The 482,857-nt window shown below is 39.7% G+C and overlaps 19 protein-coding genes and 3 long non-coding RNA genes across 49 annotated transcripts; 8 read left to right on the top strand and 14 right to left on the bottom strand.

Annotated features, from left to right (window-relative positions):
- Window positions 1–31,955: 31,955 nt before the first annotated feature.
- Window positions 31,956–38,167, top strand: hnrnpa3 (heterogeneous nuclear ribonucleoprotein A3). 3 transcript variants are annotated; one of them, XM_038720538.1, is made up of 11 exons: window positions 31,956–32,106; window positions 32,848–32,970; window positions 33,084–33,230; window positions 33,313–33,523; window positions 33,610–33,699; window positions 33,818–33,889; window positions 34,496–34,543; window positions 34,664–34,801; window positions 34,923–35,039; window positions 35,164–35,237; window positions 36,704–38,167. In XM_038720538.1, the coding sequence occupies exons 1-10, from the start codon at window positions 32,050–32,052 to the stop codon at window positions 35,220–35,222; spliced, it is 1,062 nt and encodes a 353-aa protein (XP_038576466.1). In that variant the 5' UTR covers window positions 31,956–32,049; the 3' UTR covers window positions 35,223–35,237; window positions 36,704–38,167. The 3 variants fall into 3 exon arrangements, with proteins under 3 accessions (XP_038576466.1, XP_038576465.1, XP_038576467.1); XM_038720537.1 differs by lacking the exon at window positions 36,704–38,167 and adding an exon at window positions 35,339–36,014; XM_038720539.1 differs by lacking the exon at window positions 36,704–38,167 and adding an exon at window positions 35,339–36,014 and having other exon boundaries at window positions 34,664–34,789.
- A 656-nt stretch (window positions 38,168–38,823) lies between these two features.
- Window positions 38,824–45,310, bottom strand: nfe2l2a (nuclear factor, erythroid 2-like 2a). The gene is made up of 5 exons (XM_038720536.1): window positions 45,144–45,310; window positions 42,088–42,354; window positions 41,724–41,816; window positions 41,431–41,616; window positions 38,824–40,465 (listed from the first exon to the last, which is right to left on the bottom strand). The coding sequence occupies exons 1-5, from the start codon at window positions 45,168–45,170 to the stop codon at window positions 39,206–39,208; spliced, it is 1,833 nt and encodes a 610-aa protein (XP_038576464.1). The 5' UTR covers window positions 45,171–45,310; the 3' UTR covers window positions 38,824–39,205.
- Window positions 45,311–47,441: 2,131 nt separating this feature from the next.
- LOC119903720 lies at window positions 47,442–48,725 on the top strand. The gene is made up of 2 exons (XR_005444555.1): window positions 47,442–48,094; window positions 48,249–48,725. It is a non-coding gene; the product is annotated as an uncharacterized LOC119903720 (long non-coding RNA).
- A 1,486-nt stretch (window positions 48,726–50,211) lies between these two features.
- Window positions 50,212–80,378, top strand: agps (alkylglycerone phosphate synthase). The gene is made up of 20 exons (XM_038720540.1): window positions 50,212–50,430; window positions 56,837–56,926; window positions 58,147–58,237; window positions 58,335–58,455; window positions 58,612–58,686; window positions 59,921–59,992; window positions 60,886–60,965; window positions 62,531–62,611; window positions 63,813–63,938; window positions 64,222–64,330; window positions 67,162–67,289; window positions 68,175–68,226; window positions 69,752–69,828; window positions 69,916–70,028; window positions 71,739–71,808; window positions 72,328–72,389; window positions 73,229–73,318; window positions 74,617–74,716; window positions 74,873–74,930; window positions 78,769–80,378. The coding sequence occupies exons 1-20, from the start codon at window positions 50,243–50,245 to the stop codon at window positions 78,888–78,890; spliced, it is 1,905 nt and encodes a 634-aa protein (XP_038576468.1). The 5' UTR covers window positions 50,212–50,242; the 3' UTR covers window positions 78,891–80,378.
- A 1,033-nt stretch (window positions 80,379–81,411) lies between these two features.
- Window positions 81,412–121,071, bottom strand: pde11a (phosphodiesterase 11a). Its single transcript, XM_038720601.1, has 20 exons — window positions 119,969–121,071; window positions 119,094–119,252; window positions 111,785–111,874; window positions 111,048–111,188; window positions 110,818–110,882; window positions 109,160–109,292; window positions 107,950–108,025; window positions 102,499–102,566; window positions 102,318–102,410; window positions 101,232–101,282; window positions 97,874–98,020; window positions 97,630–97,737; window positions 95,322–95,431; window positions 93,618–93,708; window positions 90,631–90,731; window positions 90,346–90,423; window positions 90,189–90,252; window positions 89,728–89,802; window positions 88,656–88,739; window positions 81,412–84,866 (listed from the first exon to the last, which is right to left on the bottom strand). The coding sequence occupies exons 1-20, from the start codon at window positions 120,755–120,757 to the stop codon at window positions 84,633–84,635; spliced, it is 2,757 nt and encodes a 918-aa protein (XP_038576529.1). The 5' UTR covers window positions 120,758–121,071; the 3' UTR covers window positions 81,412–84,632.
- A 1,591-nt stretch (window positions 121,072–122,662) lies between these two features.
- LOC119904122 (cytochrome c-like) lies at window positions 122,663–124,272 on the bottom strand. Its single transcript, XM_038720541.1, has 3 exons — window positions 124,116–124,272; window positions 123,361–123,539; window positions 122,663–123,253 (listed from the first exon to the last, which is right to left on the bottom strand). Exons 2-3 carry the CDS (start codon window positions 123,530–123,532, stop codon window positions 123,108–123,110), a joined length of 318 nt encoding a protein of 105 aa, XP_038576469.1. The 5' UTR covers window positions 123,533–123,539; window positions 124,116–124,272; the 3' UTR covers window positions 122,663–123,107.
- A 5,449-nt stretch (window positions 124,273–129,721) lies between these two features.
- osbpl6 (oxysterol binding protein-like 6) lies at window positions 129,722–174,134 on the top strand. 3 transcript variants are annotated; one of them, XM_038720542.1, is made up of 23 exons: window positions 129,723–129,979; window positions 140,599–140,845; window positions 154,396–154,518; window positions 154,971–155,024; window positions 156,011–156,124; window positions 156,206–156,376; window positions 158,764–158,908; window positions 159,053–159,156; window positions 159,629–159,721; window positions 160,878–161,046; window positions 162,210–162,340; window positions 164,340–164,447; window positions 164,837–164,968; window positions 165,787–165,874; window positions 166,918–167,171; window positions 167,560–167,697; window positions 168,530–168,593; window positions 168,764–168,842; window positions 169,557–169,701; window positions 169,844–169,988; window positions 170,087–170,213; window positions 170,432–170,554; window positions 171,111–174,134. In XM_038720542.1, the coding sequence occupies exons 2-23, from the start codon at window positions 140,699–140,701 to the stop codon at window positions 171,220–171,222; spliced, it is 2,766 nt and encodes a 921-aa protein (XP_038576470.1). In that variant the 5' UTR covers window positions 129,723–129,979; window positions 140,599–140,698; the 3' UTR covers window positions 171,223–174,134. The 3 variants fall into 3 exon arrangements, with proteins under 3 accessions (XP_038576473.1, XP_038576470.1, XP_038576471.1); XM_038720545.1 differs by lacking the exon at window positions 164,340–164,447 and having other exon boundaries at window positions 129,722–129,979; XM_038720543.1 differs by lacking the exon at window positions 159,629–159,721.
- On the top strand, window positions 146,256–147,714 carry LOC119904124. The gene is made up of 2 exons (XR_005444653.1): window positions 146,256–146,806; window positions 147,272–147,714. It is a non-coding gene; the product is annotated as an uncharacterized LOC119904124 (long non-coding RNA).
- Window positions 174,135–175,753: 1,619 nt separating the features above from the next.
- prkra (protein kinase, interferon-inducible double stranded RNA dependent activator) lies at window positions 175,754–182,314 on the bottom strand. Of its 2 annotated transcripts, none has more exons than XM_038720548.1 (8): window positions 182,098–182,314; window positions 179,649–179,824; window positions 179,108–179,189; window positions 178,623–178,701; window positions 178,239–178,356; window positions 178,045–178,139; window positions 177,770–177,932; window positions 175,754–176,789 (listed from the first exon to the last, which is right to left on the bottom strand). In XM_038720548.1, the coding sequence occupies exons 1-8, from the start codon at window positions 182,148–182,150 to the stop codon at window positions 176,632–176,634; spliced, it is 924 nt and encodes a 307-aa protein (XP_038576476.1). In that variant the 5' UTR covers window positions 182,151–182,314; the 3' UTR covers window positions 175,754–176,631. The 2 variants fall into 2 exon arrangements, with proteins under 2 accessions (XP_038576476.1, XP_038576477.1); XM_038720549.1 differs by lacking the exon at window positions 182,098–182,314 and adding an exon at window positions 181,899–182,026.
- A 1,427-nt stretch (window positions 182,315–183,741) lies between these two features.
- On the bottom strand, window positions 183,742–190,184 carry casp10 (caspase 10, apoptosis-related cysteine peptidase). 2 transcript variants are annotated; one of them, XM_038720547.1, is made up of 13 exons: window positions 190,067–190,184; window positions 189,145–189,424; window positions 187,889–187,994; window positions 187,549–187,684; window positions 186,863–186,936; window positions 186,680–186,728; window positions 186,158–186,189; window positions 186,032–186,059; window positions 185,843–185,938; window positions 185,640–185,731; window positions 185,343–185,463; window positions 184,713–185,211; window positions 183,742–184,246 (listed from the first exon to the last, which is right to left on the bottom strand). In XM_038720547.1, exons 2-13 carry the CDS (start codon window positions 189,414–189,416, stop codon window positions 184,075–184,077), a joined length of 1,677 nt encoding a protein of 558 aa, XP_038576475.1. In that variant the 5' UTR covers window positions 189,417–189,424; window positions 190,067–190,184; the 3' UTR covers window positions 183,742–184,074. The 2 variants fall into 2 exon arrangements, with proteins under 2 accessions (XP_038576475.1, XP_038576474.1); XM_038720546.1 differs by lacking the exon at window positions 190,067–190,184 and adding an exon at window positions 189,800–190,038.
- A 1,185-nt stretch (window positions 190,185–191,369) lies between these two features.
- On the bottom strand, window positions 191,370–195,749 carry LOC119903678 (protein FAM237A-like). Its single transcript, XM_038719902.1, has 2 exons — window positions 195,383–195,749; window positions 191,370–192,075 (listed from the first exon to the last, which is right to left on the bottom strand). The coding sequence occupies exons 1-2, from the start codon at window positions 195,747–195,749 to the stop codon at window positions 191,954–191,956; spliced, it is 489 nt and encodes a 162-aa protein (XP_038575830.1). The 3' UTR covers window positions 191,370–191,953.
- Window positions 195,750–198,301: 2,552 nt separating this feature from the next.
- LOC119904128 (disintegrin and metalloproteinase domain-containing protein 23) lies at window positions 198,302–219,689 on the bottom strand. 3 transcript variants are annotated; one of them, XR_005444654.1, is made up of 27 exons: window positions 219,472–219,689; window positions 218,578–218,795; window positions 218,073–218,149; window positions 214,269–214,332; window positions 213,305–213,387; window positions 213,113–213,176; window positions 212,782–212,854; window positions 212,440–212,510; window positions 212,210–212,275; window positions 211,909–211,977; window positions 210,869–211,035; window positions 210,109–210,193; window positions 209,928–210,015; window positions 208,501–208,552; window positions 207,567–207,666; window positions 207,393–207,464; window positions 207,214–207,300; window positions 207,039–207,119; window positions 206,866–206,916; window positions 206,683–206,746; window positions 206,441–206,546; window positions 205,195–205,314; window positions 204,867–205,035; window positions 203,474–203,585; window positions 202,923–203,013; window positions 202,006–202,096; window positions 200,110–200,149 (listed from the first exon to the last, which is right to left on the bottom strand). XR_005444654.1 is itself a non-coding variant. In XM_038720550.1 (26 exons), exons 1-26 carry the CDS (start codon window positions 219,545–219,547, stop codon window positions 200,104–200,106), a joined length of 2,352 nt encoding a protein of 783 aa, XP_038576478.1. In that variant the 5' UTR covers window positions 219,548–219,689; the 3' UTR covers window positions 198,302–200,103. The 3 variants fall into 3 exon arrangements, 2 of the variants coding, with proteins under 2 accessions (XP_038576478.1, XP_038576479.1); XM_038720550.1 differs by lacking the exon at window positions 202,923–203,013 and having other exon boundaries at window positions 198,302–200,149; XM_038720551.1 differs by lacking the exons at window positions 202,006–202,096; window positions 202,923–203,013 and having other exon boundaries at window positions 198,302–200,149.
- A 6,568-nt stretch (window positions 219,690–226,257) lies between these two features.
- Window positions 226,258–229,259, top strand: gpr1 (G protein-coupled receptor 1). Its single transcript, XM_038720561.1, has 3 exons — window positions 226,258–226,530; window positions 227,559–227,673; window positions 227,761–229,259. Exon 3 carries the CDS (start codon window positions 227,796–227,798, stop codon window positions 228,873–228,875), a length of 1,080 nt encoding a protein of 359 aa, XP_038576489.1. The 5' UTR covers window positions 226,258–226,530; window positions 227,559–227,673; window positions 227,761–227,795; the 3' UTR covers window positions 228,876–229,259.
- An 870-nt stretch (window positions 229,260–230,129) lies between these two features.
- LOC119904130 (NADH-ubiquinone oxidoreductase 75 kDa subunit, mitochondrial) lies at window positions 230,130–237,891 on the top strand. 3 transcript variants are annotated; one of them, XM_038720556.1, is made up of 19 exons: window positions 230,130–230,383; window positions 231,009–231,088; window positions 231,435–231,535; window positions 231,638–231,745; window positions 231,894–231,970; window positions 232,977–233,058; window positions 233,154–233,284; window positions 233,363–233,548; window positions 233,635–233,769; window positions 233,867–233,981; window positions 234,072–234,217; window positions 234,303–234,431; window positions 234,546–234,675; window positions 234,769–234,929; window positions 235,028–235,182; window positions 235,619–235,794; window positions 235,880–236,014; window positions 236,159–236,231; window positions 237,745–237,891. In XM_038720556.1, exons 2-19 carry the CDS (start codon window positions 231,010–231,012, stop codon window positions 237,834–237,836), a joined length of 2,211 nt encoding a protein of 736 aa, XP_038576484.1. In that variant the 5' UTR covers window positions 230,130–230,383; window position 231,009; the 3' UTR covers window positions 237,837–237,891. The 3 variants fall into 3 exon arrangements, with proteins under 3 accessions (XP_038576484.1, XP_038576485.1, XP_038576483.1); XM_038720555.1 differs by lacking the exon at window positions 230,130–230,383 and adding an exon at window positions 230,460–230,491; XM_038720557.1 differs by lacking the exon at window positions 231,009–231,088 and having other exon boundaries at window positions 230,131–230,383.
- A 507-nt stretch (window positions 237,892–238,398) lies between these two features.
- On the top strand, window positions 238,399–248,111 carry LOC119904129 (INO80 complex subunit D). Of its 2 annotated transcripts, none has more exons than XM_038720553.1 (10): window positions 238,399–238,551; window positions 240,731–240,977; window positions 241,084–241,895; window positions 242,067–242,160; window positions 242,243–242,467; window positions 242,788–242,897; window positions 243,088–243,221; window positions 243,966–244,189; window positions 244,304–244,461; window positions 244,560–248,111. In XM_038720553.1, the coding sequence occupies exons 1-10, from the start codon at window positions 238,527–238,529 to the stop codon at window positions 245,588–245,590; spliced, it is 3,060 nt and encodes a 1,019-aa protein (XP_038576481.1). In that variant the 5' UTR covers window positions 238,399–238,526; the 3' UTR covers window positions 245,591–248,111. The 2 variants fall into 2 exon arrangements, with proteins under 2 accessions (XP_038576481.1, XP_038576482.1); XM_038720554.1 differs by lacking the exon at window positions 238,399–238,551 and adding an exon at window positions 238,602–239,030.
- Window positions 248,112–248,876: 765 nt separating this feature from the next.
- stk24a (serine/threonine kinase 24a (STE20 homolog, yeast)) lies at window positions 248,877–266,598 on the bottom strand. Of its 3 annotated transcripts, none has more exons than XM_038720558.1 (11): window positions 266,079–266,597; window positions 259,455–259,685; window positions 257,485–257,541; window positions 257,218–257,326; window positions 256,726–256,883; window positions 254,307–254,492; window positions 254,042–254,187; window positions 253,810–253,942; window positions 253,603–253,671; window positions 253,277–253,428; window positions 248,877–252,217 (listed from the first exon to the last, which is right to left on the bottom strand). In XM_038720558.1, the coding sequence occupies exons 1-11, from the start codon at window positions 266,118–266,120 to the stop codon at window positions 252,184–252,186; spliced, it is 1,317 nt and encodes a 438-aa protein (XP_038576486.1). In that variant the 5' UTR covers window positions 266,121–266,597; the 3' UTR covers window positions 248,877–252,183. The 3 variants fall into 3 exon arrangements, with proteins under 3 accessions (XP_038576486.1, XP_038576487.1, XP_038576488.1); XM_038720559.1 differs by having other exon boundaries at window positions 253,277–253,413; window positions 266,079–266,596; XM_038720560.1 differs by lacking the exon at window positions 248,877–252,217 and having other exon boundaries at window positions 253,273–253,428; window positions 266,079–266,598.
- Window positions 266,599–267,364: 766 nt separating this feature from the next.
- slc15a1a (solute carrier family 15 member 1a) lies at window positions 267,365–275,129 on the bottom strand. Its single transcript, XM_038720562.1, has 23 exons — window positions 275,046–275,129; window positions 274,799–274,839; window positions 274,285–274,372; window positions 273,862–274,003; window positions 272,937–273,056; window positions 272,705–272,804; window positions 272,312–272,402; window positions 272,086–272,169; window positions 271,895–271,977; window positions 271,692–271,778; window positions 271,508–271,597; window positions 271,377–271,421; window positions 271,260–271,292; window positions 271,079–271,167; window positions 270,534–270,615; window positions 270,264–270,383; window positions 270,003–270,152; window positions 269,865–269,911; window positions 269,571–269,678; window positions 269,348–269,459; window positions 268,342–268,479; window positions 268,126–268,233; window positions 267,365–267,957 (listed from the first exon to the last, which is right to left on the bottom strand). Exons 1-23 carry the CDS (start codon window positions 275,050–275,052, stop codon window positions 267,718–267,720), a joined length of 2,205 nt encoding a protein of 734 aa, XP_038576490.1. The 5' UTR covers window positions 275,053–275,129; the 3' UTR covers window positions 267,365–267,717.
- Window positions 275,130–275,390: 261 nt separating this feature from the next.
- On the bottom strand, window positions 275,391–362,386 carry zmp:0000001200 (dedicator of cytokinesis protein 9). Of its 13 annotated transcripts, none has more exons than XM_038720568.1 (55): window positions 339,106–339,378; window positions 323,431–323,547; window positions 317,106–317,195; window positions 313,987–314,069; window positions 312,837–312,906; window positions 308,951–309,046; window positions 308,094–308,228; window positions 303,568–303,745; window positions 302,502–302,554; window positions 301,598–301,672; window positions 301,349–301,489; window positions 299,924–300,136; window positions 299,209–299,331; window positions 298,681–298,763; window positions 297,995–298,117; window positions 297,707–297,786; window positions 297,392–297,579; window positions 297,083–297,148; window positions 296,897–296,989; window positions 296,671–296,794; window positions 296,404–296,522; window positions 296,044–296,130; window positions 295,805–295,894; window positions 294,534–294,649; window positions 294,110–294,179; window positions 293,886–294,011; window positions 293,712–293,783; window positions 292,583–292,729; window positions 292,365–292,448; window positions 292,167–292,278; window positions 291,875–291,922; window positions 290,974–291,152; window positions 290,752–290,868; window positions 289,904–290,015; window positions 289,680–289,813; window positions 287,976–288,090; window positions 287,803–287,869; window positions 287,669–287,716; window positions 285,045–285,088; window positions 284,395–284,510; window positions 284,125–284,262; window positions 283,836–284,018; window positions 283,518–283,631; window positions 283,195–283,410; window positions 282,897–282,954; window positions 282,603–282,709; window positions 281,676–281,798; window positions 281,443–281,556; window positions 280,687–280,716; window positions 279,988–280,134; window positions 279,662–279,872; window positions 278,781–278,971; window positions 278,566–278,666; window positions 278,324–278,462; window positions 275,391–276,573 (listed from the first exon to the last, which is right to left on the bottom strand). In XM_038720568.1, the coding sequence occupies exons 1-55, from the start codon at window positions 339,274–339,276 to the stop codon at window positions 276,448–276,450; spliced, it is 6,303 nt and encodes a 2,100-aa protein (XP_038576496.1). In that variant the 5' UTR covers window positions 339,277–339,378; the 3' UTR covers window positions 275,391–276,447. The 13 variants fall into 13 exon arrangements, with proteins under 13 accessions (XP_038576496.1, XP_038576491.1, XP_038576492.1 ...); XM_038720563.1 differs by lacking the exon at window positions 285,045–285,088 and adding an exon at window positions 285,368–285,504 and having other exon boundaries at window positions 339,106–339,375; XM_038720564.1 differs by lacking the exon at window positions 285,045–285,088 and adding an exon at window positions 285,368–285,504 and having other exon boundaries at window positions 303,568–303,742; window positions 339,106–339,374.
- Window positions 362,387–363,371: 985 nt separating this feature from the next.
- LOC119904136 (FERM, ARHGEF and pleckstrin domain-containing protein 1-like) lies at window positions 363,372–422,386 on the bottom strand. The gene is given in 27 exon segments (XM_038720578.1): window positions 363,372–364,580; window positions 364,675–364,826; window positions 365,932–366,039; window positions 369,558–369,721; window positions 369,966–370,078; window positions 371,038–371,120; window positions 371,420–371,509; window positions 371,998–372,066; window positions 372,209–372,339; window positions 372,434–372,671; window positions 372,768–372,849; window positions 373,704–373,837; window positions 375,036–375,125; window positions 375,407–375,594; window positions 380,789–380,996; window positions 381,679–381,757; window positions 381,846–381,914; window positions 382,024–382,187; window positions 382,275–382,370; window positions 382,572–382,719; window positions 384,455–384,569; window positions 385,065–385,162; window positions 386,532–386,610; window positions 387,423–387,465; window positions 387,556–387,660; window positions 418,819–419,025; window positions 422,146–422,386. Coding segments are annotated over 26 exon segments (3,108 nt in total). The 5' UTR covers window positions 418,999–419,025; window positions 422,146–422,386; the 3' UTR covers window positions 363,372–364,498.
- A 6,516-nt stretch (window positions 422,387–428,902) lies between these two features.
- LOC119903486 lies at window positions 428,903–431,660 on the bottom strand. The gene is made up of 2 exons (XR_005444520.1): window positions 430,435–431,660; window positions 428,903–430,265 (listed from the first exon to the last, which is right to left on the bottom strand). It is a non-coding gene; the product is annotated as an uncharacterized LOC119903486 (long non-coding RNA).
- Window positions 431,661–438,815: 7,155 nt separating this feature from the next.
- On the bottom strand, window positions 438,816–455,745 carry LOC119904137 (ras-related protein Rap-2a). Its single transcript, XM_038720579.1, has 2 exons — window positions 454,804–455,745; window positions 438,816–440,552 (listed from the first exon to the last, which is right to left on the bottom strand). The coding sequence occupies exons 1-2, from the start codon at window positions 455,115–455,117 to the stop codon at window positions 440,315–440,317; spliced, it is 552 nt and encodes a 183-aa protein (XP_038576507.1). The 5' UTR covers window positions 455,118–455,745; the 3' UTR covers window positions 438,816–440,314.
- Window positions 455,746–459,663: 3,918 nt separating this feature from the next.
- LOC119904138 (muscleblind-like protein 2a) lies at window positions 459,664–477,481 on the bottom strand. Of its 3 annotated transcripts, none has more exons than XM_038720582.1 (9): window positions 477,181–477,476; window positions 474,615–475,320; window positions 469,242–469,406; window positions 468,939–469,133; window positions 468,558–468,812; window positions 464,426–464,582; window positions 464,158–464,193; window positions 463,391–463,485; window positions 459,664–462,297 (listed from the first exon to the last, which is right to left on the bottom strand). In XM_038720582.1, exons 2-9 carry the CDS (start codon window positions 474,786–474,788, stop codon window positions 462,283–462,285), a joined length of 1,092 nt encoding a protein of 363 aa, XP_038576510.1. In that variant the 5' UTR covers window positions 474,789–475,320; window positions 477,181–477,476; the 3' UTR covers window positions 459,664–462,282. The 3 variants fall into 3 exon arrangements, with proteins under 3 accessions (XP_038576510.1, XP_038576508.1, XP_038576509.1); XM_038720580.1 differs by lacking the exon at window positions 463,391–463,485 and adding an exon at window positions 464,926–464,979 and having other exon boundaries at window positions 477,181–477,449; XM_038720581.1 differs by lacking the exon at window positions 463,391–463,485 and having other exon boundaries at window positions 477,181–477,481.
- Window positions 477,482–482,857: the final 5,376 nt, after the last annotated feature.

Below are 482,857 nucleotides of genomic sequence, written 5' to 3' on the forward strand. Positions count from 1 at the left end.
GGCAGCTGTGGCTCAGGAGGTAGAGCGGGTTGGCCGTTAATCGGAAGGTCGGGGGTTCAATCCCTGGCTCCCCCTAGTTGCGTGTCGGAGTGTCCTTGGGCAAGATACTGAACCCCGAATGAGTGTGAATGTTAGTTTCCGTTTGAGCACTTAGGCTCAGTGTATGACTGGTGAATGCAGATGTAGTGTAAAAGCGTTTTGAGTGGTCGAAAAGACTAGAAAGGCGCTATACAAGTACGGAGCATTTACATTTGGGAGTATTTGCAGCAGCTTCTAAACATACAGAGAATGAAAACATCTGATCTTCACTGTGTATGACTGCTATGTTTGTTCTGGATTGGAAAGTCTGACAATCATGTCTGTTGAACTCATATGTGGTCATAAAATACGGGCACTTTTTCTCCAAATAACCACGTCTTCAATCTGTAGATAAACCTTTGACTTATTTCTGTTTTGCAGTACTCTCTGTATTTGTTTCATGCCATTGTGTTAAACTCTGTTTTTCTAACACTGCCACTGATGCCATGTTGACATGCTGAACATAACCCTAAATTACGGTTTATGACAAAGAAAAAATACCAGTTGAAATGAATTAAAAACAATGGTGTTAAGCTCAGCACACTATTACAATTCAGGACAATACAAGGAAGAACATTAGATGTTCGTTCATCACTCCACACAGTCAGTCAGTGCAATGATTTCAATGTGTTTCATCTGCACATTTTACCTTTTCCTCTCCCAGAGATTTGTCTGTCTGTAGTGTCTGCAGGTCAACTTGGATCCCACTGCTGCTGTGGACAAACAGCAGCTGTGGGAACCTCCCCAGCCGTGTTCTGGTAATTAGGACACTGAAACAAAAACATACTTTTGTAATGACCAAAACAACCTCATCTATTTCATTTCATGGTATTTGATCAATTCAATTACAGCTAACTTTTTCCAGCCAGCACCAACTCATGTTGAGGTGAATGTTGCTATTTTAGGTAGAGTTAGATTAAGCTCAAGATACAAAGCAAAGAATTTTTTGTCCAACTATATGTTAAGTCAGATCTCACACATTTTAAATCAAAACAGTTGAATGTGTACAACACAGAGTGATGACAGTATACAGTACTGTAGAGATTGGATTGATGGTTTTTTCTGTACCATGTGATCCCAGAGATTTATGTCTTCCCATAAACAAACACACACGATGCCAAACTAATAACTAAATGCACCTGCAATGAGCATAATTCTGTGTTTAGTCTTAAATTTAATAATCATAAACACATTGAAACAAATGAAAGTAAACCTTATCAGATCTTTGGAGTCTTTAAAGAACTATTCAATATCCTCCATGAATGATTTTAATAGAGTGAGTCATATTTCAGGTGGCCTGCTTTTCAGATTGTATCACTGCTCAACATTTGTCACCTGTCAAATTATTTTCCCCTCACATGTCATGTTCATTTGTCAGAACAGCGTTGTTCAAAGTTGCCTACTGCCTCACATCCAACTAAATCAGATTTGGTAGGGATTTTTATTTGGATGTCATATTTATGGTAATGTTAGGATAATAAGATTGTGAAGAATTCTAAATGCCATTTATCTAAGTCTCAGTGTATTTAAGCAAATATCAGGACTAATGACTGGACCATAAAGAGAGAATGAGCAGTTGAATATATATATTTTTTTTAGGGAGAACAAATTTAATCAGTCCCCAGAATACACAATGGAAGTCTCCAGAAACAGCTGCTGTTGATATCAGCTAAATATGAGCCACTTACCCCCCCCCCCCCAAAAAAAGCATTACATTTGAAACTATAACCTGAATTTTGAAAGAGCATTTAACCTCTTTAATGAGTGCCGGACTTGGCCGGAGTCCAGTCCACCGGAGGCCATGACTGTTCCCAGAGCAGAGAGTTACTGTTGCCTCTTACCAGAGTTTTAACACGTTAATATTTCTGCAGTGTCTGATCAGTGCCGGAGAAAACCATTTCTTATCATTCTTCCAGCTACTTAGAGCCACATCTGAATTACGGTTGGTGTATCCGATGCACATTTATTCTTCCCTCCTGACAGTTTTATGGAACTCATTATCCGCTTTGTGGCCGTGGCTGTGAATGGGGAACCTGTGGGGGTTTTATGTGTAGCCAGTAGCTCCTCCACTGACCACATTTAATGTCCTCTCAGAAACAAAAAAACAGCCGGGTCGAGGGGGGGCGTCCAAGCCCTCTTTGACAACAGCAGCAAGCTCTGCTCACACAGTGCCAGTGTTGGATCTGTTCATGTGAGGTTGAGGGAGCCAACCGAGAGCCAGACCAGAGTTTTATTTACCTCAGGTGCAGCGGCTCATTATAATGGTGTTAATGAGGAGCAGATGTAGCTGAGTGAAGAAGGAGGAGGGGGGCGGATGGAGGATTGAGGTGTGGCCTGTCCAGGGCAAGCCTACATGGAGGTCCTGTCCAGGGATTCCCGAATCCCCCCTCTCACTACAACCAATATACCTGCTCTTCATGTGTTAATATCTACTCAGCAAGTGCTATTAGCAAACACTGAAAACTGCCTGCCACAGTGATTTAGTGAGCCCCTCTCAACGTTGATTATGCTGAAAGGTTATTGGGATATTACTGTAGTCATGAATGATTTAGACCTGTGAGGAACCTTTGTGTTTAAGTTATTTGAAAAAGGATGTTGGGGCTTTTGGTTAGTCTTTACACACAGGATAAGTTTAACCATGTTCTATATTTTTCTTGTTGTCATCAAACTAATGTTTTTTCAAGCCTGCATCTTATTTCTCTGTATCATTGTCTATTACTTTAAAAACACATCAATGACCCACACCGTTGTACTGGGTGACACGTGTTTTTGAGTTTCAATCCCACATACACTGTTCTTCTGCTATAAATACTCACTAGAGAACCATTGTATTAATCCGCAGCTGAAAATAGTCCCCAATAAATGCACTATTTACTCCTGTTTGAGTAACTTCTGTTTAAACCTACAGTGCACCACTGTTTTAGGTAAATAAAAGAATATTTTTGTGAATCATTTATTAAAGATTTACATCTTCAGTAGGAATTAATGGGCGTGGCACAGAGGGCATTGTAGGTTTTGGTATTTTCATGAGCTGAAAATGAAAAGAATCTGCACAGAATACAGAATGTCTGCAGCCTTATCTTTTAAACATATCTTTTATATATTTCCTCTTATGTTTGGCCTGTGCTATGCTTAACAGTTGTAGTTTAATTGTCAGGCTAATAAAAATAAGGCTAAGACATCAATCTGCTGTCCTCACAGAATTAAGAGTAAAACCCTTGTTCCTTCAGATGACAAAACAATGTTAATATGGACTAAATTCAGTCATTTTTCAGCACCAGAAAAAAACATATTTTCATAAATCTATGAGACTGCTGTGTATCTGTCCCTTAATGCCTCCCCTGAATCTGCCAGCAAAGAGAAATGCAACCCTCCATTAGAGATGAGCCCCTTTTTTGCTGCTGACAATGGAATGGCTTCAGCTTTGAGTTTGCCATTGTGACTTCTTCCCTGACTGAGCCCTAGCAGTAATGATCTCCATGAGCCCTCTGTGCGTGCCAATGGTGGGCCATAACAGTCTTTATTCACCATGAAACCTCCACTGGGAGCGTCTCGTGGTCCCCAGGACAACAATGCTGGCAGCCAAGCCCACAGTCGGCCGGCTCGTCTTTTACGTTTTTATGGGCTTGGCCTTCCCCCTGCTATTGAGGCAAATGTAGGCCATCAAACAAAACAATTTATGACCCAGTCTAAATTTGACCTTGGGCCTCCTGAAATGCCATTGCCTTAAGAAAAAGTAGAAACCCTATGAATGAAAAGTATATATATGAACCATTTATATGTGTGATTGGCATTACATGCGATCATTTCACTCCAAAAATGTGTAGCATGGAAGTTTTGAAGCACATGACGGATCCTGCTCGACATGGTCATATCTAAAGGGGAATTTGAGGATCAAAGCCTCTGTGTTTGAGATAATAGTGTTGTCCTTCATGCCTGGAGCAGAGACTGACTGTATTTTTACTGCCTGACCTCAAATATTTCTCTGCTATTAGCAACACAGTGACCTGGTCGACTTTTGCCTTCTGGTTTGTGAGCAGAGCTGCAGGGAATTCCTTATTTACTGCAGGGGTGTGCCTTGCCTTGTCTTCATTCACCAGCACATGTTAGATTTCTGTCTCTCGCCCTGCTGCAAAGCTTCAGTTGTTTATAGCCTCAGTTGTTTATGGCTCATCCTTTCTAGGAAGTGGAAAACCCCAAGCTGATGATTGTGTCGTTCCAGATTTTTTAGATTTGTCTTCTCTTTACCAGTTCCCTGTGGTTTTGGTTTGGTTTTATTTGTCATAAAAGAATCTGCACATAACACACTTTTAACACAAGATTTCAAAGACAGACGCAAATGCAATCCCACATGAAACATGGACATGCCTAAACACAAAATACAAAATCAGAAAAACTATAAACACAAGAATAACACAGTTTTGTGTCTACAATTGAAGCAAGACATAAAAACAGTAACAAATAACTTATTTCCATTGTAATCTTGGTCTCTCCTAAATCATGATGACAACAAATATTGCTGAGCCTCTGCAACATGACTGACTTACATGAAAGGGGGTGACGTGCAGATTTAATTAAAGTTTATAGAGATGTAGTATTACTCTGTACACACAACGCTATATTATTTGGGTACACACATTTTTGAAGGAACACGAATGCATGTAAATCTGCAGCCATGTAAAAACATTTAAAATGCAAGAGAACATCCTCTTTCCTCTGAATATGTGTACACGTCTGCTGGATTCGTGCATTTGCTGTGGAGAGTGACCAAGAAGCATGAATGATACAAGATGAAAGAAAGGCTCTCTATCTCTGTATGTTATATGGATTCTCCTCACGCATTTCCCTCTGAGACAAGGGGTTCAGTAATCTGTATCCTTTAGTGAGAGAACCCCATGGAGATGCATTAAAGAGATAAATTGGTATCATCCCCAGTGTGACAGACTCCTCATCTGTCTCTGCTCGCCTCCATTGATCACAATTTATTTTATTTGTGTTGTGTTTCATTATTAGGCCGAAGAAAAGCATTGCATTAATAAAGCCCTGATTATAAAGTTAAACAGAAATGCTATACTGTTACACAGGAAGTTGGGGTTAAAGCACGAGGCTCTGGCATGCCTGCCCTTGTATCTTCTTACACAATAAACGGAGATCACAGGCGGAACTGATCATTCACTGTAGATCTAATTCATTTCTTAACGATTATCATGCTCTCCTGTACTGGACACACTTCTTGAAATAGATCACTAAAATCTTGCATTTCCCAGTAGTGTCTGAGACAAAGCACTGAGAGGAACTCTGTAATTTTACTGACACACCTTCTCAAGAAAGTCATTGTTGTCATTTCACATTTTACATTTTACAATGGTATCTCACTGTGTGCTTTTTAAAGATTTGATGTACTGTGAAACAGTAAATAAAGATCTTTGAAATAAAAAAAATACCCGTTGTTTGTTACATCTACAATTATAGTTTCTTAAACGAGATAATCTACTTTGATCTCTGAGTAATGATGTAAAAATACTCATAATAAAAAAACACAAAATTATTTACAATACACAGCATTTGTGAATCAAATGAGGGAAAATTATTATATTTAAAGTCATTGTCACTGATGTATTAGTGTGCAGAATTTTACTGTTGATGCTTGTTGAGGTGGAGCTATTTAAAAACTGATGATATATGTCATACTTGTAGGTAAATTCTCAATCTGCAAAGTTACTAGCTGTACACAAGCTGTCAGATAAATGTAGTTAGTAGAAGTTTAAAGGTGTATACAATGAAAATACTCAACTTAAGCACCAGTATCTCAAAACTCTACTAAATGTACCATTTTGCACATTTAATAAAAGAACAAGTTTGGAATATCACAGCGGAAAGATCATGTCAGTATGACTCCAGATTGTGTGCATATTCAGAGAAAATCACATTCCCATGGAAGAGATTATAAAATTTACTTATAACCATTAAAGCAGAAACAGAAATAAAAGAAACTTTTCAAAATTTACTGAACAATAAATATATAGTGTGTTGATCCTGACGTTTTAGGTGAGCGTTAACTGTTTCACTACAATATTTTACTTTCCAATCCACAATAATCCAGCTGTCATGTTAAAGTAAATGCAGCTTTTGAATTTGAATCACTGCTCTTACTGGAGAACTGTAAAGCACAGCAGTCACACAAGTCAAACACAATATGTAGTAAAAAAGTGGGAGATTTTGAGCCGTACTAATGATTCCCCAGGTGAGTTTCTAAAAATTTACTAAGCTGGTGGCTGTATCCTTGGATAATTGCTTTGATAAATAGATTAATGTGTATTTTGAACAATAACAAGGAATGTATTTATTTGCAAAGTTGCAACATTACTCCAGCAAATTAATTGCAATAAAAGTTGGACCCTTGGATGTCTTCTGTTAATTCCTGGCTCACGTCACAGCAAGGAGGCAGCCAGCAACAACACTGTGCAGGGCTGTGCCTTGGGCCATGGGCCCCAACTGTATGTCATGAGGTGATGTGGTAATGTGCTGACAGCACAATATTTCAACACCATTTTAGAGTGACCCGACTTAATATTTTTTCTTATGAGCCCACGCGATTCACCATAAACACATTCAAACACATAGCAATCTGGATTTGCACTTATTTCTACTCAGTTTGATTGCTGATCTAGAGTACTTGATAAGAGGCTCTGCTGTGTTTGTAGAATAGGAACTAAAGAGATCATAGATCTGAACTGGTGCCTGACCATGCAGATCTTTAAGAATAAATTAAACTATCTCAAAATATGTTGCAGTACTCAAGATCTGAAGAGACAAAAGCATGTTAAATTGTTTTGTTGGCATTTTTATTGTTGACCGAATGTCAAAAAAGCTACTACTGACGTTTATCTGTAAGATTTTAAAGTAGAGTGCAAAATGACACCCAATTTCTTGCATGTGTACATTTGAATCAAAATCAGAATCAGACTTTATTCACCAAGTACTATACTGTAAACTGTCTTAAACAAATTTGTTTTGGTGCAGGTGTCAGAGCAGCAAAATGTTATTAAAAAAAGAATAGATAGCTGAAAAAGAGTTTATTAAACAAATGAAAATATACAACTTCTGTGTGGTGGATCACACGTGCATAGTGTGCCAAGACTCACTCTCTTAGCAAAACAGAAAATATTACAGTTTTAGTGGCGCTAAATGCCCACTTGCTCTCTTTAATCATGGAAAATGTTCAGGGTGAAAAGACGTTCATGCCGTGCTACACAGGTGTCAGTGCTTACTGTGAAAATAATCCAGAATGGAAATAATTTCTACTAACAGCACATCACAAGGGTAAAAAAAAGTTTTTTTCACGTTCTAAAATCTCAAGAAACAAGCCAATATGAGTCATTTGAACCAAGTAAAATAAGTTGTGAAATGTGAAATAATGGTAACATGCCCTGCGAGACTTGGTTGTGAATGTGTGGCAGCCTCAGTGTGACAGAACTGGAATGGGGCGCTCTGGATGCCCACATGTCATGTGCTACACGCCCTCATACAGCAGGAGCTCCTGTTAAGGTTATTTTTACTCCGGCACCTGGAGGTGTTACAGACTTGCTCTGGCCTGCACATTCTTTTCCCTCAGCACAATCAGGTGTGAGAGCAAGTGATCTTCATTCACTGCAATTAAGATTCTGCCTTCATCTTCTCCTGGTACACAATTACTGCTTCGCCGCTGTTTGCTCTAATTGCTCTTTCTGCAGGGATTGGTGGGAAGCCAGTGATTGTGATGGGTAGGGGATTATCTCCTTTCCTTTACTCTGGCCCCTTAAAAAAATCATTTGTAAACTCCCTGGTGTAATTACTGAGCCTCATGATTAATTGTCTATTGAAATTAGCACGGGCCTAGCTTTCATTTTTACTGCAACGAATATTAATTAATGTTAACTCACCCCTGTTCTTTTTTCACCCTTTTCTAAAGCAAACCTTTTGAATATTCATTGTGGTCTTGAAAAATGGGCACAAGCCAGTATCTTGAGTCAGAGTACTGACACTTGGCTATCACAAAATAAAATACATATCTAGAATTAAAAGATCTGTTTTAGGCCATAAATAATATTTACAGGAGGTCGACAGGTGAAGAAAGCAAGCTCATATTTAAATCACGTCTCATCTGTTAGTCGAGAGGTGTCAGGGAATATGCAAAGCAGCTTCTCAGCTTTTGTTTTCCTTTGGAGAGGGAATAATAGTCACATTTAATTCAGTTTGTATTTATTTAACCCTTGTGAGAAATGACAAGTTGAATAAGTGCCATGTAATCACATTCAGCATATTGTCATACAATAATGTGTAGAACACAATGTCACCTTGAATAAAGGATCCAGCAGAAGAATACATTTGGGTAATAATATGGAAATTTACACTAAGGTCTGAATCCGATTAACATTCGAATAGCTCCATATTCTATCAAATAGAAAAAGCTTTCATTGGCCTGGAACCCAACCTGGAGCTCAAATCCACAAACTCCCTGTTCACACTACTGAAATTTGTGTAAATGACACCAATTGGCATTTATTTATACAAACTCAGATAAGTATAATTTGATGCTTGATCACATGTTTGGGGAGGTAATATGTTCCAACATGTTTTTTTTGACTGCCTCACATCTGAAAGAATGAGTTAGCCCTCTGAAATAAAAAAAGATGTAATAGTTAAACTTCATTTATACAGCACTTTTCAAAAACAACCTGTTTTACAGTAGAAGAACAAATATTTTAACAAACATAAATGTAACAAAAATCCAAAACTTTGAAAGAAAAGAGATAGAATGGTGATTATGGTGGTGCTGAAAGCCCTGACATTAAAACAATAACTTCTCCTTCTTGCTTCTAAGAGTGACAGAATCAAACACAGAGGTGGCCATCAGTCAACAGTGTAGTCATGTCTTCAAAATACATATAGTAAACAAATCCCGAAAAACGACCAAAACTGATAGTGCTTAAAAATGAGCTCATCAGTGAGCCACACCGTTGCACTGGGTAACATGGATACACTTCACTACGATGAATATGGGCACCATAGTTTCACACTATTTACTCCTGTTTGAATAACATTTGCTTAAAACTACAGTGCGCAGCTGTTTCAAGAAATAACTTAGCTTTTTTTAAAAACTGAAATAATATTTGTTAGTTTGTTTTATATATTTATCTATAGGGATGAAAGGGCTTGGGGCAGAGTGCCACAAAAATGGTATGGCAGGGTAGGGGTCTTTTCATGATTTGTTGATAATAAGAAACATACTGAATAATCCCCATCTTCTCCTTCAATTTGGCTGATTAAATAAAAGCTTAAGAGCATCTTATCATGTAAAAAATAACAAAGTCTTTGTCTCCATACACACTCTCCAGTTACAGTCCTCCAGCCCCCTTTGTCTTGGTGTGTGCACTAAGAAATCCAGTCGACCTTCATCTTGCCTTACTCAATCCACATTCAGATAAAGGGTTCACAGCCGGCAGATCAAACTAATGTCTTCACCCTCAACGTGTCTTAGCGGCCACTGAATAAAATCGCAGCTGCTGTGAAATGGCTGTGACATAACTTGATCCACGCAGTGACAGCGCACACCACTGCTTGCACCCTGTAATATATCAGTGCCAGGAAACAGTGGACATGGAGACACACTGATTGAATCAGTGGCTATGGAGCCTCTGGGGAGTTCTTCTATACCAAACCGGCAGCAAACACAAGAATCCCTCTAACTGTATCTGCTTTAACGATGTTTAAGGACTTACCGGTCATTCATTCAACTTATTCCTCACTAAGCACACAAAGCACAAGATGTTTTTGAAGTCATCAAATGTTGCGTGGAAACCAAACCACTGCAAACTTGTGGTGAATTTATAGCGAGTGATCTTTTGTGTGTAAATCATGGTGCAACTGCAAAACGACCAACCTATTAAGTTTAAGTGTTTTCTGCATTACCTTGTGTCCTAAATTTGTGTGCATCATTTTTAAACGACATTTATAACGTTAAATGAAGCACATAAAAGTTGTTTTGATAATCACAGATTTGGCTTGAAGCGGTACAAACATTATTGCTCACCTTATTGTTTTAAAATACACATTTGATGTACAGCTAAGAAGCCTACAATTTATTTTCTGTGAGCATAAACAATCAAGTATTTATAGCCATCACTCTTTGCTTCCTTCTTTATGTCCTCATGAGTCACCAACTGTTAATCTCACTGTATTGAGACATGTTATTGTTCTTCCAGAATAAACGACCAATGTCTTTGACAAATGACAGTAAAATTGCATTTAAAAGAGATAATAGAAATCAGATTTTTAGATTTGACAGGTTATGTTATGGGGTTCAGCATTTTTAATATGAAGATTACATTAATATCCAATAAAAGTGTGTTATAGTAAGGTTGAAAAAGGTATTTTGCTTCAGCTGCCTTGGGAGTAATAAAACTATTTTAAGTCTTGGCTTTGTCATGAAAATACGATAATAATAGTTCCCATAACCATGATCCTGAACACAAATCTGCCAGGACAGAGAATGTATAGAGGATGCTTGATCATCTTATGTCTTTCTTTCCTAGAAAACATATGAAATGCCAAAGGATGATTTATCTTTTTTATGTTATGTTCAGTTAAAATGGCTGCATTGATGTGAAAGCAGGTTGAGGTTTCATAATTCAAACCACCACCATTCTGGATTGAACATTGATGGTTTATGCAGTGAGACTAAGGACTGGAAATGTGATTGTCCTTCCAGTTGAGGTTACATAAGTGGGTGGAATAAAGACATATTTGTGATTATAATCAGAAAATATTTTCTTAGGAGTAATATAGTAAGTTCATGTTTTTACTCAGTACAGACTACTGAACTTAGCAAACTGAATGTTTAGGACGAGCTGTGGAATGACGTGGTTCAACAGTGCTTTTACTGGATTGATCACTTCTTTGATGAGTGATTGGTGGACAGACGGGAATGAGTGCATTAGGGATGTATTTGTTATCCTGACAGCTACTTAAAGAAATGAAAGATGCCATTGGATGGTGCATACAACTTCTCATGTGATTTGCAGTCTAACAGACACAAGCAGAAATTACAGCTGTGCCCAATTCATTTGACTTGCTGTAAACATAAATATATAACTAAAGCAACAAAAACAGGAAAAAAGATGGTGTGCTTGTTGAACAAATCTGTACAGTCCAAATCCTTATGCCACTCAGTCGAAATACATTGTGCTTTGTGGAGCTGTTCTCTGAGAGATTGCAAGGTGATGTATTAAATAATGTTACAATGTCATTTTCTTTGTTTGATTTTGAGCGATGCTGCAAACCACCTATTGTCCAACCGGACACCATATGCTGTGTGCAGAGATGCATCTCTCTGAAAATATGATAAGTTATTAAACTGTTCCCCAATATGCTAATTTGTTCAATTAAACTGTCTTTGGCTCAGCAGGAATCATAAAGCAAACTGATTTAAAAGAAGTCCCCTCATTTGCGATATTACAGCTGACAGTGACTGTACATTTGTCATGTTTCTATACCTGTATCTTCTAGCTGGAAACAAGGACAAGTGACTAATTTTCCTTACAAGTGTACGAGCTCACCCCTCCCCAAAAAGAACGCAGGTTCCATCCCATCTCCTGCTCCGCTGTGACCCGATCCTCTCCGGAGTTGCACTGCTCTGAAGTAGCCTGTGTTGCCATAGTTACCTCCTCCTGGCTACTTTGTAAGGTCACCAGCTCTGGTGAGTTCTTCCCTCAGAGAACAGGCATAACTAATGTCCTGCAGGTTCAGGCTTGATGTAAATAGTCTCAGTTGACAGCCTACTGTACAAATACTCTATTACGTTTGCTTAAAGGAAATGATTTGTTGCAACGGGGAGCACTCAACTTGTGTGACATCAGCGTTGCCTGGGCAACAGCAGCTGATTGCACAGGCTGGAATTAGGTATTGATCAGAGGAGGGGGCCTGGCGCCAGTGAGGGACTGGAAGCGATCCGCCACTACGATTTACAGGGGGTAGGGGGTGGGGGTGAACCTGCACACTTCGCCCCAGCTCAGAGAGCTGAAAACCCCTCAGGAACCAATTTACACACCGCTACAGTGCAATATCTGCAGCAGTCAATAATGGAAATCTGATGCCCCCTCTGCCATCAATGTGACCGCTCCTCTCCCTCTCGTTAGAGCACCTTGAAAGTTCTAGGCCAATCCATAGACACAATAGATTTCCAATGGTGTAGGGATATTTTGACTTTGGCATTCTCCGAGTAATTACACCTCTAAGTAAGGTTGCAGCCTTAAACAGGATCTGTCCTTTGTAGTCTTTTTAAAATGAATCACTCTTTAATTTAATCATCATCACATTCATCCTCCCCTTACATTATTTCAAACAGTTTACTCTTTCCACCCATTTACAAGTCAGCAGGCAATGCTTATTGCTCAGCTCTTGCTGACACAAATGTGATTTAAAATGCTCAAATATCATCTTCACTTAATGAATTAAGAGCCTTCATTGTATGGGTCTTACATCACTGGATACTTTTCTTTGTGCACTGTGTGTTTATAGCCATGCTTGCACTGGGTGGGTTTGGAATAAAGGCTGACGTGGAACCGCTACAGCTTGCAAGGGCTGCTTTGGAAATGCTGGCAAAGCTTTGTTGTTAAGTAACATAAGAGCATTTGAAGAGCAGGCATGTTAAATTCAGAATAGAGCTTGAGATGTAAATTTCAAACAATTTATTAGCATGTTTTTGATACATGAACGTGACGATTAATTATTCTTGGTAAGCTCTGGATGTACTGGCTTCGAGGTAAGTCAAATTGAATTATAAATATTTGATGTAACAGTGACTGCCAGTAGATTTCAAATATTCCTTTACAATCCTTAATAAATTTGTTGACAATATATTAGATGGACAAGTCGTTGTTCAGTGGTTGTCGGTGGGTTTAAAATGTATGTGAGGAGTTTGTTCTTGTCATGTTAATGTGGGTTTTCTCTGCGGTTTCCTCTCACAGAAAAAGATATGCATTTTGGGCATCAGGAGGCAAGGCAAGGCAATTCTCCTTCCCATAGGGAAGATATTTGTAAGAGTAAAAGTATAAGATACAGATACAAGATACAGTGCCTGATTTTGGTTTAACAAAATGTTTCTTTTAGCTGAACTGAAGCTGAAACCAGCTGTTGACCCATGAATGTTGAAGACTGTATCTGATGCAGATGTTTCATGCAAGCAGTCAGAACCTTTGCTGGATACACATGAAGTCATGGAAAGGTAATGCACAACTGCCTTGATAGAGCCAGTCACATTCTTCACAAGAAAAACTCCCCCTCCTGGCAATGCTCTGTAGTACAATCCACAGTGTGAAGCAACGCCTTGTGACATCTGAGGATGTTTAACCTGGCAGGGCTCATTGACGCCAAATTTCCTCCATCTTCACAGGGAGACGTATGTGCTAGAAAAGATAGAGCTGTCTCTTTTACGTTACACAGACCTGGGAGATGTCAGCCACTTGTCTCATCACAGGAATCGATTATAGAATACATTTGCCATAATGTGATATATGCATATTAAAGCAAAGCCTCAAAGGCAACAGAGACTGCCTCTTTAATAGAATCCAGCTATCATCAAGAGTAAATTCCAAGACCTCGATGTAATGGAAAAACTGCCTGTCTGATCTTCCCAAAGCCCTCATCTGGAATCTGAATGGCTGCTCCCTGCTGTTGTTGGGCTGGGTTGCGGCCGCAAGGGTGTTATGGGTAGTCAGCCATGACATCCAGGGGGAAGGAGGTACTCTTACTCTCCTTCTCTCTTGGGGGAAAGGCAGGTTGATGTCACCAAATGCGCACATTGCTGCAAAGTTATGGCACGATCACAGGCAAAGCAATGACAGCTTCATAAAGTTTGATTTAATCAGACAGGAGAGTTTGAACCATTATATGACATAATCTACAACTCTGTGATGATATATCTCAAATGTGATGTGCGACAGCACTGATTAGAATTCATCCCTTTGCGTGCAATACTTGAGAATCTAATCTAGGAAGCAGTTCGAAACGAAAAATCTTTATAACATAACCACCTGCTCGTGTATGAGTGTGTGTTCATGCGCATGTGAGTCTTTCTGCCTGCCTGCCAAGGTATTTATTAATTTTCTTCTGTTTTGTGTAGTGTTATTACACATTGGCTGGCGCTGCAAGTTTAATATGTTGTACATCTTTTTTGTCTCATTCCTCATAGTAGGTTCAATGTCATCTCTTTGTTGTCTCAAAATGCAATCAATGAAGGTCTTCCTACCCCATCCACTGAAAGTCAAACCCAACCTATCTAGGGCCACTCTGAGCTGTTCTGTCAAATCTAAGAATCAAGCCCATATTTCTTGGAGTCATGTTGTGCTAGTCCTCACTCCAGTTTGTGTGTGCCCTCGCACCTAATATACAAAAGATCTATTGAAATATGCATGAGGCCCATACTAAAAATACACTCAAATAGGGAATACATTGACAGCTCTGTTATTGAGCTCTCCTTGAGCTTCCTCTGTCACAGCAGCCACAGATCGGTCTCAAGACTCATGTATTATCAAAAGCACGCAATACTGCTCTCTCTCTTTCTCACTGACACACACACACACACACACACACACACACACACACACACACACCTCCTCCTCACACACACTCACTAACGCTCTCTCTTTTTTTTGCTATATCACTCTCTCTGGTAGTCACATGCAAATGTACATCCAAAACAAAAAAATGGAATTGAAATTCCCCTCAAAGACACTTTTCTCCTCAAAACAGTACAAATCAAGAGCTGGTTGGACCAGCTGTTACAAATCACTAAATGACAACAGGTTGAACCACACAAACAAGTGTGTACATCAAGATTAGCTGTTACTAAATATTTACACATACTAACTGCCAGTTGTGACTGTTGAACTGGACCAATTTGAAAAGCTAACACTAGCTTGCCAATAGGCCATATGAGCAGTTTAAAGAGTAAAGAGTAAATGATCTGACCTGATACTTCACATCAAAATTCTGTTTAATAATGATGTAAACTTTTGTGAAATTACATTACAATTATATCACAAAACATTATGCCACTAATGTTAGCCAAATGACCAAATAGGCTAATGTTGGTTATGTTATTTCCTTTTCACTCTAAACTGCATAAATGCTACAAACCAACATATTTCTCCATATACTATGTATATATATATATATATATATATATATATATATATATATATATATATATATATATATACAAAACAGATTTGCCTACATTTACATTTTATCTTACAACTTGCTGCAGAATCTGCCTGTTGACATTGTAAATTGCTATTGAATGGATGGCAAAGATATTTTCTACCAAGATATTTACACATTACTGAAGTCTTGACTAGCTAAGACTTAACACAAGTTTTAATGAGGTAACCATATTAAGTAAATCACTTGCTATTAGTTAGCCTACTAAGAATTTATGAAAGCACTACACAAACTAAGCAATGGATTAAGCTAGTGCAACCAAGTCACCCCAAGACACCATGTGTATAAATGTAAAGAGCAGTTAAACCAACCACCTTCAAAGTAATTTCAACAATTATTCCTATAATACAGTCATGGCCTCTTTTTACTACCACAGATGATCTATAGGGCAGAGTTTTATGCCACATTAGCCACAGCGCTACCATAAAGTATGATGAGGGGTTAGAAATTGGCCACCAACATACATGTGTAGACCCTTTTTATTTGACATAATATGACATAAAAGCAGGGCTCATATCCTGCAAATCCCCTTTATGTTAGTGGCTCTGCTAAAACATTTTTTCAATATAATCGCAGTAAACTGTGCTGTTGTCCTGTCCACTCTGACAAAAGTGGTGGTGCTTTTCACTTTGGACTTATGGGCCAAATTGGTAGGCATCAGTACCAGCTACACCTCTGTAATTGGGCAGATTTTAGAGAGGTGCTATGAAATAGACCCCTGCAACTTTAATAAGTTCCAGAGTCCTGGGCTCCAGGTTGCTGCTCCCAAGGTGCTGGTCTGAGTTAGCTAACATTTATCACGAAAACATCTAACACCACTCCTGCTAAAGCAGACAAATGCCTTCCTACTCTGCAATCCCTTCCGTAGCCATCAGAATCAGGGCAACAAATCCAGCTTTAATAGTTATCTATGGAGTCTCTCGTATGCAATGAACACCCACATTTATTTCTCTGCTTTCTCCCGATGAGGGTAAGTGGATCAATTAGTGAAGACTACAAGTTCAGCATCTTTACACATAGTATCAATTGTTAAGTTGAGCAACAGCAGGTCCCCAGATTATCTCAGATCTGTACCTCCCCACGCTCCCATCCCTCCTTCTCTCCCTCCTCCAGATCCAAAGCTAGCCTCATTACAAATGATCCTCTGATACACACAACCTTGGCACACACCTTCGCGCTAATGGCCCACAGATTGATTTTTAATTAGTAACACTTTTGGATGGTGGCCAACTCAAATAGACTTTTATGAAAAACTAATCACCTTTTAGCTTTAAGTGTTAAAAGGTAAAAGTGGATTGTTTGAAGCTTTAACAATGTTTGGATATTCACAATAATTGGATACTACTAAAACATAATCATTCACAAGCTTACATTTGTATGACCAATACTGGTAGTGTGACATATTCAAGGAAAAATTACATTAATCACCACTCAGAGCACAAGGATGACCTTAGAGTTCTTAAAGTTCTGTGCTGAGAGTAGTAGAGTAGACAAAAAGTGGGTCAGGTCATGTATCGTCTCAGGGTTGCTGTAAATTGTGGGCCAATGAAATGTCAGTTCACATTAAACAAGCAGGTCAGATGAGACCAAAACTGTGTACCCAGTAAGTTCATCTGGCATGAGTTCATAACCAAAGTGTACCCAGCTTTGATAAACTGGGCCAATATATATAATGGCAAAAAAGACACACGGACAACATCTGCAACATTTTAGGCCCAGATGTGATTTGCTGGGTCAAGCTCATGACGTCTACTGCAAAGGAATACATGTGCTATCCTTTACTATTCTGTTGGATTTTGATTATTTTTTAGCTTTCAATTTTTATTTTCACACATTAGTATTCTGATTGTTACATATTATTATGATCCTTTATCACTATTACTATTTTTTATTGCAATTAGTACTAGTGCATCTTTCTTTGTAAAATGTTGTCTGAATAAATGCCTGTATTTTTTACAGGCACCTTTGGCATCCCTTAATTTAAGTCTGGAGATACAGTCTTTAAGTCTGGAGATACAGTCTTGTGGCTCAATGTCCTCTCTGATCTATATTCTTAATGGATGCTTTTACTAATATTGTCATACTTTTATATACGACATCTGTTTATGTCTGTCTGTCCTGAAAGAAAGATTCCTCCTCTGTTGCTCTTCCTGTGGTTTCTCTCTTTTTCCTCCATTAAAGAGATCTTTTGTTCAGTTTTTCCTGAATTGAGATTGTAAAGCCCTTTAAGGCAAATTTGTGATTTTGTGGCGAGATAAATGACTTGATTTGCACAGTTAAACAATTTGTCAGCATAAATGCTGTGAAATAATATGTTGTCTTTGAATACTTGTTCTTTTGAATACTTTGAGGCACAATCCATATACTTACTTAAAGTTTCAAGACAAAGATGCTATATGTAAAAATGTAGTCAAAATGTGGAGAGGGAGATGGCAACCGTAATCCTGATGTTTAAGCATGCAATCTCTGAAGCATGTTGTTTTCACAAATATAGAGGACCTTGTGGACATGGCAACATGTGTTGCCCACATGTTCCCTTTTTTAACACTGTGCAGAGATGGACTATGCAACATACTAAAATCCTACAACCAAAATACATGATGACTTTAGGGTTTAGGGTTTGTACTGGACTCAAAACTGTCAGTGAATTAGAGGAATCACTGTTTACATTGCATATTGCATGGTATGCATACACGTTTGTGTGCTTTATTTGCATGCATGTGTGTTTACTGTGCTCGGGGGGGTATTCATACCTGGGTGTTCAGGGCTATCACACATTTGCTGCAGCTCACCACACACTAACACATCTGACCTAACAATCCACTCAACAGTAATTTATCGGTGCGATCCATCATTATCATGTTTTATTATGGCCACCGTTGGAGATATAATTCACAAATAGGCACACACTGTAGAGATGACAGTGAGGGAGAGGAATGTCCTTTACCTTCGTCCTCTGCCAGGAGCCTTCAGGAGTCTCTGCGGCCCTGTATGCAAGAGACCAGACCCTGAATGGGCCAGGAAGCTAGGGATCTGGGGAGCAGGAGTCTGCCCTGTTAGCCTGCTGCATTGTGGGCCAACAGGACCCCCATTAAGTGCCTGAGAGAGAGACAGGGAGACAGAGAACACACCACAGCAACAGCAGAGTATTATCGGGGCCATGTCACATGACCACGTTTGTATTCGGCAGCCATAACTCACTGCCTGTGCGTGGAGATTGATCCCAGGCTGGACACTCCCTGGAGGAGCCCTGGCACTCAGCGGAGTTTGATCCCTCAGATTAATGCAATAGGGATCTAGGCCTTTGTCTCTAGCCAAACACTTAACGTCCCCTGAATTTGTATCCAGCAAAGGTTGAGTCCCATGTTTATTTGGGTAATGAATTGCTGTAATTAATGCACCTATTGATTCCCCCTCAGTGTCTCCTACAAAGGCCAGTCCGATTTCTAATTTAAAGGGAGTGGGAGTGTTAGCAACAGGATGAGGAAAGGGGAAGAGATTCCAGTATAGGCAAAACAATTGCACTATGTGCTGGCAGAATGAGAGTGTAATTGTTCAATGAATCACATTTGAATACATTCAATTAAATCTTTCAAGTTGAGGGCGTTCGTTCTGTGCAAGGGCTGTTATTTCACTTTGGTTTCCCTCTCCTGTTGTAATAAAAATGTAAATCCTTGGAGGGCATCTGAGAGCCGATGAGGACGTTTGCCAAGTAGCATCTCAGAGCTCTGGTGTCACGCTAATAACCACAATGCAATTTTCTCACACAAACAGGCAAGAGTGCATTAGCATATAATCCCCTGGAATTATGACTATACTAATCCACATCACTGCGCCCTCCCAGAGGAATTCTTGATGTGCTCTTACAAAAACTGTTACTGCGTGTGGAGGAATTTTCTGAGCAATTCAAGGACACAAGGTTTCCAGTTTGCAAATGTAATCCAGTTATCGCCCTATGATGAAAACGCAATATACGTTTCTGTCATGATCATCGTGTGTGTGGTATGGCTTTTGTGTCTTTTCTTTGATCTGAGACCTTTGCAGGGCTCCTTTAAATGCTGTTTATGTCCTTCCCTTTGCCGTGAGGCTGTGTGGCGGTGCCCCGTGTAAACACCTGGTCACCTCTGCTGTGGAACATCTGACCACAGAACAATGAACAGCCAGCTGGCCCATCTAGTATTGTTTATTGAGGTTCACCTCAAGAATTACAATCCCCCCCGTGAGTAATTACAAGAAAATGAGCCTTTGACCTTATGATGTATATTGGGGGAAAAAAACTTTAAGTGTAATATTGTCAATATGTGTGTATTGATCACAACTGTAATTACTATTAAATACCTCAACAATCCAGAGATGGGTGGTTTTACTGTTTGAAAGATGTCTGCTGCAATGTAATAAATTACAACACAAAAAAGATAGCATTACTCCGATCATGAAGTAGTCCATTAGAGTTTTTTCTTGCTTACGATTGAGTGTGATATTTAAATTGGTTTGATATTCAAGGAGAGCACCGATTGTGTGAGTAACAACAATGTAACAGGGCTAGTTATTAAACTCATTAATAATACACTTTAACTAAATCATAGCCAGCAGTTCAGTCTATTGCTCAGATTTCACCATTCTAACAACAATGATGATGAATAATGATTCGTTTTAACCTCCTAGATTTTCTAAGAACCTATGGCATGCCTTATTAAAGACAAAATAGGTAGAAGACTAATTAAGCAGACCAAATAGGAATGACGGCATGCCCAACTGCCAGAGCCAAGTAAGGGCTTGAAAAATGGCTCCTCTGCAATTTCAATTAATCAGTTGTATTTTGCTTAATTTTGTTTGACGTTGGCAGAGGAAACGTCCTCTGGGAGTATCTGTCCTTTGACCACTAATGCTTTAGTAATTCTTCTATCACTAGGATCCATGATTGAAACAATCAAGTGTGTGTGTATGTGTGTGCGTGTGCGTGTGTGTGTGTGTGTGTGTGTGTGTGTGCACATTCATTCATCCAGTGTTTGTGTGCTGGTCCCCACACATATGACTGTATATGAGCCTACATACAGTGAATATATGCACCTGTACATATGTGAACAGCAGAGCAGGGTGCATCAGTCTTTCATTCATTCATTTGCGGTGTGTTCTTTTCCCCTGTAGAGATGAGTTTGCAGGTTGATTGCAAAGCCCACACAACTGAGAGTGGAACCTGATTAACCTCATAGTGACTCCAGAAGCATGTGACCACTGCTGCTTCCCCTCCTCTGCTACCCAAAGCCCAGGAAGGAGATCTTGAACTTAACCTCTGCTACAGTGATGAATTAACAATAGAACAATTCAATGCCCCAGTAATTACCAAACACTTTGGACACGGCAACATTTTTCAGATCTGCCACACAGGTTTGTCGGTATTGGTGGCTTTCACCTGGAATCCTGGGGCTCTTTGCTCTTCCTAACTTTGTTTTCTCTGACGCAGATTAGATCTGCCACCCCATTACAGATTCATTTTCCTAATTTTTCATGTCTGCGCCGCGCCCCATCTGCACAGGGCTGATAATTGTGGGGACCAGCCCTGGTGATTAACATCAGCAGAATTAATTACGCCCGCCATTAAGGCTCCAGGTTGCACACAATGATCAAGAGAAATTAACTTTCTCCCAGGCCCCTAAATCATCTCACCTTCAAGTGGAGTGATGGCAAAGAGACAGGCCCAGAGTCCTGGACCCCGCTCGGCACCTTCTTAACCAAACATGAGGTGCATATCCCACACCAGCACTGCTTCCCACCAAGGAGATTATAGCTGCGGCTGATGGGTATCAATTACGCTACCTTATGTGGTGGGATAAGCGAGAGGTGTCCAGGGTCTTGTGACTAATGGACCTGGGTTGGAGCCACCCTGCAGCTGGAGACCAAGGAGCTGACTGTTTCTCTGGTCTGGGAGCACCAGCCAGATGCTGAGGGGTCAGTTCACCACCCTGACACACACATGTATATATCTGCACACCACATTTGACTGTGTACTCTGGAGTAGGGTGCCTGTGTGATCGTAGGTTAGCCAGAAACTGATGAGGAAAAATACTTAGTCATGCAGTCAGATTGTATCTGTTTGTTTTCCTGTCAGGTATAAAACTTATAAGTAGCCTTATTAGATGTGTCTTGTTTTATATCTATTTAGATGTTATATTGTGCATGTCTTGTAGCCTGTACCATAGGTGAGCATCCATAGATTAGTATGGCTCCTCAGCAAGAGAGAGTGATGTGTTTGTAAGCTATGCTAGTGGAGCAGGCCCCATGCCCCCGCAGCAGGGAGAACAGTGGTAATGTCAGGAGGAGATAAGCAAATTGCGTCTGTATCATATTGACTTGTCAAGGTCAAGCAGTGTGAGCTGGGGGAGGAGTAAGAGGCAAAAACTCTCCACACTTCTCACTCCCTCTTTCCTTGACAACTGAAAAGATGCATGAGAGGCAGAAGGAGAGGGTGAAGAAGGTGGTTTTGCTTTGAAGAAACCTAACCTAGTCCTGTTGAGATAGCAATCACACAGAGAGGACAAGAGACACACGTGTGTATGGGGAGGGTTTGGCTCTCTGCTCCCTTTCAGATTGATTTGATTTAGCTTCACATGATCTAATTAAGCTCAGGCCCAAACCTCTTTGGAATTTCGGCATCCATATTGTGACTGTTGGGCTTTTGAGAAATGGCCACAAGCGATCAAACCTGTATATGTGTGTTTTTATGAACACACATCACTGTGATAGAATACTGGCTGTCAATGGATGTATGGTAATAAAATCGTTATACATCAGGGGGCCATTTTAATGACAGCAAATGCAATGTGTAGTAAACACAATAACCAAAACAGCAACAGTAATTGCTCTGCTAAGTTAACTTGCACAAAAAAGGGGAAAATGTAGTGAAAAAAAATCCACCAGCAATGCCTGAGGTTCATCCCATGGTGATTGTCACTGTGCTTCCCTTTCCCTCTAATTAGCTGTAGAAGTTTTGCTTGAATTCAGTGTATAATCCCCTGGATGAAGTGCAGTCAGCATCTTTCCTTCTCCTAAAAGCACGAGAGGTGCAGTATCATCAACTCCATCTTCGCTCCAACACTGCCTCTGGATGATTTAATAAGGTTAAAAGACTAGTCAGCAATTACCCCCTGCTCAGTGGAGGAAAACTCTGAAACACAATTGCATTACAGCTGTAGACAAATGCCAGGCCCTACATCCACAAAGAAAGTGGCTATCTCTGCCTTTTACAGTCCAGGCATTAAAGAGCTTTTTTAGTTACAAACATGCGGACGGAAGTTATTTTACTTTTGATTTTCTGGGTGTGTTTTTGTATCTATCCCAGGGCCTTGTTATGGTCAGGGTGAGATAGTCCAGAGAGTGTCATAGAGTGACATTTACTGCCTCTGCTGTCGGGAAACAGGTAAGCAGAGCACACCATCTACAAAGTAGTCCCCTTTGACACCAGCACTCTACAAATCAGGGCTGAAGGGCAGGCCAGAACAGGGGCACTGACACAGAGGTCCTTTAGAGTTCCAGCATGGCCCAGGAATGTGGCAGCACAAAGGCAGCTGGGGCAGAACAACCAGACGTCTGGGAGTTGTCTGGCACCATGTTTGATTTTTACTAACCTCACCCTAAGACAACTCAAGGGGAGAGAGGTGTCTGGTCAGTGCCTGTGCCACTAAACTAACTCCATACTTACTCCAATGATAAAAGTTTCTAACTGGGTTATCCTGACCACCGCACTAAAAACTGCTTGTGGTGGGTATCAGCTCCATTGAAATTAGTCCTCCTAGTTGCACGTATTAGATAATACTTCCTGTATTAGTGGGACAACAGTGATAGCAGGCAGATTTACAGCCCTCTGTGGCAGGCAGCTCACTTTAACATGGGCCGTGTTAACTCTTCTCATTAAACAGAGGATGTCATCACTCCACGCCACCGTTCCATGTTACATGTCACACATATCCTCCATAGGCCAGCCTCTGTCCACCTCCGTCCACAACATCCTCTAAATCTGTCATTGCCACCTGGACCAGAGTCCCACATTTGACCACACAGCTTTGTATGTGCATGTGGTGGGCACATGTGCAAGGAGATACACAGGTGTTTGTGTGTGTGTGTGTGTGTGTGTGTGTGTGTGTGTGTGTGTGTGTGTGTGTGTGAGTGGCACATAAGAGCATTACACACCCAACCCTTCATCCACTCACTGTATGTGTGGACGGATGGGTGGGACAGCAGTCGGTCTATCCACATGGGGAGAGGTGTAGGCGTGACGCTCATTACAGACCCAACTCTGTACACAGGCCAGATAAGCAGAACAGGACAAGATAAGGAAGCGTGGCTGGCTACAGCAAAGTGCAGCCAGATATTCTGATGCCACCTCCAGATGGGACAGCATCCAGTCTCTCTCTAAACATTTACTCTATTGTTCACACATGAAAACACCATTTTAATAAAGTATTTCCTGCTGCATTTTAATCAGTGCAGAGAAAAAACAAAAATTGCTGAATCTGCATGCTTTCAATTCATGCAATAACTTACTGTAAGAAAAGCATGAAAATTCAAAAAAGATACAAGAAAACCTACTTGAGACATTTTCAAAGGCCAGTCACTTTCCAAATCAAAACTTACATTACACAGAATGTATAACCAAACAGTGTTTTATCAGTAACATCCCATCACAGTGCTATATTTCTGGGGTGGGGGGTTATGTAAATGCAGTATTTTGCATATCAAATGAATATTGAGAAGGAGCACTCCAGTTTCTTTGTGCTCTAAATATTTGCTTAAGAAGAGCGAAAGGGGGCTAATGGCAGTGGGATTTCGGATTAGGTTCAACATCATGCCTAAGGCTCCCTCCAAAGTTGTGTCTAAGCATTGCATGTGATTTATTTTTCAAAGCCTCCACATGTCAATTTTCATCAAACACAGAACATTTTCTGCAATGAAAGGGTCAACTCTGTGAAAAATTAAACTATCATCTATTTAAATTTGACCATTTTATAAAAAGTAAAATGTAATTAAAGTCTGGATGAAAGAATAAAAGTGCTGTTATTATTATTATTATTTGCTTAATGTGAATACAAAGGTATCACATTTCACCAAGGGAATATTTGGGATTGTGTTTTTTTTTGTTAGTTTTTATCTAATTGTATATTGCAATATACTGCATCCTAAATAAATTTTTCTTAACCAGCAGCTGTTTAGTTTGAGCATCGACCACTTTCCTGTCTATATAACTTGATTATATTTTTTGTCCAAGACATGGTTATTGTGGGCATTGTATGATGAAAATATATCTCTATACAGAATGAAAATGTGTTGAAATGCACTGATAGTAATCATTTCTCTAACTGGATAAAAGGCCATTGAGGATTTGCCTGGGTCGGCTTGCAAAATGACCCATGCCAGCACTGGCTATTATACTACATTAGTCATCGACTCCTGGGACCACGCAGGCCTTATGCTTATTCTTCTTTGAACGGAGTATCTTCTAATTCAAACTTTACAGAAATGTGTTTATCTGACTGTCTGTGCACATAGCACTGTTTCTGTTTGTATGTATGTTTGTGTATGACTATAGGTTTTGTGTAAATGTGTACGGGTGTCCATGCATGGGTTTTGCATGTACATGTCTCTGTGTCTGTGTGTGTGTATTCATGTCTGTAAACCAATATTGGATCACCTGGTGTGAAGGTCATAATTCAGCTTCTTAATAGTGATGCAGATAGTGTTTACTGTATCCAAGTGGTGCCATTAGACATTATGTCGGCAGAAATTTAGCCATTGCCTCTCATCCAATAGATTTGCTCCTCTCATCATCAACAGTGCAATCATTCTCAGTGATAGTAAAGCACAGGGGAGGTGAAGAGGAGCTAGCCCGCCAAGATGGATGCGTGTTATTGTTTGCGGGATGACAGTGTGTTTCAATCAGGTCCTCTGTGCTCTAATCCCAGGTAGAGCTCTTGAAGTGCTGAGTCAGTTACTGCTTCATCGATCCATCACAGTGGGTTAGTAGTGGGCAGGTGTACTCCCCAGCTCCCAGGAGACCGAGGAAACACCTGCCCTGAACTGCTCGGGACTTCATCATCCCGCCATTCCTTTGTCTCGTTCTGCTGGGAGCTCAACGTCGGGCCACAGAAAACTGTGAAAGCAGCACTTTCATGGTCGTTTGTTGCCCGTACACAAAAATTAGGGGAAGGGAGAAATGGTTTTCCCTTGCCTCCCACACTTGCCCCCTCCCTTATTTCTCACCCAGGAAGAAGGGACGTGCACTGAATGGACCGCACACAACTGCCTTGGAGCTGCACAGCTCACTTTTGGCTCACACCATTTAAACAGAGCTGGCATGCAGGGTAGCACAAAAATACAGTCCCCAAATCTTCATTTTATTAGACCCCTGTGTTATCAGAATGAATACTCTTACAATAACTGTAGCTGAGGATTACTTTGGCAGTACATTGAGAGAAGGCATAGTGGTTATTATTACATCTGAGAGCATTGCGCCAGCGAGGGGTGAGAGTCTATGTTTCTCTTGCTGCAGGCAGTCAATTAGTGCCAGAGGGAAACTCTTCTTCTGCTCTCCACTGAGGAGCTGTAAATAAAGGTTTTTATTATACCACACTATCTGCGTCTCTCCTCTGGACATCAATAGGCGGTGTATTGGACTGTTTCCTAACATAATCACTCCTCCTCTTTCTATTTCTCAATAAAAGTTAAGCAAAAATAAGTTTACACGTGCCTTAAAAATGCAAAAATGTTCACATTTCTGGAAAGATTAGTTTTTTGTATTGAGTTTAGCACCAACTTTCACACAATTGCCTTAAATCTTCTCAATGCATTATTAATTTGGAAAACCAAACAACCTAACACACTTTATTGCTCCCACAGAGCATTTTGAGAAACCCTGCAATTATCTGTTCAAATACAGGAGGAGAAAAATATTCCACCCTGCCCACCATGACCTGTAGCGCATTTAAAAAGGCTTTGTCCTAGCCTGTCTGACAGTATCTAATACACAGTGTGGTGATCACCAAGCATCAGACTAAAATAATCAGTCCATATTAAAACTTAGACCATAGATATACAAAAACATTTCATCACCCCTTAAGTTCAAGCAAAACACATAATATAAGAGTGAACATGGACAATATTCCTCTGAAGAAAATGATATTTTTTCCCATTTGCTCAAATTATAGAGACACTGCATTAAAGAAATGTGATGATCTTTACAACACTGAACACTGTATCACATTATTTCGTACTTCAATCTCATATGGTATTTATTGTTTAATTTTTGTATCTACAGATCCAGTTCAATGTTAATACAATTTTGCATAAGATAAGATGTCCCTTTAGTGATCCCCCGTAGGGAAATTCGAAAATGCATAATACATTTATGCAGCCTTATAGACAGCCTTATAGACAGTAACAATATACACAAAATACATTTATTATTTTTTCCAAGACCATACTAAGACATGTATGGCTTTAAACAGTAATGTAAATTTTCACCACTTATTGCAACATTTAGAAGCATTATTATCACACATTTCAAAACCAGTATTTGTGTTCACTGGGCTCTTCAATCTATAAACAGAGTGCTGACTAATTTAGCATACCATAGAGTGAGAATACATTTTTAATTTACCTGCTAGATTTTTTTGCAGGGCCACATAACTTTAATCTTGGACTCTAAACCCTTGTTTTAATAATTGTGCTACTGTGTAAGCAGATTCTATACAGATTTGCCCCTATAAAATTAGTGTTATTTTTGTACTATTACATTTTCTGCAACGTTAACAAGTAGAACATATAATTCTAGCTTTGTTATGTTTTTGGCATGGCTTGTGATGCATCTAATGCAGTGATATGTTCGATTGCTACTCTTACTGCAGATACAGAAAGATTTTAGTGACCTGAGAGAACCAGAATGCAAGGCCACTGTAACCAACTATAGCTTCTGTAAACTGAATGCTGTTTCTATTTATATTTGGTGTGATTTACACCGAATTTCCTCTATGCAAGTGAACAGGAAACAGATGCTAGGAATTGTTCTTTCCCTAAATTCCTCAGAGAGAGATTCTAGTCAACACCAACATGTGAGATTGGCTTTGTACTTGCATGCGAAAAGGTAGTAGACAGTGACTAAATTGACTCCCTGGTTTCCCTGCTCTGAATCTCCATTTCCTCAGAATTTCCACTTGCGTACGTCCGTCTGCCCAAACCCAGGTTATGGCAGGAAGGCTTCCCTAATGGAGTAATGGAGCCAAGTCCAAGTTTTCTCAGGACAAGGTCAACCTTAAAGTCCCAGGCACCACAGACAGTGAGGCTTAGCGTTTGTGAAGGACATTAAGTTCATTAAAATATTTCAGTGACAAATGGTAAGACAAGGTAAACACATGTGACTTGTGTAGCTAAAAGAGGAAATAAAACCAGTTGCAAAATGCATTATTATCTCTAGCAAATATTAGCTAGAAAGTAATGCTGTAAATAAATCATTTTGCAACGGCCCCCTTAATAAAGTATACTTTTGCTATGTGTCAGCTAATAGGCTAATAATAAAAATGTGCCCCCCATAATTACATTAATTACGGAAACAAATAGAAACAAATATAATTAAGGTTTGGAAATGATTGCAGATAATCAAGTAGCCAAACATGTGACACAAGGGAAAAATAATAATTTAGTACTGAGAAACATTGTTTGACATTTACATGGTGATATAATTTGAAAAGGAAAGGCTCATCTTTTCATGGACCATGGTGCCATCTAGAGGACGCTGAAAACAAAAGGAGAATCAGACACAATATGGGCATTATTTGAGAGGTTATATTACTAGTGTAGGTATTATTTGCTTTGTGCAAATTGCAAGGCTTGTGTTTGGGCATATGTGAGTTCATTGTACCCAGGAAATGGTATTTTTTTTAATGTAACTTAGGGTGGAATAAGTGGATTTAGTGGAAAGAAAACCCTGCAGGCTTAGCGGTTATTTTGTGCATGAGCCTTGACACTGGTTGTGTGGAGCATTATGATATGGTGCCACCTACTGTTGGATCACTTCCTCTATACCTGTACTTGGCGCTGATGAACAAAATCAGAGCAGCAATTCTATTGCTATGAAGTGATACAAAGGTCAAATGACTATACAATTTGAAAAGTGCGTGTGTGTGTGTGTGTGTGTGTGTGTGTGTGTGTTTCTGTACTCTGTATTTTCACCCTCTGTTAAGAATAAAAAGCGGGAAAGGTTTTATTCATGTCATCCCTCACCTAACAGATGATTTGCAGCCATTGGCTCCTCCCTCACAAAGATTTACTGTACATGAAATTTTTGCTGACATGGTACTCTTCGGCCGCTGCGTCTCAGATATATGGCAAACCATAATTTGGAGGTGTAAAATGGGTATAAAACCTGTATTAATTATTTAATCGTGGTTCTAAGTGCTGCCTTTTTAGTCCACACCAGGATGTCATCCCCCTCTATTTCAGGGGGCCGTTATATCACTCATTTGTCACAGAAAAAATTACCAACAAGTCCGATTTATGGGCATCATTAACCGTTACTTTTATAAATTTTTTACCCCATTTGATGTAAATGAAGTGCTAATTGCATTTAAATCTGAGTTCTTTAGCACTGGACCTATAGTTGAAGGCCTACTGGCATACATAGCAGTGATACATACCACAAACTACAGTGATAAAACAGAAGCTGATATTTTAGAAATAAAAATGTGTTAACGTCTTAAGATGCCATTCCAAAGGACAAAGCAGCCACCACAAGCACACGGAATAGAAATGTCCCTGCCAGGTAGCAATGTGTGGGACCTGTGATATATCTTTGTGTCAGGGGGCAGTTAGGAACAAAGACTGAGGGGTGTGATCAACAACCAAACAAACATGTTGTCCTGGGGTTGGGGCGGAGAGGTGTACACAGAGAGCATCCATCAGACTACATCTGTGAGAGGATGATACTGTACTGTTTACTCTCACTACACTCAGCTCAGCTCCTCCTTACAAATCTCGGATGAAAACAGCCAACATAAAATAAGGTACTTACATTTTCACCTACTGGCAAGTTACATACATACTGAACTCTGATGTTTTTCTGACCCTAATGAATGCCATCAGCCAAAATCCATAAGTTGTTTGCAGTGCTACAAGCGTATGAGAGCGTTTTCATCTAAAGTGCAGTCTGTTAAATGACAGTGGCTCACACAGACTTCAGATGCTATACTGGGCTTTCTAAACAGACATCCACTGCAAATACTAAGATAATATACTACAGCCATTTACTGTAGGCAGTGGGTTTCACATGTTCACACATGGCAGCACATTAAATGTAAATAAATAAAACAATAACGGATATTGGAATTACTGCTTTCAATAATATTCCTTAAATAAGACCTACTGTATATGCTCTGAAGTAGAAATAATGTTACCAGTTCTTCACACTTAATAGAACAAGTTTAACTAAGGAAAAAAATGAATTTAGCTACAATTTTGATTTTATTTGTTTGTACATATTTTAAAACACTGAGGAACAAAGCAAATACAGTATCTGCAGTAGAATAAAAAGGAGCCAAACACAGACTGTCTCTTGAATTTGAACTATGGGTTGATCATAAATACTCATCATTAATAGTGTCAGAAAAACATTACCCTTTTTATTGGGGCCGTATTTTCCCCACACTCACTACAATAAAGTTAATGACAGACATTGTCTAAACCATAAAACAGTAATATATTTGGAGATGCTGGTCAGTTTCAACAAGGCTCAGTAGCATCTGGCTCATAGATCATACTTGCCCAATCAAGAATCCTTGTCAGAGAGATCTAAGTTGAACTCACACAGATCTGACACAGATGTATGTCAGGTTTCCACAATTACAGATTAATATGTATAGTAGTCATATTTCTAGTCCTTTTTCTGTAAGCAGCCTTTCTTTGAACACCCATAAATACGAATAATAATTGCTTTGTTTTGAGTGGAAACAGAACACTCCCAGTGTTGTGATTATTGAAATTTACTCTCTTTGTAATTGTGATGTTTTGTGATCAGCTAAAAATATAGTGCATGCTGCTGCCGCTGTGGAGATGCTGCATACCTGTGACACCCAGATTGGTTTTGGTCATTTGATTAATGGCATATTTGTGAGTGAATTTGCACCATAAAGTTTGGTATCAACTAAGGCAAGTCCTTCTTTATTAGCAAATTTTTTAGGCATTGGCATTTAGGCACTTATTGAGGGGCTCTGCATCAAAATATAATTTGAAGGGCTTTATTGTTTTTGTTTCTATTGTGTTTACATGCATGCATATTCCTACAAATTTGATTAAATCAAATTATCCCAAACAAAGTATTATTTAAGCACACAAACACTGGTTGTACTAAACTTAATGGAAACTATCAGGCGCTGGATTAGGCTACACATTGTGCCATAGGCGTAGATTTTAGGGGGTGGCCCAGGGACACGCCTGCCTCAATATTTAAAACACCTGTATTTGTCTCCCCAACAGGGGCAGATGTTTCATGTCACGGTTGGTGGGGACAAGGGAGATTTTCGAGCTTACTTTTTACCTATATCTATTAAGCTTATCAACATGTAATGTAGGCTAGATGTTGGCCAAAAGGGCTGTGCAATCTGCCATTGTGCAATGTGTAGGCTATTCAGGTTGTGCAATATGTAATTTGTGCAAAAGGTAGGCTATTTGGGTTGTGCAATATCTCTCTATCTATTGTTATTTTTGTGTTGTTTTGTTTAGCTGCAGAAGGGACAGAGAGTCCAAAACAAATTTATTTTCAGGGACAATCAAGTAGCTATATCTTATCTTATCTTTCATGCAGAGGGTGCTAGGTGAGGGTAGTAGGGGGGCCAATAGTAGGCTAAAATGTGCTCTTGGGCCATGTAGAAAGGGCAGCAGTCTTACTCAGACTAAGCCTAAGACATGATGGTTTTACATGTCATATATCCTACTAATTGATGCATCCAAAAACTGTTTTAAGCATTACCCACACCAAATTTTTTGTTGTGGGTTTTTTCTTTACTTTAACCTAGATAGGCTATGCCTCTTCGCGTTTCGCGTTTCTTAACATATAGCCTATTCTACTAATAGCCTCTGTAGCCCACGTTTATATTCTTATTTGGGTTTTACACTACAAAGATCATTCAGATTAAATTAGGCTTTTGTTATCCCTATTCACTAGAAACGTCCAGTTAAACTACCAACACTGAACAAGAACAGTCGCCACTTTACTTATTGATCTGTTGCGTTCAGAAATGTCAAGTTGAATCCACACCATAGATCCACACCCAATCTCATGTCTCAATAATTAAATGTTGAGTTTCACCATATTGTACGGCACTTCAGGTCTGTAGTGACCCACAGTGTTTGTATTTTCCGAACCTTATATGGCATATTTTCTACTTGGAAATGTATTTTCTACTTCTTTCTGCGTTGAATTCATGGTTAAAATCCAATGCCGTATCCACCTTTAACCAGTAGATGTCGCATAATATCATCTTTTTTCATTGCATGAAGCCAGACAGCAAAAAGGGTTAGCCTGCAAAATATATAACATACCTTAACACAGTCCTTTATGTACATATGCTTTTGTTTTGTTTTACATGAACCACCTATATCGTGCGTTACAGTTTTAGTTGTATCATCCAGGTTGGGCCGACAATCAGCAGGACACAACCAACCACACCGATGTCCTCGTCACGTGATCTGCTCAGATCTGCTCCCGCGGACATCTGCAAAATGGAGGTGAGATGCTCGCAAATGTTGCAAATTAGATGCGGGTTTTTTTGTAAAATATAGTAAAACCACGGTTGCCCTTTGGCATCTATGTAACATTGGCGAGGGAATGCACCGTGCTGTGTCATAGGGTGTAGCTTTTCTGTAGCTTTAGCGTAGCTCAAGTTTCAGCGCTGTAAACGGGAGCTAAAGCTGCAGCTAAGCTAAAGGTTGTCAAAACGACAGCTAGCTAACTATGTGGTCACCGGAGAGCTCCGTGCTGGATTACTGGTTCGGTTGACTATTGAATGGGTAATGGTGTTTGGTTTCCTTAACACACATCACTCGTTATAACCGAAATCTATTGAGGCTTTTGGTAATAACGCAGTGGTCAACCTGCGGCATTCCTGAAGCAGCTAAGCTAACGCTAGCTGTCAAACCTAGCAGGGTAACTCAGCCTGTGATAACATGCACTATGGATTGCGGGCCTCTTTTTCTGCTGCGAGGCAACGTATATAATTTAGTCAAGATACGTTTTGTCGGTGCACAGGGTTAATTAACACTATAATGTAGTTTATTGATTGCTTAGTATTACAGGTACGTTAACATTACGGCCTGGTGCAAACACTGTCAGTAAGTTACGATGTTAGTGTTTTTACAGGAGCACCGGCTATAACGTTACCATGCTGTATTAAGCTACAACTAGTTTCCTATAACATTATATACAGCTGAAATTAAATATACTTTTATATTTTTGTTATGCTTTTACAGGACCATGAAGCTAAAGAACCAGAGCAGCTCAGAAAGCTGTTTATTGGAGGTCTGAGCTTTGAAACCACGGAGGAGAGTTTACGGGCCCATTTTGAACAATGGGGAAGTCTCACCGACTGTGTGGTACATATTTTTTTATCATAATCTGTGACAAAATGGACCACAGATAAACAACAGTAACTTATCTGTCCAGTTAAACTGTGCTCACCTACCATTGTGTAACATGTTGTTTCTAGGTGATGAGGGACCCCAACAGCAAGAGATCAAGAGGGTTTGGCTTTGTAACATACTCCTCTGTAGGGGAAGTTGATGAGGCTATGAAAGCAAGGCCTCATAAAGTAGATGGCAGAGTTGTTGAACCCAAGAGAGCCGTGTCCAGAGAGGTAAACAAATCCCAGACCAGAAGGCAGATCATGCAGCAGTGTTATTGTTAGGTCTGTACTCATTGATAAAACTCCATTTCAGGACTCCAATAAACCAGGTGCCCATCTGACAGTGAAGAAGATCTTTGTTGGCGGAATTAAGGAGGACACTGAGGAGTACCACATTCGGGAGCATTTTGAGAAGTATGGAAAGATCGAGTGCATTGACATCATGGAGGAACGCTCCACTGGGAAGAAGAGAGGATTCTGCTTTGTGTCCTTTGACGACCACGACACTGTAGACAAAATTGTCGGTATGTGGTGGTTTAGACTTTAGAGTTAACAAGGCTGTTAGTAAACATCAACCAGTGGTATGAAAGTGTGTTGTTTTCCCCTACAGCCCAAAAATTCCACACAATCAACTTCCACAATTGTGAGGTCAGGAAAGCTCTCTCAAAACAGGAAATGAGTGCTATATCCACTAACAGAGGTAAACACACCATCACATGTAGAATAAAGTTATACTCGCTGATCATGATTGTATATATTGTATGTAGCTGACAGTTCACTGATGTTATAAATATCTCTAAAATCTTTCTCCATATAAGGCAGGAGCGGAGGATCTGGAAACTTCATGGGGAGAGGTAGTAATTATGGAGGTGGTGGCAACTTCGGCCGAGGTGAGAATTTTTTGCATACCACATGAAAGTGGCTCTGACCTGAACCACAATAATGCAGGTACATTTGATAGTTATGTTAACATGTCACGGGGTTTCCAGATCAAAGTTTTGCAGCCACACAGAAAAGTGAAATGGTTGTATGTCTTGCTATTTATGTCAGTGAGACAAACAACTAAATGATGTATGGCCGTAATCATTTGATGAAACCAGTTACGCAGCTTGGTAAACGCTGTGTGAAGCTCTCCGCTCTGTTGCCTCCAATTACGAGCACTTACTTTGTGTTTTAACTCTGTTGAACTCACAATAAAGGGAATCTGTTGTCAGACAAACAGATATCTATCCCAGAGATGGAATGTACTGTAGGTGATGAGCCGCACTAACATGCAAAATACATGGCTACAGAAACGTTTCGTTTTAAAATTGCTGCCATGCAGACAAACACGTTGTCATGTTTGTGAAATGTTGACCCACACAGGCCAGAGCAGAGAGAGATTGTTTTTCTCAGCTGAATTGACATTTGTGTGGACGTGGTCTATGACAAGGTTGCAAGAATAAAGACATTGGCAACAGTTTTAATGCATAATATATTTTAACTTTGTTTTCCAGGTGGCTATGGAGGAGGACGAGGTGGTTATGGGGATGATTTTGACAATGGTGAGCTGTTGTATCATGTCTCTAGGAAGTGCTTTACAACAGTGTGTTGTTAATACCGCTCATGTCACTGTTATAAATAAGGTTATGTTGTAAGTTTGCTTTGTGTTTCACTATTAATAGGTCCAGGAGGAAATTATGGTGGAGGACCAGGTTATGGAGGAGGCAGGGGGGGCTATGGAGGTGGTGGTCCAGGGTATGGCAACCAGGGTGGTGGATTTGGTGGCAGCTGTGATGGAGGTTACGGGGGTAATGACGGCGGTAAAATATTTATTTAGTACAGAATTTTGCTGTTAAACTAAAGTGCTAAATGTAATTCATAGAAAGGTTGCACTACTAGACACCTGAAATCAAGACATAAAATTGACACTTACATCTTCAGGATATGGAGGGGGTGGAAATTACAACGACTTTGGAAATTATGGTGGACAGCAGTCCAGTTATGGGCCCATGAAGGGAAATAACTTTGGTGGCAGAAACTCGGGCGGACCCTATGGTGGTGAGTGTTACCCTCCAACTCCACACGTCATGATCAGATTTAAAAAGCACACATCGAGTGACATAACATGATCATTTCTTCTGAAGAGTAAAACATTTTGTGGTGCCCGATTCTTAACCTGCAGGTGGCTACAGCTCTGGCGGGGGCGGCGGCGGAGGTGGCTATGGCTCACGGCGATATTAATTATTTCATGTTTTGGTAAGTTGCATTCAGTTTCACACCACCCTCGTAGCACAGTACAGAGTGAGCCCATGAAAGTGCAGAATAACTATTTGTTCTATCCTGTATCCATTCAACAGGCTTCAGTTCTTAGCAGGAGAGGCGAGGAGATGAGCAAAGGAAATGTCAGGAAAGCTGCAGGTTACTTTGAGGCAGTCATCTGAAAGCATTAGAGGAACACACAAGGCAGACATTACTGCAGCTAAATCGGAGAAGTTTATGGAAGAAGGACTGTATATACAAGACATGAGTGCAGATGATACCCTTCCCTAATTGTGATAGATGTTTCCCTAAGCAACTTTTCCTTTTTATGCGTCTGAAGTGTGTGTATTGTGCCTATGGTATCAGGGGTAAATAGTAAATTGTTTTTTTTTATCTGAAGCCAGATCTTAATATCTTTATTTTCCTTTTTTTATATGAGTTAGTTTTCTGCTGGTTAATTAATTCTTTGTCTTTACACCTGGTTTTTGTCAAATAGCATAGTTTTATCAGGCCCTCAGATGAGCTAGAATTACTCTATTTTTCTTTCTGAAGTTATTATGATTGCTGAATTGCAAGTGTCAAGTGTATTTTGATTTTGTATGTGAAGCACAGTATGTAAATCCTTCGTAGTACCAGTGTCAACAAATTATAAGCAGTCTGGATTAGAATTAAGGGAATCCCTCACTCATCTTGTTCCCAAAAAACCGCATTCTAGATTGTTTGAATATTTTGATTAGTAAAAAAAAGACCGAATAAAATTGTGTAGTAAAGTAACATGAAGTTCAGTGCGTCATTGGTTCAGAAAGAGATTAAACAAGTAATTAATTTTATATGTTGCCTGCTTATTGTGACTGAAGTTTAGCAAATCAGCCTGTCCAGAACTTTTTCCTCATTTGGGAGTATTAAGTCCTCTGTGGGGGAAAATAGTGTGTGTGTGTGTGTGTAAATATACATACTGTGTTTACTTGTGCTAAGGTCCATGACAAGAGAGTTTTGGGTAGTCCTAGGGCAGGGGCCCATACACCACATATGCCAGTGTTGAGCAAATAGGATTATAACAGCCACGAGCACCTGCAGTTGGTCCCTCAGCATCGCTAGTGTGGAAGATTGCAGATGACTGTCAGACAGGACGTCTTCAGCCCCAGCACAGTGGACCAGGCAGCATTTTGAGAGAGAAAGGAGAAGGCAGCATCGAGCACAACGCCCGTGGAGGAAACTTGCAGTGTCGTTCCTGGTAGTGAGCATCTATCTCCCTTTCAAGGCTAGCTAAACCCTCCAGCAGCTGGTGCTAGCGAAGAAAGACTAGTTCCTGGACACATTGGAGATCCTGTTGAGTCAGATACCACAGTTTTACCCGCAAATGCTAGATTTCAGACATTAACAAGAAAAGGGAGTGAGTATTTCACAAAAGCTGACTTAAGAAGATGGAGCAGGTAAGAGTAACCACTTTGCTTGATTTGCAGATGTGGAAAGAGGAATTCTCTTCTTGCTGAAAATCTGTAAAGACCTGATAACATGGAAGGTTCTGGATGGGTAAGACTTTTTCAAAATATTATCCAAGGCTGCTCATATTGTAATCTAACAGTGCACATGGTGATAATACAATGTGCAAGGGTTCTTTTAAGGTAAACCAAGCAGGATGACATCAGGTATTGCTCCACTTGACTGGAATCAGCCCTTGACCTTCACCACACTGCTTGGTATCCCTGGAAGGCAAAATATGTGTCCATGTTTATTATCTTTTACTATCAGTCAGATAGTTCTGGTAAAGCAGATAGTGTCGAAACACTTGGGTAAACAATACATTATCCAGCTCCTACGAAAAGAACCACAATTTATACTCAGTGGCCACTTTATTAGGTACACCTGTACAATCTATCACAATTCAATACAACAGCTCTGCCATATATTTTGCCTTTACAAAGATTTGAATCTGTTTTTGTTGACCTATGCAAACTGTTTATTACTGAGGCCACAGTTAAAGGTGGTGTTGTACTTGACTACATTCATTAAGAGGTGTTTCAAATATTTTGTCCTCCCGATTTATATACATGAGGGGGACAGAATATTAGAAACACCTCTTAATATAATGCAGTCCAGTACAACACCACCACTATGACCTCAGTTCTAAAACATGTAGTTTAATCAACCAAACTAGGCATCATAAAAGTAGACTTTACAGCAGTTGTATTGATTGCATTAAATTGTACATGTGTACCCAATAACGTGGCCACTGAGTGTGTGTGTATATAATCGTGCCAAACTATCATGACTATCATGCAGTGTTAGATGTATGGAAATCGTACTTGTTAATCCTCCTCACAACATTTGTAAATAAGCAGAACAATGTAAACATTATAGAAAAGGACTTTTTTAGAAAAGGCGATTATATAGAAAACTGTTTAATTTATACTTATTTATTTATATTCTTTAATAAGGCCAGTTTTAAAGCAACATGAAACCTCTACAAGTTCTGAGGAGGTCGAATCCTCTGCATAAATCTCAGGAACATATGCCAAAAAAAGGTAAATGATTTCTTAATTACATGACAGGCAGTCAAATTAACATATGGAAGACATACTGTCAACGGAGAGGAAACCCATGTTGACACCATCCTACGGTTTGACAATATTCAGAGTATTTAAAATACTAATATTTGGCATGCTGTGGAAGATGACTTGCTTCAAAGGCCAAACATTTTTCATTACGACCTGACAGTTCCAGATAAGTTGAGATGTCATAGGAAATTCTGTAAGGTGCAGACATGCACCTTACAGACTGCTTGTAATTACTGTACTGAGGATGTAGCAATTGTATAGTATGTTATTTAACATGGCAGGTTTAAACATGCATTTCAAATTTAACTTTTTAATTATGCTTACTTACTTACACTACCCTGTGATCTTAAATAAAAACATTTTTCCTGACTTGAGTGGCTTTTTTTCTGAAAGCAATATTCTGAGTCATACATGTTTGCCTATATTGTGCAACTGTGTTTGATTGCTTGATTTACGTGATTCACAGACATTCTTGAGTCTGTTACCCTGCTCCCCAGGTTAGTTTGCCACACCCCCTCCGAACTTTGAGCAGAAAATGGGCTTGTGATCAAAGGTAGTGTTTGTGTGTGAAAGTGCACGTAGAGCACACACTGATTGCATAGGGCTATACCTTTGAATATGCTGGCCCGGTGGACCATTGTGAAGTTGACATGCATGGTTCAGACTGAGCATACTCCACTGTAGCTCAACAATTGTATTCTTTGTTGGGTAACAATGAATGCCGTGGATGTAATTTATTTTGCGACAGGAGTTTCACAGTATTAAAAGATTTAGGTTACTGTATAAACATGCTTGCTCTAATAAAAAGCAGATTCTGAAAGTTGTGTAAGCCAATAATACTTGTTTCAGTAAAATATTCCGTTCTTATTTTTTTTGGTAGAGCCTTCAAGTCGAGAACTGACTTGAACATGTGGTAAGTTATGTAATCATTCCTTAAATTATATATCCATCTGGCATCAATCTTTTGCAGGCTGGGGCCGTTATACACCACACAATGTTCTGTTTTCAGAAAACAGGCGGCTATATAGCTGTATGAATAGTTTATTGAAAAGCACAGAAGTCAAGATTTTAAAAAAACCTGGGCAGCAAATCATAAAGGGACAGTTATATAAAATATAAGTAACAATGATTGAAACAATCATTAGCATACAGATATATCTATACAATATATACACACACATACAGTAACAGTTCTGTCAATCTCAAAAGCAAGTAATGTATATATTTACAAATAACATTGGTTAAAGAATCTGTGGGTATCGGAGTACAAAAGAAGTAAAATATCAAAAATATTACAACATTCAAGAGAAGTGAGCAAAAACTATACAATAGTCCTGCTGAGCTACTAATGCTTTAAAGCGTCTAGAAAGTTATTGCATAGTATTACTATGATAATGCAGTACCATATTACAAAGAAGATAAGTGTTTGTCTTCGCTCTTGAAAGTCTTTTTAACGCGGGGAACGAGGAAGATGCTGCCGTCTGTTGACTGCTGGAGGGAGTAGTCTGATGGGGAGTAGGTATTCCCCTTCTCATCTCTCAACATGCTGAAGACCTCCAGGTACAAGCTGTTGAGCTGCTGCTTCATTTCCTTCATGTTTGTGATGTTCTGGCTCTTCTCGCTCAGCAGACGCTCCTTCTCATCCTTCAGTGAGTCCAGTTCGCTCTCCAGGCCCACTATGTTCTCCATCTTGCGTTTGCGGCAGTTCTGGGCAGCTACCTTGTTCTTGCCCCGACGGCGTATGTCTCGGACCAGGGCCAGCTGGGCCTCGTTCAGTGGGTGCTTTGACATCATCTCATTGAAATCATCAACAGGCAGATTGATAATCATAGATACAGTGAAAGGAATGTTGAGGGTCTTGGCCCTCTGCTCGTCTCTGGAGAGACGCATTTCAGAGCGCTTCTTACGCTTGTCTTTGGTGAAGGGAGCACTGTTGTGGCCAATCTCTTCTGCAGGGTTTGTCTTGTGTTGTTTGGGTTTCTTTTCCTGCTGCTGCTGTGGCTGCCCTATTACTACAGATAAAGCAGATGGTGTAAGATCATCCGGTTGGAAATTGAGTGAGAACATCTCTGAGTAGTCAGATTCTGCACTTCCAGGGTTTTGGTCCATCTCCTCCATGTCTGAATCGCTATAAAGAAAGGACCCCTCTCCATATACAGACTTCCCAGGTGAGCTAGCATTTGGACTTGTGTTTGAAGAGATTCCTGAATCTGAGTCAGGCAATTCTGCCGTCAGATTTTGTTTGCCTCTTTCAAATTCATCTTCAGGTGAGAGGCTAAAAAGGTCCACTGGTATGAAGGGAGGCTTGTTTGGGATATCAGACATGGTGTTACTTTCATTTACTTCAAGGCCATGTTGACCACTGCTCTCTTCCAGAATGGCATTGGGGTAAAATACGTCACAATAACTTTCTGCACTAAAGTTAGTATTTAACTGAGGAGCTTTCACTTTGATCTGGCTGAGATTGTCTGGTGGGGCCATACTGGGAACAGAGCCATCAAAGGTATTCACAAACTCTGCAGGACTGACATTTACATTGTTTGTTTCCCCGTCTGTGAGATCGGTCGTGGGGTAAAAAGAGTAGTTTGGATTCTGTACTTTTGGGCTGTTTGGAAGAGGGTATGTTGTGGTCTCCAGTGTATCCTCCATTTGCATGTTCAGGCATTGCTAGAAGAAAAAGATTAAGAACGATTAAAATAAATACAATCGACATAATACAGTACAAGTTTCCAACTGTTTTCCATGAAACGTAAGGGTTTCACAAGTTTAATTCCAAAATGAGAGTGAATTTATAAACGTATGTTTTTGTTATGCGCTCTAAACCTACAGTGGCTTCAACAATCTCCATAAAATGGAATCCACTTTACACATTTTCAAAATGACATCACCCTCATACAAAACATAAACATAGAAATTAGGGATGTATATGATGAAATTTGTTCGCCTTCAAACATAAAATGACCAGCAATCACCAATACCAATCTCCCGGCTTGCTATTGCTTAGACGTCAACATTCAAAAGTTCACACAGCAGCTAACAAGAACTGAAACTCACACAATCCCCGTTTCTCCAAAGTATCTGGTCTTAGCAGCTTGCCAGTGCAACTGATACACTGCTGCTTGATGGTAAGCTGTATGGTCAGGGTTGTTAGTGCAGTCCACTCTGACACACAGTGGTAAAGGCAACAAATGGCACACTGCTCCACCCATCAGCTAATGCAAATACAAGCTGCCTTGAAACAAAACTGATAAAGCAGCTGCTGAAAAAAACCCACAGTGAACAAATATTCACATTGTTGCCAGCGATTTATGGTTTTAATACTGCAACCCCTTTTTGAACAAGATGTTGTCATGTTCTGTTAGATGAAGCTAGTGGCTGCTAATCATATAAACTGCATCACATCTCGAAAGCCCATCTCCTCAGTTCTCTAAATAGTCTCAACAATGAAACCTAATTACAGTGGAATGAGCCTGGTGCACCTGTCTCACATATATGAGACCCCATTCTCATACAGCAAACAAAAAAGTGTTTGTCCTCTAATGCCGGGCTCCAGCCATTGATGCATTCTTTGGGTATTTATTCCACAACGCAAACCACCATGCTATTGAGAGGGTAGAATCCATGTATTATACCTGCAGCTCAGGGAGGGACAAAAGCTCCATCCAGGCCTGCTCCAAATCTAGGGACATCCTCTGTGGTGGTGGTGGCGGTGCTGGTGATAGTGGACATGGGGAGAGGGTGGCCTGCAAAGGAACTGTCTGCTCTGGGGAAGCCAGGGGTACTGAAACAGCAGTTGTGTCCAGGCAAACTGAGGTGTTCTGTCACACAAACACAAGAATATAGTGATTTTTTAATGCAGCTAAAAGTCATGTTAAAGGCTGCAAGCTATGTTGTCACGTGTGTGGTAATAATTTCATGTTCTTACCTCAATTTCCTCTACAGGAAATGTCTCTGCCAGGAGCTGCAAACATTCATCAAATGACATGGCATCACCAGTCTCTTCTGTGAAGCTGACATTCTGTAAGAAAGGTTCAAATTCAGATTTACCACCTAGCATCCATTGTGGCACACCATGTTTTAAAAACAGCGTGTGATTTTATATTTATAGCATGGGTCTCTGAAGAGTTGTTTCTAAAGCAGAATACACAGATGCAAAACTACAGACCCACCTGTGCTTCTGTAATTATACAAGATGATGTGGTTCCCTAGCTACAACATAGCCACAGCCTATCAAATGAGGTGGGAGTGGTCCACCTCTGACATGAGTAATGACAACCACGTGCGCTTACCTGTGCAACCTCTAGAGGTGTGACACCCGACTGCAGTGAGGCGCTGGTCGACGGGCGGGGAATGTACTCTCCCGTTTCCTCGTCGAGCTGTAGCTGTGCTAGCAGGGCCTTCTCCTGCTCCTGGACCAGATGCTGCCTCTTCTCTTCTTCCAGCTCCCGCTGCCTCTGCAGCTCATGTTCTTTCTGACGGTGGTTATAGTCAAACACCTCGCGCCTGGCACCAAGATCAATGTCCTGCTTCCACAATATGTCAATCAGGTTCATGTCCTGGAAAGAGAAGCACAGATCAGTTTAGAGTTGTGAGGCGTAGCCATGCTGTCCTGCAGTGAGAATGTGAGCAGCACTGGAGCAAGGAAGAGTGTCCCTGCTGTGAACGTGGCTGCTGCACCCGCCACACCCTGTCCCTCAGTGATTGTTCACTGACAACAACACTGGCACTAATGTCAAGGGGGAGAAGCTGCATGAATAATAGATGTACTTCTCTATTTCCCCTTTTGCCACCATACACCAGCAGAAGACACGTATCCTCACTTGATACTCTTTCCAAGGGAAGTGATCATTACCCATCCAATTACCTTGAGGTGTGAATTCATCAGTTTCAAGCCAAACAAGTAGGGCGCACACTCTCAAACTCAGTTTTTGGTTAAGTCATTCATTTTACAGTTTAGGTCTAAATAAGTTAGAGCACATTCATTAATTTGATATTTTACAGCATTTATAAGATCAGGAAGTTAAATGTACATCTATAACTGATAAAAAAAAAAAATGATACCACGGTCCCAAATTAGGAATATGAGGCTGTAGATATGTTGCTGGGTGGAATTAAATATCTTTTTTTGTTAACTGTTGATAACTGACCTTGGCATTTCCTGTCCCAACCCTGCACAAATACGTTTGTCCTCCATTTAGTATTTACACATTAAGTTGAGTGCTGCTGACACCACAGAACGTTAAGACACAGCGTGCTAACAACTGTGAGGATATTTTAATACTGTTTCCTGTAGATTTCTACTCACAGGCTGAATGTTATTAGCCTTTTTAAACAAGAATGTCTAAAGATAAACTGTGCTGCTTTCACCAGAACTTATTTACAGAAGGAAACCATTTCACAAGGACTATGGATGTTGCATAAGCCCAAATTACTGGTTCACAAGAAAATGTCTGGACATGTGACATTTGTTTCTCAGATTTGGGTGTAAACATAATTTATGGGTTAGGCTTCCAAATGCTTGCAGTCGGTCATATGGCCAGAACAGACATAGCCTGGAGGAAGCCAAGAGGGAATCGAAGGGAAATAAAGCACAAAGCAGAACAATCCACAATAAAGAGGATGTGATACTGAGAAAATATTGTACAAGGTTTTCTCCTTTGATTTTTTTATTCGAGGAAAATGTGTTATCTTTATACACTAATAATAATAGCAAACAAGCATCTGTACATATTTTAAGACATTGTTGACACAGTTTGACTGCAACTGTGGCACTGCAAAATAAGAACCCACTAAACCTCTTTGCCTCAGTGTTGCATCAGAAGCATGACCACTGACGGATTACACATTACTAAAGCTACCTACTATAAGTCATACTCATCGACTAGGAGGTGAGCACACAACTGGGAATTATGGCTTCTGTAGGAACAAGGAAGTGCCCTAAAATAACTGTGGGATGTCTGAACACATTTACTGAGGTCATCAGTGTTTTTCTAAACTACAAAAGCCACACTCCTGTCTGTTGGTCACACCTTAAAAGCTCATCAGACAAGTCATACGAGTCCCTTAAAAAACAATCCCAATGTCTAAAGAAGGTCTGTTGCCTAAAAGAAGGGAAAGTTCAGTGAGCCCTTTCACTGTCAAGTGATTTATCAAACAATAGCTCATGTCCTGTACTAACTCCAAACTGCGTAATTGTGGGTGTGTTTAAGATCAGGTTATCAGTATAGTATCCGTAACGTGGCTGTCACAAGACATGGATTGGCACCAGAACAAGGAAACTGGCTCGTAAAATTACTTGGATTTCCCAGACGTCTCTGCCACATAATACACAGCTTCACAGCTATACAAGCCAGCCAGTATGCCTTCAGCTTAAAATAGAGACAAAATATGCAGAACAGACACACATCTCCCAATTACCAGAAAACATATGTCAAACACATACAGATTTACAAATAGCTAATGGTTCCTCTGGCTATGGGTGAAAGAGGTGTGTGATGGGTTGTTCATTTACTTCTCTTCAGCTAGCTTCACAAGGGCCTCAAAGGGGACCTGACTCAAATGGTTTATTACACCTTCTTTCATCACAATTCAGTGAGGATGATGAAACACACATGTTCCAAAACAGACCTCATCAGTCAACTATGTACTTCCACTGACCCTTACTTATGGCAGGTTTAACCAAACACTAAAGAAGTGAGGCCTTACGTCATGAATAATAATTAAATTAACAACATGTAGGTTAATTCGATGTTTATGAACATAACGGGGGAAACAAGTCTTTAAAGAAATCATGCATAATGAATGAGCTTGTCTATGTCAGATATGATATCACGTGTTGGGAGGGGAGGAGAGGGGAGGGGAGCAGTTACGAGAATGTCTAGAGTCTCGGTTTCTGTTTAACAAACAGGTCAGGATGAAAGAAATTATGTTATTTTATTCAGAGTAACAGCTCAGACACTAAGACAGTGTCCAGAGTGTTTTTCGATAAGATGGATTTTATTTACAGTAATTTCCTTTCGTGGAAAAACGTCACATCTGAATGACTTGCAGAACTGAAAGTGGTACAGAGGGCAACCTTAATATCTCTTAAACACAGCTAGGCTCAAGGTCTATTGTTGTATGGCCTATTCCACGTTGAAGCTGTTATTTCTACATTATAACCTCGTAACAACGCCATAACCACATTGTCAACGCGTAGCCCACTGGCAAACATTAAAAAGTTTACCTGAACTATAAACACGTCCATGTCTGCCTATCAGATCGTAGGCTTTAAACGGGAAGTTAATAGTCAATGTCAGCCGGTTTATCTGGTCTAGTGGTTGTTTTTAAGAAATACTCTGTTTACCTGTTGAGTGGAATGCATCACCTCCATTTCTGTCTCGCCGTAAAGAAACTCCTTGTGACTAATAAATGTGTGTAATTCCTCAAATTGCCAGATTAAAATGGCGAGCGGTCCGTAGCCGATAGAGTCCGTCGCAGCAGCTGAGCTGTAGGAAAGACTACTTCCTTTAAATCTAATGAAGATCACGGAAATGATGGCCCTGCCTACCGAGCTGCGGCGCCGGGATCGTCCCCCTCGCGCCGGCCTATGAGGCGATTCGGTAATGTGTGCGCGTGTGCATGCGCGTGGAGCCAGCCAGGCTGAGCAAGGAGAGGAGAGAGGACATAGCCACTTAATACACTGGTTACCAAATAAAAACATTACACAACATAATCATGTGAAAGTTGTATTCGGGTAACCTTCATAAATGATCGTGGGCTACATATGATTATAAATACATTAAATTGATAAAACAAACTTTTAGCAGGCTCCTACTGATTGTCACTCTGTCTGAAAAGTCACTAAAATATTAGGAACCGGAATCTTATGTATGCATCAATTTTACATTTGTAACTGCGTAAGCCAGCAAATATGTAGCCTACTTCACTAAAAAAAAAAAACACCTTGCTTTTTCTATTTAAACTCAGTCATCTGAAGAGTTTTGACTGGTGCATGGCGCCCCCTGCTGGTTACAGTCCCTGGAGTGGCGCTGGACGCCCTGGGGCCCTAATGTCCCGTGGACAGTGGTTGGGGAAGGATTCACATCCAAATTTAAAAAGAAGTAATTATACCACACTGTAAAAAGTACTCTGCTATAAGTAAAAGTCCTGCATTGAAAATGTGAGCCTACTCAATTAAAATTAAGTATAATCAGGAAAATGTATTTTAAAGTAAATTGCATAGGATACAAGTAAAAGTAGCCTACTCAGAAAAATACGTGCGCAAAAAATTATCATTACTCATTTAGTTGCTTCAGGTGGAGCTAACTGTTTTGTATAAGGCTGAAACTTATTGTATTTAAATTTTAATTTTTGTAACTGTGCAGACATCTTAGCAACAAAATGTAGAGCAGGTATCTGTAGTGTTCAAGCTTATGTTAATTGGATTTTATTGGTGTACTAACAATAATGAACAGTTTTATTGCTATTTATTAAAGAACAGCCTCCAAACTGTTTCAGGGGAGGATCATTGAATGGAAGTGAAAAAAACATCATATTAATTTTTTTAAAAGGAGATCACATAGACTGCATGTGCAGGATCTGATTAAAGAGATAGTTCAGAGATACAGCAGTTATGGGGAATTTTACTGTTTTCCCACTTTCCCAGAGTCTGAACTTAATAAATGCCTTTGCCAGAACCTGTTTAAATATTTGGTGTAGTCTGAAGTTATGTCAAACAACAATATAAGGCTATCATGGCTCAATTGTTTAGTGTCTATGTCATCATATGACATAATGATGATCCCATAGGCTTCCAGGAATTGAGTGATGCTAAGCAAGTTAATAATCTCTTAATAAAACCATTCTGTGCATAGTAAGTAGCCTACTTTAATTTCCATACTTTCTATAGGCTAAGTTGCTGATACAGCTTTTGTATAATTTTTTTTAATGTAAGGTTTTGATTTCAGGACTTTTACTTGTAATAGACTATTATTAAACTGTGGTATCATTACTTTTACTAGGGTCTGAATATTAGTTCCACCACTGATGCCATAGATTAATCAAACCAACAGTAAATACAGTGGCTAAAATTGGCTCCACAACATTTAGCTACTTAAACATTAATGCATCAGTAATGAGAATCCAATAATAGCCATACAGGCTACTTTAATAGATTGAAAGAAGGTAGCCTATTGTCTGTAATGAGTAGGCTACTTTTGCTTTAAGTAGCCTATATTAATTATACTCTTGTGCTTTTACTTAAGTCACATGTTGACTAAAGTAGGCCAGATACTTTTCTCAACGATGGTGTAACGTTACACAAATGCAAATATGCTGTACTCTCAGAATAAAAAACTCGCTCTCAGTCAAGCCAAGTCTTTAAGAAAGTTGTTACGTTTATAGAAATCCTCAGCGTTAATTATATTTGACACTTCAGCGTAAGTAAGAAGTCGGATCGAGATGTAATTAAGTTATTTTTGAAATGTGTCAAGGTAATAGGACAGACTTAGTCCTGGCTGTATCACCTATCTGTGAAGAACCTCACAGTAAAGTGCAGCTCAGTGTGCCACTGCGCGAAATTACACTAAAAAAAACTCTTTTTTTCCCTCGTGCGCGCTCATGAGCACGCGTTCACGTTTGGCAGCTCCACGTCGACATTCTTCCAGCTGCATATAGTGAACTGCACAGGACTGGGGGAAGAAAAGGTAAAAGCGTCGGTAGCCACCTTTCGATCAGTGCGCTGCAAGTCCGCAGACGGACACCAACCGCAGTGAAAACAGGCGTTTGCATTGTGAATCCAGCCATGGACTGCAATGTCCTTAGATCGCGTTCTGCTTTTGCATTTTATGGTCCAGACTACTTGCCCCTCGTGTTGGATTGCAGCTGGTGCCTTGAGTTTACCTATATCAGGTACAGTATGACTTGCATAACTTACTCTTTCCTTTATCATAGCACTACTTCTTGTGTAAACAGATGTCAAGATGGTGTTTAAGACTTGACACTGTTTGTTGTTTGCATTATTTTGCACTTCTAAAGTTGCTGTCACTTGTTTTCTGTTAAAGAGGCAAGTGCCCTAACTACCTTCAAACTGGCAGCTCTTAATACTCCTGGAGCTCAGCTGGCCTTCTGCACCTTCCTCATTACTATCATATCTATCTACATGTGGTGAATAGCTTATATGACAGAGCCTGTTCAATTCAGAAAGCTGTTAAAGCTCAACAGGTATAATCAGTGGCACAGGAGTGAAATCATTCCAATGAAGTTAAAGATATGACCAATACTGGAAACTTCAAACAGCTCTTCAAGCTTAAAGAGGTAAGTAAAAACATGTTAGGGTAATTTTTGGTGGGGTGTAGTTACTACAGAATCAACTACACCCAAATTATATTTTGCCATTTAATTGTTTCTTTAGAGAGCTGACAATGTGTAAAAAGACTGCATCTGGCCTGTTTTACCTGTGTGATTTTAGGGAGGACCCACCACAGCAAGCCTTTCTGTAGGCCCCCTTCAACTCTTCAAGTCTTCTTCACTACTTCTTCTTCTATAGTCTTATTCAATTGACACCAGCTCTTTTCTCTCTTGTATATGTTTTGCATTGAAGTCAATACAGTAAAAAAAGAGAAGTTGGTGTCCTGTTTTCCTTGCTTTTTGTGCCTTACAACAGGTTACAGGAACACCCAGTCATGAGGAGGATAAGGTTCTGCACAAGGACAAACCTATGAGGTGGCACTGTGGCTTTCCAAATAAAGTTCTGTGATACACTTAGACTCTTAATTGCTTGCAGTCAGTGCATTACAGAACTTTGTTTTGGGAGTTAATACTTTAACCTGTGGGAAATAAAGCCTCAAACATATGGAAAGTTTAAGTTTACAACATGGTGCGATATTCCTCTTGATACCTCTTGATAAGTGACTGTTTTCTTGAATAAAATGTATCTCTGTTTGAAGCATTTTTCACAGACTCTGTCTTTTTTGAGAATATACCAAGGTTAATTTGTATTCTAAAGTAGCAATGCCATTGGTTGTCATTTACGTAGCGTAACTTTGTGATAAATCATTACTTAAACAGCACTTCTGTGTGCCATATGGAAACAGTAGCCACGCTGGTCAGATAACTGAGTGGAGGTGAGGCAGAGGTAAACAGTTAAGTCACATTTTCAGGTTAATCTTACATATGAGGAAGTTTTACACTATGATGATGCTGTTTTAATAATTGCAGCATAGTTTAATTAAATGTGAAAGACAATGCAGATTAAAATGATTAGTCTCCTACTATAGATTTATTATAGGTTTAAGTTGCCAGATTTACTCAAATATACAATATATATGGGTAGACATTTGAACAAATCTAAAGCAGTTTAGCGCACGTGATTGATTAACTGTGTTTTTCCACTTTTGGTCCACTGTTTCACTTTCTTGCATTATCCAGAGCCAAGTCAAGCTTATGTTAATTTCCATTGTCCAATTTTGCCCATGCATTCACTTCAATTATGTATGATTGTTATTATGTATCAGTTTTATGCACGACATCCTGTCCTCTTGAATATTTCAAGCAGTAATACTAGAAGGGCTGAACACATTTTGTTATCTTGTAACAACTATGCAAATTGGCTGTAAATTCTTGTCTCAACCATAGACTGCACAGTATGCAACCAGTCCTGTACTGCAAGGCATGCTGGGAAATAGAGACAATGGTGCATTCAGGTGCTACTCGTTAGCCATGTCAGTTGTGTAACTATCGGTATGTTTCATTATCTGGTTTTAAAGTTAAATAGAATATATATATTCTATATAAGAGAATATATCCATTCAACAATAATCATTATTTTAATTGTTATACTTATAATAATAGTACCATAATTGCAGGCAGAAATGCAATTCCTCATATTTGCCCTGACCATGCACACCTGAAAGTATGCATATTTGGACTAGGGCAGCAACTACTCTTTTTGTTTTATTATTGATTTATCCAACAATAATTTTATTTGGTCATAAAATGCCATATTCCCATGGCTTGTTTGTCCCATCGACAGTCCACAACCCAAACAATATAGTTCACTGTCCTGTAAGACAATTGAAACGCAGCAGATTCTTACACTTAAAAAACTAGAACCGGCATATGTTTGGCATGTCTGATGATAAAATAACTCGAACGATTATTACATTTTCAAAATAGTTGCAGATTAATTTTCTGTTTATCTCATAATTGATTAATTGCCTTAATGTCTTAAGCCATTGAACATACCACAAAGTAACCGACAATAACATGTCGTATTTTGTATTATCTTACTGCTTATCATATCTTAGTGCTTTAGAGAAAATTTCCATTTAACGATATTCGGGTCATTGGTGTGGACTGACTATCATATTTCCGACGGCCTGTGAACGCAGCGCACTTTCCCTGTGCTGACCTCTGACAGCCGCTCATGGATCCGCTCCCTCCCTTCACAAACACGGAAGCAGCATGGCGTCCAACAGCAGCGGCGGCGGCAGCTCCGACAGGCAACGGATTGCACAGCAAAGACTAAGTATAATTGCCGGGCATTTACAGAGACCGACGGACGGTGACTCGACCATCGTAGCTGCGGACTGCAAAGCTCAGGGGAGCAAGACAGATGTCTCCAGTGAGGGGAAGACCGTACCGAGGAGGAGGTACAAGGCTGTGATGGAGCGGTGGACAAGAGTCCATCCTCTTTGGCTTTAACGTTAGCTAGTTATTAAGTCATACATCAGCGGATCTGTTTTAAGCAAAAACCAATAGGGTGACATAGAAGGACAGACTGGCTTCCCTCTCTCTTTCAAGCACTAATAACGTAGGGAGACTGGGCTAAAGCGGTTTTAATTAGCCTGCTAGCTAACGTTACTTGGCTACAAAGTAGACATTCATTTTCTACGGAGTGGGTGCGGCTAGGGCTACACTCAGGAGTCGACTTTCTTAAAGTTGGACCACTTATCTGTGGTTGTTAACGTTATATAGGACCAATGTATTTACTGTATGGCAATGTTTCTGGTGTCAGTGAGGTTGCTTCAGCTTCAGAGATCTGTTAACGGTCATGGCTAATGTTCTGGCATTTTCTTCACATAACAAAGTCATTGAGTTGAATTGGCTAACGCAGTTGTTTAACGAGTTGTCGAGTAGCTGTTACTGTAACATACAGCCGTTACGGACCATTTGATTTATCAGCTTTCAAATAAATGTACATGAGCTATGTGGTTTATTTTAACTGATACAGATAATAAGTTAACCCTGATTTGACTATGCTAACATGTTGGTAGTAGAAGCATCATCGAGACATCGTCCTTGATGTTTTTTCCATTTGTCTTAACTAAATGTTGAGTTCTGGGACACGTTGGAAAACGTGATGCAATTTGTGACGCCGCACGGAGCACACTGTGAAACTTATGTGTCCTCTGTTGCTCTGATTGGCTAGAACAAGTGGTGGCCTGACTTTCAACCTATTGGCAGCCCCGTTCATTTTGAGGAAACACCACGACACTGTGCTGACAGCATATATTGTGTAAAAAGAAGTGGGCTGCTTTTCTAGTCACATTTGGTCAGATAAAATGTCAAAACTTCCGACCTGCAAGGGTTCCATGTACAGGACGCCAAACGTAAACAAATAACTGACCGTGACAAACTGATTGTGGCGTGTCAAGTGTAACGTTACACACAATTATGCTCTCAGTAGTGCCCTTGATGTTAATTTAAAAGATCGTTAACTATGTTCCCGCTACATTGGTAGGTCATCTGCAAAAGTCAGTAAATGTTGTGTATTTCCTAACCTTTTCACCTTTCTATGGGCATTTTTAACGTGGCAGCTACTGGCACCTTCTAGTGGTACTCAGTTCAATTCAATTGGCTTTATTGGCATGACGTTTTAGTTCAAACATGTTGCCAAAGCAGAAAGTCACAAATAAACAATATAATGTATATAATAAACAATGAAGTGAAATCAAAGAGAAAAACCAAAATATATCTTACGTTGAAATATCTTTGGGAGCTACTGGAACCCAGTGGCACTACATATTTTATATATTTTAATATATTTTCATAGTTGTATTTTTTATTAAATACAGCACTTAACTACGTCAGTGTCCTTTGTTTCTTCTGCTGTTTCGATGTTTAGTAAGAAACAAACATGAAACAGTTATTTATAGCTTATATGTTTTTTTTAATGTGTGTGTGTGTGTGTGTGTGTGTGTGTGTGTTTATTTATATATATATATAATTACGAATACTAAAACAGGATTTGGTTTTCGTTATTGTCACTGATTGTTATAAATGACTATAAAAATCACTTTTAGTAACAAGTGTATTTTGGTTCCTTCTTATTTCAAAACTGGTGAAATCATAGCATCCTTGGTGAAAGTAATTACATAAAATTAATGGGGGGAGAAAAAAAAAGTAGAACACAAACCAGGGCTGCAACCAACGATTATTTTCATTATCAATTCATTTGTCAGTTATTTTCTTGATTAATTGATTAGCTATTAGGGCCAGAACATTTTGAAAATGTGTTTCCCAAAGCCCAATGTGATGTCTTCTTTTGTCCACAACCCAAATATATTCAGTTTATTGTCATAATACATAAAATATTCACACTTGAGAGGCTGATGTCAGAGAATTGTTTTTTCCAGTGGTGTTTCGCAGGAAATTTGGTCTTGCCCTAGTTGGCAGTGAGTCGAGGGAGGCCAAACGAGCACTACTAGCTGCCACTGTTGTCAATAGTAACACATTTTAATTAGAATTATTGGTTGCATTTGAAGCAATACGTATTACATCCAATCAAAGAAATTATGCTAACAAATAAATCAGACAATGCAAAAGCAATTTATTGATATTCCCAAAGTTATGGTCTTGACTGGTCTTGAAATATAATCCCGGGTGCTCAATGTCCGAGACCGAGACAAGACAGAGTACAAATGCAGTCAAGTCCGAGACAAGACCAAAACCATCAAAAAGTGGTCTTAAGACCGGTCTTGGGACCAAGACCACTCTCGAGTACTATAACACTAGGGCTGCCATTGTTATGTGACATCAGACAACTGCGACAACTGCTTCTTCATGAAGTCGGGGTATATTTTTACAAGTAGGAACCCTGACTTTGGCTGGTGTTCCATTCATTACACCTTTTCTAGTAGGAGGTCAGAAAGTTTCGTGTTGTATGGAACACAGCAGTACCCTCCAGGTCTGAAAAGTGGAGCCACTGCGGAAGTGCCTTAAAATTGCATTCTTTCTAATGACGATACTTCTCACTTGATTTATTACCTTAGGAAACACATTAATGAGTTCATGTTAGGGATGCACTGACGTGAAAATTCTTGGCCGAAACCGAAATACAATGAAAATTGCCGAAAACCAAAGGCCAAACAAGTACATTCATATTTTTAACATTTTTTTTTTTACCATTGCATAAATTAAATAGTCAAAATGTGCTTTTTACTCAGTGTTTCCCTCAGGATTTGGAGAAACTATGGTGGGTGGGTCCGAGTCCTAAGAGGATCCGGTAAAGTAAATGACATATGTCCATTTACTTTTAATGGACACATGTAATATGTTTTATACTTTCTGTGAATATAATCCAATTAATCTTATTTCCATCCTGTATAGACACCTTATTTTGAAAAACGGCGTTGTCACATGTGTATCCTCACGCTGAATTCATCAAGTCCGACGCAATTTGGCAAATGATGTTGCATGTGCTTTTCGTATCGCGTAACATGAAGACTTTATAGCCTCTGTTCAGATGGAGTGGATGTGCTAGGAGACAATTCCGCAGAACAGTGTCTGCAAACTGCGATTTTTGCGTCTTTCTCGGACACTTGAAAATGCTTCTGCCGACATGTCAACGTAATTGTTCGGTAAAATTTTGTCGATCTTTTGACGTATTAAGCCGTATTATTTTTTTTGCTATTTTCGGCCGACTGATTTTGGAAAATATGTATTTAGAAAGACCACAAACTCAAAGTCGCATATGTGACATCATAACTTTTTGACAGAAGCTAACGTCAAAGAACTAACATGTAGATGATGTGATGAAAGGACCAAGAGTCATAGAATTAAACCCATCAGGGATACACATGATATATTTTGTGCGTGGAACATAGCTAAGTTACCTAGCTAGTAGCAACCGAGCAGTGAACGTTAGCTAGCATTACAGTGTTAAGTTGTTGGTGACATATTGTTCAAGTCAAGAGATGTAGTTCATTGAGCAGTTTCACCAGAAAACTAAATCTTGCTTTACTGTTTTACAACAAACTGCGTCTTTATTGACTCAGAAAATTATCTTTTAAATTCACAAACATTATACATGTAATTCTGGGCACAATTGGAACTGGATAAAAAAAAAAAATTGTTGTCTCTCGTCGTCGTTGACTACTGTACATATTTTATTTAAGGTCCTATGGGGCGGAAGTGGAAGGGAGGGACTTAGGCTCCCTGTGGAATCTATGGATAACATCTAGCCTAGTGTCAGTCTGAGATAACAGCTGAGGCTAAATGTAAAATCTACCCTGCAATGCAAAAGTATCAGCATTTGGCCTTGTGAAATTCATCATGTCCTGTTCTGGTCAATATGGCACTGTGGTGACACAATAAAATGTTTTGTCTTGCAGCCCTGTCTGTTCTGCCAGTTATGCTGAGTGTCAGTGTGGGACTTCAGTGTCCACAGTGTGTAGGAAGTTTGATGGTTAAGAAAAAGTGCAGCACAATTGCAAATAGTAAGTGGGTTTGTCCATTAATATAGTAATATAGTGATATAAGTAATTGTATAGTAACATAATTACATGGGACATCAGTATATGTCAAAATTATAAATTTTGACATATACTGATTAAATTACAAAAGGATAATATATGTTAATAAAAGGAACAGGGTCAATTCAACAATGTGGGGAAGTGTTAGATAACTTCTTTGTCCCTACATATTGTGTAATTTGCATAACCACTTATCATGCTGTAATAACAAAATAACAAATAGTCTGTTTGTTTGGAGAAGTACCAAGAGACAAGTTCAGCCTTTCTACAATTTCGCGGACATTCACACTGCTACCTTTCTTGGGTGATGGTTTCAGGCAAAAGTCCTGACTCAAAGATTTTGTGCGGTTTCAGCTTCAGTGTTAACAAGATTTTAGTTAAAAGCATGCCTCAGCTACTGCAACCACCCCTGATGCATTGATAAAGGGATATGCACTTTTGTTTTATTTAGATGACTTGTGTAAACGTACCAGTTTAGTAGGTACACATACGTGGAAATGGTGTTAAATGCACAATGTCAAGCAATTTTAGCTTACAATATACAAAGTATGTCGCTAATCTGAAGTTTACGTGTAGCCACAGACCACAGTTAGGAAAACATTTCAGTTGAACATTTTGAGCTGCTAGATCATTGACACAGTCAGTTTCTTTTATTGCAATTAAATTGTCTTTCCTTGTTGTTACCTCCAATAAACTGTATAAATGACTTTACAATTTTATTTATATCGCTCAAAATTACAAATCACAAATTTGCATCAAAGAGCTTCAGTATCTGTACAGCATATGACACCCAAGTCCTTAGGATAGGAAAAAACTTACAACCTTTAAGGGGAAAGAAAGAAGAAACTTCAGGAAGAGCAACAGAGGAGGGGTCCCTCCTCTGGGTTACACACAGGCAGGAAAGAGTTGAGTTTATCAAAACAAATTCCTTAAGACCTTCTGTTGTGCCTTTTAAACAGGATTTTGATGATGACCTGAAATTGTCTATTTTTAACAGCAGTGTGTACTCACTGACCTTGCCACATTTATTGATAAATCTTTATTCAGTATGTACAGCAGCTATGACAGAATATTAATGGTGGCAAGGATTCATTAAAGTATGACTCAGTGTGTCACACTCGTTTCTACTCTCGTTCTTAATTTACGGGGAACTCCATTTTGGCAGGTATTAATCTTAATTATGGCTTTTACTCCACTGTGTTAGCATCCCAACCCAAGTGACCCCTGAGTTATGGTTGCTGTGTGATTGGTGAGCCGTCTTTCTGTAGAGTGTTAGTACAGAACACACGCTCAGCACAGTATTAGAGCATAGACAGTGTAGCATCATCTTTGGTTGGAAAGCCAGTGATAATAATTGAATATCAATCAACAGCAATTCATTGATATTTTCCTACTTGCACCTTTTATTGATATTTTACACATCTGCACTCTTTCCTACTTTGCACTGCAGCAGGTGCACAACAATTTCCCCAGGGATTAATGAAGTTCTATCTTACTTTATTGTGACACAAAAAATCCACATCTTAAGTAGCTATTGCTGTACTCCTATATGGCTGCTGATTCTTCAGCAAAGAACAGAAAGTATGGCTGCTGCTTGTGTGCTGTTTAAGTGGATGCACGTGCTAAATAATTAGCTGAGGCTTGTTAGTTCAGCAGACACATCTGGATCTAATCATAAAAACAGAGCGGTATTGAAACTAGCTATGGATAAGAGTGCCTACCAGGTGTCATAAATAAAAAATATTTTAATGCGTTGGATAGGGAAATGGCTGACAGCACAGGGAGTATCTGCTAGCTTCCTCTGTTGGTGGATGCATCGTTTGAATGTGTCGCTTCTGCATTACAATGTCAATAAGCTGTGTTTTGTGAGCCTGTGTGCAGAGCATTGTGTAGCAGTAGTAGTCACCCAGGGAATATTGTAGGCGTGCCTGTCTTGAAACCTTCCCATATTGTAAATTTGCAAACTGATAGCCATCCCCACCTTGGATGAGTGCAAAAGGCTGTGAATGACTGAATAAAATAAGGAGACTTTCTGTCAGAGAAATGCTATATGTCTGGGCGTTGAATTGTCGTATTATCAGCAAGGGCTTTCCCCGTTCCTCTGTGTCTTGGTGAAATTGCCCATGCCAAGCTAGCGTCAGTCAAGAGGGGCGGTGGTGGCAAATTAAGAATATACCAGGTCACAACCCCACAAGAATCACCTTCACATTTGTCTAATGATATTAATATCATGTCTTAACTTCAGTGTAAGGAGTATGCGTTATATGCGACTTAATCTCTGCCAATATTTGTTTTTCCACAGGCAGGAGATTATGAAATGGAACGGCTGGGGATACAGCGATTCAAGATTTCTCTTCAATAAGAAAGGTCAAGCAGAATTTACTGGCAAAAGGTACTCTATAATATCAAATCACTGCCATATATACTGTTTATTCTTATCTGTTTGTGATTTTGAGAAACCAGTCAGTACCAGGTCTCATTCACAGCCTCTAATCTTGTTTTAGCACTGCCCCTGTGTCTAGCTTCAGCATTCACATGTTTGGGTGACTTGAGGCCAGAGTTATGCATTGATCATTTTCACAGCCCATAATGTGAACCCAGCTTTTGAAATCAGTTGTTGTCTCCTTCCTACGCTCCAAGCAATGTAGTGCTACTGCCACCTAGTGGTTGGCATTTAAACTGTTCATTGTCATCTGAGAAGGTCACTGGTTGTGATTTTCAGCTTTCCCAAACTCTGTGGCTTGTTAACAGAAACCACTTCTGTTCAGAAATGGAAAGCATTATATTGGTAATTATTGGTGTGTCTCTAGGGATTTGTGGGTAAACACAGTTATTCACTGACTGTTAGAGAAAAAAAGATTTTGTTTGAATGTCTGAGGGTATCCAGAGACAAGGGCAATTGTCCTGAGTGTCACTGAGTATGGCTTCATTTTACAACAGAGAGAATATCTCTTCCCTTACCTTTATCCCTGTTTCACATGACGACAGAAGAGGTATAGATTAGCCTTTTTATTGTAATCATGACATATGACTTTGGAAGAGACAGCCCTGCATGGCTGTTTGAGAACTGCCGACTGAGTCAAGCTGAACAGGATGTTGCGCAGCAAATGGTTTCCTCCTGTGCAAGCAGTTGCCACAAATGGCTCTGTGCTCTCTCGACTGTAAGCTACCTGGGCAGTGCTATGGCTGGGGCGCAGTTGAATGAATGTCAAAGATGGCGTTCTCCTCCTCCACGCTCACTCTGACAGAGGCTTTTTCATTATAGAGTGTGCTTCATGGTGACTTGGACAAAGGCACACCACAGTCCCCTGATGGGCTGGCCCAGGCTGTGCCAGCAGCTCAATTATGCAAGGGATGGCGATCACACGGACAGCACTGTCACTGCTGCTCTGCTTGCCTAATAACCTCACTGGACTCAAACCTCACGCTCTATTCTTATTAGACACAGGCCTGGTTTTCCAAATGAATAAGCCCAGTCAAGCATTCAGATGTTTTCAATTGAGGGCTTTGACTTCCACCACTGGAAATCACTAATACATGAGGCTTAGTTGATTTTTTTAAAAAAAATTTTATTGGTTGTTCACACAATCTGTCTTCCTTTACACAATCCAGGTATAGACTAAGTGGTATGATCATCCCCGGTCTTAAAGATTGGATGGTAAACACTTTTGGAGCCAGTCTGCAGCATAAAATTCCAGCAACTGTGAGTGTAATTCATTTTTTTGTTGTCTTTAGTGAATGGCAAAGAACAGCACTCTTACACAAAGTTACCAAAACCACAATGGCTTGTTTTGTTTTAGCCCATTCTGACTAGCAGCGCTGTACAGCCTCCCACTCTCAATGAGGCCTTCGTGGACGAACTGAAATCCACAGGTATTCCCTTCTCTCATGACGCAGAGGACCGGGTGTTTCGCTCCCACGGTAAGGCACTCTTAATATTTGTAAACCACAATCAGCATGTTATCTGTTTGTCTGCTTGTTTAGCGTGATTTTTATTTTAGCAAGAGTGTTTTTATTTGTGCTTGTCACAAAATATTTTGTGGACTTGTGTCATCTAATTACTGTACTTTGTTCCAGGCCACTGCTTACACGAGATCTTCGCTCTGCGAGAAGGGAGAGTTGGTCGCGTTCCAGATATGGTGGTGTGGCCAAGTGAGTTCAGAAGCTGTTTCATCTCTGTCCTTTTTTTAATCTGTCTGTTTTTCTCCTCCCACGTAGTATCACTTATCCCCCTACTGGCTTAGGTGATTTAAAGGGTTAATCTCTGCAGAGGCAGGGATATTAATATGTATGAGTGGAGGCTTAATAAGAAGCGTCAGGGGGAGGACGGTTGACACCCAATACTCCGCAGTGTGGACCTGCACAGTACACCCATAAATTATGATTCTGAGGTTGGTTTTCTGTTGTTATGGCTGGCGCTATTTTATCATGCAAATGAGTCTTGACTGATGGCTGAAACTTGATTAGCAGCCTCCCAAATGGGCAGCAAATCGCCAAGCAACTGTAGTCGTTGTTTCATCCACACTAGCACCAAATTTATATTTTTGACCTGGCAAATACACTCTCATTTGCTATATATCTAATAGATATTTTCACCTGTAATTTTCATTTGTCAGTAGTCCGTCCAAGTGAAGCTGTGTTTAGTTTGTTGAACTTTAATCCCTAGGCAGAAGCTGTGTGTTTAATTGGATGGCAAAATGTACTAGAATGCAGACATTTCTCACTGCCTCTAAAAGCACTTGAGGCCAGTCAAGCACATCCATGTAGGTGGGTATTGCTACTCTTCCCACTCGCTCACCACTCCAGTGTGAATGGATGTGAGCTCCATGATTGGCTAAAGCATGTTTGTATTGATCCAGCACATCCCACCCCAGAGAGTGTAGCTTCATGCAGTCTGACGCCGCCTGAGGAAAGCCCCGGGCAAATCACAACTATCAGACAAATCAAAAGGCACCCTGCCTCTTGCTGGTCCCCCAGCTCTAATGGCTTAGGCCAGGGGTATTCAATTAGAATTCAAAGATGTCCAGTTAGAGAAAATTTCCCGAAGCAAAGGTCCGGAACATCAAAACGACTAACTTGCGTTGGGATGAATGTACATGTAAAAATCAGTACATTCTTGATTAAAAGCCATGCGAAATCTCTTTTCCCTTTCGTCTCCTCAATTCGTGTGTGTTTCCAGAACGTCTCTGGTGAATCTGGCGGACTTGACTCACAAGCATCGGAATGCACAGATTAATGACCTATGGCTTAGGCTATATATATTTCTTTATTGTCTTCTGTATACACAGTCTTATGTGCCTTTTTTAATCCTTTGCAATGTGTTATTATGTGAACACTTAATTTATGAATGCAGTAGAATAGAAAATGATACTCTGTGTCTTTACAGATTGCCACAACGATGTAGTGAAAATTGTGGAACTGGCGTGCAAACATAATGTTTGTTTGATGCCATATGGAGGTGAGTCATGAAATCAGTGGCTTTAATCAGCATAATTAGCTGCTACATGCTGTATATGCTGGCCACTAGATGTGTATTTGCATTTAATGTACTTTAATATATATTATTTATTCACGCTTGTGAAATGCATTTTTTAATTAATGAAGCTACATAACCTATGAACCTGGTAAATAAGGTACCGCTGACACTCCAGTGGATACCTTGAAGGAAATGAAATTAATCTAATATGGTTTTAAAGCAGCTAAGCAGTTTGTCAAAGGGTTTGTGAGAATGATGTAATCAAGAAAAGTTATTCCCACATTTGTAATTTAATCCTGAAGCCTAGTCATTTTAGAAGAATGAGGAAGTGCTGATTGCAATGTGTACACTTTTCTTTTTTGTAACTCTTTGCAAGCCTTTTAACACATTGCAGCACCTTGCTTTCTGAAATAATGAAAAGTCTGACTCACAAAGAGCTGTTATCATTTGATTTTTTTCCATACATACTACTATGATACCTTAGTTTGCTACTCGTACAAAACAATTTTTTTTAAATTAAAAAAAAATTCTAATCAAACAAGCCAAATTTATCAAACACAGCAGTGTTTAACATAAGAAGCCATTCAAAATTTTGCTGACATAAAATGGACAGAATTGCAACATAAACCAGAAGATATCTGATCAAAGAACATGTAAACGAGATTCAGTGCCAACTTTCACTACTGGACAGTTGTCACTACTCAATGCTATACATTTAAGACTATATTCAATAAGTATTGAGGTGTGATTCAAAATCTGCTCACTAGATTCATGAGTGTGTTTGTGTTAAAAACATGAAACCAGGAAATTGTCCAGTGACTGACAGTGATTGTCCACTGTGACTCCTATTGTAACTGTTGTTTTTCCCTTCTTAGGAGGCACTAGTGTCTCTAGTGCCCTAGAGTGCCCCCCAGAGGAAACTCGTTCCATTGTCTCTCTGGATACCTCGCAGATGGTATGTAAACGCATGTGTCTGTAATGTTTCAGAAGAGCTGATCTGCACTAAGGTCAAGAAAAATCGAATCTTATACAGTCGAACAAATGCTATCATTTATGAAATTTCAAATGTCAAGTACTGTACTGAGGATACTGTTTTACTGGCTTACATTTAAAGAGTGTTTATATATTTATGTAAATGGAGATTGACAAAAACTGAAATATGCAATTAATATAATGTAGCCCCCTAAAATGACCATAGAGTTAATTCTACACACTTTGACACCATCTTAACTAAGATTGAACATTATGCATTTTTCATAGTTAGTACATTACATTAGTTTCTGTATTGGTTTACATTACATTGTTCAAATGTATTTGTTTTTTCATGATTGATTTAATTTGTTACACATTATTGGCACTCAGTAATCAACTTCTGTATTTGATAGGCGGAGCACAGTGAACTTAAAGTGGCGACGGTGGTCACTCTCAACATGTGCCACCAATTCAAACTATATGCTGTTGTTGCAGAACAAAACCGTTTATCAACACCACACTAAAACCTGAGCAATTTTAGTTTACATGTTGACATGTACTGTATATTTCCGTATACCACTTTCCAGAGGGTTGTCAGTCAACAGAAATGTATTATCATTATTTAAATTATTGTGAGGAAATGTGAGAATATGCCAGTTTTTCTTCTAAATGTAAATACATTTGGATTTTATGTAATTTGAAGACATCACCTCGGCCGATAATGAAAATAAGCATTCAATGAAGGCTTAGTTAAAATTAGCGTATTTGTTATGTGTAAGTGGGATATAACTTAGTTCTTGTTTTAAAAATTATGAATGTGTTAATTGGGCTTCAGAAAGTTCATTTAAATGGAATTTCACTATGAACATGTTGATGTTTCATTGGACATAATATAAAATGGTAAATATTGCCACCAGTACAGTACAGCCCTTTGATCCAGGCTCACAGAGGTGATATATAAGCTGTCCGGATGCTGCGAGCCCACCAGTCGTTGAGTTTGGTGCCGCAGACACCAGTGTTCTATGTCAGGGGTCAGAGGTGAGGTGGCTCCAGTGGAAGCACATGAAAGGAGCAGTGTGGTTAGAATGTCAAGTTTATTACCTCTGGAGAATAATTGATGGCTGGTGTGAAATGACCTCCTGCAGGTAGGGGTAGGCCACGTGCCCAGCGAACCAAATAAGAAGCATGTATTTGGAATTAGATGTTAAATTGACTTTAACCTTGTCTCCGTCCCGTAGCCACTCTGCACACATTTATCCTCAGACATGACCGTCAGGCTAGAAGGACATGCTGGTCCAAAACTTCCAGTATTGTAAGCAAACTGTCAAGGGGCTGTTTCCATGCGCTTCTGTTGAGGGCAGATATTTCAAGTCAGCATAGCAGATGTAGGCAGGTTTGGAGTTCAGATGGCAGACATGGTGGAACTCAACATCTTATTAAGATTTTCTGTTTAAATCAAATGAAACAATCAGCATTAAATAGGGTTTCTTTCAAGACGTATAGCTTAAAGTATTTACAGCTGAGCTCAGTCATGTTTTCCATTCTCAGAACCGCATTCTGTGGATTGACGAGAAAAATTTAACTGCCCATATGGAAGCTGGCATCGTCGGTCAGGATTTGGAGAGATTGGTAAGTACTGCTCATCCATCCATATTCATCCACTGAAAGAGCTTACATTACTGTAAAAGGTTGTGCCAGCAATCGAGCTGCTTGACCATTCACATGCAGGCTGCCCACGCTCAGTCACCTTGGTGGTCTTTGCTCAGTAGATCGGTGTTTAGGAAGGAGTTTGAGACAGGAGCAGAGCGCTGAAGGAGAGAGATTAGAGAGTGAGTCGGCGGTCATGAGCAGATGGCACCATCAAGCTAATTCAGAAAAATGGAGAAGGAGCGGGCATTTAATGTAGAGGAATACATGAGCTGCATCTAAAGCAGACCCCACCTTTGCATTTAGACTGGGACATTTTGATGGAGCAGATGGGTCTGCATTATAAACTTCCTCTAGGGGAGGGCTGTGATAAATCCAGGCCTGACTTAACCCGCGTCTTGTGCTTCTGGCCAGTGTTGTTGTTGTACTTTAAGATCCTTACTATTATTACTACTAAATGTTCTGCCTAAAGATGCAATCTTTTCGGGTTTGGGCTGCCGTGTGGGTTCCTGATGACCTACACAGTCTCCTCAAAGCTGTAGGGATGGTGCATCTGATGAAGGTTGTTGGGGGTTGCTCAAAGGATGTTTTTTTCTGTGGATGTCGCACTCCAAAATTACATTACACAAGTACATTTTCATATTGTTACGGCCATGTGACAAGTAACCAAGAAGTCACTCAGTATTTTGTGGATTGGGTGGGGCTGCAGAAGCCTACTGTGCAGCAATCTTCCATCAAGACTTTCTGACACACAGATTTACATAAACGTGTAGAAGTGAAGTTTCTGTAACTTAAATTTTACTAGTATTCCTTTTTAAAAGGCCTGAACATGTCACCTGGCAGAATACAGCTATTTTAACATCAGTTATCCAGTCAAGCAGTGGAATTTGGTACTGCCCAAATAATGCACTGATCTCTCTTTTTAGTGTTTTCCTGCTCTTTCCACTTGGGTTATTTTAAGCTGTTGTAAAAAAATCTATGATGCCATAAAACCTGAGTTTTAGCATTGCAGCAAAACGAGAGCAGTGAAATTCAGCAGCAGAGCTGCAATTATTTTTTTCCCTTTGCTTGCTCATTCTTCTTGCTTGTTATTAAAACATTCTTGTGGGTTTACCACGCCATTGTTTTCCAGACATTTTTGGCATACAACAACAAATGCATGTTTTCCTTAAATTTTTTACAGCTCAATCAGAGTGGCTACTGTACGGGGCATGAGCCTGACTCCATGGAGTTCAGCTCCCTGGGGGGCTGGGTAGCAACAAGAGCATCAGGCATGAAGAAGAACATCTACGGCAATATTGAGGACCTGGTGAGTTGCACGCCCTCCTCTTTACATTCCTGCTCATGTTTGTTCCAAACTCGGGATTAGATTAAGGACAGAACAGTTATTGTATAATAATTAGAAACAAAATTATTAGCAAAAGTTTTGTGGACTTTCAAATGCACTGGTCACAGTGTCAGTCTGCTCATACATGTGGCACACATGGCAATATCTAAATTATAATGTTTGACAAAATTTGTAAGTTTACTACTGTTTGTACATTTTTGTTTCTAAAAAGTGTTTGTTGTGTTGCTGTTTTCTGACTAAATAGGTCGTCCATGTAAAGATGGTGACCCCACGAGGGGTGATAGAAAAGGGCTGTCAGGGCCCACGCATGTCCACGGGCCCGGACATTCACCACTTCATCATGGGCTCAGAAGGTTTGCTACCTTTCTCGTGATTTCAGTACACCAGAGCATGTGTGTGTGGGTTTGTGTGGATGTTTGCAAGTCTTTGTGATAAAACAGTAACATCAGGAAGGTTCTCATGCTCTGGGCTTCTTACACATTAACCAGCTTTGGTGAAAGTGATCTGGAGGGGTGTTAGTTAGGAGCCAGCAAGTGTCCTCCACACCCCATCTGCAGTGCCCTGTCCTTGTGAATGCCCACAGAGAATACTGCCATATGCCAGGTTCCCCCTACATAATGAGGGGGTTCAGAGACTCTTGGCATCGCTATGTTAAACAGCTGTGGAGGCAAACTTTATATTCGCCCTACACAGCTCAGCAGTCTGCTCCCTGACTGCACTGGGATCACTGCAGAAATCTCTAAATGTGTTCAAAAATATAGTAACAAGTGACTAATGAATGTAGATGACAATTAAAACTGTTTCAGTATTATGAAGGCATTCTTACTAGTTGATATAATGATTAACAGTTTTCAGTCTGAGTGACTGCGATTCATTTATTCATTTTTAACTGTTTTTTTTTTTTAGAGTTTTTGTGTTTACATTTGCGTAAATATTAGTTTTTTAAATATGCATCTTGACTGTGCTGGTGAACTTATACAGTATAAGCGTCAATGTGTTAGTCAATCTAAATCTGTATAAACTGGTCACAATCAGACACTTGCCATCTTTGCAATATGTTATTTTAAGACAGCCATATTTATTGTTAGTGTGTATGACTCGGTTAGCTCAGAGTCCATGATCTTATAAATTGAATTATACTGAATTTAATACCTAGCTATACTGTGCTTTTTCTTATGATTCTTTAATATCTGACCAACTCTTCACATAATTTTAAAAGTGAATAGTTAAAATAAAGCTTCATAATGCAAGCGCATAAGAGCTTGTCGTGTAAAACATCTGAAGGTGGGCGTGCTTCTGGGGTGTGGTGCTGTAACGGAGATGGGACAGGACCACACGTCTCTTGGATTACATGTACTTCTGCGAGGCTGAACGCTAGAACTAAGAGGTCACACCACCGCACAGTTTCATTAAAATTATCTGACAGCAGGCCACAACAACAACAACAACAGCAAAGCACCACACTAAAACCCTCATCTATGCTCTGCATGTTAAGTGGAACGCATCCATTTTATCAGAAATTACTGTGAAAAATCGAGTTTCTCATTCACTGCACAACAACCGGGTCGCACTATCTCGCTGACTTTGAAGAAGCATGAATGCAAAAGGATTTTCTTCTCTCTTGCTTCAACCAGTGTAAGGAGTGGTTGGAATAATCAATAATAATCCTTTTAACTCCTCAACTGTGGAGGGTGTAATGGTGGTGTGTGAAGCCAACCAGTGCTAATTTAATGTACAGAGTCAGTTCTTTGATTCCCAAAGTGGTGGCTTCAGTGTCAAGTCAGTTTTATTTGTATAGCCCAAAGGGGCTTTGGTCCACTCAGCTTTTTTTCACCCAGAAATCTTTGAGGCGGAAAGCAGAGAGACTCTTCATCACGAATAGTACCCCCACCCCCCAAATACCAATCCTGGAAGATGAGTTTGGTTCACTAGAGACGGTAGCAGTAAAAATGGCTTAAGCTGCACTCCAGCATTTCATTTCATTGCATTAGTCCCCAAGAGTGTGTTTTTCTGACCTTGCTATTCTTATTACCTCCCTTTATTCCTCTCCCTCCTTGACTGCCTTCCACTCTAGCTCCTCCCTAGTGCCCCCTCTCTCTCTCCCCCTCCCTCTGCCTCTGCATCTGCCTCTGCCTCTTTGACCCCTCCTCCTCCCTTGCTAGCTTGCTTGGTGGCTCCTCCTGCATACTCTCAGGAGGGAGGGGCCTTTCTTCTTGGCAGAGGCCTAATGGAGTCACATGCTTTTCACTGGGCCACTAGGGAGCAGTGTGTGGCATGTAGTGTCACGTTAGAGGGCTCATTAACAGCCATAACAGGCTGAGTGAGGCAGCTTCCTAATGAAACAGGGTATGTTCATGATCGTCTGTAGTAACACAGAACGTTCAGGCTGGGAGGTGGGGTAATGGGTTTGGTTCACACAGATACAATTCACATACTGACTTTCATTGTTGATTTTATTTATTTATTTTTATTAATTGTTGTATCAGATAAAGCCAAAACATAGTTATATATATATATATATAACTACAAGTTACAAGATCCCATTGTGACATCTTGTTTTGTTCAACCAACAGTCCAAAATCCAAATATATTTAATTTACGTCAATGTAAAGCAAAAGAAAAGCAGCTGGACCATTAATCTGTGGCATTTTGCTTGATCTATCATTTCACAATCACATCAACAACCACAAAGTTAAACACACTTCAGTAACAGTCTACTATATTACTGTGATATTTGGATGAAAGCAATTAAAGTATTATTCCCAGACATAGTTGCTTTGTAAGGCCAGAGTAGACACTCTTGTTTTTAAACATCCAATGTGATTCCTTCAGCAGCAGCTAATGGTTGACAGTTTTCAGGGTCATGAGGTCAGCCAGAGGTTTTAGCTGTATCTGTATACGTTATGCTGCTGTTGGCGTTACTGCCTTTGATAGAGCCCTGCTTTATTTCCTTGTGCTCTTTAAGTTGATAAATCTTAGGTGTCCCCCCCATGTGTGGTAGAAAACCAGATCTACTTGGTGAAATGTGAGACAAAGGTCACCCAAAGGACCCTTGGGACGTGTACCAGAGCCCTGTAAAATGGTCTTAAGGTCCGCTCTAAGAGGGGGCTAGGTCATATAAATTATGGGAACTGATTTACCTCTTTTTGTTCTACTCAAAATCTCTCACTGTGATTTTCCACAGGAACTCTGGGTGTGGTTACTGAGGTAACACTGAAGATCCGTCCCGTGCCGGAGTATCAGAAGTACGGCTCTGTGGTATTTCCTAATTTTGAGCAGGGAGTTGCCTGTCTTCGAGAGGTTGCCAAACAGGTAACATGTCAGTCTGTCCTTGAACATGTTGCACTTTGTCACTGCTTTCTCTCCCTGTCTCAACATGAGGCTACGAGAAACGCTTGGAATGAAATTTAATAAGCACTTTCAGGTCTTCACTTCACCTCTTCGTTGTTTAAAACCGACCTGCCAACAAAAAGCAGCAACATTTATTTTTTTATTTTTAGACCAACTGGTACTCCCTGTTGAAACCTTAATAGTTCAAGCATACAGTAGCTGTCTCCCCATAACAAAAATCTTACAGTAAAACCTAAGCAGACTTTTATGTTGAGACTCTTTACTGCTAAGACACTGCAGAAAGTGTTGTGTTTGTATTCACAGCACCCTAAAAGTGCAATGGCTCCAGTTTACTGCTCCTCTTACTTTGGCCTCTACTAAGTTAGTTCTTTCTGTTCACTGGTATAACATGGTGGGTTTAGTATATACTGCTGTGGCCTGAAGGCCCTCACACACCAAGCCCTCAGTCTTCTGTCAGCTGCTGTTGAGCATCTGTGGCCAGCTATTGCCCATAGTTTTTGTGGCATGTCCGACATTACTGGTCCCACTCAGCCTTTATCCGTGTTCTTTGGTCAATTCCTGTGGTAAATCAGTATGTTCATGTATTTCTTCCACTTTGTCCTTTTTTCGCCTTCTTTTCTGTTCTTCTGCTACAAAAAAATGCCCCTGGCTGACGGTGAGAACAAGAGAACAAAAGCTTCAAAGCCACAACAGTTACACTAAATGTTGACAATAAATATTGGTTGAATTGGTCTGATGCCATTGGGAAGCTTTATTTTGGCACAGTGATTTGACGTAATTCTTGACATCATTTTGTAGAAGTTGTGAATCAAACAAACTAATGAAGACCAAATTATTATTTTTCAGAGGTGTGCCCCGGCATCTATACGACTCATGGATAATGAACAATTTCAGTTTGGTAAGTTTAGTTTGATCATTCATAATAAAGGCCAGCCTCAACTTAATGTATTACATATTACTGCTGTCATTATCTCTTGTAAACGAACGTCACTCTCATTTAAGCCCTCTAATTGCTATGTGGTGACCCTTCAGTGTACAAGTAGAACTTTGACCTGTTTTTTATTTTCAGGAAATGTGTTTTGTTTTTTTTTCCAGTATGTCCAATGTAACCTTTGGCTTTGTTCACTGAGCTTTGCAACATGAGGCACATGGCAGCATCATGATAATAATCATATTTATTTGAGTTGAATTTGTTGCTCACACTGTATTTTTTGTCAATATGTGGGCTGAGAGAAGAACAATGAATGGCAATTGTACAGCATGAAATGATTTTACCGTCTACAGCACTGAATTGTTGAATTGATTATCATTTCTGTGGCAGAATAGCTGCTCACACACACAGACAAAGAATTGAAGCAAGATGAAAAATTACCCTGGCCAAAACTAAGCAGTTGTTACATTGAAATTATATGATGTTGTTTCTTAAGGTCTAGTGGAATGCATCTGGCATTGCCAGAGATCTCTGTAAAGTTCCCCAGTCTCCAGGGATCTCATTATCTCCCCTATATTTCCACTTTTCACAGAGTAGGCACTTCTAAGCATTAAGTAGGGAAGATGAAGCGACCAGGTTTTTCACTAATAACTAAAACTCATGGCTCTATGATACCTTCTTGGGCTTATTAGTGGCGTGTCCTCACTTTTAATCATGTTGGCTGTTGAGTAAGGAGAGTTGATGTATTCACAGGTCTTTCTCAGATTGGGACTACAATTTAGCACTGCCTTCCTTGATACACAAGATGAGAAATGAGAATGTTGTAGTAAGTAGCAGCATGTGTTAATATGCAAAAAAACAACAACAACCAAACCACAGAGGGGAGAGTTAAAAGTGAAATAATGCACCATGTAGGTGTATTTTTCTTTCTCTGGATGTTGAGTATTTAATTAACGAGTATGATGGCTGCAAGAGACCTAAAGACCTGCAATCAAATTTTGGAATGGAAACAATTAGGACACTAAGTGATGAAGAGACTTGAGCATGGGGGGAAATAAATGAACTGTTAAGTCTCGGCGACATCACCCGTGACTTCCCCACTGTGATTGATAACCATCCCATTGGCCCCAACCCCTCATTTTCACTTGTCCACAGGCACTTTTGTGCGTCCAATCAGGAATAAATCAAAAAGTGTGGGTGAGGAAGACGGATATCGCTGTGTCAACCCCACTTCCCTTCGGAATCCCTCTGATTTATAGTCGCTGTCGCTGGCAGCCACTGGCCAGTTGTAAAGTTATTCAAATCTTACCATTTATTTTTCCTCCTTTTGTTTGAAACCTCAAATAAATCTGACTCGCTTGCCCTCTCAGAACGCTGGAGGATGCAAGCAGAAGTAGGGGTATGAAGAATGTGTGAAAGAAATTATCGGGTTTTTTTCAGGCCCACTTCCTTGTGAGTAGATGGAGCTGACTCTTATCTGATATTTTAACAGGTCATGCCCTGAAGCCTCAAGTATCTTCAATTTTCACGTCCTTTGTGGATGGGCTGAAGAAATTTTACATCACCAAGGTAAAAAAAAAAATTAGAAGTGAACATCACCAGTTGCTCGCCCCAAGTGTTTTTCATGACAACTTAATCGGCCTGTTTAATCACCAGTTCAAAGGGTTCGACCCAAACTGCTTGTGTGTGGCCACCCTACTGTTTGAGGGCGACCGTGAGAAGGTCCTGCAGCATGAGAAGCAAGTTTATGACATTGCTGCTAAATTTGGGTAAGTAGTCTCTTCTTCTTCTCCCTGTCTTCATTTGCAGAGCCCGGCCATGGAATGCACAGAAATGACAAAGCACCTTTTGTTGTGACTTTGAACATGATAGGGAGCTGCCTGAGGCCCCGATGTCACTTTATTTAACCAGCCATTATGTAGTAGCGGTGAAAAGGATGGAGAAGCACAGTTACACACTTCAGACTTGGCCTTCTACTCAGTAGTTTGTCTCAGTGTGGATTGATGGATCACATGTGCGCCTCCTCCTGTCAGGCCAGCTTTTATGTTAAAGTAGGTGTGGTGTGGGCGGTGATAGTAGGGCACAGCTCCCCTAAGGACAGCACAGGGCGAGAGGAGACAGCCTGGGAGTCCTTCGCTGTTGTGATTGATCATGAAACGGATCAATGAGGACTTAGGTGGAAATCAGTTACCTGTCAGCCTGAGAGGGATGTTCTCTCTACCCTGTGCCTGTTTTTAAACCTTTAACAACAGTTTTATAAATGAGTTCTTCCTAACATAAATGAAGCAATGTGCCGTCCAGTTGGTTATTGTGATTTGGAGTTATTGTTTGTTTGTGGTTCTGATGATCCAGTGGGGTGTTTGAAATTTAGAAATGTTTTCTGTGCTTAACATTGGTAATTGTGTAATAGTAGAGTTTTACCTTTTGTAAAATGCCATCTTCATATTTAGGGTTTATTATGTTATGTATTATAATTGTATATTCTGAATATTGGGGGGGGCGTGATTTTAAAGATAACAACTCAGCCATTCAGTTTTTTGTTTTATTTCCAACTCCCTTAAAGGGACGTATAAAATTAGCCACTAGTTTGCATTTTCTGATTTTCTTCTCTTTATATCCTATTACCAAAATATTTTCCGATATGTTTTTATCACAACAGGAATTTACTGGCAGATCAATCACCGATCTTTACTTGAAAGTCTGTAAAAAGAAAAATACTGAGCCTTTATATCTACTGTCTATACATATAGAAATTAAGTAGTAATTAATATAGTTTTGGGGTCAACAAAAAGGTTTCTTACAATAAAACAAAATTGATGTAAAAGTCTCCACTCTATTCTTCATATATTTTAATCATTTGAAAGTAATACCAGCTAGTCAGAAACCAAATGCTCATTACAGCCACAGTTTAAGCAGGGGACAAACCAGGGATGCTTAGTGCTCCTCACTGGGCATTATCAGGGATTTCTTCCTTGTAAGGCTTATCGATCATATATTACTGTTAGTGTTACTGTTTGGCCCAGTGCCTAGATTTAGCAGGTAGGTGGAGCACTGCCCTGGTAATAGCAAGCAATTAAATCACAAGAAACCTGTCAGTTACACGCAGCATCCTCTGCTTTTATAGCATTATTTCAAATAAATCGCGGTCACCCATCAGATCAAGTGCCTTTGATGGATTGGTGCGGTTCTGGGAGGAATATTTTCTTGTGGTGTTGGGAAACGGGAAGAAGGGTGACAATCAATATAGTGATTTTCTAATGAGCTTGGCCTGATTAGTTTGGGCGGTAGATGAAAATTTGATTACCCACTGCTGGTGATGGATGTGTGGCTGACCTGTGGCGATACACAGAGCATAGCTGCATTGATCTGTACATTGTTGGATTGACAGGCTCCCAGGCTGCTGTTGTGAGGGTAGCGGTTTGACCAACAAAGCTAAAAGAAAAGAGCTATTAAATATTAACCCTGTTATCTGCTTCCAGGGGCCTGGCAGCTGGAGAGGACAATGGGCAGAGAGGCTACATGTTGACCTTCGTCATCGCTTACCTTCGGGTGGGTCCTTTGGCTTTTTTTCCTGCCTGAGCGGCGACAGCGGAGAGGATTCAGTCTGACAGCAGATAGGATAGTGAGCCACACAGAAAGGCTGCAGAATGTGACCTCGGGAGGTCTATGATTTGATCTGGTCACAGTTGTTGTCAGGGTGTCTAACACTTAGGTATCTACATCATGAGGAGAGCACAGTGGTTGCTGTCAAAATGACAATGGAGGTCAGTCCTGTCAGAGGCCTTTTTTGATCATCACACAAACACGAAGCAAGGAGTTTACATGCACTTAAGTAACCTGATTTCTTCAGGCTTTCGTGGTAAAATGTTTTCTTAAACAATATATATGTATGAGAAACTCGGTTTCTGTAGAGGCAGCCCCCCCCCCCCACACACACACACACACACACACACTTTGACCTGGTTTCTAGTATTCATATAAATATACCTTCTTTTACTCAGTCTATGAAATTAACTCAGTGACCGTTAACCTACCAGCCTGCTAATGCTAATTTTGTCTTCTGAGCAGGACTTGGGGATGGACTATTATGTGATCGGGGAGTCTTTTGAAACCTCTGTGCCTTGGGACAGGTAAATACACTGATATGAGCTGTAGGCTTCTCTCAGTTTAATTAAAATAGCTGTAAACATTTTTCCTTATTCACCTCCCACACAGTTTGTCCTAAGATAGTCCTATTTCTTCCTCTTTCTCCCGTTTCTCCTCCTCTAGTTTATTTCTCTTTGACATTCACCTTCATGCTTGCCTTCTCCCTCCCCACATTAACTGCCTCTGTGTTGGCGGAAACGTTGACTCCTCAGCCTACAAACACGCCATTAGTGACACACACACACACACACACACACACACACACACACCAGGAGAGTCCTATCTGTGTGAGGAAATGCAATGTGAGCCACATGTTTATCTCACATCAACATGTGGTGAGTTTCTGCATTTTCTACATGGTTTCATCATCATTTTGTCACAGACGCACACAGACACATACAACATCAACAACAACCAGGAGCACACAGAGCTCTATGTTGTGTAACATGCCTGACGGGAGAGACCAAGAGATCAGGCACTGAGGCGAGCATATGTGCCTGGCTCATTACCCATCCTCCTCCCCATCCTCCACTCTCCACACATGACTGCACATGCTTAGTACTGGCGGCCATTTCCACACCAGTGGGAACCTCTCCCACAATGGGCATCATGTTAGTCAGTCTCTCCTCTTGCTCCCCTTTTCTGGCCTTTTTCTGAATTTGAATAATTTTTAATGTGAGTTCCCTATACATGTAACTATTATGTTTTAAATACACAAATGTCACAGTTTAGGATGTGATTTTGTTGTGAAACTTGAATGTCATTTGGCAATTCTGTTTTATCTGTTTGTTTTTTTTAATTCTGCCATTTACTTTATTTCCAGGGTGTTAGACATTTGCAGAAACGTAAAGGCACGCATCATTCGAGAGTGTAAAGACAGAGGAGTGCAGTTTACACCGTTATCCACATGCAGGTAATGTTTGCAAATGACAGTCTTAATGCATATAGGTCCAGATTAGGGCTGGATATCATTTAAAACCACCAACAACAACAGACAAATGCAGATACAATGTGCTAAGTTTCTGAACAAAAACAGTAAAACCAAACAACAAGTATTAACATTTTTTCTACAAATCCCTTTTTTCATTTAACAAAAGAACCCAAAGTCACCATATCCCATGAAGAGACCAAAACCAATGTCTTTTGATACTTTCTTGCTTCCCTACCCCGTCTGTGTTAATACTGAAAACAAAAATCTCTAAAAATGGGTCACAAATATGTTCTTTTATCGTTAAAAAAAAAAAAGGCAAAGTAACTTTGTAAACCAGCTGAGCACTGTAGTTTTTAGCAAACTTTACTCAAACAGGAATAAATAGTGGCCAATAATTTATTGGATTGAATCTGATCAGACATTCATTGCCAACTTTTGGTATATCATCTATACATTAAAAAAAAAAAAAAGGTATTCAGGTCACATACCCAGTCCTACACCCGACCCCTGGTGAGTTACCAAGAGCCACACAAGCAGACAGACGGACAAAGTGACAAACAGAAGGCCAGCCGGTTGAGAAGCACCAGGCTTCTGCTCGCCGATTGCGGACAGATTAGGCCTCAGCCTGATTATGCTGCAGCCATTCATTTCCCCGGCTGCAGTCTGTCACATGATTGATTTGTCCATTTAACCTCTAGAACAGTCAGTGTGCCAGGTGATGGGCCATGTCAAATGAACAAGGGCTCTGCACCCTGCTCCTCCGCAGGGAAACGAAGCCAGAGAGAGAACGGGCAATCTGTAGATCATTTTATTTGTAACAAAGTGGTTGTTAAACATGTTACTGATGGGAGAATCAAAGTTGCATTTTATCTAGGAGCAGTCACGTGAACAGTAAGGATATTTAGCTCTGTGTAAAACAAACAAACTGGTCAATTTTCTGTCCCGCATCAAAGAGACTAATGGCTTAGATGATTCAGTAAAAGCATTTGATAGCCATTTAAGGGCTGATAATGTTATGTTTTTAAAGGTGACAAAGCTTCCAAGCTGCCTCCGCTTTCTGGAAACCATGAATGGAAATGAGGTCAGGGGTTCACAGGGGAAAACCAAACCTCCCATTTTACTTTGTGTTCAGATTATGATGGGGGAAAAAATGCATTTGTTGTATGAAAATGGTGCTCCTTGACAAAACACTGTTCTCTGTTTTTATGTAAATTCACAGCTGAAGGGGAAACATTAAGGAATATTTTTGTTTAAACACAACTCTTACCTGTTTCTTACAGGGTGACTCAGACGTACGACGCTGGTGCGTGTGTCTACTTTTACTTTGCCTTCAACTATAGGGGACTCAGTGATCCAATACATGTGTATGAACAAGTGGAGGTACGACCAGTTTGATTTTTATCAACATTATGGCGTAGTACAGTCTTTTCATAGATCCTAATTACATCTCCAGCACCCCAGAGAGTGAATGTCAGAATAAAGTATTATATAGTATGACTGAATGTGGTTTTATTTTATGTTATTTGTATTTCCCAGCATGCAGCTAGAGAAGAGATCCTTGCCAATGGAGGGAGCTTGTCACATCACCATGGAGGTACTACAACCTGAAAAATTCATCTAAAAAAATATTGGGTCTGTTTTTGCAAACATGTACTAAACAGGTGCACATAATTCATGATATTCACACTGTCTCCTAGATTATAATTTATGGGAAAAGGTTGCACTGAGTGGCAAAGACAGCATGGTGAGCTTTCCCAGTTAGCTCTTCCGTGCTAGTGAGCAGGCGGCCAGTCGTGCCGTAAATGTGCATTTGGTCAGAGATCTTTCATTGCTTCCCTCGTGTCCAAAAGATGTTCCTGTGGCTCAGACGAATGGCTCGGACTCGGCTATTTGTTCATTTTCAGCAGTGACCAAATGAAACGTGAGCAGGGGAGGGCGGCAAAACAACTCTCTGGGCCCCATCAGGGCTAACCGAAATGGCTGCCTTATCTATATTGCCATCCGCCTCGCTGTTTTCATACATCACTTCAGGCTATTCATCACACCTGTCAAAAACAGTATGCAGTGAATCAGCTGTGATATTAAATGACAATTTTTCCTGAAGGCGGGGACGGGTTCAAAATTAAAAGATTGCTAATAAAAAGGAGGCGGCCGGCTGGGGTAAATGATGCCGCCGTTATCGCTGGCTGTATACTGACCTCCAAACGGTGGCCCAGCCACCCCGAGCAGCACGGGGAGGTGACAGGGGGGAGAGGAGGGGATATTGATGCAGCTCCTGCGTGCGAGGCCCACTCTGTAATTGTGATTAATAACAGTGGGGCTCGCTATCTGGGCGCAGACAGACCGGTTTGTCTGCCCACAATCAGCGTTTGACAAATGGAGCTAGTTTCACTGGGTTTTGTGTATCAAACAAAACAGATGTAGTCAAGGATGGTGAGGTGGGAGGGCACCACAGGAAATATACATTTTTGTGGCCCTGTATTTACAGCAGGTCAGTGTTGGGGCTGCGTGGGCGTAGGTAAGTGAATCTGGGCGTGTAGAGTGCTGTACCTGTTTCTCTGCAGGACATAATACTCAGCTCACACCATGTGTTGACTGCTGCCCACAGAAATACTGACAATTTTAACTTTGGATGGAGCCAGATTTATCACACTTACTTAAAGGCAAAAGCTCAGTTATATGTTTGATTATTCGCTGGTTTTGAGAAAACTGGGAGAAAATGTCCTCTTTAACTAGGTCACCGGTGTCACAGCGGTGAAGAGTTGTTGAACATCCATCACCACGAGAGCCATCCATCTATCAGCCCTGCACCGTGGGTTCTCAGCCAATACTCCGGCTCGGCCATATCACAGGAGCACAGGGCCACTACCTTACCCTGTCTTCCATGTCCTGACCCCCATTTGTCAGAGCAGCCCCACAGGAGTGAGAGCAGCGTGTCGAGGGGTTGAGGCTCACCCTGGCCTCTATAGTCTCCTCTGTATAAGGGCCTCCCTGGGGTGCCCAGCATCCTCACCCTGTGGCCCTGCAAAGCTCCAATCTCACTAGCCTTGCCAACCGGATAGAAAAAAGATAGAAAAATGACCTGATTTAGTGAATCCCCCCTCTTGCCTTTGCCCCGGCGCTTTTTCACACAAGAAAAATATGACAAAAACAATAAATCTGTCATTTCTGAAATAACTACCTGCACTTCTTTGCATGTCTCAGCTGCACAGACCAAGCCTGGAGAGATTGATTGCAATAGCAAGCAAAAAAGAGAGAATATGACAAGATAGATGTGTAAATTATCACAGTGATGGAGGCAATGATGCAGTCCCAGCACCTTCTGTTTTCTCTCCTTTTCCTGAGAGGAGGGAGGGACGGAGGTGGAACAAGGAGGAAGGACTGAAGGAGGAGGAGGTTGGGAAGAGCAGGGTACTTTCTTAGTTATTGGGTAGCATCTGATTGGTCCCTCTGTCACCATCTGGAGGTGCGTGTGGTATCAGAGTCCCTGGTGACCCTGCTGTCTGCCCTGTTTTGTCAGGAGATGGGCCTCACCAGCCTCATGGCTGATCCCCATCTGGGTTTTACTGGCTGGACTCTGATAACAGGGCGCACCAATGCATCACGGCGGCCCGCTCTCTCAACATGCCCTATGGAGCTCTCCTGCTAGTGATGCAAGGAGAGGCGTGTAGAGAGGGAAGGGAAGGCGTGTGAAGACTCCCATCATACACCTTACCTATTTTCAGGCCTCTGTATCTAATCTGAAATGATTAGACTGCTGGTTTCAAGTGTTTACTCAGCGAGCAGCACCTGTTCTCTGCCGCTCTGTTCTCAAATTTATCTTTTTGAGATTTGGAATATAGATATCATGTGTTTCTTTGAAGTTGGCATGACCTCCAAAAGTTAACATTTACCCAGCTCAGATCTGACATATTTTATGTTAATTTCTGTTGGTGGTTGCACTTCATTCATTTTTGGTTCTTTTAGTAATGTAGCCAACCTCAAGTCCTTTGATTAAGGCTCTTTGCCTTATTTAATAAAATCTTCTGATAATGACTAGTTATTTTTTCTAAACTGATTTCCTAAAGGTGCAACTATTAACAGTGGTTTTCATTCTTATCATTTATTTTTTTGAGAGAAACTGGAACCAGAGAGGTTTTGGCTTTTTTGACAATTGACGATTGATTCATTATTTTTCTTTTCCTTAATTGGCTAATTAGACTCTGCTAAACATTACAGGATTAGCCTTTTAGGTGGTGCTGGGGCAAACATTAGCAGTTGGACTTCTATTGTGGTAAATTTATTAAACATCCAATTTATTTAGAAATATATACCAATGTAAGCTAATACTGGGAGGTCCACGTCAGTTGATATTGTACCTTAGTGGTTCAAATACTTTAACAAATTTGTAATTTATTAACGGTGAGCCTGAGGCTTTTGGGGCTCTTAGGGTTTTTGGGGCCGTTGCCTGCTTAGCTCGGGCAGGAGTTTCATTGGCTGTCACTCCCCCTGCCCACCCCTTATTTTTTGTCTGTCTCTTCTATCTCCACTATCGAATAAAAGCAAAATGCCAAACAACAAAAATGTTGAATTCAAATCCTCAGCATCTATAGAAAATGTGAAAGCTCAAAGTTGGACTTCATTGTGTCTGGGGTTAAAACGTTTTTATTTTATTTCAAGTTCCCTAACTAGAGTTTGGCTCTCGAGTGAGGTTTTCTCCGTCCTCCGCAGTCAACAGACCACTCGCTGGCTCCAGAATCTCCGCTAAGAACCTTTCGGGTACAGAAGCTGTGGAGTATGTCGGACTGGACAGCTGGTGAAGCAATGGGCACCCTCACTAGGCTTCGTGCCACAGCCGCTCTCGCTCCTCAGGTTAGGGGTTTGGAGGAGGAGGAGGAGGGAGGGTGAAGAGCGGCTGAAAGCCAAAGTCCCGCTGACAGAGGACCATTGTGTGGTGCTCCGTGGTTGGTTTTGGCACCCTGTTGGTGATCAGGCCAGTGTCAGAGGGTGCAGAGCGGCATTCAGGACAAGCAAGCACAACAGCCTCGCGGGTCAGCTGGAGGAGCGCGCTCGTGTGCACAATGAGACAGAAACACACACAGAGAAAATGCTCCAGTGACTCTGGAGGGAGGGAAATGGAGGGGAGTGGTGGCTCAAAGAGTGAGGGAGCCGGGGACGGCCCGCTACAGCCGCCAGCCGGCCCCTCCTCTGGGAACACACAGAGCCTAATGAGTTTGATAGTCTGCTGAGCTCCATAAATCATGCCATGCAAAACATTTCTCCTCTCTGAATAAAAGCATTTATCACCCTCTGTTTATTCACTCACTCTCACAAGATTGATTGGCTCCCAGCAGCCTGCTGAGCAATCAGCCGTGCCGATTCCTCTATTTCTCCCCCTCGGTCCTCTTCCTTGAGTTTATTTATTTATTTATTTTCTCTCTCCTGTCATTCAGTGGGGAAACTTCGGAAGGAGTGGATGAGAGAGACCGTCTCCAATGTCGGCATGGGGATGCTCAAGTCTGTCAAGGACTATGTGGACCCCAATAACATCTTCGGCAACAGGAACCTCCTTTAATTTCCCGTTCCTGTCCATCTTTACTTCACCACTTTTTCTAAAAGCACCCTGTGCATTTTGGATTAATAGATACTATGAATTTAAAAAACGAACAGCGAATCTTGTGTCTTTCATCTAAAGTGTCATTCGGTGCCATTTATTGATTCACCTAAACCTTTTCTTTTACATTATATTGCATTTAGTATGCTGTAACAATCATTGTCATTCATGGTGACACTGACTTTTGCTGTTGGGTCATGACCTCTACAGCCACGATGCAACTAGACATGATGCAACAAAACCTTGATTTTTGTCATATTTGCTTATGTCTAACCATTTCTTATTAACCTTGCCAACATGGTTAAGTCATCTGTGTTTTTTTACTTTTCGTGTGTGTGTGTGTGTGTGTGTGTGTGTGTATGGCACTCCTTTAGTGGTAAGTTCAAGATGAATGCGCTTTCTAAAGCTCTGTGCCTTTCTAAAGCTTTTGTCTGCCGTCCCCTACTCCTACTATACACGCAGCTGGTGTGCATTGAGTCCCTTTGTGGAGCAAAATTAACTTGGACATGATGTTTTCTGTGTCTCTAGTTCATCTTCTTCACCCTCATGACTTTTGTTGTACTGACCTATTGCCATAAGAAACTTTTTCTGGACTCTGTGTGTGTTGTGTTTATTTTTTCTGATCATGCCTCCTGCTTCAGTGTGACCGCGTATTCAAATCTTTAGGCCTATGGATCCCGGTGCTCACATCGTACCAAAGACTCATCAGATCATGCAAACATACTGTAAACATGTGTTTGACTGTGTAACCCACAACCTTCACGCACATTTAGTAACTTCATACACAGCTAATTTTGCATTTTTTTTTATCAGCATATGCAAAGATAACCCTTCTGAGAGCTGTAGACATTTGTGACTGTTAAATGCTACAACTTTATATCTTTTTTATATATATAGATAGATTTATAGAGATATAGATTTATATCTATCTATCTATCTATCTATCTATCTATATATGGTTACTTTATGTTTCTGACGTTTGAGACCCTCTTAAATTATTTCTGCTCCATATAATTGTTGTTAAAGAAATTCATTCGGAAGTAGTTTCCCTCATTAGTGCATATGTACTGTGTAAAGGTTTTTTGAATGGATCTACAATTAGATACCAAACTTGTACTATTTGTCACTATTAACCATCGCTTCTGAAGAAGTTAAGCTTAAAAAGAGCTATTTTCTGAGGAATCTTGCATTTTTTTCTCCTTCTGATCTGTGCGTCACATTTTCCTGGACCACCATGTCCTTTTAATTAACATTTTCCCCAAATAAGAGGACTTATTAGGGACCCATCATGTGACATTTTACCTCTGTCAAAAAACGTGTGAGAGCTTGTAAATGTTATGGATATACCTTTTTTTTTCTTGTTATTTTCCTCTTCTCTTAACACCATTGTAACAGCCAACAAGTACATTTTGTCAATGCTATTTGTGCAATAAATTGAACTAAAACATCCCAGTTGTTTTTTCTTTTGTCAAATACAACAGAAATCATCTGCATCAACTCATACATCATCGCCTTTGTTTCTGCTTTCAAGACAGCGCCAGGAGGGTCAATAGGCGCAGGATTTTGTTTTGTTTTGCTCTTCCTCTACCTGTGCCACACTGAGCTCAAGGTAATCCAGTACATATCGGTTTAACAGAGTCTACCTTTTGCTCCCTGACAGGAAAAAAAATTCTACATTCAGTCTCATTTGGGAGTCATCTTCACCCACACAGCCTCCCACACTCTGGTTAATGACATCACCGCCACCTATCAACAGCAATAGAGCTCAGCCTAGGACGATGAAATACACTGCAGCTATATCACACTAGTTTTATGCTGAGACTTTCTTTCTTGTCACTTTCGTGTCAGAATGACAGATGAATCTAACTAGACTGCATCATTTCTATTCATTAGTTTTATCTCAAAGAGATGTGCGTATTCCTGCAGTATTTCATTGAGACATATTCCATGTGTAAAAATACATTTGTCCACATGAGGTCAGCACTGCATTGGGAGAAATACTGTACAATACTGTGAGGCTGAATACATGGTGAAGGTATTTACTGAAGTAAGGGTAGCAATACTGGAATATAGACATAGTCCATTACATGTCCTGCATTTAAAGTGTTACTTAAATAAAGGTATGTATGTATTATTAGTGAAATATAAAGTAAAAGTACTTCAAATGCAGAAAAACGGTACCTGAGAGTGCTTTTCCATTATTATATTATTAGAATGTTACTACTAATGCAATTAAGTGTAAGAAGCATTTTACTATCGTAGAGGTGGGGCTAATTTTAACAATCTGATCTACTGTTGGGTAGTTTAATCTATAACAATTCATTATATTTTGTGGTGGAGTAAGACGTACAATATTTCCCTCTAAACTTTATTGGAATATAAGTTAACATTAAATGGAAATAAAGTAGAAGTATCTCAAGTTTGTACTCGAGTACAGTGTTCGAAAAGTGTACTTTTGTGTCAGAATAAACCAGAAGACGTGTAGCAGCATATTTTTATTTAAACTCTGAAAAGAAACATTGCACATTTGCCTTTTCATGCCTTACATTTCTTTCAGTTTAGCCTGCTGTAAATGAACCTAAACTGGGAGAGGAAAGAAGAAATACAAGAAGCAGGATACATTGCAAAAAAGTAGAAGTTGGCCACATTTGGAGACCTAATAGAAAAATAGAACAGCAATATTCATAATTCACATAACATGATGCAATAGAATTTAAATCATGCATTTCCGATGAGATAATGACAAAATACGAGGTATTTGTTGGCTCACGTTTGCTACATCCTTAGCAAGTGGTTGAATTTAATACTGCATAAAACATGCAATTCAAAAAAAAAAATCTAGTCGACTTCAATTCAGCTCTTCATTTAAAATACAGTAGAGCACACAGATCCATGCCACACAATGTGCACAGTCACATTTTAAACTCCAATTAACAAATCTACAACACAATTCATAAGGATGCCCCCCCCCCCCCCCCCCCAAAAACATAATGCTTATAATAACAGCTTGTGACTGCATGGGCACTTCAGTACTGTAAGTTTCAGTGTCTCAGTCTTCTTTTGGAGATTGTAAAAGTTGTTTGAGTAGCATTTGTGAGCTTTGAGAAAAGGCCAAAATTTTAGGAAATATGCTCATTTGCTGTCTGGCGGCAAGGTAGATCAGAGGATAACACTCATATTTTTCCCTTAAAAGGTGCCGTACAATACTTATTTGCAGGTTCATACTTGTATTTAGGGTTTCCACTAGAAAATGTTTAACTGTTACATGCTTTAATGTTCAAAAACACCTCCTCACCCTCCACCACACTCTGTTTTAGCTCCTGTCTCTTTAAGGCCACCCTCCCTGAAAGCCCACTTGCTTCTGATTGGCCAACTTCTACAAGCACAGCAGAGGGGCGGGGCATAGCTAAACAGCTATTTGTTCTGTTATATGATGCTAGGCCTCACTGATTACAGTACAGTACTGGACAAAGAACTTTATAACTTTCTTCACTGGTTTCGGTAAAACTGGATTACAGTTGATGGAGGAAATATTGTCTGTTCCCTCTGATGTCCTCCAGCTGCTCTGCCTCCACTTTTGGTGATGTAAGGAGTTTGTATGTTACGAGTTACTTTAGCCACTAACTACTGCTATCAGCAGCTGCTGATAGCTACTCAGTTAGCTGTGCAGCTAGCCATCCTATTTCTGTTTCTGGAAGCTTTGTGCTCCGGGGTCAAACATTAGTACTGAAGCTGAGGACCGCTGATTCAAAGCCAGCTGATAACAGTAGCTACCGTTAGCAGCACCTAGCGGTTACTCTAGTGTTAGCAACAAGTAAAGCTATCTGTCCATCAAGAAACTTAATAAATCGCAGAGGCAGAGCAGCCAGAGGACATCAGAGGGAAAACCAGAAAATATTTACCTTTTCTTCATAACCATAAAAGCACTTTTCTTTGAGACATTCTGAACGAGATCCAGCTGTAGCTCAATGAGCTCATATGACCGCTTCTCTGTAATGTCGGATGGTATATGTAAATTTTGGGGGCGTTAATATTATTGATCCCAGATGATATGTCACATCTGGCATAGTAGCATTCGCCCGTTTTTCCGGGGTCTTCTGCATGTGCAAGAGTTACATATGAAGGAAGAAACTAACTTTATTATTTATTTAATTATACCAAGGTAAATACAGTTTTCCATTCTATGGCACCTTTAAATAAAGCCACAGCCATGCGCTGGTTAGCGTAACTTAGCACAAGACAGGACATAGGGAAACGTCTAGCATGAATCTATCCAAAGGTAACCAACACCTCTTAAGTTCACAGACTAACAAGTTATATCCCATTTATCTTATCCGTACAAAAACCAAAGAGGTAAAAGGCAATTTGGTGTTTTTTGGGGTGGGTATATGTCAGACTGTTTCTTGTCTCAGACGAGTTTCCTGGCTAACATCGAAACGGTAGAAAGTTACCGGTCTTTCTAGCTGAGGAATAGTCTGACACAACAGTACACGTAGGTTTTTGTTCAGATTAAACAGACTTTATTATAAAGTCATTATAATGTTTGAATTAATGAGCTGTAGATGTGCTAGTTGGCAAATTACCTTTAGACGGACTCAGGCTAGCTGTTTCCCCCTGTTGCCAGTCTTTGTGCTAAGCTAAGCTAACTGTCAGCCTTATATTTATAAGACAGATGTGAGAGTGGTCTCATCATCTAACTTTTCGCCAGAACACAAGTAAGTGTAATTTCTATTATTCTAAATTATTATTTTAAATGTAGTTTAGTGAGGAGTTGATATTAAATAACATTACATTGCTTTATGTTTCAGCGGTTAGTGATACATCAGTAGATGAAAGGACCTTTTCTTCAGAAATGATTGTGATATCAGAACAACGTCATCAAGGCACATTGTGTGTGTGTGTGTGTGTGTGACAAGTGAGATCCTGCATATATAAAATTGAGCAAAATAGTTTTTTTATATGTAATGTTAATGCTTGGGGTCAAGACATAACTGCAGTCATTGGTTTTACAAATTATGGCAAAAACATGTCATGGTTAACATGAGGAGGCCATGCATTTTTCATTAGAATTTGAAAACAAGGCACAGGAAGGGTAGGAGCGGGGCACTCAATTTGCATTGCAAGCAATGTCACAGGTCCTGCTGTTCCTGCACCCCTTTTAATTCAGAAACTCTACAGCCACATCACAATCCAGTGTGTACAGGTTGTTTTTAAACAGCACTTATTAATAACCCAAAAGCGTATGTACAGATTTACAAAAAATATCTCTGTTACCCCGGACAAAATGCGAGCAACGAGGAGGTAACGTTACCAAGAGCAAAACGAACCACAGCAACGAACATTCCTCTCGTATATTCTCCATGCCTTGTGCTGAAAATCTGTGCACTGCCCAGAATAGTCAGTGTTAACTCACTGGTTGACATGTTGACACAGTGGTTTGAGTTTCCTTTCTGACATAGCTGATTTGTAGCTGCTCCGACAAGCTTGCCAAACACAGTTCTGTCAGCCCTCAGCACAGGAAGACTGAAGGGAGCAGAAAAACCTGTATGATTGCGCCGCACTCAAGTCTAAAGCTCATCTCTAGTAGCAAAAGCGAAGAGGAGCAGAGCCCAAGACCCTCTGCATGCACTGCACTGCCTCTGTTGCAGGCTGCATGTAAGAGGAAATAAGCCTAAGAGATCAGCTCGGAGATGGCATCAGAAGCTAACTAAAAGGTCTAGATGGTGTGCCATCAGCATCGCCGCTACAGCAGGGTGTGCAGCCCGTTTTGGCCACAGCATAGCCACTTGTTTCTGTGCTGTCGCCACTGCAGGGGCTTGCGGGTGGAGAAACACTCTGGCCACGTTGTCTCTTCTTGTTCAGTTCCTCCCATTTGGCCCTGTTGGCTTTGATCATGTCAAGCATCGGCTGAAGTTTGGGATTCAACTTGACCAGAGTCTAGAGGGGGGGGGGAGAAATACCATCATCATGAAAAGCAGAGGCCCCTGTTTGTGCCCCTCATGTGTTACAATTTCACTGATATCAGAACACACCGCTCAGCATTTGTGTTTCATAAAAATACCTGGCAGCTCTGTGAGGCTGTACTTTCCAACGAGAAAATGGGCAAATTTGTGTCTTATATAAAGTCAGAAAATAACAAACATATATTATACCCGTATTTATATGCCGGCTTTGATCTTTGCCTCAGACAGCTTAGGGAAGAAGTCTTGATGTTTTTTCAAAATATTTTATATTTTCATACAAAATACCATGTTAATATTTTGCCTGTTTTGTATAATATCACGTCCAGCTACCTGGATAAAGAAATAGAGTTGCAATTTAAGAAAGGGGTTAAAAATCTTTATCATGCGTCAAACAGAATCATTTTCCATTCAGACGGTTAGAGTCATTGAGGAGTCTGGAAATACCATCAATATATGGAGTTTGGTTGAAACGACCTCCTGCGTTTTTCAAAGATCGACGGGTATTTATTTTTGTCCTTTGCTCTGTGACTACAATGTAGCGATAATACATGAGAGGAACAGACTGGGGCTAGAAAAGCAGCACATTATTCATCGAATGCACTATATGGGCAAAACAAATGAAACAATACAGAGAACACCCTGCTACAATAACAGCAACATCCAGCAGTGTGATAGTTTAAGGCAGTGAAATGGCTGCTCTTTAAAGATTAGAAACACATGTATGACTGTGATAAGTTACCTTTGTGTTGAACTGTAAGTGGCAGTGTAGACAAAGCTGCCATCCGCCATTTTAATAAATTACCTGAGAGACGAGGAGATTTTGTTCCCCATGCTGTGTGTATTGGATTTCCAGGGCAGTCTGTAATTAGTTATTGTTTCCATAACCTCATTTCATATGGAAATATAACATGTGGGCATGGGTCCCACATACAAAACAATGAAAATGACATTTATTCACACACACATATATGGGAGTTGAATGGGTAGCCATTATAGAAATGAATGAAATAAATAGGTAGGTAACTGAGTACACCTACACTAGGGATTGTATGTATGAAAGGGAAATCAAATCTGTTGTTACACTTGGGGAAAACACAGCTAAGCACGGCTGCCAATTAACTGAACTTTAAATGCAAGCGGGCGATTGGAGATGCATTTATATTCAGAGGGTGTATTCACTAATTCATATGAACACTTGTGTGGGTGGTCGACTGGGGCAAAGCTCTATAACGTGGCCAAGTTCAGACATCAAGACTATTTTCTTTGTTTGAAAAAAACAGCTGTCTGCCCACTTTTTTTCATTAGGATTTCATAGTGGGTCCTGAAGGGTGTTTTGAAAAGCTGCGTGTGACTCAATAATTCATAATATTGTAATTGCTGGAATATGTGTGCCGCTAATTATGAAGCTGTCTACCTGTGATGCCAAGGCGACCTTGGAGACAATATGGATTTCCATTTTCGTGATTTGAGATACAGTCAATGGCTGTTTACGGAGTCGGACTGCCTCAGTTATGTATTTGGCTTTATATGTGTGCATTTGTACTGTATATGGCGATGTGGCGCTGAAGTATACGTTGATTAACTGAATCAACAGAAAATTAATTCATTTAATTAATTAATCAGCAGTTATTTTGATAATGGAATAACAAGTTATGTACTTTTGGCCAAACATTTTAACTGGTTCCAGCTTCTCAAACAGAGGGATCTACTGCTTTTTTTGTGTTTATAAATCAATAATTTGGGGGTTTTGGACTGTTGATCGGACAAAGCAAGCTATTTGAAGACATCAAGTTTGGCTTTAGTAAATTAGAATTTGCCACTATTCTGACTGGTGTATTTATTGTTGTTATTATTTTTTAGATGCTTTATTTCATTTTTTTTTTTATCTTGGACACAAAATTATGTCATTTAACAGTTCAATAATTAACAATAACAGTGATATTTTATCTAATTCATTGCAAGTCTGTCATTTTGATTTGTTTTAATTATTATTTCTTGTTGGATGTTTCTGTCTTACATATATATTCGAAATAAACAAATTTAATAACCTCCACGTTGTATGTGACCAGAACGAGGTCCTTTTATGGATAAAGAAGTGAAGTTCTATATTTATTTCATAGACCAAACAATTCATGGTGAAAGTTATCTGCATGAAAATGATTGTTGCAGAGTCTGATGAGTTAAAAAAGTGTGTGTTGATTGTGAGAAAAAAAAAAATCAACTGTGATGACATCTGGCCTGCATACAGCTGTACTTTTCAAAAACTACAGAAAACCGAATGCATTGACTGCTTTCATGTTTATGGATTTGTCTCATCTGTGAGTTAAAAAAGATCATTTTCTAATGGAGAACAATTTCTCTCCATCTCCGCCGTATAAATCCACCGTGGGACACTGTCATCATTATTCCACTGAGGTAGACTCAGAAGAAGAAGAACAGACAGACTGTCATGTGGTGGGGTAGAAAGATGGAAGGTTATATAATGGGGGATTAATATTCCACAAAGTAGTGAGCCACCACCAGGAGAAGGAGATCAGCGAGATCAAGAACGAGATCTCTTCCGCCCACGGACAAAAACCCTGCTGCCTCTGTACTTCCTCTGTTCTCCCCCTTGCAAATTTAATTGGCAGCAGCATGATCGTGAGCTCCATATCTGCATTCTCCAAACATCAGCCTGTATATGAGGCAGTGTTGAGACCCCCCACCCCCAACACCCTAGGCAGACAACACATGCCGCTTTGATGCTTTTTTATCAACAATACACAGCCAGTAACAATGGGGAAACCAGAAGATTAGTCTGCTCTAACTTTCAACACTGATCCTGGGATAATTCAATAGATGTGAAGATGATCTATCGTTTGTTGTCTACTCACGATGACTAAGAGTAATGTGTTTAATATGACAGTAAAAAGGAAGGAGGTCTTGCTTTACAGTTTAACAGCACAAAAGCAGCAGAAAATCACCCGGTGCTGTAAGAATAAACTATTTTATCCTTGACTCCTTTCACAACTGCTCCGTCTGATTTGTTTGCTTTCATGAGTTTACCTCAACACGCCTCATCTCTTAACAGACCTGATCTCCTCAGTAAGTCAGCCTGCGTCTTTCTCCCACACAGCCGCTGCTGCCGACAGTGGGAGGGCCAGGTGTGCCTCTTGACGTCACTCAGAAACACACGCACACAGATTACTATACAGGCGAGGACACAGTATAGATTTCCATGAATTTCCTGAAAGATAAGCACTAGCTCTAACTCTTACCCTAACATTTAAAATAAAAATCAGCCTCTCTATCCGCGTGTTAGCCAACTGTCAAGAGTCAGCCCTTGCTTATTTTATCACTGTGCAATAAAGCCCAAAGCACACTGTCTTACTGAGGGGACTTAACCCGACTACCATCACAGCTCTATTCACACACTCCACTGCCTCTGAGCTTTTCCTCACAGTCAGAAAGTGCACACTCATTCTGCTGTTCTCAAAAGAACAGGATGCAACCTTGAAGTTGTGTCAGAGCTTTCAACAAAAAGAAGGAGAAAAAAAGGCATTTCTCTTTCAGAGTGAAATCTGCCACTGCAAAGAAAGCTGAATAGCTGTTAGTGACAGTTTCATTGATGGCGTCAGTGGGGGACAATAGCTGAGGAAGGACAGCGAATACTGATGTCAGAGGCGGGTGTGTGTGTGTGTGTGTGTGTGTGTGTGTGTGTGTGTGTGTGTGTGACAAGCGCAACACAATGAAGACCAGAGAGCGGCGAAGCTTTGAGCGTTACCTCATACAGCGGAGCACAAATTCCATCAATCCACTCCAGCTGAAGCCCCGGCAACTCATCCTTCCTGTTTCGATCAAAGATGGCCTGAAACAGCAAAAGTTAGAATTCATTCACACCTACATTTGTGCTCACAGTGGAGAAACAAAAAAATGTGATTCTGCTTACTGTAAGGCTACTATAGGTCAGGCTTTCTCCGCAGTCCCTAAAGTGCTGCTGTTACTGCTTTAGTCAGAGATAATTCTCTTCTCAGCTCTCAAGACAACTGCGTTTATTTCACGTTTCATTTTCTTTTCTACCTCATTCTTCTGCAGCCTGAACTTAAGAGGCTCCAATGAGGCTGTGCTTCAGAGATAGTTACTGGGCTACGACTTGGAAGTTAATATTTAATTTTCAACACCCACACACAGAGCGGTAAAGGTTTGACACACGCGGCAGACCTGAGGCTACTGCATTAGTTATTTCAGAGTGGAGGCAATGTGGCCTGGCTCGATTAGTCAACAGCCATTAATTGCACACAGAAAGCTGTTGGTTTTTTCCCCTTTAAGAACTTGCAACACAGTTTAGTCTTCAAAGCTCCTCAATCAAACACACAGTACCCCTCTGATGTGGTGCTGTGGCTTTGAGGACAGTATGAATACATTATGAATTAAGACAACATCTTCGTTAGGACCAAAGTCTTTTCATTACTCTCTTATTTTTTGTTTTTACATCTGTATGAGACAATTTATCATCTCAACTATCAGCCAGTCAAGGCTAGTTGAGCTCCAATACACAATACAATACAGAATGCCTTGTGTTTACAGCTGAATGAATAGAAAGGTCAGGGTTTGCTTTGAATCCTGTGTAGGAGGAGTTTTTTTTTTTAAGAATGATCCACAGTTTGATCTTGGCACAGCAGCAAGGCAGAGGAGCAGTCGAGCTGACAATTCACTTTTCCCCACACTACGAAACGCAAGCTCTCGTGTTTCCTACACAGTCAGTATGTTTTTGGAACCGTGGAGAAAATGTATCTTCAGCATCACCGGCTCATGGAGGTCACAGAAGTGAAACAGAGATGCTTCCATGTACTCACTGAGGGCGTGAGCTTCAGCTCCGATCTCTCTCTGTCGCCCTGTTCAAAGAACTCACTGGTCACCAGCTCTGCCACCTGGAATAAAAGAAAAGAAAAATGTAGGGTTGCAACTAATGATTATCCACTACGGATTAATGTGCCAATTATTTTTACAATTTCCTAAAGCTTAAGGTGATGAAATCAAATTGCTTTATTTGTCTGACCAACATCCCAAAACCTGAAGATACTTAGTTTACAATCACATAAGGTAAGGACAAGCAGAAAATCGCTACAATGTAGATGCAGGAATTAGGAAATGTTTGTCATTTTTGCTTGAAAAAGGACTTAAAACGATTAATTTATTATCAAAATAGTTGCTGATTCTTTTTCTGTCAATCAGCTATCGATTAATTAGCCAATTGTTTCAGCTCTAGGTGGATGGTTTTGTAACACATGAAGAGAGTTCATCCTGTAATTCTCACCTTGCGTGATATTTCCCAAGGTTTAGTGACAGCACCAAGATCACACGCTGTCATCATCATGGATCTGAGAGGAATGAGATGGATTTAGTATTTATTATGGATTATTAAAGGTTTCCAGGGATTCAAAGACAGCATTTTTCTGTGTGCAGGGCATTACCTGCACATGTCTCTATGAGCCTTCACATTCCAGTTGTACTCTCCTTTGTTGACCAGCTCAAAGAAAGTGTTTCTGTTTCTTAAGGGAAGCAAGACAACAGTATATGCAGGTGTAAATTACATCAAATCCACAAGGGGGCGGTATCACCTAAAAGTTCTATAGTAAACCTCTGTACAGACACAGACTCACTGTGCTTCATTGTAAATGAGTTAGTACACTGGAGTCAGCCAAGCTCTGCGGAGATTTAATAGTTTAATAAGCAGGGCAGTGTTTAGCAGAACATACTCAAAGTAAAGTGTGAGGTCTGTTGCCAGAATCGACTGTTTCAGCAGCTGCATGAGGTCACTGTACTCTGTGGACGACAGGTTGGAGAAGATATTATGACCCTGTGGAGACAAACACAGAGAAAACATGATAAAGTGTTTCTAAACAAGTCTAACCAAATGCACACAAAAAGCCTAAAATAAATCAAATGATCTTATCACAGATCACTGGATTTGTTGACAGACGTGCTAGTGTGAAAATATTCAGTCTTTGGTACTTTGATAAGCAAAGGTTAAAAAAACAAACATTTTCATTGTTGAATGTTGTTAAAGGGTTTGTATAAAGTGTAAACTATAAAGCCTGATTCAAGATCTCTAAATTGTTGCTCACATCTCCATTTTTTCAGTGATTCAAATACTCAAAAAGAAAAAACTTCAAATAGTAATAATGAAAAGCACGTGTTACTATTAACATTAACGATAGCTCTGTTCAATTCAAGTGTCTCAGTAAGTCATGACAATGTGACAGCGAGCCAGCAAGCACCCAGTACAGCCTAATATTTACTTTCTACTTCTATTAACTACATAGTGCCCTTAAAAATTCCCCCAAAGGAATGACAAAAAGAGTTTATGGCAAGTACACTACTTTCTGATACCAATTCCACAATGCAATGTGTCACATTTAATAGATATATAAAGAAGGTTTATAAAATAATAACACAACACCTGTTTGCGATGAGGCAAAATGACAATGATTTGTAAGTGTCTGAATCTAAATTTACTGCTCACTATAGAGTAAACTGTTATATAGAAGGAAGTGAACCACTCTCCCTGGTTTTGCTTTCCTGATGACGTCAAAAATCCTTTCATTAAAAAGGCCTTTTTGCACACCTAAAACGTAATGGTAATAAACATGAATGGATCTCTGAAGGGGCAGGAGGGAAGCCAGTAGCTTCCCTCCTGCCCCTAGCAGTAAGCAACATCTCTCACTTGAGGCTTTCTATCATTAAAACAACCCTCTCCCCATCATGTATTATAAATTTGTTCACCACTTAGGCAACCTGCTCTAGAGGATGGTTTGAACTGATGTAGAGGGCTATCTGTGGAGAAAATATAAGATCTAGGACCAGAATTAGAGGATGACAATAACCTGCAGAAATTAGCTAAGAGCTTCAAAACTGGATGGCCACGGTTTTCCCTTTCAACGCTGAGAATCCAGGTCTGAACACGGTCTCAGCGCGCCCGTGATTCCCTTCATGAGCTCATGTGTTCCCATCAAATATTGAAGTACGTAACAACAGAGGCACAAAGCACTTCTCTCATTCTGTCACAATTGGAGCAGATGAAGAAGAAAGGCGAGTAAAATAGGAAGTGAGAATGACGAGAGGAAATTGATAGATACAAAGGGAGTGAGTGACGTTTAAAAGTTTACATTTTAAATGAATTGGTCGTGCGGGCTGGTGGATCAAATCGTGAGCTTCCTCTTCTACTTGAATTAGCCACTCTTTTCATTTATATGCTAATGATTCAGCAGTAGTTCAACCCCAGTATCAACAGAATCCATTATGATATTTCAAGCAAACATTTGTCAGCTTACTGTGTTGTCAGCACGATGATAATGAAGCCACTGGAACATACCCTGCTAAGCCAGGGGCTTAGCTCAGCTGCACCATCAAAACGTCTTTAATTACAACTTCATGCAAACCCAGTCACCTGGTAAAAAGTGTCTCTCAACCAGTTACCACAAAATCTATCACCTCTGTAATTACATTGATTTGAGGGTGGCATGACCTATTTGTTTACTCGCTTACATACAGGCACGGTATCTTAGGTACAAGTTACATTACTTCAAAGGAATATTTTGACATTGTTGGGAGTTAGATGAGAAGATCAACACCACTCTCACATCTGTCTGTTAAATATACACTGAACAAAATAATAAACGTAACACTTTAGTTTTTGTCCCCATTCATCATGAGCTGAACTCAAAGATCTAAGACTTTCTCTATGTACACAAAAGGCCTATTTCTCTCAAATATTGTTCACAAATCTGTCAAAATCTGTGTTAGTGAGCACTTCTCCTTTGCCAAGATAATCCATCCACCTCACAGGTATGGCTTATCAAGATGCTGATCAGACAGCATGGGTATTGCACAGGTGTGCCTTAGGCTGGCCACAATAAAAGGCCACTGTGTAGTTTCATCACACAGCAAAATGCCACAGATGTCCCAGGTTTTGACTCAACTCTAAGCAAAGAAGATGTGTTGGGACCTATGGACAGCACCAGGCCAGCTGCTTCTCCCTGTTTATATTCTTTATGCTAAGCTAAGATAACCATCCGCTGGCTACAGCCTTACACTTACCATACACAAGTGAGAGTAGTATCGATCTTCTCAGCTAACTCTCTGCAAGAAAGCAAATACGTGTGTTTCTCCAAAATGCTGAACTATCCCTTCAAGGACATCACATTAATCTTCTGCCACTCACCGTTCTACCTGCAGGACAACAGCAGAGATGTTGGCATGTCATAGCAGGAAAAGTTAACTCACTGGCTCACTGTCATGGCTTACTGGGCTTACACTTGTTGGAATTGAACCATATTTAATGAAATTAGTTTCACCTGTGCTTTTCCTGCTTTTCATGACATTTATAATGTTCAGTTTCAGTTTAACTGTTTCAAAGAGGTGCTGATGATCATTTTGGAGACTGCAGTTTGTGGTGTTGTTGTATTGTATTCCGTTATTCTGACAGGTGTTTCTACTAATTTGTCCACCCCTTTAATATTAATGAGGGTAGGCAAATAAAGTCCAAGACACAGCGGCGTAAACAACCTTAAATATATGGTGTCTCAAAGGGAGGAAGGGTGTTACAGAGTTTAGAACTTAGTTGTAGATGGTGTTTGAATTGGTCTGGCATGCAATTGAATGTGTTGAATACAACATTCAGCGGGAGACATTAGCAGAACCTTCATTGTAACTGCATTGCAGCAGATATTGGGACATAGTGCACCTCGCTCTGAAGGATCATAACAGCATGGTTGAAGTGGTGGTGCTCCAGTGTAGCAGAGGTCCCATAAAGCAGAGCAAGTGCTGAGCCCGTTCTGACACACACACACACACACACACACACACACACACACACACACAAACGCACACGGGGATCAAGAAGAGGGATAACATAATCAGCATTCAACACATATTGAGAAACAAAGTCTGGTGTATTCTGTTGTAATTCCCTCACCATTTCACTCTGTCGCCAGCTTATGGCTCAATAATAAAAGAAGTAGGAGAGCCATAACCTTAAGTGCAGCTGAACTTCAACTGTTCAACATATAATATGATCATCGTTTAATGTGGAGAAAAAATACTCGTGAGCTTGGTGTACTGAGGGTGAGGCATGAGGGTTTTAAAGTTTGAGATACATTACATTAGTTTTTAGGATATTTTATCACTGAATGTGTTATTTTCTTTGAAGTTAAGTTTAGTTTTTATTTCCACTATAAAAATACACTTTGAATTCACTCTTAGAATTACTGCGGAGTCAGAAAGTCTTAGGATGGTAATAAGTTTTCATTGTGTTGGCTCTGTACTCCAGTACATTGGATTTTAAATGAAACAGAGATTATGAGGTAAAAGTGCTGACTTTTAGCTGTTTGAGGGTGTTCACATCACATGTTGGGTGAGCTTTGCAGATTTCGTTGCTCAGTACAATCAAGGGGTAAAGATAGCTGCAATACAAGTCTTGGTCATCTTTTAAAAATAATGTTCTTGTGCCTTAAATTTGGGAACTATGTACAAAAAAATATATTAATCCAATGCTGTTTTTATGCTGTGGACATAAACACCCTAAATTTAAGCATAGAGTCTGCACTTGAACCTTATAGTCATTGAAATTCTTACTTAAAATTGTTGGAGCGTAGAACGAAAACTAGAAAACTGTTACATGTTCGTGGTACAGGTGGCGATTTTAAGATGTTTAATGACAGAATTTTGCATATTTTTGAAGCACGTGTTGCTGTCTAAAACAAACAAAATCATAAATGCTTTTAAACTGTATTTCTTTTTCCAATACATCCTCAACTACAGCTACAGTGCACCCTCTGATGAAGACAAAACACATCGCCATGGCCAGTAAGCTAAAGGCTCCAATTTTGATGTGTTCATATGTGTTTCCTGGGAAAATCAGCCTTATTGGCTACAAGAGCTTCATTACCTCCTTTGTCATCTGTCACCCTAAACTAATTTAGCACTAGCCGAGTCAACAGTCAATTCAATTCAGACCATTTAGCTCAAAATAACGAACAATTCTAAAACAAACTCAAACTATTTTTATTCATCACAACACTGCCATTTCGAGAACTTAAAAGTCTTAAAAGCCAAATTCCTTTAAACCAGCAGTAGCCCACGACTATGTCTTTCTTTCATCTTGTTTTCAGGTTCACGTCACTATAATAACTTTGTGAGAACATGCAATTTAATAGCGATTTTAGCTGCTGATCAAAATGTGCTCAGAGTCAGCAGTGTTAACAGTCGTTGAGCAGACCCTTATATAAGCCTTACACAACTTGCCACTTGACTCTTGCTGATCTGGGATGGACTACCTCAGACTGCTGCAGGTGGGAAAATACTCTATAAACAGTGTGCAGGAGGGAGCATGTTTATGTGTGTGAGTGGGTGTATGGCAGAGACAGAGAGATAAAGCAGGTACAATTACTTGGCCTGAAAAGCATTGTTGGTGCCCCTGTGGTCCAAGTCATGGCACACACAACCTACAATAAGAGCGAAGATCTCCACCTCTGTCAGAGTCTCCTGGAAGCCCGCCGTCTGATTGTCACAAAAGAGAGGAGGCCAATGAGAAAACAAACAAACTCATTATTCTCTTTTCTCTATGAAACTTTGAGGCCTGAATAAAAATGAAACAGCAGCATCATCCTTAAAAACAGTATCTCTCTTGATAGCTTTGGGACTGCAGTAACACAGTCACACAGGGAGCTTTATGGCTCAGATGAATGGTTTCTGGAGGCCATGTGCTGAGTGAGTCACTATAGGTCATTGTGGGGATAGCGGCAAAGATAGCTCGGCCCTCAGCCCACTCATTAAAACACATGGCATGAGAGTGGAGGGGCCCAGAACAGCTTACATACTACTATTTCATTTCCCTCTGCCAATAATCAATTCAGATGGGACACCATGCTTTAATGCTATGCTTGATTAATGAACTACACTGTGGTGTTTGTATAAGAGCACGCATGTGTGTGTGAGTGTGTGTTGCCCCAAGGACCTGATAAAGTAAAGGTGTCCTGGAACCACATGAAGTAATTCTCTTGGGGTCTCTATTCAAACAAACATCTCTGCTTTGGCTCTGCACAGAGTTGGCTGTTTGTATTATTAGTACAATGAACCGTAATTTGAATCTCATCAATTTCAACCCAAGTCAAACAGAAATGTATCATGTACATAATAATAATAAGATTTCAACCAGCACAGAAGTCAGGCTTCATTCATGCTTCACAATCATTGGCTCATTCATCAGCTGCTAGGCAACTAGCTGACTAGTAACGTCCAATAATATTCATGCAGGTGTCTCATTTTTCCTCTGATATCTTCATGCCGTCCACCACCCCAACCTTCAGAGGCAGAAGAAGTATTAAGATCCTTTACTTAAGTTAAAGTACCAATACAACAATGTCAAGGTACTCTATTATAAATAAAAGTGCTTCATTCGCAATCCCACATTGGTGAAAGCATTATCAGGCTAATGTGCTTAAAGTATCAAATGTAAAAGTTCTGGTTCTGCAAGAAAAATTACTTTGACTGATCTGTGGGGTTGTGGGATGGAGGAGTGGCAGAGTTTTGCCACACAATTAGAATTTTCTCAGATATATGTAAAATCCTTCAGCATCAAACAATTATTTAAAGTGGTCATATTGTGCTCATTATCAGATTCATCATTTTATGTAGGTGTTTCTCCAGAATAGGTTTACATGGTTTCATTTTCAAAAAACACCATATTTTTTTTCATACTGCACATTGGCACAGCTCCTCTTTTCACCCTGTGTGTTGAACGATTCGTTTTAGCTATGTAGTGATGCATCTAACTTCTACAAGATCTTTGTTGGGAGTAGCACATGCGCAGTTCCTAGTTAAGGACTTCTAGCCAATCAGAAGCAGAGTAGGGCGGGTCGTGAGAAGCCGGTAAACATGGCTTCGGTTCAGGTGTAGGCTGTATGTTCCCCATACCAGCTTAGCAACATAGACTTAGTCAAGAGTGGTGAGTTGTTAATTTGTAACAAGGTTGTCTTTCATCCGTAAAGTTTTATTTGTATACTGTCTCTACATCACGGTAAGAACTTTATGTCCATTGACTGGGACAATTGGAAGGTAGCTAATGTTTGGAAGGGAAAGGAGATACAGCAGGCGGACATCACTGTGTGCTCCAGCTCAGTGTGTTTTCTACCGATATTTTTGAGGGCGTGTCCAACTGGCCGCGGCACTATGACGCGCGTGTTTTCTTGTGACATCACCAGAAAGCAGAAGAAAAGGCTGGACTATAAACAAGCTGTTTTCAGGCAGTTCAAAGCAGTGTTTTCTGTTAGAAGATGGGAACTCTCTTTGTGAGGACTTTGGGATTTTTCACTCTGCAAATCGATTACATGCACAAAAAAGACATATAACACAATAAAGGAGATGGAAAAAGCCAAAAAATATAATGACCTCTTTAAATAAAATCATCTGAGATGTTTAGAGGGGTAATCTCTGTTTTGTGGAACTGCTAACAACCTCTAAACCTCTGAAATGAACGTAAGTACAGTACTTGAGTAAACTACTTGGTTGCTTTACACCAGTGCTAACTTCCTACTTCTGTCCCAAAATCTATTCTATTCTATTCTATGTGTTTATTTAGGGAGGGTGGCTAATATAAAAACTCGTTAAGGAAAATTTTCTATAAATCGTCACTTCCTTAAGTGTCTCTGACTAAAAAATGATCTCATTATCTACAGTTATAGCAGCATGATCTTTACCGTAAGCATGGCAAACATGCACTGGCAGACGTTGAAGGCATGTCTCCAGTTGTGATAGAGAACCATTCTGTAGTTCTTTCTGACAGTCAGCAGCCATCTGCACAGTGTCTGGAGGGTAATACAGAGAGACAGAGATGAGCACATGGGTCAGCAGTTGTCATGAGAATACATTATGGAACAGTGTTTTGAGCAAATTCAGTCAAGTATCCAAAGGAAAACAGATAAAGAAAGACAGCAGCCTCACCTCATAGTCTATCTTAAATTTCTGCACCATTCCCAACTCCATAAACATTCTCAGAGCAGCCGTTATCATGGCGTCAACGTCCAGAGAGAAATCGTCAAAGGAGAGCTTATCTATGCCCATCTCGCAAACCAGAGGAATGTTAGCAGCCTGTTTCATCATGGCGGGAGAAAACATTAAGGAGGAAAGAGAACATGAGAATATGAGTTTGCAGAGCAGAAGAGGCTGGAGAGGTCAGAGGATGCTGTGCCATTTTCAGATGATACATATAATGACATGCTAATTAAGACTCTGAGTACTCATTCGGAGAGAGGGTTAAGATTAATGAGAAATCTATACCGAAAGATTTCACTGTTGTTTACTTTCAGAGCTCATTGACAAATGTAGGTGTGCAGTAGTAATCATCAGCTGTTTTTTTTTTCCAATATTATTATTCAAACAAAAACAAACGTGATTCCAATTAACCACACTGATACTGAAGCGTCAATGTCTTCTGTCTCCGATGTGGTCTAATGAGCACAATGATCTGATATGTCTTTTCTGCCTCAGGTCAGCATTTATAATATGACAATTTCTAACTTGAGTCTCTTTCCAATAAGTCAAAGCTCTCTTACCAATCTGTGTTATAGTTTCAGTGCACCTGTGTTTCTCTTTTCTCTCTCCTCTCTTACAGCCACCAGAGCACCATGTTTCCCTCACAAATGTTTGCATGTCAGGGCATCAGGTATTCTCCTCTCTCTCTCTCTCTCTTAATTCACAGCCCCGGGTTATGAAATGTCAGCCAGGTTTGTTTGTCGCTGCCATTTGCACTCTGGTGGAATCCCAGTCAAGTGTACTCAAGGCTCCATATGTAGAGCAGTTATGAAAGAAAGTAGGGGAAAGGCAGGAAGCATAGCGCGTCACTGGATGGGGGTGTGTGAAAGATCATATGAGCAGACTGGAAAACAGGGTTCCTACTTTGCTGCAATGGCCACAGGGGAAAATCCTGCACATGAAAGTGCAGGAAAATAGGTCATATCTATATTTCAGAAATGTCATGCCAATTAAAAATGTAGATATTTTCATCTTTTTAAATAATTCATTTAGAATGATTGACTATTTATTGGAGTAATCCATTTCAAATACCACAATTAGTTTATTTTCAGTGGGGAATTCTTGGCCCATATTTATGCTTGTCTTTGGAAAAACTGGAAAATGAAATCTAGAAGACAGGCTGCCAATAATACCTCTCTGTTGCCATAGATGTTTTCTTTCCCATTAAAGTTAATAAGGGATTGTCGTTTAATTAGAAAAGCATAGCTTAATCAAAGGTCCTGTGAGCAAAGCAAATGCATTATGAGGTAAATCTCCAAGATTTTACTTTCCCATAAACATTTTAGCCATCAGAGAAATCTCCTGCTGTTGCCTTGCATCATACTTTTGTTAAATGAAAGGGTTTAGCAGAATCATAACAAGACTTTAATATTGTTAATATATAAAGCCTAAACATTAAGGAATACATCTAAAAAACAATGAAATTATATTACAGCAGTTACCAGCACCACCAGAGCAAACCCGATAATAACAAATTGTAATACACTCCGAGGAACACTCCAATGTGTAAACTGTCCTCACCTGAAAACACCAGATCAGAAAATGTTCATATGGGTCCTTTTAAGACAATGACCTATTTTGTCATTGAGGTATGAGGACTTGTCATCCCATATCCTCTACTTTGTGGAAAAGAAGTTACTCAGAGCTGCAGTTAGCCTTTTAGCAACATTTGTAATATTGTTTAAAGGAAACTATACTCAATAACAGAAATAACATGGTCTTGGTCATGGTCTTGTATCGGTTTACAGGGTTTGTTTAAAGGAAAAGGTTGGATTTATCTTTTTCTTTCTGTCAACAAATCCCATGAAAAGACCAAAACCAATGAAGCAATTTAGTCTGTCTCTTGTCACTTCCCCACTCTGTCTGTGACACTCGGCTCCAAGCCTACTCTTTTCTATTTAAGATGCAAATCTTTAAAAATGGCTATATCAGCTTCTTTTTAATAATAAAAGTTTAGTTTTTTTCCTAAAACCGCTGGGAAACATAATTTTAAGCAAACCTTACTAGAGCAGGAGTAAACAGCACATTTGTTGGGGACTATTTTCAGGTGCTTGTTGAATGCATTTCACTCCTTTAAAACATTTACATTTTCTATAAACTCTATGTATACTTAAATTTGTCATTTCTATGTTAAAGACCCCATGGTTAGAAAAGACAATAAAGACCCCACAAAATAGCATTTTAAGTTTTGTCTGTGACGTATCCCGCCTTCATTTAGAACAGTGGACAGCTATTCAAAAGCTGTTTACTTGTATTGGCAGAGGTTCTTATGGTATAGTTGCTTATCAACCAACACAGTGGACGCTAGTGCGTCATGCCATATACTGCCACCCTGGTAAGCCATTGTAAGTGCAACTTAAATTTGGTAACATCTAGTAACAACTAAGGAGTAATACAATTGTTAAACTTTCCAAGTATTGATTTTATGTTTGGAGGAAATTATCATTAATCATCTGTCCACTAAACTGGACATTATGCATCTCTGGCTATATTTAAACTACAATTAATTATTACTGAGACTTTATTTTTCTTAAAAATACGTCATGTGCAATAACTTTTCTGGATGTAAATCAATGTAAAACTTGCAGTTTTTGTAACAAAAACAATATTTTGTGCAGATTAGTTCCATTATGTGAGTAACATTTAGTGTCTATATTTTTTGTAGTGAGTAATATAAAGGCATTCAGGATAGTGGAGCAAATTCGATCAGAATCAAGTAATGATGAATGGCTGCCAGAAATAGGAGAATCACCAAATGCTAGCAGCAGTGATAGTGGAGCTGAGGATGCTGAGGAAGAGAGAGTCTGAGAATTCCGAGGTGAGTTTAAATTTTTCTGCATTGCATTAAACAGTATTAGAATATGTTAAAATATGTGACCACATTAGTTTAACAGCATTATAGTTTTCACATACTATATCATATAATTCATTGGTTTGTTAATTACATATTTCTTCAGTTGAAAACTTATGCGAATGTTGTCCATGTAAAAAAATTCCTTGAAAATGTTTATTTAGAAAAAAATAATCTAATTTTCTTGTTCCTGCCTAAAGAGCAATAAAAACACAGGAAAAAAATCCTGACAGAGGCTGTCATAATTGATGCATGAAAGGGTTTACAGCTATGTTACTACAGTTAAAGGACAAGGTTTTAAGAACAAGCAACGTCTCACGTGAGTTGTGACTTTAATATCTGTGTCGAGCTCAGAGTTTAAAAAACTAAGTCCCCCGACTACTGTAAGCACTGAGAGACATATTGAATATCTGTTACCTTGAATTTGTCAACTTCAGTCTTGGAGCAAGTGGCATGGTAAGAAAGAACCTGCAAAATAATGACACAGTATCACTGTATTTTTCAAATCATTAAAATAACCAGTAGGGCTCTAGGAGATGCACAACTGTGGCTACGGCTTGAAAATACTGCACACTTCCAGATGAGGTTAACACTCGCCCCTAGAACAATCTACAAGAGCAGCAATGTCAGCCCTGATTCCATCGCCATGTTCCCTTCATTTCCTGAGAGAAATACCACGCACAAACCTGCAGTTGCTTATTTGATCATAAACGCTCATGTTTATTCAGTGCTGCCAGAAGCAATGCATCTACATATTAGTTCATTCTGTGCCTCTCCTTTAAATGCTCTATCTCTCAATTTTCTGCTTCTCCTATCTTGAAACCAAGTAGTGCTAACTACTATAATGCACCTGAAAGCTCCCTGTTGTAATCTAAGGACATACTGCAAAGGCTGACTAGTGCTGAATGGCTACATACTGCAAGGCAGATGAGGGATTGCTTTTCTCTGCCTCTCATTAATTTTCAATAAAACCTTTGTGAGAAGGTTATCTACAAAGAGAGATCAGCACTTTTCTTTCCATGTGTACATTCTTGTGGAAATATGAGACTAAAAAAGGAGCCAAGCACAAAGACCCCTGAGAGAATAAGTAAGAAGAGTTTTTATATTAGCCATGCAACAGCCGTTGTTTACACTGACTTCTGGGTCAATGGTTCAGCACAGAGCATATGTTGACTGGAAAAGGAAAATAAAGATACCATTATAGCTAATGGAATAGAAGAACAGACAGGACACACAAGGAAAAATCATCCGAGGGAGGGCACGAGGCTAACATAAACACAATGAGCATGCAGGCACGACAAAAGGAAACTAAAAAGTATAAAGCAGGAGCAGTGCAGAATCAACTTGAGTCAACACTCTGGAGCTGCACAGTTTGCATAGTAATGTTTTTGCAAATGTAAGCGGATAAAAAGATTTATTGTTCTAAACATGGAAGAAATTGCTTATTTTCATTCCCAAATTTGGATATGAGGCAGGGAATCAAATGGGATGTTGTTTTCTTACATCCAAAGCCACAGACTGCTTGGCCCAGGACTTCTTCACCTGGTCGTACATGATGGTGTTGTTGATGCCCAGTCCGCAAAAGATCACAAACGCCTAAGAAAAGAATAAAAAAGCAGACATACTCAAGGGCAGAACTTATAGGCTACTGTATGTTGAAAAGATATAGAAGCAAGTGTAATACCTCGAAGAGACGCTGGTCTGCGTCATCGAAGGGTTGCCCATCGAGCCTGTTCAGCACTTGGGCGACACCTGTTACACAGAGCCAGTTTAGCCATACAATAACAACTTAACAGCGATATTTGATATTAGCACAGCTCCAGTGCATATAACATGCCTCCAATTAAAAGAGGATCAAATCTACTCTCTCCATGTTATTGACTAACAGGCATTATTAATGGAAATTAAGTAGGGACACAACATCCTACGGCATTAATAGCAGTATATTCAGATATTCTACAACAGTAATATTTGTTGTGTCAAACTTTATTAAAAACGTGTAGACTTTTTGGTGAACCATAAAACACATTTATTATAATGACACATAGATGTACAAAAGCACTGGTGAAAGTGGCATTTAATTAATGTTATCTTTGATAGGACATCCAGTTTTTGTCTACAATGCAGCAGTGGGATTGAAGCCTTTTTTATTTGACAGCAGTACTCCTTGTTTAGATGGCTTCTCTCATCATCTAATTAAAAACAGAGACGCTTTGATGATAAAGAATAAACATTTAATTGATAAATACTGACTTATTGCCACTGAGAAATTATGCAAAAAAGTAATTACACACTACATTATCATTTTTAGTTCTCTCTACGAGGTCAAACAAACCTGCTAAAGTGACATTTTAATTTCAATGTATAGCTGGAGATCCACAGAGGTGAAACAGGATTAGTACTGTAGCTAAGAACACATTTCATTACGGTGTCATTAACTTTAAAATACAGGACTGATGTCTTCTCAGATCTAGTATTGCTCCCTCTGTAATGAGCATATCATTTGTGATGAGTTGCAGCATAGCTGGCCCCAAGCATAAGCCAGGGGCATGGTCAAATATTGCTTAGGGTCTCACATAGACCAACAATCTCAGCACTACGTTAACTCACTATATCAAACAACCAAGCTAAACTCAAAGTTAATCTTCATACAGTAGCTGTTAATCATAATGGGACATGTAGTTTGCACATAAAGTCATAGGAATGGCTTAAAAGCAGCAATGCTAATGTTCTGGTCCACCCTGGACAGGTTGCTATATTCATTAATCAGCTGGTACCCTGCCCTATTTTGAGTGACCAGCACAGGCTGAACATTGGCTTGAAAATCAGCGGTCACAACCAAACTGTGGTATAATCGCGCTTTGGTAGTGTTCCCGGCCTGAGGCAGTTCAGTTAAATTATTAATGTATTTATTTGGAAGTTACCTAAGTTATGTAATGGACAAAGTGGCAATTCAAGCTAGCAAAATGCTTTTTATAATCTTGGGTAACTAAAACCTTGTATTAGCATCTACTGTTAATAAAGTAACTTTCATTGCATGTTGCTAACATCAGCATTAATGTAATTCTACTCTTATTTGGTATTAAACATTAAAATTATTGTTATAGTCAGTAACAGAGCACAGAGACAGCACTGGTGAAAATTACTAATGACCTCCTTATTGCATCAGACAAAGGACTTGTCTCTGTACTGGTTTTATTAGATCTTAGTGCTGCATTTGATACCATTGACCATCAGATCCTATTGCAGAGACTGGAATATTTCATTGGCATTAAAGGAACTGCTCTGAGCTGGTTTAAGTCCTATTTATCAGATCGATTTTAGTTTGTACATGTTAACGAAGAGTCCTCCATGCATGCCAAAGTTAGTCATGGAGTTCCTCAAGGATCTGTCCTCGGACCAATCCTCTTCACTTTATATATGCTTCCTTTAGGCAATATTATCAGGAAACATTCCATAAGCTTTCATTGTTATGCAGATGATACTCAGTTATATCTATCGATCAAGCCAGATGAAACTCATCAGTTAGCTAAACTTCAAATGTGCCTTCAGGATGATAAAACCTGGATGACCTGTAATTTTCTCATGTTAAACTCAGACAAAACTGAAGTTATTGCTCTGGGGCCTAGGCACCTCCGTGACACATTATCTAAAGATATAGTTTCCCTGGATGGCATCGCCCTGGCCTCCAGCACCACCATGAGGAATCTTGGAGTTATCTTTGATCAGGACATGTCGTTTAAGTCTCACATAAGCAAATTTCAAGGACCGCCTTTTTTCACCTACGTAATATTGCGAAAATCAGGAACATCCGGTCTAAAAATGATGCAGAAAAACTAGTCCATGCATTTGTTACTTCTAGGCTGGATTACTGCAATTCCTTATTATCAGGCTGCTCGAAAAAGTCCATTAAGACTCTTCAGCTGATCCAGAATGCTGCAGCACATGTTCAGACAGGAACCAGGAAAAGAGATCACATTTCTCCTGTTTTAGCTTCTTTGCATTGGCTTCCAGTAAAATCCAGAATAGAATTTAAAATCATTCTTCTTACCTACAAAGCTCTTAATGGTCAGGCACCATCTTATCTTAAAGAGCTCATAGTACCTTTCTACCCCACCAGAGCACTGCGCTCCCAGAATGCAGGGTTACTTGTGGTTCCTAGAGTCTCCAAAAGTAGACTAGGAGCCAGAGCGTTCAGCTATCAAGCTCCTCTCCTGTGGAACCAGGTTCCACTTTGGGTTCAGGAGGCAGACACCATCTCCACATTTAAGAGTAGGCTTAAGACTTTCCTCTTTGATAAAGCTTATAGTTAGGACTGGCTCAGGTGAGTCCTGAACCATCCCTTAGTTAGGCTGCTATAGGCCTAGACTGCCGGTGGATTTCCCATGATGCACTGAGCTCCTCTCTCCTCTACTTTCTCTCCCTCTGTATGCAACCTCATCCCATTATTGCATGTTACTAACACAACTTCTCCCCTTTCTGGTAGTCTTGTGTTTTCTAGTCTCTCTCCTCTCTCCTCTTATCACTTCCTGCAGGTTTTCTGGCTCTGGAGCTGTGGAGTCTGGATCTGTGGTTGTGGGTCACCTGCTGCCCCCGTGTTCCTGCTCGACACCCTCTGTTGCAACGACTATTGTTGCTAGTTTATTGTTATTATTGTTATTATAATCATTAAGATTACGATTGTTACCATTAACACTATTATAAATATCTGTACCATTTTTCATTTAGTCTATAGCAACATCACCTTCACTGTCTGTACCTCTGTGTGTATATTGTGTAGGCTGCCTCCCTCCCCTCTCTCTCCTTACATCCCTCTCTTTTTCTCTCTATTCCTCTCCTGCTCTCTCTCTCTCTCTCTCTCTCTCTCTCTCTCTCTCTCTCTCAGTCTCTCCCCCTCTCTCTCTCTCCTTCACCCCCAACCGGTCGAGGCAGATGGCCGCCCACCCTGAGCCATGGTTCTGCTCGAGGTTTCTGCCTCTTAAAAGGAAGTTTTTCCTTGCCTCTGTCGCCTAGTGCTTGCTCTTGGTGGGAACTGTTGGGCTTCTGTAAATATCATCACAGAGTACGGTCTAGACCTGCTCTTTTATGAAAAGCGCTGTGAGATAACTGTTGTTGTGATTTGGCACTATATAAATAAAATTGAATTGAATTGAATTGAAGTAACAGTATTCTATCTACCTTGGCAGGTGATGCTGCAATGCTGATGAGACATATCACTGTCAGGGAGATCTCTCTGTATTTACAGTATACCGTGTCTGTGGTGACATTCCCGCACTGGCGACCCAGTATGTGTTAATGCCAACCAGCAATGATTGGTTTGCCGGAGCTGAAGGTGGGAGCAACGTGGCGACCGCAGCAACTCATTATGGCAGAGCTTATACGTCAAAACCATGTCAACAAAGCGTGTAATTACTCTCACTGTCAGAAGGGGGAGACAAAAGTTCTGCACTCCAGGTTTAATGTATCCTTTGCTTGAGAATTTCATCTCCTGCTGCGTTGTTTAGATAATGTTTTTTTCACTCTAGATCTTCAGGTGCCACCCACACACTGAATTTTTCTCTCTCCCCTCACTCTTTCTGTTTTTTTTCCTTTTCCCTCTCCCCTCACTTACAAATGCACTTACACCTACGCAAAAAAAACCCAAAAAAACAAACATCACACACACACACAGTCTTAACCAACCATCTGCGGCGGATATGCTGATCACTTTGCACTCAAATAAAACTAATGACTTCCTGCGTCAGATCTCAATGGACCAAGTGGAGCTGGTATCATCGCTCCTCCTTGCCTGCAATATCCAGCTCCAAAACCAGATGAGAGATCAATGATTTATCAGAGTGTCAGTGTGGTGTTGGCCTGGGGGCTGATTCACAAACACAAAGCACACAGCTAGAAGAAGGGAACTCCACCTCCAAGTGTGGAGTGATGGCGCAGCATGGATTTAATCACCCACATGAAGCCTCAGCTGAACACATGCTCAAGCTCCCCTCATACCTATTGTCTACTATGCAGCAAAAATGGGGAGGGGGGGCTACATTATGACTGCATGCGAGTGCCATATGATTTTATTGCTGAATATGTTCCTGCATCATAGTTACGCTATGTGGCCAAAGGTATGTGGACATCCTTTTCTTTTGGTTAGAGGCAGTTTTTTAAGCTAGTCCCATTAGTTCCAATGAAGGTGGCTCTTAATGCTACATCATACAATGATATATTAGGTCATCATGAGCTTCCAACTTAGTAGCAACAGTTAGGGGAAGGTACTGTTATTTCACTAAGAACAGTCCATAAAGAATGTGTTTCCTCAGTTTGGTGTGGAAGAACTTGACTGACCTGCACATAGACTGACCTCGACATCCAACACCTCTGGGAAGAACTGGGGTGCCAACTGCAAGCCAGGCCTTATCGCCCAACCACAGTGCCTGACCGCACTAATGCTCTTGTGGCTGAATGAGATCAAATCCCTGCAGCCAGGTTCCCAAATCTTGTTGGAAGCCATCCCCGAAGGGCAGAGACTGATATATAGCATATTAATGTCCATGTTTTTTAAATTAGATAATGACATGGGTATAATGGTCAGGTATCCACATAGTTTTATATGTGGATACCATATAGTGTATTACTCTGACTTTAACACCCTTGTATATGCAACATTAAAAAGTGACACATCAAATAAGTTAAAAGTGGTCATATTATGCTCATTTTCAGGTTCATAATTTTATTTAGGGGTTGTACCAGAATAGGTTTACATGGTTTGATTTTCAAAAACACATTTGCTGTCAGGCTGCACATTGCTGTGGCACCTCTTTTCACCCTGTGTGTTGAACGCTCCATTTTAGATACTGAGTGAGGCATCTCACTTCTATAAGATCTCTGTTGGGAGTTGCACATATGCAGTACCTAGGACTACTAGACAATCAGAAGCAGAGTTGGGCAGGTCCTGACAAGCAAGGTAGTGTGATCCAAAACAAATTCACTTGAGCTGTGTATGACACAACACGAACCAGCTTCGCAAAATAGACTGGAAGTGGTAAGTTTAAAAAAAAAGATATATTATACATTAAAGGAGAGGGAAAAGCCAAAAAGCATAATATGACCTCTTTAAGAGAAGAGGAAGCTCCATTTGGTAACTTACCTATGATTTGGTGGTTGCTGTTCCATATGGGAACACAAAGTACGGAGCGGATGTGGAAGTCTGAGAACTGGTCTGCCTGAAAAGAGTGGGAGTGTATAGTATAAAATGAGGACTACCATCCATCTGCATTAATTGGCAAAATTAATCAGTTACAAAAATAATATTCAGTTGCAGCCCTCCTTGTTTACTTGTTCTTAAAGCTGCTATTTTAATATTTAAATCATAATTTTGGTCAGTTTAAACTGTATTTTATTTAGAAACTATCTGCTTTGTATTACCAAAGCATTAAGCTACAAAGATAGGAGCTGTGGGATGCAGTGTACAGTAAGAAATTTAAAGGCCCTTTAAAAGCTAGACGCAGCAAGTTGCAGCCTCTATTCGTTTATACGTTTATGTCACTGCTGTTTAAAGTTGACCATGTCAACTTTTGCTGCTTCCAGCCGGATGCAGAGCGGACTGCTGTGCTAGCCGCTGTGGGATTCTGTTTAGATCAATGCAGCATCAGCACACACCGCTGCGGTTTCCGCTTTCTGGTTTGAAAGGGTCTTTATCATACAGAGATCAATTAACAGCTGACAAAAAGGAAAATGTGTGGTATGTAATTTCTCACCATGTGCAAATAAAACAAGATTTAATGCTTGTTATAATAAAAGTACAAAGTCAAAGGCAACTGGACTTTATGTTTGGTCTTGAAGAAATTTCCAAGAGGCTTTTTCGGTCCTACTGACTCTTAGCCATTTAAATCTGAGTGTATCTTCACACCTCGGCAGCAGATGCATATTCATGACTAAAATGCATGCGCACACACAGAAATATTCATATGCATTCTTTTCATCAAGATTTATAAAGCAGCTTGTTTTATACATCTCAGTCAAGGTGGAACTGAACGCACGTGCACAAGTACAAGTAAGTTAAGTAGAAATGAATGTAGAAACAGCCTTAAACATCCGTTTGCATATCAGTATGTTCATATGATACATCCTGCCCCTGGATGAATCATGTGTGAGCATTAAGGTCACACGACAATCAAGTGAGAGATCAGAGTCCAGTTCATTAAGGTGTAAATGGTTTTGAAACCATGTTGGGAGAGCAACATAACTGATAAACAGCTCAAGGATGGATGTTACAGTTTGACATGGTCTCCTACATTTCTGTTTCAAACCATCTGTCTGTCTATGCATACTTGCCGCGTATGTTGCTGTGTGTTTACCTCAGCATCAAAGCGAGGATCCTGATAGGCATCACTAATGTTCACGGGTAGTCCTGTGGATGCTACTAGCTCTGCAATACTGTTGTTGATGAGCCAGTCGGAGTAAGACGATTTCTCCATACTGTCTTTGAAACTAGGGTCAGAAAATAAAAGGGGGGAGATGTGAAAAGGAACAGAGCGGAAGAAACACTACTGGAACTCACACACACTCCTTTAGCTGATAACTAAGTTATCATGAAAATATATATTTTTTAGACTTTTTTATTGTATTCAAGTAAAAACGGTTTTATTCTCTTCTCGCAAAAAGGCCATTTTATTTCTCCTTGTGGACGCTCTTTTAAGTTGACTTGCATTTAATAAACTTCTCATACAGTATATATTCTGCTGCAGCTTATGAAGTAATGAAAAGTTAATTGTGTGATTGTCTTCCTCATTGCCAAACGCCCCCACACTCTGCCATAGAAACACCTGCATCCCTGCACCCATTCACATTAATTGCAGTTGGCTCTCACTGACTTTTTACCTTCACACATAACAAGGTAAATGTTTAGTGTGGCTCATTTTGTCGAGACACTGATGTCAGATCTTTTAGATCCCTTTGATATAGTGATACAGCTGTGTGTGGATGTGAAACCCACAGTGCGGCAGGGAATAAACCTTATGGATGTGATGGCAAGATGCCTTACCTCCTTTATGTTTCTTGCTCTCTTTGTCTTTTCATTCTCTCTTTCCTGTCTCACGTCTGTCATTTAGCTGCCATGGACAAACTAGCAGCACTCGCTCAACATTATCCTCCCCGTGGGGGCGGCTGGGGATTGTAAGGCACATTAGAAATCCTACAGTACGCTCGCCTTTTGACACCAAATTTATTCACTTAATTACACACATAAATCTTGCACAGCAGCCCTTGTTATTCAGATGTAATCCTTTAGGAAAAATAGTGTCATCACAGAGATACTATACTTTTGTCATTTCAACTTGCAGTTCAGTTACTTGAAACCACAAACTTTATTGTTTATGTGACACTGAAAGTACAGTTTTGTGCCTTTTCTCATAAAGAAATATTGAGACAGCTCAGTAGGGAGTGTGTTTAGTAAGAAAGACTAAATTGGCCAGTCAAACAGATTGACATTCCTTTCATTACTACTAATTTCTTATTATTGGTATTTTTTGTTATTTTCTGTTGCAGTTATCACTACTGCCTTGTAGTGACCATATCGGTTATGGCAAGTGCAGGACTTGGGGGATAATTTGTCTTCTTTTCAGCATTGATGTTCATCCATAAACATCCCACACAATATTAAGCCTCGCTTTCTCCAGTCAGCCATGGCTAGCAGTGGAGAGAAGCAGCAAAACCCAATTAAGTAGGGCTCCTACAGTATGCCTTCTATTCAGAATCAGCATATTACTCCCACAGCACTACAGAATATTCACTTTTTATACTTCCCTTATTTTTTGTCCTTGATGGAAGCTTTACAGATTCAAATGACGCTCTGTGCAGAATTTACAGATGCCGTGGTGCCAAAGGCAAGCAAAGGTGGAGATACAACTGTTTAGTACGAAGCTTACTGGTGGGAAAACGGAAGGCAAAGCTTTGTTTTTCATCAGGCCAGATATTATTGAGGATCAGAGTAGATTTTAACACTGAACATACAAACCTGCTTTCAGTGTCTGCACTACACTTAGGGGACAATAGCTCAAATGACTTGGTAAACTTCACCACCTGAAAGATATGAAAGGGAAGAAATCTCTAAAGCTCTTGGAAAAATTGCACAGAGAGTACACAGTGTTCACTGATAAAAATTGAGGCAGAAAGGAAGAACAGACATGCATGTGCACAAATGTACAGACAGATAAACACATACACAGCAGGGGAAAAACACTATACCGGTGACTCAATGTCCTCCAGCAACTGAACAGAGCAGCGCTCGCACTTTAGCAATGTCTGGGCCCGGTGCATGATCTTCCTGACAATCTTCTCCAGGTCAGTCTGCTCTTCAAACAGGTCATTGACGACCTCCAAGAGTGCCTGAACACGAGCAACAGAAAAAGACACCACTGGCATTACTCCCCTATCTGAACTACACGCTGCTGTAAATTCACTAACTAAGAAATCTGTCAACAGGTAATAGTGAAGACCCATTAAATAAAGATGTTTTGCCTCCCTCAGCTATAAGAGCATGATTATTATTATTATCCTTAAACCATAAAGCAACAGGATGTTATAACATGATTTGTTTCCACAGTAAAAGTAAATTAGGCCCTTTATCTAGCAGTGCCAATCCAATTCAATCCACAAGCACATAAAAATCATATGGTGTAAAGGGAACTCTCCTCATTTCTCTCCTCTATTCACTGTGCTCTCATCATGTTCTCTTCCATAACATCTCTTCCCATTCCCTAGGAAATTTAGATCATGGACCTGTATGCTGCACCATCCCCCACTACAGATCCAGAGAAAATGTCCATGCAGGGCTGCATGCAGCGCTGTGATCCCCACTGCAGTGGCAGCAAGTGGGCTGCCGCTGATCAATACTCAGCTTTTATGTCAGAATCAGGGGGAGGAAGTAATGGTGATCCCAGTGATGGGGAGTTTATAATCATGGCTGGCCCTGTGGCCCTTACCCGGCTCCTGTCATACTCCTTCCTTGAGGCTGCGAAGAGTTGAGCATTGGAGATGGCAATACCACAGAAGGGCAGGTACATCTGCAGCACCTGTGGACATATTGACTCACTTATTCATCAAAGACCAGTAGTGCTAGCAGAAGTGTTTTTATGAATGGGTGCCCAATTTGTCTGTATCTGTATGCACACAAGCAAAGCAATACCCAGTCCTGCGCAGCGGTTTCACGCTAGTCCACAACAGATAGCAGTAACGTGAGCCAACAAAGGCAAAACGCCGCAGGGCACCTTTTATTTTGTAGCCAGGGCCGGCCCGTGGCATAGGCGACATAGATGGTTGCCTAGGGTGCAAAATGTCAGGGTGTGCTGCAAGAGAAAGTTTGTTTGGGACTGTGACCTGGATTTTAGAGTTGCTGAAGTTAATATGTGTGTAGATTTGCGGAGAGATTTCTGCTTGATCACAAGTGTTTTCAGTTAGCTTCGATTTCCACCTGCTGATTCAGGTCTCAGGGAAGGTAGTAAATATTATGAATTCTAATTAAATTATGGCGTTATTCTCGTAATATTACAACATTACGTTCTTAACATATCTGAGAACACGAATATGTGGGATGGATTTTGAATCTTGCCTACACTGTCAGGCCCTGGTTGTAGCCAAAATTTTATAACTGGTTGTAAAATGAAAGCCATTTGAAAAATAAAGCAAACAAAAAAGTGAGTAATATTTTCATGCAAGAAAAACTTTTTGAATGGGAACAAATAAGAAATGGCCCTTCAATGGCATCATTATTTGCTAGGACAAATAAATCAATTCAACTGACATTTTACCATTGTACTGAACAGTTTGAGTTACTGTGCCTTGTGTTGATAACATAAACTCCTTATTCTACTCATATTTTTTGCACATAAATAATGTGATCACTTGACGTGGCCTAATGACTGTAGTAAATATGTTCCCTAAAATCGAATCAACGTCTTACTAGTTTAGAATCAAACTACATTTCTTTCTTCCTGACTGTTGTTGATTCATAATAAACATCAATATGCAAGCACACTCTACAACTGCAACTGCATGCTATTAATACAGCTGTGATATAAATACCGGGGTTGAATTCTATGCGACTACCATTACTACACAATGTAGCCTTATCTGAGAGACACTCAGCCCCTGTAACATGGAATCAATAGAATTTAGGTTGTGTGCTTCCTTACTCTGCCTCTTTGTTTAGTAATCTATCTTTAGCATCTGGCTGCTGTGTAACCAATACAATCAGTACAACAAACCTACTAATATTTACCAGCCTTCAGCGCGACCTGAGGGTAGGGACACTACAACAATACATGAATGGGAAGTTACTCAGCTGTGGCTGCTGATACAGGGATATCTCTTTCACCTTTCAGAAAAGATCATGTATCAGTTACTCATCAGCCACAAATGAACACGTAACGAACAGAATCCGATAGCACTGTGTTGATCACTGGAAAAGCTTATACCTATTCAAAAAATATATTTGATAGTTCACAACCTTGACATAGGGACTCATTTTGGAGAGAAATCGTGCAGTTGAACATGCAGGAAATTAATAAACTAATATTGGCTATTTGCTTGATATGCTTTAGTAGAATATATAAATAAGTATCTTTTGGGCTTCTACTGCTGCTCTACGATTGATTCACGATTTCACATGACAACTTGACAACTCTAATTGCTGGGGTCGTGATAACTATAGAGCTAAAAACAGCTAAATATCATAATTTAATGGGCATGTTGACTATAGCAAGCATGAATTGTTTGTACTAAAGACGGACTCCAGTGACAAAGCAGCAAAAGAATGAGGGAACGCATACATACACTGCTGGCGTGTGAAAGCATGCATGTTCATATATATAAACCAGATCCTATGGTAAAAGTTTAAACACAAAAAGAGCTTTGTCGCTCTTCAGCTGAATGGATGTGTGTTTCACTTTTTTTTTTTTTTTTTTGGCGTATTTTGAAGGACCACAATAGAAAGCCGCCGTTTGGCTCAATCATTCCTCAATGACTGTAACAACTGATGTACTGAGTTATAGTATAATAGAAGTGTTTTTTTAATCTTCAATCAGTGAACACCATGAATAATAAGAATTATTCTGCCCTGGCATGTTGCATTGAAGCACATATTCTGAAATGAAATCACTAAATTAATAACATTCCTAATCATAATGTGATATGAAATATTACTCTGCCATGCTAATGAGTACATTCACTTTGTGCCCTTTTTGCAGTCATTATACATAATCAAGCGCCTTATGCAGTTGTTTTCAGACATGGAAAACAGATGATGCTGAGTAATAAGCCCATGTAATGCTATTTCAGCTGTCCTATGGAATTCTCTAATAATGATCTTCCTGAGAGGCAGTGGCCATCAATAGCCCCAGCAAGAGCAGATTCATTAGTGAGCAGGACTTTGAGAATCTGGCTATGGATCTGCCTATGGAACAGGCAAACCCAAGAAAAGCACTGCTCCCTCTAATTACATTCTGTCAGGCAGGCCATTATACAAGGTTGCAGTACAAACAAGACATTTTTGCCTAAAGACCTGTGGAGTGACCAGTAAAGAGTGCTTTAATAAAGAAACTAACTGGCCAAGGCCTGAGGGACCTTCAGTGCCTCTAACCTCAATGACTTCCTTTCCCACAACTGGAATTTCATATGAGGCAAGCCCAGGGAAATTAACATAGCCCACACCTTCTTTCTCCACTAACCACGTGAATAACAACTGCTAGTTGATTTAAACGGCTGTGCTCACTTTGCATGTGTGGTAAGGTGAAGCCAGTGTTGTTTTGCCAAGAAAGGAATAAAAATTAAGCTCTCCATGTCCTCTGATCTCATATGGGACTCCTAGCTTGTGTCAGCAAAGCACATAGCAGTTTTGCAAATACACTTAGCAATGATATCTTCTTTTGAAGGTGACATCAAATATTTATGCAACAGGAATCTACTGTACACCTCAACAAATTTTACAGTAAAGCAAGTCACTGTTTTATATCATTTTTATCTGTATAAATAGTCAAATGAATGCCATACAATAAAAGACACTTCACAGATAAGGTGAAAATGAAGGATTGTGTTTCATCCCTTTAGATTTACAAATCAAAATTTCATACAACTAAATGTAGCATTTAATATATACTAGATAGGATAAGAAAGGTACCAAGAAAAGTCACAACGACTAAGTAACGATGTTTATTATTGTTTATTATTTATTGATAGATATATTCTTGTGGCCAATATAAATGCTTGAAACTTAATTACACCGGATTTATGAAACTACAGACCCTTTTGAGGTTTTCTTGTACTTTGTAAACAAATTCTGACAAAACCTAAAATATATAATAATAAATAAATATATCCTGTCTTTCAAAAGATGAACAGGAGAGAGCATAAAAATAAAGACTGACGTTTGTATTTCATGTCAATAATTTACAACAAAGTCTTCCAATTCAGGACAATCTAAGTAGATATAGCTGTGACAACTGCAGTTTTTGAATATGAAGAGCATAATGTCACAAAGCAGCTTTGTAATCAATGAGGGTAACTTTGTAGCTCAGTCATAAATTTGAGACGCTAAATCTGTTGTGTCATCTATGACCAAAACAGAACAGTTTTCTGAAGGGCGGCACTTGTTAAAAGCAATGTCTCCATTAAACAGCGACAATGGGCTCTGCATAGTTCCTAATAGCATATACAATGTCAAATAATCCTTTCACTTTAAAAGCACACAGATTAAGCATTTGACTTGGAAGAACTACAACTGAACAACTGAAAGTGCATAGTTAGTAATGCTTAGACAGGTCAGGCTGAGACAAAGGCAAGGACTAAACTCAGTTCTTCCTCCAAGAACAATGCCACCATCAAACCCGCTTTTGATTGAATTGAAAGTTGAACCAGGGTGTTAACTTAGTTTTGTACACTACACAGCTGGTATCAGAGTGTTTAAGTGTAGTGTTTTTAATTACTTAGTAGTAGTCTTTAATAGTTTGTTCCTTTGTGTAACAAAATCAGTGAAGGTCAGTGGTGGTGAGCTACATAGGTATAAATTACTGTGATTTTAGTCTTCACTTAAAACTAGAAGTTCTGTGCTTCATGAAAACACCCTGATTACACCCTGGTACACATTTTATCTGTTGAACACACACATGTCCTTAATTATCCATGCTATCCTATAGGCAATAAAGCCAACCCATAATCATTATCAGTATGTGTTCTTGTTTTGAGTTGTCTCAGATATTGGTTTGTTGCAGTAGGAGTGAATCTCCTACTTTGGCATCACCCACGGGACAGTTTTTGGACCTTTTCTTTTTTCAATTTGAAGCTAAATGTTCTCTCTCTCTCTCTCTTGTAAATACAAAATGGTGTGAGCATTATGCCCAGTTGGAAAAAACTACAGTTACAATGCTTACAGGATAACAAGCAACAAATCAGTGTTGAAGTTGAAGACTCAATACCCAGCCCTTAATCACTCCATCATCCCCTCTATCTTTTCCATTTTATTTTTACTCACATATTAAAAAATACCTAATATTACAAATGCCGTTGTCATTACTTTTTCATTTTCTCTTGATTTCAGTGGAGTTGGGTGACAATTTGCTGTTACGGAAAGAACTTTGTAAAGAATCAGTTTGGTATATACACTGCATAAATTAAATGAAACCTTCTTCTCTCTTCTTTAGCTGTAGATTTAGATTGGGTAATTGTGTGAAAGTAGTTATTATAATATTGCGTCAAGCCAATTTGACAGGGAGTTTGGCAGCCAGAGGGAAGCACAGCGGTGAGGGGAGAATGCTATTTGACAATCCACTCACACAGATGTTAAACTGTATTGGCAAATGAAACCTACATGGGGGAACTTGCATCTTATTAACAGAAAGTTCATGAAAATCTCTACCTGAATAATACATTTTATGTTAAATGTATTAAATATATTAAAAGATTCGCAAAGTGAATGAAAAGCTAAATCAAGATAATAACGCAAGATACAAAGACAGCAGGAAGAGGTCAGCTTATACACTTAAATTAAGTCAATAGCTATATTCCTCTACAGAAGATAATGAGACAATGCAATTATTTGTGGGTTGAACCATTATCCAAACTCCCCAAAGGACTCCAATCCTGCAGGGTAGCAACATAACACAATTAAAGCAGTGTGGAATTTAAAACCAGCCATTTAGTGGGTTAAAATATCCCGTAAGTTTCAGTATATAGAGAACGACATTTGTTTTAATAAAGGTACACAAAAGTCTCTAATGACATCTGCTATTGCAGTATCATTTAATTCTTTGAAAAGTGTGATAGGTTTTCTTATTACACTGTGTTCCATAAAACCAGAGCTGCAGCTGTGCTGTGCAGGGAGCTTACTGTGTTTTCTGCTGCTAGCATTGCATTTCATTACTAATTCAGCTGTAGCCATCCCAAGCATTAGTGTGATGTTAATTCAATGTGAAACGTACTAAAAACATGGGAAAGAAAAAATGAGTCCTAATCTGCATCTGTTGAACAATGGATAGAGTCTAGCTTCACATACAACATAAATAACAAAAACTAGCATCATTTGCTGCAGTGAAATCTAAGTCAAAAACAAAAACACAAGCTTGTTGAAAACAAGTTAGCGTTATCGGCTTGTCACCGCCTTTCTGAGACATCTATTCAAGTGAGCCGATGATCTAAACACGTGCTCCTCATGCCTCTCTGATGGTAAGTCAAATAAACAATCATTCAGAAACAGAAGACTGACTGGATCAGTGCGAGATGTAACACCCCCACCTGCTGCTTTGTCATATTATAGTTGTATATTATATTAGTTCACTAACATCTGTGTCTTTGTGTTTGAACTGCCAACTTGACTGATTTGTTTACAGACTGAGTTGATTCACAAAGGGGTAAAATAATAAATATTAGTTATCCATCAGCATGCATCAGTCCCTGTGGACAAATCAAAGCAACTTCTTTCCATCCATTTTTGTCCTGCACATACATTCACACCTAGAAGCCAGCTGGGGTCCCTCAAACTCTGCCAAAAGTCCTAGTTTGACAATGTTATCACTTTAGCAACCATTCAAAAATCACACAAATGGTGACACTAAATTAAAGACTGACACTGTCCCACTAAGCACACAAGTAAAGCACTAACCAGTTAAGAGATTCTGGTGGCATTACAACAGGGTCCTGGCCTTTGGAAGATATACTGCCTTAGAGAAGTTTGATGATGCTGAGCAACAAGCTATGACCTGGCTATACAACAAGTCAGACTGAGCTGGGCTGATTCAAAAATTAAAATTAAAATTAAAAACAACCAAAGGACAATGCACCTGACAAAGCTCAGATTCCACATCTCAAATATGTTATAGTAATTCAAATAATGAAGTAAAAACAAAATGGCTACAGAGTCTGAATATCAGGCCAAAAAAAGGTTCCTCTAACTGACCAATCAATGAATGGAATATTTCATAGCATGTTCGATGCTGCAGATGACAATAAGACAAACAAAATCCAAAATGTGAGAAAATAAACTTTTTTACATCAGAGAAATCCATCCTGTTTTTAATATATCTGCTTTTGCAAACGTGAGTATGACAGCATTGACAGCAATGAAAAATGACATCACTACAGCCCTTCTATGCTTGTGTACCACTAACACCACATAACAGTATTTGCCTACAGAAACACAGAGTAACATCCTTGAAATGAATCACAAATCCACACATGAATCATGACGTCTTTTTACTTCAGGCCTATTCTTTCCTCTACACTATACTTTATTGTGCTGCAATAATAACTAGACTAAGAGTCTAAAGCCATACTAGCATCACTGTAAAGCTTTACATGCTAAGGTCTGCATGACAACATGCTCACAATGACAATGTTGACATGCTGCGAGTTAGCAACTAATGTTCACCATGTTCACAATCTTAGTTTAGTGTATTAGTATGCTAACATCTGCAAATTAGATTGACAGGAATTTGCAGGTTCATTAAACAAAATATTGAACAACTTGAAATTTTGACCTGATGATGGCGCAAAAGGTCAGTGTATAACCAAATGTATTACAGTATTTTTAAACCAGTTGTGAAAACTAATGTTCAAATTTCAGCTGTCTGACATTTTTCCTTGTCAAGCCAGTCAGAGGACCACTAATGTGACCATGACCACCTGCCCCAAAAAGTATTTTCCTCTGTTTTGTGCTTGGAAAAGTTGTTTGATTCAGACACCCCAATGAAACAAACAAACAAAAACACCCAGTTTTTATACTCACAACTATAATAATGAAATTACCTTTTCATCATCTTCAGTGAAGAGATCGCCACTTGAGGACTTGTTGATGGCCTGAGCAACTCCAATGATCTCTCCGTCACTGTTGCGAATGGGCATGCACAAGAGTGACTTGGTTTTGTACCCTGTCAGTTTGTCAATTTCATCACTGAACCGACGATCCTGCAACCCGGGGGATAGTACAAAATAAAGACACAATGTAAGCACTTCTTTCCCTTTTTACTTTCAGGTGACAGGTGCAGTAAAATGTACAACTCAGCAGGACTCCATGTCTTACAAGCACAAAAGGTCTACAATGACGGCAATGTTATAGACAACTGCTTAATTTCCGAATTGCTCAGTAAAATTAAAACTGGACTTTTGTATGACTTGAAGAAGTGGTGCTCAGATCAGATGGCCACTGTATTTGTACATTAAAGCAATGTAACTGTTCATTTCTATTACTCATTTCTAATGTAAATGTTTGGACAACCAAGAAGAAACCTGCTCAAACTTTTGAATTGGGGCTACTGGCATCATTAAGCAATTTGCTGTTCTTGCTGCTTTAATACAGTCTAATATCATCTTATTTTCTTACTTAAAATCAAGGTAAACACAGTGGGACTGCAAAAACATATTGCCTTATTTTTATTACTCAGTGATGTTTGGTGTGAATCTGTGGTTTGACACATGCTTTGGTTCAGCTGACTGTAGGTGTTGGTTCCCCTGCTCTCAGCTCTGTTACACAGTTTGATTAATGATCAATTAATTGTGTCAGATAAAATGACAGGCTAAAAGAAAACGACACCCCGACACACACACACACACACACACACACACACTTTTCTGTGACGCATGCAAACGCACACGCGCACGCATGCACAAAGAGGAGCGGGCACCTGATAAGCGTCAGGAATGTTCACTGTCTCTCCGTGTTCAGCCACATATCCAATGATTCCTTTCCCCCACGGCACTTGAACTTCATCTGAATTCTTTGAGGGTAAAACTGTGGTACCCGCGTGCACGTCAAAGAATTTGGACACTAGTGTCTTCTTATTGCCCGTTCCCTCCACTAAAAACAAGGAGCACCGGTCTGCATCGACCATAATACAAACAAACACAAGGATTTTGTAGCTCAGACTCGTTAGATCCAGGTCGTTAGATATGTCTTTGACAAGCTCCAGGAAGAACTCTCTTTCATTGTGTTGTTTGAGGTAATATTTAAAATCCACTGCTGTGGACGGGTACTGGGGGATGTTGACTCTGGACTCCAGCAGTGCGCTCAGTATGTGCGCAGTGGTCGGGGGCAGAGAGCTCGCTTTCCTCAGCAGAGCTCTCCTCCTCATGCTCGTCAGGGGCTCCTGGGCCCTGGAATTAACATGTTCGTCGTATGTCCTGTTGACATTAATGGCCTTTGATCTGGCGAAAGTTTTGCGCAGCTCCTTCTGCGAGGCTCTCCTTTGCAGACCATCGCATTTGCTTGCCCAGCTGTCCTTGCACGCGTTGCTCTTCTCCTCTCTCGGCTCGGCGCGAGCTGCAGCCGCCGGACTTTTGCTCGCCTGATGATTCTTGAGCCATTTCTCCACCATGCTATAATTCCCCTTTCTGTTCAGGTAGTCCTCAAATAACTCAGGATGCGAGTCCAGAAAACTTTCCACGTCAGAGAACACCATATTTGGCACTGCCATGTCAGTTCTTCAGATGGCCCTCAGTGAACCAAATCCATGAAGTCCCGCAGAGAAATACCATCTATGATGTTTTTACTGAGAATTAAAGTAGAGAATCATGTGCATACCATAACTTCCTCGATGCATTATGCAGGAAACACCTCTGGGGTTCTGGCTACATATCCAGCTTCCACTCTGTGAAGGATGGAGACTCCCTTTGCGCACCAGCATATTCATTTAAGAACATTAAAGCAAATCTAAGAAAAGCAGCGTGGAAGCAAATTGAGGCTCGCGCAGAGTATCACAGGGATTGGAAATCTCACAGAGAGCCACTACCGAGCATCGCCGTCGTATTGGGTCTTCTTGTGTGCAAATGACGCTGGCTGTGGTTGGCTCGGTCCCGCTGACGCTCGCTTCGTCACATAGACGGGGAGCTCAGGGTTGCTTCAGCAGTCAGCCCTCTGGCCATTTGAACCGGTTGCCCTCCTTAGAGCGACTGATGATGCTGAGGATGATGATAATTAAGGAGAATTCAGCTGTCATCTTCACGCAGAATATATGATGCATAGCCTATTGCAAGCTAGCCTATATTAAGATGTAAAAACGGTGGACTGTCGTGGTGGATGTTTGCCCATTGATGGACATTATTTTCAGCAATGATTCAGTGCTATACTCCAGATTTAACAGGCGCATAAAAGCAACGGCCCCATGTGGGCGATAGATTTTAATTTAATGAAATTATGCTTCAGAAGCGTCAAAAATACCAAATTCCTATGCATTCCCTGACAGGGCTTTGGCGATGGTAGGTTACTGCTGGCTGACAAGAGTTTTCAGTGAATGAAAATGTGTTTCATAGCATATAGATAGGCCCACTTTGACAATACATCTATTTCACAACCCCCCTAAACGTTGGCAAATGTGGAATCTGCAGTGGTAGGTCTAAACCTTGTTATCATGTAACAACGGCTTTTTGGGGAGCAGAAGGAGGTTGTCAGAAAATCAAATCCCTTTATACATTATTATGTTCATATGACACATCTGCATACAAATTCACTAGAATTTGTATGCAGATGTGTCATATGAACGCTAGAGGGAGCTATACTCCACAATTTGGAGTGGGAATATAGAAATAGCCCAATTATGACGGATATTAGTAGTGGTGCAAGAAGTACTGAAATACTTCACTTAAGCAAATGTAGAATATCATAGTTTAAAAATACATTTCAAGTAAAGGTCCTGAATTCAAATGTTGAATCAAAGGTAAAAGTGCTCAAGTACCCAAAGAAAGGCACCTCTCAAGTGTTACTTTATCAAAGAAAATTATGTGTTTATCAACAACATATGTGTGTAGGAATTTTTTAATGTTGTAGTTCATCAACGTGGAGCCAATTTTAGATACCTTGCATACCACTAAATAAGTAGCACCGTACTGCATCATATCACATAAGAACATCATGTGTTTTTATGAGAAAACTAGTTGTCAAATAAGTAAAAAGTACAAAAATTACTTCTGAAATGTAGTGTAGTATAAGTATAAAGTAGCATTAAATGAAAATACTCTATATTTAGCTTACACGTGTGTCAAAAGTGTTTAGCGCTCGAGTACCGAGTTACATCGCACCACTGGATATAATTTAGCAGTCTTCGCTGTTGTCTCCTATCATAGACATCCCTGGTCTGGTGATTGAAACTGTAACTGGTGTCAACTTAGCCAGATTACTTTGAAAAAGTAATATTTATCCACTTCCACTCAGTGGGGAAAATATAAGACCCATTACTTAAGGTTCACCAATCGACATGAGCCAAAACTGTTGAAACAGAAACATAATTATAGCCTGACATGATCATCCACACCCTGTAGTTGCTCTTTAATATGAAATCCAATACATTCATATCTAGGAACATAATCAAACGAATTGCAAAAAATAATATTTAGTGTCAGTTTTATTTAACTTGCAAATTAAAAAATATGACACAATAAAATACAGTTGAGGTATCATCAAATTGGAAGCAGATATTCATGTTTGAAAACAGAAAATTAAGACAACTTGATTATAAACCAAGACACTTCTCAGACAATATTGGATGACAGATAATTAGCAAACATAAACACAGCTTTTCATGTCTACATTCTGAATACACAGTATATGGTTTAATAACCTGTAAAAGTAACCTGTTAAACCAGGGGATATTACATATCCACTAGAGGATCATATCAGAAACAGAGGTAAAGCTGTGACAAACATATCATGCCAACATCACTCTTGGCACACTTGCAGTTCTACCTGATTTATGAGAAAGACGAGTACTGACTTCTTGAGCAGTTTGTATGGACTCAAAAATTGGCAAAGCTGTACAGATGAAGAGTTTTTTATGAAGTTGCAGACTTAAGATATGCAATGAGATCAGCTCGTTCATTCTTCTTTTTGATGCCAGCGAAGATCATCTTTGTTCCTGGAATGTATTTCTTGGGGTTCTCCAAATAAACCATCAGGGTGTCCTCATCCCAGGTAATGCCTGGAATTAAAGTGGGCAGACACACAGGAGAATAATGTTTGATCCACACAGCATGATGCTTTGGACAGTTCGAATACTGTAGCTAAATACACATGTGCAGTATTTACCTTTGCTTTTGTTGGCATCAGTATAGGAGAAGCCCTCTGCCTGGCCTGTTTTGCGTCCGAACAGACCCCAAAGGTTGGGCCCAACTTTATGCTTTCCACCATTCTCCACAGTATGGCATTGGGCACACTTCTGCACAAATGTTTTCTTGCCTTTGTCGATGTCTCCAGGCATGGTTTCTCTGGAGGAAAACAATACAGACAGGACAATTGGTCTTAATTGCTTTATTATTTGTTTTACATTATGTGGCTGCTTTTGATTAATAGAAAAAGAAACGATATCCTCATTCAGCCACAAGGGGGAGTAGGTTACAAGTTGCGCAACAATGTGCCCCTAGCACTGTTACAAAACCGACTTAGGTAACTTTTCTTAAATAACATAGTACCTATGATAAAACACAAGCAGCACTTATACACGTTTACGATCGCTGTTACATGATGAATTCCAGCAACAAAATATAAATAATTAAAACACAACAGTCAAATAATGTTAGACACCAACATTAGTCAAAAACCTATGCGATATATAAAAAGTATCGAATGAGAGTTAGATGGGGATTTGTTTTCACAGTAAACATGCGATTCAGCTTATATAAAAAACAACCAGGGAACTCTCCCGGAAACAGGGGAACACCGGCTGTGGACCACGTTGTACAAGAAAGGAACCGGCACGTACAGATTAAAGTCGCTAAAGATAGTACAAAAAGAGCCACGAACTGAAAAGCTCGACATGTTGATGTTGATGTTGAACTTCTTACCTTTTCTTTATTCAACCTACTTCTTTACACTTAAATCCTCGGCTTTTGTCCTCCTGCCGGCTCAGCTTCACGTAGATGCTTTCTGTCTTTTACGTGAACTTGTCCCCGCTGAAACGTCATCAGTCAGCTGACCTGTTTCATCATCTTCGTCTGTTATCAAATTGCGCAATGCAAAACATGTCCCACAGAGAAACCGCTTCTTTCTGATCCCATCACCAGCAACTTAAAATATAACTATTCACATTTCATCGACCACCTCCAATGGATAGCAACCAGAGTATAACATATCGTGTTTTTTTCCTACTGTCACTGCAGCATAATCATAAAAAATAATAGATTCGAATTACAGTGGCTGGGATTAAAAATCTCTCTACCAGTGTCAGCGCATGTAATACATATTATCTGCATTTTCATGGTCATGCATATCAGCAAACAGCAAAGTGTATGTTATGTCATACTGCTGGAATAGAGAAAATGGGATTTCACCTTCAAAAGTGAACTTTTAACATTTGAATTCATGGATTGTCTTTTGATTTCCCACACATCATTTATACAGTCTCTCTCCCAGTAGAAGGCTTTGAAATGAAAATGGTTAACCATGACAAGGTCTATTCTGGTAATGACAAGTAGCGAGACAGAGGAAAAGCTTAAATTGGAGCATGTCAGAGGTCAGATTGGGTAAGCCAGCCATGAAATCTGACATCCAGCCATTTTTGAGACAGACATAGACAGATGAGAAGAGTTTATGGACACCCCTTGCCCATAGACTGCCTCTCAAGTTACTGTTGCATGCTACATAAAATATTTTCCATAAACCCCACTGTGTGTGAAAAGCTCAGGAGTGCACCAGATTCCAAGACACAGGGAGCACCACACACTAATGAGCACCAAACCATCACATAAGTTACACACACTCACACACATTGTAGGCCACTTTGCCCATTCAAGCATTAAATGAAACAGTAATTGAATCCCTTATTATTGGTCTGCCTGCTGCTGTACACACATATAACTTTCAAGGCCAAGTATGTGTTTGATGCATTCATTGACACTGAGGGAAAACAGGGCTTGCTGGTTTTCTTTCTGGCTGCTTCTGTAAAGTTGCTCGGGTCCATTTTACCAATGATTGACAGATGACTTACTCTCATTATTACACTCAGATATTTACCTTAATAATTCATTCACCATACCTTGTTACATTTGTCCAAATAGCAGTTGTAAGTTAATTGTATTTCAGAGCATGCAGATAACCACTTATAGCTTATTATTCCACAGGCTATTTCAAACCTACAGCACATACAGTACATGTTCTTAGTTGTTTCCCACCACTTTATTAACTTTAGCTTTACTGTAACGTTATTTTTTTTCTTTTTTGTAACTTACCTAAGCAATTTGTAACAGCTCCACCTCACTTCTCATTCGATTTATCGCGAGAGTCGGATGAAGCAAAGTCTCATCAGAATCAGCTTTATTGCCAGCCGTGTGTACACATATGAGGAATTTGACTCAGGATTATACATTGCTCACGATATGCTTACTTATACAATAATAAAATCAGACATTGTTGTATTATTGTATAAGTAAGGACATCGTGTACATGGCCTTGATGTATATTAGTAGTAGCTAGCACAGGAGCTAGCATCTCTAGATTAGCTAATTTTCTTGTAACAACAACAGATCTAGGATCAGATCAACAGATCCTATACATACAGTCCCCTCCAAAAGTATTGTATCAAAAGATGAATGAGACAAGAGTTCAGAATTTCAGCTTTTATTTTGTGGTATTCACATCTACATGTTAAAGAACTCAGGACATAACCACCCTTTGTTTGAACCCACCCATTTTCAAGTGAGAAATACTAGAAAAGAACAGACAGATGTTTCTTGTTGCCCAGGTGTTGCCTTTTAGGTTGATTGTCCAAACATTAAATAGCTCTGCATGACTAGTTTAAGTTTTCATCCTTGGTTCAAACCTATAAAGACTGCATTTCCTGTTAAAGAGGATAAACCAACATGAAGACCAGAGAAGAAGGAAAATTGACCAGAGCCATTGGACAAACATTGGGCATAGCAAGCACAACGATTTGGAATGTCCTGAAAAAGAAAGAAACTACTGATGTACTGAGCAACGTCAAACAGGTCGGCCAAGGAAAACAACAGTAGTTGATGACAGAAATATTGTGAGAGCTGTGAAGAAAACCCCCAAAACATCAGTAAGTGACATCACCAACGACCTCCACAGTGCAGGGGTGAAGGTATCACAATCCACTGTTTGAAGAAAACTCAGAGAGCAGAAATATAGAGGCCACACCACAAGATGCAAACCATTCATCAGCAGGAAGAATCGGAAGGCCAGACTGAAATTTGCAAAGAAGTACAGATATGAGCCGCAAAGGTTCTGGACCACAATCTTATGGACTGATGAGACCAAGATTAATCTCTACCAAAGTGATGGAAAGGCCAAAGTGTGGAGAAAGAAAGGAACTGCTTATGATCTGAAGCATACAAGCTCATCTGTGAAGCATGGTGGAGGTATTATTTTAATTCAGAAGTGTACAGAAACATTTTGTCTACCAATTTATGGAGAAATGCATTGAAACTAATCGGGAGGAAGTTTATCATGCAGCAGGGCAATGACCCAAAGCACACTGCCAACAAAACAAAGGACTTCATCAGAGGGAAAAGTGGAAGGTTTTAGACAGGCTAAAAAGAAGCTGCGGTAAAAGCCTGGAATAGCATCACAAATGAAGAATGCAACAGTTTAGTGATGTCGATGGGTCGCAGGCTTGAGGCAGTTATTGCAAGCAAGGATAATGCCATCAAATATTAAATGGTATTTACTTTAAGATTATTTGTTCCATTACTTTTGCTCACCTAAGAATGCTGTGGTCTAATACAAACGGTGATATGTCCTGAGTTCTTTAACACATCTAGATGTGAATACCAGGAAATAAAAGCTGAAATTCTGAACTCTTGTCTCATACTCATCTTTTGATCTTAAACACAAATATCTTCAGTGAACAACAAAAACAAATTTAAAAAGGAATTTGCCTTACCGTTCCAATACCTTTGGAGGGGGATGTGTGTGTGTGTTTTTGTGTGTGTGTATATGTATATGTGTGTGTGTGTGTGTGTGTGTATGTATGTATGTATGTATGTATATATATAGCCTACTAGTAGTGGAAAAGTGTTTAGATCTCTAGAAGTAGCTCATGTCTACTACCCTTTATGTCCACACACTCTTCAGAGAGATCAATAGTGAAAACACCTGTGTGGGTGGCCTATTTGCCTGTAGGGGCATAAAAGTATCAAAAGTTTTACTGTAGTTTCATTATGCAGAATGTCCCTTATCCAGAATGTGACTTTAACATATTACATTATTGGATTATACAATTACTGAAACAATAATATGAAAGCAATAGTTACAGTTGGTCAATATTAAGCTTATTTTAACTACTTTATACAATGTTCAGCTTATAAAAACACATTACATTTACATTTACTCATTTGACAGACACTTTTATCCAAAGCGACTTACATTTGAGGGACAACATAAAAGCATCAACAAAAAATCAATACAGCACAAGATCTACAATTGGCAATACATACTAGTAAGGGCAGCAATGAATACTACTAAGAGTTAACAGCACGAATGGCATCACTAGGGTAAATACCTAGGGAAAGAAGTAAGAATTAACAAAAAGTGCATAAAAGAGAATTGTAAGGGGATAGAAGAAGATGTGCACAGGAAGTGGATGTTAGAGGTGCATGTTAGAGGTATTATAAGAGAAAGTGTTTCTCGGAAGAGAACACTTTTCAAGAGCTTCTTGAAGTTAGAGAGGGACGATCCTGCTCTGATGGCATGTGGTAGCTTGTTCCACCATCGTGGTGTCACAGATGAGAACAGCTGGGACAGAGATTGCTTTGTGTGTAGTGATGGCAGACCCAGAATCTGTAATATAACTTGTAAATATCAGCTGTAAGTAGAGTAAAATGTGGAATATTTTGCGCTGATATGGAATAGAAGAATAATAGCTTACCAAAAAAATGTAAACACTCAAAGTACTAGTACAGTACATCCAAATTGTACGTATACTGCTGTAGCACTTCAGTAAATCTACTTAGTTTTAGTAATTTTATTTGTTTCTCTGTTGTGTAAGCTCTTTGTAGTTGTACTTTTAACTTTTCTGAGCTGCAGTGGTAGAAGAATAGGCTATCCTTTAATTAACAGCAGTAATACTACTACTACTATGTAAAGCATATGCATTCAAAAATATACTCAAGATATACTCAAGCAAATGCAAATAAGTACTGGCAGCAAAATTAAGTCAAAGTATCAAAACTAAGAAGCCTACTCATTTTGCTAAATGACCCTTTTCAGATTTATGCAGAATTGTTTTTGTTTGTTAGTTTCTTGGACCTCATTTTAACTTATTTTGCACTTTTGGTTAGTTTAATGTATAATAACGCATCATATTTTATAAATTGATCATTTTTAGATATAAAGTCTTAAACTACAAATTGCTGTCACAAGTAAAAGATCTACATTCAAACTCTTACTTGAGCTGTGTAAAAAAAAGACAAATGCATTATGCAGAATGGCCCATTTCAGAATATCATGATCATTTAAATTTATTTTTAATCATTTTGAATTGTGGACGAAGCATTGTTAAGGTGTCGCTTTGGGCTTTGGGTAATTATAACAACATTTCTCACTATTTTTAGAATTTTTCAAACCAATTGATTAACTGAGAAAATAATCAGCATATGAATGTATTATGAAAATAATCATCAGTTGCAAACCCTAACTCTAACCCTAACCCTACACAAAATAGTTAATGAATGAATACATATTCCTGATTATATTTACATAGGCCATTTAAGCAACATCTTCAATGCAGGACGTTTACTAGTATTTTTACAGTGCGGCCTAGTCCTCGCGTTTTACTGCCGTTGCATGGGAACACCAGGTGAGCAGTCAGTGATCAAACTCACACGAGTCAAGTGTCACAAAGGTTAACGATGCGTTTAGTCTGAATGCACATTTTGACAAATAAAGGCAGCTCTCAATTAAATGCCTGGTCGTTTTTTTTATAGAAGTTCTATGTATAAAACCTCTTAAAGTCCACCAGATCGCCCACTTCAACTAGTTCTGCTTACAAATATGTAGGCCTAATGTAATATAATAATGTAATATAATAAATATTAAAGCTTTTCTAAATATATGGAGATGCTTCACATCGTTAAGACCAGATTCTATCATTCCGTTAATTTAACGTAAACAATTCAGATTTGGTATAGTAGGCTAAACTGGTTGAAATAAACAAAGTAGCCTATTTCCCATCCACAAGAGTTTTGTGCCATGTAGACTCCTGTCCCAGACATAGGCATTGTGAGTTCAGTGATTGAAGCAAATAAAAACCCGGGCTATTAACTGAAGTGTTAAAGTAGTTCGATTCCATAGTATCTTAAGGCAAGGGAGGTCTCTGGGACTGTTTCCGGGCGCTCATGTGAGTCCATTGCCGGGTTTTGTGATCAGCCCGCTGTCCGCCATCGTTTGATCCACTCCAGCGATTTCTTGCCGCTCAAAGCCAATCTTGCTGCAGGGAGGAGCGAGCGGAGTGCAGTTGAGCTGAGCTGAGCATCACACAACCCTGCATTCAAGGAAACGGGCAAACACAGCACTTTTTCTTTGACTTCCCATAATGTTTTAGCCACCGTCTTCAGTAAGAGGACATACATGTGTTCGATGTGAACCCTCATGGAAGCCGTCTGTCTTTGAGCAGCTGGGAGTCAAGGACCCCCCCTCAATTGTTTCCTGCGCCAAGAACTGTTAAAGACATGGTCATTACGCCGCATCTGTGGTAAGGCTATTAGCTTTTCTCTCTCTCTCTCTCTTTAACGCCGGTCTTGCATACATAGAGCAAACTATCGTGTCATAACAGAGGTATGTTGCAGTAAATGCGCGCGGGCCCCCTGTTTTTGGTGCGCCGTTTAGCTGCTCAGCCCGACGGAGACCCCAGCATCTCATCCTTTTGTAACGTTATTTGCATCATGAGTGAATCACCGAGGACCAGTCAGACCACCGAGCCACCGCTGACTTAGCTAGCTGCTGCTAGTCTGAGACAGGGACGAGATGACCCCCCCGACCGTGCATCGAAACATGCACGTCCCAGCATCACAGCGGCATTATGAGGATCTCGGACCCCTGAAACATGGATGCTGTAGTGGAGTAATACAACAGGCAACTCTGTAACTGGCTTTGATGATGTAAACGTAATGCGTCACTGACATTTTCACCTTTTAAAAAAAAAATGAGCTTCGTGAATTCCCTTACCGTCCGTTTAGATATTAGATTAGTATTGATGAGCATGATCACATTCCTCGTTTATATTTCACGCATCATGTTGAGATGTCAACTAATTGAAAGTTAGCCAACTTCTCTCACTTAACCTTACAGGAGGGCTCCACAATATCACTCTGCCTCCTTTTATCAACTGAAGGTCAGCCAGTGACTTTGCAGTTGTTTAAAATATCCCTCGAATCACACAAATTGTAGAGCAGCAGAGGGGACTGGGAGGCTCCATGCATTTATAGTTTGTCACTGACATGCTTTCTTGAATAGATGTTGCTGTGATCAGCAGTGATAATTGATTTTCTGATGTATTTCTTGGCCCAGCCAGAAGATCCTTCCTGCTGAAGGCGTCCCCATTTACATGAAATCTTTGCAGAGTTTATGTGCCTTATACTGTGATAGAGCGAGAGGGGATAAGCAGAGTCCAAACTCACTTTGATGCTCAGTATGTTGGATTGTCTCTTTGGTCACACGTCATTTATATTGACAGTTTGGAGTAAAGCTGATAATTTCTCCTTCTAACTCATTTAGTTAGCTGAGACATTCAAGCACAAAATGCATTACAAATTAAAGCAGTCGCCAGGCTAATGTGTGGTTTTAAGGCCTGTGACTCATGTATAGTTTTAATGATTGGTTCTTGATAATCACCACCATATATCGCATGTTCATTCTCTGTTATTAGCCCTATTAGATGTTGGTTCTTTTATTTTTCTGGAAGTATACTGCTAGGTATCATTCAAAATTTACAGATCCCAGTGTCAACATAACACCTGATTTTTAGTTCCAATACCAAAATGAAACTTTCTGTTACAGCTCAATAGAGCATAAACATGTTTTACACCTTTCTTAAGACAAACATCTAAAATGCATCAGTGTTGTCTTGACACAAAAACTGTAGGAGGATTTTGTCTCTTTAATAATAATACAGTACAAAGTCACCAAATTATGGTTTACACCAGGCAATAAGTAGAAAACTTCCAGCTCTCAACAATTCCCAATATGGGCACAAGTCAGTCAGTACTTAAAAAGAATTGCAGCTTGATACCCGGCTCTACCTAGATGATGTAATGTGTGCAGCTCAGGATAAACTGGCTCTGTCCAGTTAGTGTTGTTTTAAAAAAAAAAACAGATAGGCCAACTTTAAAGAGATGTGCTGCTCTCTGCTTCCAGATGTCACCAAAGATCTACATCCATTTATCCTGCTAATGCACACCCAGGTAAATAGTCAAAAAAACTGCTGTGCTGATCGATATGCATTATTAGCCAGTTGTAAATTCAGACAATAGTTGTCCTTGAAGACCCTGTAATATAATCTTGGGACATGAGTCTGCTTTTGTTGGCCCACTTAAATTATGCAACACAGAGGGGAGATCATCAAACTTGGTTCACTGTAGAGTGCTGGTCGATGATGTGATGTTGTGGGCGGCTTGGATGTGGTGACAAACACAAACATGAATGTCTTTCCACCCCTATTGAGGCACAGTTACCATCATGCTTCATCGTATTACATGTTTGTGATGAGTGATGCCATTAATGTCAGCGTGGCTTTAGAGTGCACTAAAAGCAGCAAACATTCAAACTGATCTCTGATTGTTTTCTTGTTCTTATCTTTCATCGGTCTGGGCATGGCTTGGGGTTTTGGAGCGCTGCGTGACATATTAGGTGTCTAAATCTCAAGTTTATTTTCTTCATCCCTCTCAGATCTCACAGAGCAGGGCACACAGATAGCGGGATTACTGCGGTCCTGTAAACCTCTCTCTAGATGGCCCTGCATTGCTCTTCCTGGCTCGACTCATGTCAGGACAGATGATAGTCACTGCTTTATTCGTGATACTCGTATTGATCCCTGCAGTAGAAATTTGACTTTTTCACTCGCCACCGCCCCTAAAGGTCACAGCACATATTCAGCTACAAAAAGCCCTGGAGCCTGCTGGAATTTAGCATGTTGTTCATTGTTGTTTGTTGCAGGTGACTAAATCTGAAGCTTGTCACAATGCCATCGTGCTCACACTTCATAAAGGACCTCACAACTCTTTTAAAGCAAGAGGGAATCATGAGCTGAGTTGAATAATCCGCCAATACTATTCATATGATAATGACAGGCACTGTAACTGTGTTTGCACGCCTTATTTGTTGGACCATAAAAAGTGCTAGCCAAACTATACCTAAATGAAAAGACCTAGATTTCTCAAAAATTGACCTCATGCACCAATCTGACTTTTTCAGTCCTGATACCAATACCTGGGCTTTGGGTATCTGCCGATACTGAGTACCGATCCGATACCAGTCTAAAATTAATAAGCTATATTCCTCCTTGTGAGGAAGAGACTGGGAATCGTGTCCTTTGGCATGATGCTTCTGGAGGTGCTTGATTGAGTTGGTTGTGTTTTTGCAGTGCTACCGCCACCCCTCGAAACACTGGCTTTGCAGATATTGCCAAGTGCAATGAAATAGCTTTTGTTATGAGTTGACGCAATATAAATAAAATTGAATTGAATCGGCCCCCTTGTCACTGATACCCGATCCAGCAATTTAAGTCAGTGATATGTAATAATAGTACAAAGTTTTTAATTTGCTCAGTTGATACTGATGAAAACACTTTACTACTATTATACTACATATCTTCTCAACTGCAGAATCAGTTTAACTACTAGTGGGAGTCATTGGATCCCTAATTTTCCACAGCTCAAGGTGATGTATTCAAATCGCTTTCCATATTCAACCATCAGTCCAAAAACCAAATATTTTCAGTGTACTCATATATGATAAAGAAAAGCATCAAATCCTTACATTTTAGAAAGTGGAACCAGCGACGCTGATAATATAATCAATATGGTATATCTAGGTTAATTTTCTATAGATTTGATTAGCAACTAATCATTGACGTTGTAACCCACTTCACCAGGTCTCAGTGACTACAACCACATAATCATAAGGTGTTTTTCTTTTTTTTGCCATTAATTCAGCACTACAAAACTGTAGGTTTCCCTTCATGTCTTAGTAATGATGTCTCTAAACTGGGTGTAGGTTGCAAATATGTTGCTACTGTAGATGACAGAACTATCACAAATGGAGCCTTGTCTCCTGTTAATGCCCAATCACTGGATTTGTCTACTCAGTTCTGTCTCCAGAGTTTAGTTAAATGAACTGTCTATGAACATGTTGTCTTAAATGTTTGAATTTAGCTAGAAATTAATTCTGCGTAGTACATGGTCAGAGGTAAAAATGTTTCTTCTCCCCAGAACATCTCTCTGACAGTTTTCATCATTACTTTTGATTCAGAAAAACCCTTACTCCAAATACTGTTGGTTTTCTGGAGCGTGAAATGAGATAGAAAGAACTTATTTTCTGTGTGTGATTGAGCTGAGAGTGCATTTTGGGGTGATGGCTGTAGATGGGAAACGGAAGTAAAAGCGCTTCCTTGCTTATCTAGACATTCCATGGACGTGGAGCAACACGACTGTGGATGGCTATAAGGAAATGATGCAGAGGATAGGCTTATGGGCAATGCATCAGCACAAAGAGGCTACATGTTGCAGAAATGCAGCTTTGTTAATTAATCTACATTATGTTGTGTATAGATTTTTACACACACCCTCTTCCTCTGTTTGATATATATAGAGCATGAAATTATATTATTTTGTACATCTTTATTACATCACAACACACCAAAACAACCATAGGTGTTGATTGTGTAATGATGTGTCATTACCATTGTATAGATAATAAAAAAAAAACAACTGCAATTTGCCATGAAGACTAATCAGAATTATGGTGCATACATTTCATACAGTGCTTTTGCAGCACTACTAATAAAAAAAATACTACACTTCACCATACTTTCTCAGTAGCTGTCACAACCCTAACCCAGGGTTGAATACAGAGACATTTAAAGATGCATTCCCCATTAAGCTTTCTGTGAAAAGAGCTGCTCATCTACTTTGAATAATTAGCATTTTTTAATTTAGATTTAATTTAATTTTTATTATAGTTGAGTTTGACCTGTTCTAAACAGTGTGGCTCTTCATGTCAAGTGGTAGACAAAAATATATATTTTGTTTCAGTGCTCTGATAAGCAAACACACTTTGCAATGGCATGGATAGACAAGACAGCTAAGCCCCATTGTAGCAGTGAATGTTGTTAAAGTTTGGTAACATTTCACAGCAACTTGAGGCATTAAAAGAATGTCAACTGAAGGGTCCTCTGTCCAGATGGTGACATACTAGTGCCATTGTTGCGTTATGCAACTGAAGGCTCCTCTTTGTCCAGTAAAATCTTGAAACATCCCAACCACATTTGATTGTCTGAAGCTCAAGCTTTTGAATCAGACTTTCAGAAAATAGTTTGAGCATATAGTGCATCAATAGGAAATATCACAATTATTATGTGCATGACATCACATAATATTGGTACATTCTGTTACATTTATACAACAAAAATTAATTTCATTGACTAACAGAATAATTTTGTATGCTGTATGTCATCGTATATCACATCATTTTGAATAATCTGTTGTCTGTGCTGGAATTTGAGCACTCGTATTTAACAATCATCATTTAACAATCACAAGTTTGTGAGGTCAGTAGTGTTTTGTTTGTGAGGTCTTGCCAACGTGTTTTAAGAAGTGTCGTAGCATCCACATGGCAGGGCCTGCCTTGTCCTCCTGCTTAAAGGACTGTAATGATGGTGGTTGGATTTAGAAGATTAAGCTCATGACTAATCAGGTCATGATCAGACCGTCCCCAACATGGTAAGTGGTTTCGTGTGGAGGAAATGAACTTTCCATTTAAACCGGAGTCAAACAGGCACTGACACATTGCTGTAGGTGTTTGTACTTTGAGAATTTGCTATGGCTGGTTCATGTTGGGCACTACTGGTTAACACTACGAAACCTCTGCATTGCTACTTTTACTACAAAATAATCGAATGAGAATTGATAACGAAAAATCACTGATAGTTGCAGCCTACACTAAATAATGAAAGTGTTTTGACTCTCTTTTATATGTACAGTGTAACAACATGTAATTTGTGTTGACAGTGATGAAGTTATATGTTCTACAAAAAAGTTGTATATTTTACTTACAGCAGCTTTATTTCTGTTTTGGCATCTTTTTATGTGCTGATAGATAGATAAGCCGCTTATGTCTGTAATTTACAGTAAGTATGTCACTGAAAGGGCTCCAAATTCTATCTTACAAACTTGACTGAACTGTGTATTAAAACAGTAACATTTACACTCAAAGTACTCCTCTCTTATGCTTCCTTATTAGGTCAAGGAGAGTGGATCTATTAAGCTAAATGTAATACACTATCTGAATGGACTTAGCGCCTTGTCTTACAGTGGCTTAGATCCTGGTTGGCTTAAGACAGGGCAGGGATGATGACGTGGTTAAAGGTTCTGAATTATAGATTATAGTGTGTCAGTGTACTGAACAGTTGCATGTGAGCGTGCATACGGTATTGTATTGCAGAAGTGTGCACAGCTGCTCAGTGGACTCAGGGAGTTTCCCTGATACATAGGAGAGCTTTTAACAGAAACATCCTGTAGTTAAAACCACAGGGTGCTCCAGAGTTGTAAACAATGCATGTAAACACAAACGCTATTGGGCGCAATATACATTATGTCAGAATCAGAATAGGAATCAGTAATACTTTATTTTACTTTTCTTTGTTACAATTGCTCACTTGAACATTAGGTTATTATTATGTATCACCATGTGTCGCCATAATAATGACAATAAAATATCAAAATATGTCATACTTTCAGTAGATGTGGACAATTTAGCAATATATTATGTTATAACTAGGGCTGCAATTAGTCATTAGTCAATCAGTTATTTTCTTTATCAAGTAATCTGGTGATTGGTCAATACAAAATGTCAGAAAATGGCAAAAATGTCCATCAAAAAGACAAAAATAATCAGCAAATTCTAACAAAATCACAAGCTATAACCAGGGTAGGATCTGCATTTTTGCCTATTAATTGAACTATAAATTAATTAATAGAGTATTTGATTGATTAATTTTCTGTTGATCAACTAATCAATTAATTGTTTCAGATTGAACCATAATATTGTATTATACGCAGGTTAAAATACTGCTTGTCCTGACATCAAGTGCTGCACTATACATGTTGTGAACAAACCACACCAGTGCAGCGCTTTCCTCCATACTTTATTTATTGTGGAGTTGCCCTATAAATCAGGTGTTTTCTTCGTTTTAAAGGTTTTCTGAGTTTTCAGAGCGTTCTGGCTGAATAAAATGAACAATAAATGCCTTTTACTTTTTGTTCATCATGCCCACATTACTAATATCCGTGTCTCAACCTGTTCTTGTATGTAAATACTGCAGCTTCTAAATATTATTCCCAAAAGTCACATTATTAACACTCAGGCTAAGGTTGATTATTTCAAAAATATTGTGATATTACATCCCCAGTGTCTCAGTTACTAAATTGAACAGGGTTTGTTTATCTGTTTGTTTTCAGCTATTTTGCAATCAATGTATGTTTTATCAGTGCAGAGACCTCCTGAGAGCTCAGACAATTACACAGCACCACTGCAGGCAGTATTATGGGTGTCAGCAAGGAGCAACACGGTGCCATGACTAATGATGGAAACAAGCACTCCCTGTTGCTATCTGAACATAAGGTTAATCAGACATTTTGAATCTAGTATATTTAGTTAAGATAAAGCCCTGCCAATGCCAACAGAGGTTTCAAAGTTTAAACCAGTAAATGTTGTTATTTTGGGACCTTTGGCTTTTGTGTATAAGCTGGTGTAAGATAGTTGTGATTGGTTTGTGACCATACAATAGAGCTGTAGATGGTTTCTTGTATGGATTTGATATCCTCGTCTAATTACCATCATTATCATTGTGGTAATTGGATGTTCAAGAATTTATGTTACAAACACAGTCCTGTGGGATGACCTCAATCCTCTGCATTGGAGATAGTCACTACGGTCAAATTGACAGGGTGATCTAACACATTTCCTGATTGTACACAGAGTTCAGTGCCTGTACAAAGATGTAGGGTTTCAACTATAGACTGCATAAAAACCGTGGACACAGCCACCATGTCGGAGGGCTGTGCGATATGACAATATATATTGTTTGACGATAGAAAAACATCTATTGTTTACAATTATGCTCTGTCCATTAATTTGTTGTGTCGCAAATTCTACACTTTACTATAATATTTCTGCAAGGGGATGACGCTTTGCACCGTGGTGAAGTTAGTTTTAAGTTCAAGATTCAACAGACGTCTGTCCAATATCCGATGTAAAATTAACAGACAGCTTAAAACTAGCTTCACTGCGGTCTGTTCTTCCACAGTTTCCGGTGTACAGGGAAGAAATTTGCATTCAGAATAAAAAAACATGGAGGAGCTCCAAAGTGAGTAATACTGAACTGGACTCAGATCATGCAAGCCAAAACAAGGACCTCATACCTAAGAGAGGAGTCTGTTGTAGGGACGAGCCACACAACACTTTTCTAGCAGTTTCAGCCAGGATTTCTGTGTCAGGTTACGTGAAATGACTAACCCACAACTTAGCTGACATTAGTTACATTACTTGCTGTGTCGTTGTTCACTATATATCATTATTTGTCATGGTATTGGAATTTGACGCAGAGAAATAGTAGTTACGGTTGGAAATTCATGATACATTGTATTTTACAAAAAATGTTATCTGTGTCTCTATATGTGTCATTATTGGGAAATGAAATGACCTATATCGGGATATGAAATTTTAGTCATATCGCACAGCCCTATCGTGACATCGCTGATTGGTATGTGGATTACCGTTTTGAAGACTGTAGTTTGGCATTTTGGCCGTGGCCATCTTGGTATTTGGAGAAGAAGTGACCGGACATCACCGTATTTGGACGAGAGGGTTGAGCTAGCTAGCTTGGTTAGCAAAGTGCATCCGTGATTCATGTTAATGCTAATTTTGGCTAGCGAAAAACAGGCTCAAATCTAAATTGACTTATCGGGGAAAATTAACAGCTGATTCCTGAGAGCGTCTTTTAGTACAACTGACCTCTGAAGACATTTTTAGGCGACCAAAATGTTACAGTTAACTGTGAAAGGGTCAAAGTACTTAGACAAAAACACTTAGAGCACCCAAAAACAAGTTCATGGCTAGTTTAATGCAGTAGTGCAATTCAACTCTATCCTGATTGACAGGTCGCCCCAGTATTGTTTAATTTCCTCTAAATGGGACCATAATTAACTAAATGAATATCGTGCTGTATCAAAAAAGACTCCAGTGAGTGAGACCAGAAATTCACAAGGAAAGTGTTCTCTGAGTTAATAAATCAAGTGAGAAGTAGAATTGTTAAGTCCAAAGCAATCGAACTTCTTTTTGCAACCAGGGGATTCGCCCCCTGCTGGACATTTGAAAGAATACCGGTTTCAGGCTATTCCGCATTTGCTTCACTTTTTAGACCCGGAGGTTACTGCTTGGTTGAAACCAAAGATTATTTTCATTATTGATTAATCATAAAATATCAGAAAACAGTGAAAAATGCTTGTAAATGCCTGTGAAAATATTTCATCATCATCATCAGATGTCTTGTTTTTGCCTGAGCAACAGTCATAAACTCTATCCAATTTACTTTACTGTAAGACAAAGAAAAGCAGCCAGTTCTCCCAGTTGAAAAGCTGGAACTTACAAAATTTGGGTAAAATTACCTAAATGGCTTATCGAATATCTAAATAGTTAATTCGTTCACTCATTCATTTGCTGTAGAACAGGGGTATTCAATTAGATTTCAAAGAGGTCCAGTCAGAGAAAATTTACCGAAGCAAAGGTCCGGAAAATCAAAACGACTAACTTGCGTTATCATTCAGTAACATAACGTATAGTTGTATCAACATATGTTTTTAGTCAACAACGGACTGTCAAATCAAATTATGTTTCAAGAATATTTACTGTCAGTTTTCACATCAAACTGGAGGGATAATAAATAAAAACTACTCTAATAATAAATTCTAAATTTAAATTAACTAAAATAAAGTGCTTTTTAGAGAAAATGAAATAAAAAGTGTAGCTTGAAGTGTAGTCTTAACCAATTTTATAATAAACACTCAACACATCAAATGAATAGCTGTAATGCCTCGTCTTCTCTTTCATTCCCTCTTATAAACCTCTTTCCTACTTTCTGTTGTTCAGTGAGAAACTTGAGCTCTAGTTAGTCCTGACAGCTAGCATTGGAGATCTATGAGATAATCTGGTTTTGAACTGCCCGTGGGAGGAATGTACATGTAAAAATCTGTACATTCTTGATTAAAAGCCATGTGAAATCTCTTTCCCCTTTTGTCTCCTCAATTCGTGTGTTTCCAAAATGTCTCTGGTGAATCTCCCGGACTCGACTCGCAAGCATCGGAATGCACAGATTTGATTGGCTGAGCAGCATCACATGAGACGATTGGAGCACATGCGATTGGTCTGTGAGTTTCCTGGGCCACTAAACCAGTACAGTAAATGCTACAAAAGCTGCGCGGGTTAAAACAGAAACGCTCCATCACGAGGTAGTAATTCTCAATAATAAATCAGCTGTAGGTCGGCAGTCTGGACAGGACAGCGGCTGGGTCCGGATCCGGACCACGGTCCGCCTATTAGTGACCTCTGCTGTAGATCAACTAACTGAAGTTGGTGGGCGGCGCACAGTTAGTCAGTACAGGTTACAGCTGAAATGATGAGTCCATTACTCGATTCATCACTCAACATAAAAATAATCAGCAACTACTTTGTTAATTGTTTCAGTCATTTATCAAGCAAAACTAATTTTAAGAAAATTGATACAATTTCTCAGGTTTCTGTTTCTCAAATGGGATGATTTTCTGCACCAATCTCATAGCAAATATAATGCAACCTCTGCTTCAAAGAATAGCTCAGGGCTCGACTGAGCATCTGTCATTTACATTAACATTGATATTGATGGAGGATAGTTCTGAAAGCCTAGGAGAGGCTCATTTCTTCAAGGACTAAACTAGACTAAGCATTGTTTGATTAGTAACAGTGTGACGTTGTGTCAAGTATAAACAACAGTTCTGCAATGGAATGGGGAAGGAGAAGTAGATAGATGCCATAGTAAAACTTCCTGACCCATTTGTTTTTCAGATGAACTGAAAGCAGTGAGTGTGAGAGCGTGTCAGAGGATGTTCCTGATCTGCGGAGCCCAGTGTTGAGGAAGGTCAACGGAGCCCAACCGGCGCTCACCATGTCTCACCACCAACATTACCATCGAGGCCCCCATAGCCGCACCATGAGCTCTGAGGAGAGGAGCTCCACGCCAGTCAACAAGACCTCCACACCGGTTCACAAGAGCGCCTCCTCCTCTTCCTCCTCCCAGCGCGACAGCCGGCAGGTAATTGCCAGGGCATGGGAGGAATCCATCTAATTGTAGTTTCAAGTGATAGCTGCTTTAAATGAATATGACTTGAGCAGAGGCAATATAGGGAGGAGAGAATATTATTTTGGGTTGCTGCAGTCTTATGTCAGTGCCATCCTCTTGTGAGACAGTTTATGCAACAGGATAACAGACAGATAGAAGGGAAATGGGCCTGTCAGGAAATATTTCAGCAGTTTTAGTGTGAAACAAAAACAGTCAAAAGTATTATGTGATGACCTAGTCAGTTTTTAAAAAAGCAGCTGCCAGCATCACCATTTGAAGTTAAATCAGTGGAGCTGTCCCAGTTTTTCTCCACAGACCCTGCGTGTGTTTTGTGTGTGCAGTTAGTGGATTCCTTGTACGGCTGCCCTTGACTAAATTCTTTCTTTGTTGACTAAAGCAGTACAGATACTGTATGTTTTTAATCTTGTTTTAATCTGCCTCTCTGCACAGCAAAACACATAGCCTCTGTGCTTACGCTGTACAGACTGACCGGTCAGAACGTGGTTCAAACAAGATGACTGCATCCTCTCCAATCTTGCTAAAAACAGAAATGCAGCATTACATCATAAATTCTACTGTTAACTCAAAGCAGGATGAAAAAAGACATTATTATTATTATTATTATTATTATTATTATTATTATTATATTGACAGATGGCTGTTGAAGTTTCAGACTATATCTTTTGCCAGTCCTGCAGTGAAGGTCAGTTTTATTTCTCTCACAGCACAGTCTCAGTCAAGACTTCGGTAGTCACACCAATATTGCTCCAAAATTTCAGACATGCCAGAAATCCATCTAATTGTCCAATAGGCAGATTATTGATCTTTATGGCAAATAATCAGGTGTTGTGACCCCTCTAAAATTGAACAACAAGCAATCTGGCAAAAATTCATGGGATTCCTTCAACTAATTGATAAGTTAAATTTGCCAAATTGGTTCTCTGTTTTCCCTCTGCATATGAATTCAGGCATACAGAACAATCTCCTCTGACAATGACTAATGATTAATACTTTATTCCCTGTGAAAAGTCCATTAGTAAAAAGACTAATTAACTATCCACCCTACAAAACCTTATCAACTCACTAGATGACTAATCAGCCAAGGCAGGGCAGCCCTAACTCCCTGGTTAGTAATGAAAAACCTTGCAGAGGCATGGCAAACAATGAGATACACTCTTATTTCACAGTTCACAGGACAAGTGCTTAAACTTAACCCTGGCAGTGAGCCACCTGAAGCCATCAGCCCTCTTTACCTCACTGAGCTGCTGTGTCACTCTGGCCGCACAGAAACAGGACACTGAAACTGGAATCTCTGACATCACAGCTTTTCCGTCTGCACTGAAGGATGAATATTTCATTCAGGGACAGGCGTAGGTCTGGTGCTCCACTGAACATGTGGCACACTATGGTATGCTGTGTGGGAGACCAGCTTGTGTCTGTGGGAGATGGCTCTGTGAGCAGAAAAGGGAGTTGTTTGAAAAATGCGGCCTGTTTGAAGCACGCAGACGATGGCCTGCTGCTTGATGATGCAGGCAGTTAATCCTTACAACTCTTCTGTTCATTGTTCCTTTCTTTCATGTCGCGTACTTGCTTCTGATAACAGTGCCTTCATGGGTGAAAAGGTTCAACCCATTTCCCAGATGCTTCATAATCTTAAAGCCAGCTTAATCTGAGAGCAAGGTTATCTGTTGGCACTTCTCTTATTCATCTCTTTTAGTGTGTTTAATGAAGTTAGGTACCAGCCAAAGAGGCAGCCACCAAGATAGCAACAAATGAAGTCTTTGTCTAGTAGATTCCCTTGATGTTGTACACCTGCTTTATCAAGACCTCAATATAGTCATCAGCAAATTGAAAGAATCAGCAGCACATCAAGAATTTAACTGGGAATTAGTTCTTGATTGTTGCAGCTGTTTTGTGTTATGACTTAGCAGTATTAGCTAAATGATGCCATGGAGTACCTGTGGGTGATGCAGACACTTGATGTATCATCTACAAAGGCAGGTGTGTTGTTCAAAAACACAGTTAGAGTTACTCTTTTGTTCTAACAGTTTTAGCTCATAGCCATTATAAAAATTAAGGAAAGAACATGTCTCAGTACATTTTACAGTATACCCGCGGGGTCTTAAAAGTATTTAAAAAAGTCTTAAATTTCATATTCCAAAAATAACGCCTTAAAAGTCTTAAATGTCATTTACAAAGTATTAAATTTCATTTACCAAGGTCTTAAATTTTTTCATGTCCTTTCGTAGAATTTAATTAATGCCGTAACGTCATAAATTAATACTTTGTGTGCGTGTGACTTTATTATATACTCCGTTTGGTGTGACTCTGATGTTATGCGGCAGTACAGGTAACGTTACTGTTTACGTCAGTGTTCAGCTTTACGCTCTGAACTGTGAAGTGTTCGCGGTGCACGAGCTCTGGAATCCAAACTCTGGTGCGAATCAGTCAGTTGTTAGAAAAGGAAAGAAAACGTCTCTGACGTGTTACTAACGTTAGCTCAACGACTCAGAATGGGCAAGTGAAATTCAGAAAGCCAGAGATACGAACAAGTTGGCGGCCGAGGATGAGGGCAGTGGCGCTGGGGTTAGCGCACAAAGCTGAACGGCGTGCGAGCCGGTCACACTGTGGCGAGCACTAATGGAAAAGCAGAGCTGGAAGACGTGCTGAATGTTACTGGTCAGTGAAAGTTACAACAGCAACGAAGAGGCAGGTGTGTATGAGACGAGGACCATGTCTGTGTGTCAGCGTTGCGCCGCTGTTGTAGGATAACGTTATAGGAATGGAAACATCAAACTAATGCACATTAAACGATCACCAGAACAAAAACAAACCGAAGCCCAACTCCTTATCCCCGCTGCTTTCAAGCCAATATTGTATGATACTATATTTCAAGCAGCCTTTAGATGGTTTAGAAAAACAGAACAGGATGAATAATGACTGAAGCTATTGGCATATTATATTACATTAACTTATCTAGCTAAGGTGTAACTAATTGCAACAACTCATTCTACACAATTTGTTTGTATTTTTGATTTCACGCATTTCATGGGTGTCATTTACGCTGGGGATACTGGGGACCATCACTTTTTTTTAAACCATTTGTTAAATATGTTCTGAAAGATGGCTTGCAACAAGAAATGTTAAAAAAAAACTAATGAAAATACTTTGAGAAAGGTTTATTTGCACAATAAGAAAACATGCAATGCAATTTAAAGATAAAAGAAACAAATCTGAATCACTTTATTTAAATAAAGATAATTCTACCATAAATTGGTGCAGAAAATGACTCTAGAATGCAGGAAATTAAGTGTTTAGTGCTCAAAATTTTCTAGGGGACCCCCAGACTCCCATTTAAATATATTTCAGCATTGAATATTTCATCAAATAGTGTTACAATATCTTCTTGTCTTGTTCTCGTGAAGCAATATTGTGAATTGTTCATGTGAGCTAAGTGTATCGTCACACCCCTAATCTGAACCCTTGCCCGCGCCATTTTTCAACACAAAGTGACGTCCTTGATTCATTTTATCTTATCAAAGTACAAACACACCCCAAGCTATAGTATGTTAAATATGAATATATTATAATAAAATGTTTTATTAAATTCATGTAACTTCGTTAGGCTTAAAATTAATACAGATTTTCTATTAAACAGCAGTAAAGTTGGTATTAAATTTCATCCTAGGTGGTATTAAAAAGGTCTTAAAAAGTCTTAAATTTAACTTTGAGAATCCTGGGGGTACCCTGTTTTAAGAAACGGAACGAAAGTATGTTTAGCCTCCATAATGTGACATATTCCCAAGTGAAACAGTGGGTGTTGCAGGGTTTAGTTATGTACTTTAATGAATACACTACAAAACAGCGCTGCAGAGGACTCCAATCAAATCCAGTCCAACGTTATTTATAAAGCACATTTAAAAACAACCATGTTGACCAAAGTGCTGTACATTGACATCAATCAATCAATCAATCAATAAATAAAAAGCAAATACGATCATGTAATAGCAAGCTAGCATTTGAAGCGCTTAAAAACAACCTTGAGAGTCTTAAAATCAGTCCTAAAATGAACTGGGAGCCAGTGAAGGGAGGCAAGAACAGGGTTGATGTGGTCTCGCTTACGAGTTCCAATAAGGAGACGAGCAGCTGCATTTTAAACCAGTTGTAGTCAAGAGAGGGAGGCCTGGCAAACACCTGCATTTCAATAATCAAGGCGTGTTGTGATAAATGCATGTAAAACCCTCTTGAAATCGGTGAAGGATAAAAAGGTCTTTAGCTTAGTAAGAAGCCTAAGTGGAAAGAAACCAGCTTTTACAACAGAATTGATCCAGTTTAAAATCTTTTAAATCAATTTTAACGCTAAGGTTTTTTTTTAACAGACCTAACATAAGGTTCCAAAGGGCCCAGGTCCTTTTGAAAGGCATCAGAAGCACCACAGGGTCGAAATATCATGACCTCAGTTTTACTCTCATTAAAATAAAAAAAAATGTAAGGCCGTCCAGGCTTTGATATCATTAAAACAATCTTTGATATCATAAAAAAAATGTTTTGAGATCATTAAAACAAGCTACTACCATTTATTTTAATGGGCAAGAAGATTTGCTAATTATGTGCGTAAAAATGGAAACTGATGTGATGTTTTTTTAAGATTGATCAAAGGAGAAGCAAATAAAGGGAGAAAAGAATTGACCGAAGAATCGAACCCTGGGGAACTCTACATGTGAGGGACACAAAGGATGAAATGGAGCCACCGAAACTCACTCTAAAATCTCTGCCTGACTAATATGACCTAAACCATTCTAAGACAGTGCATTTAATCCCCACGTTGTGCTCAAGGGGAGAAATGAGGACACTGTGTCAAATACTGCTGTAAGATGTAAAAGGATAAGAAAGCAGAATCTCCAAAGTCAATTGAGATTAAACAATCATTAAAAACTGCTTAAAGTGCAGATTCTTGCCCTGTAATTATACTTCAACCACATAAAAAATAATAATTTGCCGACTGATATGTTACGGTTGTTTAGGAAGAAGTATGTGTTTTTAATTTCAGTTATCCCTACATGTTGGTGTAAGGCTGTGTCTGCCTTTGCAACCAAAATGGAAAGCTAGTAATATTGTAATCACTGGCAACACAATCTCAACACAAGCTGTTTTTAGTAGCTGTTCTGGACCTTTTGATTATATCACACGACCTTCCTTAGGATATGGAGTTTGCCCAGTTGTCAAGTTCAAATTTCCATTTTTCACTTTCATGTTGGCTTAAAACCTGGGATTAAAAGTTAATTCTTGACCTTGGGAACAGTCATTTAGAAAGATCCATTTAGTAGCTGCTCTGGAGCTTTCAATCAAATTACATGATCATCATGTTGACTGGGCAAATCTTGTGATGTGCTCATCATGTGTGAAGCTTGATTGAACTACTCCTCCCAAGGTCAAAAATAGACTTTCATAAATTTGTATTCTAAAATAGATTATTTTACAAGTGAATCTGAAAACATTGCTGACTGATTTATCAGGATGTATCCAGCATACTTAAGTGTCTCTGATCTTTATTGACATTATTACCTGCACTTTCATTATATATTAGTCTCAATGATAGTGTTTTCCTACATCCCTGTCTGCTTAGTGTGTTCTCTGCAGGGAGTTGTCAGTGATATTATGTTGGTGGACCGCTGTAGAAAATATGCGGTACAGTACATCTTCCCCAGGGACATCCTGAGGAGGCACAGTAGATGCTTGGCTAGTAGAAGACCTTGGCTAGCTTGACCGGGTCTCCTTTTTTTTTTAAGGGGAAAAAAATGGGATTTTGTTGGGGGAAAGCCCTAATGAGATCCAGCCCCCATTTTCAAATCAATACATGTCACTTTCCCCTCTGCTGACGACTACTGTTCACTCTGGAGACCCTCATGAGAGCAATTAGAGGCACCATCTACAGTAAGCACACACAAACACACACACACACACACACACACACACACACACACACACACACCTACACACACGTTGATTCAGGATGTCGCTGCAACTATCAATTTCTTTTCTTGCTGCTTGTCGTTTCCTGGTTAGATAAGATGCTTTCAGCTTTAAGATAGAAGGGGGAATAGGTCATATCACTCGCTTTCATGGCAAATATTTAAGAAAGGTCCCTTTTTGATTTATGAGAGTGGAGAAATCAATTATGTGATTATCAGTTCTAAGATCAGATAGTGGCTGTTTTCATGAACAGAACACAGTGATGTTACTGTAGATAAAAGAATAATGAAGCACTTGCACTGACAACTGCATAAACCATTGTTTCTTAAAAATTTAATTTAAGAAATGAAATGTGTTCATTATATAACACGTTATCATAGTATCTAATGTGCAGGTTTAACATGTCTGATAATTTTTCTTTTTCAGCACCAACAGACCAATTGAGATGATCTTGATAGAGAACAAAAAATACCAGGAAAATTAAATGTGTACAAATCCATGACACAGCCTGTCCAAGTGCTGCCAGTCTTTCTATGCATATTTTGCCATGATCTTCTGCCTGACATAAACCACCTTAACTGCTTTTAACTCTATATTGCTTAATATGAGGAGATGTGGTTTAGATTAGATTTAGACAGAGTCAGATTGAAACCAAAGTGATAATGTAATTTTCTCCAAGGATAACTAGTTATTGGTCTAGAATATGGACTGAATAGAAAACAAGGTTGGGCCCCTCTCATCACAATGTATAGATGTTGGAACCACTTGCTAAATGAATGTTTTCCTTTCATTATCATCATTTAAAAAACAAATGTATTTAATTGTGTTAAGATTGTGTTCTAAAGAACATAGATTAAAACCATTTGTTATTATATAAATACTGCTGGTCTACATATGGTCTCTTTTATACATCTGCCTTTTTTCTATTCCTTTTTCTTGCGATTTTCAGTTGGCAAAAAAACTCAACCCAAGGTCCAAAAGCTTGTAAGTGGACCATGAGTGAAGATTTTTTTTCTCCCTTAGTTATCCAAATATCTTTTCACTGCACCGCAGTATCTCTCCTACAGATCAGCATGTCACACATGTGGACTGTAGGCCTGAATCTGAGCATGAGACTGTGCTGATGCACAGTCTCTCGGGGTGTTAACTTCTCATCCATGTGGCAGCCCACCCTCATACACTTAGCTTTAGTGCTGAGCCATCTAGACATTGCGGTAAAATCCATCCTTCCAACAATTCCTCTGTGGTTATTAGTTGCTGGAATATCATTGTTCAGTGATGTTTGTGGAAGACGTTGTAGGAACATGTTAGTTTTGCTATTGAGGAATCGGGTTTCACAGTGCAGTATATTCTTACACGGTATATTCTTACGGAAGTACAACAGGAGACCACATACTGTGGGTTGCAATTTTAATTATTTAGTATTTAGTATTTTGTAGAGAATACACAGCTACTTAGCAATAAGGCAAGTTATAAAAAACTTGGAATGTCTTAACTCTTAAGATTGAATGAAGGTCACTTAAAGTATAAAGAGGTTATTTAGAGTTTTATCAATTTACACTCAAAGATTGCCGCAGGCATCAACCACCTCCATTTCTCCACTACCTTCACCTGTTGTCCCTCCCCACACCTAGCCACCATCTACCCTCATTCATAACCTTTATTTACTCAGATAACAGAGACAAACGTCACTAATTAGATTCAAAGTTAAAGTTTAAAGTCAGTGGGATGAGAGATAAATAATTCATTTTATTTATAAGGCACAGAGCAGTTGAAGGCAGTTCTCCCAAGTTCAGTGTTTACCTAAGTGGATTCTAGAGTCACAGTCCTGGGATCTGTTCTTATGAGCAGCAGTTTTCGAATTTGAGCAGATAAGTGATATGCTGAGGCAGCTTTTGCAGGAGAACTTGATGAATAAAAATGACTGAATATAGTTCTTGTTGTTGCTAGTGAGGACCAGCCTACTTTTCACAAAGTAAACAGTGATAGTCAAGCACATACATGATGGTACAGTCAGTTTCCTGTTCTCAAGTCGAAAACCGGTTTTATTATGATGTAACAAACACATTTTTCACATTTTCACTTTCTGTAAGTTTGAGTTGAGTCATATGGAACAAAAAAATAATTAGGTAAAACTGATAATGGACGCTCTTTAAAGAGCCGTTGAAAAGTCATCAGAGGGTCTTAAAAGGTTGTATGCTATATGTTTATGGTTAGTCGTTGCTGAAACTTGAGCCACTCAGGTTTCAGCCTTGTATAAATAAAAACTATAGTTAGCCATAGTTGCAGTAGTTGTATTGTATCTGTAATCTCGAGTTAATTCTCTTGTTATCTCAAGATAACAAAGTTGTTTGCAACTAGGGCTGAAACAACAATTATTTTCACTATAAGGTAGTTTTCTGATTATTTTCTTGATTAATCCAATGTCAGGTTGGGTGTGCCGGGGCACACAGACAGAATAGTCAGACTCGTACAGCTCAAGAATTTATTGTGCATAAATGAGCTTACAGGCAGGCAGACTGGCAACAAACAGGTGACAGGCAGGTAGACAGATGCAGGGCCATATTAAAAAGTCAGTGAAGCTTAGTGCACTTGCGTACACAACAGGGCGTTCAAGGCAACCACCAGTTTCCATTAAAATAAAGGTTTTGCTTTGTTCTTCGACAATCAATAACATCTTTTAGTCTAAAATGTAAGAAAATTGTGAAAAACAATTGCATTTTTCCCGATTCCAAGAGGACATCTTCAAATGTCTTGTTTTGTCCATCTAACAGTCCAAAACCTAAAATATTCGATTTACAATAATATAAAACAGAGAAAGTCAACAAATCCTCAGATTTGAGAAGCTTGAACTGCAAAAAAATGACCTCGAAATCAAAACAATTATTAAAATAGATTAATTTTGCCGTCAATGGACAAACTGATTGCAGCTTTCCTTGTAATGGGATACAGATCTTGAAAAAATAACAGGTGGTTTTCTCAACATCATGAGATAATTAAGTCATTATCTCAAGAAAACCACCTGTTGTTTTCCTGTGAAAGCAAGATATGTATTTTGCTATCTAAAGAAAACTGTTGTCTGTTGTAACAATAGAACATGAGCCCGTTATCCTGAGATAACAAGATAATTAATTTGTTATCTCCACATAATGTGAAATATTAAATGAGTTAGAGCTGTCCTTGGCTTATGTAGCTGTCCTCTCTAAATTGCGACTGAATGTTGCTCAATACAACAAATTTTCTAGCCATTTTTTTTCTTTTGGGTAATCAATGATTATATAAGCCCCTTTGATTTAGAATTTCCAAGATCAAAGGGATCTGTTTTGTTTTTTTATCACTCTTTTTATTGCATTATTGTGTTTTATTGCACTGTGAATAGACTAAGGGTAAACTAGGAAATAAACTGATATTGGCTGTGTTTCATAAAAGTCCTTCAGTATTTCAGCAGTCTGCGGCATTAGAGACCATTACACTGTGGGAGAAGCAGATGTGTAAGAGAAACTTGTCATCAGAAATGCACTGATATTTATAGCGCTGATTTAGGCTGAGGCGTCTCCAAGGAGTGTTTGTCCTTCTCCTGCTCAGGGAGACCTTAACCTGTAATAGTTTGATTCATGGCAGCATTAAAAGAGTGTCACTGCAGGTGGTGGCTACCATAAGACTCTATGAAACTGACACGGGCAGACTGTTATGTTGACTTAGTTGATGATAGGGATAATACAAGTCTTTTAACTGATCGCTGTCATTTAAAAAAGAAATACTGGCATCTAACCATGTCAAGTTTTTTTCAAGGGGGACATGGAAATGAAAAGTACAAAAGCAAAAACCTTAATCAAGTCAAAGTTATCCAGTATCATAAGAACAAGATCATGGATCAAACCTTTTTAAATCTTGACGTAGAAAAGCAAACAGCCTCTGAAGTAAGTAGCCTGCCACAAGATCCTTCATTAAAGGGGTAAACTCACCAAGAGGGACCAGCTCATTCAGCTTTAAATTATTCTGCAATGAGATCAATGAATGTGAGCAGAGTGCAGGAAATCACTTTGTCGTAATTCAGTTCTGTTTTCAGGGTCAAATAACGAAAGCAAATTCTCTGACTGTAGCAGTAATTTCCATATAAACCGATATCTGGCATAGACGTTGGTGTTTACGTGGAGCCAGAGGTTGTGTGGACTGATCCCCATGAGGAGTTTGTTGATTTATATCATTGATGGTTCGGATCTTAAAATGGTGCCCAAGAAAGTGCATTGAATTGCAATATTTGCAGGACGAGTCATTCTTTATTTAGTGTAGTATTGATTTATCAATTTACAGCCAGTTGAAAGTGTGTTTGTAATGCTGCATATAACACACAGGATGTTTGTCTGAAGGGTTTCTCACAGGCTGCTGCTTGTTGTCAGGGAGTGTTATGTTCAATATAAAGAAGCGGTGATGTTTTGATCATCTCACAGGCAACATTATGCAGTGGAGTAGTTCAACTGATAATGACCTAATCGTGTCCACTGTAATGAGTGGACCGCTACCTTTTATGATATGATTGCTTTGAATGGTGAGGGACATTTTGCTAATGAAGTCGAGCTCCTCCACTTCCTCAGTTGTACAGGGCCACTGAAAGAAGGGGCTGTCACCGGTGGAGAAACATGACCTCATTACCAGACAGATCTGTTCTCCTGGTCATTAGATTAAACAAGCTGTTGTCTCCTTTTGTTAAGTTTCCTGCAGTCTAAGGTCGGGTGTCGTAACGTACACCAGCGAGTCTTGAGGGTCGCAGCGTCACACTGTGCAGAAGAGAGCCACAGGCTGTTATTTGGTTTTCCAGATAAGTTTGTGAATGTTATGTTGTGGGTTTTTCCTAAAAGGCTGATTCAAGAATGAAATTTAAAATCTGACCTACTTCCTCAATGTTACTTTTATTTAGGTGCATTCCCTTTAATATTATATCAGATAATATATTTTATTTAATATTGAACTTAACCTGATGGATAACAGGCCAAAAATAGATGAGTGCGTGTCATGTCGAGATGTTGCTGCAGACAGTGTTAATGCTTTTTACAACAACACTGGTAGACCATAATGCAATAAAGTCAGAGGATTAGTTGTGTTGTGAGTAAAAGTTTCCACTCAACTTTTCTTGACTCTTGTTGCCATATTGTTTACACGGTTGCTTCCTCCAGCTACATGTTGAACACAATACAGTCACAGGCCTATTCCATAGGGCTTGTTTAAAGTATTTTTCTGTCATGTTAAATATTAATGATCAAATAAGTAACAATCAAAGTTAAATTTGCGGGGAAAAACTTTTTTGAGCTTTTTTAACATTTGCTTCATCAGGACTGTGTGGGTGTGGTGTGATCAGGTGTTATTCACAGTAGTCTGGCAACATTAGCAAACAATCCTAACAGTTGTTGCTAAACATCACCTTTTTCTAAATGAGCCCTGCCCACTAACGCTGGCAGAAAACGTAGTGTTTATGTAGGACCTCACCATTATTGTAAGAAGCTGAAGGAGGAAAATATGTTTTCAGGAGATAGATTTGATTCAAACTTCTCTAAAAACAATTAACTGTTATTGCCCATTCCTCGTAAAAAGACCATACAAAACAATTTCAGGGTAACACTAATAATAATAATAATAATAATAATCTTTATTTGTAGAGCACTTTTCAAAAACAAGTTATAAAGTGCTTTTACAAGTGTAATATACAATAATTATAATAATACAAATAGTACTAGTAATAGTAATAATACAAAAACAATACAAGATAAAAGCAAGAAAACATTGAAAAGACTAAAATGCACGTTTAAGATAAACATAGAATAAAATAAAAGGGATAAATAAAGTCAAATAAGATCGGGAAAGGCTCTCCTATAAAAGTATGTTTTAAGAAGGGACTGACTCAGCTGACCTGATTTCCTCGAGCAGGCTGTTCCAGAGCCTCGGGGCCCTGACAGCAAACGCTCTGTCCCCTTTAGTTTTCAGTCGAGACTCTGGAACAGACAACAGACCTCTGCCCGAGGATCTCAAGGTACGTGCTGGTGTGTATGGGACTAAAAGGTCAGAAATATAACAAGGCGAGAGGCCATGAAGAGCTTTAAAAGTGATCAAAAAATTTTAAAAGTCAATTCTAAAACATACTGGGAGCCAGTGTAATGAAGCTAACACAGGGGTAATGTGGTCATATTTCTTTGTTCTGGTTAAAAGCCTGGCAGCTGAGGTCTGGACAGTCTGGAGTCGATCAGTAGATTTTTGGGATAAACAAGTGAAAACGCTGTTGTAATGATTAAGGACACGTTCAACAAGCTCAACCTATGTTGCATGTTTTAGCAGTATACAAACACACCCACACAACCTACACTTATTGTAAACAAGATTACTTAACAATATTTGTAACAGTAACTTTAGTAAAGTGAATGTGTTGCTCTCAGGAGGAGGTGACTTGAAGGAGCACATATTGGCACAATAACGTGCTGGCTCCCTATTGTTTTACCGCGTCAGCTGTAGAACCTCGACTAACAGTTGAACTGGTATTAGGTATCTTGAGGAGGAAGGTGTGGGCTGGTGCATAATCAAAGTGGCCATCTCTCTCGCTCTTGTTTTTGTATAATGGGCTGCTCAATCGGCCCACAGAGCAACCAACCAGCCGGGATTTTGTGCTCATAAATAATTTTTGCGTTTTGCACATATCTATTTTTAGGGGAAAATGCAAGTCACTGTAAAGCTCTGCCTTATTACGATTGTGTTTTAACATATTGTCATTTATGCAGCAGTCTCTACTTATGAGTGCCCACAGGAGGAGTTATAGTTGTTTACACATATTAATAAACACTTATATCTGCTTACAACTACAGTTACTTTACTACTTTAGTTTATTAAATCTTAACATACTACTTATTAAAGGGAACTTAAGGTAAAGTGTTTGGGTACCAAGACGATCCAAAACTAATTTTAGTTGACCAAGAACCTTAACAACCAGTTAGTAAACTAATTGCTTATGGTGTCGCAGCCCTGATAACATAAATGTAGATGAGACAGGTGTAAAGAAAGTAAGCATGTAAGTAAAAAATGTCTTGCTTGCATACAAAATAACTTCTGACAGACGCTGAATGGATCATGTCAGGCCAATGCAGCCGGATGGTGATGATCCTTATCTGTTCTTAGACATTTTGCTGTGATCCTGTGATTCCAATGCCCCCCCCAGTTGGTTGACTCTTACCTATCTTGCCTCACCCTGCCATCCCTAAAATCCAGAGACGTCACTTTGATTTACAGACCCAGTAGCAGCAGGAAGAGCACTGTCAGGAGAAAGCTAATGGGGTGGAAATGCTGAGGGAGCAGGAGGAATTTGAATGGGGCATTATTTCTTTAAATGTGTAGCACAAGGGAAAAGAATAAAGAACTGTATTCATGTTTTCTTCTGTCTGTCAGACTGTGGACTTTACAGGGGCATCTTTTCTTGTCAGTACAGCAAGTGTATCTTCTGTTTTTCTTCTTATTCTGGAGGAGTGAATGGATTAGTTCTGACACTTCGCTGTATTTTTATTCCTCTCTAGGAGGCAGACAGCTGGGAAATCATTGAGGGGCTGAAAATCGGTCAGAGCAACGTCCAGAGGCCCGATAAACACGAGGGTTTTATGTTGAAGAAGCGGAAATGGCCCCTGAAAGGCTGGCACAAGGTAAGATCATAGACTAAGATCCACAGGCAAAGTGAGACGCGGAAGCTTTTGTAACTAGAAAAACACTTTTGCTAGAATGTTAAACAGTTTGCTGTCTAGTGAAGTTCCCCTTTTCATGCACTTAGTTACCCTCACTGGGCCTCTTCCGCAAGCATACTGGATATTTCCTTTGAAGTCTCCACCTTCAGCATCAGCTTAACTGCTGTTTTTTCAAAGCACTTGAGCACCAGTGAAAACCAGTCCCTGTTATTAGCATATTTGAACGCACAGCATCGCAGAACTCACAGAGATAGTGTCCTACAGCAAATTTAGAGAGAATAAACTAAAGACAGCTTTGCATTTGCATAGAATCCACAATGGGATCTATGTTCAATGTCTGCCCTATCTGTTGTTTAACACATTTACACATTCTGTTCTTCAACACATTATTGTTGTGCTTTTTCTCTCCGCAGCGTTTTTTTGTTCTGGACAATGGTATCCTGAAGTATTCCAAGTCCCCCATTGATGTAAGTAAACCTGACTATAGCCCACAGGCAGAAACAGGGCAGCCTGGCCTGACATCAGCTTGGCTTGGCAATGAGTCAGCAGAAACATCTGCAACACGAGTCGTGATGTGTTTCAACACGGCATGTCACTTTGCAGGAAAGCTAGAATTTTAAAGTGGAAATGTAACAGATGACTGTGGATCGCTTGTACTCATTTCATTAACAAGTGTTAATGTAAATGACACCATCTATCTATCTGTCTGTCTGTCTGTCTACTGTATCTATCTGGCCTGACGTACATCCCCACATTCATCTTCTAAATGTGTTTGTTTATACTAGATGCTATTTATCACTGTTACTGACATAATGTCTTTACAGTACATAGTCTAGTCTTCCTGGAATTTCTTACTTTTTTAAAATTAGTTTCATATTACGTTTGTATAACCACCAGCTGTGGTGAAGGTGGACGTTTCAACCATTTTTCAATACTTTAACATTTAAATGTCTCTATGCTGACTAGCTTTTATGCAATCCTTATTTAAAACATGTGTTACAACTGACTTATTAATCTGTAATTGTGATGGTTGGTGATACCAAGGATCAGCATTACACCAATTTGTAATCATAATACTTGTAGTTGTTTTAAAAAAATAGATATATTTTCAAATTAGCTAAGATACTCCATAATATTTCCAAGTACCGACTGTTAACTGCAGAAGTAGCCTCTGGCATACATTAGCCCTGGTTGGGATAGTTGACATTTAAATTTCTTTAATCAATCAGCTAATCAATTTTCAATTTCAATCAACAAATTTTCCCTGATAAAGCTCTAAAGAAACGACATGTTAAAGTGAGTACAAGTGATCAACAGCGTGGAGGATTCTTTGGTTTCTTCAGACTTAACGTTGTGAAAGAAGTTTGTCGTGAATGTAATTACGGATGAGATATGTGCACAAAATTTACCAAGGATTTGGCTAACTTTAAAATGTGTTCATCACTTGCCTTAGATCCAAAAAGGCAAACTTCATGGCAGCATCGACGTCGGCCTCTCAGTCATGTCCATCAAGAAAAGGGCCCGTCGCATTGACCTGGACACTGAGGAGCATATCTATCACCTGAAGGTTACACTGACAGGAAGAGTCAATATTGTCATTTAAATGTGGATAAACAGGAGGTTTAATGTCCGTACTCTTTCTGTTTAGGTCAAATCTCAAGACATCTTTGATGCCTGGGTGTCCAAGTTGCGTCATCACCGGCTTTACCGACAGAACGAGATTGTGCGATCTCCACGGGAGCCTACCATACGAACGTTTCCTCCCCCAGCTGCCATTGAGTCGCCCCAACCTGCCTCGAGTGTAGTACGTGAAGCCAAGGTGAGCCCCATCCCACGCCCCCACCCCAGCACTACAATTCGTGCTCATAAGTAGGGACACAACTAATGGCTATTTTCATTTTAAATTAATTAATCATTTGGTGGAATATGTCTATGCAAGGTTCCTGAAGACCAAGGTGACGTCTTCAGATGTCTTGTATTGTACAACATGGAGTCCAAAGCCCACAGATATATTTACTAAGATATAAAACAGAGAAAAGCATCAGATCCTCATATTGGAGAAGCTGAAACCATGACACTATATGACAGCAGCGTGAACATTTTTTATACTTCTAGTCTGTGTATGGAGCTTAAAAGTAGTCTCTCTCTCTCTGTGTTCCGAGAAGAGTGCAATTACTTATTCAGGAAGGTTATGTCGTGGGGAAAGAGAGATTGCTTCATTCCCGTTTTTATTGGAAACTGGGATAGGGGACCAAAATATCATCCAGAAGAGAGGAGGTAGAATTCACAGTAACAACAGGAAGACTTTGACAAGATTGTGTCTTTCTCGGTTCTGCGAACACCCACACCTGAAAACTTTACACCTATATGTTTTTGCAAGGTTGTCTTTTCAATTACTACAATTTAACTGTTAAATGTCCATACAAATACTGTAGATATTAGTCTATGTTCATTTATTACCAAACTTGAAAGTTCCTCGCAGTTTACATGTATGAACGTTTAACTAAATGTGCTTTAAACACTTGTTCCATATTGTTGTTGTAACCATGTCTCCTGTATTTATGTGCCTAACTGCCAGACTAATGGCTGTGAATGTGTAGACAGATATCTGCCAAATGCAATAAGGCTTATTAGATCCATAATCGCAGACACATCATTAGGATAACAAAAAGGGCTGTTTGTCTAGACTGTTTTCAGTTTAGTGTGAACCCTTGGTCCTTGTTGATGTGTCTGAGCTGTGTGGAAAATTGAGAATGCAGCCAGAGCCTGTTCTCCTGAGACCGTGGATCTGTGTGCCTCATGCAGGCCATTAGAGGTGATCAGTAGGATCTGGATTCAGAGCAGCTGGCTGCACGTGTTGAGCTCTCCCAGAAGAACAGCTTAAATGAGAGACTCAAATCCTAGAGTCAGAATTAATTGCTACATCAAAGGAGGACTATCTAGGTCTCTTGCAAGTACTTGCAAGCTTCGACGTGGCAACTTTTGAACTGTACATGCGCCAAAAACACAACACATTGTTCCTGTCACAATGTTATTCAACCTGCTGTATTTAATACATTTTTTGAAATTTATTTTAAAGTTGTCAAAGAGCTAATTATTGTCCAGCTAAGCGCATTCATAGAGTTACACATTACCTAAGTGCATCAAAGATCAACCAGTCTCACGCTGGTGGCACCTGAACAGATTCACCAGCAGCTGTTGCAGGTGGGTCAAGTGACTTGGTCAAGGGCACAGAAGAGCCACACAGTATGGTTTTAGGGTTTCATTTAAATACCAGCAATGTCTTTGTATCCAGAATCGTCCTCAAACGATCAGCCAGCAGACGGAAAATTAAATTGCAACAATTTTGATTAAGGCATTTAAGAAGAATCTGAACTGCTAAATATTTGCTGCTTCATGCTTCTCAAATGTGATTTTTCATTCCTTTTCTCAGTTTATTATTAGTGCAACAGTTAATGTGACAAAGCAAGGAATTCAAAAACATGAACTTGGGTTCTGGGGAATTGTGATGTTTTTCACTAGTTTCTGCCATTTTTGAGACCAGAGGTTTTACCATCTCCATCCAGCTTCTTTTAATTTTAGCTTGATTAAATAAAAGAAGCCAATTTATCGTCATTTAAATGACAATATGTACGACACGACCTTCATGTTTTACACACGTTAGTTTAGACAGAAACAACACCAGGCTCACCTGCCACACAGACACAGCACAAGATTGACTTAATCGTATTTCTTATTTGACTGATGTATTTATAGAATGAGCATTGCCTGTTTGTCTTTTCTTTCTTGTCAAAAATTATAATAATCATCTTGTTATTTCAACTTATCACGTTGCAGTCAAAAAAAATCTGATTGCTGGCATCATACCAGTCTTGTTTTCATGTAACTTTATAAGTGCTCCCCTTTTCTGCTCCGGTCCCTATTTGCCTGCAATCACGTATTTCTTGATTAATCAAAAACATAATTTATACATGAATCAATATTGGACATAATTGTTAGTTACAGCCTAAATCCGCTATATTCTGGATTAGGGCTGCAACTAACAACTGACTAACTGACTTTCACAAGATCAGACCTACTTCAGTAACTATAGTAAGATCAGCTGAACTACTCCTAATAAGTGTGTAACACACTACAGTAAGCTCTGACACAAAGCTTCTGACAAAACAACCAAACCTCTGTGTCTGTTCCTGTATCACTCGACAGCAAGCCAAGCCAAGCAGCTTGCCATGGCAGCCGGTGGCCCCCAGTAGCGGGAGCAACAGCAGCCTGCCTGCCTCCTACAGTAACGGCCAGAGCAAAGTGGTTGCTTGGCTGCAGGAATCAGAGGAGATGGACAAGTGCGCAGAGGGTGAGTGCAATTTTCTTAAATCTGATTTCACAAAGAGGTAGATTGAATCACGTCTCGGGCCTTTGGATACGCCTTCTGAACCCTAAGATGATACATAACACTGAATGCGTTTTGTCCACGCATGGGTGTGAATTTTATTTTCAGAGCTCGCACGATGCCAGTCCAACCTGACTGAGCTGAGCCGGTTATTGCAGAGTCTGGAGATTCTACAAAGGACACAGTCGGCGCCCAACTTCACAGATATGCAGGTAAAAAAGACGAAAGCGTGCATAGACATGCATGCACGTACAGAAACGCACAAATATGCACGGGTACAGAGAGCAGGGGAAGCAATTTAGTTAGTGTTTCATTTCAAGGTGAATGTGTGTGTGTGGGGCGGTGTTCAGGAGCCTGTAAGTCTCGGGTAATGATGGAGGTGTGTCTATGAAAGGGACAGTCTTTTAAAACCTCAGACAGACAGGATCGCAGAACACCTGCCAGCTTCTCTAACTGATCAGTATCTAGTATTAAATTCAAAAATATTTTTTATTATATATTTAAATTTTTTTTAACACCACACATTCCATTAGTCTCAATATTTGTTTGCAACTCATTTGTGAGAATGTTGTGGAGTTTTTTTTGCCATTTCACTGCAATCTGTGTGTTAACTTTTGCTTTATTTGTGATGTGTTTGTCTTATTAACCCCACTTTGCATGTTTTCATCCACGTGTGCCACAAAGACCAGTTGTGTAGAATTGTCAAAGAAAGAGAAGCGCTTGAACAGAAGATGGAGAACAAAAAGTGTCTGCAAAGATGCAAAATACCAGCTTCAGGTATCTGTTTTTTGATTTTTGCTCTGCCACATAAAGACATGCACACAGACAGGATGCATCTACCTTAATGCTGTAAGTCAGGTCACAATGAAAAGCAATTCATTCAGTTAATTAAGACAAAAGGCTAAATTATACTTTTTGTGTGTGTGTGTGTGTTTTTCATTGTTAGATGCATATATTAAGAACATATATTTAGAATGGATTTTAATTTAAATAGAATATATAATTCTTACATAGTGGTCAGAGAGACCCTGGTGTAACTGAAGTCTCATGTTTGATTCCTGTATGTCTAGTTAAAGTGTTACTGAGCAAGAGTAAAATGTAAAATTGTACTCCCACTGCTCTCTTCACCATTTTTAAGAGGAGAGATTGTGACAGCACACGTACACAACAGAGACAAAGTTGTCGTAGCTTTTTCTGTCTACTTTGTTATTTTAATTTTTAATTTTAATTTTTGCTTTGAGTCTGCACAGCAACTGGCACTTACTAGTAGAGCTGCAACAAGTATTCCATTTATAGATTGGTTGTGAAAATAATCTGCAGATCAGTCGATAATTACAATAATTGTTTGTTGCAGACCTACTTAGGAGTCAGGTGTGTCATGGTCGGAGTAATGACCTTTTCCATCTTTTGTAATTTTGCCGCATTTTCCCATGTGACTAAATGTGCTTTCATTCGCTGTTTAGCCCCATGGATAAAAGGGAATTTTCAGACATTTTCCTCTTATGAATAAATCCACTTTCACACAATCTAAAATAGTTCTACCTTAAGAGATATTTAGATGTAGCAAGGCAAAGGCAGCAGGTACTGCTGTTCATCACAAAAAGCATGTTCAGGTGCCTTTGATTTACTCGATTTAATGACGTTGATGACTGAATCTTCGTAAGTGTTACCTGCAGAAGAATGCAGTTATTTTGTAATTCCCCCCAAAAACATTTCAAAGTAATGAGAAGAGACTGTTGCCGCTCCTCAATGTGACATGTCAGATAATTGTGACGTAATTGGTATCATTATACTGTACATTCAGAGTTAACTCGGCCTTATTGGACCATGGCGCTTGCTCTTCACGGTTGGTTCTGGCTGTCAGACACACAGCACATTATTATGCCTCTTGGCTGATCGACAGTGGTCCTCTGTGATCGTCATCTCTCCCCAGGTCCCTCTGTCTGCCAGCATGTCCCCTGTCCGCCTCCACTCGTCCAACCCCAATCTGTGTGCTGAGCTGGTGGACTTTCAACCCCCTACCTCCCGGCTGACAGACAGCGTAGATTGTTCCAGTGACTACATTAAACTTCAGGAGGAATTCTGCACCATTGCCCAGAAAGGTAGGCAGTCAGCATGCACAGCTGCAGCACCGGGGGTTATTAGGTGAGAGATGTCCCATTGTCTCCTGTTTTGTCACAGCCTGGATCTTATTTTTATACATATTGCTGCCCATCATTTCTACTGGTTATGACATTGTTGCACTTATCTTAGAGCAAGGCAACATAGCAAAAAATAAGTCAGACCAAGCAAGTAAGGTAACCAAACTTATTTAGAAGATAAAGTAAAGGTGAGCATTAAAATTATGACAGCCATCACAGTTTGAAGACTGACTTCCTGGTTCAACTTTGACTTACCGTACTTGCCATAAGTGTGAGTTTTTCTGTGCAGTGAGAAATTATTGGCAACATTACAGATATCGCAGTTTTACTTTTACTTAAAGTTGTAATAAACTGGGATTTTTTGCTAATATTGCTTTAGCACATTTTCTGAAACACTGTTACAATTAATGCTGAAACAATATGCTAGTCAATGGGCACAAAATGAATGAACAGTAATTTAGATAATCAGTCGTTTAATTCATTCATCTGACGGAAAAATGCTTTTAATCTTGGTATTTTAAAGTAAGGATGTATTAGATTACTTTTACTACTGAGACACTTTGTAGACTAAACATCCAAGCAGTTAAACAAGTAACCAGAACACTTGTTGCAGCCTTAGTTCTCAAAACAATGAGTGCAGTCACTGCATGAATTTATACTGTGCAGGACAACACTTCATTTGTCAAAAGTCAATACATCAATCAGGACACCAAAAGGACATTTACCTTTATCACCGCTTGAATCAGGGCATTAAAAAGTCTGTGGAACAGTGTCATAATAAAAGAGTTCCCTGAAGTACAGTAGTGTTTTATTACTGTTTTATTGCTCATTGAGAATTATAATCAGTCACCCAGGTCCTTTGGCATTATGACAATACATGATTATAGACATTTAAGGTTATGGAAGGAAAGGTTATGATTGTTGTCTGAAATACTTTTCACATTAGAATTTACTGTAAACAATGAGCATGTTGATAGTAATACACATCATTAGAAAGGTTACGGTGCGTCACTGGGTTAATTGAAAATAACTGTGCTTATAGTAAACAGTGTTTTGAGGATAATGTTTCTCGTTTCTGTAATTGTACAGTGTAATTGATTTCCTTTTGTCCCATCTCTGTGCAGTCCACTCTCTGCTGAAGTCGGCCTTCAACACAGTGGCCATAGAGAAAGAAAAGATCAAACAGATTCTGTCTGACCAAGAGCAATCAGAGCCGTCAGCCCAGATCAACTCTCTCAGGAAGTCTCTGTCACAGGTAATGAGCCGTCTTCACCCATTACCCATGATGCCTCTTTCTTTCTACTATTAGTGAGGGTTAGTTAACCTGAGCCAGGCATATTTGGCTACTTCACATTCGTAATGCTGTTTTAACATATAATTAGCAGGAGTGATAAGCACATTACTGGGGAAATTACTGCAGTAATTTGAGCGATGTGTCTTTGGTGTTTTTAAACTCAAACTTGTTTTGTAGTTGTAAGACATGCTCATGATGACGGGCTGTCAGATGAAACACACAAGCTACATTATACTCCAAGCAGTCACAGTAATCACTATTAAAAAAGATGATGTGGGGAGATGTGAGTATAGGCTAGCAAGTAGTGAAAGTTCAATCATGTTTTCCCATATTAATTGGCGAGAGAGAGAAATGTGCTGTGCAGTTCATTAACTCCGCTCCTTGGGGCTGTCTCTCTACCCCAGTGATTTAATTGGACTGTTCTTCTGTTAACAGTTGACATCATTTCGGTGAAATGTTTCTGCTGTTTTATTTCTGTTTTGTTCCTAATTGGATGCTTGTGTGACGGTGTTGTCGTAGGCTGGAGGTCAGGTTTTTAATGCAAAGCTCTGTGGGAAGTTGAAAGTCACGGTTGCTATTGCTGCAGATATAACTATTTTAATCTTTGCAGGGAATTTGCTTAGTTTTTTTCCTCCTTAATTTTTGTCTTTTTTTCAGCTATATTATTTCACATGCATGAGAATTATTGCCCAACACATTTTAGCATCTTTTAGCTTTTTGTTTTGTTTTTGGTTGTTTTTGTTGGCAGCAGGCAGCTGGTTTCAGAAAAATAAAGCTCAGATGAACTAACTATACGCTACCTGCCCAGCACCAAATAACAGACAAAGTTACTGTAGCTCCTAACTGGTGAACATAGTGAAGCTTTTAGCAACTTAAGAGCCAGATATTTCCTACAGGATTTGGTGGAGACTAGGGCTGCAACTAATGATTATATTCATTATTAGCTGTTTGGCTAATGATCCAGAAAATGGTGAAAAATATCCATCACTTTTTCCCAAAGCCCAAAATGACATGTCAACAAACCAAAGATTGTAAGTCCTTTTATAGAGGAATAAGGAAACCAGATTTAAGAATCTGGAATCAGAGAATTTTGACATTTTCATCAGGTGACCGTATACACGACTCCAATAAATACTATGTTGCTCCTTATCTGCTGGATGTGTAAATAGGCAATTGCTTTTCTAACAAGTTCACTATATCACAGTTTTTTTCTACTATCCTCACTGTGGCCAAAAATCAGATAATGCTGTTTTAAAGAATAGGTTCAGATTTTTTTCAAGTCTATCTTAATACAATACTCACATGCCAATCTGCATGTTGACAAGAGTTTGCGGTCGTAATCACTCCTCCTGTCCAAACTGGCCTCTAAAATATGGCAGACAAAATCCCCAGTCTGAAGTTTGGCTTAAGCGGTTGAGTTCGTCACTGTCCATGGAATCAAAAAGAGGACATTACTCACTTGATGCTAATTTTGCTAAATCAGACTAAAGCCTCATATTAGCTACAGCTAACCTCGATGCATCCACTCATAGTATGAATACAGTGTAGGGGATTTAGTAAGGGATGTCTTTACTGCCAGTGTGGAGAGGAGGAATGACAGCAACTAACAATGTGAGAGTATTAAGATAGCCTTGGCCCAGACCAGTGCCCTTTTTGTTAACAATTGTGTTTAAAGTATTTCAGAGTACCAATCCAGTGCATCAAATACTAGATCGTCCCTCCACTCATGCCCAACAAAAAAAAGTCAATATAGCCAGACTACTTACTGTAAAAATGCCCCCTAACTCTTGCAGAACCTTTCCACAGAGCTATTTCTATCGTAGCAAATTTTCTCCAGAGCCAATTCGTGGAAAGTAACACAAACCTATCCATCGAATGAAGCAGTCAACAGTTGAACCTACTATGTTTCAATATGAACATATAATTTCATGCGGGAAATACCACATTTTTCATTATTTAGGCCCTGTCCCAAAACGCAGAACTTCGAACCCGACTCAGCCGCATCCATTCTGAATCTGTCCTGACCGAACAAGGTGTCAGTGTGAACATCATCTCCACGCCTGATGAGGTAGGTCACTGTGGACAGCCTGTCACTGACAGAGCTAATTCTGACTCTTACATTGATAAAACAACAGGGCTACCAAGGCTGGCCAGGTAGTTGTAGTGTTTGCCTCCTGAGTTATTGATTCCTGTCCTTATACACTGATGGTCTTTCCAGTACGCCCCGATAGGTGAGCTTAAAGGATCATTATTCTATGCAGAACCTGACGTCAAGGTTAATGGAAAAAATGACTAATTAGAAACGGATGGGAGCTTGCCCTCTGGCAAGGATGCACAGGCTGCAAAATGAACTCTGCGATGGTGTTTGTGTTTGTTCAGGTCTGTTTTGGTTCTTCAACCTGTCATCATAGCAAGGAACAGTGACCATCTCGTGTGTTTGCATGTGTTTGCCTGCAGGCTGGGGAACAGATGGGGATCCCTCTGACTCAGCAGGCCTCTAATGAGAGCCGACTCTCCATGTCGGAGTCTGTCTCTGAGTTTTTTGATGCCCAGGAAGTGCTTCTGTCGGCCAGCTCGTCAGAGAATGAGGTATAACACGTTACAGTTGAGAAACAGCTTTAAGAGAGAACGACAGTTTGGACCATGAGGGGCGGGTTGTAGAGGAAGTGGATCGAGGAGGGGGTTAAACTAGCCCTGCTGCTGGGAAGCCAGATAAAACGTCACTGTGACGACTGTGTGTGGAGCTGCGGTTAGTCAGCAATTAATAAGGGCAGCATAAAAGGCACAGAGAGAGAGAGTAACTTAAATAAAGTCAGGCACGCAGGACGGCTCCTTTTCAATCCGTCCCGAGGCTTAATCACTCAGTTGTGTCACAGAATTTTAATACTCCTCCTCTGTCTGTTCCCCTTGTTTTGTAGCTTCTAGCTTTGTTTTGCCATCACTTGAAAGAATAATTTTCTGCCTCCATCCATTTTAGCTCCTGCTCCAAATATATGTGCTCTCTGAAGAGCCATTAAGCATTGTAGCTCCCCAGACATGCATTGAGCCATGTTGAAGGATTACTCAACAAGGAAATTCATCAACCCCACATCCTGTAGCTCAGGCCTATTCAGACCTGTGTTACACCAAACCTTCACCAGCAGCAGGTGACTGTAATAGAGGCCATTACAGCAACTTGCTGGCCAATGGCCTCATTGTGTTTGCTCTATATAAAGTATGAAAATGCTGCAGTGTCTCATCTTATGATTACTGCAGTGGGACAGATAGCTGACGACTGCTGCAGTTTGTTAGCCACTGGCAAACTGCAGTAACTGTGTGTAGGGTGTGTGTGTGTGTGTGAGGTTCGGATCAGAGTTTGTGTTGTACTCACACTGACTCACTCCGCTCTGTACCTGTTCCCCTCACAGGGCTCAGACGATGAGTCATATGTCAGCGATGTGAGCGATAACATTTCAGAGGACAACGCCAGCGTGACCGATAACGTCTCCAGACAAAGTAGGTCCGACCATGCACCATCACTTGCCTACACCAAGCATCTATAGTTCCCCTTTTTAAAAGGGGGGGGGGACAAATTAATAAAAGGAGAGGATCTCACTCTGTGATTCCTTGACAACATCCACACACACACACACACAGAGGCACACACACTGGTACGGATCTGGAAAGCCCACTTTGTCTGAGGCAGTTGACTTTGCAGGGTTGTTCTGTGCCCACAGGCTTCTCCTAGACTTTATGAAAGTGATCCGTATAAGGAGGGTTGGGATATCCCTCCTCTATCTCTGTCACGTGCCACACAGCAATAGATAGTATCTCATAACACTCTGGGCTCATGTTTAGTCTTACACATACTACACATTTTTATGTAGAGCCGCTGTAATTCCAATGTATTTAATGTAGTGAACCCTCCGGCAATGTAGCGTCCTAGTTAGTTGACCTAATTGTAGAACAGACATTATACAAACTAACAAAGTAAGATGAAATCCAATCAAGAAAAGCCAATCTGCAATAAAATAATCCTCACGCTGTATGGTTTAGGCTTAATCTGATGATTCTTTTCTTAATTACATCTGATTTGGTCTATAAAATATCAGAAAACTAAACCATCACAATTTCCAATGTGACATCTTCAAATGTCTTGTTTATCCAATCAGCAGTTAGATATATTCAGTTTACTGTCATATCAGACAAATAGAAACCTCACAATTTAGAAGTTGCAATTTAGAAAATCTTTGGCATTTCTGCTTGAAAAGTGCAGATTAATCAATCATTAAAACAGTTACCATTTAAATTTCTATCGATCAGTTAATCAACACATCGTTGCAGCTTTCCTATTGTTCCCTAAAATGTCCTCATTTGATTGGATCGTATATATGATTTTGAGATCTATCTATTTGCTGCCACGTGTGAAGCCCCTTGAAACCTGGATAAATAAACTTCATATAATTATTATTTTATTATTAAAAGCATGTTTCCAAGAAGAGCAGTGGCTGTCACAGATGATGTTGTAGATTGTTAATGAGGTGCTATTCTCTTCCCAGTGGCCAACGGAGACTTTGCTGGCAGTGCCTTCCGTAACGGGCGGCGCACCTGCCTGCCGGCGCCGTGTCCTGACACCAGCAACATCAACCTCTGGAACATCTTGAGAAACAATATCGGCAAGGACTTGTCCAAAGTGTCCATGCCGGTGGAGCTCAACGAGCCCCTCAACACCCTGCAGCGTATGTGTGAAGAGCTGGAGTACAGTGAGCTGCTGGACAAGGCTGCTGAGACCGAGGATCCCTTTGAGCGCATGGTAAAGAAGCGGTTACAAGCACTCTGTCAAATCAAATGTTCATCAGGTTCGGTGCTGCGGTGACTCATATTTGCTGTTAATAAATAAGGCAATGTAATGTTTGCTTTTGTACAGTAGCTGTTTCTAGAGTGAATTCTCGGTTGCAACCGATATGAGGTGACATTTCCAGTCACAAGCCAACATAAATAGTCTCACTCAGAGGCACGACTGCGAGGCAGTAGTATGCTCCAATGCAGCTGTCAACCTTGGATATTTTTATCTATCTTCTGTCCTTTTGATAGTGCCCAATGCATGCTAATGTTCTGCGTACTCGTGACAAGGCTTGCTAATATGAGCCGCTAAATCCCCTCTTGTTTATGTCGACTGTGTTGTCTTGACTCTCTGACAGGTTCTCGTCGCTGCTTTTGCCGTCTCAGGCTACTCATCCACTTACTACAGAGCAGGAAGTAAGCCATTCAACCCGCTACTCGGAGAGACTTATGAATGCATTCGGGAAGACAAGGGCTTCTGTTTTTTCTCTGAGCAGGTAAGTCTGTGCACAGACAGAAGCATTATCTTTGAGATATAGCCAATCTTGGAATCTGAGGTTATTACTGGACAATATTGGTGGACTTTGTTTTACAGTATTGGAATATTTTTTCAAGTCCCAAATAATTTAAGTATTCAGTAATTTGGAAAGAGATTAAAGGGACATTAAAAATTGCAACAGAGCTTTGTGTTGCATAAAACACGTAGCATGTTGTTCTTTCTGCTTTTCTCTGCTGCAACCCTAACCCTAATCATTTCACAACCTACAGGTGAGCTTCAAGGTTATTCTTGAACTTGGAAACTGCAGCCATCAACATTTTACCTCAGTGTCTATTTAGTAGCTGTTCTGGAGCTTTCCATCAAATCAAACAGTCTTAATCAGCAGCTATATATTGCCCTAATGTCATTTGGATTTACACACACAAATGATGATACAGACACACTCCTTGTATTTGTGCATCTTTTCCTCACATTTCACTGAACTGAAAGGTGCACTCTTGAAATTATTAATTATACTGCAAATTTATTTCTTGACTAGTTGAGTAATTGTTGTGAATAAAATGTCTAAAATCTAAAAATATTCTGTTACTATCATATTAGACTGATAAAAAAGAAGAAAATGTCCACATTTCAGGAGCTGGAGAACTGAAAATTCTCTGTTTATCAAGATAGATCAACTGATTAATTTTTTTGTCGTTCAAACAATCATTTAATCTACTAATTGTTTCATCTATAAAGTCACAATGGTCCATCATGTTTCTGACAGAGATGTATAAATTTCATCAACAACAGCTGTCAGCTGACTGTTTTTGTCTGATCTTGTCTCAAAGGTGAGCCACCACCCACCCATCTCCGCCTGCCACTGTGAGTCTAAGAACTTCACCTTCTGGCAAGGTAGGTTACACACCTAATTAGTGAGGAGTTTTCCTCATGGAGGCTCTGGCTTAGCAGATGAGCCTAGCTGAAATTTTACTGTTTAAAAATTGCTTTTTGTTTCTTAAATGTTGAGAAGAATGCAAAGATTTGAGTGGTCGATGCATTGTTTTTCATTTCCGATGTTTCAGACGTGAGATGGAAAAACAAGTTCTGGGGAAAATCAATGGAGATTTTACCAATCGGGACAGTGAATCTCATGATTCCCAGGTAACTTTTTACCCAGCTGCTTACTCAGCTTGCAAGTGGCACGGACACTGCGCTCATGTCATATCAGAGTTATTGTAATTATTATTTCTGACTTTATTTGTGTCAATATGCATAATTACAACTGGGAAACTAACTAAGTTTTGGAGCTAACTCCAAAACTCCTGTACTAAGGTTATAGGTAAGAACACCAACACACCCCCTGAGTACCCAGTCCAGTCAGATCAGCTAATTGGACGTCTAGATACGCGGCTAACTAACCTAACTAGCTAGCGGCAGCTACCATTAGCCATAGTTAGGGGTTAAAGTAACTGCTAACAACAAGTAAAGCTATGTCCATCAGGAAACTCCCTAAACCACTAGAAATTGAATCAGAGCAGCTGGAGGACATCAGATTTTCTCCATAAAATATGATCCAGTTTCACCAAAATCAGTGAACCATAGTTATATATACTATAGCCTCTCCACACTTCGATTCAGTGCTGAGTCAGTTAGTTTCTACCCCTCGGCAGGCTTCCATAAGTTGGCAAATCAGGAGAAAGTATGCTTTTGTGTGGGAGGGAGGCCTTTAAGAGACAGGAGCTGAAACATAGTGTTAGACACATTTTGAATAGAGGTGCTCAAGCAATAGACAGTACGTAGTTATACATTTATCATCTGGGCTCATGTCGTTCCAGCTGCGCATCAAGCCAGTCAGCTGTTACTGTGTATTTCTAGGTTTGGAGATCACTATGAATGGAACAAGGTCACCACCTGTGTACACAACATCCTAAGTGGACGACGGTGGATCGAACACTACGGGGAGATCACCATCAGAAACACAAAGAGCAGCGCTTGCCTCTGCAAACTCACCTTCGTCAAGGTGTTTACATGTGATTTGAATGCGCTGCCTACGTGCCCTCGATGCGACTCACTGCGTATTTTAATGTGAAATTTGGCTTTGCACAATAATTACATCTTAAATGTGGAAAACGGAAGTTAACAACATGGTGTTTGTCTTTCAGGGAAATTACTGGAGCTCTAATGTGAATGAGGTTCAAGGATTTGTGATGGATCAAGAAGGGAAAGTGATCCACCGGCTTTTTGGAAAATGGCACGAAGGCCTTTACTGCGGCGTCCCACCTTCTGCCAAATGCGTCTGGAGGCCAGGTAGGCACAGTTTTTGACAATGAACAATTTGACAAAGGCATGGAAGTTATCAGTGTTGATAAACTGTTTGTGACATTTTTGTTTCCTTTCTGTTGCAGGCTCCATGCCCACGGACTACGAACTGTACTATGGCTTCACCAGGTTCGCCATTGAACTGAATGAGCTTTGCCCAGAGTTGAAAGATGTTCTGCCCCGCACAGATGCCCGATTCAGGCCTGATCAAAGGTACAGCATCCGACCCTCAGCTACAAGTATGCTGCTGCCACCAAATGTAAAAAAAATTGCTACTGATTTCCCACAAACAAGATTACATCGTCAGTCACTCTGCTGGTATCGTTTTGACGAGTGCAGACTGAATATTTGAGCATGTGTTATTGCTGAAATTGTATGTCCATCTGATTTAGTGTTTGTCTTTACTGAAAAGTGATGCTTGGGTCACACAGGCACCTGGAGGAGGGGAACTTGGAGATGGCATCCTCAGAGAAGCAGCGTATTGAGGACCTGCAGAGAACCCGAAGAAAGTGGAAAGAGGAGAACGACACCAAACAGGAGCCACGCTTCTTTAAGTAAGCACAGATACCAGTAACCAATATAAAACTGTGTATGCAGAGAGATGACAGAAATGTGTATACATTCTTTATATCCGATTTATGAAGCCATGCGTACTCATGGTTCTGGTTCATAAAGCTGATTCATCTTGAAACTTAGATGATGTACTGTATGTGCAGATCCCAATGACCATAGATGTATGTAGAAATGCCTTTATTCATTTGTTTCCACATGACTTTCAATGAAAAAATGACAAAGTAGCGAAATTTCCAGCAGTCTGTAATAAGCAGAATTGACAAAAGTGTTCAGAAAAATTTGAATTGGCACAGGATGGGATTACAGTGTTACACAATGATCTAAAACGTGAATGCACACAATCTGACGTACAGCAAGCATGTAATGAACATATTCTCAATGCTCATTTGGTTTGACCAGTTTGTATGTATAAAATGGCGATGCATCGTTTAAACATCTGACTCCTGGCACGTTTACCAGCCTGGCACGTTTACCAGCCTAGATAATATCCACCCAATTTCTCAGTCAGAACTGTCATATCTCTGTCTGTTCTTCCAGGAAAGTGGTTGACACCCATCACAGGGAAAGGTGGGTCTCCAACAACACGTACTGGGAGCTCCGCAAAAACCCCGGCTTCATCAATATGGAATCTACAGTGAACTTGTGGTAGCACATGGATTACCATGTCCATCGTGTTGTCATCACAGATAAGAAGGCAGTTACCTATGCACAGTAAGGTGTTAAGAGAAACATGCGTGCATGGACTGCAGAGCTGAGGGATGGCCTGATGCCCAATAACCCTGTCGAGGTTCTGTGGCACCACCACACGGTCATCCATCCATGGAAACATCCTGTAGGATCACCTTCATTGTGCTTGTGGACGCTGGGTTGTCAGGTCAACAATCGTACCACTCCTATGTAGATCTTTCCTCAGCTCCTTTGACTTCTGAGTATGTCCTTGCCTTAAAAAGACACCTGAACAAGTCACAAGACTTAGCGCTTTTTAGTTGAAGCCATTTGATTTCTGACAGCAGTTTGGGTTAGACTAGTCTATAAAGTAGACATTTTGATTACCTACAAGACCGTGCATGTTTAGAGAGCAGCTTTCACTGGCATAAAGCCGTATTTACTATATCATCAATTATTGTAGAGAAAAAAAGAGGTATTTTTATAAAATATCTTGGAATTTAGTGAAATAGCATTATGTGAATTGGCAGATTTTATTTATTTTTGCCTTTTAATACTGTTGGATCTGTATGATAGCAGTACTCCCTCTGGGGAAACAACTCATTTAAAATGAATCTCGCCTGCAGTAGAGGAAGCACAGCGTCCATTGATGGAATTTTTAATGAATATTTTCAAACAGGAGCTCTCAAAGCTGATCATGTGGTGGAAGGAGAAGTAGGATTAAACATGTAAATCCTAACCTGGTGTTTTGGACATGCGATGTAGGATAAGCTACACCTGCAACCTTTTACAGAGGTTTTTCTTTTTCTTTTTTAACTGTCAAGACAGATGGGTCATGGAGTCTAGTTTCTCCTCATGGTGTGATTCTGTGACCATCCCGCGCCCTCCCCCACTGTCTAATTTTAAACATTCTTCCATGAAAGCAACTCCTCTGAATCACATGGTTACATAAATACACACATAACTCCCTCCATATATAGTGGGCGCACTTTCAGTCTGTCCTCTTCTCTGAATGTGGTGCAGATAATGGACTCTCTTAAACATCAGACACTTTTCTGAACCAAAGGTCTAAGAAAAGATGATGTAGTAGGGTGTAAAACCCTCTTGAGACGCTTTTGTGATTTATAAATAGATTTGACAGTGAAACACATGGAAAACAGTCACGTATTTCCAGTACGAGGCTAAACACTCGCATACATCGGGTCACACAAGGTTAGAGCTGCAATGTGCATTTATTTTTAAATTCTAAAAATATAATCTAAAAAATATTTAATTAACAAATTATTTATCAAAATTAGCAATGTCTTAAATTAGCATCCTTGTTCTGAGTAACAACCAAAAAATGTTAATTTAAAATGATATGAAACAAAGTAGTAACTTTTCTCATTTGTGAAACTCTCACCAGCAACTGTTTGGTATTTTTCTTGATAAATGGCCTACATTATTAATCAATCATCAAAACGGGAATACATTTTATTTTGATTAACTGATTAATTATGTGAGCACTCATGACTCATTCAGCCAAAAGCATACAGTAGTTCAAGATGAAACACTGGAACCACCTACAGGTCGTCCCATGAAACTTCAGTTTCAGGAAACTGCATTTCAACAATATTAAAAACACTTTTTTTCCTTAAATGTTTTAGCCAAACAAGTTTGTACAGTAACAAGAATCAAAGTGGATATTTGAATGTGTCTGATTCCCCAGAGATTTTACTGCTATGATCTGGGCTTCTGCAAAGCACCAGTTTACTTATTTGCAGTATGTGTATTTATTGCGAAGCAGATTAGCTTTAATGTTTTAACTAGTGCCCTCCCCCCCTTTTTGTGTTACAGAGTAAGAAAATATAACACAAACAAGTAGTCACACATTGTCCTCGTTTACGAACACATATAGGTTGATTCCTTTCGTTCAGGACTGCAGGGTGAGGACACTGAAGCAGAAAGAGTGAATACAAATATGTAGAATGAAAACTTTGTGAAGCAAATCCATCTTGTGTGCACTGTTTATATGGTACTGTAGATTACAAACCAAAAAGGTAGTACTGCTTTGCATTCATATCTTTTTTTTTTTTTTTACTGTACTTTACTGTGCTTTTAATTTTTTATCCCTGATCACAAACTCTGCTACAATTCGTCAGTGTCCGTTTCACTTGCTGTGCCTTAACGCATTTATTAATGCCTCACAATACACACTACTGATAAGAATCCCCCTGCCAAGAAGGTATGCCATTAACACTTTATCCCATCTCCACCTGCCTACAGATGATAAATTATATTGAAATATGGCGTTTAGGATTTAGCTGTGGACAAAATGTCTTAAGTCTTTAAGGGAAATGTCTTTAGATGAGAAAAATAGATTTATTTGACTGTAAAATGCTCGCAGTGTTAAAAGATGTGCACTGCTCTGCACTCCAACATTTTAGGTGATCACTGTAAATACAGCACATTTAGACGATGGGTCACTACTGCAAAAGCAGATTCCTTTTATCCTCCTACAGTGATTTTTTTTGTGTGTGTGTGGAGGGAGGGTCAATGCTGCTATGCGTAGTGTTTGGACTGTAGTGTAAAAAAAAAAAAAAAAATTCATGAAAACCTCCTCATGCTTTCTTCATCCATCGTTCTTCCTGCATGTCTAGACAACTTAGCCTGCCAATGAATGTTGCAGATGCCTTACAAAAGAAAAAAGGTTTTGTTTTCTCAATTGGACGTCTCATGTGTTTTTTTTTTTGAACTGACATGTATCACGAAGCACTGTGTCAGCTCAGTTTCTTTCAAATCTATTCCTTAATGGGTACCTTCTAAAGTGCAATTTTAACAAAAGTACATATCTTTCCATGAATACTGTACACTGCTGCTACATAGTGCTTGTTCTAATAAAACTGTAAAACTCAACTGATGAGGAGTGTGTGGTTTGTGTAAAAGACAAGCCATAAAAAAGTCCCTCAGGGTTTTCCACGTGAATGAATCAATCATCAGCAATAAAATGTCACAAAATTGTGAAAAATGTCCACTACAGTTTCCCATAGTCCAGGGTGACATCATCAAATGTCTGGCTTTGTTAAACCAACAAGCTGAAATCCCCCAGTTTCAGAAATTATATAAACCATTATTTAGATGGGTTTTTTTCACTTTTTTGAAGCATTTGTTTCATATGTTTGCATGAAAAATTACTAATGTTTAATGCTAAAAACTTCCCAAATCACAATCCAATCCATTGCTTATTACTTATGCTGTGTTTTTCCCTCACTTTGCAGAAGGATGCATGTGCAGACATCAGTTTTTAAATTCATCTGTAGGCGGAAAATCTCTCTGCTCACTTTAAATCTGGGAGCTACGCATGTAACCACTGTTCCCTGACAGAGGGAAACCAAGTACAACACATCATTATTAGGGTTTGCATTCTCTCGAGACCAACCTGAAGAACCACGCCTGTCGAGGTAAATGAGACTGTTGAAGGCAGAGGAAGTCCCACCTTTCCCCAGGGCTACACCCTTCGCAGTCTCTACTCCCAGTTCCCTTTCGGTCCGTACCTGTGGTTCAGCTCATCAGTATGAAGCTGTAGCATCACACCCCTGCAGATAATCTTAAGAAGATCTGTCCCTGGCACAGCAGTAATAATAAAGCTACTTCTCTTTCCTGCTGAGGACACTGAACTGTGGACTGTCACATCAAGGCAATAAAATTTCATGAAAGTATGTGCAGAATAAACTTAAAGTTAATAGAAATAAACCATTCCGTTGCCCCATGATCGAACAAAAAAGCAGTTTTAGCAGCTTTAATGCTATCTGAAGCAGCTACATTGCAGAGTTGACATTAGTCTGTCTGTTAGATATCATTGTCAAACATGACTTGTCATTGTTACCGTAAAGGGCCTAGTAATGTAGCCATCATCCAGATGATCAGCGTTATTTTTGATAATAAATGTGGACTTATGGAAGTTGACTTATTTTTCTGACTGTTTAAAACAAATGGACTTAAACAATAATAACCATTATCAGATTCTATTTGACTAAAAACAAGAACAATGTATGTTTAGTACAACTGCATCTTGCATAATACAATGTAGACCACAAATACAGGCCTGTAGTTCATCTATAGAAATTTATCCTGATTTAAAAATCACAATCACAATATGGGTCAGAAAATCCTCAATTAGACATTTTGCTCAAATTGTTCAGCGCTGAATTCTGAGACTTGACTGTAACCTTTCCCAAATCACAAAACAAACCTATAAATAATTAAAATCGATGAAGAACATCTTTTTGTACGGATGACACATGCTTTCTTGTCTGTTAGCTATTAAACCACACAACTCAAGAGTGAATGAACAAGTGTGCAGGCCCTGATGTAACCCTTTGTACTAATACAGCAGGACATGCAGCCTCATAAATTGATGGCTGTCAAGTGATTAGTTCCCAAGAGATCATGTTTCATTCACTAACGACATATGCAGACACGGCAGCAAATGTGTTCTCTCAGTATGGTCTACTGGAAACAGAAACCAACACTCATTCACATTCAGTGTTTGGGTTTATTTTCTGGATTCTTACACATGTTGCTACTCTCTGCCAGGATTCAGTTCATACAGCAGAGGACACCAGTCAGTAAAGGCATTAAATATATCACTATGGTACTATGAGGCACACTGCAAAAATGTCAACTGACCAGCAGAATGGGAATGTAGGATAGCATATCCTCCTTATTATTTTATATCTATTTTGAGATTCAACCAGATAGAGACAACAGGGGTTGTACAGTTGAGTTGCATACTGACAGATGGAAGAGTACTGTAGGAGAAAAGATAAATAGTCAAAAATAATCTCTTATTGAAATCACTTTCATTTTCAGGTGACTTCTGTTCATAAAAATTAAAAAGAAAGCCAAGTATCTCTTCAGTAAATTTAAAGTAAATCTTCTATCGGCTGTCAATAGCATACAGCTCAATAGGGCCAAATAAGGGAAAACTATGGTGAATAAAAAAATAAATTAAGTCAAAGGGAACCTAAAAACATTCCGACTAAAAATAAGAAGCAAAAAGATTGGACAAATAAAGCACCGACAGCTTAAACATTACATTACATTATGCATGTAAAACAGGTCATAATATTCACTGTTCCTCCTTCATTTACACATGTACATTTGCTTAAATATGTTGGACATCTCAAGTAAAACGTGACAAAAAACATACAACCAGAAGATGATTCTTAATATTGAGATGGTGTGTCTTTGTGGTTCTGCTTTGTGATATACATAATTAAAAATATATACCATGACCTCATACTGTCCATGGGAAGGAAGACTAGTGGGAAGAACGATCTACGGCTTCATCATGACTGGACATCGGCTTTTATGTGTGACAATATTGGTGAAAGAAATATTTCCTGTGGTTTTACTTGATGGAGGCCATGATCTTGATGTACTGGAGGGCGCTATGTGCTGCGTCGTTGTGCGCGTTGCTACAGGAAATGCCTGTGCCGTGGCACACAGTGACCGGGGAGGTGGACAGCTCAGCCAGGCACTGGTACTGGCCATTCACCGTCAGCTCGTCTGCAAAATACAGCCACACAGCATTACCTTGACCAGTTAGAATGAATAACAGTGTTTTGTTTGGGTGCTTTCCGTTCAGCTAGTTACGCTTCCTCCCGTCCTCCAGCTAAACCCAGATAATCCATGGGGATCTGCTGTCACTGAGGATGTTCCAATCCCTTAAAGGCGTAATCCTTACCATTTAAATTTAAATGAAATCAAGCCTTGTTTTTTAAAACTAATGTTTTTTTCTGCAGTACCCATTATCTGTCATCTCTCAGTTTTCATTGTTAGTGGCAGAGTGCGCCATTCCTGCACAGCAGTCAAATTGCCTACCTACGCATTACCGTTTGTAATTTCAGTTTATTGATATCAGCCTTACTGTTCAGAGCTGTAAGAAGTCACTACTCAAAGCAATGCGAACATTTCCTACTGCCACTGCTTCACATTAAATTTATTCTACTGGCAAAAAAGGGGGTGATAGGAAAAATAATGTATTTGTCAAGGCGATCGTTCATCAAAATTGCTCTACAAAGGAAGACTATTATTTCATCCCCAGCGAATCATAAAAGCACACTACAACAAGCGACTTTCTTTATTTTTTGCTCTGTTCCAAGTGCATCTCGGGTCATTCAGGAAAAATGACATAGCCTATCCGAATATTTGTTCTGCACAACTTATCATTAGTCCTATATAATGTCAGTCTGGGGCTGAAAAGGACAGACTTACTGTACCTGCAGCCTTTTAAAAACTATTGTAGTTGAGCTTATACTCATAGCTGGTTTTATTATTTCCTCACATCCATTTTGTCTTTTCAGTGACAAACTAATTTTAATTGTCAATTGGTGTTTTTTCCTATCATAATGCAACAGATCTATAATCAGTTTTGGAGCTGTGGTCATAAGGCATCAGGTATTTTCGTTAGAAGAATTAGAGAAGTGAGGAGCCAAGCTGGCTGAATGGGAAGCAGCCTGTCTCTTAGCAGGTGTGTGTTTCCTTACCAATGTCAAAGTATGTGACCTCAAAGCCCTGCTCCTTGGACAGCTCCAACATCATCTGAATATAATCTGTGTTGGGAATACTCAGCGGGTTTCTCCTCAGTAAAGACATCTTCTCCGCTGATGAGTTCCTTAAGTTCTCAAATCGGACACTTGGTTGAGGAGTCTAAACAAGGTAATGCATGTCAAATAAAATGGAACACAAAAGGCTTTTAACTCAGAAACGTTGCAGCAGCCTCCAGTGGTCACTTTGCAAAGGTGATAAATATTTGACATACCCATGTGATTTCAGAACAGCCTGATAGACTTTGAAGCTTTGCCACTATTTTCTCTGCAGCTGCCTTTTTTGCTGCCTTTTTTGAATTCCCTACAGCTGTCAAAACACAAGACACAGATTAAGAACAGGAAGAAAAATGTGAAATTGCAGTCACTTTAAAAGACTTTACACGAATGGCTTAAAAAACACCCGTACCCTTCTCTGACAGCGACTCCATTCGACAGGTAACAGTGAATTCTCTTTTGTGTGGCGGACCAGCCTCCATTAACACTGTGTATTCGGGAAGACGCCATCCTCTCTGCAACGCTAACTCCTGAAATGAAAGGCCAAATAAGAGAAAATAATGAGGACAGAGAAAAAAACAGAGGTAGTATTTTATTTCAGAATATTTGAATGCATATAATACAGCACATATTGGCATTGTTGCATGCCATTTGCCTAGTTTAGTAAGCAGACACAGTTTTTAATCTCGGCAAGAAAAAACATCTAACATATATCTTTTATACCCAAGTTAGGGGCGAAACATCTTTAAATAAATATACACAGAAACTTGCTCATATATAATTGTGATTTACACACCTGCAGTATCCCCACTGAGTTGGGATGGTTGTTTGTTTCTGCCACAACACCGTTACTCTCAGACTTCACAGGAATGTTCCTGTTGGGAATTACATCAAAACAGTTACCACAGCTGTGACAGATCAACTCTCACCGCAGGCTGTCCGTACAGCACTTTGATGGTATGTATTGCAAACACTGTTGCTAAAAAGGCTAACGCTAGACAAACTCAACTTAGGGCTGCAGATAACAATTATTTTAATTATCGACTAATAGTAAAGTAAAAATAGTTAAAAATGGCCATTATACTTCACCAAAGCACAAGCTCATAATTCAAATTGTTTTTTTCGTCCGACCAAAAAGTCTAAACGCCCAAAAAATTCTGTTTACTATCATAGAAGACAAGTATCTGCATTTGAGAACGTAAATTTTTGTCATTTTGGCAATTACTTGATTATAATAATTCTTGCCAATTTTATTTAAATAATAATTTCAGCTCTACTCACACTGTTCCAGCATCTATCTGCAGAATATTCAGGGCAGCCTCTGCAGCCTGGTGTTTAGCAGCCTTTTTACTGGGACCTTGACCTGAAACAAAATACAACGGACTATGTAACATCACTACTACTATTAAAAAACTTATTTTAGAGTCAGATGGAAAAAATGGCCCATAATGGCAAGAAAATAAATATGCCTGATTGGAATTTCTGCTTTAAATTCCGGAAGCCCTCAAGGTGTTTTGTATCCCAGAAAGTACATGTTATGTCTGGAGGCTACTGGAAAGGACATATAGAAAATTCTGGAGAAAAATCTGGCTGAAAGATGTTCAAATATAAAGACTGGATTATATCTCATCACCTCAACACTGACAGCTTTGCAAATGCTCGTCATCCTCTTCTCTGGACCTACACTGTATACTGCAGTCACAAATTATATGTTGCAGGCTGGAGTGCTCTTTCTGAATTATCAGCGTATGATTTTAAACTCAAATGTAAGGTCGCATCCAGTGACAAGCAGCTATCAACACAGCAGGGGACTGCGACTGACCCATGCAGCTAACATCTCCGACTGTCACGCTGAAGACGAAGCTGGGCTGGTGAGCTTCTCCTTCAGCCTTCTCCATCAAATACACAGGAAGGTTGCCACTTCTGGTGCCGTATTCATGCAGGATTTGTATAGGTGTCTTCCCGGGGTTGGCCCTCTGTGGTTCATGTGAATTCAAGCTGCGTGTGTTAAACAAACAAGCACAAACAGTTAATCAGGACCATGTTAGGTGGGCTGTTGCCATTAGATGGCTGCAGGATACATCCGAGCTGCAAATACAGACCAGAAATAATGAATGCAAATGGTGGAAGCAATTTACAACAGGGAAACATTACTGCAGAATAAAACTGATATGTCAAGAGTTCTTAAGAGTATTTATATTATATATTTCCAACAGATATTGGCAGCTTATTAGCACATAAACTTACAAACCACCAAAACAACTCCTTCAGCTTTTTATAGGGGATTCTAAAGCTATTAGGGTTATAACCTGTATACTCAGTGTTCATAGATCCTTATATGAATCCAAAGATACTGAATGGTCAATAAGTAGCTTCTTATTAAGGACTCACTGACAAAAACTAATGTCTGTCAGAGCTAGTGATCACCTGTAACATTACCACCTAATGCAACTGTCACAATACCCTGTGGAAAAAAAAGTATATTTATTGTCAACATATACTCCGTGACCAAAAATAAATAATTATAACTGAATTTGGATAGGGCCATCTTCATGTAAATTGAGGTACATAACAAATGTGTTTTAATAAAATACAGTCCAAAAAACCTGACCATAAACACAGCCTCAAAAATAACTAAAGTTGACTCAATTCTTATTTGAAAGCCTCAACAAAGGTTATGATTTACAAAAGATAATATGTTGTACGGTTGTACCTGCACTATACTGTATAGAGCTTTTTAGTTTACTGGTCAGTTAAATGTCTAGGCGGCATATCTTCTGTTCTGACAGTTCTCAATGTTTCTCAGTTTCTTTCACAGACATGATAAGTGTTTTGCAAGGACTCAAGGCTGCCTTAATGGGAAACTGACAAAAGCTCACTGCTAATTATACTTTTTTGTGTACAGTATGTCTGTAAGCAAACTTGGGGAAATGTTCCACACGTTATAGTACTCTAATGTTAAAATAGGGATGCCATGTGAAGTATAAGCATTAAAAAACAAAACATTGAAGGAGCTGGCAAGAACAGTTTTACATATACTTTCTGTAGCACTGTGTGTGGTTCTTTGATCTCTGAAGCATAATCTTATTTGATTGAATGTTTCTCTTATACAGGCTATTACTACAAATCAGAAAATCTGCAACCACCATTCAGTTATATTAAACTGCATATGAAATGTGAGCCTTTCACTTTACCAACCACAGAAATGCCACTGCACTTGCAGATTTCCACTGTGCACACACAATAAAGCTGACGTTAATAGAGATCTCTGTGGTGTTGTTGCACATTGAAAAATGTGTATGTGCTTGTTAACCCGCAAAGACAATAACAAAGGCAGTAAATACATTGAAGTGTTGTTGTTGGTGTGAGAATTAACGTTAGCTGGTAACAACATGGTAGTTTCCAAAAATCAAAAGGTACATATGAGATATCACAGTAATCATGTTTTCCTACACCAAGCAGCACAAATGTATATTATACAGCCAGCTGTACATGAATATAAATAAATAATCATATATACTTCTTTGATATCAGTTATATTGCTGCAGTCTCTCTCAGTGAGTGACAACTTTAACTTTGCCTAGCTGACAGACTAAAGCTAACATTGTAACGTAATGCCACTTGCTATTCTGCTTAACAGGGATCTGACATAAACAAGACATGGAAGAGACTTATTATTCCGCGCATTTAACTCGAGAATTGCATTTAAGGGTGCGACACAAATGAACAAGCAGTTGAGTCTATCAAAGATAAAATACTGTACGTTAGCCAGCTAAGCTAATCAGGGTGACAGCAAGTTAGCTCACTGACGTTAATGCTGTTATTGCTGTTGTCATTCAATTAACAGTAACATTACATTTTCTCTGCTTCTAACAGGGGCTTATCTGCAGGTTCCCTTCCGAGGGTTAAATATTACAACTCTAAATTCAAAAGGCTGATAAACCATAACAGCATTAAGAGACAGTTCAACAAAAAGTACCAAGTCAACAGTTAAGCTAACGTTAACTATCGAAAAATAACGAGACATCACTTCATCTCAAAACAAAAGCTAGCAAATTAGATCATTTTCTACCGTTTCAGTTCTCTGAAATTCACGTTGAGCTTCATTTGAGAAACTTTACAACGTTGATTTTTTTTCTCATAACTAGGTTAGATAAACGTGTCATGTTAACACTTCGCGTTACAGCGTTAATGTTACCTGCACCTGTAAGTTAGACGTGTTTTCGTTTGCAAACGTTAAACACCATTTAATTTGAAATAAAACAAATAACCTCGTGTCGGCGGTGGATTTCACTGCTGGTGATTGATATCCCTCTTGAGACATGTTTACAATTTGCTGTCGTTTGCGGGCCGATTAAAGATAATCTTGCTGGTAAATGCAAAACCTCAGACACCGCTTTCAGATATTTTTGCCGGCATCTAGTTATGTTATGTACTGGCCTTAAAATGCTAATAGCTCTTGACCGAACATAACATCGAATCAACATCCAGGTCAGCAGCGGGTCGCCTGATGCCAGCGCGTGGAGCTAAACTGTTCACCGCCTCCTACTGGTGATGGTGTCCAAGTGTCGGCCACATCTGTGAAATGGTACTAGATTACAGTTTTTCCCAGTCTCTTTGGTCCATTTATCTAATCATCCTTAACATTTGCAAAACAATATCTGCATTTCTCCAAAGATCGTACAAACAGCGCTGCACAATGAAGCCCATAACTTGCTTATAATCCTTATATCGCTCTCAAAAGTAAATATTTAGGTCAGTGAACATGCATTTTAATCATTGTCATCCAAATCTTAGCCGTAGTTTACATCAGAAAATGCTTACAGAGTCCTACTTTTACACTGACAACATGACAACATGACTAGACAATTTTACTTTCTGTAAATAACACAAGTAGACTACTTGTCATTCTGATGGCACTGACATGTTCACTGAACTAAATGTTTACTTTTCAGAAATGGATTAAGGATTTTGAGCAAGTTAGGGGCCTTTGCAGGTAATCCACTGTGCAGTGCTGTTTGTACAGTCTGTTTCGAGAAATGCACTTATTTTTTAGCAAATGTTAATGATGATTTGAGAAATGTTCCAAAGCAACTGAGAAAAACTGTTAAAATGCACACGGCTGCACTTTTTCAGTATGGATGCAGATAAGAAAAAGACAGAACTGTTTTACAGTCAACAGACAAGACTTTTTTTTTACAGAACAAATTAGAAAATTAGAAATGTAAACATGAAAAACATCAATACATCAATAGAGAACAGGTATAATATATTGTGATCAACATGACATACGCAGTTGATAATGTAGGAAACAGCAGACAGTTGTCCATGTAGTTTGCAAGTAGTTTTGAGAATTTCAATTCTGATCTCCGAAATTTACTAAAGTGACTGAGAAAAACTGTAAAGTACATTCTCTCCAAAAACAATTGTTTTAGTACTTATTTAAATGGTAAGAGGTACTTAATAACATTTACTTAAATAAGGCAGTAGTAGTAAAGCATCAGCCTCATACTGATGTAAAACAACAACTTTAATTGCAGGGCTGTATATTTAACTGTCCTAAGACAGGTTACTTTCATGGTTGGATATAATTTATACCGAAACGGGGTAGCAAGAAACATAGATCAAAGGCAGAAAATGTTGAAATTTGGTCTGACGTGGCTTACATGTTTTGGGGTTTTTTTTGGTGATAAACACCTTTTATAAAATTTGTGGATGCACATGTATGAGCAGGTGTATGTGTTTGGATATCTGTATACTGTAGTCACCATAGTGCAGCTCTTACCTTGTGAGGAATTAGCGAGGGAGCTTGTTTTCTGTTTTTCTGTGTTTATATTTTGTGTTGTATTTTTTCAAAATGCAGTCTAAAAAAGTATAAATGTTAGAAAATTGTGATATATGCCCATCACACAGTCTCAGAGTCGAAGGGGACACCTTCAAATTGCTTGTTTTATTGTCATTTTGCTTGTTGATCAATGTGTAAAAATGAGCTCATACAAATTCAACATTATAAATCATGTAATTAATTTGGGTAATGCAGAAATGGAGGAAGGGAGTTGAAGCTGGTGTATGACAAAATCATCTCCACTTACAAGCTTTTAACCACACCTCATGGTCGTCATCAGCAAATGGAGCTGGCTCAATCGTTGTTAAGAAAATACTGTAAAAACTGTCCCAGGCAGACATCGTAAACAGCCGATGTAAGACAAAACCACTTGTGTCTCAGGGATCACCCGGCAGCACAGGCATTACTGCTGACAGTGTGACAGGCAGGGAGCAGAGACTTTGGGGACCGGAAAGACCACTTTTTTCCTGAGTGAGAAGGCTGGTTGAGGCATCTGCTTTTTTGAACAGGTAAAATCCGTCTTCTGGCTAACATCTGCATTCACTTTTGTCAGGATAGACACAAGGTCAAAGCCACTGGGAAAAACGAAAGATACTGTGAGAAAGTGAACTAAAATACTTCGAAAGCCATGTATTATTAGTTATTCTACAATTTCAAACCACCACAAATCACTGCAGTAAGTAAAATTAGAGTTGGAAGAAGTTTTCAAATCATTTACAATAAATATACTCCATTAGCAACAAAATGTACTTGAAGTATCAAATGTAAACATACTCATAAAGTATCAGTGTACAGATTATCATTATATTATTTGATTTTTGGGTTAAATCTGTAAAAATGTATCATATTTTAAAAAACAATCGTATGTTTTGTTTTGCATGTAAAATCTGAGAAGTAAAATAGTTAAATTAAGTGGAGTAGAAGTATAAAGTAGCATAAAATGGAGATACTCAACTAATACTCAGTAGCTCAAAACTGTGCTTGAGTAAACATACCTAGTAACATTCCACCACTAAAAAAAACATTTTTTGTTTCACTTACCTGGGCACCATCTGGACAAGGTTTTGGCACAATGACTGAATAAACCACGTGCCATTTTTCCTCTCTCTGAATGAGACAAAAGAAGGAACGGTGGCCATTCCCAGCAAGAAGTCTGCATCAGATGGGATGGAGTGTTTAGCTTTAATGGCATCGCTGTAAACAAGACTGCGTGCGGAGCCATCAGTCTCGATGTAGACAGCCTTCTGCTCGTTGGAGCCCTGGCAAGCCTGGATGAAAAACAGCTTGGGTTTTTCTGCTAAAGAGGAGCAATTTAATCCATTGACAGGTTCCATCAGCTCCTTAATCTGGACGGTGAGGCCATCCACGCCATACACGCTTCCCTCCTGGCCGTGGCTGAGAACGCAGCATACCAGGCAGTCCATCTGACTGTGGTCTCTCCTGCCGAGCTCCCGCAACACGGACAGCATCTTGTCCCTCTCACAGTCCCGCTCTATCACTACCTCAAAGCCAAGCCACTGAAACACTTTGCGCAGGCAATCTGGAAGGCGCACAGATGAATGTAAATACATATATACAATACAATGTGGCCACATACAGACAGAGCAGAGATAGAAAACATGTACCAGTTTTCCATTTGAGATTTCCAAAATGAATGAAACATAAGGTCACCTTCATCAACCTTAGTCCCCATTCGCTCCAGCAGACCTTGTTTGGATTTAGAGAAGTCTTGGTTGTTTACTATCAAGCAGATACCTCTCTTTGCTGCAGTCATGGGATATGCTCCCAAAACCTACAGAGAAAAATCTGTTACCCAGATTGAATGAATGAAGGCTAGGCAGGATTCAGTGTAATACAAATTTTTTTCTGCCAGTTACACGTTCAAACAATAGCTTTTGGTCAATACACGCAGGGCCTCATTCCTTACTTACGCCTACTTGTAAAGTTGAGAAAAGGTAAATCACACACCTCACTGTCTGTGTTTGTAGTCTGAGACGTCTGCTTTTCAGAGGAAGTCTCATTATCTTGAGACCTTGAGACTTTCACAGCATCACTACTCACTATCGGACAGAGAAATGTAGTGTGGAAGAGGAAACATTTAAGGGAAAGATGCAGAGACAAATGTTATATTTGAATAATTGACATATAATTTCAAAAATACTTATAATGACCTTTTGAGGTGGCACAGATGCTTGTTTCAGTGCTTAAATTGCTACCACGTGACAGGGCCTCACATTCATCTCCACCACGCGACACATTTGTAAAATCTAGGAAAAGGATACAAGAAGATTAATCCATCCCCTGCAATGCAGTTAATCAAGTTTCAAATGTAAAACAACCGAGCAGAACGCAAGACTCACCCACAGAGGTGTAAGAATTCATGGAGAACTGTATTGGACACAAAGGAGAAGACAATTTAAGACACAAAGAAAAGTTTTATTATTATTTGTGATTCACTTAACTGTGTTTTAATGACAGATTCTCACCTCAGCCAACGGTCGCCATTCTTCAGAGGAGACTGAAAAAGGTGATTAGGATTTTCAACATGTGTTCAATGCGAGTGCATTTACATACGGATCAATGTAGCATTGATTGGTTGGATTCCCACCCACAAAGTTTTGTTTGTTTGTTTGTTTTGTAACATAGTATTTCATAATGATGAGAAAAACACAGTTAAGTGGGGGGACTTGAACTTTCACAGTTAATTTGCAATAAGTAAATTGGCAATCGGAAAAAAGAAATTCACACCTACTCCAACAGAATGATTGCCATCATAAAGGCAAAGTGCATTACAGTTAATCTATTTAAATATTTAGGTTAAGGACATAACATCATCATCATCATCATCAAAAGTTATCTGAAAACTAAGGCAGCAACATTTTACTAAAATGCATACACAGTGGGTTAAACCCTTCATATTAAGAAAGTGATGGAGATACAAGCAAGTATCCAGTTCTCTACATCTAAATACACAAAACAGACAGACATGTTATTATAACTCCATTTACCTGGATTTTCACATGAAAGAGACCTCCCAGGTTCTAAAGATTTACGGAACTGATGAAGAACACAGACAAAACAGACACTGCTGTAAATGGCTATTGCTGAAAGAGTCAGTAGCGTGGTGCATGACACTGCAGAGCTGTGACCATAACATCATGATAAAAAAATCTTGCACTGCAGGCAAGTACCTGGCTTAGTTCAAAAGTGCAAGACGCGGACCGTGGTCGACCTGTTTCTTGAGCTATAGGGCCAGTGTGACGTACTGTGGATAAAAATGACAAAAGTAAATCAACAGTAATCTGATTTACAGACAGATTCAATACAACATAACTATTAGATGAACGTGAAATCTTAATTATATGTAGCAGGAGAGATAAACTTTTACAGCATCATCATCCTCACCTGTTTCAACCTCTGGCTCAGTCCCTGCTTCCCCCGCCTCCACAGTATCTATGTATGTATATGTGGATGTGTGTTTGGATGTGTGTTTGCTTGTGTACATAAATCCGATCACACAATCACATTGTGGGGACTCAACTGCCTTTCAAGTGACAAAACGCAAGTCACCGCAATGTAAATTATTATATTTTGAGGGTTAAGACTTTGTTTAAGAGTCAGAGCTAAGCATGTTGTGTCTATGGTTAAGGTGAGCGTAAATCTGCAGGAGATTAATGTAAGTCAATGCAATGTCCCCTTTAGTGACTTCCTGGAGGCCCTTCAGTTTCCCTCCTCACCACTGTCTGTCTGCCCATTTCCCTCCTGTTCCTGCTCTTCCAGTAAGTAGACTGTTTGAAACTAAATCTGCTGTCTCGCTGCTTTTGTGTCCGTATTCCTACATTTGTCGTTATTGCAAAGAGAATTTTCAGTGGCTTACCCTGCCATGCTTTAAACTGGTTGATCTTTTGTTTCAACACAGGACAGACTTTCTCAAAAATGGTCTCCAGTAAATTTAGATTAGTGTCACTGATGAGGTCCATGTGCTCCATCTCCAGGAAGACTTCAAGTGTAGGCTGAAAAGTGAAGAAAACTTACAGTTACCCTTGATTTTTCCCATAAGGTGATGCAATGCATACTTTAAAGCAGGAGCATAATTCAAATTTAAGTGTCCGTCAGATATAATTATCTTCATCAATGATTTCAAAATCTATTTTTATTCTGATACATTCAACATGTTATGACGTTGCAGGTCTCTCTTCTCAAACACCGACACTCACAACATTTTCTTCCAGTTTTCTGCGGGGAAGCTGTGAGTTCAACAAGAACTTCACATCTTTCAGGTCATCCGTTGTAATCTCCTCAGACAAGTTGTAGAGCAACTTCCTGGCATTACAGAAAAAAAACAATTAAAACAAAGTAAAAACAGTCTTGTCAGAGGAGGCCTGATGCTTCACTGTCACTATTCTGAGGTCACTGGATGTATTTTCCTATGGCAATGCACCACTCTTTCTCCCCTCATACAGATTGTGATCCCTAAACCCAGTGATTACTGATCCTATGTCAATGCCCTTTTTTACTTTTTCAGTCAAAAATGTATACACCTTACTGAGTGCCTCTGATTGGGATCTTTTTCCATTGTATGTGGAGCTAAAACACTACATTGATCCGACTTTAATCAACAACAATTTGGATAATTGTTTAATTGTTAAAGTGATATTTTTAGCAAAACGCCGCCACAAATCTGTGGATTCCAGTTTTTCAAATGTGAATATTTGTCTGTTGTGAAAGAACACTTAGTATCTTTGTGTTTTGGACTGTTGCTTGAACAAAAAAGAATAAATTTGTAGTCACCTTGGAGTGTGGGAAATTGTGATGGGCATTTTTAAAAACATTTTCAGACATTGCATGCACCAAACTATTCAAATCAATTCATCAAGTAAATCATCTGCAAATGAAAATGCAGACGAGTGTTAGGTTGATTTTATGCTGATTTCATGTTGATTTCATGCTGGTTTATTTAGTACATGTTTGTGTTATGAAGCAATAGACTGTACCACTGTGCCCAAGACAAATTACCCCGTGGGGACAATAAACTGCTTTCTATTCTAGTTGCAGCCCTACTTCTTTGTAACATAAGGCTGTAACTACACATCACTTAGTCAATGTAATTAGTATTTCCTTGATTAACCAAACTGTCCCCTCAAATTAGTCCTTCTTGCTAACAATTTAATAATCCGTGCCTTTGAATTAGTAATTGTAGCTCTCAGTTTAACAATTCGCACATACATATTATTTAATCGAGATCACAATTACTAATTCATAAGCTTGAATAAGATTTTTATTTTTTCTTTGACAACTCCCAGACTCCGTCCAGCCCAGGCATACCTGGTCCATTTCATAAGTTCTGACTTGGCTCTAACGCTGATCCGGTGCTGCATGTCAGACAGATGTGACACTATTTAGCAATGTATTTTCTGTGACCTAAATCCTACTTCATGATTTACTTATAAACAGTGAAAGGTAGGTAGACCACCTGTAAGGAGAAATGAGGCTAGATGCTTGGCCAGGAAGCTGGAGCTCATTAACCAGACGGGTGCGTTGGATGATGCGCAGAAGCTCAGTGAGCAGGTGTGGTCGGTCAGCAGAGAGGTGGTCTTGATCCGACAGACGAGAGAAGAGGTCACTGGTCGACTCCACTGAGGTTGGGTTTCGGCCAAGCAGGTCAGTGCAAAGATATGCTAAGGCCTTTACTTCATCCCTACTCAGGGCTTTTCCTACAGTTAATAGCAGCGTCTGGAAATCCATTTTCTTTGCTGAAAACCAGATACAAGATAGATTCACTCAGATGTCTGGTTTCTTTGTGAAATGAATCACAAATAACTTTTGTTTTGCATTTGTAAAGTTTCTTTTTCGCTCTTAACCTATTTGTATAAATGTTACAACAGGGTTGGCACATAGTTATGGTACATTTATGTGTGTGTGTGTGTTTGAACAGTAGCATAATCACAACAGCCTGACTTCCCATCACGTGATTAACACTTAAAGTCACTACCAGACATGGATAATAGAGTTTTATCTCATTTTATCTTATCTTACCCAAGAGCCAAAAACTTTGATTAGATCAGTCTTGTCTGCTCGATTCACCCATTTAACCAGTTCTACCTTAAAGACGTGTTTTGTGGTGTTACCTCTTTGGAGACGAGTTTTCAGCAGGTCGGACTGAACAGATGTGTCATCCACTTCAACATACTCGAAGTAGCTACTCTGTACTATTTTAGACTAGTTTTTCATATATTTAGTGTTTGTATTTTATTTTTTTTATCGCGCCCACGACCTCACAGATCTTCCGAAACTTCTCCTCGGATGAGGAAGTAAAAATCGAAAGTAAAGAGAGAGGACGCGCCCTAAGTAACACCCGCTTGAAACTCCCAGTAGATCATGTGAGACGTCTATACCTGGGCATCATCAGGGATCACAGTGGGGTTGCTCTCGATTTCCTGTGGACATAAAGTCAAAATCTTTATTTGAATCACGACTGAATGTCTGTCACATGCGCCTGTCACTGCAGGCTGAGTTAGGGACCGTCTGCAAATTGCAACACATCCATTTCAATCTTCAATAACTTTTTTGTTTTTCAACATAAAAATCTCACACCACTGCTAATATAACTAGTGACCACCCCCAAACATTTCACACCTGTAAGTTTGTAAACAAACATGAAAATAAATAAATAAATAAAATTCTTAATAATGTACAGTACAAGTGAATAATTTCAATAGCTTGCTCATTTATGAATATTGCCATATTGCCAAAAAGTACATATTTCAGACTTTGGGTCCCTGATATTGGTGTTAAGGGATTCCCTAAGGGCTTTTTGCAGAAACTAACAGGTGTGAAAGTTGTGAAAGGATGTGCAGGACAGATGAGAGGTGATTTGGTGCCAGTATATTCATAAATAAGCAAGCTATTTAAATTATTCACTTGTAATGTGCATAATTAAGAATTGAATTTATTTATTTATTTATTTTCATGTTTGTTTACAAACTTACAGGTGTGAAATGTTTGAGGGTGGTTATTAGTTATATTAGCAGTGGTTTGAGATTTTTATGTTGAAAGATTGAAATGGATGTTTTGCAATTTGCAGACGGTCCCTAACTCCCCCTACAGTGAAAGGCGCATTTGACAGACATTCAGTGCATTGTGCTCTGGACTGCATCGTTATCTTAAGTGATTTTGAGGTGATCACAACTGTGAAACTTCTGCCTGAATTAGCTCTCCAATATATCCCAAAACTGGGAGAAATGGAGATTTTGACACGGAGCTATTGAAGGGAACAGGCGCAAAAACCGACGAATGTTGAATATTAAACTTCACCCCGGTACTTTACTAGGCCTACCCTGACCAGAATAACTGTTACTTAAAATACATTTTAACACTGCAGTCAAATTTGGCAAAGATAAAATGTCCACGTCCTGTGCTGCAGAAGGCATGGACAGCATATCTGGGGTAAAATTCTGATATATTTCAACTTTGGTTCCAAAATAAAAAAAGGTTCAGCTCTCACTGCAATGTATAATAATAGAATTCGGGGGCTGAGTAGAGACAGTTATTGCAGATAAATTTATTTCGGGTAGATTTTGGGGTGAAATTTAACTGCATTTACAGAGAGTCTTATTTTACTGTAGTTTTGTGCTTCCTTGTTTCCCTCCTCTCCTTCTGTGCTTTCTGCAGCTATTTCTGCCTCTGGAGCCATGGGGTCTGGATATGTGGTTGTAAGGCCACTTACTGCCTTCATGTTCCTGCTCAACACCTGCTGCTACTGAGAGTGAATTTGGATAGTCAGGCATAAACAAGGTACAGCCATGATACATCAATTTATTATACTTTAAATGAACAAACAAACAGTTTATTATACTTTAAATCAATAAACAAACAGGTAATCCTGCAATTATTTTGACAAGAATCGTCTACTATCCATATGTCATCACATAAAAACATTACTTTTGATTGGGACAGGTCATAGGATGTGAATAGATTAAATAAACAACAAACTAAATTTAAAAAAATGATAATTTCCTTTTCTTTTGGGCAGTGGTTGTGATATAAAGTGATAATACACTTCAAGAGGTCTTGAAACAGATAATCATGGCGTCAGCTGAGGCCTCCATTATCCTTTACCACCTAAACCACCAATAACGTCAATGATAAGGTCAACAAACTGGCTAGTGAGAGCCACAAATATCCTTTAGGTAGCTGTAAGGATATAATCATAAAATATTCCAGTTTTTCAGTGCTTAAGAACATATTGACAGAAGGTATCAACTTGGAAATATTACAAATTATTAGTGGTAGTGTGTATTTGATTTGGGTTTGGTCTTCAGGGTCTTGATATGTCCTCTGCGTCTCACTCTGACACTGAGCCACGCCTCAGAGTTTGCTCCTGAGCTGTTGAATCTGATGGACTCTGTAAAGGACACACACACACATGCGCACACACACACACACACACACAAACAGGCTGAGCATGGCAAAACATTTATGAGAGAGTCAAGACCTGAGGCAAATCCATGAAGTGGAAGAAATACTCAGATCCTGTACATATAAATAACAATACCACAGTGTAGAAATACTCTGCCTGCTACAAGTAAATGTCCTGCATTCAAATGTTTTACTTAAGTAAAAGTACTGGCATCAAAATACACTTAAAGTACTGTCACAGCTGTCGCTGTCACCTTTGTGTTTCCCCTTTTCTGTCTCACCTCTACCAAGTAGGCTGTGTCCCTGTGGAATGAAGACCCGCCTACTTCCTGGTTTCTGGGGTGCTGACTTCAGTCCCACCTATTGGTTCCCTCTGTTCCCGCTCAACCAATGGCTGGTCACCACATTGATTACCTCCTGCTCATAAGGAGAGTCCACCTGTTGCTTGAGGCAGCTTGTCACCGCCTATTGACTTGTGTGCCGCTGGTACTGACTGTGTACTTTGCTTGTTAGCTCTACATTGTGTGTAGTGGAACAATTCGCATACCTTGTTTGTTAGCTCTACATTGTGTGTAGTGGAGAAATTCATTTAGTATTTTTGTTTAATATTGAGTTAGTTTTCATCAGGTGTAGTGGGTGCTGTGCTCTTTGTGTTCTTTTTGTAGCAAGAATTAACCCTGTTTAAATATATAGATAGGTACAGGCCTCCTTTTGAGGACCGGGTTACCAATAAAAGTTACCTTTTTAAGATCTATACCAGTTTTGCCTATATATTTATGGCCCCCACTCCCCCAGACCAACAGGGGGTCATAACAGTACCAAAAGTAAAAGTACTCTTTATGCAGATTATTTCAGAATAATGTAGGGTAACATGGGGTAAGACACCCCCCCATGGTAATTCTAAAAAGACCCCACAAAATGTCAAAATTTTTTCCCTTCACCATTTCTTCTGGCTGTCCCCAGTCTCACTCAACTAAAAATTGAAGTTAAGTTATTTGATCAAAGTAATTCTGACTGAAGTTGAAATAAGTGTTCAATTTATGTATATTTACATTAAGATAAGTTATGCAATTATTTAGAGAGAAAGATTTTTATAGTTTTTGGTTAAAGTAGTAAAATGCTAGATTAGTATGTTTGGGGTAAGATGCCCCATCGGTCACCGTGCCCCTTGATCATTTGAAAGTTAGATGTTATTTAGACAGTGGAGAGCCCATTTAGCCAACTAACAACTTCACAGAAAATCTCAGGTAAAATTCTGAGGTTATAAGCTCACATATGCTCACATTTCCAGCTAGCTAGCTGGCATGCACATGTTTTACCTCAGACTTTCTGCTAATGAAGTTCATAGCAACCTCACTATTTAAAAGTCTGAGAAATAAACAAAAGGAAAGCTAATAACATAAGGCAACATAAGTTTACATCTACAACATAGGTCTACATTCCCCTTGCTTTTAACCAGCTAGCTGTAGTTCATTTTATCTGTAATTTGCACCTATTAAAGTGATTTCACACCATAGAGTTGCTATCTTACCCCATGTGGAAAATGCCTTTTTCCTATAAAATACATTTGATTAAATAGAAATTAATTTGTCAACTGTAGCTATTTATTTTGCTTTATAATATATATATATATGTTGCAGCTGGAAAAGGTGGAGCTTAATTCGACTACTTCATATACTTTATCTGCTGGGTGGCTTGTGAATTTCTCCCAGGGATCACTTAGGTTTTATGTTAATCTATAATATTACACCACCATTTATATGTATTATTCATTGGATTCTGTAAAGCAATGAGTAACCAAAGATATCAAAAATGAGTTTGAGTGAACAGGGTGGAGTATATGGAACATAATAATAATGTGGGAGCAGAAAAGATGTCACTTAAAATGTTGTCATGACTTAAAGTTATTACTGACTTGAGTACTTTGTGCAAAAGTATACATATGTCACAAAACATATATTTTTGTTTGCACACGTTTCACAGGTCTGATTCAATTGCAGCACAAATTCACATGCTTACTTTTAAGTGCAGAAATCAGGAGTTTGATTTTATATTTTTTGATATGCAGAATGTGTGTGAATATTCAGTGTATTAATTTTATTATTTGTGATGTTAAGGATAGGATAGGACATATGTTAAAGATAACTTGCTGTCTCCAAAATTAAACAGAAAATCCAGTTGCCTTTTGACTTCTGGACATTGAAAATGGAGATTTTGCAACTAAATATTACTCAAACAAACTTTCACAAAATTCAGAAAAACCTTAATAGCTGATGTTGTTGTCTAGTGTCAAACCCTGTATTAAAAGTGGGAGTAACAGCAGGTTCATAGTGTTTTGAATTTAAGTATTGGAGTAGCCCTTTTTCTAACATTTGAATAACAAAATAAAACATTTAAATTTCAAGTATAATTTCAATACACACTGCAAAATACATTATTCAAAAATCACTTTAAAGATGAGTGTTGCTAGAACTACTCCAAACTAATCAGACATGTCTTCTGTACAAGTAAGTGTACAAATGATTTCCTAAAAGTTAAGATGCAATACCAAAAGTATGATCATAAAGAAGCGAAAGTCCTCATTATACAGCAGAATGGCTCCTGTTAGTGTTTTTAGTATATGATTAGAATATTATTACGAATTCATTAACATGTAAGCAGCATTTTAAAGTTGTGCCTGCTACTTTATATACTGTTGAGTAGTTTAATCTATATTAATGCACAAGTTCATAAGTTTTTTAAGTGGTGCTAATTAGCAGAGTTTCAAGCGCGTCATCGCCAGCATTTCCATAAATACCCACACGTCCTAAGTCCTCCCATTCGCCCTCGTATCCTGCATCCCTCCCTCCCACCCCTTTCTCTGTCCTGCCTCCTGATCCATAGGTTTATAGTGGGTCCGTCGTGCCCGGGTGCTACGGCGGATTTCCCTATCGTAGCTTCCCCACAACGCTTTCTAATGTCTATTCAGCTACTGCAAGCTTCATACATCTTCTGTTTGTTACTCAATAAATCATTTAATCATACCCGTTGATTGTGGTCCTTGCTAGTGAATGTTAAAATAACAATAGGTGAGGAACAATGTATAAAGTGGCATGTAATGGGAATAGTCTACATGAGTAAAACGGACACCTACTTGATACTCAGTAGCCTATTTAGTTAGTTTTAAGTGATATGATGACCAAAACATGACAATAATGATAAACAAAATGAGACAGGACTGATCTATGGGCCGTGTGTGTGTGTGTGTGTGTGTGTGTGTGTGTGTGTGTGTGTGTGTGAGGTTGGACTCTTACTGTCAGTAATGAGGGAGTGTACGGCGGTGATGTGTCTCCGCCCAAGGCCGTGACTCCTGGACAGCACGCAGTCCAGATAGATGTCCCAGAAGACCCGAGCCAGGTCCCAGAACAGCGTCGTGTGTTTGCCGTTTTCTGACGACCTGAGGAACACCATCAGGTCCCAGAAGGCGGGCACCGTGTCAGCGATCCTCGGGGAGCGCATCTCCAGCAGCAGAGCCGAGGAGGAGTCCCAGCACTGCGGGTTCGCCCGGTGGGCCGTCAGGGGGTCCCCGTGACCCGGCTTCTGGCCCTGCGGCGGCACGGCACACATGCAGCTCAGCACAAACACCGTGGCCACAGGTATGTTCAGGTGCACTGGGACCATCTGAGGACACAACACAGGTCAGCTGTATCCACTATTGATTTATCAGTAAGGTTGAGCAACAAAATTGATTAAGCCTCATTACTAATTTAGCAATTTTAGTAGCTCAGTAATCCCCTTAAAACTCATAAAACACACACATTTCTCTCAGAACAAATGTTTTCCCCCCCACTATTGTGGGTGCTATTATAAACTTCAAAATAAAATTTCAGAAGAATAGGTCCTACATCTGCAAACATATAGCCTAACACTGGCTTATATGTTTGACTCTGTATTATAAGGTCTAAAATGGTTAATTACCCTATAGTGGCTAATAGCCTAATAACAATGTTAATAATCATTTGTTCTGCAAATCCAAATATGCAGATTAGGCCTGTAATTAACCAGAAACACGGAATATATTGATCAAATATGAATAATATTATAAATGTAGCCTAAATAAAGAGCAGTTTAAGAATTTTGCAATGAAAAATGTACTTACCACTAAAGCTGGGCCGACTAAAAGACTATAGTGTTGATTGGAGTTTTGAAAAGATGTGTTGTCTCTTAATTGACGTCAGTGTCTCCCTCCTCTGCGAGCTGCGTTGGCCTACTGCTTGTCGCGTTTATTGATGTGTTGTTGTGGTTTATATAGCCTACAGCCTTATTTGTAGCCTAAGTTGCTCTTGAGACTATTAATCGCGTTAATGGAATCAAATAGTCTATGTCATTTACCATCCCAGATCTTCTTCTTTCCAATGTTGCGTTACTGTGCATTGTGCGAGACGTTTAATCCGTGCAGGAGCAAGATGCTAGACTAGATTGCCCCTTGAAAGGATAGGAATGATTGTTTTTCAAATGAGAGATTATTGTTTAGTGATGTGTTAATAGGAAGGACGTATCTGAGGTTTGTTCTGTACACACTGATCAACCTATAGTCACCAGGAGGAACTCCACTGACTCTTCCAACTGGTAAATGATGTAAAGTATCTCCTGCGGGAGCTTCCTTGCTATGATACTATCCAAAAATTAAGAAAATATGATTAAATGGATTTCTCAGGGCTGCCTTGTACAGATTAGGATCCTGCACAGCAAGATAAACTGTATTTTACCTTTATGAAGGACAGACTCAGGGCTGCAACTGATTATTTTCATTATTAATTTTCCTTATTAATGTGCTGATTATTTTCTCAATTAATCTATTATTTATTTGTTGTATAAAACATCAGAAAATAGTGATAAATGTCACAATGTCACAATTCCCTGGAGCCAAAATTGTCCAAATAACAATCAAAAACCCAAAGATAGTCAATATATCATAATGTAAGACAAGGAAAAGTAGAGCCCTGGCATTTGATTAGTTGGAGCATTAACACATTTGGCATTTGTACTTGAAAAATGTCTTCTGCAATAATTTATTAAATTAAATTTATTAAGAAAGTTATGGATTAATTATCCATTGGTTGACTTATTGATTCATTGACTAATCAGTCCAGCTCTACATGCCCATATGTGCACCAAACATGTGGAATTGTTGCTGTAATCATTCTCCCTCTCCATACTGGCTGTGTAGAGGTCTATTCTTAGTGCGACTGCACTGAAATGGGGCACAAAATCCACAGTCTTCTTTCTGTGTGAATTTTCAACTGAAGATGGTAAAAAAGGCTTCTGCAGTTTTGATTCCTTTGCATTACGGAAATTAAATTGTTTGTGGCTCAAATATATACAAAAAGTCATTTTTGTAACGGTACCCTCAAGTGACAGAATCTTCATTCAGAGCTTTAGGGGCAAAAAGGCATATTGTGCTTATGTGTTTACATGAGCAATCTGACATCAGAAACTTGGGTGGTGCTGCTTTCTGTAAAAACAAGCTCAGTCGTGAACGGTGTTCCAGAGAGTGGTGCACGAGTTACATTCTATGCTTTTACTGAAATGTCACATGCATACCTGATCTCAAATATAATTACCTGCGCAGTGAGAGGCCAACACTAAATGTACTGGGTGTGTTTGTTACTCAGGCATTCATTCTTCTGATGACGCAAAGAAGCAGACTTTTTTATGACAATTTTCGCTGCAAGGCCTAAATTATAACCTTTAAATGAATACCATTTTCATATTAATACTGATGTAAAGTTAGGATGCTTCAGGACAGGAAAAACGTCTGGAAGGTACAAATTATTATTATTAAATGAGAATTATTGTTTAATGTGCTATGAAGGAGGAACATTTCGAAGACAGGTCCACAGAGATCTTTTTCTCCATACACTTATCATCCTGGTCATATACAGATAAGTGATTCCCAACCAAGGGTATCTTAACCTGAGGGGGGTACATCTGCAGTTGCCAGGGGGTACATAGAGAGATTGTGGAGATCAGTTAACTTGATAAAATCTAAATAATAATTTAATTCATGTGCATATGAAAAGAATTAACTTCTTTTGCAATTATTTCCCATATAAACATTCTTCAGTACATTTTAAAGTTTATTTAATAGTTTGACAAGATAACTTCAGATAAATTAAAAGTTAATCAGTTGCTGTCTTAGATTGGCATGAAAAAACACAGAAACGCTCTGATAAAATTTGTCAGTAGTTTATTCATCGGTCCAACTGTACATGATGCAGTGAGAGAGGGACACCAGACAATGAGTAACATGGAGGATTACAACGATGCCAGTGCTATGGCAGCACCTGGAACACACCAACTATCAGCTGGACTGGAAATAAAAAGCCCTGCACAAGGAAACTGTTCAGGCCTCAATATGCACAGGCACCATACAGTGTGTTTGTGTACGTGTGTGTGTGTGTGTGTGTGCATGTGTGTGATTAAAAATATCAGATCAGATGAAAAACACACAAAAATGATTTTCAGTTCCATAAATGTAAAAGGGTGCTCTCTCGCTTTTTCATTGGAAATATTAATTCAGTTCATCTTTATTATTATTTGTCCATTCATAGTTTGAGCATGTTGAAGCGAAGTGAAACGAGATGTGGGAGTGGCCAAATACAAAAATTAGCTGATTAGCAGAGGTTTTTGTAATTCCATGTCTACATTGATATCATTATTACCCATACTTTTGTGCAATATCTCTCTTTGCATAGTAAATAAAAGTTAAATGTTTCTGTTGTTGACATGCACCTATCTTTTGTAGCATATTTTTCTTGCAGATTTTGGGGACTCCCATATAGAATTATAAGCCCAGTATAGTGATTGCATGCAGCGTTTCCAGTAGAGCTGAACTTGATTTCTACTAAGAGTTTATGAGAGCAAAAGGTTAAGCCAGTATAGTGGGTGTTGATGAGGACTGTTACGTGAGACCTGGCTGGACAGCTGCATGGACCGACTTCATGCCCTCAGCAGTAGGAGAGGCATCACTGGCTGCAGACAGAGGGGAAAGTGCTCTGTGTACAACAACATCCATTATGTTGATATGATTGGTTCTTTGGCTTTTGAGTCACTGTTGAAGATACTTTGGGGGAGGAAGGGGAAGGGGAGTCTTGTGACGTTAATCTGACGTGATATTAATCTGAATCCCTCTAGAACTGACATGCTTCTCCTTGTCACCACAGCCGCTCTGTCCGCTTTCGTGGAACTTTTGACCTCCACCCTGGACAACTACAGGAAGCTGTACAGCGTGCTATTACAATTTTGGCCCAAATCACTATTGCAGTTTTTTTCAATAACATTGCCAAAAAACACCCGCTATACAACATGCTAAGATAAAAAAACAAAAGCAATTGATGTCTTTGTAAAATATGCTGTTAATTCCAAACCTGAACTCCTTATTTATGTACAAGTTTGTGCATGTGCATTCACTGCGTGGTCTGCACTGCCCTTATGGGTCCACACATGCAGCCTCCTTTATCATCTACAGCACCTTAACATGAGCTATAGGCGCTTTAACTGCCTTTCCACTGGCTTTAGTTTTGAAGGAGGCTGCCTCCTGCATTAGATTATTCTGTTTTTTTTCTCTTTGTATGTTTTTTGCGGTATATTCATAGCTTTCGTAGCCATGCAGAGCCCTGCACAGAGGGCTCTTCATGCCAGGGGGCCAGCAAGCAGCACGCTTTGTGCGGATAAACATGCCAGGTGAGAGAGTGGTGTGGATTCCGCCTGAACGCCTGTGCACTGGCACTAAAGGATGGAAGAGGAGCTCTGTCACTCTAGAGATCAAGGTGGGTTTGTTACATGGGTGAGGTGGAGTTGAAAAGGCTGCATGTCTAATGTCACTACGATGGAATTTGTTAAAATGTCCACTATGTCTTTTTCAAGTAAATCTAATGCCAAAGATCAGCAGCAATAAGTGCAGTCCAGCTGTCAGTTAGCCAACTAAGGAAGCCTTGGAGGAGTCCATCTGTGATTGCCACCTCTCCTTGGGTTAAATGGCTGAGGCATTGGGGTCGTATCGCCGTTTCTTCACATTTCTTATGAGGAGACAAGAAACAGGAGTCAGTGTGTGCTATAATCAAGTCTGTAACACAGCTAGTGCAACCTGGACAAGTAACCACTCTCATCTCTTCAGTTTACAATAGTAAACTTATTCTTAATCTATTGTTATACTCAAGAGCGGAAAATAAAAATGTTTTTCATGTCAACCCGTGCAGTTTTTAAAGGGCCTCAAGATCAAAATGCTTACGACATTAAAGTGAGGAAAGGTTGGTCCATGTTGGCCGGTTCAGCCTTGACTGCAAAGAAGCAGTCAGATGTATTTATATTCACAAACCTTTACTTGCCTGTTCATGATAAACAATAAAGTCTACTTTCAAATAAGATAATAACTGAGCTTTGAAGGTCTATGAATATAAATATCCTGTTGCCTTCTTGCAGACGAATGCTGACCAGCTTGTGCATGCAACATCAGTTCACAAGGTGAAGAAGTGTAGGAGACATGTCTCATTACCAGTTTTGATGAGAAAGACATTAGTTTCACTCATAACATAACCATCTGGGAGGAAAAATCTAACGTAAAATGTACTCTATAGAGGAGGGAAAGAGGAGACAACCACATAAACGACAACCACAGCAGCAGCAGCAGCAACAATAACTACTACCACAACAGTGGGACAACGACAAATACAACAACAGGAGTGATGCATAACCTCCCCGTACTGTGGCTTGTTGTGGGGCTTCTGTCACTCTGTCATGCACCTGTTCCAATAGTTGCCAGTTGAAGGTGGCACTATTGCTGTGCGTGGTTCATGCAGTGCAATGCGCCGTGTCTGTACCAGGTCTGTGAAGCAGGCAGCAATGGCAGCTGGTGTGGGCGGGTCCGAGAGTCCTGCTCTGCTTTAGGGCGGAGCCTGGCCATCAAGGTGGGTGTGGGCAGCCATGGCACAAAGGCTGCGGCCAACAAAAAGGTCCAGGCTTCTGTCTGTCTGTCTGTGTCTCTCTCTCTCTCTCTCTCTCTCTTTCTGTCTCTCTCTCTCTGTGTCGCTCTCACCACTCCATTTAAAGTCTCACCCTCAAACAGTAACGTACTGAGAAAAAAAGACCATGGAAGCGATGAGAGCACGACAACCCTGGACCAAACAACTCTGGGTTTGGCTAAGCCTTTGTGCAATGAACTGACCTCCTCCAAATCAACAAGTCAACATGCAGAAATGCTCTGTTTCTTATTCTGTTTTTTGATATGTCTCTTGTTTTGGTGACAACCATGATGCTTTGCTACCTGGCATGCTATGGTGGCTGCAGGATTGTATTTCTCAGTTACTCCATTGGCCTATTTAGATTAAGATGTGTAACACCCCTGTTGCTCAAGACAGCAGGCTAATCAGCGGTAGATTGAAACTTATTAAACAATATTGTACAATAAAGTACATTTCCTGGCTACACAGATATCTGGTCTATCTTTGGATTTCAGAGGGGAAATACAATTTAAACTTATCAATATCTTTTAGCTGTTAAAAGTATTATTTCCCCTCTGTTATCAAGTCCTTCACTGAACATGCATGTCAAGCATTGAGCTCTGCCCGTCTAATCAGTTTGAGATTCTGCTACAGATCCACAGTTGACCCCCACATGGAGCCCAGTGCCTCTCCAAATCTATAGCCTTGGACATCATCCACATCCTCTTCTAAGCAACAGCCAGGACTGCACACTGGATGAAGTTGAGCGGTTCAGATACATGTTAAGCATGTGTGCACCTCAGCATAAAATCCTTTATGTTTGTGTATCGTCCACCCTGGGGTCCATATTCTGTAGCAGGAGCTCAAACCCTGGTGTCTAGAAGCAGCAGGGATGCTAGATTAACAGCAGGAGAGGCATGCGGCGTGTTGCTTACTTAAAGCCCCATCCAGTCCCCCCCAGCACTATGGCAGCCACAAGGATGGCTCCGGCGATGGAGCCTATTATTAGATTGGTGGCACTAGGACCTGTAAAGGGTTATGGGGAAAAAGACATAAGTTCTATACTCACTTATTATATAAATAACATGTAACTAAACAATGACGATTTCACATTGAACAGAAAACATAACCATAAGTATGCTATTACATTAAAATGACTGAATCTGAGAATGTATTTTGCATGCTTTTCAGCCCCCTTTAGTGTGTAACATGAAGATAATGAAGTTATAATGAAGTCTCTTTTACATGTATCTGGTGTCAGTTGAGGTAGTGATTCAGTGGTTTGTCTGTTAAAGTTGTGCAGAAGACTAGACCCTGGGTATCCATCACTAAAAAGGTTTAATTAAACAGAGATTGACAGGTGAAGTGCATATGTGGCCTGCAGTATGAGTAGTGGAAAATGTTTTTAGGGGTCCCAGTCACCACACAGCCTACCACTGACTGACAAGCCAGGTCACTTAACTGGACATTTCTCAGGACTGATATACACCTAAATGCCCCACATGCCCCAGAAAGGAGAGGATCACAGGAGCAACCACATAACGACTAAGAATAAGAGAAAGAAAAGGGACAAGAAGAAGAAGAGGGAGGATGAAGAAAGAGGCTTGTAGTAATGGGGAACAACAGGAAGTGGCTGGAGAGGAGGAGGAGGAGGAGGAGGAGGGAATCCATCAATCAATCACACAACACTGAAAACATCCAATCACATGACAATTATATGGTCATCACCAACACACAAGAAAACACAAAGCCACCGGGACGCACACACGGGCTCAGGCCGGCTCACGAGACCGCCCGCACACTGAGGCACCACTATGAGAGGAAGAGCTGTGAAAGGGTTAAAGATGCTTACTCTATTCCCCACCCTGTGCCTCCAAAAATCACCCCCAGGGCCAGAATGGTCCCTGCTACTGCCCCTATCAGCCTGTTAGTGGCCACGCTCACTGTGCAGAGGGAAAAGGAGCATTATTACCACCCTGTCAAAAACATACAGCAGGCTTCTGCTTCAGAGTCATCGATGAAGTGACACGCTTCCCACCCCCTTAACCACCTCCCCCGTCCCCCCTTGGTCAAAGTATCACGTGTACAGCTGAACTGTGTGTTCCTTTCGTCTTCTGAGGCAAACTAAACAAATGTAACAGTGCTTTATTTATTCTCCTTCAGTCGCCACTTTACATGGAAAGTCTTTATGACTCCCATTCCTCCATTACACCTGTGAAACTCACGTCTAAGAATCTGTGCTGTCTCAGATCTAACAGTATGACCGAGAATGACATTGCAATATTGCAGAACAACATAAACAGTAAGTCAGTGTGAGTCTTGGCTAAATTAAACAAGTGCACATAAACAAGTGTGTTATTCATTCTCATCAGACGCCAGAGGTTAAAAGAGATGGAAACCGACCCTTGGGTACTTCGTCCTGAGTGGTCTCAGGCTCTTTAGGCGGGTCAGGCATGCTACAGTCTGTCCCTGCCCAGGTGGTGTCACAGGTGCACGTGGCTTCATTGTTGCACACCTGTACAGATCAGACAGAAATAGATGAGGCGACGAGGGAAACATAAGAGCTGTAAATAAAGGTGCTGACACACTGGGGTACTTATTTAGAAAATATCCCCATTGCCATCTTCACATTGCCCATCCACCTTCCATCTGAGCAGGTGTCTAATCAGCTGGAGTAATTGAAAACAGGGCCTTAAGAAATATATCAAAACTTGCAGCATCTTTTCAATCTTATAAAGACTTGCTTTTATTGAATACTTACTACATTCTTGTCTACATTGTAATCACCATGTTTTATTTATTTTAATAATTGTGTTTCGTCTCACCTTTTAATTTGTTTGTCTAAATCTGTTGAAAATTGTTAACATTTTGAGTTGTATTTAATGTATGAACTTTTCACTGTAAATAAAGTTAATTATTATATAAATATATTATTATATTATTGATAGATGCATTTCATTTAATGGATGGATGCATTCACTGCCACGATGCTGGTAATGTGCATGATGGATCACTGGACACAACAGTGTGTTTTGTTGTTGGACACGACAACAAAACAACCATCACACCTGTCCTTTTCCAATGTAAAAAAGTGAGAAATGTTGACATAGATAAACTGTTAACAGAAGATATTAGCAAATCAGCTAGGCTAGACACAAGACTAAAGTCTAGCAAGTATCAGAGAACTGATGGAGCTCAGTCAGATACTGCACATGTTGGATCAAACACATCATGAACTGTGGAGAGTGTTCAGTGGATTATGAAACTCTTAAAGTTTACAAACCTTGTGAACAACTTTTTAAACAACCATTATTCAGTAAATGTTTCTCACAAAAATCTAATTTTAAGCTGATGTTGTTGAGTTGTTTATGAGATATTTCACATTTCCAGAGCAGCCACCATGTTATTTCAGTTTGAAAAAAAAAAAAACATTACATGACGATGGAGCAATGTATAAGGCACATGCCTCTGGTGTGGGAGACCCTGGTGTGATTCCCACTGTGACATCCACCAGTGTGTCCCTGAGCAAGACTCTTAACCCCTGGCTGCTCCAGAGGCGTACGACCTTTGACATATATACATATACATATATATAATTGTAAAAAAGCATCAGCTAAATGAGTAATTATTATTACAGTGAGTGGGGTGCATTTGCCCAGTTTATTTTGATGTCTCAATAAAGGACAATTTATTGTACAGCCTTATTTAAGTGATGTCCGTCCCAAGCTAATGCTTAAGCCCTATCAGACACAAATAGCAAACTGTAAATTGTGGGTTAGTTTACACGAAGACTCACCCCATGGTCAGAGCACACCTGTCCATTAGGTCCACTAGGGCAGGTGCTCATGTTGAGTGACTGGATAGGCAGACACTTGCGGTCAAGGCACATCATTGATGGCCCACAGGGAGTCCCATCATCCACGTAGCCTAAATCAGTCTCGTCATCCAAAAGAACATGGCCACCACTGTGAGGACAGGTTGGAGGAGAGGAAAGGGGGAGAAATAAAAGGACAGAATAGGTGGCGAGTAGAGGAGGAGGGAATCAAATATCATTAAAAAAAATTAAGAAAAAGTGATCTCCAGAACTCCTGTTAATAACAGTAATTCCGTACACATGTGTTTACCTGCAGTCTACCAGCCTGCCTTGATGGTTGAAGGAGGCCGGGGTAATATCTCCTTTCATTATTCCAATGCGAGGGTTGCGGCCAATGTTGGTACACAAAAGGTAACCACAGAACACATCACTGAAAAAGAAAACAGAGAGCAATCTGTGCAGATGCCAATCTTCCATTTCATACATCAGGTCTTCCCCATCTATCATCACTTTTATATACTGTCTTAAGACTCAACTTTTTACAGGTGTGTTGTCCTCTTAATCAATATGCTTTAATTTTGTCTGTTAGTTCCTTGACTATTTATTTTTGTTTGAATTATTTAATTGTCTTTTAAATTTCTCTGACTGTTTGATGTTTTTAATTGTGCTCTATAAATAAATTTACTTGTCCCTCCATAGTAAACCATTAAATTTTGTTTCAGTTGTGGAAAGCGTTCTAATGTTCAAAAGTGGCCCTGGTATTTAACATGGATGTATTAAGAGAACTGGAATCATGTAGTAAGTCAGCCTTGATGCCAATAACATACTGAAAGTAAAAAAATGTAACAAACCTCCAAACTGCAACAAAGTTAAGTCTCCAGAGCCTAGAACAGCTATTTAATTTGTATGATGAAATATGGTACTTTTCACTTCATTACATTTAGAGCTTTAGTTACTAGTTACTTTTCAAATTAAGAGTTTACATGCAAAGCATATGATCCGAACAACATAACCAACAACATAGTACCGCTTACATAATAATTATCCAATAATATATAATAGTATAACACTGCCACTGCCACTCTGCATTATGAGTACTATTAGTCACTATTACGTTAAAAGGAGGTTTTCCATGTCACTGTCACCAAGTGCTTGCACATGGTGGAAATTGTTGGGTCTCTGTAAACAATATTGCAAAGAGTATGGTCTAGACCGGCTCTATATGTGCAATGAAATAACTTCTGTTATGAACTGGCGCTATAAAATAACTTTGAATTGAAAGAGGATCTAATGTGTTTATGAGCCTGATCTGGTATTCTTAAAATACACTAAAAGCTTTTAAGAACATTGTTACTGTAATTTGTGATGTGTGTGATTTGCCCTCTGTTGCCCTCTAATGGTTGGCTTTAAAATAACCTCTACTCCCTCGTCAGTACTAAAAGAGAATAAGGAAGAACAAAAGCTCAGTGCAGAAATATAAAAGCACCGTCATGTCAAGCTCAAATGTATAGAGGAAATACCATAGTATATTTAACGTGTCTTTCTTTGAAACTCACTGTTTGCTACACTGGATCCATTTGTCTCCATCCTTCCCACAGTTGCCCTTCTCGGTGCCCTCTGTGTTCAGCTTCTCATAGCAGAACTTCTCTGAGCCTCCAGACTCTGAGGGAAAGAGAGGAGGGGTGACCTGCACAGCACTGACTACCACAAGTCTCTTTTCATACAGTAGGTCTCTGTGATGATACTCTGATACTTCACTAATATGAGCCAAGGTGAACCAAAGGAATATTAATCTTACTTGGCCCCCAGATGTATTTACACTGGTTCTCTCTGGTCTTGCACTCTCCATTGTAGCAGCGGCCCTTTAGACAGAGAGAGAATAACATAGTAAATGCATTCAATCACTCCCAAACTGCTATTCTGATGCATGACAGCTCCTTTTTGGACCAATAACTTTTTCTAATGTCATCAGTCTGCGTACCTGGTTTACCTGGCAGAGGTAACCGTCTTGTTTATGAAGGTTGGGAGGGCACTGCAAACAGTCACAAACATAATACTTCCTCTTAATAATGCACATTATCTTCAACATGCAAAGAATGAGCAGACTGAAACCAATCAACAAACAAAAGAAGAACAAATGCAACACAAGAACACCTGTCCAGAGTCCCCAGAGCAGGTCTCTGAGATATCACAGTCGTTCACAGCATAGCGGCAACTGTAACCTCGTGGATAAAACTGGCAAGGAAAGGACAGAAGTCCAAATTAAGGTTTCAGAAGTATAAATTAATATTTTGTGCTGTAAAACTTTAAGAAAAGACCAAACTCATACCAGACATGTGTTATTGCAGCATGGGCCATCACTGCAGTGTGCCCCATTGGCGAGGGAACACTTCTTGCAGCATTCTTTGTAGCAGTCCTGAAAATAAACAGAGAAAGAGCTTCATCCATCTAAACAACAACGACGACGACAACAAACAGACTCGACTTACTGAAGTAAAAGAAACTCACTGCTCTCGCCCCACAGTCACACTCCTCTCCCACTTCTACAAATCCATTACCGCATTCTGTTGCCTCGAAAAGCTGCCAGAAGAAGACATTAAAGTCTAAAGGATAGAGCAGGCGTGCATGATTCACGACAGTTGTGACTTGTAAAAGGGAGGGGCGGAATTATGAGCATCTAACCTTGGTCGGCCTGTTAAACAGACACGAGCCTCCACCTTTCAGAAGGAACTCTTTGTACTCTGCGATGCTGCATTTGGAGAATCTCCGCGGGTGTTGGACCCTGAAGCGAGAGAAAACCAGGTGATAATTAACTAGAACTGTAGGTGAAGATTAATGAGCATGGAAGCATGGTTCAAAATACTGTGTTTTTAGCCAAGATAAGCAAGACATTAAAGTATCCACAATTCTGTATTGTGTTATTACCTGTGGTTTTTTCAAAAGCTAGTTATTACTGACAACTGCTATCTATTAAAGTTTACAGTCTATGTTTAATTTAATTAACGTAACTTGGACCTCAAAAATCTTCTTTTGCTAAAAAGTCGTGACAGGAGTGTTTGTTACAGGTCTAATAGTGCTGACCGAAACAACACAAAAGTTCTACTGGTTGAATTGCAATTAACTTCCATTAGAGCAAAATAAACAAAACTGTATTCTTTCTGGCATTGTAGGTGCAGTATAACCTCGCCCAGTGTTAAATGCCCCCAGATTGGCAAAGCTAAAAAAACAACAACAAACAAACAAATAAGAGTGGGAGCAGACAAAAACACAATATGTATGAGCATTCAGTATGAACAGAACAATTACTCTGATGACAACAGCAATAAAATGCCTTCATGTATGAGGACTGTCCCCTTTTGAATATATAATGTTGTTGTCCCCCTTGTCAAATGTTTCAAAGAACAGTTGTTGATGAAAGTAAACTGACTGCTTTTATACCCATTATTAACATTCAATCTGGATCTACTAGGTATAAATAGTAGATCTGATAACATCAGATTGTATAGTAAACTGAAGTAATTGCTCCCACTATCCCTCTCTTTTGTGTGTGTGTGTGTGTGTGTGTGTGTGTGTGTGTGTGTGTGTGTGTGTGTGTCAGGCATATGTTAGACATTACCCAGTGTCCTCCATTATGCATCCAGTCCACGTCTCAACACAACCACATTCCTCTGCAAACAGGAAACAGAAAAAAAACACAGAAAGAGATAAAATAAATAAAACAAAGAGTCAGCATTGATCAGTGGATTTAGCACCTGATTTCCAAAGCTTTCACGAAGAATTCATCACTTTATTTTCCACTGACATCCTCACAATCTCCTATCAAGCTAGCCCCATTTTGAGACAATAAAAAGAATCTCTCTGATGGTTGAGCTTCCAGTCTTCAAACATGGCAGCTGTTAGACTCTGACTTTGCCTCATTAAGCACTGTGATAAAAATATGATCTTAAAACGAATGGCATAAATCATTCTTGAGCATGACTCATTTAGTCTACTTTTGGACCACTTTTTTCAAGACAATCGGCGCATCTCTCCATCTGTCACTCCTGGCACAGATAAGAGTTGACAAGAGACACTGTGGTCCAGTCAAAAAGCAACTTTTTGTTTTATAGGAGCCATATACTATTTTAATTGCCTGAAGATTTAAGTGTTTTAGACCTCAAATCTAAGACAACCCCACTTGTCCAAATATAATTTACAGAAAAATGTTCCGTCTTATATCTAAGCTATTAAGGTACTTATAGTAGGTTGCTTTAATGTAACTGAGATATTCAGAACTGTGTGATTCAGTTAACAAAAAACATTACCACAATGTTATTATCCGATTCCTACTTATGCCTAAAGGTATACAGCCATGCCAGACAACAGTTTGTAAGATCTGCAGTCAATACTATTGAGGCTATATAAATTCCTGATGCTCAAAGCATTGAAAAAGGACATCTGAAAAATTCACATGTCTGAATAATCAGGTAAAACCACAGATCTCTCTGCGGACAGTTTTACTGAGAACTATTTTCTACCAAACATTTAAAAAACTGGGAAAAAGATCAGCAGAAGTCTCTGTTTCTATCTGCATGGTAACTCAAAACCTCAGCAAACTGCATTACATTCTCTTAAAATAAGTGCATTCATCTTTAGTGATACAAGAGCTAGATGTAATTTAGAATTGGATGGAGTCTACTGGACAGCATTCATCTCAAGCAAACAACTGAACAACAATATGTATATATATATATTTTTTTTAATGAGACAAAAGTGCTAGCATAAAAGGGTGTTGAGGTGTTTATCAGCCTGGGCAGTGACTCTGCTGTCCTAATTTAATTGGGAATAGAGAAGAGCCTTAACTGAGATGAGTGACCACAGGGTCCTCTAAAACAAAAAAAAGTTTACAAAAATCTATCTGCATGGTTAAATACAACAAGGGGTAAACAGAAAAGTTTATTTTTGTCATTTGAGCAATCTGAACGTTTGCTGGCTTTGAATAGCCTGACCATCCCTAATTCACCTACACTAGCTGTGGGATAACAACGTGTGTTTCATGTATACTTCTCTTGGATGCTGGGTCCCACTGCATGCCCAGGTTCTGAGCCAGGCTCTGGGATAAGGACCCTGCCATGGACATGCTGGTGCCATACTGTGGACAGAGCAGAGACAAGGGATTATTCTCCTGCAGTCACACACTCTGTGATTCGTGTACAGCTCAATGCTAGAAGTTAGTAAATCTGACCTCATTGACCCCTACTCCACGGCTCACAGAACACATGCCTCCAAAGTATGCCGCGCTGCTTCTGCGGTAGTGGAAGGTCACATTTCTACAGCAATGACAGAAGACGTGAACAACAAACAACATCATAGAGAATTATATGATTCAGAAAGTCAGCCAAACCCTAACCCCATTACTTGACATAAATATTCACTCTGGAAATCACAATACCATTTCAAATACATGCAGCTGTAGCTATACAGTATGTACATTGAGTGCAGGTGTGATGAGAGCACCATGAACTTACAAAGACATACAGAGTGAAGGTCAAACCATAGATCAGGCTGCATCAAAATGATATCAAACTAAGATCTTGGTTAGTTATTTAAAGCAATGCAATGGTACACAGTAGAAATGAAGTGCAACAATAGAAAAAAACACTCTTCTGGAAAGCACCTAATTCACTTATAACTTCAGTTATGCAACAGTAATAACAAAATTAACTTTAACATAGATGGATGGTTAAATAGTACTTGGACAAAGACTTTTCCATATTATTCATTACGCTTGATATTTGAATTTTATTTGATTATTTCAAACAAAATACATGTCCATCACAGATTTTTCTGTGATGGACATAGACTTGATTGAAAACAAATTCAAAAGAATCCCGAAATACTGAAAATAAATATTAACATTAGATAACAATGAAAGATTCTCCACATTAATAAAGAAATGCACCAAATTACCATGGAAACAGATTTTGTTTAAATAAAGAACTTACGAGATGAGGTGCACAGCATCGGCATGGTGCTTGATGCTCTGTTGCCGGTACTTGGAGAAATCCCGCAGCATTTCCAGTGGCCTCACGCTGATGGGGATCTGATCCTTGTCTGTCCAGATCTCCACAGCAACGAGCACCACACGTGTATGTAGTTGCTCTTTGAAGATCTGTCATTGAAGCGTGCAGTGAATGGGAGGAATAAAGAAAGACAGAGAGAGAGAGCGAAAAAGCAGAGAGACAGAAGCAACAGTACAGGGAGAGGAGAACAACACTGGGTGTAAATTTGAATCTGTACTTCCTGAGGAGGATGGACGAGGGGATGAGGCACACTGGGATAAAGGAGGAACAAAGTAGTGTTAATGCACATGATGAGAAAACACCAGCGCAATACTTTAGGACTAACGATAAGACAACTACGGGGCCGAATCAGGGTTAGAAATGAACTCCATTATGACACATGAGGAGGTCTTCAGCTGTGCTGAATAATATATCACTGGGCTCACACTTTAAGGACAGGGAGTCACCATTTTCTCAATGCCTCTGTGTTGTACTGTATGCCCCTATGCTACATATAGTCTACCTTATCATGGGTGAAATGTTATATCTCAGCCTTCAAACAACAAGAAACAAGAGTCTACAGCCATAGTAGCCACTCTGTAAGGTTGTACATAAGCACAGCGGAGCTTTGAGCTAAATGATAACATCATCATCATGAAATAATGTTTACTATGTTAACCATCTCAATTCAGTATCTTAGCCAGCTAAACAAAACAAACATACCCAAATTGTTGTCTTGTTGCTGCTGGAGGCGCTAGAGGAAAATCTGTCATTGGGATGAATTATTTGGGGAAAATCTGTACCAAAATTTGTGTCAATCTATCTTGTAAATGTAGAGATTTTGTACTGGACAAGTGAGAAATTTGACCTGCTGGTGACGCTATATGAAAAAGGATTCATCCTCTGGGGACTGTTTTAACAAAATTCTGAAATTGATCTATATAAAATATAAACTACACATTTCTCAAAAAAAGTTTACTCACAGCATCCACAAGATTCACCACAGACTTGGCAAAATTCCTCGTGTGCTGCTTAGTTTTATATCGTTTATACTGCAGGAACAAAGAAACAGAACAAAGGCATAGATAAACTGTAGTGATTTGATGGCGCTCACTCAATATAGCATTCTACAGTCAATGGCCCTGCTCCCTCTTGTGGAGAAAAAGCAGAGTAGGTCTGAAATGTAAATTAGTTTTCTGATGTATACGAGAAACTACCAGTTATACAGTATGAAAGTGAAAGCAGGCACTTATTATTGTTGTTGCTTTCAATGACAACACATACCATACTGTGGTCACTGACAATCATGATCTCCAAATACTTCATTTCCTCAAATATACTGCGAGGCATCTGCAAAATAAAAACCATCACCAATTATCGGGTAGTGGAGTTTTTCCTTTGAACAGTATATTTTGAAAACTTTGACCATGTACACTATTACAAAGTTACTCATTGTATAACAAATCAAGGGTGGGTGAACTAAAGTTTGCTACATTACTTAGGGAGGGACTTACTGCTCGCTTTTTCCTGCGCTTCAGCCAGGACAAGTCATCCAGCTCTGAGAAGAACTGCTCCTCTTCCTCAACTGCCAACACACACAAGGAAAGTGACACTTGAACACACATATTGTTTATTTACAACTGAGTATGCCTCTGTCATGAGTCAAGTTGTTTTCCCTTTCTGACTAATCAGAACTACATATAATTAAATGTTTACGCCTAATGGTTTTCATGACCACTGAACATACGTAATGGGAAGGTGAAGAAAGGGGCAAGAGAGGTGTGGCGATGGTCAGACGTAGAGGACTGACGGAGAAGTTATGTAAGATGATGGATGACAGTGATGGAAATACTTACCCTGTTCCTGTGAATCATTGTTCCCGCGAAGGGTGGCTGTTCTTCTTAGTTTATGAGGCCTTGCAGCTGTATCCTAAATGGGTGAGGCAAACTTGTGTTAAAAGATTGTTGTTTTGACACATTGAATAAACAGACATGATCTACGTGTTAATTAGTGAGCTTTAGATGTTCTGTTAGGCACAGGCACTTTTTTTTTTTTGGATAGACCAAAGCTACCTGTTTCCCTCTGCTTTCAGTGTTTATGCCAAGCTAAGGTGACCCTACATGAGTAGCGAGGCAAAACCTGTGTGTGTGATAAGTATTTGGGTTCACTGCGACAGGAATAACTTACGATTGAATGAGTCTGTTGTAAGGGCTCAATTAGATACATATAGAGTCCATCGTCAAACATCCCGCTGCCAAGCAGAGAGAGAAGAAAAGGGAGAGAAGGCAGTCAATATTGAGTCAATAGGAGCAGAGATGAGTGTATCCACAGATATTCTGAACGTGGTGAGGATTACACACAACTCTGCTGTTCACTTACTGCAGCCCGTTGCAGGTAGATAAGGCCACATGGGAGTTATCGCTCCCTCTCACCTGGCCATGGTAGTAACAGTGTTCACCGCCCTGAGGGAAGAAGACAAAGTGCTAATGCAGCATCACAGCAAATCCCAGCCATAACTAAAGCAACACTGCTGGCAACACAACACACAAAACTGTCTATACATGGAATGTGTCATATTTTTTTTAACTTAATTATCATGTGTTAGAATTTTCTAACATCTCAGAGGAGGTAACAGCTTGTCTCACAGATGCCAGTTTGGTATATCTGCAATGCATTTCTGCAGGGTGTCTGTGCAGTGAAGATTTGCAATTAATACAAAGCAAGGTGGGTCCTGGCACTATCTGTGACTCAGCTGTCAGATCCAGAGGACATTGTGCCCCCCCCCCCCCCCCCCCCCCACACACACACCACTCCTCCACTTCACCCATCCTACGCTGCACTGATACTGCAGAGGGCTTTCTCAACCTTGTCACGTGACCAGAGCTCCAGCAGGAGGCTGCAGGAGAGCAAAACCCTGCTGATTCAGCTACAGTATGCCCAGCCCTCTGCCTGAATCAGCAGCAGCAGCAGCAGCAGCAGCAGCAGAAACCATCTCTCATTCCTAACCTGTTTTCTTCCCCATCTCTCTATCTTCTCTTTGCTTCTGCTCTCTAAAAATCATCTATCTATCTATCTCCTGAACATTTGGTCCTTTTCTTCGTCAGCTAAGAAGATTTAAACTGATTTACAGGAAATCAACACTCACATCCTTTCCTACCTGGCCTCTTTCCAAAAGTTGAAACAAAACATCTTGTGCCTTTTCCTTCAACAACAACATGCATGATTGTATAAACTAAAAACAGGAAGGCACATTGTACCATCTGAAGGAAACACACAAGCAGACTCCACCATGAGAAGAAAGATGTGTATTGTAGCATCTAAAAACAACTAGAAAGGACGTTACCTTTGACAGAACAGGTTTGCCTCCTTCATAGTGGATCTCAACATAATCTGAAGACAGCAAGTCACTGTAAAAACAAACATTGCAGTTGGTCAGAGTGGAAGTATGTGATGCAGCTCTGACTCACATATTGTGGTTTTAAACTAGCGGCGAGCACTGCTTTGGTTGGCGTTTAAACAAGAACACTCATCACTACTCCGTCTGGATTAGCTTGCACAAACACTCCCATGGCATCTCAAACGTGCAGTGGGAGAAAATATGATGCAATTATCCTGAGGATAATTAATCATCACAGGCAGAACCTGCAAAAACAAAACTGCATTTAAAAACTTAAAAAGATCTTTCTGTAAATAAATACAGTCATAACAAGAAAAGTAGTGCTTAAGTTGTCGAAGTGATAGAATACCGAAAACAATCATCTGAAGCTATATTTCACCAGTGGTTCTTCCTCAAATCTTCCTAAATTAGACCACTGGTTGAGAAACAGCACACATGACAGGAACAGAAACAAGTAACTTTGTCTGAAAGCTGCCAATAAACCATAATGTGATAAATGATTGTGAGAACTAGGCTTCACCTTGAACACAACGGTCCTCCCGGCAGTTCCCGCTGTCTGAGTCAGCGCCCCTCATAGTTACATACACACTCAATCTGTTAGCTGACAGCTGACTTCAAGAACCTGCGATTTCTGCCACAATGGCGCTTTTTCCCCACTGAGTAACCTTGCAAATCAGAAACATCCTCCTCTCCATGGACATCTAGTAGCATTGCAGCACAGAAAAAACAGAAAAAAGGATGGAAGTGATGAATCTGTCTTGTGACACCGGCAGTGTGACATTTTTGAGTGATGCTGAGCGGCATGTGGGCAGGAAGTGCACCATTATGAGAGGAGAGTTGAGGCATGTGCGGCATCTGTGAGAGATTCCTGGGTGAGGGGCTATTTATAGCTTGACAAATGAGGCAGGGTGAGGAGAGTGGGGTCACACTGGAGTGTATTGGTGTTTAGTATGAGTGTGTCTGTGAGTAGTGGGCAGCATTGCAGACGTGGAATGTATCAAGATGTGTGTGTGTGTGCGTGTTTAAATGTCGGTGAGAGCTGTGAGAGTGTGTAAAGACCATGAGATGGGAGTCCTGCTCCGAGGTCCACAGGAGACAGAGTGCCACAATGCAGCAGCACTAGCAGCAGCAGCAGCAGCAGCACGGAAGCAAGACAGAGGCGAGGCAGATACGGAGGACCAAAAAACTGCAGGTTTTTATGTCTAGCACCAGATCAAACGCAGTTCTGAAACTGGTAGCTTTGATGTAATCTGCTCTGGGTCTAAATAAACGGCGATGCTCTGAACAAGGGTCAGCAGCACTAAAAATATTTACTTTTCTTATTCACGTATCTCAACATACAATACATCTTAACAAAAAAACATCTTTTCAATGGTGAAAAACTACTTTGCTTCGCAGTCCAATGTACAAAAAGAGGTGAGCAGATAAAGTAGCATCCATTGGTAGGTTGCAGACCTATCTATATTTAGATCAGTACTGTCGCAGCTACAACACCAAGCAGAATTCAAACCCCTGTTCTCACACACAAAAAAAATGGCACACACTGAAGTTAGCTCATGTGTCTCACAGATAACCTACAGTACAAGCAAACAGCTGCGAATCAAGGTCACACTTTTATGCCTCTCTACTGCTGCATTAAAATGTTGCTGTTGTATTATGTGGCGACTCCTGAACGTCTCACAATGTACAGGACGACACTTGTTAAACATGATGTACCAGTCGTGTGTCCATCTTCCTGGACGTGTATGTTCAATTCCTCCTTCATCTGCCTCTGTACTACCTAACATACACTACAAACAACATGTGTACATATACATATACACATACAAGTGTGACAAAATATTTGACTGTGTACATTTGCACAATAAGACACATACAACTGCTGAAATATTCACTTTGTAGGTTTCTACAGTGGCACTGAAATGATGCCCACACTACTGTAAAGATGGGAAAGCATCCAGAGTTATTCCACTTCATTACTGTGTGTCAACAGCTGTCAACAAAGAAAAATGTCCTCAACTGACCTGATAAAGCTTTCCATAATACGTTTTTGTGATAAAATTACCCACAAAGTAGATTTGAATGGTAGTGTCTCATGATATAAAACTAACAATAACCAAGGTTTATGACACGTCCTGTGTGGTGGCTCTGTTTTTTTGTTTTGCATTGTTAGACAGAAAAGCAGCAGGCTGATAACCAGAGACACCAGCACATAGACTATATATATATACAATCACGGAAATGTGTGAGTCTAACAGCACTCACTTATGCAGACAATATCAAATTACAATATTTTACTACAGAATCCAGCTTTTAATCACATTAAGGGGCCAGAAATTAAATCAGCATAGGTCCTTGTACGTGTGTGCATTAAGCCATCACATATAGACTGGCTACTTTGTGAAGGAAGTACATTAATATCATTGAGTGTCTGGAGACTACGAATGGGACAGTGATCACAGACCACAGGATAACTGCCCCTTGGCTAATTTTAACGCAAACCAATTAAACCTCATTAAAGATAGAGATTGTTTGTTTTTTCAAATAATTTTGCTAAATGTTGTCTTTGGCAACAGATTGCTCTTAGCACTTGGGAGATTCTGGAAACCGGCACGCTGACATATTCAATTACACTTTCCCTGATTACATTATCTTCGACTGATGCTGCATCAATCATTGATTTGACATTATTATAGAACATATCATTTACAAACAAACAGTCATCTACCTACGAGAATCACAGGTGTTGTCATCTTGGGTTTCCAGCTATGACACGTATTGCTTGCTCATAGAACCGGTACATTGCACAGACAAATTCAAGGCGGTTTGTGGTCATTTTGATGCCTCAGGCCAGATTTCCACCGTCGACTATGAGGGCTTTGATAGTCAAAGTCATAGTCAAACAATGTCATGATGTTTTAGATAAATTCATCCCTGTTCTGCACTCACTCAACTCCTGAGTCTCACACTGGTTTTGATGATGTTTGGGATATGATGTTAACTTGGAACAAAGAGCAAGCTCTTTTTATACATGACTCCAATATTCTGATTGATGCACAGGTATCATGAGGATCTGTGTTTTACTTACTGATCATGTTTTTTGTGTCTTTCTCCAATACAATGTTTATTTTAATTCTGTGCTTGTTAAACTTGTCCTACAATATACAGCTTACAGTGCATATTTAGCTTACATTAGACCTATATTTAAATGAGTAAAACTAAATAGCCCTGTATTAAGAATTAAAACCCCAGATGTCCATGTGGATCTGTTGTGGCAGGAATGTTTGAACAAGGTTTACACAGCTTCTATTTAACACCCGGATGACGTTCTGCAATTGTCAGCCATCGGCACATTACTGTCAACATGACCTTGACAGCAGAAACTGAACAAACAAATCACTCTCACTGTAAGTTCAACCAAGTCTAGAAGTTTGATAAGATTTCCCATAACTGTGGCTATTGTGATTCTAACTTTGCACTTTTTGTAGAAATTCAGGGACACAAGATATCTCGGCAAGCTACACAAGCTTCCTACAACTTTTCAAATAAACATGATTTTTACATGAGCCATTTCAAAATCTTGTTGCTGAGTCTGACTGAAAGTAAACATAGACAGTAGCCCCCTGTAACAGCCATTATGGCTAACTGCATAGGAATCTACATCTGGAGTTTTCCTCTAATGACCACAGTGGCTGACCATCTTTAAAATCAGTCATTTCAGCTTAATTACATCAGATGAGAGGGACTTACTTGTTCAATGCTAGATCCAGAACGAATCTGGAGCCAAATGCCTCCAACTGGAAACTGGCTTGAGCGAGGTGGACTGCCTGAAAGGGAGAAAAGAGTAGTCACTGCAGATGATGGCAAGCAGAAGATAGATTAAAGCCATCTAAGAACCAAAATCCAGTTTCCACATTATCTACAGCACAAATAACAGAAGTGGTGGATAAATGGCAGATCGTAAAGTACAGTGGGTACACTGGAAGACTGGTTGCTGTGGTATCATTCCAGTTAAAGCCTGTCTGTTAGTGTGCTTTGTATCTTTGCTTTGTCTGACACTGTGCAGTAAAATGCCATTAAAGACAAGGTTAAGGTTTAACACAAGCCATTGTATGGACATCAAACTTCCAAGCCTTGACCACACAGCCTGCTATTAAGTGTCCAAATACTCCTGCTATTGATCACAATTGTATTTCATAAATTCTCATAATATGCCAGTATCAATCACCCTCATCCATCCCTCTTCGATGCTTACCTGGCCCTCTGTGGCTTGGTTTTTGACCCGTGTGTCCAGGTCATGGTAGGTACTTTCTGACTCCTCATTTAGGTAGTAGATCAGACGCGAGGGGTATGTGATCACATGCTCTGCTGCATGGTGTGTGCTGTTGTCTGTGGCAGGTGCTGCAGTTGCCTGTTGCTTCAGCAGTGTTGGCACTGCGTCCCTCTCAACCTTGTCCGCTACTCCTTGAGAAACTGAGAATTCCCACCACACAGACATGAAAAACCCGCATCCACACACATACACAGACTCACACAGATTTCATCCTTTATTCATGAAACACATTGATAATACTGAGTTAAGTAGCTACAGCTTCATTGCAATTCTTCAGGACACAGTTCAGTAACATTAGTTACATGCCAATGGTGTACTGACCACCACATATGGCAGTTAAGCTTATTTAAATACAGAATATAAATTGCTTAATTTCATTGAGAGGTACTTTTGACATGCTTATTGTCAAAGTGAAAAACTCTGCAGGAGACGGATAAATGCAGTGTGCATTATGCAATACTAATCCAAATAGCCTCACACAACAACAGCACATAATATCACATATGCACATGATTGGAAAAGTGTCCCAGTGATGTTAATTTACATGTTGTAATGATACATAATAAAGAGTGCTATTTTTACAAGCTGAACAAAAGATACTGAGATGCTGTAGGCTGCCTCATGCACCATCACGCTGAAGACGCTGCATATTAAATATAAAAATTTCCTATTTTGGGACGGGAGGTTGGGCACGATGCTGTGCACCTGCAGTAGCCTACATTGTCAGATATTATTTTAGCCAAACAGAAAGTGAAAGGTGTATTTCATTTGATGAAAGTGACAAAATAAAAGCCAGCAGGCGATTGCAATACGTACCGGATGACGCTAGCGATGGATGAAGCCAAGGCGAAAGGATGCTGACGAGCAAAGTGGCCAGAAATATCAAATGCATGATTCATATTTAATAACTGAAATATCTCAATATCAACACATCAACGCAGTGAACAGCTTGCGGCCCATTGTGGCGTGCCGTGCAGGGGGGGTTTCTTCATGGATCCAGGAGGCACCGGGATGCTGCAGTAGCGGCTGAGGATGAGGAGGCGGCGGAGGGGGGGGGGGGGGGGGGGGGGGGGGGGGGGCAAAAAGAAGGCGGTGGCCATGCAGCTACTGGAAGTCCACCGGCAGACTCCTCCTCGGTGAGCGCAAATATGTCCCCTCCCTCCTGGAGGAAAGCAGGAAGCCCGTGCAGGTGACTTCAAAGGCATGGGCTGGATCAACCAGACACAAACAGGAAATGACCCGGTGACACTGACACTGATGGTCAAAACATGTATTAATTCAGCACAGAACACTGGGATTTTTTCTTTTTAGAAAAATAAACAAATATTTAACCAAATAGTATGGCTAAATGTTTTAATAACCACACTACAAAGCCAAAATGCAGTAGGCTGCATATTTGGTAAAAGTTTTTGTTAAGACCAGAATTTGACTTTTTGACATTTGTCCCATCATATCAGTAGTATTATACCATAGAAATGTAGCCTATAATTAATGTGAAAACAACATGTAGAATTCCGTTGCACAGCTCTGCCACAGCCACTTAAAACAAGAGCGCTATATCAAGTCATTAAGCTAGCTGGGGAGATAACCACTGCCCTAAAGCTCAATGTACTTTTTCCCCTGAGCTCTTTTCTTGAGACATCTTGGTGATTATGTTTGTTGTCATGCACAACTAATGGGGCAGAAGCTAAATCTCACAATGAAGAGGAAAGGGTTAAACGTGCTTGGCTAAAAGGAAGTCTAGCTTAGCAGAGTAGCAGTAGCTGCCCTCTTGGTTTTTTACTCTGTCATGGAAACTGTATATTGCTGGTGAGAGATTAAGCAAATAATTGAGTTACAACAAACTGTTGTCTTTAAAGAATTTATTAATAAAGAAAGAATAAACAGAGAAATACTAAAACAGAAATACAGCTGGTCCAGAGACCTGCCGCCTAGGGCAGCTTCGGCATCTGGCCCAGAGCAAAGGGATGCATAATCATTTACACAGTCTAGGTTTCTATGTTTTGTGGAACAGAGATCCTCTCCCGGATTTGAATGAACATTCAAGGAGAGGAGAGGAACAGCAAGGAAAACACTAAAACAATATCACAGCTCTGACCTAAACCCTACATACTGTATGTGGATAGACTAACATAATGAGTGTGATAAAGAAAAATTTAATAATAATAATAGAAGAACACGCATAAAAGACTAGATGTAGGGGGAAAAAAATTCTGCCATTACAGAATTCATGTGATTTGGTTTACCTAAGTTGCCTTACAATGCATAAAATGAAGGCATAACCTTTCTATCTTTTCTATCTTTTTTCTCTTGTTTCTGCTCCCTGCCATTGTAGGGCAGCAAAACTACTGCATTTGTAAAAAATGGTTTTCTAAAGTGTTACAGTGGAAAAACAGAATGCATGCAAAACACAAAAAGTATTCATGATTTAACTGGTGTAGAAATACAGAAATAGAATCCTAAGAGGTCATTGGTTAATTTTATAACTGATTGGCTACATTAATGGGTAAGCAGCATTTTAATGTTTTGACTGGTTATTAAAGCAAATAAGTGAATAACTTTATATATTGTTGTTCAGTGGTTTAACCTATAAGATGATAATATGAATTCAGGGTTGGGAGGGTTACTTTAAAAATGTAATCTGGTACAATTACTAATTACTTAAAAATGTAATCTGTTTTAGTTATTTTGGGATTCCTTTAATGCCAAATTGGCAAATGAAGACAAGAGTATCAATGATGTGTTGTCTGCTTAGTGTATTTTTAGAGAAACATAGAATAACACCATCTCCCGTTCCCAAAATACATGTTTAAATGTTTTTATATGATATGCTTTGCACTCCCCGCGACCCTGTGCGCAGGATAAGTGGTTGACGATGGATGGATGGAAGCTTTGCACTACACTCACCTAAAGGATTATTAGGAACACCTGTTCAATTTCTCATTAATGCAATTATCTAATCAACCAATCACATGGCAGTTGCTTCAATGCATTTAGGGGTGTGGTCCTGGTCAAGACAATCTCCTGAACTCCAAACTGAATGTCAGAATGGGAAAGAAAGGTGATTTAAGCAATTTTGAGCGTGGCATGGTTGTTGGTGCCAGACGGGCCGGTCTGAGTATTTCACAATCTGCTCAGTTACTGCACAACCATTTCTAGGGTTTACAAAGAATGGTGTGAAAAGGGAAAAACATCCAGTATGTGGCAGTCCTGTGGGCGAAAATGCCTTGTTGATGCTAGAGGTCAGAGGAGAATGGGCCGACTGATTCAAGCTGACAGAAGAGCAACTTTGACTGAAATAACCACTCGTTACAACAGAGGTATGCAGCAAAGCATTTGTGAAGCCACAACACGCACAACCTTGAGGCGGATGGGCTACAACAGCAGAAGACTGCACCGCGTGTACCAGTAATCTCCACTACAAATAGGAAAAAGAGGCTACAATTTGCAAGAGCTCACCAAAATTGGACAGTTGAAGACTGGAAAAATGTTGCCTGGTCTGATGAGTCTCGATTTCTGTTGAGACATTCAGATGGTAGAGTCAGAATTTGGCGTAAACAGAATGAGAACATGGATCCATCATGCCTTGTTACCACTGTGCAGGCTGGTGGTGGTGGTGTAATGGTGTGGGGGATGTTTTCTTGGCACACTTTCGGCCCCTTAGTGCCAATTGGGCATCGTTTAAATGCCACAGCCTACCTGAGCATTGTTTCTGACCATGTCCATCCCTTTATGGCCACCATGTACCCATCCTCTGATGGCTACTTCCAGCAGGATAATGCTCGAATCATTTCAAATTGGTTTCTTGAACATGACAATGAGTTCACTGTACTAAAATGGCCCCCACAGTCACCAGATCTCAACCCAATAGAGCATCTTTGGGATGTGGTGGAACGGGAGCTTCGTGCCCTGGATGTGCATCCCACAAATCTCCATCAACTGCAAGATGCTATCCTATAAATATGGGCCAACATTTCTAAAGAATGCTTTCAGCACCTTGTTGAATCAATGCCATGTAGAATTAAGGCAGTTCTGAAGGCAAAAGGGGGTCAAACACAGTATTAGTATGGTGTTCCTAAAAATCCTTTAGGTGAGTGTATGTCACCACTATGGCAGTATCTGGCCCATTAATGACAAAAACGTTGTTTTGTAGGTATTCTTGATGACATTTAAGAGTCTGTCATTTGGAAAACCATTTTAAAATGGTGATGACTCATTCTGCACTTGTTGTATTAATTCAGCATCCAATGCAAAGATTTCTTAAAATAATGCTGCTGAAGCACAGTGTTTCTGAGACTTGGCCCCATTGAATAGCGTACAAAAACATCTTTTTTCCCTGATTTTGGTGAAACTGGATCATATTTGATGGAGAAATATTAGAAATATGAAGAAAATAAATTCTAGTTTTCTCTGAGTTTTCTGGTTAACAGATAGCTTTACTTGTTGAAACCTGGAGTTAGTTAACAGCCAACTAGCAGCTGTTATTGGCTCAGTTAGCAAGCACTGGTCAAATTAGCTCACTTCGACCATACTGGGAGTTCAGAGCACCGGGGGAGTGTTTTTGTTTACCATAGACTGTATGAAGGTGTTTACACCTTTACTCAAGCACTGGAGGTGTTCAGGCCAGGGGCGGGGGGACCAGCAGGGAAAGATGGCGGGGTGCAGCGCCTGATTGGGGACAGGTGTCGTGCCGGAAAGTGATCGTCTGCCGAAAAGTGATTGCCGTCTGCTGGAGCTGTATTGCCCAGTCTCTTCAATCACTTTCTGGCAAGTGAAATAGCTTACTGCATTTTTGGGGTTGTATTGGCCATTTAAAGGTATTTTAAGAGGTAAAAAAGTACTAGGTGAGCTATAATCTGTCGAATATAACTCTTCTGAATGAAATCAACTAATTTCAGGGCAGAAATAACCTTTCAGTCAATAACAAAAGGCTTCAATCATTTTCTGGCAAGTGAAATACTGCATTTTAAGAGTTGTATTGGCCATTTAAAGGTATTATAACAGGTAAAAAAGAGTGGATTGGTTGGTAGGCCTACACAGCAAGTAAAATAATGCAGTCATAAGGATAACTGCAAAATTGTCTTCATTTTATATCTAAGTTGGCAGTAAGTCATGTTAATTAGGCTACAGCCCGTTTTCCAAATATAAACAAAGATATTACACATGGGCCTACCAAACATCAGTTTTCGGCACGACACCGCTGACTGTAGCCTATCTGTAGCCTGTCTGTAGCCTATCTGTAGCCTATCTGTAGCCTATCTGTAGCCTGTCTGTAGCCTGTCTGTAGCCTATCTGTAGCCTGTCTGTAGCCTATCTGTAGCCTGTCTGTAGCCTATCTGTAGCCTATCTGTAGCCTGTCTGTAGCCTGTCTGTAGCCTATCTGTAGCCTGTCTGTAGCCTGTCTGTAGCCTGTCTGTAGCCTATCTGTAGCCTGTCTGTAGCCTGTCTGTAGCCTATCTGTAGCCTGTCTGTAGCCTGTCTGTAGCCTGTCTGTAGCCTATCTGTAGCCTGTCTGTAGCCTGTCTGTAGCCTGTCTGTAGACTGTCTGTAGACTGTCTGTAGCCTGTCTGTAGCCTGTCTGTAGCCTGTCTGTAGCCTATCTGTAGCCTGTCTGTAGCCTATCTGTAGCCTGTCTGTAGCCTATCTGTAGCCTGTCTGTAGCCTGTCTGTAGCCTGTCTGTAGCCTATCTGTAGCCTGTCTGTAGCCTGTCTGTAGCCTATCTGTAGCCTATCTGTAGCCTGTCTGTAGCCTGTCTGTAGCCTGTCTGTAGCCTGTCTGTAGCCTGTCTGTAGCCTATCTGTAGCCTGTCTGTAGCCTATCTGTAGCCTATCTGTAGCCTGTCTGTAGCCTATCTGTAGCCTGTCTGTAGCCTGTCTGTAGCCTATCTGTAGCCTGTCTGTAGCCTATCTGTAGCCTGTCTGTAGCCTGTCTGTAGCCTGTCTGTAGCCTATCTGTAGCCTATCTGTAGCCTGTCTGTAGCCTGTCTGTAGCCTGTCTGTAGCCTGTCTGCCACTATCTGTGGCTGGTTAGCTCGGTCGGTTAACTATTAGGTTCTATTAGCTAACTCAGCCCCGGGGTGCCAAGAGCCAAACCCAACAAGAAAACCACCTCGGTACTGTATTTCTAGTGGTCAAACTGGACTTTGTCGGTCTCAGAGTCTGTGCTCGGCCGGTCCAGCTGCTCTGTAAACTCACTGAAAGCAGGACCCACTCTGCACAGAGTCTGCATGACGGGGTGGGTGGGCGTAACGTTAACACACTTATGGTGCTACTGCCGACTGTAAACGCCAATCAGTGTCTGCGACACATCCCTCCCCAGCTATGTGTTTTTTACAGAAACACGTACATCTACTGTTTATTCAAAAAAACATATGGAGGCAAATAGCATCACGTTTTCTGTTTCATGGAAACTTTCTGCTTAAAGTAATTCCTATGAATAATCCCCGATTTTTCAAAATGTACCTGTAATCTGATTATGTCTTTATTTTCCCTACTGTAACGGAATACAGTTACTTTTGTTTGGTATCCTGATAATGTAACGCCGTCACATGTAACCCGTTACTCCGCAAACCTGTATATGTTATGATAGAAGAACAGACACATGCTGTAGCCTACTCACTGTGAATATTTGGGAAGTATATCGATTTGTCAATAGGCCTTTTTTCCCAGCAGACATTTTGACTTGTCATAGCGGGAAAAAAAGCACAGGTGTTTGTAATAACGTTAACGATGGTCATGACCAGTGTGACAGTGAGCCAGCAAGCACAACAGCAGGACAACACTGTAGCAGCTAAATGGATTTCAGCCATCATTATTTTAATTATTCACACCTGTGTATTTCCTACTGTGACATTAAAAAGCTATATAGTACATCAGGCCAATTTTGACCTATTGATCATAGTCTTATAGGAGGTCTAGTTATCCACCTCAGACAGCCTACAGTATACTGCTCCTTGGCAGTGTCATCAGGATGGCATTCATTTTCACACTTTCCCTGATGTAGACTGTGATGTAGACGTTTACGATTTAGGCAGAAAACACAGCTGTATTTCTTGCATGAACCACTCATTACATTCATATTAGACATCTCTGCAGCAGGGGCTTTACTTTTAGTGGAGTCTGAGTTTGGGAGTTATACTTCTAACTTGTTCATTTTTAACATAAAGTGTTACAAACTGGGGTATGACATTTTTGAAGTCATGGCAAATTTACCAGGTGGACAGGGTCTAATAAAGGAAAGGCTAGTAGCCTACATTGCATTATGGGAAGTGTAGGATAATGCATTTTCTCATACAAGATAGGTTAACTCTCCATATTATACATATCCATGTAGCCTATATAGGATTTACAAAGTTGTTGTACAAGGTGCTAAACAAAGGGGTTTTACGCCTTGTAAGAGGAAATCAAATGCAGAAGCAGAAGTCGGATGACAGCCCTTGGTTAGCCCTACCCACAGACTGAAGCATTATGCGCTTTTTAGGAAAAAATCTAGTGTGTCAACAAAAAAATCTGCAACATTCAAAACCTTTCTGTTTATTCGCCGCGGGGGGAAAGCGTGCGCCGGGGGCTTTTACCCTGCTGTTATGAAAAGCAGCCGCAGCTCCTCTGAATGAAAGCATTCTTCATTCCGTGCGGGTGACCAATAACTTTTCTTCATTCTGTGGTCCATGTTTGACGCGTCAGCCGGGCGCGCCCACGGCACGTCCCGACTCCTCTGCAAGATTAAGTGTAGTTTAGATGGACAACACATGCAGCAGAAAGAGGTTTGCAGGCAAATAGGAAGTCACGTACAAGGCCCAGCAAAAACGGAGCTAAAAGGCTATGTTAGCAGTCACTCTCACCCTGGAGCTGACGGAGTTTTTAATCTTCTTTTAGGTGAGCGATGCACTTTTTCCCTCAAAGTAAAAAGAACTTCATGTTTATACTAATGGTTTGCCAATAGTTTGTATGTGGCGCTAAATGTAGGCTTCTATTAACTGTAACTTCTTATTAGATAAGTAAGATAGATTATTTGTATAAACGACAATGTCTTTATTGTTTTTAAGTAGGCCTAGATGTAGCCTAGTTCTTATTTTTACAGGATAGGTTCTACTTATTTTTAATTTGTTGATTACACTGATTGTGCTTTCAGCGTTTTGTCCATTTAGTTTCTAGTCTTTTTATCATTATTATAATTATATTATTATTATTTATTGTCCGGTCCAATGGTGGTCTGTCCAGTAAATGTGCCTTTTTCTCTTTGAGATTTAGGTGCCAGTCCTATTGTTATTGTTGTTCTATTTATTGGCTTGACATTGTATAAAAAGAAGTTTCACTGTTGTTTACTGTGATATTAATAGGCCTATCTACATTAGCTTTCTAATACTTAAATATTGCAGTGTTTTGTTCATGCTCTTCAATGATGGTAGTATTTTTAACAAATGTTTATAATGCTTTGGTAGTTTAAGACCTTCTTTTCATTATATTGTATACTTACAGGCTATAAATTAATGCATTTGTAATGTGCAATAAAAACACGAGTGTGACTCATGTAAGACCACAACATCGTGGTAAATTTGGTTTTAATCTGCTTGAGTAAAGGTTTTGTGACTATAGGCCCCATTCTGTCCTTGTGATGATACAAACACTGGTGATATGTGAAAAGAACCTTTTACCCAGGTGCTTGGTAGGTGATAACCTTGGACAAGATTAACAATGAAATACACAATTGCTTTTTTATCATACAGAGATTAAAATTGTTCCTATTTGTGTATAAATTGTGTAACAATAAAGTATTTTCCAGTTCTTCTGTGTTTACTTACAGAACAAACAAAATGAATCATGCTAAGAGGGCTCTTTCTGCCTCATCTGTGTGGCATCTCACTGTCCACACTGTTGAAATGGATGTTGACACTATGTTCCAGGGTAACTCAGGACACACCCAGTGCTAACTTGAACGCAGGAATTGAATGATCGGAAAGAGGGACAGGGCAGCAACTGGATCCTTCTGGAAAACACCCCAGCATAATCACACGTGAGGTGAGAACATGTGTTACAGGCTGATTATAACGTGGTTACGGATCATCTTAAAGGAATGCATCTTGTCATGAGCTTTCCGTCCCACAGATAACTTCACCACTGAGGTTACATCATTGGCAACAATGGGTGACTCCAGTGAGGACTATGGAAACTACACCTATGAATACTACATCGAGTACGGCGACTTTGAGGAAATTAAAGTAGATCACAGGCAGACTGAAACTACACACATTATCTCAGTGGTCATCTATATTATTTCCTTTGTGCTTGGTCTGATTGGAAATGGAACGGTTATATGGGTGACAGCGTTTAAAAGCAAAAAGACTGTCAACAGTGTTTGGTTGCTCAATCTAGCCATTGCAGACTTTGTCTTTGTGCTTTTTCTACCCTTCTACATTGATTACATACTACGGGACTTCCACTGGAACTTTGGTGTGGCCATGTGTAAGATTAACTCATTTGTGTCTGTGATGAACATGTATGCCAGTGTGCTCTTTCTCACAGTGCTCAGTGTGGACAGATATGTTTCTCTGGTTCACCTCAACTGGTCTCAGAGGTATCGCAGTGTAGAGAGAGCCTGGTTTGTATGTGGCTGGATATGGGTGCTAGCTGCCGCCCTGAGCTGTCCTGTGCTGATTTTTCGTGACATCATGCACTTACATGACAAGGTGGTGTGCTTTAACAACTTCCACGCACAGGACGGGCATACTGCAGCCATGAGACACATTATAATAGTGGCCATTCGTACCACTGTGGGCTTCCTTTTGCCTTTTACTGCTATATGTGTGACGGGCATACTTCTGACAATCAAAGTGAATCAATCTGGGGGGGCAGTTCGGCTGTCTGGGTTCTCCAAAACAGTCTCTGCAGTAATTCTAGCCTTCTTTTTATGCTGGGCACCTTTTCATACTTTTAGCTTGATGGAGTTGTTCATACATTCCTCATTATACCTTCACGACATACTGAAAGCTGGCTTTCCTCTCGCCACCAGCTTAGGCTTTTTTAACAGCTGCATTAACCCCATGCTTTATATGCTCCTGAGCAAAAACGTGCGTCATATCCTGAAGCGTGCATGCCTGGACATAACTAAGAGATCCCTGAGAGAGCTCAGCCAGTCAGTCTCTGCCACTGAGGTGGAGTCTGTGCCAGGAGTTCACCAGGACAGTGTCCCAGAGGTGCCTGTCGCGTCATCAACTCTGTGATAACAACCATCCTCAGACTGTAGTAGTTGAAAAACACGAGGTTAAGACTGGCTATTAGTTTAGCGTCAATGTGGAGGATTATGTTTTACAGTATTTTCTTTCATTTTATAGAACTAGGAAAACATGGACAGATTACTCAGTAATGAAAGTAATTGTTAGTTGTAGCCTTATATCAAATGTATCTATATGTATTTACTTTTTTTTTTTTATTGTTGTACTCTTGAAGCACGACATCTTTGGTTCATATTTTTATAGTTTTATAATGGCTGCTAGTCGCCTATTAATGTATTGTGTTATTTTTTTTACAAGTTGAGAGTTGTATAAGTTTTATTCTAATATATTCCAAGTAAATAGCCTATATGTTAATAAATGTCTTCTTCTGAAGTACTGTACTTTGTTTTATGTACACACACATTAGATTTCCAGGGGAATTTACAAAGGGCTAGTAAGTATACACTAGCCTGGCGTAAATCCAGATGTGAATATAATTCCACTTCCTGAGTGTCTGTTTACAAATTCCACCGTTTCCTGTTATTTATTCCTGACTTGTAAGGATTATGTCAGGAGTGTGACTTTCCAGTGGTAGAAATAACTTACATTTACTCAAGTTAAGTTTATTTGTTTGACATGGACATAGAAATAGCATTGGGACTGCAACATACAATTATGCACAAGCACCAGATTCACTGCATTTCCTCCTATCCACAGGAGGGTTAAGCAATCTTTTGAGGTACTTGTACTTTACAGGAGTATTTCCATTTTATGCTACTTTATACTACTATACTATACTACTACTCCTACTGCAGTTCAGAGGAAGCTTTTTACTCCACTACATGTATTTAATAACTTGAGTAACTAGTTACTTTGCAGATATATTAATTATACAAAATATAATCACCAAATAAATTATTATGGATTATAATAGGTTAAGACTTTACTGATCGCTTGGTGAAATTCCCATCATATATACCTTGCAGTAGTAAAAACCACCTTTATCTCCACGTTTACCAGCAAATATTAATCCAACAATAATTACAATTAAAAATTCTGATATGAGTCATTCTGTATGAGTACTTTTTCTTTATATATATATTAATAATAATACGTTTGTACTTTTTACTGTAGTACAATTTTGAATTCAGGACTGCAGCATGCCCTCATGGCACTTTATGGACAACTCCAGTGGACCTGTGACCCTCCATCTTTTGAATGATGTGCTCTTTTAAAGGCTGAAACACTGCTGTTACTGCCACTGTGCCATATCACCACAGCCTGTCACAAGATAGATGTGTAGATGAGAGGAGTATCTGCTTAAGGAGATAGTTTACATCACTGTTATGGCTAGTGTTGCATGCCTCTACGATTAGATAAGTCAGTATTTACAGAAAAGTAGCCGTCCTCTTTTTGGATTATGGTGTACAGGATTACTTAATCCGTGACGCAGCACAATAACAAGACAGTGCGCAATCCGAGTCGCAGGCAGTCTCGTGAGGACGAACACTGGCAAGGCAAGTAACTGGTCATCGTAGTGTTGAGGAAATATTATTAACTATGCAGACATTTTATAGTGCGGACACAACTGCCCAAGGGACGTAAAACATGTCTCCTTTAAACTGGTAAAATTATCCGGCTGGAATTGACATTACGTGTTAGCTTGTTTGTAGCATGGTAATTATGCTAAATTTGTGGGTTTAGATTTAACGTTACAATTGTGAAAATTCTGCTTCACGCGTGACGTTAAAACAAATCAAAGCCTCGAGCTAACACACACAGCTAACGATAAATTATATAAATGTTTGCTGACATTCACGTTTGGTTGGCACATGTTTATAACGTTACGTTACCTACAGTTAGCTAGCGAGGGTGTCAAACGTGACGTATTTATTTATACCTGTGGAGTTTTGCACTCTGACATGTTTTGTTTAAACAACGTCGCAGCATAAATTGGCTGCTCAGCCCCCGCTAACCAGCTAACGTTACTTCTGTTTTTGTTTTGGTGGTCACCTGGAGTTTGCGGTTCTCCAAGTTTAAAATCACACACCGGCTTAAAATATGTTAAAGCCCCGCCGACAGTTGAAATTATGTGTCAACCAGAAGAGCTAGACCTCACACATGATGTTGCCTCTCTTGCAGTATGTTGCGTTTGCATGTTGTCAGCCGGAGTCTCTTCCCAGCAGCTATTTCCAAAGGAGGTGCAGTTGCGACTAACAATGGTAACAATATGCCTCTTCATCAGCTAATTGATTGATCATGTCTTCCTTATGTACAGCGTGTGTCTTGTATTTCTGCAGCACCCATTTTGTTTGTTGTGTGCAAGCAGCAGAACCATTTGTCACTTTGTCCCACTGATGGATTATTGGCAGGATTAAAGACTTGCCAGCTATTTGGTGCCAGGCTGCTGCTGGCTCAATTTAGCCAGGAGTAGTCAGTGGCAGTGATTTAGTATTACTTTGCAGTAACAGTAATTCACCATACAATGTTATATAAATGATAATACATTATCTTCATTAAAAGTCCTGGGATTAAAAATAAAGGAATGATTTCTGTTTGTGCTTGAAGCTCGCACAGCAGCTACAGCAACTGCAGCTGCCAACAACCTCCTGGAGGTGTTTGTGGATGGGCAGTCTGTCATGGTGGAGCCAGGAACCACTGTGTTGCAGGTAACAGGCTAAATTCATGCATACATAAACATAACATTTCTCATTTTCTGACATCTTTAGCCCTAATACTAGATTTAACACTGTGGCTCACTTTTGTCCCAGACATGTGAGAAGGTAGGAATTCAGATTCCTCGCTTCTGCTACCATGAGCGCCTGTCAGTTGCTGGAAACTGTCGCATGTGTCTTGTGGAGATAGAGAAAGTCCCTAAGGTATGTTTTAGGGTATATGTGTGTATTTTTTTTTTTCTATTTTGGTAGCCAAGCCGGTCTTTCGGTATCTCTTTGCCATGTATGACAGACACAGGGTTGTGTGCCTACTAAAAAAAATAATCAGTTATCTGTTTCATTCATCTTGTAGCCAGTGGCAGCTTGTGCGATGCCAGTCATGAAGGGCTGGAACATTTTAACCAACTCTGACAAAACAAGAAAAGCCAGGTAGGACCAGGATGGATTTGTTGTTCTCTGACATTATATATTTGTTTTGTACAGTTAAAGGTTCAGTGTGTAAGTTTTGGTGGCGTCTGGTGGTTAGGGTTGTGAATTTCAACCAGCAGTTCACGGTGCATTCACACGCTCCTCGGATGGTCCCATTTTCCGAGTCGTTTTCTGACTTCAGTGTGTGTTCATGTGCTTTTACGTCGGAATGTGGAATCAGTATGGACTCTACTACAAAGATGTGTTGGATTAACATAAATTCACTCTACATGGACAGCAAACTAACTGTCATAACCATTTTACAAATTACATGTTTGCAAATATGTAAATGTAATACGTGATTTTGCACAAATCACAGTTCTGTATACTTCTTTATGTCCCATGTACACTTTATTTCTCTTTTTGCAATAAAGATTTAAGGAGCAAAAAAAACCATTCTGACACCACTTGAATGCACCATCAGTCAGCGCTCACCCCTCCTTTTCCAGGCGCACAGGATAAGATACGATGGCCGACACGCTTTGTCGGCTCTTATGCTATGAAATATTTTATTATTTACTTATTTTCTTACTTCTAATAAATCAGTAGACTACTACTACTAACATTACTTATTGTTCTTCTTCGTATGTATTCAATGTAGTGACGAAACGCACTCTATAGCGCTGTTTGTTTGTTTGGGCTACTGTAGAAACATGGCGCAACAACGCAACGTCCATGTAAGAGGACCCGCGGTGTATGTAGATAGAAATGGCTCATTCTAAGGTAATAAAAGCATAACGGTTCACTATGTAAAGTCTTTATACACCACTGAAAACATTGTTATGTACATTATATTGCATTTCTCCTCCTAAATATTACACACTGAACCTTTAAAATTCCTCAGTAATTATACCTGCTTGCATTTTTAACCCACATCTCTCCCAAACCAAAAAACAATGTTAACATTACCTTGTATCATAGTCACCTGAAATTATTTTATTTAAAACTGTTGTTTAATTTTACACAGAGAGGGTGTGATGGAGTTCCTACTGGCTAACCATCCATTAGATTGTCCAATCTGTGATCAGGGGGGAGAATGTGATCTACAGGTAAAGATAATCACCCCCCGTTTTCACTTGAGTGTGTGTAGAATTTAATTTAATGTGAGATTGACTTATAAGAATGAATACCATGTTGTTTAAAGGATCAGTCCATGCAGTTTGGCAGTGACAGGAGCCGCTTCACAGAGGGCAAAAGAGCTGTGGAAGACAAGAACATTGGCCCGCTCATCAAAACCATTATGACTCGCTGTATCCAGTGCACTCGCTGTGTGCGGTAAGTTTCACTTTGATATCTAGAATGAGTTGTGTAAATTTAGAATATGAAAATAAGTACTTTTCTTTGCTCCTACAGCTTTGCCAGTGAGATTGCAGGTGTGGAGGACTTGGGTACCACTGGCAGAGGCAATGATCTGCAGATTGGAACCTATGTGGAGAAGATGTTCATGTCGGAGTTATCTGGCAATGTTATTGATATATGCCCAGTGGGGGCCCTGACCTCTAAACCATATGCATTCACTGCTCGCCCTTGGGAGACCAGGTTCTTGCTTTGTGCTCTACATTTTGATTAACTTTTTTGGGCGAAAGGTTAGTTTTTACACGTGTACTCTCTTTTTTTTTCTGCAGGAAGACAGAATCCATTGATGTTCTGGATGCGGTGGGTAGTAACATTGTGGTGACCACTCGTGGGGGTGAGGTGATGAGAATCCTGCCTCGTCTTAATGAGGATATTAATGAGGAGTGGATCTCAGACAAAACCAGGTTATTCTCTTATCACACAAAGTTTACTTCAGACAGATTTGCGTATGATGTCATCATCATTGCTGACCTGAACTTCTCCTTGCTCCCATCCCGACAGGTTTGCGTATGATGGACTCAAGCGACAGAGGCTTACTCAGCCCATGGTGAAAAATGAGTCTGGGCAGTTGGTTCCCACATCTTGGGAAGATGTGCTGACTCGAGCTGCTGGAGCAGTATGTAATTTATGATGAGATAACCATCTGTAACAGTGTATGTAGTACGCTGTCCTATGCCCTGTCCATAGCATCTGTATTATTTGACAGTTGCAAGGAGTTGAAGGAAACGATGTTGCTGCCGTCGTCGGAGGCTTGGTGGATGCAGAGGCTCTCATTTCCTTGAAAGACATGCTGAATCGTTTGAATAGTGACAACCTGTGCACTGAGGAGGTGTTCCCAATGGCTGGAGCTGGGTAAGACCATAGAAAGAGTAAAACTGATGATGGGAAACAGCCAGTCGAACTAGCGCTGATTCTGTCTTTACCTTGGCTTCTTCAGATGTGATCTGCGTTCAAACTATCTTCTAAACACTGGAATCGCTGGCATTGAAGAAGCTGACCTTCTGCTTCTGGTCGGCACAAACCCACGTTATGAGGCTCCTCTGTTCAATGCACGAATCAGAAAAAGGTCAGTTAAATGCTGGAAATACAGTATCTCTGGTTGTTGAACAACGTTGAACTTGGAAATCTCGGTTATGTTAAAAAAAAATTATTTATTATGATTTTGTTGTCTCTCATTCAGCTGGCTTCACAATGAGTTGCAAGTGGCTCTTTTAGGAAAGGAGGTGGACCTAAGTTACACATACGAACATCTTGGGGAGTCTGCCGACGTTCTTCAGAAAATCGCGTCAGGAACTCACCCATTCTCCCAGGTAACACTCAGAGCACTCTCAGTAATAGAGGGAATGTTATCAGTCAACTTGAATGTCTCTTCCTCAGTTTGTATCTTTTATCGCCTCTTGCAGCTCTTGGCTAAAGCGAAGCATCCTGTTGTTGTGGTTGGAAGCGGTTGCCTGCAGAGAGAGGATGGGGCTGCTATAATGGCTGCTGTGTCAACCATTGCTCAGAATGCTCGCATCAGCAGTGGGGTGGAGGAAACCTGGAAGGTTCTCAATGTGCTTCACAGGTCATAGTCTTGGAAAATTATAGGGGATGCTTTCGGGAACAGGACAGTGTTCAAGAGGAATTACTGTAATATGTGTGCTGTTTTGTCTGTGTCTTCAGGGTTGCCAGTCAAGTGGCTGCACTTGATCTTGGATACAAGCCAGGAGTGGAGGCTATCAGAAAGAATCCACCCAAAGTTCTGTTCCTACTAGGAGCTGATGCCGGCTGCATTACTCGTCAAGACCTCCCTAAGGATAGCTTCATAATTTATCAAGGTCAGCTGTTTTTACTGTACAGCAGCAGAAGCTCTTTCATTTACATTAATGTATGCATGGCATCTGAGAGAGGCTGTGTAATTTCTGACTTGTAACTATATAATATATATATATATATATATATATATATATATATATATATATATATATTTGCATGTACAGGAAGGTGACAAAGGAAAACGATGAGTAAAGTAACCTATTTCATTGAGGAGTATGAAAATGGTGTGAACAGTCACATGTCTAAACCCAGTTTAACAACTAACAGAGATTTTGGAACAAAGTGCTTTCAATCATCAATAACCATAATCGAAATATCGAAGGAGGAAATATCTTTTGTAAAATTGTGTTCATCCATCCAGTAGAGACTTGTACAATCCTTGTCAAGGAGCATTAAACCCATTCTTGCTCCATTTCAATGCTCTGTGCCACTGCCCAGGTCATCATGGCGATGTTGGTGCACCAATGGCTGATATCATACTTCCTGGAGCTGCATATACTGAGAAATGTAGCACCTATGTGAACACAGAGGGCCGTGCTCAGCAGACCAAAGTGGCTGTGACTGCTCCAGGCATGGCTAGGGAGGACTGGAAGATCATTAGAGCCATATCTGAGGTGAAGTACAATAAAAGAGAATCATGTCTTAATAAATGATTAGAAATATGGCTAAATGCTGTGTATTTTTACATCCCCCTATAAGCTTGCTGGAGTGACTTTGCCGTATGACACACTTGATGAAGTGCGTGATAGACTGGCAGAGGTTTCCCCGAATCTGGTACGATATGACGACGTTGAGGAGGCCAACTACTTTAAGCAGGCTAATGAACTGTCAAAGGTCAGCTGTTATCTTCCTCCAGCATGTGTTTGGTTGATTACAGAGGAGACTCTAATTAAGCTTTAATTTTAATGCTAGTTTCAGTTGGTTTATCTTAGTTTGCTTCACTGCTCTCAATGATGATATCTGTCTTATCTCTTTCAGGCAGTGAACCAGGCTGTCCTCACTGAACCTTTAGTCCCTGCACAGCTCACTGTGAAAGACTTCTATATGACAGGTGGGTCACTGGTAACCCAGTCTTAATGTTATTTTCATTTCAAAATCCTCCAGGGAACACAGTAGGGTTGTATCACTTCCTTAATTTCAGTATTCATGTTTATTTTATGCTAATTTAGTAATACTAAAGCCACATATTATAGCTTTTACATCTGAAGATAATGTGCAGTGTGCTCTTATTGACTGCTGTTACATGAGCATTTTTTTCTTTCCAAATGAAATCAATTGAAACAATTCCCACAAAAATGTTACATTATTGCTGAATAATGTAAGGTGTTGTGTTTACATGTCAGTCATCAGAGGAAGGTTTCTTTCCTAATCCGGCTCTCCAAGCTCAGTAATTATTTATAGCGACGTAGGAGTGTTCACCGCTGTGCTTTCTGTTTAAGAAAGTGTTTTGTTACTTGTGCAGTTGTTTAGAAGGCTAAAGTAATTGGGTGTGCTTATGTGACAAATATATGAATTTGTCATGGACATTGTTAATGGTTAAGGTTTACAACCACTGGTTTTAAATTAAAGGCCTTTAACAATTAGTCATCTATATTATAATCGAGCTCTTAATAAAATTATCCAGTTAAATGCAGCTACTGTGATACCATATTTAGTTAGATCCAGATTTTATTGCCATTATTTCTGAATGACATGGATATTTTGACAGCTAATGATAATTGTATTGTTTAGAGAGAACAGAATCATACTGAGAATTTTACTGTTCTCAGCACTACAACTAAGTAGTAAGCAAAGTAAATTTTCAACACGATCAAGGTGCCATTAAAATCACGAGTTTGTCACATCTGGAGCATAATATGTGATCAGCAAATGTCAAGCCAAATAATTAGTGATAATGTGTTTCTGTAATAATTTATGATCAAATTATTGTTGTCATGTCTAGGAAAAATTCCAATATACCTAACAATGATAGAACATTTTGTAGCTGCTGGTATCTAATTTCTCTCATACATTACATTCATTTTCCTTGCCTCACTGCTTTTGATCCTCCTCCTGAACATCTGCTTTACAAACGTGAAGGTCTTCTGCAGAGGTTCTGCAAAGGTTAATTTTCTAACATTAGAATTTTTAATCGCAGTATGTGTTACAGCAAAATATAAAATAAGTTCATTTGTAGCACTACTATGAATTTGAGGTGATGATTTGAGATGATCAAAATGTCTGTTAGTTTAAAGCTGTTTTTTTTCACGGTCTTCTTTTAATTATATATTTAGTTCATTCATTTCAAGTCTGCAAAACAAAAATTAAGTAGCACACTGTCCCAAATATTATCATGTTATCTGTTTGTTGGTTTTACACTCATCATCATTTCACTTACAATATACTGTGTTAAATGCATATCTTTATGCAACTTAAGCATTAAATTAGTAAGATTTTTTCTTTTGAAATTCATGGCATCATAAGACCCATTGATTTCTAGTTAAACTCATTATTATGTTGATGTTTGGTCTTCACAGTAGTTTAGGTGTGCAGATTTTAAATCTTCTTTCAATCTCTGCCCACAGATCCGATAAGCAGAGCCTCGCAGACGATGGCGAAGTGTGTGAAAGCTGTCACTGAGGGAGCACAAGCTGTGGACGAGCCAGCCATATGCTAAAGTGCTATGGATAGCCATACAAACCCTGAAAAAAAATAAAATAAAAAGATACGCACAATTCTGCTATTTGCACAGCCCTACAAAAGTATTTATTTGCACTATAGTATATATTTTACTATAGTGGATGCTTTATCGTCTATACACATTATGTAACTAACATACTTTACTAACCTGCATAAATATGTGTATGTACTACTTGCACAGTGAAGATGTAAGCTTATAGGTTTAAATCTCCAGAGATGCACACTGACAGTTTGTTTTCACCCAGTAGGACATTCACATTTTAGTAGGTAGGTGTGACCAAAGGGTTTAAAATACTTATCCTTCAAGGGTAGCCTAACTCTAGTATGTTGTCTTCCTGTAAAATTACCAACATCAAAAGATTATATTTTCCTAAAGGTATGTGAAGTTTATAGTATTACAAGTGTAGCTTTTTGTGTGATATTTAATAAACTAGTTTTCTGTGGCAAGCCTAATGAATCTTTGCAAACCCCCTATTTAAGTTTGTGCTCATATTTAAGAAATGTTAAAAGTATAAAAACAAATATGCTGGTGCCATGCATGGTACTGTCCTGTTTTGGTGTGATGCCGAGTCAACTTTTCCAGCTCCTGTATCTGCTTGGCACGTGTTCCATCATCAGTGAACAGCCGGGTGCAACAGTGTGGCAGCAGGGCTGGTAACCCATTCATATGGAAGACGATAGCCGTGGTCCAGGTGGATTTTACACTGCAACACTTTGCTCTACCTCTTAGTCAGTGTGACTCAACTCAGTTGATTTAAATGTGAAACATGCAAACGTCCTTCACAAGGACTGTTATTTCTTTCATAAAGAGATTAACATGACACTTGTACACTGTAATAGGGGCTTTTAACAAAGTTGAATTTCCAATATGGTAGGAGAGGTTGTTGTTGTTGAGCGGATTGTTGTCATGTCCCCGCAGTGCCTGTAGTGGTGCTGTTAGGAGTGTGCTGTGGATCCAACAAAAATCCTCAGCAGCCTACCTACTGCTTGTAATTTGCTGTGGATAGCCTATATTTACATGCATCCTTATTTCAAGATATACCGAGCTCGATGAAGATCGCCGTTACAATCCTATCTCGAATATCGATGCACAAATAGCCTAGCTGATTCTAATAGACATTTCGGCCGTCTATCTGGAGCGAATACCTTACACAGCCCATACCAATTCAAGGTAAGCGAAATCGTATACAGCCTCGGTATCGACTTCAGAGTGTACCGTTTTTCACAGGCTTCAATCGGCCTGGCGTTCAACTAGAGGCCGCTGTGCTATCGAAGCTAAAAGGCCTCTTATTAATGACTCATTTATTCTTTGACTTGTGATCTGACCAAATCACTCCGTGTCTTACGTATGTGTGGGGAGTTATGCAATCTTCACAGTTTTAGGTCCTGAAGACTGCTAATGTCACATTATGTAATGATACTGACTATAATTCACATCGATTAATACGAAGGCCTTCGGGGGCAGGCCTTAAGCCTCGTATGTACACCCTTTGTTTGAAAGTATATGGCCGTAAATGTATCATGTTTAAATACACTAAAATCTCACAACTGGGGCCGATGAATAATGGCGGGCATTTACGATTACGCTAGCATTTTTCTAAATAAAACGTAAATGTAAATATACCTTTTATAGTGTTGCCGTATGCTTATGTTTCCGTTTCCTGGTTTGCTACCGCCTACTAATTTGTGTTTTTAGCTTTGCTAGCTTGTTAGCTAGTTAACTAGCAAATTTGACTTTTCGCGTTTGGTTTGTGTTAATATGTTTTTCTTCCTGAAAATGGATAAAGTTGTCTTATGGGCTAGGGCACGGGTCTATATTACACGTAGATACGTTTACATTTTCATAGTGTACAGTTTCACATCTGCTCGAAGCTAATGCTGGTAGTCTAGCTCCCCGGACTTGACTGGGAGTTACGGTAGCTAACGTTAGTCACCGTTTTCTGCCTATTCTGTTGTCCGTGTCTGACTACCTGAAGTTGTCCCAGGCTGAGATAAATTACACTTAGCCAACCTGTCCGTACGTGTCCAACATGTACCTCATCTGTCAGAACCGTAGCCCTCTCAGAACCACCTTGAAAACACAAAATAAAATGTAGCAGCTAAGCTACTGCTGAAGCTGGGCAGCTAACGCTTCAATTGGCGATACAGTGTATTGTGATATACCTGCAGCGTCCTGTTTGTATGCCTGGATATTATGAAGCGTCACCTTTTTAAAACGCAGTGTGCGTGTTTTTTGTTATGTCGAGAAAGGCGACGTTTTGATGGGTTTAGTTGAGCGCCTAAACTGTAGCAAGTGTCTGTAGCTTTCAACTTTGTCATGCAGACTGCTGTCATGCAATATACTGTTTTACCGCCGTCATATTATCCTTTTAAGTGCTAGTCTGAATGATAATTGAATGGATGGTTGTATGAAATTACATATTCTCAGTTTACCACACGTTTCTCAATGAGAGATTTTAACGCTGAAAATTAGAGGGCAAGAAAGAAGCCAATATTCAGAGGCAAAGTTTGTCTAGACAAAAATGTTCTCTGATCAAGGTTTTAGAACAATATTATTCACAGCATATACGCATATAGTAGTTTAATGAACAAGCAATAAGGAATGAAATCAGTGAAGTCTTGGTAATTTAATGTAATTTAATTTGCAAGTCATTTCATTTCTCAAAACTATTTGGTGCAAATAAATATGCACTTTATTGCATAAGTATGTTGGCTTCCTAAATATTTATTCTCATTAAATACCTATAGTAGCTAAGGTTATACAGTCACCTGTTGTAGAGGTGACTACAACCTGCAGTTCAACCCTGCATGTGCATGCACTGTTCTCCACATCACCGTAATTCCTGGTTTTCCTTGACTTTATCCCATCAGCTGATGTTGTCAAGAACAAGAGTCACGTGATGTATGAAGGCAAACACATACACTTCTCAGAGGTGGACAATAAGCCGTTGTGCTCATACAGCCCAAAGCTTTGCAAGCAGCGGCGACTAAATGGCTATGCTTTCTGTATCCGGCACGTTCTGGAGGATAAGACGGCCCCCTTCAAGCAATGTGAATATGTGGCCAAGTACAACAGCCAGCGATGTACCAACCCCATCCCCAAGTCTGAAGACCGCAGGTGTGTATGTTTGTGTGCACGTGTGCCATGCTATTCACTATGCTGTGCAGAAAACATTATGTTACATATGTGCATAGTATGCTGAGAATGTGTTCTTGTTTTCCAGATATTGTAACAGCCACCTGCAGGTTCTGGGCTTTATCCCCAAGAAGGAACGGAAAAAGAAACATGATGCTTTGGAGGACATGCGCTCACGGGCTCACCTGGAGTCAGTGGCTCTCAACATAACTGTGCCCTCTTTAGCTCTGAAAGCCCCCAATGGTCTAGATGAACTACCGCCATCCCCCCCATGTACACGGCTGTTACCCCTCCCTGATGGGGAACTCCTGGACCCTTTTGCCTTTTATGAGGATGACACAGATGGGGAGGAGGTGGGTACTCCTCGGAAGGGCAACGCCATCAAGAAGAAACTACAGAGTCGCCTGGTGCTCAACCAGAAACTCTGCCATGACACGGACCTCTTCCAGCCACCTCCTGAGCACTTTACTCCCTCCCCCGTCGCCCGTGTCCACCCCTCCTCGCCGCTTAACACTCATCTCCCACGGCACCAGTCAGGTCTTCTTCAGCCGCCCCAGCACTCCAGCGTGACTTCCTTCATCTTCCCAGGACAGCAGCAGGGTTTATTATGCAATCCATCACCACCTCAGACGGTCAACTTTCTGCCTCCAGGGATGCCCGCTAATGCAGCACCCAGTCCAGTGCAACCTTCTGGGGCATCACTCAGCAGGAAAATGCCTTTCACAGCTACTCACTTGGCTGTCAGTTGCAAGGACAGTGGCAGTAGCAATCAGCGGCATGTGGTTGTCATGCGTCCATCTGCCTTCTCACCTTCTGCCAGCTGCCTGGCCAGGTTGCAACATCTGGTGCAGCTCTGTGCCAAGAGACACCGGGAGCATGGAGACCTCTTTCCTCATCTAGGTGCTTAATTTAAATGCATTTATCAACAGTTCTCACACTCAGTTTGTTTTTCCTTACTTATAAATTAATGTGCAGTGTTTAAGCACTGTGCAAGATACTTAAGATATAGTGTTGCAATTGAGACTTGACCCCGCTGAGATAGACGAGCTGCTCTAACGAGTTCTCTTCCAGGATTGGACTGGTCAGAAGACAGTGCTGATGATGACGATGAAGAGGAGGCAGAGACATTTGTTCCTTTCCATAGCTCTTGGAGACCACAGAATGGGTTTGTATCTTTAACACTTAACCCCACAGTACAGACTTGAACCTGACACTTCTCATCATGCTATTAATTGTTTTCCAATTAGGTTGGAAGACAGCAGCGGTTCCTCACGGAGAACACGGCTACTTAGGCTTTGCTCGTACCTACAGGAGAAATATAAGCACATGTGCAGGGAAGAGAGGGCGAGTATCCGCCAGAAGAGATACCGCTATGCCTTCCGCAAAGCCTTGCTGCATGCTGCCAGTAACAGCCCCGACTGTGCTGGCCAACTGATCCAGGAGTTTCGTGGTGCCTCTCGAAGCTCCTCAAGGTATTTACACAGATATTTTATTAGTCAATTTTGTTTGTCTTTCAGGACTAATATGAACACAGTAAGATCAAACTTCCACATGTTAGTAGGTGCTAGCATGGTTAAATCAAACACACAACCCACCTGTAAATGAGAAATTCAATATATGTCATTTCCAAAAAAGGAGTTTGATCCAGTGTTTTATGTCAGCGCAACCAGCAAAGTGTGCTGCTTGTAGGTCTTTTAATCTTAGTCTTCATCTCCTCATTTGAAATGTACAAAACATAGCAAGTGGAGCATTGTTGCTGTTTGCTCAGTCCCAGGTCTGTATGTCTCTACAGTGTGGCTTCAGCAAGGCAGCAGAACGCAGATCCGGGGACCTGCACTGGCAGCACAAAAGGCCAGGCCTGCAACAACAGGGCCCTGCCATTCACTCGACACTGCTTTCAGCGTATCCTTTCCACTACATTACTGATTGTACAGCTGGTGCAGAAGAATGGCTGTTATTCTGTTTTCTAATTGAGAATAGGGTTTTAACAATTTATATAACATACTGTTATGTGCAATATCTCTTTGTGAGTGAGTACTCTAATCACACTCTGTCTAGTGTATTATGTTATTTCCTTCATTGTTCTCTGTAGACATTCTGTTGAATCGTTCCCAGCAGCTCTTTGCTAGTTGCACAGCCAAATTTGCAGATGGTCAGCAGTGCTCCATCCCTGTGTTTGATATCACACACCAGACACCACTCTGCGAAGAGCATGCCAAAAAAATGGTGAGTTCAGTATTTAAAGAAAAGTTAAACATTTTGGGAAATGTGCTTTTTTTTTTGACCAAGAGTTAGATGAGAAGATTGATACCACTTCCATGTCTGTACGTTAATTTGTGCTAACTTAGCTTTTCACAAAGCCTGAAAACAAGAAAAGAACAGAGCCAGACTAGCTGTTGGTAGCACCTCTAAATCTCACTAATTAACAAGGCTTGTGTCCAGTTGCCCAGCAACCAGCGAAGAAGCTAGTGGCCCCACCCAAGAAATAGTCATTTTAATTAAAGTATGTAAATTATGTGAATAAAATGCTACAGCCTTTGCAGATCTCAATCCAGTTGAACACCAATGTGTAATAAAATGCTCTCCACCACCATCTCCATAAGACTAAAGAAAAAAGACAAACTTGTCTCATGGTGGCCTGACTCCATACTAAGACACATTTTTTATTTGTCACCCATCTGTATATATTTATGGATAAACAAACCAGGTGTAACGTGTTAAACAGTGAGCTTTACAGGTGCCGGCAGGTGGATTTTAATACCTTTGAACAGAGCCAGGCTAGCTGTTTCCCCTTGTTTTCCTCACCTTGTGCTAAGCTAAGTTAGCCGGCAAGTAGACATGAGAGTGATATCAGTCTTGTCAAAATGCATTTCCCAAAATGTTTAACTTTGATTGATTGTGACTGCTCTGTTTGCTGTCATATAGGCCATTGTTGTGATGACTCAGTGCTCCTCTGTACATTTCACACAGGATAACTTCCTGCGAGGGGATGGTAACCGTCGAGTGCAGCACCAGCAGCAGCAACAGCGTAAGCCACGTAAAAAGACCAAACCACCGGCGCTCACCAAAAAACACAAGAAGAAGAGGAGGAGAGGGCCGCGGAGGCCTCAGAAACCCATCCCTCCAGCGTTGCCACAGGGGAACCTGGGAATGCCTTCTACAAGCCTAGCAATGCCCTCACAGGCCCGCATCAGGTGAATCACTGTTAAATTATAAAGATTCAGAGATCCAGTGTCATTCACACCTCCTTCACTACAGTAAAATTATGCATTTCTTCTCTATGCATTTTCATCTCGTCTGTGTGGCAGGAGCCCTTCAACTCCAGACCTGAGTACAGAGGAACTTCCTGATGATATCGCCAATGAAATGGCAGACATTCCAAATGACCTTGAGCTAAACCAGGAGGATTTCTCCGACGTGTTACCCCGACTACCTGATGACCTGCCGGACTTCGACTTGTTTGAAGGTTGTCACCCAGCTCATTCTTTCACATGTATACTAATAAAGTCCTCCTGGTCTGTGGTTTTATAATGATAAATATTGTATATGTGTTTGTATATGTAGGTAAGAATGGGGAGTTATTGCCCACCACAGAGGAGGCTGAGGAGCTGGTGCGTGCACTACAGGCTATGGGGTCCTATCCAGACTCTTTGGTGTGCCTGACCTCCATGGGAGACCTGGCCCCCTCTGAAGGAGTGGACCACCGAACCATGACTGTGTTCCCTGGTCCGGTCCAGCCAGGGGGAATGGGGGACCTCCTCAACAGCCGCATCCCTACTGAGAACTTCACCGGCCTCGAGCTGGAGGACAATCTACTGCACTCCACTGGGGGTCACTTCCCTCCCTCACCGCCATCTCAGCCCGCTAATCAGGCCCCGACGTCGTGCTCCAACCTGACCTCATCTTCTTCTACAGTAGCCCCCTCCACCCCCTCCCTGCTCACTCAGACCTCCATAACAGAGCGAACGTTTTCCCGGACACACACATCCCATGTCCTCGCCAAGTCGGACGCACCCACATCGTCTCCCCAAGGCAGCCACTACAGCAGTGAGCACGTACCTTCCCCATACAGTGACCACATATCTTCTCCCCATGCTAGCTCCTTCCAGACAGACACCCCTCTGCTGCTGGAAGTCTCTCTCAGCGGGGTACCAGGACCCCCGCGCTCATCATGGAACAACCTCCCTCTTCCCCTCACGGACCCCACGCAGTTTGGCAGTCTCATAGGATCAGAAAGTCATCTTATATCCACCTCCCTGTCCACTCCCCCGGCCACCACCCACTCTGTGACGCTGCAGCCCATGGCTGCGCTCTCAGCGATGCCCCAGAGTGGCTTGACAGGTTTAACGACTCCCCCCGCCCCCTCGTCCTCCCTCCCATCCTCTTCACACGAACTTCTGACCTCCACACAGCCCAAGCAACAGCTCCCTCAGTTCAGCGCGGCCTTTGGCCATCAGTTGGCCTCCCACAGTGGCATCCCAAAAGACGTGCAGCCCAGCCACAGCTCCACAGCGCCCCCCGCTGGCTTTTCCATAGTTAGTGCCACCGCTGCAAGTGCCAATAACGCCACACCACCCTTCGCGCAAAGTAAATGACAGTAGGCGGTCTGCAGCTAGTGCATCATGGTCTGTGGACTCACAGTCACCTTTAATCCAGTCAACCGGCTTGTGATTGACCACCCCTCTTCATCTGCTACATGTGTGCAATGTGGTAATAGTGCACTATTTGATAATGAATTTTCACAACCCTCTGATTTTCCTCAATATTTTCTATTTTCGCTCCAGAAGGTCTCTGGGATTTTAAGTCAGTGTGAGTCCACCTGTCTGATGCCTTGTGGTTTTCGTCAGCAGGGGGTTACAGTCAGATCTGGTGATGAAATAAACGGGTGAAACTGGCAGAAGGACCTTAAGCAGAGGTTATGTGTCACAGTGCTCAGAATTCATTGACGTAGACGCCTCAATCAGTGGTCGCTTTGTTTGCTTTGCCAGATAAAGTCCTGTCTTTAAATGATCAACTGGACCCTGCCTTGCTCAGAAGTACATTTTGCATTTTTATTTTTCCACCTGTTTCACACACTGCTTCTGTCCCCCTCTGAAAAATGAGTACAGGTTGTGATATTTGTGACCCATTATGTTTCAAGCTATTTAACTGTTATCATACTATAGAGTCAGATTTCAGTCAAATGAATTTACCAAAATACTTTTAAACAGCTGTTTTTATATTGTGTATACTGTATATGTTGCTATGCTCATTTATTGGTTTGCTCAGATGTCAAAATCTGACCTTGCCATTGGTTGTGGGACTCTGAGTGGCCTAGTAGACACTTGAAGGTAAATATAGTTTCTTAAAGCAATAAACACATTAACATAACTCTAGCATTGTAAGGTATTTTATTGGTCTCATTACATGTAGCTTCACTTGCTGAATCCATGCTGGATCAGGAATATATTTTGGCCTCTATAACTGTTGTAAAGTTTTTATTTTACTGTTTCACTCAGAACGAGTGACCAGCGATCAGGTCAGCCTAACTTTTTCTCTCGGGTCGTACTGAGTGGATTATAACAACAGGCTAATAAATGAGTTTCAGCGTTAATAGTAGGGGTGATGATGGCGTAATCCAGGGACTTTAAGTGTCTACTCTCAAAGGTGCTCGCTGCTCCACATACACAATGGACATTAGTGACTTTCGTGTCCCATTAAAGGCAGTTTCAGGACTCAAAGGAAACCCACTATAAGACGTCAAAGGCCGGACTACCCACAGAAGACATATGTAGTGATTTAAATGGTGTAAATTGGTGTGTTGAGCACATCTGAGGTAAAGTCTGTATTACTCTAAAGTGATTTTAAAGCTAAATGACGCAAACAAGGTGTCTAATTCTAATTTTACAAAATGAGAGGCCCTCCCCTATCAATGACTCATACAGCAGTACAACCATGACTTTTGATAGATATATTAGACATTGACAGATTGTCAGACATTGTTGAGTATTAGGTATATAGAGTAGCAGGTTTGTTGGTGAATTATTGAGTAGCAATGGACTGAAATTGTTATTTGCAATGTATTCCGTGTAACCTGTCTCTCCTGTGAATGAGTCATGTTTTTAATGGCTATCAAAATGGTTGTAAATTCTCTATTGAAGTTGGAGGGATCAATGTTGGTATGCTGTGTATGTTGTCATTTTGCTTTTAATAATATTCTGATGGAGAGTAGTTTTGATAGCTATTAAACTCCAGGAAGAAGTCAGAAATTACACGGGGCAGCAACATTGTGTGTGAGAGCATTATAATATCCATATTAGATTATGGTCACTGGCTTGATTGGTGGTATGAAACATAGGAATATATGCATTGCCATTTAATTTCATTTTGTGGAGGAAAAAAACAGATCAACGTACAGTATGTTGTTTTTCAACATGCATTTGCACTGGAGTGGATGAAGCCGGTGGTGTTTCGTGTCCCGTGTCTGTCTTTTTGCTTGGACACTCATTAAATGAACAGCTGCCATCATTACCAGCTATGAGCCTGTACCAGACCCCCGTTTCCAGCTGTGAGAAGGCCCAGTTCTGTCTCTCCCTTCCAAAGAGAAAACACATTATGAAGTGTAAACCCGTAGCTCCACCAGAGAAGACTGGGCTTCTCAGCGACTGCAGTCTTTCCACCAATAGTCAGAAACACAGGGCCCCGAAAAGTAAAAAAAAAAATCAGGTTGGATGGAAATGTTTGCAAGGCATTACTGCTGTATGCACATAGCATGAGATTAGTCACTGCACCAGTTTATTTTCCCAATACCACGTAGAACAAAATTAACAGGGCTCGTACTGTAGGCACATTTAACTGCTTGAATTCAGAGATGGCTGACAAATTCCTATACTCATTGAATGTACTGTATTACTGTTTTTAAAGATAGGATGAGCTAATCTAGTCACCTTTTGTTATTGGTCCTTGTTTAATTTGTCTAAGGTATTTTTTGTATACAAAGGTTTACATTTTTATGTATATTTTTCTTGTGTACAAATTATGTAATATGTGTACAAACACTGTATGTAATATCTGTATATAGTGTGAGAAATTTGATCTTTTGTTTTTGGATGTATAAATAAAACTTGCTGTGAGGTATTTGCTAGTTGTTTTTTTTTGTTTTTTTACCAGTCAATAATTTCCACTAAACACATGGTGAAGTGTTCCACGCACATGGAAATGGATTTTCAGCTAAATTGTTGCCAGTTAGCTCAGTGCTTCAGGTGTTCACAGCAAAATGAGAATAGGAGCAAAGACAGGCAGCAAGAATTGTATTTATAAGCATATATATCAATATCAATATGTGAAACTACGATTTGTTGAATTTATAGCATTTAAGTATTTTATTTAAAAAACTTTATTCTGAATTTATGTAGTTTTAATTCCCATTGGGATAAGCTGCGCAATTTCCAAAACCTGATTTTAAGTTGACAAAATCTCTCTCCACACATCTAGTGGATTTGATCGTAAAAATCAAGGTGCTCAAATCTGACTGGTGAATCAGATTTGACATCACAAATTTAAGATGAAAATTTAAAACTTGAACATGCAGATAAGTAAGTCCTGGACACTTGATTTCTAATTGAATTTTAACCTTAATTTTACCATTTTTTTTTTTAAATCTGGAAATGTTATAATGAATCCAACCCCCATATATTCAGATTATAGTATGTATATATCCTTTTTGGTTCCACTTAAAGATGAATCATTCAAATTCAATACATCTTGCAAGCAATGTGGCTCTTAATTATCATCACTATCCTTAAAATTCAAGCTTAAGAGGCATTCATAACAATTTGGAGCAGCATTCAATATCTGCTCATTATTCAAGGAGTTGAACACAAACAATAGCAAAACTGTTCATCAAATTTGTACTGGATTTTTATTTCTTCCTTAATCATTTGACAACTTTTAATAAATTCAACAGCACTGTCCTGAATTAGCAAACATGTATACTGGACTATAAACTGTCAGCAAATTCACACAAAATTAAATGTTTTTACGTGATTGCTATCCAGTGTGTAATGAAACTTTAACACATCACAGAACCATACCTTACTCCCTCTATAACATAATACTGCTCTTTTTGGGTTATAAAAATAGTTTAATAGAATATATGCCTACTTGTGCTAAGAAATGACTCCTGGCGATCACACTGCTTTATTGCCATACAACACACAATTGGGGGGGAGGTGGGGGGGGGGGTGTAATTGCAACATCATATTGTAGCCTTTTCAAGTACCATTTTTTTAAAAACCTAAATTAATCTGCAAAGTGCAATACATAACAAGATAGAGAGTCATAATAGACTATGTAGAAGGTGCAAATTGTATTGAATTATTCTCAGTCTGGGGCGGAGGACTGCATGGCACATATTTCACTTCAGAGGATTGAATGGAGAGCAGAAAACACAAAAGGAAAATGGAGTGAAATGGAAATAATTGAGTCTGGTACCTTTCCTTGATTTGGTTAACCGATTTCCACAGATTTGTCTTTCAACTATATATTCCACCAGAGTTGGCTTACGTTAGCAAGCAGAATTTTTTAAAATGTTTTTGGAGAGAAATGGGGAGGAAATGTTGTGTTTAAATGGTCAAATTAAAGAGTTATTAAATAGTTTGACATTTTGGTAAATAGGCTTATTTGCCTTCTGGTGGTGAGATAAATACAGATGTGTGGATCAACATTGTTCTCATGCCTGTACAAGTCTGGAAAGGAAATATAATGTTAAAAGCTACACCCAGCAGCTGGTTTGATTAGCTTAGCACAAGGGAAGGAAACGTTAGCTTGACTCTGTCAAGAGGGAAAAAAATCCCCCCATCTGCAACTCTAAAGCTCACGAATTAATATGTTAGATGTCGTTTGTTAAGTCCATACATTAACCTGAAGTGTAACTTTTAAAAGCAACAAACTGGCATTTTTTGGCCAGGACCAGCTGCTTGGCAACCAGTAGACTTTTGGAAGTTACTGGTCTCTGTCGAGAAATAGTCTGACACATAACCTAATGTAAAATATCAAAAACTTGTCATAGTTTTATGAATTCATCAAACAATATAGTTGGTGAGTTTTAGCGGTCATGGTAGGTGCATTTTATCTCTGGACTGACCTAGGCTAACTGTTGCCAGTCTTTGCGCTAAGCTAACCAACTCCATCCTTTATTTTAACAGACAAATAAGAGAGAAGATTGATCTTCTTATCCAGCTCTCCCCTCTTGAAAGCGAATAAGTGTATTTGTCAAGATGTTGGACTAACATTTTCTCTTTAAATTTCCCTGTGTTTTATGTACAGTGTATTGCCCCGTGACGAAAACAATATATCATCTGACCATAAGACTTGAAGACTTGAAAATTGAAGGAATGATTTTTGAATTATTCTTGATCTTTCATTATGTCTTTTAAAGTTTTGCTGCATATGCATTTAATGCCGGGGGGTGGGGGTAGAAAAAAATAAAAAAACAAAAACATTTGATCTAATATTTTAAAGCTGATACTGTTCATCCCATTCATCACAAATACTCTAAGGCTGATTCAACTCTGTTGAGGACTCAACGTAACTCCAGTTCTGCAGCAGTATGCTACAACACATACTGCTCAGGCCAACCAATAGGCTTTATATTGTTTATACTATCATGCACATTCCTTTTAAACTAAACTCAGAAGTAGTAGCAGTGCGGCTGGTCTCTTAATACCTCCTGGCTTTACATTAATATGTACATCTGGGAGCAGTGTCATCTACTATGTGAGAAGTCTATGTCTATATGCATTTACTGTACAACTGAAAAACTTCTCACAAGTACAAATGCAAAGACAGAGCCAGGCAAATATTACACTGCATGACCAACTCCAGAGTCCAAGGTGTGAGACCTCAGGTGGACTTTTTTTTGTGTCCCAGATAGCATAACTGCAAAATACTGTAAGTCTCGTGCTACTGTTTTATGGCTACTTTGTTTATAGTCAAAGGCATTTATACTTGAAGTGCAATTAAAGCTGTAGGTACGCTGAGGAGATAGATAGTACCACTGCAGCTCCTAGGAAGACTAACAGAGCCTGCTGATTTTTAAACTAGATGATGGCACTGCCCTGTTAATGGAATGAATGGACGCAAACTCAGTTCATCTAACAAGTCAAGAACACACGGCAAAAAATAAAAAGGGATGAAGAAAAGTCCAACAAACCAACACACCTCAAGGCCTTGTAGAATTGGGGCTAGAAACAGAGCATCCAGTGTTCGAAACTGGAGGGGGCTTCAGCAATGCAGCCTTTTCTTTTTCCGTTTTACATTCTCCAACATTATTACAGCCACAGCATAGAGTGTGAAACCAAAAAGTTAAAGAGAATTAAAAAAAAATATATATATATATAATAATAAATCAATAGTGAAACATGATAGAGGGCAGCCATTTTCATTCACTGGATGTGTACTTAAAAAGTTTTACAACTGGAGAAATCAAAGACCGATATACAAAAGAACAAGTAGAAAGGCAAGGCAATCTCATGTATGGCCATTTTAGTCTCAAAATATACCACAACCATTATCTACAGTTTGCATTTGGCCATTTGTACACAGTGGTTCCATTACAAACGCGCCATTATTTTTTCATGAATCTGTAGAAATTAGCTTATTTACAAGTCTGTACAACCACCCTATAGAGCTCTTTCCATCTCCCAGAAGACCCAATCCACTTAAAGCAGGATACCTGAGTTTTCAATAGAATGCTTCAACCCACTCGTCACTCTTCACCGCACGTTTCACAGGATATCTCGCACAGCCACACACACATGCACACAATTACTTAAGCAAGGTACTTTCTCCAAAAGGATGCTGAGTGTAAACCTTTGTGAAAAAGCCACAAACTCATCAAAACCTATAAGTCCTTGCAGAAAGATAGCTAACTCCACCCTTAAATTGAAAACAGTTGTGAAGGAGGTATTGAGAAGGGACATCTTACAGCAGGCGGCAGCTGAGTGGGTTGCCACTGACTGTCCTGAATAGGACCCTCTGGTGGTGTGCTAGCGTATAAACAGACATTATGTAGGCCAGGATTTGTTTCGGGCAAATGAGTGATGGAGACCTTCCTGGGAGACTTCATCCCGGCTGTGGAGGTCAGAGGAAAACATCTGACTGCAGCCACCAGGATGGAAAATTAGAGCAGAGCTGGATGTAGCTCCTCTCATTGAGTGGCAGCTGCATGTGGTACAGAAAACCTGACAAAACATTAGAAATAAGGTTAAAATATTATTTTCTGAACAGGCCTCAAGTTAAAACAAGACTAAAACCAAACAAAGATCATTTGCTGGGCTTATATTACATCACCATGACTTAAAAAATGGACCTAAACGCTTCTGAATTGTGCTGACACAGTTGTGGTCAGATTGATCCTGTTGTCCTGTCTAATGGTAGTAAGATTCTGGACTGAGGTGATAGATGTTTTACAGGTAAGAATAAATGTTTATACTCCACAATGTCCCATTGTATGCAAATTGGGAAAGAGTGGTAAATATAAATGCAAGAATTACGCAACGTATTGTTGCACTAGCCTTTCTATCTGTAAAGAGGATAATTCCCGGAAATTGGACTGATAAATGTCAAATATCATGACAGATCGATAAATACAACAGGCTGAGGGATTTTTTGGACTTATTATCAATGGAGAGTGCAGCCTCAACCCTCGAGGACTATGATAATGGACTAGGTGTATTGAATAACAGAATAATAACCTAATTTAATTTTTAGAGCTGAGAAATATCGATCATGTTTATGACACGAATGGGAGTAGGACCTGAGCGGATGCAAGGTAGAATCAATGATATTGAATGGGGTGAAAATGTCTAGAGTGACTGGGAAACTGCCGTGGCATTATCTTACCAAATGTCAATCTGCCCAAACTTTAATGTCATGCTGCCTTCAGAGTACTTTGTAATAACATCCGTTAACTTTTCATCAGATCAAGCTTTAAAATCTCTCTAATACTTTAGTTTATGACAAAGTACCTGCAAAATGTCTATAAAACAGTACATCTTTAGTGATGACCTCAAAGTGTTCTAGTGTATGTGAAAAGTCCAATCAATAAATTCATTAACTTTTAGTACAATCACGCCTTTTTGCCCATTCTGTTCAATTACACTGCCTCTCTCTCCATGACTGAAAGCCTGTTGATTTACAGTTATGAACAGTTAATCTCTATTATGCCTACCCCAACAACCTGTTACAACAGGAAAAAACATACAAGAGTATAATAAGAAGTGACGACATGATCATATTACCTCTGAAGTCTCTGCACTAGTTCAGCTACCAGCGAGTCACAGATTCCTGGATGTGTTTCTTCTGCCAGGTAAATGGCCTCCCGCAGCCCCTCTGCAGCCTCTGGCTTGCCATTATGTGTCTCACCCTTTTCTTTCAACTGCAACGATGGGAACTTTAGTTAATGTGAATGTGCACTTCCTATATATTGTATTTGTAAGCTTTGACAAAATAAGTGAATCTGAACATATAGCAGATTTTACTCAGCATTGATGCTTTTTACAATTTCAAATCATCCATTCAGTGATGATGATTGTCTTTATTTGGGATCACTTGGTAATGACATTACCTCAGAAAACAATGGAGAAAAGATTGTTGATAAGCTTTGTGACAAAGGCCTCTTTGAACTCTCCTGCACCTGGAAAATAAAAAAGATGATTTTAAGATTAAAAGAGAAATATTAGAGACCTTAAACACACAGAAGACTTGGCCTTGCCAACAAGAGGTGAACTACTAATTTACTACTTTTCTCCTCTACAATGGAGTATAGCCTCACCGGTTTCCTTTCAAGCTCAGCAGGCTGTGCTGCCCCATTCTGAAACTTTTTTAGGTCCTTCTCCCTGATGGTGTTGAAGATCCAGTCATCATTGCCAGCATCATCTCCTCCAGATGCCTGGTCATTTTGCTCCCTACAGTGACAAAGGATTTTAGGAAAATCTTCAGTGTAATGATTTTGTGTGTGTCTTGCCCCCCAGGCTGAACTGGATGATCATGGGTCAGACACTTACTCGTCAGATTCATCAGAGCTGGATTCTTCCCGAGATTGTTCTGATTTCCACCTCTTGTATCTGTCAATCAGCTCCGTCAGATAGGATGTCTTTTTGGCATGCCTTACAATATACTTATGTTTTAACAGCTCTTTGGCAGTTGGCCTCTAAAGAAAAACAAAGACAAAACAAACTTAAGAGTGAATATTAAAAGAATAGCTGAATAGTCTTTATGTACTGTGCACTATTCCTTGTAAGACTATGAACAAGAGACCCTTAAACTTACAAAGCTAGGCTCCTTATTTAAACAGGCTTCAACAAATTCCTTAAGTGGTTTACTGTAGTTTCCTTCCAGTGTTGGTGGATTGTTCTTTGGGATGAGGAATAAGACCTTCATAGGATGAAGCTCAGAGTGGGGCGGCTCTCCTTTAGCCAGTTCTATTGCTGTTATTCCTAACGACCAGATGTCTGCCTATAAAACAAAGACATTTGGGACAAAAACATCCTCTTAATAAAATCAGCAGAATCTCACATGCTTCTCCACAAATACACACACACTGGCCAGGGTACCCCCAGGATTCTCAAAGCTAAATTTAAGACCTTTTTAATACCACCTAGGATGAAATTTAATAACTTCACTGCCGTATAATGGAAAATCTGTATGAATTTTAAGCCCGAGAAAATTATTTACAAAGTTACGTGAATTTAATAAAACATTTTATTATAATACATTCATATTTAACACACTATAGCTTCTTGGGGTGTGTTTGTACTTTGATAAGATAAAATGAATCAAGGACGTCACTTTGTGTTGAAAAGTGGTGCGGGCAAGGGTTCAGATTAGGGGTGTGACGATACACTTACTTACAATATTGGGTTCACGAGAACAAGACAAGACGACATTTTAACACTATTTGGTGAAATATTCAACGCTGAAATATGCAAATGAAAACCTTTCTCAAAGTATTTTCATTTATTTATTTTTTTTAACATTTCTTGTTGCAAGCCATTTTTCAGAACATATTTAACAAATGCTTCAAAAACCTGTGAGACCTGAGACCTGTCCCCAGTGTCCCCAGCGTAAATGACACCTATGAATTTAATACATTATTTGCACTAAGAACTCTTAAGGGGTGAAATCAAAAATACAAAAAATGTATGTGGTATGAGTTGTTGCAATTAGTTACACCTTGTCTAAAAAAGGTAATGTAATGTAATCTAATATGCCAATTGCTTCAGTGATTATTCATCCTGTTGTGTTTTTGCATCTAAAGGCTTCTTGAAATATAGATTTATATAGTATTGGCTTGAAAGCAGCGGGGATAAGGAGTCGGGCTCCGGTTTGGTTTTTTCCTCGTTCCCGTGATCGCCGCATCTGGGTGATATAAGTTAGTTGGATGTTTCCGTTCACATAACGTTTCCCTACAACAATGGCGCAACGCCGACATACAGACACAGTCCTCGCCGTTATGCACAACTGTCTCTCCATTGCTGTTGTAACGTTCACTGACCAGTAACCCGCAGTGGGTTTATTTATTTATGACGTTAGGGCATTTATTTAATCCTACGAAAGGACAGGAAAAAATGTAAGACTTTGTAAATTAAATTTAATACTTTAAGGCCTTATTTTTGAAATACTTTTAAGACTCTGCAGGTACCCTGACTGGTACAATGCTGAGTGAAATGACATTTAAACTGGCTGCCTGAAGCAGCAGCATAGGCGTATTTGAGGAAGCTCTGCAAAACAAAGACTGTGACATAGTGGTTGTGTTGACGAGGCACACTGACTCATGTTATGTGGTTATTCCAAAAATATGTACATGGTCATTTGCAGTCTAGAAAATCAGTCTTAAAAAGTGGTTAAAACTCAAGCACAAAAACAAGCACACAACTGTCAACAGAGCAATGAAAAGAAAAACAAAAAAGTAATTTCACAAAAACCTTTTTTTGGACATTGTTCTTTACCACCATTTTATCTGTTGACTCATTGTATTGATGCTAACTGTCGACACAGCATGGTTATGTTTCACCTGGGTTTACAACAGGTAAACTTTCATTGATAAAGAAAGCTTTATGTAAGATTGTGCTTTATCCTGCATTTTCTCCTTGTCTACTGTATACATGTAGGAATGATTCTTGTGGGAACTGTATGAATAGTGAGCATTCACCTGTCCACATGCGCTCACCTTCTGTTTTTCTTTCATAACTGGAAATCAGTAAAATTATTTTTATACCAGTCACTGTGTTGGTCTGAAAAGTACACTGTTTATAATTTTGCGTTACATTGCGTTCATAATTTTGTTCAGTGTATATAACACTTATGACTTTGTTATCTAGCCTCCCACTACTCCAGATGTTCACTCCAACCCAGCTGATGTGGTAAACCTACAGTATGCATTTCAGACCACAAAGCGATCCAGCTGTCAAACTCACTGACCCTTCGTCGCTGTGTCTTACAATGGCACATGTGCAGAAACCTTTACTTACTCTTTTGGTACAAAATCACTGAGAGATAACGGTATACAATTTTACATTTAAAATGTAGGGCCATTAGCTATTTATTGTTGTCAATAATAAATATTGTTAAGAGTATTTTCCTCCCAAAAACTATAAATTTATTTAGGATTCTGCAGCTTAATGCCACACAACTGCGTTCCAACACTAAATGTGACTGTGATAAGAATAAAAGTTGAAATAATTCTGACCTTTGAATCATAGGCAGATTGCTTTATGACTTCAGGTGCCATCCAGAAAGGAGTACCAACAAACGTGTTCCTTTTTATCTGCGTGTCTGTCAGCTGGCCTGCCACGCCGAAGTCTGCAAGCTTCACATCGCCTTGTTCTGACAGCAACACGTTGGCAGCTGAAAGCAAGAGGGACAAAAATATGACATGCAACAAATATCGCCCTTGAAAACACTCAGTGTCCAAATTAACGTTTCGCATTTAAAATAGATACAGACAATGCTATGTCTAAAACCACTTTAGTAATATCATTGTTCCCGGCTTCTGACAGTAACATGGTTTCAGCAATTAAAAATCTCCTAATCAGGTTTCTAAAAACCTTTAAAAGTGTTTCTATTTGCATGATAAAGACCCAGGACAGGGAAAGTGCAAGGAGATCTCTGATCAGTAGACCCGCACTCGTCTTTCTACAGGAACTTATAGAAAAAAGGCGATGGCATGTGCCAGTCTTACCTTTGATATCTCTGTGGATTTTCTTTTCAGAGTGCAGATACTCGAGCCCTTTCAGGATTTCTCTCAGAATTGTGGCAATCTGCGTTTCATCCAGGGCACCTGGTTCCAACTAGATGAACAGATAAATCAGAGGACACGGGCTTAACTTTGGAAGATGGTGCAGATTTTACATAATTTTTCCACATCAGAGAACTGTCATGTCATGTAAATCAAATTGTTTAAGGCAAGATCATCTTCAAATTGGTCATTTACTTTAGTTTGACTTACCAAATCCAGGGCTGATCCTCCACCCAAATATTCCATAATAATCCATAATTTTGTACCCTGAAAAATAAAGTCAGCAATTCAGTCAGATAGTGTTCAAAGTTGCAGTAGTTATTACAAAGTAAAAATTTATACACAACGTGTCCCCTTTCAAATAAATAAATAAAAATCAGAGTAATTTTATGGAAATCTTTCCTCAGTTTGAAGCTTTAATGAGTCATCAGTCCCATTCACTTCAATTGTTTTGGACAGGTTAAAGGCTGCACAAGCTAAGTTACTGTGTTTAGTGGTACCCCACTGCTGTAGTGGAGGAATGTAAGATTATGACAAATATTAACAAAAATGTTGGTTTAACTAGGTTTTTATTAAATGCTGCATGGCCCAAAACATTATGTTTACTATAGTGGCGAGCAGATACCTGCAGCAACACATTGCAGAAATAGTATTGTAAATGGCTGAAATTGCACTAATTTAGGCAAGAGGCCAGACTAATGTACTTTGTGTTCAGTCTGTTTGAGAAACAGACACTCGTTACATAATATGACAAATGCAGTCAGTTTACAATCAGGATCTGTAATTGTTAACCAACATAATTATCTGTTTATCAACAGACTCCTGACATTTATATTGATAATAATAAATTATATATTAATTATATTTTAACATTTACAATAGGCTGGTTTATCCTTTTCTAGAAGTTGAGGAAACTTTCATTGTTAAAGCAAGCTTTATGTAAGAAAAGCGTACAAAGTATCTTAATCGCCTCCACAAGCTTTGCGTTACATCCACTGCTGCTGCTGCAACTGCTGACTGTTTTGGTAAGTGGGACAAATCAGCTGGACAAACTACAATAACTATCTTCCAGTTGTTTTTAGAAAAAAAAACACATATTTTTGTGATGTCCTATCTGATAGAAATCCTCTGGCACACACTTATTGATGCATTTTCTGTTTCCAGCAGCAGCACCAGCAGTTTTTTTGGAATAAATGAAACTGCCATTAGCAATGATCAATGGTTGCCACCACTGCTGACCAGACAAGAAAGCCTAGACTGTTTTCAACAGAAAAATAGAAAAAGCACTGCTGACACTCTTCCTTGGTGATCTCTGGTAAGGGCAGCGTGTTGCGAAATATGTTTGCCAAACTAGAAAACTGTGGAACTTAACATTACCACTTTAAAGTTTTGTAACGCATATAATACATAGCACAAATACCATGCTTACATACTACAGACAAATAAGCCTCTAGTCTTGCCTTCAGCCAGCAGCATAACTTGAGCTAATGGACCAACACTTCACTCCTTACTGCTGTTAAGTACCACGGCATAATAAATGCTGTTAGAGGCACTCTAAGCACCATCACATGTAGCGTGACTGAAAACCTACTATAGTTACAAAATATGGCTTACAACTAAGTGATGCTGTCACTATAGCCATTACAGATGACCAATACACCGGTCGGAGGCTGGCTTGGGTTATATAAAGAGCAGGCTGTTGTTTTGGATCTCTATTTTAGCACAATCTGACATGAAACAGTGACTGTAATGTTAAAGAGCTGACTTTCAGCTTTAAGAGTGTTTACATTCATACCAGATGAATATCACATGCCACACTTTGTACGTATACAAAAGCTGATGATTCTTACACAAGCTAAAAGTCAGCACTTTGACCTCATTGTCATTGTTTTATTTCAAATCCAATATGCTGGTGTACAGAGCAAAAAAAACAAACATATGTCAATGTCCAAATACTTACAAATAGCACTGTTAAAAGCCCACAAGCTATATACCTTCTGCATTCTGCATTGTTGGCCTAGTTCTGGTTGTTCACCAGCAATCTGTGCAATATTACACAGGCAATACTTATTCCATTGCCCATATGCATTATTTATTGACCTACATAGCTTTCTTGCAGGAACACACTGAATGCATTATGTTGAGCACTTGATGATATTCTTCCCAAGTTGAAAGCTTACCTTGAGATAGGATCCATGATACTTGGTGATAAAGGGACTGTCACACTGGCTGAGAACGGTGATCTCCTGTTGAATGTCTTCTATGTCATCCTCTGCTTCTTCCAGATCAATAATTTTAATGGCCACAACTTTCTGAGTTCGACTGTCGATGCCTTTGAAAACTTCACCAAAAGAGCCTTTCCCTATTCTGTCCAGCTTGGTAAAAAACTCCTCTGGATCAGCTCTGAAATTCTGTGACAGAAGGATGGGGAGGAGAGAGGACAGAGTGCATTTAAGTAACGTAGAACCACATGCAACTGACGAGCTAAATTCTGATTCACCAATACCATAAAACAGGGCCGGCCTGTGGCATAGGCGACATAGGCGGTTACCAAGAGTGCAAAATGTCAGGGGGCGCCACAAGAGACTTGCCTCAATTGAACTCGGCCCAGCTGCTGATCGTAATTAAGCGCACTTCGGTGCTTGCGCTGTGAGTCGTTGTGACGAGTCGTGTTGTTGTGTAGAGTTTCACGATTTAAACATCTAAAATCTGAGGCGCAGTTTGGGACTGTGAGCTACTGAAGTTATCGTGTGTGTGGATTTGTGATGAGTGTTTTTCAATTGGTTTCGGTTTCACATGCAACATGCAATCTTGTCAAACGGTCTAAAGGGGATAATTCCAGCGGAGCAATAAGTAGGCCTAATGCAGAGCAGAGGGTAGACTTAAAAGATCTTATGAATTCTCATCAAATGATGACGTTAGTCTCTTAATATTACGTCTTTTTTTTCCGACATGTCAGAGAACACAGATGTGGGAGAAATTCTGAATGTGCATAAAGTTTTGAACCTAAGCAGAAAACCTGCTAAAACAATTTATAGTCCAGCAGTTTTTTTTTTTACTTTAATTAAAATTAATTTATTTGAGGTGAAAAGGTGCCACATGCACACACCCATGCAAAAGACACAAAATAGGAGGGAAGACTGAATCATGCCTGCATGTGTGCTGACTCAGCAGGGATTTTATTAAATTAGAAAAGTTGATCTACAGGAGAAAAATTGGCTATTTAAAAGCAATAGCTACATAATGTCTGAAAGCCTCACTGCATTATATTCTATACATTTTGAATTGTCACCTGCTGGGGGGGGGAAGTAAAATTACAGGTATTCAAGCTGTTGTCATACAGGGAACCAGTTCGATATACAAGCAACAGCTCATTCTGACAGTGTTCAAATATCTAACAAACTGTGATGCATCGTTATTTTTTTTAAATCAGGGATACACACTCTAGGGGGCAATTAAAGAGCAGATAATCAATCAACTTTCAGACTGTGAATTTGATTCACAATATAACTTGTGGATATTGCAACCTCTGCCTCACCTTTAGGGCTGCAAATAATGACTTTTAATTATTGATTAATCACCGTTTCCTTGAGAGCCCATGGTGACATAGGGCTGGACAATATGGCCAAAAATGTTAAAAAGTTTCATATCTTTCAATATGGATAATTATCACGATAAGAAGTTGTTATTTCTTTTGAGTTTAAAAGCTGATTTTTGCTCCTGAGTGAAAGTTGTATAAACCAGACGGTTAGTTGTGGTTTAAACTTTTCTCTGGATCACTTCACAAACCTGAGGTAGAACATTCAAAACAATTATGATAAAATCTTTTTTCAAAAAATATGTATGAGTAAAATTAAGTAAAATATTTTTTCAGTTCTTTTCATCAACAAAATCTTAATAAAAAAATAAGTCTGATTCAAGTGAATTAAACATTTATTGAATATTTATTGAACATTTGTTATATTGTAATTGAAAAAAAATTGTTGTTTTATTGTCCAACCCTATCATGACATCTAAAAATTTCAGACCAGCAGTCCAAAACCCAACAATATTCAGTTTACTTTCATATTAGCAAATTCTCACTTTTGACATGTTTGTAATTTTTGCTTGGGAAATGACTCTAATTAATCAGTTGTCTGAAAAGCTGCCGCTGACTTATCAACTAATCGTTTCAGCTCTACTCAAATAGATGTATGTGTATCAGGTAGCAAAATATTTGATATACTTTTAAACCTGGCAGCACCAGAACAAAAGGAGTTATCTTGTGACTGAAAGTTTATGTTTTGATACATTCGGTTAGTTTTGGTTTGGTTTCACAATGCATTTATGCGACCGCACTGAACGACTTTACATGACAGACCTGTATCCTGTCGTCATCATTTATGTGGCCTGCTTCTCCCGATACTTGACAATGATTGGTTTGTAAACAGTTCCGCAAGTAGCTTTAACAAGAATGAATTAATGAGGGGTGAACATTTAATATCATTGCCACTGTATTGTTATTATGGCATTACTACCTGCAGCACCAACTAGCCTATAGCCTACAATCCTCCTTCCCAAGACGCCAGTGGCAGTTTGCTTCTATCATGGCCGTCTATGTCAAAAGATGAGCTGTCACGGGAGATTTATAATTGTGTCCTCATTTCAGCGCATTTCTCAGTGCATTTGTTTGTTTCCGGTTCACACGGTAACCACCAAACTTCTTCCTTTCACACTAGAAATGAACCGAACCATGGTTCAGTTTGATCCGGACCGAGACTACCTCTTGTCCTTGGACCAAATTTGGTCTGTTTGGGCCGGACCGTGGTCCAGGGAGGTTTCACACCTGCAACTTGGTTTGGATCAAACTGAAAAGTCCAAAAGTCCGGACCAAACGAGGTACACCACACACCCCAAGCTGTGCATTAATAATGTCTCTGGACCATAAACACTAACATTCACTATTTAGTATGTCACACACCCTTAGTTTGTAATGTAAGGGTTCTGTCCTAAATGTGTAGTCTCAAAGCCAGAGCTCAGATGACCCTGATGACATCATCAGGGTTATTTTAACACTTCAGAAAACGCAGCAAGAGCCACACAGGAAATTACACAACAGCTTCCATTGGGTAAACTAACTATGACAAGTAAACTCATCTTTAAAAAATTGGTGGAGAAGAGAAAATAGCTTACAGCTTTCTTTTAATCTTATTCTCAACTTTGAATTCTTTTATTTTTTTCCTCCAGTGTTTCATAGGCTCTGTGGCCACCTGGCATTAACATGCGTCTTGGGTGATCCAATCACAAGCGGACAGCTCCATTAATGTCAGTTCACACAATTGTGTATCCACATGCCTCTCGAATGACCACCTGTGATCGGATCTTACTTCCCCCGCTTTACATGCAAATTAACACGTACATCATTTCTGTTTGCAAAGGCCAAATGCATTGTTTTTAACTAGTGGGAGGCAGCAATGCACTTCCCATGCCTAGCCTGCCACAAATGAAAAGAAGAAGTTCGCAAAGACTTTGGTGTGCAAGCACAATCAAAACAATACAGACTGGCTCAATTTCTTGGGGTTGCATTGTAGAAATGAGCTTCTTGTCTTAGTGTCATTACTACCTCAGCCAATGTTAACCTCATTCTACAGAATGATTCGTTTTATTTTATTTATTCTGTCATACATGCAAGGGTTTATGTATGGTATTGTTGTTGTTGGTTTTTGTGTTGAAAAGTTCACCCAGATGACAGCTGGCATAACCAGTGTTCAGTATGAGATAAATTACACCTTGAATGATCAGGTTCAGTAAAGCAAATACTGATCAGTTATGATATGCCTTGATTGGCTGTTATATTGATTAAGGGTAGGCTTGGGATATCCCTACTTTGCTCTACACAGCTCAGCTGCTTAGGCCAGATGTTATCTGTCCTCTGCTGTTTCTCTAGAATAATCAGGAATGGTATACTAAAAAGAATTACCTTGCCACAAAACCAATACATTTTATCAATTTCTCTCTCAACTGATGCAATGTGAGGGATTCAAGACCAAAAGCCACAGATGACATACAGCAGCACAGAACTTAATCTAACCCAAGACTTTCATTTCATCCTTTGTTGACAAACCAACAGTCCTGTAAAAATGTTCAGCCTGGCATTGACCTCTGCATGTAGACACACTTTTTAACCTTTTCAGATCAACTTTGGTGGCCGCGAATAACTTGAGACTGTGTAATGCAGACATACCTAATGTATGGCTTAATGACCTCCACCACAAAGGCAACACAGAAACTGAAGGACTACACCCGGACGTATTGACTGGACTAAATTGCTTATTTCCCCATGGAGCAACAGGGAGGGAATAATGGTCCTCAAGTTGGCCAGTTCACTTTCCCTTCATGCACAGAAATCATTAGCCTGAACTGCCTGAGTAGTGTTTGGAATGCAATCCATGGCAAAAATAGTGTACAAATACTGAAAATATACTAAAAGAAAAGTTGTGTTTTTATTAAAGCATCACACTGTATATTATGAAGATAATCTGAAAATGTTAAACGCAATCCATTATATTTTTTACATTACCTTTAATAATAAAGAATTAAAGCAATTAAGCCCAAAGCATAATTTACCAGGTAACCCAGCTATAAGACGATGATCTGTTGGCTCACACAGCATATTGCTTTACAGTGCCCCCCCAGAGAATAGTTTCCAGTAAAAGTGCTAATGCATGGTGCTCAAACCTATATGGAAGGGGAGCAGCTGCACTTTGACAAATTGGCAAAGAGGGGGCTGCTGAATTTGATAGCAAAGGGACTTTCCAACAAAGACAAAGAGACCGAGCGGTGCAGAATAAAGCAGAGTAGAAACAACACTACCAAAATACTATCATAACACTGGTGTGGTCAGTCATCCAGGTGAAAATTATAATGTCGAGGCTGACCCCTCTAAAAACAATGGGAAGAACAACACGGGCGCTGCGACCACAGACTACACATGATGGGAATGCACTTGCCATATCCACAGTCAGCAGGTTTACTGCGACAACTAAAGCTGCCTCAACCTCGCTCTAAAAGCATGTGTTTGATGGTCTCCCATCTGCACCACACCAACTGTATAGTCTAGTGTCAGCCACGCACCACACCCTCAGGGTTGAAGCCTCACTGACAGCCTTCCAATTGCTAACACTCCTCTACATAGTAACCTGTAGGCTAGGTCCATGTTTCCCCCTCTACACCTGTATTTACCTTTGTATATGCTTATTAAGAGCATTCATAATTAAACAGTAAGAGTAGTGTTGTGTGCAATCAATGGAATAACGTTGCATGTCTTGGTTTTGTCATCCCAGGAGGTTGTCGTTCTTACATGAACTGTAGTGTGGCCTACTTTATACCAATTCTTCAAACAGGACATGTATCAACTGCCATCTGGCAGTTAGTACATGTAAAAAAATAATAATAATACAATGACAAAAATGTCATTCTTTAACTACAGTCAAAAATCTGTTTAGTTTAAATTGTCAATATTTAAGTCAATCAACAAAGCAACTAATTTCTTAGCAAACTAAATATCTTAAGTATTGAAGTGTTGTTGGTAAAATGAGCAATTTGATGTCATTAGTGCTGAAACAATTAGCTGCTTACTTATTTAGTGGATTGTCAAATTATTAAATGACTATTATTTAATATTTAATTAATCATTTAATTCATTAATTATGGAAAAATGCTAAACCCTCTCTGGTTAAAATCTGAGGACTGGCTGCTTTTGTGTTTTCCATCATTGTAAACCAAATATCTTGAAGGTTTCTATTGTTGGCTGAACCAAATTAACAATTTAAAAGGCATCACCTTGGGCTTTGGAAAACGCTGATGGAGATTTTTCACTATTTCATGAAACTGGCAGATTATTCGATAATAAAGGTAATCATTAGCAGTAATGACATGGGCTTTACTATTTTCTGACTTTTATTGCACCAAACGCGCAATTGATCGATCGCCATATTAATCAATAATGAAAACTAGCGTAGCTTAGCTTAGCCGCAGCCCTATTCAAACCCAATAGGTTTGATAAGTGGACTGCTCTGTTGTACACTGTTGACTGCTCTGGGCTCATGACATGACACATCACCAACTGAAAGAAGTAAATACACATAGAAAATACTGTATGTGGGGCATCAGTTCAGGTCTTAGAAATTAACAGAGCTGAAACAACTAGTCAGTTGATCAATTAGTTGATAACAGAACAACTAGGCAACTATTTTGATATCCGTTTACCGTTATTTTCAAGCTGAAATGCCCCATATTTGATTTTTCCAGCCGTTTTTTCTTGCCTTAGATTACAATAAACTGAGTATCTTCTGGCTTTGCACTATTGGTCTAACATTACAATACAACAGTGGAAATGGACAAAATGGCAACTTGGACACGTCGAACTGTGTAGGAAACTTTGATGGGCATTTTAGCCTACAATAAATGCTGTTTATAAATTAAGAGCAAGCTCGGCCAGACTAAAGAGCACATCCAGGATTTGACACCCCGTCAGTCATACAGTGTCTAACACTAACAGCTGTCTTTTTGACAACAAAAAGACAGCTTTCTCACCGGTCACTCACATCACGGTCATACTGGACTTTGGCAAACAGGTGCATTTGTCATTGGAAAGCAAAGGCGATAGTGTTGCAGACAGTTAAAGATGCAGTGTTCACGTAGATAAAGTTATTTAAAGGTAACTGAAGGTAAGAGGAAACATTCGGTAACATGTCGGGTGTCTCTAAACCAAACAAACTTGCCTCTGAGAATTAGCTAATAGTACAATAACATATTTTATTTACCTGAACCCCCGGCAGTCCACTCTGAATAGGGGAATGAGCCATGGCGTCAGATCAGAAAGATGACGCCTTTCTTCGTTGTATTTCTGCTGTCCTTATCAGAGGTGTAACGTTACTTTCCTGACTGACCTCTAGTTTGGATGACCTGATCCGTGCTGCAAACACGGTGAGGACAGTTACTGTATCAAACGTAGAGGTCTCTTGATTTCAAAAGAGCTGCCTGACTTGTCGAACTGCCTGCCAGCCTTCTCCTCACTTGCCTTCCGCAGTTAGCGAACGTTAGCTGCGCTAGCTACTTTAGCAGCTAGTTAGCAAACAGTTGGCTGGATTATTATATCTCTGTAGGCCAATGCGGTCTCTCAGCACGCACTTGACAGTCTCCCGGTGATATGATAAAGGTCTGGTTTGAAATAGTCGCACAGGGTAAACGCATGCACAGTGTTATATAGTTGTATCGCCTGCTTTTCTCTCCTCTCATCACTTTTCTCTGTCGCCCAGCGCCATCTTGGTTAATGTCATTTTCATTTTCCGGAGGACCAATCACAATGAGGAAAAGTAGACCGTGCACATGTCGTCATTCGAAAATCAAAAAGCGTCACAGAAAAGGAAGGAAGTTTACACAGGTGCAACTTTCACACGTTTGTGGTTTGATGGACAGGTAAGAAGAATGCTGAATTAAGTTACCAGCCGGGCAACGCAAGCAGCTCCAGACCCCATGAGCCCCAAAGCACGAAGTTTAGTTTTGGAAACTAGATTTTTTGTGCATTAAATAAAACACTAAAGCTCTAAATCAGATCCTTTGCTACAGTGAGAAAAAATGTATTTAGTACTAAAAAGACAGTGGAACATACTTGTTTTGACTAACTGTGAAAGCCTTATATTATCTTTGGTTAAACTTTGAGGTGCATTGTACAAAAAGCAGAACCAGTTCTTGTCATCTCAGATATATTTTAGACCTTTTCATTGTAAACATTATAAGATGTCACAACAGTAAAAGCACATCTGTAATAATAATACAAAAACGATGGCTTCAGTTTAGCTGCCTCAGTTTCAGGGTCCTGGTATTACTGTTCACTGTCACATTGTCACACTGTCACGGCTTACTGGGACATATCATACACAGAGCAGAACAGAGCCACCCTAAATGTTATTTGTAACACTTGTGCTTTTCCTACAATAAGAAAAGGACTATTAGCAGCATTTCAAAGACACCAAAACGATTGTTGTGAGTGATATGGATGACAGTTACATGGTCAGTGGTGCTTTGGCAAAAGATCCCAAGACAAGAATTGTGAATGAAAAACACACAAACAAGATTTATTTGTATTGCTTACTTGAACATAACTTACACATACATAAAACAAAATAACATCCAATGATATGTTAATAATACATGTTATGGAATAGTAGTATTCATCTGTTGTTGTTTTTGTACTGTAGCTAACATATGAATTTGTTGTACGGAATATAATGTTAGAGAACTTATTGTGTCTTGCTCATAGTAGTTATTTGGGCATTAATATATAAAATATTTAAAACAGACACACACACATACACACACAATATAACAATTCTTCCATGCGTCGATGTTAAACATGGAATATAAATGCATTATGGATATCTAATCTGCTATTCCCAATGTTCATATTTTAGTCTGTCTGGGTGCATCGTCTTCATCATGACTGTTAATTGAGTATTTCTTGACCATCTCAATCTCTGTTTTCCGTAGCTGGCTTTTATCATCCTCGTCATCTTCATTAACCTTCGCCGTGAATTGGGCCTCAATTTCTGTAGGGTCGATGTAGGTGTAGAAATACGCCATAATGGAAAAGATGATACACACTGCAACCAAAAGCGAGGCAAATAGGATGTACTCTGCCCACTTTGAAAGAGGAGAAGACAGACAGAGGGACACACGTGGCATTAATGCATCATCATTTCACAAAAATACACACTTCTGACACTGTCCACAAGAAATATTTTGTCACCTTTAGTCTTTGATAATTAGTGTTGAGTTTAATTAGTAGGAGTACGTTTTTTTTTTTTTTACCCGTTCGGGAATCTTTGCAAGCTCAGCTACAATCAGTACGATGAAGTTGCCAATAGCAACGGTAAACAACCAGCCTGCTTGCAGCACAGCTTTCATGTTACTAGGTGCCTAGAAGATAAAAAGGGATACAAAATGAACAGAGACAAAAACAAACAAACATTATGTAGATGTACAAAGCCAATCAAATAGCACTGAAATAAGGTGTGTTCAAACTACCTGTGAGTAGGAGAACTCCAGACCAGTAACAGAAAACATCACTTCCCCTGCAGTGATGAAGAAGTACTGAGGGATCTGGAGAGCCATGTGAACCGAGTTGGGCTCGATGTCTTCTGCCATTGTAATTAACTCCTGACACTAAAACAAATTAACAGAAATAATTACAGTAGTTCAGTTTAGGGCTGTGTTTCTTAACCAGTGTGACTCAAAATAACGTAGCTGGATGAATTTTGCCAGAGCATACAAATGACTATATTTTTATACATTGCCTATTTGTAAATTAAAGTTTAAGACTGGTTATATTTTTCTAATTGTCAAAGACCAAAACCAGCAATGCATTAATCCAAACTTCCTAACCATGTCTATTGCACTTACCCCAAGCCCATCAGTGCCTTGTTAAAAATGGGTCACAAAAATGTGGTTTAATTTTATATGAAATACTTGACATTATTAAACATCTCAGCACTTCATTAGGTCATTGTGCGGGTTTGACTCAAAATAAACTACATTCTCCATGTTTGTTGTAATAAAGGAACATGCGGACAATGTTATAGATGCGGTCCACTCATGTGTTTTTAGTTTCTGGATAACAATGGAGCTCTATGAGACAGATGAATGTGACATATCAGGCTCTGGCTACTATATTTGGATCAATTCATTGATGGCCTTTTCTGAGGATCCATTGATATGAACAAAATTACAGAATATCACCAGCCTTATCCTTCAAGGATACATTTTTTTTCCACCTTAAATGTGACTTTTCAGAGATATCCCAACAGAAAGAACATAATACAAGCCATTTATAAATGTCCTTAGATGTAGTTTAATTTTCTGTAAATAATCACAAATAATATTAATTACACACATAAATAAACCTAATATATAATCTGTTACCACTTCCAGCATGATTTTTCCCTAAAAGATTCAACACACGTATGTTGGAATGACATTTAAAACAGCTATATTAAATATATTATTAATATTAAAAGTCATATGTGAAACTTACGCTTGTTCCAATGACCAAAGTGCTAGGGATAAAGAAGGTGTATGAACCTCCAAATCCAAAGTCCCTGCTGTATTCACATGACTCTGAAACATTCCATATCGTGAAGGTGGCCCTGATCATTAGAGAAGGAAATCAGTTTAATAAACTGTGTTGTTAAAATATGCATAAAATGATGATTCTATTGTAAAAATAGTGAATTAGCCAGGATGGAAAAAATCCTTACTTTCCATTTTTTATCTGGGAGTAGTTAGAATAAAAAAATGGTTTAATCAGTCCAAAGTCAGCTGCAGGAGTTGATACGTTCACTTCTGTTTTCAATCCATTTACAAATCTGAAATGGATACACATTGAGCAAAAACAATACAGCCAGAAAAAAAAAACTTTTTACTCTGCAGATAAAGATGAGGGCTGCCACTACATGATTTTCATTATGTTTACCTGATAATTGACTAAAACAATTCATTGATTATCAAAATAGTTAAGTTGGTCCTTGTTAACCATTTCAAAGTCAATTTACCTGATTGCGTTGTTGCCTTGTTCTGGCTTGGACGTCAAATCCTTAGTCTGAGGACATAAGACAATGGCGTTGATTAATTAAACCATTAAAAGGCCTCTTGTGTGTCTTTCATTTAATTATTTTGTGCTTCAAACTCACCAACAGCCATTGTGACATTTCATTGACGACTGAGGGAATGAGAAGCGTTTGTCGCTGTCCCTTGGCCAAGGAAATGTTTTTTGTCACTTCAGGGCTGCCTATTGAAACGAGGATGTGTTCTGCTTCAAATGTGAAGAATTGATCACTGGCCTGGAAAATCAATCAATAGTGTTTTGGATTGCATGCAACTGATTTTCACAGCGTTTTAAACTTGTAAGTCCCAGATTTGTAATAGTTTTGTGTTACTGTATGAGTACATACCTGAGCTGCAGAAAGTAAAAAAGGCTCCTTGTCGGGCAGTTTAACTGTCACCGGATCACTGCCCATGTTAAGTAATTTCAGCTGACTCTGGGATGCAGATGGGAAGGTGGGCAGTGTTTTCTGAAAATGAATACAGACCAGAAATGAGTACTTACATTAAAAATATGTGTAGCATAGTTAGCTTTAACTTGAATTGTGAATGAATCACTTGGACTGATGTGTATTTTACAGTATAAAAGGAGAGGAACACAAAAACAGTTTTCTACTTACATCAATTTGAATCTGAACCACACCAGCACAGACAAAAGCTATAGCTGCCATCAACATCCCCACTGTCATTCTTCTCAGAGGTCTGTCGAATTAACAACACAAGTTTTGTTACTGATTTGAGAACTTAAACAAGCAAGATATAACATGTAAATTAGTGAGCTTTAGAGGTGCTGGAAGGCAGATTTTGCTACCTTTGGACAGAGCCAGGCGACCTGTTTCCCGTTGGTCCCTGTTTTCAGTCTTTATGTTAAGATAAGCTATTATCTTACTATACAGACATTAGAGTGGTGTCAATAATTTCATCTAACATTCATCAACAAACTGAATAAGTGCATTTTTCATGCAAAAAAGGGGGAATAAGAAATGGAGGGGATTCTGAAATGGATGGAGTTTTCGTAACAAAAACTTTGACAGCAAGTCATCTCAGCATTTGTCAAAGTAAATGTTCTTAAATAATCCTATGAAGCTATTTAATAACCCAGTAAAGGACTGACAGATACTGTATAAGCCCCAAAGCTGCCTCACTGAGTTCCAGCTGTACTTACGTAAAGTTCAGTCCACATTTTGTGATCAGAGGGTAGATAACGCTGTCCATGATAGGCACTAGAGTCAGGATCAGGATGGGGTTGACAGTCTTTCAAAAACATAAATTGCACAGTGAGAATTTTCTCAGATAAAGTGTAGTACATCAGTCCAAGCAAGCATGATGCAATTCTTTTAACTTACTTGCATCTGATCAGGCTGTATAACAAGTAGACCCTGCAGGCACAAAGACATTACATGAGCACATTGCTTTAGTTAATTAAAATATATTTATTAGTTGGTTTTTATACCCAAACCTACAAAGTTTCCATCCATGGTAGTGGCTTGCAGAGTCCATCTGGAACCCTTTAATAGAGATACAGAGTTTATCATTAATTCCACTGCCAACAATTAAAGTTGCCCTGAGAAAAAAGAGAGTAACTTTACAATACCTTTTGGTCAAATAGGGTCCAGAACATCGGAAGTGGGATGTATAAAAAGAGGACCTTCAGCACCATTTTAATTTGAGCAATGAGGAGTTTCTTCAACACAGACAGACATAAAATGATCTGCTGTTATTCCACTGACAAAAGAGCTTGTTAAAAAGTTTATAGAATAAAACAAAGCAAAACTTACATCGTATTTTTCATCTGCCCAGTCCATCCAGTGCTGCCTCTTTGGGAATTTCTTGCTTCTGTGCTTGTAACGGTTTTTAATGGCAAACTTAATGACAGAAGAGCACAGTGAAGGAGAAATATGTTTTTAGAAACACCTAGAGAAACTACTAATTACACATGAATGCAGAATGTGTTGATGTGAATGGTGTAAACAAGACTCACCCCAATACATTTACACACATCCAGCATGATGTTTCCCTGTGGTTCAGCTTTGTAGTACATGCCACTTCCAACGATAAACACCACTGTTAGGGACATCACAGGCACAACATCCTTATCAGTACACGCTATATGTACCAGACGTTTACATCTCTGCTTTATACAATCACAGTCTCCAAATAGTTTAGACATACCAAGTGCAATCATCATTAGTGCTGCAGGGACACCGAAGGCCAGAGAATAACACTTCTGCTTACTGTAGATGCCACAGTCCTGAGCTGCAGATGGAGACAAACGACTGTGATGAAAGTATAATTTAAATTTCACTCATACTCAAGGACTGTTATTAGTTATTATCACCTGCACTGTTTATGTTTATGGCACTGTTCACCAGAAACTTTATAGCCTACTCATATCTACCTCTCAGGATTGGAGTGATAATGGTTGACAGGAGACTCCCACCATTGATGCACAGGTAGAACACAGAGAAGAATGTTCTCCTTTGCTTTTCCTGTGCAGAGAAATACGCCACTGACATTTTATCATGTGTTGCATGCAATGCTGAATATGATCTTTAACTCTTTTCTGAAGTGATTCATTTATTAATTTCTTTTGCAAGGCTAGTAACATGGCTCTTGGGATGGTATTGTCAGTGACAGGAAATAACGAAAGCGAGAGGAAAGATGACAAGCAAGAAAATACTGGAACTTAAGATGTTGCAATTACATGTTCAACGCCATGTCACCGGCAGGTTAACACTAGAGGAGAATCATTAAGACTAAGGTAGGAGCAGAAGTTAGGTAATGTTCTAACCTGACGCTCACTAAATTGGTCTCCACCAAAGGCAGCGACACAAGGTTTGATGCCGCCAGTGCCCAGAGCGATGAGGAAGAGACCCACCATGGACAACGCACTGAATGTGAAGAGGAACGTGCATGAGCAAAGAGTACTGCAAACATATGTGATGCTTAACGTATAACTGCCTGCCAAAAGCCCACATCCTGGAGTCTGACTCAATTATTTCTGTCGTAGAATGGAAACCCACACATGAAAGGTCATGTTGTTTGGTGTCCCGTCTCTGTCCGGGTCAGTGATGTCATGGATTGCACTGACTGCCATAGCAATCTGGCCAATCGCATAGACAATGGACAAGTAGATGATAGTCCTGTAAGGGGAAGAGGGAAAGACAACACTGTAAAATACTCCATTACAAGTTCTGCATTCAAAAGTCTACTTGAGTAAAAATACACAAGAGTTGTAAAATGTATTTAAAGTGTCAAAAGTAGAAGGACTAATTCTGCAGAAAGCAGACCTCATGATATTATATTATATGTATTATATATTCCATTATTATATTGTTAATATGGATGCTTCAGTGTAAGTAGACTTTTACCGTTGTAGCTGGTTGTTTAAATATTTTGTTTACAGTTAAGTATTTTAGTCCAGTGGTTCCCAACCCAAGGTTTTGGCCCCCACAAGTAGGTCACACAATAAATCTGGGGGGATACTAGGATTCTAATATTTGCTTTTTGGGGGGTTGAACTATAATTTTACCTCTGTAGGCTAGATGTGAAATCACTATGTGGTGGAAAAGATAAAAGCTCGATGGCATCTGAAACATGACAAGGAGCCACAAGTAGACACTGCTTTTTTGTAAGGAATCACAAGCTGAAAAGGTTGGGAACCAGTGGTTTAATCTTTAACAATGAATGTGTTTTATAATACATTTTTTAATGTAAATGTATCGAGTTGTATCTGTCTATGTATCTGTTTAATAAATGTAGTGGAATAAATAGTGCTACATATTCCCTCTGAAATGTTGTGTAGTAGAAGTATAAAGTATCAGAAAATGGATATAGTATCCCAGAAATGTACTTTAATACAATACCATCCTTGAGAGACCCTCTACTTGCATATGTCTGTATAACGACAAAATAAATAAATTAATGGAAGTTGAGGCAGCCACTCACTTAAACTTTCCCAGCCAAGAGTCAGCCACAATGGCCCCAAGAATAGGGGTCAGGTAGCAGAGAGCCACAAACGTGTGATAGATGGAGGTGGCCAAGTCATCGTCCCAACGCAAGAAGTACTTAAAGTACAGGACCAGGACAGCTGTGGACAGGCAGGGAAAACATGTACGCTTCGTCTTATTTTACAATATCAATCTGAGACTGCACATTATCAGCTCTGAAATGTTTAGTCACATATCCAACAAGTCCACATTAAAAACAAAATGTATTGCCCATGCTCCCTATCGGCAGGATGACGTAAATTGGGTTCCTTCCAAAACTGTTAAAAATCAATGTTGAAAAATAAATCACTTTTATGGAAGCTTCGTTGTAATGGTTAAAAAATGATCCTGTGGTTGAGGTTCTGGAATAAAGTATTCTCACCTCGCATGCCATAGTAGGAGAACCTCTCGCAGAACTCATTCACAACAATGAAGAAGATGCTGAGCGGGTAGCCACACACCTCTTTGCTCTAATGGATAAAAGAAACAGCAGCATAGTGTACAGCAGTGGTACAAGTCCTGCATTCAAAATGTTCAAAAAGTAAATGTACAGAAGTGTGGGTAACAAAATGTATCAGTGTTATATTATATTTTTGGATCATCATTATTTATTATTAAGCAGTAACTTATTGTTGTAGCTGGTCGAGTTGGAGCTCATTTTAATCTGTAACATTGCATTATATTTTATAAACTGATCATATTTGTGTGTGCAAAAATTTAATCTGAAAACTAACTATAGCAGTGAAATAAATGCAATGGAATAAAAAGTACAACTCCAAGAATTGTGAAGTAACATAAATGTAAATACTCGAGTAAAACACAAGCACTTAAAAAATATGGCGTAAGTAGTGCTTGGTATTCAGTGACTTATAGCAGTAATACAGTAAATACTTTACCGTCCCTCTGCTCTTCTTCCCTTTCTTGGGATCCTCGTTATCTGCACACAAGATAAAAAAAGAGAGACGTACAATAGCCTTTTAACTGCCTCCATGTTCTTATATTTGAAAAAACATATCTTTCAGTGTTTCACTATGGAATTAAGAAACAATACAGCAGCTTTTAAAACTTAGTTTGTTCTGACTTGGCCCTCATATAAAGTTTTGTGTAAATGAACAAAAACACACAGAAAGAAAGGATACTCACCTTTCATTATGTTTGAGTGAAGGTGCTGCCTGCTTTCCACTGCAGTTTGATGTTCCTATGAACTTCTTGCAGGGAGCAGTCGATAATTTATCTTTCACTGTTCACTAGTGGGAGTGTTTTGATAATATTGCTTCTTATTAGCCCTTGATCTGTCTTCCACACTGCTGACTATGTTGCTTTTATGATGGGTGGGAACACAAGATATAGGCGATATGGAGTCAGCTATGTTCAGTCCCTGATTCCTCATGAAATGTATTAATTCCCAAGAACTCAACCAAATCTAGGAATAAAAGCAAGAATAAACTTGAATAAATGTGGAAATAAAGAAGGATTCACGAGTACAAATGCAAAGAAATAAGTGAATTTTATTTAAAAGAAAAGCCTTAAGGAACATCTCTGTTTACAGCAGAACAGTGACTTTTGTTAAATAAAAAAAACAACATTGCTGCCCCAAATATAAAACAAGTTCTTGAACATTTCAACGAACACTAAAATGGTAAAAGTTTCATATTACTTCCACAGTAGGCATAGTGTCTGGTTCCACACCTCATCGCTTTGGCAAGAAGGTGAACATCATCTTTACAGTGTATGAGCGCCAACAGCAAGATACTTTGCAAATATTGCACACTCTCCTTCTTTATATACATTAATAAACAATTTGGATTATACTTTTTGTATGCAACAGCTTTAAATATTTCAGAACACTCCCATTCTAAGACATTGAAGTGATTTAAGGTTGAATGCTAACACAAGCAATTGGAGGCCCTTTTGCAAATTTGCATTTTTGTAGAAATATAACTTCATGTACAAGGATGCAGTCAATGTATGCAGTATATACTGTTCATCAAGACATCAAAACAGTGGCTTATAAAAGTGGAACACTGTACATACAAAAACACAATGTGAAACATTATCAAAATAAACAAAAATGACAAGCTGTTGGGAGGGTGGTGGGTGTATGACATGACATGCATATTAAAGATCCCAACAGGAATGTCTCCATGTAAATCATTGACCAGTCCTTTTTTAGGTAGAAACAGGTGAGGGAGTACACAGGTTGTCTCTCATCACAAATTATGCTACAAAGCAGGAAGAAAGTCTGTCGTCTCTCCCGTGTGATCCACTCTCTTGTGGCTCAGGTCTCAGGCTTCACCTCAATAATGTCAAATTTAAATTGGCCACATCCAACACAGTTACCATGCCGTGTGTATACATTAAATAGGTCCAGTGCCTTGGTCATGGTTCACTATGAAAGGTGAGAGGTAGGTAGCCAGAGTTGCCTGTGCTTTTGTCTGACTGAAGAGAAGCAGGATCGGGTTTAGATGCGACGACTTGCCATCACTGGCATGCCTGGCTGACAGGTATAGAGGGTGCTGGGTTCAAGGCTAACCCAGTCATAGCATCACACCACAGAGGAAGAGCTGGGAATGCCCTGGATGATGGCACTGGTTGGCGTGCCGCTGATGGCGTTAAAAATGTGCAGCGAGTCAGGAAGAACGCTCTTCATGCCATCTTCCACGGGACTGATCTGGAAGAAAGGAAGAATGAGATATTCACAAATATTTATTTGATTGATACCACTCAGACGCCTGTAGGGTTAATATGAAGCTACAGCTGGCAGCTGGTTAGCTTAGCATAAAATTTGGAAACAGGGCGAAACAGATAGCCTCGCTCTGTCTGGCCAATAGCTGTTTTTCAGCTTCAGGTTTTGTGTGTATTAAACAAACATAATATAACTTGTTAATTATTGAGCTTTAGAGGTGCTAGTAGTTAGATTTTGTTACATTTAGAGAGAGCCAGGCTAACTGTTTCCAGTCTTTGTGCTAAACTAAGCTGACCAGTGGCTGGCTGTAACCACAGAAATGACAGTTGTATCAGTCTTCACCAGAAAGCAAACTATTCCTTTAAGGTGCAGTCCCACCACCCCTTTCATGATGATTAATATATGCAGAAAACTGAAAAAAAGAGTAAAAAATAAACAATCCATGTAACATCGAGAGAAAATAATTAAAAATATGAGACATTTGTGTATGTATGCACAAAAACAAATGCAAATGCATGCACACACGTTCAGATGCATGCACATACATACAGATACTGCTCACACACACACACACACAAATGTATATAGATATACATGCATACATACATACATACATACATACTGTACACACACATGCAGAAAAAATACAATCCAAAAGAGGTAAGTCTATAAGTGACTGTTGCTCTAGCCAGCTGCTGTATCAGAAGTGTCCATAGTAGAGGGAGATTAGGTGGGTTTTGAGAGTTTTGAAATATCAGAAGTAGAGCTGAAATGATGAGACGATTAATCTATCGACATAGAATTAATCAGTGACTATTTTGATAAGCGATTAATCGTTTAACCTTGTGGGTTTTCATCCAAAAGATTTAATGGCTCCAGCCTCTCTATGTGTGCATTTGCTGCTTTCCCTCATCGTATATTATAGTAAATTGCATAGCTTTGGTTTTTGGACAAAACACATTTGAATATGTCACCTGGGGAAATTGTAATGGACATTTTCAGATGTTTTACAAACCCAACAAATTATCAAGAGTATAATCAGCAGATTGGTTGTAGCTTTGTTAGTTGTAGCCTTAATCAGGAGGTTTACCCGGCCTGATGGACAGCGGATGTGAATGTCCAGTGTTTGAAATAACTTTATGTGTAATTGATTTCCTATTTACTGCACGGATGTAAAGATGTAAAGAAGGCCTGGCTGTGATCTGATCAGACACATTTGTCGTTAGCAGTTGTCTTTTTTTTTGTAACATTAGGCCTTGGATTAAGATTAGAGAATAGAGTACAAGTGTGTACTGAGGTTTATGTTTCAGCTAATCACAAAATAAGACATTGATCTAAAAATTATGTTTATATGACAATCACAAGACAGAGATGGGTCAAGAAGTACTGTAACATCAGGATTTCTAATGGTTTGACGATGCAAAATCCTACAGCAATCAAAATTTAGACTAATATCTGAGAACAAATGCTTGTGTCTGGCTGGACCAACAATTAACAACTCAGTCTTTATTGCATATAGCTGCTTCTTGCATTACCATCCAATCTGCTCATGTCAGCACAAGGGAAAAACAAAGAACGGTGTTATCAAAGAGTGCATTGTAAATCACATAATCAAACACTTAATGAATGACACTCTGTTAACTTCACTTGCCAAGACCCGCCTCAGAGGCAGATTCCAGGTAACAAGAGTAATGCAGAAAGTAATTACACTAATATGTTAGTTACTGATACTTACTTGCTCATGCATGATGATGGACAGCTCTCTGGCTAGGTCTCTATAGTTGGCTTTCATCTCATCGTGATACTCCTGTTGGTCCTCTTTGATCAGTCGCTCATTAATGCCTAAGCCATGGCCACATGCCTCCACAAAATGCCTGCTCCAAAAAAAGGTGTTAAGATGTGTTAAAGAAAAATGACACAAAGTAGTAACACCTGAGATTTGCACCCACATTATAAGGTATTGACATCTTATCTCACCTGAAGACCTCTTTCAACTGTTTAACCTTGTTATCAGGATACTTCTTGGCGCTCGTATCGTCCAGAAAGGCTCGAGCATATGCAAGAGGTCCTGCATTTACCTGAGGGAGGATGTGGGAGCCATGTCATTTCTTTTCAAGATCACTTTATTAAGTAGGTCCAGTGTGTGTGTTTGTGTGTATATACACTATGTTGACAAAATTCAAAGCAGGCACCTGGACACTTATGCTGCCCTGCAGTTTGAGCTGCAGACGGATCATGTCCACCTCACTGGAGGAGCAGAGCTGTTTGATCTCGGCCACCTTCTTGCTCATCTCATCGATGGCCACCTCGATGGGGCTCAGATCAGTGTGGTGTTGATACATCACTGCAATTCGTTTCTTTACGTAGGGGAAACAATGTGTAGCTGGGGGACACAAAACCAGTGTTGGGGGGTGAACTGCTTGCTTCTTTATAAATCTTTTCTTCTTGCATGTGACTTTTTGAGTTTTACAGCTCAGGTTCCACGCATATGTGTTCTCTCAGATAATAAAGATAAGAATATAAGGTTGAACTTTTGGATCTTTTGCACCATAAAACAATATAACTGTGATTAGGTTTAGGAAAGGTCCTTGACTAACAGCTGACTGTTTAGAATCTAATCAAGATCTTGCATTCATGCACAGGACCTCTGAGTAATGTAATGCCTCAACAACTGATAACCCACGTGACAGCCTTCCACAGTGTGTATTTGAATGTGTCAGATGTGTCAATATACAGACAAAGGGAAGGGGTCGTCTATCGTGTGGGAGCAAAATGTGGGGGGAAAAGGACCTCCCCTCCCTTTTTAGATCATTTAATTCAGAAGACACCAACATCTTGTTTGTTTTCATCTATATTTCATTACATAATGCTATCTTAAAGGGGAAATACACAGATTTTACACAACATGAAGATCAGTTTATAGGTAATGAGGACAACTACTCAGCCTGTGATAGCAGCTGCATAATGCATTTTGAGGCTCTGAAAAAAGTTTTCAGTTTTATGGAATTGCAGTATCCCTTGAAACAGCTTATCATGTGTGCTACTACCACATACAGTATCTAGGGTTACCTACTGGTTAGTATAGTCCTGCGTTTGCACTGCTCCTCCACCCCGCCTTGCTTTTTGCCTGATATGGTAAAAGGCATCTCAAACACAAAGCGACGGATGTTGTGGCTCTTCTCGAAGTCCGTCTTCCTGTCCACCAGCTCCTTCTCCTCCAGGTAAGGGGTCACATGTGTCACTTGGATATACGCATACTTAGAGTCCAGGTCTTTGGGGTTAATCTGCAGAGAATAGATGCCATTACAACAGATCAGCACCATGTTTTATAAATCTGAAGAAAAAAATAAAAAAAATAAATCAGTCCTCAAAAATTCACAAATATCAACAAAGTCTTACCCTTCCCGAGTCCTGGATCATCTTCACGTTCTCCTGTCCAAACTTGTCAGAGTAGAGTTTAAGGAGCCTCTGAGATATCTCAGACAAAGGCGTGAATTTGGGTTCTTTGTAGATGTACTCCTTACCATCTTCATCTTCAAAGAAGCCCTAAAAAAAGATAATACATGAATAAATTAATAAAAAAACTGACCTTATCATGTAAAGAATCAAACAGTTCCACATCAAACCGTACATGGGCTGTGAGTGGGAGTCATTCAAACAGTTTGTTAAAAAGAAATACTCTCAGTCTCAAGTCTGGACCGACAGATTTGGCAGATTCCACAAACACAAACAAAAAAATAAAATTAAAATAAACTCCACTGCAAGATATCAACTCGTGTCAGTTCAGTGAGACAGACCAAAGGACAGAGGTGGGGGCACTTAGATTAGTCAGTTGTCTTGTATGCAAATGTGAAAAGTTGCATGAACAGATGGGGGAAGCCATGCATTTACTCAGTGAGAGATGAATCCTGCTATTAGCCCTTCAAGGGTTTCCTACGATGATTAGGACAACACTGAGGCTGGATTAGAGGAAGAGTTAAAGGGCTAAAAGATAAGCAATGCACTTGAAATAGCACCGACTGCATTAGCAAAGGAGCACAACACAACCTAACACATCACTGCAGTCCAACTGTGATGTTGGCTTTCATATTGATTTACCTCAGACTCTGAGTCAGTAAACTGGTACTGCTACAGGGGTGTGGACAGCAGAAAATAAAATCAGCGTTATTCATTAGAATTGCCTAAATACTAAGAATACATTTAACACACTCTAATTCAAACTACCATAAGACCACCATTTCAAGAGAGACATGGGTCTGTGGGTATAAAAGCACACAGGTGGAGGTAACCACACCCAACGAATTAATTATAAAACTTCACGAGACAAAAATGAGGGGTCAGTACTAAAATCTTTCAAACTTTGATCTGTGACACAAAAAGCAACAACACTTGAATGAGTGCAGAAGTGAAAGAGCGCCATGCAACACAGTTCCAAAAAAACCAAACAGAAAGCAACAGTGGAGGACGACTGTTACTGTAACTTGAAGCAGCAAACTTTGACTGAAAGGCGCAATGGATTACAACACTACACACACAAGACTGCTCCGAAAGCCTATATCAAGGTCTACTGCACAACTTACCGCTGCCTTCAAAGAGGACAAAAAACAGAAAAGGGTATTAGAGTGGATCACAAAATGCCACTGCATGTGGTCATGCTCTTAAAAATAAATACAGCATCAGCAGCCCCCATGCTCAATGTGAATTACTTTGCAACACCAGCAACCAAATAAATATATACTTGCGCTATTTTTGTTAAATCATTTTTGAACGCAGTTAGTGCAGAAATCAAATAAACAATAGGTGTAACAATAACACCCTAGTGGACAGAATATGCTATATAAGCGTTAAACTCACCTGGCCAAAGAACGCCACTCTGAAGTAGGTGCCGAGCAACCTCTTGCCTGTGTGCATGACCTCTGTCACTTTGCTGTATGCACGGTGCAGCGTGTCATACAGGTGGGCCAGTTTCTGTGTAAAGCAATACAAATCATATAAAAAATCTGATTAGAGTGTGTAGATTCAAAAGTCACAACCTACGCTACATTAGTGGTGAATTAATTAAAATTTTGAATGAATCAGCCTTGTACCTCAAAGTCCCTGCGCTTCTCATAAATGGGGATTATGAGCTTGTAGATGTCAGAGATGAGCTCGTAACGCTCAGCTTTCCACAGTCCATCTGCACACTCCTCCAAAAGCTCCATGAGGACATCCTGAGGGAAAAATAGAAAATAAAGCTTAGATAAAAAGTCACTGAAAGTCACATGACCAAATGTGATGACTGTAAGGAACTGAATGAGGTGATGGCTCGCAGGCAGACATTCAGTGTGAATTGCCTCCTTCAAGCGAAACTTTATTTTGAAGACAGCAACATGTGCCGAAACATTGATTCACCAAAACTTTTGTTAGACTCAAAATAATATAACATGTCTTTTTCAAAAATAATATTTTTATTGTTACAGGCAATAAATACTAATTATTTCTTGTTCAAAATTACAAAATGTTTTTCATGCTCATAGGATTTGTCTTTTGTTCCTGGAAGTTTGAAACTGTGTTGAAATACTGAGAGAGCCAGCCAGTTATTATTTAAATGATTCATTTTTTAAAAAGTGGATAAATTATAAATAATTATATGCCTTCAGATTACATTGCCACAAACGTTTAAGAATGACAACAGTTTGATCCTACTTTGATCGATTGTCATTATTAAACATTTGTGGCATGGAAGTATGCAGGAATTACCTTTTTTAATTGACACTGTTGTCTGATAACCTTGCACCTATGTGATGTGCGTATAATATAATATACTCTCCATCAACTTAATACATTAACATTACATTACATTTATTCTGCAGATGCTTTTGTCCAAAACAACTCACAAAAAGAGCCTTCAATTATCAGTGGGTGCAGGAGCTAGTCTTCCTCTGAAAATGTTAACTAATCATATAAAACTATGTGGCATGGACTGTATCCAATTGTGGTGATTAATATATATTTTTTGCATTAGTGAAACATACTTCATTGAAATGGACATCCTGCATGCCGACGTCCTCCATCATTGCTCCTTCTTCATCAATGTTTGGAGTCACGACACGGAAAGCTGAGCAGCCCTGCTTGATCATGCCTGCACACAGCATGAGATGGGGCCAGATTTTAACACTGATTCACAATCTTTCTTACAGCAAATTAAAGAAAGATTTCAAAAAAAGAGATAACATATTTCTAAATATTTTTCAGACGCTGATAATACTTGAGACCCACACAGAATACACAGCTGTGGTGTGGCAAAAGAAAGTAGATTATTATATCACCTTTTCTCCGCAGGTATTCTGCCACAAGTGCTGCAACGTGCACATAGCACATGGCTGCCTATAAACAAGAACAACTCAAGTCACATAAGCAAAGTGATGTTGTTAGTTAATAATTTTGTTACTGGACAGTTTCACCCACAGAATTAACACAAGCTCACAATAAACTTGACAAATATTATATATCAGTACTCGATATTTGATATTATAGTCTAAAGTGCATCTATTGCTTGTTAAATTGGCCACCATCATGCCAAAGTCCAACCTATTGAACCACACAGACTGAGCTCTTATCACAGACCTCTGACAGGTCTCCGTTCTTCACATGGATTCGGGCCATGCTGTCCAGCCAGGTCTTGCGTAATTCAGGCGTGCTGGCGTAAGACTTGGCGAGGCTGTACTGCAGGTCCACCAGCATCTCTGGATCCCTCTCATGCTCCTTCATCTGAGCCGTGGCCATCAAAACTGTTCTGATACGTTTGGTCAGATCCTTCACATCTGATGGGAAAGCTGTGTTCTGTTGGGGAGGATGCAGAAATCCCAACAGTCAGCTATGTTAGTGCTAGTTTACGCAAATATATTTTTAACGGTTAAAGTAGAACCATAACTTAATGAATTGCTGACCTTAATAATTTTGTCACTGTTGGCACAGGTGTTGATTATTGACAGAGACTGCTGGAAGCGAGTACTTCCAATCCCGATCACATCAGCTATCAATTGACTGACAGCAATCACCACCTAAAGAACAGTAAAGATGAAGAATTATTAAATTTTGTTTAACCCTTGTGTTTTGTTGACATTAGCTTAAGTATTTGAGGTCCCACACACCCCAATGTTCTATGTTTAAATATAGTGCAGTGTCTGGGTCAAACTGAAGCAGTTGATTAGTATAACCAAAAATTTTTGAACAGACCCGTTAGATCCATAGTAGGACTGTCCCACCTGTAAGTGTGTCCGAACAAAAGATTTGCGACCCGTGTAGTCAAAGTTGCTCTTCATGAGGAAGTAGAGCAGATGGGCTGCATCGCTGCGAATGGAGCTCAGCTTGGAGTTACAACACTTCAAGATCTCGTAGCAGAAAGCAGCACACATGTCAGCCCGCCCTTCAAAGAATGTGCAGGGAAACTAGAGGGTGAAGAAGACAGACAGGTCATCAGCTACGGGAGAACACCTAAGACCAAAACAAACAACAAATGAGCATCGTTAGGCAGGGAACCAACGTCCTTGACACCTTGTAGATGAAGGTGCGCAGTGAGGTGAAGACCTGCTTGAGGGCCGTTTCTGACTGATTGATCCGCAGGAAACACAGGTGGACATCAAACACCTTCTTCATTAGTGGACTGTGGCCGTGGTCAGAGCACAGCTGGGTCTGTGGAGAGAGAGGGTATCATCTTAGAAAGTGACAGAATCTGATAAAAAAAAAGAAAAAAGAAACATAATCATTAGATAATAGTTCCAGTACAAAGTAAATGTGTGACAAGTAATATGTTATGTCTGTTACCTTGAATCCCATGATGAAGATACTTAGCGTGTCCAGGACGGTCAGGCACACTTCAGTAGCGATATTCGCCTCTAGCAGTGACTGATTTAACACGTCTGCATCTGAGTGACTGTAGGCTGAAGAAGACACAACAGAAAGCTGTAGCTGTTTCACCCCCACTAGTACACTCTAAATAAAGACTCTCCAGAAAGGCCATTTAAATATCTTATCATATCATATCTCTTAAAATATGAGTCTTTAGTGTTAAAGGCAAAGCCTTTGCTTGAAAGATGGAAAATGTCATGATGTTGAAAAGTTTCATTTCAAACAAAAATGACCTTACTACTACTAACAAAATCAGTACTTTTTATCAAATGAAAGGTGACACATTGGTGAGTTTACAAATTGAACCAATAATTTTGTTTGAGTGCCAATAGTTGAGGTTTTTCTTATATTCAAGAACAATAATAATTTCAAGGAATTCTACCCTTCATATTACCCCCACATAGATTGCTTTTCTTTGAGAGAATGAAATGCAAAGTTAAGTTCAGAGCAAATGAGCTAGCAAGAGGGATGAGAAGCTAATGTTCAGCTGAAATAGGCATGCTCTTAATTCAACCAAATGAACAGAACCAGTCCGCAAACTGCCTGCCAACCTGTTACATTCTTACCATGGTCTACAGATATTCCAAGAATACTTGAAATCTTTCTTACACTGAAAACACAAAGAAACTGTGTTAAATGATGCCATTTAACAGAGTGAGCACATAGCTTAATGCTACACACAGCTACCATGGCCCTAATTCAATTTAATTTATTGATGATGCACCCATGTCTTCTGAGGCATTCTCTGCTTGACAGCTGGGCTGGGTTTAAACAGAGGATGAGGAAGAGGGTGATGCTGATGAAGATGATGTTGAAAAGCACAAGACAGAGGAGGGCGGGGTCCTCTGGTAGAGGAAGTTTGATGAAAATTATAGTATGGAGCACTTACTGTGGTTAAAAGTGTATGAGTTATCCAGGCTGCTGAGCTGCTGTAAGCGGGCATGCATCATTCCCGCCCTGTTACGGGACACAGGCAGAGTCTGAGACTTCCGCTCATGTGCTACGGGTCCTGCCCCATCCTGGTTCCTGATGAGGAAACAGGACAATGTTAGACGGATGGCTGACTAGTAGCAGAGCGAGAGTTAGTGAAGCAGGTTATGGTGAATAATGAACCATTATTACACTTAAGAGGTGTAAGCAGATTTGCTCATATTCAAACCTTGGGTCATACTATCTAGTTAAATATTTAGCTTATGGGATTTTAAATGTGTCATAATAAAAAATAAAAAAAATCACTGGACTGGAAAACATTTTAGGTGTCCTTTACACATATACCCACTATGTATTAAATTTGTGCCATGCACATCGTTTGACATGCAGTTTAATTAGGTAATTGTCATAGTTACAGTAAATGGCATGCATATGAAGATGACAGAGACACATGCTATATATGATTTTATAGCCAGCAGTTATATCACAGCACTGCAACTATATGGTGAGAAGTTGTCATGCATTTTTAGTTTAAGAAAGTCATTTCCACCTTTAGTCTTACCGAAGCAGGAGAGGGCAGGAGCCGGGTTTTATTTCATTATGTTAAACTTGCCAGCGTTTAAGTGCATAGAGATAGAAACAGTGGTGGGAGGTTAGAGAGAGTGAACACCCAAAGCCCTCTGGGAGTCAAGGCCAGAGCTCCCAGGTAGTTGAGAGAGCACAGTATGCATGTTTGGATAAATTACTCGTCAAATAATTGTGCTCAACACACAGTCACACCCTTAAATGGTCACACACACACATTAGTAATTTGGTTTTACACATGATAATCTAAAATGAAGACAATAAGTAGCTACATCATTACCATATTGTATGAAGTTTAAACGGCAGTAATGTACTGCAGAAAATTATTTTGTCAGTTATCTATCTACTAGAACAGTGGTTCCCAACCAATGGTAACCAAGGGCAATTGCCACGGGGTATGTGGAATAGATCAATTCATTTGAAATAACAAAAATAACAATTTGATTTAAAAAACAGCCACCACTGAGACACTACATGTTGAACTGAGAGTGGTGAAAACTGGTAAGGAAGCAGAGAAGTTAATTAGCTAAAAGTAACGGATACACAGTTAACATAGCTAAAGGTAATGGATAAATGGTTAAAATCTTTAGCTAAAAGTAATGGCTACACACTAAAATAGTTAGCTAAAAGTAAAGGAGAAACTGGTCAAATAGAAAGCTAAAAGTAATTAATAAACAATTTAAATATTTAGCTAAACTTAGTGGATAAAAAGGTCTAAATGTTTAGCTAAAAGCTAAAAGTAATGGCGGGAGTGTTTACAGTAACTCAATTATTTGCTCAACCCCTCAGCCTGTTTTTATTTTCCATATTTATTTTTATTTTTAAATATTATTTTATATTTTTTCAATTTCCCTATGTTGCTTTTAAACTTTTTTATATTTCCCTGTGGCTTTTATATTTTATGTAAAGCACTTTGAATTACCTTGTTGTTACCCAGCTAAATATCCTCTTAATATGACACATTAAGGAAACCAAGGGTTTTATGTTCTCAACAATGTTTATTCTCTAGGTTAAATGTTCAGTGTATATTTTGGGGGTTTAATATGTTGAAATCACCCACCTATAGTTTATAGCCCAATGATGTAAGACAGTTTTCTTGACTCTTTACTTGACCCTTTGTTCTATTTTCATTTGAACTGTGAAAATAACCCTTGCCAGTCTAAAATGTTAGTTTATATCAAGACACATGTGAACTAGTAAATAGGACCCTGGGAACACAGGGATGAGCCTGTAATGGGGGCTAACGGTTGTTAGCTTAATTAATGAATAAATGGTTGAAATAGTAATAAATAAATTGTGAAAAAGCTAAAAGTAATAGCCAATGGATAAGTGGATGAAACGTTCAGCTTCTGGTACTCCAAGTGGTAGTGTTACGAATGCAAACTTGACCAAACTGACAATTCAATTGTATGAAAATATTGTAACAATATACACTTTTATATAATTAACAGTTACAACATCCAGTTAAAATACGTTAAAATGAACACAACTGAAACATGTCGCGTGGTGTCGATTATGGGTATACTTTCATCTCTAAGGGGCTGTGGAGGTATGTCAGAGAAAGAAGTTGGGAACCACTGTACTCAAATCCTGAAAACCATCATCAAGAATTCAACTCAATCATAATTTAAACGTTTTAAAATAATGGTTGTTGAAATGCTGACAACAACATTACCTTGCGATGTATCTCTTTCCCATGTATCTGAACTGATGGAGGCACACTCTGCGAGGAAAAGTAAGTGAAAAATCAGTCACAATAAAACCTTTGCATATAATGTAAAGATTGTCACGAAAGCAATTTAATCTTACTCGACTAGAGTGAAGAAGTCCATTAACTCAGCAGGTGAAGCCTTGTTCCAGTATGTGAACAGAGCATCTGGATGAGACAGAGATTGTAGATTTGTAAGTGAGCTCAGTATTAGTAATAGTGAATACAGGTATTCAGGCAGAAAGAGCAGGAGAGACATTATGTGAGATGTTACCCTCAGACATGCTTTTGAGCACATGTAAGAAGCACATGAGGAGGCTCTTGATCTCTGCCTGGTCCAGTTTATCACATCGCAGCAGGGTACTGCCCAAGGTTGAAGCAGGCTGGTTCTGAGGGACAAAGAAACTGGTCAGGCACAGACAGACAAATATTTTATCCTGTCAGGACTCTCTTCTCTGTCTGGCTCAAGATAAACCAAAGTACTTTCTACAGAAGCTATTGTCAGTTTATATTTTGTCATTCCAAAAGACAAAGGGAATTTACCATAGCAATTTCAAAATCTTTCAAGATGTCTTGTAAAGTTTAAAAGTAATGTGTGGTCATAGTTCAAAGTCTAGACAACTTAGTCTTGGTCTGTGTCCTGGACACTGTGTTGCATTAAAAAAAAGTAGTAAAAACGATACGCAGGGACTTTTAGAGTGGTTATGACATGATCAATAAGAGTTTTCTGAAGGCATGGGACTACAGTGGTCAAGCCACACTAGTGGAGTCATTCACTCAGATGTTGCAGGGCTCTACAAATTGTGGAACGACTGCGGGTGAAAAGCAATCACCATTTCTCCCAGCTGAGGCAGAGAGCAGGCAGAAATAAGAAGAAAAGCAGTGGAGCAACCGCTCTACCACAGCAAGGGGTTGGCGATATACCAAGCACGTTCCTTTGCCAGCAGTTAGTCTAGACCATGAAACTGGCTGGGGATGACTTAATGGAAAGCATGAAGCTTTGGCTTTGGCTTTATAACAGATGTTTCGTAGAGCGGATAATTTCAAGGCTAAAGTTAGTTTTCCTGAAAAGGTGGACAAAAACTGTGAAGCTGTGGTGCAGTTATTTTCATGCACTTTTTTAATAGTTTGAGTTGATTGACAGTTAGGGTTGATTGTAACTGCAAATTACTTATGAAGGTCCTCCTTTTCCTTTTGTGCCCTTACACTGTGATAAGCTACCAAGCATCACAATTATAAACAGCTTCAACAGAAGACACACACAACGGTGCAGACAGTGAATATCCAATCCTTCTTCTCAGACTTGGCTTGAAGCTGTCTATCATCTTAAGAAAAAATGACACAGCACACGTGAGAGGAACTCAAAAGGGAGAAATCCCTTCAGGCATGCATGCTTATCAACATCTGAAAAAAGAGCAGAGGCAAACCCTGTGAGGCCCTGTGGTATAGCAGGTCTGCTGTATGGCACCAGAGAACAAACAGGCCAAAGCCTGAGAATCATCTGGCAAAGAAAGGACTTAGAGTTTAGGACACTAGGACACTTTCACACACTCTCTAACATTCCCAGATGGGACACTCCTAAGGGTGGGAGGATGATTGTGTGAAGGAAGGAGGCGTTTTGTACTTGAAGTGAAATGCTGTGCTGCAGGGCGCTCTCTGGCACACAGGGGACAGAGAGCAGGGAGAAGTCCATGGTGACACGCTTGGTGCGCACGGAGAGCATGGACTCCTCATTCTCCGCAAAGAAGCGCAGGACATTGACAGAGTGTCGCCGTACAAACTTCTCCGTCTGCCACGGCCAGCCATACAAATAAGGTGGGGGAGTTAATGGTACAAGTTAACAAGGGGTGACTTTCTGAGATATGTTTGACATAACAAGGGGACCTCTGATATGCCTGTGGCACACTGAAATGTTATATTGTGCATGTCACAAAAAGCCTTAATTCAATTTAGAGTAAATGTACTTTCTGGGATGTACCTTGTCCAGAGAGTTGCCCTTGTCGTTATGCTTCTCAGGCAGACTGTTGCCAGAATCAGTGCTGATGAGTGAGCCGCGAGAGTCTGCGTGGCGCACAGAGTTAATGTTGGGGGTCGATGACGTGTGAGGAGAAGCTGTCAGAACACAAAGGAGCAGTTTTATATTAATAAGAAAATGTCTGGGTTTATTTTATTATATTTTTTTCAGCATCGTTTTCCACTCACAGGTGCCAGAGATGACTCCAAAAACATCTTTGTGTAAGCTAGTGTCCAGAAAGGTGCTGGACCTGGGAGGTGTCATCAAAGCGTTGGTAAGATGTGAATCTTCTCTTCCATTCTGAAGAAACACCAGTGCAACAGTTAAGTGGACACAAACCCACATACTATACGGGGCTATAGGTACTTATGAAAAGCCACTAAGTGTGTGTGAGGGTCCCCTAGGGCCCAAATGTTCTGGTCAGAGGTGCTCCAGTCCTATTTGGTAACCCTAGTTCCAGAAATGACGGTCTCACGCTGGTAATTAAAACAAAAAGATTATAACTTTTTAAAAACTGTAGGAATTCAATATGGAATGGTAATAGCAAAGAAATTCATTCTATGATATTGCTGGAAAACAGTCTTCCAGATATCAGGGGTCCATGTCTTGCCCACTTGAGTGGACAGGCTGGCCTGGTACCACTTCAAAAGTGTTTAATATTGTTTGTTAATATTTGTTTCTTTAACAGAACTGAATATACTTTACTACGCTAAATGCATATATATAGATATTTGAATTTATTTTATATATTTCACTGTTCACATGTTATTTTTGGGCCCATGTGTGAAATCAGACAATGAGATATACAGAATAACTTTGCCATTTAATAACTTATCATCAAAGACTGCTGCAGCACCCTTTTCTCATCACATTTTATCTCAATACTATGTTTTTTTCTTTCTTTGTATAGTGTATATTCGTTTTTTAAGGTGTGGATGCATGTATAGATTTCAAGAGTTAGGGTTCTCTTATCTTTTGGTAAAAGCTATGGATCTTATGTAATCTTAAAAAAGAGGCCACTAGATGGCTCCCTTACATTGTTGGAGTGGTTGATGGGGAATGGGGATACTTCCTTCACATTCAGCCTGTTGACGTTCTCTTGGAGCAAACCAAACAAGGGCAAGTAGAGAGTGGCCAACCTGGCCTGCTGGCTCTGAAAAACAAATCAGTCTCTCAACAGAACTTCTTAAGATCGCACACACACACATCGGATGCTGAAGTGCAGAAGAAATGCAAGAGACAAGAAGGCACTGCTTACTTTGGACATGTAGCGGTCATCAAATGTGTGCTTTATCATTAGACTCTTCAGCACCTGGATGGCTATCAGACGAATCTCCCTGAACTCCTGCAGAGCTGTACTGACCTCCCTGAGCAGCAGCCCAACCAGGAAGTGGTTCTTACAGAAATCATCTGTCAGCGAGTAATCCAGCTGGAGGTCTGAGGGAAGGAAGAGGAGGAAGAAGAGATCAGGATTGGCTGATTAGCTTATAAGAAAGAGTGTGAAAGGACAAACAGCTCCATATAATGAGAGTCATTTTCTAATTTAACACAAATATACTGTCACAATGAAATCAATAACAAGAAAACACGGACAGTATACAGATTGTTTACAGCGTTAAAAAAAAGACAAACAGGATTACAGCTTATGATTGAACAGCAGCAGCTGTTCACACATGGTTTCCAACATTATTTAAAACAGATGAAGCAATCCCAAATCACACTCACAAAAGATATCCCCAAAATGACTACAATCAAATTAAACACATGCTTTTGTTTACTTTTTCCTTTTAAAACCTGCATCTCAAGCATGCAAGCATTAAAAAGATCTGATTTCTTATTACTAACAGAAAATAATGTGTCACTAGTCATAAACTCCAAACCGCTCCCAGACAAAAAAAAAAGAATTTCTGCACAAAGAGACAATCTCAGCTTCTGTATAAACACAACCACAAATCATAAATAGACGTTTCAATACAATGTCTTGAGAAGGATAGATAAATCATGCCACATCAACCAGGATGCAGCAAAAGTGGAAGATAACTGATTGGGTTTAGATTGTGGAGCAAATCATTTTACCCCTTCTCGTCATGGTTAAATGATTAAAACTGAAGTCTGCTCTTTTTGGAGATGACATGCAAGCAGCACACCCTTGCACCTACCTACTAGAGGATCGTATGACTCCACCGTATCATTTGGAGATAATAAAGCTGATTGAAGAACACAAAAAAAGAAACAAAGTACGTTCTAAAAAGACAACAGAAAACCTATTAAATTACTATTTAATTACAGTTATACACTATATGGATGAGTTGTAGTACAACCATTTTATTTGTGTCTGCCTTTGACAGTAAAGCAATTTGGTTTGATTTCAATATTTTCCTCAAACACAGCCAATGTAAGCACACACATGCAAGCGACCATCCGGCTTGGTACATTTGATGATCTTCTCACCTTGAAATCTCAGTATCCTTCCCTTTCCAAATGGCATGGGCAGGTTTAAGGGCACGTAGTGCTCGTGGTTGCACACAACGCGCAGGAACTCAAACCTGAACTCAAACAGCGTCTGCATTTAGAAACAACAGAGACCAGTGAGACAGCTTTAAACCATGCATTGCATAAATGCTGTAAATGTTTGTATTGTAAGTGTACCTTTGGGTCTCCAGGCATAAAACAGTTGATGTAGTTGTTGATCTGCTTGAACACAAAGCCTCTGTCCATCAGGTTGAAACAGCGCTACAGAAGGGAAGGGGAAAATATATTCTAGCGTTTATTTAAAGGAAATAAGAAATAAACAAGTACATACTGTACACTTGTACACTTTAAACACTCTCAAAACCATGTGAGATATAGTAAATGTGGCTCCTGACCTTGATGAAGACTGCCAAACTGTGGTTGGCATTCCTTGCGGCATCAAGGTTGTCTTTGTATTTCTGAGTGATGTGTGGCATCATCATGTTGACCAGAGTCTCCACAGTGTGATGGAAGGATGCTGAGAAGCGCTGATTCCTGGACAACTGTTTCAAGGAAAATGGAAAAGAGATATTTTTGTAAAACCAAAACTACAAACATATATTCAATTCAAGGAATCCTTCATCAGGAATCCTTTCTATGGCCCTTGAAGTTGGCAGATTTAAAAACAGATAAGAATATCTGTATTAAATTAAATGTCTGTTCAAAATCCAGAAATGTTTTGGTGCACTGATGATGATAGAATGGAATGGCTGTTTAATTTCAATTCTTGTAAGCTTGGAAAAACATCAGGGTGGTTTATTTGTTTAGTATTATTTGTAATATTATGGCATATAATTGATGGATGACACAATAATAATAAAAATTAAATCAAATCAAATCAAATTACATACCCCAGTTTAAAAGATAAGTCTGGTGATATTCTATTTTTGTGGTCAAAAAGACCAACAATGAATGATTAACAATTACTGTTTGTGTAGCCAAAGTCTGATCCAGCTTATTCCTCTGTGCCTCATAGCTGCAATGCTATCCAATAGCTATACCAATAACATGTTCTGGGTACTGCATTCATTCAAGTCAATCCAATGCCAAAAAAACCTGACGCTTGGAGCTATAGACAGGGTGGGGAAGTTGTGAAGTACTGTGAGACAGACTAACATATTGTTGGTTTTGGTCTTTTCACAGGATTTGTTGACAATAACAAAAATATAGAGCATCACCAGCCTTGTACTTAAACTGCAACTTCACAGTTTCCAGAGTGCTATGACCAACACTTATGGAGCATTTACTGGCTTCCACAGTGGCCTCCCCATTACGCCAGTGGAGGTTAAACACAGGGATGTGGTTCCTTATGGGGTATGAACAAATGCAGCCAATTAAACTGCACAGCAGTGTGGGACAGACTGTGGATACACAATACTTTGACTGTGGTACTGTGGCTGTCCACAAGACTTGGCATGTTGTAAACTACAGTGAAGAACCTAAGCTGCAATAAAGAGCAGACAGCCCTGAGCCGAACACACTTACCTTCACTTTACAGCTCTCAATCAGGTACTGAGCCATGGACTTTACTAAGGCTTCAAAGAAATACCATGAGTACTGCAGGGCAGACAAACATCAATCAGAGAACAATACAGAGGAACTTCATGTCAGTTATAATCATACACTGTTTAATCCTTTAAGAAGGAACAAATATGTTACCTTGAGGAGCTTGTTACTCGTGAGGAAGTCGGTTGAAGGCTTCAAGATGGCAGTCATGGCTTTAGCCAACTCCTCATGCACTGATCGGGTGGTGGGGGACGTGTATGGCTCGGCCTTGAACACAAACTGTATCAGAAACATGCAGAGAGAACTATGAGTATCCTTTAGTACAAACACAAAATATAGATAGTGACTTGTGATAAGTAGCTTATGAATACCTTTACCTTCACATATGATCTCAGGTAGTGCTCCAGGCCCTCCTCATGGCACTGGGCAACAATGTGAATCATGACTCTAAAAGAAAACAATGAAAAAGGAATATGTGTGAAGGAATGAGGCAGCTGAAGGCCTCATTTATTAACAGACATTCTTCACTCACAACACCACCCATATTTAATATCATTTTAAATAATTACTGCAAAGTTCTTGCACACCAGCAAGGATCCAAATCTCTTTATGACAGGGAACTAACTAAAATATCTTGCACACTGTCATTCACATTTCGGACATAAGAACTTCAGCAGGCATAATATATAAATCATCATTAAAAATAGCTGTATTATGATATTTCAATTTTATCATAATTTACATTAAATGAATTGAATTTTAAACTGTTGTTAGGTCAAGGGTTGTCTCTGGGAGACTTGCCTGGTGACGTTGACTGCCACGTCCTCTTGGGTGGCACTGGTTAGCACCCTAAACAGCTGATTCAGGGTGGTGGGCAGGAACTTGATCATCACATGACTCTCCATGGCATGCAAACTCTGAGGGTAAACACATCACAGAGATATGTTTGTGTAGACTTTGACTACATAGCTCTTCGCTACTCAAACAAATAGCACAGAAGGCAATAAATTATAACGTGTGAAGAAACTACAACATCAGGAGGACATGAGAGAACAACATTGTGCTAATCACCAACACCTTGTGCTTTGGTTGTTTGGAACATGGCAGAGTGTACTGCATCATTGCCTGTGTACAGGAGACTAACACAAGCCCTGCCAAGTCATTTGGCGTGCTGCCAGTCAGCACGGTTGACCTGCTGTTTGACCCTCTGGCTATTGTTCATGTTCAGTGACGTGTTTACATTAGAACCCAAGAGATGAATTGGACCAAGTGTTTTAGTGCTCCATGTCAATAGGGGAAGAGTGAAGCGAGATTTCCATGAACTGGAACACAATGGAAGAAGTGATAACTGAGCTACCAGTACCTCAGAAAAAAGGAAAAATAATCATTCTAATGGTAGACATTTGACAGATTTACTGGTATCGGCCTAATCTTTGCAGGTAAGGTACAATTCTGTATAAACAGCAATATAAAAAGCCCTGCACAAACTGTCCAGAAGAATGTGCTGTTGGCAAACTACAGCATAAAGTAGAACATTAATCTCCATGCGATTTAGCCCCAACCAAGTGTGACAGTGAGAATGAGCTATGGTTAACTTGCAAGTTAACATAGAGAAGTGTCTGACTTTAACATGTCTGACATTTCCCTTTAGGTATCAAAAAAAAGTATTAAATGTCATTTTGTTCAGACTAAATTCCCAATCCTCGATCCTTGCAGAGCATGTGCATAGTCATGCAGTATATGTCAACATAGAAATGTAGATTGTATGTCAACATTGTCAATTAAAAATTACTCAGTGCAGCTTTAACAGTCTCCCTGAACTTTCTCTCAAGCACGTACAGCCATTACCAGCCAATGAATTTAGTTAGAAGACAACAACACCTGTAAAACCTAAGGTCTACACATTTTGTTAGAAATAAACAATTTCAAATGAATATAAATTATAATTACTGAACTTATATACAATTTTAACAAATTAACTAAAAAACATTTTATATAATTAATTGGCGTATTTATCAGTATTTAATTCAGTATTTGTACAAAATCCCTAGTTTTTATACTCTTTGTTTTACCTTCAGGTATTTGACCAGTTCTCCTCCTGACAACTGGGGAGCAGATGCAGCACTCTGACAGTGATGAAAGAAATTGTGCAAATGTTGATCCTATGAGAGACACAAAGAAGGTCTGAATCCAGATGTTGATCCCATGAAGCTGCTTCTTCATGAAATCACAGCACAAATTCAGATGTGACAAAAAAAAGAAAGGAAAAAAATGTTACTACACTCACAGTTTGTTAAAAATTAAAACTAACCTGAGTGTAGACAGTAGACACGAGGTGAGCAGACACCTTAAATAAAGGCTTGCCTCCATCGACCCATTTGACTTCAGGACCTGAATGCTGTTTAATTCAAACAAAAAGCAACAATCCATTGCTCAATAATTTAGTAAATATTTTTAATATCTATACAGAAGTTGCAGATTCGCATATCCCACTAATATTAATTTTACATAGTGTAGGTAAATAATACATTTAATGTATTAATATTGGGTTGTGGCTTTTGGTTTGGTATCTCCAAAACATATTCACAAATGTAATAGTGTGCACATTAATCAGCAGGTGATGAGGCCAAACCATCACTGTTTAACAACATGAGGATGTACTCTACAGTACCTTGCTGCCGCCCTCCTGACAGTTAAGGTACCCAGCTGGCAGGTTGGCAGCCACAGGGATCTGACTCTCATTCATGATCACACGGCCATCCTTCAGCAGGGGTAGCCAGGCATAACCCACTAAGAGAGGAGACAGAAGGACAGATAGTCAGCTAAGAGCCTGATGCGTCAAGCCAGTAAAATATACACACAGAGTCAAAAGTCAAACTAAAATAATATGATTGTGGAATCTATATGTTTATGGATTTGCAGTGTTGCAATGTGTCACCTTGAATCTCAACCAGGTCTCTCTTTTTGGTGCTGGCCTTGCTGTTGCTATCACAGCTGACATGATAGAAGGTGAAGAGCAGATGATGTTTCTCGTGGAGCTGGGTTGGCAGCTCAATCTTAAACTATGTAATAAGAACAAACATTTAGTCATTCATTGTATTGACTTACACATGATGCTGAGTTATACGTATCCTCTATTTGAAGACATTTGGCACGTGTCGTACCTCATCGTAGAATTCGGGGTTGTGCTGGTGATGTAATACTGCAGCAAAGGCATTTTTGGTAAACAAAGGCCCCCCAGGTCTGCCATAGATGCACTGTGAAATGATAAATAATTAGTTAGTTCCTGTGATGTGAGGGGCCGTCCTTTGGGGGATTTAGAAGCACTTCCAGAACACATTTGAGTTTACCTTCAGTGAAACAGCCTCTTCCTCGTCTGAGTCCTTGAACTCAATGCAGACAGCTAGGTTCCTAGCCTGTGGACAGACACAACGAGCAAAACCGACCCAGTTAGACACACTATGAGAGAAAAGTGATATAGCTTCAGACCATATAAGATCGTCTTTGCTGGATAAAGCTGGAGAATATTTCCAGTTACAATGTTTACTGCATGACATGAGAAACATTTAAGCCATTTATAGAGGACAAATTCATTATAATTCCTCCTCCTGTGTCAAATTAACCTGCAGAGTAACACTTTACAATAATGTTTGCGATACCTTTGCAAATGACTTTTGGCTGTCGTACTTCAAGTGCTTCGGGTAGACATAGAGGTGATTGTTGTAGATGGTGAAAGGCTGAGAACATTTGGCTATGCACGGCACAAACTCCTCCACTTCAAAGAAGATGTTGGTCTTCTCACTAACATCAAACTGCTTCACAGGAATGTAGGATGAGGTAACACAATCTATATACAGAAGCAGGAGGGAGGGAGACCAAATAAACAGCCTGCAGACAACGTGACCGATCTGGTCTGAGCAGGAACAGCTTTCATGTCTCATGTTGGCTGCATGGAGCTAATTTAAAGGCCTTACTTGTCAAGTCAGGGGCTACATTGTCAATGGTAATGTCGAGGTTTCCCAGGATTACAGGCAGCTTGGCCATCTTCTCTGGCCTATAGAAAGGAAAATAAACTAAAGTCAGGGCCTTTGCTATCGTCTACCAAAGACTAGAATAAGCAGAGACAAATGGTATATATACAACATCTTATTTTCAAAACTGACCTATAGGGACATATTTTCCATATTTTTCTTTCCAGAACAAAACTTTGCAAAACTACTCGGACAATGTGTAACACAAAGTACAGTAAAAGTATTACTAACTTTCTGAAATCAGCCAGCAGTTTGAGCATATCGTCATTGGATAGCTTGTTGCTGTCCTGTCTGTACAGAGCTGAGAAACGAGCGCTTTTGTCAAGTGTCCCTGAAGCATCTTTGAACAAAGGCCTGCAAGGAAGTAAAGAAGAGTCAGGGACATTTCTCTTGTCCTGAACCCGTCCACGTCCCTGTTTGAATGAGCAAAAGTACTTGATAGATAATGTGTCATTGGAAAAAGGAAGAAAATTTACAGTACGGGGCTGAAACTAATAATTATCTCCAGTTGATTTATCTATTAATTTTTCAATCAAACTGATGTTCAATTTACACCTATATAAAGGTATATGGAATAAATTGATGTTACACCTTAAGTGAATACATTTTATTTAATTAATCCATATAGTGAACCCTGTTTTTGTGTTGGTCTTTGGCTAATGGAGCACAAAGTGATAGCTGTGGACTAGTGGATTGTAATCCATGTACATTAAAGAAAAACTGAAAACCAGTTCATAATAGCACAATGCAAATAATTATTTTTGAGAGCAAAAATAAATGTTGTTGCTTCATTTCCTCTCCATGTAGGTTAAATTGTATGTTATTATGATATGTGATTTTGTGTTTAAATCACTTAAACTGTCCTTCCTGAAAGACTGCACCATACACTGCTGGTAAAAAGAATAGATTAAAAGTACCTTGCTGCCCAGGCAAAAGGCATCCTGTACTGGCCTAACCGGCTGCATGCCAGTTTGGCGTTTTTCAGGACCTTCTGTGCCACCTAGTGGAAAACAGGACCAAAGTGTTATTTGAGCTTCATCAAAGTTGGTCTCAGCCCTGGAGCACTGTAACATATTCAGCATGCTGCCAGTCCCAGCACAGATACATACAGATAAGTCTTGATAACATGCCACACACACACACACACTCAGAAATAACACACAGATATGCCAACAGGTTCTCAGATATACACATATGAAAGAACATTTCACTTGTTTTCTCGCCTTAATCACATTACTACCAACCGCGGCCCCTTCAGGGTGCACAACCACACTTGTACAGCCAAAGTCAATGCTTCTGTTGAGAGTCTGTGCAACTGGTCAGCACTAAAAAAACAGAATGATTATCTGTGTATAATGTGGAATAATCTGGAATCTGCTGAGTGCAGGGGAACATTACTGCCTTGCGAGGAGGATCGTGATGAAAGTTTGTGTGTGGGTCAGTACCTTGGTGGAGTCTGAACTCTTCATGTACGGCTCGGCACAGTGGTTGATTCCCCCCTGAAGCACCTTCTCTATGCGAGCTACCAGGAAGATGTCTGGGTGGGGGCATGTTACCGAGAACACTCCCTGTGGAGACAATAGAAATGTTAGAACTTCTTCGATGTTAAATATGTATTTTACATATGAATTGAAAGCACATTTTGGTTGGGGAGTTGTTGAGCAAGCATATTGATTTTTAGCCACGCTAGAGAAGGCAACATTTGTCTGGCTGCTAGTACATCACTAAATCCAGGTCGAAATATCAAAATTTTGTACATTCATATTCTCCAGAGGATGAATCCTAATGACTTTGTTGATCCCCTGACTTTTCCTCTACCGCCACCAGTAAAATGTCTCAACAACTGTTGAACTGATTGTCATGAAATTTTACACGTTCATGTAATCACTTTGGTGAATTTCTGACTTTTCCTCTAGTGCCATCATTACGTCGACATTTGAGTGTGTCCAAATGGTTTATGACACAACACAATTAAAACCAATGACATCTCCATCAGCCTCAGCTGTACTTTGGGTTTAGTGCTAGTTAGCAAATGTTTGTTGTGTGCTAACAAACTAAACTAGACATTGTTGACATTTTGCTCAAAGCACCACCATGTACATTACAGCTTTACAGTCTTTTTTTAAAGTTTGCTTTTATTTTAAATTTGTTTTGACTTACCTGTCTTGGATACTGCATGGCTGTCTCTGGCACCCCGTGGACCAACCGTTGCCCCTCAGGGTGGGTGTCCCCTCCCCCGTTCATATACTGACTGGTGTTATTGGGCACCATGCCCCTTACGGACGAGTGGTTTAAGTCCACGTGGAAGTCAGAGGAGATCTTTCTGCCGTTCTGGATGTCAAACAGTGACAGTGTGACATAAAATGGCTCCACCTGGAGAAGGAGAAGAATAAAAATTCTGTATTAGACAAATGAAGCTGATGATTCTTGCAAATGTGCATTTATTTCACATTTTGTCAACCACTCTGCATAATCAGGACACCATATCACTGCATAACAACAACTACTTCTGGACTGGGGCAAAGTAAACGTTTAATGACTGCACCGATTGGATACACTGGACCTGGCATCATGTTCCCTCACGTAAAAATTATTCCAATGATTTCCTCACAGTGAGGTACACAAACTTTAATTAAATTTTTCTCACAAAACATTCATGAGACAGCTGCAGCTGATTCAGAACTCTGCTGCTTGAGTCCCCACTAAGACCAAAAAAGTGGATCACATCACTCCAGTTCTTTACATTGGCTTCCTGTCTGTTTGATTTTAAAATATTGCTGTTGGTTTTTAAAGCACTGAATGGTTTGGGGCCAAAATACATTTCTGATCTTCTGCTATGTTATGAATCCTCCGGACCTCTAACGTTGTCTGGAACAGGTCTGCTTTCTGTCCCCAGAGTGAAAACTAAACGTGGAGAAGCAGTGTTCATTTTTTAGGCTCCATATTATCTGGAGCAAACTCGCAGAAAACTGCAGATCTGCTGCAACTCTCCATTCTTTTAAATAAAGGCTGAAGACTTCTTTTCCCCCTGCCTTTATTAAATAAAATTTTGGTCTTTTGATTAATATCTACATCTATTAACTATTTTAAATTGTATTTAAATGTATTTTTACATTTCCCTATGTTGCTTTTATGTTTTATGTAAAGCACTTTGAGTTGCCTTGTTGTTGAAATGTGCTATCACGATCAAGAAAAATTTGGAGTGGTGCACCCCTATCATTTGAACAGCTAGTAGCTATTCCATTAAAATTTCAGTGGAGGGAGCTGGTTGAACACGCTTCAAAGTATCTGCTCTGCATGTGTGTTTCATGTCAGTGTCTCTGTGGAGACGTGACATGTTGAGTCTTTAATAGACAGTTTCTGTTGTGGGGGATCAGCAGGACATCAGACCCCATTATACAGATTGTTTGACATTACTGAGCATGTAGCCTGGTTACTATGCCAACATGAGTCCTTCTGTGGCTCAAATAATGAGGAGAGTCCATCCGGCCGCTCTCACAAACCATCTTATCCGTCTTTAGTCAGCCAGATAATGAAATTTGTATTATTTAGGGCTTTTTGTGACCAGAAAAAGATCAGTCTCACGTTTGTTGTTGGTCCTTCCTCGTTCTCGGCCACACAGCTTTGCAGATTGAATGAGAGGTCATTGCAGTTCACCAGAACCCGCTTGCCAAACTTCTCCTCAAACTGCTTGACATCGGGCTCTATTCCTGAAAAATCTAGCTTCTAAAAGACAGTACAACGGAAGGTATTATATTTCAATAGGCAGTGTTAAGTTGGATTTTATTACCATGTAGGATTAAGTGAACTTAAATGTGTTTTACACTTTATTACCTGTGTGTCAGGGTCCAGGGTGAACAGCTTCAGTCTGGTCTCGTTCCTCATCCTAGACTCTATATCTCTTGCACTCTGAGGAGAAGAAAGGCATTTCCTAAATGGATTTAAAACACAACCTGTCTAAAACGCCAGAAGCCTCGTCTGAGAGATTTCCAGTCAGTTGGTTTTATTATTGGAACATTTCTTTGTCATTTGCGCCCATCTGGAAATGAGGCTTCATATTTTACAGGCTGAGCAGACAGGCTCAGTGGTGAGAGTCAGGTGGTACCAGCATACATTTCAGTGCAGCTCTGTAACCTGTCAAACTGTTTCCCAATTAACTGTTACCACCAGTTTCCATGCACATATGGATTTACTGTTTCATAGCACTCGGGGCTCCAACAGCATGAAAAACTTTATTCTAAAACACTAAATATCCATTTCTGGGGGAACAAACAACAAAGTCATCAGTTGGTAAATCATTTAAAAAACACAGATGTTTCTATCCTTAAAAATCTTTTAAACTCAGATGCAGGTGTCATTATGTCAAAGCAATTGTCAGCTTTTTCCACCACTGGATATCTCACGGAGACTGTTGTTGGGTGCATCTTTAAAAGATTTCTTTTGTAGGAAACCCATATAATACATATACCAATAGGGCATATATAATGTAAGAGTTACACTGTGGAAAGTACATGACAACAGGTCTGCATTTAACATCAGATCAGATTTACAAACACAAATGAATTACAGAGAAATTAGGTGTGTAACCAGAAACTCTTAAATCTAAATTCAAGCCACATGTTTGTGGCAAAAGAGGCCACTCTTCGTAACGTCTTCAATGAGCAGAGATTTAATGCTGAAAACTCCATGTGATGATGTACTGAATTTATGAGCGCCCAGCCGAGTCAGTGTGACCTACCTGAAAGCTGTCCATACTGCCAGAGGAACTGTCTGACTTTCCAAGATCATCATCTAGAGGAACATACAAGAAATCGTTGGACGTAGGCCAAAGATCGCAGAGCATAAACAAAACCCCCTTGTGTTATAAAACCTCCTTAATCACTTACTGACATGTGAAAGTTTGGTAAACAGTAATTCAATTGTACAGGAATCAGCCACGATTGAGATGGAGATACTGCAGGTCTCAATGGCATATTTGAAGCACAGCGTGATTAAGGAGTTACGGAAGATTAGCGGAGTGTTTTGTGCAGAGGCATTAGACCTCTTTCCTCCATGGCTAAGCCTCCTATGAAACAGGAGGTGAGTATTAAAAGCCTGGGTGGTCTGGTATCACATCGCCATAGACTAACACTACAGGGACGGGAGAGGATGCTGGTGTGAATGAACAATGTCTCATTAAACATCCTCAGGTACATACAGTATAGATACAGTGCACAATGCAAGTATGTTTGATTATCATTTTGGATATAATAACTGAAGGCATTATTCATCTTACTCACCATTATAGCTTCTATAATCAACTGTATTAATTAAGTTGTATCAAATGCTTGTTGATGATTATACTGTCGGACAATAGTAAAAAATGTCCATCACAATTTCCCGAAGTGGTGTCTTCCCTCGTCCTGTTTTGTCTGACCAACAGTTCAAAAAATTCAAAGATATTACCTTTACTATATTATAGATATTACCCCAGGAGAGTAAGGAAATCAGAAAACAGTTTTTTTCACAAAAGATTAATTGATTATCATTATGGTTGCAGATTAAGTTTCTTGCTCAGGGACACACAATTTGGCCAGTGTGACCAAACAAAAGCTGACACATTTCAGTCCCCAAAAGAGATTTCTTAATTAAACCATGGACGTTTATGCAAAGATGATGAAAAACATAAATAATTTCTGATCATGAAGCTGGATAATACTTTGAGAGGACAAACACAAAATAATATTCTGTTTCACATTTGTGTTCCTTCAGGTGCTGAAAAAAATATGGATGGAGAAACAAAAAACACACACACACACACAGACCATCATGAATGTCTCCATTCCTCTTCTCCTGCATGGCAATCTCAAAGCTGCTGTGCAAGATCTTTTTGAGCGTGTTGATCCAATCCTCCATCTCTCCTTCACTGTCAGCGGCCAGCAGGTAGGTGCTCTTATCCTGCATCTTCAGCTCGAAAGCAAACCGCCGAACCTTGTTGCTCTGCCGCCACAACGCAGGAGGAGATTAGATAAGATCAGGAAAGAAGAGAAAAGGGGAGAAAAAAACAATATGCATTATATAAAGAGTCAAACTTCAAGTGTGCAACACAAAAAAATCAGAACAAAGCCTTTTTGTTATTGAAAAGCAGGAGGTGTCATGTTTGCCAAGTATGTTGGTATCTGGGATTGAATGACTGATTGACCAAGTTTAGTTTTTCACATTTAAAAATCAAATCAAATACCCAACTGTGGACATGGCAGGGCTGAAGGAATGTTTCATCTCACTATCCAAAGCTAACATCTAACAACTGCCAGCTCACCAGAAGACAGTTTTGTGATCTAAATCATAGCTTGCTTTCCTTTGATTCTACCTTCACACTTACTTTCTTGTATTATGCTGTTTGACCCCGCAGAAACACGGACGTGTATCATAATCAGCTTTATTGGCCAAGTATGTGTACAACTACAAGGTATTTGACTCCAGTTTTAAGTTGCTCACAGTGTACTTACACACAATCTACAGGAAGACAGAACTAGACATACAGCTTAAATCGAGTACAACAAAGCTGAAGAAAGATAGGTATACATAAACATTTAACTATAGTGTGCATATAAATATCTATAAAAATACTGAATGATTCATGTAATAGGTTACTTTATATACATGAAGTACACACATACAGTACAACATGTCTATATACAGCATGTGTATGCAAAGTAAAAAGTAAATTACAATATATTGGACTAAAATTACACGATTTAGCTCTAAAGATTTACTAAATGAGTCACTGTTTTGGAAGAAGATGGAAAGCTAAACCCAGATTTAATTTAACTGCCACAGAAAGCAAATGGACAATGTGAGTTAGGGAGGGACAGAGTATTTCCATCTGCGTAACAAAGCCTCCAGCTCTGCCAGGACCACAGCAGAGACTTTCTAAAGTGAGATGGAGCTGCTGAGTGAAGCCAACAGAAAATGAGCTGGATCTGTAGAGCCGAACTATGACCTCCAAATTGTGCAATTTGGGCTTTAGCCTTTTTCTGTTATAGCCAATTCAGAACCTATAACTGCTGATTCAGCCACAGTTTGTCTGTGACAAAGCAACTTGCTGAAACATTTTAATAAAGAATTCAAGCAGTGTTTCTTTAGAGGAACAGTTTATTCATCTCATTATTGTCAGTGTGCAGTAGTTATCACTGTAGCTTGTCTGCAATGTTGAAACAGTGGAGTGGGAGTGATTGGGAGGGAGTCTCATTATCAGCAGACTGGCTGAGTAAACATGGAAAGGGGGAATAAAACTGGTATCTTAATAAACAGACTTAATCATCTGATAGGTAGGAGGACCAGCTTTCAATTTTCTGCACTCATCCTTGGGGAAAGGAGCAGACAATCCAGTCAAAATTAGAGAAGAGAAAATAAATCCTTAAACCACAATTATCAGTTTACATTTTTGAGCCCTTTTGCTCCTTGATAACCCACAGGGACCGCCGGTCACCTCATTCATTTGTGGCAAATGCTTTGTGTATTTGAGCATACGTTGGCGGCTTAACAAAGTGCAGGAGCAGCTTGAGGCTCAGTATGATGTCACTCCACATGCCATTACAGCTGCAGAGTTAAACATCTGCAGTCCCACTTACAGAGCAGTTTCTGCTGGTTGAGTTTAAGTCACATGATCTTTGTGACTTCAACAGAGCAGCACACCCCTTAGCTATATATGGTATACAAGGGGCTTTGCAATGCTGGTGAATTACAGTAGTGCCCTTTAGCAGTAGTTTAATCGCCAACAGAATGGTTTACTGATTAAAGTGCAGGCTCTGTATTATAATCACTGTATAACCAACTAAAGCACAAAATATTTTTAGGCCATCTCCTTAATTTGAACCTGCCCAGAGCGTGTTTTGGTCCGAGTTTTTTTTAGAATAAGAGAATAAATTAGAGTATTTCGCATCTACACTGTTTACGCATGTTATGTGTCTTTATAAAATCCAGTGTCGGTCAGAGTCCAGCTGTGATATTAGATGTTGCAGTTAAAGCCTCAGCGGTTCAGCATACAGTACACCTGTCCTCTGGTTGAGTGGTCATCACAGCATCAATCCAGATTTTGTATGTACAGTAAGTGTACACATCTGATTGTCTACACAGCTGGTCTGTAGATTAAGGAATGAGATATATGTTAGAGGATGACACAGAAGTGGATTTTCATTCCTGTCGCATCCCAATCCCACAAAAATACTCCTGTTCTGTCCAAATCGAGAAAGAATGACTCCGGCCCTATCCCGTTCCGATCAGAAAATAGTGTTTATTCATTTATAACTGCATATTTGAATTTAAAAACTTATCTATAATTCCAGTCCTGCTCCCTCCCTTGACTTTTTTCCCTGTCCCATTCCATTCCCATGATATACAGTGAAACTGACTCCCATTCCGCGGGAATCCCACATGAACCCGTGACCCACAGCAAGAAATGTCAGCGTCTGGTAAATGTACAATAGTGCGTACCCCTTTGAACACAAATGGTCCTCAACAGGTTTCCCTAACTGAGAATCTTAAATGTTTAAAAACTAACTATGACAAATTCCTTTCTTTTTTGGTTTATTTGTTTTTATTTTCTTTATGTGTGTGTTTATTAATTCTATTTTTTCATTTTTTGGTTAGTATAGCCACATTGTTTTGTAGTAATTATTTAGGAAAACTAAATAAAATTTTATTCATGCATTTTTTAAATAAGGGTTAAATGGTTAAAGAGGTAATATAATGCTCACTTTCAGGTTCATCATTTTATTCAGGGGTTGTACCAGAATAGGGTTACATGGTTTAATTTTTTATGCTACGTTTCAGCTACCGAGTGAAGCATCTCACTTCTATTCAATCTTTTGGACTACTAGCCAAGCAGAGTAGGGCGGATCCTGACAAGCAAGGTAGTGTGATTCATAACAAAGCTGCTTAAGTTCAGTTGACGGCTTCGGTTCAGCCGTGCATGTTCAAGCCTGATCCCGAAACACAGGCAGAACAACCCAAACCAGCTTCGCAACCTACACTGGAGCAAGACGTTTCAGAGAGGTAAGTTATATGTAAAGTTTCAACTATGCAATGTCTCTACATCACAGTAATAACTTTATGTCCATTGACTGCCTGAACGATATCTAACATTATTTTAATTTCGTATTTAACTAGCTTGGTTTGAGGCCATGCCACACTAGCCGAGCATTATGGCACGTGTTACATAGTGATGCAGATAGGTTACGGAAGTAAAGGCTGGACTACAATCGAGCTGTTTTCAGGCAGTTCAGGAGCAGTGTTTTCTGTGGGAGATGGTAACTCAATTTGGGGTGGACACAAAAAAGGTATATAACATAATAAAGGGAAAAAGCCAAAAAGCTTATAACCTTTTTAATTGTTTTGTGATATAAAATATAGAAGAACATAAACTTTCTAGATTTTGTGGCATTTTATTAAAAAAACGTATATTATGGCGCAGAAAACTCTGCAATGCAATCTGCATCTGTATGTTTTTCCCTCCATACTGGACAGAACCAGGAGGTGCAGTCTTACTTCACTTCTTCCACCACAGAGGAATGTAACAGAGTGAAAGTGGTTGTAACTGGGTGGTGTGGAGGTTCAGGGAACTCGGGGGACGGCACCCAGTCTGATAAAACCTCCAAAAATCTTAAAGCATTACCATGTGAACCCCTCTCCTTCCTTCTACATTTTAGGCTTTTAACTCTCCCCCTCCCCACAATGGAAATCAGACAGTCCCAGAAAAATCCTCCACCTTCTCATTCCACAATAAATATCTGATTAATGCCAGCTGGATGATTCATCAGTGAAATCTAGTTCTTTCCATCTATTGAGATGACAGTGAGATGATAATGCACCCAGTGAGTCTTGGCCTACACTCAGATGTTTGCACGTGGCATTGATTTTGAGGCTGATGGAAAGTGCATGAAAGTGAGACCTCAGCATTCACCTTGTTTCACCAGCTGAGAGTCAGCAGTAAAGCCTGACCTTGGGGAGGAGGAGTGCTCAGGTTTCGGGGAAATGAACAAGAGAGGATCTCACAGATACTTTTCAGCAGCAGTCCATCACTGTTTTTGTGAACTGAAATTTGTGTTGAAATTGTGCCTGTTACAGCAAACATGTTGGACAATACATTTCCAGGGAAAAGAATTGTGAAGAGGAAGTTGCTACATCCGTATTGTCAGTTTATTCCCCGTAAATGGCGTTTTAATTTCCACAAGGGACCAGGCCACGGGATATCCTGTTTTTCAAAGCAGGTAATGGGTCACCCAGGGTCATTGCAGTTTAACAATCGCTGCCTTCGAGACAGTGGTGACTGGACTACTTTAGAGCGTACCTGAACCACACCCATACAGGAGTCAAGGAAAATTGTTCCTTTGGGCTCCTTGGAGGGCTTCTCATCCTTGTAGAAGTTCAGATTGTAAGAGCCATCCCCGAGCTGCGTTAGATGGAAGTACCTCCTTTTGAATGACTGAAACGAAAAAGAAGAAAAAAAATTCAACTTTTAATTATTGGAAGACAAAATGCAATGTTTTGTTCGTAACAATATCACGCTCAGCATTATGCAGTATAAGATTAGGCTGACAGAAATAAGACACCTGCCTGTAAAAAGGCAATAACTAAAACCTGATACAAACCTAAACCTTTCCATACTTAAAAAAGGATATAGTAAGGATTGAAGCATAAGCATAAGGATAGTGAAGATTGTAAAGCTGTATGAAGGAAATTTGTGATCTGTGATTATGGGATATATAAACAGAATTTATTTGAGAATTATTTGTGATGGAAAAATGGATCACCTTCACTGCAAATGATGACAACATATCTAAATCTAAATCAAATTAAAGGACAATATGGATAACTAAATAAGAAACGTGCACACCCATCCCTACCCCTGTCTTGTTGATGTTTGCTTTTTTCTCTTTTCTTCTGTAAACTTTATTTTCTCTCAAAATAAAAAAAATCAAAATCAAAACAAAGATTAGACTCAAGACAAAAATCTACACTCTCCTGATAGTACGTGCTTTTGACGTTTGAGAAGCTGGAGCCAGCAACTGTTTGAGTCACTTTTCAAGTGAACATGCCAAACGGTTAATCCATCGGAACAGTTGCCATTTAATTTACTGCCAATGAAATTACGGATTAATTGACTAATCATTTAAGTTCTAAATGTGGCCGTCACCACTTTCTCACCCTCATGGTGACGCTGATGGCACTGTTCATGTTGCCTTTATACAGCCAGCCATGTTTGGAAATCCCACCTTTCTGGGATCCCAGGGAGGCCGTATCCTGCAGGAGACAAAGACACAAGATCTGACAACTTAAAACACACAGATACTCCACACACTGCCTTGTGATCTATGAATCTTGTTTTCCATATACTGGAATACAAAACACCAAATGGATTGAAATGATGTCACATTTTTCATGTTGAAACAAGTTGCAATACTTAAAAATAGGTCAAATGACTCCATACACTAAACTTGTCACCTGTTTCCAAAAAACATAAACGAAGGAAAAATAAACGAATATGCAGAAGAAACACATCTATATACTGTATTAAATGACACTGGCAGATTAAAGAAGACCAAACATGACATCATTTGGATATTTTTGCAGTGGATCATATCATCAATGCTTTTGACACACCCTGCCGAGGACTTCCCTCACTGTGCAGAAAACCTTTGATGTTGCGGTTTGAGATGAAACACAGCTCAACATAATGTAGGTCTGTCTCAGTCCAAACAAGAAGGCAGAAGAACATTAAACAAACTAACTGTTAAACAAAATAAACATCTTGATCTTCATAGCACATCCATGACACATGGACCCGATCATCTCACACATACTATATAAAAAGGTGGGTAAGATCATGAACAAACACAAAGCTACCGTGATCCACCAGCTATCATTATCTGTAAAAATAAACCAATTAGGGCATAATGAAGGAAGAAGAGAGAGGGACAAACTCTACAGCCCTGTCCTGGTTTAGATCAGCCCTGCGTGAACAGAAGACGTGTCGTTTACAGTCACACATGCCAGCTTTGAAAGACTACAGTGAGGAAGTGTATCCCTGACAGTTTCACACACTGACAAGAGTAAATGGCCTTTCAAGATGTCTCCATCCTGGTCCAGCCCCACTTCTTCTTCTGCCCTCAGTCTAATAAAGCAAAAGGGGATTTTAAAAGTGCTGGCAGGAATTATGATATTTTCAGTGTGCCTTGTGATCGAAAAAGCATCTGGAAAGCTTCAGTGCCTGTTTTTCCTCGTCAGTGTCTAGACAACATTCACCAGTCCCCAAAGAGGCAGACAAACAACTGGGTTCATTCTCTCTGAACTCCAGTTTACTCCAGAAAACTTTGTCATGGACGGATAAATATAAATAATAAAAACAAAAAAATCAGCAAACCAAACCGTTGCATAAGCTACAGTCAGACGACGAGAAGATGAACCAAACCACACAACAAATGTTGCATATGGTCCAAAATACACACACAAAAAAAATGTGATTGTGATTTATTCTGGGGATTTTTAGAGGCAGAGTTCAAATCCTTTTCTTTCATCTGCACAAGCAATCTCCCTGTTTAAAAGAGTTGGAAGCCGGAGAGAGAGAGAGAGAGAGAGGCAGGTGTTGAATGAAGGGTGATTTGGATCTTGTCATGGCTTGTGTTGAAGTCCTGCAAGTCCTGTCCTGTCAGGGGTAAGGGTGACTGAGGCTGGGCAGGACAGACCCTGACCCTTGACGACAGGGCACAGATGTCCAACCACAGCTGCATTAACTAACACGCAGTAAAAGGGAAAAGAGACACTTTGTAGTGTTGTTTTCTAAAAATCCAAAAGGTTCTGTGTGTTAACAGTGTATTTCAGCTGATACTGAATAACATCTTGTTGCCTGTAGGAGGTGCAGTTTCATGTCTACATATCATGTGAGGAGAGAAGGTCAGGATCATCTTCATACATCTTGGCCCTCATTTATGAAAAGTGCATACACCAAATTTCCAGCGTACACCTGGCTTACACCCAAAACCACGGTGACTTTGTATTTATCAATATGGACGTTGGCGTACGGCACGCTCAAATCCCATGCCAGCTCAGGAGGTGGTGTACATGTACGCAAGTTTTGAGTTAGTGCGGAAATGTGCAGAAAAACAATGTAACACAGTTACAGTGTAACACCACAAAACGCACTGACAAACTAAAAGATATGATATATTATGACCCACTGTAAAAAAAAACAACATAGTAATTATAAACTTCAGTGTTTATTTTTGTGCAACATGGACTTCAATGTTTAATTTGTGTGACTTTACCAAAGCATTTGATTTGTAGGCATTTGTATTCCTTCATTTGTAGTTTATCTGGGGTTGCATTTATTTCAGTGTATATCCAAACAAAAATAGGCTGTGACACAAAAAAAAGTTGCAGGTCAAACTGACACTGATATTATCGCCTAAAAACGGAAAAATGCACGCTTCAGATTCACGTAACCAGCAACAAGTCAGCACCCAAATGCGCATTCAAAATGCCATCTAAGGTTATTTATTTATTATTATTCACAGTGTTTTGCTTTTCTCGACATTTTGAAGAGAATAATAAAATGTTTCTAAAGCAACACGAGATTGGTTTGTCTATGTTTTTCTTGCTCAGCGTTTGATTAATATCTTGCATTAAACAAAATGTAAGGATCATCCCTTGATGTCGCAATTGTAGGAATTGTAGCCGCATCAACGCAAAAACTATAACTGCACTTAAACAGGATGATGGATGACAGTTAGGATAAATCTGTACTCAGGCCTCAGCAATACCCAGTGGAGCCTGTGCGCTTTACCTGACGTTTCAGGGTTAGGCCCGGCAGGTGCGCACGGACTGGGTTCAGTAATGAAAGGCTTTCAATGAACAAAAAATAATTCAGACTGACAAAATAATAAAAATTACATTCTTCTTCTTTTAAATAATAAAAATAATAAAAATAATAATAATAACGACATTCTTCTTCTAAATAACAATAAGCGTCATTAATAATAAAAATCATAAAAATAAGAAGAAGAATTTACAAATTGTCATGCAATTATTAATGTGAATGAATGGTACTCCACATCACATCATCATCACTATTGTACACACCAATACATGTGACATGAACAGAAGTCATAATTTGGGTCCATATTTTGTTTTTGTGGGTGCCTTTAATCCCACTCTTTAAACTCCCAAATAAAACAATTTTATTTCTTTCCACTTCCCTGGTGATGGTCTCGATCTCCACGTCAGAGAAGTTCCTCTTCTTTGCCGTCTTCCGTGTGTCCATGGCGTAAAATGAGGATGTGGAGGAAGCAGAAACTTGAATATATAGCGGCGTGTTATTTTAATGACGATCGTTTTCAGCCGCGGTATTTATCAAGGGCACGTATTGCGTACACCTGGATTTCAAAGGTACGTACAGCTTCATAAATCACGCGGTGAGAGGAGTGTAAGCATAATCTTACGCCAACATATACGCCTGTTTCTACGCAAGAATGATAAATGAGGGCCCTTGTGAGGCAGTGTGAGCTTATAGTGTGTTCAATAATATTTGAGCCACAGCTTTATATCAGTCAAATCCGAGTGTGCACTTGTACCAAGCCATTCCAAAAACAACAGATACTGATTTCATTTGTGCAAAAACACACACCCACTACATCATTCATGAATTATAAAAGGATAAAAAAGGTCCAAATGTTGCTTAAAAATGTCACTGTGTCAAAGAAGGCTGTTTGGAGACTAATTACACTTAATTCTTTCCATTCAATTCAGCTTCTAGAATCAAAAATGCCTTTTATCTCTTTAAACTACAATGAATACAGGAAAGGCAAAACTGAAGACTGGAATAAAACACATTCAACCCCAGTCTTTTCTGTACAAGGTTTCTAATCAAGTAAATAATTTGCAGGACAAAATGCAGTCTAGAAACAGGATAATCCCAATGTGCTATAGATACTGCAAATACATGCCCTTCATTACTCTGACTTATTGGCTAGATTGGTTTTTGGTATATTAAGGGATGGATGTCTAGACAAAAAAAAAGAAGCAAACAAAGACTCACCTCATCTTTGTCAACGTCCTCATCCACTTCAAATACATGCACAGCCAGTTTATCAGGTCTGGATACTTTGCTGTAAAATAATTAAATCTCTTTAACAGGCATCTATGTATATATTAATAAGATCAGAAACAACACAAAACATCATCACAAAGTACAACAGATTGTCATGGGACCTGTGTACTCTGGTACGGCACTGGTACTATTTTGAGATTCTGGCAACTTTACTTAAAATATAGTAATTTCATCTTCATTTACAACTTTGGAAAGAGACACTCTTCTTAATAATTTACTTTTGATGTTTAGGTACATTTTACTGCTAGTAATTTAAATGTTAGCACTTTAGCACTTTACGTTTAACGTTTGACTGCCATGGATATGGCTTATTCACTGTCATTTCAGTTCACTCTGCAAATCTTTATAGCACATGTGGTCTGAGGTGGCGTGACTGAGATTATGTGATTTTTATGTTTTTGACATTGACATATTTTTAAATAAGTCATTTTGGATATTTGCGGCTGTTTTGAGAGAGTCAGAAAAAGGCAACGTTGTGGCAAATGAAAGTGTTTAAAAGCAGCACATGACTGTTCATGGAAACATGTTGAGGTGTATACAGCCTGCTGGAAAATGAAAATGTCCCAAAAGGTAACTGAAAATGGTGTGAGGTTTTTAACAGGCGATCCATGTCAGGGTGTATTGTTTTAATTTCCCCAGAATGAGTCAAGTGACAGAACATTTGGCAGCAGTGATGCTGTCAAGGTCATTGTCAACTCATATTCTAACATCTTGGCAGTAAAATAGATATTCTTTAGGGATGAGGCTGGAGCTGATGACACAATCTCCAGACAATGAGGGTGGTTTCCACACTGGCTGCAGTCCCGAATTATTGAGTGAATCAGAAAAAGGAAACACGTACGGAAATAAGAAATATTTGTTTGCTGTGTCACAGCTACATTTTGTCAGAAGTAGGAAACACAAAGGTGACAGTTTGTCTTTTGTGTGCACTGTGTCTTTTAGTTTGAAACCTCTGGCATCCATTAATTATATGCAGTAGCTGTTCTTACTTGCCCATCATAAGAATGTCTTGGCACATCACCACATTACCTGTGAATATAGTGTACAGTAGTGTTGATGTTTTTAAGTATAGACTTACTTTGGAAGCTGTCGAAAGTCTCCAGAATAGTCCTCATACTTGTAGTTGACAACATGCCAGTCAGATTTGTAGGTCTTAATGCACTGAGAAGACAATGGAAAGGAATTACAGTTTAATATACACAGTGTAGTAGTACTTCAGGCCAGTGTTTAAGGTGTCAATAGGCTTTAAACAAACTTGTTTGTAAGACATGATGTCCAATCATGTTTAAAGGCAAAAGTGTTTATAGATGTGCAGAACGTTCAAACTCAAAGGCGGGGCGAAAAGCTTACAGTCACTGAGAGAGACGAGATGCATTAATAGTTCAAATTTAAGGAAAAGTACCATAATTGAATAAGTTGAAAAAGTTACCATAATTGAATAAGTTGAAAAAGTTACCATAATTGTCCAAAGCAGCATTCTGGGGGGGGCTTTTCGACCATCTGACTAGCACTTCAGTTTAAGTATACTGACACCTTTAAAAGAGTACTCCATCGATGAAACATTGCACTCCCACAACATTGTCCGACTCACAATGGACAGTTTTATAACAGTTTTACAAAAAGTTTGGTAACTCTACAGCCCCAGTTTTTTTTTTTAATCGTCAGCCCCAACCATCGCTGAATAATTTACCCTATTTTGCACAGCTCCCTCGGGAACCACAGAGGGCTTTATACACCTTTTGTCACTATTGGCAATAGTACTCTTCAAGTCTTGTAATCAGACTTTGACAATCTGTAATGTTAGGTTCTTGTATGCAAGTCTGATAATTCTCAAATTTTAGGAGAAGGCAAGGACATTAAGCAGAAAATGAAAGTAATCCACGAGATGAGGTACAAATATTTTTACATTCGCTTTATGTGAATCACAAGAAAGCACAAATCACAATAGAATGGTTGTTTCAAGCAACAATTAAAACCTCTATGTAGTGAATTCCTCAAGGAAAAATGAAGGTGTGGTGAGAGTTCACACTTGACCTCAGTCTAACCATCAATTAGCACAAACTGGGAGGGAGTGTATCTTTATCTCCCTTTACTTGGAAAAGAGACATCTGTTCATTGTTAGAGGCAGTGATAGGAGCAGCTCACTAGTATCTATTCTGCAGAAATACATGCCGATTATGAGAAGTGCTCTGACAGGGAGACGAAATGCAACCTGATCAGGAGAGCAATCGGAAACAGAGAGGCTCCTGCTGGGTTGACCTGCACAGCTGTCCTGGTAATCACATGTAACACTTGACCGGGAGTTTTAGTATCTTTATGACTTCAGACAAAGCTCCCTAAACACTGACCTTTGACCTGGAAGGTGAACTATGGGCAGCCAGTTAGTCTCTTTGTAAATGGGCCGGATAGTAAATCACAGTGATGGGTTGGAGGAAAATACATTTCCCCTCCTGTAGCCATAAATCATAATTTTATCTGCACCAACTGGAAGAGCATTTTTTTCCATTTTCACTGCAATTAAATTACTAACCAAACACATCTTAGGAATTTCTGTGTGTGGTCTTTAAGAATGTTTAAAAGTTGTTCTGTCATGTGTCTTTTGCTGCAATTACACTGCTCTTTAGTGTTTGAAAATAAGATTGAAATGAACCATTTGACAGAAAATATGTTCATGTCTCAGCACAGACAGTCAGCACTATAAACCAACAGAGAAAGAAAATAACCAGAAGTTTGATAACTTGTGGATTGTAAAAAAAAAAGCACTTTATCATTCCTATGTCCCCTGGCATAAGCAGATATTACAGAGGAAATATAGTACAAATAGTCCAGTTGCCTCCAGTAATGATCTGTAATGAGCCCAGATACCATTTATGCAACAGTTTCTACAGGCTACTTCCTGATCTGCTGTGATGTGCTGTGTACTGTATATTGCTGCTACTATCAGGCCACAAATTGGCTAATGAGTCACATTTGTGTCACTATTATATATTAATATATATATTACGTGCAGATGATATACATTTCTAACCCCTTGTTCCAGACTTTGCACTTACTGCCACCATGCCTTTTCTGCAATTAAATAGACTGCAGTATAACTGTTTTATCAGTTATTGTGCTTTAAGTTTTTACTTAATGTCTTGTGCATAACTATGGGTGTAAATCAATATCAGTATAATTGTAAATGTAAAGACAATGAGTCACAAATATATATTTGTAAACACAAAACGCGATATACAAATGATCCATAAATATAAAACACAATCTACAAATAGATTCAATATCCACAAATAAACACATCATGATTCACAAATTTTGTAGAGTGTTTCAGAATTTTGACACTACTGTTTCGCTGTTTTACCAATTACAATTTCTACAAATGCACTCTTAACAATTTGCAAACAAAGAGAGTCAAAAATCTTTTTCAAACCACAGTTTCAAGACGTGTACAAATTCTGCACAAAGCTCAGCATTCAAGAGTCAAATCTGTATTTGTGGATCACTTCCTATTCATTTTGACACTAGTTTCCCATGGAGAGGGTGACTACGATCCACACATGTAGTCAGCTAGTAATTGTGTTTTATATTTGTGGATCATGAAAATTTTGTTTGTGGATTTCAAATCTACTTGTGGACTTGTTTACAAATTGTAATATATATGTGTGACTCATAGTCTTTGCATTTACAATGATGTTCGATTTACCCCCTGCATAACAGAAACACTTGTTTTGTAAATGTATTTATGTATGCTTTGTGTTTTTATTTGGATAAATACCGACCTGCATAAACGTTTCTCTCATAATCATAAATATTACACTGACTTGACCTGTAGTTTTTACCGTTAGTGTATGTCATGCTGTGGGATTACTGCTCCTGAATATGTCCAATATTTCCCTTAAATGTACAGTGAAGTTAAATGAAATGATTCATACTGGTCTGGTATACGATTAAAATGTTGCTAAATCCTGATACTGTAAGTGCATGGCCATACATGACATCACATTTTTGCCCCCAGTCCTGCCCGCTTCAAACCAGTGAGAAAAGCCTGGACAATAACACAAATACAGAAATCTCTTATGTGACATACTGTATGTGTGTTCAAACTTTGGCAGAAAACTGTATGTTTGGGTAGGACACCATTACTCACGCTAAGAAGTTGATTAAGAAAATATGTTTTTGGGAGCCTTGAAATCAGCTTACCTCTTGAACGAATAGACTCTGGGCCTCCCTCTCTGCATTTTCAGGCACTGTAGGGTAGAGTGTTCTCCCTTGCCGCTTCAAAGTTGAAATCTGCAAAACAAAGCGATAGTTTATTTAACAAGAGAAACAGAACAATGGAAATTTCAGCAAACATGACAACAACTGTAAAAGTGAAATTGAAACAAAATGTGGAAGACATTGCTCATGCTTGACACTTTTATCCAGTTTGTGGTCTCAGCTGGACACAGTTTCCCTGGGGTGTTCTTTGAAATATTATTCTATGCTTGAGAATGGACTGATCTCTTTCTGAGGGTTCAAAGGGGCAGTATGTGAGGGAGGCAGGATGCTTGTCCATACAGTTCAGCTCCAGGACCCACAGACACACCCTGAGTCTGGCTCTCTGCCACTGTTGTACAGGCACACTCTGACTAATCAGTACCTCTAATGCTTCCTTTAAGCCTTTCAGCCAATGACCAACAGGTTCAGTGTGCACTGGAGTCAAACAGCAGTTTCACAGGGCTTCAAAAATCAAGGCTCTGCTATGTAAGTAAAAGTGTTGACAGCCATGCTAGCTGCTCTGCAAGGCTGTTGTTAGGCACAACATTGCTTTGAGCTAAATGCTAATGTCAGCATGCTAACATGCGCAAAAATCCATGCTGGTATAATGTTTACCATGATCACTATCTTTATTTAGCGTTTGTGCATGCTCAGCAGTAAACACAAAGTACGGCTGAGGCTGATGGGAATGTCATTAGTATTAGACCTCTTAAAAATTTGACATGATGATGGCACAAGATGAAAACATGAGTGAAAAACCAAAGTTGATCCTGAGGAACAAACAAATCCCTGTACTAAATTTCATGGCAATACATCCAATAGACTGAACATTTCAGTCAAAATCTGTAAACCTCATGTTGACACTAGAGGAAAAGTCAAGGGATCACCAAAGTCAGTATTCCCTGGGAACATGAATGTGTGTAAAAATATTCATGGCAATCCATCCAATAGATGTTGAGATACTATTTCAGCCTGGCTAAAAACACAGTCCAGCATATAAAGTGAATAATGAGTAATAATAAGGCTTATGATAAGACAATAATGATAAGACATGCATTTTAGAGCTCTCTTCCACAATTTGATTGATATTCTCTTGACACAAGAAAATAAGAGAAATTGTCACACATGGCTGATAGAAGACGAGATTGTGGCAAAAAATAGATCCAAACGCTAACAAACTTCACATTTCCTTTCTTGACTCACATTCATTAAAACTCCTTTGATGGGACAGGATCCAGAAGTAACTTGTGAAGGAGTTTATCTGACTCCCTGTAAAGTAGGCTATATTTTAATATTATAGCAATGGTTCAGAATGTATGTAAGTATATAAAAGTATTTCAAGATCCAAGTTTATCTTACACTTTCATAGACAGCCAATTAGTGTTGAGCTAAGTGTTTTTTCAAGCAGCAGTGTGAATGCTGAAGCTCCATTTAAACTTCATTTGAGTAAAATACTGCGTGTGCAATGTGCAACTACATCGCCAGCAGGTCTTGGTAGGAGGATTAACTCTGAAATTTTTAAATAAAGTGCATTTGACCACACATAATCCCTGCGAGCAAGAGTGAAATATGAATACAACCATTAAGTGATAGCAGTTCAGCTGACTGAGTTAAAAGGAAACAAGTGAATTCTGGCATTGTGCAAGTCAAGTGCTCGTCAGCTGTGTTTTCTATGATGATGGGGATGCAGACAAAACCTTGATTATCTTTTCCCAACACATTTTATTGAATTGAAAAGTGCTTTGAGCAGGAATTTTCCATGTCATTAGTTTACAGTCCAATTTACTGCAGACTGAATCAAATAACACTATTTTGACCACACAGTGTGTGTATCTATTGAAGATACACACACTGTATAAGGAGAACATTAGTTTTAATCACAGATGATAAATCAGTCAAATGTGATTATAATCCCACAAATAGAACAGTATCCCGCTCAATCCAATGATCCCTTGAAAAACATCAAGTTAATGGAATAAAAAAAATTCAAATGTCTAGCTATTTTATCAGGATATGCAAATATAATGTTTGTGCGTTTTATCAAAAAACATTGTACAATACATTGTTGGAGTAATATTTTACCATCTTGATACACCATGGAAGTGATTCCTCTTTACTGTAACAGTAGTACGGACAGTTACGTACAGTAGCATACTGGAGGTGAAACAATTGGTAGATCAATTGATTAGTCGATCAACAGAAAATGACAAAAACTATTTTGATAATCGAATAATCATTTAATAAATAACTTCATTCATTCATTTTTCAAGCAAAAATACTAAACATTCTCTTATTTCAGCTTTTTAAAGATGAGGAATTGCTGCTTTTCTCTGTTTATACCAATCTAAACTAAAATACTTTTGGCTTTAGAAAATTGTAACATGCATTTAAATGTTTTATAGAGCAAATAATTAATCAAGAAAATATACTGAAAATGAAACTAAATCGCTAACTGTAGCCCTGTAGCGTCCAGCCCTTTTTTTTTTTTTTTTTTAGCTGTGGGGCCTTCTTTCACTGCTAATTGCGTCATGCTCAAATATTGAGAAAAATGAGATGAAACCAGTTTTAAGAAAGTTCAGAAGGAACTGGCTGATTTGAGAAATACACAAAAAACAAAAAAACCCCAGCATTTTATAAAATGATCATCATCCCTGCAAACATGTCTTTCTTGACACAGAATAACAAAACACTAACTGAAATAACACTATGGCTAAAACACAAAACTGCCATCTTTCTCTTTTGCCTCACTATTTTTCTGAATGACCTTGCATTTGAGTGAGTGCTGGTCGTGTAAACTATGACAAACTTCATGCAGAGCTTTCATTTGTGAATTTGAAGTCTCCCCATCCTCTCTGCTAGTGAGGTTTCCTGCAGGGGAGATGATAATCTTTGCAACCCAAGCAGCAGAAATAAACAGGCATGGAGGTAAGAGGGAGCCAGGAAGTGTGCAACAGGAAGCATTTAATTGGGCTACAAGTCACCTGGGAGAATAATGGGAATCTCTGGTGAAATAAGCCAAAATTCAGCTTGGAACATACAGTAGCTACACTCAACAGGACTCAATCAACATTTTATTTGGAAAATCATCTTCCTTCCTCAGCCTAACCCAAACCAAATGTGTTTCTTGACTTTACCACCCCACACTGATTGTAAACAAATCCCATGAAAGAACCAAAACCATCAATGAATTAATTGCCAGCCATGATTTATCGAATTCCTCTGTGCCAAAGACCTTCACTGTTGTCCAAAAATATTAAAAACACAAAAATGGGCCGCGCCAGTTCACTGGGTTCCTTCATTAAGACAAACCTGGACATTGTCGTTTAAACATTGTCCTGCTGTACATACTCAGTAGTGCAAAAAAACCTGTGGCTGAAAGTAGCCCCCAACAAATACACTATTTGCTAGTGTTTGAGAAATATTTTATATTTACCATGTTCACCAACTTAGTTTAGCGTGTTAGCATACTAACATTTGCTATTAAGCATCAAACACAAAGTACAGCTGAGGCTGATGGGAATCTCATTCGTTTTGCAACTATTTGTTTATAAACCAAAGTATTGGAAAATGTGTTATATTTACCTTATGGTGGTGCTAGACGAAAAGTAAGAGGATTATCGAAGTCAGCATGATTCAACCTCTGAGACCATGAATGTTCCAAATGTCATGACAATCCCTTCAATAGTTGTTCAGATATTTCAATATGGACCAAAGTGGTGGACAAGCCATGGACCCATGCCACTGGTGTGGTTTAAACATGTATATTAACAGTAGAAAAAAATGGATCTTGGGGCTGAGTGCCCCAGTCATGGCAGGGAAGTTGGCAAGTACTGAGAGCCAAACTATCATGTTGGTTATGGTGTTTTCATTGGATTTGTTGACAATAACAAAAATGTAGCTCAACGCCCGCCTTTCAACACATACAGCATGTGTTGTTATTGAAACCTTTTGGAAAAGGAAAAATAATAATATCCTGATCTGTGGGCTTTATACCATGGATGTGCAGAGACCTAAAGAATACCTGAAATTAAGGAGAAGAAGGAGGGAATGAACAAATATCTCCAGCAACCTTGCAGAGAGAACTGTGCTGAACTGCCATGTACCAACAGCTTCCAGATCAAAACCAGATTGTGGTGATATAAACACTAGCTCACAAAAGATCAGTACCAACACATGACTTTTGATGTGCCAGTGGGGATAAGATAAAGCAGAGACCGGATAGTGGTTTGTGTTACTGAGAAACAGCCAACAACAGGATTTAATACAAAAATAACAACACAAGGAGCTCTTTCTGCCAGCTTTGACCTTGATTTATCAACAACTAGCACTGTATACTGTACTTAGCACTGTCTCTATGCATTTTGAGGTTTCTGTATGAATACACACTAGCCGTACCTACTTTCACTAGCTCCAAAAACTGAAAGAGCCTTGACACAGAAGCTGATAAAAACCTTGCTTGAACAAGAGCCTGGGTAGGTCGACACAGATGTTCGGTTCAATCACTGTGCCTGTGGTGTTTTTTTTTTTTCTAAGTCAGAATCACCTGTCAGTCTCTGACAACGTACTGTTTGTCTGTAAAGCTGGTATGTTATGTTCATAGCAGCAGGCTGGAGGAGCATGATACAAGAGAAGACAAAGTCAAGGCTGCCCCGCTGTCACTAAGCACCCAGCTGCCAGGCCTTTGTAAGCTGTAACAACCCTTTATACAGAGCCCACAGTTAGAAACACTTTTCTCCTTTCTTCTATTGCACACAGACATCTCCATTAGTGAACAGGTTTTGATTGATTTGCAAACAAAGCTTTTTTTTAAAGCTAGCAACTCAAAAAAATTACATTATTATACAGTGTGTTGCTGCTTGGTTGCTGACACAAGGGTGTCCTGATATTCTGAGTATGAGGGTGGTTTACAAAGTGTCTTACAAACATATAACGTATTTTGTAGGCTAAAAGTACATTTTTAAATTATTCTTTTTTTTTAAATTTGAGAGTGGACAACAGAGAGATGACAGTAAAGGAGTGGGGGGAGAGAGAGATGGGGAACAACATGCGTCAAAGGCCCCTTGCCAGAGTAGATGTTGGGGACATTGTGGTTCAACTACATAAGCACATTAATTTAACACCTTATTATTAAAGTGGTATGATGGTGCTTCAAATGACTGTAATTACGAAACACAATTGTTCTAATCTTTGGTATAGAATTTCTTTAGATTAACACTCTGGCCTTTGCGGCATCACATTTTCCTTCTGACTTTCTTAAAGGAAAACTTACTTATCTGAAATTGTTGTAACATTTTCTACACAAGGTACGGGAATTTTACTCCCACTAGAGCTGTGGTTTCCTTAGTGTCTTGCATGGAAAATCAATTATAGCTAAAGGGGCTTGAGGCACTTTCAAGGGCATCAATAAATTTTACACTCACAGAAAACAATTTTTATTTATGCAACTTTTGTTACATTATATAAATATCAAAATCACTCTTATTTATTCTGTCTTATTCTCCAATGTAAGCATTAAGACAAAATATGTTAAAGTCATCATGGTTAGTGAAACAAAGACTTCTCTCACTGAAAGGAGAGCTAAACCAATAAAATAAGACCAGACTCTATAAAATTTCCACTGGACCGTGAGACAGAGTGGCAGGTTCAGATCTGAGAATATACTGTACATCTCATTGCTGCTGTTGGTAAGGACATCTTTCAAAGAAGTCTATTTTCCTGAAGTAACAGCACTGGGCCAGATTTCCATTTTAGATTTTCCGTCCTCATCGTGGAAAGTGTGAGGGAGTGTACATCCTGTACAATGTGGCTAGAGATAACACTTGCTCTGTCACAACATTGAAGATAGAATAAGGCAATTAAACAGACGGCCTCTGACCCCTCTCTCGCTATAGTGTGGAAGGATGTAAACAAAAAGGAAAAAACTAAACAAATACAACAAAGAAAAACACGCAAGTGGGTGGGTAAATAATGATGTTGGACAGATCCTAATTGTGTGACCTTGTATGGTGTGGTTTCTCAAAAAAACAACAACTGCATAATACATTATTTAGGGAATATTTTCTTCCCAAAGTGCCTCACTTTCAGCAGCGACATGAGTCGCCCCACTGGAAACCAAAGCCCTAACCCTGGCAGTGTTATTACCACTCCCTATTCTAAATGCCACCACTTCCACTTCCTTTCTACCAATATAATCCCATTTACAATACCCAGAGACAGATTTACTAGAGTAAATACAGTATAGTTGCGTCAGTTTGTGGATGTGACTCACGTCAAAGTCCTCCAGGGGGAACTGCAGCATGTCTCTGAGGACATCACTGAGGATTTGTGTCTTCCTCTGCACCAGCACATTTTCATAGTCCAGCGGCTCGATAACCTTCGGTTTCACCTGGAGAACATAGATGAAGCACTCTGTTATTTTGTGTAAGTTCACAAACATCGGTAACTGTAATACAAAGGGTAAAATGCATGCAAAGACAGGTTTTAGGAGGAAATATACTTGGCATGTATTTTTGTACATTTTATGCCTTCATTTACTAGATTCAGTAGAGAGATAAAAGGAAATGAGGGGAAAGAAAGATGTGTCTAACATACAGCCATGGTCGGACACAAACTGGGGATGATTTATTGTTGGCGGTGCTTTTAAACTCACTCCGCACACTGTCAAGCACTGCTCACATTAATAACAAAGTATCAGTCCTTAGACCAGCAGGTAAAATTCACATAACGAGAGTTCAGGTTTACTAATAACTAGACTAGCATGTACATAGAAAATGAAAACTACATTCAGTGAGAGCAAAGAAGAGTTTAAGCAAAAGCTGAGCAATGCTGTCTTTGTCTTTGTCAGCCTGTCTGATGCCTAGGCGCAGCATCTAATGCACTGCATGTATAATAACAGTGGAGTGCACACTAAGGAAGAATTTTATCTCTGTACACATTAAACATTGTATACTGCCGACTAAGCACTAAAAGAAAAACAGAAATGTTGACCAACACATGCTAGGTGTTAGATGCACTGTGAAAAGTTTCAGGGCTCCATCTGTCAAGAGAAAATGCATCTGCCTCAGCAGTGGGAAGGTCTTGATGAGCGTATCCATACGTGAGAGCAAACACGCATGACATGCCAGTCAAGGAAACAATCACGCTCCACCTCAATAATAATCACTACATACAACACAATTATCCTCTATAGTGTAAAACAAATCCATCATCCTCTTTTACTTTTACTGCACTTGACGAGAATCCCCAATCAAAAGTCAGGTTGAGCTTGTGAATGCTGTGTTGATTTGCAGCTGAGTCTCAAGAGCAGATGTCATCAAAAGGTGATTATGGATTTGTGGTGCATCTGCATAATGTACAAAAAGCATTGACCCACTAAACTCCAGCAGCTGAGGCTAGAGAAAGCTTATCCGCTGCAAAGATACAGTAACCATTAGATGGAGAGTAAGCTGTCAACACTTCTAGCTGATGGTACGGGAGGATAAATCTAACAGCCAGGGAGACAGCAAAGTGCAAAATGAACAGTGACACATTGCCAGACTTCAGGGCTGAGCGACAGCACAGCTCACATGTTGCCTCCACATCTGGGACTGATAATACTAGCATGATCTCAGAGAGAGAGTCATGGATGTTGACCTGCTTATACTTGTCGCTAGCAACCTTGTTAACAAGAGTGCAGCTCACACAGAGGACAGAGTGAACACCACCTTGTATCAGTTTCAAGGACAAGGAGGGAAGAAGTCAATGACAACATGCATTATCAGACCAGAGACGGTGCCACCATGTCTGCCAGCTAAAGCAGGTTGTGACATTAACGGTCAACAGCTGTATTTGAACTTAACACAAATGTAGATGTGGTCACACTTCAACAAACTGTTTTTTCTCTCTCCCATGCAGATATTTCTGCAGACAGGACAGGCAAGTCAGGAAGGAATTAAAGATGTTTGAGAGATAAGATGTGTGTTGTACGTGTCTGTGTCTCGCTTGAACTGACCTAAATATGCCTAAATTCTCTGCATCTCTATACAAAGACCAGAGGGCCTGTACCAGACAGAATTGCAGCGGCATTGTTTTTATCTACCATTGTCCTGGAAAAATAAACCACTGACAATGACACGAAGTAGATAAACCAGAGGAATTAACCACAAAACTTCTGTCCCAAAAACCTGGTGAAGCTGAATCTACTGCACTCCTGCAATTAAAAGGGATTCAGATATTTAAAGTAACTGCTATATAGGTCTGATCCCATTATAGGGATGGTGCCCTCTTCTCACCAGTGAAGGATTCCTAACTCCACTCTGTTGTTGCTGACTATTATTTCCCTCCACACCCCTCTGGGCTTGTCCACTCTGCTTTGTCAGTGGCTGAAGGTGGTCAACCACACACTACACTCAGCACTGAGTAAGAAAATGAACATAAATAAGCAAAAGCTCTGTCATTTCCACAACCCACAATGCTGGCCACAGTCAATGGACCTAGTCCAAACATTATATTGTATTATTGTCATATCATTCATGGAAATGGCTTTTTAAAACACTTGTTGAGTTTATGTCTCGCAGATATTGCACTTCTATCTTCAATTCCCATTTTCCTATTAGTAGTAGTACACCATAAAACAACTGCCTGTTCCACATCTGTAAGTTAACAGACAGTCATCCCTGGAAAGAGCATAAAACTGAAACTTATGAAGCCACCTCATCCACTCCCTCTCCACAGTGATCTAGCAGCTGTATAGCTTCAGCACCCACTCTTCCCATCACTGCACCCTCTCACAGCAATGAACAATAGAGCTGTGTAGTGCCTCGCTACTGACTAATACATTCGTTCTTTTGCTACTGACAGTTCACATGGCTCTCTAGAGATCCAACCACTGGACACCTTCACTGTTAAATTATGAAATTTTGACTGGCAAATAAAATATTTTACAAGCCACATTGAAGAATAAACTTGAGGAAACTGTGTGCTGGTTCCCTCCAGGTAGTTGAGTGCTGGCATAGTTCAACATTCGTCTATGCTGGTGATAACAGTAGCACATTTTGAATCTGGGTTGGCAACATTGTGGGTAAGGAAGGAGATGGTAAAAGTGAACCAGCACGGACGCTCACATGACACCTGCTTCAGGACTTTCTTACTGTGGTTAACTTTTACAGCAATGCACGCTGTAAGATGTACTTGTAGATCAGAACAGCTTTGACAAGCCAACAGAGATTATTTACATTAACCAAAATGTCTTGCATGTCTTTATGTTAGATCCTTGAGTGACTTACCACCACCTGTGGCACCATGTCTGCCTCAGCCTCAGCTGCAGCCAAGCTCTTGTACTGCTGCGGACTCTCTATGACCAACTCCTTCTTTGGAGCTTTGCTAGCCCTTCCTTGCATTATCAACACCTGTGGTAAGATATCTCCGAGCTAGATCCCAAAGCAGAATGGACAGCCAGCATATCCAATGGAGAAAAATCCTTGCGCTGGAAAAAGTTTGGGAAGTTTCTCCTCACAGACTCGTGCCTACACCCTCCCTTCTCAGACTGTTCTGTCCGTCTGAAAACAGTGGGCTCACACCCAGGCTGAGGCGATGGCCCCTCCTACACTCAGCTGTGCTGCTTGGGGGAGTTAAACACACACACACACACACACACACACACACACACAAGCTATCTGACCCCACATTATCCACCTGCACAGTGACACGGGGTTGACAAAGGCAAACAAAAGATACACATTCCTCAAGTATTACAATCTGGTAAGGGACTGTCCACGCCTTGTGTGGGACAGCTGAAATAAGAGCTAGCTTAAACTTCCTCAAGAGGAACAAGCAAGGAGAGAATAAGACAACAATGGGGCACCTCAATCACATGTGTGCAGCAGTGTTCAAAGAAACAACTCAAGCATATGTAGAATACATATGGTATGAGGCATCAACAAATACCACCTGCAGCAATTTAGCAGTGATTTTCCACGTAAACATCACAGATAAGCTGCCAGACTGAGCTCATCAGACTGTAGCGGGCACTTCAGAAATGACAAAGATAAATCTTGACCCACATTTCCTGCTGAAGACTGAAGAGCAGATCATTCAAGTCTTTCTCAATCAGTAGCACAGCATATCAAATTTAGTCATCACAAACTGTGGCAGACAAACGTTAGTCACTAAAGTTTTTATTGCTGGCCTGGTTCTACTGCCAGACTGCAGCTGATGTAGTAACTATTAGTAATCACAGAGTTGAGATTACACCCAGCTTCTGTCTTGCCGCTTGTTGATGCAACTGCTTGAGGGGCATTCCACCACAACACAGCTCTGGTCTACCCACATGCAAGTGTGCCCGACCTACAGATTCCTCAGTGGGCCACAGCAGGGGAGGATGTTATCTTTTCACGCCTGGTCTGAACTTAAGGCGAGGGGGAGGTCAGCTCTCCAGCTGCTCCATTCCCACTGTACATGCCCCTATGTGCCCCAAACAGGGATTATTATTAATTAATATCATGATTTCAATAAGAATGTTTTTCTCATATCAACATATATCACAATAAAGCAGATTTATGCAGGTTCACATATACAGTACATTAATAACATGGATGTTGGTTGGAATCATTACTCAGCAGAATTTGGCAAAATGGTAAAACAGCATTATCATCACAAGACAGATCCAGTGAAAGTCCGAAAATCATACTACTGAATTACTGAACTGATTAGTGATAACCATTGTGATAATTAGTGAATCATGTCAGTCATGTTTAATGCAAAAATAGTGAAAAAACACCAAACATTGTCTGGATTTGCTGTTTCTCTTTGTCATATATAATTGTAAACTGAACATTTTTGAGTTTTGGACTGTTGGTCAGGCAAAACAATACATTTAAAGATGTCACCCTGGCCTCTGGGAAATTGTGTTTCTTTTTTTTATATATTTCATTGACTACACCAAACTTAAAAATAAAAAATCAGCATGAATCGACGATGAAAATATTTATTAGTCACAGCCCTAACTGCAGTCCAGTCTCAGTCTGACATGACCTTAGCTGACACCTTCTGTGCTCAACTTAAATTCTAAGCACCCCCATCTCTTCCCAAATCCCACCCACCACAGCTGACTTGTTATAGAACACGGTAGACTCAGGTTAGGCTTATTATTTGGCTGTTGATTTTGGCCTAAATTTAAGCTATACTAGACACTGTCTCACAGTTTAGGGTTATGTTTTTGTTGCCTTTACTCTTTCTGTTCTTATTTTGTGAATCAATATACGTCAACAGGTAATTAATGTTGCCATTGACTTGCTATTATTTGGCAAAACTACACAGTATGTAAAATATTAGTTCAGTCAGAAACCATATTACTATAATGTCAAATGTAGTGTTGGACTGTTACTACATTTACTTAAGTACTGTAATAAAGTACATATTAAAAATACTTCACTTGACCACTCCACCACATATTTTTGACAACTATAGTTACTAGTTGCTTTACAAATGAGGATTTTTTCAAACAAAACAAACGATAAGCTTATAAAATATTGAACTGTTACAGATTAAACTACCCAACAGTATATAAAATGGTTAAAACATTTGCTGTGAGCCAATAGCTGTGATTCAGTGGATTGATTGAAGGCAGGTGTGTCTGGGTGTGCCTGTGGTCTACTTATGCCAAATGTAGCAAACACTTCTGGCAGTCATTCTTCTTTGTTTCTCTGCGTGAAAGCCAGGGTCTCAGAGTTGGGCTTCCTGAAGGCTGAAATGTGTTGCCAGCCCAATATATGGAGGCAGGTTAGAGAGAACTGTCATCAGGCATATTGGTTGTATAACGTTGACTGACAGTGAGGAAGCAAGCAAGCAACCTGCAGCGCAGTGTAGTGAGCCCTTAGACTATTTCCTCCTCTTTTTTGAGTAATTAATACCATAAACCTTAGATGGGTCTTTTTTATTTTTAGCACATTTTACATAACACAAACAAACTAAGCTTTTTGACATTTTTCTGTGTTTTGCCCCTTTGCTGAGACTGCAAAGTCAAGAATTGGGTGTACATTTTTCTAATGTTACTAATTGAATTACTACCATTTTGAATTCTGACCAATGGCAGGACAGGGTAGTAGACTAACACAGTTAACTAACTGTTAATAAAAGTCTGTTTTTATTAACAGTTTGGTTTCACTGTGGGAAAACATTTGATTATTTTGGGCAGACTGCAGGTATCTGTGATGCCAGAAAAATAACCTTGTATGAAGTGTCGAGCTCACAAACGCGTGGGGTGTGCGAGGTAGCTTGAATGACCACAACTGGCTAGTGTACAGAAGTTAGCATTAATACAGTAATGAAATGAACAGTTGAGGTGGTGGGTGCAGTGTTTTTAGCTAGAGTTGGGCTAACTATCTGTTCACTGCAGATAGTGCTCCTCCTCTACCCACAATCCTATTTTACAAGACATCTTTGTAAAACACATCCTGTTTACTGTGTTACACTCTCTGATTTATGCTATGGATAAACACTGTTTCTCTGACACACATAGTTCATTTTGCATTATAACCAGCCAGACTCTGCAGGAACAACAGCAGATACATTTTATCTCTTCAGCTACATAATGATAACCCACTAGCATTGTTGGACATTTCCTTTAATGTACATAACTGTGCATTAGGTAATGCTACATTACACATACTAGATGTTTGACTTTGATCTCTGAGTTTGTACAAAGGCAGGCTTCCTCTCCCACACATCTCATATCTGCAGAAAAGAGAGATTACCAACTTCCTCTCTACGCTAGAGCCCTGGTACATGATTCTCAAGTAACTGTGCTCACATTTTTTGGCTTGAAAATCAGACCTTGCAATGTTATGCAGATTTATCCATTGAAACCAATAAAAATGTATTTCTTTGGGGCAAGTTGGCATTGGCGTCTAAGCAGGAAGGCCCACTGAGCCCTTTTAGTGGCAGAACAAACATTTGTGTTGTGTGAGCAACAAAATGTCCCAATGGTACAAAGTAGAAAGACAGGATGTTTTTGGAAAAAGTGTATTCTGCTCAATTGCAGTTGATTATGCCCTATAGTCAGTGTAAATTAACAATAAAAATAATAAACAAAAAGAGACTGTTTCATTGATGACTAAACATTGCAATTATGAGCCTGTGATTCTGAGAGGAATACACAGGGATGAAAACCAACCTAGGCTAATAATCACACCGAACTGACATTTTGTTTCATTTCACTTCATTTGTATTGGAGATCTGGGCAGTGATTGAGAGGTCTGGCACTGGGCAAAAACCAATTAGGCAGACTGTAATGTTTTTCAATATAATTCTTTAAAAGGCCGTTTAAGACTTTTGTTGGCATTTATTATGTGTCATCACTGAGTCATTTTATAAGAGGAGAGACTTTTTCCTCAACACAATAAACATCTTAATAAAATAAATTAAGTCCTAATTTGTGTATGATTCAAGTGAATAAAATCAAACATTTATTGAATATTTATTGAATTTATTGAAATAAATTATATCACGATAATTATTATTATTGTTTTATTATCCAGCCCTAAGTTAACCATGCCACATCATCTGCACAATAATAAAATGATGTAGTTTATCTTTAGTTGTCCAGATATGGATGGTTGGTGCTCTTTTTCCCTCTCATTTCATTGGGTTTGTTGTTATCATTGTGCAATTTTCTACACACATTTTACCACATCTCTCAAGTTGTAATTCTCAGCCTGGACAGCACTACGACTGGACTTCTTGATTACATAACAAGGGCTTGATGCAATCACTGGGCCTTCCCAGTATGAGCCAAAGCAAAACAGGGTGTAACCTGGAATGTGACAAAAACATGGTCCACCCCACGCAACCCCGCTAACAGCAGCAGCACCAGGACCCACCATCCTGCAGCCTGTTTTCAGTCCATCCCCTACAGGGTACTGAACTGTGAGCTGAGAATGAGTTTTTAATGTGCAGGTAATAATGACACAATACAGTGTCCTCAGACTCTGTTAATGGCATTACTTTAGTAGGATGTGGGATACAATGGCATAAAAAAATAACAGGATGTAATCATGAGGCAAAGACAGTTGTCTCACAAGGCAGAACTATAAAATAATGAAGTCTCGAGTACAGTTATACACATGATAATACAATTTAAATGAAATTTAAGGCCAATACAGATCAAGAGATGAGAACTTAAGGACAGCTGTATTGATCAGTGCCATAAGCCTTAAATGTAACAGTATTGAATATGAATAATGCTGCCTCCAAATCTGTGGGAAAATCAAATTGCCCTTGCCCAGAATGTCTTTTAAGTACATGAGCCTGAGTGCTGGAGATAATGGTCCGGTGTATCAGTCAGCAAGTCAGCAACACAAACACAAATGCATCAATGCTGTGACGTCTGAAGCTCTCGTTAGCGCAAGGTCAGGGTGGCTGCAACATCTCAAAAGTAGGAAGCAATCACCAGGAAAAACAATCCTGTCGCCAAGCCAAATGTGCTGTTGTTTTACTTTAAATCCATTAAGCCAAGACGTGATTTGATCAACTGTCAGTGTCCTCAGGGTGAACAGTGTGTGTGCAATGCTGGTTATCTATCAAATGTTCCACCGATTAGAGAGAAAACATTAGTTTAGCTGACTAAATGTTTATGAGAATGTACTGCGCTTGCAGAGTACACAGGGATAATGAAATGGAGAATACAAAGTGACTTAATTATCAATTAATAAATGCATGAATAAATTCTGAAATAAATACAGAAATATATAATTAAATGCATAATTGAATAAACAAACCTATACATCATTAATCATTGATTATTTGGTAATTAATTGCGATACATTTTGCTCTACGGTGAGATTGCGACTACCTACATCATTGATACATAAATAACACTAACACTAATAATGCACGTGCCCTGTTTGCTACTGTCGACAGGCTAACCAACCCTCCTGCGTCTGTAGCCTCTGAACTTCTATCTACCAGGGCCTGCAATGAATTTGCTTCCTTCTTCACAGACAAAATTCAAACAATTAGACAAGCAATCAGTGCCACCATGTCAGTAACAGGATATGTCTTGTCCCTGTGTCCACTTAAAAACAATTCATATAGCATGAGACAATTTGATTCTATTAACCATAAAAACCTGGAGGACATAATACAACATCTTAAATCCTCCTCATGCTGCCTTGATATTCTGCCAACAGGTTTTTTCAAAAAGGTGTCTAAATTCATGGCCTCAGATCTACTAAAAATTGCCAACATGTCTCTCCTCTCCGTTTTTTTCCCCACAGGCCATGAAAACTGCAGTCATTAAGCCACTCTTAAAAAAGAGCAATCTAGACAGGTCACTAATGAGCAATTATAGGCCCATATCAAATCTCCCATTTTTAAGTAAAATCATTGAAAAGGCTGTTTTTCAACAGCTTTGTGCTTTCTTGGCACTAAATAACTGTTTTGATATCTTCCCGTCAGGTTTTCGACCATACCACAGCACTGAGACGGCTCTTGTTAAGGTCTTCAATGACATCCATTTAAACACTGACACTGACAGTGGCAGAATTTCAGTCTTAGTATTATTGGATCTCAGTGCTGCATTCGACACGGTCGACCACAACATATTACTAGACAGACTTGAAAACTGGGTTGGACTTTCTGGCACAGTACTAAACTGATTTGAATCCTACTTAAAGGACAGGGACTACTTTGTGTCTATAGGTAATTACACATCTGAGCTGACAAAAATGACACGTGGAGTTCCCCAAGGCTCCATTCTGGGACCTCTTTTGTTTAACATTTACATGCTTCCACTGGCTCAGATTATGAAAAACAATATAATATGTTTCCAAAATTATGCAGATGACACACAGATTTACATAACCATTTCCCCAGGGGACTATGATCCCATACAGGCGCTGAGTAACTGTATTGAGCAGTTCAACGATTGGATGTGCCAGAATTTTCTTCAATTAAACAAGGATAAAACTGAAGTTATTGTTTTTGGAGCCAGGGAGGAACGATTGAAAGTCAGTGCTCGACTTCAATCTGTAATGTTAAGAACCACAAATCAAGCCAGAAATCTTGGTGTAGTCATGGACTAAGACCTGAATTTGAGGAGCCATATTAAGACAATTACAAAGTCAGCCTACTATCACCTGACGAATATATCAAGGATTAAAGGACTTATGTCTCAGCAGGACCTGGAAAAGCTTATCCATGCATTTATCTTCAGTCAACTTGACTACTGTAACAGTGTCCTTACAGGGCTCCCTAAGAAATCCATCAGACAGCTGCAGCTGATTCAGAACGCTGCTGCTCGAGTCCTCACTAAGACCAAAAAGGTGGATCACATCACTCCAGTTCTGAGGTCTTTACATTGGCTTCCTGTATGTCAAAGAATTGATTTCAAAATCCTGCTGTTAGTTTATAAAGCACTAAATGGTTTAGGGCCAAAATACATTTCCGATCTTCTGCTTCGTTACGAACCATCCAGACCTCTCAGGTTGTCTGGGGCAGGTCTGCTTTCTGTCCCCAGAGTCAAAACTAAACAACGAGAAGCAGCGTTCAGTTATTATGCTCCGTATATTTGGAATAAACTCCCAGATAACTGCAGGTCTGCTGAAACTGTCAGTTCTTTTAAATTAAGACTGAAGACTTTTCTTTTTACCATTGCTTTTAATTAAATATTTAAGATTTTTCTTTTTATTGATAACTTACACTGCACTGTAACTTTTCTTTTTCTTTGTTTTTAGCTTTTTATCATTGCTTTTAATTAAATATTTACACAGTGAGAAATGAGTAGGTAATTGAGTGAAAAGATAATGAGAGTGAGATTGAACAGAGTGAAGGAAGTGGTCTTAAATCTCACGCCCGAGTGATTTGCAGGAACCTCTGTCCACCTGTAAATGCGCAGGTGGGTCTAGAGTATAACTGGATCAAAGTGGCCTGCTGACAGACATGTCCTGGTTTCTCTGTAGTGTCCGAGGGTTTTTGGAGTTTCAGTGGACCCAAAGATTGCTGTGGACCCAAGTACAAACTAGCTAGAGAGAGTGGATTTAGTGTACTTCTCTGTTTGTTCTTTTTTCAGAATAATTGTAACTCAATTATTTGCTCAACTCCTCAGCCTGTTTTTATTTTCCATTTAAATCTTTTAACCCTGATTGTAACACTGTAACTTTTATTATATTTTATGTTGCTTTTAAACTTTTTTATATTTCCCTGTTGCTTTTATGTTTTATGTAAAGCACTTTGAATTGCCTTGTTGTTAAAATGTGCTATACAAATAAACTTGCCTTGCCTTGAATAATGAAGAAATGTAAAAGAAATTAGGAATAATAATAATAATAATAATAATAATAATAATAATAATCTTTATTTGTAGAGCAAACAAGTTACAAAGTGCTTTAACAAGTGTAAAGACAATAAAACCAAAAGACAATAATACAAAAACAATACAAGATAAAAGCATGAAAACATTGAAAAGACTAAAATACATGTTTAAGATAAATATAAAATTAGTAAAATAGAATAAAATAAAAGGGATAAAATAAAGTCAAATAAGATCGGGAAAGGCTCTCCTATAAAAGTATGTTTTAAGAAGGGACTTAAAAGAGTTCACTGACTCAGCTGACCTGATTTCCTCGGGCAGGCTGTTCCAGAGCCTCGGAATAAATAAGTCATTGATCAATTATAACATTTATTTATTTATTTAATATTTAATATATACATTAATCTTTTTTATTTATGTATTAATTTCAGCAATTATGAATTTATAAATATGTAATTTTTATCCTCCATGTTATGACAATAGGATCGATGGTAAACAAAATAGTTTCTGGTTGATGACGTCCAGACCCTATTAGGTATTATATCAACTTCCCAAAACAAGGAACTTAACTTATAAACATAATTGATTCATTAGGAATGGTTCATTGAAAATTAAACCTTCACATGTCTAATGCTGCATTCCAGACAACGCAGATCTCTAAAATTTACGACCTCCTACTAGAAAAAGAATGAAACGCCACTCAAAGTTGGAGTTCCTACTTGTCAACTTGGGGCAAATCCCTCCATCCTGATTTCAGCAGTTGTCTGACGTCACACATGAACTGACTTTCATGAACTCCATGGGTGCTGCCATTGTTGTGTGACATCAGATCACTGCTTCATGAAGTCGAGGTAGACAGAGCTTAAAAGAAGGAACTCCAACTTTGCATGTCGTTCCATTGTACTTTTTCTAACAGGAGGTCAGAAATGTTCAAGTTCTGGGTTGTCTGGAATGCAGGAAAAGAAGCATTACTCCCAAAACATCATCACATAAAAGAAACTTTTATCTGTGACCAAGCTGATGTCACTACTTTCTCTTTCTTTCCCTGCAACAACATTCCTCTGATAAAACTAAATTCAGCACTTCTGTTACAGCATTACTGTTGGCCTCAAACATTTCATAGAAGTAAAGGAAGGAAACTGAATCATTGTAAAAGCAAAGAATGACGGTACGTGAATACTGAAAGGTATTCTTGATAGCTTTCTTGAGAACAAGTACGAAACATGACATTATTGAATTACAACTGCATTCACATCGCATTATATCAAACCAGTTACTTTTATTTCTGTAGGCAGATCACCTCTTGAGGAGAATTAGATGAGAGTTTCCATGAGGAAGGAAAAGGCAGAGCTGTTGTAATCAGTAAGTGAAATAACAGAGCAGTTGGCTGTTTAATTACTGTATGCCTGTAGAGTACAGATCAGCTTCCCATAGACAGTTTTATCTGTGAGTGTGTGGCTGGCTTTTAAGTCCATCTTCTCTATTTTAAATTACCGGAAATGATGACCTGCTGCAATCAGAAGGTATTAAAAGGGCAAAAATAACGTTTTATGTATTTGTATAACCAGGCCTAATGGATTAGGAAGGTGCAAATAGTGATGACAAACATCACATAGGCCTATACAAAGGGGACTGTGTGTGCTGCTGCTCAATTTTAGACATAACAATCAGTAAAAGTTATCAGATGAGTCAAAAATTAGCTGTCAGCTACAATGCTTTACCTATTCTTACAGTTAAACAATAAAAGTGGAGTTAAAGTGTATCTTTACAGTACATACTGGCGCTGTTGTTTTAAGAAGAAAGTTAGCTTCAGGTTAGTAGAAAGCAGGAAAGGCTGGTGCTCAGTGTGCTTAACATAATTAGTGTGAAACCGCTCAATGAACAACATCTCGTCTTGTGCAGTATATGTCACCAACTGTGTCAGTGCTGTAATGCTAACCAACATTCTTGCTTGGTTGCTACTAGCTTGTTAACTTATCTATGTTTCACACACAAATGTATTTCACCTGATGTGTTTAATTCCAACAACTCCAGGTCCTTTCATCACATCATCTACAAATGTAATTATTTGATGTTAAATTAAGTAACAGCTTCAGGCTTCAGAGAAAAAGATGCCACATGCCACATACATGACTTTTGGGTTTGTGGTCTTTGTAATTATGTATTTTCGTTTTTACAAAGTTTTTAATTACGTCTTATATTTCAGTAGTTTTACGACAAACTGTGACTGTCTTGACTTGAAAAATTATCTTTTAAATTGACAAACATTATATGTGATTTTCAGGGTACAATTAAACAAGATCAAAATATTAGGTCCCATGATGGTCCACCAGAAGGGAGAGACTTATGGCCCTTCACTTGCCGCACAAGCTCGCCAAGCGGTGCGCTGTGCTTTGCTCGATACACCAACAAACCGCTGTGGTGTGGCGCAAGCCATTGAAAATAATGGTTTTCATAGCGCAGCGGTGCCGTCGCCGCGGTCTGTCTGAAAGGCCTACTAGGCTCTCTATGGCATCACATTTTGTCATAGCCATTTTTGGCTCATAACGATTTTGTGTCTGTGTTGTGCTGTGCAGTCCACAATCTGGGATTTTGTTGTAGAGTGGGGTATGCAAAGACACCCTCCTGCACAGCTAAATTATTTTCTTCTTGTGTCACTTGTGTCCTTTTTACTCTCTTTTCTTCTCCTCCTCTTTCCCCTGCCCTTTTGCCCTTTTGAAAACCTTTGAAAACCAGTCTCTACCCATGGGGACCTAAATTTTGTCCATACGGTCCCCATTTCATTCAGGTTAAAGTCCCCAACGGGATATAAAACCATGAAACATGCACACACACCCTAGAAAAACTAAAACGAACTGTTGTAACAATAAAGCATTTTAGCTAATGCCAACAAAGTTAGCTAAACCAATGCTCATGGCAAAAATGCTAATGTAGTTGAAAATTAAAATATATGTATATCAGTATATGACTTAATTTATTTAGGCAACTAATTAGAGGTTAGGGAAAATGCTTTATATTTAAGTTTAAATTTATTATTTAACAACCTGTTTTATTTATTGATACATTCTGTGTATGTTTTTGTTGTTTTTTTGTCTTTTGTCAGTTTTAAAGCTCCATATAGGAAACCACATCCTCTGCACACATTTAACTATTGATTTAAGACAACTAAATGCTGACAGAGGATTAATTGACTGCGTCTGGATAATAAGACCATCCCTGAGCCAAGAGAAGCAACCATGCCCTTGACCTAATTCCCTGCTCTCAGCCGGGACCACTGTCACTCAGCTCTCTGCTGTGAATCTGATGAAGCAGCGACGGGAAGGAGACATCACACATACATAGACACACACAGTAGTGCGTAAACACAAACAAGAAGAGCAAGACAAGCTGGTACGGAGCAGCAGAAGCTCTGCCAAGCCCGCCGGTTCACAGATGAAGAGCGGTGATTGATTTCCAGCAGACACAGAGCTCACTGTCCCTCCTCAACCCCCTCACCCACATCCCACAGAGACTTTAACCCATGCAGCGCTTAGTGAGAGGCAAGATCCAGCCCTCCTATTGCCCTACATTTTAAACTGTTAACACTCATTGGGCACTCACATATTCACAAGGCTGAAATGAGGATGATGCTGCTAATTGTTGCTGTAGTTGCATCTTAAATCTGTCAAATAAAAAGGCACTAGTACCAATGTCAGCAAAATGAAACTACGCCAGAAGGTGTTTCATTGATGGGGAAAAGGTTGCACTTATTGAACCTGCACATATAGTACATATTCTAATATTACCATCCGAATCATTTATCATATTCATGTACTGCATTTTGTAGACTTATTAGAAGAAATCAGGGAGGGAATACAGCATAAATAATTTGTAAACATGTCAAAGTAAATGGCCCACTTAGAAGCAGTTTTACAGTATAATGTGTATGTTTTAGACATTTAAAAGGCAACAGTCCATACACAGCATGTACTACAGCTAGTGCTGAAACAATTTGTCCAGTGAACGATGAATCATACAGAAAATGAATCAACAACAATTTGGAAGATTTATTTATCAAACTAAAATGCAAAACATTTATTGGTTCCAGCTTCTCAAATGTGATGGTTTGTTTTATATAATTTGCCATTAGATAATAATTAATCTCATCACTACTTTATGGTACAGCGTGCATTATGAGATGGCTGATGACTACTGACTACTTTGGGCTGAAACAATTAGCCTATTAATTGATTAGAGGACAGACAGGAAACTAATTGTCAACAATTTTGATTACAGAGTAATTTATCAAGGCGAAAGTGCTAAACATTTACTGCTTTTCTGCATCTCAAAACATTATGAGGATTAGCTGCTTTTTCATGTTTTGTATTAAATAAAACTAAACATGTTTGGGTTTTGGACTGATGGTCGGACAAAACAAGATATTTAAAGATGTTACCTTGGGCTCTGGGTACTTTTGATGGACATTTGTAAACAATTTTCTGATGTGAGACAAAACAATTATTATGTAAACAACAGATTAATTTATAATGAAAATAATAGCTAATTACAGCCCTAATATATATATAAATATAGATGTATATAGTTTTGTCAATTTAAATGTAATGTACAGCACAATACTATACATTTTGTGTCAGCACACACACACACACACACACACACCTTAAGTACTCTCGGTGTTGGCAATGCACGCGACTCTCTCCGACTCAGCGCTCGCTCAGCTTCAGATGGCCCAATGGGCTCAGCTGCTCCCTTACAGATGTAGCCACTACAGTTCCTCTCTAAGACAGTTCGCAGCCCATCAAACACAACCGTGCTGGTGGTGCACCCCATTCCTCTAGATCCAAACAGGCATCAGTCAGGAGAGCCTGCCAGTGACCCAGTTTCCTTGATCATCCCTTGTTCCTCTCTGGTCCATGATCTAACTCTGACCCGCAAATCCACAGCTTCTGACCTGGTGAGAAAGTGCTGGCATCCAGGCAAAAGAATCCAGAGGGAGAGCCAAGGAGGATGGCTGGAGAATGAATTTATGCACACACAGAGTCAGAGTCAGTCTCACTGTAATTCCTGGCTGCCCCAGTCTGTGCTTGTAGGAATACCTCAGTCAGCAGACGAGATACAGTGAGTGAGTGAGTGAGTGAGCGAGATAGAGCAGAGAACGAGGGATTGTTGGGGGGGGGTGAAGGATGCTGTGTGAGCTCTGCTGCAGTTTCAACCGTTGCTGAGCTTCGTGGCAGTGCAAGCTTGTATGTGAATCTGTCTCACTTAACAAGTCACTTGCTAGTTCTCCTCTCAGCCACTATTGTGCATTTTCAAATTTGTTCCCATTTTCATTCTTTTCATTTCCACATTTGCATACTGTAGATTTGACTGAGTTAATCCCTTTAATTTCCACTCCACAAAATGAGACTCCTTTTGGGAGCCAGATGAATAATTGTGAAATAAATGGGTTACACTAAATACAGTCATATATCCAGAGGGGGAGCCTGATTCCATGGTCAGGCAAACAGCAATATGGCTGAATGCTTATTTAGTTCAGCTGAGAAAGCAATGGCAGAACAAGTGGATGACTCATATTGAATGGATAGCATATAAAATGCTGCAGTCAGCAGCCTATGTTGCAATAAAAATACAATATAGAAAAGTCTATTAAATACTTCATAAAAACAATAATCCAAAAAGGCCTCACATATTTGCGAAATTAAAATTAAATTGAGTGGAAAACCAAATGACCTGACTCGAGCCTCAGAGAAATCTCAGAGAAACCTCTGTTTACAAAACATACCAAGGACATGGGAGGATTTGAACCTTTTAAGTCAAGACATCAAATAGGGAGTTTCTTTTTTCAGTGAAAGATTAGCTGCTTCTTGATCAAAAGCTGGCCATTCTGCCAAGTACACAGATATACTGGGAGTGGAACGACAAAATTTGATCATACATAGACTTTTACAATGCCAGAGAATGGTTCATCTGCTAGCATTGATTAAAATGTCTCAGGACTGCAATCAGGAAGACAAACAATAAAAGCAGGAAAGCAGTAAATAAGTTGTAAAGAGCGGCAAAAACCAGCTGGAAATATCACTTTCCTGCATCTACAGTCTGTCTTTCTGCAGGTTATGCAAAGACACTCACTTTCAGCTATAACATAGTCCATAGTACAAAACCCAACATATCAACCTGTGGGTTTCAACAAGACAATTTCAAAAACCTACACAGATAGACACATGCTGTCTACCTACGTATGTTTCACCTGATTATGAGGAAAAGGACGAAGACAAGGAAACAGGACAGCGTTGGTTTATTTATCTCTGTCTTTTCCCTTCCTGCAGCTGCAAGTTGCACACTCAAAGACCCCTGAAGACCTCAGTGGGAATTGTCAAAAAATGTCCTACTTGTCACAGTGGCACGCACATGTACGTAGCTACTGAAATACATCCCACTGGCAGCAGCTATGCTAACCTCTATTACACTTAATTCTGTAACAAAAGCATGCCGGCATCTATCTGGAAACTTCCTTTTTAAGTTACATCCAAGGTGCTGACACACATGCATGTATGCAGGCACACCCGTACAAACGCATTAACACAAACATGCACATCTGGAGAAAGTGCTCCCTTACATCATGATGGTCCAATCAGCCGCAAATGCTTGCACGCATTCCAGCTTGCTGTTGTGTTAATATTTCAGTAGTGCTTGACACACTGAACTACATTCGAGTGTACAATGAAGATGAGCAGCGGGGGGAAAGCAGCTGAGCCCATAGACGGGGGGAACCAGCAAGAGCAAGAGAAAGGAAGAGAGAGACTGGGGGAGGGAGACACAAGACTTTGATTATGGCCATTGATCTGTTGCAACACACATCTCCTCTTTGGTTTATCCCTTTTCACACAACTCCGGATCCAGTCTCCATCCGCCCATCTCTGCTAAGAGGGATTTTAGGCTTACTTTATAGAATAACAAGAAGCAATCTTGTATAAAACTGGTAAAACTGCAAAGTCATAAATCCCCTTTTTGATGCGAATAACTTGAACTTCTTTTTTCGACATTGAGTGCAGATTACACTTTTGCCACAAGGCTGTGTGAGCCCAAATGTGTACATTACACTTCGATGTTTATAGACATAAAAAAATAATAATAATCAATTCACTAGTGATACTGTCACAGTTTTCTCAAGTAGAAAATATCCTTTCCTTAGACAGAAATTCATGAAGTCCAGTGAAGTGGTTACCAACTTAAATAGGAGCATGAAAAAATGCACCATGATGCACAACTACAAGCAGACATTGTGTCACAGCTGGTAATCATAAATCTTTTGCCCTGAGGACACAGATACTTTTTTGCATGTAAGGACATGTCTGCAACAATGCAATGAGGCTCTGACAGTAATGCCGTTAGGGGATGGGATTTCCTAAACCTGGAAAAAATGACGACGATAATTCAAGCTTGGAGCACATCAGGTATCAGGTTGTTGTTGTTTTAGTATTTTTCCTTTATTTGATATATACAGAAGAGACACAGACAGAAAACAGTTAAGGGGGGGAGGGGGGGGGCTGATATCAAGCATATATAGCTGACAAATACAACAATACAAAACATCCTGAGATAAAGATGATTTTTCTTGACAACCACCGAAAAAATAAGCACCCTGAGGCCAATTTGTGATTCATGACTCCGGCTAAAAATACTATTGTTAAAGGAATGCCCATGAGGAGCTATAGCTTGTTATTTGAATTGTAAGGTGCTGTCTCATCTAATCACATGGTGTGGCTGTGACTAAAAAACTGAAATTATGCAGTGGCAGCGGCAGCTCTTCACCACTCCAAAATGTTTAATCAGGAAGCGTCCTGTTGGATAAGCCTTGCATTAACAATCAAGTCATGGGTTTGAATCCAGCCCCGTTGCTCCCATATTTCCTGTTACTCTCCATGGAAAACTATCCAGTGAAAAAAGTCCACCGTGCCAGCAGTTTGATTTGATGCAACCCAACGTTTGCTTGTTTACTGTTTTCTGCAACAGGCTTAGAGTATACCCTACTGGTGATTAATTATTAAGGTCAGACAGAGCATTGCTGAGTCATGAGGTGTTTCGTGAGTTTCTTTCTACTGCCCTTACCAGGCAACACTGTCTGCAACAAGCCTCTTCACAACAAATGCTACCAGGAAATCTTTCCTTTACCTTAGAAACAGTTTCACATGTCCAGTTGACTGTGACACACATAGTGCCTCAGTATAATCAACATATTATAGTATATATTACAGCCTGACCTGGAGCACATTCCAGTGCTCCTGCTAAGCTCAAGTACATCTGTAGTGTGTATGTCTGAAACTGACAAATTAAGCGGTACTGTAGCCTTGAGCAGTACACAGTTGGACTGTGTCAGCCATGGCTAAATCTTGAGTTGGAGCTCCAGGCAAGGCAACAGTGAGACTAGTAGGGGGGTTCAAAATGTGCTGAGGCGCAACGTGGGTCTATCTGTGAACGTTCAAGTGTGAACATCCTCTGTGGGATGTGGAAGCTCTGCTGCACAGCTCTGCTCAAATCTGTAGCAGCTGCAGAGGAGATAAGCTCTGGTCTGAAACACTGCTGGGTGTGTGGAGCTGTATGGATTACTGCTGCTGTTGTTACAGCAAGCCATGACTTTATGCAGTGGGACACACTTCCTGGCATAGTGTTAAGCATGACCCCCCAACGATATATTTTATAATTTACATCTTCAAATAAAACACTCACGAAAGCCGTAACATGCAAGTGGTGACATTTTCAAATGTCGTGTTTTGTCCTAGCAACTGTCCAAAAATCAAAGATTCATTTCACAATTCTATAAAATGGAATAAAAATAAATGGAGAAAAGCAGCACATGATCACATTGGAGAGGCTGGAACCAGAGAATATTTGGCATTTTTGCTTGATAAATTACCTAAAAGATCATCCTTTATCAAAATAGATATAAATAAAATAAAAATAATAAAAAAATTTCATCATTTGGTTTAGAAAACAAGGGCGGTGCGGTGGTGCAATGGTTAGCACTGTTGCCTCACAGCAAGAAGGTCGAAGGTTCAAACCCTGGTTGCCCCGGCCTTTCTGTGTGGAGTTTGCATGTTATTCCCATGTCCGTGTGGGTTCTCTCCAGGTGCTCTGGCTTCCTCCACCATCCAAAGACATGCAGGTGTCTCTAAAATTGTCCTGTACTTGTATTTCAAAAAGGTGTGAATGGTTGTTTGTCTATGTGTGGCCTTGCAATGGACTGGTGACCTGTCCAGGGTGTACCCCGCCTTTCACCCAATGTCAGCTGGGATAGGCTCCAGGCCCCCTACGACCCTGTACGCAGGATGAGCGGTTGATGATGGATGGTTTAGAAAACAGTATGTTTCTCTTCCAATATTCAGTATTTTGTGAAATTCTGCTCTCTATTCCACTAACGTGTCAGCATAAATTTGACCATGAGTTTTCTGGCTGACAGTATGTTTAGAAAGAATAGTAGGGATGTCCGTTGGCATGGTTTTATTTCAGAAATCTCTTAACCCCTTTCAGACATGCACCTCTTAATCTGCCAAGGGAAATTAAACAACTGTTTCTCTTCTTCACCTGGAGTCACTGGCCACAATCACAACACCCACAGTAACCCCAAATAACACCACTTGTACTAATACATCCAATTTCAAGCTGTTAGCAGCAAGTGGTGGGTGGGGCCAAATTAACAACATCAAAGCCAGCACATGTGGACAGAGAAGGGTCAAGTTGAGTTTGCCCTTTCACACCAAGGAGTGGACAATCCTACACACAGCAAAGACAGAAATGTCCCTGCATGGCTTCAAGGAGTAGAGGGGAGTTGAGGAGGAGTTGGCATCTCATCTGAGGAGCCTCTCTAGGATGAAGGTAAAGTCCGCAGCTGGCCATGTTTCCATGCCCAGAGTCTGCTGTTGGGGCTAGGTGGGGAAAAGTGTGTGTGTTTTTCCAGAAAAAGGCCACAATGTGGTGGACCATGGTGACATCACCTACATATCCAGCATTGCAGGGCAGATAAAACAGGCTGGCTCCCAGCTGGAACTCTCCAGGGACTCCAAAAAGGAAGTGGCTGTTTCCTGCTGATGTGTGTGTGTGTAAACCCTGTCATAACAATGCTGCCTCTCACTGCCCACTGTCCTTCAAATTCAGTCAAAAATCCTGAACACTACAGAGCTTTGTGTATATGTTGTCAGAGTAATGCTGACCTCTACAACACAAGTGGAAGAAGTCATTTTTCACTGAATGAGCACAAAACCAGGAGCGCTATTAACCCTTGAGAGGTTTTTTGAAAATGTTGAGAATGCTGCTTAGAGTTAAAATCTGATTTAGTTTCTCAAGCATACGCTTGAGAGAAAAATTATTTGGGTACAGTTACACATGTGGGTGGGCTACAAAGATAGGCCTGGGATTTCAATAAGCCAAATGCTTCACATTTTAGATGCTGAGTTTACATTACAACCTCAATTTTTCACCACGGACAACAGAGCAGACTGAATAGGCTGATGTGTCTTCATGTAACTACTACACTTGAGTCTTTCTTTGACCTGGAGTTGACACCAGGTCTGCAGTCTCTCCTGAAATGGTACAAACCAAATCCAACAGGGGCCACATCCTCTTCCTTTTACTTGGTATTTTGGGATGGTTTATTTATCCCAGGAGATGAAAATTACCCATTTGCCTGAGGGGTACCGCTTCCTTTTCTTTGTTGTGGGGCCACCAGGCACAGAATAAGTATATGTTGCACGAAGGACACAGGCACAAATTTAAAGTATGAACACACACACACACACACACACACACACACACACACACACACACACACACACACACACGCCATGCACTCTGTGTTCCTAAGTGGCATGCAGCTCTTTAGGATCTGCAGTGAGGTTGCTGCAGTGGGTTCAGTTATCATTAATAGATATTCGTAATCAAGCAATGCCTCTCCGCAGCCTCCTCTGCAACACCAGCAGAGATGGTCTAAAGCAGTGCCAAGCCCCAAAGGCCCGCAGTCACCCTCTTACCCCTGCCAACTGGCTTCACTAAACACAACACAGAGCAATCTCGTAGAAAAAAAACATGACTTGCTTACTCAAGCTATCAGTGCCTCACAAAACTGATTAAATTGTATATTTAATTCTCTTGTAAATAAAATGCAGTTGCCGTGACTTCAAGTTTGGTTTTCTAAGGAAAGTGAACAATACACTGCTGCACAGCACACAAGTAAACAGCCACAGGGGAGCATTAAAGATAAAAACAATTAAGAGAAATACATTTATTATCGCATTTCTGCGGATGGTAGAAAGTATATTGTCTTCCGTTCACCCACATGTGTGCACACACATACACCCGCATACACACACACAGTACTAAGAGGCTCTCTTCAGAGGTAAAACGGTACAAATACAACAGTGTATGAATGCCGTTACTGCCACCTACAGTCGCAGGATAATACTACACTGACACACTGTATTAACAGCATTTACTCATCTAAACAATATTTTCATGAAAAAAGATATATCATTGAATGATAGCAAAACTAACAACAAAAAGTATGATTATGGGTTATTTATGCAAAGTGACAAAACTCTTTCACTGAAGACAGGTCAGGTCCTTTCTTCAGTGACTCCACTGCGACTGTGAGATATTATACTCTATAGAAACAGAAGGCAACACTTTCCTCCCAGCACTCAGAGTGACTATTGGTATAACGCAGCCATTGTTTGTCACATGCGTATCATTTCCAGAAGCTCAGTGTGATCATTCCAAACACTAGAGTTGCTTTACAGGAAGAACGTGACTGTATACAAACTATAAGGGAAGAGAGTTACAAGAACCCTGCTAAGTATTTTCATAGCTTACTCAAATTACAAACACAGGCAGAACGGCTTCCTCCCAAGGCCAACACAGGCTTAGTGATAACACTGTGATGCTAAAACTTGAAAAACCTGTAACTATTTTTGTTGATGCTTATTCAGTGCATAGCAGCAAACCAAAATATCCAGGTGTCATGTTTTGCACCAAGTAAAACCTGAACCCGATGACAAGCTGTAATCACTTATTGTTCTGTGTGATTTGGTCTAAACAACCCTCAACAGGTCAGTGGCACAGGGCGTGAAGGACAATTTTGGAGGGAGTGCTGTCATCATGGTCAGGCTCTGACATGAAGCATGGAAGCTGAAAGCTGAGAGATCCTGAAACAAGCCCACACTGGCCTGAGGGGGAAACAGCTACAATTTAGTAGCCAAGTGCAGGTCCAACATTGTTTTAACGGCTGTAACTAAACCGCTCAATTACAACACTCAGTGTATTTTCTCCGTACACTTGCATAGATCAGTCTGTGTGGTAATGAAACCTTTCCTGCAGTAACACTACTGATTTTATCACTGAGGTTACTTCATAAAGTTGACATTATTTAGGCGTAAAAGCAGACTCAAAATTCTGTGTCAAAAAAGTAACTAATTTATAGGTGAAGGATTTTTTATGACAGCATACTTTATTCAGAGCATGTTCATGCATCACCGATATGGTAAGTGATAAGTTCTCATCTGTCATTAACAGCTAGATTGGACATTAAGTTTGGCTTTTTAATAAATCAGTGTTAATTATTAATCCAGGTGCATTACTTTCTGTTTGGAGCAGCTAAAAGATAACAACCTCAAACAGTCTTAGAAAACAGATAGAACATCCCATGAGGTACTCAAATATCCCACAGCGAATACAGTTCGCAGTTAGGATGAGCAGATTAAATGACAGCTCCGTCGCTTTCACCAGCAGTGGAGTGCGTAGAGGGTGTCAGGTGAGGGAAGAAAGTAAGAATAGTAGGAAGTTAGGCAATTGGGGGGGGTCAGTCTGAGCAGTAATGAGGCTGGAGATTAGTCTTCATAGCCTCTAAACTACAAAACACCATGAGACAGGATTTAATGTGAAAGTGCAACAGGATGAGACATAAGAAGAGCACAACTAAACAGACAAGAGAGGTAATTAAAGCAGGGGAACAAATGTAAAAGGTAATGCATATATAATTTAATACATATCAATTCCAGACTACCCACACATTTTTTTTCTGGTTTGGTAGTTACTTGAAGACGCCATGTGGCAGGGAGATGGGGTAGGGATAATGTGGGTGGTAGTAGTTTGGGAACCTTTAAGGATTAGCTAATCTCAGTTGGCTCTTTGTTTGTAATCAGTGGAAATCCTCTTGAGCCTGCTTCAGTGAGCGCTGCTGACAATCAAGGGAAACAGAGGATGGAGGAGGAGATGAACGCATGTCCGTGCACCTGCACCACTAAAGTGGCAGTGGATTTAAATGTAACTCTGTACGCCACAGCTCCCCGGGGAGGCCATCCATGATGGCGACTGCACAAAGGGCAAAGAACTTATTTGCATTGTGCAGCTACAGGGAAATATTTTGCAATCCAAACTGCATCAATCTTAGATGCAAAGTTGGACAACATGACAAGATATATATATATATAGTAAGACCATGTGCATTTTGCCATTCCAGTACACTCTGGTAACTCTCCCTGTATCTCTGGGTGACTTAGACCATTGCCAGCAATGCTTAAAATTAAAAATAGACATTCCTGTCTTGTTATTTTATCCATATCCTGCTTATCCATATATTATCTTCCATTAATATCAATATTGCAATACAAAATGACATACACAAAATAAAGGAATTTATCAATCACACAAATCACAAAGTTTAAAATGAATTTGCATGTGTATACTACTGTGTAGCTTTACATGCACACATTATGGGAATTTGATTGTCCACAATACAAAGTGGCAATAAACTGGCACTGCATTTACACAGAAATCAGCATGATTTTATTTGTCATTATTATGAAAAGAAATCTGTGGTAATCAGTGCTTTATCAAGCATGTGGTAATTCTTGAATGCCTAATACACATGGTCTTTGAAATGGGTTACACAATCCAAGAATGGCCTACTGCCTTCTTCCTGTTGCAGCTACATTTTGTTGGTACTGCCTTAGCTAACAAAGCTGTGCCCCGACACCCCTCTCTCAGAAACCCCCACCCTTCCTGACAGAGGAAACGTGTTATAGGATACATCCCTGTTATAGAATAGCTTGACTGGGACAGTCAATAATGAACTGCATATTTTGTCTCATGCCCTGTCTTTATGTGGAATAAATAGGCCACTTTTAACATTAGGAACAGCAGAGCCGCCTCTGTCCCTCATACAGTAACATATAAAGTGCAGCAGAACTCTCTCATAACCCAAAGAAATCTCATTATTTTCTGTTGCTTCCGTCTCTGTTGTTGGCATTTTGTGAGATTTAACCTGCCTCACGGATCAGGTTAATACCACAATTAGCAGTGTTGCTGCTATAGCAACTAAGATGGATTTGACATTTTTGCAAGACTCAGAAAGAGTCAGTCAAGAAACGGGAAAAAAAAGTATATAGCTATCATACATCAAGTCAAAAACAGTTTAAAACATTTGTTTGCTCTCTAGTCATGTAAGACTTGCAACTGAAATGTTCAGGAGACAACGTAAAAGGAATTCCAAATTAAAGCACTTAATGGCAAAAAACACAGTTCTGTCATATTCATAGAAGATTCAAGATCCACAGAAGTTATCTTGGCTAATCAGATGGGCTTAGCAAATTCAACACACTGCTCGGTGAGTGGGGGATGGTGTCATTGTCCTTTAAAGAGAGTGGAGAGACTGAAAGGAGATTAAGTCAAGTCAGGGATACTAAGCTGTTTTTTTCTGTACAGCGGTGTGCACAGTTAAGAACAGGGTTGTAATGCTGCATCTTTATAATGCTCAACAACACACGAGGCCGGATGTCAACAACGCACAGGGTCCAGGATCACTTTGTTCGCGCCTCCATCACAAACAAGTGTGATTAAGAGCAGGCCTTTAAGCGCACAGCCACACTGCTGCTCCTCCATAAACACCACACAGTGTTTTTATCCATCCAGACAAGGGACACTGTTACTGCATAGTGCACACTCAGTACAATCATGCCTCCTTATGCTCCCTATGGGCCCTGAAAAACAAACAGGGGGCAGACAAAAACAAAGCCTCAAGGAGAGCTCCGTCTCTACTGTAAGCACACGCTTTGACAGAAAAACCAAACACTGATTACTACGGCGTAAGACTTTTATTAATGTCTTCAAGCTACTGTACATTTATTCTCTGTCTCATTTTTCTGAATGTCAGCTAATATAACTGACGGAGGATTTTTTTTTTTTTAAATAAAGGGCCCAAATCTCAGTGAATTTGTCACAGAACTCATTTGTTTATTGTGGGCAGAAAGAGCACAATGGACTTGTTTCAGCTTTCAAAGAAAAAGAAAAAACTGCTGAGCTTTTGATGTAAATGTTTCTTGAATGGGCAACTACAGCAGCTCATCAAGATTCCTTCTACATCAGACAGCTTGTCTAAACTTTGTATGGTAAGTTCTTTGCATAGCACATAATGTCTCAACCAGTGCTACAGTACATTTACTCAAGTACTGTACTTATGTACAATTATGAGGTACTTCTACTTTACTTGAGTAATTCCATTTTATGCCAGTGTATGCTTTTACTAATACATTTCAGAGGTAAATATTCAAAGCGTATAATGAGCTTATAAAATATAATGCATTGCTAAAGATTAAACCAGTTGGCTCAGGTGTTCCACCAAATAGAGACTTCAGAATCAGAATCAGAAGGAGCTTTGTTGCCAAGTAGTGTTTTACACATACAAGGAATTTGTTTTGCTGAGAAGGTGCTACACGTAGACAAACAAGTTGACATAAATAAATGTAGAAATATATAAATATGGAATAAACAAATGCAAGTTATATACAATGGAAGAGAATATTACATAAATATCTAAATTTACAAAATATAAAAATATAGAACAACAACAATTAACAATTACATTTATTCATTTAGCTGACACTTTCTTCCAAAGCAACTTACAATAATCATTTACGTCAGAGATGCAATGTGCCAAGTTTGTGCATGATATGAAATTAAGTAATAAAGAAGTAAATTTAGACATGTGGAGACATTTGCATTATTTGAAAGGGGGAGTGTCAGTGGGGGACCTGGCCTTGTTAATGAGGCTAGCTGCAGACGGGAAGAAGGTGTTTTTGTGGCGAGAGGTTTTGGTCCTGATTGACCGCAGCCTCTTGCCTGAGGGGAGAGTCTGAAACAGTTTGTGTCCAGGGTGGGAGGGGTCAGCTACAATAACAATACAGGGATGATGGTGTTGAAAGCAGAGCTGAAATCCACAAACAGGATCCTGGTGTAGATTCCTGGGGAGTCCAGGTGCTGGAGGGTGAAGTGATGGGCCATGTGTACTGCATCATCTACAGACCTGTTGGTTCTGTAGGCGAACTGCAGGGGGTCCAGGAGTGGGTTTGTGATTGATTTAAGGTGGGACAACACAAAGGGATGGATGCGGAGACAGAGTCCGGCCCAGCTACTTTGCGGGGTTTCTGCCTAGTAGTCTTTAGAGGTGAAGGGGTGGAGCTGGCCAGCTCTGAGGAGGGGGAGGAGGAGATCGTGGACTGGGGCTGAAGCTGAGCGGAGGAGTCACAGGGATGGTGTCCGATTGACTCTCAAAGCGGCAGTAGAACTGGTACAGCTCATTTGCCAGAAGACAGTCGTTGATAGAGTGGGAGGCTTTGGTTTGTAGTTTGTGATCTGTCTGAACCCCCTCCAGGCAGAAGTGGCATCTTTTGCAGAGCACTGGTGTTATAGTCTCTCTGAGTACAGCTACGTTTAGTCATTCCCCTCTTTATTTAAATAACAGTTTCAGGTCCAAAAAGGTAAAATTATCTAATATTTTGCAGTAAAAGCAAAGATAAAAAAAAAAAGAAAACTCAAAACAAATTTGTATGTTGCACAATATATCCTCCCCACTGGACTGAACTACCTAACTGTACATAAAGTAGTTAAAACTACCTCCACCATGATCAATTACAACAATAAAATTCACGTCATGCATTAATTAACAACAATCCAGAAATGCAATATATGATAATGCAGCAACCACATGGGGAATGCATTATTCTGCAAATACATCTACGTACTTAGTTTTGGTTCACTTTGCTGAGAATAATCTAGATTTACTTAAGTTAGTTTTTGAATGAAAGAGTATTTTTACATTTCTGTATTGTTACTTTTTCTTAAGTAAAGATCTGAGTACCACTGGTTTTCACTAAAAACTGGATGCATTTTTCACCATATCAGAAGTCTGTCTAATCTGTCTTTCTAAGTTTACATAAAAATCCAAAGGTGAGATACAAACCCTGCCTCAAACCCACCCTGTTCTGGGCCCGCCTCCTGTGGGTTGTGCCCCTCCCCCTCTCTGGTATACAGTGTGTCAGAGTGGGGAATGCCAGCTATGCAGCTGGCCTGGTGAAAAGTCATTAGAGTTTATCCCCTCTGGCTGTGGCAGGTCCCATCCACACACTGCACAGCGTGCAAAGCAATGAGAATGAGCGCTGAGAACTGCAGAGATTTTAGACTTTAATTAAGCGAACAGCATGCTCTGTGGGAATGAGGGAAACATCATAGGGAAGGGTTAACTTCACATTGAGAAGCATCTAACTTTTATCTATTTACCTACATAATGATGCATTTACCCGCCTCTGCTTTGGTGCTTTAGGTGGATTCAAATAAGTGCCCTAAACTTTCAGGGAAATCCCAAATGAATAATAACAACATCAGTAGTAACTTTCACTTTCATCTCTGCAGTCTGATAATAACAGTCGCACAGGGCATGAATTTTAAGTAGATCTCCAAACCACCACATTGAAAAACACATCTAATATTTGCCTCCCCTCTGTTTCAAGTAAGACTTGAATTGTAAATGTTCCAACATACAAGTATTCTCTATTAGCTCTAAATGTCGATCCAGGAAACAGCTTTTGTGTTGGCTAATTGTGCGCTAATCCAACCCTTTGTGTTACATAACAGCCACTGATCCTGGCGTGTTCTGCGAAGTGAGTGTGAATTGGAGGTCAGTCACCACAACGGGGCAATGTCACAGAGGCCAGAGGCAAAGACGTGGTGTTAAAAGCAGATTAACCTACTGAGAATGGACTATTCACTTGACACTAAATCCTGGGAATCACATCAATAACACAGAAGAGTGAGTGATATAAAACAAACAGGTGCATAAAGAACACACACAGTTAAGTGTTCTGTTATAATTAGCCATATTCTAATGTTGCTATGCTGGGTGACTCACACACAAGCCAAGTATTTCAAATCTAACAGGAATCTAAAGACATGCCTGTGGCTCTGTGAGGCTATAGCTACTAAAGCACAGTGGTGCTTTGAGCTAAATACTAACATCATGCTCATGCATGTGCAGTATCTTAGTTTAGCGTGTAAGCATGCTAATATTTGCTAAATAGCATTAAACACAAACTATCACTACTTTTGCAGGTACTTGGTCATAAACCAAAGTATGAGACAAATACAAAGTTTGACCTGATGCACTACATTATAAGGTATGGGTTCACTAAACAATTCATGAGGGCGCCATGAATGTCAATTGTTTCAAAAGGTTTTTGAGACATGTCACTAAAAACCACATCAACCTCAGGGTGGGGCAAGAGAAAACGTAAGGGGATCACAAAAGTCTTTAGGATTAATCCTCTATGGACTATTAAATTTAATAACAATGCTAGTAGTTTTTGAGATTTTTCAGTCTGGACACAAAGTAGTAGACTGACTGACCCACAGATTGACAATGTCATCCATAGAGCATGTTGCCTGCATGGCTAAAAATAACACAAGTTTAGTTCAATGTACTGGAGTTTAGCATACATCAAAGAAGTCAACTTCACAATCAAGTACATGAGTGAACTGGAAGTTCAGAAGAGAGGGCAAATCCTGTAATTGGCAGTGATCCAAAATGCCATCCATTGAGTGGAAAAAATAATGATATGGTTAAGAGTGTTGGCATACAGCGTACTCTCCAATCTCTTCTGTCATGGTAACAGCCGTGTTCCCACAATTACAAGTTAATGGTCAGTTGCAGTGAAAGATGGGAGGGAAACGTTACTTTTATAGACAAATCAAGGAGGCTCGGAGAGTAAATACACCTCACAAAAAACACAGAAGGACTTGAAAGGAAATGTGCTAGTCATTTGTCTGCTCTCTCTAGACATTTCTATGTCAGCCAACATGGGTGTGTTGCTCATTCTCCAGTCAGGAGTGTTGTAGTGCTTTTCAGGGCTTAGTCCCATGATCTTAATCTGTAGGCCGGTGCACGTGTGCAGAGCCACGATTTTGCCTTTGAAGTATTAGGCATTGACCATTTTCACTCGTTGGCTAATACTCTGGATGGCCTCTTGCAAAAGTAATGAATCAGTGGTGGCAGGCAGAGCAGTATCCACCTACACTTAATATATTTCTCTCATTCACTTGCTCATGTGTGGGCTGGGCCATGTAAAGACCCGTTTGTAATGGTACAATTCAAATGACTGTTAGTAGCTGCTTGGGGCTAATTGAGAGTCCACTATGCAGACCTGCACTACCTCGCAAGGCTCAAATGTACAGGAGGCTATTATAAATGTGGTAAAGTACTAGTGTCATTAAAATAAACTCTCTGAAGTTTAAAGGTTGTTCTCAAAATAAGATATTTGTATGATTTAACCTACCCAACCACTATAAACAATACTAACAGGGCTTTCACACATAAGAACAAAGCCATTATTTCCAATTAGGGCTGGGCAATATGGCCAAAAATTTTATCACGCTAAAAAATTTCATACCATTCGATATCAATAATTACCACGATAAATGTCAAATGATTATTTCTATCAAGTTAAAAGGCTGATTTTTGCTTTTTGAAGAAATAAGATGGTTAGTTGTGGTTTTAAACTGTTCTTTATGGTCAGAACATGACAAACACTGCTAACCAAAGAGTGGATGACATTAAAATATCTGAGGAAGAACATTAAAAACAATTAAGATCTTTTTTTTAATTATATGCTTGAGTAAAATTAAGTAAAATCTTTTTTCAGTCCTCTTTTCCTCAACAAAATACATTTCTTAATAGAAAAAAAGTGCTAATTTGTTGACATGTTCAACATTTATTGATGATATATTGAACCTTTGTTATATTATTATTGAGGAAAATTATATTGCGATAATTATCATTATTGATTTATTGCCCAGCCCTAGTGGAGAGAGCGACTACGCACTCTTGGGAGGCTGCACAAACCACAGCCATGCAGGCCAAAAAGTCAGCCAAAAATTCAACCAAATTGAACATTGACCTTGAATGCACCGCCGCCCCCAAAACTCAATATGAACACTGTAATTGTTTACATAGTCCACATTTATTCCAATGGAGCACTGTAGTTAGCTGCTTTATATATAGCATCTGTAAACATTAACTGAACAAACTATTCCTGATAAAATTCTCACTTCATCATGACATAATTCTCAAAAAATGCTGATGTTTAGCAGGTGTAATGTTCACCATCTTAGTTTAGCATAGTGCTAACATTTGTTAATTGGCAAAGGACAAAGTACAAGCATGGCTGACGGGATCATCATTAGTTGGTGGTAGGTATTGCACAAACTGAAATTTTGACCTGATGCAGATAGATGAAGTGTTAAAGGATCAACACAGTCATTACAATGCATCCCGAGGGGAACATGAATGTCTGTACCAAACTCCTAATAGCAATCCAAGCAACAGTTGTTGAGATAGTTCACTCTGGACCAGAGTGGTGAACCAAATTCAAATGAGCTTTATTGGCATGAATGTATAGCAACAATATTGCCAACTGACAGACCAACTAACACTGCCATCAACAGAGCCGCAGTGCTAACACGACTAAAACCTGGAGCACATAAAGACTCCTTCTCAGCTGTATTTTACATTCTGCATGAAGATACCCGAGATATGCTTTGCAGTCTTTTGTCCAGCATGTTAACTGCAATCTCTATTCCATTCATTCAAATCCAGCTCTTTATTAGATCATAGACAACGATGCCAGAGTTGTTATCAGTTTACAGAGGAAGGCAAATTGGATTAACCACATAATAATCACAGAGGAAAAAGAAGGCTACAGGAATTGTGACTCAGTACATCCTCCACAGCTGCACTTACTGTAGGTGTGTGCCCTGCTGACTCAAAAATAGCAACCTTAATGGCCTTGAGGATGGAGGCAAAGCAACAGACTACTTGATTGCTAAGCTGTTGATGATAATGTGCTGCAGTCATGGCTGGATGGCAGGATGTATGCCTAAACAGTGAGACATGAGAGGAAGTTTGATTCAGATTGATGTGCTGTAAATGTATGAATGAGGGACTTCGACTGTTACAAAGCAGCGGTGGAGGCTTCCATAACAGCGACCACCCAGCAGCGCTATTCTTCCACACTAGTCTCCATTTGGATGGATACAAAAGTGCGAAAACCAAACAAACTGTCAGAGCCGCAGAGGTAGCATTCCAGCCTTCAAAACAAACTTCACCTCAGCAACAAGCCGTGACTGGAAAAAGGTTCAAAAAAACTAACTGCAGGGTAGAAATACCCTCATCATTGCCTTATGAATTATGATAATGGAGTCCTGTTGGATAAGAGGAATGTATATGCTCTGAGGAGGTGGCTATAAAACAAGTCCCGGAGTGCCATGCCCTTGCTAACAGGACACCACAGGCCAGCCTCTTCAGCAGGCTGCCTCTCTGTTATGGTAACCTCTTCGGCGCTCCAAAACAGCTCTGCTCTATCAGGCTGAACACTCAGACAGAGTGGGCGGTTAAACAGCGAGCCCTGCCTAAAACTTCTGGTCAGCCCAAATACAGCCACAGGAAACCTGTTCTATCTAGGAAAAGACAGACCTCTGCTCTCCCACAAGAAGATGAAGGACAGGAAGTCATGGGCACTTCCTGTTCAGGCAGGCAGGATGGAAAGATTTAGGAGATTTAGCTCATGGTGGTAATGATCTTTCTTATGTTTTAAGAAAAAATTTAAATGTACAACAACTCCAAAGTTCATCTATACTGCTACCCGAGCACAGCTGCATCTGTGTAAATGCCAATATAAAATGAGACAATTACGTAACCACATGAAATCGGTACACAGACCTGGATCCCCGGGTGCAACTACTGCACCAAAAATCAATGGATTGCAGATCACATTGCATGCAGATTTTTGACGAGAGAAAATGTAGTTAAATACTTCCTCATTTCCCACATTGAGCCAGGAAATTGTTAAATAATCTTGTGATGTGAACACAAAACCAAATCTTGGACCTTGGCTCAAAATTCATATTTAACACTTATTTTGACATGTGGTTCAAATACACCCTGGCACACTGAGAGGTTTGTAAAAAACAATGGTTGACAATCAGCTGTCAGAGATAAGCCAAGTTCAATTCAAGCCATGATATTTAATCAGTTTTCTTTTGCACTGGAACAAAGTCTGTCTGCCTGGCCATTGGATCATTTTAATTGGCTTTGGTGCTGCTGTATTTAGGACTAACTAGGGTCGTCGGGGCTGGATGAAGGAAATCCTTTCAGTTTTTGCTCTATATTATCTCGACCTTCATGAGATTGAGGGATTCTCTCAAGCTTCCCACTATAACTGCAAGAGCCCGGAGTGGCAAATAAATGTGGTTTGGATTATAACCACAACTGCTAAAAGCCTTGCCCAAACCCATGCAGACAAAATTTATAGTGAGTTTGATAGGTGTGTTTTATTTCTCACCATTCCTTGAAGCCTTCGCTCCACAAGCCACGCATCACTGCTTATATTTGGGTCTTGTGGAGTTTAAATGTTTTTATTCCAGTTACTGTAAATTGCCTTTACACACTCAGAGCATTAACTTTGTTTAGCGACAACAGTGCATGATTTCTTCACTATACAACAGCTGACAGGTGGTAAAGCAGAGGACCTTGTTTGCTTCTCCTTCTCATGTCATGTGTCTTTAGATGCCAAGAGGGGACTGTAGCCAAGTCACCCCATCCACCTGTTAAATAGTTTACCTGTCAGTAACACAATTCAACAACACCACAAACTGCAGCCTCCAAAATCAACACTTCTCTAAAACATTATACACCTTCATAAATTATAACAAACATTATAACCTTTGTGAAGGTGGGATTTACAGCAGAACCGTTGAATTAGACTGCATTAGGAATATTAGCGTGAAACAAGCGTGACAAAATCCATGGAGGGCTGTTGGCTGTTACGCAACATCGTCATGACTTTATTATTTAATGTCATGAACTGTGAGGTAGTGCAGGGCTCTATGGTTTATACATATAGGCGACACACTGAGGTGTTGGAAAGTTTGATGTGGTTAGTGGAATTTGTAAGAAATGGTTTTAAAGTTTTGGGCTTGTCTAATCCACACCATATGAAAGAGAGAAAGAGGGAGAGAGACATTTAATGGGTACATTGGTTACTAGAGGAGCCTCATGTATTATTGACCCATTCCGAAAACTCATCTGCTCTCCCATCTCCACCCCCCTGGGCTTGTTCTTGTACCGTTTACCATCACAGTAACAAAGGCAGCTTATGCACCCTTTTAGTCTGATACCATCAGGCCTTATAGTGACAGATAGACCGACAGAGGAATACTGAGGGAGGTCAAGCTGCTTACGCCTCACACAACACTGACAGCCGATGTAATCTTCTGACTGGCTCGGCCCTGCAGTGTATGTGACAACCATCAGCGTCTGCTCCAAACACACGAGACGCAGCAGAGATGTTGCTTTTTTTCCCTCGCAGTTTGGTAGACCTTGGATAAATGATTTGTGATCAAACTGTCTCATTTTACTCCCTCGCCTAATCTCAGTTCTACAAGGTGAATCTACTAAGCACATATTTGTTTAGCGTCATGACCAACAAATCCGGCTTTGCTACAAGAGAGGACATGACTAACTCTGCAAACGATCACAGCAAGGACATGTTCTGTCAAAACTAGAAGTTGTAAAAGTCCCTGATGCACTTCCTGAACAATACACACCCACCTGAGGTATTCCTGGGATTTGAACATCTTGGGAAATTTTACTCAACAGAGCAGTTGTGGATTTGATCAAGAGGGCTGATGAAAGCAGAGAGAGAGAGAGAGAGTTATATTTTATCACGTGAAGCTGAAGGAGAGGCCACACTTTGTGCAGTGACCTCACCAAATATAACACTGACTGCATCATATATGCATTACAGCAGGAGCTCATTACTGCAGATGTTTGATTTGGGCAAACACAGGTTGTAAAATATAGCTTGTCACGTGATGCAGGAAGAAGTGGCACAAGTCACAAGAGGGCATAGAGACTGTAAGAGAATGGAAGTAGGGCAATTATCTGCATACAGGGAGGATGAATGGCCTTTGCTTGCTGATGTAGATGAAGAGGTTTAATTGGGCAAATCCACAAAACAGGAGATGTTGACCACCTGCCAAAACAGATTAAAAAGCATCAAATATGTCCATTGGCCATTTTGATAAAGACAAAGACCCTCAAGAGGTGCAGAGAAGCTTGTCAAAGCAATTTAGCTTGCAAATGGGCCCTTTTCCACAATGTTTAATGCCTAACAACAAGGCTAAGCAGTAACATGTGTGCTCTGTGGATAGTTGTCAATATGTTTATGTGTAAACCTCTGGTTGCACAGTGAGTCAGTGTGTGCGCGTGTGTGTGTGTGCTTGTCATGGGCGGCTAATGGCATCACTCCTACATAATGACACCCATCTGGCATACAGTTCCCTTGGGTCAGGCACAAAGCAGGAACACTGCGGATCTGAGTATATCACCGTTAGGTGGCAGGCAGTTTGGGCTATTGATTACAATTACACAACTGCCCCCAAGCTGCTTCATACACTGTATACACTAACTAAACATTTCCAACTGCCATTGATTTGTTACATACCCATCAGTGGATACATTAATGACATTAAGATGCTCTTGATTAAAAAAAACCAAAAAAACAAACTCTTTAAACACTCAACATTTTGTGTTCTAATTCCACACAAAGCAAAGTTGGAAAGGCAGGAACCTGTTTTGTGTAACAAAGTGCATCACCAGCACTGCAAATTCAAAGCTGATGACAGCCATCATGGAGCTAATAGTGTTCTCAGCATGCCTAAAGTGTTGAGAAACAGAGGGATGGCTCAGCTGAGGGCTCTGGCCTATTACAACTCTCTCGGCTCTCCACTCCAACAATAAACAAAGAGGCTCTGGCCAGTGTGCGCCTTCATGAAAATGCACACATTTCTGGGAGGGGACGAGTGCAGCACTGAGCACTTGACTCCAAAACAGAGTTGAGACATTGCTGTGTGACCAGTAGGTATAGTATGTATGTACTATTTCATATGTTATAACCTAAATTAAGTCATGTGTTTCTGAGCATTCATAAATACAGAAAAAATTGTGCTTCAAGCTGAAACAACAATCAGAATGGGTGACAACAGCTACAATCCCCTCTTTATATCCCTGGAACAGATCCCTCTATTCCTGCTGAGGTATTTACATGTTTCATGGAGGAATTAATTACAAGCTGCGTGGACAGCCGTCTAGTGTACGGTCACATTCTTGTCCCACTGAGAAGCTTCAGCAAACACTTGAACTCAACAACACAGCCATACGTTCACTTGACCCCTCCCCCACCACCACCTTAGTGCCCACTCTACCAGAACCAGAAAGCGATAGGTGGTATGCCTACCGGGTACAGACTCAGGGACCCTGAACAAACAACCTCTATACGAAAAAAAATCACCATAAACAGACACAAAATTACTACAAAGAGCACAAAATGTCCACAGAGATGCAAAATGACTAAAAATGATAATAACCACAAGGAGATGCAAAATGACTACAAAAAGACACGGAATGACTACAAAATGACCACCAAGAGAAACAACAACAAAAAGACACAAAATGACCACAGAGAAAGGTGTCTTGCTGGGATGGGACGCTTTTTACATGTCTGTGTCCAGGAGGATTTCTCACAATCTGTCCCTTTATTGATATTATTGATATTATGATTTTGATTAAAATACTTTATCTGATTTTAAATAAATAATGTATACTATTTATAATGTACAGTTCATTATTGCCAAGACACAGGGCTTTAAAAGTTAGTTTTAACATCTGCCCTACCCCTTACCCCTTTACAAATGTGCCCCAGTCTGGTCCCCCCATTCAAAAGTTTCTAAACCCCCCCCGTTTATCAACAAATGAAATAAAGTTGATAAACAAATAAGTTTATCTCCCAATGAACTGCTGGATGCCTGCTAATACTAACACAGCAAGTCCCATGCGTGGGTTTGTACAGGTTAGTTCAGTCCTTCTTAAACATGTTGATTTCCCAACATGCATACTTGTATCCCCTTCTGCTCTCCTCCCTCGGGCGTCTCTGGCAGTGCACCAGAGTGAGATTGAATAAATAATACGAAGGTGTGGTTGGATGTCTGGGATCCTGACTCAGGATTCCATTTCCCTGACAGAGAGCCTGGATGGTGTCTGTTTCAGTTACCTAGCAACTTCTTCCAGGAAAAGCTGGAACAATCAGAAGGAGCACCAAACACCCAACACGCTCGGACACAACAAAAGTGATGGAAAGCTGATACCGAGGAGGTATACTGCAGGTTCTCGTCGCCCAGATGTTCCAAAGAGGATGGTCTATTTCGGCATTGACACTGGACACTTTGTGTGTCTGGAGCATGAAATTTAAACCACATGCTTTCCCTTGTAAGGAGGTATTATGTCATCTCAGTGCATCAGCATCCCTATGAACCTGATGCTCCCATTGACAGTACAAAACACCTTGATCAGGCAGTGATTCTTTACTCTCGACTCTCCAGGAAAGCCTGAAAATTGACGTTTTTCCAGGAACATGGCATGATTTCAACAGAGCTCACAAAGTGAAGTTAGTGTGCTATGAAATGCAAACAAGAGAGATAGTCCACCTATAATTTTACACAATCTCCCCATTTCTGTGGCACAAACACAACCTCATTTAATCATTCCAGGTCAATCTACCTATTTGTCTTTCTCACATTTGTAGGTCAGGGTCACTCACTACACAATTTCCACCCAGAAAGCCTACATGCTGGGGATGAAAATGGAGGATTTCAAAAACTTTGAACTTAAATATTACTTATTTAAGTATAACTTAACTTATACTTATATGTATAGAATATATAAATATATGTAACTTTGAATTACATATATTTTAATGTTCTGTACAAACTGCAAGCAAAAGACAGCTGTGAGAGCTTTTGATATCCTGCTGTTACAGACACACTGCCTCATCCCTTCACTCCATATCACTCTCCCCCCACACTCTCTCTTACATGTGTAGGTCAGGGTCACGCACACATACTATGACATGCAGTTTTTCATCCAGAAAGCCCACATGTGCTCCCACCAAGCTGATCTAAAGTCAGCCGACTTTTTGCTGAAAACGTGCGTAAACGCAGGTTATTCCCAAGTCTACAGAGCTTTAAACAGACGCGATGACACGGACCGATGGGTATTAAGGGGGATGAGGAGGAGGAGTGCGTTTAGGTGTGTACTTACGATCAGCACGGACGTCCTCACCACCTCAGAGACACTTTGCCTGAGTTCAGCCGCCGTACCAGGTTTACCGAGACCCCGGGTAAATCTCCTGGTCTCCGGATGCGTTGGTGTAGCCATCGTTGCGCACCACTTTGCATCAATGACCGCTCAATCCACACGTTATATCATTTATAAGTTAGAGGAAAGTCATCACCGATTTATCCGTTTCCCCGATCCCTGCTAGTGCGCACCACGAGTTTGACGCTGGCTCACTCCCATCTCTCGATCTCATACTTTTAAAAGTCAATGCGTGTCGCATTATTTCGGCGCTCTGCCCGCTCCCATCGTATTTATTGTTGTCATAATAAAGTATCCTCTTGAGGAGTGTTTCACTGGCCGTCCAACGCTAGACAGGAGGTGTATAATCTGTTTGCCTCCTCGACGCACTCCGCCCCTTACCGGTTTAAAAGTCCTGCCCACTCCTGGCTGTGTGAGAGCTGCTGGGCCTGGACTTTTGGACAGCGAGCATTTACTGTATGAATGACTGAATCACTGTTTTCCCCTTTACCAGGAAAATCACAACTCTGGAGCACGTGTTTCTAGAGTGTTACTACCTTTGTCCCTCCTGGCATCTCAATAAACACAACGTTTTTAGCTCGCACAGAGCTCACTTTCACAGAACCAGATAAAAGTGGGTTAATATCGAGTAACCATATTTAAATGATGAATCATATTTACGTTTTTTTAAATCGAAAAATGAGCTTTTGATACCAGAGGGAGAAAAACACTTGAATGGGTTTTATTTTACTTTAGGTAAGTGTTTTGATGTTGTAAAGAGAAGACGTGAGAAGGGAGAGAGAAGGATCAGTTATATATAAAAAACCCAATGAACTTATACATGCATCTACGCACACTTTTGGTAGATTTAGATTAGAGAAAGAGGTGCCTAAAACACGCTATTCAATTGTTCTGCTTTGTTCCATATGTTTATATCACTCTCCTTCTTTGTCAACATACTCTGAATAATTCTCACACATCTGTTTTCCAATAGAGAGTGAATGTGACTTTTAGACGGTCTAAATGAAACAGAAATGAAATCAGGTTAGATAATGTTTGGCATTGTTTTTGCATGCTGGTACAGTCAGTGGCCTCCTTGTTGTCACAAAGAGGTAAATGCAGATTTATAAGAATTTATAAATGACATGAATTACTATTTTGGCAGGAGTACACTCACTGGAACATTGCTTTCTATTGCTTGTATTATCATCCACCGGCATACACACTGTGGTTATGGCACACATCTTGATCAATGATGCCATCTGTAGGTTACAGATAGAAACACACAGCAGATGTACCGTGCACATATTCCCATGTAAAAACATGGCCACTGACTCATAAAAAAAGACAAGTGCACACAATCTAAGTTTGAATATGTTTTTTTTTATTGCTTTCATTTCCAAAGAGCTCTCTTGTCTGGAAAAAACAGCGCAATTCTGAGCAGAACTGAAGTTTTCCATTTAATTCGCTTCACTGCAAAACCCTGTCAAATGCATATTTCCATTCATTTAGACCCATAAAAAGATCTGGTATCTGTATACAGGAGGCAGCCTAGTTCAGTGAGGGCAACGGCGCTTGGAACTGAAAGTTTCTATTTAGTTTCACACATAGTCTTTAAAGCTTTCAATTACACCCACCTTCATAACATGTCTCATATTTTCTCACACAGCTTAAGGGGAACTTTAGTTAATAAAAAGAAGCAAAACAGTCTGAGACCTATTCATACAACAAAGATCAGGAAATAGATGTTTACTTTACTTGATTGGCATTAATCTGTGATGGCAGCCAACCCTGGCAACATTGTGATGAACCCTAGGGTTATGTCAATATTACAACAAAATAATTTCATATTTTCATCACCTTTTAACATCACGAGAACACATTGTGCTGGGCCAGGTGTGACCAGAGCTTTGACCGTTAAAGGGTGGCCTGTTTTAAATGATTTAAAATGTCATGGTATACAGTACAGGAGACACTCCTCGTCCCCAGTGTAACAAAATAGCTTTAAAAAGTCCAGGACATTAATATAAACCAGTTTGGCACTGAAGTTGCAGGACATTTTCAAAGCAGCAGGTTTCAATAAAATGACAAAGTAGACAATAACGTTATGACAATGCAGTGATAGTTTAACCATCTAAGAAAGAATGCTGAATATCTATTATCAGCCATGTTCCTGCTGTAAAAACAACCAATGACAAAATCCAAAACCAGAAAGACAGGAAGTGGTTCAGACCATTAGAAAACAGTATAAAATGACATCCTTAAAAAGAGGTTTCAGAGTTGAGAGTAAAAATGCCAAAAAATGCAGTCTCTGATGCAGTCTAAACCAGCGGACATGTCACCATTAAAGCATTAAAAAGCACCAAATGTGCATGGACACATGTACAAATGTCCCAGATATGTGTATAGAAGAAAAGCAAAGAGTCTAGGGGGACAGGAGGGGCAGGTGCCACGCGGGGGAGACATCGCATGGAAACAAGGTGAGTCAACTCAGTGAGTGTGGGACTCTTTGCTGTTCAGGACACGAGTGCCACTGGAGGGGACGGTGGCACTGCGGATGACTTCCATCCACCTGCGGGCATAGAAAGGCTTTTTAATGAGTCCTCTGACATCCAAAACTGCAAACACTTTTAGAAATTGTGGATCTGGATGATTACAATCTGTACCTCTCAAAAGTGTATTCACTCTCCGATCGGAAATAGTAGACATGGGACTTGAAATGCAGTTTGAAAACGTAGTCCTTGTGGATGTTTTCAGACTCTGAGGGGATGGTGACTGAGTAACCCAGCAGAGGAAGGCTGGCCAGTGGATAGTCATCCTAAGGAAAACATTTAAATTGAAAGTGAAAATTTCATTTTTGTCTGTGAGTAATTACAAAAACAATTTGGGTTGAAAGTAGAAAAACAACTCCCAACATAACAGTACGGCAGAAAACTATGCATAACATATCCAGTGGTGAAAGAAGTTTTTAGATGCTTTACTTATGGTAAAACGAAAGAAAAAAAAAGCAATGTAAAACCATAACATACTCTACTACAAGTAAAATCCCCGCATTTCAGCAATGCAAAAGTACTCGTTCTTGAACACCGGCCCCTGTGACAGATATTATTATTTTACATTATTAGTTTGTTGATACTGATACATCAACGTGTAGGCAGCATTTTACAGTTGGAGCTGGTCGAGGTGGAGCTACTTTTAAATACTTGATGTATTTTATATACAGGTAGCTAGTGTAGTCCAGTGGTCCAGCCCAACCCTGTATAAACCTGAGGAGTCGAGAAATGATTGATGGGAGGAATGAGGAAAAAACAAAATCTGTTAATTTTTTCTCAAATCTTTACTGTTTACTGGATAGTTTTACCTCTTTGAGCCTTAAATAGTAATTGAAATTAAATGTTTAGAGGGGAAATGTCTCTTTGGTGGAGCTGCTGCTAACAAGGCGCCTAGACTAGACACTGCTTTATTGTTGAGTGATAAAAAAGCTAATAGTTGGGAACCACAGGTTTAATCTTTAAAATTACACTGTATTTCATAAAGCTATTATTAGGTTATGGTTATTTTATGTAAAATCTTAATCTGTAGCGTAACCGGTACAGCTGTCAAATAAATGTAGTAAAAAAGTACCATTTTTCTCTGAAATACAGTGGAGTAAAAGTGTATAAAGTAGAATAAAATTTAAAATGCAGTGTCTACAGGCCAAAGAGAGCCAATAAAAATGTGCTGCAGCAAGAAGTTAGGTGAAAATGGCACGGGAAAGCCTGTAAACCTCTATTATGGCAGAAATATTTGACATTCTACACGGAGATGTGATGCTTTTTAGCCCATAGGAGGGTAAACACTTTGCCTGGCTCAGAGTGAGAAGGGGAATGAGTGTAGGAGAGGCTGCAATGCGTTCACTGGAGTTGAGGAGTAATGTTCATCACCTGGTGAGACTTATAGAAAAACAGGCTGAAGTTGGTGAAGACCACCCAGAGCTTCTGCCAGCCGTTGCTGTTCTTGAACTTCCTCAGTAAGTTTCCTGATAGCTGATTCTGCAAAGACAAAAAACAAGTTTGAAATCCAAAACTATATAAATTTATAAACCTTATATAAGATCACTAGTAGTTTATAGTTCTCAGATTTCTGACTAGATATATGGAAGACGGATTCATGGAATTAAAGGATACCTCTGGTGATATTTTAGATTTTTCTTATTGTTAACAAATACCCATGAAAATCCCAAAACCAACATTAAACTTAAGTACTGTCTGTGTATCCAAAGCCTGATATATCTTATTCCTCTATGCCACAGACCTCCATTGTAACCAAAAACTATGTAAAACAAATCAATGAGCCAGACTGTTGCACTGAGTGAGAGTGTTTATTCATTACAATAACATAACCACTTTTGGAGTCAACTGAACATACACTAGCCTGCTGCTGTAAATACTCAATAGTGTAGCAAATGTATTGTGTATTAATGTATTAATCCACAGCTGAAAATAGTACCCTACAAATACATAGTTAACTCCTGTTTGAGAAACATTTGCTAAAAACCACAGTGCCCAGCTGTTAAAAAAAATGACTGAGGGTTTTATAAAAATTAAACTATATTTACTATACTATATCTATATACTTTAAGGATGTGTCTTAAATAGGGATGAATGGGCTGGGCAAAAAAACAATAATGATAATTATCGCAATATAATTTTCCCCAATAACAATATAACAAGTGTTCTATAAATTTTAATAAATGTTAGATTTAATTCATTTAAATCACAAACGAATTTGCACTTAATTTTTCTATTAAGATATTTATTTTGTTGAGGAAAAGGGACTGAAAGAAGATTATACTTAATTTTACAAATCATTGAAAAAAAGATATTAACATTATTGTTTTGAATGTTCCATCTCAGATTTGTTAAGTGATCCACTTTTTGGCATCAAGTGTCACATTCAGACCATAAATAATAGTTTAAACCACAATTTACTGTCTGGTTTCTTCAACTTCACTCAAGAGCAAAAATCTGCCTTTAAACTTGAAAGAAATAATTATTTGACATTTATTGTGATAATTATAGATATTAATTGAAATAAAAATTTTCATAGTGATAACATTTTTGGCCATATCGCCCAGCCCTAATTGAGAGACAGACTAACACATTGCTGATTGTGGCCTTTCATGGCATTTGTTGACAATAATGAAAAATATAGAATACAGCCTGCATTAACTTCTGTGCTTATTTTGTACTTCCAAATGATCTGTAAATCTACTGCTGCTAAGAACTTGTAATAGTGTATAAGATAAAGTAACTACAAAACAGAAGCTTAGCTGAGAATAGTTTTTGGGTCATTTGTTATGTGTTTGTTATTATATTTAATGGTGATCATACTTCTATTGTGAATTTCATTTTGGATTTTCAACTGTAAATCACAAGTTTCTGTAAAACCAACCAATGTGTCACTGATCTGTATAATATGAGGCACCCCAGCAACTTCTATTCCATAGTTTTTTTTCTACAAAGCCTTCTTCCTATGGTGCAGTTCAAGTAAACACATACACAGGGCCTCTCCTGTCTGCCTGGCTCCTTTACCTCTAGACTCCTGCAGGATTCACTAAAGGAGAGGCTTTGAACACGGTACCAGCAGATAACAGACAGAGGCACTGGTCCCTGGCCACTGGGGGGCCCCACCAGGGGGGCCTTATTCTCACTGACTGGACTAGGGTCCTCTACCACGGAGGAACGCACAGACGCATGGGGAAAAGAGAGAGAGAGACAGAGAGAGAAAAAAAAACAGACAGGGAGGGAAGGACAGAAACACAGAGACTGAGTAGGTGAAACACAGGCATGCAGTGGCAGGGATAAACACGAAGGCCGACGGTGTTTCCAGGCAAAGCTGTGAAAAGGACGTTGTTATAACTACAGAGGAAGAGCAGAACTAGATCAGGGCACAGGTGGGTTGTAGAGACGCTACCTCCCAAAACAGGATCAGCTCTGTTAGTGTGAGATGAGGATGTTTAGCACATCTACGTAATGCTCTCTCTCTATATACGGTCAGAGATTTCAAGTGCCAGGGGAGGAGAAAAAGGACAGAACCACACAGGAAAGAGTTTTGAGTTTAGATAAAGGACGTCACGCAGGCTACTGCCAAAAGAGGAAAGGAAACAGTATCCTCACTGAGGCTGCAAACAGAGCAAATAAAAGCTTTAACATACAATTACTTATGGTAAACATATACGTGATATAAAATAGCTACTGGTGCAAAATCCCTGAGGCTCATCATTTTCCGTTTTCAACAGTTTGTGTGCAAAAATATATTTTTTTTAAAAAGAGCAGACCTGTTTTGTTTGTATTGTGCATGTGTAGGAGGATTCACATTCGTATATATTCGTGCTATTGGTTTTTATTCTATTCCAGTAATGCACAAAGAAACACAGCAATGCACCAACAAAGGCCCTGGAGAAGAATAATATTAGCTAGCAAACATAGATGTAAACAATATATGATTTTAAATGTTTTTAATGGGTATAATTGTTATTTTTATAATAATGCAAAAAATGTCAATGTGAAAACACTGTGAAAATAGTAAAGGTCTCACTACTACTGTTGAACCTACAGAGACTTATTACCAGAACTGGCAGCTCCCCTCGGATTTACTAAGTTTCTGCTCATTGTTTAACTGTCCGTCCCGCAGCTTTACTGTTTTGGTTCAGTCTCACCACTCTCATATCATCACATTCAGTTTCAGCAGGCAGCTGTTGTCAGTGAAAAAGCTTTAAAAACCCACTATACTCTACCTGCTCAGCACCAGACTGCAGACAGACACAGTTAGCGACTAGCTGAAAAACACAGTGCAGCATTTAGCAGCTAATGAGCCAGACATATTTCTCTCAGGAGTTGTGGAGACTAAAAACAGAGTGAATATTGAACTTACATTCGTCGGGTGGCCAGAAACACGACTCCAAATTAATGCTAATGTTTCCTAATATGAGTGCTAATAGGTTCAAGCCATATCGACTCACGGACTTCAAGGTGATGACATGTTGTGTTTACAACTGGTATCCACTGTCTCAAAGTGGCTAAAATAAATCAGTTGTAGGTGAGTAACAATGAATGTAGACAAAACTCACAGGGAGGCTTTTCATAGATTTCTTATGTCCCTACATATGCAAAAGTAGTTGATTTCTTAAAGCAACAGCAAACAAAATCCTTTTGCAATGAGCACAGGTTAGAAAATCTTAGTTACTGGAAGTAAAAATAAAAATAGCGAGGAAATTTGAGCTACTGATCATCTGTAATCATTTTTAATGATTAGTTACTGATGAGTATTATATAGGTATTTTTATTTATATTATTTCAGTTCATTAGGTCACAATAACAAAAATGTGTTCTTTAGCATAGTAAGAAATAGTGTAGACGATGGAGTGCAGCACAGGAGGATACTGTTCCCACTGAGAGATAATCAAAGTGAATTAAGATACAGTAAACACTCAGACACAGAGAAAGAAAACAGTGAGGCAGGAGGGGAGGGGCAGGTCTGAGGTTGAGTGCTGAGGTTTGGCCGGTACCTCTACAGCTATGCTAAAGTCCACCATGGAAACGCTGGTGTTCCTGTGCCAGCACACGTGCACCATGGTGTTACCACGGTGAGGGGCAGGCCTCTCCAGCGAGGTGCGCGACGCTGTTATGTCGTCCTCGGACTCCGCCTCCACCGAGGAGTCCTCAGGGCATTCTGGGAAAGTCAGGAGGTTGTTACTGCTAAATAATGAGCAGGGTGATGAGGGAAGAAGGGTGCTAAAACACAGATCAGGTCAGATCATTCACAAGTCAAACAGTCTCGTGTAGCTGGGATTTCAGTCTGTGGATTTTTACTCAAAGTCAGTATTTTCTGCCAGTTAACTGTATAGACACTGTTTATTGTTCACTTACAAACTGTAGTCTACATTTACTAACTGTATGTTTATGTAGGAACTTACTGTTGTCTATCAGATTGCTGGTCAGAAGGTCAGATGAAGGCCCATTGCTGGTTTTCACCATCTCTATCGCCATTTTTATGTCCTCCATCCATTTCTCCATCTCTGTTAGTGAACTAGAGTGAAAAACATACAAACGGATAAAGTGCTCAGCATGTCCCATCATTAATCACAGCAGGTAGGCCTGGTGGTTAGAAATAGTCCAATTAAACAGAATGTCGCAAATTGGATCCATGTTAGTCCAGGTGTCCTGCCAAATTTTCCTTTAAAAAGGGACACTAAGCCACCATCTGCATATTCATGGAAATTGGATCAGCAAAATGTTAGATTGAGGGCAGGAAAGTGGTTATTTTTGTCTTTTTTGTGGAAAAAAAAGGACAACATTAACCACTCTCCAAAAAAAAAGATGTGTATCTTGTTTCCTGCATTTATTGATTCATTTAAACCCCTTTATAATTTAGTTTTTCGGTGACTAAAAAGTGTGATTACATGTCATGAGTTGCTGAAGCGAGGAAACAGCAATTCTGCATATGTGAAAAATATAATCTGTATCTAATCTATCTATGGTGATGCAGCACTCTCATGGTGCAGGTACAACATCCACCAATCAGAGGGGGACTCTATGTAGTCTGAAAGGCAAAACCCAGGGCAAAGTAAAAACATTGACCCTGCCCATGAAGCTTAGTTGCTGGGAGCTCAAAGTAATAATTGAAAGTGACCTAGATGTATGCATATTAACATTTTTATCAGCTCCTCTCTTTTCTTATCGGGAGGACAGAAGCTGGACAAGATGTCAGTAAGTAAACTTAAAGTGAAACTGTAAAGTCAGGGTGACAAAAACAGGACATACCCGGCGGAAATGGCACCTTTTCTGACATGTATATGTCGTTGTTTTTCAACAAGTTTGTCATTATTTGTGGGAACTGCATGTGACAAGAGTTCATGTAACAACTCTCAAATGTCTCCACGCCAAAATCAGGACGCTCCAAAAGACTAAAAACGCACACAGCCACGCCGGGCTAATTTTAGGTGCCAGGCACAATGTGTCTATGTGCTGACAACCACCGTTTCTCACCTTGCTGCTACCACCACCGACTGCTGCTGTCCAACCAATGTGAAAGCGTGAGGCACACCCCACTCGTCTTCACTCTCTCTGATCTGGTAGGAGAACACGGGGAAAAAAACATTAGAGAACAGAGCTATCTGGGACAGCAACGACCAAAATAGACAGAAAGAGAGAGACGGAGGGAGGGATGATGAAAAGAAAGTGAGAGAGAAGGACGTGTGTAGCTGTCCTCTAAGTGTGCGTGTGACTGTGTGCGTGTATGTGTTGGGGTGGGGAAAGACGTTGAAAAAGCTGCAGTTCAGCTGTTTGAGATGAATTATTTGCAGTAATGACAAACTGGTGATAGCCGTTTAAAGCACTTTGTGTTCAATTGAGAGAAAAAGGGACTTACTGTCATGCCATGGAGCGGCAGCTGGCCATGCATTTTGAACTGATTGGTTGCTGTCATCCCTCGACTCGTGTACAAAATGACGTCGTTGAACTGTCGTCAGCGTGGCAAAGAGGCGGAGGTGGGGGGGGGGGGGGGGGGGATAAACAATCTTTCAAATGAGTCTGTGTTTTCTTTAAATGACTAAACTAAATGTATATAATCCAATAAAACTAGACGTTGAAATTATAAACTTGACTGACAATGTTGCAGAATAATAGTCAAGAGACAATAAACAAATGAACAGCACATTTTAATTATCCTACAGCCCAAGGCTCCACCTTAACCACATCTACATTTTTTAATGCCTTGTTTATCAAAGTTATAGTTTGTGCATGTGCAAAACACCTGCACGCCATTAGTTCTGAGCAACATGTGGGATTTTTCCCAAAAATAACTTGCTGTAGTTGCATGGCATCTGCCAACACCATCTGAATATTGTATAGTTGGAAAGGATAAAAGCATGATTATTTTTCCACTGAGATCACTCGACTTAATAATTAGATTACTGATATGGCTTAATCTCAGAAAGTGGGTGTTACCAGGAAAAACATCCGTTGCTGTAGGCCTTTTCCAGACAGTTTGCTGAGGCAGCCTAACCTGATGAACTCCTGAGAGGGGGAAAGAAAAAAAAGAAAGAAAAAAAATGTATCATTTAATAGAAACATACTATACAGGGTGTCAGTAGATCTTTGGAAGTCACATCGAGAATTCAAACCTTTTCCAGTCCATTTTTTCAAGCATTAAACTCACCCGACCAGGAACAACAAGATTGTCAACGCCGATCAAATCCTTCTTCAGCTCCAGCAGCTTCTGGAAGTTCTCCATCTTGATTAGGCTTCCCTGGAGCTGCTCCACCACCTCAGACACATCTGCCAGAGCAGCTACAGACCAACCAGAGATAAGAGATTATTATTATTCTACAACACCATAAGACCTAAATGTGCCTCTATACACACAGTGGTCTGAGTGTAGTACCTCTGCAGTCCCTGAAATCCACATGAGTAGCTGGGTAGTGTTTGCACAGGCGCTCCAGGATCTGCTTGTAGTGATTGAGGCGGTGCAGAGGCCGCAGAATGAAGACATTGAGGGGCACATAGCAGACCTTTTGCAGCTCAAAGTCCCTGCAGAGACCCTCCAACCTGCGGGATGCCCTGCACGCCTTCTCCAGCTCCAACAGGACTTCAGACTGCTTATGCAGGTTTGCTGTCAGGGGCTACGGACAAAGTTGGAGTATGGCACACATAAATTAATATTCATTCATTACTGTAATTACACATATTTAAGAGTTTGACACAGAGTGGTGCCTCACCTTCAACGCTTGAAGGTTCTTCAGCATGACATCTCCAATGCGCTGGGAGTCTCCTTTTATGTGAGCATTGGAGCGTCCTTCCCTAAAACAGATAAGTTTTTATCTCTAAAACATAACGGAGCCATTGTAGACAGTTCATTAATTGACTCTACACATAAGCACTTAACACTTGAAACTTTGAACTGGGCTCTCTAAACTTCCAGCAGGTGTCTCCCTTGAGCATGACTTTTCCCATAGGGGGTGCATGGGGCTGCCATTTCTGGATTCATTCAGTCATTTTATGGAAAAATATCCATTCTGTAAAACACATCCTTCTTAATCTAAAGCAGACAGCTTTCTAATCATGGCCACACCGACAAAAGGTACATCTCTAGTATAGTATCTGAATATGCAAAGCTGAAAAAAAGATACACGTTGTGCTAGATAATTTGCATACACATTTAAATGTGGTTCTTATCAGCAGAGTTGCCTGTAATATCACGCTCAGCTTTTGGAGTTCTAACGATGCCTAAATGGGAATAAAAATACTTTGTCTATGGTTGCAGTTAATGGCTGTTAATTCTGACAGGCTGACGGTCTTTATGCATCACTTTCTGTGTGTGTGTGTGTGTGTGTGTGTGTGTGTGTAGGGTTCAGTGTGTGTTGGGTTCAGTGTGTGTTAGATAAAGCACAACATAATCAGACAGCAGAAACCCACAGGCAAGAAAGGGCCAGCCATGGTGCAGTCTGACTGTTGCCATGGAGACAACTGCTCCTCGGGTCATCTGTAGGGACTGGGCCGCCCTCTCAGACCAAATGCCAATAAATAAAATAATTTTCATTAAATAGAGGGCTAGAAGTTGTTAGAAATTGGACTAAAACCAAAGCACCACATCACTGGAATGTTCTTGACCCTGCAGGGACTTTTTCGGAGTCTGGAAGTGAAATGAGCCTCACCACAGGGCCAGCCTCTGCTCCACCTCTTTGAGAAAACCTGTGTGAAACTTGTGCAGTGGCTCGAAGGTGGAGAAGACGGTGTTCTTCAGAGACTCTGGAGTCGCCTCATCTTGTCCTACAGCGCTCTGGAAAGACTGGGTTCAAAAATACACACCTGCGTCAGCGTTTAAGCAATAAAATGTGGTATGAAGCATGATACAATTTACAAGGACAGACATGTTTTAAGACATATAAACACTCAGAGATGATCATTCGTAAAATGACGTCTGATCGTTGTCCCTCATTGAAAAATCCAGAATATCTCTGCACAGCAGAGTTCAAACATGCATGTAAAGTTAAGTAAAATTAAGCAAAACACATTCTTGATTGGAGGGGGTTCTCCCTCCATGACATGGGGTGAATCAAGGTGGCCTGGTTTTAATACAGATATTCCCAGGATACTACTGTCTGCTGTTGCAATTCAGTCTTGTGACAACCCCTGAATCCTTTAATTGCCCAAGGATGAATGGAGGAATCAATAGCCAATCATTCTTAACACTATCGTTCCATTAAGTCAGGTTGAAGTCAAACGTCCAATGTTTCGTGTTTGGCCACAGTGGACAGAAAATAACTTAATGTCGCTGACGTGATGGGAAAGGAAAGTGGACTTTAGGAAATGCCAGTGTTTCTAGAAGGGCTTGAGAAGAAGCGCCAGCTGTTGTTCAGATGACTTCACCCCAAACAGCAGCACCAACCAGCGTAAGGGAAGAGAGGGGGTAAGAGGGACAGCATACACACACACACACACACACACAGCGAGAAAAAACGAGGACACGAGCCAACCCAAATATTTATAAGATGTGTGAAAGGCTTTAAAAAAACGCCAGTGAAAAGGAGAGATGCATTTTCTCCCTATGTGTGTATTGAATCAGACAACAGCAGCGCTTCATTGCAGCCATGTACGAACATCCTCTTACTTGTTTGCTGTTGAAGCAGCTGCGTGTTTAATATCCTGTTTTCTGCTGCCTTTCCTTTGAGATATTATCCAACAAAATTGTGTCCATATACCAGTGAAATGTAAAGCAACAGGACCGAAATAGGGACACAGTTTAGTATTCACAGTCTTGAGTGAGACAGATAAATGCATTTCAGACCTCGGAGTGTAGGGGGTGAATAAAAAATGACATTGCATCTGCCAAAATATCCCTGTGTCACTGCCTGACTCTGTGTTTTGGCGGGCGCTCTGCAATGGAGCAGCTAACCGGAATAATCAATGTTTTCTCCCCAGAGGACAGTCCAGGAGAAAACAAACAGTGGAGCAGCGTGTTGGCGAGCGCGCTTGGCTTTTCCTACCACAGTCACCACCTCCAGGTCCTTCAGATACGTCCTTTCGGTGGTCAGCAGCTCCTTGGCGATGAAGTAGGCCCGATCTGTTGGGAACCTCTGCAAAGGCATCACAACAGAGAGAAGAGCGTGAGGAAGAACAACCCCTGTTTGGTGCCTCGTTAGCTTCATTGCCTGACTAACCTATTTCTTGGAGTAGATGTGCAGGAAAATACTCAGTCCTCAGTCCATGTGGAGAATTATTAAGGTATTCTAGGTCCAATGCCATTTTGAGTATGTGACAGTGGATTTGAAGCGCATGTTTAGAAAAGAAAAAAAACACTGATGCAATGAAGCCACTTAGCTGAGTTATTATAAAAGCTCCACATTAAATCACAAACCTTCCTCCGCACCTCATCTTCATCGTCAGTGCGAATGCTGCCAGCGTCGTTGAGCAGCGGGCTGGTGAGGGGGGAAGGTTGTCGGCCGTTAGGACTGTGACTGCACAGCTCCAGTGACTTCTGACCATTGACCATGCCATGGGAGTGGCCAGAGGACGCAGACAGGCGTGGGCTGTTGGGCAGAACTCCTGCACGGGGTCATTAAAGCAACCCAAGTGAGGGGAGAAAATGCAGAAGTGAGTGATTTAAATATACACAAAAACCAAACAGGAAATGTGGGCAAAAAAGATTATTAGTATTTGCATCCTCAGATGGGATAACATGTGAAGTTAGGGATATAATAAGTTACAGAAAAGTAGATGATTAGTCATATAATTGATTAGTTGATTGACAGAAAGATTATTTTCAAAATAGTTGCAGATTAGTCAGCAACTATTTTGAAAATCTAATTATTCAGTCATTTTTTAAGCAGCACATTTCTCCGGTTCCAGATCCTCAAATGTGAGGACTTGTTGCTTTTCTGTTTTATATCATTGTAAACTGAATATCTTTGGATTTTGGACTGTTGGTTGGACATTACATGACATTTGAAAAACCAACTTGTACTACATTTATGTAGACTAAACATTTATTAGATGAATCGAGAATATAATCGGCAGATTAATTGATGATGAAAATAATCGTTCTACACTCTACATTCTAGTGACATTTTAATAATATTTTCCAGCCTTCAATTCATAATCCAACATAGCAAATATCACTCATTGGGAAATTATGCAGGATGTACCAAACTATCTCAAGTATTTGAGTCTTGAGTCTTCTTCGGCGACACAGAAAAACAGAATATATAGACATATGGTCTAGATGTGAGATCTGCCTGCAGAAAGTGAAATATCAGTCATGACTCACTCTACAGTCCAGACAGGTAGTCTTTGTGCCACGTCAATCAATATGTGAGCTGAGACACATACTGCAGGATGATCAAAAGGAATAGCTTAGTTAGTGTGTCATCTACACCGACGATGCTTACTTGCCCACCTCTCTCTGCTGTACGGTAGTGTCGACACATAAACAACAATAACATGAACACAAACCAGTGCAACACTGCATCTGGCTCAACACACCAGCACAACTCTGGGAAGGATTTACTATAAACTCCACAGAGGGAAGGAGTGGACTATCTACCATAGTGTACTATCTACAAGACCGCTACGCATGAGAGCGCAAAGAAACTACAGAATATACACAGACAATCACCAACCAACACTACAAAACTACAGGGAGAATACACCAACTTCTGGGGTCTCAAAAAGAAGATTCGGGAAACCTCACTTCATTAAGAGTAACTTTATTCACTCTAAAATAACATATGTATACATTGTTAAATTAATGTAAATTGAGAGAAGCAGCATACAAAAGGGCAAAGGCAGGGAAGGAGGGAGTAAATGAGAGACAGAAGGGACAGTGTAAAAAAAAGTATGAATTCATGCAGTCTTCTGGGCCTTACCTACTCTTCAGAATAAAACAGATGTTTATGAATGTTAAGGTTTTGACTAAACAGCCTCGTGACATTTTTTTTTCATAATTTTGTTATTGCTGTACTGAAAAAGTCAGTTGGTAATGAGGAAGCATACATTATTCAGTTCATGATGAGAAGTCAGTTTCACATCAATTTACTTGTAATAGTGACACAGTGAGCAGTAAAAAATAAACGCTGTTTAAAATTCAGTCCCTATCTTAGTCTTAAAATCTGCTCTAACATAACATTGTCCAGTCTGTTATACTAAATTATGAAATTACAGTGATGTGACTGAGAGCACTACCTTTATATTACAGTAAAAACAGTACATGCAGAGAGCAGCCAGGGCCAAACAGCATGACGTGTACCACACCTCGTTCCCAGTTAAGTGCAGTATTGCATTGGAAACATACCCTGATGGACACCAGTGGTTGAAAAAAACAAACCAACAGATGTTAGACAGTTTGCAGTTAAATGTGCAGACTGGCATTTTCTATCTGCTCCAAATCACATCTTTGTACGTTGAGTGTCATTCCAGGTCTATGGGAGAGCTTTGCGCGCCAGAGAGGGTTCCCCTCACACTGCAGTGATCCAGTAACTCACAGAAATAAACACATCTTTTTGTAGATTTTATAGTGTTGTACTAATCTATGTCATGCAGCTTTAAAACTTTTTTTTTTGCAAGAGCTGGGCAATAATCTGCACAAACAGCACACTGCCGTCTCCTTTTTAATTTTTTGTTTATTCTACATAGACATGACAGCGCTTCGAAACATTTTTTCTTTTTTTTTGCCATTATTGGATAGATGATAGTATAAAGGCAGACAGGAACAAGGGATGCAACAAAGATCTGGGGTCGTTGTGCTATGCGCCTTAACCTTTAGACTACTGGGGTGTCTATTCTGGTGGAAATGTTATCATGTTCATGTTAAATAACCGAAGACTTGGGAATGAGCAATGATGAAATATCAAATAACTCAAAGATCCAAACATTTCTGCTAATAAAGAATAGACACTGATCCAAATAAATCCACAAATTCTCACTATGCTGCTCGACGTCAATGCTAAAATGTCAGGGAGCACCGCAACAGCAGTCGACAGTGATGGATGAGCCAAGAGACTCTGTGCTTTGAGGTGTTGCCCTTAAACTGCCTTTCACACGTACACAGTTACTAAAACCTGCTTCTATTTTCCCTGCATATTCCCACGCTCCTGTCATCCTTAACCCGACGATCTATCTGCTCTGGAATAATCAACCGTTAGCTGGATCACTGCAGAGAGAAGGACCCAGAAACTGGTAATCTCACCCTCTTTTTTAACCACACAAACTGTAGTGAATGACAAAACAGGTTTTACGTGCAGTCACAGCTGGGAAAATAGAAACAGAAAACATATGGACAGTTGCATGCCGACAGACAGATGCTGATATCGGATAAAGAAAAAGAAAGAAAAGAAAGAATGGACAAGTGATATAAAGGTCATCACATTCTCAAACAACACAAATAAACATGAGGGCAGAAGTGCAAAGAACTGAAAAGGTGACAAAAAAATAAAAATAAAACTGCAGTGCCATTTTGTTAAGAAGATTAAGAACTTTGCAATCCTTGGAAACTAGAGGATTTTGTAGACACCACAGCTGTTGGAGGACTTAGCTTGATACCAAATTACTGTCAGAGATACTCGAGTCAAGTGCAGAGGGGGATGTCAATAGTGAGTGAATAAGAGCCATAAACTGTTGTGGAGTGGTTAAACTATCACTGCAACAAACATTTACCTTCATCTCAGCCTGATCAAACCACTGCTGGTCTTTCTAACGCTATTAGACAATATTCACAAGAATATTATAGGCTATATTCACTCCTCTTGTAATATTTCTTACCGATTCCTGCCGCCTTTGTAAATAAAACATGACAGGTAAGTGGAAGTTTCTGTTTCGAGTTAGAAAAGAGAAGAAGGTTATGTAAACATAAACAATATTGAATACCAATCAGATGTTCAAAGTGGCATTTGCAGTATATTAATTGGTTTCCACTCCGACACCAAACACTTCAGACAGAACTTGCTACTCTCACAACAATCACAAGCCAGATGCAGCATCAAGAGTATCAATAAATCAAATTCCTACAATGTCAACAATTACAACCACAGTAATACATCCACTGGTCTTAAGACTACACAATAGATGAATACTGAGTACAAAGATTGTAATTCAGAACACTGTATAAAATGTTGCCACCGTAATCAGTCTAACAGAAAACAGAAATGTCTATGGACAATAATGATATGATATGTGTTTCCCTATAGGAAGTCATAAGGCATCTGAGACAGAGAACCGAGCTTTCAACGACTCACACTGATGTAGATTTTGTTCTAAAACGTCCAATGAATGAGACATGAGAAAAAGTGCAACTGTAACAATAAAATATGATCATTCTCAAGTTTAAAATGGACACGAACAAAGCCACTAATTCTCTGTAGTTTTTATTAATTAGTAGCTATTCAGTAGCTATAAATCCTAACATGGCACTGTATTTCTGCAGGGACGTGTATATAATCAAAAAACTCAGAGGTTGAAAGATAAACCCCCTCCATGTAACAAACAACAACCCCCCGAACAGATTCCTTCCTTCAAGAAATATTGCAAAGGGAAGCGCCTCCCGATGAAGGAGACACTGATGCAGGGCTCAGAAAGTGCTTCTAGTAGGTAGCGCTGTGCTTAAGAAGACTAACGTGACCATGGAGTGTTTTCGGATTTGAGTTGTCCTCTGACAGAAATAATCTGTCACCCATATAATGCTGCTTTTCTTACACTCTCTGGACCCAAACTAAACCATTTTAACTCTCCCATGGAGATGGTTTGAAGCTCTCTGCGCACTAGCAGCTGAAAATCTGTCCGCCATCCTCATCACTGAAGGCATGGCATCCATCCTCATCTGCCTCCTCGTCCAGCTGAAGGCTGCCAAAGGAAAACTTGTTCCTAGGTATAGCGGAAGTCGAGTTGGCCTCCACTGGATTACCAGGCATCAGGGGACTGCTACAGTTGCCCCGGTTAGTCTCCGCGTCAGACTCACTAGATTCTGAACCACTGGTGGCGGAGCAGTCATTCATCTGAACCGGTCCCACATGTGTGACACCAGCCTGCCCTAAGCGTTTCTGCCCCAGACTGGGCCTGGACCTGCCCGCTGCAGAGAGGCCGTTGGCCACCATGCGACGCTCAAGCGCAGCCATACGTTCAGCCCGAGACAGGACAGGACGTGATTCCTGCCCTGGGGGGGATGTTCCCTGGTTTGGGTCTGTGTCAGAGTGGTGACGCGCTTTTTCGGGCTTTTGTATGCGAGGAAAGTGGCTTGGGATAAAGGAGAATCTGCCCTCACCAAAGTGAGCGGGAGTAGAGCTGTAACCATTCTGTTCAGCGTGACCGAGGGCGCTTGATTGATGGGAGCTGTCCACAGCAGGACAGACACTCCCTGAACCCATATGCAGGACTGTGGGAGGGCAGCTGCTATGCCTGTCTCTATTATTGCCGCTGATGTCTGCCATAGTGCCACGGATAGGACTTTGGTCAACCTTTTGGTACAACTGCTTGGGAGACCCGTCCAAGTCATGGCTTGTGTTGAGCAATTGCTTAGAAGAGGAAGGGGACTCCCTGTACCGCATCCTACCAAGAGAGTGCTCCTGCTGCGCCTGCAGAGCCCTATTTATGCTCCCAGAGCCAGACCCACAGTGGAACACGGCCTGCTCTCTGTAATTGTGATTCAGTCTTATAGCCTGGTCCCTGCCCATGTTATATTCCCTATCTACATTATTGCAGTCAATGTAGGAGATGGAAGAGCTGCTGCCTTTAGCAGGCCGAGATGCTGGACCTGTACTCAGATGTTCTGGGTTGGTCGGCCGTGTTGAGCTTCTTGTCTCCTCGGCCCGGGACACAGACCCCGTTCTGTCGTCATGGCCGTTTCTCTGGTGAGACGGGCTCGCCCTCGTTGTCCTCGAGACCGGCGGGTCTTCTACACTCACCAACACGGACTCCTTCCAATGACGCCGGGGAGGAGAGTCTACTCTGGGATCACCGCTCTGACAAAGAGAGACAGAGGCAGAGGATTAAAGCCTTTCAAGAGTACAATTTATTTATGACTATGTTTAATGTGATTATTAATACTAACAATACATTTAATTAATTCTGTCTGATTTGAAGGTAACCTGTGGATTTTTTGATCACCTGTGGGGCCATGTGGTACTGTTTTGATGAGCAGGATTGTTTCTTGTACCCTATTAGCATGAGCAGAGGATGCACATGTACATGCATATGTATACACACACTCCTGTGAGTTTTGCCGATTGATAGTGGTGGCAATATGCCAATAAATATAGCAATCCTCAAGCAAAAGGCAGGAAAGGAATAAAATCCTAGCCGATGTAAACATAGGTGTAAACTAGACCCGCAAGTAGGTATGCTGGGGTCGAAGGACCCAAGGTGCAACTTGGAACCAAAGGTAAGGCAAACAGAAGAATGAAACAATCTTTGGATAGGGCTTAAAGAAGTTGTTTAACATGCATTTGTTTGTATGACTTGGCAGAATCAGGCACTGTCCTGCAGCAAACAATGCTAAGATCTGATCCAGCCTTGGACCACATGGGCCATTGAGTCATTCACAAGTTTGGGTACTGTCCTCTGATATACACTGAGATGAATTTATGAATATTCAAGCTCAATTTGAATGACAAATTCTGTAGATGCACTGAAAAGTTTAGACACTCACTTCTGTGGCACTTCATGGTGGCATGGGGAAGGCAACGGCGACAGGCGGCTGTTGTGTTGGACCCGACTGTGTTTCCTGGCAGACAGGATGTTGAAGGTCAGTGTTATACAATCCGAGCACCCTCGCCCAGACCAAACATGTCAAACATGTCTGCAGCCTTTACCTTTCAAACGGGATCTTTTTAAACTCAGACTCCCTCACATAATCAATCACCTGCTTCTGTGTGCGACCGCTGCAGAGACAAGTACAGGAGGGATAGTAATGAGATATTCTGGGAGAGTTGTAGTAGACTGTTAAGTGATGGGGAGACCCCACTGTGTGAGCTGAGAAACTCCCTCTACCTGAATCTGAAGGAAGAGCCTCGCGTGAAGAGCACAGGCTTGGGCTTGGGCTTAGGTTCCTCGAAGAGGCGGAAGAAGGCATGGTATTCGACACAGATCTTCCAGAAGACTTTACAGCAGTCTCTGCTGGCCATCAGAAACTCCAGAGTGTCCTGACACGAACTCTGCGCGACACATAACAACATAACTTACACCACCAAATACTGATGGGTTTTGTATTTTACATAGCGTGTTTCAGGGACATGACGTACATTTAGATCTGGCCTCAGCTTGATGAGGAAACGTTTCCTCTTGAAGCTCAGTTTACGCACTTTAGACCAGTTGAAGGCGTTAATTTTTGTTTGTCCCTGCAGTGATGAAAAACGTGATTAACCTCAAGCTGAGGATATACAACATTTTTACCACCAAACACATCTACTGAAATGAACTTGCAACCAGAAATGACCAAATGCAAAATTCAACCTACAAATTTTCATAGTCAAATCTGTAGCACGCAGACGACTTCTTACAACAAGCATCAGCATTACTTACAAACTAGTGTGACTGACCTGAATAACCAGGACACCAGCGTGCGCCACAGCCAGGGCTAGCCTCGTGCCTTCACGATCCTTGGCAGGGTGGAGACGAATCCCATACATATCCAACCTGCGCGCCACTTCTAGTAACTGATAGTCTGATTCTGCTGGTGTGTGACCTCTAGCAACACAAAACACAACAATAACAAGTTAAAGAATAAGGCTGGTGTTATTTTTTATTGTCATTATTGTCAACAAATCCTATGTTAACAGCAAAACCTACAAAGAATTCACACTAATAACAAATATATTATATTATTATATTATACTATTAAAAATACACAAATAAACCCCACTGCTGCTCTAATGACATGTTTCTTGAAACAGCTTGAAGCTGGGCACTGTCGTTAATTTGAGTTAATCCAATATACATTGTCCTGCTGATACTCCCTTGAGCACCAAATGTGTATTAATCCACAAGTGAAAATAGTCAACAACTCAACAAATGCACTATTTTAGTATGTTTGAGTCACATTTGCTATAAAATGTCAGTGCCCAGCTGTATTAGAAAATTACCAACAATAAAAAAAAGATATAACTATATATTTATTATGTATTTTTTTAAAGATTAACATCTAGGGATAATTGGTTAACGTCTAGGAATAAAGGGCAGGAAAGTCACGAAGTATGGAGTTTTTGGTTTTGGTCTAATTTCTTGACATTGGTATTATACAAAAGTAGTGTATTTTGAAAAATAAACTATAATAGGAAGGTGAATTAAGACACAGCTAAATTAAAAAGGCTAATCTATCATGTTTTAACACTTTGACTTTAAACAAACTGGAGCATTCATTATCCTTTCAGCAAATGTTTTGGACAAATAAATTAAATCCTGGCTTATCATCCTGCTGTGTGTCTCACTAGGGGTGAAAAGACCAAGTCTGAGTGGATCCAGGTTTCTCATGTATATCTTAGTTTTTGGAGCAGCAGTGGGAGGTTGGGTAGGGGTTGCAAATGCTAACTAACTTTCCTAATTCTTATCAGTGGATAAGCCTTCCTGTTTCCTGTGTGTGGTACTTCATAAGATATTTTACTCAGCATGGCACCCAGCCAGACTAACTGCAGTTACAGTTATCTACTACGAAAGCCTCGGATGGAAAAAGGGCAAGCCAAAGTGAGCAGTCAAATCTAATGGAGATCCTTTCATGTAGCTGCCGCTCACTGTGTGTCCATCTCTGGCAGGGCCCAGTGTAACGCAGAGGTGAGAAAAAGGTTGGCGAAGCTCGAGTTTGCATTTGTGCACTGATGAGGACATTTTGAGAGAGGATGGTGGAAGGAGGTCTGGAACATTTCCAGTAATATACTCCCAGCACATTTAAACTTGAGGCCGATACAAGGAAAAGTACTGGGTAAAAAAAACTTCAATAACCAACTTCACTTCACACAATTGCCTGCATTAGACACAAGAGATTAAACTCTCAAAAATCTGAGTTTTTAACCAACTAACCGAGCTGCCAACAGCTGTGTGAGTCATTTGGTGGAGAAAACATTTCTATGCAATCTTTTGTTGTTGCCAAACTCATATCTACTTGTGTCCAGAAGCTGTAAAACAACATACAAAGTCTAGCTTTTCTAAGTTAATTTATGATAAAGAGTTACACAGAGTATTCTTGAGAAAGAACCCATTCATTCGATGGCTGATTTCCTGCATGTGTCACCTCTACAATAAAACCTGCCCATGGGACATGCACGAGGTCTGAAACAACTTTTCCTGTTCATGGGTGAAGAGAATAATTGTTGTTCAGGCGTGGCTTCACTGACCTTATAAACACAGCTAAAAAACTATGACTGCATCAAAGAAATGCCTTATTTTAAGTGTGTGCACACCACACAGTGCTCCAGGTCCAGAAACTCACTTGTTCTTTGAGTGAAACTCCATGATCTTGTCAATCAGGGGCATTTGATCTGGGATGTAGTTGTTGTTGAGGAGGTGTGACCGGCACTGGCTCTCCTCAAAGTCCCCAATCTCAGCTAAGTTAAGGATAAAAAGGAAAAGGGTTATGTTATTGTAGAAATACTTGCTACAAAATAAAGGTAGGTGACAAATAAAAAGGTCATGAAAAGTCTCTTAACTCTGCTGGAGGGACCTTTCTTCCAAAAGACATCTCAATGTGTAACATTCTTGTGATAAAAATGCATATGCATGTCCTCTTTGATTGCTATTGGGAAACAGACTGTTCCTCAGAAATGTGAGGTAATGAAAACGCTTAGTATTTCCTGGCACGGCATAATGTGTGTGGTTGTTCTGAAGCAGTCCTGCAAGATTATGTTCAGGCATCCAACGGAAAGGTATCCATAGCAACACACAGATAATCAATTTGCAATGGTGTGCAGTGTGCTATATGACAATGTTTGATGATAAGCTCTGTGTGGGAAAAAAAGGCATTTGTCTTCAAAGATAGTTATGCGATCAGTCGACGCTTTGGTCTCTTGAGCTAAATGAAGAAACAGCCATGAGGAACTTACACTGGATAACATGGGAGACCAACAGCGCGGCACTGCTGTCATTGCAGGTCAGCCGTCCACTGGAAAGATCCTGTTTGATCTGGAGGGCAAACAGGTACCTTGACACAAACAGAAACAGAATTTACAGATTCAATGGAGTAGATGTGGTGGTGTTTTCCAACACTGGAGTAAGATCAAATACAACTCTGAATCAGAAGCACCATGTACAGCTGAATTCAAACAAGACATCAGTGGCAGTTGCTGTAACTACATTTCTGATTAAATACAATGTACCCTGGCATTTTTAATTTTACACAAAACTTCCAAAAGAAGCTGGGCCATTTGTGAAGTCATTTATTGAAGATTACTAACTGTCTTGAATTACAGTACTGCTTCTCTTGGATGCAAGCCATAAAAATGAAGCACGAGTTTCAAATACAAATGAATGATCCAGTGCCCACCCAAAAGTCAAAGGGTGTTTGATGAAAGTGTGATGCCAAATGCATAGTTCCGCTACATGACCTCATAATGGATAATGGAGTGGGGCCCGCTTTGGCAGGAGGTTTGTCCCTTCGGCAACAGCAGTCCTGAATAAAATATCGCTGAACATGCAGTGCACAGCCATACTGTATATGTTTACATATATGTATATACACTATGTGTGTGTAAGTACTCCATACGTGAGCATATATGTATCGGCATGAATGTACCTGCATCAAGGGCTGCAATGAACAATTGTTTTCATTATGGATTGATCCATGAATCATTTTGTCGACTAACTGATAACTGTTTTGTCTATAAAATATCAGAAAAAAAAGTGTAAAATGGGTGGCGTCCAAGATGATATAGCAAATCATCATATTGGAGAAGCTCAAACCAGAGAATGGTGGGAGTTTTTGATTGATAATTGACTTAAATGACTAAGTCAATGTTTATGTCAATCGACTAATTATTTCAGCACTACATGTTTGTTGTGTGTATTGCATGCATCTGTTTATTTTCCAACGTGAGACATGTACATGCTGTGAAATTAAATACCCCGCTGGGACAATTAAGACCGTATTTCTAGCATGTGTGATATAATAAAGACAGATTGGTGTGTGCTGGATAATTCGCATTATTAGAATTATTGTATTATTAATGACAAACACGCCTATTATTTCTCCACTCCCACAGTGAAAACATGCAAGTCATGAGCCTGCTCCACTACGAGGAAACGGAAACCAGAAAATCATTAGCTCCATGCTAATCTCCAGAGGGCTAAATCAGAAACATGGCAGCCATGACATGCTAATTGCGTCGCTGAGGAGGGAATAAATCTTTTCCTAACTAGGGCACATGTTTTATTTATGCTTCTACAATTGCTTTCGGTCACGCCTGAAGTCATTTGCATTGACACACCGTATTTAAATGCACATTTCAATGCTGACTGCAACACAAACATGAGGTAGAGATGAAATGAGTTTTTTATGTGGATGTTGAGCTCACCTAGTTAGCTCCTCCAGTAGCTGGGCATGGTCTGGAGGAAAGAACTTCACAGCAAACCTCAAGATTGTGTGCTTCGGTCCTGTGTGGGATAGGTGAGTTTTGTAACAACACAAAATACAATAAGTTGCCAGTTATGTAGGTACAGCTCGATCAAACTAATGCAGTCTAATACAAAAACCTTGAAAAAACCTTGAAAAAACCTTCACAGAGGTTATAATTCTCAGTTTTTGGTGAAAATGTTATAAATATTTAGTGTTGATTCAACGTAATGGTCATTTGCAAGATGGTGAATTGCTGCCATTTATGTTTTTATGATTACTCTGCCCTCATTGATATAAACGGGTTAGACATGATATACTGTAGTAGACACTTCAGTTATTACTGTACTGTAGTAGACACTACAATTATGTTGCATCAGTCTGATGCAACATAATTTAACAGCATCACAAACCAAATCCTACTAGATAACCATAAAGTTGAATCAATCCCTCTTTATAATGGCTCCAAACTAAAACGGAACATTATAACAGTCAAGGTAGGATTTATTGCTGGACTGTTGCTTTAGACAGCATTTGTTTTAGCTAGGTGTCCCTAATAAACCCACTGCTAAGTATAGATGTCCTATTTGAGTTTGCTTGGTTGCATAGATTAGAAAGCAAATTGCATCCCTGAAGTAGGATTCACGTGAATCACACCATATAGTCGCTCTTTCCCTATGTTGCTTTTATGTTTTATGTAAAGCACTTTCAGTTGCCCTGTTGTTGAAATGTGCTATACAAATAAACTTGCCTTGCTTTGCCTTGCCCTAACCTAACTGGCTATCTTTTCCAGATAAAATGGTGAAACATTCAAAGAAGAAGATGGCTTGACAAAACCATTTAAAACACTTACGTCTAAGCTGCTTGATAATGGGTTTGATATGGTCTAACCAAACCTGTTGAGAAAAAAAAGACATCACTTTGCAGCTGGTCTTCAGCAAAACTAACTCTGACATGTATGAGAAGTCATTTTCATCCTCACTCACCATCATCTTTTGATGGTTCTGAAACTCCAAGCCAAAGTAGTCACCCTCAATGAGGTTCATGTGGGAGCACACCAGGTCAAATAGCACCTTGCCTGAAGCCTTTTGCTGTGAACAGGAGGGAAAAACAACAACAAAGAATTCTCATAAAAAAAAAACACTTTTTTAAGTGTCATTTTATAGTCTTATTCAAACTTCAGGAAACCCCAATTATAGGACTTGGACGCAAAAGAGCAGTGAGAAACCAGACCTGTCAAACCCTGTGTTACTTGATGTCACCTAAATAGATGACAACTGTGTCTGTCTAAATTCCTCTGCTATCCCCCCTCCTTCCATCATGGCATTCAATGGCTCAGTTGGCCACAAAAAGCTGTTGCAGCTACAGGGGGTTGGACCCAGTCTTTGATCTGCGCTTTTTAGTGTCATTGCTGTCACAGATGATGGACCAGAAGCCTTTGAGGCTGATTCAGTATCAAAATGGGATTTAGAGTCTCCCTGACCACCTCTGTCCCCACTCACAACACATATAGTACACACAAACACTTTGAATACTGACTTAATCGTCCACTTTTTGACAAATACTTGCAATGTGACGACACACAAACCTCAAAAAACCACTGCGTCTTTGGAGCTGGGGGAAACGTTCCCATGCAAGGTCAACTAAATGTCAGGGATTTCCACGGAAACACTGCGAGACACAGAGCTCTGTCAGACACACAACCGAAAGAATTTCTGCATGGCTGCTTTCTCGTGACTGCTATGCACCAGTACAGAGCGTATCACAGCTACAGAAAGAGTGTGTTTATAGTAGCTTGGATAATGATCCAGGGCTGCGCCTGAATATGTTTCAAGGAAGCAGTTTCTCCTCCACCTTTGCACAAAAGGACAGTGAGTTGCTAAGGCGCAAGCTACTGCGAGAATTCCCTTCATACAGCTGAACTGTGCTGACATCCTTTTTTCATCCGAGAATAAAAGGGGTTTGCCTGCCTGTAAATCTATGAAGTGTTTCAAAGGCAAAGAATGACACTGTGTGTGTTCCTATTAATGCTTAGAGAATAAAAACTTAAGCTCTACCAGCTTAGTGACAGGGTTTACGCTTCCACAACCGAATCCATAATCTTCCCCAAACAAGCCTTCCACCCTCACTGCTCCTCCCTGTGTCGGTCCTTCCTGTGTGCAGCACCACTGTCTCTCTCTAGGCTGCCTCATGCTGTTTAGAGGGCATCCTCTACCACTGAGAACCAGCTGTTTCCATATGGTGACGGCACTGATGAGGGAGGCCACAAGAAGGCTGGAGGGGAAGAGGCCATCAGCCAAAACACACCCTTCCCATACACACATGTTGCTTCGTAATGGGCGGCTGCAACCAGCAGACGAAACAACCCCTGAATGAATTCTGTATCTTGTGTTTACTGTACCGATTTCGACAAATGTGCTCTGTACAGGCTCCAGGAACAAGAACAGCAGAGAAAACTGAGCTGAACACAGCGAGGGCTAAAGAGTGTTTCTGTCTCACTGGAGCACTCTCATATCCAGCCTTATAAATCTGCTGTCAGTGTAAAATGACCACGAGCCAAGCAGAGACGAGTAAGGCAGAGGCTGATTAGAGCCAAGCGATGCTTGATTAAATGTAGCTGTTGCAGACTGGAGTTATGGTGCTGCCGCTTGACACTGCTGAAGCCGACGCAATAAGAGTGCTGACGTTAATGAAGAACAAGTCGCAAAGACTGACTGCCATCATGACGCAGTCAGAGGACACTGTGTGACACAGTCTTTACTAGTCTCTAAAGTCTAAATGTAATAATGAAACCTGGCACAGAAACATCGTCAAAAAACAAGTAAACTCTGGTCATTCACCCTGATTCCCACCAAAATATTTTCAGGTGATGTAACATACACTACATAGGAAAAAGCACAATGGTAGCACTTGAAATAAACCCTACTGAGAGAAAGCCACAGTTTAAGTACAACTCTCATGTGTACTCACCAAAAAAAGTATGTGGACACTAAAACATGTGACCGTCAAACAATTCCCAAAGTATGGGCATTACAATGTTGATATAACAGCCTCCACTCTTCAGGGAAGGCTTTCCACAAGAGTCTGAAATCAGGCTGTAGAGATTTGCTCGCATTCAGTCACAGGAGCCTTAGGGATATTGTTTGATAAGACCTGGCTCATAGTCGGCATTCTAGTTCATCCTAGAAGTGTTGAATGGGGTCGGGATGAGGGCTCTGTGCAGGCCAGTCAAGTTCTTCCACACCAAACTGGGAAAAACATTTCTTTAATGACCTCACTTTGTGTGCAGAGGCATGTCATGTTAAAAAAGGAAGGGAAATTTCCCAAACTATCACAAAGTCGAACGCCAACTATTGTCTAAAATATTGTTGTCTGCTGTAGAATTAAGATTTATAATAAAATGGAACAAAGTGGCCAAGTCACAACTATACATATACTATAACTATAGGCCTTTTTTACAGCACACATTTTGACTTGTAGGCAAATCACAGATGTTACTAATAACATTAAAGCTAATGTAGGAAACGTTGGAGAAACTGGCATGAGAGAGCAAGATTTTGGAAGTATCCAACCAAAAAATACCACCCCGTCCCTTCAGGCCTATCTCAAAAGCCACTATCTAACTTTTTCACGCACAATAAGTGCACAGGCAAAGTGCACGCATTTAGGCAGGTAGACAGGCAGGTAGGCCAGTGAATGAAATGGCCATGCTTATTACAGTCCTGTGACAGCCACAGATATTTTTTGCTGTCGGGATGTAAAGAGAATTTCAATAGATATAACAAAAACATGCTTCTGAAATAAACTGCCAACCCCAGCTTTAACAAGGGCTCCATTCTAATCAAGTGTCCCAGTAAACCATGCCAGTGTGACAGTGCACAATGCCATGACCCTGAAACTGAAGCAGCTAAATGGAATTCAGCCGTCATTAGTTTTTATTATTCACACCTGTGATTTCCCTACTGTGACTGAATGTTTACCATGCTCAGTGGGAGTTCAGCTTGTTAGCAATTAACACAAAGTGCAGTTTTTTGCACTGAAAACATGACATAAATGAAAATGTGAACACAACAGTGACATCACCTTGTAAGTTGTTTATGATGAACTTGTTAGTGAACAGTTGCTTATTTACACATCCTACAGTTACAGAGCAACATTAGCATTTATTTGGAGTTGTGTATCTGATCGCCTGATGAGCCCAAGTTCAATATTCACTCTGCTTTTAACTCTTTTTGGTCTCTTCTCCCACTATGTTCACCAGCTAGTTGCTAACTGCCATTTGATGCTGAGCAGGTAGCATACAGTGGATTATAAGCTTCTTCGCTGAAAACACCTGCCTGCTGCAAACTAGAATGATGCTATGAGATTGGTGAGAGTGAACCAAAACAGTAAAGCTGTAGGCAAACTGCTAAACAATGGCTTGAAACTCCCTTTAAAGCTCTGTAAGGCTGAGGGGAGCTGCAAGTTCAGGTGAACATGTTCTGTAAGCTCATCATTACCAGGGACCCCATTTCACATTGTAACATGTTTATTATTATTTTTACCAGATGATGGCACTAAATGAAAAGTTAAGGGATCACCAAAGTTATTACAACTTGTCCTGTGGGTAAAGCTTTGTACCAAATTGCATGGCAATCCATCAAATAGTTGATGGGATATTTCAGACTGGATCAAATTCCATTAGAACCAACCAACATCGCCATCCCTACCTTAAATTTATTACTTAAAGTAGAAGTTAATCTAAATAATTGAAGTGACGCCTCATAAAGATTTAAAGGCAAAAGATAGCTTACTGTATTACTTATATTTTATCAAACCATTCATTTTTATTTATTATAAGAGCCCATGCAGAGAGACTGTCTTTCCCCTTCCTATCTGGACTACTAAAATACTACAATTAATAAAAATGTTTTCAAACTTCCACTGTGACAATGGTACACAAATGCAGATACTCCAAAAGCTAATTATATTTATTAGCTAATATACAACTATACAGTCGCATGCAAATGAAAGACCATACTCCACAATCAAACAAAGCAGAAGCTGTGACTTCTTCACCCCAACGTGCAGCTGACACACGATTTCTCATCCCTCTCCATACATGTCGACCTCTCCCCCTGCAGAGGGGTTTCAGTCTTAAGGAAACACAGTCAGTTGCTAATATATCTTTCATCATCCGCAATGCCAAGAAAATGTGCCCAATCCCCCTTTATGACCTCTGTCTATAAAAGCACCAGATCTAGTTTACATCTGAGCTGCCAATTCCAGAGTGAGAAGATGCATCCTGATTCAGCGGGCTTAAGTCCCAGGCCAGACGTGCAGGGAGGTGGTTCTGTCTCAGGTTCATTAGGTTTGAACATAGGCTCATTGGATGCTACTACTGTTTACATGTGTATGAGCGCTTGCATGCTTGCATCACTACACTGACCTCCACATGCTCCATCTGACAGAGGAAGGCTAAATTAAGATGACAGCGTTGTCTGTACACATGTCCGCTTGGGTTTCCTCCCCAGGGTAGACCAACTACCCCCATCCCCAACCCCCACCTCTTGTTCGTAAGCTCCTGTCAGCAAGAAAAAACAAAGGTCAGGTGTAAAGTAGCTTTGTGTTCCCTCTACTGTTCCCCTCCAGGAGATTTTGGTATGGTCCACTTCACTTGCAATAAGCCAGACTGGGCAGTGCTCACCAAACTCCTCCTGGGGGAGTGTGGAGGCTGGGTGGCATGGGCCTATAGGCAGTGGATAGACAACAAAAGGAATCATGTCTGTATGAATATGTAAGTTGTATTGCCATTGTTGGACCCGATATCAAGAGGGAATTTAAAAATGTGCAAGCATTCTGTCTTGTGTCTTGGGCCACGCTGGTCCAGTGGCCCCCTCCTGGTTCAGTTATACCTTGACAGATAACAGAGCAGTCATCTCTCAGCGGGCGGTTTTCAGCTGTGACATTCAGCAGCATCGCAGGAAGCTGATCGAGGTCAAAGATGAAAGAGACTGTGTGATGTAAAGAAGGGGAACAAGCGCAAATGGAAAAGTGGGGAAAAGGTCACTTTTACAAATCCAGATACCTCCAGTGCTCATCTGATAAGGCAGAAAAAAGGCTTAGCAAAATAATAAAAAATAAATAATAATAAATATTGATTGATTATTCAAGTGATACCAAAAACATCCTCAAACTGACTTCAGAAGATACAATTTCAATAATCACAACCTCTACTTTGCACATGTGGAGTAGTAGCGGTGGAAAACCCCGGGAATTGTTTTGAAAACTTTTAAGTGAACCGTGGCTCATCTGATAACACTGCTCAGAGCTGGGCTGAGATTTCAGAACTGCTTACAGAAGCGGGCTAGATACATTCCCACGCTGAATCCTCCTTATTGAAAACATATGTGAAGACCGCACTGATTGCCTGTCCCATACTCCCATGGGATCTGTCACACTAAAGCAAAATAAACAGCTATTTAAAAAGTACCTTACAGTACATGTAGGCATCTTTGCATGTGCTGTCATGTGAGGGTGTACTTGTGTGAGCAGGGATATACCACACACTGTAAGGGAAGGGTAGGACAGAGAGGTCAGTGGCAGCTAAAGCTCATTGAGATTCAGGTCATGTGCTGCAGAGGTTCCCAGGGTGACTCAACTACAGCGGGGAGCTGACAAAGAGAGAACAGTGGAGGGAGGCAAACCTACTGATAATCCTGTCAAATTACCTCCAAAAGCTTACAGCACATACGGATGTGTGACCATGCATATGTATGTAGTAGTGTTTGCATAATTAGGACAGCTTTAATATAATTATACCTAAACTAAAAAAATGGTGTGTTTAACACAGCATCAGTAAAAGAAGATGTAGCGTTATGTTTTCAAGTTATTATTTAAGTATCAAAGCCCTTCTTTGTTTTTTTTCCCTCCAAAACTCCCGAGCTGCAGATGAAAAATATCAACAACAAATGAAAGGAAAAGTGATGATTGGGCTGCCACAGCTGTCAGAGTCGTTCTGTCACAGTAGGCCAGCCTCCAGGCCCTGGGAGGACAACCATGAAAATAATGTCCCCTGGACTCAATAGGGGTTGAGGCTGAGATGGAGATAGCTATCCTCAGCAGCCACCTCCTCCTCCTTTTCCTCTTCTAATAGATATTTCCCCCCATTTTTGCAAGCCTGCCCTCCTCTGAGTCTGTCCGGGCTGCTAGAAACATATTGATTTTGCATAAAGAATAATTAAGTGTCCTGTTGTGACTGTTGTGCTGCTGAATACCTAACAGGGCACAGCTCTGTGAATTTGCGCGAAGACCTCCCACTGTTTGTCAGAGCGCCATAAATCAGAAGACAAATCTAACAGTAGTGGGTTTGCATCTTTAGTGCAGACACTAAACAAGACACAGCAGCAGCAGAGATTCAACCAAACATGCCAACACGCTTTGCTTTGCTTGCTACTACTAATTCATGGTATTATGTTAAACATACGCTGATGCAACACACCACAAAATTCTCTCATTCCTGAGACAAACTTAAGAGTATCGTTAAAATAAGGAGAGGGCAAGTGAGGGTTTAAAGGCTGCTGGAATTACCAAAAAGATTGGCCTCTTTTTCCTTCATCTGCCTGAATCCCTTTCAGAGTGCCTCAAATTCTGGACCCATGCTGGTTATTCTTCACTACCGCCCCTTCCCAGAGCCAGGGATTACTCTCACTCAGGGGGAGGATGCGTCACTTCACATTAGGCAGAACCTCCACATTTAGTTTAGCTAGATAAAAGCAGACTGAAGAACTGAATAATACATTTTAAACTGCTATTACCACGTTACCATAAAAATATTCAAGAATGAAATGTCTTGAAAAGACTTTTGTTGCAAAATGAAATATTCACCAAAATCCTACAATCCCATAGAACTACTTACTGTAGTTAAGTTATAATTTATGTCAGGATATTTTCTTCTCAATCAGAATGCAAAACAAAACTTTCTTTCTTGCCCAGGAATCCAAAAACTGTATGTGGTTTCTGCTTCCCAAGGACTGGTAATACCGTGGAATGCTCCCTTTGAAAATTCTTACTTGATTACATTTAGAAAACTTACAACATCTCAAGCCTAAATTGTGACTCAGGAGGAAGTGGGTTGTCTGTTAATCGAAGGATTGGCGGTTCAATCCCCGGCTCTTCCAGGCTGCATGTTGAAGTTTTGCATCTTTGGGCAAGATAATGAACCCCGAATTGCTGTCTGGCTGTTCCACCAGTGTTTGAATGTGTGTGACTTAGGCTCAGTGTACGAATGTGAATGAATGTTGAATGTGATGTTGTGTAAAAGCGCAGAGCATTTACATTTACATCAGGTACAGAGGTATCGGAATGAATTAAGTTTGTGTCATTGAATAAACAGTGCCTCACATGCATGTTGCAAAAGCAAAAAATCTGGAGAAATGCCATGCAAAAAAGGGACTTACATGTAGCAATTTTCTACAATTAATATTTATAATTTTAGAATATGTACTAGCAAAATATCTAAAGGCAAAAAAACAACAACTACAGTTTTCTATCAGTGTGTCATTTCTGTGCAAAGGTAACTTCCTCCACCTGCAGAATTAAGAGAGTGAATTCCCTCATGTAGCTGTGAACACTGTAGAGCACGGTAACTGAAAGCAATCAATAGGTTAATTAAGAGATTAATTAAGCATAACTGTGAGAGACAACTCCCACAAGGTCAGGCCAAGAAATAGACATGCCTTCCATATATATTCTGAATACAAATGTGTCAAAGAGGCAAGTCTTAATGACTTGGATTGATTCAACGATCAGCAAGCTCCGACCATGCGTTGCTTGACCCTCGGGACAGATGGTCTTATTAGGGGAATACACCAAAGAGATTATCTAAGGGACAATACAGTTATGCAGTATTGTAGGCTGAAGTGTTATGATTGCATCTGACACTTTAAAACAGCAGCAGTGTGTCTCAAGATGAGAGCGCAGTCCACAATCCCAAGAAAATGAGGAACAAGAGAAATGCTTCCAATCCTCATCAGTCCTGTGCATAACAAGCTGGAAAAACCGCAACATCCCAATCCACAATCTGTCACACTCCAACAAGCCTAAGCACAAACCAAGCAGGGCTACCCATTGCCAGTAAGACAAGCCAGTACACACCAGGATCATTTACATCTCCACTGAGTGTGACACTTCCCCTAAGATCTAAATTTTAGATCAGTTGTGGGACAGTAAGCAGAAATGCATGAGTCTGGAATTGTGTGGCCACATGTCTCTAAACCAACTGTTTCAATATTTAGTTTCCTCATTTAAGCATGTGACACAGCTGGGACTGTAAGCCAATATCAGAAGCCTCGCATTAATGTCAGAGTATGTTTAAGAGGCAGACACACAGCTGCTGAATTAGCGATCTGGGCATGGGCTCAGACAGATCAGTGACAGGCCAGGTATACTTTACCACACCTCAAAGACGCACATATTCACCAGATACAAAACAGATGGGACACATTCTTGTGGAAAGATTTATATCCAAGGTATGTTAATTATGTATAAGTAAATGTGCCAGCCAGGCAGCTTGCTAATATTGGAGCAGACACAGTGATCTACATAATCACTGTGATGTCTGTTTATGTGTTCTGTGTATATGTGTTGGAGAGCTCAAGAGAGAGAATAATAATAATAATAATAATAATAATAATATGGGAGGTCATTAAGATACGGCGCATGAGCAATATTAGGTATTACGTATCAATATCGCAATACAAATATACTAAGGCTGCAACTAATGGTTATTTCATTATAGATTAGCAGATTATTTCCCAGATGAACTGATTATTTGTTTTTGCTATAAAATGTGAGAAGATTTTTAAAAATGCTCATGATGGGACGCCAGGTCTATTCATCAGTCTTGTTCTCTTTGATCTCTTTGCTGTCTACTATCCAATAAAAGCAGTCTACAACACTCTGTATAATAATAATAATAATAATAATAATAATAATGCCCATTATAATTATAACAGAACCCAAAGATATTCAATCTATCTGTCTATCATATAGTTATTTGGAGCTGGAACCAATAAAACATTTAGATTTTTGCTTAAAAAAAATAACTGAAGTGATAAATCAGTTTTTAAAATGGTTGAATGGTTTAACTAATTGTTTTGGAATTAGAGACTACATATACCATGACAGATGATTTTATCCATATCAACCACTCTTTATTAGGGCTGAAACTAACAGTCATCATTTTTGATGAATCAATTACGTTCATCTCAATTATGTCTTTAATTTATTTTATTGATCACAGTCCAACTCACAGTCTGATTCAAAGTGATGAACCATTTAGGTTCAATGCTGGTTACACCGACATGCAACAGGACACACAGTGAAGAAGATGAGACTTGGGAGCTTGTGTGGTGTTAAAAAGACTCTTTCCAGGGCTGAAGCAGGCAGGTCTCTTGAGGAATCGTTTGTTGGTACTGTCCTGCCGCACGTTCCCTTACCCATAATCTCCACCAGTAATAAATAATGACAGCTTAACATGCTGCTTCACTGGTAAGGCCAATCAATCGGCCTCCTTCAGATTAGCCTTAAACTACTTAGCCCACAGGGCAGCAAATCCAGAGGTCCCCCGCCCGTGATGTAGTCATGTTACTGTATTGTGGTGAACCGACATCATAAACATTGTCAAATATGGCTGAATTTTATCCCGCACACACAGTGTGTAACAATCTCCAGCAGCACCTTTAAGTCTCAGTACTAATAAATTGTGGCATCCATTGGAGCAAAACTTGCACTGACAAAAAGTCTAATTTTGTAGAGTATAAGAGGTTAATCAGATCAGATCAGACCAAACATAGGCTTTTCCTTTGCCTTAAAAAATTGTTTTATAGCTGCAGAAACACCATCTCCAGGAACTAATTATCACTTGGCCAGGTTGAGGGTGTGCTGGGATTTCTCTGTCAAAAAATAGCTGACCTTAGAGCACACAGATGTAGACAAAAGCCTCAGACCAAGGCTGCGCTTCCTGTGGACGAGGATTAAGGTCAACAACCAAGAGAGCACCCCCGGTTTGAAAAAAGCACCCATGATGTCGCTGATATAACCAGCACCAATTAAACTCAAAGTATGCAGTCATTAGATCTTAAATAAATACTGTCTTAGTGTCTCCGAGCGTGCTGGATGAGTCAGCAACAGATTCTAAATTACTGTCTTTTTCCTGGCTGACACACACACACACACACACACACACACACCTGATGCTGAGGAAAAAACTGAAGAGTTTTTAGAGCTTAAGAAGACTAACAGTCTACAGCCGTGCCATCAGCTCTAAGAGTCTGTGCTTAGGCGCAGCGGTCTTTTGTGCTAAACGCTAACGCCTCCATGCTAACATGATCACAGTGACAATGCTAACATGCTAATGTTTACTACAATGGTTACCAATTAAACACTAAACACAGGTAATCAAAGGTACTAAATTTCATGGCTATCCATTAAGTAGCTCTTAAGACATTTCCCTCGAAACCACAAATGGCAACCTGATGGGTGGAAAAGTGAAAGGATCACTAGAATTCGTCATGTGGGGGCCATGAATGTGTGTTAGCTGGCTAAAGAATGTTTCACTGTATGTGTTGCTGTAGTGTTTTCCTCTGTTTGGGTTGACTGAAGTCTGAGGGCTGACAATGTCTGTGTGCAGTACTGATAAAAAATAAACTTGTTGGTAGGAGACCTGCACTGATAAATATGGGATCGGGATTCAGTCACTAACCCGAACGTTTTGGTCCGGGTGTCAACTCACTCACTGACACATGACATTCGCTGCAGCATTACACTTCCCCTCCATCCATTTTGATGTATCACATTTTAAAACTTCAGCCCACTGCGCGAACCACCCTGTGGCCGGAGCACTCTCTACAGCGTGACAAATGCGGACGCTGTCCCGAGGTGAAATCTCACATTTGAGGGTTGTCGGTGGAGGACTCGGGCACAAACACAAGCTGTGGCTCCATGTCTGCAGGCCACCGGGTCCAGCAGGACTTTTAGGCCTCTGTGACTACAGAATACCAATTCCTCTCCACTGGAAGACAGACCAGTAACCATGGCAACATGAAGAAAATTGTGATTCCTAATCTCTAAGGAAAAGAAAAATAGAGAGGAATCATCTGGAGCTGAAGGGAAGTATGTGGTTAAGGTTAAATTTAAAGTAATTATCTTCACATAAAATGATGCCTTTTTAATCATTCTAGGATGTAATGTGTGCTCTACGTTTAGAGGCACAGCGTATATGTCTATGTCTCCATAATAATGTTTCAATTACTGTGACCATAACCATGGTTTTTGAAAGCTAAAATACACAGGGTGCAAACACCACACCCTGTTCGTGGCTTCTCAAACACACCCAAAACCATTTCTATGTGCTTAAGGTTAGTGTGACTTTAAAGCCGACAAGCAAGGATGTGACCACACACACACACACACACACACACACACACACACACACACACACAAATCTGGCTCTGGAAATGGGAACACTGGACTCCTGCTTTTTAAGTGCTGGGGTTTAAGGGTTTTCAGAGACTGAAACAACTCACTCTGGCTAATTTAGCAACACATAAACAATAGATGAGAAGAGAACATGAGTGTTTCTGCGAATAAGAGGTTTAAGGCACAAGCAGCTCTCTTTTAAGTGTTTTGGGTTTGAATGCAGGCCTGGGGTTTGTCTCACCAAGTGAGGTTAGCAAGCCAACGCTGGGTGCAACCCAGACTTTCAGTCACACAATGCTGGCTCACTTTTTAACCAGTGAGGATCTCCATGGTAACCTATAGTAGGCAGCATGGCTACCCTTCTCTAGAGGAGGTTCAGTCCAGAGGATTGGATCGAAAATGTGGAAAGAGTCTGCCTACCAATCAGTCACTTTTGTGAAATGATTTGTCCAGGAACCTGACGTGGTTACAAACACTGCCTTCACACTTAAGTGACAAGACTTGCTTCCACTGGCCACAAAAGATTCTACTACGTAGCAGCCAGTGGTTCCCAGCACCTGGGCCACCGATTGAACAAATAAAGCTGAATTATAATTATGTAACTTTATAGGCTGTCATAGTCTAAAATAACAAAGAAAAACAGTCACATTTGAGAAGCTGGAACCAGAAAATGTCTAAAATAATTAGTCATTTCTCAAAAGGTTCCAGGTTTTTTTTTAATCAACTAATCATTGCAGCTCAATTTTTCCCCCTAGTAAGTAACCACAATTAAATAAAGTAAATGCTTAATTGTTATGCCCACTCCCCCTCTCTTCTGCGCCTCTTCTCTCTCTCTCTCTTTTTCTCTCCTTCACTTTCTGTCATTTTCAAAAATTACACCCCGTCTTCTGGTCAGTAACAACACTGACAATATAAACCATAAAAATGGTTAGCGTTTGAAACCCCTAGTATATGCTATTAATTGTGGATTAACAGAGCTCACTCATAATCCAGGATCACCAAGATGAGCTCAGTAAATTCAACCTGCATTGTGATGAATGTGTCTGATCTTTGTTGTTTTGTAATGTATAGTGCCCAACAGCGCAAGAATGCCATACCATCATCAACAACAAAAGAGTCTAACAGGGTCATAATGCTGCAAAACACATTACACAATCATACAATTAGTACTTCAGTATTAACACTTTGACTCCACTACTAATAATAGTCTTATTTAAACCACATGGTTCACTTACATCACAGTCATTCAAGTGTTATTTCACTAACCAAATATATCTGTATTAAGCTAAATGCTTCCATGCTGCCTCTCGGTTTAAAGGAAGTCAGCTGAGCTTGTGTGAATGAGCTCCCAGACAACATTACTATGCAAGGGATAGAAAAGAAATAAAGCAAGTAAGCCACATTAAAACCACAAGACCCATGTCCACAGCAGAAAAACAAGATCAGTCGACAATCCCTAATTCCTCTACTGTGTACACAAATAAGTATAGCACAATGCCACTATCATATTGTGCATTAAAATGAAATATAATCATCTTTAATTATAAGGTATGCTGCAGTATGTGAATTGAACTGAAGATGTGTCAGCACTTAACATGGTTGACCCTCTTAGTAAACTTCTGTGGCTCACAGGGACACAAAACAGGAAGGATTAATTGTGACTTTGACAACAGCCTGTTAGAGCTCGCTATTCTGCAAGCCCTTGAAATGGCAGATACTATGAAGCAGTCATTTGCTGTTGTGGAGAGACTCCAGAGACCTGAAATGCCCACAACAGACCAACTCACATCAGTTGTGTGAAAGCGGACATCCCCTGGGACAAATCCTTTGATATCTTTTAGTGCTGAACTTCCGCCATCACTTATCAATAGAGACAACCAGAGAAAAGCTAAACAGTTGGGATGCCTAGACTAAAGCTCAACAGAGCCCAAACACAGCTAAAGAGAGTAGGAAACACAAAACATAACTCAGTTTTGTGAGTTTGGCTATGTTGCTGATCCTGACAGATGAAATCTTTGGTTTGCTATTCTCCATGGTAGCTTATGCAACAGTTCCCACTTTAATAATGAGGGGTAGAGGGGCAAGAGTTGTCAGGTCAATACCTTTCCGGCAGGCATATGTGCAGCTGGGACTACTGGTTTGTGAATTAACTTGCACACTGTAGGCGCGCGCGCGCACACACGTCCCTCTTTTGCTTCATTCATCCTCACTCTCCCTCCCACACATCTCCTTTATCTACCCAAGAGACCCCAAATTCAATTACTGCCAGGCATCAGTGGGAGGCAGACTCAGCTGCTCAGGTACAGCTGAAAGGAATTCTGAAACGCAACATGTCTAGCAAATGCATCATGGGAGTGACTTCACTGCAGGCAGAGCTACGGCACTGACCGAAAACAGAGCCAGGGTGAAATGCTGCAGTTTCTGTTTTAATTACCAATGAAGCATGGCAGAAAACAACATGAGAAAAGAAGGGCAGCATATGTGGTGCAGCAGCACAACTTTCTAATTGGTAAGAACATTTCAGGAGATGAGAGCAGGAAAGGTGAAACTAGAGCACCTGGGATAAAATAAAGCACCACAGGATAAGAATAACCTCATATCACACTGCTAGTCGGGTCTGACATGTTACTGTAATTAGCCCTCTGAATCTCAATGAGAAATTCATAATTCATTGAAGAGGGGCAGTGTTGCTGTGAAGCTGCTGCACAGCTGAGACAAACCAGTTCCCACGAGGGCTCTGCCCTTTATTTGAGACCAGGAGGACATCACAGGGAGAGTGAAGGCTAGCTAAGAGCAGCACAGCTGCCACACCCATCATGTACTGTGATATACACCTACCCTGCTGCTATTAAGTCAGTGGCATACAGCACCACGGTTCAAGAGCTTAATGAAAGGATCAGAATGCTGTCATCAAAGGGCAACGTTCAAGTGAATAATGTATGTGCATGAAAAGTCAGAGGATCCACCTTCATGTGTCTGTCACAAAACCCAACAAAAGAGATCACAGGTTATGTTTGCATTTGCCTTTTCCTTTCTTTGTGAACTGACACAGACAAACGGTTGCGCAGGCCGACAGAGTCGATTTTACTGCTACCAAGCAAACATAAGGATCTCCCACAAAGAGACATCCATCTTGGTTGTTATAGGAACAAGACTTATTAAAAAGGCATTACTTTTCCCAAAGCACCTGTGCACAATATAGAAAGCAGCACAACGTAATGTAATGTCAGATGTAACCTGACAGCATTAGTGACAGTGTTCATAGCTCTGTGCATTTCTGTCTGTCCTTTCAGGAAACAGCACAAATGATGCAAGGCAAATGAGATTCTCTGTGCATTGTACTAATGAAGGTGTGTTTACAACAGGTCTGTTTGCTTGTGCTTCATGGAGAGGTGACACATGATGGAAGTATTTACAATACAAACAATAGTCAATTAGTCCCATTCCTGCAGTAGAAATCCCCCACGCGCTCTAAAAACAGTTTTCTGTCAGTTTCAGCATCTCTCACAGGAAATATGTAGGAAGTCACACAGTTTAGTTATGCTAATTTCAGGCTGCTGTTAAAGGGGACATATATATATATATATATATATATATATATATGTGTGTGTGTATATATATATATATATATACATACACACACACACACACACACACACACACACACCTTAAAAGTTAACATAGATCAAATTTTTGCTATATTTCTAAGTTGATAAAAACATGATTGAACAAGCTTTGTGTAGTGCTGATCGAAATTTAAATTACTATCAAACCAAACACCAAGGTTCTTTGCCACAGGCTTAATGTGATTTACTAGGGAACCAGCAGATGGCAGTATTTGTTTTGCCATCTGCTGGGACCCAATGACCAGGATTTCTGTTTTCTCTGAGTTCAGCTTTTAACTTCACAAAGGCAGTTGTTAAGTGAACTCAGCATTCCAGGGTCTGTGGATCTGACGGGCAAGTACATTTGTGTGTCATCAGCATAAATATGAAAAGAAATGCCATGTTTATGGATAATATGTCCAAGGGGAAGTAGATACAAGGAAAACAAAATGGGTCCTAAGACCGACCCCTGAGGCACACCATATTTAACTGGACAGAACGAAGAGACATAGTTGTTTACAGACACGCAAAACTTCCTATTTGACAGGTAGGATGAAAACCATTCTAAGGCCGTACCAGAGATCCCCACCCAGTGCCTCAGTCTGTCTAACATGATGTTGTGATCAATGGTGTCAAAAGCAGCGCTAAGATCCAGGAGTACCAGGACTGAGCACATGCCTTCATCAGAAGACATTAAAAGGTCATTGGTGACTTTAAGCAGGGCAGTCTCAGTGCTGTGGTACTTCCTGAAACCAGATTGAAACTTTTCAAATATTTTGTTATTTTCCAGTACAGTGAGCAGCTGTTTGGACACAATTCTTTCTAGAATCTTTGCAATAAACGGCAGTTTTGAAATTGGTCTAAAATTATGTGGGAGGGAGGGATCTAAACAAGGTTTCTTTAAAAGTGGGTTCACGCAAGCAGTTTTAAAATAATCAGGGACACAACCAGTAGACAGGGAGCTGTTGAAAACAGAGATCAAATGGGGCCCAACAGAATCCATTACTTTCAGTAAAAACTTTGTAGGTATTACATCAAGTGGGCTGGAGGACACTCTCATTTGTGATACTGTTTTTAAAAGCTCAGACAAGTTGATGGGATAAAACTGGTTAAAACTCTCTTGTTGCTGGTGAGGAACCTCTGAGTAAGAGGCCGCGGGGGTTATAGAGGCGCTGATTGACACCACCTTATTGGTAAAATAAGATAAAAACAATTCACACTCATCATTACTTCCAGCTGAGGCACAAGGAGGGGTTGGGTTTACCAGCTGATCCACAGTCTTAAACAGAAACCTGGGATTGTGTTTATGTGTAGTAATGAGTTCAGAAAAATAGTGTGTTCTCGCATCCTTAACCATGTTATTGTAGTTATTTAATAAATCCTTTAGACTGAGGTAATGGACTTGGAGACTGGATTTTTTTCCATCTGCGCTCTGCTTTCCTGCATTCCCTTTTTAGTCTGCGAATGCTGTCATTTATCCAGGGTTGCTTACTAGCTTTAGACGTAGGCCTAACCTTTAGAGGAGCAGTAATATTTAGTGACGACAAGCAGATATGATTGAAGTGATGGACCAGATTGTTGGTGTTGGAATCAGACAGGTGTTTGCTTTTGCTCTGAAAGAATGCATAAAACTTTGAAACGCTTTGTTCATTAAAGATGCGAGAACACACGGAGCTTAGTGAGGCGGCATGAGTAACAGGCTAATCGCAGCTAAAAACAATACATCTGTGGTCATATATGGTCATGTCCACTAATTCCACAGAGGAAATGCTGACACCCAGGGTAAAAACCAAGTCCAGTGTATGACCACGGTTATGGGTTTGCCCTTTGACATGTTGTTTGAAGTTAAATGAAGAGGCCATATTTAAAAAGTCAGTTGCATTAACATTGGTTAATGTTGATTGGGTCATCAACATGAATATTAAAATCGCCACAAAGAACAATTCTGTCATAATTTAAAACCAGAGTGGATAAAAATTCAGGAAGTTCTGATAAAAATCCTCCAGGCGGTTTTGGGGGGCGATAAATTATAACAAATATGATAGGTTGCAGCCCTCCAAGTTTAAGAGTGAGAACTTCAAAGGAGTTAAATTCATCACAGCGTACTTGATGACATTTTAAATATTTCCTATTCACACTCACTAGCCTAACTCTTATCAGTCACTGTATTTTTGTAAAAACTATTTCAAATAACTCGCTAGTTTTTTACTCTGTTGTGTTTTGGATGCTGCGTTTGTGTGCTTACATGTCGTTTGTTTGATGATGTTTGTTCACTAATTGTAACTACTGAAGTTCCTCTCGATAATCCGACCGATATATAAACTTGACTCTGTGTCTTAGATTTAGGCTTAGAAAAGTATTTTACTTCAGTACATATTTAAATATTGTCAGGCTTGTTGTCACACCTTCTACAGCACTGCAAAAACATTCCCTACTATTCAGGCTAACGTGCTCGCGGACAGCAGACGCTGTGCATTCTGCTATAATTCAGCAGAATAGGACTGGTTACCATGGCAATGCGCGTTCATAGTTTTAGCAACAAACTCTGTTTGCCATCTAGAAACTCAATAAAACATAATCTAGCTTCACCAAAACATGGAATAAAGTTGTGTGTTTTTGTACAGTGTTTTAATCAGTGGGGTGGATCTGCCAGGCCAAGGATGTCTGGTACCTACATTGGCCCCCAGAAACACTCAGCTCAGGCGGCAACTACCGTTTTTCAACCTAATTATTGTCTCATCTGCGGTCTGATAAATAGGAAATTCATCAACCAGATATTTTCCAAGATAGATTAAAGCTGTCATATGCCACACAACAGCAAGAGGATGAGGCAATGCAGGCTCAAAGCACTGGGTTTATAAACATAACTTAGGTTACAGTGGCTCACAAGCCCCTCAGCAGGCTTCTGGGAAGATGGCCAATCAGAAGGAAGGGGGCTATTAGGGAGATGGGCCTTAAAGTAACAGGAGCTACAATGGCTTGTTTCAGACAACAGATGAAATGAGGGCCTGCACAAGATAAATGTGTGGGTTCTTTTACTCCAAATCATGCAAACTACTCTAGTGGAATCCCAGAATAAAAATATAGAGCAGAAAATCAATGACGGATCAATGAACAGTGCCTAATTCTATTGCTACTATGGCAAAACTAATTGCCCCCCAGGGACAAATAAAGGTCTTAATATAATTGAACAACACATGTAAGGATATGTCTTGTTTTACTATAAACAGTAAAATATTCTAATTAGGGGTGTAACGGTACATGTATTCATACCAGACTGTTTCGGTGCAGGACTTTCGGAACGGTGCACGTGCACGGAATGCAATCTTTAACGTTAAATATTAGGCTCGTTTTGTGTGGAACATACGTAAATTCCGAGTTTCCACACGGACATATTAAGTGGCGGACCAAATCTCCGCCTACGGCGCTACAGAAGCAGCGCGCTTTAGAGCTTGAAAACCCACCCTTAAGGTGTTCTGTTTGGGAACACTTCGGTGACATACAACAACGGACAAGCTGATAAGACGAAAGCAGTGGGCCGACATTTCACAGTAATGATAGGGTAGGTTTCTGGCAACACGTCAAACTTGCTAACTCACTAATGCTATCCTACGAAGGAGAACGTCACTGCAACACGGGCAAAAAACAAAAAAGAGCACAGTGAAAACGACTTTTGGCATTTAAACAGACTTTAGAAAAGTTTTTTTTATCTGAGCAAGCCTTCAAGCTGGGATTGATACTGCTCATAGACGGAATAAAACAAGAAGAATGCTACATTGTAATCCATATTATTATATAGTTTATTATATTTTATTAGCTATATGTGGTATTGAGAATATTTTATTTAGTGGAGGACTTGGTAGTAGTTTGCAGCAGTATTTTATTAGTATAGTAGTATATTTATTATTATTTTTTATTTTATATAATTTATTTATTATGTTTAATTTGAAAGTTTGTTGAAAAAATTGTAAACTAATTTGGTTCGTAATAAACCAGCAGCAATGTTTGCATTTTTTCCCCTTACTGTACCAAAAATAACTGAACCGTGACTCCAAAACTGAGGTACATACTGAACTGTGTACCGTTACACCCCTAATTCTAATTCTAATAGAAGTACATACTAATCATTAGGTTCAGTCAAGTTTGCACTCATCCTGCTTAAACTTCAAGTGGCAGAAGCTGGATGTTTCAAAGATTTATGCATTGCTTTTGGCTATCTACAGTATTTTTGTGCAAGATTGCTAACTTCTTTTCTCGCACTCTGCAACATGTACCTGAGTCAAGTCGGTGGGAAACTGGGGCAAATCCTGTGCAATCAGCCTATCATGGCTAGAAGGTTACTGGCTATTGTCATAATAAAGACACTAAAAATCAGCATCACACCGATTTGCAATCCTCCTTCAAGCATCTTCTAGCATGTCAGTATTCTTAGCTAGCCACCAGACAATTCCCACTGTTGCTCCTCTCCTGTGTCTCATCCTCCACGACCCAATTACATTTCAGGATGTGAGGGAGAAAGATAGCTGTATGTGGGAAAACAACCACCAACCCCTGGCCTCATCCCACTGCGGGATTTCAATTTCATGCCATCAGAGAAAGGCGACCAAGGGTTCAGAGTTCATGTGAGGAAAGTATTAGAGTATTTTCTGGCAGTGCAAGAGTGATGCAAAGCACAGGGATGCCATGGTCACATTACTGAACACTTTAAATGTTTTCCAGCTTCACTGTGTATCATTCCCCGGTGGAAAATCTGGAAAAGGCTCTCATCTGCATTTGTGAGCCTTCAAAACCACAGCATCTGGCTGTACAGTAGCACATAAATCTTCCATTTATATTTTTATCGGGACACAAAGCATATGACCCCCTCCCCCAAAAATCCTTGCCACCCCAAACACAATGCCATCTTTCAGGGAAACTGGGTCAATCAGCAGTGAAACCAAGATGAGCTAATAAACCCCCCCCCCCAAACTTATTGTCTGTCATATTTTAGTTCAAGGGATTTGAATACAAAAAAAGCAACTCACACACGTATCCACAGCACACAGCAAGGTAGGCTGCGTCTCCTGAATATGTTAGTCATAATTGGTGTGCAGCAGCGTATCCCCATTCTAGTGCACTACACTCACATTAATGCTCTGCATGAAGACCACCTCCCCTCCCTCCCCTCCCCTGCACATATCAGTGGAAGACAGAACTCTGCAGCACGGCAGCCAGTTCAGACGCTCCTTATCCACCTCTATGTGTAGCCATGGTAACCCACGCACTGAGCAGCGTGATTCCATGTGGCCTTTCAAATGATGAACTTGTGTAGTGTTGAAATTTATAGCCATGTATGTTCACAGAGAGAGCATCATCCAAACCACCACCTCAGAGGGAGGACATCGTGCAGCTCAAAGGTCACGGCGGCCAAGCCAACAAGGGGCTTTCCAGAGGGTGCAGAGGGTGATGATAAACGACAATTCCCTTCCGTGGCAGGAGGCCACTGAGAATAACAGACAGAAGAGAGAATAATAACAGATTAAAGTGGGCTGAAGCAATACTACTGGGACAGCAGTCTTTAGAACAGTGACAAGAAATGTTTCCATTTTAAGTTGCCCAAAGTCGAACAAATGTAACATGTTAGAAGAACAGACAGCAGTGACAAACATCAGATGCCCAGATACTCCTAATTCCCAGCCTCCTCCGATTGTCTCCCCAGTCAGGCTGCAAACACTTTCTTGGGTAACATGGGAGATAAAATCAGATAGGAGGTATTTATCTGTACACTGTCCTTCCTTTCATTCACAACTCTCTGGAAAGGCAAGCTTACTCTAAGGGGGGGTGGGGCTCCTTTTAAAAATGAATTCTCCACACAGAGTCTCAAAGTACAAACCTTGAGCTGAATCCTACAGACACAGCACAGTTAATCTAAATAGATCTTACCGTTACTCGTGCATGACTCGTATTAGAGAATCGGGTGTGACAGTAATGGGTTTAGAAAACTCACTGACATGGTGTAAAAGGTTGGAGAGAGTTGGATTGGTTGCTTTTGGCTGCATAGCCACTGCCCCATTCTACCGAATGTTCTAACAGTCAATCAAATTCCATTTGTATTCATACTCAGCCAATGACAGCTCATCAGGCAATATTGGTGCCAAATCATCCGCTGTGCCCAAATTATTCAAACCCCACCTCCGTCAGTTCTACCCCCTAAAGCGCCATGAGGCTGGGGGAAGCAGACCGTGTCCCCACCACTGCTCCAATTTTAACAGGATTTAGCACACTGCTTCGAGACTAGACTGTCTTCCTCCCTCTTAGCTCTGCCTTCCTTTACAGTTGACATGTTGTTTTTTATAAAACATGAAACATGAGACACTGAGAACTTTTGGTGGTCTGCTATGTGCACGAATAATATGTGGCTTGAATCTCAATTACGCTGACCTGTCTCACGGTGCAGAGGCAATGTTGCAGAATACAGAATTCCTGAGAAAGATTCACATGCTGTACATGTGAGCTTAAATTGTATAGCTACAGTTTGACTGATTGACTGTAATGCTGCCGGTTAGTGTCTATGCAGATAAGCATGTGTTCAGATTACTACAAGACTTCTACTTTCAAGATGAATACTTTCTTTAATCTTAAAAAAATGTAATAAAATAAAATTGTACGAATAGTTTAGAAATAGTTAACCCCTTGTAAAGTGTTTTGTAGAGATTAAACAATCAAGAGGCTTTAGAGGCACATTTTGTTACATTTGGACAGAGCCAGGCTATCTGTTTCCCCCTGTTTAAAGTCTTTATACTAAGCTAACCGGCTACTGGCTGTAGCATCATATTTACCGTACCAACATGAGATCAATTTATTGTTTGGTCAATAAAATATTAGAAAATGGTGAAAAATGCCCAGCATAATTTCCTGAAGTCCAAGGTTATGCCGTCAAAACAGCTTTTATGTTTGACTAACAGTCCAAAACCAAACGACCATCACAAGACAAAGAAAACACGTGCAACCAATCATCTGTCAAGTACATTTAGACATTTTCTAAGTGTAAAAATATTTTTGGGTGGGTAGACAATATAATATCTGTAGATTTTGTCAGCATATAGCGAAATTTATCCTATATCTTGATGTGCATGTGTGGGACCATGCCCTGTACTCCTCCCACATTCCTTGTCCAAACAAAAGAAATTGTGAGCGACATCTCAAACCTTAAAACATAAATCAAAATGAAGAAAACTATTGATTATTTTTTCATCAAGAAAAATAGTGTGGTCTCCATGCCACCTGCCCCCATGCCTGAAAGGCCCATGCCTAGACAGTGCTTTTGCTGTCGGAGAAGCCCTCCACGCAACGTTTCAGTGCCAGGCAGTGGCAAACTGAAGCAATAAGGAGCTAGGAATGATAATAAAATTTAGCACAGTTTATAATATAGCCAAAGAAGACCTAACTTGCAAATCCCAGAACATTGTTATGAAAAACAACAGGCAAAAATGTAAACCCCCACCTACAGCAACGACTGTGCCTGTGCTCAGTTCATTGGGGTGATCGCTACCTGTCTGTGATTCGACGTAGCCTGCATATCATTCACAATTGATGGAGACACAGACAATGTGCATGGAAACTGTCAAAAAAAGGTGCACTTAAAATGCATTCCTGGGTGCACCTAAATGATGTGCTGGTGCATCTTATCGAAAAAGTTAGGCGCATCAGTGCCACCACTGTAAAAAGTTAGTCTGGAGTCCTGAAATGACAAGATGGAATTACAGAATTACAAAATAGTAGGCGATTAATGTTTTGACGATTCAGCTCTGTTTGCATCAGTGTTAGATCCTTTTTGTCTACCATAATAAACTTACACTAAAACTGACACTTCATACTCACCTGCAGTACACATTGTATACTAATGTCAAATTGAATAAGTACTCTGATCAGTATGTAGAGCATTAGCTAATCCAATTAATTAAGTAACTGGTATTCAGATCTATGCTGAAAATGTAGCTATTTATGCATCTCTCTGTGCACATGGACATGAATCCACATCCACAGGTGGCAGCAGAGCAGAAACATCCCAGCTCTTCCTCTACACTGTTGGCCAGTCATTCAATGAACAGCCATACTTAAGCTAATGAAGACAGAGCTGAAAGAAACACTTCATAGTGTTTCTAAGTCAGGACCTTATTGCGATTCAGCTGACAACAAGGCAAATTGGAGCTGTAATTGCTTCCCATCACAATGAATGGCTGACAGCATATGGAGGATAGAGTAATGAGCAGTGGGATGATGTTAAGCCCTGTGGACTTGGTTTGAGAGGCTTGCTCTAAAGCTTGCAGGCCTGTCCATTTGTGACATAGCCCCCTTTAGCCTGGGTGGTCTCTGCTACCCTGGATTCTCTGTGCCGTTTCTGGCTGTGAACATGCATTCGTTGTGGGAATGAGGAAAATAAAAAATAAAAAAAGGCTCCTCAAGCATCACATGCCTTTTATGTGACCCAAAATAGGTTGAACGTTGCTAATAACAGACATAGGAATCTAGAGAATCTAGTCAGTAGCAGATGGTGATTTCATCTCAAATTTCACTCACAGCACGCCTCTGTATCTGCTCTGTTGTGACAAATGTTAGAAATGGTAGTGATAAACCATGGATCCAGCCATGGGAATGATGCATTGAGATCATGGACAGAGTGGTCAAGTCCTCAACAAGAGATGAATTGCAGCCTGTCACATGATCGCTGTAGATAATATGATTGTGAGTGGGTCAACCTCAGACATGCGTCGTGCCAGAATTGGAAAAGGACTTTATAATGTATATGTATTTAAGTTCCTATAGAATCATGTTGGCTTCTGTGTTTTTTAGTATCTGTAGCCAGATCAGAGTGTTATATGTTATAATGATGGATTACTAGAGGACAGCACCCAAGTACACACACAGTTAGGAGGGGTGTCCAGAACCATGTTAATCTTTATCCACAGATTTGTAATCTGAACTCGCTGATCAAATGCTGATGCTGAGTGTATCAACACCCCCCCACATACCGCTCTGATGCTACCCACCAAGTAGATGCTGTGTTCAGAAAAAAATACTGAGAACGTTTCAGTCTATGTTCTGGTGCTAATCTTTGCTGTGGATGTAAAACAAGAACTGTCACTCTTATTTCCACAAGTCTTTGTTCAAATGCTGCCAAAATGGACACAGACATTCTCTAGATCAGCGATTCCCAAAGTGCCTGGGGGTGCGTGAGCTGCCTCAAGGGGATGCGCAACAGGAAAAATGTAATGGTGGTATACTAGTGTAATAACTACAGCAATTATTTTTTTGTGGAATTTTTCATGAAATAAAAACTTGAATTGAAAACTTTCCTTTGTAAGTTTAATTTAAAACTAAAAATGTTATTATTAATAGTTAGCTCACAGGAAATGGCTACTCACACACCTCTTTCCCCCTCTCTCTCTCTCTCTCGTCTCTCTCTCTCTCTCTCAGGGTGAGCCCCCCACGCGTACTAACAAGTCCTCCTATGGATCCTCTTTTAGTCCAAGTTATCTGTTTGTGAGGCTACACAGGGTGCGATTTATGAAAAAACAGAGGGGGGATGTTTTGAAACGTTTTGTCATGAAAATACCCCCCCAACCTCCCTCCGCACAGTTCGGCATACAGTTGAAATGTGGATTGATTGCAAAGTTTAACCATTCCAGTCTGAGAAAAGTTTAAAGTACAAGTACAGTAAAGCCATCAACACATACGCCCTGCCAGTCATCAGATACCCCGCTGGTATAATAAACTGGCCAAAGGAGGAGATAGAGGCTACTGACATCAAGACAACAAAACTCCTCACAATGCATGGAGGGTTTCACCCCAAATCCAGCACCCAGAGACTGTACACCATGCATAGCGAGGGAGGCCGAGGGCTAGTGAGTGTCAAGACCACTGTCCAGGATGAAACGACAAAGATCCAGGACTACATCAGGAAGATGGCCCCCAAAGATGAAGGGCCTAGTGAGTACCTCAGGCAGCAGAAACCCGAGGGTGAGGACAAGGAAGATGAAGAACCTTCATGGAGAGACAAGCTGCTGCACTACATGTACCACAGACAAAAAGAAGAAGTGGCTGATATCAAGAAATCCTTCCAGTGGCTGGAAAAGGCTGGACTAAAGGACAGCACAGAATCATGGCAGCACAAGAACAGGCACTCAGTACAAGATCAATAGAGGCTGGGGTCTACCACATCAGGCAGGACCCCAGGTGCAGACTGTGCAAGGATGCCCCTGAGACAGTACAGCACACAACAGCAGAGTGTAAGATGCAGGCAGGAAGTGCATACATGGAACGCCATAACCAGGTAGCTGGCATAGTGTACAGGAACATCTGCCATGTGTATGGGCTGGAAGTCCCAAGGTCCAAATGGAAGACACCTCCTAAGGTAGTTGAGAAATGATGACTAACCAACCAGACATCGTGTTGATCGACAAACAGCAGAAGGCTGCAGTGATAGATGTGGCAATCCCAAGTGACAGCAACATTAAGAAGTAGGAACACTAGAAGCTTGGGAAATACCAAGGGCTGAAAGAGGAGCTAGAAAAGATGCGGAAAGTAAGAGCAACAGTGGTGACAGTGGTAATCGGAGCACTGGGAGCTGAGACCCCCAAACTGGGAGAGTGGCTACAGCAGATTCCAAGTAAAACATCAGAGGTCTCTGTCCAGAAGACTGCAGTCCTAGGACCAGCTAAAATTCTACGCATAACCCTCAAACTCCCAGGCCTCTGGTAGAGGACCCGAGCTTGAGGATGATGACACATACCACCCCTCAAGGGAGTGAGAGGGGGATTTTTTTTATTTTTTTTGCAAACCTAGAGAGAGAGGTGGTTTGGGGGTGCAGCAACCCGGTCAAGATGTAGAAGGGGGTGCGTTGCCTAAAAAGTTTGGGAACCGCTGCTCTAGATTGTAGTTGTTGTAAGTGTTTCGAAGAGTTTTCAGATCAGTCAACCGGTGAGTCTGCAGTGATGTTCAATATCTTGCTGTAACTTGTACAGTGTGCCAACATTTTCTTTTTTTGCTCAGTGTTGGATCAAACGCCACCAAAATAATTGACAAAATATCTGTCTGGCACGTGTGATGTCACTGCCTCAACTTGTGAGGAGGTGCAGAGAAACAAGCTCTCACCAGTACCTCAGTCAGTAAGTCACCTCGTCTGAAGATACAGGGTTCAATCATCCTGCTTGGATCCCAATCATTGGTGCTTGCGGCTATATTTATTAGTTTATTTTAGTTATATTTTACTAAATATGTGAAAATCTTGACCTGCTGGTTGTGACAGATAAAAAGTCGAGATCTAGTTGTAACACTCAAGGTCAGTCTTTTTAAAAGTTTCAGTCTCATCTCGGAATTGACTGCAATTCTACCCTTCCAAGTCTTGGTCTTGTCTCAGTCTTGATACACTCTGGTCTTGGTCAGGACATGTTCTTGGTTTGGGTGGTCTTGACGACAACACAATCGAAATCACACAAGTAATTTGGATTCATCCTTAGGAAACCATAACTGTTCATCTAAACAGGTGTTCAGATATTTTCAGCCTGGACTGTAGTGGTGGACCTACGACGGCATATTAGGGCTATTGTAGAAAATAAATAAATAAATAAAATTAAGGAGCTCGGGAGGGGTTAAAATTCCAAGAAAAAACTCTTTACAAGATTAAAGTCGTAAATTTACAAGAAAAAAAAAATGTTTCTGATGTGCTTGTGTTATTAAATGCTCTGTACTCTATAAAAAGCAGCGTATGCAGATGTTAATATAATTAAAATAAGTCACATATAAGCTACTAACACCAACTGGTATTAAAATAATAAGAAAAAAAATCTCATACATGTACAACTTTAACCTCAGAGAATATCCAAGTTTTTTTCTGATTATTATCTCCATTCCGACTCGGTAACATTTATTTTATTTTATTTTTTACCTAAAATGGCCCTAACAACATAGTGTACCAGCTGAGCGTGGCTAAAAATGTGTTTTACTTGTGCCTGTGTATTAATTTGTTGTAGACTTAAATCTGTAATTAGCAAAGCAATATATTAAAAAAATCTCATATGGAAAGCAAATGAAAATGCCAAGGGATGAAGGGGTCTGTAATTAATGAACTGAAGATTTTTTCTGCACAGTAGCCTTTTAAAAAGGGCTATACCATGACTGTATTGGACAAAGTGATGGCTAGAAAGGACAGACTGCTCCACAGTGGCTCATTATAGTTAGAGAGGAAGAACCGAAGTAGCTGTGTGTGTGTGTGTGTGTGTGTGTGTGTGTGTGTGTGTGTGTGTGTGTGTGTGTGTGTGTGTGTGTGTGTGTGTGAGAGTGAGAGAGAGAGAGAGAGAGAGAGAGAGAGAGAGAGAGAGAGAGAGAGAGAGAGAGAGAGAGAGAGAGAGAGTTCTGTCTGAATTTGTAATGGTGAGCACCTGTGTTGCTAAAGTCAGTATTAAATGGGAAGTGGAACATTCCGTGTTTGTTAGTATTTTAGCTGTAAGGTTTGGCTAATGGAGCCTGATTGTTTCCTTTATTCACAGGAATGAGCATGACTATTCCCTCCGCTCTGCCTACAAATCCCATCCCCCATCTCCTAACCCCTAAATCCGTGCTATATCATCTGCAGATCGTCTACCAGCCAGCAAACATGAGTGTCAAAACATCAGCACAGACTGTCAATTTATGTTAGCCTGAGGACTGCAAGACAGACTGAGGCCTACAGTCTGGATTCCCTATTCTGCTGAACTCTGTACAAGCAAAATGAACAGAAGCATGCTGCCCATTTCACTTTGAATAGACAAATTGAATAGAAAAATAAATAACAAAAAAGGTGCAGCCAGACCATTATTTTGGCGTAAGTGTGCTTTTTAATCAATGCCTGTCTACTGTTGTCCAGGTTTGTGCAGCCAAACATCATCAGCATCAACACAAGTGTGTTCACAGCCAGAAGGCTAAGTAGGGCACAGCATGGTAAGTGACCCACGAGATGGCTCCATGGCCCCTTTTTGTTTCTCAACCATCTGATATTCTGTCCGCTGAGGTGGAAACTTACCCGTCTGAAACAGAGGAACAGGAATTTAAGCCTACAGTGTCGGTTACAGAGCGAGGATAGACGTTTTATGTTCTCTTAAAGAGAGACACGCCATGAGCCACTTTGACTATAAAATCATCTGGGATGAACTGCCACTTCTCGAACAATACTGTATGTTCCTGTTGCAAAATAAAGTACTAGATAATTGCTTGACAAATGTGTTTCGTAAGACCATGCAGTTATCTCCCTTCACTGCTTTAGAGGAGCGATAAATATCCGCAGGATCTGAGCAAAGTTGACAAATGTCTTATGTATCCTCCATCTCAGCCAGACCAAAAAAGCTGAGATTTTGGGGATATAACTAATTTAAATGAAAAGGCCTTATTGCTAAAGTTAAATTCTTGTGAGGCATCCATGCCCTCAAAGGGGACTTACCTTCATCAACTTGATATGTCTGGGGAATAATTTACCCCTTCTGTCTTAAGAAGCTTTAAGCACCCAGCAAAGAAAACAATTGTGACACTGAACTAAATGTGAAAACTTGAGCATGTTTCCCGTTTTGCTTTTTTGTTCTTTGAAAAGATGAGGAAAATGCACTCCTTGGACACATCTAGGGAAAAACAATACCAAGCCCACTGAGACTTTTATCTCAAGTGCTGACTTGAAATAGATGATATAATGTGTGTTAAATTGAGCATGAATAAAGCTTTCTGTTTGGGGGAGCCTTTGGTTACCCTCTCCGGAGCAGCATTTTAAAGCTTATTTTTGCTCAGCTCCACTGACAAAACCGGTTTCTAGCTCACCATCACCACAGCTTAACTACACTATCATGGTCCTGCTATGCCCACAAGAAGGCCAACTTAGGTGGCTGTAATCTTAATGCAGTGCTTTTTAATCTCTGTGTGTATCAAACTATATGAAACCTGACAGCAAGTGGAAACAAGACGCATACAGGCTGGGAAGACAGACTAGACCAAAGCTGCCATATACACAAATCTGACATGTATCATATCAAAAAGAATCCGTGGGGGTTCATTATTTGGAAGGAGCAGCAGTCTTAACCACTGCAATCACATGTAGGCTGGCTGGATGATATTCAATGTTGAAAGGCCAGTTTTAGCAAACTGATTGTTCTAACCTGAGAAAAGAGAAACGCTGTGTCTTAATCTGTATTCTTCCATACTTCCACTTACTCTTTTGAGTGCATACTGACACTGAGACAATGACAATTATGGCAAAATGCTGTGCAATGAGTACGCGCAAGGTGTACTCATAACAATCAAAAAGTTGGGTGATTGATCTTGGCTAAGTAGCGGAAGGGGAGGGACCACCGGCCTATTTAAAATAGTTTGAAGACGCAGTCAAATGTTGTGATCGTCATTTCAGGTAAGTGCACAACACCAGTGTTCCATTTGAGACAATGCTATCCTGTCATAATTACTACTATGCAAGTAAGTACATAGTGTACACAGACATGAGACACAGCTTAAGCCAAAAGCAAATGGAGCACATATGGTTGACGTCTGAAAAACAGTGTACTGAGTGAACTGAACAGTCCCTAGAATCTTGTCTCATAAAACAAAAACAAACAACGCTTTAATGCCTTACCTACAAAGTACACTAAAAATATGAGGGCAATCAGAGGGGAGTGTTAAGTATTAAGTAAAACACATGATAACCACTAGAAAGATTAGTAGTCATGTACAGAGAGCTCTGCCACCTGCTTTAGGAGCAACATTTACCCATACTGCATTGGTCAGAAGGACACATCCACCCTGCACTGCAAACTCACTGTCAGTAAAGCTCAGCAGTTTGGTGCCAAATCCCATAAACATTAAACAGGTCCTCTGTGGCTGCTGTTATATCTGTTTCCCTCCATCTCCACATTCCACTTTCCTCTATCTACTTATCTCGTTCTTCTCTTTCAGGCAAGACGGACTGTGGTCACAGAATGTGGGTAGTTCTTCTATTCTAAGACAAATAACAGTCTTTTCACTTACTCCACCCTGTGTTTCTGCCATTAAATCAAGGTCTAAGGACACCTTTCCAAAACACCACAAATTCAAAAGAATTCCGGGGAAACTTTGCCGTATATCTCCCCATCTATTCATTGCCTGAAAGGATAATGCTGGCGTTATTCTATATTTTGCTTTCTATCAACAAGCCCCACAAACCAACAATGCATTAGCCGATGTCTCTAGAAGACTTGGACCTGCCATCTCTGTGGCAGTCAACCCAAGCACATAGGTTCCTAATGAAAATGACAAAATTTTTAGCAAACATTACTCCCACAGAAAGAGATGGTGTATCAGCTGGGGGCTATTTATACACATTTGTGAACTAGTGAGTACTTACAGCAGCAGGACGCTGTATATGGGCTTGACTCAAAATAAAGTACAGTGCCCATGTTCACAATAATGAAGCTAAATATCTTTCTTTTATCTTGAACCTTGTGGCTCAGTGGCTCTATGCCACAGAGGAATATGCAATATTAGAGGAATAACTCACTGTCAGTTTTGTCTTTCCATTTCATTAGTAAAGTCCCATCTTAACTAATTTTAGCTCAACTTTTACATAGTCTGCAAATGGCTTAGACTAGAATGTCTAAATATAGATAATTGTGAAAGAGATAGTTAATCCTATAAATCCTGAAAGGAATTCAAATGGAAGCTCTTCTCTTTCAAAAACATAAGAACTGTATTGTTGTCTCTTTTGTGTACCTGCCTGCTTTCACTACATTATCTGAGAAAGCATGGGGATTGCCACACGTCATCAACAGAGCAATGCGGGAAAGAACTGTGAAACCCCATGGTGTCCATGGTTTCCAAAGAATATCCTGAAGGGTTGTCAGGTGTGAAAGAAAAAAATTTCTTGTAATACACGACAGCAGTAGAACAGGTTTTAGACAGCTTGCGAGAATAGGAAGCTGTGAATAAATATTACTGCAATAAACTGGAAGAAACCTGACATTGCTGAAAAGATCCATGCAGTTCCATCCATGCATTCAACAGCTTAATATCATTCAGTTGCCATGCCAACCTGTTACCAGACTACTGCTGCTATGATGAAAACGGAAATGCTTCTTGGCTACTGCACAATAATGATGAGCCCCAACCTGACGCTAGTATCAAGAATCCCGCCTGGGCAAGAAGGCTTTAACAACTCACCGAGATGTCAAAGAGCTCCTCTGTGTCGTCCAACATACGGACCCTGATGGTGACATGTCGTCCAGGGGGCATGGCAGGGGGTCTGTGCCCGGGGTCCAACGTACTGATGCCAAGGGTCTCCGGGGCTCCAAGACGCTGCACTGCTCCAGGGGCCATTGGCTCTGGGTCTGGCTCTGCCATGATGCACTGCAATGCTCACTGCCCAGCCTGCACAGAAGCCAAGAGAGGAAAGTCAGGGAGACAAACACATGCAGTCATTCACTTGCACCTGCATACATGCTGTATGAACACAAAATAATGCATTTGAGAAGCATCTGAGTGTTATGAACCATCCTCTTATAAAGCTTCAGTTGTGCAGCAGGTGAAATGTAATGAATGCATCAGGGCCCAGAGGTATAGGCTGCACAACCTTCTGTGTCACACTAACAGAGCATTTGCAAATGCAGTATTTGCACTCACTGCTAATGGCTGATAATTGTTGCCTGTGGGAGAACCAATTACAGTAAAAAGAAAAAAAGAATGTTCTTGATTTCAAGGCACAAATCAAGCAGCCCTAATTTGATTTGACAAACGAATCACAGGGGCAGAGTATAAAATCAAAGAGTCAATACAATGACAATTGATTTGGGAAGTTGGAAAAGCAAGGCATTAGGGCCCATGACATTGAAACAGTTTGCTTAAAGTAATAGATAACGTTGAAATAAATGCCAGTGTCAATCCTTGTGGTGAGTCTGACAGGACTGTGGGGGTAAGTCTGACAAAAAAGGTTGAGGACCACTGCCTGCCACATCTAGCAATGTAGGGTACCATCTGATATTCAAATCAAACTTGAGGCGCAGAATCTGTAATAATGTGCAACGTGACTGAGTCTATCCAAGGTGGAGGATTGTGTCTGGACAACGTGGCAGTTCATTCATTCTGGATTGACACATGAGCAGGCCACTATCCACCCCCCACGTATCCACAGCCAGATCCCCCAAGGCCCCGCTGTCCCGCTTCATTCTCTCTTCACTGCACATTCCAGCAGGCTGATGTCATCCTGAGACCTCACCAAGTGGTTCATCACAGTACTGAGGCCAGTGAGCAGTTGTTCAGCTGCCGCAGAGGTAAATGACTGCTGCCAAGTTTAAGCTGAAAGCTGAATAAGGCATTTCAAAGGAGTGGATAATATAATCCAGCAGAGCGCATGGAGAAAATAGGTCAAGGACAGTTGATACACTAAATTCGGTCTGATGATGGTCTGCCTGATGTTTTGGAAGGCACATACAAAGTTACACGTCAAACACTGCAGACTGTAGTTGGAGTGGATTTGGCGAATACAGTAAGAGGTCACAGGGTCTGTTGATCAACTAATCAATTAACTGACTGATCATGTCAGCATTACGGACTAGGGCTGTGCTCTGATGGCTGGTTTCAAAATATCCAGATGTGTTAAGTTCCAAGGCTAACCAATCAATCAAGTCCTTATCTGCTCTTGCTTTTTTAAAGAGCAATTACTCATTACACTAAACATTAGATTTGTTATTTATCAGTGTTTTACACCTTTAATTGTCATGGTGTCTGAGGTTCAAGTCTTTCCCATAAACTCATTCATAACTTTCTGGTTACTTATTAAAACTTGAAGCTAGACCAAAATAAGAGATTCACGGATTTGGATTAAACAAGCAGATTCATGTTTGATAAAAAGCTATTAAACACCAACCATAAGGGCTAGAGAGTGTTTAGAGCACATGATGTCATAATTTGCACCTATATCATGTACACAGTCATCACACAACAGTGGGTGTGAGGTGTTGGAGTTCTCCAGCTAAACAGCAGACCTACCCTCCCTCGGGCTGTTGGAAGCCAGACCAAATGCTCCGGGGGCGTAGAAGGAAACAAGCATATTTTTCCAGTTCTAGCACAGTCATTTATGACATTGATCCTAACACCCTCATCAGCCAGTGACCTTTGCCTTGATTACTGGCAAGTGTCTCATGCTGAGTCTGTAAATTCATGTCTGATATGACCTGCACATGCATGCTGCGTAACCAGACACTCTTCAAACAAAGCAGCAGTGAAACAGAGGACAGTGAAAGAGTAGACAGTGATTATTTCAGCCAACAGTTATCCTCCCCTGCACCAGGGATCATTTATCAACCAGTCATGAGTCTAGGTCTGTGTGTTCCTCTGAATAGGTAACTCAGATCCAAACAAACACACAAAACAGTCACCAGTTCTGCAGCTGGCACCTTGTTCCAAGGGCCACAGTGTGACATAAAGCATAGCTGCCCCGTATACAGAGCCAGAAGGACATTTACAGACCCCTGAGTGTTTCTCAGGCTTTGAACTTGTTTGCTTGAAATTCCCCACAAGTGTGTAACATGGAGCTGTGACTACTGGCTTACAGAGTCTCCTGGGTTGTAACAGTGGCTCCTCTGTGTGCAGGGGCACACAGGGCCCCTCACTGCCTCCAACATTGCACAGCTGGAATCCTTTACTGACAGCTGAACAGCCAGAGGCCGGGGTTGATCCAGCCAGCTGTCTACCTGAGGAAAGCTCCAAAATAGAGAAAGAGCTCAATTCCCTGTGTTCTGCAACAGACACCGATACCTGGGTGTGGCTGGCATTACATGAATCACAATAAGTTCCCACCATATTATTGGGAACATGACATGTGTTCACTGAGTGAAAAGATGGACTGCCAATAGGATATGTGTGTTGTAACCAGAGCTTGGCTGCCATTTAAGCCTCTCCAAAACAGCCTGAATGATATTTGAGAGGGTAGCGCAGAAAATGGTGAAATCCAGGACTCAGTGGCGTCTTTCCCTGCATGTAGACCAACCTCACACAGCCTGGTAATGTTAGTTTATTCGCACCATTCATGTAATGTAGGTTAATAGAGCAGGCTGGTGTAATCCTCACGATATTATCTGCCAGGACAGTAGATGTGACATTAATGCACCGCATGGACTCACCTGGACAGCCTCAGGAAACTAAGTGACAGACAGGATATGCACACCTCCTCGCGACATTTGATTATGTAAATGTCACACAGAGGCATGAAGCTTTTTCGTACCAAAAATCAGCGACAGCGATGTCTGTCTGCACGCATGCATGCAGCTATGGTATATCTGTGCAATGCAGACCACACTGGAGGGCAAATAGGACAGTTTACTGACTGCAGATGAAGATTTTCACAGTGATAGTTATTTCCCTCCCCCCCGAAATCCACAGGATCACCAAACAACACGGCAAAGATACTCCCAGGACTTAACCCTAATCTCCTCAAACAAGTTGAATCACTTCCCTTAAGAGCACACAGGCAGAGGTCTTCGCGATCCTTACCCCTTCTCTCGAAATGCACGCGTATCCACACGTATGTATTCCCCAGCTGAAAGGAGATGTTACATCCACGTCCAGCGGTAGAGACTAAAAAGAAGCCCAGTTGAGTTTTAGATGCTGCTCGCGCCGGAGAGGAGCCTTTCTGCGGTCGCCATGGCGGACGACTGAGTGTGTGAGCCTGGGAGAGAAGGGATTACTTTGACCCGAGCGGCGGATCCACTCCTGGTGCCTTTACTCAGACAATGAAGGAGGTGCAGCACCTCCACCTTCTCAGCACAATGACACACAACAACAGCACCATCTAGTGTCGTCAGCCGGAACAACCCAATCCAGATATTACAAACCAGTGGTTCCCAAGCTTTTTGGCTTGAGACTTATTCACACAAAGTAACAGTGGTGGAAGAAATATTCAGACGCATTACTTAAGTAAAAGTAGCATTACCAAACTATGAAAGTACTCCACTACTAAGTAGAGGTTCTGCATTCAAAACCTTACATACATAACATTTGTATGTACTAATTAAAATTAAGAGTACTCGTTCTGCAGTAAAATGGCCCTTGTAAGTGTTTTATTATTAGGTGTGATGTGGATTAATATTACCGGTACATTAATGTGTATATTGCTGTAGTTGTTTACAGCTGTGCTTATTTTAACTACTACTGTTGGGTAGTTTAATCAACAGCATCATATTCTATAAGAGCATTATGTTCTGTCCTGTGAGAACCACACATCTCTAAAAAGTCAAATTTTCATGGGTTCAGAAAAAATGTCCAGTTTTCAATTTTGTGGCGAATGTTTCCCAGCTAGTCCAAAAATAAGAACATCATTTTTGTATATGTACCATTCAGCCTGGCATATTTGATATCTTTGGAATTAAAATTATGTGGGTTTGAACAAAATGTATCTTCACAGTAGGAGTTAAAATTGCATTTGCTCTATTAAAATGTTACTTTAACCATTTCCACTGGCACCATGGTAAATAGGTCCGAATTATTTAAGGTTTCCCAGGGAGTAGTTAAACACTAGAAGTCAGTGCATGAGTCAACAATTGTGGAAAATAAATACAGGAATGTATTAAAGAATTGCAGAGTCTCTGACTAATGTATACACACACGGAAATGGAGATATATATTTCATATACTCTCAAACAAGTACCTGCCTGCATGGATTAAAACAGATTCAGTGTTTTATTTATATTATGGAGTGGGTTATAACCTATACTACTACTATATAACCTATACCTCTATGTGTTGCCTGCTCATTGTCAGTATGCCTAGGTCAGCTATGCAACAGCATCCTCTGAACCTGCCAAAAGTGTTTTGCTCAAGGTTACTTCTGCAGTATAAAATGCATTGCCTTAGCCTCACTTCATGTGCGTTAGTGTTGAGAGTAGAGAACCTGATTTGGCCTCTGTAACACTTGTTGGTGGCCTGCAACACCACCCTTGACCTTGCACTTTATCCAGGGTCTACTGGAGGGTGCTTTTCACTTGCCCTGAAGCATGAGTGACAGGCAGCAGGGTCGCAAGTCCAATAGGCCTTTAAAAGTTCAAACACATCATAACATGGCTGATAAGTTCTGCAATTCAAAGCTGACTCTCCCTCCTTCTCACTGTGTACAACTGTGCCACATAAACATCAGCTGAAAATCAGTTTAAGCTACAGTCTTGTCACAAGGCAGAGGGAACCAGTGACATTAACTTGGCATGATCATGCTGATTTCGCTGCCCAAAAGAAAAACGCTGTGTCCAAGCAGAGAATTTTTTCCATCTCTGTAATAGCCAACACGAGATCTGTAATGCTAATAAACTTGTGGATTGTTCCACAACTGAGTTATATATTTGTTGAAACCAATGGCATTTCTTAGCCTGAGGATTGATACAGTTTGGATACCACACTGTACCAAGATTTCAAATATACAGTACATTAATCTAGGTTTAGAAACTTTTGAGTGGGGGGAACAGACAGGGGTACAATTTTAAAGGCGCGGGGGGGGGCGCATATTTTTTAAGTGAGTAGACTTACATTTAAAGACCTAGTTCTTGGTAATAATAAACTGTACATTATTAATATTTGCATTGTTTATTCTGTGTAATAAATAAATAAACAACTTTAATAAATATTCTAACATGAAATAATTTCAGTCAATATGTTTTGAGTGCATTTGTGATCAGTGTGCGTCTCTCCATGGTAGTTTTCCGTGTCTTTATAGTCATTTTGGGCCTGTACATGTAGGCCTGTTCAGTCATCCATCCATGATACTAACAAGACTACTACTTATCGCATTCTGAGGGGGGCCACCAATTTCTGGGGGGGTAAATCAATCAATCTATGAACAGTCTATTGTCTACATTATATAATCATAAATATGTACGGCCTTTCTCCTCCTAAGTGTTCACTGCTTTGTATTCCCTGGTTCTCCTTTCCTTTTTTTATGGATAGTGGCCTGGGGCTTTCGTTTAGACTGATGCCTCCACATCGCCCACTCCTTCACGTATGTAGCTGCATGCAGGGACAGGGATAAAAGACAAGCAGTATGTTGCAAGGCTGAAACTGAGGTCCCCCCCCCCCCCCTGTCTGTTGCTCGCCCACCTTCTCACTGGCAGGAAGAGAAGTCTCCTACGCCTTAGTGGTGTGGGACTGAAGATGGAGAAATCACACTCAGTGTGTTGGCAGCTTCAGAGGCCCTCTGGAGGCACTGATTTGGAACTGAGGCAAAGATGAACATGTCAGCAAGAGCGTGAAAATTAATGAGAGCAAGAAAGAAAAAACGGGGAAGAGACAATGCTGTTTTGGATTAGTTATGTAAGCAATCAATAAGTTGTGTTCTTAGTGATCTTTTATCCAGTTATGTAATAGTAAATGAAATTACAGAGTCAACTTCTCACTGATCACCATTGTGTGAGGAAACAACAGAGTTGTCTCAGGAGCTCATAAATACTTTAAAAATATATAACCTTCTTGTTTTCTTCAGCACTGTGTACTCAAGTTAAAATTGGCCCACCCCACAGCCTGATTAATCTGCTACGGGGCCCCGGAGCAAAATTAGCTTTTGGGCCCCTATTAACACTTCATCCCACGTTCTGTGCAATGTTTTTATACAGGAATACTACCTGCCCACAGATTTGCAGTGTGCTAATTTGATTAAACACAATTTAGGAATATGCAACATGGAAGCACAAAACTAAAAATAATGAAGCTCTTAGAAAAGGAGCCTTGTGGTACAGTAGTTCAGTTCAATACATCCTCCAATCTCTGTACTGTATGTATGTATGTTATGCAATGAAGGATTAAAACCTGGACCAGCGACTTACCTTAAGACCCATATCGTGCTGAAGCACATAGTACTAGGAAAGAAATTTGGATAAAAGTGTCGAGCAAATTAAATACGTTAACTTATAAATCAGTGACCACCTGTCCTGTCAGCTGATGTATCTGTATCCTAACTATCCCTTCATTATTACAGACATTGTCAAAAGCCATCAATGTCCCTTTTTATAAGCGCCTATGAAGTGAATCTGAAAGTTTGTGCATGTTTGTGCACCTAATGTTGGTAATCTACATATAAGTACAGTTTTATTCACGACTAATTGTACATGACATGTAGTCTCCCACCCAGTGTTGCACACATGAGAAAAACCTTCAATGTCTCATTACTCTCTTCATCCATCTTAACAAAGAAAGCTGACATAAGTAGGTGTTACCTGTAAAACAATGGTGGGTAATTATTTAAAAGGTGCATATGGGCTCATCAGGTTCTGCATTCCAATCCAAGTCCATGATCATTTCTTATTAAAAGACACCAACCAGCAAAACAAAGATCCAAAAGCATGTACAAAGGAATGTATGTGTATTTATCACAGACACTATTAGTTACAAATTAATGATGATGTTGGTAAGATTGTGATAACACACAGGAGGTTTCATTGTACTGTAACGTACAATACTGGCACTGTTATAGTCATTGAACTATCAACATTATGTCTGCAGACAGAGTTCACTGTGTATATTCTTGGTTTTGTAAGTATGTGTTAGTGTTGCAAATGTATAGATTTCCAAAATCTACTTGAGACTATTGATACTTTCAACTATTTTTCATGCAGTGGTGGAATGTACAATTACCAAGTACTGTGTTTTTTTGTGCTTATAATTGACAAATGTAGTTACATTACAGATTTGCATTATGAAATACAATCACCACAAATATTCTGATATATTATTATAGATTAAGCTACCAAGCAGTACATTAAATAGTTAGGATTAGCCCCTACCTTTGCCAGCTGCAACATTAAAGTAATGTACACATTACTCACTCGCTAACTCATCATCAACCGCTTATCCTGTGTATAGGGTCGCAGGGGGCTGGAACCAATCCCAGCAGGCACTGGGCAAGAGACAGGGTAGTAGCCTGGACAGGTCCCCAGTCCATCACAGGGCCAACACATGTACACATTAATGCATCAATAATAGAATCAGATAATATAATATTCTGAAATGGGTCATTCTGCATGAATACTTTAACTTTTGGTACTTTGTGTAGATTTTGCTGCTAATATGAATTCAAAATTTGAATGCAGTTTTAACTCTAACAGAGTATTTCTACAGTGCTGTAGTACTTGAGTAAAATATCAGAGTACTGCTTCCACAACTGATCCCATACTCTTTAGGAATTTTGTTTGCATATAATCATTCAGTGGCCAGCTCTGTCTAAAATGACCCAGTTGCTTATATTTTATTACAAGTGCTTTGATAAAATGGAGGGGGGGTACTTTGTTCATAATTAATTATAAAATCTTAATTTACATGTTGTTACAGCAGGAATCCAAAATCAGCAACATTTGTATTTATTTTGGTTGACTCACATCCCTGATTAGTTTTTAACAGTATTTGATTGATGTGTGCACTCTTTCCCCCAGCAGTTCATATAAGGTAATTTTCTCTTCACTGTTGCAAAACAAGATTTAAAAGCCTTAAATGAGAAACTAACACGTGGCACACACTATGTTAAATTCATTGACTTCTTCAGTCTCATACAAAATGTATCACTTATTATAAATAAGATATTTAAGGGCTACTTTCTAAATTCCTTTAAATAAAACATTAAATCTAACCTATTGATCTCAACCTGAAACATATCTTGACCAACTACAGAGTCAATCAATTACATGATGTTTTGGATTCATTGTTATCGTCAGCAGGTGACAAAAATGCCTGTCTTGAGACATTTTAAAACTTGGTTACCTTCCAGTGTTTGGCAAAAGAGGCCACTCTGACATCCCTGAAATCTTTGAGTAGGGTAGGGAGGTGGAGAGTTGTTAACCTGATCTGTTCTGTACAGAGAGCGACAATCCGAGGCTTCCTCTAGACATGAGTATCGCGGAACTCCTGCCGAGCCCTCCGCCTCCACAAGAGGAGAAAACCAGCAGGGGGACCCTCATCACATATTTGCCTTTATACTGAATGTATAAAGGCAGCGGGATAACACTGAGCCACATTTCAGTTTGAATAAGACAGACAGAAATAATTTCTTCCAGGAAAATACACTGTGGAGGTTCTCTGCCTGACTGTTATCACATTCCCATAAAAAGATTGTCAGATTTATATAACATATTTGGTCATCTTTAATTTTCTCTTGTATTTATATCTCAATCGGTCATCGGTGGGGCCACACGGCCTTACCATGTTGCCATGTGTTTTTCCTGTTTGTTAACAATGTCATACTTTGAGCATTTTGTCTTGTCCCACGTATAGGAATACACCAAATCGTTCAGATGTATTTAAATTAAATAACTTTTGAGGACTACATAATAGCTGCAGATGGTATAGATTTAGGCTGCAGAGTGAGAACAGTTTCACATCAATTGTCAAGAAGTACAAAATACCCATGATACCCATCATAGACATTACCCATGAAACTGTGGGGTACTTGCTGTCAGCTTCTCTCCATCCCTGAGGGGTGCTTGTGAAATGTATTTTTCTAGTTTAAGATTATGGGAAACATCTAGTAGGAATATCTGGCACAATATCACCTACTCCCAAGGCGGTTGGAGAAGGGAAAATGTTTGACCCCCTACATTGTGAAAACTGGAGGAAATGGCAACAGTTCACAAAAATCAAAAAAGGATGCAGGAGGCTTAATTGATGACCATGGACCCAGACTCACTAATCTATAGGTAATCAACATGTTCTCGGTTAGATTGCAGTGCAGGCTTGGCTCCTAATCTCCACAAGCTATTCAATGAACACTTTTGTTGTGAAACATGTAATAAATCGTTTGTTAGGACTATGACTACAATTCCTAAAGTGAATTCACCCCAGTTAAAAAAAAAAGCACATTTTCTCACTTACCACTAGTTGTTTCCAGTAGTATTGAAGTTATTCAGAGAGCCAACTCTGTCAGTGTTGTCAATTTCAAAACAATGCTTCCATCTGATTCTTGTTTGTCCAGCACAAGAAACTTTGTTGTATTTTTCTTCCTTATGTAGAGTTTGTGTTGGAGTCTGTCTTTTCGGTTTTAACGGACTCTGTGTTGTTAGCTGCAGTGGTGTGGGTGTGTGTACAGTATATCAGTAGGTGGGAGGCTCGGGAGTGAATGAATTTCCCAGAAAAATCAACCCAGAGTGTTCACACAACTTTTCAAGTAGTGGTAATTTGAGTAAACCTCAACTTAAATATAATACATTTTTTAAAAAACCTTTAATTTCTGCATACTGTCATAACCTGGCTCAAGGGTCACGACAAAAGAGGGAACGAGGCAGCATAAATGATCAAAAAGTGATTTATTTAACAAGAGAGTGAACTAAACATAACTATTTAATTGTGCAAGGTTTGTCGCTGTAACATAAATAACTCAAAGCAAAATATGGCAGTCACGATGGTTAGGCCACAGTGGACGTCTGGGTTGCAGAGAAGGCAGAAGCCCCAGTAGTTTGCCCAAGTGGAGCTTTATCTCCCGACTCAAAGGTTCACCCAATCAGCAATCACCTCAACAAAACAAAGATGGTTAACAGCGGTGAGGTATCACTCCCACAGAGTGGCCTCACAATACTAAATTACATTAATTGATTCTTAACAATTCCACTAATTTACTCAATAAATGTAATTGTGCACAACTTATACTACAATTGTGCTAGACTCAAATACTAATGGAAACTCACTCAACAAAATTTCTACTAGTAAGCTTGACAAGCATTTTCAGATAGTCCTGAAAAATACAACTGCATTACTACAATTCAATTTCTCTTTATTAGTATCAAAACCTTAAACAACTGTCATTTCTACATTGACACAAAATAAGGCACATCGTGCATAAAGCTGAATAGACTGATTATCAAAATTGCTGGTTAATTATCTGATCAGTCAATTAATTCAATTTGTTTTCATGTTGAACATTCTCCATGTCCAGATCCTTAATGAGATTTCTTGGTATTAAGTAATAACTTGAGCTAAATAAAATTTCCTTTTACTACTTTAGTGTGTTGAGGAAAAAGAGACTATGCATAACTTTATTCCATCAGCAGCACTTTTACTTAATATAAAAGGGAGCTTTAAATGTAGAGTTTTAAGCAAATAAAGTCTAAAATAAGTCCCACAAAATGCAAATTGTTAAGTCAGGTAGACAGATAACTGAATAAAAAGTTTCTGCAGGTTTCAACTGGTCAAATTTAAGAAAACTATGAATGAAATTTAAAACCCAACATGACTTACCAGAAACACACAAAGGAAATGCAGTCACACAGTTACTTGAAGAGTAAATCACTATTCAAATTAGTGTTGAGTGATAAAATACAAAATTGCCATTGGACAATGTTAACAATGCCTGCTGGCTGTTACAGAGAATGCAGGTTTGAGGCTTCACTTTTCAAACCTTGGTGAAGACGCAAAGCTGCTTCCGGTTCCACAAATCAGACAATATCAAATTTCTGTGTGGTTTCGAAACAGACCAATCAGAGAATGAGACGCAGATTCAGGTTGTCCTCACACAGTGCCAGGTGGAGCTGGGGCTATATACTGAGGCGCTCGCCTCCTTATTGGTGGTTGGTGGAAGTGAGGAGGCCGAACACTTGGGAGGCTTGGTCTGGGAGTCCTCGTACTCCTCTGCCCAGGCAAACAGGTTGCTTTACCTGTAGGAGGAGAAAGTGATATCAGCTGCCGTAGTGATTTCACCCGTCAGTGTGTGTACCTCATCTTGTAGACCTCGTCACAGCTGGCATGAACGTGCTGCAGAGCCTGAAGCATTGGGTCTGAGTGAAGATTGGCAGAGAATGACACAATCAGCTATCAGTTAAATACCTCCTGAAGCAATCAATAAGCCTGTGTAGTGACAGCTGTTCTTGGTGGTGCTCAGCCTCAGGTTGTCCATGAACTCCAGGATCTGTTCCAGGGTGTGCCGAGCCAGTTTACTGCTGAAACTGAAGACTGAGACAACCGCTGTTCAGGTACCCAGAGACAGTCCTCACCTGTCTGTCTTGGTCTGTCCTCACCTCTCTTGGACAAAGATGCGAGGACAGGTGTCCTCTGAGAGTGTCTCATTGAGGATGCTGAGCACAGAGTCCTTCCTGAACATCACCGGGCTCCTGCAGCTACAACATAGAGTCCTACTCACTGAACACAAACTGGATCAGAACCAGCCTAAAGGTTCTGCAGAGGTGAGTCCTGATCAGCTGTTACCTGTGTGGAGTTGATGACAGCTACAATCATGTTGAGCAGCTTGTCGCTCCACAGAGTCTCATCTGGGAACTGAAGAGACAGAAACATTCAGATCTGGATCTGAATGGTCTGGAGCGAACTTAACTTCATCTTGGACATCTCGCTCTGCTGGCTGCTGTGTGTAGGAGCCAATAGAGTAGCAGAGGCTGTAGCCTGATGATAAACAGTCCTGGGCCTGTTTAATACCGTTTCAGTGCCATCATTAGCCTTCTTATCCATCGCATCTCAAGACAGATCAGACGCTCGAGAAATAACGTTACTTTATAGGACCCACTAGTCTCAATAGCAGTATTGAGAAGCTCAAACTTTGATTTTGAGAAATGTTGGATCCGGGTACTTTTAGAACGGGGTCTCGATCCCCATCCCTACTTAGCGCTAGCCAAACTTATTAGCATGTTAGTTAGCTCGCCAGTTAAATAATTTCACCAACCAGGGACATTAGTAGAGCTGGGCGGTATACCGAGATCATTTCAAAAGAGATAAAAATTGGACAACGCAGTTTATACCGATATAGTTTATGGTTGATTGAATTAATGTTTTGTAAAGTCCTGCAAGCGTTGCTCCTCTGTCCCTCACCGTAGCCTACTTATGGAGAAAGTTACCAGGGAGAGACAGAAAGCGGGGCACACTGACGTGTTTGTAGCAGAGGTACGTGAGGTCTGTGAGTGTGAAGAGAACTGAAGGAAGCAGATTAAATAAGTGAGTGAGCCTTGAGTTCCTACAAATAAAAACATGCCCCTAAAACCGACCCATATCACGCAGCCCTAACATTTAGAAATAAAAATAATGTCCGTGGGGATTAAAACATGCTTTTGCAGGGTGTAAAATGTGAAGAATTTTCAATAAAGAATTAAAGCTGCAAGCAGCTTTGGGCGGGCCCTCGCACGTGTAGCGCGTTGGGGCACGAGGCGGCCGAGTTGCATATTCCGGAGCTCTGCCGGTGCGGCTGTGAATTTTCTATGCGCTTCGGACGCTGCATGAAGGTGTTATATGTCACTTCCTGTGTCACCTTTGTGGCACTGCATAGCACTTGGCGCTATGAATATAAATTGCCGTGTAGATGTGTTTGGGGCAGGACAGTTATCAAGTATGTAAAGTTTTGTGGAGATGTGAGCACTTACACTGAAGTTACAACAACTTCCTGTGTCATGGCTGCTTCACTTCTCCAGCCCTTTGGGAACAACAGACTTTTGTTGGTCTGGAGAAGCTGAAGCATTTATTACCTGACACACCGACACTGTACTTTTACTGCCAGAATATTTTCCTCCTGAGATTCACTGTCACTCGGTCAATCCAACACTATGAGATTAAAGGAGCCTAACAGCACCTGTTAGGTAGACGTCCTGCAGGGTTTCCGCGAGGTCTTAAAAAGTCTAAAATATCAAAATCAAAATTTAAGGCCTTTAAAAAGTCTTAAATTCGCTGAAGTTTGTGTTCTAGGTCTTAAATAATTTTAACTGAGTATTTATTTTCCAACGTCCATGTAACTCTACCTCTAATGCTCATTGAAATGCCCCCGCAGCGCTCAAGAATGTTTTTTCCTCCCGTGGTGGTGTATTACTTTCTGTCGCTAGTCCAAATTGGTCCAAATATAATTTACTGTATTACGACTACAAAGAACAGGCAGCTTTCGTGTTATTGCCACAAGTCTCTTTCAGATTGTACCACAGATATAAAACGGATTTATACACTCACCTAAAGGATTATTAGGAACACCTGTTCAATTTCTCATTAATGCAATTATCTAATCAACCAATCACATGGCAGTTGCTTCAATGCATTTAGGGGTGTGGTCCTGGTCAAGACAATCTCCTGAACTCCAAACTGAATGTGAGAATGGGAAAGAAAGGTGATTTAAGCAATTTTGAGCGTGGCATGGTTGTTGGTGCCAGACGGGCCGGTCTGAGTATTTCACAATCTGCTCAGTTACTGGGATTTTCACGCACAACCATTTCTAGGGTTTACAAAGAATGGTGTGAAAAGGGAAAAACATCCAGTATGCGGCAGTCCTGTGGGCGAAAATGCCTTGTTGATGCTAGAGGTCAGAGGAGAATGGGCCGACTGATTCAAGCTGATAGAAGAGCAACTTTGACTGAAATAACCACTCGTTACAACCGAGGTATGCAGCAAAGCATTTGTGAAGCCACAACACGCACAACCTTGAGGCGGATGGGCTACAACAGCAGAAGACCCCACCGGGTACCATTCATCTCCACTACAAATAGGAAAAAGAGGCTACAATTTGCAAGAACTCACCAAAATTGGACAGTAGAAGACTGGAAAAATGTTGCCTCGTCTGATGAGTCTCGATTTCTGTTGAGACATTCAGATGGTAGAGTCAGAATTTAACGTAAACAGAATGAGAACATGGATCCATCATGCCTTGTTACCACTGTGCAGGTTGGTGGTGGTGGTGTAATGGTGTGGGGGATGTTTTCTTGGCACACTTTAGGCCCCTTAGTGCCAATTGGGCATCGTTTAAATGCCACGGCCTACCTGAGCATTGTTTCTGACCATGTCCATCCCTTTATGGCCACCATGTACCCATCGTCTGATGGCTACTTCCAGCAGGATAATGCACCATGTCACAAAGCTCGAATCATTTCAAATTGGTTTCTTGAACATGACAATGAGTTCACTGTACTAAAATGGCCCCCACAGTCACCACATCTCAACCCAATAGAGCATCTTGGGGATGTGGTGGAACGGGAGCTTCGTGCCCTGGATGTGCATCCCACAAATCTCCATCAACTGCAAGATGCTATCCTATAAATATGGGCCAACATTTCTAAAGAATGCTTTCAGCACCTTGTTGAATCAATGCCACGTAGAATTAAGGCAGTTCTGAAGGCGAAAGGGGGTCAAACACAGTATTAGGGTGGTGTTCCTAAAAATCCTTTAGGTGAGTGTACTTCACCAGTGCAACCTTATTGGTTGTTGGATGGAAAAACAGATCTTGGGGCTTAAAACCAATCTCTAGCAACGTTTTTGAAACCTACTGTTGCTGCTTAATGAATGAGTGCCGCTATTAAAATTTCACATGATCGTCAATGATTGACAGTAAGCTACGGTAACACTCAACGCATGGCTGTCTCCCTCTCCTCATGTCATCGTCCATCCCGCTGTTTCATTGTTGACATCGTCCGATGCCAATTTTGTAGACATCACTAAACCCTAATTTGAATACATTTATTTACTCTGCAAGTAATTTTGTGACTGAATGTCCTTTGTCCTTTAAATTTCTTAAAGTCTTAAATTTGACCAGTTGAAACCTGCAGAAACCCTGATATTGTTCCATTAACTCATCTGCCTGACTTGCATTGTGTGGGACTTCTTATTTTAAACAATCTTTATTTGCTTATGATTCCATAAAACTACACATTTAAAGCTCCCTTTTATATTATTTAAGTGCTGCTGATGGAATAAAATTATACATAGTCGCTTTTTCCACAAAACACAGTAAAGTAAGTAGTAAAAGGAAATTTTATTTAGCACAAAAGACTTTGCTCAAGAGATTCACTTAACACCAAGAGAGCTTATTAAGAATCTGGAAATGGAGAATGTTCAACATTATTGCAAAAAAGAATGAAAACAAATTGATTATCAAAATTGTTGCTGGTTAATTATCTGATCAAGCAGTCAGTTACTTCAGTCTATTCAGCTTTATGCACGATGTGCCTTATTTTGTGTCTGTTAAATGTACAAATAACAGAAGATGTTTAAGGTTTTGATACTAATAAAGATAAATTGAATTGTAATAATGGAGTTGTATTTGTATTTTTCAGGACTATCTGAAAATGGGCATTTTGTAAATTTCAAGTTTACTAGTAATTTTGTTGAGTGAGTTTCCATTAGTACTTGAGTCTAGCACAATTCATTGTTTTTAGTAGATTTCCCTCAGAGTAAGTTGTTCACAGTTACATTTATTGAGTAAAGAATTAGTGGAATTTAATGTTAATAAGCATCAGTTAATGTAATTTAGTATGCAGAAATTAAAGGTTTTATATTTAAGTTAAGGTTTACTAAAAAATATTATTACCACTACTTAAAAAGTTTGAGGTAATCAGTTTCCATAAATATTTTGAGTATTCTGAACTTATTTAGGTATACAGTGTAGTCCCTTTAAATGCCTGTTGCTGATAAAATCAACATGGATTATATAAACACATGTATCCAGTAGAGGAATTTTTCCTTGTTTGCCCAGATCACCCGTCCCCACCACCAGCACCATACACGCTCCTCTGTTACAGCTGCAAATTAGACTGTGAAATTGACAACTCGTGTTGCCATCTGGTTGCTATGACACCTAGTTATTAGGCCTTCTGACAGTCGTAGCTCAGCTTGTTTGTTCCGTCTTCCCTCTCCTGCACATCAACATTGTTTGCAATATTAAAAAGGCATGAAACATCAGAAGGATGGGTTGAGAGTGGGCTGATAACCGTTCTCTTCAGTGGTGGTGACTTCCAGCTAACATACAGCACATGTAATATATTATCTGTCACCATGTTCAGTCACTAGCACATCCTCTAGTGCTCCAAAATCCTAGAAAAACAAAGCAGGCAGGCATCAAGCATCATTACCATCAGAGCAAGGAGGACACCTTAAACATGATGACATACTCTTGTGACTCAAAAAGAAAAATGTTTCCCCTTAATGTATAATTTCTCCCTTTGATTTCCCTAGTGATTTCTGCAATTCCTCTGAGCTGCACGGAGCTGTACAAGAGTCTAATTTCCACACATTTCAGCACCTGTCTGGACCACATTGAGACTTTAATGCTCTACTGATCAGTGAGACGATTAATGCAATTTAAAAGCTCTTTTTGTTGGTCTGTGCATTGGAATCTCCTTCATCCTCAAAACTGCTGGGCTGGCAGGGTGTTCCTCTTCTCCTCAGGATGAAAGCCTCATGAGCTCATGTCCCCTGGAGTTAAAGTGCACAGGGCAGACATGGCCTTTTTTATTTTTTTGTCAAGGACTGCTATATCCCACACAGATAGCCCAGGGACTGTGCTGCAGTCTGGGAGTGATGGGGGTGGGGTTGGCGTGGTGGCGTGACTCATGCAGCTCCCCCCTTTCATCTTGACATTTGACATACTGATGTAGAGGATCTCAGCTGGAACAAATACGGTGTCACAGCTGCAGTGTCTGTGCATCTGAGCCTGTGGCGTACAGAGCCGAGAACAGGTAACAATGAGTCAGCGCCTATTTAATTCATACACCTACGCTGTGAATCTCGGGGGGGGGGTTGTTTTCAAGCTGATTTTGTTTTTCTTCTTCAGTCTGTTCCCCACTGAAAATTCAACATCTCCCTATGCTACCTAACATTCCGTGAAAGTCATTCTTGCTTTAGCTCTGCAAGGACTTTTGGAAAAGTTGAACTGGAGTGCACAATGACATTTTAAAAACCCCAGTGCAAGAGACAAAGCTGCGCAACAACTATTAGGCTGAATCCTGTAAAGCATTCGGTAATCCATTCTCATTGAACTCTTTCCCTGGACAACAGGGATATTAAACTGTGTTTGGCTATATGTTACCACAAACACAAATGATACTGCTGAAGAGTGAGTGATGCCAGAGGGATTCTAGTTCCTAATGAACCCCACTGAGACCTCTCACCATCAGGCCCTTCGGCCCTCTGCCCTGTCTCACCAGGGTGGATAAAGCACCTCAGCAAGCAGCACAGCACAATCAGACCACACAGACTCACATCAGGCAGCTGAAAGGTGGATGTTGACAAGCGCCTCAGAGGAGATGCTGGCCCACACTTCCCCCAGATCTATTAATTGGTAAGTCCCCCAACAGGCCACTTCCACTCTGCACCAGTGATTCAAAATGATCTCTAAAATTAGTTGGGAGAAAACCAGGGAGAAAGGAGAATCAAAAACATAAAGGAACCAGTCTTTTTTAATCATCTCCTCTTCAAACCATTTCATCTTTAGATTCACCCTCTCTGACACAAGGGATTAACTTCAAATATATGTTACCAAAAACTAAATCATATAATACTAATAATAATAATTTGATATCACTATTATGTATTAGGTTCTACTATGTACAATCCATTTTATTTTATGGTACTCTGCAAAGCACATTGTATCTTGTTTGACCTCAAAGACACATGAAAGGCAGTGTTACAGCATAATCTGTCTCATCAAATTCTGTGACGTTTCCTAGAAATTTTAGCCATAGTAATTTAAAAAATAAAGGTATGTTTCTAATAACATGTCTTAAATAAGCATGATATCCTCTTTAGAAAAAGTATGTTAAAAATGTACAGTATATAATACACCATGTATTACTGTCTATCTGGAGAGTCAGAATGAGTCCATCATATTAAACATTAAGACTTCTGTGATAATTAGAGATAAATAATAAAGGCTTCATGACAGCCCTGTGCTCTGCGTAGCTACAGAACATTGAGCCCATTAAAGATAAAGGTTCAGAGGTATTGGTCAGCATTTCAAATGAACAGCAGAGACACAAGATAACCTGGAACATAAAGGAACACACACAGTTCTACCATGTTCAACTGTACTGAGGTTAGAAGGTCAATTTAAATAAAAAAAACTTACTCTTCTGCAGACAGTTTAAAAATCTGTCTTTCATCTTTCTCAGCACAAATTGGCATGCACTGTGTCAAAGTGTTGAAGTTGAACTAACTCAGAAAATTCAGAGCTGTCTGATTACAAACACACACACAGAGCTTAGTCACATCCCTTTGTTAAAGCTGGCCTCTGTTCCTCTGCCTGACAATTTATTTTCTGAGGAATTCTGTCTTTTTGAAAAGACGAAAGAGGGTTTATTGTACGTATATAGTTAACGGGTACCTATCCTACTGTACTGGAAACTTAAAATCTGGTACAGCTTTCAAATGCCCATAGAAGCTGTAGTTGTTTAATGCTAACAAAATATCTTCATATAATTTTATCTTTAGTGCAAACTTTTGACCTATTGCCAAGTAGGTTTACACATACATGTATTCATTCTGTTCTCCTCGGCTCAGAGAGAGAGAGAGAGAGAGAGAGACGCCTGTAGGAGATAAACAAGACCTTTTTTCTTATTCCACCTTGTCCAAACCACAAGCAGGCCATTCGACAGTCGACGGGAGGCTGACCAAAGTGCTGACGGGATAACACAGAGGGGAAGTTTGGGGAAGTTTGGTGCAGTTAATGAAGAAGAAATGATTAGGGTGTCGTTTGCTTGGTCACTAAACATATCTGCAAAGTGAATCTTTTCTGGTCGTGTGTGGCCTACAATCCAAACAGGGTGTGATGTCTGTCACAATGACTGAAGCTGTATTAGCTTCTGAAGCTAGGTAACTGTGAGGGAAAGGGCTTTTATTCCACAGTGGTGAGCTGAACGAGCATGCAGGCTGGAGGAGGCCCTGGTGGGCCCTGTTACAGACGTCAAGACCAAGGTGAGTCATGGTTGGCTGAAAAGGGCTTATTGCTTTACTAAGTGGCCTAAATAGCCTGATAATGAGGCTAAATTTATATTTCATTAATCAGCCTGACACTGGGTTAGCCAATTTCTCACTTGCTAGAGACGTATCTGTCACACCGCGGAGGAGATTTGCAGAAATGGAGGCTATCAGCTATAAAAGGGGATCAAATTATAGCTCAGAGCTGACTAAACTACTAATTTTCTTCCTGTTTACATCCCTCCAATTATGGGAATGATAATTCCAATTCCTAGAGCAAAATGATCCCCAAATCAATGTCACACTTGCACGTGGGGGCCCACAGTGTCAGACTTCCAAAAGCCCTGGTATAGAGAGTGGTCAAGACCTGTTAATGGATAAAGCCTCTGTAAAATATGAAAAAATGTTATAGTTATTATGTAGAATTACAAGTAGGAAAAGCACAGTAGAAAATAAGCAATTTGGTTATGAAACAAAACTCAGCAGCGTGACTTTGAGCATGTCAGTCCACTCACTTCATTTCACTCTGTGACATTCGGTAGTCTCAGTCAAGTGTTGAACGCACTTTTATTGTTTAGGTGTCAAATGTAACAGTGTCACCATTCAGAGAGGGAATAAAGAGTAAATGGTCACATAAAAAAATATAAAATCAACAATGAAAATGGTTACTCAGGGAAAGTCTGGTTCCCGTGGCAACACAGATGTACAGTTGAGACAGTGTCCAGATCCAGACGTGTATGTGTTTGGTTTGCACATTTCCACAGCCTATATTAAACTTAAACAGTCCTTTTTTTGTTTACTAGCCATGCATACAGTTGACAATTCCACATGTGTTGAGTCAGTGTCTTCACAGGAGCTGGCACCTTCAATACAAAATATTTACACTACCATTAATTAATCTTATCATTGCCGTCGTCGTTACTATTTGTTACTATGGATTTGAACACTCTGAGCACATAAAGAACGGGATCAGTATGTTGTAACACTTGAGCACCCCATTTCATATTGATACCGGAGGAGAAAATGAAATGTAAAGTATGACAAATGTTGGCATCTTCACTTTAAATGTCACCCATTCCTGAAAATCGTCTGTAGAGATATTCAAACACTAAAAAGATGAACCCTTTGTCCCATCAGGATGAAACAGTTAGTTACATTACTACTCGGCAATCTGCTGTCAAGCGTCCCCCAGAGAGGGAAAACAAAACATCACACGATATGTGAAAGACTCTGCAATATTTACTACTGTATCTCAAAGTGAGAAAACAGGAAAGAGATGACTGCACCAATGTTTCAAGAAAGAAACTGACTTATCCACCGTTTTCTCTCCATTCCTTTTTTAACTGAAGAAAAATATAAGAAAATGGAGGAGCTTTCAGGTCACCTCTTTGGTTCAGCCCTGTGATGAGTAGAAAAACCTCTCACCAACCACTGCGGAAAATAAGCTGGGAGAAATATTGTACATACTATAAATGAAATATACATTTCATATTTAAACAACTGGATCCAAGAAATCTGTTATTGGATTTGTGTACAGTAGCTACTTGAGTCATGGCAACAAAAGCATGTTGGTGTTTTGTGTGAAAAAATTTTTTCATCATTTATAGCAGATTGTAGAGCGACCTAAAGAGTAAAGATCCTGACTTGTGATTCTTCAGCTGATGATTTTCACCCACAACTCAAAGGATTAAAACAAACCCAAACAACAAACGACAGTAACATAAGGCGAGGGCATGTCTCCTTATCGTCATTTGTCAATTTCTCTTGCGGCAAATTCCTGGCATTCCTCCTTCACAATGTATTCATGACTCAAATGTCGTTATTAAGAATCATGTCACTGCTGATTTTATGCTCCATAGAGTTAAAATCCATTGCGTTCAACCGTGAATTTATCTTCCGTTTAATTGGCGCGCGTGTGTGCGTGTGTGTGTGTGTGTGTGTGTGTGTGTGTGTCTCTTAAGTGTGTATCTCTCTGCTGCGAGTCGAAGTAGCTTCCTCTAAGTAGACTTTTTGCCTGGCCCGTTCCTGGAGGCCCCCGGGGCTATTGTATATTGCAAGAGGAGCAGCAGGGGTCATCCTTGTCTGGCTGGGCGGCGTAGTCCATCTGCCGAACTATCTCTGCGAACAGTTCGTCTACCATGGTTTTGCTCTTGGCCGAGGTCTCCATGAAAGGGCAGCCCCACTCCTCGGCCAGGGCCTGACCTTCGCTGGACGATACCTCCCTCTCGCTTTCCAAGTCCACCTTGTTCCCCACCAGAATGACAGGAACCTTCTCGTACCTGAAGACAGACACAGACCCACATCGGATTTTCAGATAGATGCATGCGTGAGAATAACATATACTCAGCAGAGGCTCATGCAGAGAAACCATATGGATGCAATCAGTGGGTTTTTGATTGCTTATATTGTCACTGAACTTAATAATGACTGAATAACTGAACTTACAAAGTTCACAAATCTGTATTTAGTGTGATGTTCAAAGTCCCATGATAAAAAAATCTAATTTCTGTTATCAGATCTAATCAATTGGTTTCTGACTTCATGTAGAGCAAAATTTAAAGAGGTGGTATTATGCTTTTTGGCTTTTCCCCTCTCCTTTATTGAGTTATATCTCTTTTTTTGTGCATGTAACAGGTTTGCAAAGTGAAAAAGCCCAAAGTCCAGCCCAAAGGGAGCTCCCATCTCCCACAGAAAACTCTGCTCTGAACCGCTTGAAAACAGCTCGTTTGTAGTCCAGTCCTTCACTTCCTTTACTTGTGACATCACAATGAAAACGCGTCATAAAGCTTGCCAAGCGGCTAGCAGGGTCAGGCATGCCCTCAAACCAAGCTAGTCTGAGCGGAGGCCCTTTGGCTCGACTCGCCTTTTGGGTTTCCACTGTAGAAATGTTGTACCTGTACCCATAGATATCCATAATAAAGGCTAGATGTCTCGTCCGTGCTGCTGGCCAGTGGAGGTCGACGTCTGCACCTGGCGGCCATCTTGTCACAGGCAGCTCGCTCACTCGTAACATTGTGCTTTAATGGTGCATGTACTTTTTAAATTACCATAACTTCCTCAATTTTCTAACGATTTTCAAACGGTTTGGTTTGTTATAAACGTCAGAGATGTAGTTATGACTTATGAATAATTATAACCATGGACTTTCATATGAAAATAACATTGAACAGAACAGATAGGTGCAATGAATATACACGCACAAGGTATTTATGTTAAATCAATATATATAGTATGTGTGTGTGTGTGTGTATGTATGTATGTATGTATGTATGTATGTATGTATATATGTATATATATATATATATACACACACATATATATATATATATATATATATATATATATACATATATATATATATATATATACATACATGACATGTATATATACATATACAGAAATATTTGCATGTATATACTGTATATAGACTTGTATATGTATATGCCAGACCTGGTCTGTATGTATATATAATTTATATTTTATATAAATATAAACATTTTATATAAAAATAACACATTTTTCTTAAATATATACATGTGTGTGCATTTCGAATTTCAAATCGTTATTGGTGTCAGTAAAACCTATATAATTGAACAGCTCGATTGTGGTCTCAGCCTTGATAACTTAAGCAAGTAGCCGTGATACATAAATATGCTACACGATTAAGTCGCTTCTCGAAAAGAAAATCTGCAATTTCAACATGTTCAAGCATCCAGAATTATAGCCACGTTAATAACGTTTGTAAGAAACCGTCAAGATTTCAACGAGATAAGAGTATTTGTGTTCGTGCTTATCACTCACCTTACATTAGATGATGGCCGCCGGTGATGACGATAGAGACTCCGCCGTAAGACATCTAGCCTTTATTATGGATATCTATGCCTGTACCTGCTTCCAGGTCTTTTTTTCATATCACCTTACCTCATCGAGGTTCCAAGCGAGCTGAGAGATACTAAACTGTAACGTGAAAACACAACAGACTGCTGATTGGTCAGAGAGAATCGTCACTAATTCACTGCATCATCATTGCTGCACCAGACAGAGGCCAGCAACAGAAAGTTTTATATTTTACAGTTTTCATATGGAATTTCATCACTAAATCCACTTCTGAGAAGTTTTGAGGTGAGAAATCAGCTGTGTAGATTTCGAATATTGACAGTTTTACGAGAAGTGATGGCGGAACAAAAACGTGCTTGAATATTTTCGGAGTTGAGGAGCTCCGCAAGTGGCTGCGGGGGAAGCCTGTACCAACCCGCGGGAGGAGCGTGTGAGGCCGGCCAGCCGCCCGCTCACAGAGCCCTCTGCTCCCGCCGTCACACAGACCGCTGCAGCAACAACGGCAGAGGAAAACACAGCTGGAAGGTTTTCATACCGCTTATCTGTCTTTACATTCTGAGTAATGTTGAAACGTTTAACTTAAAAAAGAGAAAGCTGTGTGGATCGCTGGTGTGTGTGTCGCATTGAACATTACGTCGCGGCACTTGTGTGTGGCGTCGCTATGACGACAAGCTACGAACTATCTCTGGGTACTATCTGCAATGGAAAACGGAGCAGGGCCGAGTTTGCGCTATGGTAGCATTTTTGGGCAAGGCAGCATAGATCGTCACAACACCGGCAACAGCTCAGCGTTTAATCCTGATGGTAAGATGCGGAACAATGATGTTGTGGACTGGTAATAACTTATACCATCTGCTAGGTTACGGTCTCAGTCTGAAGCAGTTTTTGATTTGGATCACACTACCTTGCTTCTTACGACCCGCCCTCCTCTGTTTCTGACTGGCTAGTAGTCCTTACGTGGGAACTGCGCATGTGCAACTCCCAACAAAGATTTTGTACAAGTAAGATGCGTCACTCTGTAGCTCAAGAGCGGAGCGTACAACACAGGGTGAAAAGAGGAGCTGCAGCAATGTGCAGTATGAGAAAAATATGGTGTTTTTTCAAAATTAAACCATGTAAACCTGTTCTGGTACAACCCCTAATTAAGATTTTGAACCTGAAAATGAGCACAATACCACCTCTTTGAATATATTTGTTAAGTATTCCTAATCCATTGATATTACCAAGATTATATAGATGATGATAATGATACATGACAATTTTACATTCTCATCTAGCCTTACTTTCATTTTCACAATTTGCATTTCTACTGTATTACCATGTTTATCTACACTAATGCAAATAAATATGAATAATAAAATGTCAGCTATCTTCTTCTTCCCTTGTGTGGTAGTTGGGAGTCTTAATGGTGCATAATGGCACTTTTATTTATGATGCACATTTCATTACAAGTGTCATCTCATCTCTCTCTGTGACTGACTGCTTAAATGTTGATAGGTTTCAATATAGTTGAATAAACATTAACATCTCTTTCTGGTTCTACTCAGTATAAAGTAATGATTTGATGGATAATCATAAATGGCTGCTGTTGACCAAGTGTTCTAGTAATTCCTAGACTTAAGCTTTGAGGCATCTGAACATCATATTTTTGTACAAGTGCTGTCATTGTACTTTCAGATGAAAGCTAACATCAGCATGCTAAAAGGCAAAATGAAATGGTAATATACTGATGTTTAGGAGGTATAATGTTTACCATGTTAACTATCATAGTTTAGTGTGTTAGCATGCTAACATTTGCTAGTAAGTTCTGAATATAAGGTATAGCTGAGGCTCATGGGAATGACGATAGTATTTGGTCATTAAACAAGTTATTGGACAAATAAAATGTGGCCCTAAGAAAAATTAGGGGATCACCAAAGTCATTAGGATTTATCACGAACAAAATAGCCACTCCTAGGGCCAGGTCACCGTTGCTAAAAATTCAATACTACAAAAAATTGGGATGAAAACAATACTAAGTGGATTTTGATTATTTCAAGGGGCCCTGGCACACACTCTGAAAGTCATTTGTGCTTTCTTACTACCATCTGTCTCCCTCTTACCTTTCTTTTCACTTTCTATTACAGAAAATGTTTTCTGTAATGTTTTCTGTAGGCTGTCCTCATTGTAAGAGCACTTTTGTTTGCTGTTGACATGCAGTCAAAACTTCCTTTTGCAGCAGGAAGCAACTATTTTTTAAATGTGTGACGACATTACATCTGCCAGAAAATCTGTTTAAAGCTGACTGTTTCATTACAGGAACCCAGATGTTTTGTGACAATCTGTAAGATAACACAAAAAACAGGCCTTAAAAATAAGCAAATTGGAGGTAACTTCCCAACATTTCAGCACAGGTTTACAATCTGGCAATCATTTGTCTGATGTTTTTGAAAAGCTCAGTTTCCCCCATCCACATTATCTGTCTTTTTCAGAATCACCAACATGTATTTTCAAAAAGCATATTTGGGTGCAAAACATGGGCTATAATGGATGGAAGGCTAAAATGGAAAGAAAAAGATGTGTTTCTACTTTGGTCTTTGACTGTGGGGAGAAGCTGTTCACATAAAGAACACAACCAGCACCTTCTTGCAATAGGGAATTAACATTGAAAGCCGTTCTGCCTCATGTAAGCACCAAGTCTAAAGCCTGACCCAGTAGAGAACAGGAAATGGGTAGTAGAGTGCTGACCCCTTAGGGTAGGAAATGGCCATAATCCTCTGAGCTCTGAACTCCCTGCCATGTAGCTGTAGGAAAACACGTCACCGCGGAACTGGACTACTTAGTGGACAGCCAGAAGAGACGCTCAGTTCAATTAAATAGGCTACTGCACTATAATTATCAAAAGGAGCGGCTGTGACGCAGTTTCACCAATATAATCACTACATCGGTTTTGATATTGGGAAGCATGGCGGGCCTCTGAGGCAGTTTGTACACATCAGAAGAGACACTAAGATCAAAAACATCAGACATGGCAGATCATGCGTATTCACATCCTTTGTACACAACAGGTTGTTATTCCTTTCATCCTTATCTGTGTGTGAGGCTTGCAAGGGAGCACTTTCCGTCTGTTGGAACCATCGTTTGATACAAGTTTAAATGTCTCTGTTCACGACACTTAGCAACATCCTCACATCTAACTAGAGTCATGCACCCGAACACCTCTCAACATCATTAGGGTTTTCAAATGCTCCCCTCGCTCTATGAAATATACATGCACTTAAATTATTGATAGAAAATCATCCTCATCCTTGATTTCTATGGTAACAGGTATACAAGGAAATAAATAATTCCGGAGAGATGGGGAGACTGCAGAAAAAGGAAGGGTGATACTTTTCCAAGTCGAGCAGCCTGAGCATCTTTCAGAGGCCAGGGGCTGCAGGTTTTCAGCGTTAAAATGTGCTTAAATTCGAGAACAGGGAGCCAACTTTGATCTACTCATGAATACATTATCCAGAGTGAACTTTAATCTCGACTATCCTGTTTTGTTCCCAGGATCGGCTTGCCAGCTGAGAGGAACTACCAGGATTTAAGAGACGATCTTAAAGGACAACTTGAATGAAGAAACTAAATAATTACGGACCACATCTGGGTGGTAGTGTACTGTTCTTGACTTCAACCTTAAATTCCCTTTCCCACCTTAACCGAAATATCCAAAACATAGTTGTGGGTGAGCAGATTGAAAGGCAAAACCTTTACTTTTATAGCTGCACTCGTTTAGAGGAAGCCACAGCGGGCTCAGCAGTTAGTTGGGTTAATGGTGCCATTTGGGTGTCTTTTTTTGCCCCAGGCTATGGTTTTGGCTCATATCTCTTGCTGTAAATCTCTCAAGGGGCCTATGGAAAGCCAACTATCTTATATAGTATCTACCATCTGATGCCAGGTTTCCCTTTACTGCCTCAAATCTTACTTGCTCCATAAAAAAAATCAATTGTTTGGTCTATAGAATGTCATAAAACAGCAAACATCCCGTCACAACTTCCCAGAACCAATGGTGGTGCGTTAAAATGTCTCGTTTTGATATTCAGTTTAATACAAGAGAAGAACAAGAATAATTTTCACTTTTGAGAAGTTGGAATCAGTAAAGTTTAGGGACGCACTGACATGAAAATTCTTGGGTGAAGCCGAAACTGAATACAATGAAAAAATTTGCCGAATACCAAACAAGTACAATCACATATTTTCCATTTATTTTGTCTTTTTTTACCATTGCATAAATTGAATAGTCAAAATGTGCTTATTTGTTTCCCACAGGATTTGGAGAGACTATGGTGGGTGGGTCCGAAGCCCAAGTCCGGTAAAGTAAATTGTATGTGTCCATTTACTTTTAATGTACACATGTAACATGTTTTATACTTTCTGTGAATATAATCCAATTAATCTTATTTCCATCCTCTATAGACACCTTATTTTGAAAAACGGGCGTTGTCACATGTGTATCCTCACGCTGAATTCATCAAGTCCGACCCAATTTGATAAATAATGTATGTGGTATGGCGTAACATGAAGACGTCACAGCCTCTCTTCAGGTAGGACTCTCATACTGCAACACTTGCCTTTGTAAAGAGAGAAAATGACAGGATAAGTCGCGAACCTGTTTGTCAGCTTGCACTGGTCCGTTTCAGTGGATTTACCATAAAGGCTTGAATACGTGTGCACTCCAAACTTAGGTGCAGCTAGCTTAATCACCTTCTCATAAACAAGTGACAGAAACACTCAAAGCGGGTCAGACCTTTTCTAAGAAGTCAGCCACAGACGAAGTGGATGTGCTAGGAGACAATTCAGCAGAACAGTGTCTGCAAACGGTGATTTTTTATCGGACACTTTAAAATGCTTCCACACTGCCTATATGTCAACGTAATTGTTCGGTGAAATTTCTTCAGTCTTTTTACGTATTAGACCAAACACTGAAAGTGCTTTTTTTGCTATTTTCAGCCGATTAATTTCGGTGGCCGAACATTTGGTGCATCCCTAGTAAAGTTTTACAATTTTTGCTTAGAAATGACAAAAGATTCGATTATCGAGGGTTGCCAATTATTCTCTATTTACCAATAAACGAACTGACTTATAGTTTCAGCTATATGCAACAGTAATTATTATCACCATTATCAAATTGTTTATTTTTTTTGTTTGGTGTAAAACACCCAGACTATATAGATTTCCAATCCTGGGACGACATGTAAAACTGTGAATCTCCATGCTGCTCTTAGTAGAGCTACCTGCATGTCAGACCTCAGAAACCAAAGGAAAGACTAATAATTATTTTTAACTAACTAATTATCATGGATGTCTCAAACAGCAGCAGGAATCCAAGCTAAGTCAGTTCAATAAGGTCATGTCAAACATCAGAGTGTGCTGTGTGTTTCCTCTTTTAACCATAATGGAGGACTGAACAGCCATATGCAAGTTATGTAGCTCATTTGGGCCTCATCATAACATAAGTGTGGCACAATGACATCTGGTACCAAAGGAGAGGGTCTATATATAGTCATAATAACAGAGGAGGAAACCCACAGTCCCAGGAGGTGTGAGACAGTGGCTGCCACGAATACCGAGGCTCCCAGGGCCTCAGCATAAAGGGTGTTGGCCACAATGTGTCTGGACTCAATAGTGGCTGATGCAACGAAGGAAGGCTTGTCCCTTGTCACAGAACATATACGGAGTGGTTTACATGGTTTAGTCATGAGTCTAAACTGAGTCTGCTTGTGTTTGTGCTGTGACACAAACAGCACAAACAACATGTCACACTTTAGCCTTCAGCTTGTGAGCTTGACGCCGCCCGCACTGGAGCCCTCTGACTGCAAACACCCTTTGGAGCTCGCCCAGACACACCTTATCTATAATGTATGATGCATCAACTCACATAGGCCTTGCTGACGGACGGCGGCAACAAAGTGGCCCAAGAGTCACTGGATTTGACTCTGGCCAACACTGTCAGGATGATGGAGAAAACAGGCTGTGTGCTGGGCCTCCTCCCAACGGCCCTTTTGCGGAAGGCCTCTTTTTAGTTTTAGTCAGTAGAGAGAAATCAGCTGAGTCAGAGAGCAGCAATAAGTGAATCTCTTCTGGCCCAACATCAGAGCAAAGAATAGATTTAATCAGGAATAGATATCTGGAGAATATTTGGTAAACAAACCACAACAAGCACATTTTCTGCTTTTCAAAAGAAGGAAAGACAGTATCAGGGATACTACTTAAGTCTCTTTTTGGATTCTCTCAAGAATGTGAAAACTAGTCCTTCGCTTCCCCTTTCCTCCTGAATCTGATGTTATTCACAGATGATGGGACACACTGGCCAAGGGATGTCAAAATGGGAAAGCTAAACGAGTAGTATACTTGACCGACTGTGCAGGCTAGTCGTCCTCTTAATGTACAAAGTACAAGACGATAAAGAGAGAGAGAAGATAAAATCTGAAATGCAAAGTGCCACTGCATCTGAAGTGTGATTGCTTTTCCATAAAATAGTGGTAAGAAAGGTGAGGAATAAGCTTTGAATAGTTAACAGACTCATTCATACATTTTATAACCAAAGAATATGGCCTAAGTGACCTGAGTCACCTTCTCCTCTGATGTCTGAAAATGATACATTGCACTGAGGAAAATTGTAGTGTAGACACTTGCCTTAGCAGCATAATGCCCGAAAGATCTCTTCTGTATATGTATCTTAATAAGTCACATAATGTTAATATATAGGGGAATTAAAAAAATAGGACATAAAATTCTTGTAGATTTGACTTTGTCAAAAATTTTTAAATATTCATACACAGTATGACTAAACAAAAAAAAGTGAAAAACCACTCGCAAACACTATCTGTGCAGTGTACAGCTTGACATCATCCTTTGTTAGTAGCTTTGTGCTACAGAACTGGACTTTATGAGATAAATGTTTGTCGCATCAGTGAGGCTCTTGTAAAGGTACAATGTGATAAACTGTACATAGGCCAAGCATCTACCGTGAGTCACATGAATATGCTTGATATGTTTAAAGACACATTTCATAAGGTGTACTGGCAGGTGATGCCAGTCAAAACAGTCATATAATGTAATTATAGGAAGTGTTGGATCTAGTTGTTAGCTCTACTATTGCTTTACTCTGTAATTGTCTTAGTGCACATAAAATGCCTATTCAATGTGCTTTCAGGAGACCGCTCATAACCTCACAACCGCCTATCACTTGTGAAACATCCTGGCTCCCTGGGGGTTTGCTTCATTGAAGGCGGTAGGGAACCTGTCAGCCTAGCTGCTGGCCTGGCTGTTCATCTCTTGCTGAACACCAACTGCCTGGGAGGTGTGCTGTAGCCTCTGTGGCTGCTAAGAGCAAGAGAGATGTAAAGGTTCTTTATCAAAAAGACTTTTTATGTTTTCTGGCCCAATTTTGTGCTACTGGATGATAAACCTGACTTACTCTCCAGCTGTACAATTCACCAAGGCTCACTTGGAATAATTTTAGTTGGGCATCAGCTTATCCTCTTGTCTCAACAAAAAAACAGTTTATTTTATTTCTAAAATGACTGACCATCATATCAGATGACTGACATTATCTAAAAGTAAGTTTTGCCCTGGATTTTAGATGGATGGCTAGTGTTTTTTTCCTAACATGCTTGTTATCGCATGTTAGTAAAGGTATCATCCCTATGTTCACAGCGTCCTATGTTTCCAGGGTCCGATGTGCATATGCGTTTCTTGATATAAATAAACATTGTAAGAGATTGGTATGGCTAAATTTGAAGTCCTCAAATTTGAGGACATACATTTCAAGAAGAATAACATCAGTAAGCTTTATTAGCTTGTAGGTGGGTGATATCTATATTTAAAACCAGGGAAACATACATTGAACATTTGACCTGGGGAAAAAACATTGTTGAGGACATAAAACTCTTTGAAAGGTCCCCTTAATGTGCCATTTTACGAGGATATTGAGCATGGAACCCTGGGAACATTGACATTTGACAATGGAAGTCTGAATTTCCGAGTTCAAAGTCTGACTTTTCAAAGGGTCCGCCCCTTTAAGTCGGAAGAACTGCATTACCCCGACTTTGTGATCCAAGATGGCTGCTCTGCGTATCAACAGTTAGTGAAAGCTGTAGTTTATACTGTTTATTAGCACTTCTGTGTACTTGTGTCTCATATAAATTTTCCAACACAAAGTGCTGTCCAACTGCTGTCTGTGGACGTGTTGCTACTGTGTTAAGTGAGGGTTAGACACATCGCTAACGTCATGCCATGCCATGCTAACTCTAGCATGGCAACTTGGTCACAATGACAATGCGAACGTGCTGATATTTAGGAGGTACTGTACAATGTTTGCCAGGTTCATCATCAGACACATTTGACCTGAAAATGACACTGAAAAAGATTTTTATTTATTTATTTTTACAGTTTAGCCTTAAGGGTACCTACATGAATGTCCAAATTTCATTGAAATCCAGTCAATAGTTGAAGAAATTTTACCTAAAACCACAAATGTCAACCTCCTGGTGGTGCTAGAGAAAAGTTCAGGGGTTCACCAAAGTCATTAGCACATTTAACATTTAAAGCACAATGGCCAGAAAATCTTTCATGCAATAATTGTTGATATTTCAGTCTGGACCAAAGAGTTGGACCGACGACATTGCCAATCCTAAAGCCACGCAGCTAGGCTGGCTAAAAATGTTGCCTGTTTGTAAATTAAATTAACGTGCATTTCTCTCACTAATTACACCCCTGCAATTAGCATTTGCTCTAACTAGTCCCGCCCTCTCTGAAGTAGTGACTGCCATCAGAAACAACTTGTTGGATATTTGAACAGGGCGGCTACACTACAACCCACCACTGCGTACGACCCAAACCATAATCATCACTGAACTTTAGCTCAGTTGTTTTGCCCAGTTTTCACAACAGACAAAGACACAGATGAAAGAGGATCTTTCTGGGAGTACTGGTAGACTGCTGCTCCTCCATTTATTGATCTTGATCCTTTTTACCAGTTGGCACATGAACAAGCCTTGATGATAACCCCACAGTTTGTAAGCCTTGGTACATTGCTGAAAGGAGTATGTACACATGCACAGCAGCACACTTTATTATGGTACCCTATTTAACCTCTTCTTCACTATCTTCTGACCATATCACCACTATTTAGTGCTCTGTTAAGTCACCAGTATATCCCTGGTGTGTAGTTAACTGCAACTGAAGTGAGGAGTGATGAGGTCCCCAGTGGAGGCAGGCAGGCCAGGGTGTAATCATGTGCACCCATGGCCTCTGTGCTAAAGCCCCATCTGAGCCACTAACAGCAGATAGTTGATGGGATGATGGGTTCAGAGTGAGAGCGACGCACAGTAGCGCCTGACCTGAGCGAATGCCAATATGGTTACAACGGGTCGCCAGTGTTTTGGCAGCGAGGAGGGACAGACGGGCAAGAGAAGCAGTATAATGTGCAGGAACAGTCTGACTGCTATAGATTTTCAAAATAGTTGCAGATTATATATCTGTCAATCAACTAATTGATTAATCAACTAATTGGCGCTCAACCACTTTTTTTTTAATGTCATGACTTTCTGTCATCAGTCTGTGATGTTGTCAAATGTTTTGTCGTCCCCGTTCTTTTTGATGTCTCAACCTGTCTTGTCTTCTTCTACTGCTTTCACACATTTCCTACATGCCTGAACTTGTTGCATTTCAGCTGTGGGGTTTAAGAGAGAAATAGCACTGCAGATCAGAACAAAGCAAGCTATTCACTTGTTACCGAAAAAACAAAATGCCTTGATACCGGATTGGGTTATGAGCTATCATCTGTAGAAAAAAATGTCATCTTTTCCCATTCTGTTATAGATTCTTATGCTGTAATTGTTAAAAACTGTTGCAAAGTGGGAGACGTGGAATTAAGTTTTCTATATTTGGTTGGTTATCGGAGTTGAGGATCAGTCAAAATGTCTGCATGTTGAGGCATATATGTAAGTAAATGTATTTCAGCTCATTAACTAGTATTTATACAGGAACCTTTTTTTGCATTTAATAACAACAAAACTTCAATGCTGACTTACCCAAATAACCATACAACTTAGTCTTTAAAATGCAGTCCATTATTACCAAAATTCTGCAAACAATCAGCCAGGATCTGATCAAATGATAAATAAACAAGACTGAAGAGACAAAGAAAAAAACATTCAATGCCATCTTCAATACAGTCACTACACTACTGGTGCTGCAGATACAACTGGGCTAGTATCTAAACAGAACAGGATACAGGCATGTTTAACAATGTGTTTTACGCTAGGTTAAGAGTTGACTTTTAATTGGCTAAATATAATCACAAGATCATTTGTGATTTATTTGTTACCATCCTTACCTTCAGCAACAAGACCGACTCGTGGTTATGGATGTTTAGTATGTTTAGAAATTCAAACACAAAGTACGTTGTTCCTGTATTCATCTTTGATGGGTACGCAGTGGGAGCTTGGTTGCCACACAGTATGTGCCAAGTATATATTGGTCACTCCATTTCCTCATCTCGAATGAAAAAAGGATTTGGACACCAGTTTTTGTTTGTGATATTGTAATGTTGAGTATACCATACACAGTCACCTTATATAACTGCTGTCAATAGAAGCTTTTATTAACAGTCTGTGTGTAGGTTTGAAGAGGCTGCATACAAACAACTTTAATTTGTTTAGACATCATCTATAACACCAAGTTGAGTAAAACAAACCTTTTCTGATCTTAACATATAATCTTCCGATTAAATGTTTTGTGTTTCCGGGCTGATAGCAACTAAGGTCAACTGTGGGGATGGTAGAAGGAAGACGCTGAGGTCTCTAAACCTCAAGACTTGAGATATTCTTAAATTTGTCTGTCCTTCATAACTATTTATAACTAAACACATGAAGAGGAATTATCTGAATAACCAAAGAACAAATGCTTACTTCCATTCAGGACAAACTCTGTAAAAGGAGTCACAAGTGAATTAAAGACTACCCATGATTTTATATTTTTAACTCCACTGTTCAAATGCAATCTAAAGCTTTGACTGTCTAAGCCCACATGAAGCATAGGACTCAAATAGGACTAAAATTAACTATTGTCTAGGAGTGGCATGTGGAGCGCAATGGATTTTACTACAGAAAATAAATTCTGCTGTGACATTAGAGAATGGCACCAGACACAGTGTTAAGTGTGAAATCACACAACAGTGTGGCTGCATCTGCTGTGTGAGCACACATGTATACGTTTACATACAAACACAAGCGCACACACATATTAACACACAGACACTGCAGACTGAACATACCTCTCCCCATTCTCCACTCACATGGGGGAAACATGCTGACCTCATTCTTTCATCCTGTGTCACAGATTTATAGGATTTTTTACAAGGTGCAATTGAAAAAATGCCTAAATCCAATTAGTTGACAAAGACTAAAGTCACCTAACAGAACTAAACATCTTCAAGATGATTAAATAATATTGCAGAGTTTAATAGAAATAGGCAATGCTGTCACAACCAAGCTAGAAACACAACACTAAAGCGTGATTTGATTGCACTGTCCTGTCCAATGCTGAGCATTATCTCAAGTAATTAGCTGTATCAGTAAACAATGTGAGCTTTAAGCTGCACTTCTTTCAAAATGCCGGGAGGCTATTGGACTCGCAACATTGACTGCAACACATCCACTGACACCTACAATGACTGATGGACCCACACAGTCACAGCCCAGTACACGCTGCTTGCACACCGTAACACAGGAATGTAGCAAACGCACAGGCAATGATCACCGATGATTTAACCAGCAGCACCTATGACATTGTCTATTTTGGCTCTCACTGGGTTTTTATAACATCATGCCATGTCACCAGGTGAATGTACAGTGCTGTTTCACAGCACATTGGCCTAGCCTCAGCTAACCTCTTGCATGTATTAATCAGCAGCTCACTCCGGTGACCTCATATCTGGATCATCTGTGTAACAGCGCTCAGACATCAGACGCTTTCACGCTTTCAATTGTGCTGCTCTTCCTAAAGAGCTTGTGCAGCCCGTTAATTAAAAACATGGCTTCTCCACTGCAGATGCTAGTGTGCTTTCCCCAACCCCTACAGTATTTGGGTATCTGTGCTTCCTTGAAGCTCTCTGCAGAGCCTCTGTTGCGCTGGATCCTGGGTATCCCCGGTTGGGTGTTTCACAGGGGTTGCAGCATCTGGCACAGCGGACATTCAGCGCTACAAAACAGCAGCTTGGCAGATCACAGACAGTATCTACCATGTTATGACCGCACGATTTCACAGTGCTGATGGACAGGATGGATCAGCACTGTTGCCCTGTTAGTTACTGTCATTCCTAAGCTGTAACAGTCAGGAGTGACACATTACAAAGTCTACAGAAACACTGATGCTACTGTTAGAGATCACAAATGAATACTTTAAGAGATGAAGGGACTGCAGTGCAAGGGCATTTGCCTACCTACAAGCATTGTGGGTGAGACCTGGTACACCGAAATACAACAGGCATGTTGTGTTGTTCTGTTGTCTGAAGAGCATCTCCATTCAAGCAGTTCTCAGACCAGGCCAAGGCCAATCCTGAAACTACAGAGCCTGTGAGGCCAGCCCTATGTGTGAAGAATAATCTCCAACATCCACACTTGACAATCTGGACATTATTATATTCCTGCTCATCAGTTCACCAACCTTTTCACTCTTATGATCTGGTCCCTCATCGGCTTTATGTCCTGGAAGCTTTGCTGGTTGACAAGGCTGTAGACCAGTATGAATCCTTGCCCGTTTTTGATGTAAAGGTCCCGCATGGAGGCGAACTGCTCGGTACCAGCGGTGTCAAGGATCTCCAACACCGAGGGCGAGGAGTCCACCTCGATCTCCTTGCGGTAAAAATCCTCTATAGTGGGATCGTACTTTTCAATGAACGTCCCGGTAACAAACTGCACAGTGAGGGCGGATTTCCCGACCCCACCGCTGCCCAGGACCACCACTTTATACTCGCGCATCGTGGATTAAATCAAGTCAGTTTCGGGTATCAGTCTCCGCGCGTCATTGAAACGAACTCAAAATATTCCCGCACGAATCACAATCACCATTCGTGTCCCATTTTGAACGGGTTGTCAATAAAACAGTCCTGCTCGCCGCTGCTCAGCTACGGCAGAGCACAAAGAGTCGGTGCCCCAAGATGGATTTCATTGTAGAAATTCCCCCATGCAGGCCAGACACTGACAGCTATACGGGCATCCGAGGAATGAAATTGTCCACAAAATGTGCACGGGGAAGAAGCAAATATCGCCCGATGATGTGCACCGTGCGGGTTTTCATCTGCTTAGCTCACCCCTCTGTAGCCTATGCATCACAAAAAAACAAACTTGCTCCATCGAGGACACTGGAAAAACGCTTAGTAGTCCCTAGAATGAACTGCAGGCGCGATTAGTCAAGCAGGAGCCCCCTTCAGGAAAGCAGCGCCAACTAAAACTGTCGCGACACTTCATTAAAGAACTTGCGCCTCTTTGTTTCTTTTTCACCATCTCTGGCATGTCTCCGTCTCTCCCTGGCTCTCCAGCGCAATCCCAGCCGCCATACTCTCGGGTGGAGACCCACGGCCGCAGCGTAACCAGCTGGTCCCCGCTCGGCTCCCGTACCGAGGCAAAAAAAAGGGGAAAAAGCGTGCGGACCCTCCCTCCTGTCAGACGGATGTGCGAACAGTCCAACGGGCTCCTCCGCTCCCTGCATACCTCACTAGTGTCTGAATGGGAGCCGGACGGAGGCAACCAGTCACATTCAGCGGCTGCGTTTCCGTTCATGTGTTAAAATTCCCATCATTCGGTTGCCCCAGTGACACCCAAAGGGAGCTCGTCCAATCACAGCGGCAGCTTGGGGAAGCGTATCCAAGAGGAGGAAAATGCGCCGGATGCTGTTGCCATGGTAACGCTGCATTTTGTAGAAGCTGTCCAAATTTGACAATGTTGTTCAAAAGTTGGCTATATATACAGTAAGCAATATCTATGTGTGTGTGTGTGTATATATATATATATATATACATATAGATCTCTACCAGTGCAGGATGCAAAACCAAGACACTATAATTATTTATTATTTGCCATGTGGAAAATCATTCAGTTCAATTTCAGGAGACAGTGAGTGCAGTTCAGTTCAGTTCAGTGTGCTTTGTTGGCGTGAATGTTTCATTTAAACAATGTTGCCAAAGCAGTCTGCAAAATAAAAATAAAAAGTTTACATTTGAATATGACATAACAATATTAATCCAAGACCACTCAATTTAGCAGGTATAAATTACAAAAACAAAGATAACAAATACAGATAAACTACAAATAAAAGTGAACAAGGTATAACCTGCCATGCAGTGAACATTAAGTTGGCTGAGTCACTCGCTGTCCCTTAGGTTGTGACACAGGGACACACACATGTCCTTCTCCTAGGATTATTCTTAATTTATTGTTATCTTCATGTTCTTTGAAATCTGGTATTAAAAGATGGAATTTCTCAAAAATACTGCTCTCTTATTCTTCTATATTTATCACATTTCAGGAGAAAATGTGTCTCTGTCTCCACCTCAACTGTTCAACAATGCTCACATACACTATATTCTTTTGGTATCGAGGACTTTTTATATCCCTTTTTCAATTGCAAGGCCCTAATTCTGCCCTACACACAATCAATAAATCTTCCAGACACATACCTGAAAGAAATCATTTATTATTTGTTTTATTTCTTAAAAGAAAACATGATCTTCTTGTCTGATTTGCCTTTTTAGGGTACATGACCAATCCAGCGTTCTCTACAAATAAAATAATCTCCAAAGGGAGATTATTTTATTTGTGAATTGACTGATTCAGGTTGAGTTTTGAGCCTGATGTCAAACAGAATCACAAACATAATATTAGGGTCTTACTGTAGAATTAAATAAAGTGCAAAAAAACAACAGAACTCCCAGCATGGCATTTACTTGACATTTATTTATTTGCAATATTAGATTTTCTCACAATTTTGAATTTACAGGAACAAAACTATCTACAAGAAATATTCAATTATGCACAAATTAAATCATTTTCACAAATAAGTTTAAAAAAAAAAAAAAGAGGGAAAGTTTATATTCAGGCCAGGATGGAAACAAACGGCACCGGCATACTTTGCAAGCTAGCCTAGCCCTATCAACATCAAGCCTTGACCTCAGCGGTATGTTTGGGCTTATTTTACAAACTGTCATTTTGGCTTCAAACTGAAAAATCATGCAGCAATAATTTCAAAGAAAAGTTCAGTGAAATGCAGTTTTTTTATTTATTAGACAATATGGAATTCATAATTTCTGAACAAATACAAACTTAGGAATAGATCAAAGATAAGGCAAAGTTCACAAAAAGCATGTCTTCTCAGTCATCTGACTAGTGAGAAAGTGCTTCAGTGAAATGTTGCATCAGTCAGTCTGACCAAACATTCTTACTGTCCATATCTTTTTGACTGGGCGATCACAATCTCAAACAACCTCCATGTGCAGGTGTGTCCATGTCATTCAAGCTTTTTAACAAAAGGTGAATCAAACATTCGGTTATATGCCTTTTATTTGCTCATATAATAAATAAGGGAAAATGTATCATATACAGGTTCTGGTCTTATAATTAGAATATCATCAAAAAGTTTATTTATTTCAGTAATTCCATTCAAAAAGTTAAACTTGTATAATGTATACATTCATTCCACACAGACTGATATATTTCAAATGTCAAATGTTTATTTCATTTAATTGTGATGATTAAAACTGACAACTAATGAAAATCTCATATTCAGTATCTCCGAAAATTAGAATATTACTTAAGACCAATACAAAAGGATTTTTAGAAATGTTGGCTAACTGAAAAATATGAACATGAAAAGTATGAGCATGTACAGCACTCAATACTTAGTTGGGGCTCCTTTTGCCTGAATCACTGCAGCAATGCGGCGTGGCATGGAGTCGATCAGTCTGTGGCACTGCTCAGGTGTTATGAGAGCCCAGGTTGCTCTGATAGTGGCCTTCAGCTCTTCTGCATTGTTGGGTCTGGCATATCGCATCTTCCTCTTCGCAATACCCCATAGATTTTCTATAGGGTTAAGGTCAGGCGAGTTTGCTGGCCATTTAAGAACAGGGATACCGTGGTCCTTAAACCAGGTACTGGTAGCTTTGGCACTGTGTGCAGGTGCCAAGTCCTGTTGGAAAATGAAATCTGCATCTCCATAAAGTTGGTCAGCAGCAGGAAGCATGAAGTGCTCTAAAACTTCCTGGTAGATGGCTGTGTTGACCTTGGACCTCAGAAAACACAGTGGACCAACACCAGCAGATGACATGGCAAAAAACAACACTGACTGTGGAAACTTTACACTGGACTTCAAGCAACGTGGATTCTGTGCCTCTCCTCTCTTCCTCCAGACTCTGGGACCTTGATTTCCAAAGGAAATGCAAAATGTACTTTCATCAGAGAACATTTTGGACCACTCAGCAGCAGTCCAGTCCTTTTTGTCTTTAGCCCAGGCGAGACGCTTCTGACGCTGTGTCTTGTTCAAGAGTGGCTTGACACAAGGAATGCGACAGCTGAAACCCATGTCTTGCATACGTCTGTGTGTGGTGGTTCTTGAAGCACTGACTCCAGTTGCAGTCCACTCTTTGTGAATCTCTTCCACATTTTTGAATGGGATTTGTTTCACAATCCTCTCCAGGCTGCGGTTATCCCTATTGCTTGTACACTTTTTTCTACCACATCTTTTCCTTCCCTTCGCCTCTCTATTAATGTGCTTGGACTGTGAACAGCCAGCCTCTTTAGCAATGACCTTTTGTGTCTTGCCCTCCTTGTGCAAGATGGTCATCTTTTGGACAGCTGTCAAGTCACCAGTCTTCCCCATGATTGTGTAGCCTACAGAACTAGACTGAGAGACCATTTAAAGGCCTTTGCAGGTGTTTTGAGTTAATTAGCTGATTACAGTGTGGCACCAGGTGTCCTTTTCACAATATTCTAATTTTCTAAGATACTGATTTTGAGGTTTTCATTAGTTGTCAGTTATAATCATCAAAATTAAAAGGAATGAACACTTGAAATATGTCAGTCTGTGTGGAATGACTGTATACATTATACAAGTTTCACTTTTCACTTTTTTGAATGGAATTACTGAAATAAATCAACTTTTTGATGATATTCTAATTATATGACCAGCACCTGTGTGTGTGTGTGTGTGTGTGTGTGTGTATATATATATATATATACATCTTATAACAACCTAAAATTTGAAAGTGTTTGTATTCTGAAAATAAAAATTAAGGTTTAAACAACCACTGAACCATCAACTCCCGACCGAGGCTAGATTTGCTGAGGGAGGATTACATTTTCGCTGCAGGATGTCAACATGCAGTGGAAACCATATAAAACACAAAATTCACATTTCAAAATATATCCCTATGCACTGGATCACTTACAGTGTTTTACCATGGCATAATAAAGTGAAATATCTGACAGCACAATCTAATGTGTTATTGTGAGTGGGGAAAACAAATCCATCACCTACAAAAATAAAGTTTTTAATCACTGCAAATTCGGATTGCCTCAGCAAAACACATTAAAACAATGACAAACTATTATTACACTATTCTGAAACGTATTTTTTCCATAAAATGTGGCCTGTACAATGTACTTTTGTACGTAAAAAGCAATCCTATTTCCTTGCTTATTCAAACGCTTGTTACAGGTGACAAGGCAGTGACAAGGATGAAATGTTTTAAGCTTCTCTTTGCTCCAACATTCGATCCCTGGACACAAGACAGGCTTTTCATAGGCTAATAAAACAGATCAAGGCCCTTTGAGGAACCTCCTGCAGAGCTAAAGCCAGTTTAATAAATTACATTCATCATAAAGTATAAGAGAATACATTTTTAAAGGTGTTCTTTTCTAATCTTAAACTAGTAAAATATGCAATTAAACTCCTTATATTCCATCCAATAATGTGTAAAACCTATAATAGAAATAACGTGAACATATTCAATAATGGGAACAAATGCAATTTCTCTTGGAAAATCAAAAAAAAATTGTAGATAGAAGTTTTCATTATAAACCTTACAGCAGTCACTTGAAAAGACATGGGAAACAATAAAGGAAAGGCTGATATTTGCACTTACTGTTTGCAAAACAGGGAACTAAAATGCAGGGGAAAAGATGTTTAAGGGAACATAACACACATGAGTGAAAACTGTTTTTAACATCAGTTTTGTAACTCACTGAACCAGACACAATACCCACTCTGTCTGCTGTAAGATCCAAACAAAGATGGGTAATTTCATAATGTGGTATCAACCATACACATTTAAACATCACCCAAAAGCCTATCTCCTTAAATTGTACTTTACTACATAAAGGTATTTTAACTGTGCATACAACTAATTAGGAAACACTGTCATACACTACGTAATCATCTTAAGAGAGAAAGAAATTATACATTATGTAGGCCTACAAACACATTTTAGCATCAGTGAAAATTAATTGTAAGGCTAAATCTAAACAGGTGCACACAACATACTAAAGCACTGGCATAGCATTGCAAATCATTTCTTTCCACATGTCAGTCACTTGAGTAGATTTAACTGAGTGATTTTTTGCACAAAGCCTTTTTAAATTTGCGTGGATATCCTCATCTGCACAATTCTTTAGGCACTTGTAACATTCAAATAGTACAGTACTGACAACTGACTGTAACATTAAGACTACCATTTCACACACTACTCAACTCAACCCTTACAGGATTACTTTAGTTTGAATATGTGCAGTAGTAATTCCACACAGTTTGAACTTTAACCTTCATGGCTGTGGAGGCTCTTCTTAAAAACATGGTTATCTGGTTATCTTAAAGTGGAACCAGGGGCCATTTTCACAAAGATATGTTAGACTGGTTTGTATTGTTGTTAATATTGTAATATTGCGGAGCGAGTCATCAGCAGGGAACAAGTTTTTAGAAACCAAAGTAACCTGTTGAGCAGAAGTACGGAGCCCTGCCACATTAACAAGCCACATCTTGTTTTGTTACACTCTTCCCTGAATGTTCCCAGTAAAATGTTGTAACATTTTCTGCTGAGCGGTTTAATGTGGTTACTTACCCAGTCATTAGTCCTACTTAAGATAGTGAATAACCATCTGACCATCTTTGGGAAACTAGCCCGTCAACCATCACCGTGACCGGTAGTCCAATCGATTTTTTTTATAATGAAGAGGGGATATTTTAACAGTTTGAATCATTGTTGCGTTACTGCCTTGAAGAAAAAAGTCTTTGCAGCAATTGTGTTCTACAGTATTTTCTCTCAGCAAACATACTGTATATGCAATGCAAAGGCACACCAGGAGGTGGAGCACTGATCCTATTCTCTAGGAATGATAGGGTAAACAATACAGATGGACTACCCTCAGAACATTTTAAAGGAACTTCCATAATTTTTACAATGTGGAGTTTAAAGTTAATATAAGTGTGTTTTACTAGATTGTTTAAAACAATTAAATCTGGCACTAGGTAGACAATTGTTAACATGAAAAGGTTTTCTCTTAGTTTACATAACATATTCAAGAAAGAAAAAAAGTATTTTATGCTCAATATTATGATGATATAATTTTAACAGTCTCCAATATAGGAAACTGACTTCAGATGAGATCTGGCATCCTCATCTCTTTCTCTTATAATATTTACAAAAATCTAAATTGCCAGTGAAAAACAGACTCATATCTGCATTGCCTATTTTGTTTGATTTCCATGTGTTTACTGGTTGAATTCGTGTCGAAGTTGTGAACTGGAGACACATTGCTTTTCAGCTCTTTAAGAGGCTAAATGCACCTCTGATCTTATAAGAACTGGTTTAGGAAACAGGAACCAGCATGTTATTTGCACGTTACTGAGGATGCATGTTAATGCAGGTGCAAAGGCGCGTACATACAATAATCTTCTGTGACACGTATCAAACACAGTATAATCCTAGTAATTGAGCTTATTATGGGGGATCAAAGTGATGTGTACAACTTTTTCATCAGTGATGTTATCAGCATGCAGTCTGTTGTAAGTTGTGTGTGGAGTTAACAGAGTATTTACAGAGCAGATGTTTGGGGTCTTTAACAGCAGCAACACGGCACTGACGTCTGTTTCTGGTGGTTACTTGAGGATGATCTGTTTCAGGGACAAAAGACAGTCTCTTATTGGTTGCATGCAATGGAAATATACTTGGTCCAAATGTATTTTTTGTTACATGTCAGAGATCATCATGTGCTCATCAAGAACAATCATTATGATGGATATAAAATGAAATGAAACAAACCCCTTAAACTCCCCTTAGGTGTTTAACTTAAACCCACTCGCCAAAACCCTTTTCACAATTTATGACATGGTTTTCAAGGTTGGTACATCAAATTCAAGTGTATTATGCATCGTTTTTTACAGTTTCCCAAAATTCTACCTAATATAAACAGTATTGTATAACAACACTGCAATATAAAGTAAAATGATGCGTAACGCTCAGCTGAACAACATGTTAAGTGTAAAGATGGACCCAACAGTGGGTAGGCAGACTTTAAATATAAAGTTTTGTTTAAGTGCATGACACTACACTTACAGTGTAGAGTAATTGTTTGATCTAAGAAAGGAAGAAAATGAACATAGTAAAGAAGATTGTTTGGATGACCAAATATTTTACATTGACTTCTCTACAATCCCACCAATCAAAAGCATCACATGTTTTAATAAGGGCAACTGAGATTATCAAAATATAAATGATACAAATCTCAAATGTAGCACATACGCACACACACTCCTGAAATATATCAAAACCCTGATCAGGATAGCGTATTTTCCCAGATGATAATAACACAATGAATGCAAATATAAACTAATTAATATAACCAATATGACAAGTACCTAAGATACAATTGTGTTTTAAGTATTTGCTCCTCACTTCAAAGAACATTTTGAAATTGAAATACATATTCAGTAATGAGACACTGACATCGAACAAAGCAAAAAACATGCAACAAAGAATATATGCATATATACTGTTTGCAGGTGGAAGACAGAAAGGATGTCTGTCATGAGGGAAAGGGGTGAGATGCAGCCTAGTTCTACTGAAGGTCTACAGGTAGATGAAGCTGAATTAAAGGCAATGCAAGCAGGACAATGCTATGCTGATGAAGCAACTCCCTGATTTAAAGATGAAGCACTCATCCAGAGCTCAAGGATTTATGAAAGAAAGCTTTAAAAAGGAGCAAACCTGATTGGCTGGTGCTGTTGCTGCGTAGGGGACACTTGTGGCGGGAGTAGTTGCTGCAGAGACAGTAGCAGGCGTAGCACTGTACATCATGGGGACTTTTTCAGGAAGGGAACCATGAAAGCAATGAAAAGGGAGGTGGAGCATTATGGTAACCATAGCAATGCTTTTCTCTCTCTTGCCAGGCAAATACAAAATGACATTAGCAGCAAGCCATCATTGGGTTAGACCAGCAGATGGCATGTGATCACACAGCAAAGCGAGACAGCAGGGGAGAACATAAAAGGAGGGTTGATAAAGAGATAAAATTAGGAAATCTGTCCATAATTTGATATCCAAAAAGAAAGTTCATGTACACTAATGCCACCAGACATGATCAAAGTGGTTTAATAAGATACCTGAGGAGTAATATTAATAACATTTAAGAGAAATTATGAAAAATCACTGAAGTGAATATCGGGGATGCTGAGCCATGGTGCAATTCTACAAACAAAATGCTTAAAATTTTATATTGTCTTTATATGTTTTAAAAAATGATTATCAATATATTATGTTAGATAAGTGTACATATAACAGACACACTAACAAAAATATTTACAGAAAAAAAAACTCAGCTCTGATAATTTTTAATTATGTGTTTTTTACTAAGGTTTCCTGAATGATGCTTTCCTATGCTAAAATTACAAGTAAACCAGATTAATATGAAAGTTTCACCTGTGTTCTCCATTGATTATGAGACATAGTTTATACAAAACAAGGAAGGGACCTACCGATGCTGTTAGCCGGAGTCATGCACAAGACAGAACCTGTGTGATTATCAAATGGAAAGAGAGACTGTATCAATATGGCCAACACTGCTATGTAGTAAGAACATGAAAAACCTCTGCCAAGTTCTGAAGTGAAGGGACGACATTAAGTGTGTTTGATATTTTTTGAGCAGTATCCACCCCCAGAAAAAAAAATTAAGACAGACATGACATCAAATGGAAAAGTGTATGAAGTGCCTATTTAGCTTTCAATCCAAGTTTAGATGCTCACCTGCAGGATAAAATGCCGCAGTGGGCTGCTGCAGCTGTGAGTTGGCCAGAGCCTGATGGTAGTGCAAAAAACTGGGGCTGAGGAGAGAGTTGGCCCAGCTGCTCTTCTCATAAGCTGGTCTCTTTGGTAGGGGTTGTAGGAGACTGTGGGGAAAGCCCTGAAAAGTAACAAGAGGAGACATGACACACCAAAATTTCCCAAATTTCCTGTCTCTCTGTTCAACTACAATTTACACACTTAATTTTTAGTATACATTGTTTAAAAAAAAAGAAAAAGGTGAAAAAACAGCAAACACGACTACACAATAAAGGTGACAGTTATCACATAGTGGAAAAATCAAGCATGGTTTTAGGATACAAATAGGAATGGAATAATGTAACAACCAAAATATGTTTAAATATCTCTCAAATTAAGCACTGTGTACACAAAGACTATATGAGAAAATTAAAAGTTATTAAAGTACAATTAATAGCTACAACCAAAGCAAAAGGTGAAAATACCAGGTCTACAGTTGCCTCGAGGGATCGCTTCATTGCTTTGGCAGTCGACTGAGTCTTTTAATAGCAGGCAGCGAGCACATGATGGTAGTGGGCCAATGGGATTCAAGCGTATTAACATACAGGTAACAGCAAGCAGAGGTGCATCATGGGGGACAGCATTGTGGATAGGTGAGAAGGGGAAAACAAAACAAAATAATCTGAATGTAGTATACCACATAAAACACAATATGCATGCACAGTAACCAAAACAACAGATTAAAGGACACACTAACTAAAGATTCTTTAATTAGTAGGTTAACATGTACACTTAATCAATAGCTTTACACAGATTTACAATGATACGGCACAATTTGTTATACTATTTAAATTTTATATTGATCACTATGGTAACAAAACTTGATCAAAGTTAATTGTAATAAAAACATTACTATGATGCAATCAGTGCAACTATGCACATTATAGAATAACAATGCAATGCAAATCAAGCCCTGCACATGTTTATTGTTTAAAGATGCCTTGGTTTTGTGAGAGCTAGCCAAAGGAAACATCACAAATAAACAGCTGAAATAACCATCCAATGTCATAAAGCACCGAATGTGGAGCTCCATTTACTACATTCACAATAAGGGGTTTTGGTGGAATGGCAACTGGTACTCGTACTGTACACAACAAAACATGATTGCTGTTGCCTAAATGTCATGCAAAAAAATTATAATGTAAATGTAAGTAAGTAAGTAAGATGATGTACATGACAGGGTACATAGATGGTCTATGGAGGGCAAGGAAGCACATTTTACTGAAGCAAGTGAGAGGCTGAAAATGCATTACATTTAAAGTAACTTAAGTGAAGTAAGTTAATGTTAAAGCTGAAACCAAACCAAGAAACGTTTTTTAGATGCAATAATTGGCAAAAGAAACAGCAGAAATTATGAAGGGGAAAACTGTGAAGAAAAAAAACACTTTGCTCTTTTGGGCACTAATTCACGCAGGCAGTTATCACAAGTCTTACTCCGCAAGTCCACTGACTCCGACTACGGCGCATTACGGCTGCGCTACAACTGTGATCCGTCCTCAGGCCGGCGTCAAAGTCCACAGGAATTATCCCAGAAGCTTTTCAGCAGCGGAGTGCGTAGCCTGCCCAACATTATTGACTTGTTATTAATTTGTCCTTATTGTGCTTCCACGACCTTCTTCACATTTGTGTTACGTTCTGTCGTCTGTAGGCTGCATATCTGCATTTCAGAATAAGAGCATTTTGCCTGCCTGATTTTGCTGACATGTTTACATTTAGTTGATTTGGTAATCAGTGCTTGCTTTTGTGCTTCTACTATGATTAAGTAGTCTACGTAGTTAAGTGATTTCTTTGTGTCTATTTTAATCGTGTTTATTGTCGTTTTACAATCGGGAGCCGTTCTGTGTCTGACTTCCTGCCCGGTTTGATCTGCTCTGTGCTGCTTGACGCGGCTTCTGTCAAAAATAGCCCGCCTACCTATTCTCTGCAGAGCGGAGAGCCGCGTCTGGTGGACTCACAAGCATTAACTAGAAAGGCCGCGATTAGCTCTGGCAACCGCGGCGCAGCCGGAGTCAGTGGACTTTGGCAGTTAACCATTACAGTGATTCATACTGTACAGCACAGAATACAACTGTTTATAAGGGAGAGATGTGATGCAAATATACTGCATGAGGTGAAAGTGACAGGTGCAAGCTGTTCTAAAAACAGCAGGAAGTAAGTTATTGTACTTTGGCCTGGTGATTTTGTCCGCAATTTACAACATACATGGCACTCCTTCTCAGAGTCATAACCCAAGACATTATTATTTTCAATGTCCATTGTGAATAAACGCTAATATATATCCACTTAGGAATCGTAGAAAAAAAGATGCTCCTTATAACCTCAGACCTTGCCTGAGAATCATCACATTTTTAAGTTTTTTTATCCATATCAAAGCAATCCAATGATAACGGGCACATAGAAAACAGGTGTTAATAGCTAATTCAGCATGCTTTTATACTGGGAAAATCAAGGCCAGTTTGGGTTAAGGAGCCAGACACCATCTTCACAGTTAAGCACAGGCTTAAGACTTTCCTATAGTTACGGTTGGCTTAGGTGAGCCATGAACCATCCCTTTGTAATATAGTGCTACAGGCTTGGACTGCTGGGAGACTTCCCATGATGCACTGAGCTCCTCTCTCCTCCACTCCCTCCCCATCTGTATGCATTCCTATCCCATAATGCATGTTACTAACTCGACCTCTTCCCTCCATAGCTGTAGAGTCTGGATCTATGATTTCAAACTACCTCTTCCTGCTCTATGGAATCAGATTTGTGCCAATTTAGTCAAACAAAACCTCTTAAACATCAAACAAAAAATAAGATTTTGAGAGAGAATAAAACTAACTGAAGCTGCCTGACTTTTTGTTTTCAGTTCTGACACAAACGTCTCTTGTGGGCAGGTTTTTAATTTTTCAATGGTGCATCCCCATTGGCTAGTGAGTGTTTGAGTGACAGCTCAGTTACCCAGGCGTTGTTCAGTGTAGCAAGCTGTTTTGACACCCAAACACTGGAAATTTGTTGAAAATGGATTGCTACAAGATTGATAAAGTAAGAATTGATCATATGCTGTCTGAGTTGTAGCCTACTAGCCATTTTGTTCTCTTAAATTAGAAGTTAAACTAAGCCATGCAGACTGCATCGTAGGTCTGTACGGGTCTACAGGTCTCACAATGTTACATTGTTGTACAAAGAGAAGGCAAATTACTGTGCTTTTTTTAACAAAAGCTAACACTCACAACAGGCTAACATTTCTTAGCTAGCAATCGTTGTACTTATATGTTTTATGTTATATGTTTTACTTTTGAGATTATTATTTTTTGTTTCAGTTTAATTCTCTCTCAAATTCTTATTTTCTGTTATTTTTAAGAGTTTCGTTTGACTAAATTGGCACAAATCTTATTCCATACAGCCCAACAACCGCTGCTACAATTATTAGCTAGTCTTCTTATTATTATTATTATTATTATTGCTATAATTATTATTACTATTTATATAAATATCGTTACCACGACCACTTCCATTACTATTATTTTAAATCTGTAAGCTACTGTTGGTGTCTTTGCCCCCCAAACCGGTTGAGGCAATCGGCCACCCATTTTGAGTCTAGGTTCTGTTCGAGGTTTCTGCTTGTTAAAAGGGAGTTTTCTTAGTCACTGTCGCAAAGTGCTTGCTCATGGTGGGAATTGTTGGGTCTGGTAAATAATATCACAAAGAGTACGGTCTAGACTCTGGCGCTCTGCTCTATATGAAAAGTGCCCTGAGATTACTTGCGCTTTATAAACAAAATTGAATTGAATTGAACTGAATTTTAATGGTGCCTAATTTGCCAGAACATAAACAAATATAGGATAAAATAATGTCACGGTGTCAGACTGAAAACCCCTGCTCTTGGAAAATGTGTTTAACAATTAACCTAATTGCTGATATTCTGCTTTAATAATATAGGTAACAGGTAATATACTATGCCACTACGTTAAATGTCCCATCACAAATGATAGTATACGAATATATATAGTGCTCCACATTCAGTGATGTCAAGGCAAACACAAGTGCACCAGAGGATAAGGCTCTGTCTTACCATGGCTGCAGCTGCGGCTTGGGCTGCCACGGCTGTGTGATTGACTTGCTGTTGACTGGATTTGATTTTGGCCTGCAAGTGTGCAGGCGGGTGAAAATACTTGCACTTCTCCCTGGAGCAGCGGCTCTTTATGTAGTCCATGCAAACAGTGACAGTGTTATCAGTGGTGTCAATCATTGGACTGTCACTGGGGTGAGCAAAGCGGCAATCTGTCTCCCCTCTCGCACAGTTTCCCCGCAGAAACTCACGGCACACCTGAGAGGAGCAATTATAAAGACAGTGAGAGGAATACAGCTTTCAGCATGTAGCCAGATTATGCCAAAAAACACAAGTAGTGATGACATTTCTCATGTTAAAGCATGCGTGGTGTTGCATTAATACCTCTAATTTGTCTGTACGCTGCAGCTTCTGTGAGGGAGAAGAAGAAGAAGAAGAGGAGCTCTGGATCGTGACAGGTGGGCTCCCAGGAACAAGAACCTGGGTGTTGGGAAGGTTGTCTGTTTGGACGAGGCTCATTCCATGGGTCATGGGAGTCATGTATGAGCCATAACCAAGACCAGTATTTGTGCCAAGTCCCTGTGTAACAGAAAATGTTGGCCATGAGAGAAGAGGTTATATATTACAAGGGAAGCAAGCACCATAACACAAAAAGAATTGCCTCCCTAATAACTATGAAGACCTTACCATAGACTGCAGACTGGGTCCGGGGATCATGAGCTGCATCTGTTGGGCAAGCACGGCTGCTGCTGTCTTCTGCTGGATGAGATTGTTGCGCCCATTTATCTCTAATTGGGTCTTTAAGTGTGAAGGTGGATGAAGATACTTGCAGTTTTCTCTAGAGCATCTGCCCTGTAATTCAGAGAAAACAGAAAAGTCATAAAGTTAGGGCTGGGCAATAATGATAATTATCGCAATATAATTTTCCTCAATAATAATTTAAGTGTAGTCTCGTTGGCCTGAGACCAACAGGACAAACAGTAAGTGATATGTGAAGAGATCATAGCATTAAAACACATAAAGGATGCTTCAGTTGTCAAACTATTCCTAATATGTCTAAAGATAGAGATATTATATTTAATAGAGTTGGTCATTATTTTAATATGTTTTTTAAAACTTAAGGTTTGGTCTAAATGGACACCTAGATATTTTATCTCTGTCACGATGTAAATTTTTTGTCCATTAAAGTAAATGTTAGGCATATCTTTAACTTTATTGGACTTAACAAAATACATTCCAACTGTTTTTTCAGTATTTAGTGTTATACAAGAAGATTTAAGCCAATTAGTTATTTTGTCCATGGCTGAGGACAATTTAGTGGCTACTTGCTCCATATTCCTCCCATTTACGTAGATGACAACATCATCCGCGTACATGAAGATGTCTACGCCGTTGCACACAGCTGGAAGATCATTGATGTAAATACCCCAGTTGTGGTGGGCTTCAGAGAGGACAATACATTTTTTACCCTCACACATTACATACATTCCATCAGATTTGAGAGATATGATTGTATCCAATGCAATGTCTCCATGGACAGATTATACATAGAGAGCTTAGTCAGGAGGACACTGTGGTTTACCGTGTCAAAGGCTTTTCGCAAGTCCAGAAACACGGCACCGACCGTACCCCCTTCGTCCAAGTTGGCTTTTATGTTTTCCATCATATAGCAGCAGGCTGCGTCGGAATCAAGAACGAATTACCACTTCTATTAAGATATTTCTTTGTAGAAGAAAAGGGACTAAAAAAAGATTTTACTTAATTTTACTAAAGCATATTTTTTGAAAAAAGATTTTATCTTAATTGTTTTGAATGTTCTTTCTCAGATTTGTTAAGTGATCCACTGTTTGGCAAGTGTTTCAAACCAAAAGCAAAAATCAGCCTTTAAACATGAAAAAAATAATTATTTGACATTTATTACATTATTATGATATGAATATTTTTATTGTGATAAAAATTTTGGCCATATCGCCCAGCCCCACATACTAGCGTACAGAGTGCACTCAAGATTAAGAACTTTCCTTCTCCTTTTATTCCTCAAAATGATCTCACTGTACCTTATTATGACATTTTTCTTCCTCAAAACTTGGGAGAAAACCGTTTTAATTTCAAACATAGTGGCTTTAATTATTGGCCTAAATGAAATGCAGACATCCTCCCTACACAACTACCCATCACCTCTCGCTACATTACTGCCATTTCCCACGTTGGCATTTGTTTGGACGTAGATGATGTGCTGCAGAATCATCCAATACAAATGCAATAGACAGCACTGTAACAGGGTTCTTGCACCATTTTAAAAGTTAAATTTAATGCTTTTTAAGACCTTTTAAGACTTCAACAAATATAAATTTTGAAACAATTTCTTTGATAGAAAAGAGACGAATGCAAATGTGTTATCTATCCACATACAACAACTTCTTGGGTGGAAATATGTACTGGTCGCAGTCCTCTGCAAATAATATCAAAAAGTCTGACAGCACAGACAGTTGCCTGGACAGCGTGTCCATTCAGTGTTGTGCACAAACGCACTCAAACCATAAAGATTATTGATCTTGCTCATGTTTTTGGTGATCTAATCGTGTCCGTTTGTGAACGTGAACTAGGGGGGCATTAAAACAATAATGTTAATTATTGTGATACAATCTTCCTCAATAAAAATACAAATGTTCAATAAATATTTGATTTAATTCATTTGAATCACAAAGAAATGAGCACTTTCTATTCTATTAAGATATTTATTTTGTTGAGGAAAAGGGTTTTGTTTTGAATGTTCTACCTCAGCTCTGTGAAGTGATCCACTGTTTGATACCAGGCTGCTTTTTGGCATCAAGTGTTTGTCATGTTTTGAACATAAAGAAAAGTTTAAAAGCACAATTAACCATCTAGTTTCTTCAGGAGAAAAACCTTTAAACTTTAAACTTATAATAATAAAAATAATGATTAAATAATATTTTACTACTTTTTTCCATATGGCCCAGCCCTTACTCATACACTGCTGCGTTAAACCGCTAAAATAACAGAAAAGACTAACTTACACATTATAACGAACGTAGCAAGAAAACGATGCCGGACCGAACTTAAGTTTCACTTTCACTTTCCGGCCGAGCAAATACACAGCCGCACCGCTGAAGAGGGGTAAATAATCCATGGAGAAAAACAAATCACGGTGAAAGGCACACTTTAGAAAGTTATTCTAACTGTAGTTATAGATAATTTTTTGGACCTGCGCAAATGAGAGGAGGACGTGATGTAGGCTACAGCTGTTTGAACTAGACAGAACGGTCAGATCTTCCTCCAACCACTTTAACTTGCGTCTCCCAATCTTGCAGCCACGACTGACGATAATATGACAGTTTCCCCACCAGCCTTAAAAGCACCATTGGCTAATTTAATACCTACAGCAAATTTTCAGTAAATTTAAGACAATTTAAGACCTTAATTTCCCTGATTTCAATTTAAGACCTTTTAAGACTTTTTAAGGAACCCTGTGTACGAAACATGATTTAGATGAAGATCATTCAAATATCCATTCAGTGTTTTACTGTACTGCAGCTAAAAAAGAAGACTGGTAATGTAAGAAATCCCTTAGCTTGCAAGCTATTGGAATCCAGTGGTGATTTGCTTTAAATTCCAGCAGCCTGGTTATTAAGCTTGAGTATTACTATCTCCTTTAAGACTTCAAAATGAGCCTACCAACACAATTTCTGCCCATCAAGCATCTTTATTAGCCTAATGAGAGATGAGCTCCCTCTGCTCTACATATTCAAATCCTTCAATCAAGTTAACTAATTTCCCCTCATTTGCATTGCTCCCAAGAGATTTATATTAATTATTTTCAGTGAAAATCCATATAGGTTTAACTGTCATCAGTGTTTCATTAGTCTGTACAACGTCAGTGGAAAGTACCCCCTGAAATGCTTAATGTTTTATTGTTATACAACTTTGTACATCTTTCTAAGTTATAGTTGCTTAAAAGTATGAAACGAAATATGCCTTACACATTACAAGTGTCAGAGCTATAAGTCAAACCCAGAGACAAGGTAGCTGTTGCCCATTGACTACTATGTCTTGACTGTATTTAGATTCTTTCTAGTTTTAAGAGGACATATTTGTGAGGGCTGGTTGCCATTGCCTGCCCCACTCCCAAGATATACATGACTCAAAAGAATTATAAAGACAGAAGTTTATTGCTGATCTGTATGAAACAGTAGACTGAATTGATGAACGGGTATGCTCACTTGCTTTCCTGTCTGAGAGGCATAACACAGTCGCGAGAGCAAGCCACAGGAAACAGCTCAAGTTAGATTTGCGTGCCAACAAGACTCTCAGCTATTTTAATGGAAGTCATGCAATTCTAGTTACAATACCAAAGCATATGCACATTCTTTGGTATAATGAAGTTAACTCTGTTAGCAGTAGTTAATGAATTGGTGGACACAGCAAATGTTCTGATCTGTACTTTTTGTTCACAAGCCTGAAATCACATGCCAATTAAATGCCACCAGTGAACAAGCCAAAATTTGGGCAGCTAGCTAGCTATTTGTCTTTTAATAAATAAAGGTTGAGTAACAGCTACTGAGTTAGTACCTGTTGACATTATACCAGTAGCCATGTCGGTAACAAAACATCAGACAAAAGCCTATTCAGAATGAAGAGCTTTGACATAGTCACATGACTGCAATGGCTGTAGATCTACTAGCTGACCTCTTCTTTCCATCCTTGCAACAGGCTGCAAATCTATGCTAATACTTAATGCCTGCATTCTTAAATAAGATACAATTAGGCTAGATATTTACATTTTTAACAGGGTTCCCTTTTTTTAACAATTACAACCAAGAGTGGTCACTACTCTAACGGTGGACAAACTATCGAATGGCGGCACTGTTTGAATCACTAAATGTTGTTTTTAGATAAAGGAATAAGGTACTTTGGTAGCCAGGAAACTCAACAGGTGGAGCACTACAAATTTTTGGGTGTAATAATTGCCTCTTCTTTAAAGTGGGGAAGTCAACACTCAAGAACAGTACTGACTAAAGCTCAGCAAAGACCTTTCTTTTTAAGACAGCTGAAAAAAGTTACCAAAAGGGTTATGGGAACAAGACAGGAAAAGGCTGGACAAAATGGTGCCAACTGCATCAAAAATCATGGGCCAGGAGCTACTGTTCCTTGATGAAATCCACACCTTTAGACTACAGAAAAGGGACACAATATTCTTCTCAACTGCTGGTCCTGAACCAGGACAGCCAGGTTCTGCAACAGCACCTACCCAAAGGCTGTTCAAGCCCTCAACTTCTAAATGATTAATGTGTTGTTATTCTTCAGTGGTATACATCATAGCTGGTGATAGCATCCCCATGGGAATGCTTGTTTTAATTTTAATTATTTGTTATTATTACTTACTTATTTACTCTTATGTCCTAAGGTGGTCGCTGTATGCGAGGTGTTCTGCCTTGTTTTTGTTTTGTTTTGTGTGGGCTGACCAAACCAAATCCCTATCAACTATGTTGAACTGGAAATAATAATAATAGCTTGATTTATACAGCACTTTTCGATACAGGTAACAAAGTGCTTTACAGCAATCAATGAAGTATTGAATCTTGAATCTTTGTGTGAAAGCCTTTAGCCCAGGCCCTTCACTGGGGCTCAGAGGAGGCCCTCTCCCTGTCCAGACAAGCTGTTTATAAACGACCTACAGTGAGGAGATAAGACGATGACTCAACATGAGAATAATCCTGGGGGCAAAGCTGTATTGTGTTGTGATAGTGAATGTGTGAGAGTGGATTAAGGTAGCCCTGGTCTCATTCAGGGCAAATGAGCAAACATGAAAATAACTGGTTATAATCCAACTGGCTGCCAGAAATATGTTAGTCTACATTAGACAAGTGATGAGAGTTTTTTTAAATTTAAAAAAAAACTTTTCGAAAAGAGCAATGTACAAATGTGTTTGATTTGGCAGAATAGAATAGTGATGCCATTCACTCAGTGACATAACAAAACATTTGTTTTATGAGATTATTAAAGTTAATAGCATAATACCATGTATGCAATATTTCTTACCTTCAGTGAGTCAAAACAGGCAATAACTCTCCCATTTTCCACTTGGCAGCTCTTAGGTGGATGAGCAAATTTGCATTCTTCATCACTTCTTGAACAGTTTCCTCGCTGAAACTGCCGACAGACTTCCAGAGTTAGCCATTTGGTGTCTCTTACTGAAGAAAGGTTCAACGCCATCTCCAAAGGTTGTGATCATAAATTTAGTTTTTAAAATGTCTACGTAATAGTCAAGTGCCTCATACACCAAAAGCTGCAGGTTGGCTCTATTTAAAAAGTCCTCTTTTAAAACAACCTGGTGAGTCCTCCATCGGCTGGAGCAGGAAGATAAACTAACTTGTCAATCTGGCTGTAAAATAACCTATCAAAAAGAAACAACTGCAAATGTTTATTTTTTTCTGTGACACGTTCTACTGTATTTTCCACAAATGACGGTACCCATAAACATTCACATTCAAGTGAGGAAAATTCAATGCAGATTTGTCACTTTAGTCATACATTCTCAGTTCGTTATTCTCTGTCCTCTTATATTATGGCTCTATTTTAGAATTTTTTAGGTGCTGATGTTGTGCAAAGTGATGGCAAAGGACTCGCAGATGAGGTATCACGTGTTGGTGCTTGAGTCTGGCCTCAAAGAAAGCCGAGACCGGCAATGTACTCGGACCAACTTCAAGTCGGGGATATCTTCTCAAAGGCACTTTCTGTTGGTGATCTGAAAGACAAAAAACATGCATATTACTGAAATTGTATCCAAATAAACAACATTATCATTACGGTGCAATTCATCTATTGCTGGCACATTTCGAGCTACCATAAGTTATTTTTGAATACACTGCATCTCATGTAATTTCTTCTCCTCTCTAGAGACCGCTCATTCTCTGGAGTCATCTGTTCTTTAGCAGTTTACAGCAGAAATCTGATTAGGTCAAACAATAACAAATGTGATCTTTTGTAATTAGTCCAGTTATATTTAGTCATGTCAGATTCTAAAGAGCCTAATAATTTCAAGTCATTTTTTAAAGAAAAAACTCCAGTGGTTCTCTGGTTCCAGCTTTTCACTCTTTTCAAGAATCTCTCTGGGTGTTGGACTGTTGGTTGCGCCAAACGAAACATGTGTAGACGTCAGCTTGGACTCTGGAAATCTGTGATGGACATTTTGTAGACTAAGCAATGAATCGCTTAATAAAGAAAATAACTGGCAGATTAATTCAATGAGTGAGGCCACTGTGTGTCGTAGTCCCCCCACCCTTGTAGTATATGAAAAAAATATGATAGCAAACCAAGTGTCTCCCCTATTAAGCATGAATTAGCAGCTGATACTGAATCACACATTGAAATGCTAACCTACTCCACAAAATACTTACATGGATTAGCAGAGCAGTGATCATACAGCCTGATAAACTCATATTTCTCATTAAAGAAACCCTAAACATACAGATGCAAAGTCAGTTTACCTTCCACCAGATATTTTTTTCTCATCCACAGCATTTATTAATATGTAGTGCTTTGATCAGATGACGAGATCCATAAAACATTTTATGTACGGTGGAAGTCATATTTCCTGGTTGGTAAACTGAACCATTTCCTCATCATGTTTTTTCTGCCCTCTGCCGAGTCTGCACTCACATCTCAAGGCAAACATCTATGCTTTTCCAGCCTAACGTTTCTAATGTTAGCTAGTTAGTAGCGCATACAGACCATTCAAAACTTCATAAAAGTTGTGATGGCTGTTGTACATGTAATTATGTCTTCACATTTTACAATTGATTTCTCTGGCTGATGCATCTTCAATAACAATGTAAGCATGTGACAAGCACAGGGCCACAGTTTTTTTGCTAGTCTGGGCTATGTAGCTGGCTAGTGTCACGTAATCAATCTATCAATAACAGTATATGAACTTTTCCGAAGCTCAAATCCATAGAATTATAAGATGTGTGTTATGCTACATTTGAAAAAGATTTTACTGATTATCATACATGAGTATCGACTAAAACAGGCTGCCAATTAAAACGAGATTTAATCTTAATAATCACAGATTTCACTGTAATCAATTCTGTGCTTTCTCTATGCTCTCTATAACCTGTTTTCCATTACACTGTTACTCTCTGTCTGCTAATACTGTAGGGCGACACAAGCACTTGGTGCCAAATTGCTACATTCAAATACAGTGACTCAAATTTTCTAGTCAGTCAAATACAGTGTATGTGCTTTGGCCCACATATACAATGCAAGGAAAGAAAGACAAAGCTTAAACACACATCATGTTGGGTGTCACACACAGGACAGGATACTCAGACCAGTACACTAAGTGGTAAAACACACAGGAAGTTGCTGAGCAGTCAGAAAAGGTTAACTCATGAGCTGAATACATTTGTATTAGAGTGGAAAGATTTTTCCACTAATTGGAAATAACATGGTCTACAAATGTACAAAAAGGCACACATTCATAATAAACTCTGCTCCTGTTAACCCAGATCTGTAACAGCCTCTCAGCTTTACTGCATGCTATCCCACCGCATACTGCAGCAAATTCCTTTGGGCGCAAGTCAGGAAACGGTGCAAAAAAACCTACCTCTCTCTCTTCATGCAGCACTAAAGAACTTCTTCCCCTCCACGACGAATCTAGGTTAAAGATACAACTTTTGAGTACCTAACTTGTAAGGTAATGACCACAATAACAGCTTTTATCTCCCTTCTCTGTCCCACGGTTTCAGTGACCAAAGATTTTCTCAGTGAAAACAGACTGTCTGTCCAACTCTGGCTGAAACATTTCCAGCCACCCCCTTCCTGCCTGAGAGCCAGCCTCTGGGAAGACCCTCCCAGTCAGAAATTGGCCAATAGAAAACCAGAGGCTGATGCACTGTGTGAAAGCTGGCTGCATAGCTTGGAGCAAGGCACTGGCCGCAGTTCACCCTTTATCTATGAATTATATTTTATTATACTTGATCTTGCCTCCAGAATTTATTACTACAATGATGGGCAAGTACAGAATTAAGAAATGATATACCTACTAACACTGTACAAACCTTTACACAGTGGCTTGCAAGTAAAACGGTATAGTTACTGTAAATGTAGGCCAATGCCATAAGCTCCTTTTTGCATTATTTGCAGGTACGTCACAGTCCAACAGTCTTCTATTGCAATTTTGTGTAATAACAATTTATTAAACCTTAATTAGCTAGGTCTTGAACTTGGTTTGGTTACTTAATACTTAATATAGAAATAGTCCTGTACCATCATATTCACTGCACCATGAGTTCACTTCTAAAATGTGTGCAACAAAACAAGTGTTAAATGTAATTTTTCAGGCAATTTTACTTACCCACCATACAGAATATAGTAAGTTAATATTCTTTGTGTAGCACCATCATGACAAAAATTGCAAAAAACCCTAATAATTCAGTGTTAATTCAATGTTATGCCAAAAAAAAAAAGCATAAATAATTCATTTACGTCCCTGGCATGCTGCTTCTGATATATAATGTCTCACTCAAAAAGGGATTTCATGTGAAATTCAGCCTGAGATCTCCCAAGATGGACAGACCATAGACTCAATATTGATCACAGGTGTAATAACAATGTTTATAATACAGAATTATATTGCAGTACTAGCAGAGCACTTAAATTTAAAACTATGCCACTTAAATCATTACACATTTTTATCATTGGTGTTTACATCACACAGCACAGCTTACTTTGTGTTGTAAATCACGACAGTGATTTAGGACATCTGAAGTATTCTTGCTAAAAAAACATTTTCAAGTTTCAACAGTAGGTAAATGCTTAACGTTATTTCAGTGTATTTCTGACACATGCTGTCGCATTCAGTATTGTTACAGTAGTTACACCCATATGGTGATGCTAATTGGAGGTTTAAAGTATCTTGTGCGATTGTAACTCTGTTTAAAGCTGTTAGAAAATAGTTTAGATAGTCTATGAAGGGTTGAAGTCCATATTTCATTGAAGGGGGAGTTCATTTCGCCTGTCGGATAATACATGACCCGCCCATACAACGTTACAGTACGTACAGTCATGTTTCTCAACTTCAAAACGCAGCTAACAAACAGCAGAAAATACAACATCACTACAATCACAGTCTGACACTGTCTTATTTGCACAGTTTGGCACTTCAAACGCAACTAACATGTTTATGTCTCTGATTTGCATTCTCATCCTAGGCTGCTTTAGCTAACGTTAGCTAATCACAAATAGTCAGCTAACAAGCTAAAGACGCAGCTGTAACCTACATTATAAAGAACATTAACACTAACGTTAACATGTATTAGCTTATGTTAGCCGCACTGTTAGCCGAAGAGAGCACCTGCTTACCTCATCATCACGGATGAACCGCTTCCCAGAGGATCACGCACCAGCCAGAACAGACGACACGACTGTCCAACTGAACTAACGAAAACAGGATGTCAAGTGCTCCAGAAATGTCCGCTCAACAACCCATTGAATTATTGCTCTGTTCGTAAAGTATAGCGTGTTATTTCGTCTATGCATCCGACCTCATTCCTTCATTACTTTATAGCACTGCACAGATTTAAGCAACAAGCTTTTGACAGCTAACTGTACGATCGTCAGTTTAATGTGATAAGAGGGGTTCCTGGAGTGCGCTGAGACGGCTAAAGGCTATCGATCATTGAATATAGAACGTTTTAAATTAAAAAAATAGCAAACATAAAAATATTAGATAAATTGAGTTGATTTGACCGAATCATATTTTCACAAAAATAGGTAATTATAAAACTTAAACCTCCTAAGATCCCCCCTACGACCACAACGTGGTACGATCCACACGAATGCCAGTAGGCTAAAAGGACAAGGGTTTGCTTGTTACCAAGGTAACAGCAATAAAACTGTTGTTGAGTTTGAGTTTTTCTGGATTAGTTTAATGAGAACACGCTTTCATGCACAAATATAAACATCTAATTAACGAAGTATATCAAAATAAATTTGACAAAGACAGTGTGCAGTCTGCCCAAAAATTTGCATAATTAAATAGTCAATGTGACCTAAAGATTTGTGAGTAGCTTAGCTATTAGTAGGCTATAATAAATAATGATAATGGAAGACTTTTAAAGATTTATGATGACTTTGACTTGTGTAACAAGAAGCAAAACAGTAGCCCAGACTCAAAGGTCTGCTCAAGGTCAAATGAGATGGATGCTAACCCAGATAGGATCAGTCAGGGAGGGTGAGAGGGAGGGAGACAGAGAAGGGAGGACGATTTCGCTATGGTATTTTATGTTTAACAGTCTACTTCTGCAATAAAGATAAAAAAAAAACAACTTTCTGTCAGTGCCACTTACATGGGGACATTCTGTCTTCTTTGGGTTATGCTATACGTTATAAAATATCCTGTGCCTCAGTTGTAGGCCTATGGCTAGCTGTAGGCTATTTTTTCTTCTTGTCAGTCATTTTGTAACAAATGGCTTCTGGGAAGATGTTTCCAGTAGATTTAAAATGGTATGGAATTTGTCTGAACACATCAGAACATGGAAAAAGGACTGTGTTTTGAATGAAATTTAAAATACAGAAATAAATAATACAATTAAATTAGTAATTTAAAAATGTTGTGACTTTTGTGTTCAGCAGCTGGCATATAATCACAATTGAGCATAAAACAAGAAATAACACATCCAATAGTGGCAAATGTAACAAATTTATCCTATCCATCACTTGTCATGAAATTATTTAGCTATCGTTTGTGCTTATGAAGAACACCCACACGCACACAAAGCCATTATTGCCAATTCATTGATCCGTCCTTTTATGTTTCTCCAGGTTTCTTGAGACAACAGGCGAGATTTATCGGATCTGTCACGCTGACAGATCTCCTCAACTGTGACTGTGGCATCAAGTGCCACAGGGAAAGGTCACCATATTGCTCCCTTTGAGGAAAATGTCACTTTCAGAGTGAGTCAGATATAAGAACAGAGAGATTGCAGCAATCCATGCTTTCATTTATGTGACCTTAACCCTGTTTGGTTTTATTATTTACACCCCATTTAATATTACTTGGCAATTGCATCACCGTGTGGCTTTGGTGTCACATTTTAAGGTCTTTTCCATAAATCTTCTCTTGAACTAAACTGTGGCTTGTCAGTTAACAAGGAGACACTTTCAACATTAATAGCTGTAGCTACATCACTCAGTCGACCTAAATTACTTGAAATAGTACTTACTTGGAAAAGTCGCTGCCAGTTATCAAAAGTATTTTCCTAAAAAGATTGTTTTTCATGGGAAACTGAGGCTTTGAGAGGAACAAAAAATAATTATAATAAATCCTCCAATGTGAAACAGATTGTCATTAAAGTGCTCTTTTACTACAAATAAAACAAAGTTAATCTGGTTTCCTCCCTTTCATATCGAGTTTAAAGTTTAAAATAACAGGAATCATGATATGCACTTTTTAAATTGTCTTTTGCTTTTGAGTATTTTATTAATTTTGGTTATAAGAACATACATAGTACACATCCACAGTAAACCTGCAGCACAATTAATTGTTGAGAGCAGCACTCCCATCTAGTGGTAAAAAAAAAAAAATTTAAAAAGAGGCAAAGAAGAATTGATGTTTATGTCCTATTTAAAACGGAGACAGGCTCATTTCATCTCCCATTCATTCCATTTGATACTGTTGAAAAAATTTCATATGGAAAACTGTTCTTGTGTGTTTATGGGAAATAGCCACCCGTGATACCAGCAAGGGGGACAAGAAAAGCAGCAATTTTATCTTTTGGCCTATAGATGTCAGTCTTCTCTAAACTATATTTTTCCAAATTGACAAACCCGGAGGCTCAACTTGAGGGACATGGTAAACACAACACTAGATCGTTAATTTTGTAATGCAAGCAGTATTACATCCAGGGGGTGTACAGTGTGGGTAAAATAATGACCTGCTAAAATGAGGATCAATATACTTCAGTATTCAGAGTCACGCTTGTACTGTTATCTGATCTTATCATCTCTGCCAAATAACTAGTTCCACCAGGCCAGCTAAGCCTGGTTCAGAAGGACCAAATTAATGTGAATATGAACTATAATAGAACTTAAAGCAAACTAAATACTTTTATTTTGGTTAAAACGTAATTTCTTCACAAAAATAAAAAATATAAGTATTCAGCAATCTTTATGAAAGTTTGTTGTGGGGTAGAATTTTTGCAAACATTATTGGGATCGTAATTTTAAAGTAGATTAGATCTAGTGATTCTTTTTACTTGTTTTGTTTTGTTATTTTATTGAACAGCAAAAACAACAAATTTGTGTAATTTCCCCCCATTTGGATAAAGAGTTTTATGTAATCTGCTGATAATGATGTTCATTCCAAATGTTTTAAGACCTATTTTCCTTCTGTGTACCAGCGTTTAGTGTCAGATTTTGTGCTGACTAGAAAAGCTCAGAAAGTAGAGCACTGTCTTTGAGCAATGCTGTGCTTTTTTAAAAGTCATTACACACTTCCTACAGTTAAACATATAGTGGAGGATAACACAGTCATACCATCTGGGTGGAAATGACTTGCTGCAGTCAGTGGCTGAAATGCTGAGCTAGCCATACATACTGTACACCCAGAGGGGAAGCAGAAGGTTCTGTATGTCAGTAGATACAGAGCTTTTTGTGAAGTGTGTGTGGAAGACCCCAAATGAACTCAACATAATCATTTTTTCTTTTGCATTTCACACTGCTTTTAAGGGTGACATTTAAATAAACATACTCCACTTTAAAATTTCAACATTTATTTAGCTAATTTACAGTAAATTTGTCATAACATTATCTGCAGATACAGAACTGTTCTGGCATAGGAGTAAATGTCTGCTAGTTGCTTATTTGCGCTGAAATATACTGAAATAAATGAAAATATCAAGCCATTATTCTAAGAAAAATACTGGATGTCTTTTAATTAGGCCTTACAACACCAGACACCTGCTTACCTTGTTATTTCTTCAGATCAGAGGAAATGAATATGAACTCTGTAACAGTGTGGAGTTATTTCTGAGTCTGAGCACACAGTACATTCTGTATAATTCCTTCTTGGCATCCTTCTCTACATTCTTTATTTCAGTTGGTGGACAAATGTTAAATTTGTCAACAAAATCATCAACGAATTGTGATGAAATGTCTGTGTATGCATCACAAAACTGTAAATATTACACTCCCTTCTATGTAGTTTGTAAGTTTGTACTAGCATTGAGTTGCTTTGTGCATTTTTGAGATTGTTCACAAAGCAGCTTTCTTGAGTCAGTTTT

This window comes from Micropterus salmoides, unplaced genomic scaffold (genome assembly GCF_014851395.1).
Source record: "Micropterus salmoides isolate LMB-PRFRI ecotype aquatic unplaced genomic scaffold, ASM1485139v1 Ms_hic_scaffold_15, whole genome shotgun sequence".
In the NCBI taxonomy this organism is placed as follows: Eukaryota; Metazoa; Chordata; class Actinopteri; order Centrarchiformes; family Centrarchidae; genus Micropterus; species Micropterus salmoides.

What these genes read in the sequence shown, in the direction of transcription:
- casp10 (XM_038720547.1), bottom strand. Translation starts at nt 189,416, where the DNA reads ATGGATTTCCAGACGCTGCTATTAACTGTAGGAAAAGCCCTGAGTAGG. An exon ending in CCAGTTTAAAGCATGGCAGG is followed by an intron (nt 186,937 to 187,548) that starts GTAAGCCACTGA and finishes TTTTATCCACAG; the next exon opens with TACGTCACACTGGCCCTATA. An exon ending in CTTGTCCAGATGGTGCCCAG is followed by an intron (nt 184,247 to 184,712) that starts GTAAGTGAAACA and finishes CGTTTTTCCCAG; the next exon opens with TGGCTTTGACCTTGTGTCTA.
- gpr1 (XM_038720561.1), top strand. Translation starts at nt 227,796, where the DNA reads ATGGGTGACTCCAGTGAGGACTATGGAAACTACACCTATGAATACTAC.
- LOC119904129 (XM_038720553.1), top strand. Translation starts at nt 238,527, where the DNA reads ATGGAAGACGATAGCCGTGGTCCAG. An exon ending in AGACGATAGCCGTGGTCCAG is followed by an intron (nt 238,552 to 240,730) that starts GTGGATTTTACA and finishes TTATCCCATCAG; the next exon opens with CTGATGTTGTCAAGAACAAG. An exon ending in TCTTGGAGACCACAGAATGG is followed by an intron (nt 242,161 to 242,242) that starts GTTTGTATCTTT and finishes TTTTCCAATTAG; the next exon opens with GTTGGAAGACAGCAGCGGTT.
- LOC119904138 (XM_038720580.1), bottom strand. Translation starts at nt 474,788, where the DNA reads ATGGCGTTGAACCTTTCTTCAGTAAGAGACACCAAATGGCTAACTCTG. An exon ending in GACCCAGTCTGCAGTCTATG is followed by an intron (nt 469,134 to 469,241) that starts GTAAGGTCTTCA and finishes TCTGTTACACAG; the next exon opens with GGACTTGGCACAAATACTGG. An exon ending in GACTCCGGCTAACAGCATCG is followed by an intron (nt 462,298 to 464,157) that starts GTAGGTCCCTTC and finishes TCCCTGAAACAG; the next exon opens with ATCATCCTCAAGTAACCACC.
- LOC119904137 (XM_038720579.1), bottom strand. Translation starts at nt 455,117, where the DNA reads ATGCGCGAGTATAAAGTGGTGGTCCTGGGCAGCGGTGGGGTCGGGAAA. An exon ending in CAGATCATAAGAGTGAAAAG is followed by an intron (nt 440,553 to 454,803) that starts GTTGGTGAACTG and finishes GTCTGTCTTCAG; the next exon opens with GTACGAGAAGGTTCCTGTCA.
- LOC119903678 (XM_038719902.1), bottom strand. Translation starts at nt 195,749, where the DNA reads ATGGTCCCAGTGCACCTGAACATACCTGTGGCCACGGTGTTTGTGCTG. An exon ending in ACACTCCCTCATTACTGACA is followed by an intron (nt 192,076 to 195,382) that starts GTAAGAGTCCAA and finishes TGTCCTTTACAG; the next exon opens with AGTCCATCAGATTCAACAGC.
- prkra (XM_038720548.1), bottom strand. Translation starts at nt 182,150, where the DNA reads ATGTCTCAAGAGGGATATCAATCACCAGCAGTGAAATCCACCGCCGAC. An exon ending in CAGATAGATGCTGGAACAGT is followed by an intron (nt 178,702 to 179,107) that starts GTGAGTAGAGCT and finishes AATTCCCAACAG; the next exon opens with GAACATTCCTGTGAAGTCTG. An exon ending in GGTCACATACTTTGACATTG is followed by an intron (nt 176,790 to 177,769) that starts GTAAGGAAACAC and finishes TGTATTTTGCAG; the next exon opens with ACGAGCTGACGGTGAATGGC.
- zmp:0000001200 (XM_038720563.1), bottom strand. Translation starts at nt 339,276, where the DNA reads ATGGGGTGCACCACCAGCACGGTTGTGTTTGATGGGCTGCGAACTGTC. An exon ending in CCATGCAGTATCCAAGACAG is followed by an intron (nt 299,332 to 299,923) that starts GTAAGTCAAAAC and finishes TTGTCTCCACAG; the next exon opens with GGAGTGTTCTCGGTAACATG. An exon ending in CTCATACACTTTTAACCACA is followed by an intron (nt 284,511 to 285,367) that starts GTAAGTGCTCCA and finishes TGTCTTCTTCAG; the next exon opens with CCTACAGTCACTCAGATGCA.
- nfe2l2a (XM_038720536.1), bottom strand. Translation starts at nt 45,170, where the DNA reads ATGGAGGTGATGCATTCCACTCAACAG. An exon ending in TGATGCATTCCACTCAACAG is followed by an intron (nt 42,355 to 45,143) that starts GTAAACAGAGTA and finishes TTCTCTTTCCAG; the next exon opens with GACATGAACCTGATTGACAT. An exon ending in CACCTCTAGAGGTTGCACAG is followed by an intron (nt 41,817 to 42,087) that starts GTAAGCGCACGT and finishes CCTTTCTTACAG; the next exon opens with AATGTCAGCTTCACAGAAGA.
- LOC119904130 (XM_038720555.1), top strand. An exon ending in GCTCGCCCTTGGGAGACCAG is followed by an intron (nt 233,549 to 233,634) that starts GTTCTTGCTTTG and finishes TTTTTTCTGCAG; the next exon opens with GAAGACAGAATCCATTGATG. An exon ending in GAACTCACCCATTCTCCCAG is followed by an intron (nt 234,676 to 234,768) that starts GTAACACTCAGA and finishes CGCCTCTTGCAG; the next exon opens with CTCTTGGCTAAAGCGAAGCA.
- LOC119904128 (XM_038720550.1), bottom strand. Translation starts at nt 219,547, where the DNA reads ATGCATTTGATATTTCTGGCCACTTTGCTCGTCAGCATCCTTTCGCCT. An exon ending in GTGACTGTGGGGCGAGAGCA is followed by an intron (nt 207,301 to 207,392) that starts GTGAGTTTCTTT and finishes GTTTATTTTCAG; the next exon opens with GACTGCTACAAAGAATGCTG. An exon ending in AGGTGTGCTCTGACCATGGG is followed by an intron (nt 203,586 to 204,866) that starts GTGAGTCTTCGT and finishes TGATCTGTACAG; the next exon opens with GTGTGCAACAATGAAGCCAC.
- pde11a (XM_038720601.1), bottom strand. Translation starts at nt 120,757, where the DNA reads ATGGCAGTGCCAAATATGGTGTTCTCTGACGTGGAAAGTTTTCTGGAC. An exon ending in AGCAGTCTGTGGCTTTGGAT is followed by an intron (nt 101,283 to 102,317) that starts GTAAGAAAACAA and finishes ATTATTTTGCAG; the next exon opens with GTTCTTTCTTACCATGCCAC. An exon ending in TTATGATCCTTCAGAGCGAG is followed by an intron (nt 90,732 to 93,617) that starts GTGCACTATGTC and finishes TTGTCTCCACAG; the next exon opens with GGTCATAATATCTTCTCCAA.
- LOC119904122 (XM_038720541.1), bottom strand. Translation starts at nt 123,532, where the DNA reads ATGCCTGGAGACATCGACAAAGGCAAGAAAACATTTGTGCAGAAGTGT. An exon ending in TGATGCCAACAAAAGCAAAG is followed by an intron (nt 123,254 to 123,360) that starts GTAAATACTGCA and finishes CTTTAATTCCAG; the next exon opens with GCATTACCTGGGATGAGGAC.
- hnrnpa3 (XM_038720538.1), top strand. Translation starts at nt 32,050, where the DNA reads ATGTCCTCGTCACGTGATCTGCTCAGATCTGCTCCCGCGGACATCTGC. An exon ending in CGGACATCTGCAAAATGGAG is followed by an intron (nt 32,107 to 32,847) that starts GTGAGATGCTCG and finishes ATGCTTTTACAG; the next exon opens with GACCATGAAGCTAAAGAACC. An exon ending in TGCTATATCCACTAACAGAG is followed by an intron (nt 33,700 to 33,817) that starts GTAAACACACCA and finishes TCTCCATATAAG; the next exon opens with GCAGGAGCGGAGGATCTGGA.
- stk24a (XM_038720558.1), bottom strand. Translation starts at nt 266,120, where the DNA reads ATGGCTCATTCCCCTATTCAGAGTGGACTGCCGGGGGTTCAG. An exon ending in ATCATGGATCCTATCTCAAG is followed by an intron (nt 257,542 to 259,454) that starts GTAAGCTTTCAA and finishes TTTATTTTTCAG; the next exon opens with GGTACAAAATTATGGATTAT. An exon ending in GAGGATCAGCCCTGGATTTG is followed by an intron (nt 257,327 to 257,484) that starts GTAAGTCAAACT and finishes CTGTTCATCTAG; the next exon opens with TTGGAACCAGGTGCCCTGGA.
- slc15a1a (XM_038720562.1), bottom strand. An exon ending in ACCAATTTAGTGAGCGTCAG is followed by an intron (nt 272,403 to 272,704) that starts GTTAGAACATTA and finishes TTCTCTGCACAG; the next exon opens with GAAAAGCAAAGGAGAACATT. An exon ending in CAAGGCAACAACGCAATCAG is followed by an intron (nt 269,679 to 269,864) that starts GTAAATTGACTT and finishes TATCCATTTCAG; the next exon opens with ATTTGTAAATGGATTGAAAA.
- agps (XM_038720540.1), top strand. Translation starts at nt 50,243, where the DNA reads ATGGCGTCCAACAGCAGCGGCGGCGGCAGCTCCGACAGGCAACGGATT. An exon ending in CTTCATCATGGGCTCAGAAG is followed by an intron (nt 64,331 to 67,161) that starts GTTTGCTACCTT and finishes GATTTTCCACAG; the next exon opens with GAACTCTGGGTGTGGTTACT. An exon ending in TCGTCATCGCTTACCTTCGG is followed by an intron (nt 71,809 to 72,327) that starts GTGGGTCCTTTG and finishes TCTTCTGAGCAG; the next exon opens with GACTTGGGGATGGACTATTA.
- osbpl6 (XM_038720542.1), top strand. Translation starts at nt 140,699, where the DNA reads ATGTCTCACCACCAACATTACCATCGAGGCCCCCATAGCCGCACCATG. An exon ending in ATTCCAAGTCCCCCATTGAT is followed by an intron (nt 155,025 to 156,010) that starts GTAAGTAAACCT and finishes CACTTGCCTTAG; the next exon opens with ATCCAAAAAGGCAAACTTCA. An exon ending in CCAGCTCGTCAGAGAATGAG is followed by an intron (nt 164,969 to 165,786) that starts GTATAACACGTT and finishes TTCCCCTCACAG; the next exon opens with GGCTCAGACGATGAGTCATA.